A 563,775-nucleotide genomic window follows, 5' to 3' on the forward strand; every position below is an offset into this window, starting at 1 on the left:
CCTTTAGGAGGTGATTAAGTCGTAACGGTAGAGCCACATGAAAGGGATTAGTTCTCTTACAAAAAAGACCTCAAAGAGAACAACACCCTTTCCTCTTCTGCCCTATCAGGACATAGTCTATGAACCAGGAAGCAAATTTGTAAGTGTCTCATTCTTGGACTTCAGCCTCCAGAACAGTGAGAAATAAATTGTTGTTGGTTATAAGCTGCTCAGTCCAAGGCATTTTTGTTATAGCTGCTTGAACGGACTAAATAACCATGTAAATACTTTCATTACCTTGTTCACACTCTGTTGGGTGTGTACTTGCCTCCCATTACATTCTCAGAAAGCATTTCTGGAGCTTATTCATCTTTGTTCTTAGTATGTAGTAGATGCTCAGTAGACTGCTGAACCAATAAATGAATGCCTAGATTGAAATCAGGGTAGAGAGCTTGAGTGTATAAGTGACTTAATCAAACTCTTTTGATTACATTGTAGAGGGTGATTGTTGTTGTTTTTTTTTTTTAATAGTCCAGTAGTCATATTTTTGTCACCATATTATATACGGGATAAGAAATCAAGTTTATTCAAAATGATCGCTTAATTATGCACACTTGAAATATGTGGGGCTTAATTAATGGTGGTTGATAGTAAATCATCCAGGTAAAATATATTAACTTCCGAATACATGCTAATCCTATGCATAGGTGTATTATTAGTCAAAGTAATTTATTATTTTTCTTGATTTATTTTTCCCCAAAGTATTCAAGCATTCAAAATGGTATTTTACTTACTAAAAATGTCTCAGCCCATTAAAAAAAGACAGATTAATAAAAGAGTTAAAACCTGTCCAAAATATTTCTCATTCCCAAAGAGAGGTTGAAGTGGGAGCAAAGGGATTACTGGGTTAGGCAAAGCAATTAAAAAATCTGACTTAAAAAGCAAGGTTGTATGACCTTGAGCAATGTCCCTAGTTGTTTTGAAAAAACAAAAGTATGTGTTCTTGGAAAGTTCAATTGGTTTTCAGTCAGATTGTTAAAGTCCTTTAATTTGGGGAATGTTAATATGGGATTCATACCCTGTATATATCTATATAAACCTATATCTATCTATGTATCTCTATATGTATTCATACACACACTTGCTGTTGTTTCAGAAATTAACATTTATAATTTTTGATTTTTAAAAATGGCCTTTGGGACTTCCCTGGTAGACCAGTGATTAAGACTTCTGGTATCCACTGCAGGGGTCATGGGTTTTATCCCTGATTGGGGAAGTTCCACATGCCACATAACATGGCCAAAAAAAAAAGGCCTTTGGCATCTAAGCAATACTTTGAGATTTATATATTAAAGATAATGGATTTCCCTGGTGGCTCAGTGGTAAGGAATCCGCCTGCAATGTAGGAGATGCAGGAGACGTGGGCTCAATCCCTGGGTCAGGAAGATCCCTTGGAGGAGGGACTGGCAAACCACTCCAGTATTCTTGCCTGGAGAAGCCCATGGACAGAAGAGCTTGGTGGGCTACAGTCCATGGGGTCACAAAGAGTCGGACATGACTGAAGTGATCGAGCACACAAGCTAAGATGACAGAGCTTTTAAATATTTGGTGCCAACAGCAGAGAACATTTAGCATCCACTCATCTTCCCACTCCCAAAGACACCATTTCCCCCCATTTGGTTATAATTAATGAAACAAAGGAATTATTTATAGATTTTGTTAGCGAGTTTCTAATTATTAAGGGGCAGTTTTGTTTCCTGGAATGAGAAGGAGTTTTAAAGCTGTATTTATATCTGGACTCCGGTTATGACTCCCTATTGCGAGTTTCATCACATTTTCTTAGTTTTTCAAAATCTTGGTTTCCTTACCTGCAAGGGATTAAACCTAGCCATGTCAAACTAATTGTGGCAAAAATTTAATCTTTGAACTATTGCCAAGCCTCCACTGTCTGAACTCCCACACTTTCTACCCATGAAATTAGGTACTATTTGAATTTTTGATCCACCCTGTAGATTGGAAAGAGAGGAGAAAATCCAGACTACATATATGGAATGACCAAGAAAGACATAATTGAGTTGCCCTGGAACTAAGACAGTATTTTCTTCAATTAGGCAGAAAAGCAGCCCCAAATAGACGCTAAGTCTAGTCACTGAGACTTCAAATGACATGCTTGTACCCCTGAATTGTGAAATATGTGCTGAAAATGTCGTATCCTCACCCTCCAGAATTCAAAAGCAAGGAAACAAGGAGAAACACTAAGAATTTATTCCATGATTAGGTATCTGACAGTGAATTTTACTCACTGGAAATGGAACAACCCTATCCTTGAACCACACTTATTTTTTGACCTTGCTAAAAAAACTTCTTTGCAAGTTTTGGGAACAAATTATGTGTGAAAAGTGAAGATAGCAAGTGTGCAATGTTTTCAGTCCATAAATACAACAATATCTTGTATTGTTTGGGGGCTTTACAGAGTCCATGTTATACACATGAATTCGCTGAATCATGACAACATCTACATGAGGTAGGTATTATTGAGTTTACAGGTGAAGTACCTGAAACCTAGAGGTTAAGTAATATAGTAATATGTCCAAGGAAACATAGCCCATGACGAAACTGGGATTCAAACCCAGGCTCTCTGATATACATAATTTATATGTGCATAATTATACACATAATTTATACATGTATCATTCACCATAAAGAGATTAAGTTACTTTCAGTCAACTCACCAAAATAAGAGAAAAATTTCACCTACAAACTTATCTCTCCAAGTTTTTTCCCTCCATATAGCTTGGAAACTGACTTCTTGACCTATGAATCTTTTCATCTTTATGTAGATGCTGGTGATTGCTTTATTTTTGTAAAATTAATTTCAAATTATTATCCCCCTTTTTAACTTTTCCCCCATATTTTCAAATTGTGGCCAACAAAAAATTTATCAGTATATAAATCACAGGAAAAAAACCATTCAGTGGATTCTGTTGCTCTTGGAACTTCTAAGACAAGATGCTTATTTCATTCCTCCAAAGGTGAATAATTGAATAGGCTGACTTTAATCTAATGAACAATAATATGCAATTTGGTACAAGATAGGTTATTGAATTGTCAGAATTTTATATGAATTTGGAACAAAAAAGCAGATTATTACTGATAAGTATTTTAGATTCATATAATTTTCTTATTGACAAAACTTTAGTTCAAAGTTTACAAATCAGATTTATCATAGTTGAATCCTGACCATTTCAGATATAAGTTACCTGAAATTCAGGCACATACACATAAACATTTTAGTACATTCTTAACAATAATTAAAAGTTACTCTCTGATTAAATGACTATTAGTTTATGATTCACCTTGTATCTTTAATTTCAGAAAAGTCAAATGAGACATTTTCCTTATAAGTAAAACCTGGCTATTCATAAGGGGAATTTTTACTCATTTGATAATATAGTATGAAATGTTAAGACAGCACAACTTTGTGATTAAATGGAGTAAGTTTGATCACACAATGGAAAAAAAAAGAAATCAACACAAGGAAGAATGATGTATTTGAGAACATTTTTAATAAATAATGTGACAAAATTACTTTTCTGATTATTGGATTTTCAGTATGCAAAATTATGGCTAAAAATAAGAGGCTTCTTACATGAACATAATGAAAACATTAATCACATGGATTGTTCCCTTAGTACTGCACACCTTTTCTATGTAAATTTCAAATTATCTAAGTGAACACATTTAGTTTTTGGTGAACACCAGCTTTTATTTATTTATTTTTTTGTGGTTCAGTTTTGTTTGGCTTTTTTTTCTGTGGGAATGGCAGAGCTGGGGGGGTGGGTCAGGACTGATACCTATAAATGAATAAATGTACTTTTTTTCTTCAAATAGCACCAATTATAAAGGCAATGAAATTTATATAACAAAAAAAAGGGTCATAAAAATCTACAGTCAGAGGACATCATTTGGCAATTCAAAGCAAGTAATGCCTCCATTTGAGCTTATAAGGAAATCCTGTAAGTTTAACCAATGGCCATAACAAACTTAAACCTTTTTTTCTTTAAGTCCAGGAAAAGTAAGAACCGTTGCATTCATGGCCCACAATAAAGTATGCACGTTACTTCACCATCTGTCATCATTCAAATATTCCAAATACAAACATAGAGCATTAACAAAACAGGTTAAAAACGCTTCTCAACATTTTTTTTCAATAAGACAAAAAAGGTTAATAGTTACAATGGTTTACAAATAAAGTTTAGTGATTGTGCTTTTAAAACCAAAAAAAAAAAAAAAAGATTAAAAACAGTGCATTACAAAAACAAAAATCAAACTTCCTTAAGTGGCACTTCCAAAAGTTGAACTGACACTACCAGAAGAAATTCAGGCCAGTTAAGATGGGGATGTCCTTATACAATTGGTCATTAAAAACATCCATTTGTTGGTAATATGCATTTATAATTGTTTTTTGATTGAAAAATAGAACAAGGTTTTTGCTAGGCTGACTTATGACAATGACTAGACAACCAGAGATCCAACTGGCTTACCCCTACTTATCCAAAAGTACATTTCCGATAAGAATATACTTCAGCAATTGAAATGAAGACAAAATAAAGTACCACCAGGGGTTGCGAAGAGTATATATTTACAATGTTTCTACTCCCTTCAAATTGATTATGGTTGTCCTGCATTTGCTATGTGTTTTTTTAATTCTCCCTGCAGAGGGTGGTATGAAAGACTGATTTTAAAATCATGTTAAAATGAAGTTATGTTTTAGTTTGCATTAGCAGTTGGTTATAGAAAGATTATATCTTTAGAGCCCTTGACATGAAGTTGATTAGTCAACTCTGTATCTTTGATCAGTAAATTGGCTTGGTATATAAGCAGTGCAATGCCATATCTCAGGGGCAAAATGCAAAAGAACTGTTTTGTTCTCTCCTGTTGGCTGATGACTGAAGCAAGAAGTCAAGTACTTTCCTTGCCAGAAGCAAGGTGAAATGATTTGTTCCAACAGCGAGGGGAATAGGGAGCTTCTTCCTAGGGATAGGGATCAAATAACAATGATAAAACCCCAATAAAATTTAAAAAATGGTATTCCAATAAGAGGAATGAAAACGACAATTTGTACACTCTGATTGCACTGAACATTTTATCTGGCGTCTTATGTCATCTGACACAAGGCATCTTGAGTGATAACTTTCACATTAGATCTCATAATCCTCTCTGGTTGTCTTCAGCTTTCTGTTTCCTGTAAGAGATAAGTTCCTGTTAAATTTGAAAGTAAATCTTAGAGTGTTGTCCTAGTTCGAATTTATCTGATGCTTTTATTATTTCATCATTTCTTCATTCATTCCCTAGCATACACTGAAAATTGCTCATGGCGACATATTCATACATCAGCTTTAGCTGGTTTTGACAGCAAATCCAGTAGTTCTCTAACGAGTACTAAACTATGTTCCACCCAGTGTCTGGGGATTAGGACGTGTGGCACAGGAAGAGGAGCAAGAGCAGGCCAAGTTTTCTATCCCCAGCCTCAACTCAACATGATAGCTCAATTTTTATTGGTTTCAAGTAGCTGGTTGCCTGTATTGACTTTTTGTGCCCTCAAAGGGCCCTTCTAGAAACAAAACAAAAACCAAACCAAAAACCTGAAAAATAATTTTTCTAACAGCATGGGCAAAAGGGAAGTCCTTATTCTAAACCTCAAAATAAAAATACATTGGGCATAACAGCAAATTCAATTAGACATAATTAATTATAATTTTTCATCTTCTATTATAAAAGTTATAGTTTAACACTCTACTAACAATCTGCTTGAGATAATATCTATTTGTAGGAGGAGAAATTTGTCCTCAGCTTATCTTTTTATTGAATGGTGAAAACACAGTCTTAAACACAGGAGATGATTTTGTAATATAATGTGACTTACTGCCAACTCTACCTTACAATACTATCTATAGATTCCAACAAAGGATATGTTTGACTCAAGAAGTGTTCTCTATTTGGAAAGGTCAGTGTTAAGTATTAGGTTCCCATTTTCAAAAAATTGAAGATGAAAAGTAATTAAAATCATACTGATTAATCCCAGTTATCACTAGATGGCAGATAGTACAGGCAAAACACCCTCACTCACATTTTATAACTCTATCACTTTACTGGATTTTTATAATCTATTGTAATACTATGAATTACAATTATCTAGATCAATAAATAGTTCTTATTTCCTAACAACATGTTTGTTATACAAATTTCCTATCTGAATATGAACCCTAATATCTAAAAAGAAACCATTATTACCATTTAAAACTTTGGAACACATTTCAAGAAAAATCATTAAATTCTAAGACTTTCATCACTAACAGGGTTTGTGGTGAAATAGTAACATTTCTGTAGACTAATGAATGCTTTAAACTTTGAGGTTTATATAAAAACTAGTCTAACACTGGGAAACTTGAAAAAAATTACAGATACCTCTAATTCTTCATTATTATCTTCTCTTTCATATCCTCCGAGAACTTGCATCTCTGCAATATTTCTTCGACCTACATTTGCTTGTTCTCTTTGTCTGCTTCCTGATCCTCTTGATGACATAGAACTTGAAGAACTAGGATCTCTGGGATTATTTGATGTCGGAAAAGTAGGTCTACAGTAAGGCAGAATATCCTCTGTGTAATGAAATATAATAAGCGCATATGAAGCCCACTGTACATTTTGATTGTATAATGTATCACTATGTCTATAAATTGGAATGGAGAAACATTAGTGTTTCTAAGGAATAAATGAGGACATTTTATAACAATAATGAATAAGGCATTGAAAACAAAAATAACAACCCTGCTGTTTTCCTGGTAGTGGCTGGGATTTAGATCGATTCTACTCATAAGTTTTTATCTATCTCAAATTCACTTGAGATAAACATCCTTAAAAGAGGGAAACCAAACCTGGGGTCAGACATGACTTCCAATCTTATCCTTCACTATGTTATCTCCCATTATTTCAGGCTTTCGTTTCCACTTTTTCAAAAAAAAGTGATAATAGTGTCTACTAGGACACTAGGAGTTGCTAGTGTTGATGTGAAAACACATGAGATATTGTAGTATGTACCTATTTAAACTAAGAAGGAATTATTAGGCACTGATAGAAAAAAAAAATTCTGAGTCTTACTGAACCACCAAAACAGAGTCAAACCTGGATTCACTCCCTAGATACCAACCTCCATTTCAACATCATATTTACATTGTGGAATCCTGAATCTGAGAAGCCTGACACTGTTGCTAGCTTCAAAAATCAAGCCACTCCTGGTAACTGCTGTCTCATGAATTACTATCTCCATATGCTTTAAATTTGGTGATGCTTCTAATGTTGCATCTTTCAACTGCTCACTTCTCTCCAAAGCCTGTCCATTCTAACCTTTCGACACAAAACACATCAAAACAGAGCACAGAAAAACAAAACAAAACCCTTACACATGCCCTTTTGTTCTCCTCCCCACAAAGCTTCCTCTACCGTCCACATTGCCTGAATGATATCTGATTTCCCAGGGAGTCTACATTGAAATTCCTTACAGTGGAAGAAGGGAAGCTTGCTTTCAGGTCAACAACACTAGCTATAAATCATTGCTCCTTCGCCCTTGAACAAAAACACCCTACTCCTGTGAGGGCCAAGCAGTGGAGTTATGTAACCTGTATCATCCTCTTTGATGGTACTTCTCTCCTGTTGTATTCATCACACCTTTCATTCCTGATCCAGACTTCTGATTCCCTGGTGTTTCAGAGTCCATTGGATCACTATATCTGCACCTAGTTCTTGGAACTTGGCCCTCTGTGGTCTTCATCTTCTGTCTCTGTTTCACCCAAGTTTTTCTGCTGAGCTTAGTTTTTGACAAACTACATCATGATAAAATATCTCTTTGGCTAAAGACTTTCCCCTTAAGCCGGTTCAGTTCAGTTCAGTTCAATCGCTCAGTCGTGTCCGACTCTTTGCGACCCCATGAATCACAGCACGCCAGGCCTCCCTGTCCATCACCAACTCCCAGAGTTCACTCAAACTCACGTCCATCGAGTCGGTGATGCCATCCAGCCATCTCATTCTCGGTCGTCCCCGTCTCCTCCTACCCTCAATCCCTCCCAGCATCAGAGTCTTTTCCAGTGAGTCAACTCGTCGCATGAGGTGGCCAAAGTATTGCAGTTTCAGCTTTAGCATCAGTCCTTTCAATGAACACCCAGGACTGATCTCCTTTAGAATGGACTGGTTGGATCTCCTTGCAGTCCAAGGGACTCTCAAAAGTCTTCTCCAGCACCACAGTTCAAAGGCATCAATTCTTCGGTGATCAGCTTTCTTCACAGTCCAACTCTCACATCCATACATGATCACGGGAAAAACCATAGCCTTGACTAGACAGACCTATGTTGGCAAAGTAATGTCTCTGCTTTTTAATAATGCTCTCTAGGCTGGTCATAACTTTCCATCCAAGGAGTAAGCGTCTTTTAATTTCCTGGCTGCAATCAACATCTGCAGTGATTTTGGAGCCCCCAAAAATAAAGTCTGACACTGTTTCCAGTGTTCCCCATCTATTTCCCATGAAGTGATAGGACCAGATGCCATGATCTTCGTTTTCTGAATGTTGAGCTTCAAGCCGGTGCTCTGCATAAATCTATAAATCTATCTCTACTGATAGCTTAGCATAGCTTCTTGAAAAGTAATCTGGACTCGGTATTAGCCATTACAACTCCCATTCACTCTGCATCTCACTGAAATCTACTTATGCCCACATTACTACAAGGGAACTGAGAAAATTCCCTGTTGACTTTGATAACGCTAACCATGTTTTAATCCTTCTCTAGACTTCTCACTGCCCTTCATCTGAAAACCACAGCCAATGTAAACGTTACTAGTCTCAGCTCCTATATCTCCCCGCTTCCTGGCCTGTCTTTGGTGGGCTCTTCTTATGCAGTGCCTCTTACATGTTGATGCCTTTCTTGCCTGTTTTTGCTTTTAGTGCAGTGTGTTTGTGTATGTGTGTGTGTGTGTGCATAAAAACTTTTTTCCCCACATACTCTGGGCGATTTCATCCATTCTCTTAGACTGTACCTTTTCTAGAGCAAAGTAGAGTTGCCATGAGGGCAGATACTTGGCTTTGTGTATTGATACCATCTCACCTAGACATATAACAGGTTATTGATGCATGAGACAGGGTGCTCAGGGATGGTACACTGGGATTACCCTGAGGGAGGGGATGGGGAGGGAGGTGGGAGGGGGGTTCAGGATGGGGAACACAATGTACACCCGTGGCTGATTCATGTCAATGTATGGCCAAACCATTACAATATTGTAAAGTAAGTAGCCTCCAATTAAAAAAAATAAATTAAAACAAATATTCTGACTGAATAAATGGGTGGCTTTACTATTTCACCATGATGAGGTATTAATGTATACTTCCTGAACTCTGCCCAATTCCCTCCTTATGAGGGTCCCTCAAACTTCACAGATAGGACACTGACTTCACCATGTCCACTCCTCTGAGATTTCTTCCCCCTCTGTATTCCTTAATGTAGTTAATGGCATCACTAACCTTTAAGATACCTTAGACAGAAAGTTGAAATTATTTTAATATCTTCTCTTCCTTCCAACAACCTTCCTATAACCTCTTAAAGGAACCTTTTCCACACATTCAAATATATAACATGTAAGGATGATTTTAATCAAAAAGTTTCTTGAATATTCCCCCTCAGTCATCCCTGCTCCACAGCCTGCTTTATATCCTCCATGTCTCTTCTGAGGTTGCAAATATCTTCTAACAGGTCTCTGCTTCTTGAGTTATTTCCCTCTAAACTTGCTTCACTCAGCTACCTTCCTTTTATAGGAACTACAGGGTCTCCATGAGGTAAGCTGACATTTATCTCAAGAGCTTCACGTTTACCACTTTTACTTTCTAATAACACTGAATTTCTTATATTCTCCTCAATGTACCTCAACTTCTCATTCTGACTTTCTCTGCCAAAACAATCTATCCACTCTTCTTGCCCAGGCTAAAGTCCACCCTTCTGGAAAGTCAGCTTCTGGGTCATTTCCAGTAGGAAAGATCAAGAAGTCTTTCTTTACATTCCATCACCCACAAGACTGGGCTAATTTTCCCTTCTCTGGACTCTCAAGTATCATGACACCATAAACATTATATCAAATATGGGTATCTGTGAATAAAGAGTACCTGTCTCCTTCTCTGACGATAAGCTCCTTGAGGTCAAGGTTCATGTTTACACATAAATTTCAGGACTAGTACAATGCTTCATAACACTGTAGATGTTTGATATATGCAGAAATAAATTGAACTAACTGAGGTAAATGTCAGCAAAAAGATCAGACATTGAAATCTAAAAGACTACTCTCTTTAATTAAAAATAACCATTTGTTACAGATATAAATCAGGGAGCCTCTTTAATTATAAATAGCAAAAACTGAATTATGAAGGTTACAATTACTTCATGGGGTCGCGGAGAGTTGGACACGACTGACAGAAATGATAATTAAAAGACTTCATCTCTTTGTTTTAATTTTACACACACCAAAATCATTCTGAGTTGTTAAATTTTCCCCTAAAGAACTGAGCTTATTTTGGAGAAACGTTGCTTGTGAGCAGCACACTGGTCTGTACTTTCAGGTCTGATACAAATCTCATAAGTTACATTGTGACATTTGATTTATAAATCACTACTTGAAGTATAATTGTTGAAAGTTAAAAGTTCAGATCACCTTGGCTTTAATGATAAAAATAAGCCCAGTTTTTCAAACTTCAGATTACAGTGATGTAACCAAGTAACCTGTGCTCACAGAGTGGAGGCATCTGTGCAAAACACGTAACTTTCCAACCACTTCATTGCTGAGTCTATGCCAGAGTGAGGAGTTCAGGCTTCCATCACAGAATGAAGTGAAACTGTCCTCTATATTGAAAGAAAGTTGCTAATGACCAGATGCCCATAATGAACAGAACAACAGACTGATGTCCAATCTTATCAAACTGCAGCTTTGAAAACAGTTGTAGCTAAAGTGCACTTACAGCCTTCTAAGATTCATTTCCCCATCACTCTTTCTTGATTCCTTCATCAATTACCTTCTTTTCTTCTATCTCTTCTGCCTAAATAGGTTCTTCTCCTCAGTCTAATGTTCAAATTTCTTACCTAAAAACATATCTTACCTAAAAACAGATTCTGCCTTCCTGTCATATCTTATCTTGACCTCTCTCCTTTCCAACCTTCTGCAGAGAGCCCATACTTATCACCTCCATTCCACCATTTTCATTTACATTCTAGACCCTACTGTCGAGATTCTACAGTGACTATTTGATTTAAAAAAGTTAAATGGTGGTGGTGGTTTAGTCGACAAGCCTTGTTCAACTGTTTGCGATTCCATGGTCCCCAGCCCCCCAGGCTCCTCTGTCCATGGAATTCCCCAGTCAAGAACACTGGAGTAGTTTGCCATTTCCTTCTCCAGGGGATCTTCGGGATCCAGGGATCAAATTCACGTCTCCTACATTGGCAGGCAGTTTCTTTACCACTGAGCCACCTGGGAAGCCATCATTCTTTTAAATGCCACCCACAAAAAAACATTTTGTAAAATCTCTGTGTCCTTCACCCATTCTCCCACCCTACCCCCAATTCACATCCAACTTTCACTTCTGTGCCATTTTATATTTCTTCCCATCTTAAAATTTCCTTCTCCATTATTTCCAGGATACTATTCTTTCTAGTTTGAATGGTTTGATTACTTTATATCACTGGGTTGATTCCACCTCAGTTTCTGTATAGAATGTTCCTCTGGACTAACATATGTTTGTATGTATGAATGTATTTATTTTCACTGAAGTATAGTTGATTTACAATATTATATTAGTAGCATATAGTGATTCAAAGTTATTATAAAGTATTATAAAATAATGGCTATATACTCTGTGTTATTATAAAGTAATGGCAATATTTTCTGTGCTGTACAATATGTTTTTGTAGCTTATTTATTTTGTATGTAGTAGCCCACTCCAGTGTTCTTGCCTGGAGAATCCCAGGGACGGGGGAGCCTGGTGGGCTTCCGTCTATAGGGTCACACAGAGTCGGACACGACTGAAGCGACTTAGCAGTAGTCTGTACCTCTAATTCCCCATCCCTGTCTAGTCCCTTCCCCTTTTACTCTCCGCATTAGTACCCTTTAATCATCATGTATTATCCTTACAGTCATCTCTGTGGTGTGCTGGAGACAGCTTACATGTTCACACAAGGGTCTGGTATACCCATCTCCTCCCAACTCCACATACACTGATTTCATATTCTGTTCAGTTCTGTTCTGTTCAGTCGGTCAGTCGTGTCCGGCTCTTTGCGACCCCGTGGACTAGCCTACCAGGTTTCTCCATCCATGGGATTCTCCAGACAAGAATACTGGAGTGGTTACCATTTCCTTCTCCAGGGGATCTTCCCGACCCAGGGATCGAACCCAGGTCTCCCGCATTGGAGGCAGACGCGTTAACCTCTGAGGCACCAGGGAAGCCCCTATTAGTAGCTTGAAACTAGCCATTTTGGATGTAATTACACACAGAAGTAAGCAAATGGCTACAAATTAGGGCTTGTTCTGTTTCCTTCCCAGAGAATTGATTGTTAAACATTATCCACTACCTCACTGCTGATAATTTAGCTTTTGTAATTCAAGCAATTTTCACCTTTGTGTTGCTGAGGTGAACTACATCCATTCTCTACCTACCACCTTTCTCCTGATCTTTAAACTTAGTTCTCTAAATTCTTACTGAATTTTTTCATTTCTATGTTCTTATCAGAACCTTAATCCATTCATAACTGAAGTTATTTTCTATAAGACCTTTATCCTTTTCCTCATTGTTTTACATTGTTCAATAGAATTATGTTGTATAGTCATGGAGAGCCATCTAATTAACATTTGAATAACTTTTTTTTACTCCCTTAGTTCATTTTACTTTTTTACATTCAATTAGTCACCAAGTCCTATAGGATCTATCTCTGAAATGCCTATATAGGCTGTTTCTCTTTTTAATCTGCACTATTTTAATTCAGTGCTTTCATATTTTATACATAGATTATTTTGCAATGTTTTAATACCTTCAGCCACCCAATTCCAGACTCCTCTTTGACTATAGAGTTCTGTCAGTTATTTTTTTAAGCAAAAAAAAAAAAAATCATATTTTTTTTCATTCTTATTTTTGATTATATAATTTCTTGATTAAATTTTTTGCTGTCTCACCACTGTCCATATCATTAATCCCAAACTCTAAAATAGTATTCCTGGCCTCCCCAATCAGGTTCAACTACCTTTCTAGTTTTATTTCTGCCATTTTTCCCTGGCCCCAAGCATCTTATTTTCCAGCCAAACTGGAAATCAGAATTCACCAAACATTCATTTTCACATTTTTATGTTTTTTCTCTATTTATTTCCTTTGTCAGAAATCTCCTTTTCCCTTGTAACTTGTGTAAATCATGTTTTCCTTTAAATTTCAACTAAATTGGCACCTCTTCAAGGAAGACTTGCATAATATCATGTATTAGAACTGACTGAATTCAAATTACCTGGGTGCATACCTGTCTCCTCCAATAGAGAGCAAATTTCTGAATCTTACGCTTTGTACCTGATCCTAAAGAGCCTTAACTGTGTACCATGCAAACATGTTCAATCTGTATTTATTGGTTGCTTGACTGAATATGTACCTTGGATGAGATGAGTCTTTGCTGGTGGAAGGTCTCGTTTTGCTGCCTTGTTTCCTCGTCCTTTCCCATCATTTGGCTGTTCCTGTGCTTCTCTGGGATCACCTGGATTTGGTCGCATATCAGCAACTTGTCTTCCATCCAATACCTCTCTCCCCTTGTAATTGCCTCCTTTTCTATCTGATGATCTGTCTGTTCTTGCTTCTATAGAAGGGAGTTTTGGCACCATCATGGGTCGTACCTCCAGCTGGGCCTTGGATTGGGCAGTGGGTGACTTGACAGCAGGAGGTGGCACAGGGGGAGGTGGGAGATCTGAAAACAAATATTTAAAATACTGTGAAAGTTTGCCATTTCCAAATTTGTCAACATTAGTGTTATCATTAGTCACATTCAATTGTGAAATAAAAATCTTAAAAGAACTGAACAGTTAAAGACAACCAAAGAATAAGAAGACTAACAATTTTAATGTACTCTTATTTTTATTTATCTGGCAGTCTTTACCAACTGGTCCACCAGGGAAGCTTCATGACTGGAGTGGGCAGCCTATTCCTTCTCCAGGGAATCTTCCCAACCCAGGAATTGAACTAGAGTCTGCCTTCATTGCAGATGGATTCTTTACACAGTGAGCTACCAGGAAATCCCTTATCTGGCACAGGAATATTGAATCACAGAGGTGGGACTTAGAGATTAGCTAGTTTTGGGATGGCTAATATGGAAATATATGCTATAGCTTTTTCGCCCCCAACCATGGCAGATCTTCCTAATTGATTTCACTGTAATGTTGCTGATCCCAGATGGATATCCTTACTCTTCAGGCAACCACTTCATATTGATTGAGGTTGGCACTTGAGTTGAGACCGCTTTGCCATCCCTAATCTACCTGAATCCCTTCTCATTTTGTAGATAGGGAAGTTCAAACACACAGATCTTAAGTTATTTTCCAAACTTAAAGCTAACTATAATCAGAACCAGGACTAATGCCCTCAGATTCCTAATTTATGATTCAGTGTTCTTTATACTACCATTTCATTCTATTGCATCTTCACAATCTACCATGGTCTCTCCACTTTGTAATATGTACCGACAGATTTTAAACTAAATAATCACTAACATACATATAAGTTAATTTTTATCTATCTATAGTTATATATTAATATATTACAAACAATTGGATATTATATATAATTATACTTCTCACAGACATACTTAAAAATAAAAGTAGGCATATAATTTTATATCTAGAAAATTTATTTTCTTTAAGTGGCACTATTTTTTTTAAATGACTCCTAGGTACACTCCAGGGAAAATAAATATATAACCTGGTAATAGTTGATAAGTTAGTAGAAGAATATGAACAGATTTTAGTTTTACTTTGTTTTGGCTGTAGTATGGAGAATGAATTAAAAGGAAAGTCTTAAATCCAGGAGGCTAAAATGTTATTTTAATATCTCAGTAAACAATGATAGGAGATAGAATAGTACTGGTGACTTTCAGATGGACAGTAGATGTGCCTGAGAGAGTTTAAGGAATAAAAATCAATATTATTTAATGATCAATGGAAAATAGCAGGGGAAACGTGTATGTGTGTGCAGCTGCTCAGTCCTGTCTGACTCTTTGCTACCCCATGGACTACAGCCCGCCAGGCTCCTCTGTCCATGGAATTTTCCAGGGAAGAAGACTGGAGTGGGTTGTGATTTCCTCCTCCAGGGGATCTTCCCAACCCAGGGACTGAACCTTGGTCTCCTGCATTATAGGTAGATTCTTTACTACTAAGCCACCAGGGAAGCCCCACAAGACTATTCATTAGGTAACTCAAGATTTTTGCCATAGTTTATTATTTGGATGAGGAATACAGGGATAAGAAAGAGATGGTTTGCAAAGGAAGAGCATGAGTTCTGTTTCAGAAAAGTGAACAGGAAGAACTTTTGAAGTATCCAGGCAGATATATACAGGAGGTTGTTATATATAAAATCTGAATTTCATGGGAGGTCAAAACCAGAGATCTAGAGACTTGAGAACTACCAGCATAATTTTTCTCTCATCATGAAATGACTTGAGAAATGGTAATGTTTCCATATTCTATGTGATATTAACAGAACAAATCAACTAAAACATGAACAGGGTATGTATTAATAGAAAATGTTTAGTATTACAAAATTAAGCTTTTCCATAGAAAATATACATGGTAAAAATTCAAAAGTATATAAAAACTTGGAAATATAACCCTTCATATGTCCCCACCTTCATTTCAAATCCTCAATATTGATGCAGAGGTAATTAGTCTGAATGGATGTTTATAGATCATCCCAGAAATTATTTATGCATAGAAAGCAAGGCTGCCAAGTTGCATAATTTCAAGGAGCACCATTCACATTAGAAACTATGTAAAATGGCCATATCTGGGGTTTTGGAACATGCATGTCTGCCCACCAGAATGTGATAGTCTTCCTTTCCTAATAACATAAAACGATGGTATTTTTTTTTCACCTAAATGTGTAGTTGTATACATTTCCATACATAAACATATAGCTTTGCCTCTTCTGATGAAAAGTTTTCATACTGTTCTGTTTTATGAATATATCATTATTTATATAGTAAATCCCAACAGAGGCATATTTAAGTTGTTTCCAGATATTACTATTATTGGGAGTGGTCTAGGCAATGGCAAGCCACTCCAGTACTCTTGCCTAGAAAATCCCATGGATGGAGAAGCCTGGTAGGCTGCAGTCCGTGGGGTCACTAAGGGTTAGACACGACTGAGCGACTTTACTTTCACTTTTCACTTTCACACATTGGAGAAGGAAATGGCAACCCATTCCAGTGCTCTTGCCTGGAGAATCCCAGGGACGGGGGAGCCTGGTGGGCTTCTGTCTGTGTGGTCGCACAGAGTCGGACACGACTGGAGTGACTTAGCAGCAGCAGCAGTGACTATTCTTTACATACACTAGCATAAAAAATTCTTGAATATTAAAATCATGCCTTAAAAATTCATAATATAATAGCAAATAAAGGGGTTTAGCAAGCATCAGTTTTAATCTAGTGTTTCGCATTCTTGGTGGTTTTTTTTTTAAGAATTAATCATTTTCTTTTGTTCCTTCTGTGTATTCTTGCCACCTCTTAAACAGATAAGAGTTTTTGCAAGTCATTTTATTTTGACTTTATGTGCCTTATAACTAAGGCATTAGAATTCATTGTATTGGTCTCTGAAAGCATACATTTTGAGATATCATCTTACTTCCAGCTGTTTTACTTAAGACTCCATCATTAAAACTGGTCAGACTGTTGCATATTGTTGTTGCTAATTCTCTTAGTGCACCATTTTCTCTTTTTATGTAAAAAATAAATCTAGGAAAATCAAAAGCTTTTTGTCTTAAAACATAAACTGTCACTGTCACTGGTGATGATTTTCCTCCTTTAACAACATTTTTAAAATAGTTGTTGTTGTTCAGTCTCTCAGTTGTTTCCAACTTGGCAAACTCCATGGACTGCAGCACACCAGGCCTCCCTGTCCTTCACTACCTCCCAGAGTTTGCTCAAACTTGTGTCCATTGAGTCAGTGATGTCATCCAACCATCTCATCCTTTGTTGTACCCGTCTCCTGTCTTCAATCTTTCCCAGCATCAGGGTCATTTCCAATGAGTCAGCTCTTTGCATCAGGTGGCCAAAGTATTGGAGCTTCCCCTTCAGCATCAGTCGTTCCAAAGAATATTCAGGGTTGATTTCCTTTAGGATTGACTGCTTTGATCTCTTTGCAGCCCAAGGGACTCTCAGGAGTCTTCACCAACACCACAGTTTGAAAATATCAGTTCTTTGTCACTCAGCCTTCTTTATCATCAACTCTCGTATCCATACATGACTACATGACTACTGGAAAAACCACAGCTTTGACTATATGGACTTTTGTCGGCAAAGTAATGTCTATGCTTTTTAATACCCTGTCTAGTTTGGTCATAGCTTTCCTTCCAAAGAGCAAGCGTCTTTAAATTTTATGGTTGCAGTTGCAGTCTGCAGTGATTTTGGAGCCCAAGAAAAAAAAGTCTGTCACTGTTTCCATTGTTCCCGCATCTATTTGCTATGAAGTGATGGAATCAGATACCGTGATCTCCCTCATTGACTACTTATTTACTAAAAATAACCCATAAGAGAGAAAAGACAGATTCTACTGAGTGACTTAAAGTGAAGGGACCCAAGGCTGAGCTGTTCTAACTTCAGACTGAGCCTGTGACTGGGAATGCGAGGAGAAGAAAAGTCTATTCAGAATATACCTGGAAGCAAAGTGAGAGAGTGACTGCAGACTCATTTCTGCGCTATGTCCTTGCTACAAACAGACTGTATTGCAAACACAGCTTATCAGGAAGCTGATGACTGCCACTATCATCAAATCATACAATGTCTGGGCTGATTGGATATCAAAGCTGATGATTACCAGTATCATAAGATCATAAAGTCTTGGAAATCTATGCCTCTTGAGACAAAATCCATTACCAGATGCTCTATATAGATGCTATCTATAATACAGGTAGAAAAAGAAGAGAATCTGATGGTAATTTTAAGAGTTCAAACTTACTGTATATAATTGCCTCTGTATATAATTAACAGAGGGGAATGATGGTAGGTGTAATTACTAATATAAACAGATTACCAAATTTTTTTTAGGTATCGCAAAATAAACACTGAGTCAAATCAGGGATTATCATGGTATAAACAACTTTATATTTCATATAATAACAAACGGTACTTTCACGAACAAAGCTAGTGGAGGTGATGGAATTCCAATTGAGCTATTTCAAATCCTGAAAGATGATGCTGTGAAAGTGCTGCACTCAATATGCCAGCAAATTTGGAAAACTCAGCAGTGGCCACAGGACTGGAAGAGGTCAGTCTTCATTCAAATCCCAAAGAAAGGCAATGCCAAAGAATGCTCAAACTACCGCACAATTGCACTCATCTCACACACGAAGTGACTTAGCAGCAGCAGCAGCAGCACACATTAGTAGTCATGCTCAAAATTCTCCAGGCCAGGCTTCAGCAATATGTGAACCGTGAACTTCCAGATGTTCAAGCAGGTTTTAGAAAAGGCAGAGGAACCACAGATCAAATTGCCAACATCCGCTGGATCATGGAAACAGCAAGAGAGTTTCAGAAAAACATCTATTTCTGCTTCATTGACTACGCCAAAGCCTTTGAATGTGTGGATCACAATAAACTGTGGAACATTCTGAAAGAGATGGGAATCCCAGACCACCTGAGCTGCCTCTTAAGAAACCTGTATGCAGGTCAGGAAGCAAGAGTTAGAACTGGACATGGAACAACAGACTGGTTCCAAATAGGAAAAGGAGTACGTCAAGTTTGTATATTGTCACCCTGTTTATTTAACGTATATGCAGAGTACATCATGAGGAACGCTGGGCTGGAAGAAGCACAAGCTGGAATCAAGATTGCCGGGAGAAATATCAATAACCTCAGATATGCAGATGACACCACCCTATGGCAGAAACTGAAGAGGAACTCAAAGGCCTCTTGATGAAAGTGAAAGAGGAGAGTGAAAAGTTTGGCTTGAAGCTCAACATTCAGAAAACGAAGATCATGGCATCTGGTCCCATCACTTCATGGGAAGTAGATGGGGAAACAGTGGAATCAGTGTCAGACTTTATTTTTTGGGGCTCCAAAATCACTGCAGATGCTGATTGCAGCCAGAAAATTAAAAGACACTTACTCCTTGGAAGGAAAGTTATGACAAACCTAGTTAGCATATGAAAAAGTAGAGACATTACTTTGCCAAACAAGGTCTGTCTAGTCAAGGCTATGGTTTTTCCCGTGGTCATGTATGGATGTGAGAGTTGGACTGTGAAGAAAGCTGATCGCCAAAGAATTGATGCTTTTAAACTGTGGTGCTGGAGAATACTGTTGAGAGTCCCTTGTACTGCAAGGAGATCCAACCAGTCCATTCTAAAGGAGATCAATCCTGGGTGTTCATTGGAAGGACTGATGCTAAAGCTGAAACTCCAATACTTTGGCCACCTCATGCGACGAGTTGACTCACTGGAAAAGAGTCTGATGCTGGGAGGGATTGGGGGTGGGAGGAGACGGGGATGACAGAGAATGAGATGGCTGGATGGCATCACCGACTCGATGGGCATGAGTTTGAGTGAACTCCGGGAGTTGGTGATGGACAGGGAGGCCTGCTGTGCTGTGATTCATGTGGTCACAAAGAGTCGGACACGACTGAGCGACTGAACTGAACTGAACTGAATAGCTCAAACTGGGTTTAAAAAATGGGATCATGGAACTCATATATATATATAGTCTCTTTTTTTATACAATTGTATAAACACCATTCTTTATAAAAGACTCTCTAAATACCAATATAATGCATGTAAAGTAGTACAAAAAACCATAAACATGGAGACAATTCTGCCAGCATTCACTCACTACAGAGATCCAGCATTCTATTTACATAACTGTTAAACATCCCAAGACCTTGTGATTAATGATATATCGAGTCAAAACAACATCATTCCAAAGAGGATGAATTTATAATTTATGAAAATTAGAGCTGTAGAAATAATGTAGATTTGTTTTTCAAGTGAAGTATGTAAACGAATCTGGAGGGGTTGCAAAGGGGTGGAAAGAATCTATTAGAAGGTCCAGAAATGCACTTATGCTTGGCTTTAACTCAATAAAAGTCTGACTGATCAATATTCATATATTTGAATCCTGCCCTTTATCTGGGTGAAAGCAGCAAATATGAAATAAATAAAGAGTTAGATTCTGCTTGTCAGTATTCTACAGGGTGCAGTCCTCCACTTTACAATGAATATTCCCTGGGTGTCTATGAGACCCAACATTTACCTACAGCACAAGGTATGGCTAGAGTGTCATGAATTAGGGGCTGGTGGGCTGTTATGGGCTCAATTGTGTCCCCTCCAAAATTCATATGTTGAAGTGCTAACCCCCAGCACCTCAGAATATGACTTGTACTTGGAGACAGGATCTTTAAAGAAGCAGGTAAGTTACAGTGAGGTCCTTAAGAGTGGGCCCTGATTCCATCTGACTGCTGTCCTTAAAAGAAGAGGGCACATAACATACACAGAGGGAAGACCAAGTGAAGACATGGGGAGAAGGAGGTCATCTATAAGCCGAGGACAGAGGCTTCAGGAGCAACCAACCCTGCCAACCCCATGAGCCTCCAGGGCTGTTAGGAAACAAATCTCTGTTGTTTAAACCACCTATGGTTTTTCCAATAGTCATATATGGATGTGAGAGTTGGACCATAAAGATAGCTGAGCACCGAAGAATTGATGCTTTTGAACTGTGGTGTTGGAGAAGACTCTTGAGAGTCCCTGGGACTGCAAGGAGATCCAACCAGTCCATCCTAAAGGAGATCCGTCATGAGTGTTCATTGGAAGGACTGATGCTGAAGCTGAAGCTTCAATACTTGGCCACTTGATGTGAAGAACTGACTCATTGGAAAAGACCCTGATGGGATGCTGGGAAAGATTGAGGGCAGGAGGAGAAGGGGACGACAGTGAATGAGACGGTTGGATGGCATCACCGACTCAATGGACATGGGTTTGGGCGAACTCTGGGAGTTGGTGATGGACAGGGAGGCCTGGCATGCTGCAGTCTCAAAGAGTCAGACCCGACTGAGTGACTGAATTGAACTGAAGCCACCTAGATAAGGTGGCTTAACCAAGGATTATGACAAGGATCATCAAAAATTTCTCTTTATCAGTTCAGACACAGATCTATCAGTTTAGGTTCTTTTTTTTTTTTCCTTATAGAGGTCACAAAATTTCTGTAAAGGAAATTGATAATTTGAACAAAATTTACAAAGACGCTGCATGCTCAAGACTGATAACAGCATATATTGAAAACAGTTCACATAAGAAATCTATTGACAATAATGAAACGCACCCAGCATAATTGATTCAATCATCAAAATCCAAAAATGAAAAAAATCTCTCCATGCCTTACTGATATATTTCTCATTTTCACAACTGGCAGCTCCTTAAGTTCATTCTTCTCCCTCCCCTCTTCCTTCTTTAATAATTTTAAAAATTGCATTTGCCATAGAGATTCTTCATGAAATGGATTCTCAATTATTTTCAAAACCAAGAAAATGATTTCTACCAAGAGTATGTGTATTTTTTATTTGGCACATTATGAAGAAAATATTTCAGTTATTCAAGATGCATTTTGGAAACGTACAAAATAGCACATAGTTTTATTCGTTTCTTTACCAAATCAGAAAACATCCAGAATTAAATTCAAGACTTGTTAGTAAAATAAGCATAACTCAATGACAGATGGTTATCAAAATGCTAAAAGGAAGTTAAAGCTAGTGTTTAACCATTTTGTCTGTTTTTGTGACTTAGAGAAAATAATTACTGGCTTCTACATCGTGGTGTATGTTATGACTATTCTGTACAGTCATATGTAAAATGAACATTTAGAAATTTTAATAATATTTCATATTAATACGGCTTTTTGGCTTTAAAAATATTTTAACATATTTCTTTGGTATTTCTGAAATTAAAAATAACTCGGTTGCTTCATTCAATTTAATAGCTATTATTCAGGGATTAGTTAGAATTTATATTTAATTATTAAACACTGAAATAAATGCGACAGAACATGGGGTGATAAGTATAGATCACAATTTTCAAGCATATTATAATTTATAACTGCAATGCTATGCCCTCTAACTGACATGTTTACATTATTTAAAGCATTTTTAAAAGCATCACTCAATGCCAGAAGCCCCTCAAAACAAGTATAAATAAGAAGTAGAAACAGTAACACAAAGCTTTAGGACAGATTTTCTCCCAGGTGTATTCAACCTAGATGTACTCACATCAGGGTTTGATGTTTGACCAGTTTTTCTGTTAGGAGCAGTCTCTTCTAGATAATAAAAACTGATAGAACAGCTATAAAACTTGTAAAATGCCATTATAGGGGTCCCGTAAATGTAAAACTGCCAATAGAGTTTGGGGATTTATATCTAGTTTTCGTCCCTTCACAGAGGCAAATATGCTCAAAGCCATTATAATCACCCTTCAAAATCAGATAATATTCTGACAGCTCAGTTTCTCTGACCAAGGAGTCCCAGGCAGGATCCAGGAGGCCGAGGTGCGCTGTGTCATGCCAGTATTTAATGCAGTCTAATATCAGATAGATGCTAGTGAGAGAAAATACTCTGAATAAAGTACAGATAATAGCATGGACAGCCACTCATTGCAAAATTACTTGTGCTCATCATGCTGTGAGCTTTGTATTAAATTTTTTCTGTCAAGTGGCAGGAATCATGGGGAGAAGTGCCTCAGAAAACCCTCCTTGTAACCTTGGATAAGGATCTATAATATTAGGCTTTCATATGATAATGGCAAATGATGCCCTTTTTGAAAAACTGCTGACTGGTAATGAAAGTTCTAATCAGATTGTGGCTAGAGAGGACCAGGAGGTGGGAACGGTGCCTGTGACAACCTTCTTCCCCCCACCCCTTTAGTAAATTTAGAAAACTTGACAAGATGGGTGAGCCTGAGGGAATTTATCTTACATGAATTTCCAACAAAGCCCTTGAGGTTGTTTTATAAAACGAGAAGGTGGCGGTTTAATAAATGCCGGGCCACCTGAGGCACTTTCATTAAAGGCTTTCTCTAGACAACATCACAATGTTTGCACGATTGGCCTGTGCTCCCTCTAGAATACAAACCTCGCCTCTTCAGTGACAGTGGAGACTGTATGTGAAGGCATGAAGGAAGATGATTCCATGTGCCTTTTGGTGCACAAACTGTTAGTAACACCACTACAGTTAGACTTTATACTCAAATGAGTTTATTGTCTTCTATTTGAATGCAAAATTCTCCAAGAAAAAAAAAGTAAGGACATTGTGGAAGTTATCAGTGATGAAGACTAATCCAAAGCCATCACTCCAACTACAGTAATATCTAGTTGTTTAAACTATATAATAACCTTTTAAGAATATTAAAAGTATTAGCCTTTGTTTTAACTTCCTAACTAACCCACTTACTGGAAAACTGCAGGGACTTGAGATGCCTGACAAGATATGGAAGTTGATCATTCCTCTAAGTAATATGAGGCTTACTGTTAATGAATTTTTAATGTAATTTCTAATGTCAGTGGATGCATTTTCAAGTCAGAGAGGCTAGGGTAAAGAGGCGAGATTCAAAGATGTTTTCATCCATTTCAATGGCCTTACCATCTGTGTAGGCTTCTCTGCGCAGATGTCCTGGCTGGTGTTTCTGTTTCTTGGCTGGTCTGGTCTTCTGTACTACAGCAGCACTCATGTTGCTGTCTGTAGAAACAGGACTTGTGGGTCTAGGGCACTGGGATGCATGAAAATGGCGGCGGCCTGAGAAAAAAATTGGAGCCCAACTCAACAATAAAGTTTAATTTAACAGCAATAATCAAAATAAGACATTAAAACTAGAAATATCCCTATAAAAAAAAACCTTAAATTATTTTAGTAAACAATGCTGACTTGCTTCAGTCGTGTCTGACGCTGTGCAACCCTATAGACTACAGCCCGCCAAGCTCCTCTGTCCATGGAATTCAGGCAAGAATACTGGAGTGGGTTGCCATGCCCTCTTCCAAGGGATCTCCCTCAGTGGCTCAGCAGGTAAAGAATCTGTCTGCAGTGAAGGAGACACAGGAGATGTGGGTTCAATTCCTGCGTCAGGAAGATTTTTTCCTGAAAAATCCCATGGACAAAGGAGTCTGGCAGGCTATGGTCTATTGGTCGCAAAGAGTCGGACATGACTGAGTGACGAAACTTATCCTAGTAAACAGCAGGATTTTTGTTATGTTGCTTGAGCTATCCACTGGAAAAAATGCTCTAAAAGTATTTTCATATTCTTTTTTTTTTAAGCCTTGGTACTTTTATTCTGCTAAAGTTCTTGATACCTAGGCATTAAAGAAAAACACTGTAACTATTTTTGCAGCTACCATCACTAAAACGTTATTGTTAAACAAAACTATTAATTAAATTTTTACATAATATATCCAATGTCTGTTTCTTTCTCAAAGGAATAGCCAGAGCCCTTAATAAATTCATATTCTAAGAATAGACAGTACAAAACATGTCTCTTATTTTAATTAAATATGTTTCTGCTCTTTTCTGAAGAAAGACTCCTAAATTTGAGTACATTCTCAGTATTTTTTCTCATGGTGGCCTAAAATTTAGCTAGCTCACATACTTCAGTTCAGTTTCAGTTCACTTGCTCAGTTGTGTCCGACTCTTTGTGACCCCATGAATTACAGCACGCCAGGCCTCCCTGTTCATCACCAACCCCGGGAGTTCACTCAAACTCATCTCCATTGAGTAGGTGATGGCATCCAGCCATCTCATTCTCTGTTGTCCCCGTCTCTTCCTGCCCCCAATCCCCCCCCAGCATCAGAGTCTTTTCCAGTGAGTCAACTCTTCGCATGAGGTGGCCAAAGTATTATAGTTTCAGCTTTAGCTCACATACTTAGACCAGCCAAAATTACTCACACCCCTGTTCTCTTAAAAGGTATTTATTTGCTGCTTCTGGATATTTAAAGTGACCCCTCCAGAGACTTTTATGGTTTTTGGTGCTGGTATAAGTAGTTTTTCATTATTTTGATCTTGGAGGGACAATATTCACAGGTGATAAATGAACCTGATAGTCAGACACGGTACACTGCTGTGCTCTCAAATTCTCTGGCTTTCTTACAGAGACATAGTACAACAGCACAAAATATTGAATCCATAATGGCAATGTGCAGAGTACATCATGAGGAATGCTGGGCTGGAAGAAGCACAAGCTGGAATCAAGATTGCCGGGAGAAATATCAATAACCTCAGATATGCAGATGATACCACCGTTATGGCAGAAAGTGAAGAGGAACTCAAAAGCCTCTTGATGAAAGTGAAAGAGGAGAGTGAAAGGATGGCTTGAAGCTCAACATTCAGAAAACGAAGATCATGGCATCTGGTCCCATCACTTCATGGGAAATAGATGGGGAAACAGTGGAAACAGTGTCAGACTTTATATTTTTGGGCTCCAAAATCACTGCAGATGCTGATTGCAGCCATGAAATTAAAAGACACTTACTCTTTGGAAGGAAAGTTATGACCAACCTAGATAGCATATTAAAAAGCAGAGACATTACTTTGCCAACCAAGGTCCGTCTAGTCAAGGCTATGGTTTTTCCCGTGGTCATGTATGGATGTGAGAGTTGCACTGTGAAGAAAGCTGATCGCTGAAGAATTAATGCTTTTGAACTGTGGTGCTGGAGAAGACTCTTGAGAGTCCCTTGTACTGCAAGGAGATCCAACCAGTCCATTCTAAAGGAGATCAATCCTGGGTGTTCATTGGAAGGACTGATGCTGAAGCTGGAACTCCAATACTTTGGCCACCTCATGTGAAGAGTTGACTCACTGGAAAATACTCTGATGCTGGGAAAGATTGGGGGTGGGAGGAGAAGGGGACGACAGAGAATGAGATGGCTGGATGGCATCACCAACTTGACGGACATGAGTTTGAGTGAACTCCGGGAGTTGGTGATGGACAGGGAGGCCTGGCATGCTGTGATTCATGGGGTTTGCAAAGAGTCGGTCATGACTCAGCGACTGAACTGAACTGAACTGAATGGCAATGGAAATCTATTGGCCCTAGCCTTGATCTTTGTTATTTTGCTTTCTGGAAATTCCAGAGATTCAAACGCAGAACTTTTTGTTATACCACAAGAAAGTTCAAAGAGACCAAGACAACATGTGTTCTGGCTATAAACAGTAGTAGTCACAGAAAGAAAATCTACACATTTACAGGTAGTAACTGAAGCATTAAATAATAGATATTAATGTGGCCTAATGAGAAACAATGTGATTGGATTATTTATTCATATTAACTTCAAGCTATATGATAAGCAGCACCCTTTCAGGAAAAGAACATTTTAATAGGCAGAATCCAATGCATGTTTCGTTCATTATAATCACGAGCTAAATGAAAGTCAGAAGAGCTGCTAAATTACAATACAATGAAATATTAAACCAAACTCTCTTCAGCTATGATGGAGACTATTACAATTAGTTACATATCCATGAAAAGAGAGAATTAGGGCTGAGACTGAACCCGTTTCTCATTCTATAGTGTATGGCTATCTACTGCTCATAGACCCTGAGGCATGAGGTTGTTTACAGATGAATTTTCAAAATTATTTCCATGTCTCGCTGATTCAATGAACTGAAAAACACCCTTAATGCAATATGAAAGCAGCAGTTTGAGATGTTTAATTTCACGTACTTATTTTTTTACAGAAGATTAAAAAATAAGGAGAAATAAAAGCTATATATAAAGTCAGATGTTATTTATTAGGAGCCACAGATTGGTTTGCATATTATTTTATTATTTGCAGCAGCTCCTAGGGGAAAAAATGAAAATCGGTTTAATATCTTCAAGTGTAGGCCTGGCTAAAATAAGTATGCATTCTACATTAATAGTGTGAGAGATATTAGACATATTTTTTTTCCTACAACATATTCTTGATTAATAATATATAGGAAAAAAGCTTTATGAAGTGAGTTAAATCTTCCTTGAATATATTCTACAATAAGAAATAATGACCAATTCAACATCCAAAGAGAACATGGAAAATTCTCTTGGAACATGGAAAATAACCGCAACAATGTGATAGTTACTAAACTAAGAAAAAAATAAAACAGACAACAACTATTGATCTGCTGTTATAGTGTTTACTTTCTCAGAAATGTCTTTCTTACTGATCACAGTATTTTTATTCTATTTGTATATTCTTAGTTACCAGAAATATACATATATATTGAACATGTATATGAATATATATATTCCATTTTACAGAAATTAAAATCATGTGAAAAATATATACTTAAAATTCTTCTTTGTTCATACTATTTACTTTCTAAACTAAGATGGGAGTAGGAAATAAGTATAAGAAAATTAAAACATAAGAATGGATATATAGTAATTTAAAACAGGCTACTAGCAAAAAAAGGGGAAAACAAAAAATATATAAGCATTTACATTAACTTGCTCTCCAAATTACTAGATTAACAATGTTTAGTTTAAGCATAGAACATACTTATGCTTGAAAAAGTATATATATTCTGAATATCTTTATATTTTCTCAATTAAATTAGTATTCTAATTGAGAGTCCTGAAAAGAATGGGGGTTAAAGAGAAATAGCCCACTTTCCAACAGTTGTGTGTCCCCCCAGACATTTATCTATTTCTCCTAAACAATTTCTAATTAAATGGGATGAGTGAACTACCTCAATTAATTTTACTTTGGTGACTTTTTACAGCTTAAAAAAAAAAAAGACAAACACAAACACAATTTAACTGATCACAGGCATTCCAAAAGAAGTTGCACTTACATTTGCTAAGACTATCTTAAAAATGAAGACTTTGCAGGTAGCTTCACTCACATTACATATGATTTATTAAATAAAATAAAAGATTTTAAAAGTCTTGTCAAGAGAAAGGGACTAGGTATGATACATCATAATCTTGGACCTTGGTCTACCTGCTGTGTTGTGTTTAGTGGCTCAGTCCTGTTGGACTCTGTGCGACCCCACTGATTGTAGCCCACCAGGCTCCTCTGTCCCTGGGGAGTCTCCACGCAAGAATACTGGATTGGGTTGCCATGCCCTCCTGCAGGGGATCTTCCCCACCCAGGGATCGAACCCAGGTCTCCCTCATTGCAAGAGGATTCTTTCTTGTCTGAGTCACCTGGGAAGCTTGGCAGTCAAAAACCGAGCTATATGACAGTAGCATTTCATACAGGACACAAGAGTATGGAGATAATTAGCAACTGACAAATACACACAGAATTTTCTGTTTTTTTTTCTTCCAGCTTGGTGAGAAGTGTACGACTTACCAGCAGCATCCTGCATTTGGCGCCGCGCCACTTTCAGACCAGCATACTCCGCTGCCGCTGCGACCGCCTGGGCAAAATCGGCATCAGTGAAAAAAGAGCCATCAGAAGAACTAACGCTGGAGCGTCCGCTGGAAATGTTGTCCTCCTCTGAGGCGGAGCCCCAACCATTGATCATGGACCCAGTGACAGAGCTCTCCAGGTCCCCGACACTGGAGGCTGGGGTCTGCTCCAGCCCACGTAACAAAAGCCTCCTGGTCTGCATCTTGGCTACTTCCATGTCGGCTTCGTCTTCTTCCTCTTCTGGCGCATCCGTATCCATATCTGAGACAAGGGGTCCTGAAATGTAGCCGTAGGTGTGGGGTGGGGAAATCGGCCTTGGAGGTGGAGGAGGGCTCACCGGGTGCCGTCTGTAGGAAAATGAATAAACAGGTATGGCTTAGCTCATTGCTGCTGCTGCTGCTAAGTCGCTTCAGTCGTGTCTGACTCTGTGTGACCCCATAGACTGTAGCCCACCAGGCTCCCCCGTCCCTGGGATTCTCCAGGCAAGAACACTGGAGTGGGTTGACATTTCCTTCTCCAATGCATGAAAGTAAAAAGTGAAAGTGAAGTCGCTCAGTTGTGTCCGACTCTTGGCAACCCCATGGACTACAGCGAACCAGGCTCCTCCATCCATGGGATTTTCCAGGCAAGAGTACTGGATTAGGGTGCCATTGTCTTCTCCAGCTTAGCTCATTACTTAGGACACAAAAGTGTAAATTAACCAAGAAATTCACATGCTGGTAGTTCTAAGTCTTGTTGCTAAGTCTTGTCCCACTCTTGCGACCCTATGGACTGTAGCCCGCCAGGCTCCTCTGTCCATAGGATTTTCCAGGCAGGAATACTGGAGTGAGTTGCCATTAAATTCACAAGTATACCCTTTTGATTTTTGCTTCCATGGAGCTCATTTGTTCAGGAAAAACCAATGGGAAATCAGGGCATGCTTAAAGTTTTATTTTTGAGTTGTAAGAAATTTATCTCAATATCAAAGGTACCTTTAAGAAAGCTGGGCTACCTTTTGATCCAAGCTTAATAGAAATAGACTCATCCATGGATAAGTCTCCTTATGTTTTGTCTTTTGGGTTGTTGTTGTTCAGTCTCCAAGTCACATCTGACTCTTCGTCACTGCAGCACACCAGGCCTCTCTGTTCAGTTATGCTTAGTTACAAAGGGGTGAAAAAAGTGGTAAGCAACACCTATTTTGAAATTGACAGCTATGTACTTGTCCTAAAGCATATGGAATATTGGGGCTTCCCAGGTGGTGCATTTGGTAAAGAACCTGCTGGCTCAATGTAGGAGACACAAGAGACACCGGCTCAATCCCTGGGTCAGAAGATCCCCTGGAAGAGGAAATGGCAACCCACTCTAGTATTCTTGCCTAGAAAATCCCACGGAGAGAGGAACCTGGTAGGTTACAGTCCATGAGGTTGCAAAGAGTCAGACATGACTGAGCATGCACACATGCTTTATATGGAATATTACTGACAGCATATAATGACCAAAGACAGCAGACATTAGTTCTGAAACAGGCTGCTCCATAAACGTATAAACACGTTCCCTTCCCTTTCCTTCATGGTCACTCCTACCATTGCAAGCGAATGGACATATTCATTTTGACTATAGAGAGTAGAATTTTATAGGATTAAAATATTGAGCATATGATACAATTTCCTTTAGATTTTATTCTAGTAAAGAAATAGCCAAGAGTAATTTTTCTCCAAATTGCTCACTTATAAATATTATTAGCTATTTTCAAGTATATGACTTTTACCATTATTCCTCCTATCCATTTAGCAAAATGTTTACAGGTATTTTTCTTGGTGCTCTGGATTTAAGTTCACGGAGTTAACAGTAACTGGTTTCAGCCATCTCTCCACAGATCGAGAGAACCTCAGTTAAAATCAGTCTTTCTTCTCCCCTCCTGCACCATCCAACATAGTGAACAGAACATGACTAAGGAGGCAGAGAGCATTTAGACATTAGTGGAAAGCAAGGTTTGTGGAAAGAAGTTGTTCCCAAGTGGGAAGAATGCCAAGAGATGAACTCCTAATTGGGAAAGTGCCTGAAAAACAGGGAACACGTACAGTGATTCCTACCTGGAGGACTACCTAGTGATGTGCTGGACAGTTTCAGTGCTCTTGTTGCTGTTCAGTTGCTAAGGCATGTCTGACTCTTTGAGACCCTATTGACTATAGCATGCCAGGATCCTCTGTCTTCCACTATCTCCTGGAGTTTGCACAAATTCATGTCCACTGAGTTGGTGATGCTATCTAAGCAAGGTTACAAACAGCTGTCTAAATGAGGTTGCATGCTAAGTGGCTTCAGTCATGTACAACTCTTTGCAACGCTATAGACTGTAACCCTCCAGGCTCCTCTGTCTGTGGGATTCTCCAGGCAAGAATACTGGAGTGGGTTGCTACGCCCTCCTCTAAGCAAGGTTAAAAAGGTAATATAAGGGAAATCTCTTTTCAAAAGGTCATGACAACACTTCATCAAATTCTGAGCTCCTGAGAATTAAGAGGAGAGAGTCACATGTACCCCAGTGTTCACTGCTGCACTGTTTACAATAGCCAGGATGTGGAAGCAACCTAAATGTCCATTGACAGATGAATGGATAAAGAAGATACGGTAAATATATATAAGGCCATGATCCTCAGGCATAAAAGTGAATGAAGTTAGAATATTTGTAGCGAGGTGGATAGATCTAGAGTCTGTCATACAGAGTCAAGTAAGTCAGAAAGATAAAAATATTATATATTAATGCATATACACGAAATCTAGAAAAATGGTACAGCAGAATTATTTGCAGGGCAGGAATAGAGATGCATATGTAGAGAACGGACGTGGGGTAAGGGGAGAGTGGGATGAATTGGGAGAATAGCATAGGTACATTTATAGTACCAGGTGAAAATAGCTAGTGGGAAGCTGCTGTAGAGCACGGGGTGCTCTGTCATGACCAAGAGGGGTGTGTTGGGGGTGGATGAGGGAGGCTCAAGCAGGAGGGGATAAATGTATACATACGGCTGATTCACTTTATTGTACCGCAGAAACTAACAGAACATTGTAAAGTAATTATACTCCAATAAAATTAAAATGCTAGGAGGGATTGGGGGTGGGAGGAGACGGGGATGACAGAGAATGAGATGGCTGGATGGCATCACCGACTCGATGGACATGAGTTTGAGTGAACTCTGGGAGTCGGTGATGGACAAGGAGCCTGGCGTGCTGCGATTCATGGGGTCGCAAAGGGTCGGACATGACTGAGCGACTGAACTGAAATGAACTGGACTGAAAATTAAAACAAAACAACAACAACAAAAGAAAAACAAGCCTGCCACTCTAAGCACTAGTGCTGGAGGGTAGGTGAGATTAGGATTTAGTATTATCTGGTGACCCTACGGCTTGGGAGACTAGCAGAGATAGAGTATGAATGCCACTGACAGGTAGTCTACCTGCAGATGTGGCTAAATTGTTCAAGGACTACACACATCTATAGATGTTGTCCAGGATAGAGTCCTTCATCAACGGAAGCTGGTGCCAGCCCCCTTCCCTCACCATCCTTACGATACTCATAGAGCAAGATGAGACAGAACAGACACCAGGGCTGACCAAGAAGAAGACCGGATCCTCGTCCACTTTACTCTTTCTGCATACCCTCATCCTTGCCTTAGCACTTGAGAGAATTGAGTGGGAAGAGCAAGAAAGGCAGTGATTAAAAATGAAACACACTACTCACTCCATGTCACCATGGCTACAGACATATCCAGTCTACAAAAAAATCTGGAAGTGTATGATTATAGTTTTAAAATTAATAAGACCAAGTAATAAATTAAAAGAAAGCATACAAACAAACCCATATCGTTTCTGGTCAAGATCTAATTTGCAGACCTGCTACTGAAAGGAAAAGGGAAGTTCAATACAGCATAGTGGTTAGGGTGGCATGATAGTTGTTTATAGTGCTTTTTATTCCAATGAATTGAAACACTTCAATAAACATGCTTTATTAACACAAATAGAAAGCATTAAAAATGAAGGATTACTAAAAAATACTATAATTAACTAATTGGTTGAGCACCTACTTTGCAGCTAAGTATTATACAATGTTAGCTTATTTAATTCTCACAACAGCATTCCAGGGTATTTATTTTATTATTGTTTGAACAGATGAGGATATTGAAATTCAGAGGAATTAAAGACCTTGCCAACGTTCCCATAACTAGCACGTATAAAATTTAGAATTTAATCTCACATTCCATTTCCAAGGCGATGGCCTTTCCTCTAGGAACGGTGTTATTATACATATATATTCACATATACAGGCTTCCCAGGTGGCGTGAGTGTTACAGAACCCACCCACCTGCCAATGCAGGAGATGTAAGAGATGTGGGTCAAGAAAATCCCCTGGAGGAGGGCACTGCAACCCACTCCAGTATTCTTGCCTGGAGAGTCCCATGCAGAGGAGGGTTACAAAGAGTTGGACACGACTGATGTGATGTAGTACACATACACGCATGCACATATACACATATGGATGCACATATGTAACATATTGATATATACATATACACAGTTCTTTAGTAAAATGTGTTATTTTTTTTCATTTCTGGGTGGTTTCTAACGCATCTGTGTGTGGTACTAGAAGAAATATGAACAATGTACCAAAGCTGGAGTTATTTAAGAGATTAAAATGGATAATTGCTTCAATATGGAATATGTTATACACACAGGAGGAAAACCTTTGTTTAATTTGGATTGCAATAAAATACCATACTTAAAAAGTCAATTTACAGTCTTTGTCAGCAGGCACATCCAAAATACCACAAGAAACTTTTTTTTTTAATATATGTAAAACTTTTTAGCACAAAAGGAGCTATTTTGACCATCAATGAAGGGATGTAGGACAGCCAATTTCACAATGAAAAGATGTCAGCATTGTTGTATGTGGGTAAGTCACATTATGTGAAGCCAAAACATCTTCATGTTATAAATGAGGATTGGCTTTTAACTACCAACACCCTGGGCAAATGCTGGGGAAAGATAGAAAATTTTATTCAAACCATCTGTAAATAAGGCAAGCCCAGGGAACATGTGATAAACATGTACAGTTTGAAATATGTAATATATTCTATTTGAAAACAAAAAGCTATTTCAAGATGCTGTACTCAAGTGGGACTTGCCACAAATAAGCCTCAACTCCCCTCAATTTTTCCCCCGAGGGGTTTCAATGTCTTCTGAAATAATGTACAAGTATATGGCTGCAAATCACAATACTCTAGGCTCCTGCAAAAATGATGCCTTCATAAACATGTTCAAGAGAAGAGAATAATTCCATTAATTTATGAAAGCAGGTATCTAATAGTTTACCACAAACCATATGCCAGGCAAAAGATGAAAGGGAGAAAATACATACCTTCAATTTTTTGCTAAAACTGGTATAGCTTTAATATTTTGTATGATTAACCATTCCCCAGTTTTTAACAGACAAGATATTTAATTTTCCTTGATTTGTTTTCCTTCCAACTATATCATACTCAGTTCATCTATACTAAGATATCAGTGAATTTCCTATTCAGCACGTGAAATTTACTTTCAAATTTTTTTTTACTAAATATTAACAACAGTAATGCAATACTATCAGATACTTTTGAAAATATATGCAAATACTTTTAATTATATTATTTTCATAGTCTGAAAAGAGAGATGAAAAATTATTTTAGGTTAGTCATCTAGTTTATCTAGTTTTAGACAAAAATGGAATAGCTTAGAAGCTCATTAGAATGTCAAAATTGTAATATCCATAATAATGCTAGTATGAAATACTTATCTAATTAAATATGCAGTTATAATGGTTTTAGCTCAGTAATTTCTTATTCATGTACATTACACTATTTATATGTCCATAATCAATAAACATAAAAGTAAAATATGTATTCATTCTTTACACATTTACTCTGTATCAACTATTGTGAGACACTTCTGGGTTCAAGACCAAAGGAATCATAAGAAACAAGACCTTAGGTAATGGTTTACAGTTTTCACTTTAAGACATAGAAAGATTCAATTTTAAGGCACTCGCATTTAATAAACTAACTATGCCACTAGGTCATGGCAGACCGTATTTTACAAAGATGGTCATAACAGTATCTTCTATCCACAATGGTCTTCTGGGATGAGAATTAGCCATCCCTTCATCAAGAGTGGGAGTTTAGTTCTATGTCCTGAATCTGGGTGGATCCCACAACTGCTCTGACCATAGGATATGGCAGAAGTCAGACTGTGCCAGTGGACTCTACAAGCAGTGGAGCTGAATGCAGTTCTTAACTGGCCTGGCAACTTCTTTCCCCTGACTTATAAGTAGGCTGCTGCCATGAAAGAAGTGCCACTCCCCTGAGATCCCCATGTTATGAGAAGCCTGGGCTATGGTGGAGAGACCCTGGAGGATGAGACTGCATGTGGAGACAGAGGCCATGGAACCCTGAGATGGCAGACATATGAGTGAAGAATCTAATTTGGAAGTAGATCTCACAGCCGCAAAGACCAGAAGAGACCATTTGGGTTGGTGATGAATTGCCCAGTTGAATCCTTTCAGAATTCCTGATTTGTGGAATTGCAAGTAAAAGAAAATGGTTTTAGGTGATGACATTTTAGTGTTGTTCATAGGCAGCACTAGAAACAGGACTCAAGCACTGTGCCAGAAATTCAGTTAAATAAAATAGACATAATCCTTGACTAAAGGGACTTATAGTCTAGTGGAGGCAACAAGCAGTTAATTAAACATGTAATGATAATGCAGCTTTCTCCAAGCTCCAGGACAGAAGATATCCAGGGCACTGTGGGAACATGTAGAATTGGCTCCACCTTAGAGCTGGGGCATCAGGGAAAGATTGTAAGGAGAGTATCTTCCATTTAATCTTGGATGGAAAGGATACAGAAGTATTAGCTCCACAAAAGAGAGGGGATAATGGTGTCCCAGGAAGATGAGATGGCCAGTGGAAAGACCTCAGTATGGCTGAGAGTGCTGGTTGTTCCGGCACTTTACTCTTTGGAAATTTGGAGTAAAGGCGACAGCCACAGTGAGGAGGGGAGTGAAAATGGCTAAGCATGGGGAGGCGTGCAGGGGTCAGATCACAAAGAGCCTTGATTGCTCCATTAAGGAATTTTGCCTTTATTCTAAGGGACATGAGAAGTCACTGAGAGATTTTAAGCAGTGGAGCGATCTGATCCTTGTCGCATTTTAGGAAAATGCCTCAGCACAGTCTGCAACAAGATGATTAGGCTGAAGAAAGGGCAGGGCTGAAGGCAACAAGACCACTTATGGGCCATTACCGTAATACAGACAAGAGAAATGGCTGGAGGAAGTAGGAAAGCGCCTTTATGGCTGGAGATGCATGCACTGCTCTGTGTGATCATCAAGCAGTAAAAATCCGCAGGAACAGGTAATTGGCTATGAGGGTCTGATTCTTTGGAATGAAATTTATAGAGAAATAACTATCTGTCTTTAATGAATGCATCATTAGTGGAGTGACAAGAAACAGAAGTCATCTACTAAATGGGTAGGTTTCCAAATAGGCTAAGGGTTTGAGAAGAGGCTTGACTCAAAGACTTCACTAGAGATGGGAAGTACAGCATCGTGTATACTATCAAAAAACTAGACATGACTTATATGTCCAATATCAAGGAATTTTTAAAATAAATTACAGTACACATTTGTTTAAGGTGAATATCTGAATAGTCGCTAGCATGGAAAAATTCACTCTTCAGTGAAAACAGTACTTTATAAGATTATATTGGAAAATATATCATCACATCACAAATTCAAAGCAATGTGAGATTATACAGAGATGAAGGTCAGAAAAGATCTTTACTGAGGACTTAGCAGTGACAATTTCTGACTACAGAGATCATTGGTACTTTTGTATTTTCACTTCATCTGTATTTTCAAAAATTTCTAGGGTAAACATGTAGGATACACCTTCAGCATAGAAGAGCAGTAATAGTTTTGGTTGTTGTTGTTTAATGGGCTTTCATCTACTTCTTTTTCAAAAATATTTTCAGGCAAATTTAACATTTTATTATTTACCTTTATTTTTTGCCCTGCTGCACAGCATGTGGGATTTTAGTTCCCCAAGCAGGGATTGAACCCATGCCCACTGACTGCCTTGGAAGCATGCAGTCTTACCACTGGACCACCAGGGAAGTCCCATGGGCTTTCATCTACTTATTAGTGCCCAGGGTTATTCCAGCAGCAATCCTGGAAATAACGATTCTTAATACTTTCATAGACTGAAAGTCATATCTTTTAAAATAGACTGAATGTAGCCAAAGAGGATTTTTGGTACAGATACCCAATGCATTTCCCAAGTATACATGTTCATCTTGAATTCACTCGCCTAAAACAGTAGCGAGTAAGTCAACTTCACATTCTCCTCTAGTAAAAGATTCCGCTTATCAGATTTTTACTGAAGAAAGCTTTGTGGAACTTGATGACAGGAACAGGACATAAGCACTGCTCTCAAAGAGCTTTTGATTTAAACAGGGAAAGAGACACAAATCGCCAATGCTAATGCGACATGAAAACCTGATTATTGTGGTAGCAGAGTGGTGAACAGACCATTATGAAGAGTAAAGAACAAGATGAGTAGATTTTTGCCAGGCAACAAGAAGAAAGTTGCACAGGTGGTACATCTGAACAGAGCTTGGAACGATGAGAAGTGCTGGCCAAGCCATCAGAGAAACAGCATGTGCCAAGTCACCTGTGCTCAGTGAAGACACTACGGATTTTGGTGACAGTCATGGAAGCAAGAGCAGCCTGACCTCCACCGCTAGCTCCAGAACTGCCTTCTGTGGGCTGGTTTCTGGCACTGCTGACAGGATGTTGGTGAGTTTAAGGTAAATTCAGGGAATTTCAAACAGACTAATTAGAAAAGTGGATGTGGGGAAGTGTTGGGAGGGAAAAAGTAAGTAAGGGAAAAAGTAAGTAAAGGAAAAAGGACTGTAAAAGGGATTAAAACAGGGCTAAATAGTAAGACTTGACTCTGAATGGGGAGTAACATTACTAGACTGGTGGGTAAAGAAAAATAATGTGGAGAGTGGACAGAGAAGGTGAAATAATTGGTGATCAATGCAGGGATACAACCATATTTAAAGGGACCAGGACTGAGGGCCTGCCCTAGGAACTCTAGGAAAGAAAACATAGGAACAAAATCAAGAGATATTTTGGAGTTAGAAATGAAGGGACTTGGTGAATAATTTAATTGGGGGAATGGTAGTAAGATAATAGAAGAAATTAAAAGAAAGCTTTAGATTGATGATTCAGAGATTACTTTCTGAAGCCTGATGGAAGTAAATGGTATAAGTCAGCATTCAGAGGACTGAGGTGTGAATAAGATTTAGGAAAGTGAAGCCTGATGGAAGTAAATGGTATAAGTCAGCATTCAGAGGACTGAGATGTGAATAAGATTTAGGAAAGTAAAAGTGATCAAAGAACCTTATGGAGTAGGCGAGAAAAAGAGCAGGATAAAGGGGAGGCTAATATGGATGTGAGAGTTGGACTGTGAAGAAAGCTGATCACCGAAGAGTTGATGCTTTTGAACTGTGGTGTTGGAGAAGACTCTTGAGAGTCCCTTGGACTGCAAGGAGATCCAACCGGTCTATTGTAAACGAGATCAATCCTGGGTGTTCATTGGAAGGACTGATGCTAAAGCTGAAACTCCAATACTTTGGCCACCTCATGCGACGAGTTGACTCACTGGAAAAGACTCTGATGCTGGGAAGGATTGGGGGTGGGAGGAGACGGGGACGACAGAGAATGAGATGGCTGGATGGCATCACCGACTCTGTGGACATGAGTTTGAGTGAACTCCGGGAGTTGGTGATGGACAGGGAGGCCTGGCGTGCTGTGGTTCATGGGGTTGCAAAGAGTCGGACACGACTGTGTGACTGAATTGAACTGAACTGAAGGAAAGTTTAAAAAGTAGTAGAGTTAACAGTATGGAGAGAGGATTGAATCAAGAGGAAAAGGCTGAAAAGGCAAGATAGATAAGCTGATTTCTGATTGTGATCAAGAAAGGTGAAGCGGTTGACAAGGAAAACAAAAGAAGAGCTTGCCAGGAAGAAGATACTGGGTACCATTTGTAACACAGAGGAGGATGGTGAGGAAATAGGTAATTTGAAAGAATGAGAAAAGAATGTTGAGATATTTCAGAGCTAACAGCTTCTATTAGCATCTCATTTTCTCTGAATAAGAGTGGCAGCAGAGATGGTTGTGAACTTAATAGGGAAAAGAGATGTCTTATTTGTTCTCAATCTTCCTGAAGTTCCATGGGTTAATAACATTAAATTTAAATGTCTGGCAATCCGACTTCCCCCTTGTCACGCAGAAGAAAATTTAACTACTCCCTTCATTTTACAGAGTATATGAATTAAATTTGGTAATAACCTCCTACTGATAGAACAGTTCAAAGCACTGCAAATTCTGTTTTGATCTACAGAATGCAAGCAGCATAAACCAGAATTTGTTATTCATTCAAGAATATTGAGGGGAGATCTTCTGGGGCAAATAATATACTCAGCTTCAAATGATATTAGGGATACAGAAAATAATATATAATGTGTCAAGGACAATAAAATACTACAAACAAAATCATCAACAATGAGATAAGTGCTGACATGATGCAGTAATAGCTTTTATGTGGTAGAAAAGACAAGTGAAGGATTTGTGCCTAACAAACGTGCTGGTTGGCAATGCTGAATATGTAGGTTAAAAAGTCTAAGACACACACAAAGCTGATTTTTGATCATGATCAAGAAAGGTAAAGAGGCTGACCTTTTCAAAAGAACAAAAGAAGAGTCTGCCAGGAGGAAGATACTGGGTACCATTTGTAACACAGAGGAGGATGGTGAGGAAACAGGTAATTTGAAAAGTAATTTGAAACATACTATTAGAATCTTAGACAAAAGGACTGTAAGCTAACATCTCAACCAAAGTGAAGATACCTGAAGTCAACACAAAATGAGTATACCAAATTCATCCTGTAACATTACAGCATTTAAAGAACAAATCACTCTGCAGTCTTAATTTGAAAAGACAAGAGGAAAATCTCTCCTTCACAGACTAAAGACATGGCATGGCCACGCATAAAGAAAACTAAAATACAAAACCACCCATCTTCAATAAGATGCTCTAAGATTAGCAACCTATGTATTTACTACATGGTCTCCATGTGTTTATGAATGCAATTATCCTAAGTGGGTGAGAATTAAGGCACATTATTTTATGGCTGCAAGTTCACTGGGATCAATTAATCTAATGATCTGATCAACAGTATTACTTGATATGCTAATTACCAGGGAGGGCTTCCTCTGTGATGATACTGGAAAAAAAGCCCCACGTGACCTGAAAAGCACTGCGGGTAAGAGCATTCTGTAAATGCCACTTAGGAGTGGAAATGAGCCAATTTGTTAGTGAAGAAGCCGAATGACCCCCATACCTCCTGTCAGGCTGGTGCTGCCCATGGCCCACCTCCTCGGGACAATCCTGTAACATGGGCTGGAGTTCTTCCTGTGGAGAGGGCGTGAGAGTGGCGGTGGACTGGTGGCTGTAAGACACGGCAGCCGGAGAAGAGGCGGCTCCCCGCACAGGGGGAGTGGGCCCTCGTTCATCTTCCTCCTCTTCTAGTTCACCTTGTTGCAGATACATCCGTGCTGGGGGCACAGGGCATGGCATTTCTTGGTCATAGCTAGAACAAATCATAAGGACACTTAGACTCACTTCAGGTTACTCCAATGAACTATCTGTAGAGTTAGCGAAATATTAGTGTTGAAATGCTTTTGAAATCTGAATGTTCAGGCCACCTTCAGAAGGTACTGTTGGGACTCCCCTGGTGGTCCAGTGGTTAAGAACTCACCTGCCAATGGAGGGGACACGGGTTCAATCCCTGGTCTGGGAATAACCCACATGCTACTGGGCAATTGAGCTCGTGTGCTGGAGCTACTGAGCCTGTGTGCTGGAGCTACTGAAGCCCCTGCACCTAGAGTCTATGCTCTTCAACAAGAGCAGTCACCACAATGAGAAGCCCACGTACCACAACTAGATGGTGGGCCCTGCTCCCCACAACCAGAGAAAGCCCACACACAGCACCAGAGACCCAGCGCAGCCATGAATAAATAAATAAATAAGAATTTCCAAAAAAGAGGAGGTATTGTTTAAAAAAAAAATAGCTCACTGTCATAAAGATGTGTGCATTGCTATAGATAACAAAGTTTTCTCCATGGGATTACAATTCAGTTGGCTCATTATAGGCTCTGAGGAGTCATGCAATAAAGAACTCTAACAAAGTTTAATTTAGTAAACCCCTCATTTGTTTGATCTCTTCAATCTCTCCAACTCAACATGATCTCTAAAGGACTATTCAGGATGGTCTTGAAAATAATCCAAAGATAATATGCTAAACTCTGAGAAAAATTACTCTTGAAAAATCCTTCTGGAGGGAGATACATTGGAGATCAACTTATTAGCCCAGTACAATCCACTTTTCCTCTAAACTCATAATAGATCACTATTTCTTCAGTTGAGCACAAAATATAGTATAGTTGGCTTGCATTTAGGATGATGAATGAAAAACACAATAAATAAAATAATCAACAAACTATAAAACGTCCCCTCTCCTCCAAAGCTAGAGCTATGTGGAAGCTCTGAATCTGGTGAACATTTGTTCCTTTCTCTTTTATCTCAGGGTATACAATTACTGATTAGAATGGCAGTAACTTGATGCATTATATAAATTGTGTTCATGTTACCCTTCTTCTTATTTATTCTCTACCACCTACCTTCTTTACCAGAACTCAGAAAAGTTGATGCTCATATAACTTGATTTCTTTGTATCTTTATATCGTCTTTTAATGAACAAATCCCACTATCTGTGACACTTCCTCCCGTGTTTCCTATGTCTCTTGTACTCATTTTGACATTCCTCTCTTCTACCTTAAACTGTTCCCCAGCTCATTTCTATTCTACTTCTAAAAATCTCTAGAATCTATTCCTTTTTCTCCATCCTCACATTGCTTTTTATGATGATGAGCACCACTCTCCGGTTAATTCACCTGTCTTAGGGTAATAAGCGGCTCTTTAGTTGCCTACAGAATAAAATATGAGGACCCAAACAACACAGTCAAGTATCTGTATAATCTGGCCAAGAATACTGGAATTGGTTGCCATTTTCTGCTCCTGGGGATTGTCCTGACCCAGGGATAAATCCAGGTCTCCTGCACTAGTAGGCAGATTGTTTACTGACTGAGCCACCAGAGAAGCCCTTATGATGCTGAGTTCCCTGGTAAAAATGACCCCCAGGTGTATTCTTTAGGGCTGTCTGGGGTTCCCAAGGGCAAGAAGGCTATAATGTGCCTCAGTGGAGAAAATATGTGTAATTAGATAAGCTTTGCTCAGGAATGACTTACAGTGCTGTTGGTTGTGAATTCAATGTTAATGAATCAACAATATATATTAAATAAGGTGTCTTTAAACAAAAACATATATAAAAGAAGGTTATATATGGATCTCCATTTCCATCTCCAGGGATCTTTCTTACCCAGGGATTGAACCCAGGTCTCCTGCACTGCAGGCAGATTCTTTACCATCTGAGCCACCAGGGAAGCTCTATGTATGGATAGACTGACAAAAATGTAACCAGAACTTACAGGAACCTAACCTTGCATTTTTCTGAGGATCAATGGTTCTGCTGCTGCTGCTGCTGCTAAGTCACTTCAGTTGTGTCCGACTCTGTGCGACCCCACAGACGGCAGCCCACCAGGCTCCCCCGTCCCTGGGATTCTCCAGGCAAGAACACTGGAGTGGGTTGCCATCTCCTCTCCAATGCGTGAAAGTGAAAAGTGAAAGTGAAGTCGCTCAGTCGTGTCCGACTAGTAGCGACCCCATGGACTGTAGCCCACCAGGCTCCTCTGTCCATGGGATTTTCTAGGCAAGAGTATTGGAGTGGCTTGCCATTGCCTTCTCTGATCAATGGTTCAGTATTTGCTAATTCAGTGATTAGAAAATAAAAGTAAAGAAACTTTGTTTCCTGTCATACTTGGAACTCTAAAACTGTTTTTTCTTTTGTTTTTGTGGAGAATGAAAGAACAATGTCTTCATTTCAATAGCAGTCTTTAGAAAGACTATTTTCGGGCCGATTTTGCACATTCTGTGTTAATTCTCTATATCAAAGGAGTTCTCTTCCACTGATCACCCGAATGAAGCTGCTGGTTTTGTTTTGTTGGGTGGTACCACATCTAGTTCTCCAGACCCTGGAGTGAAGAAGAAGCATGCTAACTCTCTGATTGCTGTCATGTGGGTTCCTTATACCCGTTAAATCCATGAGAAACAATTCAGCAAAGTTTAAACTTCTACAGTTTTTAGCAGAATGTGATAATATCTGAGAGCAAACAGTTTTCAGGATGCTGAAGCTGTGGTATAAATCCATACACTTAATTTATGAAAATTTAGAGATGTATAACAGAAGTTTTGATATTTGAAAAATACAAAATCAAATACAGTGATATATAAGTGATCTCATATATATTCATGATCCTGTATGTTAATTATATGTACATAAAGTAAAATACTTATAAATATGTAAAGTGTGTGTGTGTTTGTGTATGTGCATGTGTTCATGACTCATGATTGTGAGTTCCAAAAGAAGCTTCCAAGATATGAATTCCTTTTGTTGTTGCAAAACTGAGGAGGGTATCTAAGTTGTGCTGACCCATCAATATTGTTTTATTCAGAGACAAATGTTCATGGACCTTAAGAGTCAGTCTCCCTGGATGATTTAGTTTCGTAATTACTTAATATTGGTTTAGGGAATCCTATTGCTCCACTTACATCTGTCCTAAAATCCCTCTTACCTTTCATCTACAGAGATGCTGTACTCTTCACTGTTGCTATGAGGAGGAGGATGTGCTGGGGGAGGGGGCAGTAGGTCTGCCCAGTTCATGCCACCTTGCTTTGGTACTTTGGGTGTCCGTGCCCCTTTCTTGTGCCCTTGACTCCCTTGAAAAGAAATAAAAGGCAACATTTATTTCTGAGTTTTGAACCTTTTCTATTATCCAGATTAATAATCCTCACATTATTGATAATCCACAGATTATGTTCTGTAAATATGATCTTATAATTCATATACAGAGGTAAACACACTTTTCTTCTTAAATTTTAAACAGAACTTTGTACAAAAGAAAATTCAGAATACTGACAGATTTAATTGTAAAATAAATAGTGAAAGAGCAATCAAACCATAAATGAATTTTTATAAGTCATATCATTAATAGTGATCTTCTTACAGCAATTAATTGCATTATGGATTATCATCTAAAACAAATGAGCTGTAGACATACTTTCTGAAGTGCCTTTCTATTATTTAATTGCTGGAACCTAAAATACAATATGATACAGATACGATCTATTACATTTCCACTGTTGCATTAAATTACCGAGTATATATAATTTGTACTTGTCCACTGAAACGTTTTAGCACAATGAAATTACTAGTTTTTGTCAGAAAGACAGGTGCAGATGAAAATAATTGCTGGAAGAACTAATATATCTAACAACAAAAGAAGCAGAAAAAATGATTTTTAAAAAGGAGCAGAAGTGTTTTCAGCCACTGTTTCTATAAAATTATGGCTTAGAGTGAAATAATGTTGCTTGAACATTCTTATGAGTTTAAAATAGCTCAATTATTCAAGCTGCCCAACATTCTGGTATTAGATTTGGTATATTCTTTAAACATAGGTAGCTGCACATTTTGGTATATTCATTTAAAATAATGTTAGGTCAAAAGATATTTGGAGATAAAATGGTCGTTCTCCTCCTCCTCCAATAGGATATATTCTACATTCTTATGTACATTACAGACAATGAGTCTATAATTATTTTTCTCATATGATCCCTTAAATTCAGTGAATTGCCTTTTTTTTTTTAAAAAAACCTTTCTGAAACAGCTCCAACTCACATGGTACATGAAACAGGTATGAATATATTCAATGAAACTTATTTTTTAAGTCACTTGGGAATTTTCAAATGACAGTGTTTGTGAAGCCAGATGTTCTTGCACTGGTCTGTTACTGCACCAAGTGTGGGCTGAGGGACAGGCTGTTATTTATAAATTATGATGGTCAGGCTTCTGCCTATTTGTCTGTTCTCTCTTCCTCCACTCACTTGTCTTGTCTTGGAATGGCTGTGCATGTACTGAGGAGCTGACTGGACCCACAGCCTTTGTCTTGATTTCCTGGCATTCATCGACTGTAACAACTCTACTTGTCCTGAAAGGCCTTACATCACAAATCTCTCCTGTACTTCATTTAATTGCCTCATTCTCTCCCCTAATTACCACCAGATTTCACATCATGGTACCTTTTTACTGCATATTCACAGAACACTAAATACCAAATAGCAGCAGAACATCAGGATCTATGTATCTAAACTGAGCGATGGAGAAAGGCAATTGAATAACAACCCAGAATCTTTTTCTTTTTTTTCATTAAGACGTTTTTCTCTTTAAGTGGCTAAGAATTCAAAGAAGAAATGGCATGGGATATCAAATATAAAAACATTTTATACAGTTGTCCCAAGAGTACATCTTTGAAAATTTTCTCTTAATTTAGAAATGTTTAATGCTTCTGCCTACTTAGGCAGAGATGAGAATCCAAATAGCAAACTCACCACTGGAATGTATTGAGTAGTAATCTGTCAGTCTAGCTCTTTTCCAGTGTCTTTTTTATAGTTTAGAGTTTACTTGCTTTAAAAAATATAAAAAGTCATTTGATAAGATTTGTTAAAAACAATCAAACAATACACAGTAAAACAAGAGTAGATCTAAAAAGGTATAGAGTTATTCCTAACCTCCTTGATTCAACTAGGAACAATTTCAATCAGTGACAAAACACAGGCTGCTGCTGCTAAGTCACTTCAGTTGTGTCCGACTCTGTGTGACCCCATAGACGGAAGCCCACCAGGCTCACCCGTCCCTGGGATTCTCCAGGCAAGAACACTGGAGTGGGCTGCCATTTCCTTCTCCAATGTGTGAAAGTGAAAAGTGAAAGTGAAGTCTCTCAGTCGTGTCCAACCCCTAGCGACCCCATGGACTGCAGTCCACCAGGCTCCTCCATCCATGGGATTTTCCAGGCAAGAGTACTGGAGTGGCTTGCCATTGAAAACACAGGCTAGAAAATGCCAAATCATCAGCATGCCTTCATCAAGGCAAGATGGTAAAACGCAAATACCATATTCATTACAGAAGAGGGGTAGAGACATTTCGCTAAAAGCACCTACTGGCAACTTTAATCCAGTTGCTAGGAAGTAATATATCTACCCTCTCCTGGAGAAACAAACTGGAGTCAAGATCAATTGGTTTTGTCCTCATTGTGGTGTGACTTGCCACATGTTCGTTCTAATAATGAACCGCCTTTAATTAGAAAAACAGGGCTTAAGTACCAGCAAGCTCCCATCTGCAGCCGCTATCAGGAAAACAGCTGGCAAACAGCTGCAACAGCATGAAAACCACAGGGAAGAGGCCTCCGTGGGGCTTCTGAGGCTCGTACACACTGACGTTGGGAGGTTGCTTTACGAGATTTTAGAGCAAGAACTAAGTAAGGGATAGAGAGATTATTAACTGAGGCAGGTTCCAATTGTACCTAAATCTCATGATACTATCTCTTGGGCTTTTGAGTCTCCTCAAGTGTACTGAAGTTTCATATGCTTTAACAGACTACCTTCATATGGTAACATAGTTAGCAGATTAACTGTATGTGTAATATTTTTAGTTATATTTTTGCTGGGATGGAAAAAGTGTTTCAACTGCCTTTAAAGATTCAGTCATGCTTCTGGCTTTAATAGAGTTCCTTAAAAAGGAAGAAAATAGGAGCCTCAATCTTCATTACCAAATGGAACATAAAATGGTTCAATGAGTGGACAGTAGTTCACATTCCAGAGACAAGAACTATGCCTGGAAGATTCAAATCATATAAAGCGATTAGACATGTCATACTTCAGATCATTAGCATTCAAGCTATAGAAATGTACCATCTCTTTAAAGGAGAGATTGGCTTTCTCCTCGGTTTCCCTTACTTACCTGATGTACTACTTCCCCGGTCTGAACTGTTGTAGGATCCTCCAGTATTCTGGTCATATGACTGGTTGTATGGGATAGTTGGAGCAATTGTGTCATTTGTGCGATAATCTGGACATTTCAGATGGAAAAAAAAAAGTTATACATTTATTTTGGTGCCTCAATCATTTACCAAGGATTAAGCTTTTAAATTATCATATTGGTCACTTGCTAAGTTGGACATGTATCTAGGATGAAAGGTCAAGCAAAAATAAAGGTCTTTAAACATGTCTACTTTAAGATATGTAAAATACAAACTTTGTGTCTTCTTTACATGAATCAGACTAAACATAAGTGTGAATGATTCCTACCAGGGACTATTTTTTCTCTTTAAAACACTTATAAATCAGCTAAGGCATAAGTCAGCTTTGCTTGACTTCTTATCTTTAAAAATATGGTAAAAAAAATAATTTTAATAGTAAGAAACTGGGAAAATGTCATGTCTGTGAATCATTAAAAAATAATAAAACATAAAACTGAAACTTGCCAGGAAGATTATGTCTAATTAAAAATACAGATAAGAAGACGAAGTTTCTCAGTCTTCCACAAATACTTCTGCTTGCTTAGGGAAAGGTGAAAATCCGAGTGAAAAACTCACCCCTGGAGTGTACTGAGTAATAATCTATCAATCTAGCTGCATTCCAGTATCTTTATTATAGTTTGACATACCAAGTCTGTTTATAAGCAATATAAACAATATATCACAGCTCTGAAATATTTGTACAGAGGACTGTCAGACCTTTCCAAAGTCCACAATAAAGCTGTATACTCTGCAGGAATAATATGACAATAGTTTGAATCCCCACTGTAAACTCTATGATTACAGAAACTCTCCTATTCATCTTTGCCATGAACTCATGTATTATGCTAAGTGAAAAAAGTCACACGGAGAAAGACAAATATTGCATGATATCACTTTTAGTTGGAATCTAAAAAATTCAACAAGCTAGTGAATATTACATGAAGAAGCAGAGTCACAGACACAGAGAAGAAACTAGTGGTTATCAGCGGGGAGAGGAAAGTGGGAGGGGCATACAGGGAAGGGACTAATAGCTATATCATATATAAAATAAGCTACAAGGATATACTGTTCAACACAAGGAATGTAGCCAGTATTTTATAACTATAAATGGAGTGTAACCTTTAAAAATTGTGAATGACTACACTGTACACCTGTAACTGTTGCAAGAGTGTACATCAACTATACTTCAAGAAAAAAATGGTTAGAAAATATCTATTGAATTGGGTTATTATACCAATCAAATGTTTCCTTAAACTGGGAATAAAGCAAAATGACTGACTTATTAAAGTAAAACATATAACACTATCTCTTGGTAATTTCTAACTGTAATACATTTAGCTTTGAAAAAAAAAAATTCCAACTCAAGCCTATAAAAAGGAAATCCGTGTTTCTAATTATCTGCAATTAAATGTTTCCTTTACCTGGACACTCATACAAAACTGTCCTGACTTATTCAAATTAGAGCATTCCCTTTATGTCTAGGGGTATAATTTTGTAAATCATGTTATTAAAGCAGTAACCTAAAGGAACTACAAAGAAATCAAATACCTACCCCTTCCAACTCACCCATTTTACAATAGAGAAACATTCCCCTCAGGCCATAAAATACCATTCTGCAGTTATAAGTTAACACTGAACTCAATTTAGGTTCTATCCTGACAGACTTCAATCAGGTCAAAGAAATTTAGGGTCTAAAATCATACATTGCAGCAGTCTTAGTAACCACAAGAGGTAGGAGAAATATAAAAAATTGAACCACTTCTCCAGTTCAGGCTTAATTATTTTTTTTCAGTTTGATATAAAAATGCCATTCATTTATATGACCATGTAGAAGCAATTATCTTCCATTCTTGAGTGGAAAGAATGGGAGAGTCTATTTATTTAAAAGGTGAGGTATTGTGACGGCTGTACATCTGCCTTATGAATAAAAGATTCTGTCCGGAGCAATCCCTCACCTACGATTAAATTTAAATTAATCTCAAAACCATTTGGAAATACTTATATATTATTATAAAATCAATTTTCCAAGGTTATTGTTGTGCTAATTAACTTTTCGACACTGGAAATTTTGAAACCAAAGAAATCAGAAAACCTCAGTGACAAAAGACAGATTTCACTCGCGAGTTCCAGACAAGCTTTGGCATGTAGTGCTGAAGGGCTAAGGAAGCCAGTACAGAAAATGGTGGGAATGAAGGCAAGTCTGTTCACCTTTGTTCAGTTTGTTTTGCTCCATGATGCTATACTGCATTGGTGCCACTTCCTGTTTCTGCTGTCCAGGTGGCTTCCAGTGCTTCTCGCCGGAGTCTCCACTGCCATTGTTCATATTGTTGCTGAGGTTTGACTGGATGAGCTGCGTGGTGGCATAAGGGGTGGGCTGCCCTGATGGATTGACAAAACGCCCATCCTTCAGATTTGGGCTATTGAAGGTTTTCATCTCATTGATTTTGTTACTAAGGTCCACATCACCATAAACAGTTGACTCAGGGAGCATCAGATTTGTTTGTTTGTTATCCAGTTGGTTGTTATAATTTGCTATACAATCAGCTATGTGCAATGGAGAGGAAAAGGAAAAAGTCATTCTGCATGGTTATTCGTTTTAAATTTCCTTGTAAGAAGCTTTGTGAGTCACAGTAAAATTGTTATATAAAGTATAAATGGGCTTAAGTACGATGAATAAAAAGGACCAAGTATTCTTATGTCCTTTCTAAAGGATAGAAACAAATGTTCTTTCAAAAAAAAAAATTGAGGGAGTAAAAGAGGACATATAATTTATATGGAGACTAAATAATTCCGAACTTCAGTTAGTGTTATGTATTTTATAAATAATGAACTCAATTTAAGTAGTTTTCCTTTAACAATCACATTAATGGGAAATGCACTAAGAGAATACATATACACAAATATCTTTATGTGCCAACTTTAAATTTTCTAATCTGGAGTTACTGAACTATTTGAAATTACTAGCTAGCTGTTGAAGCAATGGAACAAGGCTAATATGTTAAGAGTCCAGACCTTCTCCTGCCCTCAAAAAAACCTCTGCCCTCAGATCAAATAACTTGAGATTTCAATATTATACAAAATACCTCTATTCAAAAAAGTGAGGAACAGAGGCAAAGTGATTGTAAACAATACTCAGGATAATTTTATTAGTTTTTTCCTTGGTCATGTAAGATAATCATTATCAAGAAAAGCTATTATATAGTCATTTTGCATGGTTTCATAATGATATCTCAAGATATATAAAATGACAATACTGATGGCCAAATGAATCATAGTAGCCAGGGCAATTTAATCAAAAAACACCTTTAATAATCTACTATTTCAATTTCACTCTAATTTTTCCTTCATTTAAATATTTAAGAGTGAAATAAGTAATATATATATAGAAATACCTAAGGTCTCATTTGAAAACATTAAAATAGCAGAAAGAACTAAAATCATCATTTAAAGCTAAAATATTATTTAAATAAAAATTTACTTAAGTTATAATAGTAAAAATACCACTATTTTATTCATAGTGGCTGCAACATTAACAAGCTCACCATGAGGATGATTTTTCAACTAAATATCGTAAGAATTGATGAATTAACATGGTTACTACTCAAGATGTAAAAATGAATATAGTTTTAAGAAAAATTTGAAACTTCTCTACCCTACTGAATTCAATTACCTTGTTAACAACAAAGGATCAGGGATCAGAGGTATTTAATTAATCTGGCTTTTAGTAATTTTATTTCTAATTTTTAGGTATTAAGCTTTATGTAAGAGTTGTTAAAATATTTTAATGGCAATATAGTTTTGGCAATCTCATTTTTCTTTGCCATATTTCCATATGAGTGCTATCCAACAGAACTGAGAGGAACATGTTCTATTTTGCACTGTCTAATACAATAGCCACATGTGGCTACTGAGCACTCAAAATGTGGCTAGTGAATATGAGGAACTGTATTTTAAATGGTATTTTATTTAATTTAAATAGCCACCTGAAGCCAGAGGCTACCATGCTGGATAACTCAGCTCTTCATATTTATTTACAGAAATGTCACTTTCTTCTCTTATTGTCCTCAGCATAATCTTTCTTTTACTTATAATTATGTGAGCACTTCTCTGCCTAGATAACTAGAACACCGACCTCTGAAGAATAGGGACTTGGTCACATGGTTGCATCATTTTCATATCCAAATTCAATGGAGACTATGATTTGTTCTTTACGGTACATCATAACTTTTACTTAAATGCCATATTTTATTTTCCTTTTCTTAATTCCATGGGTTATTTCTACAGTCATATATTTTGATTCTTCATGACTTTTCCAATATTTCCTATATTGTGAATGCATGCTGAAAGGCTTTAAGAATTATTTATAATTTTGTTTATTCTTTTGAATATTGCATACTGTACATTCAAAGTTTACTGTTATGTTTTAGCATGAGATTTTAGCAAGTAATTCACCACACATATTTCTGAACCCCAAAAACACAAGTAGTATTAGCATCAGTTCAGTTCAGTTCAGTCGCTCAGTCGTGTCTGACTCTTTGCGACCCCATGAATCACAGCACTCAGCTGCAAAAGATATATATTTCTTGTATCCTACAAAAATTGACTATTATACTATAATGTTTTTGAATTTCAGTTAGCTTTCATTTCAAATTATTTTTTTGCCATCAGATAATTATTCTTATTGTTGTTGTTACTGCCATTAAAAATTTGGATCCCTCAGACTATATTGGTTGGTCTTTTGATTTGCTTTGCACTCAAAATCTTTAAAATAAATACTCTAAATAACTACAATCTACTAAAATTACAATTACACACATTTTAATGAGGATAACTACTTCTACATAATTTCATTGCTCCGTATTTGCTATTCATTCTAAAATTTATATCCTCCATTCTCCCTTCTCATACAGGGAAACATTTTTCGGTGCAGGGTGAGATGTGGAGATATAAGGATGGAGAACATAACTTGAATCAGGCTAATTTGCAAACAGTGGTTAATACTTCATGAACATATTGATTAAATTTCTGTTCCAATTTAGGGAGAAGAAAAGGGAAGTTATCTCCTCATGGCCTGTTCCTAACAATGCCAAGCTTGTGTATCAAGCTATCTCTGTGCCTCTAACCTGGGCGACTGTACGTGGTCAAGTTGCTGTCACTGTTCCCATTGCCTGCCGTGCAGCAATTGATGGAGCAGTCATTGTGATTGTTCCCAGTGTTAGGCCACGTGTCTGCCAGCCATGGCTGTGTGGCAGGTTCACTGATGTTGAGAAGTCCTGGCCTAAAGAAAAAAATACATGTATAAAAGCAAGTGTTATATAAGTAGCAAATAACATTGCCTATTCAGAATTCCAACCCATTCTCCATCTTATTATCCTCACAAATAATTTGGTCAATTATGCTGAAAGATATTATCATTCTTTTTATTTTATAGACAAGGTAACTAAAATGTAATGTTCTGAGACACACCTCAGTTTATATAGCCATTACACTGTAAACAGGCAGAGACTTAAAACACTGTAGTTTCTAATGCTTTACTCCTTCTTCAGTCACAGTGACTAAAAACCAAACATGGAATCTAAAAAGGTGGAGACCTGTATTTTTCAGTGTTTTAATAGCTTACAGAATACTTGAGTTAAGAGAGTTTCCATTTCTTAATTTTTGACCCATTAGAAAAACATGATTCTTCTCACAATTTCACTAAAAAATGGAACAAGCTCTTTACTTAGATAAAGGAGCCTTCACAGTAAACACATTTGCATACTTTTCTCCAAAACCATGTCTCAGAGAGAGTGTGTCTTGGGCTCTGTGACATTTTGTGGAGAGCCTCATCAGTGTTTCAGTCCACAGTTCTGTAAGCTTGTCAACAATTTCTGATGGTGACAGTGTAAAATGCCATAAGTCCCTATATAAACAAAAGAAAGCTAGTGAATTAAATCTGGTAAAACAGTGATGTCCACTGTAAGAAATATGAGTGTTAATCTTGTTTTTTTTTGGAACAACAGATGTTAATCTTCTTTCACTGTGCACTGGGAATGCAAGGCACATCAGCAGTTACTAATGGGAATCCTGGACCATCAATGCCAGAGACACAGACATAAGTTTAGCATTGGCAGTCCTGAGGTCCTTTTCCAACCTTGACTCCAGCTGATAATTCAGCAAAAGAGGTGATGATGCAGGATATACTGTCAGGTCCACAATAAACAGACCGGCACTGAAGATTCAGAAAAGATTTCCTTCACGGTTTCATTGTCTTTGTTAAAATGTAAAAACCATGCCTTTCATTTAGCTGGGAAGCTAGAATCTGACATTTAACTTGTGTGTGTGTGGAATGTGTGTGTGTGTGCACACGCTCAGTCGTGTCTGACTCTTTGAAACCCCGTGTCCTGGAGCCCAGGCTCCTCTGTCCATGGGATCTCCAGGCAAGAATACTGGAGTGACTTGCCATGGTCTCCTTCAGGGTATCTTCCCGACCAAGGGATGGAACCCTCATTGCTATGTCTTCTGCACAGGCAAGCAGATTCTTTACCACTAGTGCCATGTGGGAAGCCCATCAGAGTCACTGTCATGGTTTCTATTCCGACATACAGAGACAACCAAGGAAATTATGATGCAAATGATAATTACTTGAGGAATAATTCACTTCAAATGAAAATATGGATTTATAATTTATCTGTATACATATATATGTATTCATGTGTATACATGTATCTGTAATAAAAATGAATACTTACCTTTTGTTTATAATGTGTGAGGCACTGTCTGACTTCTTTATATATATTAACTCCCTCTAATAATCTACAGACTAGTTACTATTATTATCCAGATTGTACAGATTAGGAAATGGAATTGCCTGAGAGAGGTTAAGAAATGTGTTCATGGGTATAGAAAGTGAGTGAGTGGCAGAGTTGGAATTCAAATACTGGGAGGTTGTCTGTAGAATCCACACTGCAAACCAGGAAGCTATAAACACATATACTGAAGAGTCATTAAATTTCTAAAAACCCTCAAACAGTCCTAATAAAAGGAAGAGTAGGGAAATGTCTGAAGTCTTCAGAACAATGTTGTAAAAACTGGAAAAATTCACTGCTAAAACTGTTGATAAAAACATGCTTTGAAGAGCGATGTGGCTGACCTGTTAAAATTTAAAATATTTAAATGCAAGCTATATCACAGATATCTGGAGCCTTTGAAATTGATGTTGGTTACAGAAAGTCTGCCTCTAGTTGTCTTTAGCTTTTCTTATTTTCTCTTAAACCTAAACCAACTGTGTTATCACTTTTGAAGTTATTAAAAATAAATCTCCATATCTGACACTGTAGAAATATTACAGTATGTTTGAAGTACGGGTCAAGTGGAAATTTTCCACAGCCTGACTTACATGGTTCAAAAGGAATAGACGGTATTTTTATGCTACTATGATTTGCTCAGAAAAGCACTTTTAAAAGTGAACGTTTTGATATAATCAGAGGCTGAAAGAACTTTTCATACCTACGGGAGTTTTCCAACAGGAAGTGGGATTAACAATTCACATCCTGGCATTTGGTTCAGACTTGTATTTGGAATGCTAATTATTTAGTGAAGAAGGCTGAGTCATGATTACTGGCCCTAAATGAATCTTAAAATGACATATGTATATTTCAGAGACCTCTAAGGAAGTCAAAGTCATATGTAGTTATTTTTATAAGGGTGTTAGGGTCCTTAAAAACTAAATATCTCATAAGATATCTTTATGCATTAAAGATGATCTAGTGTATATGTGACAGATTTAGCTATCCCATAATAAGAAATGAAGCAGAAGCAAAACACAGTGCTGGTTACAGTGATTAATATGTGTTGAACATATTATATAATATGTTACCATATTATATATTTATAAATCCAATCATATTATACACATATATTCATATGATGTTAGTTATATTTTCATGCTAATACATCTGAACTTTTCCTATTTCTTCCTTATCTTCAAAAAGGTATTATTAAAGAAAGAAAGATACTAGGGCTTGCAAAAACCGTATTTAACTTCCATTTTATATTAAGGGGACAGTTCTGTGTCACAAAAGAAAAGAGGACAAATGAACTTAAATAATTACGTGGCAATTACTTTTAATTCCTCTGCTCCTCCTACTCCAGATATTCTACTCACTCACTCTAAACACACACACACACACACACACACACTCAAACAAACCCATTTGAACTCCTAAACCACAAAATAGACTAGAGGGTCCAGGAGCTGAGGAAAATAGTGAAGGGGCCTAGGAACAAGGGCTGCCTGGCTGTCTCCTCTTTCTTTTGACATCCTGAAGAGTTTTGAAGCCCATTAAGAAGCAAGGGATAGATCTGAAAGTGGTCAGTCCTTTAGAGAGAAGCAAGGCCTGAGTTCTGTTTCTTTCTCACCTTCCATGGCCAGGAAATGTACTATTGGCATTCTTGATCTGGTTAGCCTGACTTTCCTACTCTCTTCTTCAGGCTTTGCTTTTTCCTGGTTTGTGCTGTGGTTTGGATTTTAACTAGCTTCGCCACTGCCCCTCCATGACCCAGAATTAGAGATTGGGATATTTGAAATAAGGAAAACAAATAAACAGAAAGAGTCACTTACTATTTACATGATTCTCCCTGGATTACATTGCAAGTCCTTTGTCCTTTTCAAGTTGAGAAGAGGTTTCTTTGCTTAACCGTAATCCTCATTTTCACTTTTCTGTGAATAGCTAAATTCACACTTTTGAGAACCAAGAGAGCTCTCTGGTTCTCCTTCTTTCTTAATCTTCTCCTTTATCAGAGGAAAATGTCCAGGCCCCAAATTTTCTCTCAAGTCATCAAGGACTGAACTGAAATCTTCTGACATTTATTTATTTGGTAAGTCATCCCTCTCTTCTTTAGATACTTTTTGGTGATATTTTTAAAGATCAATAACTCATATATTGAATTTATGGATCTAATCTAATAAATTACATTCACTGCATTACAAAAATTCATGCATTAAATTATTCATTCATAAATCACATAGGCTCTAACCCTAGGATCTCACATTCTATTGTGGGAAACGATCATTAAAGCCAGGAGTTAGTAAACTATCTCTATAAAGGCTCAGAAGGTGCACATTTAGGCTTTTTGAGACATATACTTTTTGTTTCAACTACTCAGCTCTCTTATTGTAGTGGGAAAGCAGTCTTGGACAACATGTAAACAAGTGAGTCCAGCTGTATTTTAATAAATCTTTACTTACAAAAACAGGTGGCACACCAAATTCAGACCCAGAGCCATAATTTGCTGACCCCTGATATAAACAAAAGATAATTATCAGGTGCTTGGAGAAGGGAATGGCAACCCACTCCAGTATTCTTGCCTGGAAAAATCCATGGACAGAGAAAGCCTGGTGGGATACAGCCCATGGGGTCGCAAAGAGTTGGACACGACTGAGCGACTAACACACACACACACACATTAGGTGCTTAACTGTGGTATTTATACAGAACAAAGAGTTCATAGAGGACACAGCAGGCGAATCTCAGCAAACTGACAAGGGGAGGACGGACATATTCCAGGCTAATGTAATAAGGACATCAAGAGAATGCAATATTGGTGACTGTTAGATGAGTTGACAGAGTGACTTATAGCATGTGGCACAAAGAAGTATGAAGGGGCACTGCAAGTCCCTGGAGGTTGTAGGCTTCCCGTGCACTGCCCAGGTTGGACTTGCTGCTTTAAATATGGTGGGTTCTCTTGAAAAATGGGATCTTCAGAGGCTCAGAGCCATGATCAACATGTATTTCAAAATTGCATTCCGGCTCCAGTGGGCAAAGGGAATTAACAGGAAACAGTGCTAATGAAGGCAGATGAAGGCAAGACTGCTGGGAAAGTTTGTAACGGATCAGGTTCAGAAGACTGAAGCTGAAACAACACAGTGATGGTGAAAGGAGGAAAAGGTAGGATTAAGCAAATGCAGTAACAGGCAGGAGTGGGGATGATGACGCTGTGACTTAGTGTCACGAACCAGACGTGGCAGGAGGTCCACCGAGGGCTCACAGACCCTGAGAGGCCTGAGGGGATTCAGTGTTTAAGGACAGCATCAGAGAAGTGAGGACAGGGGTCCAACTCACTGTTCATTCTCTTCCTAGACGGCATCGTGGAACACGCATACAACACACACACACACACACACACACACACATTCCAAAATAGCTAGTGAGACCTCTTCCTCATGCCATTCCTGATCCTCTTACCCTGTTCTATTTTTCCAAAGCACTCACCAACTGCTTGTACTATAGAGCTGACTGTTAAAAAAATGTTTATTATTAATCTTCTATCTCCCCCACTAAATGTAAGGTTCCGAAGGACAGGAACTTGTATTGACTTTGCTCACTGAAGCAGCCTAGGCAACTAGAACAGTGCCTGTCACGTTGTAGGTATTCAATAAAGAGAGTTGATGAATAAATAAGTTCAAAATTGTGTATATAACTGCCATTTTAAGCCCTAACTCTAATATCTTTATTCAACTGTTGCCTCTATAACATTCTAGCATCTTTTGTCATTTGGTAAAAAGATTATTTCTATTTGGTATTTAAAATAAATCCATTTCCCTGCTATACTATTTTTACATTCAAAAGGTTAATTCTATATGATGATGCTTTCCAAATGGAACTTTGTAATTTTTCAGTCTGGCTGAAGAAACTATCATTTGGTAATGAGAGCTCCCCGGCCACCAGGTCCTTCTTGATGATTTGGTCTACCTAGGTTGTAAATTCCTTTAGGGCAGGAACCATACTTATATTTTATACGTGTGTATGTGTGTGAGACAGAACACATCTGTGCACATGCCCAAGCACAGAGGCTGGTGCAGAACACACAGAAGATGCTCAATAAGCATTTTCCTATGCTCTGATTAATGAGAAAGCTGATGTCTATAGCCATGAATATACACATGCAGAGAGGTGGTGGTACCATCAGGCATTCCAGATTTATCCATGAGAGAATGTTCTTATGCCAAAGGCTGTTTCATGAATGTCTGGGCTATGATTTAGATAGGATTTCCCTGGTTGCAAAAATATGCCCTGGTTTAATTCCTGAATCAAGTGGATTTATTCCTATGAAGACCTCCCTGGCTGTGGGGTCTTTCAGTGGCTGGCTTTGTTTCACAGGTATGAAAACAGGAAGCCAGCAGCAGTACCCAGAAAAGAAAAGATTAGTGCTTACTGTCAGATTTGTACAGCATTTTACTAAAGATGGTTAGCAGTTTTGTTTTTGTTTCTTCTTTCATCACATTTTGTCATACACTAAATTTAGTAATTTTATTGTCAGATGGTATGTTCCTCAGATTCAGGAATAATGTTTTATTTTTATCTTTCCCAGGAGCAAATACATTATCTAACTATACAAAGCAGGGCACTCAATAAGTTAACTGAATTTGAATTATGAAATGGTTTTGTAGAAAAAAAATGTTTTTCTTACATCCTAAGCTAGAAGTTGCTGTTTTTGAAAAGAAAGAATTATCTTAGAAAATTTTGATGTTTGGCTCATGTAACTTATACCTTCTTTCAACCCCTTTCAGGCGACTGTCACATCAATTTGTGATATCTCTGTGAATATATTAAAGTTCACTGAATAATAATTACCAAAAAATCATAAATGTAGGATTGAGGTTCATTTTAATTAGAGGGGAAAAAAAAATCTCCATGTTAAGAAGCTACGTAGATTCTCTTTTTATTTCAAAATATTTCCCCGTGAATGGAGACTGAACTATGTTGAATTTATAACAAGAGCAAACAAACAGATATAACCTACAACTTATGAGCCAGTGTTGTATTCAGCAGCTTTCCAAATGAACACTTTTTCTTTGATAGTATCTGTTAACTAGCTATATTTCTTAATCTTCATAAATGCCATCACTTAATTACTTTAACTCTTTTTAATGATTTGCTAAGTCAGCAAGTCTGTCTTTCCTGGTTAGAGTGCTCCCTCTGGTGTTCACTGCCCAAGATGCACCAGCTCCAATCCAATGAATTTGTGTGTTAACACGCTTGGTTCTAAAGCAGAGCAGAATGGAATAGTTCTTGGGGTAGTTTAAAAGATTTAAACACATTTCACCTTTAAGTTAAACCTTTTAAGCAGAGAAAGTGATGTCATCGAGGAAGACAAGAAGAAATATCTGGAAGTTCCCTTAGAATCTAAAAACCAGCAAGATAATTACCTCCCTCCACTGCTCACAGCTTCGCCTCCTCTCTGATAAGTTACTGGAATGTTACAAAAAAAAAGGAACAATTAATAGACATGTTTGCATTTACATATCAAAAGCTATGACATTCAAGAGCATCTTTCTAGAATGGAATGTTTTCTCCCTTTCTACTTAGAAACATTGCAAAAACTCATCACAGGAAATAGATATCTGATTCAACCAGTATTTTTTTAAAGATGGTATAGAATTAAATGTTATTCTTATTTTCTTAATGTGTTAACAAGTTTGAAAAATAAGGAGAAGCAAACTTCCATATACTCTTATTAAGTATAATGACTATTACACATTTGTACATTCACATTCTCAGATTTCTATCTTGAATTTATTATTAGATCATATAATTTCATGATTTTATATAAGTGGAATTTATATCTTAAATTTTGGAAAATAAAAACCTACCAGACCATTTCCCCAGAAACATGAGTACCAGTAAGACAGATATAAACGTGAAAATAAACCTTTCTCTCCACACACAAAGATGTATGCCAAGTTGTGACTATTAATTAATGCGACCTATTTTTTATTGTGGTTTGAGAAAATACCTCTCATTATATTTTCATCAGACATATATACATAGTGATATATATTTTAATTCCTCTGAAAGTGTTCTCAGTTTAATAAGTTATGGGTATAAAATTTAGCTGTGACAAAAAAAGATTTGCACATAGTTACACAAGGGGTTAAGAATATTAGCTTTTCTGTAAATACAGACACATTTTCTAAGAACAATTATGTTTCTAAAATCTGCCAAATTCTGCTACTTAGAAGAACTCCAAACTGGGAGTCTGTTAAGGAGAGATAACTGCATCCAGTGATTATAATAACTGGATTAAAACCGAGAAGGCAGGGCCGCAGGTACATTTTTACTAAAGGTGATGCGAAAGAAGAGGACCCTCTCTGAAAGAAACTAAATAGAATAGAATATTAGGACTTGGATTTAGGGGAAATGAAAAGTTTTATCTTTCAAATATGTTGTATATTTTGGTTACCTTTAAGAATGTTGATTCTATGGATAGAGAATTGCTTGGGAGAGAAAATTTTGTTGGAAATCCAGAAAGCTTACGTTAAGGGGAAAAAAATGCACTGCCAAGTCTAAAATAATCAACTGATCATTAGCATGTTAAATCATGCTGAGGGCAGAAACAGTGTGCCTATCTAAGGAAACACATGCAAACTAGGCTCAGATGCACTGTGGAATCATGAATAAACAACTGCGTTGAAGGGATGACAAGCAACACCAACCATTTCTACTTCAAGGGCATGCCTGGTATGAGTAAATGAAGCACTGTTTCCGTTTTAAGTCCTTTCCCCCCAGCTTACTGCAGAAAATGAAATAAAAACAGCAACACAATAGTACAACACATGCCGAACTAACAAAGGAAAGGAGGAGGGTAAGCGCAAATATATACCTGTTGGTGTGAAGGTAAAAGACGGGACTGAAAAATCAAAACAAAATATAAACCAGTTATTAAGCTGAAGAGAGAAAGGGAACATATCACATTAGTATAAATCAAGCAGACAGCTGAACATAAAACAAATGTAAATAACTAAGCCAGTAGTTCTGACACTCTGATATGTGAATAAAACCAAATCTGAGGGTAAAAAATAAGCTTGTCTCTGCAGGTAACATTTCGAAGCGTCTGACATTCTAGGATGGGAGGGGGGTGGCGACTGTGCTGGGTTAGCCTGTGGATGACCCCTGCTTTTAGTAATAGACTTAGCTCATGGCTTTAGTACAAACAGGAATCCTCTACTATTAATCATTTCCAAACATTGGATAATGGGTTCTTAAACAAGTATTATCAGTGTCTTGCCTAGCCTTATCTAGAAATCTGAAAGTAAATGCTTATTAAAGTGGACTAACTAATATAATAGGTGCACTTGGGCATTTATCACCTAGAGAAAGACAGGGATACAGACAGAGGGAAGAAGAGCGTGAATGACATAAAGACCGAAAGGTAGAAAGAAGACCGAAAGGAGAAGAAAGGAAAACCACGGAAAGAAAAGGAGGGAGGGGAGAAGACAGAAAGAAAGAAGGAAGGAAAGGGAAGGAAGGAAGAAAGCAAGCAAAGAAAGAGCTGCAACAAAGAAAGCCACAAAACTGAACTGTTACGCTAACAAGAAATGCCTGAGCCTTAATATAGAGTGTATTGCTACATTTTTATCATCATCGGAATTTGTGAATGGACAGAATATTTCGGGGGTTTTAACTTTAATTCTGCGATTATCGTTTATACCTAGAAGCTTTCTAGAAGTAGGCTGAGGATTTAAAAAAAAAATAGCACACCAAAAGCTAAACAATAGAACAATAATGCTCCTCTGAAAATCTTCACTCTCTGCAGTTATAAATCTTAATCTAATCAATAATGCCTGGAATTGAACTGCAGACCTCAAAAGTGGCATTCTTGCCTCCCCCACTTGTCCTATCTTCTCCCATTCCTGGCTGTTGGATAACACCAGAGTTATTTCCATGACATTTCATAGAGGGAAGAGGCTTTTTTTTCCCCAAGCTCTTCACATTAATTTAAAGTAAACACTGCCCTGGTAAAGAAAGCAAGAGAATCTACATTACTCCTTGAAGACTAAAATTTGCTTTTGAGAAATCCTTAATACACACAAACTAGAATACTGATTACTTATCATGGATCAAAAAGCTGACAAAAATGTATTTTCCACTTCATATTTGTCTAGAAGAAATTTACTTTAGGATTAGAGCACTGGGGTTGCAGACTTGAATGCCATAGCATCCTTTACAACTGTCACTTCTCACCAGACCATTTTATCTCTGAGCATATTAGGAAGGAAAAAAAAACAAAAGCCTCAATGCTGGGGATCCAGTTTATACACTGTCTTCTTTTGCTACATAGCAGTCTCTGTCTTAAGAATTCTATTGTGTTTTCTTTCAGTCAGGTCTTTTCAGAGAGTCAATATAATTTAGTTACAATCAAAAATTCAGCGCAATAACTCATGCTCATAAAAAATATAAAAGACATACATTTGAAAGTAAAGATACTCAAGCAAGAATGGAGTGCCTGAACATTAATTTGCAATCACAAGGACACGGGGAACAAATGGAAGGTCCTTGTCAGTACTCCTGGCCAACTGCTAACCTCAGTCTAAGGAATGGAAGAAGAGATGAAAAGAGGTCCATCTAAATGAAATTTTTACAGCTGGTTCACCAAAGGACAACTTAATTCTCAAACCTTCCAGTAATAAATCATTTTATCCAGTGATGTTGGTGCATTCTGTGGACAAAGAGTACGAGCAGAGGGAATACCTACAGATAAATGTAGGGGGCAAATGTTAAAAATGCTCACTATTACCCAAAGTCCTACTCTGGCTTGATGTTTCATAGGGCAGTAGGCTCTTTCACATTGATTTCTTTTAAATATTTCACTTCCTTTTTTTTTAGGATGACCATCATTGTTTCGGGCACAGTCAATTTAAGATTTCAGAATTCACTTTTTAAAATTGCATAGAACCAGAAATATGAAAAAGTGCCAAAAAGGCAAAGTGAGGAAAGCAGAATCAAATGCTCACCAATTACATTTGTGATTATGTTCTATGATTTCTGCTTAACAGGAGCTAGTTAAAAGGACAATATTAGTGTAACAGGTTTTGCAGAAAGAGCACACAGGCATTTCCCAGCATGCTTAAAGTGCATTAGTAAGAGAAAAGAAACATTTCAGAAGGGAAGAAGGTTTCATGTCACATATTGAGGTTTCAAGACTAGAGAGAGCATTCCATTGTTACAACTACACAGCTATCATACTCATGGCAATAAAAATTAGAAAATTCCTGGAAACTCAAAACATTCTACATCGAGATGTTAATTAGTCACTTTTCCTCATTCATACGGGATTTCAGAACACAACTCCCAACAGCCCGCCTATGCCCTGCTCCACAACACACAGACACCCACAGACCCCTTCTCTGCCTTATTTTTTGGGCAAAGGTTTTATATGGTAATGCGTAGCCCTGACCCTTTTCTTTGAATGTGTGATGAGCAACTAGTCTCTTCACAGTAACCTCTCAGCCCCCATTTTCCATTTCACAGGCAGGGATACTGACATTTTTGCTTTAATATTGATATAGGACACATATCTGAAAAAAAATATTTAAGGATGATAATGCTAAGGCAAATGTATGTACATAAGGAGACTGCTGTGGAGCCACGGGCCAGAGGCACGTTCATAGATTTCCACAGCGTGGGTGATGAATTTGTGTTGACTCTTTCTTGCCAAGACCCCTTGTGACTGAGAGCACAAATATTTTAGACTGTTGTCTCAGACTGTTTCACAGCTGAGAGGGATAGTCAATAGGACTTTTCATTGAGAAAAGGTCTAACTAGCAGGAACAAATTCTGACTTTGCCATATCAATGCTCAGAGAAATAGCATGGTCAAGCCACGTGGGAAATATTCACTTAGGAAATATGTAGACAATTTTTTTTTAAAGGAGGGTGATGGTGGGAGTGGGTATTTACTAGTCATCCTCTTTAAATCTGCTTTGCAGCAGAAATGCTATCTTAGACTTATAGACCCTATAACTAGGGTTGATTACCCTGTCATCCAAAAACCAAGACAATTTTGAGACCCAAAGGAGCACTGTCAATAATTTAGTTGGACTAAAGACATAAAGCGGGCCTGTGGGCTAAAAACTTACAATCACCCTGTTGACAGCCCAGAATTGATGAAGATATTTGAGGAGAGAAGGGGAAAAGGATTATCTGTCTGAGAGTGATAACAAACTCATCAGGAAATGAAAAATATCAACCACCAATCTGCAGACTTTGAGACTATGTGGCAAAAGTATCTGTGAATTCCTCAGCTTATTTGGCTCATCCATAAAACTGTAAATAGCTTTAGCCAGATAAACTTTCTCTTCTAAACTGCAGATACATTTTTAACAATCATCATTGCCCATCAACAGTATAGACATAGTCAGCTCTGCAACTTTAAACATAACAATAAAAAAGGAGTAAGTGTTCTCTCTCTGCAAACTGAAGCACATTATTCACTCAAGCATTCCAATTCACTAAGAAAAAATTATTTTATAAATAATCAGAAATACAATTATTTATAAACAATCTCTTTCACTTCACAAAGGGGAATGATGCTCCTTTTAAAGTTGTATGACAGTCCAAAGCTTGGATTTATAATTCTTGAGACATGGAGATTAAAAATTTTCCTTCAGGATATAAATCAATAAAGTAATTCCCTAAGGGAACAAGGGAATGGTATCACAACCAAATGTAGACCTACCCTGGTGAAATATATTTTAAAGAAATTGAGCCTGAAACAGATAAGTCCTATTGTAGTACTGATATCCAAGTGGAGTTTATACCTAGATATTGCAATAAAATAAAGCAGTTTTGTAAATTTTTATATGTTAAAATAATTAATATAGGATACATATATATAAAATCAAGAATAACTTAAGAGTCATATATTGAAATCAAGAGTTATGCAAACATGGTAAAATATGAAAAATTTAGGAAAGGTAATACCTTTTCTGATACCCGCATAAGTACTAGCCAGCCCGTTTCTCTTCTTTCGGTGTCGATACAGCCAGATGCTAAAAACCATAAGGATGATCCAACAGGCAGCCCCAATTCCTGCAATGAATGCTGGCTGCTTCACTACATCTGAGATCTGCTGAGCAAGGCTGACTTGGTCCTCAGGTGACACGGGGTTTCCATGAGAATCTGAAAAGGCCATCTTTGGGTTCATTCATGTTTAAAACTCAGTGAGACAATAAGCACATGCTTATATATGTAAAGTGGCCGTCGTTATTCTGTTAATTTTTGGACAATAATCTCTGTTTTTCGTTACAACATGCACCATTGTCAGTTAAAAGAGTTCATGAGATTTGGGGTAAGATTATATTCACCTTATTTATTTGAATTGAAAACAAATACAATAATTTTACAGAATATATTTTAAAACAAAGATAATAGCCCACAATGTCTATATTTTACTTCAGAAAACTGCAGTTCACCGATTTTCAGTGCAAACTGAGATAAAATACAAATTACATTTCTAAAAAGTGAAATACTTTAACCCAAGAATACAATTAAGGAGTACTGAATTGTTGTTGTTTAGTTGCTAAGTTGTATCTGACTCTTTTGTGGCCCCATGGACTGTGTGTGTGTGTGTGAGTGTGTGCGTGTGTGGTGTGCATCTCCTCTGCCCAACCTGTGAACAGTCTAACACTCTTAACTACCTCAGAAACACATTATTTGAAACTATGTTCAGAAGGGTCTACAAAAATTCAGGATCATTAAAAAACAATGAAAAACTGAGATTATGTTATCACTGAAAGACTATGAAAAAGCCTTTTTTTTTTTAAATGGAATTTTTATTTTTATGTTTCTGCCCACACCATGTGACTTGTGGGATCCTAGTCCCCCAGCCAGGGCTTAAACCTGGGCCCTCAGCAGTGACAGTGCAGAGTTCTAACCACCGAACCGCCATGGAACTCTTGAAGAAAACTTTCTTTTAAAATAATAACCATGGCCAGAGACAGCTATAAGAACATTAAACATGGACAAGATTATCAAGGGTTATGAATAGTCAAAAAGGCTCCTATTTTCTCTCAGCTATTTTGATTCAAGAATTTAAGATTGATGGAATTATGGCTATTAAAATGTACTTAGTTTACATTTATGTAACAGACTCATTGCTCAAGCCCACCATTTTACCACGTCACACAGAGCAGTCTGCAAAGTCTATAGAAGTCTGGAAGCTGTTCTATCATCAAGGAATAACCTACTTTGTGGGCACTAAGTGATTCCAATGCTGAGGATGCCCAGTGACAGAATTCTTAATATCTGTAAGAATTATTTACTATCTGTATCTGTTCTCTTAATGTTCTTCCTCTACAACATCTGGTCAAATGGGACGGCGTTTGCCTATTTCATTAGAATTGGTGCTTTCTTACAGTTGTTAAATCATTTGACTCTAAAATTGTTCTGCTAAAACCACCTGCTTTAAAGTAGAAATATTTTTTCCAGCGCAAAACTCATTTTTTTCCAGAAAAACAATTGGAATAACTCATTATTTATGAATAATATTTCTCAAATAGAAAATACACAGGTTTTTTTCTTATTAAAAGATATTGCTTTCTGATAAGACATTGGCAGGTAAAATAAAAAGCATTCCAAGGCTAAGGAAACAACCTTAGGAAAATAGCCTTTCTATATAGGGCTAAATTGCTACTCCTGTTGTATATGGGTGTGTTTTTTATTTACCTTTTTTTTAAACAAAATTCCAGATTTCATTCTATGGAGGGTCAAGGCTGAAACATTTATTTTCACAAGCAATTGCTGTCACCTGCCTTCAACTGTTTCTTGACTGAAAGTTTCATTTCATGTTCCAGACTCTTTTATCTATGGTTATCCTAAGAGCACTTCATCCTCTGAAAGTTCACCAAGCAGATCTATTCTTTTTATTTCTAATACACCCTTTGTATCTGCTAGGTTTATAGATTTCATGGCTATTTGTGCAAAGTTAAGTTGGGTGGCTTCAGATTTTATGAAGACAGCTAAGAGGGGTTCCACGCAGGCGACCAGATGGGCTTAAGAGAATAAAGTGCAGTGTGACTAATGAATTAGAATGGCCCTTCTATATCTGCGTCTGTGTCTCACCGCAGCTGAGGCTATATTAAGATATGGAAAACTGGAACACATTTATAACTTCAAGAAAACCAATTTGATCCTTAAATCCTATGATTTAAATCTTAAATAAATAAAGTTACACATGGTCCTTTTTTCCAATTCATTTTTGAAAATCCAGAACTAGAAGTCATATATAATTAAAAAAAACAGGCAAATGACAAGACAATATACAGGGTCATTGCCATGTAACTTTTAATTTTAGTTTTAGTAAGTTAATACTAACTTTTCACAAAACTAGGCAACTATTTGAGTAAAAAGACCTATGTTTAGACTGTTTTCTCCTGTACCTTAGGTAACATTGTAATAGATTAAGCAATTTTTAAAAGATTGTTTTCTATACTGCTTAAAAGTTTGGAATAAATGAACCAGAAACAAAACCATGAAGCTATTTTTTTTTGCTTAAAAGTTTTGCATATTATAATCTCTGTTGAAAAAAAAAAGTGTTAAAGGTAAAAGATATTCTCAGAATGAAATTCTGGCCCATGTCTGCAGCAGAGACAACAAGCTCTCCACTCAAGCTTGAATGGTTCTCGCATAGCATACAGCTGCCAGGGGGTAACTCCCTAGCCAGTGACTTGATTTTGCAGTGTTCCCATTCATCTGCTTAGAATCACAAAACTGAGCTCTGTGCAGCAGCAACACGCACAATTTCCAGACATGGTACTATCTAAACCTTGCCCCACGCTGTGTGTTTCATTTCTTATTTTCTGCTGGCCCAGGGTCAACCTTGGAAGCCACATCAGCCTGAGACTCTCCACGTCTACAATCACTGGACTTCAGGTGGACTCTGTGTCACTTTATAGAAATTCTGCAAATGTACCTGGTACAGCAGCTAGTATTATCTTGACAGCAAAACATCAACAACAGTTTCCAAATTGAATGTAAAGTTCCTTATGTATGGCAACAAAGTTTATTAAAAGTAGAATGTTTCTTAATTTTGTTCTGAGATAATTTCTAAGATGTCATCAATATTACCAACATGAAACAATACTATGCACTTATTTGTGATATACAAAGATTCAGGTATCTGATTCTTTTTCATAATTTAGCAACTGACATAAAATACTACTAATGCTTAACTTCTGATCTGGAAGGAAAAATTTGACTATATGCTTCTCAGGATCATGAAATTTAAATATCATCTCTTAACATCTCTCAACACCTTTTCTCTCCCCCTTCCATTTACAATTTTGTTGCTGTTTTTTTGTTGTTGTTTCTTTTAGATTTGACTGGTAACCATTTGATAATTTGAATTTTATGTGTATTTCTCTATAAAGAAGTATGGCAACCAAGTGTTCTGCCAGTTTTTTATTCCTCTAACCAGTTTTGAGGCACATTGTATTTTTAACTTTCTAAGTAACTAGTTGGAGAAGGCAATGGCAAGCAACTCCAGTACTCTTGCCTAGAAAATCCCATGGATGGAGGAGCCTGGTAGGCTGCAGTTCGTGGGGTCGCTAAGGGTCGGACAAGGGTCGGACACGACTGAGCAACTTCACTTTCACTTTTCACTTTCACGCATTGGAGAAGGAAATGGCAACCCACTCTAGTGTTCTTGCCTGGAGAATCCCAGGGACGGGGGAGCCTGGTGGGCTTCCGTCTATGGGGTCACACAGTCGGACACGACTGAAGTGACTTAGCAGCAGCAGCAGCAAATAACTAGTGCATACCATATTTCAATGCTCTTTAACATCTCAGTCTATCTTTTGTTATCACATGCGATATAATTTTAAATTGACAAAAATGGTAAATATAAATTTCATATTGCTCTAAACTTCTAATACTTAGTTTAAGTTTTGCACATATATATATATTTTTTTTATTTACCCAAACCACATCTTTCCTGTTCCCTGAGGTATCCTTTGTTGTTGTTTAGTTGCTAAATCCTGTCCTACTCTTATGCAACCCCATGGACTGTCAGGCTCCTCTGAGGAAGGGATTCTCCAGGCAAGAATACTGGAGCAGGTTGCCATTTCCTTCTCCAGGGGATCTTCCCTACCCAGGGAATGAACCTGGGTCTCCTGCATTGCAGACAGCTTCTTTACCATGGAGACAGCAGGAAAGTCGAGGAGGTCTCATTGGTGCTCAGTTAATAGTATTTGTTGAACAGATGAAAAAAAATTCAGTAGGATAGAAAAAGGATGGCACTGAACATTTACAGCCTTTTGCTCAAAATACCATTTAAAATGTTTGTTTGGATAAGCTTAAATTTAGTTCTGATATTATAGACAGATAAAATAAATCTAACAATATTATTTTTGTAATTCTTTGCCACATTCCATAGTCTGTGCAACTTGAATTGGTTGCCTCCACTACGTACATAAAAGAAAAGCAGGACGATGGGTACTTTGATAAGTCTTTCTAACCAGATCTGCACTGGCACTCACCTAACTGGATGAATTGTGGCTCACTCTTCACCCCCGACCCGGCCCCCGTGCTGGCTGCCACCTCTACACTATACCGGATCCCAGGAACCAGTGACGGAATAACCACAGAAAAGGTGGAACCATCTACTGTCTTGTTTATATGGTATCGCGTTTCATTGCCCAGACACCAAACCTGTAAGAAGAGCACAACAGTTACGTGAGTTAATATAAAGATCAATATAGTATTGTGGTTTTAGACCTAGACAGAGTTCAGATCGATCATGAACCTAATATAGGAAGTTTCAAAAGTCATTTCTCCCCTAGATCTAGTTCTGAAAAGATGCTTCCTGTCAAACCTGTGTATGTTAGAGGGAGGATAAGGGGAGGAGGGAGGTGGGAGGGGTGTACAGGAGGGGGAACTCATGTACACCCATGGAGGATTCATGTCAATGTATGGCAAAACCAACCAATATAATACTGTAAAATACTTAGCATCCAATAAAAATTAAAAAAAAAAGAAAAAAAAAACCTCTTTGAACTTTCTTATATACTCTTAAAGGATTATATCAAGTGATTCTACAAATGTTTCTACAGAGGATTATATCAGGCAATTCTACAAATGATTCTACAAAGACCCTGGTTCTTATCAACAGGATTTGCTTTAAAAAAAAACAACACCTAGGTATTATATGCCAGAAAAAGATAAAAGGAACTTGCAAAAACCTGTATACATCCAGATAAAGAACAGTAACTTACTTATCATCATTCAGTATTTGCATTTCTACTATGGACCAGGCATAATACCAGATATCACAAAACAAAAATGAGTGGGAAACTGTGTGTCTAATACTTTATTTCAACAGTTCTCTGGGATAAAATTACCTGGTGCTGTCACAGAGCCATCATTTTTTATGTCAAAACCAAGAAGCAGTTGATTTAAAAAGAGAGAGGGTTTCTGAATAATCTAAACTATCTTGGCATAAACATGGTTTTTAAAAATAAAACAAGGACACATTTAGCACATGGAACTCTGCTCAATAATATGTGGCAGCCTGGATGGGATGGGGGTTTGGAGGAGAATGGATACATGTGTATGTATGACTGAGTCCCTAGGCTGTTCACCTGAAACTATCACATCATTGTTAACTGGCTATACCCCCAATACAATATTAAAAGTTCATAATAAATAAAGAGATTGAGCCAGGACCTATTACAGAAGTCTTTCCCTGAAATATGTATTCCAGACCACCAAGACCTAAAAAATAAATAAAATAAACTGAACATAAAGAGTAAGGATCATCCTAAGATTTATTCCATCTATGGTATGTTGAACTATTATCAATGAAAGAAAAATAGCACTTTGATCTTATATTTATGGTAATACCAATTAATTTTTGATAAAATACACGATCCTAATAACAATACATATTTGATTTGAAAGAAAAACATTCTCCTAATAAGAAAATTATCATATCTCTCATTAACTTTGATGATATTTGTGGTAGGAAATTATTTTTAGGAAATTAAGACTTCCGAACTATGTTATAATCCTTAATTTAAATTTCTCTAAAGGATTATTGAATTATTAGAGTGACCTTTTGCAGTGTTTTAGATCTTGGATATGATGCATGACAGTATATGGACTCAATTTCTATAAGAAAATGATCCATGCAGTAGTAAAACATGCTCTGTATTCTTTATGAGGTCCTCCAGCAAGATGTAGGATTCTTTTCAAGTAGCCTATTGTTTAAACTGTAATAGGAAATGGGATTTAAAATGAATCTAAGAATATCCGTGTCCTCTTTCACATGGGCAAAAATCTTTTTTTCTTTGAAAGTTAATATTATTTTAATATAGTTTCAATGCATAATACCAACAAATGGTCAGACTCTATACCAGGGTCTGATCATTTGGAAATAAAGAGTCCTTTGTGATTTTTTTCCCCCAATTACATTACACAGCTGAACCAAAGCCACAAACTGATTTTGTACCAGTCAATCAGGTTGTGAAAGGCATTTTATTATTTTAAATTGACCATGAAGTTAAGTGAAATCCACCCTTTCTCATTTCTTTAGGAGAAAAATGAGTTTTGACTCTTAGGGGAAAATGCCTACATTAACACAATTTTGCTTGAGAGCTGAGACATCGCCTTATTTTATATGCTTAAAAATCTCTATAACAGTTTATTTTTCCAGACTGAACCATAGCATCCCAGTATTGAAATAATCTTGAAACTCATGAGAAAGTTCTTCAAAGTGTAGAGACTCTTACCTATTAATGACTCAATTACAGTAGATCTAATTTCAAATACCCTAAAATATATACAGTGCGTTTATAACAGTATTTTAAATACTTTTTAAAAATGTCACCCCTTTAACTTATACACAAATTCATAAAGAGGTTTTTAGTTTGTTTTTAAAAGTCATTTTAAAATAAAATGTTATACCTAAAATTGAGCTCAGTATATTTGGTCATTGTACAAATTATTTTGGTACTCAGAAGTATATTTATGGTCTTTATTTGGGCATTACCAAAAAGTGCATACCAAAATCACCTGGAAAGATCTACCAAAGTATATAAACAAGGGCCTTATTACAGGTGCTGAATCAGAATCTTTCAGACTGGGGGCCACGCACCTATATTTGGAAAATGATTCCATAAGTAATTTTGATGTTAGCATGCAATTACCTGTAGAAGGTAAATGTATATTTACTTTCTTAGCATCAATTTCATATCAATAGAAACAGGTAAGTTTTCACATTTATGAGACAATTCAGTAAATGTAATTTAACTGGTAACTAGAAAAATACTGAGGTATCATGGACATATAAGGCACTGTCTATAGAAATATACATTTTGCAGTTAAAAGTCTTCTAGTATGTAATGTCGGAGAAGGCAATGGCAAGCCACTCCAGTACTCTTGCCTAGAAAATCCCATGGATGGAGGAGCCTGGTAGGCTGCAGTCCGAAGGGTTGGACACAACTGAGCGACTTCACTTTCCCTTTTCACTTTCACACACTGGAGAAGGAAATGGCCACCCACTCCAGTGTTCTTGCCTGGAGAATCCCAGGGACGGGGGAGCCTGGTGGGCTTCCATCTATGGAGTCACACAGAGTCGGACATGACTGAAGTGACTTAGCATCAGCAGCAGCAGTATGTAATGTGTTTACATACATATTGAAAAAATACAAGTGAAATTTACTCTCTTGCTTGATTTCCCTAATTCAATCTATCATTTACTCATTTAACACAGCTCATTAAGACTGTGCTATAATGCTTATTCATTAATAGGGTAAATCTATGTCCCTAACTTAATTTTGTTCTACTCTGGCATGCTTGAATATATTTGCTTGAAATTAATCTAGATAAGCCTTTCTAAATTTAATGATTAGAGATGATTAACTTCACAGGTAAAAATAATTATTTAGAATCACTGAATTAAATTACTCTCAATATATCGTATGTTTAAAAATTTTCATTCAAACATATATAGAAATTTAAAATTGAAGTTCCTCTGAGACATAAAATTTTGTTTAGAGATGATAAAATATGAAAACAAATTTATTAAAAAATTTTCAGGCACACTAAAATAATTTTTCCAACTTAACTCCAATGTTACAAAATACCAAATGTGTTGGAAGAAAGAAAGAAACCATATCTGATACAATTCCCTGGAGCAAACTATTTCTGCAAATGAATTTAAGCTGGATTTGGGGCAGAAAAAAGAAATTTTGATTAGCCTTTACATGTGTTGTTTGTGTGTGCACCTATATATACTGTGAACAGGTAAATACTCTCTTAAAAAAATTTTTTTTTTCAAATGGCTTAAGAAAAATGTATTTCACAATTACTGACTCAACAGACAAGTATTTAAAAAATAATTTATGTTGCTGTGCTGACCAGCAGATGGCGCCAAATATCCATGAACAATATAACCAAGCTTGCTTTTTTACTATACGTGTATTTACCTTATACTCTTGGACCATTCCATTTTGAGTATCTTCAGGAGGTGGCTGCCAGCTAACGAGAATTGCAGTTCCATTTCCATCATTCTTTGATACAGTTACACTTTGAGGTGGGGCACTGGGTGCTATTAAATTGTTTTAAAGAGCAGGTTTATAAATAAGCATACTAGAAAACATTGAAAGCAAGCATTTAAACCATTAAACAAAACATATAAAGTTTATGTCTATATATATATATATATATATGTATATATATGTTTTAAAGATATATCTCATCCAAGTCTGATTAATCCCAAACTATTTAAATTTTTCCTCAATACTGCTAACCTATTGTCACTGTGAATTTTCTATAACCAAAGTGATATAGATTATCTCCACAGAACATTCCGGGAGAAGTCCTCTCTCTCCTACTGTAGTCCCACGTTCTCCCTAAAATGCTCAAAAGTATAAATGCTAACTATCTCTGACCTTAACTGTATTATAACTTACTGTAATCAAAGGAACAACTTAGGAACAATTCTTGTTATTTTTAAAGATTATACTTGTGACATGTAACTTGCAACCTTTATGCAAATACTAATTTTAATTTCCAGTTACATGGTGGCTAAACATACTGGTTTGTGTAGAGTTGAGGGGTTTCTAGGGACATGAGGCATAAAATGTTAATTCCAGAAGGTCCTGGGCAAACCAAGACATTACTCACTTTATTTACAAATCATCCCTCAAAATAACATTTGATAAATGAATGAAAAAATTAATGGAAAGACAAGCATATTGAGAATAATTACATCTTTAAATGTGAATTTTAGTTCTGAATAATTAGATATATCCAAGATATGTCATTAATAATACAATGTTCACATTTGCACATTTTTATATAGGCCACTATTAAAGCAAGTCAAGTATTACGGACTTTAGTTTTTAGTAGTTCTAATTAAATAACTTCTATTAACAAAATATAATGCTCACTACCAAGACAGTTAATAATGTCACTATTACCATTAGAAATTTTCAATTAAGTTAATAAAAGCCTAATGAAAGTATCGCAATGCATAGTCATCACACATTTCATTATACTTGCCTTCTTCTAGGGTTTTGGCAAATTTAATTTCACTGTCTGCTCCTTGAAATTCATTAAAAAAAGGACGAGCCTTAATTTCATAGTTGACTCCTTTTTTGAGATCAGGGATAACCACACTGTTTTTGGTTGGGGTCCTCACTTCAAAAACTAACCACTCGGATTCACCATGGTTGGCTCCAGATGGGCGGTAAAGAACTTTGTATCCTTGAATATACTGAGACTGTTGGTCCACCTATTACAATGACAAATAAAATGCAATCACTCAAGGCAATGGCAACCCACTCCAGTACTCTTGCCTGGAAAATCCCACGGACGGAGGAGCCTGGTTGGCTGCAGTCCATGGGGTCGCTAAGAGTCCATACGACTGAACGACTTCACTTTCACTTTTCACTTTCCTGCATTGGAGAAGGAAATGGCAACCCACTCCAGTGTTCTTGCCTGGAGAATCCCAGGGATGGCTGAGCCTGGTGGGCTGCCATCTATGGGGTCGCACAGAGTCGGACACGACTGATGCGACTTAGCAGCAGCAGCAGCAGCAGCATGCCTTCCGTTGACTTTTTAGAAAATCATGAAAATTAATGTGACAAGAGGCAAAAATATTCTATCTGGCTTCATCTCACAGTTTTCTAGTCTATATGAGGTAGAATATGAAAAACAAATCACTATTGTTTGCAATCTGTCCACTTTTCCAGCTTAATGTATAATATTAGCTATTAATTTCTATCTTTCATGCAGAAATGTGACGTGCCATGGCAGTTCTCTGGTAGACATCTAGAGATAAGTCAGAGTGTCAAGGGGATAAGGAAACAACATGTGTTTTCCATTCTCTAATTTTAAAAGACTATTTAATGCTATTTAGAAATAGTTCTCAGTTAAAATTTTTCACATGTTAATAATTCTCTAAATTATATATACTCTTTTGAAGAGTATTAGGAATATATAGCTTGTTTCCTTGAGACGGGTAAAGTTCATTGTGTGTGTGCTTAGTCACTCGGTCACGTCTGACTCTTTTCTACCCCATAGACCATAGCCTGCCAGGCTCTTCTGTCCATGGGATTCTCCAGGCAAGAACACTGGAGTGGGCTGCCATGCCCTCCTCCTGGGGATCTTCCCAACCCAGTTCATTACTGCATAATATAAAATACGTGCAAGATGACATTTTTCTCTGTTTAAAACCATTTCATAGCTACCACAACAAACAATGTTTACATTATAAAATTATCATTGGTGGGGAAGTAAGGAACAGATATATACAATTTAACTTATACATATGTGTATTTTTCATATAATGATCCCCAAAAGGTCATCTGCTTATTAAAACTGAGATCAAATATTACAACAGCAACAATGACTCACTGTCCAGTGCACTTCGATTGATGAGGAGGAAAGGATGGTGGGGTTGTGGAGATGCAGCACAACATTTCCCAGTTCTCGCTGGACCTGCTTGTGATCCACCCCCTGACTGGTTGGGGGAACATCTGCAACAATCCCAGAAGACTGTGTCAAAGCCTAGACAACGTTTCTGACTTGAATAAAAGCATGGGGAAACAATCCTTTCATTCACAGAAAATCTCAGAAAAGAAGAATCATTCCAACTGTGAAGAATAATTCCAATCTGTGCTACAGAATAAAATAGGAACAACTTAACCTTTTTACTAGATCAGGAGGACAGCACATACAGAGAGAGATAACAAGCAGAGGGCATATAGAAAGCAAAACAGAGCAGGTGGCACAAATGACAAGGGCAAACATCAGTGTCTGAGGGCTCCTCCTATCATGTAATGATTGTTTTCTTGCCTAGGATGAACAGCTTAGTGCAATCCCCTCCGAGTTTGCTACATAACCTTCTGTAGTGATCCTAGCTATGCAAGTAAAGAGAAATCCATGATTTGTGACGCAGTAGATGAGTAACGAAGACAAAGGAAACACCTAAGTGAAAAGCAAGCACAAAAAGAAATTAGACACCTCTTATCTTATAAGATAAACCTGGATATCTTTCCAAATAAGATAAAAGTTAGTGGTTATAAAAGGGTATGGAAACCACCAACAGGATAGGACAGGATAGAACAGAATAAATCTGATGAGAAAAGAATACTTAACATCTATTTAATTGATAGCTGCTTTAGTTTAATTATAGTATCCCTGTCAAAAAGGTTCAATAAAGAGCTTTAAATCTCAAAAATATCAACATTTTAGGAAAGGAGACCAAGAATATAGTAATAATTAAAACTGCTACTAGTGTTCATTTATGTTGGATTTTTTTCCCAACAAAGAAGTATTTTTGCTAAACTTACTAAAAAGTCTGTACTTGATAAAAGTTGCCTGTTTCTACAGAGATTTTCTAAATACAGATGCTTTGCTTTGTTCAGAGTAGTATGAACAAGAGTAGAAAATCAATACTTTTATATCCAGAATTGTCCTTCTAAAATACCATATTTTGGCACATATATTCCAGACTACTTTCCATCTCATAAGCAACAGAAACAAGAATTTTAGTTTTATGAATAATTAAATAAAGAACAGAGTTTGGATAGAAAACAAAAACATGGATATTAAAAGTGAGATCAGTTATCTGGGGAAATAATTTTAAAAAGAGTGGATATGTGCATTTGTTTAACTGATTCACTTGCTATACACTTTAAACTAACACAACACTGTAAATCAACTATACTTCAATAAAAATTTTTACAAATGAGGTTGGTAAGCATCTTTGATAGAGTTCAGGGAAGGCAGGCAAATGAAAGAGATGACAGATCAAGAGTGCTATTCAAGACTCTTGGATGTAAAACCTTGATTATCTATATATACTGAGCCTCTGACATAAATTTATAAATAAGCAACCCTTTATCATACATTAGGAATAGCTTTGGCTCATATTGGTCCTCAGGCCACAGACTATAGATAGAGAATACTTGATTTTAAGTTGTTCATCTCAGGCATATTTCCTTCCCCACTAGTCTCCATTGCTCGTAGAACTTAATTACCATCTACCTCTAGGGTAAGAATTCATGGACAGAATTGGCAACTTCCCAACTCAGAAACTTGACAGCCATATAACACTGGGAAGATTTTGTAACCTCACTATTTTTCAGTTACCTCATCTGTCAAATGGCAGTATCAATGGAAGTCACTTTGGAATGTTTTTGTGAGAACTGAATTTCTTAAGGCATATAAATTCCTTTTGTTGAAGGTAGGGATTGGGTCCATTTTTATGAACCTAGAATACCTAGCACAATGACATACATATAGAATGTGTTTAATTAACACTAGTTGAGTTAAAGTGAATTACTGTATGGAACAAATACACATATTACACATATTAGTTTCTAAATATGCTCTTTCATATGTAAGATTCAATCCTCAGGGAAATCGTCTGCCTTCTAGGAAGTATCTTCAAACATATCAGTAATCAGTTTTAAAGGTAACTACTATAATTTGCATGGCAATCTCTAATTTCTCTGGTTGAGGTAACCTTGCTAGTTAATCCTCTCATGAAAGTTTCTAGATTTTCTTGCCTACTGTAACCATCTTGGAAATAGAACATTATTTCAGAATGTTCTTATTCCTCACAAGAAAGATACATGGAAAGTAATGTTTAATAGTGTAATATTGAGACATTTATTAATTGGTCTCTGTATTTTTCTTGTTTTCCTTCTCCTCTTGAAAGAAGTGTATTATCATGTAAAAGGTCTTCCCAACATTCAGAATCAAACTTGGAGGAAATCTTAGATACCATTTTACCCCTGCCATTTCCCCAGTATTGGAGTTTCCTATACACAATCTTTGAGGATGGGATTATTCAGGTCCCATATCATTATTTACAATAATTGGTCTCATTACCTAGAGCACACGTATTCTGTACAGTCTGTGTCTGTGTGCATGTTCTTTAAAAGACAGGGTTCAAGAATGCTGTGTGGACAAAATGTGGATAAAGAACAGTATTAACAGTGGCAACAACCACTTTCATTTGTCTCCAATCCCCCCACCCCACCTGCTAGCTGCTCATATCATCTCTCTTGCATTATCAAATCTTATATTTGAAAGAGCACATTTTGATGACCCTGGGATAGGGTTACTGTGACATAGGTCTACCTAACTCCTTCCTGCACAGGACCCTATGTCCTGTATCTGTGCAACTTTAACTTATGACCCAGTTTACTCATAGGAATCTCCACTTGGGGAAGACTTTCTTGCAGACATGCTGCAGAAGCAGTTAAAGAAGCTATGCTGGGATTTCTTTGGTGGTCCAGTGGTTAACAATCTGTGCTCCCAATGTGGTGGCTGGGTTCGAACCCTGGTCAGGGACCTAGATTGCATATGGCCCATCTAAGAGTTTGAATGCCACAACTAAAGATCCCATGTGGCATGCTTAAGACCTGAGGCAGCCAAATCAATCCATCAGTCCATCAATACTAAAAAGAAAAATTATGAAAACAATAAGCTTGCCTGCTTCCTGTGAATCAATTTCCAGCAAGTCTTTCCTGAATTCCCTCCACCTCAGCTTTTACCATAACTGCTTACGCATTCTTCTTCTGTCAATTGGATTTTCCCAGGTTCTTCCCCAGGCTCCTGCTATGGTCTGACTCAGCTCAGTTTCACTGTGTCTCAAAAGCCATCTAAAACTAGACAGTGAAATTTGCCTCAATGTTAACTTCCATTCGCTGGTCTTATTTAGGTGCCTGGAGTTAGAATAAGCATATCATGCTCACACACAAGTCTCTTAAAATATTAAGGAAAAAAAATATCAAGCCTAGTCTAACTTTATTATTTTGGGGGATTTTTTTCTAGTGATAAGAACTTTAGCTTTCATTCCAGCCTCCCCAGCCATCCTCGTCTTCTTAAATATCTTAAAATTCTACCTGAAATTGTAGTGCTCAAAAAAGAACACATTATTCTATGATCTGACCAGTTCAGATTTTGCTCTGCATATAATTCTGCTAAGACTACATTTGTTTTTCCAACAACTACTCACTCAGTTGGCTCTGGGAGGTGTTCCGATTGACTTCAAACACTGAAGTCAGCCTCCCCACCACCCTGCCCAACACACCCAATGCACACACTCCTTTTTAGCCCAGTATCCTCAGCCTATCCTTCTACAGTTAAATACTAAAACCTAAGTTCAAATACCAGACTTTTAAATTTGCTCCATTAATTTTAATCTTGTTAGTGCTGGCCCATCATTCCAGTCTGTCGAGTTACTTAATTCTGGTTCTCTCACTCAGCATGAGAGCTGTGTTTCTCAAATTTTATGAACTTCCCTTATTTTTTAGTCCAGCGAAAGAAATACAAATCCAATGACAAATAACAAAGTCTTATGGTATAACATAGAAAAGAAATCTGAGTCCTGCATATTCATAAAATTGACTAATTTAATCCTTGTCCAATCCTGTGGAGTAGGGATTTTTAGCCCTATTATATAGTTAAGGGAATCAATGCTCAGGACTCACTAGCTTGCTAATAGATTGAGGAGCTGAGATAACAAATTCTTTGATTTCAAAACTGTATGCCTGTTTTACTGTTTCCAGTTTTCCAGCTGACATGGGTTCATTTCATTTAGGTTATTCTACTAGTCATCATGTATAAAGGTAAGTAGATTAAAATTTTTAAAGACAAGTTAACAGATAAAGCATTAACTACTCCTCATTTACAGTTGAGGATGTATTTTACAAAATCATTCCTATGTGTATATGACAGAATCACAGTTAATCAAGAACTTTCACTCAAGACTACTGGTTAGAGACCACTGTACTGGGGACCAAAGTTTCAGTTCACTTTCCAGCTGTCCTAGTTTCTACATTCTTTACAAATGCGTTTATAACATTGAAAACCTCAAACTGCCTTAAGGCAGGCTCCGAGACTATTAAAGCTACTGGTGAAGTGACTCATAATAGCAAATATATGCATTTGGGTGTGTTCATTTCACACAGCAAGAAACAGACGTGGGCATGTTCCATAGCTCGATCTGCTTTCTCTGGGAATTCTGAAACAAAAGGTCCTTCTCAAAGGGTTGTTCGTACACTCTCTAGAGAAGAAAAAATGCTCACCATGGCAGCTAGACTCTCTCTCAAAACTGGAAAACCTAATTTAAATCTTTCAGTACTTCTGTGTACAATTTGTTTCTATCACTGTAACTAAGTTTCAATTTTTGCTTTGAAAACACACAAAGATAGAGACAATATGAGTCCTCTGTATGTTCACAAAAGAATCTTATATTTCTAACTCCTACCATCTAGAGGTAACCTTTCTTTACTAATCTTATATGAATAAAGTATATTTTAACCATGATGACAATATGCTAAAATAAAAGGTACAGGTTGATTCAAATTCACCTTTTTTTCAATATATAAGTTTTACCACTGCTTAAACATTAAAATAACAGGAGAAACAAGAGGGTAAATAGGAGATAATAATCTGTTGAAAGCTAAAAATAATTCCTATTCATGAAAGACAATCAGTCAGTCAGTCAGTCAGTTCAGTCGCTGCAAATTTTTTCACTTGAACCACATTGTATATCCAGAATGCGGTTCAAGTGAAAAAATTTCCAATTTCAAATGTGTTTAGAAGCAGCTTCAACATGTTCATTTTTCCTTGTATCTGTTTCTTTAACCCAGCTTTGATGAACACATACAGGATTTCCATTTGAAAGTTTAATATATTATGGTTCACATAATTGACAATGAAAGATAGACCAAAGAATATACAGACCTAGATTATTCTTTTCCATGCTTTGGCAAGATTGGACAGAGGGGTTAAGAACAAGTATCTCTTACATTTGTGTGATTTCCAGAGAGTATTACTTGATTATGTTTGTAATGTTCAAGACTCATCCCAAAGGTCATGAATATTAATCTGATAAACAAAATTTACTTAATTTTAAATACAATTAAAGATTTTGTGATTTGTGATTAAGGTTAAATCACAAAAAGATTTGTGATTAAGATTTTACATCCACATGTCATATTTAAAAATCAAGAAACTGGATGTATTATAAAATTATTCTCATAATATTTTTGCTCATTGAATTTGTGACTTTATAAAATGAGAAACATTTCTTTGTTATTTGTCAAGTCATGGAGCGCTTAGTCAAGAAAATAAGAAAGTTTGCAGACACCATGATTTAAAAATTAACTGAGCAACTTAAACAGATATATTTTAAATATATAATCTTAGCATGTAGTACAAATGATTTTACTTGTATAATTGTAACATCTAAAGATAAGTAGGTGTCCCAAGGTTGAGTAAATCAATACTTACCTTGTGTTTTCACTGGGTCTGATATCTGGCTTGGATCACTAATTCCATATGCATTGGCTGCCCTCACAAGGAAAAGGTAAATTGCATTAGGTTTGAGTCCTTTAATGGCAAATGTTTCTGTTTTCACGTTCTCTGCTACGGTCTGCCAGCTGCTACCAGATGCATGGCTATGGATAGAAACATAAGTTAGAACATGCATATTTAATGGTAAATCAAAAAAGAGAACTAGCAAACACCATCTTCACTCTACCTGAAGGCTTCTATAATATAAGACGTTGGAGTTGCACCTGAATTCAAATTTGGTTGCCATGACAATGTTACTGTATTTCGGCTGACATCTGTAACTTCAGGTTTGGAGGGGGCACTAGGGATTAAATTTGGGTCAGTGGGTCTTGGAGGCTGAACTGGAACTCCAAATTCTAACAAAGAAGAAAAAAAAATGAAAGATGCTTACACAGAGAAGCACATAAATGTAGATAAAATATCCATCCCCTACTTAGACTTCAAGACATTCACTTCATCTTTTTACCATAAGTAAACAACTACATTTCAAGCTCCACTTTAAGGTAAAATACTATCAAATTTACCTTGGACTTCAATGTAAGCACTCCATGTTGCTTCACCACTGGGGGTTGATGCAATGCACGTGTATCGACCAGTATCACCCAGCTGAGAAGACAGACGGAAAATAAATATCTGGAACACTCTAGAGCTCACTGGGCTGGAAAAACAATTATAGTTTTGTATATGGCCCATGAATATGGACAGCTGCCTTAAAATGCACAAACCAGAAGCTTCCTCTTAATTTAACATGTATTTATTGAATGTGAATTAAAATACTGCATGAAGCCAAAAGACAAATTGTTATTCTAATTGTATGATAAAGATAGAGAATTTAAGTGCATTAACATCATCAACTTCTGTGTCAGGGACAGTACATGAGGTATATAACTTTATATTCAAAGGGTTAATCTTTAATACTAATTTATATTTCATATTTACTAAGTCACATAGTAAGGCTAATAAAGTATAATCAATGACTCTTGCTGTTTCATATTTTACCTGAGTTACAATCCACATGGATAAAGGAGATAAACAGATATTTAAAGAAAATGGATGGACAGAAAATGATTTCTTCTTAAAGCATTCCCTCTTTTTTCTCATTTTATTTTTCTAACCTGTAACTTCAGGCAGTTTAGCAAGTATAAAGTTAAACCCCAGCTAGAATGATGCTCTCTCCCCCTTCAAAAGACTGACTGTCAGAAAACAAACACAGGTCACATGTTCAACGGTAAAATCCTCAGTAGCATAAAGAACCCATATACCTCTGCTTAAGGCAGTAACTCTATCATCAAAAAATATTGGATAAAGCAAAAATGCTGTCATTTTGTTCTGGCAAATGTGATAACAAAGTCACAATCATTCTCGCAAAAAGTACAACATATTAACTTTCATGGCACATGAAATGAACTGCTATGTTGATCCAAAACTCCAAAGAAGCCGCTCACAATAGCAATAAAGCAATTGAAATTTATGTTTATTGCTGTCAAAGCTATTCTTTCATATGCCCCATGAGCTTGTCTTGTCTTGACCTAAAATGAAAAAGAAAAATTAAAACCAAACAATATAATCCTGAAAAGAACAGGTATGGGATGTGATGTCCTGGGAAGGTAAATCCCTAAATTGTTCTGACAAACCTGTGAGATTTCATCATCTCACATTCTGATTTGAAATGTACATCAAATATATACACTGCTTTATCATTTTTGTTTGCATGTAGAGTATTCTGTAATTGTGAAACGTTGAACCAAATATTCACAATAGAACTCTTGAAGTTTATAGCACATAATATAGTACTGGAAAATAACTTTGAAAAATGGAAAGAATGCATTATATCACTGCTTGGAAGATATTTTTTTTCTCCCACAAATTCTCATCCTTTTCTCCTCCATGTAAAATCTTACACTACTTGCCATGGGTTAAATTATGAGTCATATCACCAGAAATATACACAGAGAAGTGTCTGAAAAATAAAGCATCAAATTAAAAATATATTAATTCTGCTATTAACATTTCATTATTTCTAAAATTGAGGCTTCAACACTGGTTAGCTGGAGGCAAAAACAAAGTGGAACAAACTGGGAATCCCAGGGTGTCACAATTTACCTTAGCATATCGGATCTGCAGTACTCCGGTCTCTAGCTGTTTGATTCGAGAATCTTGAGTTGAAACAAGGACTCCATCCTTTCTCCACAGAATTGTGGGCACTGGACTGCCTGTGGCCACACAGCTGAGCACTAAAGTACCATCCACTGCTACAGTCTGATTCACAGGACCTTGTCGAATGACTGGGGGAGGTCGGTCTGCAATCACTGCCAGCAAAAACAACAGGAAATAGATTTCTGCAACTGGAAGCAATTTTCTAATCATCTGAGCAACAGCAGTTGCTCTAGGCTTTGAAACACACTAATTAAACAAGTAATTAAAGTAGGAGACATGCATTATTCAGAATGCATTTCTATGATGTACTGATTCAGAATATTAAAATGAGATACAATGTACTCCTTTCAAGTGACCAACCTCCACTGACTAGGCTCGCTGCATTGTCCAGGGACCTATTTAAGAGTTCAGAGACTACATAAGGGTTGTGGAAGGTGAAGATGTATGGTGGTGAGAAGTGGAGTACTGTGCTTTTTAAATTTTAAAATATGTAAAACACAAAATGACAACAAAAAACTATTTACCCTAAGGGAATGTATGAGACAGATTTTCATAAATGAACCAAAGCCAACTTGATAATTGTTCTGTGTCCAACAGATAGAATGATGGTATCACACCAGCATGTTTGATAATTTTGTATCTGAAAACATGCTTTGGACTTTGATAACTGACAAATAAATATGATTGAGCTCTTTTGATATTGGAATTTTTTCTATTAAAAGAGTACATGCTTAAACATATCTCAGTCCTAACAAATTCAGGGAAACTGGAAAACTGTCCAAAAATACTGTTGGTAGGTGGTAGCTCAGGTGATAAAGAATCTGCCTACAATGAGGGAGACCCAAGTTTGAGCCCTAGGTCAGGAAGATCCCCTAGAGGAGGAAATGACAATGCATTTCAATATCCTTACCTAGGAACTTTCATGGACAGAGGAACCTGGTGGGCTACAGTCCTTGGGGTCTCAAGACTAGGACAAGACTTAGCGACTTAACAACAACAAATCCAAAAATATAACTCAAGCTAATACCCTAACTCAGGAAATAATACACTTCCATATCAGAATTATAGGAATGGGAAGAGGCTTTCACTAATTTTATTATCTTAACAGTTTTAATGTCCTATGGAAGGAAACAATGGAAGGCAATTTTTATAAAATACAAATAAAATTATTTTTATTATATGAAAAAAATCTAAAAACTTTATCTGAGACAATAAAATCATAATTTTAGGGAAAAAACCACAACAACTGCAGTGGAACGAGAATAAATCCTGCACTAGAGAGATCTTCTATCCCTTGAATGTGGCAATTTAGGTGAAATTTCATAGATAGTTCTGTAAATGATTAAACAAACAAACGAAAGTTCATTTTTCATTATTAAACTTTAAAATTCTGAATATTAGTTTAAAAATTTTATGTCATGAGTATTCAAAAGACAACTCTAAGAAATTGCCTGTTTAAAGAAAACTGGTTGCCAGAGTAACTAAATTTTGGATGCAACATTTTCAAGCCTGGATGTGTCACGTTCAAAGTTTTATGCACCAAAGGTTCTGCACAAGCTGGAGTCACACTTCAATTTGTTCCTCATTTATCATGCAATAATTATTAGTGTTGGGCATTCAATCTAAGAAAAACAAGAAAGCAAGAGAGTGAAATCAGCAACTGTGCATTTTTACTTCGCCCTTCCAGTTCTCTTCCATCTTTGGTTGCTAGTATGAAATTTGTTAATACCGTAGGGGTATATTAGAAGGCTGAAGGTTGAAACTTGGCAGGAATGTTTCAGATACTCCATGGGTGAAAAATATAAGCCAGTAATTCCTTTGCTTAGAGTTGTTTAATCTTTTCTACATTATCTGTTAAGTTTGGCTAAAATCAAATTAAATGCCCCTCCTGGGTTTTTATAAGACTCTACCACCTGTGTTCCCTTGATTCTAAGAATGAATGAATATTTATTTCTAGATATTAATTAAATTAGTAACAGAGTGGTTCTTTATAACTGATTATAATTAAGCCCAGTAGTGCAGTGGTTTACTTTTGTTATATTTAGAAATAATTCAGTATCTGGGGATTTATTCAACTTTCTGTATCTTCACAGTTCTTTGATATTAGCCTCATATTGAGCATGATTTGCACTTCCTTATCCTATCCTAACCCAGAATAATAATATTGTTTCCCAGTTACTGATTTCTTCCTAATTTACCTTGGGTGGTTTACAAAAATAAGCAAGAAAAGAGAAGCAGGCTTGATTATCAGCCTATACCATCTGTCATGTGTCTTTAGGCAAGTTCTTTATATTATCTAAGTCTCTGGTTTTTATCTGTAACATGAGGATAATAATACTTGTTCTAACCAGCTCCGGGGATTGCTATGAAGATTTAAGTGGAATAATGAATATTCCATGTGCTTTGCTAATTACAAAAAGCTAGACATTTATATGAATTGTGAAATCACCACTTATCCTTTTCTATAAAATAGTAATATGCAAATCAGAGGCAAAAATGGTCATTAAAGCAATTTTACATTTTTAGGTAAGACAATGGAGTATGTTGGTGTCACAGATTAGAATAAAACACTGATAAAATATCTAAAGTTACACTAACTAAAGTGCATAGCACATTTACAAATCAACCCTAAAATTTAGGATTTATGAGAAAAACTTCAAATGAAGAGTCTAAGAGCACACACCTGGATTATTAGAATGAATTATCAGGTAGTAAAACAGGATGTGTAAGAAACAGAAATATGATTTAAAGAAAGTGAGTGCATGGACTTTGGAAATCAGAAGGATTCAGCACTATAAAATGAAAATGTTCCACATCTGTGCTCTCTAATATAGAAACCAAGGGCTTCAAGGGGCTACTGAGCACCTGAGTGTGGCTGGTGTGACTGAGGAGCTGGATGTGTAACTTTAAGCAATTTTCATTGTTATTTAAACAGCCTCATGTGGCAGGTGGCTACTGTACTGGCCAGTGCAAACTTCTGTTTCAAATCTCAGTTCTGCTAGCTGGTATCTGAAGGCTCTGGGTATATCTTTTTTTCAATTAATCTATCTTTATTGGAGTATAGTTGCTTGACAATATTGTGTTAGTTTCTACTGAACAGCAAAATGAATCAACCATACATATACATATTCCCCCTCTCTTCTGGACTTCTTTCCCATCCGGGTCACCACAGAGCATTAAGCAGAGTTCCCTGTGCTATACAGTAAGTTCTCATTAGTTACCTATTTTATACATAGAATCAATTCCAATCTCCCAATTGTTCCTATCCCCACTTCCCCCTTGGTATTTGAGTAAAACAAATATTGCATATTAATGCATATATGTAGAATCTACAAAAATGGTGTAGATGGTCTTACTTGCAAGGCAGAAATACAGACACAGACATAGAAATCTGGGGATATCTTTTTACCATTCTCTGCTTCAGTTTCCTTATCTATAAAGTGCAGTGTCAGGTTTGAAATGATTGATCTGTTTAAAGTTAATAGCATAGTGCCTGGCACAAAGGAGACATTAAATAACTATAACTGCATATTTTAATTATCAGCAGAGTGGTGATCGTGCTGGTTCCAGCAGTGTAACAGGTGATATATCCCTGTTAGAACAGAGTTTATATAAGTTCACCTAGTTTTCCACGTGTTCAGTGAAATATTTAAAGACCCTAAATACAAAGATACAACATCAGAGGTAATATTTTTGTCACCTCAAAAAATAATCATTAAGTCTATGTTAACACATATATATATAGTCATAAAATAACTTTAAGTGAGAATCAGTATAGAATAACATACATGCACTGACTAGTTTTAAGAATGCAAAATTATATTTATACACCAACAAACGGGGCATCCCAGGTGATGTTACTGGTAAAGAACCTGCCTGACAATGCAGGAGATGAGACATAAGAGACTCAGGTTCAATCCCCGAGTCAGGAAGATCCCCCGGAAGAGGAAATGGCAACCCACTCCAGTATTCTTGCCTGGAGAATCCCCAGGGACTTAGCAGCCTGATGGGCTGCAGTCCATAGGTTAGCAAACAGTCAGACATGACTGAGGTGACTTAGCATGCAGATCAACAAACGTAAGAGTCATATATCACAATTGTCATCAGTTTGCAAAACATACCTCAAATACCTGTAGGCTGTAAGTGATTATCTCATTTCAGCAATTTGGAAGCTGAAACACCGGAGGCTCAAGTGACTCATCAAAATTAAAAAGTTAGCAATTGGCAAACAGCTCGTAATTGGAAAATTAACCCTCTTTCCACTGTATATCAATAACTTTTGAGAGATTCATGCAAGCAATTTTAGATTTTATATATCATTCAGTCACCACTTTTTCTTACTTTTTAGTAATAAAGAGAAGAAGCATTTTCAATTAAATAAGTGACATGAATTTCTATGTTCCTGAGTCATATGTGACATGGTGTAGGCCTCAGGTGCAGAGAAATAACACTTCAAAGACAATTACTACTCTACCATATTCTCTGCCTCATGCTGTGTTCTGCCTTTGTCTTTGTTCTGTTTGCAAACAATAAAGAGAAAAAGATGAGAAACTAAAGTCAAATAGTATCCAGAAAATACTCTGCCTATTATCTCTCTTCTTGATTTGGTAATATGTAGATACTGATATTGTCCGCACACACAATAGGTACAGCTTACCTATAAAGAATGAGTCCATAGTTGTAAGATGTTTGTACAATATGTATGGATGGACTCCAAAACAAACAAAACTAAAAACTTAGTACCACCACAGCAAATACAAAACCACCTAAAATATCCCCAGAGATGGTAAGATGAAACAAGATATTTAGTTTTAGAAGTGAACTGGCTACTGGGGATGAATCCCAAATCCACAAATTTAGGGGTTTTGTTTTGCTTTTAGTTTAGCAGAAGTTCATATGCTTGAACTATTCTCACATATAACCAATCATGATAAAGCCATGTCAAAGGCACTGAGAAAGTCTTGCTTTTAATTATGAGAAATAGTAAGGGATATTTGAAAATACTTTATCATATTTTCCATTGACCATTTTTCATGTACATCCTTACATACAAGTTGCTTTATAAAGTTGCAATCATAAACATATTTGCAAATCTATGTTCTACTTTTTCTAAATATTGATTATATTAATCATTATCAAATTCATTATGTGTCTTCACAGCCATCATTGAATAGCTCTAATACATTTAAGAAATTGTAAAAATATTTTGAAAGTGAAAGCGGGTCAGTCACATCCAACTCTTTAAGACTCCATGGACTATATAGTCCATGGAATTCTCTATGTCAGAATACTGAAGTGGGTAGCCTTTCCCTTCTCCAGGGGATCTTCCCAACCCAGGGAGCCAACCCAGGTCTCCCGCATTGCAGGTGGATTCTTTGCCAGCTGAGCCACAAGGGAAGCCCCCAAAACATTTTAGGTCATCCTAATTTATTGGAGTCAGTAGATACATAATGTATATCATACACAGCGTTAAAAATGTGAACTTTTGAGTGAGCCGACTTGAAATGTGAAGTATGTCTTAATCAACAGCTAGCTGTTCATTCCTTCCTTCTTTGTTACACCCACTTATTCAAAAAAAATATCTAGTGAGTGTCTACCATGTACCAAACCTTGGTGGATACCGTGTATATATTTGATTTGATTGGACAGAAATACTCTCTTAGTTAGAAGACTCGGATTGTTAAAATGTTAATTCTCCTTAAATTGTTTAATAATTAAAGTGAAATCAAAATTAAAATTCTGATTTTTTTGTTTGCTTAGGATATTAGGGTGTATATGTATATCTCTGTGTGTGTGTGTATGTATTATGTGTATGGAAATTGACCAGGTTTTAAAAATTTATTTAAAAATGCAGAAGGCCTATAACAGCCAACCTAAAACAAGAAAAACAAGGTTGGAGACTTTACCAGTTTGTAAGGTTTACTATAAAGCTATAATAATTAAGATCACATATACTGGCATAAATAACTGGAATATAACAGAGAAAAGAGAAGTAGGTTAATACATTTATGGGGGCTTCCCTCATAGCTCAGTTGGTAAAGAATCTACCTGCAATGCAGGAGACTCCGATTCGTTTCCTGGGTTGGGAAGATCCACTGGAGAAGGGACAGGCTACCCACTCCAGTATTCTTGGGTTTCCCTTGTGGCTCAGCTGGTAAAGAATCTGCCTGCTATGTGGGACACCTGGGTTTGATCCCTGGGTTGGGAAGATCTCCTGGAAAAAGGAAAGTCTACCCACTGCAGTATTCTGGCCTGGAGAATCCCATGGACTATACAGTTCATGCGACTTTCACTTTCACTATGTTTATGTTCATTTGAATTATGATTAACATGCCACTGAAATTCACCGGGGAAAGGACTGCCTTTTCAGTAACTGATGCTGAAATATTTAGGATCCATATAAGGAAAGAAAAGGAATTTTGACCCTTATTTTATACCATACACAAAGATTAATTAAAGTTTGATTAACAATTTAAATCTCAAACATACAGACAATAAAGATTCCAGAAAAAAATAGGTGAATATCCTCATGATATTAAGGAAGACTAGGTAACTAAAAGGACAAAGCACAGGAGAAAAAAATAATACATTGGTTCTCATTAGAATTAATTCTTAAGCCCTAAAATCATCATTAAGCAAATGACTGGGAATAAATATTTATAATACATATATCGGACAAAGATATATCCAGACTACATTGGAAAATGAAAAAAAAAAAAAAGAGAGAGAGAAATGAGTAGAGTATATGCATCCACGAAAAGGCAAACCAGGATAATTGAGTGCATATGCCTACCCACAGTTTTCTACAGAAACATTTAGCTTTATTACTAAAAGTCCTGAATTGAAAATAATCCATCAATAGAAGAGTACATGAATAAACATAAATAAATTGTGAGCTAGAACTACTTCTACAATGGAACACTATACAGCAACAAAAAGAGTGCATGTATATTTCTTTAATGTATATATACGTATGTATATACAAGTACTCTCCAGTTTTTGAAAGTTCATTATAAGCCAGTTTGCTTTTATGAGGGCTTCCCTGATGGTTCAGTTGGCAGAGAATCTGCCTGCAATGCAGGAGACTCCGGTTCGATTCCTGGGTTGGGAATATCCACTGGAGAAGGCATAGGCTACCCACTCCAGTATTCTTGGGCTTCCCTGTGGCTCTGCTGGTAAAGAATCTGCCTGCAATGAGGGAGACCTGAGTTTGATCCCTGGGTTGGGAAGACCTCCTGGAGAAGGGAAAGGCTACCCACTTCAGTATTCTAGCCTGGAGAATTCCACGGACTGTAGAGTCCATGGGGTCGCAGAGTCAGACATGACTGAGTGACTTTAACATTTTTGCTTTTATGAAAGATCTACATTAATACAGGGCTTCCCAGGTGGCTCAGTGGTAAAGAATCCTCCTGCCAATGCAGGAAATGTGGGTTTGATCCCTGGGTCGAGAGGATCACCTGGAGAGGGAAATGGCAGCCCATTCCCAGTACTCTTGCCTGGGAAACCCCATGGACAGAGAAGCCTGGCAGGCTATAGTCCATGGAGTCACAATGAGTCTGACATGACTGAGCACACAGACATGCACATTAGTGTATTTTCTCACTAACTGAAACAAATCTGAAATGGATTTTCAGTTTTATGAAAAGAAACAATTATTTCCTCACTCTATGCCATTTCAACTTATATTTCTGTTTCATAGGAATGCTCTGTTTTCAAAGAGCAGAGGAAATCTGTTTGTATATACTTTATATATATTTATATGCTTACTTATATTTCCTTTTCTTCTTACTGCTTTCTATCTTATGGTTTGGAGATTTTCTCTATTGTTATTCAGTCTCGAAGTCATGTCCAAATCTTCAACCCCACTGACCACAGCACATCAGGCTTCCCTGTCCTTCACTATCTCCAGGAGTTTGCTCAGATTTCTCTATTATTGCATCTTTATATTTGGCATTAATTAATCATGCTTAGGAGAGTTGATAAACAGAACAAAAACTTGCTCATCTTGAGTTGTGAGAAGGATTTGTCAACAATTCATCTTACCTTCATGATTTGGAAGAAAGAAAAAGGATGATATTTTATACCAAGATTTTAAAATAACTTTATTTTTCAAAACATGGACACAGTCCTGTGTAAAACTATTCAGTGTAAACTTTCCTTGTATAATTGTCATGCTTTTATGAATCAAATTTGATGCAAGAAATTTATCATATAACCTAGTTAAAATAAAAATGATTTTACATTTAATCACTTTTATCTTTATCCTTTTAGCCTTATACCAAAATTACTGTAAGAAAGGATACAAAGTTGAAAATAAGTGTGCTTACTGGCATTCTCTTTAGACACTAAGCCAAACTTGGCCATTTTGAAATAAAATGCTCTACTTTACCATCGGTAACTTCCAAATATGCTTTTGTGATGATACTTCCGGCAACATTCAAAGTCTGGCAGATATAATAACCAACATCGGATCGCTGGACATTAGTAATAGTGAGGTCACCAGTCTGGGAGACTGAAAAACGGCTGGATGACTGTGGTGGCTGATATGAGAAAAGCAGATTCTAGAACACAGAATTTGGGAGGAAAGAATAATAGGTTAAATGCTAGTTTCCAACATGTTTTTATGTTTTACATATTTATAAACAGACACATAAATATTTATACATACACACACATATATATGCAAAAAAGCTAAATATTCTCCATCACATACCCACATAGAAAGAGGTACACACACACACACACACAAATGTACAAAGTTTAAGCGTCTAAACTTAAATGGGGTTATTTGAAAATTTAAATGAATTCTAAATATTGATATATGCCTTTATAATTTCAGTGTCAAACAAAACTATTTATAAAAGATACGAGATACTATTAGAGTTAAATATTTTACATATTTCAGCAAAATAGACTTAAAAGTTTTGTTTCACATAGATGTGACTATTAGAATTCTAAACATTAAATCTTTTAATATATAAACAACATTAAAATTTAAACACATTCCAACAAATTAAGGATATCATTTTGGTACCATCACAAGAATCCCTGCTACCTGTCCATTATAAATGTTCAGTAATCTCTATCAAATTGTCAAGTTTCTTATTTTTCTAGATAAATGGTGAGCATATCTATCATACATTTTTAAATTCAAATATGGAATTTAAGAATTCATAATGGAGTTTTCTTTTATCTTAAAAAGTTATCTTAAAAACAAACTCCAGACAATATGTGATGTTACTTGGTGGTACAAATTTCTCTCTATGAATCTAAATATCTTGCTCATTGGAAGGAGTGTATATTTCATGCAAAGTAACATCCAGTATCATTCTTTTTCATGAAATAAATAAAATCAAAATGTCTTCTAATCAAATAAATTTGCTACTTTTTAAAAATTTTAGTTGCCTTTTAACAAATATCACTTACAAAAGCTTAACTACTAGTGCATGGATATGTATTCAATAACAAAATATTAAGAAATTGTGAGTTATTAAATCAAACCAAATCAAAAATTATTTCAAATATGATATAGATAATAGATGACAATGAATGATCTATTTAAATAACTAAATGGATCATTTAAATATTACTCTACTAAGAAGATCTGCTAATGGATTTACTCTTATTGATACACAGATATTTGTAAATAACATACTTTCAATTCTTCCTGTTCTACTAAAATATTTTTTCTCATCTTTAATTTGCTGTCAGCAAATTTTGTCCTTTGAGGCCCAGTGAAATGTGTTAGAACCAACCAAGACATGGGAACTCAAATGATAGCCTCCATACAATAATCAAGTTGATATTTGTTACCAAAGTGAAAATAAAAGTGAACTTGATGGCACAGTGTACAAATTATTAGTGAGTGCAGTCAGTAAACTACCTCCATGTAATTGTTATGAACATAGTAGAAGTAAGATCACAAGACAACACACTCAAGGTTGATTTAAACAAAAAATAAAAGAGGTTAGGAACAATTAAAATTGAATAAGAATAATTTTTGCACATATCAGAAACATGTAAAGGGAGATGTGTCCATTTATTGAAGAACTCAAGTCACTAACAGACAAGAAAACATATTTTTAAAACTATTTTTAGAGTTTCCTATTATTTTTAAAGTGAAAGTGTTTCAAAATTCCCTCTTTAATAAGCTGAAGTCCAAAAGGAAACTTAATTTTTAAGAGCACAGATCTCTATATTCTAGCTTCACTGTACATAGAAAATTCTGGTTTAAATAAAGGTATAGAAAGTAGGACTTGACAGCAAAAGTGATCACATGTTACATTTTTCAAAGAATTAAAATATACTGAATTATACCCAACATAACATCCATGCTAAAGAGACTTTCACATAGTTTGATGACTCTTTAATTGATAGATATATGATAGATAAAACATAAAGAAGCAAAGAATACACTTCAGATTCCTAGTGCTTTCAGAGAAATTCCACTGAAATCATTATCTTTGCTTTAAATGTGTGCAAATTTATTTTAAAATATAATTACAAGTATCTGAATAAGAGAAGTTAAAACTAACTGAATTAACTTGAGAAAAAAAGTAGTTTTTTTTTTTTAATGTGGCTGAATTGAAAAATAAAGGAAATAAACTGGAAAATGGAAATAAATTGGGAATAAATGTTCATGATTAAACAATTACTATTCTATATATCACCTGGTATACCAAAATAAGGAAGTAAAAATCTGAGAATTAAAATTCTGTTTTACTGTTGAAATATTTAGGTCACTCAGAGATTTCTCAGTTCTCTTAAAGCAACAGCTATGTGACTAAATCATTTGCTGCTTTTTCTTATATATGTGGCATTTCACCTGTGCTGACTGAAATAGTAGAACAAGGTCATACCTGACTCCCCTCTCTCCTCCAGAAGATAGCTGGTTGGGGGTTTCCTGTTGCTTCACACTGGAAAGTGACCGTTCGTCCCAAGGCAACCACCTGGTCACGGGGTTTCACAACAAAATGTGGAGGTTCTGAAGGAGATGAAACAGATTACCCTGAATCAAAAGCATGCAGTCACTGTCCTAATTGAGACAATCTGCTGATATTCCAAGTGCTGCCATTAGTTTATATCACTTGTTATGTACTATCTAGATATACATAATGCATCAATTCTCACCCTTAATTCAACTGAAGCTAAAGTGTTAACTGCATATTTACTGAGTGGAATCTGGGTAGTTTTGTAAAGAAGCTTTTTTTTTTTTAATTACTCGATCTTCTAAGATAAACTTCAATGTTAAAAAGACTTCCTGAGTTACAATTTGACCCTTTATATTCAACATATACTCGAAATTTATATGAATAAATATTTCTTCTCATTTAGAGCTGCTTAAAGGTGTACGGACATTAATCTTAGACATTAGGACCTCCTGATGTAGGCAGGTCCTAAAATTACTTTAACTGAAAAGCTCCTGAAAGGCTACTATGGAAAGTATAACCATTTAAAATCTTCAGTCCAATTACTTGAATGGAAATGAATTTAAAGCACTAGTGGAGTCAAATGCCTCTTTCATTTACATAGGTAAGGGCATGTTCAAACAGAATATATATGGAAATGAGGGCAAATTGGAAACATCTGCTCATCTTGACATTATAAATACTGCCAGCTTTGTCCAAACTGTTTGATTTATACAGACTTAAATGGCCACTTCATCCAGCAGTAAATAGAGTGTCAGAAAACTCTGTCAGTTACATTGAGAGCAATGGCAGCTGAAAACATTAGGTGTGCTGATGGAGTCACTGGCTTAAAAAAAAAAAGCTTGTTTTGGGCTGTGCTTTATGTTTGGAAAAACTGTGCATTGAATCTAAGTCTTTCTACCTACTGTTTACACTTTTCAAATTCATTTCTTATCAGCTGTCTAAAATGCCTAATTATTCTCCTTTCTTGTTTCAGTTCAAATTGAAGTGAGTGTTTCAAGTCAGACATTTACAGTTTATACAGCATAATCCACTTTTTAAGACTGTTCCATTATTTCTAAACTTTTCCTTAAAAATATGCTTAGTTACTTATGTCAGTCACTTAGGATAAGCTCTTAAAGTGAATATGAACCAAACGTATACCCAGATTATGTTCACATACCAGTTTGCTCACAAGAATATGACTTCTTTGTTAATGAAGGTGAGGATTCGAAATGGTACTGTTTTCTCTTGCTAAATATTTTTTGGTCAAATGCATCTGGGACATCTATACAAGTATTTATAATGTCTAAAATATAGAGTTTATGAAATTTATAAAATATAAACTTTCTACATTTGTGTATATACATGTATGTAAAGTGAAATATAAAACCTCTTTTAAAAAGAAAATGGATATGTAAAACAGCTTGCATGCTCACCAAACTGAAGAAAGCAATTATATTTCCTACTTTTAGATGAGTATGCTTTCTCCTATACTCCCTTTTTATTTTTAATTGAGGTTTAGTAGAAATTACACCATTTGACTAGAAAATTATAGGAGACCTGAAAAATTAGGGTAAATGCCTTCAAATGTCCTATAACTTATAGGGAAGAAAATACAATGTTAGGAGAATAAGTTTAGCTCAATTTGGTAATACTGAAGTTCTAGCTTATAATTTTTTTAAACTCTGATTGTAATTGAGTGGTTTACTCATGACTTTGGTAAACACCATCATTATCCAGGTATAATAACAGGCGTGTGCATCACGGCCTGGGGATTTTCCTCCACACACATCCATACAGGAGCATTTGATTCCTTAGTTAAGGGTTAGAATAATTGACGTAGAAATTAGACTAGAAATTGAAAGGAGTAAGACTGGATAATAAGCTAAATCCAGAAAAGAGTTTGGTTTGTTTCAATGGAAGAAAACCAAATGATTAATTAAATGAATGGGAGAATAGGACTTTCCAATATATGCAGGGAATTTGAGTAGGAAAATATAAATGTTCAAATCACTTAGACAAGTAAAAACTTCGGGTGGTCTCTTTTCTAAATCTCAGCAGCATGTCTAATAACATGTGCCAGAATCCATGTTTCTTTTATAAAATGCCAGCTCGCCTGAAACCTCAAAGACGTGGGAACAAGGGATACAAACCCTTATGCTAACTGCATTTATCCTGCAGCAATCCTTCCACACAGGATATTTGCCTGGAAATGAATTTACTATATTTTATAGGCATATTCTCCAGCCAACATCAACAATGACACCAGCCAGAAGGCATGTCTCAGAAAAAATCCTTTTCTACATGTATGTTAGATATTAGATGTAGACATATCTCTAAGAAAAAATTTAAATGGATTAAATACGCCTCTATCAATCCTCTATCATCATTACCTATATTTAGATTGAGAAAGTTGGTCACCATGTGCATCTAATTGATGTTTATGATAAAATGCTGGGATATTTTTCAAAGGCTACAAAATTTAAATTCACTATAATTAAAAATAGATAAACATGTTACTAATATCACATATGTTCAGTGTTGGATATAAAATTGGAAAAGCAAAGAAAAAAAATCTACTGATAATTCAACCATACATATTGGACCGTATAGTTCTAAAATATTCTCCTACAATGTCACTTAAATGACTATTTAATGGTATAAATACTAAGTTACCTTAATTACTTAACTAATCAATTGTCTTTAAATTTAGATTCTTTCTAATTCCCACTGTTAAACACACTGGTGAAATTAACATCCTTCTCAATTTTATTCAAATTGATTTCAACTGAAACTCTCCTCACAAACACTGAGTATTAACAACCTTGCCAAACTTAGAACAGAATCTCCTAATTGGCACTTTTATATTAGTGAGATTAAATATTTATTTTCACATTACTTTGTCATTAATATCCTATTTACTGTGGATATTGTGTTCCTGTGTTTAGCTTTTTGATTTCTAGGGACTAATGATAGTCTAGTTTTATCCATTTCTCAAAAATGTTTTAAATATATATATATATATATATATCTCCATTATAGTTTTTTCTAATGTAGTAGGGGATGTTTGTTGTTCAGTCAATATATTTATATAATATAGATCACATAACACCTAATAAATTATATTATATAAATGTTTACTTCACTTTCATCCTTCACTTTTGCTTTCATTAAATTTGAATCCAACTATAGTTTTGCACATATGGAAAGCTATTTTCCCAAACAGTTCATTATTGCATTACCATTATTGAACAATCCATCTTCCTATCTGTGTTAGTATGAAATGATCTCTTTAGAATATTGGTATAGCTTTTTAACTTAAAACATAGATTTTTCTTAGGGTCAAAATTATTACATGGACCACCACACAGAAATATCCAAAAACGATGCTCAAGCATCCTAAAAGTGTGTGAGTAGACACTCTACCCAAAATATTGATAATGAAAGTATAAAAAAAATTTTATTTACATAATTTTAAACACATCATGTCGTCATTTCTTACATAAAATGAAATGAATCTGACACATAGAAATAAAAATGAGTGCAAACAGCCCTAAGTGCAAGGTTATTCACTTATAGGACTTTCAGTGACTATTATTGAACAACAGTTAGATAAACTCAGACAGATATGGATGAATTCATAAACATATTTTAGATCTCCCAAACATAAATTGTCCTCTGGGCACCTATTTTGTTCATTGCTTACCTCATGAGATATAAACTGAAATAGTACTTAATCAAGATAAAATCCTACTCCTTGGTTTATCACTCATGCAAAAAAGAGGAAAAAAATAAAAGGATGCAGATCACACATTATTTAATAAGATAAAATTAGCCCCCATTACCTTTCACTCTTTGTCACAGTTACCCATACTTCCTGCAGACTTTATTCTGTGCAGTCTGTCTTTGTGGCCAATGACAAGTGAAACATGGAGGCTGATTGGTTGAAGGACATGGAAGGGTATGGATGGAAAAGGGCAAGAGAAGTTCCAGTCATAATGACACGATGATTAGAAGATGGCCAATAAAATGTCAACTTACCAGACCCAACTAAAACAAAACAAAAAAGAAAACATGGAATAAATAAAAATAAAGAAACTGAAAATGAAACAGAAAAAGTAGTAAGATTTGACTTAACCAATGATCTTTTCTTTTAAATAAAAAGAACACATTAATATTTGGATACATGGCTCATACTATCCATGAATGAATTATACTTGTTAGCATTTCTATATCACCATAAATCATTTAAGAAAAATAGAGATGAATCTTAAAATATCTACTTTGATTAAATGGCAGAGCTACAATGAATGATAGCTATAAAATTATAAAACACTTTTCAATGACTTTACATTGTGCTACCAGATGACAGGATCAGATAACTATAAATGTAATGGGTTTAAAAGAAAAAAAACACTATAAATCTTTACTGCTAATGCCACATAGAGTAGAAATCAAACATCTTAATCAAAGATAAAGTGTTAAATCCTATAACTCCACCATCAAATTAATTTTTAAATGGTTCATGCTGCCAATGATTATTAAACCCATTCTTCTCATACTTGAATAAGCATTAGAATCACCCTTAGATCTGGTTAATATACAGGTTATGATTATATAGGTCAGGAGTATGACAAGGGATTTTGCAGAACCTAGGTGTTGCTGGTTCGTGACCATCGGCTGAGTAGTGTCATTAATAAAAAGTGTTACATTTGTATCCTTGCATATTTTTCAATGAGAAAACAGGAAAAAACATACACACATTATGAAAACAAAACTTCATCACATTACCTGTTTTCAGGGTTGAAACATTGGATATTTTAACATAGAAAGCTTGAGTAATACGTATTTAAAATATTGGAAAGCAATTGTTTTGCTCATTTAGAAACAAAGGTAATTACTGTCTAATGCAGAGCTTTTTCATAATAGCCCAGTAGATAGCCACAATACATTTTACTCAAATAAATAATGCCCATGTCTTTCAGGAAGTCACAATTAATTAGACTTGATTGCATTTCTGTGCCTTAGATAAATGAATTATTCTAAGCACTGCTACTGTGAAACGGTAATTTTAAAATAGAAGCATTCTCCTGTTCTCTCTATTGTTACCACATCTGCAAATTTGAAAGGTAATTCAGAAATACACTTTTAACTCACATGTTCTCTTTAGTATGAGTGAAATAGATTGTTTTTATTTTTCACTCTAAAGTAAAATCTCTAATTTTTCATTCATGCAGGCAAGAAAAGTTTAAAAAAATCTCATTTACTCAGGCATAATGTTTATCATAGCATCAAACATGCCATCCAGATTTAAAAACACATACAGAGAAGATGGGGCTTGTTTACAGTTCTCAAAAGCTTCAAGATGATGTCTTTTAAATGACAGAAAGAAATGTTCGGAAACTACAAGAAAGCAAACCTGATAACTACAGCAACATAGCTTTGAAAAAACAAAGTCATAAAATTATCTTTTGGGTAATCTCTGAAAATAAATTTGATTAGACTGCTACAGTTAAAATCAAGCCTTACTGAAAGTCAGGAGATCAGAAAATGATTCATCAATAGTTTCTAGTCATGTATTTTCAGTAATTTAAAATTCCTTAAACAGTTTCAAAAATATTTAACATGTTAGAAACCAAAAATTCACCGGGAATTAGTTCATTTAAAATTTTAAAAGGCACTTTTCCCTTGCTTGTACGCTTTACTAGCTGAACGGCAGCAGTTGAATCTTTTAATTAAAGTCCAGTGTGTTTAAGAATGTCCGGCTAGTGTACTTGCATATAACATCAATGGAAGTTGATAACTGTAAAATATTTCATAGTCTATTAAGGACCCTAAAACTTATCTAAGACAACATCTAACACAGAAGCTCCTAAAACATCAGAGGTTTTTGAGAGGACTCTATCTTGAATGATCTTTTAAGCTTTTAACAACCATGTCTATCAGGAAGTGAGTCTTCTTATCTAAATGAAAACCTGCCTGACACAATTTCATTTGTTCTAGTTTTAGCAAACAAATAAATGCCATTTAGATCCTCCACATAAAATCCTTTTACTCACTGAGAATAAATGACAGAAATGTCTTTAAATCTTTAAGTTTTTCACTGATTTCCCCTTTCTTCATATTTTTCTCAGGGTCAGGATGGAGGATTTTTTTCCCCTATACAGAAAACAGAGACCTTCAACACAACAGGCAGTGCTCATTATTGTTGAGTTAGATTAGTCCAGAAAAAATCAGAAAAAAATGAGTTATTTGGATCCTGTCCATTCATTATCCTCTAATGCCCCTGGTTTATGAGCAGCTTCTTTCCCACTCTCTACAGAACTCTTCTCAACTTCTTTTTTTTTTTCTCTGCTTTAAAGGCTGGGAGCATCTCTATCCCAACCCCTTTCCTCTTAAGAAAGAGGAAAAGTCTGTCTCTATCTCTAATAAAACAATAAAACAACAAAATGTTAGCTCTGGAAGTGACCTTAGAATTCATCAGTCTAAGAACCTAAATTGTTAAAAAGAACTTCTTCAAGGTTACAGATGACTAACCAAAGACAGTCTCCCAGGTTTCTTGACTAAATCCAAGTCGGTACAAATTTTCCTACTAGTTAATCAGTTTGGGGAGAATGATATGCAATAGGACAAATAATCTATTTCATTTTACATAAACTGTTTAACCTAAAATCCTTACTACCTCTGAATGAAAGGAATTTTAAAGTATTCCTCATGATATTAAAATTCCTTAAAGAATATTTATAGTTTGAAAAAGATATGGGAAATTAAAAGGTGAGAAGTAAAGAGACTTAAAGCCTTTTAAAAAGTTCACCTTTTGGGGGAAAAAAAGTAATCATTTCTTAAGGGTAAATCAACTTTAATCAATTCTTGTCTTGAAGTGACATTTTATGTCAATATACATTTAAAAAATAATACACTTTTGAAGATGAGGACAAATAATATTTTGACAAAAATACTTCTTAGGGTAAATGTGCCAAATAGGAAGTTAAAATAACTATACAAAGTAAATACGTATTTTTAAAAGGAAAAAAACCTTACTAATTTTTGTCTTTTAACATTTCAACATCATGCAGATTATAATCCATCTTCAGGAACAGACTGAAATTTCTTTACATTGTAGGGAGTTTGGAAAGGGGTGAAGGATTGGAGAATTTGCCCCAAAGCCGAGTTTGTATATGAAGCATAGTGTTTTCACCCAGATTTTATTTTCTTGAGGTTGGGTTCAGGAGGAAGGGGAGTTAAGCAAAATCTAAAATACACACACACATTTATATAATATATATATGTATAATATAATTATAAAATTCTGGTACCCTTTTGATTCAAAAGGAGAAATGGGATAGCACTCTAAAATATTTGGAGATATACAAATTATGTACTTGAGTAACAATTTTTAGAAAATGAACGGTTTAACATGGTGTTGAGAATTTAGCCTCTTTCTCTCCCCCATTCTCCCACGCTCTCCTCCCCCCCACACAAATACACATACATATGATTATAGAGTAAAAGAGTTTCTTCCTCTTTTGAATGAGTCACCAAAAAACTCCAGATTATTTAATTAGTTTGAAATCTTCTGTATTCTAAGGATGTACACTATTCGGACAATAATTTTTTGGTATAAATGAGAGAAGAAGCTAAGAGCGAATACACAAAAATGACGGAAGCAAAGAATGAAGCAAGGCAGGTGGGGAGGAAAGGAGAGAGAAAAGACTCATTTCTTTTATCTGCTTGTCATATTCAGGAGACATGAGTCAGAAAGATGATAAATGTTTGAAAAAATTACACAGAAGCTGGAAGAAGAGGCCTTTTTTTAGTCTGAGAAAACAAGTCAGCTGGACAGATACTTAAGATATCTTCAGATTATGTCTAATAAATACAGTGACCAGCCAATCTTGATAACTACTTAGGCCAGAAAAGAAGAAGATAATGGGCCTAAATAATAGCGTGGACACTTAGGAAAAGTAGAGAAAAGAAGCAGTTAACAGTAAAGGTCGCTGAACCATGAATTGGTTGCCAACTGTGATGTCTCTAGAGGTCTTTAAATATGGGATTTATTTCCATTTGGCCACATCAGCTTAGCTATATAACCCTGTCTGGTAAAGAAATAGAGCAGTTGACTCTTAAAGTGCTTTCTACGCTGTAATTTTAAGACTATAGAAATAAAGCAGGACAACAGATATATCCCTCCGCCTCCAATATTTTTCCTTCTGATTATTCCCATACAAATGGATACTCTACTAGAAAATGTCCTGGGAAATATTCTTTTCAGTTAACATTACTTAAAGTTGATGAAGTACTTTATATACATAGCTCATAATATAAATCCAGGTGATATCAGAAAATTGCAAGAAATTAAAATATTTGTAAGTTGAGCACAAAGGTAAAGTTACAATTTGGATATTTTCACATTGAAATCTCTATTTTTGAAGCATAATGGCAAAAATACTTGAATTTATACTTATGAATTAGATAAAGTATCCGGATTCTTCACTGTCAGCAATGGGTCATACAATTATTTTCATTATTAGTAGCTAAACAATAGTGAATCCATAAACTGATGTGATTTTACTCATTCTCACACATTGTGCTTTTTGAACAGCAAGGTTCAATGAACAAATAGTACAGACTAGAACTGTAAATACCACATTCCAGAAGAATATGAATGGAGCAAAGCAGTGAGTTATAAGATTTTTTTGAGAAGAAATACATTTCAATAAAATAGAAGAACACTGAAATATTTAAGCAATGAAGCTATCTGCAGTTGAACTGACAAAACCCAGTTACAGTTACACAAGAGAAATTATACGCATAGATACTCATGAATGATAATATCTCTAACAATTAAAAACTCTCAAGATATTTTAATATGAGATATGATTTCTTTTTAGGGAAAAGATTGAGTTTAACATAAAAGCCTGTCATTATGTCTTTCAAGTCTTCAGGCATACAAAATAGAGTGACTAAGAAGGACATTTTTAGAATATATTTAATTGGTACATAAAATACCATGAACTTTTCCCCTCCACTTAACTATCTCACTTTATTCTTTAGATCAGTGGTTCCAGAAGCAATTCTGATTGTCACAGCTGAAGCAGGGGTGCTTCGGGCATCTACAAGGCAGCGGTCAGAGATGCTGATAAATATCCTACAACACACAAGAAAGCTTCCCATAACAAAGTAGGATCCAACCCCTAATGCCAACAGTACCATGATTGAAAACTTTGTTATCTGCACAAAATATCTTGCACTATGCCTGATAAACAAAATATTTTGCACTATGCCAGAGAAAGTTAATAAACTTCTTTTCCTTCTGTTCCTAAAAATGTCCCCAATGTACCCCAAAATAGTTATCAAATGGTGCAACTTGTCATTTGCCTGCTAAAGTGTCTGAAACTTGAATGCAGGTATCCAGAAATCTATGATGATGTGTATGCCACCTGATGTAGGATCTCAGGATCATAATTTTGGTGGCATCAGTATCAGTTCAGTCGCTCAGTTCTGTCCAACTCTTTGCGACCCCCTGGACTGCAGCACATCAGGCCTCCCTGTCCATCACCAACTCCTGGAGTTTACCCAAGCTCATGTCCATTGAGCTGGTTATGCCATCCAGCCATTTTATCCTCTGTCATCCCCTTCTCCTCCTGCCTTCAATCTTTCCCAGCATCATTGTCTTCTCAAATGAGTCAGCTCTTCCCGACAGGTGGCCAAAGCATTGGAGTTTCAGCTTCAACGTCAGTCCTTCCAGTGAACACTCAGGACTGATCTCCTTTAGGATGGACTGGTTGAATCTTGCAGTTTTGCTGGTAATAGTCCCTAAATCAATTTAGAAAGCCAGAAACCTAGATCTTTCTTCTTCTTTGAGATGTACAATTCATTACCAAATTCCATAGCTTTTACTTCATAACTATTTCTCCATTCCATCCACCTCTTTCTAACTCTGTTACCACCATCCTGGGCAAGTTATGCAACAGCAATCACCTGAAATAATGCCTTGCTTTTTTTCCATTCCAACCTCACAAAGCAACCAGAATGCTAAAAACTAAACTAATCTGACTATAGCATATTTAGCTCAAAAGCTTTCAATAGGGTCTCAGTTCAGTTCAGTTCAGTTCAGTCGCTCAGTCGTGTCCGAGCAAAATCCCTAACATGGCTTTGCTAAGTAACTCTTTGGTGTTTTCTCATATTCCTTCCTTCTCCCACCTTTCTAACTTAGCCATGTAGGTCTTCTCATTCTTGAGTACCCTTTGCTCCTTATTACTTCTGGTTCTGTTTATGCTATACCCTGCTGCTGCTGCTAAGTCACTTCAGTCGTGTCCGACTCTGTGCGACCCCACAGACAGCAGCCCACCAGGCTCCACTGTCCCTGGGATTCTCCAGGCAAGAACACTGGAGTGGGTTGCCATTTCCTTCTTCAACGCGTGAAAGTGAAGTCCCTCAGTTGTGTCCGACTCTTTGTGACCCTATTGACTGCAGCCTACCAGGCTCCTCCGCCCACGGGATTTTCCAGGCAAGAGTACTGGAGTGGAGTGCCATTGCCTTCTCCCATGCTATACCCTGAGATCCTCCTATTTTAAATTGCTACTTATCTTAGCCCTCAGCTCAAAAAAAAAAAAAAAAAATCTTCAAGGTGCTACCTTAAATTTGATACTAAATCTTATCAGAATGTTACTGTGTTCTCACAGAGACCTTAACTTTTCTTCTAGAGCATTTAACTATAGTCTTAAACTATAAATTTGTGATTATTCTATAGATGTCTGTTTCTTAAAATAGCCTGTAAGTTCCATGAGGGCAAGTATTTAACTACTTTGTTTTCCATCATTTCTCTAGAACTTCTCGAGTTGAAGAACCTATTTACATTGCATTTAAATATCTGTTCAAAGAGTGAACAAATGACAATAATGTCCCCATTACCCAATTGAAAGCACTTTCTTCCACCCATACCTTTAAAAATCCATTTTGTAGATTCTGCTGATACTAAAGACATTTGTGTACATCTCTCTTTATCAATAAGCACCATAAAGGCAGGCTGACTATCTGTGCACTCACTGTGTCTAGTGTATTATTTTATACATAGAAGGTGTTCCAAAATTTGTTTAGTTGAAAATCTGGGACCCTTATCTTCAAATAGCGTAAGTCATGGAGGGTCAGCATTAAAGTACATGATGGCATAGTAATAAAACTACTCACTGACAGTTAAATAATTTTGGATCCGAGTCTCTGCAAAATTAATCAGATATATCCTGCATAAATCACATAACCTTTTATGTCTCAATTTAATGAAGATCCATCAATGTTAGGTAACTATGTGTCAGATCATACATTAGAAACCTTCCCAGCAACTCTGTACAAGAGTTCAATATGCCAATTTTGTAGAGGGGGAAATATGAAGGTTAAGTAATTTTCTTAAGATCACGTATCAGGTAAGACATAGAAGACTGGCGCTCAGGTCTGTCTAGCTCTTTTAATTCTTGCTGTTTTTGGAAGACTGCATGACTTGTTTGTTTAAATTTTTTTAAAAAATTGTTTTCATTTTCATTCATTTCTATGCATATTTTGATTTCTCTTTTGATTTCTTCTATGATTTATTCATTATTCAGCAGCGTGTTGTTCAGCCTCCATATGTTGGCATTTTTAATAGTTTTTCTCCCGTAATTGAGATCTAATCTTACTGCATTGTGGTCAGAAAAGATGCTTGGAATAATTTCAATTTTTTTGAATTTACCAAGGCTAGATTTATGTCCCAGGATGTGCTCTATCCTGGAAAAGGTTCTGTGTGTGCTTGAGAAAAAGGTGAAATTCATTGTTTTGGGGTGAAATGTCCTATAGAGATCTATTAGGTCTAACTGTTTATAATAGCCAGAACATGGAAGCAACCTAGATGTCCATCTGCAGACGAATGGATAAGAAAGCTGTGGTACATATACACAATGAAATATTACTCAGCCATTAAAAAGAATGCATTTGAATCAGTTCTAATGAGGTGGATGAAACTGGAGCCTATTATACAGAGTGAAGTAAGCCAGAAAGAAAAACACCAATACAGTATACTAACACATATATATGGAATTTAGAAAGATGCAAATGATAACCCTGTATACGAGACAGCAAAAGAGACACAGATGTATAGAATAGTCTTTGGGACTCTGTGGGAGACGGTGAGGGTGGGATGATTTGGGAGAATGGCATTGAAACATGTATGTTGTCATATGTGAAACGAATCACCAGTTCAGGGTCAATGCATGTTACAGGATGCTCGGGGCTGGTGTGCAGGGTCAATGCATGTTACAGGATGCTTGGGGCTGGTGTGCGGGGATGACCCAGAGGGAGGATAAAGGGAGGAGGGAGGTGGGAGGGGGGTTCAGGAAGGGGAACTCATGTACACCTGGGGAGGATTCATGTCAATGTATGGCAAAACCAACCAATATAATATTGCAAAATAATTAGCCTCCAATAAAAAAAAAAAAGAGGAAAAAAAATTGTTAAACCTTCAGTTCAGTTGCTCAGTCATGTCTGATTCTTTAAGACCCCATGGACTGCAGCATGCCAGGCTTCACTGTCCATCACCAAATCCCAGAGCTTGCCCAAACACATGTCAGTCAAGTTGGATGGTGATGGTTGGTGCCATCCAACCATCTCATCCTCTGTCATCCCCTTCTCCTCCTTATTAAACCTTATTCTAATGTAAATTTGGTTCTAAAATCTTTTAGCTCCATGACATAAACAAAATAACTTTCCATGAAAAATTATTTACAAGGCAGCCCACTGAATGAGAGAAAATATGTGCAAATTATATTTCTGATAAGGGGCTAATATCCAAGAAACACTCATAAACTCAATAGCAAAAAACCCAAATAATGTGATTTGAAAAATCAGAGATAGAAAAATCAGGGTAGAGAATCTGACTAGACATGTATCCAAGAAGACATAGAGATGGCCAAGAGGCACATGAAAAGATGCTCAACATCATTAACCCTGAGGGAAATGCAAATCAAAAGCACAGCAGGATATCACTTCACATATATGAGAATAGCTATTATTAAAAAGACAAGAGCGACTTCTCTGTGGCTAAGAGTATACACTCCCAATGCAGGGGGCCTGGGTTCAATCCTTCGTTAGGAAACTAGATTCTACATGCTGCAACTAAGAGTTCATGTGCCTCAACTAAAGATTCTGCATACTGCAACTAAGACTCCATGCAGCCATATAAATAAATAAATATTAAATAAACAAACAAACAAAAAGAAACAAAGAATGTTGGCAAGGATGTGGAGAAAACAGTTTACTTTGTGTATTATTAGTGAGAATGAAAATGAGTGAGGCCACTATGGAAAACAATATGGAGTGTCCTCAAAAAATTAAAAAGAAAACTTCCATATGATCCAGCAGTTCCACTCTTGGGTATTCATCCAAAGCAAACAAAAACACTAATTCATATATATATATATTTGTATATATATATACCCTATATTCATTGCAGAATTATTGACAATAATCAAGACTTAGAAAAAAATCTAAATGTCCATTACTGGATGAATGGATAAAGAAATATAAACTAATTAGCTAAATAAATATGTACGTACACAATGGAACACTATAAAGCCATAAGAAGAAGGGTATCCTGTAATTTGAGACAACATGGATGGACCTTGAAGGTATTATGTTAATTGAAATAAGTCAGACAGAGGAAGAAAAATACCATATGACCTCACTTATATGTGGAATTTAAAACAAAAAATAAAAAAAAGAAGTTTAAAGATACAGAGAACAGATTGATGATTGTCTAAGTTGAGGGGGAGGTGGAATGGATGAAAGAGGTCAAAAGTTATAAATTCCAAGTTATAGTAAATAAATAAATTTTATAATGGAAGATATAATGTACAACAGAGGGAATACATTTGCTAATACACTACTGTATTCTTGAATTGCTAAGAGAGTAAATCTTAGAAGTTCTCATCACAAGGAAAAAAAAATTCTAGCTATATATGGTGATGGATATTAATTAGACTTATTGTGCTGATCACTTTGCAATGTATATAAATATAGAATCATTATACTGTACACCTAAAACTAATATAATGTTATGTCAAACATACCTTAACAGAAAAGACATTATTTAAATGAATAGTCTGTATATTAATATATGAAATTAACATGCATACACAATTATTCTATGTCACATATGGGCATGTTTTACACACATAAAAAGGTTTTGGGGGAGGAAATGACTCATGCTATATTCTATTCTCTCATTAAAAAAGAACAGTGTCCAAACAGCCAATTCCATCTCTGCAAAATGATGTGATGTAACCTTTTAGGATAACTACTGTGAATGTCAAATGTGTGCAACCAGGTATCAAATGTGTATGTTCAGTTTGCTATACATTATAAAGATAATTCTGACCTCAGTTTTTTCGTAAGTAAAAAAGAGTCCTCATCCTTGTCTGCTATCCAATATCTCAACAATCCACTACAGAAATTATGTAACTTATCATTATTTCCAATAAGCCTAAATCAGGTCAAATTTACTTATTATCAATTATATTTATTCATTTAGTATTTATTCATTGGGGGGAATAAAAAGCATAAGTAAAAACACAAGAGCACACCTTAATCTGTTTACTAATGATCTAAAAAGAACACTGCTTGAAATGGCTCTTCTGTCATTCACAATGTCAACTTTTTAAAAGCACCTTTTAAAATGCCATATCTATCAGTTCTAATTGTGCAGTGCTCTAAATTTTCTCCTAATAACACTGACCACACAAAATAAATGTCCTACAGCTAAAGCTAACTTTAACAACCATTTAAATATTTCCCTACTCTCATAATTCTGTTATAAAGCAATTACTCAGCTACAGGAAACAGTGTCAGACTTTATTTTTTGGGGCTCCAAAATCACTGCAGATGCTGATTGCAGCCATGAAATTAAAAGACGCTTGCTCCTTGGAAGGAAAGTTATGACCAGCCTAGACAGTATATTAAAAGCAGAGACATTACTTTGCAGCAAAGGTCTGTCTAGTCAAGGCTATGGTTTTTCTAGTGGTCATGTATGGATGTGAGAGCTGGACTGTGAAGAAAGCTGAGCGCCAAAGAATTGATGCTTTTGAACTGTGGTGCTGGAGAAGACTCTTGAGAGTCCCTTGGACTGCAAGGAGATCCAACCAGTCCATCCTAAAGGAGATCAGTCCTGGGGGTTCATTGGAAGGACTGATGCTAAAGCTGAAACTCCAATACTCCGGCCACCTCATGCAAAGTGTTGACTCATTGGAAAAAACACTGATGCTGGGAGGGATTGGGGGCAGGAGGAGAAAAGGATGACAGAGGATGAGATGGCTGGATGGCATCACCGACTCGATGGACATAAGTTTGGGTAAACTCCGGGAGTTGCTGGACAGGGAGGCCTGGCGTGCTATGATTCATGGGGTCGCAAAGAGTCGGACACGACTGAGTGACTGAACTGAACTGAATTTTTAATTAATACAAAATCTTTTAAAAAATGAAATAAAAAGAAGCATATTACATTTTAAATTGTTGAAATAAGGCTCAGAGGGCACCAGCTGCTGTATAAAGTGTAACTATTCTAATGATGACCCTAATGTTTGGAATATAGAGAAATGATTTGTGGATCTGTAAGGATGAATACTGTTCAGCATCATTATTCATTCTGTGTATACCTATAAAATATTTAAAATGATAGTAAGCAAATAATAAAATTTGATACATACGGATGCATTGAAAAGCCACTTTTCAATTATCTTACATATTTAATTTATACAAGTTTATCACAAGAAAAGGGTGTCCTTAATGTCAAACAGTCTAAAATCATTCTCTTTATGATTATTCTCTCTTAAACAATGAGTTATCTCAATCATTTATGTCCTAGTAATTCTTAACAAAACAGAATAAATATATCAATGTAAATTAACTTAGGATCTTTTTTACATTATTCACAATATCACAACATAATTTCACGTCTTAAAATTATGTAAGATTGTTAGTAATGAACTTAATGTTTTTAAATGAGCTACCCATTAATGACTAGAGCAAAAGACTAATTTACTTTTTCAAATTTCATTCTCAGGCTGAGTAATGCAGATGCTGTAGATTCACACAACTCAGTTACATCTTTCCAGGTTGCTGTCATTATTTCATAATGTAGGTTTCTCAAGACGGTTACTAAGTTATCCATCTATATAATTGAGCAATGAGAAAAACTTATCCACTGTTATATAGATGAATAAATTCCAATAAAGCTCATAACACAATGAAAGATCCATGATGTGCTGTTTACTAGTGTGATGCTGTGTCATTATTTGTCACAGAATCATCTTATGTACCAATTATTTCTTGTATCTGACTGCTCTACTTATTTCTTCAAATACTTGCTTGGCAAAAAAAAAAAAAAAGTAAGAGACTGTTTCAAGTTCTCTATAGGAAGGTTATGTGGAGAATTGCTTTTTCTTTGGAAAAATTTTCAAGATTTATATCAATTTGTGTGAAATAACTGAAAGCAACCCAAAACTTTCATGAGTAAATGAAAGAAATCTAAGGGAATGTCACATCTTCAGCAGTCATTAGGGTTAAAATCTCTGAAAAGCTATAAGAACACAAGAAGCTCTTTACTTTATCATTTCTACCAAAGGGAAAAAAAAAAAGGAAAAGAATCATAGGCCGTAATGCTACTGAGTCTCAATCAAATAAAATACCATTAAAAAAAAAAAAAAAACCCAGCAGGAGTGGAGCTCAGCATCCTATTTATGCCACTGGATCAGAACAGTTAGGAGTGGAAGCCATTCTCACAAATCATTCTCTTGTTAAATTCTGCAGTGGGACTTCATTAAACCTCCTGGCTCTGAGCACTCTACTTTCAGCCTGTTCACAAAGAGCTCAGCTGGCAATACTGACTCTTTAAAAGTCTTCAATCACACATTGTCTTTGGGGGTTTTCTTTTTATAACCACAAATCATTTCTTTCTCATTAGCTCCTCAAATCTTCAGTTAAAAAATTTTAAAACATTATTTTTAACTACAAAACAACCAACAGCAACAACACAAAAAGCCACAACAAATCCCATAAGGGGGCCATTCAGAATAAGTGTCGAGTTCAACATTAAGAGTAGCAATACATATAATAGGAGATGGTATATATATATATATATATAAAACACACTGTGTGTGTGTGTGTGTGTGTGTGTGTGTGTGTGTGTGTGTGTGTATCCCATTCCTTGAAGCCCTGAAGTACTGTTTACTCTAGTACCACTGACTTTCCTGGGCCTTTGTGGCTTACTGCCACATGTCATGAAGAATCATTCCCCAAAGAACCAGCCTGCCATCTCTTGTCAGAGTGTGGCAAACGTGTCTCACACATATCGAGCTTCTTAAATTCATCAGGTAAAACTTTGAGGGCCTCATAATATGTGTTTCCTCAAAATGTTGAACTCACAGTTTTTGTTTTTTATTTTAATCTGAAATACTTTATTTACCATTTCAAGTAGTGAACTCACAGTCCTTAACAACAATCTTGGATTATAGTAAATCTGACTTGAACCTGCAAAAAGGCCCTCTGACACTATTAGTTTTGGCTCTGACTCAAATAACCACGTTATGGGTCAGAAACAATGCACTATTATACTGCCTGCTTTTCTGCAATCAGCAATTTAAGCAAACTGTTCCAACAAATGATTTAAATGAAGTCAACATCAAAGAAAGGGAATTCAGAACTGAAGGGTCCAGTTTTTTCTCTCTTTACTTCTTTTCTGTTTAGATAATATACCAGCTCTAAAACGTGATATGACTCTTACACTCTATCAGATCTCATATGCTGATAAAAAGCTAAACATGGTGAAGCCTGTTTATGGGAACCACAAATTTACAAAAAGGCCTTTTTTCCCCTAGAGTTTGTTTTGAATGCAAGTTTATAGAAGTTTATCCCTCACTACTGGCAATAAAATCCACAGTCAACTACATTGTTTTATTTCTACTTAAATTTTAATTTTACATCCAGAAATAATTATATAGTGGTCCATAAAAAAAAAAAAGGCCAGACATACAACATGCAACATTGTGTAAGATTCACATGTGGTTTGGTAATCTTCAAAGTTGCTATTTCACATCTTACAAAAGGTTCAATGTACAAATGTGCATTTGTTTTAAATGTGCACTTCTGATCCATTTTTGAGACTGTTAAAGTTTTAAATTATATAGTAGTTATTACTGGAGACCATCTATCAAATTATTTTTAAATCTAGTTAACTCAATTGTTCCAATATATGGATTATAACTATGGAAGAAGCAATGAATGAAGAATTCAGTATTATTTATTTTAGCAGGAAATTTAGCAGCATTGAACATATTAGGAGGGAAAATAATTATGTTTAAAGATCAAAGGGAGTCATGTTAATTATGGATCTGTAATAAAAAACTATTTGGGTCTCAAATGTACACCAAATACACACAATTAATAAAAACAAAAACCATTTTAAACTAAATGTAGAATTTTTTTGTGTACCTAACTTATTTTCTGTTTCCTGAAGCAACTAGAATAAGAATTGATATTTTTTTTAAACCACAATTACAGAAGACTTGATAGTCATTGCTTACTTAAAAATGTTTATTGTGTATCTATGCAAAGCAACGGAGGTGCACATGTGGCTCTGACTTTAATCTTTTCATACAGCCAGTGTCAGGCAGCTAAAGGGCAATAAAACTACATGTAGCCCTGATTCTGACACATATGAAGACGCATCACTGAAATGACCTCTTTCTCTTTCTGCTCTTTCTTCATATCATTTTTCCTGCTTCTCCTTTTATAGAGCATTTCAACGCTTCACAGTGTGCTAGCATTTCATAATTGCTCATTAATTTCCACAAAGTCCTATGAGGAAGATACTTTCACTCCCATTTAACAGATGAGAAACCTAAGAATCAGACATGTCACTTCCTATATATTCAGCTTTTGAATCCATATGTATGTCAGAAAAGAGTGTGTTATTAGTTCTACCCTACAGAATTTCCCTAATGCAGCATTAAAAATATCTCCCTAAAACGCAGTCCAACTGATTTTGACAGACCAGCCTCAGTGTGAAAGAACCACAGAAAATTATAATTGCAGAAAAGCAAAACACTGACTCAGAGAAGTTAACTGACTTGCCCAGGATCCCACAGCTGATATGTATCGGGGCAGTCCTTGATTGGCTCAGACAGAAAATGGTACATGAACATCAAGGATGCTCCTAAGACTGCAATAAGCAATGAGACTAAGAAGGCAAAGTAAACAAAGTGTGCCTGCAAGGAACTCACAGTCAACTGAGCAGATGTTGAAATGCAATAAGGGTGGCAACAGAATCCAATGCGTCCCCCCAATCCAAAGTATCCCTAGCCTGATACTGGGGTGAGGATTGTCTGCAGAGCTTTCTGGAGATGCCGACCTAAGCTGGGTCCAAGGACAGGAGTAATTACAGAAGAATTACAGAAGTAATTACAGATAGAAGATGCAGAAGATGGGTCAATGGGGGCAGGGCATTTTAGACCAAAACTTACCAAAAGAAAAGCCCAGACATAATAGACATGGTGATCTTTACATGAAAAAAAGATGCAAACAATATAACACTGCTACCCTGAAGGGAGGAGCCAGAGAGAATTATGTAGCTAATAGGCAGAGTAGTATTGAAGTATTTTGAATCCTATTGTTAGAGATGGGAAGCATGACTATGTTTTATGGATGGAACTAATATAACTCGATCTGTGTTTCAGGTCAACATATCTGTTGTGTGGAAGATGGATTCTATGAGACAAGATGGAGGCAAAGAAACTGGTTAGATGTTAACAGTTTCACCGGGCAAGAGATAATAAAGCAGTGATAAGAAGATAAGAAAGGTGTTGAGAGATATTTAAAAAGCAAAATAAATTTTAAGGTGACTGACATTTGAAAAATGGAAAAGTAAAGCATGACCTCACCAACACCTAAGCTGCCTACTACTGTGCATCTGCATGCTGCATTACCACCAACTGAAATGAAGAATGTGGAAGAATTCAGCTTCTTATGGCTTGTCTGCACCTGTGTTCACTGCATCACTACTATTTCCTCTGAATTAATACTCCCACACTGGGTTAGGAGAATCTTAAAAGCTTAGACAAACCTGATAGTTCCTTCTTGCTTTACTGAAAATCATGACTATTGTTAAATTCCCAATTCATTGGGGTGTTAAATAGGGGTCAGTCATAGACTATAGTGCCCAAGATATTTCAGCAAAGGTTTTCTGTTTTTGTTTTGAGGCACAGAGTTCACCAGCAGCAAAGAGAGGAGCTCTAGTAAACATTCCGTCAGTAGCAATTAAGTCAGCAAAAGACTGCACTGGTCTTTTTTCTTTTTTTCTGCCATTGTGTCTCTCTGGTCTCAGTCAATCTTAAGCTTCAAGGCTCAGCCTTCCACAAGCTGTCAGTGGATGATCAATTCTAACGAAAAAGCGCTCTGTTCCTTCATTGGGTGGAAGGCAGAATACTTACGGGAAACATAAGACAAAATAATAGTTCAGCAGGACAGAATAGAATGCACATCCTTGCATGATTCATGTGAACATTCCTATTGTATGCCAAGAATACATTTAAAGAGAGAGCAACATCATTCATGATACCATATTTTAGAACTAAAAAAATAATAATAAAACAGGTGATGAAATGGAGAGAATGGAGCAATTTCACATCAAGGGAAGAAAAATGGACAAGCACTTATAGGAAAAGAGCTGGAGTTTCACAGAAATCCCATTTGTCTGGTTACAGAGCATCACCTGGTTTAGAGACGTGTGGCATCTGCCTTTTCTTTTAACAGAGCTATTGCTGAAAGGGCAGAAAAAGCAACTGTTTCTTAAGCTTCAGAGACTAACTGGTCCCTGTGAGAGGCCTGTGGAGAGTGCAGTGGGGTGTGAACTAAACGTCCAGCTTCCTGTGTCTGACTGGCCCAGCACTCAGGGCTACAGGGAAATGAAGGACTATAAGTCTTTTAGTGCCTATTGTAAGAAAGACACACAAAATGGGATTAGATTTTCTTAATGGTTCAAGTCAGCAGAGATAACATGTGATTGCTTGGGAAATAGCTGGTATATGGAAGTTCCTTTTCATTTCGGTTTCCTGTGACAGACACAGCGATGGGAACACGATCGCTCTGGTGATAGAGAGTCACAAATTTACTTTGTCAATGAAATAGTGACAGTAATAAGAGCTGCTTTATCTGTGAAGTTGCAAAGGGAGTGGAAAGATTAATAATGCCATCGACTTCACCCTGTTTAAGCAATGAATATCACTGAACCAAAGAACTGTAAAAAATCTTAGGGTGGAGGACAAACTTGGAAATGGGAGATATTTGGAGTTAAAACTCTTGTGGTGTTATCGACTAGCTTTCTTTCAAGAGAGCATGCTTCAAAATGTGGAATTATTTAAAAAGCTATAGATATGATTGCCATCATAAATAAATCCAAATTTTAAATATTTTGCCATTACTAGAAATGAAAAGTTATTTTTCTTACCTTATTTTTCTATAAGTGTTTTGGGGGGACAACCACCATGATTTTCTAAAAGGCTACTTTCAACAAAGAAACTAAATGTACCCACTTTTTACATTAACTATGAATTTATTCAAAAATAAAAACAAGTAGGAAAATTTAGGTTGGCCATCATGTGATTTCAAGAAGAATCTCAAGCCCACCTGGCACACATCTAATAAAGGCCTAATAGGTTTAGGTTAAGATAGTAAAATTACATAAAACAAACTCACAACCATTCTTAAAACACCAACCAGAGGCATAAATTTCAGCAGTTTCAATGGCACACTGTTTAAAAACTTGGCTGGGTGCCTCTCTGCATCTATTCTGTTCCAGTTGGACTTTACATTTTATAGGTACGTCACAACCTATAAAATAGTTATAAATACCACATTATATATCTATTTCCTTAAGAGATGGGGCCGTTGTGCAATATGCAACGCTAGTTTAGAAGATAATTCATTTCTACCGTGACAGCAATCTTAACACTTATCAACATTAAAATGCAAATATAATAATGATCCAGTGACTGAACAACAACAATGTAATCAATCAAAACTGACACAATATTTCTTTAAAAAGATGCTTGAATTTGTTTGTGTATTTAGGTTTACAAAGAGAATTCTTGAGGAGGTGTGTTAATGTTATTACCAGATGGAGGGAAAATGGTGCATAAAAACACAAGGCATAAATATAACAATATTGATGATTTACATTTATAGATAATAATATTTTGATTATTTCAGAAAATGACAGAATATCAAGTTTAGTTTGACTGAATTTTCTGGTTAACTCAGAGTTAAATAGAAACACTTTTCTATTGCTATCATTCCAAACAGCATTACTTCATCATTTTTTATTGGTCATGTAATGGACATTAATAATTTTTCAATAGGTCAAATTACTACAGATCCTTTGAGTTGCTGAACATTTTTCCACGACAGTAACACCCCATTACACATGAAATGTAATCATTTTTGAAATCATTTCTATTCCCAAAGGGTCATAATTTTCATTAAATTATCTAGTTATTTTGCATAACCTCAACATTAAATCTAGCACATTAAGTTTAAAAGTCAAAGTTTTTTTAATAAAAATGTAAAGATTTATATTTGAGAAGAGTTTTAATAATGTGTTACATAATAAATTATCATGATTATATTACTTCAGATTTCTCATTTACAATTGCAAAGGAAGAACTATCTGTCTAGAATTATCTGAACATTACTATTTTTCTTATGAAATAGCTAATATTATTAAAATTAAACAATGAAGCTATCACTAACAATAACACTTGTATAGTACAATGCTCCTTATTTATAAAACACTTTGTAACACACAATATGTGAAGCTTTTTATATGTAAAATCTAATTTAATACTTGAAAAATGTTGTGAGGTTGGTATTACTGTCCACTTGTTATACATGGGGCAACTAAGACTCAAGAAATTTAAATAACTTTTTCTAGGTCACACATTAGGCAAATAACAGAAATAAGATTCAACAACATTCTATCTGACTCCAATGTCTATACTCTTCACTACACAATTCTTCTAGCTCTGGTAATTCCTGAACTCTAGAGTAATTTTTAAAGCCCTTTATTCTTTCTGTAAGTTCATCTGATAACTTCTCATTACAAGGACTGATGAGCTTGCTTGAAAACAAAAAATAAAAACACATTTCTGTGACCCAACGAAGATCTATTAAATCAGGTTCTCCAAGGGGCATGCCTAATAACCTGGATATTTAGTAAGCTTCAGATAAGCTCAGATATATATGATGAGATATTTCAGATTAGCTCAGATAACAAACTTCATCTAAGTTTAGGAAACACTGTCAAGCCCCAGGTTTTATTCTGCTCCTTTCAAACACAGACCACCAGGCAGTCATCATAGATAACAAGCTCTTCAAATATGATTTAGTGCAACCTGCTGTTGGCACTCAGAATCAAAGTTACCAGGAGATGTTGAATTTCCCCTGGACATCCCTGTGATACTTCTACCACTCTACTAGAACATTGGAGTTCAAATGCCTATTTCAAATTGTAACATGTATTATATAAAGTGTCTATTAGAGGCCTGCTACTACTGCTGCTCAGTCACTTCAGTTGTGTCTGACTCTGTGCGACCCCATAGACGGAAGCTCACCAGGCTCCCCCGTCCCTGGGATTCTCCAGGCAAGAACACTGGAGTGGGTTGCCATTTCCTTCTCCAATGTGTCAAAGTGAACAGTGAAAGTGAAGTCGCTCAGTCGTGTCTGACCCTTAGCGACCCCACGGACTGCAGCCTACCAGGCTCCTAGCACCATGCTAAAGCTGAAACTCCAATACTTTGGCCACCTCATGCAATGAGTTGACTCACTGGAAAAGACTCTGATGCTGGGAAGGATTGGGGGCGGGAGGAGAAGGGGACGACAGAGAATGAGATGGCTGGATGGCATCACCGACTCAATGGGCATGAGTTTGAGTGAACTCCGGGAGTTGGTGATGGACAGGGAGGCCTGGCTTGCTGTGATTCATGAGGTCGCGGAGAGTCGGACATGACTGAGCGATTGAACTGAACTGAACTGAACCATGCTAAGCACTGAAGAGTACATAATAGAAAAGTCAAAGAAATCACGAGTTGAGAATGGAATGTTTAAGGAAATACAGAGATAGAGTCTCTAAAAGAGCAGAATTGAGATTTTAAAGAAAAAATTAAAAAAGCAAGAATTCTCCAATCAGGGTTAATTTTTAAATGTTAGAACTAAGTGTAAGTACATCATAAGTGTATTGGGGGTGGAAAATCAAATGCTTATCCTTACTTAAGAAACTTTTTTTCCCCAAAACTTCTACCTGGAACACAGGGTTCTATTGCCCAACATCAATTCTCAAAATTAAATATTTGTTGCATTTGGAATGAGGAAAGGAAAAGGTTATTTTTAAGCTCATACTGACTCCAATAGTGCCTTTTAAAAGTGAACTACAAATAAAATACAGAAATCAAAAACAACTATGGTACTAAACTTCTTATAATTGTTTCCTGCTGTCAAATGAATTAATTTTTTGATTAGTTTCCTTTGCAGTAACTAGTGTTTTTCCTCATTTAATCTCAAGGAAAAAAAAAAAATATATATATATAGCTTTTCAAGTTACCCTTGAAAACTTTCTTTTGTTTCTATTCCTTAGTTATCTTTTGCTGTTGGCGATCATTTTGCTTTCTTTCACATTTGTGCATATTATTCTAGCTTGTATTTTAACAGTGATGGTAATGCACATATTTTAATACTTGAATAAAATAATAACTTCTCAACAATATACAGATATTTCATAAGTCTATAAAAAAACCCCAATGAAGTTGAAATAAGAACTTCTAAATTCCTTAAGTAGTTTTGGATTTGATCATTTATACCCCTGTTTTCACTGAAATCCAGGCTTAGGAACACAAATTCCACATGGAAAACTTAAGGCTGAATTAACTTTGGAATTGAGTATGATTGAAGGAAGAAACTCTATTTTGATTTCAATGTCTACTATAGACACAGAAGAACAGCTATTATTTACAAAAGCATCAAATTCCCAAGGTAAAGGACTTTATAAAGTGAAACATTTCTCTGACTAATGCAATAGACAGTCAAGCTCCCTGTCACCACTGCCTGGAGATAGACACACCTTTTCATGTCTTGTATTCATCCTGGGCTACTTTCACTCCCTCTGGAGGGCTTTTGAACTCGAACTTGACATCTCTTAAATTTATGCTTTTTCTAAATGCAAAGGGTTTTTTTTTTCTTACAGTGTTAGTCTTCTGTGGAGTTCAAATCTAACTTAGATTAAAGAGAAGTAGTCTAGGCCTTAGAAATTCAATGTTTGTTCTTGATCTTTTCTCTTTTTTTCTTTTGTTTTTATGAGGTTGAGCTGAAAACCCCAAAGTGGGACATAATGGCTTTAGAGACAGGAAGGAAATATTCTTTATTCTTTTTTTTCCTAGTGTAAAAAGCCCACAAGGCTCTTTTGTAGAAAGCCCAGAGTAGAAGCACTCCCTCAAAAGGCACCTTTTTCTTCATAATAGCCTTAGAGGAGACAGTGCTCAGAAATGATGACAGAGCAAGTGTTGCTAATGTCATACTCAGAAACAAGTGGTTTATGGCCAAAATCCCTTTTTACTCTATATACTTGTCAAAATATGGATTTTTTTCATCAACACAAAGTTCTTTAAAGGTCACTGTCTCTCAAATTCCACAATAAATAATGTCCCTAAAAAAAAAAGAAAGAAAGTTCTCAGATAAGACATAGTACGAAATAGTCAGCATGACATGATGGAAGAAGGAAAAAGATATTATGAGAATGAAAAAGAACATATGAAATTATGGACTCAAAGGAGGTGACAGAACCGTTTCTGCATATCAGTTACAGACATGATTTTGATGTTCAAAACCTTGTAGTTGTAGAATATGGCATCCATTTTGGTTCACATCACACCAAATAATAAGTCTTCATCAAAATTAGCAAAGTACAAATGTGATTCATTCACTCAACAAATATTTATTGTCTGTCTGTTAAGTCACAGGCACTGTGTGCACAGAAAAAAACTGCAAAATTCCCTACTCTGTGGGTGAATCTTACATTCTAGAAGGAAACAGTCTTTTCACCTTTTTGTTCTGAACAGACACTTGAAAGTGCATAACCTGAAGGAACAGTAGATTTATTTCCATTTAAAGATCAAATTTTTGTGGCAATACCTGTCATTTAAGTAAAGCTTTATGTTTGAAGACCCGGAGATTAAAGCACATTCTCTTCCTCTACCTGCCCAAGACAAAAAAGCTCTTGTACTTCTCCTGTAACAAACACTTATAGGGTTCCCATAAGCAAAACAATAATTTCCTTTAAATATGTTTGAAATAAAATATACACAGCACTATTTAAAGTTTATAATTTACACAAACTAATTTATCATATTATAAAATATCAATGTTGTATCTCATATTATAAGTCAATCTCAAAAAAAGTTCTCCAGATCTTACCTTGGACCGTAAGAGTAGCTGATGCTTCAGCTTTTCCAACCATGTTTTCTGCAACACAAGTATATGACCCCATGTCACTAGCTGTCACCTTCCGAATTTTCAAGGTATGATCATCTCTGATTTCATATCTAGTGACATAACAAAAGAAAGCACAGTTAAGTGAGCTTCTACGTGAAGAATTCCACTGTTACAATTGTGGCATATTTAGACATCAAATCACATGCAATGTTCTCTTCAGATAATTTAAAGCAAAAGGTAAATGATGTGGCAATCTTCTATGTAAGCATGCACATAGAAACGAGCATTTTTTATATTCATAGGGGCAAAAATGTTACACTACTTTTTAAAAATTAAGCTTATTTATTTTTAGTTGAAGGATGATTATTTTACAATATTGTATTGGTTTCTGCCAAACATCAACATGAATCAACCATAGGTATACCTATGTCTCCTCCCTCTTCAACCTCCCTCCCATTTCCCTCCTCATCCCACCCATCCAGGTTGTTACAGAGCCTCTGAGTTCCCTGAGTCATGAAGCAAACTCCCATTGGCTACCTATTTCACATATGGTAATGTGTACGTTTCCCTGTACTCTCTCCATATATCCCACCCTCTCCCTCCTTCCCACTTATGCGTCCATAAGTCTGTTCTCTACGTCTGTATCTCCATTGCTCCCCTGCAAATATATCATCACTATCATCTTTCTAGATTCCATACATATGTGTTAACATACTTTTTAACAGAATATTTTTGGGCAAAGTTGGCACTTATTCAGCACTTTCCTCAAGCTCCTGTACTCAGAGTAAAATTTAGGTGATCACTAAATACATTCTTATTATACATCTGACTTCAAGTATTCTGTAGGTTTTCTATTTTAAAATTCTTATAACAACTTATAAAGTATTACGCTCATCTCCATTTGGCACATGAGAAAACTGAGGCATAGGAAGGTAAGGTAAACTGGCTTTGTTCTGCAGCTATTTTAATGCAGAGTTGGTATTTATTTGTACCCAGACAGTCTCATGCTAGAGTTCTCTTGCCTTGTCTCATCCTTTTTCTTAAATCTTGGATGTCCCTTGAAATTTCACTTTAATCTTCTTTTTACTCTACATGAAATCCCTGAGTTAAACTATCCAGTAGGTTATATATTGATTGACTACACAAATATTTCTAGCTCCTATGTAAGCTCAAATTCATTGTACTGACTAGTAATTAGACATCATATTCCACAGATACCTACTATTTAATATGTTATATAAAACTTTCTTTTCTTACCCTAGCACATAAAACAACTCCCTCTCCTAACACAATCTACCTGTCTTCCTTCACCAGCTCCCTATATGTAACAAATCATTCAATTCATCAGTTTGGTCTTGATAATGGACCCCTATCCTATTTCCATCTTATCTCCCCATTCTGGCAATTCACAACTCTTATCTGGACAACAACAATGGTGACCCAGCCACTGGCCTCACCCCCATTGATGTGATAGCCCTAATGCTAAAAATTTTATTTTCTCTAAAAAGCAATCAGATTCATAGTAATGTCTCTCTTGGCTCATCAAGTACACACCATATGATTAAAAATCCTTTAATCCACACAAAGTCTTGTGAATTCAGCCTCTCTGTCTCCGGCCTGATTTCCCCAGGCTTCTTGCCCCAGGCCCCATGTGCTGCCATGCTAACTTTCCACCACACAAAACATTCTTAGATTTGTGTCTGTGTTATGATGTCTCTTTCCCTGAATATTCTTCTTCTCTTTCTATCAAGTTGATATATTTTTCAAGACATTGCTTCCTTGTCACTTCCCTTTGAGAACTCTCTCCTGATTTTCTGCTCCCACAGGTCTACCTTTATACAATAAAAAGGTTTGCTATGTTACTCTGAATCTATCCATACATGTCTCCTTTGGTGAGTTCACTGACAACAGAAGCTTTATCTAAACCATTGCTGTAACCGCAAACCTAATAGGGGCTCAAGGTATGTTTGGTGAATGAATGGCCACAGGAGAGATGACAGCCTCAAGATAGTGCCTGAAAGTTTCATTTTATTACTTCATTCCCTAAGGCTGGGAGTGTATCTCTGCTTCTAGGCAATTTAAGGATTTGACAGATACCAAGGAACTCTGACCTCTTCTACCATTCCCTGGTGATATTGTAGCTAAGGAAAAGGAAGTCTGCTTTTTAACTGGTTCACAGTTATACCTTTAATGCTGTACCTCCCTTGCCTACCTACTCCCATATAAGACACTGGTATTAACTGTAGTCTGGCTGGACAAAGAGAAAACTGTTTAAGGAACAGCACATCTTACAAGGGTTCCTAGGCATGTTGGGTCATGAATGTACAGTCTTATCTGAAACTCTCAGAGAAAGCACGGCAACCTTCTGATTCTAATTATCTCTGTTACTGTGTCTGGCCCAAGGAGATCAAAGAGTCCAGAGTAAACCATTCTAGTGGCTTACATGTGAACAGTGGTCAGATGAGAGCCATAGAAACTCCGGGTAGATGAACCCCATCATTAGATTCTCATTCATACCTGGACTTGGGCAGTTCCCCATCATCTTTCCTCCATCGTACGGTGGGCACAGGGTCACCTCGGGCCTCACATTTAAATTCCGCACTGTCATCCACAGTGACTGCCAAGTTACTAGGTCTCTTCACAAAGGACGGTCTCTCTAAAATTAGAAAAAGTCATCTCAAAAAAAAATACAGAAACTTAAAGCCATTTTGGAAGTTATGGAGGAGCTGATTTATAATTTATAAAGTATTCCACAGAGCTCCCCACTTCTCCTGGCTTGGTGTTGTGTCTCCTCCTATTTGTCTTTCTATGTCTTGGCTACTTTATCTAAGGCTGCTTTACTAATTTCATCTGTCTTTTTCCCATTCCCGAAATACTGGTTCACCTTCTTGAAGAGGCCACTTATTTTTCCCTTGTTGTTGTTTAGTCACTCAGTCATGTCTGACTCTCTGTGACCCCAAGGACACTAGCCCTTTGTCCATGGGATTCTCCAGGAAAGAATACTGGCGTGGGTTGCCATTTCCTACTCTAGAGGATCTTCCTCACCCAAGAATCAAACCCGCATCTCCTGCACTGGCAGGCAGATTGCTGCATAAATGTACTAAATAATAATAAGAGATTCACTTTACAGTTAAGCAAGTCAAAGAAAACTGTACTTACCTAACACAGTGAGCTCTGCTACTTCACTCTCACGCTCCCCAACCATGTTGGTACCAACACAAACATATTTGCCTGCATCACTTTTGCGGGTGTAAGTAATCATGAGCTTTCCTCCTCGTATCTTAAAAAAAAAGTTTCACATGAATATAATTAAAATTGCTTTAGTAATTTTTATATGACATGGGTCTTTGTAAGTGAAGTCAACTTTCTAAGCATGCAAAGAAAGCCTAATTAAATAAAAAAGCTGATGTGTAGTATTTGCCACATTTATAGGTAATAACTTTAAACAGAATTTATTCCAAAGGTACCATATAAAAGAGGCAAAATATTTCCTTACCTACAATTCTTGTAAAGTTATTACATTCTGTATAACTAGAAATTTGTGTTTCCAGACCGGCTGGGTTCTTTCATATTATTTAATTAAAGGAAAAGCAAAAAATTGCATGAGCAATTTGGTTAATAAGTGGAAAAAAGAAAAAGGAATTTTTTTTAATTCATGTATATTTATAATACTGTGTTAATTTCTGCTGTATAGCAAAATGATTCAGCTATAAATATATGTACATGCTTTTTTATATTCTTTTTCATTATGCTTTATCACAGGATATTATATAGTAGGACTGCACTGTTTGGGAAATTCTTAATACTATGTGGCTATAATTAATATGCAAATATGTATTAGCCATAAGTAATTTCAAGAACCATTTTCTAGTATTACAAGATGTGGAAACAAAACTATTTCTCATTACTTAACTTGCCAGAGTTGCTTTAAAGGAATATATCTTAATCTCCAAAACATTGCAGAAACTGACATGTCCAAAAAAACATAGATTTTATTTCTGCCCAACAATTTCTTAGGGACTTACGAGGCAGAGACTAAACAGATCCCAATAAATCATCTGGAAATTCATTTGGGTACACTCTTGAACACTTAATTACTTGAAGAAGAATTAATTACAAATATAAGCAGACGTGTAGTACAATAAGTAGGCTGAAGCTAACCATGAATTAAGATTGGGATGAGGAAATTGAACTATCTTCACTTAATTTAATATGCTTTTGGTGGGAAGTGGAGTTCAATTAACCATGAATATCTATAAAGCTCTGAACCTTGGAAAAGTTTTGTCAGGGAGAACTTCCAGAATGTTTATTTATGGAGGTTTTGACCTCAAAGTTATTCTGTACAGTCTACAGATTAAACAAAGGAGGAAACAAAAAAAGAAAGAAAGTAGGGAAGGAAGGGAGGAAGGAAGGAACCATTCAAATACAATTTTTTTTTCATCCTACACCAGGAGTTTACTACTTTATAAAGGCAGAGGTCACACTGTTTTGAAATGCCCAAATGGTTTCATTTCAATTCAGCTACCCCAAACTAGAGATTGTAACTAAATCTTTATGTATTAGGACAAATCAAATATTAACAAAGTGGTTTTAATTTGGGGGGCTTTAGAACTTGATTTTTTTTGAGTCCTTTTATTAAAGAAAGATCATGATTCTCCATGTATCATTTTAAGAACCTTCCTGTAACTTTTCTCTACATCATTCACAATTCTGTCCTTCATGCTTAGAAAAACATCTGCATAGAGTAGTCACCTGAAAGATTTTTTGATGAATGCAAACGGTTTTTGTAGATAAAATTAGTGTATTAGCTAATGAAGCATTTTTATAAAGGTGTCTAGCAGTTACAACATATGTTAATGATAGAATTATTCTTTTCATATATACTTACCTAAATTCTCAAACAGACTAAAAATAACAAATAAATGTCACATGAAAAAAATACTTCCAAAAGTTAACTTCTGTTAACACTTGTGAACATTTTTTTTGTCCCTCCCTCTCTCTCAGTATATAGATGAGTATATATGGATATAAAGATATTAAAAAATACATCACACTCACACTTTTACTAAAGCAAAATCATGTGATATATGTTTTTCTGTAAGCTGCATTTTCAATTCACTGATATACTACAATACACAGGAGTCCACCACATAGAGAATATTATCACACATCCGAAATGTCAATAGTGCTGAGGCTGACAAGCCTTGCTCTGAAGACCTGGCTCTGACCTAAAGATAAATGCTGAATTAAAATGACAAAAGGAGGGAGGGGTTAAAATTAAATAATATAAAAAATGCTTATTCTATCTGAAAAAAGCAGTGAGAAGACTCCCCAGATTAGTATAAATGCCCCCATATAACTTCCATCCCATCAACAAGACATTTTCATTATAAAACCCTACATTCCACCCTATACTCACTGGCAATAAGGGTTAAATAGCCCAAAATGAACATTACAACGTAAATGGAAAATCAAACAAACCTCACTAAACCTGGGAGAAACTTTTTTCCTTGAGATGATAGAGACAGAAATTGACAAAAGTGACGGAAGAAAACAAAAAAGGTACTGAAACAGAAACAGAAAAAATAATGGAAGAAAACAACAATCTTCAATTTCCATAAGTTCAAACTGATTTTGGCATTATGTCAATGGCTGAATTGAAACAGAGCAAACCAAAAGCCATAATTCTATTCTCTATGGTCACAAATGTGGACTGCATGGTGGCCTCTTCTTTTCAATAAACAAAAGAATAGAAAAAAAACCTAGTGCTGTAACCCCAATCAAATATAACATACCACTTTTAAACAGTAACCTACTGTTAACCATCACTATTTTGAGTCATATAAAAATATTGATTGTAAAAGGTAACTTTGTATATTCTAAATCTTAGTGCCCCTTTGTAAAACCAAAAATTGACATTTCCTCTCTCTTCAGAGAAAGAAAAATATGTCTTCTAACACATACAAAATACTATAAATGTGAAAATAGCACTATTTAAAACAAGCTAAGAAATATTTCGTGGCAGATTTCTTCCTGCAGCTGGATCTGACAGCCAAATTGTAAACCTATCAAAAATGAGTTTGTATAATGAACAGACACAATGTTAAACACTGCACTGCAGCAGGACTACTTCAATTAACATAATCCGGGTAGTGGAGATGCAGAACGTGTTAAGCTTTCAGACAATATGCTGGCATCTAGCCTGTGTCAAAAATCCAAGCAGAGGTCCCTCTTCCTCATTACCATCTACCTAACCAGCCCTCAGTAGTAACCACATTAGAAGCCCACATTTCCATAAGCTCTAGACAGCGCTTAAAGTGGGGGCCTCAGCTATCTACATACTTGATGAAAACAAAAACTTTCCAGTGGTGTTGCTCCTTTGGGGGAAGCAGCCAGAGGAGGAGAAAGGAGGAGATGGTAAAAAAAAATTTAAGTTTCAAATAACTTTACACTTCATATTTTCTTCAGAACCAGTCTCAGGTTTTAAAAAAAAAAATAGTGACATTAAGGTAAGGAATACCTCAACGTATTTGATATGTGGGATTCTTATATACTAGCATTTTCCCTTTAAGAAGCTATAAATGATTTTTTCCTTAGGGGAAAAAGCCTTCTCTCCTAGTACTTAAAGACTTCTCTGAAGTCACTAAAAATCCCTTATAGAATGCTTTCATCTCCTTTATTGTGTTGTTTACTAACAAGATTATATAGAAAAATCAGGAATAAGATGTAGCTTGTCAAACAAAAGTGGAGAGAACCATTTCATTTTTTTTTTTTTCTGGTGAGCACGAAAAAAACTACAATCAGAATTCTTATTTCCAGAATACAAGAAGGAACATTATCTCTGCACACAGAGAAGCAAGCTTTCTTTTAGAAAGTAAATTAAGGTTTTTGTCTGGTTATTCTATGGCATATACAGCTTACCCTGCAATCAGTGCTTAAAATCAGAAATAAAGATGAACTTAAAATGAACTTCTTGGTATGTCTTCATTTTCTACCCTAAAGCAAGTCAGATGATAAGCAGTATCTGTTACACAGGAATTTTTTTTCAGGCATCACCCCCACAATGTTATCCATACACCTCTAGGTTAACCTACTAAACCAACTGGGGCTAATTAACTAGTTCGGCTACACAAAATCTTTTCTGCTTTTAATTACATTAACCTAATGTGACTTGAATTCAGCAGACCAAAAACGAAACCACTAATTATATTAAGGGCTTCAAAGACAATTTCAAATTGCTAACCACCAAACTGTCATATAATTTATCTCATTTCCTTAAGTAGATGTTGAATTCAAAATCTGTGTTTCTTACTATAAATACTATTTTTAAAATAGATTCTAACAATGGATTAAAAGAACACTGATTTAGAATGCTAGAAGAGAAATATGTTTAAATAATACACATAAGACACAAATAGGTGTCATTATACCTATGGGAAACTGGGCAGTACTTAATTTTTACAATTTCTGAAAGATTAAAGGCTCAGAAATATTCATTTACAGTAGTAAAGACAACAGCAGGGTTAATATGAGTGGCAGTTTTAAAGCACCCAGGTTTAGAACTTATTTTTTTCTGAAAAACGATTCTTTATCATGTTTTCACACTGCTTGCAAAGTAAATGAGCTGATGTGAATTATAGTACAGGGTATCATCCTTAAACAATTCACTACTAAGTCTCTTTGGGCAGAATATCTCTTCGTAGCAATGCTGTCAGTTCTGCCCAGATCTTTGACCTGAGCAACAGATACCAAGCTGTTGTCAACTAAAGGAAGAGTACTTTGCATGGGTTGAAGACTTAATGACCACAAGACACAGGTACCCCAGATGCCAGTCACAGCCTCCAGACATTCACTGTGGTGAACTAAACCTCAAGGCAGTTTTGGATAATCCTTAAGGACTCCTTTCAACAGAGACATGTTAAGAAGAGTCAGAGTAACAGTTTTTATTTCTTTAACCTTTAGCATTAATTCAACAACAGTAACAACAAAAACCACCCCCCACCAAAGGTATCTTGTTTGATCAGGGAGCAGAGAGTGATAGGAAGTGAAAAAATACCCATCACTTTCCAGTCTGGTTGCAAGTGTATCAACCATTAATGTGAACAATTCCAATTGAAGGCAATCCATGCCGTCTAACATATACCATATCAACTTTCAAAAACAAAGGCTGCATTCTAAATGAAGGAAAAACACTGGTGATATACACTGCAATTATACTGTTCATATGATAGGCAATGAGTTTGATAAAAACATGTCCCACAGCAATCTAAAATGTTATATCCAAATAAAAGATAATTCATATAATTTGGATCTTATATACTATCAAAGAATATAGTCTTTCTTATTTGGCAATATTTCTTATCCACACTCTCAGGTAAGCGGTTCAATAAGAACATTTAATAAAAAGCCACGCTGAGAATTAAAAAATTTTATGTTTTTACTAATCATGGTTTAATATCAAAATAGGTAGTTTATATTTTTTAATATACATATTCATAGTTTTGCTGTTTTACTTTTTGGAACATAAATTTTAATGGCATTAGCAAGTAGATCAAAATTAAAATTTTTGAAAAACTTCAGTTGTCAAAAAACATTGATATAAAATAATTTATATCTACCACTCGAATCACCATCAATACTTAAGTATAGACAGAAATTTCAAGAACTTAATCTTTATTCTATTTATCTGTACTAACCTTGTCACAGAAAATAATGTTTTTAAAAGTGATTCTGATGTATCCATAACAACATGATTTCATATTAAAATCTCCAACATAAGTTTTCTTTTAGATGAATAAACAAAATAATAAACCACAGTTAGGCAAATCACCGTTCTTCTTCCTGGCTAACAAAGTTTATTTCCTCTCTACTTTTCATAAAGGCTATTGCCTCTCAATGTATTTTCCAAAAAAAATTCAACTCTTTCTATTCCTGCTTCATTCTGGTTCCCAGGGACCTTTAATAAAAGGAGAGAGAAGAGAGAGACAGGAAACGAAGGAGAAGAAGGAAGAATAAATGCATTGTCCCAAATACTTCCCACTCAAGCTTAGTGATGAGATGTAACCTGATTTCATGCTGGTTATCCAAAGGCTGTTATACATAGCTGCCATGTGCTCATGACCAGTTCATTACGGACTCCTCATACAAAATGAGAGACTGTACAACACAGGTGGGTTAAACTAAGAAAAATAAATTATATACTATTATTTACAATATTTTCTCAGTATAGATTATAAAAAACAATTAGTAAGATTTCCATCACACTGTGAAAATTTTTCATCTGAATGTTACTGATCCATTTGCTTGTCTATTCTTATGCCAATCACCCTTGGTCTCTATAGCCTACTTAACGGTAGGGATGACGTTCACGAGATTTTCGCACACAAAACGTCTTGTACCACAAAAGGATGCCTGGGTAAGTACATACACACTGTAAAGAAATTATGAAAATGACAAATTGAGAACAAATGACTATTCTACATTTTACCTGGTGACATTAAAAGGGAAAGTGTTACAAGGGGAAAAAAAAAAAGTAAGTTATTGTAGGTCTTTCAACTGTTCTCCAAGGCAGGGAATTGAGAGGAAAAACAGGCAATTAGGATCTCTCCATTGGCATTCCATATTTGCTTGGGCTACATGCATACAAGAGAACATGATCCAATTTCATTTGTTTGCTGGGCCACTTTACAATACCATTTAAAAACCAACATGATTTCTGCCAAGAGTTTAAACACACTCGATCATCAGAGAGAAGCAACAAGAGACTCATGCAGAAAAAAGCAATTATCCCAGTGGGGACACGTGGCTGTCTCCACAGCTTGGGGAGCTGCCAGCTGAGAACACAGGCCTGGGAGAATTGCTGCCTAGGACTATGGCAGCTGCGTTTCTCTGTGATTTTCATTTCTCAACTAAACTTCTCATTTCTTCCTCATGGCAGTTTATAAATTGGTAGCTGGCTGTTTGATGCCACAGAAGCACACCTAAGATAATTTCATTATAGACTATAACAGGAAGGGCTGTACTGCTAATTGCAGGCAAGTGGGAGCTACCCTGCAGAGAGACATAGTTAAGTTAGAGGATGATTTTCTATGTGAAAGTATAAATTATTACCTTTCTGTATATCTAGTTTATATCACCAGATGATCTTGCCATGAATCCTAATTTTAACAAGGAATAATAATTTTTAAAAAAAGGAAGTCCTGTCTTATTAAAAGACACCTATTTTGCTTGCTTAAGTGTGGTTCAAAGTCAATATGAAGACATGGGTTTGGCATTTTCTCCTGGACACCATTTTATTGAACCAGTCAACCAGGAAAGCCATCTCTAATTTATCGTATTCCAAAGCAGGGGCAGACAACTGCCGACTGCCAGTGAAATGGACAGCAGATGAAACTGAGGGCTTTTAGCTGATTCCCCAGGTGTCTGGTTCCCAAGTCATTAAGATCAGAACCCAAAAGTGAATCCTGTAAAAAGAAGGCAATATAAAAGAGTGGTTTGAGAAGAAACCAGCCTGTGCCAGCCATCCCGGCAAAGTAAGTTAAGTTGATTGATTTTTACCTCTGAAAATTCTATGTATTACACGGTAGTATTCTATATGCATATGAGAAATTAGTTCCCAGCCATTAAAGTTAATGTATTAGTTCCTTCACAGGTCTCATGAAACAATGTCCTGCTGTTTTAAAGGTAAAAACAAAGTCTTATGGGCAATTTTCACTTTCCTACGAAAACAGGATTGCTTTTTATCACCTATTCCAACCATCTGGCTATAATTCTGAATTTACATACAGTCACTGTTAGGATAGCCTGAAATAAAAATCTATGGAGGAATTATGACTATAGTCTAGAAATAAAGATGACAAATGCTCATCATATTTGAGGGGAGAATAGCTCATTTTTAAGCACTTGGCTCTTTTGAGCTATATGTCCACCAGCTGAAAATACTTTTCAAACAGTAAATCCTTTTTTTTTCTCACCACGGGTTCTTACGCAAAGCTCTTTTCTACAGTTTTGGTCCAGTGTGAGAATTTCTCTTACCACCAAATGCCTTGCTAAGATAATGCCTTTTCCAGAGACACTATTTTGTTACTTGTGAAATTTAAATTCACTTATATTATGAAGAAAACATATAACCATGGCAGACAAAGTCCAAACCAAGGCTGAGTATGAAATGAAAGGGATTCTTGGATTCAGAAATGCAGAATGACTTTATAGAAATGAAGTATGGAAATTAAGTAAGGAGACTTGTTTATGTAAATAAATTTGTAACCTAAAAATATAAATAAGCAATAAAAGCATTTAATACTTTTTAACATTTAATACTGTTTATTAAGATTCTATACAAGTAGGAAGATCCCTAAAATAAGCCATAAATTGAAATAAACACACATCCCTGTTCTGTGGTATTTTAATCTAAAAGAGCTAAGAGAACAAGAAGCGACTTGCATGTGACAAGCTTAATTGATTAATCAGAGTCAGGGCTCATCAGACAGGGTCAGAGATTCAATATCCATATGGTCAGTTGCTTCACTCTCTTTTATTGATCACAAGACTACGCCGGAACCTAGCTCACTTATTTGGCAAATGTGTGCCTCATTTCGTAAGAGACACATGATAAGATAAAGGATGATAGATAACCCCCTCTTCTCCACCACAACACATGGTAAAACAAATGAAAATGTATCTATATACTACCTAAGAGAAAGCAAGCAGGATAATTTCCACATGTGAGGGACAGAACAGAACCTTGGGGAGAAAGGTCTGAGCTAGGGCTTAAAGGAAATTTTTCGTGGCTTACATTAATCTTCACAATTACACATATGTACTTCTCACTATTTCTAGAGAACTAATGGTCATCTTGTGGATAAATAAATCGAAATAAATGTATCCTGTCCCTTATATTTCTATAGTAATCTGCAAAAACAAAAATGAAAATGTCTACCTGAAGAGTATTTCAAACACCATTTAGAATGATACATTTGCAACAGTCTTTTTCCAACTATAAACAATAAAGTTCCCCAGTGAAGACAAAAACATTCTCAATGGAATATACATGCAAAAAGTATTAATAGTGTTAAGGATGTCAGTGTTCTGGATTGTTCCCAACCTTAAGGCTATAAATTATGTTTGAACTTCGATTTGAAATTCAGAATTTCGTGAATCCTAGGTTTCTTCCATAAAAACCTACATAGGAGGTTTCAGCATTCAGAACTTTTCTGGTAAGGTTCTGATATTTGTGATATCCGTCAGTGGGAAAATGAAAGAGTAAGATTAAAACCAATAAGAAACAAAAATCAAACAAAAAATTCTATCTTATGCTTACTGTTTCTCTTCTATATAAAATAGATATTCTACAGTGACAAGGAGTTTTCTGTATCTCTAGAATCTTGCTCCACTCCCACTGAGAAAGCACACTATCAGATTTTTCAAGATCTGAGATGTAGGATACATAGAATTCTTTGATTTTGGTCATCATTTCTTCATTGAAAGGCTTGATATTTGAGAATTTGTTAGAAATACACTCTTTTCTGTTACTGTACAGAGAAAAACTCAAATCCTGATGTCCTCACACCAAAATAATACATACATTTAAAGATGCTAACATTTCAATAGGAGGTTTTAAACGACTTAACAACTGGAAAAACCTGAAAAAACTTATGTCCTAAGTGTAAACTGCTTTTGGAAGTCTTTTCCTCAAACACATGAAAAATACATCAGTGAATCTGCGGTAAATTTCATAAATGTACTACTGTATTTAAACAACAACCTGGAATATCATTACTGTCATGATTAACGAGAACCATGAGGCAGCAACATGTGCTGTGTACATGACATTGTTGCATGCATCATCATTCATTTGTATAACAGTCTCACAGGTGAGATATATTTTTCTATTAAAGGATGAGAAAACTAATGCTCAGAGCATATCAGAAACTTGCTCCAGATCATTGGGCAAGTGATTGGAATTCATTCTACATAAATCCAAAGTAAAGTTTACCGAGTGCACTTACTTTTGGACAGAAAACAAGAGCTTCTATTTTCTGTGCTTCTCATGCCACAGACTACAAATCAGCAATGTCTCATATAGATTGAGAGACTCAGTGGCTTGGGGAAGAAATAGGTGCTATTGGTGGACCTCCCTGAGAGCATTAGATTGATGGCCCTCCTTCCATTACACTCCATATTTAAGCCTGAGTGATCTGAATAGCCAAACTAATTGCCATTAATCCACCTAGCTGCCAGTGGAAAAGATGGACCTGTTTACATTTCACATATGCATTTGTTCTTTGTAGGAGAAATCTAGTTAGGTAAATATGTTACATTAGTTCCTCTATGGAGGGATGGCTCTCTTTTCCCATGTAAATATGTACTTATTACTATGACATATTTAAAATTTGAACAGGATATGTATAAGTTTTCCTAATAAAAATGAGAAAATCTGACATGATCTTTTATAAGCATGATGCATAACGCAATATGGTGATATGATGTTATCTAGGTGAGAGAAGAGTGACACCATGAATGCTAAAAGGCAAAGAAATAAGAAATAATGGATTCCTTAGCAAATTACACTTTATCCACTCAAGGAGACAGAGTTCCATTATTTTCAACTAGTATTATACAGATTGAGTTCAACTGCTTTTGAAATTTTCCTATACAAGATGATGCTCTTAAAGGTGACTTAAACATGAGCCTTTTTCTAGTGTGATCCGCCTTGAAAGCTTCATGATCACCTAGATTTGTAAGATTTAGGAAGAGAAAACCTGTGCCATCTGTTAGTAATTTTCTTAATGCACACTGGATTATTTTACAAGTGTATGATTTATCATATTATCAAATTCTTCAGGCTTAAGGAGATAAAACTTGAAGTGGTCAGATGTTACTAATAGAGTATTAGTACTTTTAAAGTAACTCACCTTTAAACAAAAGAAAGGCAGAATCAGCATTAAATTAGGCATCAGCCTCAGCATAAGACTTGGGATTATTTTTTGAGAAAGCATCTTTAAAAGTGACAATATGAACAAGATGGAGAAATAGATAAAACCAATTTTAGCCAATTACAGGTAATGAAAAGAAAATCCCGGTCCCTTTGCTCAGATTAAAAATAATTTTAAATATAAAGGTTAAAAATAATTTATGTGATTTCTGCAGTTTGAACCATGTTTTAAGGGGAGAATGTTGTATACTCAAATGCATTTTTCAATTTACTACTTTGTTTTTTAAAGATTACAATTCATTCTTCCTGTGGTAAACAGAAAATTATGTCTGGGTCATCATGAGCAAACACTGAAATTACAAGCATTTTGAAAAGTCAACTTTTTAAAAACAGCGAATTTACAAAAAAGTATTCTTATTTAAAATTTTTTCCAAATTATAGGCAAGATTTATAAGCAAGGTTTTAAGATAAATTTTAAAACTGTATTTCTAGAGAAACATTTCATCCATGATTAATAGAACACTGAAAATAAAAGAAACTGGTTGGAACACCATCCTTGAAACCACAAAAAGATTGTACCTTTAATCTGGCAAACTACTTTAACCTATAATTAAACAAAGTGCTCCCAGACAGTAGTAAAATGCCACTAGTCCTTGGCTATTTGGAAGACTGTAATGGCCTGATCAAATATATCAAAGTGATTGGAATGTGAGGAAACCCAGTTGCTTGAATGAGCATGCATTATGAGGAAGAAACAAAGGGACAACAACATTTGCAAATCAACTATTTCGGGGTATCATGCTAATCAGAAGTTGCTATTACGAGCTCCGTCTCTAACCACGTGTGTTTATTTTGCAGTTTCAATACTTATGGTAGTGTACTCCATTGATAATTTGAATTATGAGCTATAACGTTTTCTTAGTTAACCACTCAAATTTTTGAGATGTTTTCTGCTTTCTGGAATATCTTCTCTGATTGGAGGATCCTGGATGCTGAGTGGCTGTGTACATCCACATGAGGTTTTGGTCCAGTGAATTTTAGGACTTGGCTGAATTGCATATTGAAGGTGCCAGGCACTCCTGAAGCTAATATTTGGCTGAGACTAGCTTTTAGGAAAATATCCAAAACTATTTTGGAGAAAACATATCTGGAAAAAAAATTCAGAATGCCAGAAACATTTTGAGAGATTTGAAAGAATACTGACAGTCAACATAAACACAAAGCTGGGTTAAAAAATCAACGTTGTACAATACCAAAACTGTTCAAGAGTATTCCGATTTTTCACATGTTAGGACTTTTACTCATGTGAAAGATCATTATACTTTTTAGAAGAAACTTAAAAGTGCTATAGTATATTGTTTCCTGACATCACCAAAGATTATTTATTAAACTAGATAACATTCCATCTGGCACTCTTTAGCCTCTGCTACTACTATATCTCTGCATCCAAACGTACTTGCACCTTCTCTCTGACACTTGAGTCATTTTATATGGACTTACAAGGATTTTATTAGGAATTACAACTAGGTGTCCTAAGGGACCCAGACAAAAATGGGCATGTAGACTATAAATGACAGAGGTCCCAAGAGTATATGTCATACAGAAGGAGACACATTTTATGTACACTTAAAAAAACTGATCGAAAACAGGATATGCCAGTTTTATCAGTGTTGGTTTTTTGGGGGTTGTTTGTTTTATTTTGTCCTCTAAATAATACGAAAGGGCTCTTTTTCATTCTGAACTTACAAGTCTCTGGTCTCTCCCATCTCCAAGTTATTAATATCAAAGAGGAGAGAACTTTAACTGGAAATCAAGAGAGGACTATTGAAAAGAATACTACAATGAGGCTGTTATTGTGATTCTTCAAAATACTCTCACCACTCTGGTTTGAGTCTCACTATAAACTTACTAAATAGGGAAGTTATTATAGCTTAGTATTTGCACCAATTAAAGGATGTGACCAAGGTCTAATTAATGCAGTTTCAAAAAGGAGCTGTAGACTTCCCCAAAATGGCCATAAATTAAAGTTAACTTAGTCCAGTGTTCTTGCCTGGAGAATCCCAGGGACGGGGGAGCCTGGTGGGCTTCCGTCTATGGGGTCACACAGAGTCGGACACGACTGAAGTGACTTAGCAGCAGCAGCAGTATTTAAATTGCTGTAGTTTATTTATTTAATTGGAGGCTAATTACTTTACAATATTTTATTGGGTTTGCCATACACTGACATGAATCCACCCCGGGTGTACGTGTGTTCCCTATCTTGAACCTCCCTCACTATCCCATCCCTCTGGTTCATCCCAGTGCACCAGTCCCGAGCATCCTGTATCAGGCATCGAACCTGGACTAGTGATTCGTTTCACATATGATAATATACATGTTTCAATGCCATTCATCCAAATCATCCCACCCTCGCCCTCTCCCGCAGAGTCCAAAAGACTGTTCTATACACCTGTGTCTCTTTTGCTGTCTCGCATACAGGGTTATCATTATCATCTTTCTAAATTCCATATATATGCGTTAGTATACTGTATTGGTGTTTATTTTTATTGTTTTGGATGAAATCCTGAGGCAACAAGATAATCACTTAAGATTAATTTAGATATGTTCTCAAAAGCATACTTGATAAAGCAAAAATGCGTAGAGAATTATTCATCGAAGTGACACAAGGTCATGTTTGTACCCAATGGATAAATAATTGCAAATAATAAGGGAAAATATTGAAAATAATACTTTTATGATGGGAAATATTGAATTTAGGACACAAAACAAGTAGCAAAATTGTATGAAATGAGTCCAGTAAACCTCTATATCTGTAGATTTCTTTTGTTAGGAAACATCTTAAATGTAAGTGTTTCTTTGAGAAGGGGTGATCAGATGTAGTCTGTCATGGCAAAAATGAAACAGGCATCAAGATATCTGGCTATTACACTTGACTCATGATATAGATCCATCAATGACTCCGGGCAAATCAACTCCCTGGCTTCCTTTTCTTGCTTAAATATGAAGGGATTTGCCCATTTACAATTTCTCATCAGCTCCATCTCTAAGATTCTGTGCATATCTGTAAATCACATAGAAATATATTTACTCACATAATTAACTTGTGGAATATTTCTTCCTTATCCTACTAATAAGCCAAAGAAGAAAGACGTTTTAGAAAAAAGAAATGACGTGGATACTTCCTTTCCAGTTTATAAGAGAGTAAGAAAATAAATATATAAGTGCATATGGAAATAAAATCAAGTATGTTCAAATTAGCAATTTTTCAGTCCTGCATATGCTAGAAGACACTGTTCTAATTTATATTTCATTCATTTAAAGTCTGAAGAAATATGTACTGGGCTTCAACTATAAGACAGAGGAAACACAGGTGGCCCTTAGGTGTCTTATGTATACTAGATAAGTAATATGTAAGTAATGATTTGCAACAGACTAAAAGCAAAATGGTTATCTAAAGGAAAGGGGACTGATAATAGGAAGATAAATTCAGTGTAGAAGTGCAGGGTAGGGTTTTGCAGTAGGCTCCTCTTTAGAACTCAACTTTAAGTTCAAACTTTCAACGAGTGAGTTAGATAAAGAGGGTGTAGACCTCAAAACATCCCAGACAGAGGGAATAGGATAGGTTTGCCTATCTTATGTAAGTCTTTGGACTTTCATAATTTGCTAGCTCTTAGGATCTAAGCTGTTAAATGCACAAGTGAAGTGAGTTGCTCAGTCGTGTCCAACTCTTTGCCACCACATGGACTATAGCCCACCAGGCTCCTGCGTCAGTCCATGGGATTTTCCAGGCAAGAGTACTGGAGTGGGTTGCCATTTCCTTCTCCAGGGGGATCTTCCTGACCCAGGGATCGAACCCAGGTCTCTCACACTGTAGGCAGACACTTTTACCGTCTGAGCCACCAGGGAAGTCAATGCACATCTAACACACAAATAATGAAAATCTAGAGCAATAATCAAATAAATACCCATTGGGATTACATTTATAATTATATTGCATCTAAATTGATTTGTGTGCTGGAACTGAGAAAGCCTTCTGTTTATTAAAATCCTTTCAAAATAGTACTTGAGCTTCACAGGTAGTTCTAAGATGTTAGCTTTCGTTTTTCTAGTTTCAGCATCCAAACATGAGGAGTGTATGTGTAAATATTTAAATAGAATTACAAGTTTCTGGAAAGTCTCAAGATGTTTCTTAGGATGATAAACCAGCAGTTCTCAACCAGCGCACTTCATCTGAATCACAGCATTTCTCAGTTCCCTTGAGAAGTGTGCATAACTAGAACTGTTCTTGATGTACAAGAGAAAAGTATATTTATTACACTGAATGGATGCTTGAGGGCATTAGGACTTAATTCTCTTGTGGCGGCCCCATTGGTTATTGCATTTCACAATAAGGATGAACAAAGATTCAAATTAGTTTCTTAATACCAGTATTAGTCTGAAAAATTACTTACTCATAATATTCACCTGTAATAAGTACTCATGCTGATTCTGTAGAAATTTGTTTTCTCACAGTTGTAAATCAATATAAACAGAAAATTAGATGAGACAAATGCCGAATCTGTTTCGTATATACATATACACAAGGTCTTGTTTATTCGGAAAAGTTGAAATTGCTATGGCATAAACAGTTCCTGATTTTTTCCACCCAGTTTTTGATTGCTGAATATATCCAGAGGTTAGGCAGATATATTAACAACAATGAAAACCAGAATACTGATTACTAATCCATAAAGAGTGTGTCACCATTTAAAATGACCTATGCATTTTTTCACTGATTTCCCACAAGGACACTGTAAACTAATACAGGTATTATGAGACAATTCATGTCACAGATGGAAACAATGAAATTTAGAGATCAAATGTCTATAAAATCATGCATATGTTTTAAAACCTGAATTTATTACATGTCTTATATAAAACTCTACTGACTTTTACTAATATACTGGATTTCTGTGATTAAATTTGAAAATTAAGTAGGATAGGACATAAGTTTACTTTTTAACTCATTTCTTTGGTCCCATGATTCATATAATAGATTCATACTGATTAACTTATATTTGAATCGTGAATAAAAATTTATTCTTAAAAAAAGATGAAATATATAATGTGCATAACTATGTAGAGACAGGAAAAAAAAATTCTGGTTCAATACGCCAGTTTCCTTTGACCTTCACACAACAGAATGACCTATTTACTTTGCAGGAACACAAATTTAACTTCTCAGGGAAAAGGGGCTCTATGACATTAACTGCATAAAGCATGTTGATTTCCTGTCGGGGAACAGAGGGGAAAAGGAAGCAACAGACACTGAACAATGAAAGAAGTTGGAAGACCAGAGGAAAGCACTGATCGAAGGAAGGGAGGAGGAGCAGATGGCTCAGGAGGGAGACATGTGGGAATTGGGGGGAAAGGAAGCAACTGGCAAGGAGAGGGCTGAATGCCAAATTTATGAAGGATCTGGAGGACCCTGGGGATCTGGATGGGATGTGAGTCAGCTGCTTTTTACCAAAATATCACACCAACAAGGGAAATCAAAGAAGCCTACAAAGACACACAGGAAGCAGAGAAGGACCGGAAAAAGAACTGATGACATATTGCATTCTAACAATTGTACCTCTTAGCACGGGGAATGGGAGGTGTTACATCATCTTTTATGTATAACTGAATTTTTCTCCGAGCTTCATTAATGATTTTCAAACCTTTAACTTGCTTATCAAAGAAATGCTACAGATACAACTCTTCTATTTAAACCACATTTTACTGATACCCTGTATTGATGTGTTTTCTCATTCATATCTAAATCAACTACATTAAACCATCTATAGGGTGACCAACAGTCTCAGTTTTCTGATAACTAAAGGTTATTTTCCTGGGACTGGGATTTTTGGTGCTAACACTAGGACAGTTCCCTGCAAATCAGGATGGTTAGTCATCTTACCTAAGTTAAAAGGCCACTAAATGCCTTGCTCTTCATGTTAAAGCATACAGACACTGAAAATTTCCCCACATTTTTCAAAGAAGAATGAATAAAGTCTTAATACAGGGGTGTGATAAGTAGATGAAATTGACAATAAAATGGTTTCTGGACTATGGCTTTGATAAGAATAAGTAACATAATGAAAGCATTTCTTTGTAATTTATTTTTTTAACTAAGTAACAAAAAATCTTTAAGACATATAACATATTTGTAGCAGGCTGCTTTGAGGACAGGTAGGAAAAAAATTAAAATTCAAGACACAACTTATCTCAAAAAATAAGACAAGTCATTTAAAAATGTTATGTCACAAAGCCACAAACAAAGAAGACGGAAACAATATGTATTATTCATCTCTAAATTTTAACTTAAAAGTTAAGAGTTTCAAACATGAAAGTCTTCTAAACTCTTCTTTTAAATACTAAAATGACATAATTCTGGGTAAATGACAGTAAAAGGTTATTTGGAAGAAAATTATCTGGAATTTCAGAAATGAGTCCAGGATGATGTTTACCATCTACACTGTATTCTTACTATTTAGCTTTTACAACATTTTATTGTATATATATATAATTGCAAAGCTACTACATCAATATTTTTATTTAATTTCCCATTCATTTAATTTCTCATAACTGCTTAATTTTTCAGCAATAACTTTTGATGTGTGTACAGCTGATGAAATTATAATCTAGCTAATCCACAAATTGCACAATTGACTATATAGTCAGTTAAATAATTCTCTGACTCATTCCCTTTTCATATAAATCGTTTCTTTAAATGCCAAATGGTGAAGAGTCATTTACCATCCTCTTTAGAAAATCTCCTAATATCTAATAGGAAAGACCTCTACTGTTCAGAATAAATGGTTTTAGTTTATTTGAACCATTGATTAAACTATAACTGGTTTAGTTGAACTTACTTGATTGAACTTGGCCATTTATAGGTCATCTTTTGTGAATATATCAAACTTCAAATTTTATAAATCTTTGTTATATTACAGTTGTTATTACTGGGCATAATATGGACTAATACTCAAATGTATCTAGTTTAGTTTCAAAACCACTGTAACCTCCACTGTATGAACTAATCTCTCCAGATCCTTAGTGGAAAAATCTATAGAACCTTTAGAAAATGCTGTCAGTAAACAAAAGGCAGGTGTCTCCACAGCCAGTTTGGAGTTAACCGCTGCATTAGTGAAATTTTAGTATTATGTGACAAGTCTGCTGTGAGGATAAAATGGCCAATATATATATAAAGTGCTTAGAATGGGGCCTGCACATAGTAAGTGCGGCATTAAGTGTTTAATGTAAATATCCTCTTCATCATTATCATTATCACTAGCATTAGCCTCCTCCTCATCTCCATTAAGACACAATTGAAAAAATAAAAAAATAAAAGACACAATTGACAGGTGTAAGTATAACATAATGGAAAGAACATAGCTTATTCACTGAGTTTCAAAGGGGATTAAATGAGATAATATAACGTCTGTACATGGCAGTGCTCAACATACAACAGCTACTGTTATTACTATGGTAGAGTAGTAAATTGCTAGTGTCCTCACAATAACCAATAATCAGGGACTTCCCTACAGCTCAGATGGTAAAGAATCTGCCTGCAATGCAAGAGACCCGGGTTCGATCCCTGAGTCAGGAAGATCCCCTGGAGAAGGAAATGGCAACCCACTCTACTATTCTAGCCTGAAGAATTCCATGGACAGAGGAGCCTGGCGGGCTACACTCCATGGGATCGCAAAGAGTCAGACATGAATGAGCGACTAACACCCACACACACAGAAATATTATTGCATCACTGATACAATGGACATGAATTTGGGCAAGCTTCGGGAGATGGTGAAGGACAGAGGGGCTTGGTATGCTGCAGTCCACGGGCTCTCAAAGAGTTAGACATGACTGGATTACTGAACAACTATTGGGCTTTCCTGGTAGCTCAGCAGTAAAGAATTCACCTGCAATTCAGGCAATTCAGGTTGAATCTGTGGGTCAGGAAGATCCCCTGGAGGAGGAAATGGCAGCTCACACCAGTATTCTTGCCTGATAAATCCCAAAGACAGAAGAGCCTGGCAGGCTACAGTCCATGGGGTCGCAAAAGAATGGGACATGACTCAGCAACTAAACAACAACAACAGGTACTACTGAATACCTTAAATCATTTAACTTATGAATACATTTGTTTTTATGCTTATAAATGAATTATATAAATTTTATTAATATCTTCTCTGAGAGATGGGCTATTTCCTTCTGACATTATGCCTGCCATACCTATAGCTACCATCAAGAGAATGTTTATTTTGTAAAGAACCAATAAAAACATATGGGAAACATGCCGCAGACATTGAATAATGGTGTGATTCTCCCAAAACCAGCATGATTTTTAACATACTTATCTTTTTACTAAGGTAACAAAAAAGATCTTCACGACCAAGATAGTCACGATAATGTGATCACTGACCTAGAGCCAGACATCTTGGAATGTGAAGTCAAGTGGGCCTTAGAAACCATCACTACTAACAAAGCTAGTGGAGGTGATGGAATTCCAGTTGAGCTATTTCAAGTCTTGAAAGATGATGCTGTGAAAGTGCTGCACTCAATATGCCAGCAGATTTGGAAAACTCAGCAGTGGCCACAGGACTGGAAGAGGTCAGTCTTCATTCCAATCCCAAAGAAAGGCAATGCCAAAGAATGCTCAAACTACCGCACAATTGCACTCATCTCACACGCTAGTAAAGTCATGCTCAAAATTCTCCAAGCCAGGCTTCAGCAGTATGTAAACCGTGAACTCCCAGATGTTCAAGCAGGTTTTAGAAAAGGCAGAGGCACCAGAGATCAAATTGCCAACATCCGCTGGATCATGGAGAAAGCAAGAGAGTTTCAGAAAAACATCTATTTCTGCTTCATTGACTATGCCAAAGCCTTTGACTGTGTCGATCACAATAAACTGTGGAACATTCTGAAAGACATGGGAATCCCAGACCACCTGACCTGCCTCTTGAGAAACCTGTATGCAGGTCAGGAAGCAACAGTTAGAACTGGACATGGAACAACAGACTGATTCCAAATAGGAAAAGGTGTACGTAAAGGTTGTATATTGTCACCTTGCTTATTTAACTTATATGCAGAGTACATCATGAGGAACGCTGAGCTGGAAGAAGCACAAGCTGGAATCAAGATTGCTGGGAGAAATATCAATATCCTCAGATATGCAGATGACACTACCCTTATGGCAGAAAGTGAAGAGGAACTCAAAAGCCTCTTGATGAAAGTGAAAGAGGAGAGTGAAAAGGTTGGCTTGAAGCTCAACATTCAGAAAACAAAGATCATGGCATCTGGTCCCATCACTTCATGGGAAATAGATGGAAAAACAGTGGAAACAGTGTCAGACTTTATTTTTTTGGGCTCCAAAATCACTGCAGATGCTGATTGCAGCCATGAAATTAAAAGACGCTTGCTCCTTGGAAGGAAAGTTATGACCAACCTTGATAGTATATTAAAAAGCAGAGACATTACTTTGCCAACCAAGGTCCGTCTAGTCAAGGCAATGGTTTTTCCCGTGGTCATGTATGGATGTGAGAGTTGTACTGTGAAGAAAGCTGATCGCCGAAGAATCAATGCTTTTGAACTGTGGTGTTGGAGAAGACTCTTGAGAGTCCCTTATACTGCAAGGAGATCCAACCAGTCCATTCTAAAGGAGATCAATCCTGGATGTTCATTGGAAGGACTGATGCTGAAGCTGAAACTGCAATACTTTGGCCACCTCATGCAACGAGTTGACTCACTGGAAAAGACTCTGATGCTGGGAAAGGTTGGGGGCGGGAGGAGAAGGGGACGACGGAGAATGAGATGGCTGGATGGCATCACCGACTCTGTGGACATGAGTTTGAGTGTACTCCGGGAGTTGGTGATGGACAGGGAGGCCTGGCGTGCTGTGATTCATGGGGTCGCGGGGAGTCGGACACGACTGAGCGACTGAACTGAACTGAACTGAATAATTTTAAAATTACCCCAGGTCTACAGATTTAAAATAAATGGCACGTTTTTAAATAAGATTAATACCATTTCACAATATTTTGGCACTAGTAAGTTTCTATTCTCTTTTTACCAATGATGATTCACTCCGTTCAGAAGCTCAAAATCATGCTAACATTTTTTTCTTGGCCTTTTTGGGTCTAGTTGTCAGCAACATAATTCTGTAATTGAGAATCTTTACACACAGTTATGCCCTTTTGCAGCCTAGGAATTTATTTGTGGTATGTACTTTCAACTGTATTTATCTTTTTCTTTAATTCAAGGGCCATTTTAGTTTTTTTGCTTGAACACAGATTTTTTTCTTAATATATGGTATTGTTTTCCCCAATCTTATTAATAACATTCTCAGTTTTCCACTCATACAAAATAATCTTGAGGGGCTTCCGTGCTGGATCAGTGATTAAGAATCCTCCTGCTAATGCAGGAGACACGAGTTTGATTCCTGATCCAGGAGGATCCCACATGCTGAGGAGCAGCTAAGCCTGCATAGCACAGCTATTGAGCATGGATGCAGCAATTACTGAATCCACTCACTGCAACTGCTGAACTCTGTGCACCCGAGAGCCCACGCTTGGAAACAAGAGAAGCCACTGGAATGAGAGGTCTGCACACCACAACAAATAGTAGCCACCACTCACTGGCCCTAGAGAAAAGCCCACACAGCAATGAAAAACCAGCACAGCCAAAAATAAATAAATAATGTTTTAAAAATCTTGAATTTAAGTACAATATTTCCAAAACATAGTGAAATAAAAGCAATATATCATTTTTATAAACTATATCTAAATGTTCTACAGCAAAAAAAAAAAAAAAAAGCTTAGGTCCTCTAATTCATTTCTATGGGAAAAATTCATTTATTAATAATAATGGTTATATCTAAGTTTCAGATATATGGAGTAAATCTATTTAATCCAGCCTTCCCTTCTATTTCTCATTCTCCATATAAATACTCAAGTTTGGGTGGGGGAAGACAAGAAAGAAAGAACACTAGAGACAAAAACCATCTAATGTCTCTTTCAAATTGTTCTAAGAAATACATGCCAAAAAAGTTCTAAAGATTCTCCTCTCAGGTAGGAAAATAAGAAAATGCTTTTTATATATTCCTGGTTTATAATCATCATAGATCTAAAATCTGGCTTGGAATACTCGTCAGGGTAAAAAGAAATGACTTAGAACATCAAAAAATGCAGGTGCAGTTACAATTCAATTACATATTTTCCTTTTTTGTAGGGTGTGGCTTTGTTCCTACAGCTGGGAGCGTTGTACTTTAAATTTTCAACAAAGAAAGCCACCACATTAAAGAACTCTAGAAATTCCTATAACCAAAACTGTAGCAATAACCATGCAATCTTCATATGCCTTTCATAAAGATAATATGTGCTTTAATCTCCTGTTTGTCTGTATTCAACACATTTGGCAAAGTACTTTGACAATAGAAATGAAAACAATCATTCAAGAACAAAGCTGAGGAAAGAAGAACCACATAAAATATCTAATAACCAACATCTCTTAAGAATTTACTTTGCATTTTTGAAAAAAAAAAGAATTAACATCAGGCATTATGTTTCTGTTTTAAGTTTTTGTTTTAATTACTCAATTTTACTTTGCCTAAGGGAAGAAAATCCAACAGAAACAATTATGATCTAAATAAGAGCAGTAATTTTGTATACAAACTGCCGATTTTTCATGTATCATTTCCCTGCATGTATAAATGTGTTTTTTTACCTCCAGTGTTTTATCAGTTTAACAGTCATAATTTACACAAAACACACAGATGGTCTTAGAAACAGTAAAAGTTTCAAAATGTTACAACTTCCTGGCATATGGAACACTATCATGGATCATCATGTTGGCAGCATTTAAATGATTTTAAAATTATTTATACATTAACATCTTGGCATTGTTTCATAGTCATAGGTTATTTCAACTTTAAAGTGTTTGATTCCTGATAAGAGGTGGTTCTTATACTGATTTTAAGCTACTAATGTGTGGAGGCATTGGTGCCCTTTATTTACAGGATAGCATCTTCTAGACAGTAAACTGTAAATGAAAATTCTATAATAAAGCACTTTGGCATGAACCACAACATTTCTTTTAGTTTAATATACAAAAGAAAGTTCCAAGAATTTTTTAAAAAATAAAATTTACCGTAGCAGTTTTACACCTTTTTAGCCACAAAAAAATGCATAGATACATATATATGCATACACACAAAACAAAATCTTTAAGATTAATTAAGACTTTCAAAACATGAGGCTGCTGCTGCTGCTAAGTCACTTCAGTCGTGTCCGACTCTGTGTGACCCCATAGACGGCAGCCCACCAGGCTCCCCCGTCCCTGGGATTCTCCAGGCAAGAACACTGGAGTGGGTTGCCATTTCCTTCTCCAATGTGTGAAAGTGAAAAGTGAAAGTGAAGTCGCTCAGTCGTGTCCGACCCTTAGCGACCCCATGGACTGCAGCCCATCAGGCTCCTCCATCCATGGGATTTTCCAAGCAAGAGTACTGGAGCTCTACAACACCTTTATGTTTTAACTATTTTATTAGATACAATACAGAAAGAATTGTCTATACAATTCTAATGTGTCTGATTTCAATCTTTCCAATTTCTTTTGAACCAGTTCAGCGAGTTTTAATCCCACTATTAAATTGAAACTGCAATTGTCAACGTCATTAATGACCACCAAGTTGTCAATTCCAATGGTCAATTCTCAATCCTTACATTACCTGATCTACAGGCTGCAACTGACTCAGTCACTGCAACCTCCTTAAAGCACTATCTTCAGTTGGCCACCCTTCTGGTTTTCTTCTTTGCTTACTGACTGCTTCCTTTCAGTCTCCACTGCTCTTTCTGCCTCTTTTCCCTGAGAGCTAAACACTGGAACTCTTTTCCTTTCTATGTATAATCACTCCCTTGGTGATTTCAGTCTCCTGTTTTTTAAGTAATATGTACATGCTGATGACGCCCATATTCATTAAGATAGGCTAATGAGTCTCTGCTAAGATATTCACCGTGATTTACTACAACAAAAACTGATTTCTCCTTCTTTCTACATGACCAGGGGAAGACAGGAGTGTGGGGTGGAAAGTTCTGCCACACCTAACTCAGGCATCCAGGCTCTTTGGGTGTCCTGAAACATGTGTCTTCCTTGGCTCAGTTCAGTTCAGTTCAGTCGCTCAGTCGTGTCCGACTCTTTGCGACCCCATGAACCGCAGCACGCCAGGGCTCCCTGTCCATCACCAACTCTCAGAGTTCACCCAAACCCATGTCCTTGGTTGCCACATGGTAAAGAGAAAGAGTGCTGGAGGCTCACTCACTAGTATTTAACATCTTTAATTTTCACTCTTAGCTCATGAAGCTGAACCAGCCTAATGGGTTTGCCCCATAGCAAGGAAACTGGGACGCAGAACCTCTCTTCTGCCAAGAAGGAGGGGAGGACTGCCTGGTAATGAGTACTTGTTTTGTCTACCACAGCTCAGATTTTTCTCCAACCTCAACCTCAACTCTGATGTTCTGACTCATGTTTCCAACTGCCCATCTGACGTTTATACTTGGATATCTAATAAGAATTTCAAAATCACAATGTCTAAAACTGAGCTTCTGATACTTCCCATTTCAAATCTTCTCTTTCTATAATTAATGGCATCTCTGTCAATGGCATCTTGACCTTTTCAGTTGCTCAGACCAATGGACTACGATAATCCTTTTCTTTTTCTCACAAGCCACATCCAATCTTTTAGCAAATTCTGTTGGCAGTTGCTTCACAGCAGATCCAGAACATAACCTTTCCTCTTCAACTACCTCCTAAGAGAGATTACTGAAAAAAGCTCCCACTGTTCTCAGCCGTTACCATTCTTTACTGTGTACTCCAGAGAGTGGAGGACTCTTCTGAGAAATCTCTGATGCTTCACACCTTGTTCTGCTGCTGCTGCTGCTAAGTCACTTCAGTAGTATCCGACTCTGTGTGACCCCATAGACGGAAGCCCACCAGGCTCTCCTGTCCCTGGGATTCTCCAGGCAAGGACACTGGAGTGGGTTTGAGGGGAAGTGAAACTATTTACAAGGTCTACAAGGTCCTAGACAGTCTGGTTAGCTTTTTCTGTTTTTTCTTAATTTTTTATTGGAGTACAGTTGCTTCACAATGTTGTTAGTTTCGGCAGTACAGCACAGTGCACCAGTTACACATATACATATACACACAGTCACTCTTTTTAAGACTCTTTTCCCATATAGTCCACTGCAGAGCATAGAGTTCCCAGTGCTATACAGAGGGTCCATATTAGTTATCTATTTTGTATATAGTAGTGTGTATATGTCAACCCCAATCTCCCAGTTTCTCCCTCTCTGCCTTCTCTCACACATAACCATAAGTTTTGTTCTACATTTGTAACTCTTTGTTTTGTAAATAAGTTCATTTGTACCATTTTTTTAGATCCCACATATAAGTAACATTATATGATATTTGTCCATCTCTGTCTGACTTAATTTCACTCAGTATGACAATCTCTAGGTCCCTTACCTGCCTCCTGAGAACCTGTATGCAGGACAAGAAGAAATCGTTAGAACTGGACATGGAACAATGGACTAGCTCCAAATTGGGAAAGGCGTACATCAAGGATGTATATTGTCACCCAGCTTATTTAACTTCTATGCAGAGTACATCATACAAAATGCCAGGCTGATGAATCACAAGCTGGAATCAAGATTGCAGGGAGAAATATTAACAACCTCGGATATGAAGATGATACCACTTTAATGGCAGAAAGAGGTTCTTGATGGGAGGTGAAAAGAGAAGAGAGAAAAAGCGGTCTTAAAACTCAACATTTAAAAACTAAGATCATGGCATCCAGTCCTACCACTTCATGGCAAACAGATGGAGAAAATGTGGAAATAGTGTTAGATTTCATTTTTTGGGGCTCCAAAATCCATGTGGATGGTGACTGCAACTGAGAAATTAAAAGATAATTGTTCGTTGGAAGAACAGCTATGACAAAGCTAGACAGTGTATTAAAAAGCAGAGATATTATATAGTTAAAGGTAAGTAGTTAAATGGTTTTTCCAGTAGTCACATATAAGATATGAGAGTTGGACCATAAAGAAGGCCGAGTGCTGAAGAATTGACGCTTTCAAACTATAGTGCTGGAGAAGACTCTTGAGAATAACCCTTGGACAGCAAAGAGATCAAATCAGTCAGTCCTAAAGGAAATCGATCCTGAATATTCATTGGAAGGACTGATGCTGAAGCTGAAGCTTCAATACTTTGGCCACCTGATGCAAAGAGCTGACTCACTGAAAAAAAGCCCTGATGCTGGGAAACATTGAGGGCAAGAGGAAAAGTCGGGGACAGAAGATGACATGGTTGGATGGCAGCACTGACTCAGTTGACATGAGTATGAACAAACTTAGGGAGATAGTGATGGACAGAGAAGCCTGGCGTCCTGCAGTTCATGGGTCGAAAAGAGTCGGACACGACTGAACGACAACAGCAACCATTTTGCTATTTTGTTCTTTTTTATGACTAGTTGTCATCTTTGATGCCATCTCCTGCAGATTTCCCTTTGCTCGTTCTGCTCCATCCACAATGACTACTCCGCCTTTTGTTTTGAATGTTAGAGGTACATCTTGACTTAGCGTCTTTGAACTTACTATTGTGTCTGAGCACTCTCTCTTTATCCCTCCTTCAGTTTCTTTCACGTCTTCATGTGAAACATTTCTTGTCCTCTATTAATATTTAAAATTGAAATTCTACCCCAATCCTAATTAATCTGTCCACCATATCATTATTTTTATAGGACTTACTATAGTTTAATACACTACATGTTACGGTTTTAGCAGTATAATTAATCACAGAATATAGCTTCAGAAAGGCCTTGCCAGATTTCTGTTAATGCTGCATCTCCAATGCTGAGAAATTTACCATTAATTTGTATTAAACACAAACAGGAAACAGCTGAGGAGGAGATGGATAATAATGATGTTAATGAGTTTGAATTATTAGGGAGGGAAATGGAAATTACAGATAAGAGTCATCAAATGACTTAAAACATATTTTTAAAGGGAAAAATTATCTTAATTTTCCATAAGTCTAAAAGGACTATGTTATCAATAAAAAAAGAAGCATTTGACCCTAAAGTCTATTCCCCTGTGTTCTTGATTCTTTTTCCCCAAATCAGTGTTCTATATATGAGACATCAGAACTCACTTTGCTATGTGACTTTTCAGCATCTCATAAAAGTGGAGCTATGTCCTGCTCACACTAATTCCTAATATTAAAAAAATCATTTGAGAAGCTCATGCTAATTCAGATCAGTGCAGAAAAAAAAAATGTTTGCTTTACTTTCAGGTCTCTAAATCCCTGTCCACCACAACTCTCTCTCTGTTTTTTCCACTACTGAATTTTCATACTGATCTGCTAACTAGTTTTTCAGAAACAGTACAAGCATTTATTAGGATTACATGGTCCTATATGATTATTATAACTTTTTTCTTCAACATTAGCGAAAACATTTGCTTTACACACACATTCTCCTGGAATACTTTAAATCTTAGTCCATAAATTCACAAGGAGCTCAAACCAGTCAATCCAAAAGAAAATCAATCCTGAGTATTCATTAGAACAGCTGATGATGAAGCTGAAGTTCCAATGCTTCGGCCACCTGATGCAAAGAGCTAACTCATTAGAAAAGACTCTGATGCTGGGAAAGATTGAAGGCAGGAGGAGAAGTGGACAACAGAGGACAGAAGATGAGATGGTTGGATGGTATCACTGACTCAATGGACATGAGTTTGAACAAGCTCCCAGAGATGGTGAAGAAGAGGGAAGCCTTGCATGCTGCAGTACATGGGGTCGCAAAGAATTGGACATGACTGAGCGACTGAACAACAGCAGCAAAAAAAAAAACAAAAAAACACAGTAAAGGAGAATATTGTACAGTCATAGAATCAACAAGAGTTCAGTTACTTAGGTACTTTGGTCAAATCCCTGTAAGACAGAAAAAGCAAAGAAGTCTCATAGAATTGCTGCTAACAAGAAAAAAAAAATGCATCATTACTTATTACAGATAGCTTACTTCTCTACTCGTATCACAGCAGAAATTCAAAATCCAATAATCTGGTCACATTATTTTATTTTGCAATGAGGCCAATCCATCATTAACCATCATTCAGAATAAGATTTTACTTTTCAGAAATGACATCAAACTCTATAGAACACAAAAGCAATTTAAAAAGGAGAAAGCTAAAAATTCTGAAGTGACTTAAGAAGCTTTCTGGAAATTATACTGAATTTCTGAATTCTATTTATAATTTTTTGCTATAACATCTAGAAATGGGATATGCCCAGAGTTACTAAAATAATTATGTCATACATAAAACTGTTAACTCTCAGACACTGAAATCATAGTTTTTTTTTTACTGAGTAAGCAAACTAAACAACATGCATATTCCTTTTATTTTTATGTCAGTACAGGGAGAATGAAAACATTTCTTTTAAAAGAGAATTGAAAATGAGAGCTGTTGCAGTCCTGTGTTGAAAAGAATCCACGTTTTTCTCTTTTTCTTTGTTGGAGATCCATCCTGTTAGATTTATAAATGTTTCCCACTGCTGAATTAAATACTCACAGTTATTCTTTCATCTTTATCATCCAGTGGAGAGCCATCTTTCTTCCATGAAATGGTGGGCTCGGGATGGCCCCGTGGGGGCTGGCATTCCATCACTGCAGGCTCTCCCACGGCCACCATGACATCGGAAGGGTTTTGTCTGAAGTCATCCCGTAGTACTGTAGGAACAAGATTAAATCATTACACTCAATAGTGATATATACAGCCCTTATCTCTGAACTTCACAAAGGAGATATTTATTATAGTAAACGACTACTAACAGCTATCTCAATCCATCTTGGAAAATCTATATCTACTTACAGACGTATGCAGCTTAATAATGATATCTGGCCTCACACACACAATGGGGATAATTTGATAGTCTTCATAGGCCAGTGGGCAAGTGTTTTCTGCTGCCTAGTGCCCTGACAGCATCTGGCTTATCTCTTACTTGCATTTCTTCTCTGACTACTGCCCACATTTTCTCATCCACGTACTAATGAATATAATTGAACCCTCCTTTTACTTACATGACACATTGGAGTGATACTTTCTATTATTAAATGAATATATATACATGCAAGCAAAAATATGAAAGTAAAATATACTTCCAACATGGATTTGATTGAGGTATTTTAAAGATATTTCAAACTAGTGTATTAGAGTATCTAATCACCACAATTTAAATATGCCCATTTTAAAAACTTTACACATATTTATAAAATTACTAAATTCAAAATACTGTGTGTCTTTCCATTATCAGTGAATGAGGGGCAGTGTGAAAAGGCAATGATGACACCAGCATTGCTACCAACAATGTCACTTTGAATGTTCTGTACTTTTCAGTTTTTGTGGATTTGGTAGGGGGTACATATTAATAATAGAAGAAAACAACAAAAGCGGAAAGACTAAACATCTCTTAAAGGAAAATTGGAAACATCAAAGGAGCATTCCACCCAAAGATTGGCACAATAAAGGATAAAAATGGCAGAGACCTAGTAGATGCTGAAGGGGTCAAGAAGGGATAGAAAGAACACATGGAAGAAGTATATAAAAAAGATCTTAATGAACCGGATTACTATGGTGGTGTGGTTAGTCACCCAGAGCCAGACATTCTGGAGTGAGAAGTCAAGTGAGCCTTAAGAAGCATTGCTGTTAACAAAGCTAGTGAATGTGATCAAATACCATCAGAGCTATTCAAATCCCTAAAAGGATGATGCCATCAAGGTTTTGCATTCATTATGTCAGCAAATCTGGAAGAAATAGCAGTGGTCACAAGACTGGAAAAGGTCAATCCTCATCCCAGTTCCCAAGAAGGGTAGTACCAAAGAATGTGCTAACCATCGGACAATCACACTCATCTCCCATGCTAGTAAGGTCATGCTTAAAATCTTGCATGCTAGGCTTCAGCATTATGTGAACCAAGAACTTCCAGATGTCCAACCTGGGTGTAAAAAAGAAAGAGGAACTAGAGATCAAATTGCCAACATTCACTGGATTATAGAGAAAGCAAGGGAAATTCAGAAAAACATCTATCTCTGTTTCATTGACTATGCTAAAGCCTTTGACTGTGTGGATCATGACAAACTAGAGAGATGGGAATACCTGTCTCCTGAGAAACTTGTATGCAGGGCAAGAAGCATCAGTTGGAACCCTGTATGGAACAATTGATTGGTTAAAGATCAAGAAAGAAGTACAGGGCTGTCTGTTGTCATCCTGTTTGTTTAACCTATATGCTGAGCACATCATGAGAAATACTGGGCTGGATGAGTTACAAGTTAGAATCAAGATAGGCAGGAGAAACATCATTGACAACCTCAGATATGCGGATTATACCATTCTAATGTCAGAAAGCAAAGAGGAACTAAAGAGTCTAAATGAAAGGAACTAAAGATAAGGGTGAAGGAAGAGATTGAAAGGGCAGGCTTAAGGCTAAATATTAAAAAACTAAGATCATGGCATCCGGCCCCATTACTGCATGGCAAATAGAAGGGGAAAAGGTGGAGGTCATGATAGATTTCCTCTTCTTGGGCTCCAAAATCACTGTGGACGGTCACTGCAGAAGACAATTGCTTCTTGGCAGGAAAGCGATGACAAACCTAGACTGTGTTGAAAAGCAGAGACATTACTCTGCCAACAAAGGCCTGTATAGTCAAGGTTATGGTATTCCCAGTGGTCACGAATGGTTGTGAGAGTTAGACTGTAAAGAAGCCATAACGCCAAAGAATTGATGCTTTCCAGTTGTGGAGCTGGAGAAGACTCCTGAAAGTCCCTTTGACAGCAAGGAGATCAAACCAATCAATCTTAAGGAAGATCAACCCTGAACATTCACTGGAAGGACTGATGCTGAAGCTGAAGTTCCCGTACTGTGGTCATCTGATGTGAACAGATGACTCATTGGAAAAGTCCCTGTTGCTGGGAAAGATTGAGGGCAGAAAGAGAGAAGAAAGCATCAGAAGATGAGAAGGCTAGAAGGCATCTCTGATGCAATGAACATGAACTTGGACAAACTCCAGGAGATGATGAGGGACAGGGTGGCCTGGCATGCTGCAGTCCATGGGGTCACAAAGAGTCGGACATGACTGGGTGACTAAACAACAACAGCAACATATTATTTTATTTAATTCTCAAACCTGCTTAGAATGAGAGATATTATTAACATCATTTATATTACTAAATATAACTTTTAGAAGAGGAAACTGTTCATACTATAAGCTCAAATGGATATTAATATAATACTAACAAACTCTGAAACAGCATTATTCAGTTTGCAATTATTGGAATAAAATGTGGAAATTAAACATGTATTTGAAAAAGAGTCAATATAGTGTAACTGTCCTCATTATCTTGCTAACATCAAGAAATCATAATTTTTTTGGCATTAGTCTGAAATCATAGCTCTGCTGCTTACAGGGTAGGTAATCTCAAACACATTACTTAACACTTCTGTTTCCATATTTAAAAAGCAGGCATGCAGATGCCCTCTTCAATGATAAGTCCAAAAATGTTAGCTACCTTTCTCCCATTTTCCCCCAGTGTGTAATAAACCAATTACACAATTGGTGACCAATTTTAGTAGTTTAACCTGATACTCAAAATGTTCATTAGTATGTTAAGTGCATAGATTTGAAGTGATAAATATTATTTATCTTTAAAAATTGAATTAAATATCTGATACTACAATTCTGTACTGGAAAGAATGTCTTTCCATTTCAATGGCATTTTAAAGTATTTTCATAGATTAAGTACTACAATGAAAAAAAAAAACCTATGATTTCAAAAGTCACCCTTAAATTTTGGTTTCAAACCTCCAAAAAAGCTTAGAGGCTTACCAAATCCTAATACTTTACTCTTGCAGTTCTCTAATTTTCCTTCCTTGATGCCATCTAACTCTGTGCATACATCTAAGTAAGCTATAATATTCACTCAAACAAAGCCATTTTTTTCATCTATCTATTAAGAAAACCTGGGCACAATGGAACAATATTAACACTTGGAAAATACCACTTTAAGAAGGAGACCTATGTCTCCATCTTTGGAAAGAACAGTAAAAGGAAAAAGGAAATATCATCACACCACACTGTTTTAAGTCTAACTTCAGTAGACACAGTATTTATTAAGTGTAATAAAATATCTATTACATAGACACAAAGATAAACCATGTTGAACTGAAACTTGCAGCTACTGTTAGCACATTATAAATGAACAGAGTACAAAGATTAGTACCATTCATGAACTTATATCACTATTATGTTTTAAGATGTACCACAAATAAAATGTAAGGTTTATAAAAAAAGCAAATGAATTGACCTTAATAAATAGTATGTGCTTTTGCTGGATCACATTATTAAATCTATGATAACACTTCTGAAAACATTTAAAACTTTTGATACATGTAAAAGTAACATAATTTTCAAATAAAAATAAATAATTTGTACAACTTTTCTGCTTGGTGAGCTAAAAACCAATTTAGTAACACTATATCTTATTTACAAATTGAGATCATATCTCAAACCAATGAATAATAAAATGTCTTTCAAAAATATCAAAGGTCTACGTCAGATAAATCAAGGTTTTTTTTTTTCCATTTACTATGTTATTTGGATTTTTACAGTATATAATGAAAAGCTAACAAAATGTAATCCATTAAAGATCATTGCTTAGATAATGCTCATGTAATTATTTTTGCAGCTGTAAAACATAAAACTCCAGCATTGCCTATGGCTACAGCCAACACTGCATAAAGTTATGAAATTAAGTTTTTTTCTCTCTTCTATAAAAGCAACTTTTCTTCTTACTTGCCCTGAACATTTCCTTTTGGGGAAAAAAAAAGTACATGTCACATTATAAAATTATATGAACTTTTAGTTAAATTATCCAATTTTCTTAATTCATGTGTGTATTTAAGTGATTAAAATAAAACTTGAATTCAAATGATTGGCAATATCTTGGCAGAAAAATGAATCATATCCGTGAGTAAAATCAAAAATAGATATTTTTTAAAAATCTCCTTTTCTTCTCTAACTTCTCTATTGATTGAAGTGTATATTTTCAAATGTTTTTTAACTTGAATAGTACAAAATTCTAAAATATGGAACTAACTTTTGAAAATAAGATTTAATATCAATTTAAATATTAAAAGAGCAAATAGCATATATAATAGATTCAAGCAGATATCACTTAAAAAGTGTTAAATCCCAATTCCATCTAATATTATATTTCTTCCATATTTATCTAATTGTTTTATGTTTACAGGTTGGTACATGTAAACTCCTTTTCATTTTTCTTTATTCTGTTAAATTGGGATAAAACCAAACAAACATAAGCTTCACTGAATCTCTGACTCGGCATACTTTTTGGTCTAAAAGGAATGACCAGTTAAAGTTTATTCTTTAAAACAAAATAAAACAAAACATATAATCATTTTTCTTTTTGAAAAGAAACACATCACATATCAATAACCTAAGATATGCAGATGACACCACCCTTATGGCAGAAAGTGAAGAACTAAAGAGCCTCTTGATGAAAGTGAAAGAGGAGAGTGAAAATGTTGGCTTAAACCTCAACATTCAGAAAACTAAGATCATGGCATCCGGTCCCATCATTTAATTGCAGGTAGATGGGGAAACAGTTGAAACAGTGGATGACTCTTTTTCTGGGCTCCAAAATCACTGCAAATGGTGATTGCAGCCATGAAATTAAAAGACGCTTACTCCTTGGAAGGAAAGTTATGACCAACCTAGACAGCATATTAAAAAGCAGAGACGTTACTTTGCCAACAAAGGTCTGTCTAGTCAAGGCTATGGTTTTTCCAGTGGTCATGTATGGATGTGAGAGTTGGACTATAAAGAAAGCTAAGCACCGAAGAACTGATGTTTTTGAACTGTGGTTTTGGAGAAGACTCTTGAGAGTCCCTTGGACTGCAAGGTGATCCATCCAGTCCATTCTAAAGGAGATCAGTCCTGGGTGTTCATTGGAAGGACTGCTGTTCAAGCTGAAACTCCAGTACTTTGGCCACCTGATACAAAGAGCTGACTCATTGGGAAAGACCCTGATGCTGGGAAAGATTGAGGGCAGGAAAAGGGGACGACAGAGGATGAGATGGTTGGATGGCATCATCGACTCAATGGACATGGGTTTAGGTGGACTCCGGAAGTTGGTGATGGACAGGGAGGCCTGGCGTGCTGCGGTTCATGGGGTTCAAAGAATTAGACACGACTGAGTGACTGAACTGAACTGAACATCAATTGTAATGCAGTTCTCAGATTAACTGAATACGTTTTCAGAAAAGGATTCTAAAATTCAGTGGTGACTTGGCAACGTATTTGGCTAATACTGAAAAGACACGTGGCAAAGTGAAAAACAAACAGAAACTCTAAGTATTATGGAGATTTTAATATTTGAAACACGCACATTGTGGGAAATCTTAGAAGTGAATGAAGCATAAAATTACAGAAAGGGCGGTGGTCTCTGATAACATGTAATTCATATCGCAATTAGAAGCAACTGAGTCCCAACTTTGTCACTAGCGTGTGTTATTCGTCAGGAAGAGACCAAAAGAGAACATTTGCGTCTTGATTTTCAAGGCAGTTCTCTTTTTAAAATGTTCTACTTGTCACCATTTCACTGTAAAATGCAATTTCCCTGTCTAATCTATTTGCAGCAAATCCACTTCATTATTACAGAAGGTTTGATTTACCAGTAATCGTACATCAGTGCACTGCAGTCTCATGACTACCCGACTTTGTTGAGGCTCAAATGCTCCTAGAATTAATTTTGTTTCCTAATCATGTGGTGAACAGCTGTGAACTATAATACTCTGGGTTACATGAATCTCAGAATCTTGGTGTAGTTAGGGGACTAAGAGATGTGGAATCCAAACTTCTTCTTTTAGAAATTAATCATCTAAGTCTCCTCAGGAGGAGAGAAGCTCATCACATAAATAATAATAGTGATAATATTAGCAGTATAATAATAATGTTAGCAATGAGTGACATTTATTGGACACTTACTATATAAGGAACCATGCCCGGTATCCACTCATTTAAACCTCATACCAAAGCTATCAAAAAGTGACCTTACTAGTTTCATTTTAAGAATAAGGGACTTGTAAAGACAACAGCAGAGTCTATCAAGGACACTTTTTGATCATCTTGATTACATCTAGTCTTAATAGCATGTGCAGAATTCTAAATACATAGCTATAATGAATACTTCAGCCTCTTTCCTTTAGAACCGAAGCTGCATGAGAAATATCCTTCTTGACACTTAAACAAATGGCTACCTCTGAATATATACTGCATTTTTGTATTTTCTCAGACTTTTCCAGGTTTGGAAGAGGCCACTGCATACTTTCAGTGGCATACTGAGAATTAGAAATCATTCAGAAGACAAGTGTCACACTTTTACTACATATGTCATGCTTTTATTCTTCTATTTCAACAATGAAATGATTGGAAAAGCTGCACAATAATATGCATTTTAATTAAATATGGACATTTTAATTAGAAGTGAGTGTCTTGGGAAAAGCAGAGGAAGATAATATGCAGTCCTGGGAATTTGTCTTTCTATTTAAAAGACTACTTTGTCAGTGAAATGAAGCCTCACAGAAAATAGGAGTAAGCTGTTGACAGGGGAAAGAAAAAAAAAAAAGGAATGAAACCCTTAAAAATAGGGCATAGTTGAGAAGAAAGTAAATGAGGAAGTATATTCCCAAACAGGACAATTTCAAGGATGCTCAGAGACAGCCTGCCTGAGTTACAATGTTCCACTTCAATTGCTTTCAAAATCACTAATTGCTTATCATGTCTTTAACTGACAGAGATTGTATTACCTCTTTGATACTTTTAGGTATCTGTCTAAATGCTTAGTTAACACAAGTAAATGGTACTTAGTTTTAAAATAACTATCTTTCCCTTTTTAACACATTTGTACTGAGCACATACTTTGTGCTTGGCATCTGCGCTAAGCTTTTATGAAAACTGGCATAGGTTTTGTATTTTTCTTGCAGTGCAGTTTACATAAATGGTGAAGTAGGTCAAGAAACATTAATCCTAACCTTGTCACGAAATGGTAACACAATAAGATTTACTGCAGGTTACTTTGTACTCAGATATATCCTTTAGGATTCAGCTATGGAAGTGTATCAACAATGCTTTTATAACTATTTGCATTCTTATTTTTTAAGCTCACAACATTACCCAGAAGAGCAAAGTGTTATCTGGGGTACAAAAGTTTCCAAAACTCCTTAACATTTCTCAAAATAAAATCATAATTCCAAACTTATAAAAGCATTTTAAGAAAAGGATGAATGTACAGAAAGATATATTAATCAATTGAAAAAACTAAAATGATAACATATAAAATAATCTTTCATGAAGTATTATCTTTATAGCATCATATTCTAAAGCTAAGGCATTTGATTTTTAAAATCATGCATATACACATCAATTCTGTATAAAGTTATGATTTAGTCATGACTGTTTCCTAAAGGGTTCACATTTACTTTTTAAAATCTGAATATATATCCATGAATGCTCTTCAATAATTATATCATCTCCCACTTGTGATTTTTATAGCATGCAACTTTATTTTGAAACCTTAAATTATGCTTTGCTTAAGATCCTGGAAGAAAATATGCTGTTTAAAGCACTTACTTTCTCAACTACTGAATCTTTTAAAGATTCACAAACCTTTCACGCTCTACCATAAGAAAGCATTACTTAAAAAAGTATACATTCTGAAAAAGTAACATAGTAAGGATGGATGTCAAGTATCACTCAGTCTTAACTAGCAATGAATACAGAGACCTGCAAATAAAGAAGTTAGTACCAAAATGAAAGTAATTAATAGTAATGTATTATTTTTTGCTTTGTTCTTTAAAAAGAATTATTGGAGTATAGTTCCTTTACAATATTTTGTTAATTTCTACTCTACAGCAAAGTGAATCAGCTGTGTGTGTGTGTATATATATATATATATGTGTATATATATATATGTATATATATCCCCTCTTTTTTGGACTTCCTTCCCATTTAGGTCACCACAGAACACTGAGTAGGGTTCCCTGAGCTATACAGCAGGTTCTCATTAGTTATCTACTTTATACACAGTATTAATAGTGTATATATATCCAAACCAATGGTTTTTGTTTTAAACAACATGTAATGGAGCAACAGGCTTAAACACAGCTGTATGCCTCTATGCTCTGCTGGGTGACACCAATGGGGATAAGCCATCCTTGCTCTTTTCATGACTAGAATTCCAGGTTGGGTCCAAGCTTAAACTACATTCCCATTCTGCAGAAACATGGGCAGCAAAATGAAGACACTTCCTGGAAAAGTCCTCACGGCTTGTTGCAGTCATTGCTTTCTGGTTTTATTATTCTACTTCAGGATTCATGTGTGTTTCAAGATGCACCCTAGAGTTTATTACACTGGCACCAAGTCATCAAGACAGAGAGAAGGGAAGTTTGGCATACTCAACTTACATTACATACTCGACTTACATTAAACCCATGATGCATTCCAGGGAAATGTGTATGTACCTCAATAAGTATCAACATTTAAACAGTTAATATTCAACAGACTTGCTATCTGGGAGATCATTAAAAAATGAACTGCCAGAGTTAGGTTGCTAAAATCATATGTTCTCACTTAAAGATGTCAGTAGCTTACAAGATGTTTTAATTTTACACACTTTCAACTATAATCTAAATGGATTTATTAATGAAAAGTGCAGTGTTTGTAAAACATCATTTGTAGATAGCGCTTATTTAGGAGTCAAAAAAACAGAAGTCAGGAATTTCAGAGTAACCACATGTATCCCGCTACTAGCCCACAATTTGAATTCACAATGGCTCAGTTATTTCCATACAAAACAGAGAATTTTACACCCTATCTTGTTAAGGTTATTACAAAGACTAATTATTTAGTGTTTATACAGGACTTGCCATTTATATAGTGCATTACATCTGCAAAGAAGTATTACTATTACTCACTATGTAAGGAATTGCCAAATTTCTCAGCTGCCAGTACAAACGGAAAGGAGGACAAAGAATGCCATTGATGAGGGTTTCTAAGTGCCAGAGTAAAAGTCACATTCAGGGGTAGCCTGGCAGGGTTAGAAAAACACAGACAGAATGAGGCTATCTGAGGTGTGGGACCCTGATTGGGGCAAGAGAGACATGTGTTCTTTCTTTCATAAAATCCAACTTTCCGTTTAGCATCCTGCACTGAGATAGTCCTTGATCAAAGGAATATGCTTATCTATTTATTGTCTGGCTTTTTGTATTTAACTGTCAACTCCATGAGAACAAGAAGTTACCAATCTACGTATCCAGTGTCTAAAACAATGCCCAAGACGTAGCAAGCATTCAGAACATAAATGTTTACAATACACCTTCTGAAGCTAAGTATTCTGAAGTTAAGTATCTGAAAAAGCACTAACATTAGGAGGAGTCCTATGTTCATAGTGACCAAGGGATGGGGAGGAGACAGACAATACTCAACTAAACACACACATAGATACACAACTATAAATATGATACACGCCATGAAGGAAAAGAATAGTACTGCTGTGTGAGAAACTAATGAGGGATATAATTTAAATAACAGTTAAACTGAAAAAACATTTTAAAGCCGGAAAAATGAGTAGAACTTATCCTAAAGACGTGATTTGCAGGCAGGGGAAATAATCTAGGTTGAAGAAAGAATCTTTAAAAAACTCACACAGTGCCTAGTGGGACAGGTTGACAGTGGTGCGCTGCGACATTGGTAGGGGCAGGGGTACCAGATTTACTACCCACAGCATTCCTGATAAAGGTTCAGCTTTTATTTCCATTCCCGTGGAAAGCCACTTCAGCGGTTTTTAAGCAGAGCTGGAATTATCATACTTAAATATTCATTGTAGTGGCTCTGACAATGAAATGAAGAGAGAAATCAGAACTGAAGTGGAGAGACCAATTGTAATTAAGGGGAAAAATAAGGATGGTTTTATACAACTACAATGACACAGAATAAGTGCAAAAGGAAAAGGAGAGGTATGTGCTGGAAGTAAAAAACAACATAGCTTCTTGAGTGACTGAAGTTGAAAGAAAGATGCCAAAAATGATACCCAGCTTTCTGTTTTGAGGAACTGAACATGCCATTTTAAAGTATATATTGCACAAAACCATATACCATTTAAGGTATATATTATGTGTGCTTAGATGCTCAGTCATGTCTGACTCTTTGTGACCCCAGGGACTGTAGTCTGCCAAGCTCCTCTGTCCATGGAATTCTCTAGGTAAGGATACTGGAGTGGGTTTCCATTTCCTACCCGGGGCATATTCCCAACCCAGGGATTGAACCTGCATTTCTTGCATGGGCAGGTGGATTCTTTACCACTGTGCCACCTAGGAAAGCCTCACATATATATATACATGTGCATATATATATATTATATATATATACATGTACTATATATCTTAAAATATATATATAAAGCTAGATAATTTCAGAGATTAATAAGAAAATTTATTTATAGATTAAAAAATACTATGGTTTCAAATTCTGCCCCTCAGTATTTAAGGCTGGAGAAGGCAATGGCAACCCACTCCAGTACTCTTGCCTGGAAATCCCATGGATGCAGGAGCCTGGTAGGCTGCAGTCCATGGGGTCGCGAAGAGTCAGACATGACTGAGTGACTTCACTCTCACTTTTCACTTTCCTGCATTGGAGAAGGAAATGGCAACCCACTCCAATGTTCTTGCCTGGAGAATCCCAGGGACAGGGGAGCCTGGTGGGCTGCTGTCTATGGGGTCACACAGAATCGGACATGACTGAAGTGACCTAGGAGCAGCAGCAGCAGCAGCAGTATTTAAGGCAGGACTTATTTTTTACCTGTTTAAACCTTTATGCCACCATATTCCAAATCTCAACTGGTAACTCATATCTCTCCATCAATTAATCTATATTATAATTATTAATATGAAAAATTTTTATTTAGTTTGAGGCATATAATTTTAAACTGAAAATATGAGAAAAACTATTCCCCTTTGATTTTATACATGTATATACATATATGTGACCATATATGAGTGAGGTATATGACATATATTTGGTCACTAACTATTGTTTTGACCTCCATACTTTGCAGCAAATTAGTAAAAACTCACTTAGTCATTTTGTTCAGAAAATAAAACAACTCAAAACATTAGGGCATATCTCAGGACTGCCATCATGTAAGCTTAATTTACTATTTAACTATAAGATAATCAACAACATAATAAGTATTACTACATAATTAGAATAATCAGAATATTCCCATTTGTCAGAAGTTTACAAAATCTTTAAAGCAGGATAAAATACCCTGGAAAAATTCTGAATCGTGAAATTATTAAGGATAGGTGATTCACTCATTCAGTCATTCATTCAATAAAAATACTAGCACTGCACTGAGAGGTGGTGGCTAACAATATAAACAAGACATGGTTGATCTCTGCTTTCAAGGCACTTATTTTTCTCTTCTTTTTTGGTCACAGAGTGCCTTGTCCAATCAAAAGTTTACAAAAAAGTTTCATGTGAAAAACAGATAAGGGGATACTATTTCATTCCTCCCACTGGGGCTGTCCTGCCAAGAAATTCAGTTCTAGTGGTAAACTGACATATGAGAGGGTAAGTACATCTCCCCTGCTCCTATAGCTATACTGTCTGTAGCTAGTTAAGCGATAACCCCGGATTCATGTTTAGACCTGGATTCTGTGGGATACAAGAGCCCGCACATGCAGGAGACCCAGTTTCAGCCCCTGGGTTGGGAAGATCCCCTGGAAAAGGAAATGGCATCTCACGCCAGTGTTCTCTCCAGCCTGGGAAATCCCAGGGACAGAGGAGCCTGGCCAGCTACAGTCCATGAAGTGGCAATGGAGTCAGATAGAACTTAGTGACTAAACAATAACTATTAGCTTTCTAGGAGATGGATACTCAAATCTGAGTTTGTCTCCTCAGCAGTTTATAAAAGAACTCCACATTTGTGCCATTTCAAACACTGTCATTTAGAACTGGAATGTGGAGGAGTTTTCATTCCTTGCACTTAAGATAATGCCTAAAATAGGCGTATGAGCTTTTAAAGCCCTGAGTTTATAAACTTAAGTACAACCTCCCCCACTTCCACTGCTGCTGCTGCTGCTAAGTCGCTTCAGTCGTGTCCGACTCTGTGCGACGACATAGACGGCAGCCCACTAGGCTCCTCTGTCCCTGGGATTCTCCAGGCAAGAATACTGGAGTGGGTTGCCATTTCCTTCTCCAATGCATGAAAGTGAAAAGTGAAAGTGAAGTCACTCAGTCATGCCCGACTCTTAAGGACCCCATGGACTGCAGCCCACCAGGCTCCTCTGTCCATGGGATTTTCCAGGCAAGAGTGCTGGAGTGGGTTGCCATTGCCTCCTCCGCCCCCACTTCCACAGTTACCCTCAATGGCAAACAAGGACCCCAAACCAGTCACCAACAGGACTCAATGTCGTACAAATGAACGACTGGACATAGTAGGACTAGATCTTGAAACAATTATTTTCATAGCTTGTTTTCATAAAATCATTTTAAGTGCCTGAGAAAGACCAGAATGTTTTCTAACTGAAATATTTGCTGGGGGGTGGGGGGGGTGCGTGGGAAGGGAGGTTGTAAAAAAAAAAAAAATACAAGTGTTTCTTTACCCTCTCAAAATCAAGATGCCAGCAGCTAAACAGAAGAGCTAAAAGCAGTTTTTAGATTTTATGGGGAGTCTAATAGTAACAGTCTCAAGGGAGCAAAATCCTCACAGTTTAAAATGATCTCATTAAAACCTCTCCAGTAATCAGAAAGAGCCAGAGAAAACAGCTATTGAATTTAAAAACAAAAACAAAATGGGGGAAAAAAAAGCAACCAAACTATTCTCACTAAAGTATCTTAGTGCAGCATAATTAAATTGCCTATTATAACATCGTCCCCCCAACTCCAAATGAAGGGAATATTTAAGTGACAGGAAAAAACTAAGTCTAAATAGCACACACACAGACATATCAACTAAACAAAGAAGTCTTTAATTGGTGACAATCTGCCCTAAATCACTGTTACCATTTCCAAACATAATCAGTTTCAGATCTGTTAATTCCTCATATCTTCCCCTATCTCAGGCTGTCTGGGGCTTCAGAATAATAATGCCAAGTACCTAACAGAGCTTTCAATCTCCAAGGAATACAACAAACACGCAATTGTGTAGCTGTGTGAGCTGCCTTTTCCTAACAAACTACACAGCCCCTGGGAGAATTCACTCAGCCTTCAGCTCTTTGGCAAAGTTTAAGACCTCTTTTCACATGATAGTTAGAGTCATGCTAACAAGCCCTGCCTTAAGGTACCAGAGATTAAATTAGTAGAAAAGCAAATCATTTTATAATTCTTATTAACCATGGCTTTCAACGTTTTACAGAATAAAAAAAATGTATGCCTCCTCAAGAAGTATCAGATGCCAAAGAAACAACTATTGAACATGATAAAACAATGCAATAAAAATAAAAGTTGCTCTATAAAAAAATCTTCCAGTAGTCATATATGGATGTGAGAGTTGGACTATAAAGAAAGCTGAGCACCGAAGAATTGAGCTTTTGAACTGTGGTGTTGGAGAAGACTCTTGAGAGTCCCTTGGACTGCAAGGAGATCCAACCAGTCCATCCTAAAGGAAATCAGTCCTGAATATTCATTGGAAGGACTGATGATGAAGCTGAAACTCCAATACTTTGGCCACCTGATGCAAAGACCTGACTCATATGAAAAGACCCTGATGCTGTGAAAGACTGAAGGCAGGAAGAGAAGGGGACAACAGAGGCTGAGATTGTTAGATGGCATCACCAACTCAATGGACATGAGCTTGAGTGAACTCCGGGAGTTGGTGATGGACAGGGAGGCCTGGCGTGCTGCAGTCCATGAGTTTGCAAAGAGTTAGACAAGACTGAGCAACTGAACTGAACTGAAAAATTCTTGAATCGTGAATTACTGCTATTGTGTTTATGTTTCTCTTCACATCAGACAAAGGAAATGAAAACTGTTTACAATGGAGGTTCATTCCCTCTTATAGAGAGCACATTTCCACAGCTTTTCATCTGAACCTCAGTGTAAATCTTTGGTGAGTTTTTGTAAAACACCAGCAATCCACAGTGCAGGAGGCCAGTTTAAATCCTGGGGAGCTATAACCAGCCAGTGAGGCAATGATAAGAAACTCTGGCCAAAGTTGCATTTCAAGTCAGTTCACAGTCGTTAAAAGAAAGTTTTAGTTTCTCAGTTATATTCGACTCTTTGTGACTCCATGGAGTAGCCCACCAGGCTCCTCTGTCCATGGGATTCTCCAGGCAAAAATATGGCAGTGGGTTGCCATTGCCTTCTCCAGGGGAATCTTCCCAACCCAGGGATCCAACCCAGGTCTCCTGTGCTGCAGGCAGATTCTTTACCATTTGAGCTACCCTGGAAGTCTACAGCAGTTAAAAGCTGCTGTGTAATTCTTTATTTTAAAGTCCTAACTTGATGATTTCAATTGTATGAAGGCACATTTTATGTGTTTTTCTACTCCACCTAACAGGGCCCAATTTCTTGGTCCTCACAAATCCATTTACTGGGGTCCCTTCCAATAATTTGGAAGACCATGTATTCTTACAATATCTCAAAACTGATACTTGAAAGTTTAAGTAATGGTAAAATTTAAAATTTCTGGTACATTGTAAACAGTAAATTCAAAATAAAATTTCTGTGTCTCTTTTAAGTGCAACTAATGAGCCATACGGGGGCTTCCCTGGTGGCTCAGCAGTTAAGAATCCACCTCCAAAGCAGGAGATGTGGGAGACGTGATCCCTAAAGCAGGGCATGGCAACCCATTCCAGTATGCTTGTCTGGAAAATCCCATGGATAGAGGAGGCTGGTGGGCTATAGTCCTTAGAGTTGTAAAAGAGCTGGACACAACTCAGCTCCTTAGCACACAAGCACACATGACGAACCATAAAGACCACCCTGAATTAATACCCACCATGACCTATTTAAATAGATATATAAATAAGTTCTTTTTTAAGTTGAAAATTTGATATTAATATTATTCATTTTACTCTTTTAACTTGTATTTCCATTCCAATTCACACCCAACTTTCTCCTCATGCCATATGCTTGGGGATAAAGCTTGAAAGATTTGCTGTTGGCTATTGATCAGCCAATCACAGTTCTCTGCTTTGAAATTAGGAACCCTGGAACTGGTCTTGTGTTCACCACCCTGGAGGTTTTTACAGCTCTGTAGGTGCACCACAGACAGATTCAGGATGTTCAGATATGTATTGCGTTGGCTGAAAAGTTCACTCGGAATTTCCTGTTGTAGCATACTGGAAAAACCTGAACAAACTTATTGGCCAACCCAATATTTCCCTTATAGAAGTCAAAGAAGGGCAAATATGGAAACCAAGTCGGGAAGAAAGGGGAATCCACAAGCAAGGTTTCAGGTACCTCAGTTTCAGAAATGACATAAAAGGAGAATGAGAATCTGGAAAATGGAAAACAACCATGCCCATACACCTTTGAAATGCATACGTATTCTGATTTGAAGCCCAATTGCTCCAAGATGGCTAAGCCCACACACCCACAAGTCTAGCTGCCAGTGTTAGAGAACTCATTTCTATTACAATGGGAGCCACTACGGAAAGGCCCAGAATGAACAGAACCTCATGAATACACATGAGTTATCTTCCTTGGACAAAATTTGCTTAAATGTCATTAATTTAAGCTGATGCTAAAATGGTTTATATGCTTAATTGTAACATTTGAAGATAAAACAATCCAAATCAAATGTCATTATATTCATGAGTTGAATAAATTATCTATGATCTAATAGATTAAAGTACAATTTTAAACGATCAGTAGTCAAAATGGGAACCAAAGAAGCAAAAACCCAGTGTAATGGGTAAAGAGAGCTAAATGCTTTCTCTGGAGATTACAAGACTTCTACCTATAAAGGATAACAAACGGTTCTAGGGACCAGGGTAGCTGACCCATTCTTTAAAATAAGCTACAACTAACGTAAATATCTATAAAACTATTAGCAACTTCAAGAAGCTCAAATAATTACAAAGGAACCTCTCAGTTTCTCTGCAATGCTGGCAAGCTTTGGATTAGTTTTATTCTTTAACAGACCCCAGTTGGAACAGCAATATTTCTTGTAAATTAAATGCATATAAGGTTTTGTTTTTCTACAAGGAGCAGCTGTAACTTCTGCTTTTCTGATTATTTTAAAATCTTTTTATTTTCTATGTACTGAAAGTTGTTACTTTTTTTTTTAACCAAGTCGTTTACAACTAGTCAATAAAATCTCTGATGATCATAAAACTCTTGTTTCTATTTTAATTATGTTGATAAACCTGTTTTCTAAATATGTGCTAGGTTCCTTGAAACATAGGTAGTACAGGTTCTCTCTCAATCAGCACTTCATTAACTAAAAGTTACAATAAAAACTAAATAAAGAATGACAACTTTAGTTATCAAGTTTAATCACGTATCCTTTATCAATTACTAGAAGATATAAAAAAATGGACTATTAATAGTGTATAATCTTCTAAATTGAAATTAAAGATAATTCATTTTGACAAAAGAAGGCAAAATCAGTGACATTATAATTTTAAATATTCATAAAAGCTTGATGCCTAAAATCAATATTATAAATTTTTATAGGTAAAAATAAACATTTTTTCACATTGCAAAATTCAGGATTTTTAAAGTAAACTTGATGCTAAGTTAATTTGGTGTTTCTATAGCTAAGTATGTGTGTTCAAAGAGTTCAACTTCATTAAAAATCTACACAGCTGAAATTCATATTTATTTTCAAAATAAGAATATTTTCTTTATTAATAATAATGCAAGATTACATTTTTCTCATAAATTATAAAATAAGTTTTTCTATTTCTAAATATGCTTTCTTGACTCTTTTAACAGGTATCTTAGGCCAGTAAACAAAGGGTCCATTTTAAATCCATGGTTATTTTTAATTGACAATGACATGATTTAACATAGATGAAATTCTGAACTTGCAGACATCATAGAGGAATCATGAGGTCTTAATGAGCAAAAAGTTGACTCTCATAAAGGATATTTACTAGTTTTTTTTTTTTTTAAAAAAACATGGCAAAACATCAAATGCTCCTTTGACCTAAATACTAAAAGGCAAGCAAATAATAAAATTTGAAACACATTTTTGTTCCTACTCTCAATCATATTTCTACTTGCTATTTAATTTGCTTTTGTTTGTTAAACCATTTTCAAATTCACTCTTTAAAAAGTGACATTTACACGAACAAATAATAATCTGCGATATACATCAGCTAATGTTCAATGTCACTAAACAAATGATGTGGCAGCTTTTCTTATCACACATTTCTTTAATTAATTATTTTTTCTGTGTTCTCAAGGGAAGAACTACAGAGAAAAGTGTTTACTTGAATTATGCATACCAATTTCTTCTTTAACTTCTATTAAATAGAATATCATATCCAACATATCATATATGGAAAAATCAACTAGGTTTTAACTTTTCTGATTGAAAGTATAGAGATTTTAGAATGACTTTTTTAGAATTACTAACTTTATTGTCTTTACTAATCAAACTATTATCGTTAAACATTTAAATAATAAAAATAACACTATGCTGATTTGCTTAGAAATAAAAGAATCAAAGAAAGGCATTTCAAAGCATCATAACCAGTAAAGAAAAAAAATACAACCAGTAATTATATGATGTTTAGGATTTGAGGTAATCCTTACATGTTGAAAAAGGTAATTAAATGTAGAAGAAGAAGATGAAATAAGCACCATACAATATGATAAGTGACACAAGAAATGAATTTACTCCCAAACATGTAAATAATTGACAGCTCCTACAACCATTATTAATTGATCTAACACTTGAAAGAAATGTATTACCACATTTCTAACAAGGCTAAGAGCTGGCTGAAAGTCAGGATTGGCAACTAAAATAGCCTATCTGTATTGTCAGTTGTCAAAGTTGCTCAGTCGTGTCCGACTCTTTACAATCCCATGGACTATACAGTCCATGAAATTCTCTAGGCCAGTACTGGAGTGGGGATCTTCTCCAGGGGATCTTCCCAACCCAGGGATCGAACCCAGGTCTGCATTGCAAGCAGATTTTTAACCAGCTGAGCTACAAGGGAAGCCCCTATCTGTATTACATGGTCACATAAATTCAGTGTTGGTAGCAAAATAATAAATACAAGTAAAAACGTAAGAAGAACCAAATTAGTAAAGAAATTTCTTGTATGTTTTAGTTTTTGTACCCTAATGGCTAGAAAATTTATAGCAAGTATGTAAGACTTCTCATGCTTTGAAATTGTTTTCATATTTTAATCCGTGAACACTGCCTCCAATTTAAATAGTCTAAGATACGTGATAGTTTATTATCTTTATCATAAAAAGAAATGTATAACCTATCAATCCAGATCATCATCAAAACTGAAATATTTTTGAAGCAACAGTAAGTTTTAACTAACCATGGTTCCCATATATTCATCATGAAGTGTGATAGTACAAGCCTCCACACTTTACAAAATAATGCTACTCTCTCTTCATCTCCCAATTCCACCTAATTAATTGCCTTCCTTTTTTTATTTACTGACCTTTTATTCTATATCAGGGAATAAGCATATGAGTTCCTACTATTGAGAACCATTAAGAAACCATCACCATCTGTGATGCTGCCAATGTTGAAAGCACTTGTTGAAATTTACTCCAAGGGAACTCCTTAGCCAATTCTCCCTCCCACTTCCTTCAGCTCCTGATGCATTTCATACCTGCAACCCCATTTCCTACTTTTCACCTTACACTTCAAAGACTGGAAGTCTGCCCACAAGGGAATTTGAAGCCCACATAGACAGTGTGAATAGTCTAATCAAGTTTGTTAGGGTGGCAGTGTAAGAGATAATTATGCACTGAAAGACTTAATTTTAGAAGCTGCAAAAAAATAGAAGCTAACTATATATTGAATGTGAATTTTCTTTTTTTTCCCTTCAGAATTCTTTTTTTATTGAATATATTGACATATAACATGTAAATTTAAGTGTATAACACATTACTTTGATATATTTACTTTATTATGAATGCCATGAAAGCCATATTTCACATTACATAATTATAGTACAATATTGTATATATTCATTATACTGTGCGTTAGATCAAAATAGCTTATTTACTTAAACATCAATTTTATCCCCCACCTTCATCCCCAGGTAACCACTACTTTGCTCTGATTTTTACGAACTTGAATTTTCTAGAATTTATATATACATATCACACAGTACGTGTCTTCCTCTTTCTGGCTTATTTCATTAGCATAATATGCTCAAGATCTATCCATGTTGCTGGAAATGGATGTGGATTTTCAATAGATAGTTGTGCTTTATCTTAAAAGCAGAGGAAAATTTCTAATAGATTTTCAACTGACTTCAAAAGAGAAGGATTTAGTGAAATGTTTATCCACTCACGTATTCTTGCCTGGAGAATTCCATGGACAGAGGAGCCTGATGGGCTATAGTCCGAGATTGCAGAGTTCGACACTACTACTACTTTGAAGTTTTATGCTTTGGAGGCATGAGAGAAATAAAAGATAAGCAATCTGCTCTATGATCTTATTTTATGTTTATTATTTTGAATTATAGAATGTTTTAATCAAAAGGAACTTAGTGATCTTTTTAGTCCATGTCTGCTTCATTTTACAGATGGGAAACTGATTTGAGCAAGTTTAAGTAATTTGTTTTATGTTATTATAACCCAGCTTCTCTGGTGGCTTAGAGGGTAAAGCATCTCCCTGCAATGCAGGAGACCTGGGTTTGATCCCTCGGAGGGGAAGATCCCCTGGAGAAGGAAATGGCAACCCACTCCAGTATTCTTGCCTGGAAAACGCCATGGACGGAGAAGCCTGGTAGGCTACAATCCATGGGATCGCAAAGAGTAGGACATGACTGAGCGACTTCACTTTCATTATAACCCAAAAAGATTAAGGAAGCCCATCGATTTCCAATTAGACTACAATTTTCTACTGAAAACTAGAACAGAATCTAAAGAAAAAAAAAACTTTTCAAAAAAGTTTTTTTTTTTTAATTTGAGATGGGATTTTTAGTATTTCTGAAGTAGTTTTAACTGGGGCTTTAATTGAAGGTCCTTGGAAGCCGTAAGATTTGCTCAAAGTGTTTCACTTGGGAGGGGTTGCTTAATTCGTAGTTCTCTAGCAAGTTCAGCCCCAGACACTCAACACTTAGAAGGGAATTATATTGATGCTTTTGAACTGTGGTGTTGGAGAAGACTCTTGAGAGTCCTTTGGACTACAAGGAGATAAAACCAGTCCATTCTAGAGGAGATCAGTCCTGGGTGTGGAAGGACTGATGCTAAAGCTGAAACTCCAATACTTTGGCCACCTCATGCGAAGAGTTGACTCACTGGAAAAGACTCTGATGCTGGGAGGGATTGGGGGCGGGAGGAGACGGGGACAACAGAGAATGAGATGGCTGGATGGCATCACCGACTCGATGGTCATGAGTTTGAGTGAACTCCGGGAGTTGGTGATGGACAGGGAGGCCTGGCGTGCTGTGATTCATGGGGTCGCAAAGAGTCAGACATGACTGAGCGACTGAACTGAACTGAAATTAATATATTAAGCAATATATTATTAATATAACTAAACCCACAACTGTAACAACCATGTAAAATTTTGTTACTATATCTGAAAGTTTATGTTCAGTTCTGAAAACCTTTAAGCTTAGGAATTTCATTCTTAGGCTCATGAATTTAGGTTGAAGACAATATCATCATAATTTCTACCTGTCACAGAGATTCAAGGCCTGTACTGATACAATAAATGGTTGATTCTGTCATCATGACAGCTATAAAAAGTGACAGCTCTCTTAAGACTGCATACTTTGGTTTAATAGGAACATGGACAAAGAATAATTTGATGGTTTGAGTGACTTTTTAGTAAAAGAACATGTCAGGAAAGTATGGCTGTAATCTGATTTCAATCTTAACACCTCATCAATGAATCAATGTATATTTTGTATTTATTTCAAATAGATATTTTGGACCAGTCTTTTTATTGTTATTATATATATGCATATATATAAATATTTAAAATTAAGGTAGTCCATGATTAAAGACGAAAATTTCCCCATTCATTTTTAAAATAATTTCAGACCTTCCTCATGTTCTGTATATTTAGATATAATGGGATATTGTTGTTACCTACCAAAGTATTTCAGAGAAGGCAAATGAATCTTCCATTTGGACCTGGGTCCCATCTAGCAGTTTGATTATATTTGAAAGAGAGGACTAATCTTAAAATATTAGTTCATTTGTAAGTCAAGCTTTGTGTGTGTGTGTGCTCAGTCATGTCCAACTCTTTGAGATGCCATGAACCATAGCCCACTAGGCTCCTCTGTGCCTGGAATTTCTGAGGCAAGAATACTGGAGTGGGTTGCCATTTCCTCCTTCGGGGATCTTCCCAACTGGGGGATAAAAGTGATTATCTTGAAAATTCCTTTAAATTTAGAAACATTACATTTATTATGAAAAGAGGGAAGTAAGTCAGAAAGAGAAAAACAAATATCTAACCTATTTGCAGGGCAGGAATAGAGACAAAGATGTAGAGAAAAGACTTGTGGACACAGCAAGGGGGAAAGAGAGAGTGGGGCGAATTGGGAGAGTAGCACTGACATATACTATTGCATATAAAATAGATAGCTAGTGGGAATCTGCTGTAAAGCACAGGGAACTCAGGTGTGTGAACTGTGATGGGTGATGGGGTGGGATAAGGGGGTGGGAGGGAAGCTCCAGAGGGAGGGGACATGTATATGCTTAACGTTGTTGAACAGTAGACACTAACACAACATTGTAAGACAGTTATCCTCCAACTAAAAAACAATTTTTAAAAGCTCGATTTAAAAAGTACTTATAATTCCACATATACAACAATCTCAATAGTTTTACTGAGAAAGTTACCTTAACTAAAAAAAAAATATATATATATATATAAACATAAAAAAGCTATTTCTTAAAGATAATCTTTTACCTAAGGAAAAGAGCAGAAGAAAAGCTGTATTAAAGAGCCCTCATAAAGGGAAAGAGAAGATATTTTTAGGTCATTCTAGTAAGCATTAATAACTAATGGAGTATCACACTAATAAGGTGGGCTTTGGAAATACTGTATAGTGTAAGATAAACACATGAGCAAGCCAAAGATTTCCAGTCTCATTTTTATCATGTTCTTTAATAGAAGGCAAAGCTAGTTAAACAGATGGCACTCAGGATTTCTCAATGAATTCAGCATCTGTGTGTACATGTTGCATAAATGCCAATTAAAATGTGTCCGAGTAAATTTACATCCCTTGCTGATAGAAAGTAAGCCAATCTTGCTGGCTCAGGATCAAGGTTAAACTTAATCATCTGCTGAACTTGCAGCAAGTTGCTCTCAAATTGTACAGAAATTCCCAGTGAACTAACAAAAACAGAACTCCTATTGATTTGTATTTATTTACATTCATAACTCATTTCTAAAGCCTTGGGCTAGAGCTCAAAGAGGAAAAAAAAGTTACTATTTGTATGCCTTGGCCAAGTACACTCTTAACCATATTTCCAACAAATACCTCTTTGATTAAGATGCCTGCCTGAATAAATTTTCCTAACCTCCTTCTTGCAACTTCCTAGTTCAGATAATTTTGTTTAAAAATTATCCTTTCAACATGATCTTGAACAAAGGAAAAAGCATGCAGCAGTTGGAATATCACTTCTATAAGATAGAACAGAATCTGCTTTAGGGTGACAGGGAGCCATGAAATTATTTGCAACAGTTCCTCCTAGAGGAACATAAAAATGGCTTCACCTTACATCTTTTTAACTCAATATTTTCTGCAGAAGCTGCTCATCCCCAGTTCATATGTACCTCCCAAAAGCTTTGCTAGGCTACGATAAACTTGCTTTTTTTGAATTTCAAACTTTCAGTACCCACGTTACTCATTCAAAAGAGAAATTTGGGACTTGTTATTTAAAACATTCATCTCATTGCAAGGGGATATTACACAGACATTAAATATAATGTTTTTTAAAAGAACTAATAAAATGCTTAAGATAAAATGTTAGTTGAAAAAAGAAAGCATATAAAAATAGATATAACCGAGTTTCCAAAAGTACGCTCTATAAAATACTAGTTCAAAGTGCTCTCAATATGTATTTGCTTTACAAAAGTAAGATATTTATGTTTGGAAAATGTTATAGTCCACCTTTGGAAAATTACAATATCCTTTAACATATTAAAAGTATTGTGAAGTCCTTTAGTGAAGAAATCCATTTAACTTTGTTACCCTACTATTTTATTTAACCATGCCAATTTTACTTCATTAAGTCTTTTAAATTATTTGAGAAATAGAATATCAGTGCCCTATTTCTTTTTTTAAATTGAAATATAGTTGATTTTTCACAAAGGGTCAGACACTACTGAGTGACTAAGCACAGCACAGCACACAATTTACAATGCTGTGTTAATTTCTGCTGTATAGCAGAATGATTCAGTTATACATATACATACATTTGCCTGAGCGTGGAAGAACTGATGCTTTCAAATTGTGGTGCTGGAGAAGACGCTTGTGGTGTTGAGAAGCTCAACAAGGAGATCAAACCAGTCAATCCTGAAGGAAGTCACCCTGAATATTCATTGGAAGGACTGATGCTGAAGCTCCAAAATTTTGGCAACCTGATGTGAAGAGCCACCTCATTGGAAAAGACCCTGATTTTGGCAGGAAGAGAAGGCGGTGACAGAGTCTGAGATGGCTGGATGGCATCACTGACTCAATGGACATATGTTTGAGCAAACTCCGGGAGATAGTGAAGGACAGGGAAGCCTGGCATGCTACAGTTCATAGCATCGCAGAGTCAGACATTACTGAAGCAACTGAGCGTGCGCATGCCCACACAAACACACACACATCTTTTTTATATTATGTTCCATTATGATTTACTTCTGAGTACTGAATATAGTTCCCTGTGCTATACAGTAAGATCTTGTTGTTTATCCATTCTTTCCACAATAATTTGTATCTGCTAACCGTAAACCAGTGCTCTCTCTAAAATAAAATCCTTAGTAATATACTTTGGGAAAGGCTATGTTTCCAACTTTGGGGAAAAAAAAGTATATATGTGGAAAGCAGAGGCACAAAGAGAAGAAAAACTGTTAAGAATAGTCATTTTTGAGTCATGACACTGTAAATGATTGTTAAATCTTTGTCTTTGCACATTTCTAAATGATTTTCTACTATAATGAAGCTACCTTGGTTTTATAAAAGTGTCCATTGTACTAAACACCATGTTATTTCTTATACTGCAGAAGTGTACATGATATCATTTCTAATCCCTCACTACAAACTGTCATTTTGTATGTGGTAGACTGTGAATTAAGAACTGAATCTCATGTAGTCATCACAAAGGCTAACAAAGAGTTTTCACTATTTTACAGATGAAGAAACTGATATTTTGCTTAGTATATGGGCAAATAAAGATTCTATCCTAGGTCATTCTGATGTCAAATCCAATACTTTTAAACACTAAATTATTAATCTTTGAGGACAAGAATTAAGCTTCATATTAGATATTCCCAGAGTATACCAAAATAGTGCCTAAAATAATAATCAAATAAAACTAATACTTAACACTCACTGGCTATTAGATGCAAGGTATGTTTGTGTGTGTATATGTGTGTTAACTAATAACACTAACGTTTAATGAGTGTATTATGCAGTGCTAGGAACTGGGCTAAATGTTTGTTACAGGTTAATTTCATAAATTCCCACCAGAACCATATGAATTTAATATTATTATCACCAATTTATTGGTAAAATAAAACAAAACAAAACTAAGAGATACAGGAGGACAAAAACCAGGATACAAACCATGTCATTTAATTTTAAAATCAGTGCTCACTAGATCAGTGTGACACCACAGAAGGAATGATTTTTATCCCAATATGCACTTTCTAAATTGAGTTCTTCTTTTAGGGAAAGTTAAAGTTTAGAAGACAAACTCAGTCCAAATTTCTTACATCAGTATATAGATGCTTATTCATTCTACTTATGTTTGTTACTTAATATGATGAAATTAAACTATTATCCAAGAGAGATGAAAAAAATCCATATCATAAATATATCTACATTTTGATAAATATCTAAACATCTCTTTTAAAAAATACTTTTCAAAATTAAATGGTGAAAAAGTATTTTATAGAGCTAAATGGATCATGGAAAAAGCAAGAGAGTTCCAGAAAAACATCTATTTCTGCTTCATTGACTATGCCAAAGCCTTTGACTGTGTGGATCACAATAAACTCTGGAAAATTCTGAAAGAGATGGGAATACCAGACCACCTGACCTGCCTCTTGAGAAACCTGTATGCTGCTGCTGCTGCTGCTGCTAAGTCACTTCAGTCGTGTCCGACTCTGTGTGACCCCATAGATGGAAGCACACCAGGCTCCCCCATCCCTGGGATTCTCCAGGCAAGAACACTGGAGTTGTTGCCATTTCCTTCTCCAATGTGTGAAAGTGAAAAGTGAAAGTGAAGTCGCTCAGTCGTGTCCGACCCTTAGCGACCCCACGGACTGCAGCCTACCAGGCTCTTCCATCCATGGGATTTTCTAGGCAAGAGTTAGAAGCAGTTAGAACTGGACATGGAACAATAGACTGGTTCCAAATAGGAAAAGGAGTACATCAAGGCTATATATTGTTACCCTGCTTATTTAACTTATATGCAGAGTATATCATGAGGAACGCTGGGTTGGAAGAAGCACAAGCTGGAATCAAGATTGCTGGGAGAAATATCAATTACCTCAGATATGCAGATGACACCACCCTTATGGCAGAAAGTGAAGAGGAACTAAAATGCCTCTTGATGAAAGTGAAAGAGGAGAGTGAAAAGGTTGGCTTGAAGCTCAACATTCAGAAAACTAGGATCATGGCATTTGGTCCCATCACTTCATGGGAAATAGAAGCGGAAACAGTGGAAACAGTGTCAGACTTTATTTTTTGGGCTCCAAAATCACTGAGGATGCTGATTGCAGCCATGAAATTAAAAGATGCTTACTCCTTGGAAGGAAAGTTATGACCAACTTTGATAGTATATTAAAAAGCAGAGACATTACTTTGCCAACAAAGGTCCGTCTAGTCAAGGCTATGGTTTTTCCCGTGGTCATGTATGGATGTGAGAGTTGCACTGTGAAGAAAACTGATCGCCGAAGAATTGATGCTTTTGAACTGTGGTGCTGGAGAAGACTCTTGAGAGTCCCTTGGACTGCAAGGAGATCCAACCAGTCCATTCTAAAGGAGATCAGTCCTGGGTGTTCATTGGAAGGACTATTGCTAAAGCTGAAACTGCAATACTTTGGCCACCTCATGTGAAGAGTTGACTCACTGGAAAAGACTCTGATTCTGGGAGGGATTGGGGGGCAGGAGGAGAAGGGGACGACAGAGAATGAGATGGCTGGATGGCATCACCTACTCCACGGACATGAGTTTGAGTGAACTCTGGGAGTTGGTGATAGACAGGGATGCTTGGCGTGCTGTGATTCATGGGGTCGCAAAGAGTCGGACACAACTGAGCGACTGAACTGAATCTTCTTTGATTTTCTGACTTACAGATTTGGACAGGAAAGAAAAAAATTTCATGATGAGTGGATTTACACCACACTCTATGGTGTACAAGAGAGACCATATACCATATAGTCCCTCAAACAACCTTTCCCATTGGCTACATCTTCTTCCTCTACTCAACCTTAGTGAACTGCATCTAACACAACGGGTGTGCAAAAACGTTGGTTGTTATTTTTAACACAATAGAGTTTAGAACACACCATCCCAAAATAAGGCACACTATTTTAAGATGAAGGAATTTGAGAAATGGCAGATAGACTAAGGATCCTCTGATCTCCGCCGCCTTCCCTGAAGCAGAGCTTCATGTAAGAGATGCCCTCCTATACTTGGAGAAGAGGCGAATCCTTATCGCTGAAGATGGAGGACCATTGAGAGGAACCTGAACAAACAGGCCTCGCTTATTTCCATCCACTTTACTATTCTTAGCTCACACCCATTTATCCTAACACATTCTCCATGACTTTCTGCTGCTGCTGCTGTTAAGTCACTTCAGTCGTGTCCGACTCTGTGCGACCCCACAGATGGAAGCCCGCCAGGCTGCCCCGTCCCTGAGATTCTCCAGGCAAGAACAATGGAGTGGGTCCATGACTTTCTACTCTTCGTCAAACTAAGTATAAAAACCCTCCCAGGTTTGACTGCTTCTTTAGGTTTTCATTTCTTATAAAAAAGACTTCTGTGACATGTAAAGCTTAAATAATTGTGTGTGCTTTTCTCCTAATAATCGGTCTTTTGTCAGTCCAATTTACAGGGCACCAGGCAGAGAACATAGAAGGGTAGCAGGAAAGACAAATTTTCCTCCCTTACACACATTGACCCTAAATAGTCACTGGAAGAGGACTGACCCTGAAGCTGAAGCTCCGAAACTTTGGCCACCTGATGTGAAGATACTGGAAAAGACCCTGATGCTGGGAAAGACTGGGGGCAGGAGGAGAAGGGGGAGACAGAGCATGAGATGGTTAGATAGCATCACTGACTCAATGGACATGAGTTTGAGCAAACTCCAGGAGAATGGGAAGGGCAGGGAAGACTGGTGTGCTGCAGTCCATGGGATCACACAGTCAGACACGACTGAGCAACTGAACAACAGACACACATCTTATTAGTTTTATGACTGAATTGCTTTAATATCAAGCTCAATGTCCATCTTTTTATTTCCACTAGGTTTCAATACCTTGTTTATCTCAGAATAGCTGGAATCTGGTACTGTTACTAAGAAGGACCTAAATGCGTACTTTTGTGGATGAACAAAATAACCCCATTCAATCCCTAAAACAATCAACGAGGTGTGCTCACTTTTTGTGGGCTCATTTTCTAAGTTGAGAATTTTGCCCAGGAAATTGTAGCTATTGTGTGGCAGGTGGGGCGTAAACCTAGGTGAGTCAAATTCCACAGCCAATTCCTTTCCATTTATCTGTTCATTTTCTTTTAATTCAGCTTTGATATTACAAGCGATCATAAAAACTGCAGCAATCAAAAGCAATTATATAATTTAAATATTCCCACCATCTTTAGTGTTTTCATGAGTCACAATGATCTGTTAAACTAAGCTTACATTAAAAAAACTCCTTTATTTTATACTTTATGGTAACAAAAATTGCTAAAACAAACTTAAATAATAATGATAATAAACAATAAGCATTTACTATATAGCACAGGGAACTGTATTCCATATCTTGTTATATACTACAATGGAAAACCAGCGAAGTATAGATGTATATTGATACATACACCTATTAATAACTGAATCACTTAACTGTACATTGGAAGCTAACAATATTGTAAATCCATTATACTTCAATAAAAAAATGATACTCTCTCACTTGGATGTACCAGAAGAAGCATACTTTAACTTCTATAACCTGATGAATATTAGTTTTTATAAAACAAATAAGAAAAGGTATATGCAGTTCAAATTTTGCTCCGTGCTCAATAAAAGTTTAGAAACAACAACCACTAACACCAACAGTCTCCAAAGTGTCTCTATTTACCGCATATAGGGGAAAATATTCAGAAATGACCTTCTGTTCACCTCATAAAGTAACAATGACTTGAAAATGTACTCATTATTTACCATTTAACAAACTTCTACCAAACATATATTCAGTCACTGTCCACTGGTAATTGGAAAATACTCTTCAAAGCAAATCATGAAAGCTAAAGGTTACTTATAAATTTAATATATTGGAGTGGATGTTTTCCAAGTTTCCTACATTTAGTATTTAACATTTCTGTTTTTTATATATCATAGGCTTTGAAGAAATCCATTATATATACATATCCCTTTGTGTAGGATCCCAATTTGTAGCCATCATAAAACAAATCTGATTAAACGGTAAACCATCCAATAAAATTCTATTTTTTGGCCAACTTAACCTAAAAATGTTTTTCCACTAAATTACCCAGATGAACACAAATCTTGGACAATTATATCCCACTAGCTCATGTGAGTAATTATTAGGGTGGAAAATTGCAGCAAGGTACAGATGTTCATTTTCAGATGAACAAAGTAAGGGGAAAATATTCTTTTCAATACTGAATTCTATGTATGTAATACATTTTGCTCTAGTTACACTTTTCTATGAAAGACACCTCTTCATGGTTCTAAAACATAAGTAAAATAATTAAAATGAGACAAGTGAGACTATTAAATCATATACTAGAGTGCATGGAGAAGGAAATGGCAACCCACTCCAGTGTTCTTGCCTGGAGAATTCCAGGGATGGGGGAGCCTGGTGGGCTGCCATCTATGGGGTCGCACAGAGTCGGACATGACTGAAGGGACTTAGCAGCAGCAGAAAAGGAGTGCAAGTATTTTCTTTGAATTAGCACTTCAGTCAGCATCAGTAATGTAGTCAGAACTCTGTACAATGGGGGAGGCCAAGTTATAGGGAAAGTAGCAACGGTACCTTCCTTTAAATATCTGTGAAGACTGTCCTGAATCTTACTAAGAAAAAAATACAAGCTATTTTAGCTTTAATGCTTCGATAATTTTTCTAACAATCTCACCTTGTTTTCACTGGGGTGCTTTGTGCTACTGTAGTTTAGTCCTCTGGCTCCAGTTTTGTCCTGCTGTTTGCAAAAGAATTATAGTCTGGGAACCATTTTTGACCTTCTCCTGAAGAATGATTCTTTTCAGTGGCCTTAGCTATTGTTTTAGCTAGTTTCTGCTGAGGTCTGTGCACAGACCAATCCAACAATTCACTGGATGGTTGATAACTTAGCATCTCATTTCACAGGAAATGAGTGAGGAGCCAAGTAAGGGGCATGGCACTTTCCATTCAAGTGTACTCTACCCTTCTGAATTCAGGACACACTTATGGAATCAAAATGTCATCCCATGGTTATATGTATATCACACCATACTACATGATAGCATGCTATATCTCTTTTCTCAATTGTCTCTTTTCCCTATCCATCTAAAGTCCCAAGAACGTTTTCGTCCACAGCATACAGAGTAGAATCAAGGAGCAGCAGACACTTAATAATGACTCAGTTGAACGACTCAATGAATGAAACTCACATCCCAAAAGGTACTTCTTTGTATGAAGAAACCCTTTAACAGTGTTTCCACAAGGAATTAGCCCTTCGTGGCCTTTAATATGTTTCTATAAACAACAAGTAAACCTTTGGTTATTACTGGCAAAAAATATACTCACCTGCTGACACTTGTATTATCCTCTGCAGATTTATTTGTATTAAACTAGACTGTATAAATCTGGATAGAATAGTGTTTAAGAGCAAAGACCCTGGAGCCAGACTGCCTGGGTGAGAAACTTGGCTCAGCTGCTTATCTAGTATATGACTTTGGACAAGTTGCTTAACTGTTTTTGTGCTTGAATTTTTTCACATATAAAGAAGAATGAAACAGGGATTGATAATAGAAACTCTATCAGAGAATTGTGAGGATTAAATAAGTTACTACATGTGATATACTAAATAGTGCCCAATGCATTGAATAAGGAAACTACTAATAAATCTTAGCTAGCTATTAGGGTTAATATTAATGTAATTCATGTTAACATTATTTTAAGAGTGAGTACAGTCTCTAGGAAAATTGCTGTTATTAATCTCATTGGGAAATTGGTAAATTAAACTGGACTTTAAGAGGTTGACTGTATTTCAGTGGATAGCAAAATTTGCTTATTATGAAAAGCTGAGGACCAAATTTGTGGTGTATGATAACTTGATTGGAATAAAATATGTAGTCACCATTGGCTAGTAATAAAAACAGCATCAGTAGCATCTTTATATAAATAAGGTCTACTATGAAAGGATGACAAGTTCAAAAACAGCACCCAGTAATGTCAATTTGAAAAGGATTATAAAATGTGGGTCAAAGGACACACTGAAACAAAAGGAATGGAAGGCTCATGGAGACATACTTAGTCTGTGTCACAGTTTTCTCCAGTGTGTACACACAATCAATGACATCTGGTGCCCCATCATCTTTGTTATTGTTATTATTTGAATGAAGAGATATCACTTTCAGATCAATTCAGTTCAGTCACTTAGTTCTGTCCGACTCTGTAACCCCATGGACTGTAGCATGTCAGGCCTCCCTGTCCATCACCAACTCCCAGAGTTTACTCATATTCATGTCCACTGAGTCAGTGATGCCATCCAACCATCTCATCCTCTGTCGTTCCCTTTTCCTCCTACCTTCAATCTTTCCCAGCATCAGGGTCTTTTCCAATGAATCAGTTCTTCACATCAGGTGGCCAAACTACTGGAGGTTCAGCTTCAGCATCAGTCCTTCCAAAGAATATTCAGGACTGATTTCCTTTAGGATGGACTGGTTGGAACCCATGCAGTCCAAGGGACTCTCAAGAGTTTTCTCCAACACCACAGTTCAAAAGCATCAGTTCTTCGGCACTTAGCTTTCATTACAGTCCAACTCTCACATACATACATGACCACTGGAAAAACCATAGCCTTGACTAGACAGAACTTTGTTGGCAAAGTAATGTCTCTGCTTTTTAATACGCTGTCTAGGTTGGTCATAACTCCTTCCAAGGAGTAAGCGTCTTTTAATTTCATGCCTGTAGACACCATCTACAATGATTTTGGAGTGCCCAAAATAAAATCTGCAACTGTTTCCACTGTTTCCCCATCTATTTGCCATGAAGTGATGGGACCAGATGCCATGATCTTAGTTTTCTGAATGTTGAGCTTTAAAAAACTTTTTCACTCTCCGCTTTCACTTTCATCAAGAGGCTTTTTAGTTCCTCTTCACTTTCTGCCATAAGGGTGGTGTCATCTGCATATCTGAGGTTATTGATATTTCTCCCAGCAATCTTGATTCCAGCTTGTGCTTCAACCAGTGTAGCATTTCTCATTTCTGCATATAAGTTAAATAAGCAGGGTGACAATATACAGCCTTGACATACTCCTTTCCCAATTTGAAACCGCTCTGTTGTTCCATGTCCAGATCTAACTTTTGCTTTCTGACCTGCATACTGGTTTCTCAAGAGGCAGGTCAGGTGGTCTGGTATTCCCACCTCTTTCAGAATTTTCCAGTTTATTGTGATCCACACAGTCAAAGGCTTTGGCATAGTCAATAAAGCAGGAATAGATGTTTTTCTGGAATTCTCTTGCTTTTTCGATGATCCAGCGGATGTTGGTAATTTGATCTCTGGTTCCTCTGCCTCTTCTAAATCCAGTTTGAACATCTGGAAGTTCACGGTTCACATATTGCTGAGGCCTGGCTTGGAGAATTTTGAGCATTACTTTACTAGTGTGTGAGATGAGTGAAATTGTGAGGTAGTTTGAGCATTCTTTGTCATTGCCTTTCTTTGGGATTGGAACAAAAACTGACCTTTTCCAGTCCTATACCACTGCTGAGTTTTCCAAATTTTCTGGCATATTGAGTGCAGGTCTTTCACAGCATCATCTTTTAGGATTTAAAATGCTTAACTGGAATTCCATCGTCTCCACTAGCTTTGTTCATAGTGATGCTTCCTAAGGCCAACTTGACTTCAAGGATGTCCGGCTCTAGGTGAGTGATCACATCATCGTGATTATCTGGGTCATGAAGAATTTTTTGTACAGTTCTTCCGTGTATTCTTGCCACCTCTTCTTAATATCTTCTCCTTCAGTTAGGTCCTAACAATTTCTGTCCTTTATTGAGCTCTTATTTGCATGAAAAGTTCCCTTGGTATCTCCAATTTTCTTCAAGAGATCTCTAGTCTTTCCCATTCTATTGTTTTCCTCTATTTCTTTGCACTGATTACTGAGGATGGCTTACTTATCTCTTCTTGCAGTTCTTTGGAACTCTGCATTCAAATGGGTATATCTTTCCTTTTTCATTTGCTTTTCACTTTTCTTCTTTTCACAGCTATTTGTAAGACCTCCTCAGACAGCCATTTTGCTGTCTGCATTTCTTTTTCTTAGGGATGGTCTTGATCCCTGTCTCTTGTACAATGTCCTGAAACTCTGTCCGTAGTTCATCAGGTTGGATTGCATCATCATTCCAACCATTATGATGCATCAATACAATCCATTATGATACATCATTGCATCATGGTTGGATTGTATCATCCACTCAATGGACATGAGTTTGAGCAAACTCCGAGACATGGTAAAGGACAGGGAAGCCTGGCGTTCTGCAAAGAGAACGGGGTTGCAAAGAGCTAGACACAAATGAGCAGCTGAATAACAACAAATCCAAAAAAATAAATAAGTAACTGTGTAAAATAATCTGTACCTACTTTGTCCATTGTGTCATTTTTATCTTTCTACTTTAATAATTTTTCTGTTCCAAATGGATGTATGACTATATCTCTCCATTAACCAAAGCCATCTCTGCAAAATTTTCTCGAAAGCACTTTCATATTCCTTCCTCCACAGCCAAACATTCTTCAAGTTGAGACACACTAAGCTTTTCCGTCTTCATCCTACTGAAAACATTTTCCAATTTAGATTTTTAAAAATCTCTTAATTGCCACGATTAGAAAGCCTTTTTTCATGTTAGTCCCACTTGATTGTTCTGCAGAATCATTTTTGTGAACCACTGCGCCTTGCTGGCAGACTTCCCAGGTGATTCAGCGGTAGAGAATCTGCCTGCCAATGCAGGACACACAGAAGTAGTGAGTTCAATCCCTGGGTCAGGAAGATCCTCTGAAGGAGGAAATGGCAATCCACCTCAGTATTCTTGCCTGGGTAATCCCATGGACAGAAAAATCTGGTCAGCTACAGTCCACGGGGTCACAAAGAGCTGGACATGACTGAGTGACTGAGCACACATGCATGCCTGCATGCATGCTCCTTATTGGCAGCCTAATCTGTCTTCGGCCTACCATATTTATTTCTTCTGCTTTTCTTTCCTGTCTCCAGCTGTTTTCCTTCTTGATCTTTATGAATTTTTCTCCATATGTTGTCCTTTTAAAGGTTCTTTTTTCTCTCTTCCTTTTTTTTTATTTTGCTAAATACACTTCCTGACTCAATATTATTCAACCATATGATGTTCTCTACTTTTTTTTTTATGTGGGAAGCTTCAGTATTTACAACCCTAGCCCAGACTTTTTTACCCAAGTGCTAAACCAATGATTCCACTTTCATCACATATAACCACTTGGATCCCTCATCCATCACAGGACTGAGTTCTAAACACACATGGTCTTCACCAATACCACTTCTCTTAAAAAACAACTAATAATAACCACTCTTATTCCTTGAGTATTTCCTCTCTCAGTATATGAGAACACTGAGAAATCCTACAGTCAATGTGAAATGCTCGCTCACCCCAACTCCATATTCAGATTCAAATTTACCATATTTTCCCCCCAAATCAGCAGCTTCTCTCCAACCCCAAAATCCCACATTAAAGCAAATCCTAAGGAATTCCCTGGTGGTCTGGTGATTAGGACTCCACGCTTTCAATGCCAAGAGTGCAAGTTCAATCCCTGGTCAGGTAAACTAAGATCCTAAATTATTTTGATGTAGCCAAAAATAAGCTTAATAAATAAACCAGATTGTAGCCAGCTTGTTTGTCTAGATTAACTCTATGAGTTTAATTCAATCTTGATGAATTCAAAGCATATAACTCAGATGAATATATAAAATCTCTAGAAAGGTATAGCAATGGATGTAGTTTGAAATAATTTCCTATGTGATTCTAATATAAAATAATACTCGTCTCTCCTATTTTCTCTGTGCTCAGGGTTGAATTCACTCTTCTAATCCCTTTTCATGGTTCACACCCATGACTTCACACTAGTATCCTGAGATAGAAAAATTCAAATGTATGCAACCCACATCCAGAGATTCAGAAGCGATTGTTTTAGGATGCAATCTGTTCTTTCCAATACACAGGCAAAGTTGAGACCTCTTCTAAACAAAGAATATCTAAAGTTAGGGAGCAATATTCCAGGTCTACATAAAATAATCCATTGGTACAGGATATTAATAGAAATTATATTGATATGTATTTTAAATCTAATCTTTAAATTTTTAATAAAATTTCACATGATGTTTAAAAACACATTTCATAGCTCAGCATCAGTATATAATAGTATACAGTAAATACTTTTACAACACCTGTAGTGTCAGTTCAATTCAGTCGCGTCTGATTCTTTGTGACCCATGAACCGAAGCACGCCAGGCCTCCCTGTCCATCACCAACTCCTAGAGTCCACCCAAACCCACACTGAGTCAGTGATAGCATCCAACAGTCTCCGTCTCTGTCGTCCCCTTCTCCTCCTGCCCTCAATCTTTCCCAGCAACAGGGTCTTTTGAAATGAGTCAGCTCTTCAAAACAGGTGGCGAAAGTATTGGAGTTTCAGCTTCAGCATCAGTTCTTCCAATGAACACCCAGGCTGATCTCCTTTAGGATGGACTGGTTGGATCTCCTTGCAGTCCAAGGGACTCTCAAGAGTCTTCTCCAGCACTACAGTTCAGAAGCATCAATTCTTCGGTGCTCAGCTTTCTTTATAGTCCAACTCTCACATCCGTACATGACTACTGGAAAAACAATAGTCTTGACTAGACGGACCTTTGTTGACAAAGTAATGTCTGTGCTTTTTAATATGCTGTCTAAGTTGGTCATAACTTTCCTTCCAAGGACTAAGTGTCTTTTAATTTTACAGCTGCAATCACCATCTGGAGTGATTTTGGATCCTAACCTGTAGTTTAACTGCAAATATTTGTTACTAAACAGGCAGATTAAAAACTTAGAAGTCTAAAACTCTTCCTTGAAAATTCTGCAGCTTGCAATCTCTTGATGCACTCTACAAATGGGTCTCCTTTCACACAGCCTCCAATCTTATCAAGCAAAGTAATTATTCCATTGTGAAAGTGTTAGTGTTAGTCGCTCACTTGTGTCCGACTCTGTAAATCGTAGCCCACCAGGCTCCTCTGTCCATGGAATTCCCCAGCAAGAATACTGGAGTGGAATACATTACCTTCTCCAAGCGATCTTCCCAACCCAGCGATCAACCTGGGTTTCCTGCATTGCAGGTGGATTCCTTACCATCTGAGCCACTAGGGTATTCCACTGTAAATAACATCTAGTGTCCAACAGATGGTGTCCTTGTCACTCCCTTGCTTTAAAATCTCTATTGGACTTCCCTGGTGGTCCAGTGGTTAAGACTCCATGCTTCCAATGCAGGGGGTGAGAGTTCAATCCCTGGTCAAGGAATTAGGATCCCACAAGTCGCATGGTCAAAAAAAAGAAAAAAAAACTATTGATTCCAAGTTGCCTTGTTTAACTTCAAGTTGAAATTTTAACTAGGTGACCTATAAACACTTGCATCCCCATGTCCTAAGCCTCAATACTTGCTCCACTATCCAAACAGACCTCCTCTCTGTTCACATTTGCTCTGCTCAGTCTACAACGGTCATTCATTTCCTCCGTTGCTACCTAGTACACCTCCATTAAATTTGCAAAAGACAATTAAAACAGAGCTCTTTTCTCAAACATTCCAGGATTCCTCTAGATGGCATTAATTAAATGACTACCGGAGTATTTATTACATTGTTACAATTATTATCATACATATTTCTTTGTTCCCATTAAATACTGCCATCCTCAAATACTAAAATTGACTTTTTTATCTTTATATTTTCCCCAAATTTAGCACTGAGCTAAGGATACAATGGTGACTTAATATATGTCTGCGACATCATTCAGTTATTCAATAAATATTGATTGATTGCCTAGTATGTGTCAGACACTCATGTAGGCACTCTCAAAATAGTAAAAAATAATCCCTGAATAAACATGTATAAATAATAAATTTTAAAAGTGATTGTTTCTACCAATTTACATTTCTGCCAACAGTGCAAAAGGGTTCTATTTTCTCCACACCCTCTCCAGCATTTACTGTTTGTAGGTTTTTTTTGTTTTCTTTTTTTAGTTCTACATGTTTATTGCTACCAACTCATCTCCCTCACCCTCATGCACACATGCTCAGTCATGTAACCCCATGGCCTGCAGCCCACCAGGCTCCTCTGTCCATGGGCTTTTCCAGGCAAGAATACTGGAGTGGGTTGCCATTTCCTTCTCCATCTTTGTAGGTTTTTTTATGGTGGCCATTCTGATCAGTGTGGGGTGATCTCTCATTGCAGTATTTTATTATTGCATTTCTCTAATAATGAGTGATGTTGAGCATCTTTGCATGTGTTTATCGGCCATCTGGGCCACAGTCCATGGGGTTACAAAGAGTCAGACAAGAACTTAGTGACTAAGACACTCAGAGCATGTCTCCTTTAGAGAAATGTCTGTTTAGGTCTTTCGCCCAGTTTTTGATTGGGGTGTTTGTTTTTCCTCCAATTAAAAATAAATTTTTTTTAAAATGAGTGTTATTTGTTACAAGGAAAAACTGAAGAAAAACAGCCATTACTAAAACAAACAAAAGTAACTCAACATTTACTACACACCCAGGATTCCATCTACACACACAATTAATTCTGTTTTCTTTCTCTTAATGGTACTTCACTATTAATGGCAGCGCTAAACACATACCACACAATGATAAATTAGTTCCATAATAGTGTGTGCTTGCTAAGTCACTTCATTAATGTCCGACTCTGCAACCCCATGGACTGTAGCCCTCCAGGCTCCTCTGTACATGGAATTCGCCAGGCAAGAATACTGCAGTGGATTGCCGTGCCCTTCTCCAGGGGATCTTCCTGACCCAGGGATAGAACCTGCATCTCTTAAGTCTCCTGAATTGACAGGCGGGTTCTTTACCACTACCACCACCTGGGAAGCCCCACCATAATAGCAATTCCAAGAAATTTAAGATTCTAAAATGTTACCTTATTCCAAGATTCTTGTTGTTTTTCAGTTGCTAAATCATGTCTGACTCTTTTGCAACACCATTGACTGTAGACTGTCGGGCTCCTCTGTCCACAGATTTCCAAGGAAAGAATACTGGAGTGGGTTGCCATTTCCTTCTCCAGGGTATCTTGCTGACCCAGGGATCAAACCAATGTCTCCTGCATTGGCAGGTGGATTCTTTACCACTGAGACACCTAGGAAGCTATTCCAAGATTAAATAATGTCTATTTTACTCTTAGGTTCTACTGCCTTTGTGATATTCTAACTATGGGAAAAATTCAGACTTAATAATAGTAATAGAGGACATAAATTCATTACTTTACAGAGAAAAAAGCAGATTTATAGAAATAAAATGCCTCGCCTTAGGTCATGCAACCAGTTAATAACTGAAAAGTGAAAGTGAAGTCGCTCAGTCATGTCCGACTCTTTGCGACCCCATCGACACCAGGCTCCTCTGTCCATGGGATTTTCTAGACAAGAGTACTGGAGTGTAATAACTGAGACACCGATATAAATCACACCTCCAAAGACTGCACTCCTTAGACCACACTAAATTCTCTTTTGGTGAACCAGGATATCTGGGCCTAGATTAAGTCATGCTAAATTATACTTCACTGTACAAGGAACAGAGAGTTATTATGAATGAAACATTGTCCCTCATTGTTTAAATATAGTGCAATTTGAGAAATCTAAAACATTATTATGGCTCTATGAAAATGGCAGCCCACACCAGTACTCTTGCCTGGAAAATCTCATGGACAGAAAAGCCTGGAGGGCTACAGTCCATGGGGTTGCTGAGTCAGATAGGACTGAGCAACTTTCACTTGAACTTAGGCTTTTGAGCATCTAAAGCAAGAGTGATTGCTAGGGAATGGAGCCTAGTTAATCAGAAAATAAGACATTTTAAATAATAGTTTTATACTTTCTTAAATATGCTAACATATGTAAGCATTATCATTGTATAACAATTGTAACCGAAACACTTATAATTAGTCATACAAAAATAAGAGTGTGCAGTTTAGATAGCTGAGGTTGAGGGTGAATTCAGGGTCAAACTACACATTTACTATTCAATACCTAAATTTTCTCATCTGTGGAATGGGGATAATGATAGTGATTATTCATTGTTATAACTAAACGAGATTACTCATGTAAAGTCCAAATGTCACTGCTGTTACACTCTAAAATACTTAATAAAGGTGAGTCACTATTAGTTTTAGGATCAAACACATAAGGAGCCAGTGAAGACACAGGTACAAGTTATGACCACTGGCACTGAGTTCAGTCAGGCATCAATTCAAAATTCCAGTTCAGAATGTTGAGCTCTGTGGAAACATACATCATTTCTAAGGAAACATTAGTTGCTCAGTCGTGTCCAACTCTCTGTGACCGCATGGACTGCAGTCCACCAGGCTCCTCTGTCCATGGGGATTCTCCAGGCAAGAGTACTGGGGTGGGTTGTCATGCCCTTCTCCAGGGGATCTTCCCAACTAGGTATTGAATCCAGGCTCCCCATACTGCAGATGGATTCTCTGCTGACTGAACCACCAGGGAAGCCCAATAACTGGTAGCTCAGCTGGTAAAGAATCTGCCAGAAATGCAGGAGAACATGGTTCAATTCCTGGGTCGGGAAGATCCCTTGAAGAAGGGAGTGGCTACCCACTCCAGTATTCTTGCCTGGAAAATTCCATGGACAGGGGAGCCTGGAAGGCTACAGTCCAAGGAATTGCAAAGAGTCAGACATGACTGAGTGATTAACACTACTACTACTACTATAAAAACATCACAATTAGCCACCTTTATATTTCTCATTCTTTTAATCTATTAATTAACAAACTCTTCTAAGTTCTCTTCTTTAATTTCAGTATTTATTTCCTTTCAATCTGAGAACAGAACAACATGGAGACCTCAACCACTTTCAAAGTGGACATGCTCTCCTGGTGAGACTCCAAGCTCTCATTGACTTATCATCGTTCCCAATCAATTATTATTTGAGCTTTTACTATTTCACTCCCCTCAATACACAGAACTGTGCGTTGCTTACTTGACAACATCTTCTTAACTGTCTTCACCTTCTTTACTTCTCAGACAGACCTGTCTTGCATGCTCATCAATTAGACAAATCTTACAAAGTCTGCTTATGATGCAATTACTTATTTGAAGATAAATGTACATGGAACAACAGACTGGTTCCAAATAGGAAAAGGAGTACATCAAGGCTATATATTGTCACCCTGCTTATTTAACTTATATGCAGAGTACATCATGAGGAACGCTGGGCTGGAAGAAGCACAAGCTGGAATCAAGATTGCCGGGAGAAATATCAATAAGCTCAGATATGCAGATGACACTACCCTTATGGCAGAAAGTGAAAAGGAACTCAAAAGCCTCTTGATGAAAGTGAAAGAGGAGAGTGAAAAGGTTGGCTTGAAGCTCAACATTCAGAAAACGAAGATCATGGCATCTGGTCCCATCACTTCATGGGAAATAGATGGAAAAACAGTGGAAACAGTGTCAGACTTTGTTTTTTTGGGCTCCAAAATCACTGCAGATGCTGATTGCAGCCATGAAATTAAAAGACGCTTGCTCCTTGGAAGCAAAGTTATGACCAACCTTGATAGTATATTAAAAAGCAGAGACATTACTTTGCCAACCAAGGTCCGTCTAGTCAAGGCAATGGTTTTTCCCGTGGTCATGTATGGATGTGAGAGTTGGACTGTGAAGAAAGCTGATTGCCGAAGAGTTGATGCTTTTGAACTGTGGTGTTGGAGAAGACTCTTGAGAGTCCCTTATACTGCAAGGAGCTCCAACCAGTCCATTCTAAAGGAGATCAATCCTGGGTGTTCATTGGAAGGACTGATGTTAAAGCTGAAACTCCAATACTTTGGCCACCTCATGCGACGAGCTGACTCACTGGAAAAGACTCTGATGCTGGGAAAGGTTGGGGGCGGGAGAAGGGGACGACTGAGAATGAGATGGCTGGTTGGCATCACCAACTCTGTGGACATGAGTCTGAGTGAACTCCGGGAGCTGGTGATGGACAGGGAGGCCTGGCGTGCTGTGATTCATGGGGTCGCGGAGAGTCGTACACGACTGAGCGACCGAACTGAACTGAACTGAAGGAAATTCTTTCTCTGTAATGAGTACCTTCCCTTTAACAATATTGCTTGAAGTTAACCTGATTCCAACTATTCCAATAATCTCTTATACCCAGTGACTTCCACATCTGTCCACCTTACATTTTTCACTGTAGCAATGTACCATGACTATTCTCTGTGTACTTGCATCCATTTAGCTTCGTTGTGCAAATCCTAATAAGTATATAAACGCCCTCTTCAAATAATGGGTATATTATTTCCCTTTTTTCTTAGTTCATCAGAGTTCACAAAGAGGGCTGTTTGGTTTTCAACAGTAAATCAGAATCAGTACTTTTTTAAATTGCCAATGAACACTGCTAGTTCTCAACTATCAAACTCTTAATTCAACAAGAGCTAGTGGTAAAGAAACCGCCTCCCAACGCAGGAGACATACGAGATGCAGGTTTGATCCCTGGATGGGGAAGATCTCCTAGAGGAGGGCATGTCAACCTATACTACTATTCTTGGCTGGAAAATCCCTTGGACAGAGGAGGAGCCTGGTGAGCTGCAGTCCATAGGGTCATAAAGAGCTGGAAACGACTGAAGTGACTTAGCACGCATGCACATGAATTAAATGAATGTGAACTGTGTTTATTTTGAAAAACACAAAATCAGTAAAGAGAAATAAGTAAGAACTCAGGTCCTAAGGTCAGATTTCCACATTTGAAACTGGCTCTATGACTCATTGCTTTTCTCTGCTTTCCTTTTCCTTTTTTGAAAAGTAAAGTTAATAGGAGTTTCTGTCACATAAGTCTGATATGCAAGTAACTTAGAAAAGTGAAATTATTCTGGTTACATATTATGTAACGAGTTTAGTATGAGCAATGGTAGTGGCGGTAGAAAAAGGCATTATTGACATGGTGTTTTATAAAACAAGTTTCAGTGAATTTCAAGAATTGTTTCTCGGTGCTATTCTTAAAGCCATCATAAATTGAATACTTAGTATGTTTCAGGATGATGCTACATATTTAATATAAGCATTTGGTTTAATTTTCCTGGCATCTCCATGATGCAGGTATTATCATTTTACCATTTTACAAATGTGAGATCTGAGTTCTAAGAGAAGTTAAGCAACTCACCCAATGTTACACAGTTATTGAGTGAAAAAGGTGAAATCTGGACTTTGGTTTGTGTAACTCCAGAGCTGGAACTCCTAAACTAGTGACCCTCAAACTAACTCATCAGAATCACCAAAGCATCTATTAAACACAGATCGTTGACACTCACGCTCAGGGTGTTCAATCCAGTTACTTCACTAAAGGACCTGAGAATTTGATTTCTAACAAATTCCCAGGTGATACAGAAATCTGCTGGCTAAAAAACCAGACTTTGAGAATCACTAGCTTAAATTATTAAACATCCTGATTTAACTGTTTCCTTAAGCAACTTATTAAAAAACTAATTAGTAATCCTGTATGCACATGCTGATATTTCAAGCTTGCTCTAATATGGTAATTCATAATGTTATTATCTTTATATGATTTAGTACTTAAAATTAACTATAGTAATTGAAATGAATACAGCAAGTACTTCAATGATTCTTGGAGATGGATTATGCAAAGAGTAATATTTAAAATTGTTAAATTAAACCATTTATTTAATTGAAGTAAATCAGAAATTTTTTAACAATCCCACACTGATTTTTGGAAACAAGATGTTAATTGAAGAAAATGAGTTCATCCAAAGTACATAATAACCATAACTGCACTCACTTTGATGGGGTTTCCTTTGCCTGCTGCTTCACATTATTTTAAGTAAAAGTCTGATTTAATACAAACTATCACTTCTGTGTGATTTTCATGTATTAACATTTATGTACACTAATGTTGACCCACTGGAAAAGACTCTGATGCTGGGAGGGATTGGGGGCAGGAGGAGACAGGGACGACAGAGAATGAGATGGCTGGATGGCATCACCGACTCAATGGAGGTGAGTTTGAGTGAACTCCAGGAGTTAGTGATGGACAGGGAGGCCTGGCGTGCTGTGATTCAAGGGGTCGCAAAGAGTCGGACACGACTGAGCGACTGAACTGAACTGAACTGAATTTCAGAACAAGTTGAAAAGACAGAATTCAAAAGGTTACACGTAGGACCTAGAACATCCAGTGCTGCAAATAAAAAAATTAGATCTCTGATATTCAAATTCAACTCCCCACTTTGAGTTCAATTATATTGCTTACTTCTTCTGAACACAGCCCTATTATTGTTATAATTTGAAATAATTTCACATTATCTAATTGTTTACCATTTCTTGCTGTGTTATTGTTTTGTTAAAAAAAAAAAGACAAGTAATTAAAGTTTTAGTGTATTTGATTCTATGATTACAAAATGTGAGGGCTTCTTATTCAATTTGGCAAAACCAACACAGCTAAAACAAAACCCTAAATTTATAAGACATTAAAAACTAATTGAGGAATTAGAAAAACATAACTAAATTACTCTATAATTTCAGCATCTTGTAAATGTATTACAGAAAGAATTAGACAAGATTTCCCATTATGAAATTTTAATAATGCCACAACTAGCTATAATATTCAGAAGACCAGGTAAATGTTTCTACTACTTATGGGAAAAGAATTATGAATGGACTCATTTCACTAACCCAATATGGGCTGAGACAAATACTAAGATATGAAAAGATAAGTATTGTCATCCAAAATAATAAACCTAGTAATAAAACATTAAGTCTGAATAAAGTGCTGAAATTTGTTTCTAATAAGTGTTGACAGATCTTGGCAAATGTAGAGAACTAGACCACACATAACTAAAATTCAACAAGTCAACGCTGGTTTTGTATCCCAGGGGACTAGGATGAATCAGAGCAAGGTTACCACTTAATGGTGAAAATACAGAGAAAAATTAAACCTAAAAGATTGTTAATAGTATTCTCATTTCAAAAACATTAATTTAGGCTTCCTTCAACTTTTGGTTCAAATTGTCAAATGGAGTTGGGGTTCAAGTATGAACTAATCTTTTAATGAATGAGAATAACTACCTTTCCATAATCTCTCAGCACCTTGGAATAAAGTAGATTCACTGCGGGTAATGATTTGTGGCCAACATTTTGAGCATCACAAATCATATTTCACATGCAAATAAAAATCACCTCTAAAATATAAATGATACACATCATCGTATGGAACTGAAAATTCCCTATATTTTGTTTTTAATACATTCATCCACCTTTTATCTTTAGTCTCTTTCACATCCTTCATATTCTTTTGTCTTCAATAAAGTCTGGTTAACCTGAGAGAATACTGGGAAGCCTGTACTCCCTCAGTTTTTCAGTGCTAGGAAGGAGTGTGAATATTTCCTTTTCAAGCTCCCTTGACTTTTAGTTCAGTGTTCTCACACCCTCAAGAACATCCCCCACCAACCTTGTTCCTCCAACCATTCAAACACACAGCTAGCTATCACTATCACTTTCAGCTACCACCTCTGTTGAATCAGAATTCGGATACTTCAACCCCATGTATTCTTCCCCACACCTTCCCCAATTCTACCAATGTCTTGTTGTAGCTCATCATCTACAGATAGCTAACACAAAATTCTAGCTTTTTTTCTTTAACTTTTATAATGAAATTCCCTGGTGGCTCAGCAGTACAGAATCCACCCACCAACACAAGAGACACCAGTTCGATCCTTGGGTCGGGAAGACCCCTGGAGAAGGAAATGGCAATCCACTCCAGTATTCTTACTTGGAAAATCCCATGGATGGAGGAGCCTGGCGGGCTACAGTTCATGGGGTGGCAAAGAGTCAGACAGAACTTAGCAACTAAACAACAAACAACAACAACAACTAATCCACTTGCTGTCTTGTCCTCCAGGGTCAAGAAACCGTGGACCCTGATATAAACAGAAGGCTGTTTGAAATCTGAAAGATAAGTTCTCAAATCTCTCACAGCCTACTTTTCCAGTTGTCTTGCTCTTATTACACTTTGTGTCAAGAAATGAATACTTATCTAAATATCAGGTCTTGGATACCACTCCAGCGCCCTTTCTTTTCATATATTCCTCTTCTAGATTTATGATTTCTCCTATGCAGCTTAAAATTCATGTCCATGGCTTTAAATATTTGTATGAGCAAGGACAATCAGCTCAAAATTGCCAATGCTTCCGACTCTATTGGATTCATCAACAAGGACAGGATATTGTCTAACCAAACAAAGTGTCCTGAGGTAGTAAGCTCATGAAGTAGTCCATTCTCCAGTCAGCAGTGTCTGCAGAGATCTAGGTTTCTTCACTTTTCCATTTTCTAGTACTTACCTTATGTGTTTGCTTCTGTGTTATGGTTGACAGATGGCAACTAGAATTCTAGTTCTCATAAGGAGAAGCGATATGAAAAGGTAGCAGGAAAAGGGAAATGCCATCTCAGTCTTTTGAAGGAGTCTTATCAGGCTTCCCTTCCTATTTAATTGTCAAGGAAGGGGTCAATCATCATTTTTGAAACCAATTATTGCTAAGGAAGTGGGATAGTACAAAAAAGGATTTATCCTAGAGCTAGTAAGAGGACTGTCCTTCCTTAATTAATTCTTATGATAGAAGGATAAACATAACAGATCAAAACTGAAGCTCCATCACCAAAAATGAAGGAGGGGGTGAAGCTGCCTGATACATAACCAGCGGGGTCTGTTTCTCTGTTTTCTTGCCAATATCCATTTTCCTGTTGTCACTTTTTCTTCCTACAGTCTCTCATTATAGGCACACTGTTAAGTGAGGCACATAAAACAGAAGAATCTTTAAGTTGTCCGTGATCCTACCCTGTAGGTTATTATTAGAATACACACCAACTTGCTAAATTATCTAATAAAAAGAACGGCATGGCAAGCCAGAGAGCATCTTTGCTTCAATAAAACGAAACAAGAAAATCTCCACAATCACAGTTCAAACCCTGACTCTGAAATTTCTGCCTTGGGAAAGCCAGCAACTTTAAAAACCCATCTGCATGAGCAGATTTATCCTGAATCGAATAAAGTTTAAGCTTTAAGCTTCACTGACACAGGTTCCTACAACACTCCTGATTATGCATTCTTGTACTGTAAAAAGCCTAAAATTTTCATGAGCTTGAGACTCTTCAAAATCTGTGTCTGCCTGTGCTGATATGTCAGCCTTGTCAACCTGCATGCTATTGAGCATGTCACTTACCCCTTTATTCATCCATTATCTTATCCTCAAAATTGGCTTCAAAGTAGAAGGAGCCCTACCTTGCTTGCAAAACCGTGATGAGAATGAGAGATACATATCTAGAAGTGCTATGGAGCAATGTTCAGTGTAATTATTATCAGCATCAATATACAGAGTTCTCTTGTGGCTGCTTTTTTCCATCAAGAGGCTGCTGTTGCATCTGCTCCTGTAGTTTGTCTCCAGGATATTACAGGAGCTCAGCTTTAAATGAGCGAAGCCATCCCTGACTGCTGTCTAGAATACCCATTCAGCTGCAGGTGTTTTCCAGCTATCTACTGTGATGTTACATTGCTCCAGGCTGTGCTACAGGGGACCCTCCTAGGGTTTCATCTGCCTACCATGTGCTCGACTCCCCTTGGGCCCTGGGGAGCTGACTTTCATGTAGAATGGTTTCAACTTCTCAGGATTGCAAGAGTACTGGGACCTCATTGTGGGAAACTATGCCCTACCATCTGGCGTGAAGCGTGGTACTAAGAGATGCTGATAGAATTTGTCTCGTAATTGAATGTGGTGATGGTCGGTGTCATTTCCATAAACAAGACTAGACAGCACAATAGCTTTGGAGGCTTTAATTTTGGTCTGGAATGTGTTTCTTTGTTTTCATCATCCTGTCATTCTTGCAAATGTTATGAGTTTTAAAATATGATTTATTACTTTACCCACTAATGTGCCATCATTAGATAGAGAGCTGCTGAAGTAGCAGAATTCAGTAACAAGCAATTTCACAAGCAATTATGCAGTCATGGGTTGAGTGCATCCAAGTGCTGCAAGTGTTGAATGGACAATTGCAAGTAGAAATCTATCAAAAGGTGCAGGGATGAGCAGCCTGTGTATCAAAGAGAAAGGACTATTCCTTTCCTGGCCATCACTATAGCATCTATAAGAATAATCATGGAAAATGGGGACTATCATCTCCAAGACAAATTCTGTAATGGTTTCATTTCCTACCTCAATATTTTGTATCAATGAAAGCAAACTAAAACCAGCATTAATAGTCTCTAACATTTGTTAAGTTTATACCATTTACTATCACATTTAACCCTTATGATAATCTTAGGAAATAAGTAACAATATCAATGCTTATGCATGGAGAAAGAAAGGCTTATAGATGGAAGTTAACTTACAAATTACAGTTATTAACTCATGGAGGTGAAATACAAACATGAATCTATCAGACTCCAAAGACTTCATTTTAATTCACTGATTTTTTAGCCATGAATGCATAATCTCCCATAAAGTTTTTTTTTAATAAGATACTCATAACTATCAATTTGACTAGCTTGAGCTTGAAATCTGTTTTTTGCTTTTAAAAAATATTCTATAGTAATTCCAATGCATACTTTATTTGGAGTCCTCATATTATTTTAGCCTTACAAATAATAATCATCAAATGTCACCTAAAGTTTGACAATGAGACAGGAAAAACTTGCTAATAATGGGGTCTAAATGCAGGTATATGGGCCAATGTTTTTTGTTTTTGTTTTTCTTTTGAAATATAGCAGATTAAGCTTCAATAAAATAAATTTTCTTTAAAAGCAAAATACTGAAACATGTTTATTCAAGAAAATACTGAATTATTTAAAATTTTTTTTAATTTAAAGGAAACTATAGAATTATCTTTAACAATTCCTCATCTTAAAAAAGAAAATCATATGAATTATCATTGTGACTTTTTAAACATTAATATTTGGTCAAAGTTTCTACATGTAATTAAAGACATGCACACCACTCAATTTAGAATTAAGAAGCTTTAGAAGCGACAAAACTATAGCAAAATAAAAATACAGTAGGAGGTGTTATAGTGTACTGGTTAAGAATATAGATTATGAAACTCAGTTCTCTCGATGGGAATTCTGGCTCTAACCTCAGCTAGGTGTGTCACCCTGGGCAGATCATTTACCTCTCTATACTTCAATTTTCCTAATTAGTAAAATGGAAGTAATAATAATTACGCTTACGTCATTGGATTATATGAAATTACATAAAATTAAAATATGTAAAACAGATCTTCCCTAAACATGGTAAGTGCTATTTAGGTGTTTAGTATCATTGTGTTTGGGTGTTAGTCACTCAGTCATGTCCAACTCTTTGCAACCCCATGGACTATAACCCACCAGGTTCCTCTGTCCATGGAATTCTCCAGTCAAGAATACTGCAGTGGGTTGCCTTTCCATTCTCTAGGAGATCTTCCCAACCCAGGGACTGAACCCCGGTTTCCTGCATGGCAGGCAATTTCTTTAATGACTAAGCCACCAGGGAAGCTCCATTTAGTATCATTACTGTTATTTTAAATGGAAAAAATCCAATTTCTAATAAAGAGTATGAAACATGTGAGTTGGGAGGAGAGTCTTTATTTTACAAGAAGGAAATGAAAACCTGAATCATTTGCAAAAGCCAGTTACAAGACACAGTTAAAACTAGAACACAGAGTCCTGAACAGAGCAAAAGAGTAATTCTATGGCAATGACATCCTTATCAGTGACCAGATTCTCGGGATTTTATAAAGAAATAGCTTCATATGACTCACTGTAAATACTTTTCACAAATGAACTTATAAATAGTCTAGTATTGTAATCGGATTTAACAGAAATCAAATCATACTGAAAATTATGTCATGTTTTCAAGCTATTGACACATCATCTGTAGTTTCTTTACAAAAAAAAAAAAAATGGGTCTATAAAAGATGACTTTTTTCCCCAATCCTACCTGAGATAACACAGTACAAAGCTAAACTTTTTTCTTCAACAATGAAGTTGATAACTTACACAAGAAAAATAATGAAGCATGATATCAATAAAAGTCAGGGCATCAAGTCATACTCCAGGCATCCTTTTAATTATCCCCATTAGTAACTAAGAAGCTATTTCTCAATGGAAAGGATAAAGTCCTTCTTAACATAATCTCAAGGAACAAAATCATAGCCTCCCCTTCCCATAACAGAAAATGTGCAACATCCTGGTTTAAAAGACATATATTTTGATAGAAAACCCTTGAAAAGTCCATAGCCTTCATGAACAGCTTTGCATATACAGATAACATTAAGACAGGGCCCAGAAATCATCTTTATCGTGATCTCAAAGAACAAGATATTATGGGAAGATAGAAAAGAAAATACTGAAGTCACTTCCTTGAAGTAGCATAACCTTTCTGGTGAAGGCACTAGTGTAAACATGAAGATGATTTATAATTTCTCATAAAACTTATAAAAAGGAGTTAGCACACAGTATTATAATTTTGAACCAAAAGGAGGAAAAATCACTCTACAGCTGTTACAGTTGAGTTTATAAGAATACTTTACACAGAAATTTTTAGAGTCCATGTTTTTGCAAATAGGAGAGGATTTTAAACTCAGGCTCATATGGAAGTTACAACTCATCACCAAAGGGAACAGTAGCAGAAGCATGAAGGCATAACTCAAAAAAATGGAAATATATCTGAACACAGAGAAGATTTTGGCCCTTCACAAATGGAAGGAAAAACTTCTTGAGGAGTCACTTCTTTAAATGCATTGATGGAGTTCAAGTCCTTGAGAGCTGACTCTGACACAAAATACAATCTAAGTTTGAATCTCACTTCTACCACATTTTAGAAATGTGATTTTGTGCAAGTTACTCTATTTTTTTCTACTCTTTAATCACTGCAAAATGTAATAATAATAGTAGCTGCCTTGTGTGATAGGGATAAGGATTAAATGAAATAATTTAGGTAATCTATTTGAGACAAAGTATTCCATCTTGCATATACCCAGTATCTGTTGCCCATTAAAGTTATTTTTCTAATTATTAGAGTAAACCAAAATAATAAGGAACATCTTCCTACAGATGAAGAGAGGAGACATATCCCTTAACAACATCCCAGGCAAAGATATGACTACTGAGAGAATGAAACTCAATACGAGAATAGTATGAGTAAAGACACACAGTCTTCCTTTGGTATTCATGGAGGATTGATTCCAGGGCCCCCTCCCCCACACCGCCAAGGATACCAAAATATGCAGGTGATCAAGTCCCTTATATAAATAAAATGGCATATTTTGCATTTAATCTACACACATCCTTCCAGCTTCTCTGGTGGCTCAGAGGGTAAAGCATCTGACGGCAATGCAGGAGACCTGGGTTCGATCCCTGGGTGGGGAAGATCCCCTGGAGAAGGAAATGGCAACCCACTCCAGTATTTTTGCCTGGAAAACCCCATGGATGGAGAAGCCTGGTAGGCTACAGTCCATGGGGTCGCAGAGAATTGGAGACGACTGAGCGACTTCACTTTCATAACTTTCATTTCATCCTCCTGTAAACTTTAATCATCTCTATATTAACTACCGGAGAAGGCAATGGCAAGCCACTCCAGTACTATTGCCTAGAAAATCCCATGGATGGAGGAGCCTGGTTGGCTGTAGTCCGTGGGGTCGCTAAGGGTCGGACACGACTGAGCGACTTCACTTTCACTTTTCACTTTCACACATTGGAGAAGGAAATGGCAACCCACTCCAGTGTTCTTGCCTGGAGAATCCCAAGGACGGGGGAGCCTGGTGGGCTTCCGTCTATGGGGTCACACAGAGTCAGACACGACTGAAGTGACTAAGGAGCAGCAGCAGATTAACTGTAACATCTAACACAGTGTAAATGCTATGCAAATAGAATGTAAATAGTTGCCAGAGCATGGCAAATTCAAGTTTTGCTTTCTGGAACTTTCTGGAATTTTTTCTCATCCACATGAAGCACCAACCTTACTGTGTGCGCTTGCACATGCACTTGTTTTCCCTGCTTAGGTTTTCTGCGTAATAAACTAAGTGCTTAAATGCCTAAGTAACATATGCTCAGTGGTGTCTGACTCTTTGCAACCCTTTGGACTGTAGCCCACCAGGCTTCTCTGTCCATGGCATTTTCCAGGCAAGAATACTGGAGTGGGTTGCCATTCCTTACTCCAGGATATCTTTCCTGAACCAGGAATCGAACCCGCATCTCCTGTGTTTCCTGCATTGCAGGTATATTCTTCACCCTATGAGCCATCAGGAAAGCCTATCAAAGAAAGAACACAGTTATCCCAAGCCGATGTATCTAACAAATACATAAACTTCCTTATTTCAATGTTCCTCTCACATTCCAAATTGATTATATCCAAAACTGAACTTCTGATCTTCTCACCCGTCTCTGCTACTACTCCTACTCCCCCTACCTTGCACTAACTGTTATACCAAATCCTGCTCCTCTTCTAATCTACATTTAAGTCAAGAGAAAGGACGGAAGTAAGTAAGAATGGCAGTGGAGTTTTAGCAAAATCGACAGAATTGAGAGCTGGATCAAAACTAAAATTGATAGAACTTGATGATTTTGACCCAGCTCTCAATTCTGTCCATTTTGCTAAAACTCCACTGCCATTCTTACTTACTTCCATCCTTTTTCTTGACTAACAGAAGCTCATTCCTTATGTCTCCAACCACGTTTCCCCTCTGTAATTTCTCCTCCACTATAGGAGTGTACTCTAAACACATATTTGAAACCTGTCACTACCTGGGTTAAAATCCCAATGGCTTTTCATTTCCTTTAGAAGAAAGTCCAAAGTCTTTATCATAGTGTATAATCCATATATTGATCCTTTTCATTCCATTCCTAGTACTCTAATCTACAATAGGCTGAACTACTTTTCATTTCATGTGGTTTTTCTTTTGCTTAGCTACTTCCTACTTATCTCTGGCCACGTTTTTGAAAATTCCTCCTCCTGAAACTTTTCCTCACTCTCTAAAAGTCTGGCCCACATTATCCTTCTGTTCTGGCATCAGATTGTATACGCTTTCTAAGTTTACGCCTCATCATTATACCCACATGTTGAAATAAGTTGCCCAGAAGACCAAAAGTTCTCAGAAGCTGGGGACATTGTCATGGTTCATTGATACATCCCTAACTCTTAACCCACTGTCAGTTACACATCAATGCAAAAGAAATTGTGATGGTATTGAATTTTATGGTGTCTTTATCCCACAGTTGGAGGACAGCATGGTTCAGTTATTTCCAAATAATCTATTGCCTTCATTTTAAAACTCCGTATTGATATCAATCAATCAATTTATCTATCTAGCTACAGAATGAGAGGGGCATCCCTGATAGCTCAGTTGGTAAAGAATCCACCTGCTATGCAGGAGACACTGGTTTGATTCCTGGTTTGGGAAGATCCACTGAAGAAGAGAAAAAGCTACCACTGCCTACTGTAGTCGGGGTTCTAACATCCATTATGGCCATAATGGAGTATCACCACTCCCTACAGACCTAGTTAGCCATATTTCTGTCTGCTTCTGAGCCGTGGTTACCAAAATACAAAATTGAGTATGGTCCAAGAGGCTATTAATCAGGGATAACCAGATATCACTCTTCAGTCACTTCATAAAGTAGAGAGATTTTGGTGGTAGTAGTAAAAACAGTTAATTATGTAACTCTGGCTAGAATTAAATATTTGACTCTACACCAAAATGAAAGAAGTTTCTTAAGCAGTTTTTCCTAAAAAACCACCACTATGAAAAATTATAACCATATATCATTAAAATATATATGGAATGGATGAAAATACATGTAATTTTAAAAACCCTAAAAATCAGAAATTAAGGTGTGAATAAATGCCTCTTGAAATTACATAATATTTGGTATGAGATAACAAAACAAAATGTGATATTTGTTTGCATATATAATGACTGTTTTCCATGATATAAGGAAACAAAGAACAGCAATGTAGTATGCTATCAGTTATTGCACATTTGTGCTTTTCCTGTCCCTAAAAAAGCGTTAAATAACCCATATCAAACACAACCATTGATATATGTGTTATTTTCATATTGCACATATGGAATTTAGTTTAAAGAAGATAAATGCTATTTAGAAAACATTCTATAAAATCCGTCTCTTCATTCTTTCTGGAGTTGTTTCTCCACGGATCTCCAGTAGCATATTGGGCACCAACTGACCTGGGGAATTCACCTTTCAGTGTCCTATCTTTTTGCTTCTTCATGCTGTTCATGGGGTTCTCAAGGCAAGAATACTGAAGTGGTTTGCCATTCCCTTCTCCAGTGGACCACATTTTGTCAGAATTCTCCACCACGGCCCGTCCATCTTTGTTGGCCCTATGCAGCATGGCTCATAGTTTCATTGACATAGACAAGGCTATGGTCACTGTGATCAGTTTGCTTAGTTTTCTGTGACTGTGGTTTTCACTCTGTCTGCCCTCTGATGGAGAAGGATAAGAGGTTTATGGAAGCTTCCTGATGGGAGACACTGACTGAGCAGGAAACTGGGTCTTGTTCAGATGGGCGGGGCCATGCTCAGTAAACCTTTAATCCAACTTGGGCGGGGCTGTGTTCCCTCCCTGTTATTTGACCTCAGGTTAAACCTGAGGTTCAACTTCTTCAGCTGAAGAAGCCAAAGTTGAACAGTTCTATGAAGACCTACAAGACCTTTTAGAACTAACACACAAAAAAGATGTCCTTTTCATTATGAGGGACTGGAATGCAAAAGTAGGAAGTCAAGAAACACCTGGAGTAACAGGCAAATTTGGCCTTGAAGCACGGAATGAAGCAGGGCAAAGGCTGATAGAGTTTGGCCAAGAGAACGACTGGTCATAGCAAACACCCTCTTTAAACAACACAAGAGAAGACTCTACACATGGACATCACCAGATGGTCAACACCAAAATCAGATTGATTATATTCTTTGCAGCCAAAGATGGAGAAGCTCTATACAGTTAGCAAAAACAAGACCGGGAGCTGACTGTGGCTCAGATCATGAACTCCTTAGTGCCAAATTCAGACTTAAATTGAAGAAAGTAGGGGAAACCACGAGACCACTCAGGTATGACCTAAATCAAATCTCTTATGATTATACAGTGGAAGTGAGAACTAGATTTAAGGGACTAGATCTGATAGAGTGCCTGATGAACTCTGGACGGAGGTTTGTGACATTGTACAGGAGACAGGGACCAAGACCATCCCCATGGAAAAGAAATGCAAAAAAGCAAAATGGCTGTCAGAGGAGGCCTTACAAATAGCTGTGAAAAGAAGAGAAACAAAAAGCAAAAGAGAAAAGGAAAGATATAAGCATCTGAATGCAGAGTTCCAAAGAATAGCAAAGAGAGATAAGAAAGCCTTTCTCAGTGATCAATGCAAAGAAATAGAGGAAAACAACAGACTAGGAAAAACAAGAGATCTCTTCAAGAAAATTAGAGATGCCAAAGGAACATTTCATGCAAAGATGGGCTCGATAAAGGACAGAAATGGTATGAACCTAACAGAAGCAGAAGATGTTAAGAAGAGGTGGCAGGAATACACAGAAGAACTGTACAAAAAAGATCTTCACAACCAAGATAATCACGATAACGTGATCACTGACCTAGAGCCAGACATCTTGGAATGTGAAGTCAAGTGGGCCTTAGAAAGCATCACTACGAAAAAAGCTAGTGGAGGTGATGGAATTCCAGTGGAGCTATTTCAAATCTTGAAAGATGATGCTGTGAAAGTGCTGCACTCAATATGCCAGCAAATTTGGAAAACTCGGCAGTGGCCACAGGACTGGAAAAGGTCAGTCTTCATTTCAATCCCAAAGAAAGGCAATGCCAAAGAATGCTCAAACTACCGCACAATTGCACTCATCTCACATGCTAGTAAAGTCATGCTCAAAATTCTCCAAGCCAGGCTTCAGCAATATCTGAACCGTGAACTCCCAGATGTTCAAGCAGGTTTTAGAAAAGGCAGAGGCACCAGAGATCAAATGGCCAACATCCGCTGGATCATGGAGAAAGCAAGATGTTTTCCAAAAAACATCTATTTCTGCTTCATTGACTATGCTAAAGCCTTTGACTGTGTGAATCACAATAAACTGTGGAACATTCTGAAAGAGATGGGAATCCCAGACCACCTGACCTGCCTCTTGAGAAACCTGTATGCATATCAGGAAGCAACAGTTAGAACTGGACATGGAACAACAGACTGGTTCAAAATAGGAAAAGGAGTACGTCAAGGTTGTATATTGTCACCCTGCTTATTTAACTTATATGCAGAATACATCATGAGGAATGCTGGGCTGGAAGAAGCACAAGCTGGAATCAAGATTGCTGGGAGAAATATCAATAACCTCAGATATGCAGATGACACCACCCTTATGGCAGAAAGTGAAGAGGAACTCAAAAGCCTCTTGATGAAAGTGAAAGAGGAGAGTGAAAAGGTTGGCTTGAAGCTCATTCAGAAAACAAAGCTCATGGCAACTGGTCCCATCACTTCATGGGAAATAGATGGGGAAACAGTGGAAACAGTGTCAGACTTTATTTTTTTGGTCTGCAAAATCACTGCGGATGCTGATTGCAGCCATGAAATTAAAAGACGCTTACTCCTTGGAAGGAAAGTTATGACCAACCTAGATAGTATATTAAAAAGCAGAGACATTACTTTGCCAACAAAGGTCTGTCTAGTCAAGTTTATGGTCATGTATGGTCAGTGGTCCGTCTAGTCAGTGGTCATGTATGGATGTGAGAGTTGGACTGTGAAGGATGATCGCCACAGAATTGATGCTTTTGAAATGTGGTGTTGGAGAAGACTCTTGAGAGTCCCTTGGAATTCAAAGAGATCCAACCAGTCAATCCTGAAGGAAATCAGTCCTGAATATTCATGGAAGGAATGATGCTGAAGCTGAAACTCCAATATTTGGCCACCTGATGTGAAGAACTGACTCATTTGAAAAGACCCTGATTTTGGGCAAGATTGAAGGCAGGAGGAAAAGGGGACGACAGAGGATGAGATGGTTGGATGGCATCACCGACTCAATGGACATGAGTCTGAGTAAGCTCCGGGAGTTGGAGATGGACAGGGAAACCTGGGGTGCTGTGGTCCATGGGGTTACAAAGATTCGGACACAGCTGAGCAACTGAACTGAACTGATATAGTATGTCATCATTCCAGGATCTGTGACATCTAAATAAAGTTCTTTTTCTTTGTAAAAACATTAAAAAGTTATTTTTATGTTTTGGAAAAACATAAAAGTTATTTCTCAAATGGCTAATTAAAGGTACTGCACATGATATTTTCGGTAAAGTGTCAAGTAAACATGTTAGAACAGACACATCAAATACACAAAATTACTAGGTAGTATGTATAGATGCTATCAACCTTTTTGATTGACTCATATTTTATTTACTCTGCATTTAGTTACCAAAGCCGCAAGCTTAATAGCTCTGTTTATAAAAACAAAGCTAGGCAAGCCGAATGCTAAGAACAAATATATGAGAACTCATTTTTTAACTTGTGGATGCATGCACACACATCTTTTTATTATCAGCATGCTCCCAAATTAAAATTGTTACCACATGCTAAGTAAACTTTTTCAGATGTTCAACGAAGGAGATCAAAAGAGATTTCATCATATATTTTTAGATCTTTGACCAGTCAAACATATAGGAACACAGACATGTCAAAACATCAAGTAATCCAAAGGTCCAACAACTTGGAAATTGTCAGTTCAGTGAAACTCATGAAGAGTAGTTTGGTGTACTTTCATAGTTTCCTTACTGACTTCTTACAGGTGAAGTTTTTCATGGAAACTTATTTAGTATTATAGTTATTTGAAGGTAAGACTTGAGTAGGGACTAAAAGGAAGAAAAGAATATAGATAAGATGGGAAAAGAGGTTTAGCTTTACAGGCAGATAGAAAATCACAAAACAAAGCGTGCAGGTGGAAAGTAACATGTTGTATGGGGCCATGAGAAAACTAGCCTGGAGGATTTTCTATTGGAGGTATGAGACTGATAAAGTGATGACCTTTTTTAGAATTCTTCTCTTCGCCTGTCCCAAATTCTCTCTTAAACCACTTTTGTAGTTAGAGGAAGTCTAAGGGATGTGTAGGATCTATTCTCTAGCAGATAAAAAACACATCAATTTTATTATATGTTCCATTCTTTCCTTAAACATCCCATACAGTCACTGAGTTTTGACCTGTTTCTGTATCGAAACCTATTTCCTACTCTAGTTTCAGAAACTGAGCCATTTTACTCTACCAGTTTTGAATCTCTGTTTTTCTGATAGTTACTGGGTTCTGGTCTTCTTTTCTCTAATCTTCTGGATTTCCTCCACTCAGCACTGATGATCATATTACCATATCTTCGATTTAAGCTTCTCTTGGGCTAACCCTTTCCTTGCTGGGACCTCCACCTACCACTCCCAATAGCACATATTGTTTGCTATTTCTCACTATTTTGAAACACTCATTCAAAATTGCACTTATGTTCTGTGCAAGGATGCACCCTTGCCATATTTTTTTCCTTGTTAAGCTTATCTTTTTAGTAATAATTTTATTTACTTATTTTTTTTTGGCTGTGTTGGGTCTTCATTGCTGTGTGGACTTTTGTCTAGTTTTGGCATGGAGAGGGGGCTACTCCCTAGTTGCTTTGTGCAGGTTTCTCATTGTGTTGGCTTCTCTTGTTGCTGAGCCCAGGCCCTAGCTTGAGCGGGCTTCAGTAGTTTTGGCATGAGAGTTCAGGACCTGTGGTTCCAGGGCTCTAATGCACAGACTCAATAGTTGTGGCACATGAGCTTAGTAGGTCTGCAGCATGTGGGATCTTCCGGGATCGGGGATTGAACCAATCTTTACCAGACTCTTTACCACTGAGCTGCCAAGGAAGTCTGATAAACTGATCTTGATCCTGAGTCATAGTCATTTTAACATGTAAAGTAGTGGTGCCAATTCATCCTCATACTTTCCTAGAGTGCCCTATCAAATACAGTCTCCTGTTTGGTAGTTGGTTCTAAAGTTTGAAGTCTGGACAGATGTTTTGCGAACAGTATAAAAGTGCCATTGATGTTGCAAAAGGATTTTATGATGACATTCCTAACAGCTGACATTAACAGTTCTCATTATCCTCAGAGTTGATATTTCATTTATATTTTTTAATATATTTTTAAATTCTGCAGTATTTCTGAGACAAAAATAGTTTTAGGAAGCAATGCAGAAACAAATAACAGAAGCAAAAAGATAGCTAAGTCCTTTGATCAGTGGATATTATGATACTATTTGGACGTTTTTTTAAACTCTTAAAAGATATTTGCCTAAATATGAAAGAGAAAAAAGGTAATGAACACATTTAATGGGTGTGCTCAGGAAAGTAAGCTTAAAATGAGGCTGCAATCAAAAGGGATCCTCAAAAAGCCACCTGCCCTGAACCTCAGAATAGGATAACTTAACCTTATTTGTAATATATTAAAAAAAATCATTTTAGACTCATGTAATGATATAATAAAGGTTTTAAAAAGTGAATTTGACCTAGAAATTAAAAGTTGAGAAAATTCTAATTGAGGAAATATTACATAGTTCCTGAATAGAATGAATACTGGTTATCTTAATCCTCTAGGCTTCATCACAGACTGAATGCCTTCCCATTCCAGGTATGCAAACAGAGAGTACATTATTTTACTCAACCGAAAACAAACTTGAGTACTTACTACTGTGAAACATGGAATGGCTAAGAAATCCCCAATTCACATGAGGTTTGGGGCTCATTAATTATAGATCCAGAAGACACTATTAAAGGAAGTGAGGGACTTTTCCAATGTATTCATCCCAAAAGTTCATTGCTATAATTGGCATAGAAAAACTTCTGGATAGCATAAAGTAATGCTTAACATTTATCATTGCTGAAAATTTACTCAGGATATCGCCAATTATGAAACCGTTTTATAATTCTCTAAATATAATATTAAAATAGAGGATATTCTGTTCATCTTTTTAATCTTAAAACTACTATAATATCAGATACATTCAATGTTTCATTATATAAAATTTTGTATGAGAAACATTCAGGTGTAAAAAATCTAAAATTTCAGTGCTATTTCTTTATTATAATTTTCTTTAAAACTTATCCTGATTCTGCCACTAACAAAATGCATACAGACAAAATGACAGTGTTGTATTTAGTTACAACTGTTTGAATTGAAGAAAAATCCCTGTAACTATACTATATAAAATATAAACGCCAAAAATTTGGCCAATTGTAGATAATCAGGAAACAAATCTGGAAGGATTTTAAGTGTTGTAAACATAATACGGTATTACATTCCACAAGCTACCTGCTTAACAAATGACTATTTTAACTAATTAGTATTTCTCCAGACAAATATAAAAAATAGGAATGAAATAAATCTGAAAATGAAATTCCAGTAAGCAACTTACTAACAGACATTCTGGAAAGATTCAGTAGTACATTTACAACATAAGATATATACATACAGGAGAAGGAAATGCTTCCTGTATGTTTGTGATGAATATTTTAGGGTTTGAGATGACTGTAGTAATCAATGTATTCACTTTTTAGTGTGATGATATTGGACCACTTTTATAAGATATTTTCCCATGCTGATTTTTTTCCCTAAAGAGGCCTCATAAATGTCAAGTTTTTCCAAACAGAAGGCAATTTTTCTGGCCATTATTTCCGTTTCTTTGCAATTAAAATCACATGATTTAACAGGCCAAAAGTTAACACCAGGAAGAGATTTTCATAAGAGGCATAGCAGTTTTACAGGCAATGAGGGGTGTATCTGCTAGATTCCAAAGAATTTATTGTATAATTTCTCTACGTAATTTCCTACAAAAGTATATTTTCCGTATCTAACCAATTCTACCATCTCTTCCTGAAGACTTCATGTTTTATGGGAGAATATTCTTGCAGTGATACTTTCCTATTTGTGATACTAGATGAAAGAACATAAAAATAAAGAGCTTTTTAAGCTATAACCATCCAAGTTTAAAAATAAGTGCAAATTATACATTAAGATCTTTAGTACAGGAAGAAGCATGTTGTTGAGTACTTCCTAATCCTTGGAAGGCAACACAGAACCTAAATATCTATTTACTAGGTTATAGAAAGAATTCTCCCAATATATATAAATAAGATATGTCAAAAGAATTGGACAGGCTCATCAAATGATCTGGTACAAAACAAAACAAAAAACCAGTAGACCACAATTCAGAGATACATATTCTTTTTCTTTATTAAACTTACTTAATTTTAATTTATCAAATAAGTGATTTCAACACCACAGAAGACTTTAGGAAAAAGATGTTATAGAAGGAAATCATGAACTTCACCATCCTCATCGTCATCATTGGATTATACACTTAAAAGCATTCTACAAACTGTTTTCAAGTTTATTCATTTCTTCTTAAGGTACAATGTCTTTATAAATGGGCAGATCACATATGTTTTTATCTTGCAGATATGAAAGCTGAAGTATAGAATAGGTACATAATATTCTGAATAAAAACTACCTGAAATAAGATTGCTTTCATTTCATATTGTGGCTTCCTCATAGCTCAGTTAGTAAAGAATCCGCCTGCAATGCAGGAGACCTGGATTTGATTCTTGGGTCAGGAAGATCCCCTGGAGAAGGAAATGGCAACCCACTCCAGTATTCCTGCCTGGAAAATCCCATGGACAGAGGAGTCTGGCAGGCTATAGTCCATGGGGTCACAAGAGTTGGACACAGCTTATCAACTAAACCACCTCCACCATCAGTCCATATTAGAAGTATTTATATTGTACCTATATTGAAAAGTAGTAATCTCTGATCTTTGCATTACCCGGTTCTATTAGGAGAAATTATGCCCTTGTAACAGAGAAGGAAATGGCAACCCACTCCAGTGTTCTTGCCTGGAGAATCCCAGGGATGGGGGAGCCTGGTAGGCTGCCATCTGTGGGGTCGCACAGAGTCGGACACGACTGAAGCGACTTAGCAGCAGCAGCAAACAGAGTAGGTGCATGAGCAGGAGATGCATGTGACTTTAAATTCCCATCTTTCCACTTCGTATCTACATATCTCTTCAAAGCTAATCAAGGTACTTGACCCTAAACTTCTTCACCTGCATACTAGAAACAATACCTCTCTTTCCCTCCCCCATAGGGCTACTGGGAAAATTAAATGAGATATATATGACAAGGGCTCAGGGCAATGTCTAGAACTAACAATGTGCACACAAAAAACACTTGTTCCTTTCCTGCCAAATGTTATACTATTCTATCAGTTCAGTTCAGTCGCTCAGTTGTGTCCGACTCTTTGCGACCCCATGAACTGCAGCACGCCAGGCCTCCCTGTCCACCATAGGGTATTTACTGGTATACTATTCTATACCAGTTACCTAATGTTACACCTACAGAAAATTTTATACAGTTGGTATTCTTGAGGAAATTTTCATCATTAAGAAGTAAATTTTTCAAACAGAAAATAATATACTGAAATTATAAAAATGAGGCACCAATAAAGTCTATTACAGAATGTCAGACTCGAGAGAATATAAAGTGTTCTAGATTATTCACTTTCTACTAGCTATTTTCTGCTAATAATTCTAGTTCAAATAGCAAGTGATTTTTAAATCTTTTTCTACACATCATTATCTGAAGACCATGTGTCTAGTCTTCTTTTTGAGGTATTACCATGAAACACATTGAATTCACTTCTTCCTCATGTTTCCCCTCTAAGCTAGATAACAGTTGCTGTTGAAGCATGATGAGTGACAATATAGGAACCAGTCAGCCAGTGGACTCAACGATGACTCAAGAAACTGGCAACACAAACGGTTTATTTTGCAGAAAACTAAAAGACAATAATAAGAAAGAAGTCTATACAATCAAGGAAAGTCTCAATGCTGTATCTCGAGAGTGATGACCTCTTAAATGTGCATGTGTATTTCAAAAGATATAAAATTGTACAGTGACATTATGTGTTGCCAAGTGTACTCAGACGATTTTCCTTCTATGTAAGAACCATATGCACCCAAACCCCTACGCTGTAACGTTTGGTGTCTCTAAGAGCACACAAAATCATTCTCCTTCAAAACCCATGTTCTTCCGATTTCCTTGAAGTCAACCCCCACCCACAGCACTTTGAAATACTCTTTCAAAACTAATACATATTTCCATGTTTATTATGACAGTCAGATTTGGTAAATATGCTGAACTGTGACTTGGAGACTTTTTCTTATTTTCCAGACTTTCTACTATTGATTCTGTTCTAATCCTGAGAATTAATAAAAATGGTATATTAAAAATAGTTCTGATCTTCTACCTCAAACACAGAGTAGATTTATTAATAGATTTATTCTTATATTATAAAAGAGGCTAAGCTAGTCTTATTTCTGAAGCATTTTAGCTTAGGTTTCCTCTTTCTTCCACTGAAATATCTTCTGTGTATACAACATAATTAAGGAAAACCACAACAGTTGTTTTCTGCCAGTGGGAATGTTTCAAAAACTATTACTTCAGAGTGGTTTCCTTTCTTCCCCCCTCCTTTTTTGGCAAAGGAGTCTTTTATTAAACCCACTGTACCTCTCAATCATTCCTCCTGCCTTCCATTTTTTAACTCTGAAAAATAGTACTGAGGGGAAAAAAGTTCTGGGGAAGATTTTTTTTTTTCCATTGACAAATAGTCTGGAATCTAGCAATTGGATGAGAAATTGAGAATCTGTTCCTTGACTCAACTCATGTGAGCAAAAGCAAAAAGAGAAAACTCTCAGGATTTGGCAACAAAATTTTCCTCTGGACTTATTCCATTGGCTTGTGGCACAACTGCTGTACATCTATTAAGAGTTCCAATGCCTATTGGTTGGGTTCATCTGCTTCGGGCATTTCCCTTTTAAGCTCAGAACTTGTTGGGCTTATAAGAGCTCCTTGAAGGTTCAGTTTGAAAAACCTCTTTTGGTTACAAGAGCTCCTTCTGCTTGTTCCTTTATATAGCTTCCTGTTTGTGCCTGTTTATTAAATGCCCTTTTCCAAGTAACCATTGACTGTTGGAACTTTTACAGGACTCATAATGATTCATTTGATCTTCAAATGCTTGGAAAGAATCACTATTGGTCCTATCCTTATTCTACCACTTGAAAGTCTGTTAGCCCAATTAACACATTCCCAGTCATCCTGCACTGCTAGGGTTTTCTTAGGAAAGCATACCAAATCAAGAGAAAGTTAGAATTTATGTACATATTTGTCTTTCTTCATAGTCACTATGGTGAGAAATATATCTGCCAGATTTCTTGTGACTAATTTATTCTCCCTGCCCCCTCTGTGTCTTAATGACACAAACCACATGAGAAAGTCACTAAGAAACGTGGAATTGGAAATCTCCCCTTAAAATGTATATTTAAATTACTTATACATAAATAACTGTCAGTTTAAAACTATTAGGTATATAATTTTTATCAAGAATCTATTTTTGATAAATAAATGAATCTCTTCTAATTCTAAATCTGGCTGTAAGATCACTATTACTTGGCTCTTCTCATAATCACTATAGTAATCATAATCACTATCCAAATATGAACATACTTTAGGGTTTGAGAAAAAAATTAATTTTGATAACATTCATTACAGCACTTTTCTTTACAGCAAATAACTAGGTCTATTGGGGAAAAAATACAGCAAACTCTCAATCATACTATTTGATATTATGATATTTCATTCATATTATTTTTTATAAACAACAAACACTTATTTCTCACAATTTTAGGTGCTAGGAAGTCAAAGGTCATGGTGCTGGCAAATTTCTTATTTACTAAGGGCCTACTTCCTTGCTGATCACATATACTATTTTAAACCTAAAGTTTGTGCTTTCTGTATTTTGAAGTATACCCAAAAGATATAACACAGTTTCATCTATCAATTAGTACATAAATTAAATGATAAAGTATATAACATATATACATGTAGTATAATATAATCACATTTAATTTAGCCAGTAGTATACTTCAGCTACTGGAGAAGGAAATGGCAGCCCACTCCAGTGTTCTTGCCTGGAGAATCCCAGGGACGGCGGAGCCTGGTCGGCTGCCGTCTATGGGGTCGCACAGAGTCGGACACGACTGAAGCAACTTAGCAGCAGCAGCATACTTCAGCTACAATTTATAATCACCATATAGCTTAATAATATTTTACTTCTAAAAGATTTATAAAATAAATTTTTTAAATTTGTTATCTCTAGTTTTGAAGTTATTTATAGCTGACCATGTGCTTTATACTTGAATTATCAGCAAAAGTTACTGGAAGGAAGTGGTGTCTAAGTTGATAACTGACGGGTGAAAGGAGAGTTTCTGGAATGGGAGGTGGTTAAAATGTTTCAAGATGAGGATGAAGAATGTGCAAAATGAGAGGACAGAATATGATCTGTTTTAGTACAAAAGCAGTATTTGGAAAAGTAATTAGTGTTTGTGGATGTGGGAAGAATGTTTCAAGAGATAAAATAGTAGATATAAATAAGGGACAGATTAAGTGGGACTTATACGCCATATTCGGAGAAGGCAATGGCAAGCCACTCCAGTACTATTGCCTAGAAAATCCCATGGATGGAGGAGCCTGGTAGGCTGCAGTCCGTGGGGTCGCTGAGGGTCGGACATGACTGAGCGACTTCACTTTCACACATTGGAGAAGGAAATGGCAACCCACTCCTGTGTTCTTGCCTGGAGAATCCCAGGGACGGGGGAGCCTGGTGGCCTTCTGTCTATGGGGTCACAGAGTTGGACACGACTGAAGTGACTTAGCAGCAGCAGCACGATACGCCATATTAAGGTGTCTGTATTTGCAGAATTGAGAACCTCTTAAAGCTTTTGTTCCCTTTTGTCTTAAGCAGGAGAGCTATGTAACCCAATTTACATTACAGAACCAATTTCTGGAGAAGCTATACAGAAATCTATTCCAGTGACACTGTTATTCTTGTAAAGCAAAACAGTGTGAAAGCTCACAACATCAAGAATGAATTTAAACATTTTTATTATTATAAATTTCTATAATATTTAATTTTAATTAGAGATTTATATGTGCATGATTTCTAAGATGGCTAGATACCTAGTATATGTTATTTTTGCTGTTGCTTTTGTTCAGTCATTAAGCCATGTCCAGTTCTTTGTGACTCTATGGACTGCAGAACTCCAAGCTACCCTGACCTTCACTGTCTCCAGAGTTTGCTCAGAGTCACAGCAGTTGAGTTGTTGATGCTACCTAACTGTCTTATCCTGAGGCCCCCTTCTCCTTTTGCCTTCAATCATTCCCAGCATCAGGGCCTTTACCAATGAGCTGGCATTTCACATCCAGTGGCCAAAGTATAGGAGCTTCAGCTTCAGCATCAGTTCTTTCAATCAATATTGGAAGCTTTACTAAATGTAGTAGTTTTACTAAGTGAAAAAAATGAATTGCTAGTTAATATAGTAATTTATAGTTACTAAAAGTTTTTCACCTATTCACTTAATGATTTACATCTTCTTGAATAGGACAATGAAGTATTTTAAAAAGCAATGGAAGGTCTTTCTATATGGAGTAAGGTACAGTAAGAAAATTAATAGGATATTTCATTTATTTTCCAAGAGATTCTCACAGAGCAGTCTATAAGTAGAAATGTACAAAGAGTGGTAGGATCAAGAATTCTGGAATGTTAAAGAGAAAAAAAGAAATTATACTCAAAATGGATTAAAGATCTAAATGTAAGACCAGAAACTGTAAAACTCTTGGAGGAAAACATAGGCAGAACACTCGCTGACATAAATCACAGCAAGATCCTGTATGATCCACCTCCTAGAGTAATGGAAATAAAAACAAAAATAAACAAATGGACCTAATTAAACTTAAAAAAGCTTTGGCACAATGAAAGAAACTATAAGCAAGGTGAAAAGACAGCCTTTAGAATGGGAGGAAATAATAGCAAATGAAGCAACTGACAAACAATTAATCTTCAAAATATACAAGCACCATCCAACCACCTCATCCTCTGTTGTCCCCTTCTCCTCCGGACTTCAATCGTGACCAGCATCAGGGTATTTTCCAATGAGTCAGTTCTTTGCATCAGGTGGCCAAAGTATTGGAGTTTCAGCTTTAGCATCAGTCCTTCCAACGAATATTTGGGACTGATTTCCTTTAGGATGGACTGGCTGGATCTCCTTCCAGTCAAAGGGACTCTCAAGAGTCTAATCCAACACTACAGTTCAAAAGCATGAATTCTTTGACACTCAGCCTTCTTTATGGTCCAACTCACATCCATGCATGACTACTGGAAAAACCATAGGTTTAACTAGATGGACATTTTTTGGCAAAGAAATGTCTCTGCTTTTCAATATGCTGTCTAGGTTGGTCATAGCTTTTCTTCCAAGGTGCTGCTGCTGCTAAGTCACTTCAGTCGTGTCCGACTCTGTGTGACCCCATAGACGGCAGCTCATCAGGCTCCCCTGTCCCTGGGATTCTCCAGGCAAGAACATTGGAGTGGGTTGCCATTTCCTTCTCCAATGTGTGAAAGTGAAAAGAGAAAGTGAAGTCACTCAGTCATGTCTGACTCGTAGCAACCCCATGGACTGCAGCCTACCAGGCTCCTCCGTCCATGGGATTTTCTAGGCAAGAGTACTGGAGTGGCTTGCCATTAAGTACCTTTTAATTTCAGTGATCACCTGCAGTTATTTTGGAAACCAAAAAAATAAAGTCTGTCACTGTTTCCATTGTTTCCCCATCTATTTGCCATGAAGTGATGGGACTGGATACCATGATGTTAGTTTTCTGAATGTTGAGTTTTAAGCCAACTATTTCACTCTCCTATTTTACTTTAATCAAGAGACTCTTTAGTTCTTCTTTTCTTTCTGCCGTAAGGATGGTCTCATCTGTATATCTGAGGCTATTGATATTTCTCCTAGAAATCTTGATTCCAGCTTGTGCTTCTTCCAGCCCAGCGTTTCTCATTGATGTACTCTGCATATAAATTAAATAAGCAGGGTGACAACATACATCCTTGACATACTCCTTTCCTGATTTGGAACCAGTCTGTTGTTCCATGTCCAGTTATAACTGTTATTTCTTGACCTGCATAAAGATTTCTCAGGAGGCAGGTCAGGTGGTCTGGTATTTCCATCTCTTGAAGAATTTTCCGCAGTTTGTTGTGATCCACATAGTCAAAGGCTTTGGCATAGTCAATAAAGCAGAAGTAGATGTTTTTTCTGGAACTTTCTTGCTTTCTGATGATCCAACGGATGTTGGCAATCTGATCTCTGGTTCCTCTGACTTTTCTAAATCCAACTTGAATATCTGGAAGTAGTTGGTGCACCAACTGTTGAAGCCGGGATTGAAGAATTTTGAGCAATACTTTGCTAGCATGTGAGACGAGTGCAATTGTGCAGTAGTTTGAACATTCTTTGGCATTGCCTTTCTTTGGGATTGGAATGAAACCTGACCTTTTCTGGTCCTGTGGACAATGCTGAGTTTTCCCAATTTGCTGGTATACTGAGTACAGCACTTTCACAGCATCATATTTGAGGAATTGAAATAGCTCAACTGGAATTCCATCACCTCCATTAGCTTTGTTCATTGTGCCGCTTCCTAAGGCCCACTTGACTTCACATTCCAGGATGTCTGGCTCTAGGTGTGTGATCACACCATTGTGGTTATCTGGGTCATAAAGATATTTTTTGTATAGTTTTTCTGTGTATTCTTGCCACCTCTTTTAATATTCTGCTTCTGTTAGATCCACAGCATTTCTGTCCTTTATTGTGCCCATCTTTCCATGAAATGTTCCCTTGGTATCTCTAATTTTCTTCAAGAGATCTCTAGGCTTTCCCATTCTATTGTTTTCCTCTATTTCTTTGCATTGATCACTGAGGAAGGCTTTCTTATCTCTGCTTGCTATTCTTTGGTACTCTGCATTCAGTTGAGTATTTCTTTCCTTTTCTCCTTTGCCTTTCGCTTCTCTTCTTTTCTCAGCTATTTGTAAGTCCTCCTCAGACAACCATTTTGCCTTTTTGCATTTCTTTTAAGAAAAAGAAATGGGGATGGTCTAGATCACTGCCTCCTGTACAATGTCATGAACCTCCATCCATAGTTCTTCAGGCACTCTGTCTATCAGCTCTAATCCCTTGAATCTATTTGTTATTTCCACTGTATAATCTTAAGGGATTTGATTTAGGTCATACCTGAACTATGGTGTTGGAGAAGACTCTTGAGAGTCCCTTGGACTGCAAGGAGATCCAACCAGTCCATTCTAAAGGAGATCAGTCCTGGGTGTTCATTGGAAGGAATGATGCTAAAGCTGAAACTCCAGTACTGTGGTCACCTCATGCAAAGAGTCAACTCACTGGAAAAGACTCTGATGCTGGGAGGGACTGGGGGCAGGAGGAGAAGGGGACAACAGAGAATGAGATGGCTGGATGCCATCACCGACTCAATGGACGTGAGTTTGAGTAAACTCTGGGAGTTGGTGATGGACAGGGAGGCCTGGTGTGCTGTGATTCATAGGGTCGCAAAGAGTCGGACACAACTGAGCGACTGAACTGAACTGAATGGTCTAGTCGTTTTCCCTAGTTTCTTCAATTTAAGTCTGAATTTGGCAATAAGGAGTTCTAAGCCACAGTCAGCCTCTGGTCTTGTTTTTGCTGACTGTATAGAACTTCTCCATCTTTGGCTGCAAAGAATATAATCAATCTGATTTCGTTGTTGGCCATTTGGTGATGTCCACATGTAGTCTTCTCTTGTGTTGTTGGAAAGGGGTGTTTGCTATGACCAGTGTGTCCTCTTGGCAAAACTGTTAGCCTCTGAACTGCTTCATTTTTTACTACAAGTCCTAATTTGCCTGCTACTCCAGGTATCTCTTGACTTTCTACTTTTGTGTTCCAGTTCGCTATAATGGTGGAGAAGGAAATGGCAACCCACTCCAGTATTCTTGCCTGGAGAAACCCAGGGACAGAGGAGCCTGTAAGGCTGCTGTCTATGGGGTCATACAGGGTCATACATGACTGAAGCGACTTAGCAGCAGCAGCTGCTGCTATAATGGAAAGGACATCTTTTATGGGTGTTAGTTCTAGAAGGTCTTGTAGGTCTTAATAGAACTGTTCAACTTCAGCTTCTTCAGCATTACTGGTTGGGGCATAGACTTGGATTACGGTGATATTGAATGGTCTGCCCTGGGAACAAACAGAGATCATTCTGTCGTTTTTGAGATTTCATTCAAGTACTGCATTTTGGACTTTTTTGTTGACAATAATGGCTACTTCTAAGGGATTCTTGCCCAGTAGTAGATACAATGGTCATCTGAGTTAAATTTATCCATTCCAGTCCATTTTAGTTCACGAATTCCTAAAACATCGATGTTCACTCTTGCCATCTCCTGTTTGACCACTTCCGATTTGCCTTGATTCATGGACTGAAAATTCCAAGTTCCTATGCAATATTGTTCTTTACAGCATCAGACTTTATACTTCCATCACCAGTCACATCCAAAACTGGGTGTGGTTTTTGCTTTGGCTCCTTCTCTGTATTCTTTCTGGAGTTACTTCTCCACTAATCTCCAGAATAGCATTTAAACATGTATACTACCATATGTAAAAAAGATGACCAGTGCAAATTCAATGCATGAAGCAGGGCACCCAAAGATTGCCCTCTGGGGCAATACAGAGGGATGGGGTTGGGAGGGAGGTGGGAGTAGGGTTCAGGATGGTGAGACACATGTACACCCATGGCTGATTCATGCCAATGTATGGCAAAAAACACTACAATATTATAAAGTAATCAGCCTCCAATTAATATAAATTAATTTTTTTAAAGACATGAGGAAAAAAGAAACTATAAAATTGTATAAATATAAAAATTGGTTTTCTCTTAAGAAAACAACATTTTTAGGTTTAATCAATATCATAGAGAAATCAAGAGACATTTTTCCTATTTTGAACTTTTATTTTGGTTCTTTTATTAACCCAAGGTATTTCCCAAAGAAACTAAAAAGCTGTGTGTAGTAAGAGATAACATAGGAAACTGACTTTCAGGGCAAAAGGAATTTCCCTCCTATAGGCAAATGAACCTTTGTTATTCTTTTCCCTTTCATTGAAAAAAATGTTGCCATATTTCATTGAAACTAAAATGCCATCCACTGCAAAATTTGCTCAGATTTCAGAGTTGTTAAATGTGAATAAAAGACAGCATTACAAGTGATGAAAAACACTTAAGTGACAGAAGAAATGAAGTTACTATGGGATTTTCTTAAATTCTTGTCAGAATCAAAGCAACAATGAAAAGTTTGCTGTATACAAAGAAAACTTATGAGAACATATGGGACACCCTTTTAAGCTCTAATTTCAACATCTGTATGCATAATACAGTACACTCATGTGTATTTGCACATGTGTGTAAAGACTAAGTTCCAAAAGGAGAATAAATGAGAGAAAGAAAAAGGTGGAAAATAGGGCACTGAAGAGTTGGCATGCCATACTACAAAATGAAAATAAGCCGTGGCATTATTAGTATTAAACCACAACAAACATTTGCTAAAACTGTGTAAACACATTAACAAGATTTGTCACTACAGTCCTCTGTCCAGTAACTGAGAGAACCGCAAAGAATAATGATGCTTTCATGATGTAAGAACTAAAACTTGTCCATTTTCCTCTTGAGGATTTTATGAGAGTTTATTAAGAAATAGTAAATATTATAATAGGAAAAAGTAATTTTTTCTACAAAGCAATTTATTTCAAAGGCTATTACATGGTTTTCATCACCCCTTATCCCAAAGCTGAATTCTTCTTCCTGACTAATGATGGGGTTAAAACCATCCAAAATTAGTGCTGTAATGTATATTTTAAATGTTATGCCTAGCTAAAGCCAACATCACGGAAATAATGATGGGTTAAAAAATAAAGTACAAACATTTTAAAATTAAATTGTAACAATAACCAAAGCAGAGAAATATAAACGCCATAGCCTCAATGACTTTAAAATACATTGTTAAAAAAAAAAATCCCAATCTTAAAAACAGGTTTCATAATTCGGCACTCATGTTACAAGCAACTGTCCCAGGTTGGAGAGAGATGTAGGAAATTTTGGACCTAAAAATGTAAGACATATGGTCTTGATTGCCTTTCGCAGCTACGTTAAGAGTTCAGTGTAAAGAAAGCTTTCCAAACGCCAGCTTGCAAACTAGGTTTTTATGTGAAACTCTAATAAAACAGCAGCAGATGTTTCTATGCTATTAATTTGTTTGGGACATTTTTGGCTGGTTCATTCCAAATCAACTGTTATCCCTTGTCCAACAACTGCAGCATTCATTTCTTTTTTACATATAGAGAAAGAGAGAGAAAGGAAGTTTTTCCCTTGGAATAGATATTGCATCAATTTGCTGTATTCATGGGAAAGTTAATGCTAGCACTTCTGTGTTTTTCTTTTTCTATATGCCCTTAGAAACTGATAAAAGCTAGTTTTTACTTTTTAATTTTTTTTAACTATTGGGTGATACAGTAAGGGTTCACTCTAATAAGGAATTGCAGATTCATGGAACAAATCTTGACTTATTTACGTCTGAAATCTGCTTATACTACTGTACATGATTGATACATTTATTCTGGTCCTGATTTATACTACAAAAAGATCATCACCTTATACATGCGCACACCATCGGAGTCAATTCATTTCCATTCCCTCTCTCTCAACCTTGTAATCCATTCTTGCTGCCACAAAGATCTTAACAGATTGTCTTTTATTGGATGTAATATATCTTTTGTTGATTTTTATTAAGACAGTGAACATGCTTTACCTTCAGAAAGAAAACAAATGTGATTTTCAAAATTAAAACCTTTCTTTAACTTAGTCGTTTTCCCAGTTATGTGTTAATCAAATTTTCCTGGCCAAAGTGGGAGGAAACAATAGATACAGCTGATTCCTTCCAGTGGGGCCAAATGTGTTCACTCTAACCAGTTTTCCTTTGTAACTGGGCTACTGAGAATTCATTTTTAAGGATCATTCTCAGTCCATACAGATTATTAATATCTTTCAAGATTATACAGTAATACTTAATGGGATTTAGATAGAAGCCCTAAAGCCTATTACTCTATGAAATTACTCAGGCTGCTGGCTAAAGTGCCAAAATGATTTGGATTTCAGTTTTGTTTCTAAAACAAATGTAATAAAGTATCATTAACAAATTCAACTATAGTTGGTTCAAGTTCAAAAAGTCTGCACATTTCTAGTGTAATTAGAGACAAGAAAGTTTTAAAGCCCTAATGGAATTTTCTATAATTCTCTCCTTAATTGGAAAACGTTTGCTACTTGGAAGTATTTCCAGGATATACGAGCCAACTAACAAAACAAAGTACCTCATAAGACTTTTTCTATATGTGTCTGCTCTGATCTTTTGACACTGCAGCTGCCCTTCAGGGCCTGTGGGAAAAGCTGAATCCTACAATATCTCTCAACTGCCCTGAGGATAGAATCCATGCTCTTGTGTAATGAGCATCTTTCTGATCTGGCTCTTCTCCTGTTCAACTCTCCACTTCATCTGCTGCCACTCTGACCTCCCTTGTAAACTGTCCTCCAGGCTGACTGAACTAATTTCAGCTTCTAAACTAGTCACCACCTCTCTAGCCACTGTTGAGTCTGTTATTTCTTGGGCTTCCCAGCTGGTGCAGTGGTAAAGAATCTGCCTGCCAATGCAGGAGATGGGGGTTCGATCCCAAGTCAAGAAGATCCCCTGGAGAAAGAAATAGCAACCCACTCCAGTACTCTTGTTTGGGATATTCCGTGGACAGAGAAGCCTTGTGGACTCTAATCTATGGGGTCACAAAAGAGTTGGACACAACTTAGTGACTGAACAACATATTATTTCTTACATCCCAAGGTCTTAACAATCCTACTCTGTGTTGCATCAGTCTCAAATTAGATGTTTTTTTCACCTATAAATGTCTCTTAAATCCTTCTATCCCACAGCATCCACCTGCCCATCAGTCCCACTCCCAACATAACAAAGGAGGAATCTCATTCGTATTTGCTCACTCAAAACACAGTCTTTATCTTTGCAAGAGCAGAATATATTGCACTTGATAATCTCACCCAAGTTTTAACGTTATCATAAAATCTTCTTTTCTGAGCATAGTATCTGAATTTTAGAAGCCATCTGACTTAGAACTGAACACTCCTTAGGAGCACATCAGCATGGATTTTGTCATGTGCAGATCATGTAGCTACATTTCTTGATTCTGCTCATCCTATTAAATCAACACGGATTTTCCAAACTTAAACTTGTCCCAGACCAAGTTTCTGCTCTGAACCCTCTTCTAACCCTTCTACCAAACCATCTTTCTCCTACACTCATCACTGACTCAAAAACTCTCCCATTATCCCATCTCAGAGAAAAAGCCAAAATTGTTATAATGACCTGCAAGACTCTGTCTATATCATTTACTTGCCCTATTATTTCTCCCATTTCTTTAACATACTTCTACCTACTTGATCTGTCCCAACCATGTTGGCGTCCCAGTCATTCCTTAAATGCCTCGGATTTTGCAGTTACTCGTCCTTCTGTGTGGATAATGGACACTTAAAAGCTCGTTCCTTCACTTTCTTCAGACTCTTAGTCTAATGACAATTACCTGGGGAGGCCTATCCTGGTCCCCTTATTTAAAAAACTAAATGAATACCCTCACATTTGGCATTTTCTGCAAACACCATGAAAACAGGGAGTTGAAACAGAGTTTTTGTTTTGTTTTTTGTCACCCTAGCACCTATAACGGAGAAGGCAATGGCAAGCCACTCCAGTTCTCTTGCCTAGAAAATCCCATGGATGGAGGAGCCTGGTAGGCTGCAGTCCGTGGGGTTGCTAAGGGTCAGACACGACTGAGCGACTTCACTTTCCCTTTTCACTTTCACACATTGGAGAAGGAAATGGCAACCCACTCCAGTGTTCTCGCCTGGAGAATCCCAGGGACGGGGGAGCCTGGTGGGCTTCAGCCTATGGGGTCACACAGAGTCGGACACGACTGAAGTGACTTAGCAGCAGCAGCAGCAGCAGCACCTATAACAGTGCTTGCCATTAAGGCAATACTAAATTAATACTTAATTGAATAATATTTGACAAATATTGGGTTGGTCAAAAAGTTCACATAACATGGAAAAACCCAAACAAACTTTTGACCAACCTATTATAATAAAAGTAAAGTACATATCTGTATTTCTAAGCATACCTAACTATTCTAAAGTAAACTAAAATCGTGACCATGATCATTGCTTTTACTTGCACTTCTGTAGTTATTCACAAGGTAGAACTGAAAAACACAAAATGTTAACAGCTTACACCTAATGTACAAAAATATTTTTACATATTTTTGTAGCTTTATAAAAATTGATAGAAGAATTTCAATAAAATTTTTCTTTAGATCTCAGAAAAAATATAAACTATGACCTGCTCTAGGTTCCTTAACAAAACTAAAACACACAACTATTTTGTTAATCATTATATGATTTAATCTTTAGGAAAATAAAACCTTGGTCAAATTTAAACAATCAGGAATAAAATAGTTTTAATACCAATCATTATTCATGTAGAAGTTTTAAATATATACACACATACACACTAACACAGGCACACATCACACTTTGATAACAAAATAAAAACTGAATGTCTTCAAAGTCATAAAATTTGAAATTCGCATCATCTCTGAGCTGAAAGCTCATGTTTATAAAACATCTGTCAAGTTTAAAATCATTTCTTGATTTTTTTGGTTTTTATAAGGGATAAATACATAAATCCAGATGTGTCTTTATTCACCTGGACCAAAAATGTATATATATAGCCCTAGCTTAAAAGTTCGGAGAAGGCAATGGCAAGCCACTCCAGTACTCTTGCCTAGAAAATCCCATGGATGGAGGAGCCTCGTTGGCTGTAGTCCGTGGGGTCGCTAAGGGTCGGACACGACTGAGCAACTTCACTTTCACTTTTCACTTTCACACATTGGAGAAGGAAATGGCAACCCACTCCAGTGTTCTTGCCTAGAGAATCCCAGGGATGGGGGAGCCTGGTGGGCTTCCGTCTATGGGGTCGCACAGAGTCGGACACGACTGAAGTGACTTAGCAGCAGCAGCTTAAAAGTTACTTTATTTTTACACCAAAACATTAGTATACTGTAATCCCAGATAATGTCAAATCAATTAAATAAAATCCTAAGAAAAATTCTGTTTAACCAGAATATACATTTTTGTTAATCATATTAAAAAATAAACATGTATAATGTTATGTACACAAGTGCCTTCATTTCCAAGGTTACACAGTAGGTAGATCAGAGATTCTCAACCCAAGCAGTCTGACTTTGGAGCCCCTTCTTAATCAGGTCTCATTCTTAATTATGCCTCTTGATAGCACTGGCCTAAGGCTATTGACATACACTTCTGCTCTCACTTCTGTCGTAATAGCTACCATTAATAGTAGCTATCGTTTATTGAATGTCCAGTACAGGCAAAATTTACTTAAGTTCTATCTGTAAGCTCTAACTTACTAACTACTTAGGTGTTGTCCTGTTGATCTATTTCAGAGCAGATCTCCCTCCTTCTCTCCCTCCTCCCTTTCTTCCTTCCTTCCCTCTCTCCCTTCCACTTACATCCTTTCAGCCGTTCATTCATTCATTCATATTTAAGTAAATGTTCCATTCCTCCCAAATCGTGGACCCACCGGCTTATGAGGCTGTTCAGTTAAGTGTATGTCAATTTCTTATTGGTAAATTACAAGTGAATATGTCTGAGATGAATATTTAAAATGTGGTGCAAAGTCCTTTAGGCATAGTTATTCCCACTACTGACGGACCTTTTAATTCTTTATCAGTCTGTGGAAAATGTGGTTTTATGACATTTTTTGCCTTCAACTTTTGAGAACAGCAATAATTTCTAATACCTAAAGAATATAAGGAATCATGTCAAATTGCTAACAATATAGAAATTCAAGGTTGTTTCATCATTATGAAACTCTCTGCATCAATAGATAAGATAGTTAAAAATACAGATGATAAACTCAACTTATTCAGGAAAATCATTTCATACAATTCAAACTCACTCAAGGGAAAAAAAACACTCAGAAAATTTAAAAAGTACTATATATTGAAATTTTAGGGCAAATTTTATTCTTAATGGAGAAATATTATAACAGTTCTTGAATCAGGAATAAGACAGGGAAGCTTAATAGTCTCATTCCCATTGAACATTGTTCAAGAATTCCTAAAAAAAAAAGTTAGAAAATTTCAATCTCAATAGTTCCTATTTGTCATAGATAATTTCAGTGATCATGGTTCCAACCACCATGGTTCCTAACTAGAACCATGTACCTGGAATCTGGAAAATGAAGTAAAAATTAAGGAGTCCAGGATGGACCTTGCATATCTACAGAGGTGAGGCTGTCTGCTTTTGGAGTTATTTTATATCACATCCCAAAGTCTTAAATAATTCAGCATGGAAGGAACAGCCCCTCAGGTTTCAATCAAAACACCACTACTTAAAAGCTGTGAGAAGAACTTCCAAATAAAACCACTTCAAGAGCTACAGTTAGCACCCAGCAAAGGTAAGAATGAATGAGTCCATCCACATCACCACCACTGACAAAACTTTCCTATCCAGACTCCCTCAGCCTAATACAGGGAAGGTTCGAGTAAATAATGGAGACCCCAGGCTGCCCAGACTGCCAGATGATGTTTAAGTGGTGAACTCAACCTTAGAGTTTAGCAGGCCAGGGCTCTGTGGGGTTTAGGGCAGAGATGACCGATGTTCCTAATGTTCCACAGCCTGATGCTCCTGGGGTGGCATCATTCACTCACCGCACTGCTGTGAGGTCCCTGTAACCTCTGACTCCTTCCGTCTCCAAGGGGCTGATGCTGCCAATGTTGGCACCACCATGGCAGCCCTAGATGCCTGGGTTTAGATTTCCAGCAGGAACCTGCTGCTCTTAGCAGTGGAAGCGGTGACTGGTCCCCACATCTGAAAGTTGGGGCAGTCAGTGCCCCAGAGGCCCAGGGATAAGAGAAAGAGTCTAGGTGCTGCTGGGAACATGGTGGTTGGCGACTGAATGACCTAGAGCATTTCTGCACGTTTCTTAGCCATTTGGGTTTCAGCTGCCATGAAGGGCAGCTGTTAACTTTCTCGCCCACTTTTTATTGGACTGTTTGCTACCACAACTCTGCAATATTTAATATACATTTCAATGTATATTAAATGTAATATTTGGGCATCCCTGAGAGCTCAGATGGTAAATAAGCCTGCAATGCAGGAGACTCCGGTTAGATTCCTGGGTCAGGAAGATCCAGTGGAGAAGGGATAGGCTACCCACTCCAGTATTCTTGGGCTTCCCTTGTGACTCAGCTGGTAAAGAATCCGCTGCAATACAGGTGACCTGAGTTGGATCCTTGGGTTGAGAAGATCCCCTGGAGATGGGAAAGGCTACCTATTTCAATATTCTGGCCTGGAGAATTCCATGGACTTAGGGTCGCAAAGCATCAGACAGGACTGAGCGACTTTCACTTTCAAATATAATATTTAGCAATTAAATATTGTATTTAATATACTTGATGTATTTTTAATATTTACTTTTATTGTGAATGCTAATCCCTTTTCATATGCATTGTAAAGACCTCTTGATTCCTGTCATTTCTTTTCAGTCTCTTCATGGTGTCCATTTGGTAAACTGAAGATTCTAACTTTAATGACAAAGTTGGAGATATTTTTTCTTTATGATTAGTTCTCTTTATCTCCTGTTTATCTTTACTCAGAGTCATAAAACTTTATTCGTATACTGTTTTATAGTATCTCTTTTTACATTTATGACTTTTATCTATCTGAAACACGCCTTTGTAGAATGTGGAGTAAGTGCCTACTCCTTTTTATTTTTCCCCATATGAATAAATGTTTGTCTTGGCACTTGTTACTGAAAAGACTATATTTTCTTCCCAACCTGTAATATCTGCTCTGTCATAAATCAATTGCCATTTGCCTTTGGCTTCATTTCTGAGCTCTTAATTGTGCCTGTTGATTTGTTTGCTGATGTCTATACCATTCTTCACTACTCGAGCCTTATGATAAGATTTTACATCTGATAGGGTAAGACTTCTCATCTAATTCTTATTCTGAGACCTGTTCTGGTTATTTTTGGTTCTCGTTCTTACATAATTTTATATCAGCTTGTCAGCTCCCTCATATACACACACTCACATACTCTTCGGAGAAGGCAATGGCAAGCCACTCCAGTACTCTTGCCTAGAAAATCCCATGGACGGAGGACATGACTGAGCGACTTCACTTCCACTTTTCACTTTCACACACTGGAGAAGGAAATGGCAACCCACTCCAGTGTTCTTGCCTGGAGAATCCCAGGGATGGGGGAGCCTGGTGGGCTTCCGTCTATGGGGTCACACAGAGTCGGACACGACTGAAGTGACTCAGCAGCAGCAGCAGCACACACTCTTGCTGAGGTTTTAACGGAATTGAAAGAAAATAAACAAAAAAGAATCGTTATTTTCATTGAGGGAAAATTATTGTCAGCTAAGATCTACTATAGCTATTTATTGCCTGATAGGATTTTTGCAACTTTTTGAATCAGTACATTCTACCATGTACTGATACCACCCTTATGGCAGGAAGCAAAGAAGAACTAAAGAGCCTCTTGATGAAAGTGAAAGAGGAGAGTGAAAATGTTGACTTAGAACTCAACATTCAAAAACTAAGATCATGGTATCTGGTCCCATCACTTCATGGCAAACAGATGGGGAAACAATGGGAACAGTGAGAGACTTTACTTTGGGGGTTTGCTCCAAAAATCACTGCAGATGGTGACTGCAGCCATGAAATTAAAAGAAAGTTCCTCCTTGGAAGAAAAACTATGACCAACCTAGACAGCATATTAAAAAGCAAAGACATTACTTTGCCAACAAAGGTCCGTCTAGTCAAAGCTATGGTTTTTTCCAGTAGCCATGTATGGATGTGCTGCTGCTGCTGCCAAGTCACCTCAGTCGTGTCCGAGTCTGTGTGACCCCATAGACGGAAGCCCATCAGGCTCCCCCGTCCCTGGGATTCTCCAGGCAAGAACACTGGAGTGGGTTGCCATTTCCTTCTCCAATGTGTGAAAGTGAAAAGGGAAAGTGAAGTCGCTCAGTCATGTCTGACTCATAGCGACCCCATGGACTGCAGCCTACCAGGCTCCTCTGTCCATGGGATTTTCCAGGCAAGAGTACTGGAGTGGCTTGCCATTGCCTTCTCCGGTATGGATGTGAGAGCTGGACTATAAAGAAAGTTGAGTGCCAAAGAATTGATGCTTTTGAACTGTGGTGTTGGAGAAGACTTTTGACAGTCCCTTGACCTGCAACAAGATCCAACCAGTCCCTCCTAAAGGAAACCAGTCCTGAATATTCATTGGAAGGACTGATGCTGAAGCTGAAACTCCAATACTTTGGCCACCTGATGCGAAGGACTGACACATTGAAAAAGACCCTGATGCTGGGCAAGATTGAAAGCGGGAGGAGAAGGGGATTGAAAGGAGGGGGAAAAGAGGATGAGATGGTTGGATGGCATCACCGACTTAATAGACATGATTTTGAGCAAACTTCGGGTGTTGGTGATGGACAGGGAAGCCTGGTGTGCTGCAGGCCATGGGGTTGCAAAGAGTCAGACACGACTGAACAACTGAACTGAACTGAACATTCTATCATACCTGGTGGCTCAGATGGTAAAGAATCATGCCTGCAACGCAGGAAAACTGGGTTCAATCCCTGGTTGGGAAGATCCCCTGGAGGAGTAAACGGCTACCCACTCCAGTATTCTGGCCTGGAGAATTGTCCATGGAGTCTCAAAGCATTGGACACGACTGAGTGACTTTCACACACACACGTCATCTCTGTAAACAGTTCTTTATAATGCACCCAGGTTTCTGGGACAGAATTGAAAGAGTGTGATGTAATAAAAACAAATAGTGACCCAATTTGAAAGCTAAAGGATTTCATAATTAACCCACACTCAGCAGTTTACATATTTTCTGTCAGGTTGGGTTCACTTACATATATTATTTTAATGTATGCATTTTTCTACATGATTAGAGGCAAATTCTTTTATGATAGGGAACTATTTGCTCACTCAAATAAAACTCTTCAGTATTTATATTTTACACCTTTGTTTGATGCTTTCCAGTATTTTGAATCACTGAGAAGGTCACGAATAGAGAAGAATTAAGTATTTCATGCTTAACCATTCATGTTTATAATAATTCTATAACATAGATACCATCATCTCCATTTTATACCTGCAGAAATTGAATCTTGGAGAGGTTAGGTAACTTACCCAAGGACAATCAGCCAGTAAGTGGCAAGACCTGAATTGAAACCCAATTTTTTTCTTAAAGTAGACTGAATAAATGTTTGTTACATGTACAAAAAGTGGTAACAGAATTCAGATTTTGAAGAAACATGGATACATTGTAAGTGATTACAGATGTATGATATTAATTGAGATTTTATTTACTTAAATCATTCATTGCTGATAGGTAGAGTCTGCACCAGACCTATGATCTCCATTTTGGAATTGTTCCATTCAGCTGTGGCTTGATCTATGCATTGTTTCTCTTGCCAAGAACTGCAGCAGTCTGGGGAGCTTCTCATACTGGTCTGTAACTATATTAAAACTGCTACAAATAACTGCTGAACAGAGTGTCTCTTATATCATTCAAACCAGAAGTTCAGTGGCAATCTGCCACCACAACCTCTTTCTGATTTGGTAGCTATAAAATTTGCTCTGGGATTCCTTCTTTTGAGGGGAAAAAAAAAATCCCCTTTCAGTCTCTCTTACACACACACACACACACACACACACATACACATGATCTAAACTGCTATATGATCCTTCCTGACTTAAAATGTGATTCTAATTATAGTGAAATTTCATCTATCTGGCCAACAAATAACTTAAGTTTCCCTTTTGGGGTATATAAATTATAAAGCAAAATTTAATCTTTTTTATCTAAAAATATCAATTAATATATAGCAGACAGCTCAAATTATGGAGAGGTATAGACAACTGGTCATATCTGCATCTTACAGTGTTTCTCTTTTATCCTATGACATCCCATCTGTAAAGTCATTTTATCTGCTCAGATGCGCCTATTCTTAACTTCATTTTTTTCTCTAAATTGATAGTTTTTCACATGTAATAAGTTTTAGATACCAGACTATGAACTAGTTAATACTGTTTATAAATTAATTGTCAACAGATTCATAATAGCATGCCCTACCTTTTCCTCCCCAGCTCCCATAAGAGCACATAATGAGTATTTGGATTTGGCCCAGACAAATGAGGTTGCAGGATAATTTAATTGAACTGAATTAAATTCTACATAATTTAATTCCTTTCAACAAACTTTTACAGACATCTGTGACTAGCCCAGTACTCCAGGAACCTGGGTCCCTGTCCTTAGCACCAGAAGCAGGTCCCAAGACAAGGTTTTGAGCGCTGCTGCCTTTAGAAGAATAGGAAATTTAGACAAAGAAGGAAAGAAAGCCAATATAGGATGCATCGGTGAACAGAGGCCCACTGGAGTCCTCTAGGACATTATATGGAATACCCTTTAGAGAGAGTCAACCAGAGTCGAAAGTAGGATAAGTTATAAATTCGCATCAAATCCGCTCTGGGGAATAAACTAATGCCCGGCATTGGATGAGTGATAGTTCTGGACATATTGATTCCCCCCAATTTCAGGATACCTACATGCAGTCAAACACAGGGCCAGAGAATGAGTCACAGGTGTTTTCAGAAGAAAGTCCTGAACGTGTATGAAAGCAGTGAGGACAGACATTTGATTGGTAAACCAGTAGCATACACTACAACATTCTTAAACTGCAGACAGGGAAAAATCTAGAAAGTCTGTCTCTATAGTCCTACTCTGTTTGTACCACTTGCCCAGGATCAGCCAAATTCTCCAAGGACTTTCTGTACACAAAAACTGAACTGGGCACTGTGGAAAAGACTAAGCTATCAAAGACATAGTCCCTGTACGCCCAATGGGTTCATAAGGAGCTTTTATGATTCCATAATCTGGTCGAAGGGTTCTACATAAACTCTCTAAGCTCAAAGAAGTTACATTTGCATTGTACAGAAAGGCGACAGTCAGACTACATATTATGTATTGCACAACGGCGGTGGTTTAGTCACTAAGTAGTGTCCAAATCTTGTGACCCCACGGTCTACTGCCCACCAAGCTCCTCTGTCTATGGGATTTCCCAAACAAGAATACTGGAGTGGGTTGCCATTTCCTTCTCCAGGAAATCTTCTCGACCCAGGAATCGAATCCAGGTCTCCTTCATTGCAGGCAGTCTCCTGCATTGCAGACAGATTCTTTTACTGACTGAGCCACCAGGTAAGCCAATACATATCAGAATATGTCTTTCCCTGAAGAATGAAAATTTCCATAGGTTAAAAAAATTATATGTCTTCCTCATTCCATTATAATTTAACATCTACCTAAAATCAAAAGGAAGCCAATGGAAAAAAGGGGAAAAAAAAGGAGGGCTCAAGTGATTGTTTATATTTTTAAAAAATGTAAATATTTTCCAATGACTGACAATTTAATATTTACAAATTTAGTTGAACATGCTTTATTCACACACAATAGTGCATTTGTTAACAGTGACATATTTATCTGGCCTTTCCTCGTCCTAGGAAAAAATTATGTCAATTTTCCCTCAGACTGCCTTCCTATGCTGTCACACAAATTATTTCATGAAACATGAATCCAAATGTTCTGTTCTTTTTCAATTTCCTTTCACCACAAATTCCAGAGTTCTGAACTTCATGGCTTTTCAGTAACAATTCAGTCTTTTTATTCTAATAGCAAAAATGCAATACTGCTGTCTTTAATCAAGCTACTTTGACATTCTTCAATAGAGAAGATTCAGCCTTTTTTGTCAAAGGGAAACTTTTAAAAATAATTACAACAATTAAAAAAATTTTTTTTCCTGATGCATTGTCAGCTCTTGGGATCCTCATTATTATATTATTCCCATCAGTTTCTCCAATGTTTTTGCACCTTATTTTTTAATGCTAATCACTATAAATACAGAAATGTCATATTTTAAAGATTTCTCATTGGAAAAACAAATATACGTATAATATACAGAAAGTATCAAGAAATTTACAATGATTTACTATCCTATCTCTTGCTAACAAGATCTAAGAGGAAAATAAGTAATAGGGAAAAAATACTGGACACATATCCTTATTAAGTAAGTCAAAGCAAGCAGGCTTCTCTAGTCTAGTGATTTGTTAACAACAAACTGTAAACATCTCATATATATATGTGGCAGAAAGACTATCACTCCTTTAAATGGTCATCCAGGCAATAGAAATCTGCAAACAGACATAAGATCTGGGCCCCCCGATAATTCCAGACTCAGCTTACACTATTTCTCATAGTCCCCACATCCCCTGTGGTCTTCGAACATGAATAGCTTTCTCTTTATCTTCAGATTTTTAAACTACCAGCATTCTCTTTAAGAGTACCCCTTATTTTCCTCATAAATTTTGTCACAGTTTGCATGTGTGCGTGTGTGTTTGTATAATATTCACAGTATGTTTGGCTATGAATCTAGAAAGCATTTCTATTTCTTACATTACCAGGTATCCAACATCCCTTGCGGTTATTGATGACCCAGTTAATAGTAGACAATTAAATAAATAAGTAAATAACAATTAATTTTTATCTAGCACTTTGGGATAAATGGAGATCATTTATTATTCATTGATCTTAATGAGAGGTATGACTTGCTGAATTCCTTAAGGTTGTAGTACACTAGCTCTCCAAGAGCACAAACCAGAAATTTTTCATTTTTATTTCCTCATTTCTAGAAGAATGTTTGGTATATTGTAGGAACATAAAAAAAGTTTGTTAAGTAAATCAATGGGCATGTATGATAGTTTCCAAATTTTCAAATTAGTCAATGGCAAGGAGTATAATGGTCTGTGACTTGAGATAAATATTATCAATGCTCTTTATCTTCCATTCTCTAAAAGCAATTATATTTGATTTTGAGATCTTTTACCTGTTTGATTAAATAAAGTCAACATAAAAATCTAGTTAGGAAGGATTGCTTGTGATTATTTGTATTATTCAAAACAGATTGTAAAATTTTTCCTGTGTTTAAACAAATTATATTTGTAATGATAAAGGGCAAATGTTAGCTTAAGATACCATTTGAAACTGTACTTTATGATGGAAGTCAGGATGTAATAGAGGATAGGATATAATAGAAGTTATGAGGAAACAAACTTAGAATCAAATAAACCTAGATTCAAGTCCTGATTTAGCTATCTAAAAGAGTCATAATTTTGTGAAAATTATTTAAGGGCTTCCATGGTGGCTCAGTAGTAAAAAATCCACCTGCTAATGCAGGAGACACAGAAGATTCAGGTTTGATCCCTTGGTCAGGAAGATCCCCTGGAGGAGGAAATGCAACCCACTTCAGTATTCTTGCGTAGAGAATCCCATGGACAAGGAGCCTAGCGGACTACAGTCCATAAGGTCACAAAGAGTTGGACATGACTGAGCATGCACTCACAAATTATTTAGGCTCCCTAAAAAAAGAGTCCTTTTTATCATCCATTTAGTAAGAATAATAGTACCATTCATATTTTTGTAAGTATTGGAAGAGTCTAAATTAAGCAAGTAATGTAATAGTTACATGCACACAGTAACTTCTTAACAAAGGACAGCTGCAATAATGTTAAGTGCTTTCCTGGTGCCTCAGCAGTAAAGAATCCGCCTGCAATGCAGGAGACCTGGGTTCAAACCCTGGTTCGGGAAGACTCCTTGGAGAAGGGGATGGCAACCCACCCCAGTATTCTTGCCTGGAGAATCCCATGAAGAGAGGAGCCTGGTGGATTACAGCCCATAGGGTTGCAAAGACTCGGACGCTACTGAAGTGACTAAGCATGCACGCATGCACAATTATACTAATTATTATTATCAACTGTTCTTTTACTAGGAAACACATTTAAATTTCCTAATCTGCTATTTTATCCCCTTTATCTCTGCTCACCCCTCTACTGCCTAATACTTATTCTATCTCAGGTATTAGTTTCTATTCCTTCACAAAGTTACTCCTTTCACCTAAATTCTGTATCTAAGGTTTTCTCCCTCTCTCTTAAATTTTATTTTCTCTAAATAGCACCTTTTCTGCGTAAAACCCAAGTTAATATCAGTTAAGATTATCATTCTAAAAAGACAAGTTTCTTCCAATACATACAGAATGTGTTAGCTACAAATAATCTTTTAATAGAAGTAAACATTGTATAATTTTTAAAAAGCTGACTCATACAGTTTCCATTCACATTTAAAAAAGTATTTTTATAAGTAACAGACCTTTGGGGCTTTACACCAAGTTAGAGTTCCTATCAGAGGGATGTTACTTATTTTTATTTTATATTGTACTATATTTTATTTACAGTGTTGTGTTTGTTTCAGGTGTATAGCAAAGTGATACAGTCATATATATATATATATATATATATATATGAATTAACAAAAGCAGTTCCCGTCTTTTGATGGGGAGCTCGTGGTTTATAACACAAATGGCATTATTTTGAGAGAGGGATAACTTAGGTATGGCATTGGGGTTTTTTTCTTTTTGCTGCTTGAGGCAGCTGTAAAATAACTTAATGTAGCTTTTTACAACTGTGTATTCTATAGTATTTTTTTCATTTGGTGAAATTTTAACTGTTAATGTTTTTGTCATTGTGCTTTGTACCATTTATTAAATAAAAATTTTTTTAAAAAAAAGCATTTTTAAAACTTAAAAACTGCTAACCTAATGGTAAGGACAAGAATATACAAAGAAAGCCAAACCAATTTGATGTCAGCAGAAAATACACCCTGTAGCAAAACGGTCTCTGGCCAGATAATATTACTCATCAAATAAGCCCTGGTTTAGAACAGCTGAACTCAAAAAAAGAGTCTAGAAGTAACGCATGTAAAACTGAGTGGCTGATGACAAGTTAACCAAAATCTTCCTCATGAGATGAGTGAAAAATGTCCCAGTCCCAATAGAAGTCTATTCCAAGACAACCACATATGTATTTCTTCAAAGAGACAGCATTCATAAAGGCTTGGGCTATCATTTCTCTAGAAAACCAGGAGAGGCAAAAATGCATTTTCTGTTGTTGATTTTTTTTTTTCTGTCTTTTAAGTAATATCATCATAAAGAAAGGGACTGGGTACATGCACCCCTAGAAGGTGTCATTATTCACATAAAATATTTATCAGAGGCCCTACCTGACAAAATGCATTTATCTGCACATCAGTCCTACTTCAAATTCAAGACACTGTAGCTTTATGTAAATCTGATTTGGATATCAACTGTAAAAGTGAAATTCTCTCTGGGAAAATCATCTAATACAAAATGTGCTGATACTGTTCAATCTCGGTGCTTAATTAAATCTGTCATATCCCAAAGATTTTTATTCAATAAAAGGAATGATGACTGCTGCTAAGATTCTGAAAAATGTGAGGTACTCACAAAGATCACTTTGCTATAGTTTCTATTGGAAGAAAACATTCTCCATTCAAAAAATAATGCCTACTATCTAGGATATCTAAAGCTCTCTTGAGTCAGCATACCCACATCCCTGTTTGTAGTACAGTCACAGAGCTGTAACATTCTCTGTTTTCCCTGATAAGTCCTAAGTCAGCTGTAATTCATGAAGGAAGTTGTTTAAGCCAAATTAAAATTTCCAGAAAGTGTATTATCTGACATAAAGAACTCTGCTTCAGTAATAGATTCAGAAAAAACTAGTTAGCTTTTCAGCATTCTCCTTTAAACTCATGTAATCCTGCAAAGAACATACAACCCACATTACATTCTGTACACTAATCAGCATGTACTAGCACATTATTGCTTCAAAGAACTTTTTCCTATTGAATGATTACTGAAACATCTTTATCAAAAGTTGTTTTAGCTCTGAAATTTGCCTCATTTTGAAGCCATAATATGCCAGGATTTGGGGATGGTTCCTAAGAAAAGGCAATACTTTTTATGATATTTTCAGCATCTGTGGAAAAATTTAAGGTTGCAAGAGGTCAATCAGAGAGGCAGAAGCATATGCTAGGTAAGAGATGCATGTAAAAAGCATGTAAAAAACTGTAAATGGTGAAAGATGATTGTGTAAGGAGTATTTCCTTTAGCAACAACTCTATTATAGTCAAGAGCTGAAGGTGACGATGGAGGCCATTTAGGAACCGTATTTCTTGGACACAAATCCTCCACTGAATTATTTCAAGCATTATTGTGGAGGAAGAGGTAAAGGGAGAAAGATATACAGAGTGAGCTGTAGGTCTCCAACTCTTGCTTCAGTCAAAGCAGTTCAGTTGTAGTCCTCAGCTATGACATCTTCATACACATACAGCTAACTCATTCAGACATTATTTATTGACACCTTTACAATGGGTTTTTATACTGTGAGCACCTTCACCTGAAAAAACAATGGTGACATGATCTGGCAGCTGACATTATGAATTTGGTAGCTGCCATCTTTCTCTGAGCAGGATTGCATCTCTATTTAAATGTGTGATTGTGCATATACATACGTATATATATTTTTAGTTTTGCTTTTATTTTATGAAAATAAAGAGAAAACAGAAAATTAATATGATGACTCTAGTAGTAAGCACTGATCTCAAATATAATTATAAATGTAAACTAAGAATGTAAGAAGAATTCATTTTAATTTCAACTGAATACTCTAATGGCTATGTTTCAGTAGATAGGAAAAGAATAAAAGAACATGCATGAAATTAAGGGAAAATATGGTCAAATATTTACTTAAACAGTAAGATATAATTAGAAATTACATGCTTTAGCCTTCTTGAACTAGAATCACTTGTCTAATCTATTATTCAATTTTTCCTTTGAGAATATAAGGCTTGTCTATTGTGCCACCCTATGATATTTTATCTCTAAGATTTGAAAAACATTACAAATAACAAATCTATTTCAATCTCCTGAAGTAATTATTCAGATGCCCTCAAAATTAGAGACTAAGTTCACATAACTGGTAAGTATCAATGCTCTTCTTAATAGTTCACAAACTGTAGAATAATGTCTTTCTAGTGTGTATTAGGTTTCTCCAGAGAACAACAGAACTAGTCGGGTGTGTGTGTGTGTGTGTGGCAAGGGAGAAAGATTTTAAGAAACTGGCTCATGAAATTATGACAACTTGAAATCTACAGGGGAGGCCAACATGCTGAAGACTCAGGGAAGAGCCAGTGTTGCAAGTTTCAGTCCAAAGGCAGTCAGGGGGCAGAATTCTCATTCCTTAAGGGACCTGAGTCTTTTTCTCTTAAGGTCATTAACTGACTAAATGAGTTAGTCATTTCTCATTATGGTGGGTAATCTGATTTATTCTAAGTCTACTGATTTAAAACTTAATCTCATCCAGAAAATACCTTCACAGCAATGTCTGGATGGATGTCTGACAAAATATTTGTGTACCATGGCCTAGTCAAGTTGACACAGGAAATTAACCATCTAATGGTGCTGAAGGCTTAATTTAGGAAAAAATAAAACCAGATGCTATTAACATTTTGATATACTCCATTGAAAGGTTTAAATTAAAACACAAACTCTGTAGCTATGTTATTTTGCTTTGTAGTCATAGAATGTTAAATATGGAAAGCTGGAAGGTCAGTTCATTATCCAATAGCTAAAACCTCTGATTGCAATGTCAATTTTACTTATTCTTCTCAGCATAAAATTCATTTTCTGCAAGTTGTTTTTCACTGATGTTGCATTTTTCAGTTATACATTACACATATTTAGTCTTCCAGAATATAGTTTTATCTTGTCTAAATGGCCAAATTTTTAGCAAGCTCCAGAGAATTTCCAGCAGGGTAAAAAGTGGTCAGTGGAACAGACTGCACTGCTAAAATATATTAATTTATTACTGGAGTCTTCATTTGAAAATGTGTGTTTAATGACCTAGGAAAACATTGCATGAATCCAAGCATAAGAACAATGATTTTCTCGCAGACAAGTTTCATGCTACTATACTAACCCTAAAACAAATGTCTATCATTTACATGGAATAAAAAGATGGGTGTATAAATTTAATTACAAAGAAATTAAAATTTTATTTTGAATCTTAAAATACACCTCATGATTTTGATAACTTGGATATGTAAAATTCGTGGGATATAGTAACTTTAAAGGGCTCTTAGAATATTTCCAAACTATACTCTTTATTTTTCAGATAAGGAAACTGTTGCCCTTGACAAAGGTCAAACAGCTTGTTAGGCGTGAACCATGTCAGAACACTCTGTGCCTTGTATTCTTTCTGCTCTAATACATGGCTTCCTAGTGAGGAAAGTTCTTGATCCAAGATTACATTAAATCAAGTTTGTAGAAATATTACCTAGTAAAAATCATGCAATCTGGCAGTCAACCAACTATCTAAGTGTAGAAAAAGAACTTTTATATATTCTCACAATAAAATTTTTATGATGGAAACTGTACAATGTTTCTCAGTTAACCACTTAGTAGATCATGGAACAGCATTAGGGAAAGTTTGACAGCACAAAAGCATAGCGGTTAAAACCAGGTGAACTTTAAAAAAAAAAAAAAAATCACTCACTGGAAAAGACACTAATATCCTAGTGCTTTCAGTAGTGCAATGAAAACATGACATTCAGCTTACATCTATAACATGCTGAATAACAAATCTGTAATTATATAATATGCATTAAAATAACCTTTTAATTTCATGGCTGCAATCAGCATCTGCAGTGATTTTGGAGCCCAGGAAAATAAAGTATGACACTGTCTCCACTGTTTTTCCATCTATTTCCCATGAAGTGATGGGACCAGATGCCATGATCTTTGTTTTCTGAATGTTGAGCTTCAAGCCAACATTTTCACTCTCCTCTTTCATTTTCATCACGAGGCTTTTGAGTTCCTCTTCACTTTCTGCCATAAGGGTGGTGTCATCTGCATATCTGAGGTCATTGATATTTCTCCCAGCAATCTTGATTCCAGCTTGTGCTTCTTCCAGCCCATTGTTCCTCATGATGTACTCTGCATATAAGTTAAATAAGCAGGGTGACAATATACAGCCTTGGAAGGAAAGTTATGACCAACCTTGATAGGATATTAAAAAGCAGAGACATTACTTTGCCAACCAAGGTCCGTCTAGTCAAGGCTATGGTTTTTCCCGTGGTCATGTATGTATGTGAGAGTTGGACTGTGAAGAAAGCTGATCGCCGAAGAATTGGTGCTTTTGAACTGTGGTGCTGGAGAAGACTCTTGAGAGTCCCTTGGACTGCAAGGAGATCCAACCAGTCCATTCTAAAGGAGATAATCCTGGGTGTTCATTGGAAGGACTGATGCTAAAGCTGAAACTGCAACACTTTGGCCACCTCATGGGACGAGTTGACTCACTGGAAAAGACTCTGATGCTGGGAAAGATTGGGGGCAGGAGGAGAAGGGGACGACAGAGTGAGACGGCTGGATGGCATCGCCGACTCGATGGACATGATTTTGAGTGAACTCCGGGAGTTGGTGATGGACAGGGAGGCCTGGCGTGCTGTGATTCATGGGGTCACAGAGAGTCGGACACAACTGAGCAACTGAACTGAACTGACCTGAACTGAAAATAACCTAGAACAGTAACTGAAATAGAGGTGGGTCCTCAGTAAATACCTGATGGAGTGAAAACAGCTTTAAAGGATTACAGAGTTATGATAACACTGGCACTTTCTAGAAGCAAATGTAAATCTTCATGTATCTGGAAAATCAAACAGACTAAAGATAGACTCATTAAATTTCATTGAGTAGACAGGTCAGGATTAATTCTGTAAGTTTGGTTTTCCACCTTTTTGCTTCTGGTCCATTTTTCTTACTTAAAAATATCTGCATAATAGGTACTAAGAGCTAGACAATGTTTACATGCCCCTCCCTGCAACTTGAAAAGAGATCTGTGATAACAAGGATATGGCTGTGTCACCAAGAGCTAATGATTTTCGTCCCTACCATTTTCCTTGGGTGGCTTTTAGATTTGTTTTTGCTCTTACAAAAGACCATAAAGCTCCCTCTTGAGATAAGAAGAGGGTTGTAGATAAGAATTCTAACTTCCCCTTGGAGGGAGAGATTCTATTTAAAAGTTGACTGTGTGACTTGCTTCTATGTGTAAATAAGGGTGAGATAGTTACCTGAGTGAATATATTTTACAATGGAAATACAGGTTTATTAGTTATCATTATTGGAATATTTGAAGACTGTATTTGTCTTGAGTTTTAAAAACATTTCAGGGTTTTGTTATTTTTACATTTACATACTACTATATATAAAATAGATAACTAATAAGAACCTACTGTATAGGGCAGGAAACTCTATTCAATACTCCGTAATGACCTATATGAGAATACATTCTTAAAAAAGAGTGGATATATGTATATGTCTAACTGACTCACTTTGACGTACACAAAATCTAACAAGACATTGTAAGTCAACTATATTCCAATTAAAAAAATTTTAAACATTTTAAAAAAGGAGCTGGAAAGGATGAACAGACACAAAGTTATGGGTAAATTTTACAGTTTTCCCCCAACTTACATGGGCATGGTATAGCTGTATAAAATAAAGGTGGCACATATCAAAGTGTGGACTTATTTAATCATCAGCCAATCTTCATTAAAAGTCTGAAAAGCAAATCCATCCATTGTGGCTAGAGACAAAGACCCAGCCATGTATCCGTCCCATTTTTCTTTCTGTATCTCATTTGTCTCTTGGTCTTCGTTAAATGATTGAAAGCTCTGGTCCTACATTTCTCAGCATCACATTACATCAGAACAATGGCCCACTACCATTATCGGAAGATCCCTCCTAGTATTACCATCTCTACTAACGCTGTGGATTATATTAATATATTTTGTGTTGACCTGAACACAAGATGCATGTTGTGTGCTCCTCTGCCAGAAGAAACCCTGAAATCATAATTCATAATTTCACATTTAAAAAAGGAGACTCGGGGATGGAATCATTCTTTTCATTAATAGGGGGAGCAGAAGTAGAACTCATTTCTCATGAATATTCTGGTAGAAAACTTCCAGAATATAAATCTAGAAATAGATTTAGATAATGGCTGGGTTATTTACTGATGGAAACCACCCTACAACTCCTGCTCTGACAACCCTGGGTTATAATTTTAAAGTCACATTCATTGACATAGTGCTTCTCAAACACACAGGCAAATTTGATTATAAGCAATACTAATTACTTCTATCGTGTTGGTAATACATATATCAAAGCTGGCTAATCTTAAAAATAATATGAAAATATCTTCTATACATATTTAGATAACTGGAAAAAAATATTCCACAAATAGTTTGCAGGGTTTCTTTAAATTTTGAAAGTAAACTGCATGTAATAGAGACAATTATATAAATTTACATCTATTTGCTATTTCTCAGTGTCTCACAGGCTATTTGCTGAATATCTAATAAAATACAAAGCACAAATTTTTCAACTGCATATAATATACATACAGAAGAGACATCAGATTATCCTACCAATCAGAAAGCTATTAACAGGGAGTATTTTATTTTTTAATTAGCTTTATTGAGGTATAATTGACATGCCATAAACTGGATCTATTTAATGTTTACAATTTGAAGAGTCTGGACATAGGCAAACATCCATAACATCAGCACCACAATCAAGGTAGGAAACACATCCACCACCTTCAAATGTTTCCTTCAGTCCCTTTGTTGTTGGCAGTATTTTTTTGTGGTAAGAACACTTAACATGAGATCGACCCTCTTAACAGGGTTTTAAGTGTAAAATATGAAGTAGTAATTACAGGGACTAAGTTGTACAACAGATAGCTAGAACACACTCATCCTGCATAACTGAAACTTCATACCTATTGAACAACTCTCCATTTTCCCCTCCTTCCAGCGCCTGGCAGCCACCACTCCACTTTTCCAATGAGTTTGACTATTTTAGATTCTTTATGTAGATGGAAACATGCAATATTGTCCTTTTGTGTATGTGCTTAGTCACTCAGTCATGTCCAACTTTTTGTGACCCCATGGACTGTAACCCACCAAGCTCCTCTTATTTCACTTAGCATAATGTCCTTGAGAAACTCACCACTGAAAATCATTCATTAAATGTGCATATTGATATATGATAGGGAGTAATGGAGGCAGGTGATGATAAATAAAACTGCTCTGGCAAATATTAATAATTGTAAGGTTTAGTTGTGATGAATGGGAACTAATTTCACTATTATTCTACAGTTGAGGTCATTCTAAATTTGAAAAAAACAAAAACTCATTCTCTGAGTCTCATCCACCCTTCTATTCAGTTGAAATAGATTCATTTTTTTTTTTCCCAATTGGCTAGCTCATAGATAATTGAATGTTAGTGAATTCTATTCACTCACTAACCTTTCTCCACAGTCATTTTCCTCTCCACATTCAAAATATTTTCTTTGATTCATCCTTTGTTCTTTTGTGTAAACACAGATATTTATACAGGTGCATACTCTCTACCTTTAAAGTAGATCTCAGCCAAAATTACTGAGCAACAGAGACTTTGGTTTATCTTGCTCCTTCTTCTGCTTTATTCAGAGGAGGGCTAACTTCTTAACTATCAGACATCTGCTTTTGCTAACTAGCAGTGCTGAAGGATAACCATTCGTGGTTTCACTCAGTCAACTAATGTTTTCTTAGTATGAACTAAAGGCTAATAGTGTGCTCAGAGCCAGGTACACAAAGAAAACTGGACACAATCTATGTCTTTACCATATAAAGCTGGGTAGCACATCAATAACAGTCATGTGTTTGGTGGTTTTTCAGTTGCTATGTCATGTCCGACTCTGCGACCCCATGGACCACAGCACACCAGGCTTGCCTGTCCTTCACTATCTCCAGAAGTTTGCTTCAGGGAAGCCTGGAGTGTTGTGGGCCATGGAGTGCTGTGGTCCATAGGGTCGCAAAGAATGAGACATGACATAGCAACTGAAAAACAACAAAACACATGTCTGTTATTGATTTGCTACCCAGCTTTATATGGTAAAGATATAGATTGTGTCCAATTTTGTGTACCTGACTCTTAGCACAATATTAGCCTTTAGTTCATACTCAGAAAACATTAGTTGACTAAGTGATTCAAACCACGAATGGTTGTCCTTAAGCACTGCTAGTTAGCAAAAGGAGATGTCTGATCTATCCAACCATCACATTCCCTGTTTTAGTAGGCTGTAATATTTTCAGATGAGAGAAGATCTATACCAAAGAAATTCAGATGAACTGGCAGGGAAAACATTTTGGAGGAAGTATTTCCTGAGGACAGTAGTAAAAAATGAATACAAAGATGGAAGGAGGCACACTACATATAGAGGACAATCCGAGAAGAAACATAAAACAGACAAACAAGGTAGTATATGCAGAGAACTACAAACAGTTAACTTTTAAACAGCATGAGGTTAGAATATATGGGATGACTAGAGATGAGGCCACGGACCTGGCAGAAGCAAGACAAAAGAGGGGTTCATGTCACATGTTAAGTATGTTATAACCTACAGGTAGTTAGACACTATATCATTGATGTAATCAGATTTCCATTCTAGATAGATCACAGTGACTACTCTATGGAAGCTAGATTTCAAAGAGTTAATAGCAAAAATGCTGTTATAATAGACCAGATTAGAGATCCAAAGGGCTTAAAGTAGGACAGTGAAAAATAAGGATGAAGGAAAGGGTGAAAACTGTCCTAAAAGTCTGTTCATAAATTAAGCAGTGTTTAATATGCAATTATATGTGAAAAACAAAATAGGAGTGTAGTGAGGGAAAGCAAAGGATTCCTCGTGGCTTTTTAAATCAGTTGACCAGGTAAATGGTTATGTTAACAACTGCTAAAGAGAATACTGAAGGAAATAGATGTTTAATTATATTGATGATTTTAGTTTTGGATTTTCTTTTTTTTTTTTTTAGGATTGTTTTGTGTGATATGTGTGCTTAGTCACTCAGTCATATGCAATTCTTTGCGACCCCCATGGACTGTTAGCCCACCAGGCTCCTCTGTTCATGGGGATTCTCCAGGCAAGAATACTGGAGTGAGTCGCCATGTCCTCCTCCAGGGGATCTTCCCAACCCAGGGATCAAATCCAGGTCTTCTGCATTGCAGGCAGATTCTTTACCATATGAGCTAACAGGGAAGCCCATTTTGTGTGACAAGTAAAGTAAAAATACTTAGTGTTGGGACTAGCATACAGTGAATGTTTCATTCATGCTACCTATGATTTAGGTACTTATGCTAAATAAAGGAGGAGATGATCAACAGACACTTGCCAAAATTTTACAAACTGTGACATCACTTGGGGAGAATTTGAAGGAACTCTGAGACATATGTGATATTATGATTCTAAATAAGCTGAACAGAAAGAGCATGCAGAATAAAAACAAACATAGGAAGCTAAATAAAATAACAAATAACAGGCTACAGTCTGGCCTTTGGCAAACACCAGTTCTGGGTGAACGGAAAGAAGGAATAGCAAGCTTATATGAGAGGATGCAATTTCACAGAATCTAAGGGAATAATATTATGAAAGTGCAAAATAGAGTAGAGAGGTCCAGTAAGATGACCAAAACACGACTACTTCCTTATTACAAATAGAAGGACATTCGTGAGCCAATTAACAAGAATTACAATGGAGTGATGATGATTGAAACCAGATTACAGTAGTTTTCACTGAGAATGGAAGGTTAATAACTAGACTTAATGAGGGTACAGCAAGCTTTAAAAAAAGTCCTAATAAAAGAGGAGAGAGAGAGCAGAGTGGGGATGGAGAGAGAGACCAGACTGCTGTGGAGTTAGTGATTTTGGATGGGGAAGGCTTGGGTATGTTTACAGAAGGAATTTAACAGGAAATGAGAGTTTGAAGGGACAGAGGAAGGAATAACTTGATGGAGGGGGGCCAGAGGAAGTAGAAGATGAAATTGGTAGAAGAGGCAAATGAATGTACCAAAGGACACAAAGTGAGTTTTTCTATTTGGTTATTTGAAATACATCTCCAGTACGTCCACAAACATAACAAGGTGCTTACACTACTAATGATGAAACAAACAATTATTAACATGGAGACAAGCTAATTTCTTTAAGAAATACAAATCAAGTGTTAAAGGTAAACTATACTAAATGCATTCACAGTCTTCCTTATAATTCCTTGAATAATTAATTATGTCTGAACTGTCAAATGTAGCTGAGCTAAGGAATTGGCCTGGTGGTCAATTGAAATAGCTGAATTCTTTCAAGTCAACGTTGGACTTAATTTTTAAAAATCTGCCCTGAGAATATTTTAAAAAGTTATACTTCCAGAACATTATAACACTTTATAATGATCTGTTAGTACAAAGTAAGTTTTCTCTCTCCCATATTAATTATGGAAAGAAGTAGTTTGTCCTAAAATGTAAATGTTTTTGTATATAATGCCATGACAGTTAAGTCTAGAATAAAGCTTCTGTCCCCAGTAAAGCTTTAAAAACAATACATTCAACTTCTTTTACTAGTGGGATTTATCACATTCAGACAGACTATTGTAACAAGAGTAAAGCCAAAAGAAGAATCAATGCCTATTCTGTATTTATAAAACAGATGTTTTTATCATCCAGCATTTTCATTACTCACAGAACAGAAGCCTCCAGTGGAATCATCCCCTTAAGTCCCACATTTCAAGAAACTGAAATGTTTTTTTCCTCTGAGTAATGTCATCACGAATTATGTATTTAATAATATTTTCCAAATGTTGCTTTATTTGGCTTTTCTAGATGAAATAAATGGCCATCAATAGAAAAAAATAGAACTCCTCCTCCAAAATGTAACAAAATGGGTGGTGAGGACAAGAAAAGCACTGAGATGAGATTTACAACTTGGTAGTCAAGATACCTGAACATGACATTTTTAAAAGACAGTGATTCAGTGCCATGAGTTTATAAGCAACATTATTAATGCCTTCAAATGAAAAACATCTAAGAAACTGCTATGACACAGTGGCCTGTATTCTTCACATTACAATATTATCTGCTAAATTTCCTACAGGGAACAGTTAAGGTTGCACTACAAAACGGTAATCTCTAAGTAAAAATCCTACCAGGAAATGATGTACCCATAGTCACAAAGAAAGTATGTCTTAAGAAATTATATCAACTTATGAATTATAAATTCCCACATTTAACCAACTGGGAAATGTTCATTTCATTGTATTTCTAACTGCTATATTAATCTTCTACATCTCAATGTAGCAAGACAGCCAAATTAAACATTTTTAAAGCCATAGTCATATACTCAGGTTTTAAACTAAAAGTATTTCCATTATAGAAAAGCAATAGTCTAATTAATTAAAATCTTAGGGATGACATTTTCCTTATTGTGTCTTAATACCTTTCTTAAGCACTTGAAAGAATATTTTAAACTCCCTCACCTATTTTTGAATATTCATTGGAAGGACTGATTGCTGCTTCTGAAACTCCAATACCTTTGGCCACCTGATGTGAAGAACTGACTCATTTGAAAAGACCCTGATGCTGGGAAAGATTGAAGGTGGGAGGAGGAGATGAGATATGGTGAGATGGTTGGATGGCATCACTGACTCAATGGACATGAATTTTAGTAAGTTCAGGGAGTTGGTGATGGACAGGGAGGCCTGGCTTGCTGCAGTCCGTAGGGTCACAAAGAGTCAGACACGACTGAGCGACTGAACTGAACTGAACACCTATTTCTGAGGTGGAATGTAATCATTTTGATTGGGTTAGGCCAAATTTATTTTAGAGAACTTAGTGATGTGTAAATCTAATAGCCTCCAAAAATAAACAATGAGGCCCAAATCAACTGATCCATTTTACTTCCAAATTATCAATGGAATATGTTCTATGATACCTCATTTTAACTAGTACTTAGAACTGCCTAAATTTCTATTTCACTAGTAAACGAGAAGTTTGGTTCTCTTTCAGAGCTTTCCCCAAATCTCTTCATGAAATTTACAATTTAGTAATTCCTTTCTGCTCTGCTTAGTTGCTCAATCGTGTCTGACTCTTGGCGACCTCATGGACGGTAGCCCACCAGGCTCCTCTGTCCATGGACTTCTTCAGGCAAGAATACTGGAATGGGCTTCCATGTCCTCCTCCAGGTGATCTTCTCAACCCAGGGATCAAACCCAGGCCTCCCACATTGCAGGTGGATTCTTTACCATCTGAGCCACCAAGAATTCCTTCAGAAAGCATGAAAAATGCTCACTCATATTTAACAGTTTCAATTGAAAACTATATAACGGGTAATTATCGACAATGATCAATAATAACAACAAAACAACAAAAACTTGTAAAATAACCACTTGCTGATTAAGATTGGAAATTAAGTTGTATTAGGAGACAAATTGGCCTGCCTGATAATAAAGGGAAGCATCATACTCCTTCCAAATTTTCTTTCCTTCCTCCATAAAATTGAGTTGTAAACAAAATTCTCCTTTTGATAGAAGAATGAGACAGAAGCATTTTTTTTTTTATAATTTTCCCCTATCTATTGCTTTAGTGGCTTCCTGTACATTTTAGTGTGCTATGTTTTCATTTTTATTCAATTAAGATACTTTCGTAACTTGCTTTTTGATTTCTTCTTTAACACATTCAGTTCAGTTCAGTTCAGTCGCTCAGTTGTGTCTGACTCTTTGCGACCCCATGAATCACAGCACGCCAGGCCTCCCTGTCCATCGCCAACTCCCGGAGCTCACTCAATCTCATATCCATCGAGTCGGTGATGCCATCCAGCCATCTCATTCTCTGTCGTCCCCGTCTCCTCCCACCCCCAATCCCTCCTAGCATCAGACTCTTCCAGTGAGTCAACTCGTCACATAAGGTGGCCAAAGTATTGGAGTTTCAGCTTTAGCATCAGTCCTTCCAATGAACACCCAGGATATTATAAATACTCAGAAGCATTTTAAAACAACAATTTTAACTTGCCATGTTCAGATTTAATAATTTTTAAGATTACTTTTTATACCAAAATAAAGAAAGAGCCTGAACATCTATTGTGATCCACAGAGCAACAATGCAAAAAGAAGTCACTGTGGCATTCATACACATTTCTGTCAATTTATTAAAGAATATACCCATCACATCTCAGAATCTAAATCTAAACACACTACCATTATATTGGGGAAAAAAAGAGAAATGAAGCAACATTAAATAAATATTATAAAGGAATTCACAAATGAATTGATATAGACATTAGTAAATGAAATAGAACAATTCATAAATGTGGGTTTATCAATGTTCATCACATTTAAAAACATTTAATCTCAATAATTTGCCACATGTCTGTAATGTTGTTTATAATTCAACTCTTAATTTGAATACAGAAAATCAGAGAAAAAGTATTGGTAGCTTTATTGAAATAACAGGCAATTTTTATAAGTAAAAATTCCTAAATATTGGAGAAGCTGCTTAAGAAGTCTCTTCTATGACACTGCCAAACAAATATTTTTAAAATATATATGTTCTGATTAGTATAACAATGCTGAGAGAAGAAACAAAGCTGTTGCTTAATATGATCAAAAATGGATGGTATTAATCTATTAAATCAATACCTAATATCACAATTCAGTTCAGTTCAGTTCAGTTGCTCACTCGTGTCCGAATCTTTGTGACCCCATGAATCACAGCACAATTAGTGATACACTATTATTAAATTCATAAGAAAAAAATGCATTTATTTTCTTAAAAAATATTATTATATGTTTTTCTGAATGTGCTATATTTAGCACAATTTGACAGGAAAAAATATCTCAAGTACAGATTTGGGGAAATAAATGGCAAATCTATCATTGTTTTATGATATTACCATTTATGAAGAAACCTAAAAAAAAATGTGTATTTACAAGAATATGTAACAAAGTTTTCAAACTGAATAATGAAAAAAATTTTCTTTCCTATACATCACCTGTCAGGAATACAGAGAAAATAATTAATTTATTATAGCCACAAAAATATAAAATATACAAAAATAAAATTAACAAAAATTGCACAGTACCAGTATGAAGCAATATATACATGCACACATATACACGTGGGCACATTCATACAAACACAAGCATGTCATTAAAGAGCAACAAGAAACACCAGATAACTAGATGGAAAAACACATGCCTTGCTGCATAATGACATTATGCCTGACTGTAAAGAGAGTAAAGCTGTTCAACTTACTAACCAAATGATATTCAATTACATTCCCAATTTTGCACATATACCTTAACATTTTCAGTATTTGATTTTTTTCTTTAAAGACATATTAAAAATCCAAGTTAATTCAATAAAATTAATAGTATTGAACACACTATACATGTAAGGAAGCCTACTGTGATCATAAATTCAGCTCACAAACTAACATCTTTTGTATAATTCAAATTTTACAAATTTCAATTCAGATTTATAAGAATTTATAAATAAGCCAACTTTTCTATGCCCCTTTTCATTGATTGCATAAATGGCCACTGTGAAAGAAACTATCCAAAAACAAGCTGTCTATCATAAGTAAAGGTCATGTTGACACTGACCACAATCTATGTGTACTTAAAAATCAATACATGCTCAACAGTTTTACTTAGCTCTCCTTCTTTCAGACTGACATTTGATTCAACTACTTGCAAAAGCCAATCACTATTTTCAACTCTTCCACTTAGACACAAGTCAAAAGAAATGACCAAAAAGAGGAGAGGATTCTCAACCTTATTCCCCAACCCACATTCTTCAAACACAGATACTTCTAGCACTCCCTTGACTGAATCTAGATTTTAAAAGATAATGACTACAGACTAGTGCCATGCTTTCCAATTATTTCAAACCATGACCTTGTTTGATAAAGAAACGAGCAAAAAACAAAACAAAATATCCAGAGACCCTGAGAGATTTTCTTTGTGGGCATATCTTTTTCTGAAATCTACTCTTAGCTGAGGATCACAACCCGAGGTCTACTGATCTGAGTTGCTAAATTCTTCAGAAAATATTAAAGAGTTAAAAGTTAAGGTTCACTGTATTTCATTCTGACAGTTGTCCAATATTCAAGTCAGTTTGGTTGTGAGCCTTTTTGATCGATCACCTGAACTTGTGTGTGTATAAAATTGGTGGCCTTCCTTAGTTCATGAACTTTTGTTAGTCTGCACTGAATATTCTTTTTTCAGTAATACTTTTTCAGTAACGTTAATGAAATATCATGATAAATATTCATTAGGATAGAAAAAACAATATTTAATAAGCAATTATTTTCTGAAACTCTTTTAAAAATTATTAAAGCCCTTTCATTAGGAAAAAGTTCTTGCTCATTCTAGCAACAACATGATTTTATCACCTTTAATCATATCCACTTCAAATTAAATCTTCATAGACTGAAAATTCTAGTTTTGTCACTATGCAAGTATATGAAAACTGTTTCCTCCCTTGAACCACTTTAGTTTGCTCCCTTTGAACTAAACCCATTGCTTCGATCACACCCATCAACAACAAAAGTACAAAATGTCACCTACTCTGTTGCCTCTCAGGCCATCTGCAGCTAAAAAAGCTTTGAATGAATCACCCCCATGGATCATCTGTTTACATTTATTAAGATAACAGAGAACAAATGATAACAAAAAGTATATTAGCAAAATGATAAATATGCTACCAGAAGCCACACAAGATATCAATGAAATGTCAGGAAGGCAATATGGGACTATGTCTTACCTGTCAAAAGTTATTTCCAAAATAAATGGACCCTAGGCAGCATGGCCAATGCTTTCATTTTGGCTGTCTTAATGATCAAAGCAAATCACTGCATGATTGATTCAGCAGTTTCAATCACAATGAGCACCAAAATGAATGGATTAGATGTTCAGCTGCCGTGATCATCTAAAGGAAACAGATATGGCCTCAGAGTTCTTTTTAAAAAAAAAAGCTGCTATAATCTAGCTGAAAGTGACTAAAATTGTGCCTTCGTATGGAACAGTTCATGGATTATAAAGTCTATTGGTCATATTCATCCTCTATCAAATTATCTGACTCTGGATTTCATAATTGAATGTAATGATATAAAAATGATCACTAACATTTACTGAAGACTTAATGTATGTCATGAATTAGTTTAAATGCTTCACAGGTCTTAATTAATTCATACTCACAACAATCCCCTGAAATGGGTATAATTATTACCTACATTTTAAAGATGAAGAAATCAATACATGAGGTCACACTTGTACTAAGTGTTATAGTTAACTGTGCAAAACTGCATAGCTAGTAATTGAGTTACTCTACTTTCAAGCCTTAATCCCTCATAATATGATTAAAACACTTAAGTGAAGATTAAGCCACAAATTAATGTAGAAAGACAATTTCTGTTTATATTGATGTAACTATAAGAATATAAACCTTTTATTTCTAATAAAGTATGAAAAGTGAAAAAAGTATATATTATAGTTGATTTATAATGCCAATAAGGCAAGGTTATGTGTTAATACAATAACATACTAATAATACATAGTCAATTTCAGATAATCCAAGACAATGCGAGTAAGGGTCATAGATAAATCCAATTCATAGGTAACACTAAGCTATACTTAACTCCGGATGATCAGAGCATGCATAAACTATAGCCAAGGTGTAGGAGAAACCTGACATTCACTCATCTCCCCAGCAGGCCTTGAAATTAGACAGTTTCTTACTGCTGACCACTTCAAGCTTAAAGGAGGTTCAGTCAAGTGTTGGGGTTGTGTCCTATGGGAAACATAAAGGAACTCCTTCCTTTCTCAAGCAGAACAAAAGAAAGGTCTCTGCAGTATACTGGCCATAATTAATCAGCTAAGTATCATGGTCAGGATTACTGACACTTGCCTCAACACAATTATCTGATTTGACCATAAATGGAGTAGAAATAATGATGGGAAATAATGATGGGAGAACAAATATATACCTTTGGAATAGGGAAGGCCTTTCTAACAATGTTGTAAAAGCCGCTCATAAAAGAAAAAAAATCAATAAAGTCAGTTACTTAAACCCCAATTTTCTGTACTTCAAAACCACCATAGACAAAATCAAAAGATAAATGACAAACTGTGAAAATATTTGCAATTCCTATGACACATTATTTCCCTAATATATAAAGCACTCACACAAATCAATAAGGAAAAGACAGACAAGAGAAACATGAAAAAGTATGTGATCAAATTGTTCATGCACTGACACACACAGCACACGTTATATAAATGGTTCCTAAGCAGATGAAATACTATTCCACATCATTCAGAAGGGAAAAATAAATTAAAGCTATTCTGATGAATCAGATAGGCACTCAACAACAAAAAATTAAAAATTGATTTTATACTATTAGTGAAGTTTTCAGAGAATTGGGAACTAGTCTGCCTTACTGGTGGGACAATAACTTCTTCAAGTGGTAAGAAGAAAAATTTGGCAATATCTAACAAAGTTACAGATTCATATACCTTTTGACACAGAGACTTAATTCTAAGAATCTATCTTGCCAGTATTCACTGTAGCACCTGTTTGCTGCAATAAATAGATTGGAAACCATATAAATATATATTAGAAAGGAATGAGATGAAGTATTACACTATTCAGACAACTAAATACTACCCACATATAATGAAAAAGAGGAAGTTCCTTATGCATTGGTATCAATCTGTATAACGTGCTACCATGTGTATGAAAGCATGCCTTTAATTTTCATACACTTAAAATTATTTTCGGATAAATGATCTCTGAAAGGATTCCCCCTAAAACAAGTAATTTGGAGGTTTCCTTGGAGAAGAACTAGGAAATCAGGAAACTTTCACCATAGATTCTTCAGAAGATTTTTAACACTAAAATTGCAAATGTCTTAACTATCTAACAATTTATTTATAAATAGCAATCTTATTTTCAGATCTGATAATCAGTGCTTCATTCACTCCCTGATTAAGAACTGAGACTCACCTTCCATGAGGCCATATTCAAATTCATGATTTCTTTTCCAGTAATGCAGTACATCTCAGCAAAAGACTGTTACAGAGGAGTGAATCTTTTTTAAAAAACATACTTTACTCAGTACTCTTGTTTTACATGCTTGAACTCCCCAAAAGCTCTTTGGTGTCCCATTATTATATAAGTTATGCTTGTAGAGATAACAGCATTTGGCATCACCTAGGGCAAATAGGTCCTAGGTAAACATGTCTCAGAGAGAGTATCTTTCAGTAACAGCTAATTTCTCCAAAATTATTGAAATAATAGCTATAAACAACTTCCCTGTAGCTCGAATGGTAAAGAATCTGCCTGCAATGCAGGAGATCAGGGTTCAATTCCTGGGCTGGGAAGATTCCCTGGAGAAGGGAATGGCAATCCACTCCAGTATTCTTGCCTGGAGAAAAGCCTGGTGGGCTATAGTCCATGCAGTTGCAGAGAGTCGGACATGACTGAACAACTAACACACACACACACACACACACACACACACACACTGTGATTTAGAAACAAATGGTACAATATAAAAGAAAGACAATTTTCCTTGTTTTTCACAGATCTATAGCAAAACATAATTTTAGAAACTAAAGTTCAAAAAGAATCCCTTTGGAGGGAATAAAATATATATGCAACAGAGAAATCATCAGGTGACAGGTCAGTGTAATAAATTACACTTTTAACAGATTAAGTGAAATGACACAAAATTAGTTGAATGAAAGTTGAAATCCTGATTTCACATTTATGAAATAAATTCAGTCTCCTGTAGACAATTCAGTCTACCGATATAATCTTTAGTTTATCTATAAATTAGAGTATGTAGGACTTACCTATGTGTGTGACCAAAAGGAAAAAAAAAAGCACAAAAAAGACTGTAAGGAGCTCAGCTGAAGCCACATTATACTAGTATTAGCATTTTGAGAAATAAATTGCAATCCTTCAATTTAGATTCCATTATACTTCCTTAAACTGCTGTTTGTGTTCCCTTTCCATTTTAAAATTAACTCATCTTTTAAAATTCACTTTGCCCACACTCAGGTACTATGAATGAAATGCCAAATTGACACACTTTGCTAAGAAACTCAAAGCATATTTAGCTAGGGTCAAACTAAACTCAGACCTCAGACTTCTCAATCGTTTCCTCCTAAGAGAATGTGTTTGAGATTTTGAACTCAGTAAGGATTTCTGACCTTTAGCAGTCTACAAGTATTTAGGGGTACCCCCCTTTTCTGGATTATCCAACTGTTCAATATAGTCTCACAGAGTCTTTTGGCCTTTTAAAGTTGAAAAGACCTATTAGAAAAGAAGTTTGTGATTCACCATAATTTTACAGGAACAAATAAAAGGTCAAAAGACCCAAGCCCAGAGATGACAAGATAGCTAACTGGCAAATCAATACTTGTCTCTGTGTTGATCATGATGAAAGATTTATGTGCAAAGGGCAAGTCAGTTAGAGGGTTCAGGGAGACCTTGTGCTTGGGCAAAACTGCCCTCTCTGATCTTTTATCTCACCTGAAAATCCACTGTCTTGCATCACGGTGTTCAATATACACATCACAAAATACACATATAAAGTCAAGCTCTAACATTGAAAATATTTTAAATGTCATTTTCCCATATATTTTCATTTAAATCAAGAAAGCATGCATTCAATAAATAACAGAAGTGAGGATTGTCTCATGGTTTAATAATTAAAGAATCCAGCTCCCACTGGGGTATAAGAAACACCTTGAAATTCCTCCAGATCAGTCTGTGGAAAATGGAAGATGTAGGGTTAAGTGCATCACCAAAAAACATGTGTATTATCTTAATGGGTAATGCTATTTTAAAAGATGGCTCTATATTTTAAGTAATTTTGTTAAAAGAACACTATATGAAATATGTTATACTTGTAGAAGTTGAAGAAAAAAAATTGATCAAAATTTTACTTGTTTAGAATGCTGACACTCTCCCTAAGGACTTATTTCAAAATAGTTTCTTGGTAGATATGTATTCCTGCCCTTTCTAATAAGGGAGCCACTACTGTGAATTAATTATGAGTTATGATGAGCTATAAGTATAAAATTCACACAGACTTTGAAGATTTAGTATAAAAATGATGTTGAGCTCCTTGCTGCTGCTGCTGCTGCTAAGTTGTTTCAGTCGTGTCCAACTCTGCAACCGTATGGACAGCAGCCCACCAGGCTCCTCTGTCCATAGGATTCTCCAGTCAAGAATACTAGAGTGGGTTGCCATTTCCTTCTGCAGTTGAGCTCATTAATCACTTATATATTGATTAAACCTTAAAATGCGATTACTATTTCGGATATTGAGGTGAAATACTTTTGAAATTAAATAGATATTTAAATATCTTATTAGGACTAATTTCATTTTTTCTTTGCAATGTGGCTACTATAAAATTTAAAATTTCACTGGAGCTGACATTCGTACCCTACAATATATTTTTATTTTCTGTTAAAATCTGATTGTATAGGTTATTGTGTGTGTGCATGTATGCTCAGTCACGTCCGACCCTTTGCAACACCATGGACTGTAGCCCACTGGGCTCCTCTGTCCTGGAATCTTCCACACAAGAATGCTAGAACAGATTGCCATTTCCTACTCCAGGGGATCTTCTGGACCAGGGCAGTGAACCCATGTCCCTTGAGTTTCCTTCACTGGCAGGCAGATTCTTTACCACTGAGCCACAAGGGAAGCCCTTCTATATTCCTTTATGTATGTTTCAGTGTGAGTACTATATATGCAGACAAGTATGTATATACATATACATATATAGATTTCCCAAAGAAAAGAAAAATGTTTATTGGAAAGGGATTGACTAAATGATAATAAATACTTTCATAAAGTGAGTAGAATTTTTTCTTAAGCTACTCTGAAAACTATACCAACGAATGCAGTCTTGGAATGGCAGAGGTTCAAGAATAGTTCACTGGAACTAAGTATAATACCCAGCATGTCTGGGGAGACTCCAGAGGAGAAAGTGATAGCATGTCTACATGCTTTAATCCCCTGGTAGCACAGGCAATCTCTCAGGAGGACTGCAATAAGCTGCCTTTCCAGATAAGGTGATACTGGTGCTTATGAAGAAAAGCTTTAAAATCCATGCAGTAAATCACTAAAAAAAAAAAAAAAAAAACAATGTGTTCAGAATTCTTAAAGCAAGTAAATTATTATTCCTGAACTATAGGAGTGTGCTCCACTTTGCTGACTCATAAAGGTGGCCCTGGGAGACTCTGAAATATTGGAATTCTGCTTATTTTTATATAACATCAACTGGACATCTAAATTAGCTCCAAAGATTTCTCTTCCTCTGCCAGTGCCTCAGGATGAGGCTTCTTCTTGCCACTAAACACTAGGGAAATGGTAAGAAAGATATAAATGTAAAATCTAATTAGTAATCTCTTTTGTAATTACAAACATTTCAGAGTCCTTCTTTAGTTAACTCACCACGAAGTCAGAACAAGTGAGGTCTGGAGTGACAATTGCCTCTGTGAAGGCAAGACAAATATAAAACCCAGTTTTCTTTTGGTTCAGACTTGGAGGTCAATGTCAAATTTCACTAAAATGACCCTTCATCTTATAAATCATCAGTCACATTTTATTGCGTTGATGGCAGATTTAACAAATTATTATTAAAGACATGCAGATTTGATCCTCCCCACTCCCCCAGTAAATCAAACTCCAATCTAAAATGTTTCCCTGTGAACACTAGGCACCTCCCCAGTTAAAACAATTAACACCATTCTCATTTGTGATGATGACATCTTTTCACACACTCTCTAAGCTAGGGGGGAAAAGAATCTTCAGACCTATAGAAAATATTACTCTATACACAGAATGTTGGAAAACACAACCTTCGATTCATAGATTCCACAACTATGAGGTCATTTTAAGGATTCCAATCTTTGCTGTTTCTTTTTTCTTTCTTTCTTTAATTGGTCTATTTAGACAAGCTTACACTATGTTCATAGTGTAGTTAAATACCATGCATTGACTCCTGACATTATGCTGTTATTACCTTAAAATGGAAACATTCATTTAAAGTATATAAGTAGTATACTTTTAAAGAACCTTTCTGTGGTTTTCCAAAAGCATTCCAAAGAGGTTACTTTCATTGCTTTGAAACTGCTTTGAGTTATGGGAAGGCCATAGCCTCAGACCAGCAGCTGAGACAGCAAAGGAGATGAAAGTTTTCAGCTCAAGATCCAACGGGGAAACACAGCTGCTACAGCTGGCCTGCTTAGATCTCAACACTCAGTACAGTGATCGAGAAGGCGATAATGCTGTGTCTCGGCTTGAAAAGTGCATTAATAAAAACAACCCTTAAATAGAACAGGGAAATCGATTAATCAAATCTAGGCTCCAGGCTGAAGAGTGAAATGATTTTTTTAAAAAAGGCAAGTGAAGGGGAAATCCTCTTAGAATCTTGGAGATAACCACTGAAGAGACATTATCTTGACTAAAAGACATCCGACAGAGGATGGAATATAACTCCTGAAGAAACCAAGTTTACCTTGGACAGGTACATCCAAAAGAGTTTCAAATTACTATAATGGAAAAATAGAAATTTGGCAAATGTGTATCTTCCATAATAGGTGCCAGGAATGTCTCAGGCCACAGATTGTTTCTTTTTCATCGTGGTACTGCAGAACACATGTGTAAAGCTGGTAGATCTCAGAGATTAGCTGTGCTGACACGTCGAGTACCTGAAGTTGTACCTCAAAACAGTTGTCTAAGGAGGACCAACGTGCTTCCATAAGTCTGTCAGGAAAACTGGCAAAAGATCTGGACAGGGCATTTTTCCATCAGAAAAATGTAACACTCCTTCTCTCATATACCTTCCTCCTGAGGACTTCAAAGTTCTAAACAGCCATTATCTTATTAAACTTAACAATCCAGTCAGGCAGGTAAGAGAGTGGCTATTATTACACCTATTATTATACCTATTTTAAAGATAAGAGCTCTGGCTTGGTAAGAGCATGTAACTTCTCCAAGGCCACACACTAAGTTAAAGAGGAAATAAAACTAGACCAGCTCATTTCAGTCTAGAAATTTTTCACTATTTATTAAGTGATTTCTGCTTTCAGGTAAAAGAAAAGTTAGGATAATTAAAAACATTACATATATGTATGAGCCTGGTGGGTTATAGTCCCTGAAATTGCATAGAGTTGGACTCAACTTAGCAACTAAACAACAACAAATATATATATATATATATATATATATATATATATATATATATATATATTTAATATACAATTATATACATATTTAATATATAATTATATATGTATAAATAATCTCTTTGTGTAACAACAGTGTGTTTGGAAAAGAGTAATCTACTAGAAGATTATGAGAATTATCAGATAATTAAGTAGCCTGATAAAAAAAATTTCCTTTTATTTCCATAAAAACAACCTGTACATTCTGAATTCTAAACAACCTTGCTATATTTCTGCAAATGAAGTATAGCATCATGGATGATCCAGGAAACATTGTGTAATTTTATGTTTTCTCAGCAACCACAGAAATTGTCTTAGTTAAACCTAACCTAATAGCTGTTTTAAAGGTAATGGGGAGGTTTTTTTATTTTACTTTTTCATCCCATCTAAACAAGTAGATGTATTTACAGAGCTATATCACAACTGTGGTAGGAAATATTTTCATTTAATCTAACATTCATTCAACTAAATTTGTTCCAGATCCTGAAGACAAAGTAGTGAACAAAGAAGATGGAGTCCTCGCCCTCATGGCGACAAATGCTGAATGGAAAACTAAAGCAGCATGAAGGGGTGAGGGGGGCAGGGTAAGGGCGCAGGGCACCCTATTAAACCACAAATTAGGGAAATCCCTATTTTCGTGACCTTTGTGCAGCACCGATTTTAAAAGGTAAGGAAGCGAATGAGTGGACGTCTGGAGATAGAACTATCCAGGCAGAAGGCATCCTGCTCATCTGGAGAGAAGAGAGCCCCAGTGCGGAAAACAAGGTTAGAGGGACTCGGGGGAGGGCTGAGGTTCATAGTTCTGTGAAGACTTGACTTTGACCCAAAGTGAGACTGAAATTCTTCAGGGGTTCAGAGCAGAATATGAAGTGACTTGCATTCTAAAAGGCTCACTCGAGCTTTTGTGAGAAGAGAGAGGGATGTGAGGATTATGCAGGGATGGAAGCGGAGCCTGCCTGGGTGGTGACTCGAGTAAGCCAGGTAAAGAGAATGGTGGCTCAGTTTGCCACAAGAGTGGTGAGGAAAAGGCAGCATGAGAGCCTGGATACATGGTCAAGGTGGAGATGACAGGATCTGCTGATAAACTGGACGATGCATATGAAAGGAAGAGAAGAGTCAAGGATGCCTTAATAGCATTTAATTTGAGCAATGAGAAGATGGAGTTTGTGTTTACTGAGCTGGGAAGCCTGGGAGTGGAGCGGTCTTCAATATGTGTTTTGGAAACAGTGAGCTTGAGGTGTCTTCTAGATCTTGTAGTAGAGATGTTGAGTTGGCAGTTCGATGGAGTTCAGTGGAGCAATGCTTTACAAAGACAGATGTTCTTAACCAACTCCCTTCAGTTACTTGTAAGGAAGCATTAGCACTGTTCTCATAAACATGCTTATTAGAAGCTTTGGCAGGAATCTGGGTCTCCCGAATTCCAGTTTATCTCTTCACTTTATCATATTATAACAATATGTCTCACTTTCACCATTACAATGCAGTTGTGGATATTAAAAATTATACTCCATGCAGATACTCAGCACAGTTCCTGGCATACAGAGAGCATTCAACAATTGTTGGTTGTTATTTTTCATTTTTTTTAATTGGATGTTTGTCTATAAAATATGACTAATAATTCTCACAGATAAAGTATGAATTTATCTGGGAAGGGCAACTGAAAGCACTTAAAAATATGAAGATCAATTCCACAAAATTTACATTAGTATTACAAAGCATTATTGATTGAGCTTTACCAAGTAAGACATGATAAATACAAAAAATGAGTTAATATAAATATTAAAACAACAAAAAGCATAACTTTTTTAAAAAGTAGACTTCGCGGTTAAAAAAAGTCAAAATCTTAACAGCAAAGTCTACTTTTTTAAAAAGTTATGCTTTTTGTTGTTTTAATATTTATATTAACTCTGTTTTTATTTTTCATGTTTTACTTGTTAAGGCTCAATCAATAATTCTTTGTAATACTCTGTACATTTTGTAGAGCTGATCTTCATATTTTTAAGTGCGTTCAGGTTCCCTCCCCAGGTAAATTCATAACTTATCTGTGAGAATTATGAGTCACATTTTATTTTGATTAATTCACTTCCTTTAACCCAAAATAGGGTTTCCCTGATAGCTCAGTTGGTAAAGAATCCACCTGCAATGCAGGAGATACTGGTTCAATTCCAGGGTCGGGAAGATCCTCTGCAAAAGGGATAGGCTACCACTCCACTATTCTTGGGCTTCCCTTGTGGTTCAGCTGGTAAGGAATCCACTTGCAATGCGGGAGACCTGGGTTCAATCCCTGGGTTGGGAAGATACCCTGGAGAAGGGAAACGCTACCCCCTCCATATTCTGGCCTAGAGAATTCGATAGACTGTATACTCCAAGGCGTCACAAAGAGTCAGACACAACTAAGCAAATTTCACTTCACTTCACTTCAACCCAAAATAACTTATAGACTGCAAACAAGCATATTGATTTTCCTATTTAAAAAATACTGAAAATTTAGTGATTTCTTTCAATATAATATATAGTATAAATATTATAGGGAAACACTTATAGGGTGCTCATGCTAGTTATCATTAATGTTACAAATAATGACCTCTCCATATATTGTAAATGTAAGCAATGCATTAAATCAATGTGTAGCTTCCCAGAAATTTAAACCATGTTTTAATTTAGAATCAGTTCCTAGGAAATGAAACGTAACTTCTAGCATGCATTCATTTTTAATGGTTTCTATCAATCCCTAAAGCCATCTAAAGATCTCATTTAGTATTACTGAATACTAATAATTAAGCAAAGCAATTTAATATATGTTAGGCCGAAATGCAAAGATGATTGGTGAGGAGTACTTTAAACCTCTGAAATATATTAGACTCCAATTAAGTGAAAATCTTTATCGTTATAACAGATTTTTCTTTTCTGTATGATAATGTCAATTCTACTTCCTACACTGTTATAACAATTCATATTAAATAATAAGTGACAAAATTATCTAAAGGAAACTTCCAATTCAAACAATATTAAGAAATCACCCCCAAAATCAGGAAAAATTGTGGTCAGCTGCTGCTGCTCCTAAGTTGCTTCAGTCATGTCTGACTCTGTGAGACTCCACAGACAGCAGCCCACCAGGCTCCCCTGTTCCTGGGATTCTCCAGGCAAGAATAGTGGAGCGGGTTGCCATTTCCTTCTCCACTGCATGCATGCATGCAAAGTCGTTTCAGTCGTGTGACTCTGTGTGACCCTATGGACAGCAGGCAACCAGCAGTAAGATTTAATTTCTTCTTATAATTTTTCATTAAAAACACTTAATGCTTACCCACTTTTCAAGTCTTTGTTATCACTATTTGATGCCCTGTTATTTTAGCAATAAGAAGAAAGGTGTCTATAAGTGAGACAAACAAGATAGGTAGAAATCAATTTATAAAAGATGTTGGCTAATTACTTCATAGGAAATAGATGGGGAAACAGTGGCTGATTTTATTTTGGGGGGCTCCAAAATCACAGTACATGCTGATGCAGCCAGGAAATTAAAAGATGCTTACTCCTTGGAAGGAAAGCATATTAAAAAGCAGAGACATTACTTTGCCAACAAAGGTCCATCTAGTCAAGGCTATGGTTTTTCCCGTGGTCATGTATGGATGTGAGAGTTGGACTGTGAAGAAAGCTGATCGCCGAAGAATTGATGCTTTTGAACTGTGGTGCTGAAGAAGACTCTTGAGAGTCCCTTGGACTGCAAGGAGATCCAACCAGTCCATTCTAGAGGAGATAAATCCTGGGTGTTCATTGGAAGGACTGATGCTAAAGCTGAAACTCCAATACTTTGGCCACCTCATGCGACAAGTTGACTCACTGGAAAAGAGTCTGATGCTAGGAGGGATTGGGGGTGGGAGGAGACGGGGATGACAGAGAATGAGATGGCTGAATGGCATCACCGACTCGATGGACATAAGTTTGAGTGAACTCCGGGAGTTGGTGATGGACAGGGAGGCCTGGTGCGCTGTGGTTCATGGGGTCGCAAGGAGTCGGACACAACTGAGAGACTGAACTGAACCGATAATTGTTAATCTTATGTGTTAACTTGGCTAAGCAATAGTTCCTAACTGTGTGGCCAAAGAACCATCTGGATGTTGCTGTAAACGTATTCTTAAAATACAAGCAACTTTTAAATCAGTGGACGTTAAGGAAGGCAGAATACCTTTCATACTGTGGGTGGCCCTCAACCAGTCAGTTGAAGGCCTTAAGAGAAAAGGCCCAGGCCCCTTTTCCCTACCTCCCCTGCAACACATAAAGGAATTCTGCCTCCAGACTCAAGACTGCAACATCAATCCTTCCCCGGGTCTCCCATCTTTCAGATTTTTCAGACTTTCCAGTCCCTCAATCACGTTAGTCTATTCCTTAAAACATATCTTTCTTTCTTTCTAACAACTTCCTGTTGTTACATATCTTCCTATATATAGATTTCATTTTATTTCTGTTTCTCTGGAGAAGCCTAACAGAATCGCTTCAGAGTTAAGTATACTTTTATTTAAAAGTATATATGCCAAAATACGAAGAGTGGCTTTCTCTGTGTGGCAGGACTATGGATGAATTGCCTTTTCTTCTTTATCCATTTATGTAGTCTGTGATTCTTCTTGGAAGAGCATATATATTAGTTTTATTTTTATAATCAGAAGCAATGAACTCTATCAGTTTAAACTAAGAATCAAAAATTTACATTACAACTTCCAATAAATCTTTTATGGCTATTGTTAAAATTTTTCTAAAACTGTACACATGCTGGAAATTGTATACAATTTTAATATAGAGGCTTGTCTAATAAAAATGCAATGAAGATTATAGGTTTTTTTTCATGTTTTTCAACTAACTTCTATGGATTTTCAAAATATTAAACATATTAAAAGGCCTTTGCCAAATGGATAAGAAATTTCCTAGGGCACCACAATTTGCTTACACTTTTGATAGAATGGTATGACAAAAAGAAGGTTATAACTTGAAAGGATGGGAGCTGATCAACAAATTAACAGACAAAAATGGTTTATTGGGCATTAATCATCCAATCATTGTCCACTGAAACGGGTGCCAATATACAAAAATGTGGTTTTTCTGGCCCTGGAGAACATGAAGTACCTGTGATAAAGCTATTATCATTAAGATCAGTATGCCTAATACTACTAACCATTTGAGCCATACTCTGACCACTTATTCTTGTCTCAGGCACACCCAGAACCATCTCAAAGACAGCATGTCTTTGTATTTGGCCACAGAGGAAAACGTTGGTGTTCAGAGAACCTAAGTGTCCACGTTAGCATTCCGGTTTTTCTACCAAGTCTCCAGGAGCTTGATTAATCTACTCTGAGAAACAGATCTACCTTTTTTTTTTAATTGAAGAATACTTGATTTACAATGTTCTATGCATTTCAGGTATACAGGAAAGTGGTTCAGTTATATATATGACATATATATAATTTGTCAACTTATTTGCAAATATATAGGCTTCCCTGGTGGCTCAGATGGTAAAAGATCTGCCTGAAATGCAGGAGACCCAGGTTCGATCTCTGGGTCAGGAAGACTCCCTGAAGAAGGGAATGGCTACCCACTCCAGTATTCGTGCCTGGAGAATTCCATGGACAGAGGAGTCTAAACCTGGAGGGCTATAGAAAATGGGGCTGCAAAGAGTTGAACATGACTGAGCGACTAACATTTTCACACTTTCAGTATAAATTCTTTCAGATTCTCTTCCCTTATGAGGTATTATAAAATACTGAGTGTACTTCTCTGTGATATACAGGAGGTCCTTGTTGCTGATCTACTGCATATATGCATGTGTATGTTTAGTCGCTTAGTTGGGTCTGACTCTGCAACCCCGTGGACTGTAGCCCAACAATCTCCTCTGTCCATGGAATTGTCCAGGCAAGAATACTGGAGTGGCTTGCAGTTTCCCTCTTCAAGGGATCTTCCCAACCCAGGGATCGAACCTGCATCTCCTACGTCTCCTGCATTTGCAGGCAGATTCTTTACTACTGTGCCACTTGGGAAGCCCTTCTATTTCATATATTGAAGTGTGTATGTGTTAATCCCAATGTCCTAATTTATCCCTACCCCCCACTTTCCACTTTGGTAAACATAAGTTTGTTTCTGTTTCTGTGAAAGAGATCTACTCCTGGAGTACTAAAAAATGCGTTTCCGAACCAGCAAAATCTGGCAGATTTGTGCAAAATCTGGGCAACTGTACAATGAGCAAGATGAAAATATTTGTCTATGCCACCCTGTGAGAATTACCTGGCTGATAATTTGCCTTAAACAATTAAACTGCCAGACAGCGTAGGTTTTCTCATTAATATTTTCACCATAATTATTCAAATTATATGGGTCTCAAAAGTTAAAGTGTTTCAGATAACCTCATTAAACATATTATATATTATTATACATCTTTAAATTTCTCTGCTCAGGATTCATGCAGTATTAGTACTGCTACAGTAAGCATTACTTTAAGCTTAACTTTTAAAACTAGGTCACAGACAAGAGTACAATAAGGAACAAAGTCTCCTTAAAAATCATTAAATAACAATTTCTTTTTTAAATTTAAACATATATCCTAATAGGAACGAAGAATTACTGCAAAAGGAACTTGAATTATCACAGACTGCTCACTCTCTCAACATAAAATGATGAAAACGTATCAGAATCTTTTTTTCTCCTTTTTAAACTCTTAAGAGAAATGAAACTATGCAACTTCATCCAGATCGAAAATTACTTTTACATGTTGTTTTTATTATTCTAAGAGGGAAAAAATATTTAAAAGTTAAAGTATAGTTAGTTCCAAGGAAATAGTCAGAAAAGATACATTTCCCAAACTTCCTATTTTTTTAAGCTTCATGGTAACAAACTACACTCTAAAAGAAAGATCTATTTTTTAAGTAATCTGCATAATGGCTGTAATTCCTTTACAGTTTTAAACATTAGAAATGGGTTTTGAACAAGAAATCTAGATGGCTGTTTCCAGGACTTACTATAAAATTTTTATAGGAAACACAAAAACTTTAGCTAACTTGAGAATTATATTTACTCTAGTAGGTATCTTACTCTAGTCAAAAAAAAAAAAAGTATTAAAAAATTCAGGGGAAAAGGCCAAGAACAAGCACATAAACAAAGTGAATAAACATGTCAACAGAAGAATATAGAAGCTATCTCTAGTGGAATAACTTTCCTATGCTTATTACAAGGATGTCATCTTGGGAGATAAAATATAGTATCATAAATTTAAAGGTCATTGGATTTTTTCAAGGTAACCCAAACACTGTAAGGACACACAATTAATTCTGCCAACAGTTAGTGTATAACCAATAATTGCAAAAGCCCAAGCTATGTTTCATTAACTCTGTCTCTTCCTATGTGCTCTGACCTATAGGTATAGTCTAACTTAATAAAAATACACTAAATCATCTAATCTCCTTTGATATAGTTTATGTTTAGAGCATACTGAAAAAAAGTGCATTTTTATTTAAATGTTATATTTCACACAATTAAATGAATTACCTACATTTGATCAAAACATATTTTACATTCTGGATAGTCAGTGCAATCTATAAAAGATACCAGATATTTGAAAATTATCACCATTGTTTCCTCTAATCCTAAAGGGCCAGTCCTAAATTCAACCTTTTACCCTTTAAAAATTCCCATTCCAAATGATGTTTCTCTCTTTTTCAAACAATGTTTACAACATTAACTAAAGGCTAATGATATTTTTCAAAGTGACTTTTTAAAACAATTTTACTCATAGCTATATCTATTGAAAATACTTCCAATCAGAACTCAGGTGATAAATATTACCTACAACATTTATTCACAAAATATTCATCCTCCTAAAAGCTGTTTTTCAAGGGTTCAAATAGGTAGTATAATCATTAGATAATATACTTACAGAAACAAATAAATATGACAAGTACCACGAATGCGTACAGGCAAGCTTCATTTTTCAACTACTGAACATAGGTGCATACGATACAAGGAAATGCATTTTTGCAATTGTAGCAGATGAATCGACAGACTTGAAAAACTTGAAATTTTGAAAATTTAACTTTTGTATGCTTTAGGCAATTAGCTATAAAGGGTTAACTTAAGAGTTAAGCATCAACTGAGTCCTTATTCTGAGCCTCATAAGTGTACCCTATTCTTACAACAGCTTCCCTCAGAGCTCAGTATGTATAGACTCTGCCTGCAATGCAGGAGACCCGGCTTCGATTCCTGGGTCAGGGAGATCCCCTGGAGAAGGAAATGCAATGTACTCCAGTATTCTTGCCTGGAGAATTCCCATGGTCAGAGGAGCCTGGCTTGCTACAGTCCATGGACTCGCAAGACTCAGACACGACTTAGCAACCAAACCATCATTCTTACAATAGACCCACAGAAATGAGCTTTAGATATACCTATTTTTAGATATGAGAAAACAGACTTGAAGAGGTCAAGGCAGTGGTTCTTCCAGTGTTGTCTCTGGACCACCAGAAGCATCAGCATGATATGGGAACATTTCAGAAATTCAAACTCTCAGACCCAACTTCAGAACCGCTGAATCAGAAACTTTGGGGTTATGGCCAGCTATCTGGTTTTATCAAGTCCTTCATGTAATGCTGACACACTAATATTTAGAACAACTGAAGGATTGAAATATTTTGCCTGATGGTATACATCTAGGCTTTAGTGAAGCAGGAAGGGCCTCTTTCTTTTATTAATAAATCTCAAGTTTTAAGTCAGTACCTTCTATATGGCCTTCAGCTGTCAGCAACCCTTGTTTCAAACTCTTATTTTTTTTAAACCTGGATGACTCTTGATAAAGCAAGTATAATGAGCATAATGGAATCTTTGATGTTACAGAACCTTACGAGGCCCCAAGGTCAGAATTCTGACAAATGTTCAACTGTCATGTAAAACACAGGAAACATTCCTAATATACTGTCAAGATATGAAGTGGGAAATATTTGATGCCTCCAACTCCCAGCTGTCAATATGGCTAGACTATCTCTCCATCCCATCTTTCTCAGCCTACAAACAGGCCTTCTTCATTAAACAGGGGCAGTGGGCAGCATTTTAGGACCTGTGCTTTGATAAGGAGAGGATTATTGTAAGTTGGGCTATTTAAAGCAGAACAGGGACTGGTCAGTCTCTTAGAGAAGGGGTCCCAAATCCCTGGGTATATGGCCTGTTAGGAAACCAGGCCTTACCACGGAACGCAAGTGACAGGCTAGTGATTAAAGCTTCATCTGTATTTACAGCCACTCCGCATGGCTCATATTACCACCTGAGCTCCACCTCCTGACAGATCAGGAGGGGCATAATAAATGTAATGCACTTGACTCATCCCCAAACCATCCTCCCCGCCTCCCCACTCCCACCAGTCCGTGGAAATATTGTCTTCCAGAAACTGGTCCCTGCTGCCAAAAAGTTTGGAGACTACAGTCTTAGGGAACCCACTGGAGGAAATCATTAAAAAAATAGGCCCCACCTCTCAAAATAGCTCCTTCATTCACCTCTTCGGTCATTCCAGACTCTGTCTTCACCAGGACCAAAAGCAGACTTTGAGGTACTATGCCACTGCTGAGGTCGATGTCACAGACCAACCCTGATGATGGAACCAGTTAGTACTACAAGGGAGAGTCTCAACATCTGAAGAGCCTTAGAAAATGGGAACTTGGAACCAGCTTGGGAAAGTGTCCAGCACATTACTTAAAGGAACACATGTGTGTAAAGTAAAAGTGTTAGACCCTCAGTCATGTCAGACTCTTTGTGTCCCCCTAGGCCACCAGGCTCCTCTGTCCATGGAATCCTACAGGCAGGAATACTGGAGTGGGTTGCCATGCCCTCCTCCAGGTGAACTTCCCAACTTAGGGATCAAACCCAGGTCTCCTGCATTGCAGGTGGATTCTTTACCATCTGAGCCATCAGGGAAGCCCAAAAGAATACAGATGTATGGCCAATCTCAGAAGTCACATTTTCTACAACTTAAGTAAGGGAAGAAGGAGAAGGGGAAGACAGAGGATGAGATGGTTGGATGGTATCACCGACTCAATGGACATGGGTTTGGGTGGACTCTGGGAGTTGGTGATGGACAAGGAGGCCTGGTGTGCTGTGGTTCACGGGGTCGCAAAGAGTCAGACATGACTGAGCAACTGAACTGAACTGAATAAGTACAAAAACAGCGCCAAAGATTGGACATTACTAGTCCAGGACATATCTGGAAACTGCAAATAAGTATCCCAAACTTTTCCTTTTTCCTCAAATGTATACACTCTTTCATTCATTCAGCAACGATTTGTCCCATGCAGGATTCTAGGTAAACTGAACAGAGGCAGGGAGACCAGTGACAGACTCTTGAAGTAAAACAGGAAAAAGGAACTCATGCCAAGGTGTTCCTGGTAGAGATAGAGAAAAGTATTATAGATGAAATTGGGTGTGTTTGCAAGTAGTCTTCCTGATGAATTTAAATGTAAGGAAAGAGAATTTGAATTGTAGGTTTCGGAGGAAGTACAATTTTGGAGGTGATCAGACCTAGGACAGAAACATAGTAATGAGGAGGAAAAGATTACTGTAGATAAGATGGTCAGAGAATTGAAAGACCAAGGTGTTGAGTGGATCATCTGATGCTTAAATTACCAAGATAGTGACAGAGGTCGAAATTAAAAGAAAATCAACAAATAAGTGTTAAATTATAATAAAATTTTTACTGTATGAATAATTATTAATCCTCCCTATCTGTGGGTTTCCAATTCATAGATTTCAGCCAGTCATGGATCAAAAATATCCAGGAAAGAAATTCCTGAAAAATTCCAAAGAGAAAACTTTGAATTCACTACATACTGGAAACTATTTATATAGCATTTGCATCATATTTACAACTACTTATATAGCACTGACATGGTATTATGTGTTATAACTAATCTAGAGATGATTCAAAGTATATGGGAAGATGTATGTATGTCATATTCAAATTCTACACCATTTTATATAAGGGACTTAAGCATCTGCATCGTTTGGTTATGGGGGTTTTCCTAGAGCCAATCCCCCTGACAGTGAGAGACAACTGTATATATCAGCAGTGAGGAAGGGTATTAGGAGGTACAGTCTGTTTAAATGACCATCAAAGAAACCAAGGTTTATGGAAAAGGAAGGTAGAGAAATAATACTTGTTTCTCTTGAGGTATTCTGAGAGGAAAATAATGTAAAGAAACATAGCTTTTAGAACAAAATGATGTTTCTAGTTATTCTGGTCTAATTGTGGTTAAAGACTTTTTCCTTGATTCACAGGAAACCATAATGGATTTTCCCCATGAATCTTTACCAGGGAACTAAGGGAGATGAACAAAACAAAATAATAATAGTAATAAAAGCACAGAAATGAATAAGCCAAAAGAAGAAAGGCTCCTTTTTTAACAAAAGTAACTGGTTTAACCACAGACTGAATTGTCTGGAACCAGGACCAAGCAGTCAGACTCGATTCATTTTCCTTGTCCGGATCCCATGAGGCGAACCCGCCAAAGGGAGTGACTTCAGCTCAGTTCAAACAATGGTAAATGTTTAGCCCCTGCCAGGACCTTCCAGGTACAGGCCCTCAAGGTGTTCTCTTTGAGCATCTTCTGCTACTTGAAGCCTCCCTCACTCTGGCAAATGGTACCTCTTCCTAGAAGAGGCATGTTCCCATCTTTTCCTAAATTTCTCCTCCTCTAGCTATCAATTTGTTTAAATTTTAGCTTTGTGGTACAACAGACAAATAAAATGGTAAAATATTTAAGTGTACACTGTAGTGATTTATATATATATATATATGTATTGTGAAAGGGCTTCCCTGGAGGCTCAGCAGTAAAGAATCCGCCTGCAATGCAGGAGCCGCAGGAGATGCGGGTTTGATCCCTGGGTCAGGAAAATACCCAGAAGTGGGGCATGGCAACCCACTCCAGTATTCTTGTCTGGAGACTCTCCATGGACAGAGGAGCCTGGTAGGCTACAGTCCATGGTGTTGCAAAGAGTCAGGCACAACTCAAGTGAATGAGCATGATCACATTGTAAAAGGATTCACCTGCTGGTAAACACATCATCACATGATGTATTAATGCTTTATTTATTTAAGTGAGAAGATTTAAGTTCTACTCTCTTAGCAAATGTCAATTTAACAGCTTAACAGAGTTATCACTTACACATTACATTACATTCTCAGTCTTTTCATTGTGGGAAAAGGAAAGGTTGGTAAAAGGATACAAACTTCCCTCTTCAATTTTGAAGCACCCCTAGAAAGAAGTTTCCCGGGTATCCCAGATGGCTTCATCTTAACTTCCATGACCAATTAATTTCTTGCTACTTCCCCCTCATATGTGGATAATCCTCAATCTCACCAAGAACACTGCGGGTTTCTTCATTTTTTCACCAAATGACCTTACTCATTCTTTTACCTCAACTATCATACTGATGCTGATGGATTTCCTATAGATACCTTTGGCCCAAAGCCCTCCCAATTTCCTTCTCAGATTGCATGATGATAGTAAATGTACAAATCCAAACTCCTTATCTTCTCACTCGGAAACCTTATTCTTCACATCTCCTTTATCTTGGAACAAAAACATTACCTTCCTCAGTCTCCAAGGCTAGAAAATCTACATTTACCATCAACCCCTCATCCAATCAGTCAAACACCTTGAAAGAGTTGTTGGATATAATTACATAATTTCTACTAGGATTTTCCTCCCTTCTCTTTACCCTTCTACACAAGAGCCTTCCAATGGGTGCTCTCCCTCCCATATATCCTCCATTTTGTCACCAGACTTTCATTTTCTAAAACATGACTTTTAGTCTGACTACTTCCTGCAGCCGAAAAGCTTCAATGACTCCTATTATTAGAATAAAGTTCTAACTTCTTAGCAAGGTTACAAAATCCCGTTTTTATTTCATACCTCTATGAATCCCAGACCCCTGCCACATCCTGAATATAGCATATGTCTTTGCTTTTAAGTCTTGCAGTCCTTAAGACAAAAAATACCTTTCCCTTATTCATCCTTCAGGATATACTTCAAAAGCTACCTCTTCAAAGAAGCTTTCCTTGATCTTTTTTCTCCCCATTAGAAAGAACTGCAATTTCTTTTGGGTCCTGAACACTTTTTTTTAATAGCTCTTGGGAGCCCTGTACATCCTAATAGGAGGATATAGATTTTATTTCCCAACTAGACTATAAGTTTCTTAGACTTTCAGATACTGGAGATAAACTACTGAACAAGTGAAAGGGAGAACAGGGGAAATTTTTTCTGAAACTTTCACATTTTATACTTGGATTTAAAGTAATAGATCCCAAAGATGTGCTGTGCTATGCTTAGTCGCTCAGTCATGTCTAACTGTTTGCAAACCCATGGACTGTAGCCCGCCTGGTCCATGGGGATTCTCCAGGCAAGAATACTGAAGTGGGTTGCCTCCTGCAGGGGATCTTGCCAACCCAGGGATCGAACCCAGGTCTCCCACATTGCAGGCAGGTTCTTTATCAGCTGAGATACCAGGGAAGTCCAGATCCAAAGATATCCATGCCTTAATCCTTAGAATATGTGAATGTGTTAATCTGAATGGCAAAGGGACTTTGGAAATGTAATGAATTCTTTGGTGGTGGTGGTGGTTTAGTTGCTAAGTCACGTCTGACTCTTTGTGACCCCATGGACTATAGCCTGCCAGGCTTCTCTGTACATGGGATTCTCCAGGCCAGAATACTGGAATGGGTTGCCAGTCCTTCTCCAGGGGCTCTTTCCAACCTTGGGATTAAATCCAGGTCTCCTGCATTGCATGTAGTCGCCTGCATTGCAGGCAGATTCTTTACTGACTGAGCCACCAGGGAAGACCCAACGTAGGATATGCATGCCATAATGTAGAGAGAGTATACTGGATTATGCATGTGGGCCCAATCTAATCACAGAAGCCTTGAAAGCAAAATACTTCCTCTGATCAATATCAGAGAGATACAGCAGAGATCAGAGAGGCTGTAAACATGAGGGACTTCACCAGCCCTTGTTGAATGGGGCCAGCAGTAAAGCAAGGGGAAGAATTGCTGGGAAAGGTTGGGGGCGGGAGGAGAAGGGGACGACGGAGAATGAGATGGCTGGATGGCATCACCGACTCTGTGGACATGAGTTTGAGTGTGCTCCGGGAGTTGGTGATGGACAGGGAGGCCTGGCGTGCTGTGATTCATGGGGTCGCGGAGAGTCGGACACGACTGAGCGACTGAACTGAACTGAACTGAACTGAATCACTGGAAAAGACTCTGATGCTGGGAAAGGTTGGGGGCGGGAGGAGAAGGGGACGACGGAGAATGAGATGGCTGGATGGCATCACCGATTCTGTGGACATGGGTTTTGAGTGTACTCCGGGAGTTGGTGATGGACAGGGAGGCCTGGCGTGCTGTGATTCATGGGGTTGCGGAGAGTCAGACACGACTGAGCAACTGAACTGAAATGAACTGAACTGATAGGGCTCTAGGAGCAAAGACAGCCTGATTGACAGGAAGCAGAGAAACACAAAATCAAGGACTTCATTTCCACAACCAGAGTCACAAGGAACTGAGTTTAGCTAACAACTTGAATAAGTCTAGAAGTGAGAATTTCTTTACAACCTTTTGTAGGGATCATCTATATGATTAGTCTCTGTGTACACGGAAAACGACTCAATTTAAATAAGCAAAAATATTTTTAAATGGCTTATAAATATGGTCTCTTCTTCTTTTTTATCTGAACATACTTGAAAGATACAATATAAACCTCTCAGCAATCACCAGAGGATAGCGTTGAGTAAGAGGATATGCTGGGCTTCCCAGGTGGCTCAGAGGTAAAGAACCTGCCTGCCAATGCAGGAGATGTGGGTTCGATCCCTGGGTCAGGAAGATCCCCTGGAGTGGGAAATGGCAACTCACTCCAGTATTCTTGCCTAGAAAATCAAATGGACAGAGGAGCCTGGTGGGCTACAGTTCACAGGGTCGCAAAGAGACATGACTGAGCATGCACACAAGAGGATATGTATATCAGAATTTGCAGGTGTACTATCCTCTTGGCGAATCTAATACACACTTTCCCAAATTCCCTTCTGAACCCCTGGTCCAGCTAGTTAAGAAACACTGGTTTGGAAATGTTAAGGACCAATCCTGCTCTCTAAAGATATTGCTGTCGTTGCTGTTCAGTCACCCAGTCACATCCAACTCTTTGCCACCCCATGGATGGCAGCATGCCGGGCCTCCCTGTTCCTCCCCGTTTCCTGGAGTTTGCTTGAGTTCACGTTCACTGCAACAATGATGTCATCCAGCCATCTCATTCTCTGATGCTCTCCTCTCCTTTTAGCTTCATTGAGTTATGCAAGCCCCTTCACCACGACAAGGCAGTAATCCATGAAGGGGCTGAAGACAGTAGTTTAAAGGAATGTAAACTAATCTTAATCTTCTGGAAACTGATCATAATCTAACCCTAAAAGATCCAATTTTCAAAATAACTAAACTTGCCTCGGAGAAGGCAATGGCAAGCCACTCCAGTACTCTTGCCTAGAAAATTCCATGGATGAAGGAGCCTGGTGGGCTGCAGTCCGTGGGGTCGCTAAGGGTCGGACACGACTGAGCGACTTCACTTTCACTTTTCACTTTCACACATTGGAGAAGGAAATGGCAACCCACTCCAGTGTTCTTGCCTGGAGAATCCCAGGGACGGGGGAGCCTGGTGGGCTTCCCTCTGTGGGGTCACACAGAGCCGGACACGACTGAAGTGACTTAGCAGCAGCAGCAACCTTGCCTATATCAGCTGATATCAATAAAAGTACTGAAGGTATGGAAAGTACTGAATGTTTATTCTGAACCAGGAAAGGTTCTATATGGCAAATCTCAATTCTTTCAAAGAATCTCTAGGATAGCCTCTATAATTATTACTCAGATGAGGAAACTGAGAGGGGAAAGTGAACTGACTTGTCCCATATCTCACACTCAGTAAATGACTGTTAGTTACTCAGTCACTTCTGACGACTCCTTGCGACCCCATAGACTGTATGCCGTCAGGCTCCTCTGTTCATGGAATTCTCCAGACAAGAATACTGGAGTGGGTAGCCATTCTCTTCTCCAGGGGATCTTCCTGACCCAGGGGTCCAATTCGCGTCTCCTGCATTGCAGGTATTGCAGGCAGATCCTTTTCTGTCTGAGCCACCAGAGAAGCCCTAGTAAATGGTACAGGTCTTGATTAATATAGAGAACTTGTGTTTTCAATGTCTGATCTGTTTGGTACTGTAACAGTATCTACCATCCATTAAAATGCTCTCATACTTTATAAAGACCATACTTGCATTTTTACTACAAACCTTTAGATTTTTAAGACTAAGTGAAAGAAGGAGCAGTCAGTCAGGAAATATGCAAACTGTATGTGAGGCGAGAGTGTGAATACAGAACCCGAGCCAGTGGTAAACCAGCAGGGGAGGCCATTGTAGAGGGACTGCCAACCTCAGTCTGGTGTCATTCACCAGTGGGCAACTTTAGAAGTGAGGGACATATGAAGATCTGGGGGAGCAGTTTCCCAACCACTGAGCCAATAGTTCCTCCCAGTTACTGCAGGACTAAGGCCAAAAATGACACTTGTTTTATAGTTTCTTCATTTCAGAATATTCTTTGAATCTGAAATTTCATATGCTTGGTTTCAATCCACCATGTTCTTTCAGTTAAATTCCAGCTGCTTTCAGTTAGTAGCCTAGGGAAATATGCCAAAATATACCCAAAGGCAGTCACCGTTGCACTGCATGCTATTTCGAGTCCAACGACTGGGAGCTGAAAAGGATGAGGGATGGGAGGGTCTTTCCACCGTCAAGATCATTTTGCCAAATGCTAGACAGACAGATGTCTCATCTGGGATAGTATGGAAGAATCCATGGCACACTGATCCTGCTAAGAATAACATAACTTTTTATGTTCTGTGATTAAAATTTATTGCATGACAACCTGTTGTCTCTACAGTGCAAAGAGATCACTGCCAACAGAACTGTGTAAGGTATTCCACAGAGTTTGCTCCCTGCATTCTATGCTACCTATATAGTTCACAAATTGCCATCTTATTAGCAATATAATTAGATTTACTCCTTCCTCATCAGGAGGAATATGTTAACTTATTACCTTTCAAACGACACTGATCCATCTTAATTATCCCTCTCCTCCCAAAACAAAACAAACAAGCAGCTTCATGGCTAGTAAAGGAATGTCATTTACCTTTTCCTGAACCTTTTACTTTGCCTGAGACAATCAGTTACTAGCTATTAGCTAAGAAAAATAATCTTGGTCTCCACAATATATATTAAAGTGAAAACAAATTAATTACCTATTGTAAGCAATGTAATTTGAGGTAATTCAGATATAAATCAATAAAGCATATCCCTTGGGAGGCCTATGCATGAAGAACCCATACTTTATAATTTCAATAAATTTTTAAACAAGATTATACACATGGAAATAAATTTTTCAGGGACAAAGTAGGGTAATACAAAATATATTATTTTTTGCATAGCAATGCATAACGTTTGAAAGTTATCAATCTGCTAACTACATTACACTGAAGCAAAATTAACTTCATTTCAAAATTAGTTTAAGTAAATAGATGCATTTTAAATTGCATATAACCATTTTAGGATCTAACGATATTAGCAAAAGGATCTTTACTTCTCATCTTTTCTTTAAAACATACATAGAAAATCTCTTCATGTTTTGCAGATTTTTAAAAGATATTTTCTTTCCAATTTAACCCTTTCTTTAAATAAGAAAAAAAAAGCGAAAAAAATTCAAGAAAGGACAAAAAATACAAGAGCCATTTTAAAAAACTTCACTACCACATGGTGTTTAACTAGAAGATCTATATGATGATAAATGGTAGGAAAAATAAGACTGGATTTTGTTTTCTGTTTCATCTCATAAATTTGGGCACTACCTGTTAGAAATGAATGACACTGTCTTTACTAAAACAAAAACCTGATGAATTTTTTGCAGTACCATTCATTTATTTTAGAATGTAACATATTACCTGAGTGATACTATGCCACTGTTTTGCCCACCTGTTTAGATCAGGGTGTGTATCTGCACATTATATTTATGAATTTGAGCAAGATTATTCAAGTACAGTTGCCTTTGTGCAGGACTTAAAGGAAAAATAAGTAATTTGAACAAAATGTACCAACTATATAAAATAATAACAAACACAATCAAAATCACCATAAATGTCATAGCAACACTTCAGTGAAAATGCTATTTTGATTTTTATCACAATTGGCAAATATACCTAAAATACCAAAATGACAAAATTTTTCCTGCCACCATATTCTTTACTCATTTATGTTTACATAAATCTGATGTTCCCCTCTCAAGCTAACAATGAAATACAGAAATTTAATTGCTCAATTAACTGGGTTTTTTTTTTACCATATATATGAATGTTGTTTTGTATAATACAGAGCTATGGTTTCATCTGCATTTCTGAGACAAGTATTTGAACACTTTCAATGCAGACATGAAATTAAAAGACGCTTACTCCTTGGAAGGAAAGTTATGACCAAACTAGACAGCATATTAAAAAGCAGAGACATTACTTTGCCAACCACGGTCCGTCTAGTCAAGACTATGGTTTTTCCAGTGGTCATGTATGGATGTGAGAGTTGGACTGTGAAGAAAGCTGAGCGCCGAAGAATTGATGCTTTTGAACTGTGGTGTTGGAGAAGACTCTTGAGAGTCCCTTGGACTGCAAGGAGATCCAACCAGTCCATTCTAAAGGAGATCAGTCCTGGGTGTTCATTGGAAGGACTGATGCTAGAGCTGAAGCTCCAATACTTTGGCCACCTCATGCGAAGAGTTGACTCACTGGAAAAGACTCTGATGCTGGGAGGGATTGGGGGCAGGAGGAGAAGGGGACAACAGAGAATGAGATGGCTGGATGGCATCACCGACTCGATGGACATGAGTTTGAGTGAACTCCGGGAGTTGGTGATGGACAGGAGGCCTGGCATGCTGTGATTCATGGGGATGCAAAGAGTCGGACACAACTGAGCGACTGAACTGAACTGAATTGAACTGAATGTCATGAAGAGTTATCTTATGCTTATACCTCTTCATTAGTACCTAGAATAATGCTTGACACACAGCTGACATTCTAAAAATACGGACTGAATTTATCCATGTGTTCCAAGGTTATGTAACTGTTGTTTTTGAAACAATGGAAAGAACAATTACAAATTTTGGTTGAATTTTATAACAGTTTTCAAGACAGTGGTCAGACAGATCATGCTATTACAATCTCCATGGCTACAACCAAGTAATACCAGTTATTACCCAGAATACTCCTGATTTTCCAGGAAGACCTTGATTTTTCTCAATGCTTCCACATAGAATTGTATTTGCTACCTCTTAAAAACACTCTCATACCCCTGAATAAAGGCATCACTGAAAAATTCTACTTCTATCTGATATTCCTCCTGATTAAGGGTCTCTGTATCTGGCAACTCCCAATCACATGCCAGCTTCATATACAGGCCCATGTTTTCTGTGCTTATTAGTCATCTAGGTCAATATTTCAAATTTAACAGAAAACCTCAAATGTTTCCCCATTCCATCAAGTAGAGTGATTTCCTAAATTCCACAACTCATACCAGACATGGTATATAAAAAAAGCTGCCACCAAAAGATTACCATTCAATATGCTTCATAAATAAAATTACCTTTGAGTTAATTGTACCACAAATTTATAGCCATCCCACCAGATGACAAGATGAATTAAACGTATCCATGCAAACATATAATTTTAGGCTTGCGTTTCCTAGGTTCAACAAAATACACATTTATTGTATTTATTGTATACACATTATTGTAAATCTGAAGGTCATAGAATTAAAATTCTGCAATAGATTATCTTAAGAGTAAGGTTCCTAGGAAATGGTCCTAAAGGTGAAGGAAAGAAACATGACATTAATTCTAATTTTTAAAAGAAAATTTAGCAAGATACACCAAATTCCATTTACTTGTGGTTTGATGGGGAAAAATGTGTTAATTCAGAAGAATAAGACTTCTTGGTTGACCAGCCAACATTTCAAAATAAAATATATTTAGCTTTACATTCAAATGTCAAACATGATTCTCAAGTAGAAGTTATAGATCTTTTAATATCTATATCTGTATATGTCATAGATGGCTTCAACTAAGTCAAACTTTAACAAAAGAATTTCTTGGAAATTCTTCTATTCACCAAACAGGTACAGAATATTACACATTTTGAAAAATAAACACATTCACCTCTATTTTCCTTGCATTATTTTTACATGAACTTTAATTGTACGCTCATTAAAACTATCATTCTTCTTGTAATTAAATAAGGAAACCAGAAAAGAAATGGAATAAAGGACAGAAAAGTATTGCAAAAATGTTGTGAATGAATACAAACATTTGCCAACTGAAAGCACTAGAAAAAAGCTGGAAAAAATATTGTCTATCAATGACATGTTTGCGTGTTTGAAAACATAAAAATGTATAGAAGGCAACATTTTCCATGGGTGTTCCTTGAGTCCCCTGTGCCCTAAGAGAAATGTTTTACCTGAAAATAACTCAAGAAAACGGGGACTGCTAAATCCTATCATAAAAAAAGGTTGTTTTGTCTGCTTACTATATTTATATATTGTAGATCTCTGCTTTACAACCCCACCACACCAGTTCCATATATGTATATATATATATATATATATATATATATATATATATATCTTAAAGAAACTGATATTATACAGACATAGAACCATAAATATATTTTGTACTAATGCACTGCTCAAACTTACGTAGTGACCCAGGTGACCAAAACACATTTCAAAATCTGGGAACTCTTCATAGTGTTTCTAAATATTCATCCACACAATTTCTGTTTTGCACTGGTGAATACAGACATATCTTAAATGGTTTTAAAATTGTAATGTGCAATGTCAGTTCATATAGGGCTTTGTCTAAATTGCAGTTATCTCTTGGGACTAGTGGGATGATGGACAAGAAAAAAGAAATACAGTCCATAAGGCCTTACCATGAAAGATCTCTACTGGTATCAAACTGTGATACAACACATTGCATCAATTTACACTAGAGAGTTTCAGACTGTAATAGATCCTTTGGTGCTTCAGTTACCACCAACCAAGAATGTGATTAGCAAAAGAAGACAAAATTGCCCACCAGGTTTGCAGTTCTTACTGCGAATTTGTCTAGCCTTAAATTTTGACAAATTGGGATATTATTCCCATTGAAGTTTCTGTTTATCCTGGAGAAGAATTCAGTACATCATTAAGAAAATTCCTTTTGCTCTTAACTTGAATATTTCAAAAGAGTGTTTCTTTACCACAAAACCAAGCAATCAGTCCCATTCCTGTGCCTTCTTTTCTTTCCTTCAGATTATTGTTCCATGAAGCTACCTTGTCAGGAAACTGGAAAACTGCCATCTTCATTTATATTACCTTAGATGTATTTGTAGGCTTATGATTATATCTCTTTTCATTCCCACAGGATAGGCACAAATGCTAGCTGTCTGAGGATACAGGAAATTGAAATTTTGTCACCTGCAGAGGACTAAAAGTGCTTGATTTTTTTCCCCTTCAATGTTAAGAAAGGATCTCTTGTGCATGAAAGAAAATTACCTTCGCTTCAGTAAGACACATCTGGAAATATTCTTAACTATAGTCTTGCAGAATGACTAAGAAAGCTGATACCAATGTTTTTGTGATTTATTACAAGAATGCAGTAGAGTCTTTCAGGGATGTTTTCTTTTACTCAGCTATTTGCTTGGGAATCACGATGCAACTGATAGCCAGAAACAGAAATTTTTCTTCACTGAAGTACACTTTTTTTTTCCAGATATCTATACACTACATCAAAATGGAATTGAAACCAAATAGCCCAGTGGGCTCTTCAGATTTCCAGAAATGCCTTCTAGCCAGTTTTAAACGCCAGATCGGCTACAAATTTTCTTTAAGTGGCCCACAATAGAACTCTTATCGTGGTATGCATCAAATCTTCAACAGAAAATTTTCTGCCATCCTCTAATATCTCATGCTGTGCAAGCAGAAAATGCGACTACAGCAGAGTAACCCAATTTGCCTTAGAATTGAGACTAATAGCAGAACCTCTCCATCTCTTCTTGTCTTAAAGGCTTGTTAGACTCCCAATGGGGAGGAAAGTTTCCCTGCTGATAGAGTTGCAGCATATCAAAAATGAATCATGAGTACAAAGAAAGATTATTGTGTTCAATGAGACATTTCTTACTCCCTGGCTCAGGCGACAGCGTTTCTGGCTAATTACCCAATTACTACTGATATAAGGTATGAGCAGAGAATTAAGGACAGGAGGAAAGGGAACAAATGGAGCCACAAAGACTTGCTAAGACAATATTTTTGTTTCAGTAATATACCATTAGAATTAGAACACAGAAGAAAATAGTTATAATACATATTGCAACATACTCAGTAATGAGATTATTTCCAAATTTCACAGAGGATGTAACTACAAAACTTGGGAAGTTTTAGAGACCAAAAAATGTCAAGGTCTGAGTTAGAACTGAAAAAACAAGTACCCCAAAAGTTGGCAATGTTATCCAATGAAAGACTTAAATAGAAATTGGACTGAATTTAATGAGTAGTTTTAAATTATATTGTCTTTTTTATTTAATAGTATTTTTCTTAGATACACAGAACAATTACCACCCTCCCCAACAAAATGGTCTACTATTAGAAATCTTACACTTTAATCCATAGTATAACCATGATCCAAAGGTAGCAACAAAACTATAATTGATTCTGATTATTAAAATCCTCATACTAAAATTTCAGGATAAATTAAACACACGAAAATTGAACCTTATATAACACTGAAACAGGAAGGGAATTATGCGCTCAAGCACAAGATAAAAAGAGGAAAAAAACACACTTGGTACATCACAGCTGTCTTCTATTACATATAATTATCCATTCTCAGCCTGAGCTAGGGAACAAAAGCTTAGAAAGAACAATGAATATGTAGATGGGAAAAGGTAATACTTCTCTTCAACTATGTAGCCTTTTATTTACTCATTTTTTTAAAGAAGTGTAGGTAAAACAAGAATAACCTGCTTCTGTATTATAAATTTTGCTTTATTTTGCATGCTTCTTGAAAGTAATGTTTAAAATACTGATCAAGAATGAGTTCTTGCTATCAAACAGTAAGTTTTAAATTATTTTTTCTAGATTAAAAAAATGAAAATTTAAAATAAACATGTTGTTAATTTGATATTTTAAAGAAAATCAACCGCAAATGAACATCATAGTTTTTACTTCTTTAAGAAACACTTCTGTTTGAACAAATGAATAAATGAACCTGAAATATATCCACTTCAAATGACAGAATCTTTTTTACAAAGTTAAAATCTCAATATTTTTAGAGTTAAGGATTTTGAACTCATCTGCCTTTGTCATTGTTCAGCTTAACCCAGTTAACCCAACTTAACCAGCTTAACCCAATAATTGAACTTTTATGTAATGTTTCTGGGGTTGAATCTCTCCATTTAACCCAACATTTTTTCAGTGTGATAAAAGTTCCAAAATTTTGTATTTAGCTTTCCATCCACAATTAATAAGTTTTATGAAGAAGGTTTGTATTTCACGTCTGCAACACTTAGACAAAATAATGAGAAGTAACTTTAATAGATAGGTCATCAACATTTGGTCATCCTTTCAAAGACTGAGAGGTTTTCAATAGCTATTTAAAATAAGATGGTAACTGGGCTTCCCTGGTGGCTCAGATGGTAAAGTATCTGCCTGCAATCTGGGAGACCTGGGTTCGATCCCTGGACCAGGAAGATCCCCTGGAGAAGGTAATGGCAACCCACTCCAGTATTCTTGCCTGGAAAATCCCATGGATGGAGGAGCTTGATGGGCTACAGTCCATGGGGTCGCAAAGAGTCGGACATGACTGAGTGACTTTGATAGATGGTAACTGAAAACAAAAAGAACTGTGTATAAAATATGGATCATTAATTTAAAGCAAAGAATAACTTTATTTTTTTGAAGATATTTTGTCATTCACTATATTCACAGCTTAGTTTTTACTTTTCATCCAAACCAACTTTGGTTACAATTTTTGCTTGGGTTGGGGTTTGCTCACGTGATCTGTCACTGGGGGCCTGGTCAACTCCATCTACCTGCCTTCAAGTGACAGAGTACTTTGAGGAAAATTAGTTGGCAGTTGAGTCCAGCAGTTGTTGATGTTAAAGTCTGTTCTCAAGATCCCAGACTCTCATTTTTAGCCTATTCATGTTTACCATGGTTCTCCCATGTGATCAAATGATGATCCTTGCAGGTGCAAACATCTCATTCTCAAGCAACAAGAGCTTCAGGACAGAAGCAGTTAGGAATAAAAGGCTTTCAAACCTTGCACTGGCTAACAGGGAAGAAATGATTTGCAAACAATGTCCTCCGGAAGCCAGAAATGGGTAAGAATGAAGCGGATTTCCCTGGTACTGTCTTAGAGGGGAAAAAATGTTTTCCAGGGGCTGCTGCTGCTGCTGCTAAGTCACTTCAGTCGTGTCCAACTCTGTGTGACCCCGTAGATGGAAGCCCACCAGGCTCCCTCGTCCCTGGGATTCTCCAAGCAAGAACACTGGAGTGGGTTGCCATTTCCTTCTCCAGGGGCACAAGGGCAGATTTCCTTTGGTAAACTTCTTTAGTTATGGCTGAGCCCTTCATCAGGGACAAGGGGTAAAAGAACTGCCCAAATTGCCCAAACTAATTAGGACACATCCTCTCAGTCTGGATACATGGCTTCCCAGATACCACCAAGATACTCATAAGAAAATCCACTGGGTCTGGGAAAGGGAGAAGAGTCACCAGCAAATCTCTACCAATCTTGGGAACTAAACCTCCACTTACTAGCTATATGACATCGGAGAAGTTTCCTTTCCTCTCTAAATCTCAGTTTTCACACCCATAAATAGGAATAAAAACAATAACACATGCCTCAAAAGATTATTTTAAAGGTTACAGGACACACTGTCTGTAAAGCATGAAGTGTAATTCATGAAATACAAAAAGTACTCAATAACCATTGTTTGCTGTTACCTGTTTTGGTGCTATTACAAATATAAAACAGTGCATTACCTATATTAGGAAAAGCTGCATTTCTTTGTTTTCTTCTAAGAGTAACCTTAAAGGAAAAAAAAAATCATACAAAGATATTGCGGCCCACGTGAGTGTGTTTGGAGAAGAGAAGGACTCCCACAGAGAACTCAGTGGCATCTAAGTCTGGTTTACTTTTGTGACATTAGATATGATCCTAAACACATGAAAGTTAATAATTAAGGTTTGTGTTTTTAATGAGTCAGTTTTATTTTTATTATGTAATGTAATATACACTGAACTTTAGGTTTGCATCTATTCTTATAACTTATTAAATCCCATTCAAGAAAAAAAAGTTTCCCATCTTCTTAGCTTTGATTTCATACATCACCAGATTTCACTAAAGTATGATTGTTTTCACTCACAGTGTTACTATTTCAACAAAGCTACATAATTTTATGTGTATTTTCTATATATTTAAAAATTATATATTTTCTTTTTTTTTTTTTTTTAACTTTCTACTTCTGCACTATTTTCCTCTTCCACATTAGTGAATCTTGGACTTCCCTGGTGGCTCAGTGAAAAAGTATCCGCCTGCCAATGCAGGAGACGCTGGTTTGATCCCTGGGTCAGGAACATCCCCTGAAGAAGGAAATGGCAACCCACTCAAGTATTCTTGCCTGGGAAATCCCATGGACAGAAGAGCCTGCTGGGCTACAGTCCATGGGGTTGCAAAAGAGTCAGACACGACTGAATAACATTAGTGAATCTTAGTTTTCCTTTTTTTTTTTTTAACAATGTGCAAAAAGAAAGCAAATTAATTTGGGGGAAATGCTTCTTCCACAGAGCTAAGCATTTAGAAAAACATATTATTTGTGTTACATGGTTTTACAGCAAAAAGGAACTTATAAAACTAAGGTTCTGGTTTTTAAAAAAGCAACTGCTTAAAAATTCAAGTCTGAAACAGCTCTAGTTAAGAGTTTCTACATCCAACTACCTGAGAATGGAATGAATCCATCTGTCACCAAAATACCCTACTCCTGATGCTCAGTTGTATTAAAAAAAAGGGGGAGGGATAAAAATGAAAGAAACCTACCCCCCAAAAGAAAGAAAACTTTTTACTTAAACTCATGACCTATCAATTATGGATACAAGAGCTTTTCTCTGTCATTTGCTATGTTATCAATAATATGAGACTTAAGACTTGAGTCTAGCTCTCCCCAGATCAGATTTTATTGGAACTATTTGATAAGATGTGAGCATAAGCTGCCTTACATTTCATTGTTTTCTGAGACTTGTGACTACATATACTCCAGCCTAGGAGATTTTTGGACTTTTATCAAATACTCTTGTCTATGATTCCTTGTCTCGATCAACCCCGTCATCCTCCTCACGGCTTTCCTCACTAAACCTGACTAATGTTACAGTAAGTAGACCCACTCCAGGGGGGAACACAGACAACCTTCCCAGAACCACCTGTGGGCTTTGATAAGGAATTGACTCCAAACTACATTGAGTTTGGGGGAAGGCACAATGTCTGGTTTGATAAATCTTGTCTGGACTTTCCAACCCTGCTCTTGTTTCAACTTCCCCTGCTGCAATCTGAATCTATTTTGGAATCCTAGAAGATTGCAAGAAGACAAAAGAAATTTCTTTTCTTGTTGTAAGGTTTATGACCTTCTGTTTGATGTTTGACAGTTGAGAAGGGTCATTTTCTAACAATCAGGGACTGTCTTTTGAGACCCCAACGCTATATTAAACATTGAAGGATGCATTTTGCTTAGTTAGAAACCCAACATGAAATACAACATTTGGGGTTGGGAGTAGAATAGTGTCCGGGCCTTTAAAAGCAGGCTAGTTTCCAGGTTGTAATATATTATCAGTGAGCTCTGTAGACAAATCAAGACATTTGGCCTTCCAAAAGTCATTTAATTCAATAGCCCAAGTCTTAAAGGTTTCAAAAATTCCCAAGATGTCGATAATTCCACAAATACGGAAGTTTTCCACTTCAAAAACTCTTAAAGATTTATTAAAATCTGAAGTCGTGAGGGCTATTTTTGAGAGTATGTGTCATTAGAAAATATACAAATTTTAATTTAGGACTCATTTTAAAATTAGGAAACATTAACACTGAAAATGTTAATTTCCCAACTGAGGAGAAAGAGATCCTGTTTAACTGAAGAGCAGGGAAAAAAAGATTGACCCAATAACATTCTTTTTACCTATGGGATAAATATTAAGAATACTAACATCCTACTAATATTATATTTGCTTAGAATTCTTTCCCCTCCTCCAAACAATATAAGAGGAAATACTGCAAACTCTTCTTTCTATAAAAAGGGCTATGTTTCAGTTGCTAAGTCAGTCAGTCCCTCTTTCTTTTGTCCCCTCCCTCATTTTTCACTCTGCAAAGGAACGCAGGTAGTTCTGTCATCGGAAAGCGGATTTATTGTGCCACTGAACTTAGATCTCCCTCTGGAGATATCCAATGTTGCCCTATCTCTTCTTTCCAAAGGAAAATAGATGAGCTGGCTGAACTGTTAGATCTTACTTCTGGATTCTCCACAGATTTCTGGCCATGAATTGAAACCCTAGCTGAAACAACATCAAAGATGTGAATTCCAATTTTTTCCCAGAGTGATAGTCTATGCAAGTGTTTTATTAGTTGTCATATGCTTGGGATGAAGGAGATTTCTTTTTACACGTGAGTAAATTAAAAAAGGGACAACAATTAGGAAAACATTTCTTTTAAAAAAAAAGGTATTTCTAATATCTGAGTTCTGTAAGGGATCCAATATAAAATTAAACTAAAGGAATATTTCTTGAAAAATTTAAACATATTATCAGGTATATTCCTGATAAAGGATTAAGGGATCTTAAATAAATCCTCTCCAGGGAAAAGAGAAAAGTTGAAGGGTTAATAAATACCCTTTTTGTGTGTTCAACTGTTTCCAGGTGATTTCTATGGGTAATACCTTGTGCTAGATAATTTATATTTCAATGATCTTATTGAATATATACATTAACACTGAGACTAATATATATATTTTTATTTCAGTTTTGCTGATCATGAAACTAAACCTTTGGCAATCTACTGACTTAGCTAACAGTTCTACAGCTTGCATTCAAACCCAATATGTTTGTCTCTGTAACTCATATTCCCTATTCCCCTTGGAAACACAGAGAGGGAATATTCTCTAAGATCTATGACTTCCATTACTAACTTTACCATACTAGCAGTAGGGGTAACCTCAGTTTCCAAAGGAATGTCCTAAAGTAAGCACGAGTTAAAATATAAAATCAGATTAGGTATTAAAATATATTCAATCACAGTATCAACTTGCAGCACTTTTTAAGACAAATTACTTATATCTCCTATAAATATACAGAGAGTAATAATCTAGCACACAGTAGACATTAAATAAATGTTATTGGGTCACTGCTTATTAAAATGCATTTCTTTCTTCTTAGTAGTTCCTTATATATAATGATAAAACTCTGTGATGTGAAAGATGGTTAGGTGGTTAAATTATTACCTCTAAAATTTATAAGCCTTTGATACTTCTGGTAAGTCAGCTTAAAACTAACTTTAAAATATTATATCATAAAACTATTTCATAATTTGTATTAAAATATATATGTAATACACATGCATCAAGAAAATTAGCATTTGACTTTTAATACTTACATTATACACATATGTGGTATAATATATAGTTATAGTAACCAATACTTTAAGGCAAACAGTAAGAAGCAATGAAATCTTTGAAATAGCTATATAATATACTCAAGTATTTGATATTTGGTTTTACTTCACTACAACCAAAATATATGATAAAGCTCAGAAAACATTCAATTAGAAAACTGAAATGCAATTTCATATAAGAAATTGAAGTAATTATTTTTACTATTATGGGCTTCCCTGGTAGCTCAGCTGGTAAAGAATCCACCTGCAATGCAGGAGATACCAGTTCAATTCCGGGGTCCAGTAGATCCCCTGGAGAAGGGATAGGCTACCCACTCCAGTATTCTTGGGTTTCCTTAGTGGCTCAGTTGGTAAAGAATATGCCTACAATGTGGGAGACCTGGGTTTGATCCCTGGGTTGGGAAGAAACCCTGGAAAAGGGAAAGGCTACCCTTTATTTTATTAGATAGCATCAATCATATTAAATAATTCTGTCATTTGCGAGATAAAAATCATAGCTGAAATTCAAAAATTACACTGTTGTGTCAAATTATTGTTACTTTAACTATATTGTCTGTTGTTTTTAAAATAGTTACCTCAAACTAAATACTTCTATTCTACTGAAATTTACTTTAATTCAAAGAAACCCATCTGTTTTACTTCAGAATGAACAAATTATTCACTCTAATAACAGATTAGAGCTTCACCATATATTAAACCATAGGACTTTAAAATGAATAAGGTGTACAGAACTGCACTGAAGTGCTAAAACAAAGTATCATATACTTTCAGAAAAATAATGGGAAAATTAGGAAATGACAGAACTTGGAAATAAGAAGTTACACTTCATACTTTTAAAAACAGAGTAAATTGACTTTAAGATGCAGAAAAACAATCTTGGCAGAAATCTGAATTATTGCGAAGTGATTCATTTAAATAATAAGTGAATTAGTAATGATTAGGAAAAGAAAAGGAAAATCACAAGGAATCAGTGTGGGTTCGCTGAAAATAAGTCATGCTACCCTTGAGGCTTTCAGACCTGCTTGATCAGGAAAACGTGGTAGAAATCAAATGATATGATATTCTTAGTGAAAAACACTGGGATAGAAAATTAGTAAGGTTAACAGCAAAGGAAATTAAACACAATTAAAATAAAGAAATAAATCATAAGGACATGGGGATTGTGAAGTCATATAACCGACATGTATAATGGTAAACTGAAAAAAAAATAAATTAATAGCTAAAGTGACTCTAATAAACTAGAGAAGAAGAAAATCAAAATGCATGCATTCAGAAAAGCTTATGGAAATATTTGCAAAATGCCTACCAGTCCAAAGACTCTAAGAAAGGGGTATGTTACCAATTGAAAAATTATCAGAATGCAGGCCAAGTATTCTGGCAGTCTCCAAACATCAGAACATTCAGACAATTTGGTTTTAGGAAGACAAAACGTTACAGAGAGAATCATGAAAATGTGTCCCACATGGAGATTAAAAGAGGAATCAAAGTGAAAAAAAAATATCAAGCATTTATTTGTTAAATGTCAGGAATTAACAATTGAGAGGAGAAAGACTCTATTAATAAATGCTCCACACATATAACATTTGCAATTTAAACTCTTTTCTCTTAAGTGAAAGATTTTGCTGCACAAAATCAATCATTATATACCCAAAGAACAATGTTCCGTTCTGTTCCGTTCCGTTCCGTTCAGTCGCTCAGTCGTGTCCGACTCTTTGCGACCCTGTGGACTGTAGCCTACCAGGCTTCTCCGTCCATGGGACTCTCCAGGCAAGAATACTGGAGTGGGTTACCATTTACTAAACACAGACCAGAGCATAGTCAGTGAATGCTTTCCAAGAATTCACTATTAACATATAAAACTTATTCACTTAATAAGTACAATGAAATGACGAGATCACTAAGTGCCAAAAGTGAAAAAGAAAAGTTAATCAAAACTGAGCAATCAATAAAAGATAATAACAAATTCCTGAAATGAGAGATATTATGTCCTGAGAATACGAAACTCACTTGTTTCATTTTTTGAAAAGTACCATCTAATAAGTTAGACAGTGAAATATGCTCATCTCTAATAATAGATGTTTTTCTCATTGAAAGTCAGTTCAGACAGTGTCACTACACATAAAAATAGTTCAAGAAGTCAAATTCCTTGAAGAAATAAAAGCTAGAGTTTATCAGTTCAGTTGCTCAGTCATATCCGAATCTTTGCGATGCCATGAACCGCAGCACATCAGGCCTCCCTGTCCATCACCAACTCCCGGAGTCCACCCAAACCCATTCCCATTGAATTGGTGATGGCATCCAGCCATCTCATCCTCCGTCGTCCCCTTCTCCTCCTGCCCTCAATCCTTCCCAACATCAGGGTCTTTTCAAATGAGTCAGCTCTTCGCATCAGGAGGCCAAAGTATTGTAGTTACAGGTTCAATATCAGTCCTTCCAATGAACACCCAGGACTGATCTCCTTTAGGATGGACTGGTTGGATCTCCTTGCAGTCCAAGGGACTCTCAAGAGTCTTCTCCAGCACCACAGTTCAAAAGCATCAATTCTTCAGCACTCAGCTGTCTTTATAGTCCAACTCTCACCTCCATACATGACCACAGGAAAAACCATAGCCATGACCAGACAGACCTTTGCTGACAAAGTAATGTCTCTGATTTTTAATATGCTATCTAGGTTGTTCATAACTTTCCTTCCAAGGAGTAAGCGTCTTCTAATTTCATGGCAGCAATCACCATCTGCAGTGATTCTGGGGCCCAGAAAATTAAAGTCATCCACTGTTTCCCCATCTATTTGCCATTAAGTGATGGCACCAGATGCCATGATCTTAGTTTTCTGAATGTTGAGCTTTAAGCCAACTTTTTCACTCTCCTCTTTCACTTTCATCAAGAGGCTAAAGTCTTTAGTCCCTATTCACTTTCTGCCATAAGGGTGATGTCATCTGCATAACTGAAGTTATTGATAGTTCTCCCGGCAATCTTGATTCCAGCTTGTGAATCCTCCCGCCCAGCGTTCCTCATGATGTACTCTGCATATAAGTTAAATAAGCAGGGTGACAATATACAGCCTTGACATACTCCTTTTCCTATTTGGAACCAGTCTGTTGTTCCATGTCCAGTTCTAACTGTTGCTTCCTAACCTGCATATAGGTTTCTCAAGAGGCAGGTCAGGTGGTCTGGTGTTCCCATCTGCTGCAGAATTTTCCACAGTTTATTGTGATGCACACAGTCAAAGGCTTTGACATAGTCAATAAAACAGAAATAGGTGTTTTTCTGAAACTCTCTTGCTTTTCTGATCATCCATCCAATGTTAGCAATTTGATCTCTGGTTCCTCTGCCTTTTCTAAAAGCAGCTTGAACATCTGGAATTTTCATGATTCACACACTGTTGAAGCCTGGCTTGGAAGATTTTGAGCATTACTTTGCTAGCATGTGAGATGAGTGCAATTGTGCAGTAGTTTGAGCATTCTTTCCCACTGCCTTTTTTTGGGATTGAAATGAAAACTGACCTTTTCCAGTCCTGTGGGCACTGCTGAATTTTCCAGATTTGCTGACATATTGAGTGCAGCACTTTCAAAGCATCATCTTTCAGGATTTGAAATAGCTCAACTGGAATTCCATCATCTCCACTAACTTTGTTCATAGTGATGCTTCCTAAGGCCCACTTGACTTCACATTCCAGGATGTCTGGCTCTAGGTGAGTGTGAGTGATCACACCATCATGATTATCTGGATTGTGAAGCTCTTTTTTGTACAGTTCTTCTGTGTATTCTTGCTACCTCTTCTTAATATCTTCTGCTTTTATTAGGTCCATACCATTTCTGTCCTTTATTGAGCCTATCTTTGCATGAAATGTTCCTTTGGTATCTCTAATTTTCTTGAAGAGATCTCTTGTCTTTCCTATTCTGTTGTTTTCCTCTGTTTCATGAATTTAACTCAGATGACCATTGATTGCTGAGGAAGGCTTTCTTGTCTCTCCTTGCTATTCTTTGGAACTCTGCATTCAGATGCTGATATCTTTCATTTTCTCCTTTGCTTTTCGCTTCTCTTCTTTTCCCAGCTATTTGTAAGGCCTCCTCAGACAGCCATTCTGCTTTTTTGCATTTCTTTTCCATGGGGATGGTCATAAATCCTGTTTCCTGTATGATATCACAAACCTCCATCCAGAGTTCATCAGGCACTCTATCTATCAGATCTAGTCCCTTAAATCTAGTTCTCACTTCCACTGTATCATCATAGGGATTTGCTTTAGGTCATACCTGAATGATCTAGTGGTTTTCCCCACTTTCTTCAATTTAAGTCTGAATTTGGTAATAAGAAGTTCATGATCTGAGCCACAGTCAGCTCCCAGTCTTGTTTTTGCTGACCGTATAGAGCTTCTCCATCTTTGGCTGCAAAGAATATAATGAATCTGATTTTGGTGTTGACCATCTGGTGATGTCCATGTGTAGTCTTCTCATGTGTTGTTGGAAGAGGGTGTTTGCTATGACCAGTGCGTTCTCTTGGCAAAACTCTATTAGCCTTTGTCCTGCTTCATTCTGTACTCCAAATTTGCCTTTTACTCCAGGTGTTTCTTAACTTCCTACTTTTGCATTCCGGTCCCCTATATTGCAAAGGACATCTTTTTGAAGTGTTAGTTCTAGAAGGTCTATATAGTATGAAAAGGCAAAAAGATAGGACACTGAAAGATGAACTCCCCAGATCAGTAGGTACTCAATATGCTATTGGAGATCAGTGAAGAAATAACTCCAGAAAGAATGAAGGGATGGAGCCCAAGATAAACAACACCCAGTTGTGGATAGGACTGGTGATAGATGCCAGGTTTGATTCTGTAAAGAGCATTATTGTATAGGAACCTGGAATGTTAGGTCCATGAATCAAGGCAAATTGGAAGTGGTCAAACAGGAGATGGTAAGAGTGAACATCAACATTCTAGGAATCAGCAAATTAAGATTGACTGGAATGGGTGAATTTAACTCAGATGACCATTATATCTACTACTGTGGGCTGGAATCCCTTCAAAGAAATGGAGTAGCCATTATAGTCAACAAAATATTCTAAAATTCAGTACTTTGATGCAATCTCAAAAACGACAGAATGATCTCTGTTCGTCTCCAAGGCAAACCATTGAATATCATGGTAATCCAAGTCTATGTCCCAATTAGTAACCATGAAGAAGCTGAAGTTGAACGGTTTTATGAAGACCAACAAGACCTTCTAGAACTACACCAAAAAAAATATATCTATAACTATATCTTGGGCTTCCCTGGTGGCTCAGAGGTTAAAGCGTCTGCCGCCAATGCGGGAGACCCGGGTTCGATCCCTGGGTCGGGAAGATCCCCTGGAGAAGGAAATGGTAACCCACTCCAGTATTCTTGCCTGGAGAATCCCATGGATGGAGAAGCCTGGTAGGCTACAGTCCACGGGGTCGCAAAGAGTCGGACACGACTGAGCGACGGAACCGAACCGAACCGAACCGATAACTATATCTTATTCTTATGAGGACTCATTTACCTGATTATACTATACGGTTTGCTGTGCATATTCAGATTGCTATACAGTTTATTGAAAAGTAAAGGTAGTGAAAGTAAAAGAGTAGTAAAAGTGTTAGACACTCAGTCATGTTTGACTCTTGCCAGCCCATGGACACAAGGAGCCTGTCAGGCTACTCTGGCTGTGGAATTCTCCAGGCAGCGACACTGGAGTGGGTAGCCATTCCCTTCTCCAGGGGATTGTCCCTGACCAAGAACTGAACCTGGGTCTCCTATACTGCAGGCAGATTCTTTACCATCTGAGCCACCAGGAAGCTCAAGTACAGGTACGTGCGTGTCAAGAGTCATCAGAGTGGTAGTAAGGAAACTAGCATTTGACTTGCAAGCACTTGTGTTACACACATAATGTATTCCAACTTATATAATCAATGGTTGTCAGAATAATAAGCTCATATGATCCAATGTGGGGAAAATCAAAACCATATATTATAAAGTATGTGAAAATTTCACATTTAAGTAGAATAGAATGTCAAGATACTCTGAAATAAGCTGATCTCTAATACCAGTGTCTGATTTCTTCCTTTCAAGATCAATATAGGAAAGATGGTAAAGAATGTACTAGAGTGTAATTTTAAAGTACATGTACTGTGAAAGCTCTGCTAGATGACAATCTAAAATACTTTTGGTGAAACTAAACAGGGTAGACTCTAAACTGAAGAAGTATCTTTAAAAATGCACCACCTTTTTTTTGTTTTCTATTTAAACTAATGAGAGAATTTACTTATAGGACATATACCATTTTAATCCACTTGGTGTGACTGCATCACTTTATAAACTCCGCTTAGGTTACATAGTGTCGATGCCAAACCTTGTGTCTCCAATTAGCTTCCTGAGGACAAGAAATTTCATCCATTTGATTCACTGCTAGACCCCAGGTCTTACAACAACGTCTAGCACATGTGTGTGTGTATGCGCTAAGTTGTTTCAGTTGTGTACGAGTCTGTGCGAGCCTATGGGCTGTAGCCCACCAGGTTCCTCTGTCCATGGGATTCTCCAGGCAAGAATACTGGAGTGGGTTGCCATGCCCTCCTCCAGCGGATCTTCCTGACACAGGGGTCGAACATTGCCACCTAGGAAGCCCAATGTGTAGTATAACTGTATTCTATACATTTTAAGGTAAAATAAATAGAAGAGAGCCAAGAATTTCTTAAGGAAAATGTTAAGGACTCTAAGAACACATCTATTGAGAAAAAGAAATATCAATGTAAAACTGAAATTTCCATGTGAAAAAAAATGATAAGTCAACAGAATAACAGCATCAAGTCAGTAAAAACTGCACCATGCAGTAGAAAAATTCATTGTTAAGAAATACTAAAAAGCATGAAAACATCATGACAATAAATGTAAGTAAAAAAAACACAGCAGATTTTTAGGCTAAATTTTTAAAAGAAAAATGCATATTCAAATGTTTCCGTAAGGGGTTAGGAAAAATAATTCTGGTATATAACAAATAGTTACCTTTAAAAACAATTTAACGTCAAATGAGCACTCTTGCACACTTCTAATTAGATTCTTAATTTCAATATCCCCCAGACCAGTCCTGAATGATATTGGTAAACAGAATTTATTTTGAATACAAAGTAAAGCTACCTGCCTTTCACTCATAGAATGAAATATTACGCAACCTTTAAAAGTTCACTGAGAAATGTCTAATTTATGCCATGTTACCAAAAAAAAGATGGAAACCAGGTATATAAGTTTATCTGAATGCTTTTTGAATCTTTTAATGGATTGAAAAATTTGCATCATTTCAAAACTAAAAAACGCATTTCAGTGAGTATCTCCTATACCATATAGGTTTCTGACTTCAGACAGACTCATGAATCTCATACCTGTTGAATTACACATTTCCTGTGTCTATCCTGACACCACCCTACTACCTTTCACTAAAAAAAAAAATTGATTAAGGGCCACTGGTCACAATGAAAACTGTTTTATTACTTTAGGAATGTTCTCGTTTGAAACACCAAGAAGCAAATGATGTTTAATGTTGAGCAATCTAGGCCTACTCACAATCCAAACAATTTACTCCCAATTCCATCTTCCAATTCAGGATTCTACCAAAGCCTCAGTAAAACTCTAACATCTAACAACCATTAACCTTGGAAAATAATAATAAGCTGTGAAATGTATAATTTTGGACTATCATATAGGTGACATCTTCATTTTAAAATATTTTGAAAATAAGCAGTGAAAATAAAATGGACAAACTGCTTTCTTAATGATAAAAGAGTAACAGTATTAGACTTAAGCTAAATAGAATATATGGAGCCAATTTTAATGATCACTCATTCATCTATTTTTTTATCAGTTCACATATTTACCTATTTTCAAAAGCCTTAAAGAATGCAGTAAAAAATTCATGTAGTGTTCTGTAGAGCAAATGCTGATTAATACCTTTTACTACCTGGCAAAAGATACCTACTTTCTTACATAATATGTAGATAGAAAGATAGACATTACAATTACATAACAAAAATTTTAAAGCTTGAAGTTGGCCATTTTTTCGTGGAAGTTATCCTTTTAAATATGGGGGAAAATGAGTCAGTGTATTAGCATTATAAAATTGCTGCTCTTATTTAAAACTGTTCATTGTCTTGCCCTACGGTTATTTATTCTTCCCTTAATTCACTGAGCTTTACTATCCTTTTGCCAAAAACATTTTAAACTAAACTAAATAGCATGTGCAACAAATTTCCTCTGTTATGTTAACTTGGCCTTAATAAAAATTATTAAAGACTACAACTAAAGAATTACAGGATAGAAGACTTAGGGAAAAAATTCTCATTTTCCCCAACAAAATATCCCTAACATTTTAAACGGCATTTACTTGATCTATAGTGGCACATGTGTGGAGAACAGTTTGTATATGTCTACACATATATCATGCCTACAAGCTGGCTAGCTAAAATGGCATCATCTATTTATATAAAATTCACATATCTTTCCACCCATGGTCTGACCTAGATAGGAGGCTAGGCAAATATAAGCAAAACTCAAGTAGCATTTTTTTTCATCTTATAAAAATTCATGAACTTCATTACCACATGCTTTCATTCATTAAAAAAAAAAAAACTAAATACCATCTGTTCATGATAGTCTAATTAGGGATTAGAATCACAGACGCTTTGCTGGCTCACATGTTCAAGCACATGCCCCCTTGACCATTTCAGCAAAGAAAATAAAAAAGAACAATAAAAACATAGTCAGAGGCATCCCTTTGGATTCATCTTTGGCTACTAGAGTTAACTAACCCCACAGAATTTAGCTGTCTAGCACTCCCTTTGGAAATTGACTCTTTTTTTTTTTTCCCCTTGATGTGCATGCCTGCCCCAGCACAAGCCTTAGGATAAACTTGGCATCACATGAATCAGGTTTTAATAAGTTCAAACAACATTTTACAGAAGACTGGTATTTACAGTCTGCAACATATATTAGGGGCAAATTTTTCTAGACTTGGTACCCACAACAGAAAATTCAAGTGATAATACTAAATTGTTCTGAAAGAAAATTAACAAATTATAGTTATTACTCAGGAGTGATATATATATGACCCTGTATAATATGAATAATAAAACTTATAATACTTATTCAAACCTCATGATAATTTTAGGGTCCATGCATTATAGAAGCTGAATTGATAAAATGAGTTCATAAAGTCAAGATGCCATATTTATTTTCAGTTAGGACTATACTTCTTCCTTATCCTAACTTCTAGTAAAATGACTGCACTAGAAGCATTTTAAACTATAAAGATCATGCAGTCTAATTTGATGTAAATCCTGCTAGTCCTAACAGCTAGTATCAGAAGATTGATTCCGATATAGCTATTTAAGGTGTTAACAATTAAATACCTTCTGCAAAAAAAAAAAAAAAAGAGCAGTGCAATTTTATTGTCTTTCACAACCAGAAAAAAATGTGCACTTTGTATATTAAAAGAGTTTTCACTTTAGAAAATGTGGGTGGGGGTATCATCACATATAGCAAATGATACCTTTGTGTCCTCTCCATCTAGCATAAAGTAAAAGAAAATAAACACTGAAAAAATAATAATTGAAAGAAAGGAGTGAATCAGTTAAGCCACCCATATTGTTACAAACATAAATTTTTTAACACAGAAAATAAAGTACAATATCAACAAAAAGGCAAATTAAATGGCACCATCACAAGGCCACTACTCTTTCAACCATCACAGTACCTTGAGACTCAAATTTCTATCTATTTTCTATTTCTAGTCCCATCCCAAAGATCCATAACAGGAGTGACCAGTCTGCTAAAGAGTAGCTATTTATGTCTTGGTTTCATAAGACAGACCCATGTCCAGCTGGAAAAAAAAAGTCCATGCATGTTTAGCCCAAACCAGCTATATAACTAGGTCTCTTCAAGTAAAATTAGGTCAACACAGATTCTTCACATCCAGATCCAAAGAGGGGAAAAAAAAAAAAAAAGCCCCCATTTAAATACAGCTTATAAAGTCTGGAATTATAAGCTATTCTTTCAGTGGTCAGACTTGGCTGGTTATTGACTAGTGTATTCGCTTTGGATTCTAGAGGCCATTTCTGATGAATATTGGCTGCTGCAACAATTTCATATTGTCAACAGATGCTGGGGTGCTGCTTATTCAGCTATGGAGTGGTTGCCAGAGGAGGCTCATTGCTTCAGGCTGAAGCAAATTAATCCCAGCGGAGATGAGTTTTATTTGTTTCTCTAATAGTGGGAAGAAATATTGATGAGAGAATTCTGAGCTGCGCTTAGGACAAGAGGCTGCTGGAGGTTTCACCAGTTCATTTCAGCATCTCCAACTTAGAGGGCATGTGTGGTAGGAAGCCCCCTCTCAGGTTGTGTTACCCGGAGGGCATCTAGCTCATAGACCCCTCTTTCCACAACAAACATACAGCTCTTTGTTCTCCCTCTATTTACAGTGGAAAGTATTAGCCTCGTGTATGAATGTATTTATATCTGGCCATAAAATTTTTTGAAGAAATAATTAAAATGCCACTAAAAATTGTAAACAGCAAGAACTAAAAGCATTTTTATTTCATGGTTGAATTTTGTATATTATTTTCAGACACTCGGCATCCTGCATAAGTTCTCTACTTTCTTGAATTCAACCATGATGAGCTAATTTTCTAACTGAAGACACTGTTTTTCATAATTTTCTCTTACTTCCTGTTGAGAATTCTTCCTCCTCAGGAATAAAAACTGGCAGATTTTACTAACAACTGCATCAGAGTCATGTTCTAGAACAGCAAAAGCTCACAGTTAAGGGGATAGGCAAAGATGGAAAGAGAAATACTTTCCAGTCTTTTAAATAGAAATTCCTTTTAAATTAGCTTATGGGCATCCAATAAGGGTACAGTTATTCAATTTTTTAATAAGAGTTACCAATTTAATATACTTTTAATGGGCACGGTATTAATAGATCAAATGGAAATAAGCACACAAACAGAGGTTATGGATTTTAACTTTTAATTACTGTTAGATGAATAGTAAATAAGTAACACATGAACATTCAGGGGTAAATTTAATGGTGTTAGGTTTGATGTTTATGTGCATTTCAGCCTTGCTTTTCCATCTCTTTAAAAACTAATGGTAAGTGAAGAAGTGAATTTTAGACATTTCTTCTCCTTGATGTTAAGAGTCACCATCCTCCAAATATTATAGTTTTAATTTAGGGAAACTTTTAAATTTAAAGTGTTACAGAAATGACTACATTTGGAAAAAGTGTGTGCTATAATAATGGCCAATGGAATCTAGCATGAGTTTTACATTTTACGCTCAATTTCCAGATTTATAAAGGTAAAAAGCGTGCAGAAATTGATATGTGAAAAAGACCCCTGAAGAATTAAAATTGCAAATAACTTTTGACTAAAACAATGAAAGCTGAATCTGCTATACAAGCAAAGCCCATGTAAAGATCCTACATGTTCAAAACACCCTTGTGTCCTGACTCTCCTTCTGCGTCTGCTCTCATCTTCAAGAGTTCACCCTTCCTTACTTCAAAATACAAGCTGTTTCGAGTTGACATTTTGAGCATAAGGCCATCATGGTGAAATATCTTCCAAATGCTTCTTCTTCACCATACCTTTCTCTCACCTCAGGGAATGTGGACTATCTTCTTTCCGTGTTTCCCAGCATCTACTCCTCAACTGTCTATGAATGTCCTCAGGTTTGATCCCTCTATTTTTTCTTCCACTCCCTCAGTATACCTGGTCTATCACTTCACCTTTCCATTCATTCATATATTTTTGTCATAAGCATGACAAAAATATCTCTCAGTCTCTCTCCTCTATGACGGAACCCCTCTGTTTTCCTCACCTTCCTCTCCTGTTCCTACAGCAAAAACACTGAAATAAGCAATTGTGCTTGGTTCCAATAATTTTTTCCTTGGATATTTGTGCTCAAGCTTTAAATGTTTTACTTTCTGTTGCTTAAAAACAAAATACCAAAGTGGCATGAGGGGATTTAGTATATGGAGAAAATTTAATAATATTTTACCAAGACTTCTAGGCATTCTCTTATAGCAAAAACCACTGACATGATAACAACTGTTTACCTTCAAGCGTAAGATATTTTAATGATTATAATTTTCTGTCCCACTGCATTGATTATTCATTACTATACAGTAAATTTAAGGACACTATATGCTTTCTTGGGGTTCACTCAAGAGTCCAGCCACCATTTAAAACTTTCTCTTTCCCATCTAAAGGCTAAAGTTTCTTAGATGGATAGCTAAAGATCTTGGAAAAACTTCAGAGTATAACCTTTTTATTTTATGAATGAAGTACTTGAAACCCCAAGAGTAAACTATTTGACCCAACATTCAACAGCAAACCTAGAATGGTGAGATTACCCTACATGTTTAAAGTCATAGAAACTAACTGACCTGAGTAGCTGAGGAGTGCAGGGGGAAGTAGGGAGAAGAATGAAGATAAAAAAGAAGATGAGAGTTAGATCATAAAAAACATCCCTTTATACAAAGGCACATGGTAACTACTCATTACATAATTGATTAATGAATACTTAGATGCCAAGCGAAGGAACACAAGTTGTATTATACATCTGATGGGGAAACCCTGAAGGATTCTGCTATAGGAAATGGTGATAACAGGCCTGTACTTTAGAAATCAGTTATTAAAAACAAGGTTGTAGAAGATGAATTCCTGTAAGATGGAAGTAAAAGCAAGAAAGACAGTTGAAAAAATGTAGTAATTCAGATAAGAAATGATAAAAGTCCTGGATTAAAATATTGCCAGGAGGAAAAAAAGGAAGATTATATTCATGTGTGTGTGTGTGTGTGTGTGTTTCTTCTGTAGGTTCCCCTCATGGAATGAAAACTACTTCTTTGTATGAAGGCTGCATCTACCACTTTCAACACTCTAACCTGATCTATTAGATGTGTAAGTTAATCTTCATAAAAATCAAATAACGTTATGAAAACTTATAAGCATTCTCAAAAATGCTTCTCATAAAACAAAGTTATTTGGAGTACATGTGTTTCTTTCAATTCTGGTTTCCTCGGTGTATATGCCCAGGAGTGCAGTTCTATTTTCAGTTTTTTGAGGAATCTTCACACTGTTCTCCATAGTGGCTGTACTAGTTTGCATTCCCACCAACAGTGTAAGAGGGTTCCCTTTTCTCCACATCCTCTCCAGCATTTATTGCATGTAGACTTTTGGATAGCAGCCATTTTGACTGGTGTGAAATGGTATCTCATTGTGGTTTTGATTTGCATTTCTCTGATTATGAAGGATGTTGAGCATTTTTTCATGGAAGCAACCTAGATGTCCATCTGCAGATGAATGGATAAGAAAGCTTTGGTACATATACACAATGGAGTATTATTCAGCCATCAGAAAGAATACATTTGAATCAGTTCTAATGAGGTGGATGAAATTGGAGCCTATTATACAGAGTGAAGTAAGCGAGAAAGAAAAACACCAATATAGTATACTAGCACATATATATGGAATTTAGAAATATGGTAACCTTAACCCTGTATACGAGACAGCAAGAGAGACACAGGTGTATAGAACAGTCTTTGGGACTCTGTGGGAGAAGGTGAGGGCGGGATGACTTGGGAGAATGGCATTGAAGCATGTATATTATCATACGTGAAACGAATCACCAGTCCAGGTTCGACGCATGATACAGGATGCTCGGGGCTGGTGCACGGGGATGACCCGGAGGGAGGATATGGGGAGGAGGGAGGTTGGAGGGGGTTCAAGAAGGGGAACACATGTACACCCGGGGCAGATTCATGTCAATGTATGGCAAAACCAACCAATATAATATTGTAAAGTAGTTAGCCTCCAATAAAAAATTTAAAAAATTTTTAAAAAAAAGAAAAGGAAATGGGAATATTGCAGAAAAATAAAAATAAAGTTCTGCAAATCCCATTTGCCAAGGTGAGGATTTTCCATCTATGCAAACCAAAGTAATGAAATAATGATACTGATAAAGCAATAATAATAACAACAATAGCACTTGACACATTAGCAATATACATATGCCAGGCAATATTCTAAGTGTTTTACTCATTTGATCCCTATAGCAATTTTATAATATAGGGAATATGACTACTCGGTGTTATAGATTAATAAATTGAGAAATGAAGAGGTTTACTCACATGCTCAATATTAAACATCTACAAAGAGATGGAGACTGAATTTGAAATTTGTCAGTATAAGTATAGGTCCTACACTGACTCTATATTTTTCATAAAATAATGATCATATAACCCTGCGCATTTTGAAGATTAACAAAATAAAGTAAAATGACATGTTCACGGCCATACTACTGACACCGAAAGTGTATATGTGTATATGTGTTTTCACACTTTAAGTAACTCAAAATTCATTTAATGAATACTATTACCTGGATATAAACAAGTTCATATATTTGATACACATAATTTTTCTCTTGATTTTGCTTTAAAAAACACTTTCAAATAGTTGTGTATGCATGCATGCTAAGTCAGTTCACTCGCTTCAGACTCTTTGTGACACTATGGACTGTAGGATCCTCTGTCCATGGGATTTTTCAGGCAAGACTACTAGGGTGGATTGCCATGCTCTCCTTCAGGGGATCTTGCTGACCCAGGGATCGAACCCACATTTCCCATGTCTCCTGCATTGGCAGGCAGGTCTTTACCACTATCACCTCCTGGGAAGTCCAGATAGTTACATCACATATTTAATCAGTAATGTTTTTCTGGGCTTCTTTTCTGGCTCAAATGGTAAAGAATCTGCCTGCAATTCAAGAGACCCAGGTTCAATCCCTGAGTCAGGAAGATCCCCTGGAGAAAGGAATGGCTACCCACTCCAGTATTCTTGCCTAGAGTATCCCATGGACAGAGTAGCCTGGTGGGCAACAGTCCATAGGATCACAAAGAGTCGAACAAGACTGAGCGACTAACATTTTCACTTTCAATGTTTTTTCCACAATGAGACGTTAACCTGGCTAATCAGAATTGTAGAAATTTAGAATATATATCTTTTAGAGGGGAAAGAAAGAAATAATTAAAAATAAGTTGAAGATAAAAACAATACACAATAAGGCTCTTTAATCCAAGTTCATATGTTACTGACAAATTCAATTCATTTCATTCATAAAGATTTTTGCCTTTATACATATAAATAATGTAACCAGAGTAAAGAAAACCATTGCCTTTCAAAAAAAGTCATTCATTGAATAAAATTATGATTGCTTTATATACCCCCATATATACCAATCTCAAAAAGACAATCTGGAATATTTTTAAAAATACACAAAATAAAACATACTATATGATTCTATTTATATAAAGGTAAAAACTATTAAAACTGATTTAATATATGATGTTAGGAGTCAAGATAGTAGCACTGTACAGGAGAAAGGCAAGGGAAAGTTTGAGACAAACAGCTTCTATTTATTGATCTGCACAGGGGTTACAGAGATATACTTAATTTTTTGTAATTTATCTAGCTGTTTACTAAAGATTTATGGAAGCTTCTATATGGACAATTCATTTACAGTTGCATTTTATAAAACATTCATTATTAATTAATTGGTAAGCATTTTTATCATTGTAATAGAACAATATGTAATTCCTAGTACTGAAGAAGAAATTACTATGCTGCAATAAAATTAATTAAAATCAGAGCTCATGCAGTAAGGGAAAGAAGGAGAGAGACATGACGAAATTACAGCAGGTTAACTTAAGAATATATTGAAATTTTGGAATTAAAAAGCCTCCGTTCAAAAATTTGCCCCATCACTTCTTAGTTTGGGACCTCTCTGTTAAAATGGGCTTTTGAGAGACTCAATGAAATTCATTACTGGACTTCCATCAACATTAATTCTCTTGTCCTTATACTGTCCTATAAAGTTGTGTGCAAACACATCAAAAAGTAATTAGCTCTAAGGCTAGAAGGCTGGAGAACAGTTGTAAAACTTAATACTTCCCAGGAATGACAACTGAACAAACACTTGAAGCAGGAGCTGAACTTGACCAAGACGATTTCAAGAAAGGCAACATTCAGAAAAACATAAGTACTCAAAGATGTTAAGCTATTCAAGTCCAGTGATACTTAATACTTCTTTGTGTGTGGAAGACAGAACTAGAGATGACAGAAGAAGCTGGACAGGTATGTTTAAACCAAGTGGTGATGGGACTTGCATGCTAACACAGGAGTGTTCTGCTTGGTTTACGTTTATCCTATAATTACGACGTAAATATAAATATTAGGCTAACACAGTTCCTTGAGATCTGAATAAGATCAGTACAAACCTCCTTTCCAAATGCTTGGTGGTTCAAATACCTCCTCAAGTTTTATGCCGAATCACTGAAAACTGCTTCTGTAATTGGGATTTCTGTTTCACACTACATTACCAAATGTGAAACCGAAACTCTTTCCAGGTTTGCACATAAGCCCACAATCAAAAAATCCTCTCCAGAAAGTATTTGTGACTTTAGTCCTCTTGCCAAAAGTGAGAAGATCATGAGGAGATAGAGTTGCAAATATGCATACAACTTCAAGTTCAAGGTTAGACACTGTATTTCTTAAAATGTTGCCTCACAACAAGGGAACTTGGGGCCAGAGGAATTCTTTCCTGTTTATCCTTTTTAGAATGCAGTTTTGATCAGTTAAATGTTTTGTTTTTAACAAAATAGACTATCAAAAAGCTACTTCTCTAGATAATATATATTTGATTAATCACAATGTCCCTTTCTCTGAGATTAAATTATTTTTAAAAAATTAATGCTAACAATGTATTACCAGTAAGTCGCTGATTTACAAAATTGAAATTCTTATAGGTGTATCAAGTTTTAAAATCTAGTCTGATCATGGCTGAAAAATGTAAACTACTATATGTACTACAACAAAGCAGCAATTGCCAGCCTTTTGTGGTGATAGGTTGGAAGTATCTAATGATAATATTCATAAAAGAAGTCTTATTTCCACTATTCCTTTTCTTGCCCCAAAATATCACACCATTTTTAGAATGTAAGTCCAGTTCATATTAAGTAACCATGTCGATCCTAAAGTGAGCACTGTCAGCAAACAAACAGGCTCTTAGAAGTCCTTTCTCCATCTTCAAACAGGAAGTCTTTACATTTCAGAAAGCCCTCTGGGTTACTTCCTTGTCTTGACTTCAGAGAGCTATATAAACTTAGATCAATTTTGCAGTGACATAATCTGATGAGAAATGAGCCTGACTCCATTTCAGGTCATAGTGAGCCAATCTCCCAAAAATGCTAAAAAGTGTACAAGTTTTATAAAAATTTCCCTTACCAGTGCCATAAAATTGCTAGTTATTACATTAAGACTGATATAAGACCCATGAGTCATTTGAAAAAATAACTGTTCACCCATTGGTTTGATGTTTCTTACGTGTTACAGTAGATATATCAGAATATAAATAATGGGTCCTTAAAAAGCACAATAGTATTGCCACTTTTATGACAAGGTAATGCATTCTGAACAAAGGTAACCCCTCTTAAAGGCAATGTTGGAGCCTGTAGCTTTAGATAACAGAGAAGATTTCTAAAACAAACAAACAAAAAAATCTGACTTTGGGTAGATGCTGCAATTTCAAGAGCTAAACTATTAGGAAGCCTTTAGAAGTGATCATAAATGAATTGAATACAAAAATGTATTAATACTGCTTAAAACAGTGTTTTTTATTTCCTTGTTCTATATTTACATTAAGCATTTTTTTTCAAAATATGCCAGTTTGTGTTTATTTCCAAAATTTCAAAAAGAATTAAAGATGAGCCAGGACAGCACATTTTTTCACATATGCTGGAGCAGCAGATTAGAGGAATGCTAGAGGCTCTCGCATTCTTTCTTTCCAAATTAAATTACATTTCCAAGTTTACTCTACAGAGGACCCTAAAATTAAATGACATCCACCAACCTGACTTCTTTAGAGAGCTATAACCAGGAAGAAAGTGCACATGTGCATGAGGGTACATACAAGCGAACATGATTCTAATTAGGGTGGACACAGTCTTCCAGTGATTGATGCACACATGATGCTTCTTCCTAGTCAGGCAGAAATGTTAGAAGTCAGCAATTTGGCGGGAACAGAGACAACCATGTATATTGCCAGTTGGGCAGCTTGACAATATGGGGTTTTGATTCCTGCTTGGGAACTGTGTGTTCCGAACAGCACACGTCTCATTTGGACTGAAGGAACACAGAAAATAACTCCAAAGAAAAAGAGGAATCGGGGAAAGTCAGTCACTAAAAAGAGATATATTTAGAATCGTACAAAGTTTAAAGATGAACAATTACAACACAGGATCTAAAAGAAACCAGATTGGAAGATATAAGATTTTTAATAAAACTACAACTTTCAAACCTAGTGAGACTAGAACATTGCTCTTGTTCTTGCTCTTCCTTCTTTCTGACTGGCTCCCCCAGTAATGTCAAATTTTACTTATATGTCACCTTATCAGTGAGCTCTCCCAAAAACATCCAAAACTAAACCTTCCGTATCTCCACTGCACTCACACCGTTTCATTTCTCTACTTTTCTCCATAGAGTTATCACCATCCAATATAACTTATTTTACTAAGATAACTAATATTTTACTTATTTTCTTAATGTTCATCTCTTCCATCTAGATTATAAGATCTGGAAGGACAGCAGTGTTTTGTTTTATTCATGACAGTATCTCCAGGACTCAGAAAAATTTCTAAACAGACTAGGTGTTTCATAACCATTTGTAAATAAACAAGGAATTCCCAATAGTGAAATTAGTACACTAAAGAACAACAGCTGAATGTTTTGTTGCCTATTAAGACATATTATGAACTTATTTTTTCAGTCTGATTTTTAATTATCAGGATATTTTACATGCTAATTTCATTTATATTAAACTTTTTCTCCTGTGCAATCTAAATAATTTGTTCAATTTATTAAGTTTTGTCCATTCTTTTTTCTATGTTCCAGCCTGAGAAACAAAATGTTATAAAACATGAATATTAGAAGAAATAAAGGTGGGAACAGATGAGATAACTAAAAAGACTGAGTCAAAAATATGTGATTACAGTTGCAGTTTCAGTAATGGCAGAGTAGCTCAAATTAAACTAAAACACCCACTGACAACTATTATATACTCTGGACAAAATGTAAGGAACATTTCTTTGAAAGCACTGGAGAATGACTAAAAACAGGCATAAAATGGAAAGGATAAACCTTGAGAGAAGGAAACTACACTGGGAATTAATGTGGGGAAATACACATTAATACAGCTTTTCCACTGAAGGCACTCCCCAGGCCATGCAGAAACAATGAGTTAGAATTCAACCATAGAACTCAAGCATAAAGCCACAGTTTACTGGACTGAGATGCAAGAGAATGGAGCTCAGAACTGCCAGAGTGGCTAGAAATTGAAGGAGGAAAAAAAAAATCCAGAAATGAGAGAATTCACATATGAAGGAGCTACACAACTGCCTATAATTTCCTCTCAAATCCTTAAATGACTCATGAATTGTAGACATACAGTAAAGATGCCAAAGATCCCAATGGGAAGCACTGGCTAGAAGGCCAAAAAGCTGAGGCTAACACGGGGAAGATGAAGCTGAAGTCACACCAAGTTACAAGGGCCTCATCTTATGAATTGGGAGAAGGAACTGCAACCCACTCCAGTATTCTTGCCTGGAGAATCCCAGGGACAGAGGCGCCTGGTGAGCTGCCGTCTATGGGGTCACACAGAGTCAGACACGACTGAAGCGACCTAGCATGCATGCATGCACTGGAGAAGGACTCCAATATTCTTGCCTGGAGAATCCCAGGGACAGAGGTGCCTGGTGGGCTGCCGTCTATGGGATTGCACAGAGTCGGACAAGACTGAACCAACTTAGCAGCAGCAGCAGCAGTGGCATAAGTCATGCTGGATTAAAGACAAAACCAAACCAAAAAAGCATTACTAAAAAAAAGTAAAACAAAGCCATCATAAAGTTTGTGGTGTCAGAATATAATTTAATTGCCTGCTGTAAGAAAAATTAACATACTTCAGGAAAAGATAACAGGATGCAGACTCACTCCAATGCCTAAATTGAAGTGACAGATTTCTAGACATATAACTAATATACAGAAATATGTTAATGAAATAAAAAGAAGCCTATAGAAACAGACCTCAGTGTATCGCCAGCATTGGACTTAGCAGGCAAGGGCTTTAAAGCAGCTAATGAAAACAAGCACGGTGACTGAATGGAAAACACAGTCATAATAATCAAACAGAAATATTTAGCAGGCAAGTAGAAAGTTTAAAAGAGGATCAAAATAAAATTCTACAACTGAAAAGAAATAAAAATCTGTAAGGGAATTCACCATGTGAGCTTAACAGCAGATTGGAAATGGCAGAAGGCAGAACTAGGATGATCTCAAAAACTGTTCCCTAGAAATTACCCAACTGAAGATAAATGATTGAAGTCAAATGAGTAGAAACTTATGGACAGAGGATTAATAAAGAATGACCTGATATATTCATGAAAATAAAAATGGCAAAAAGAGAAGAGAGTGAAAATGACTAGAAAAGCATTCCATGAAATAATGGCAAAATTTTCCTGAAGTAGAAAAAAAAAAAGCATAAAGCTCCAAGAAACTTTATGAACATCAGAATAATAAATAAATTAAAATGCCTAAACATATCATAGTCAAACTTCTGAAAAGCTAAAAAAAATTAAAGAGAAAGCCTTGAAAGAAACCAAAGGAAAAGATGGACCTAAATTATATCTACTTTCTCCTCAGGATCAGTAAAAACAAGGAGACAATGAAATAATTAAACTGCTGAAAGGTAAAGGCAAAAACAACAACTTGAAAAAAAAATCACAGATTTCTATATCTGGTGAATATATCCTTCAAAATTGAAGGTGAAATAAGGCTGTATTCAGATAAAGGCTGAGAGCATTTATTGCCAAAAAAAAAAAAAACTGCACCACAAAAATGTTAAATGAACTTCTTTGGGCCAAAGAGAAGTAACACCAGATGGAAACCTTAAACTACAAAGAAAAAGGATAAATTAAAGGCAATTTTTTCTCTCTTAATTTCTTATAAGAACTATTTTAAAGCAAAAGTATGTAATATATTATGCAGTTTATAACATATCAATATAAATTATGAGACAACATTACAAAAAACGAAGTGGAGGTAAACCGAATGATGCTGGTGCAAAGTTTTTACGTTCTACTTAAAAAAATACAATAGCAACACCAAGTAGATTATTATCATTTAAGTATGCATATTAAGATATGGCAACCTGCTCCAATATTCTTGCCTGGAAAATTTTCACCATCAGAGGAGTCTAGCAGGCTATAGTCCATGGGTCATGGAGTTGGATATGATTGAGTGACTGGGCGTTCACACATGCATATATTTATAACTAGCATAGTAATTTAAAAATTAACAGTATAGCTTACATGTACATATTTAAAGATCTAAAAGAGGAATGAAAATGGAATACTAGTATATATTTGTTATGCATGTTTGAATATACATATGATGACAAAGTAACAGATCCAAACCCAACTGTACAAATGATTACATTAAAACTAAGCTTCCCTGGCGGCTCAGATGGTAAACAATCTGCCTGCAATGCAACCCAAGTTCGAACTGGGTCAGGAAGATCTCCTGGAGAAGGGAATGGTTATTCACTCCAGTAGTCATGTATGGTTTTTCCAGTGGTCATGTATGAATGTGAGAGTTGGACTATAAAGAAGGCTGAGTGCTGAACAATTGATGCTTTTGAACTGTGGTGTTGGAGAAGACTCTTGAGAATCCCTTGGACTGCAAGGAGATCCAACCAGTCCATCCTAAAGGAAATCAGTCCTGAATATTCATTGGAAGGACAGATGTTGAACCTGAAACTCTAATACTTTGGCCACCAAATGCAAGGAACTGAGTCATTTGAAAAGATCCTGATGCTGGGAAAAACTGAAGGCAGGAGGCAAAGGGGACGACAGAGGAAAAGATGACTGGATGGCATCACTGACTCAATGGACATGAATTTGAGTAAGCTCCAGGAGTTAGTGATGGACAGGGAAGCCTGGTGTGCTGCAGTCCACGGGGTAGCAGAGAGTCAGACAGGACTAAGCAACTGAACTGAACTGAACTCACTCCAGTATTCTTGCCTGGAGAATTCCATGGATAGAGAAGCCTGGCAGGCTACAGTCCACATGATAGTAGAGTAGGACACGACTCAGCGACTAACACTTTCACTTTTCATCCTATTTTATAGGCATAGACAATATTATTATATGATTATATTGATAATATTAGACTAAAATTTAAAAAATCAAGACTACCCAGCTTTGAGAGATACACAACAAATAGGAATTTACACATAAGTTAAAAGTACGTGGATGGAAAAAAAGTATAACATTCAAACATTAAGTATAATAAAGCTATATCATTACATTAATACCAAACATTGTAAAAGTCAAGACCAAGATATTAAAGGATAGAGACATTTCACAATGATACATATGTTAATAACAATCTTAATTAGTAGCCTAATAAGACAGATTGAAAATACATTAAAAACTAACAGAACTAAATATATTTACAATTATAAATCTTTACAACTAGATTTACAACTGTAATTATATTTGAAAAATTTATCATCCTCTCTTACTGAGAAAAACTTTATACTGTTAAGAAGTCCGTTCTTCATAAAATGGTCTATAGATTCAGTACAACCCTAATACAAATTTAAGCAGGTTTTTTCTTTTGTAGGTATTAACAAAGTTATTCTAAAATTTTTGAAACATTAAAGAATCTAAAACAGATATAATAATTTTAAAAAGAAAAATATGGAGGAATAAATCATAATTTTAAGATGTTAATGATATAATAATCAAGAAAGCTTGTATATTTGTTATTTGGCATAGCAAAGATAAACAAGTCAACAGAACAGAAGAGAAAGTCTAGAAACAGGCCCAAACATATAATACAAATTGATTTCAACAAAAGTGCCAAGGCAATTAAATTGAGTAAGGAAGGTCTCCTGAATAAATCATGCTGGAATGACTAGATAAACATATGCAAAATAAAACCTTTTTCCCCTTCTTCACACTACACACAAAAATCAATTTGATATATATCATTGACTTAAATGTATATATCCACATATATATACACACATATTAAATATATGAGAAAGGATTTACATCTAGAATATATTTTCAAATATTCCAAGAATCAATAACAGAAACATAAACAGGCTCCCTTAAATGGGCAGAAGACTTAGACAAAACAAAAGAAGATAAATATATGGCTGATAAGCATATGAAGAAAAGTTCAACATCATAAGGCATTAGAGAAAGACAAACCACAGAAAGAGATCTTGTATCCTCCAGAATAAATCCTTCACTAAAGATCATGAAGATGTAGAGCAGTTAGACCAGTTATACCACTGAAGAGAGTATAAAGTGGCAAAATCATGTTGGTAAATTGATTATCTTTTTAAAATTAAACATACTCTTAACATACAACCCAGCAATTCCACTTCAAACTACTCATCCTCCCCACCCACAGAAAGAAAACATGTCCATAAAAGTACTTCTACAATAACATTTCTAGCAGTGCATTCATAATAGCCCCAAACTGTAAATAATCTAAATGTCCACTAATAAGAGAATGAATGGACACATTGAGATATATTCATACAGTATGGCAGAGGATGAGATGGTCGGATGGCATCACCGACTCGATGGACATGAGTTTGAGCAAGCTCCAGGAGTTGGTGATGGACAGGGAAGCCTGGCATGCAGCAGTTCATGGGTCGCAAAGAGTTAGACATGACTGACCAACTGAATTGAACTGATAATTACACTCAGTAATTTTTTAAAAAAAGAATGAACTATTGATTTCTGTTAACTAGTGGATGGATTTCACAGACGTGTCAAGTGAAAGAAGTCATATCAAAAGAGCACATGCTAAATCATTCCATTTACATGAAGTTAAAACATAGGCAAAACTAATCTATTGGAATAAATATCTAAACAGCAACTGACTATGGTAATAGAGATAGCCTGGAAAGGGAATGAGTAAACTCTTGGAATGACAGAAACGTTTTACATCTTGATTAGATTGTTGTCATGTGGGCATATACATTCATCAATACTCAGATTGGACACTTAGATACATGCAATTCACTGCATGTAAAATTTCCTTCAATAAAAAGATGTGACTACCTACTCCCTAGTTTGATATTTATTTTAAAATTAACTTTTAACATATAGGATTTACTAAATGCTATCACACAACTAATACAAAATACCAGCTAATATAGAGTATCAAGCAAATATTGTGAGACCTACAGTTCCAAAATTAGAAAAGACATTATGATCAGCATTGGAAGTATTCCTATTCTACTTGGAGCTTCTCTGATGACTCAGCAGAAAAGAATCTGCTTGCAATGCAGGAGACCCAGTTTCGATCCCTGGGTCAGGAAGATACCTGGAGGAGGTAATGGCAACTCTCTCCAGTTGCCTGGAAAATTCCATGGACAGAGGAACCTAGCAGGCTACAGTCCATAGGGTTGCAAAGAGTTGGACATGACAGAACACACATTTCAGTTGTATGACTCATTAGAAAAAATAATCCCATGACAAGAGCTATTAGCATTGCTTTTTTCTGAAATATAAAAAGTTGTATTTAATGCATACAAATTGATGGCTCGGGAAAGAATTGTACAGCCATGAAACCAACACCACAATCTATGCCATAACAATATCCATCACTTCTCAACTACCACTACTTTTTAAATAGCTACAAGTATATTTAACTATCAGAGTGCTTCTTCTTCAATTGTGTTACAATGATATTTATATGAAGTTGTCATGACTCTTTTGAGCACTTTTTACAATTGTTTCTAGAGTCATTTCTAATGATAAGCTTTTTAATTAGGATATTTGGGAACGTCATGATACTTAAATTTAGGTTTAAAAAACAAAAATTAGAGAACAGAAAACTCTTAACAATTACCAGTAATTATAGTTTTTAGCTTTACATATAATAGCAAATTTTAAACTTAGTAAAATTTCTAATTTTCCCTAAGACTTAAAATATTAATAATGTTGAATTACTCAGAGGTAGCAGAAGATCCTTACTCTATAAGTAGAAATTTCACTGTAAAAGTAAGGTTAGATTCAATTTAGATTTAATACAGATCCCTGTACTGTGAAGCTAACAATATTTCTGAGACACAAACACGATGAGAAGAAAGGCTTACTTTCCTTTAAAATAAATAAACACTACATGTGCACCAAAGTTCACAGTACACCATTAGAGTCACCTGTATGCTTAAAGTATGGTGTCCTCTGGGGAGAGGGTGAGGGTACTAAGAATAAAAATAGTAACATACCAGAAAATATACTGGGGACTTCACAATAATAGAAGGCAACTATGGAAAGAGCTATTAATATTACCTTAAAAATAAGAGTACACAAAGTATTGTTATTTGAAATAACTTTATTCTGTTTTTTTTTTTTTTTTGCTATTTAGATGTGGTTGAGATAGATAATGGTGACAGGCCATAACTTAAGGCCTATGTAAAGGGAAATCTGAGAATATAAAGCAGTAAAATATCAGCTAGTCTGATAGATATTCAAATAAAGGAAAAGGGTTGAGGTGCTTCACTGAAATTAAGTGCTTTGTTGCACTGAAAGCAAACTCAAAGATTTGGTCATCTTAGGATAAATCTCTCATGGGGAAAAGAAATGGTCAGAGCTTCTCGTTAAAAATCAATATGGCTGAATCCTTCAAACAACATGAAAAGATATAAACAGAATATGAGAGCATGCATTATCTTTTTATTATAGTATGCATCTGACAAGCTGTAAAATGTCTGCTGCAATAAATATTGGGGAATAAAAAGAATGAATGAAATTAAGAAAAATTTGTTTTCAATGGAGACAGGCTAAAAAAATCAGTTCATTTCTGACTCTTATGGAGGTTGACACCTCTAAATAGGTGTGACACAAATCATGCCTTGATGGAAAAAATTTTAAGTTTGGTTATTTAGATAGATAATGAGACACTGGTTGAGATAACTAATGGCAAGAGTGTGGACTCTGGGAAATATATCTGGTTTGAAAAGACACTGGCCACATAACCAACTTGGGAAGCTGAATAATCTCTCTACAGCCTCCAACTAAGATGGGGATCATAATAAAGTCTGCATAGTATTACATGGAACAATTGGAAAAAATATATAAACTGTTTAGCACAGTGAGTGGTAACAGTAATTGCTCAAGAAATGTTTATCACTATTATTATTAATAGTTATTATTACTATAATAATTATTATTAGCACCAGCAGCATCATTTCTATTATTTTGAGTGCCAAAATAAAAAACTAAAAAGTCTCACTTTAAGTCAATCAAATTAAATGAGTGTAATATTCTCACTGGATAGATTACTGGAGAAAGCACTTAGTTAATATTTTGGAAGAGCTTGGTTCTCTTTATTTTTACGTGTAACTGGACCATTTAGCCGAAACCATTCCTAATTTATACATCTCTGAGTTTCCTCATATCTCTTATATGGTATCATTATCGAGTCCTAGGAATTCTTCTTCCCACTTCACTCTCAGGGGTGGAGTTTCCCACAGTCCTCTACTCCATCAAGTCAACTGCTATTACCCTAAGTTTTTCTTCACAACCTTTATCTCCTAGATATCATGAAAAGAAAATCTCACTCCAGCACCAGGAAGAATCCCTGAAATATCTAGCTTCTCCCTATCCCATTTTGCCCATTACCACTGGGGCAAGCATAGCTCCTTAGGAGACAGGTTCTTGATGACTCAAGTTAAAATTCTGAATACATTTGTCATAGAATCACTGGCAGGTCTCACATATAGGCTGTTTATTAATATTAATTTCATGCCTCAAGTATATATGGTTTGTCAATTGATTTAATCACTAAGTCGTGTCTGACTCTTGTGACCCCATGGACTGTAGCCTGCCTGGTTCCTCTGCACATGGAATTCTCCAGGTAAGAATAATGAAGTGGGTTGCCATTTCCTTCTCCTCAAGTATATATATTATTCATAAATTATAAATAATTTTCTTGGACAGATTTAAGAATTAAGTATCACAAATTTTAATTTGAATAATAATCATTACAAAGTTAAAACAACAGATTACACTTCAAGGGAAAAAAATCTCTCCTATATAAGTGAAAAAGTACCTAATTTTTCCCTCTTTCATGGAAGTAAATTCTTTTTGAGATTACAAAAACTGACTTCTCTAAAACATTTTAAGACAGCTTTTTCTCTAGGATCTTGTATGACAAACTTCTCTCATTTGAAAAAGACAAGCTTACAGATCATGAATTAATATGTGAAAGACCATAAAAGGGCTTCAGCTCTTTTCCTCACTGCTCACTAATTCTAAACTGACATAACTAGTTTTCTTTAGCTCTCTTGTTCATAAAAGGAGAGAAGAGATCTTCTATGAAACTTCCAGTCATATTTCCAGAATACCAAGAAATAAGATTTTACCAGAAATTTTTCATCTTTTCAGAACTTGACTGAATCTAGTTTTTTGCCTTTAAAAAACAGTTTGTTTACCTATAAATCTAAAGGTCAAAGTAAAATAATATAGAATTATAGCTATTAAAAAAAAAAAACAAAATAAGAACTTACATTAACATTCCCCTCAGCCAACACAATCCCCCTACCAGTGCAGGAGACCCAGGAGGTGCAGGTTGAATCCCTGGGTCAGGAAGATCCCCTGGAATAGGAAATGGCAAACTGCTCCAGTATTCTTACCTGGAAAATTCCATGGACAGAGGAGTCTGGAGGCCTACAGTCCATGGGGTCCCAAAAAGTCAGACAAGACTGAGCAACTAAGCATATACACACATACACACATTACTTAACACATCATTCAATCTCAAAGATACCTGATAACCAAAAAAGAGCAAAGATATGAAAAATAAGTAAAAATGGCCATTAATCTACTACTATTATTACCATAATAGGGCTTCCATGGTGCTCAGATAGTAAAGAATCTGCCTGCAATGCAGGAGACCTGGATTCCTTCCCTATGTTGGGAAGATACTCTGGAGAAAGGAATGGGCTACCCACTCCAGCATTCTGGACTGGAGAATCCATGGACAGAGGAGCCTGAAGGGCTACAGTCCATGGGTCACAAAGAGTCAGACACAACTGAGCGACTAGGCACAGTTACTGTTCCATGAATACTCTGACTTATATTTTTTAATTTAAAGAAATGAAAAAAAAACAATGATTTACATTTCAAAAATAAACAATACTGAAGAAATAATGAATACTATTCAAAGCTTACTTAATATTCCTCACTCTTCTGATAGAATATAAGCTATTTAGATATCAAAGGATAAACGGAGTTGTATTTTGTGACCAAAATGTTGTGATTATATTTTCAACTGCTCCTTGATATTCAGTATTTCGGAACAACTGTTAAAACTGAATATGGGTTTCCTAACACATTAATAAAAAGAAGGATAATAACACAGGCAATAAGGAAAAAAGAAGAATCTAATATGAAATTTTTGTCCAAAAAATAACTGACAACTACAAAAAGATAACCAATTGGGTTAAAGAAAAAGAATAATCCAACAGAAGCAAAATAGCACTGAAATTTGCCAAAATTTCCCAAAATAAGTAGACTTGCTGTTCTGCCTATTGTGGCGGCCATATGTGTCTTTCAGCCATAATCCCCAAAGACAAGAATGGAGTCTTTCAAAGCCTCTGATTACATCCCTGTTTTAGGACCACCTCAGGCAGCCTAAAGGTTCTGTTAATCAATTAGCTGAGGTCCATGCTAAGCCCAGAAAGAGAACACTGTAAGGAGAGAGGCTGGAGCACATAGAACAAAGCTATCTATAGCCATGGACAAGCTTTTCTTGTGCATATGCACACAAGCCATTGTTCCATTCCTGAAGAATCACATTAATCAATGCTCACAGGCTGCACCTCTGAAACAGAGAGCTGGCTGTTCATCAGTGATTTATTACAGAGCCAAGCATGCATTTGACATGAAACAAGTAGGTAGTTTGGGAGCTGCCATTGGACGGGGGAAGGAAGGAATGGTTTAGAGTGTTGAAGGGTGCTAATGCTGACACAAATCAGTTCCTTTCAGTAGTCAGAAAAATATGGCTGCTGACAATTATGGTTACAAACATCCACACTTTCCTTGAAGGCTAAGGGCATTATTTTGATCAGCACAATGAGGGAAATGCTGAGATTTTAAATTTAAAAAAGAAATGGAAGGGAAAAGAGGAGAGAGAAAGATAGAAAGGAAGAGAAAAAGGAAGAAAGAAAGAAAAAGGAAATCAATCCAAATGGGCAAGGGTTGTAACCAGTGAGAAGGGGTGTCCTTCTTTTTCGGAATGGTTTAAACTTTTAAAATGTATCTGTATTTACAGGATGTATTTTTAAGTGCTTTCATTGGAAAGCACACCATACCTATCCATTTTCCTATAGTGTGAGAAAAACTATTTAGAAGGTCCAGTATAAAATAAAGTAGAAGATTAAAAGTGTGTCACATTGCATAATTGAAAAGTCTCTTGTTTAACTGACCAGAAACATGAGTACATCAGTTAAAAACACAACATTATCATTGGGGGAAAAGGCACTTGTGCTTTGGCAGTGTTTAGCACTATTATCATAAAAGTTGATAAAGTAAAGTTCATTTGAGCAGGAAATAGTGGTTGTGTTGTGGTACTTGCTTTAATTCTCAACATAATTTCTTTTGAACCCAAAGCCATTTTTAGAAATAACAATCACATACTTTAAAACAAAAATCTGGATACAATATTTGATATGCTTCAGATGACCTATTTTGCAGTGGAAGATAACTTTTCTGCATTGGGACTCTTCTAGAAAATAAGGACCATACTTTCGTCATATACTTAGAAGTGATTCTGAAAATTTCAAAACTGGGAAGAACGAATGTTTAATTAATCCTGTTAGATAAAAGTAATTATCCATCACCATTCACATATCTTCAACTGCTCAAGACATCAAAACCTTCAGAGACTTAAGACTATAAGAAACAGCTGCTTTTGTCCAATTACGTTCTGGGCTGTCAAGACTCATAATACTCAAACACCACCTTCACCCTATTAAAACTAGGGAAATGTTCAAATAGGTATGCTGATTTGTAGCAAGAATTTTAACTTGATTTAAGATAAAGAAATGTACCCAAAGAGGATTATATTCTCCTTTCTTTGCTTTAGTTTCCTCAGCTGGAAAATGAAATAATAGCACTAAATGACAGGGTTGTTTTCGTTAAGTGCTCAACGAATATTTCCAACGAATTATTGTTTAAATTAGAAAATGTTGATCCATATAATAATTTTATCAGGGTTTTAAAAATGCTCTTCTTATTTTTATTCATCTTATATTCACAAAGGATAAAAAAGGTGGGAAACAAAGAAAAGGAATTCCTAGGTCTTAAATTAATACCACCACTAATACCAACCACTAATACCATCTGCCTACATAAAAATCATTCTTAGTTGATAACTGGATAGAGTCAGAAGAGCAAAGGTAAGAAAAGGCAACAATGTCGTATCACTTGCTCCTATCACTTAAGCATGGGAATAAGCATGGCTGTGCATACACTCACACACACACACACACACACACATACACACACATTAGGTTCTGCTATCTATCTACAGATATGTCTCTGTAAGGAAACAAGCCAGTCGAGTTGTGAATGTGACCCTTCTCATTTGAACCTCAAAGATCTAGACTAGATTCCAAAGCTTGGCTGGACAACAGAATCACCTGGATCTTTAAAAAAATTCCAAAGTCAGGCCACACTTTAGCTCAACTAATTCACAGTCATGGGTGAGGAGAGTGAAATGGGGTGTGGAACACAAATAACAGTTTATGGAAGCCCTCCAAGTGATTCCACTGTCCACATGAATGCGAGAACCATTTATATTTCAGAAGTAATTTCCAGGCAGGTGACATGTTTAGAGGACTTCCCAGGTGACTCAGTGGTAAAGATTCCACCTGCCAATGAAGGAGATGCAGGGGACAAGTGTTCAATCCCAGGCTTGGGAAGATCCCCTGGAGGCGGAAATGGCAATGAACTCCAGTACTCTTGCCTGGAAAATCCCATGGACACAGGAGACAGATGGGATGCAGTCCATAGGGTCTCAAAGAGTTGGACATGTCCGAGCATGTGCATACAAAGCACCCCCTAGATTGATCAAGATGGGAAATTAGGAGGAATTACTTCAGTGGAACTGACCTCCTCCGATGAACACACTAAAAATACATCTACATGTGAAACAATTCTCACCGACAACTAACTGGAAACTGGCTGAAAGACCCCTCCTGTACAATCAAGGTTTTAAGAGAGATCCACATATAATTGGGTAGAAAGGGAAGAAAAGTGATCAGGTCAGGACCTGTGACTCTGGGAGAAGACGGAAAGGAAAAGGGAGCATACAGTTGGAGACCCACCCTGGTGAGTGAGTGGTGAGAGTCACAAACTAGATGCTCCAGTCCAAGGGACCTACACAGGAGAGACAAGTTCTCTTGGCTGCTTGGAGGGCCACTGGGACTAACAGAGGCCAGTGGGAAGCTTCAACTCTACTCATGAGGAGCACACAAGTGCTGGTTTGCCCACATGATAGGCATAGAGGTTTCCTGTGACCATCTTGGTATGCAGCCCAGACAAAGCAAAACAAACACTCCAGGCCAACATACTCTGTGTCACAGGGCTGGCAGCACTGGATCTTGAGCTGCCACAACTGGGGAGAAAACTTGAGCATGGGACACAGAAGTGACTCAGTCCCAGGGCAATGCCTGGATAAGGCAGCAATGGCCATCACTGGCACTTCTTCAAGCATCAGAAGCAGCCCAAAACTCTGATGATGGTAGCTCCATCGCAGTTCATGCCCTGATACAAGCTGAGAGTTCACGAGGGCCCAAAGTGCCCTCCATCCAGGACAGGGTCAGTGGGAGTAGTCAGCTGTAGGGGACAAAAAAAGACTTGGGTCCAAGGCTGCATCTGAGCAGAGGAAATAAAAACAATGGCATCTATACAGGTAGCATGTTAGAGATAGTTTGGACCTCTGTCTGTAGCCAACACAATCTAAGTACCAGCATGGGTTCCCTCCTCCGCCCCTTCCTTCAGCCCCACCCAGCTCTGGGGCAACAGTCCAATGCAGGGACAGGGGAAAGCAAACGCTTAAAAGGAACAGAGCCAACTCAGGCCTAACTCTCAGGGTTCAGCTGCAGCCAACTTGGGATCACACCTTGCCCCAACAGACTGTGACAGCCACTGAGTAAAGGAGAAGTGATGTGAAGTTTCTCAGTCGTGTCTGACTCTTTGCAACCCCATGGACTACAGCCCACCAGGCTCCTCCATCCATGGGATTCTCCAGGAAATAATACTGGAATGGGCTGCCATTTCCTTCTCCAGGGGATCTTTCCGAACCAGGGATTGAAACCGGGTCCCTCATATTGCAGGGAAACGCTTTAACCTCTGAGCCACCAGGGAAGCCCGAAAGGAGAAGTCCCATCTAACATTTGCTCAAGTTTTAGGCCCTCTTATTCAGCCCTGTCACTTACCAAGTTAACAGCACATCCTGAGGAAAGATGTGAACTGTGTCCCACCAAAGGCAATGTGAGCATGCAGTCTGTATAGGGATAGTCCTACATAAGAATGCTCCTTTCAAAAACCATATGATTATCTCAATAGATGCAGAGAAAGCCTTTGACAAAATTCAACATCCATTTATGATTTAAAAAAACCCTCCAGAAAGCAGGAATAAAGAGAACATATCTCAAAATAATAAAAGCTATATATGACAAACCCACAGCAAACATTATCCTCAATGGTGAAAAATTGAAAGCACTTCCCCTAAAGTCAGGAACAAGACAAGGGTGCCCACTCCTATTCAATATACTTTTGGCAACAGCAATAAGAACAGAAAAAGAAATAAAAGGAATCCAAATTGGAAAAGAAGAAGTAAAACTCTCACTGCAGGTGACATGATCCTCTACATAGAAAACCCTAAAGACTCCACCAGAAAATCACTAGAGCTAATCAATGAATATAGTAAAGTTTCAGGATATAAAATCAACACACAGAAATCCCTTGCATTCCTATACACTAATAATGAGAAAATAGAGAAATTAAGGAAACAATTCCATTCACCATTGCAATGAAAAGAATAAAATACTTAGGAATATATCTACCTAAAGAAACAGAAGACCTATAGATAGAAAACTATAAACCACTGGTGAAAGAAATCAAAGAGGACACAAATAAATGGAGAAATATACCATGTTCATGGATCAAAAGAAACAATATAGTGAAAATGAGTATACTACCGAAAGAAATCTACAGATTCAATACAATCTCTATCAAGTTACCAACAGTATTTTTCATAGAGCAAGAGCAAATAATTTCACAATTTGTATGGAAACAGAAAAAACCACAAATAGCCAAAGCAATCTTGAGAAAGAAGAATGGAACTGGAGGAATCAACCTGCCAAACTTCAGGCTCTACTACAAAGCCACAGTCATCAAGACAGTATGGTACTGGCAGAAAGATAGAAATATAGATCAATGGAACAAAATAGAAAGCCCAGAGATAAATCCACGCACTCATGGACACTTTATCTTTGACAAAGGAGGTAAGAATATACAATGGAGAAAAGGTAATCTCTTTAACAAGTAGTGTTGGGAAAACTGGTCAACTGCTTGTAAAAGAATGAAACTAGAACACTTTCTAACACCATACACAAAAATAAACTCAAAATGAATTAAAGATCTAAATGTAAGACCAGAAACTATAAAACTCCTAGAAGAGAACATAGGCAAAACATTCTCCGACATAAATCTCAGCAGGATCCTCCATGACCCACCTCCCAGAATATTGGAAATAAAAGCAAAAATAAACAAATGGGACCTAATTAAAATTAAAAGCTTCTGCAAAACAAAGGAAACTATCAGCAAGGTGAATGGACAGCCATCAGAATGGGAGAAAATAATAGCAAACGAAGGAACTAACAAAGAATTAAACTCTAAAATATACAAGCAACTCCTGCAGCTCATTTCCAGAAAAATAAATGACCCAATCAAAAAATGGGCCAAAGAACTAAACAGACATTTCTCCAAAGAAGATATTCAGATGGCTAACAAACACATGAAAAGACACTCAACATCATTCATTATCAGAGAAATGCAAATCAAAACCACAAATATGTACCTTTTCACACCAGTCAAAATGGCTGCTATCCAAAAGTCTACAAGCAATAAATGCTGGAGAGAGTGTGGAGAAAAGGGAACCCTCTTACACTGTTCGTGGGAATGCAAATTAGTACAGCCACTACGGAGAACAGTGTGGAGATTCCTTAAAAAACTGGAAATAGAACTGCCATGTGACCCAGCAATTCCATTGCTGGGCAAACACACCAAGGAAACCAGAATTGAAAGAGACACATGTACTCCAATGTTTATCGCAGCACTGTTTATAATAGCCAGGACGTGGAAGCAACCTAGATGTCCATCAGCAGACGAATGGATAAGAAAGCTATGGTACATTTACACAATGGAGTACTACTCAGCCATTAAAAAGAATACATTTGAATCAGTTCTAATGAGGTGGATGAAACTGGAGCCTATTATACAGAGTGAAGTAAGCCAGAAAGAAAAACACCAATACAGTATACTAACACATATATATGGAATTTAGAAAGATAGCAATGATAACCCTGTATACGAGACAGCAAAAGAGACACAGATGTATAGAACAATCTTTTGGACTCTGTGGGAGAGGGCGAGGATGGGATGATTTGGGAGAATGGCATTGAGACATGTATATTATCATATGTGAAATGAATCGCCAGTCCAGGTTCTATGCATGATACAGGATGCTCGTGGCTGGTGTACTGGGATGAACCAGAGGGATGGGATGGGCAGGGGGGTGGGAGGGGGGTTCAAGATGGGGAACACATGTACACCTGGGGTGGATTCATGTAAATGTATGGCAAATCCAATACAATATTGTAAAGTAATTAGCCTCCAATTAAAATAAATAAATTTATATTTTAAAAAATAAATTAAAAAAGACTGTAATAGGTAATTATTTCGCCTAAATTCACAGAGGCAGAGAAAGTTAAGCAAAATGAAAATGTAAAAAAACTGGTATCAAAGGAGAGCATAGGAGAAAACGTCTGAAAGAAAACGAAACCAATAAAACAGGAATAAGCAATTTAACAGACAAAGACTTCAAAATATTGATAATGAGAATATAAACTGAATTAGGGGAAATAATAGATGAACACTGAGAATTTTAACAAGGAACTAGAAAATATTTTTAGAACTCAGAAATAAAGAATAACTGAAATAAAAAATAAACTAGAAGGAATGAACATAAGTGATCAGGAAGATAGAAAAATAAAAATCACCCAACCAGGAAACAAAAAGAGAAACAAACTTTAAAAAATGAGACAATTTAAGAGATCTTTAAAGGAACCAGAGATCAAATTGCCAAAATCCACTGGATCATAGAAAAACAAGAGAATTCCCGAAAAACATCTACTTCTCCTCTATTGACTACACCAAAGCCTTTGACTGTGTGGATCACAACAAACTATAGAAAATTCTTAAGAGATGGGAATACCAAACCACTTTACCTGCCTCCTGAGAAATCTGTGCAGGTCAAGAAGCAACATTTAGAACTGGACATGAAACAATGGACTAGTTCCAAATTGGGAAAGGAGTTCCAAATTGGCAAGGCTGTATATTGTCACCCGACTTATTTGACTTATATGCAAAGTACATCACGCATTATGCCAGGCTTGATGAACCACAAGCTGGAATCAAGATTTCAGGTAAAAATATCAATAACCTCAGGTGTGCAGATGATACCACTTATAGAAGAAAGAGAAGAGGAATTGAAGAGTCTCTTGATGAAAGTGAAAGAGAAGGAAGCTGGCTTAAAACTCAACATTCCGAAAATTAAGACTATGGCATCTGGTCCCATCACTACATGGCAAATAGATGGAGAAACAATGGAAACAGTGAAAAAATTTATTTTCTTGGGCTCCAAAATCACTGGAGATGGTGACTGCAGCCATGAAATTAAAAGATGCACCCTGGAAGAAAAGATATGACCAACCTAGACAGCATATTAAAAAGCAGTGACATAACTTTGTCAACAAAGGTCCGTCTGGTCAAAGCTATGGTTTTTCCAGTAGTCATGTGTGGATGTGAGAGCTGTACCATAAAGAAAGCTGAGCACTGAAGAATTGTTGCTTTTGAACTGTGGTGTTGGAGAAGACTCTTGAGAGTCCCTTGGACTACAAGGAGACCAAACCAGTCAATCCTAAAGGAAATCAATCCTGAATATTCATGGGAAGGACTGAGGCAGAAGCTGAAGCTCCAATACTTTGGCCACCTGATGCAAAGAACTGACTCCTTAGAAAAGACCCTGATGCTATGGAGATTGAAGGCAGAAGGAGAAGGGGACGACAGAGAATCAGATAGTTGGATGGCATCACCAGCTCAATGGACATGAGTTTGAGCATGCTCTGGGAGTTGGTGAAGAACAGGGAAGCCTAGTGTGCTGCAGTCCATGGGGTCGCAAAGAGTCGGACACGACTGAGAGACTGAATTTAACTGAACTGAAGCATTCCAAAATTCTCTAGAAAAAGAAAATGAGAAGGGAGTTGAAAATGCATTAGCTTAAAATCCCAGAATCTGAAGAAGGAAAGAGATATCTAGGTACAAGAAGCACTGAGGGCCACAACAAAGATGAACCCAAACAGACTCACACCAAAAAATATCATAATGAAAATGACAAAAGTAAAAGAGATAATTCTAAAAGGAGGAAGAGAAAAGCAAAGAGTTGTATACAAGGGAATCCTCAAAAGTTTATCAGTTAATTTTTCTGCAAAAACTTTGCAGGACTGTAGAGTGTAACATGATATATATAAAGTGCTGAAATAGAACACATACAAACCTGGTATATTCTTCTCAGCAAGATTATATTTATTATCAAAGGAGAGATAAAGAACATTCAGACAAAAAAAAACTGCAAGGGTTTGTCAATACTAATCCTACCGTAAATGTTAAAGGGTCTTCATCATCTCTGAGTGTAGAGAAGTAAGAATCTATAGGAAAGAATTCGCTGGTAGTTCAGTGTTTTAAGTACTGGCACTTTCACCACTGTGAGGACAAGTTCAAATTCTGGCCAATTAAATAAGGTCCCACAAGCCATACAGTGTGGTCAAGAAAGAAAGAAAAAAAAAGAAAAGAATCTATGGGAAAGGGTTAATCCTACTAGGAGAGGTAAACATATAAGGAAGAGTTAAAGGGATAAACATTAAGATGCAAAGCATAATATTGAATACACAATATGTGGGGGAGGGGAGTAAAAAGTGTAGATTTTTTGGAATGTGTTTGAACCTAAATAACTTCAAATTTAAAACAGGTAGATGTAGTTATTTATCAATATATATGAACCCAATGGTAACCACAAACAAAAAACCTATAATAGATCCACAGAAACTCAAGAAACAAAAAACATACTATTAAAAATCATCAAATCACAAAGGTGGAAACAAAAAGAATAGCTAATAAACAGAAGAATTTTGAAATAACCAGAAAACAAGTAATAAAATGATAATAAGTGAATACATATGAATAGACTTAATTATTCATGGACTTAATGCTCCAATCAAAAGACACAGGGCAGCTGACTGAATAAAAATCAAGACCTATCTATATGCTGCTTACAAGAGACACACTTCAGATCTAAAGACTCATGGACTGAAAGTGAGAGGACTGAAAAAAGACATTTCATGCAAATAGAAATGACAAGATGGAGGTAAAAGTACTCACATGAGACAAAATAGACCTAAAAACAAAAGCTATAAAAAAAGACAAAGGGCACTATATAATGATAAAGGGATTGATACAAGACAAGGATATTATACTTGCTAAAATAGATGCACTCAATTCAGGAGCACCTACATATAAAGCAAATAACCACAAATAAAAAATGAAAAAATTGATATCAATACAATAATAGAAGGAGACTTTAGCACCCCACTTAATTCAACAGATAGAGCATTCCAGACAGAAAATCAATGAAGTAACAGTGCTTATATGCCACAATAGGCCTACTGAATTTGATAGATAGTATAGAACATTCCATCCAAAACAGCAGAATACACATTCAAGTGCATACAGAAACTTCCCTAGGAAAGATCACATGCTAGGCTACAAATCAAGTCTCAACAAATTTAAGATAAGAGAAATTATATTCTTTTTCCAACCACAATGATAAGAAACTAGAAATCAATTACAGAAAGAAAAATGGGAAAAGAACTAACGCGTGAAGACTAAAAAGCATGCTATGAAAAAATTTAAACAATGAAGAAATAAAAGAAGAAACTAGAAAACACCTTAAGACAAATGAAAATGGAAACATAACTTTCAAAAATCTATGCGATGCAGCAAATGCAGTTCTAAGAGGAAGTTCAGTTCAGTTCAGTTGCTCAGTCGTGTCCAATTCTTTGCGACCCCATGAATCACAGCACGCCAGGTCTCCCTGTCCATCACCAACTCCCGGAGTTCACTCAAACTCATGTCCATCGAGTTGGTGATGCCATCCAGCCATCTCATTCTCTGTCGACCCCATCTCCTCCCACCCCCAATCCCTCCCAGCATCAGAGTGTTTTCTAGTGAGTCAACTCGTCGCATGAGGTGGCCAAAGTATTGCAGTTTCAGTTTTAGCATCAGTCATTCCAATGAACACCCAGGATTAATCTCCTCCAGAATGGACTGGTTGGATCTCCTTGCAATCCAAGGGACTCTCAGAGTCTTCTACAGCACCAGTTCAAAAGCATCCATTCTTCGGCGATGAGCTATCTTCACAGTCCAACTCTCACATCCATACATGACCACGGGAAAAACCATTGCCTTGACTAGACGGACCTTGGTTGGCAAAGTAATGTCTCTGCTTTTTAATATACTATCAAGGTTGGTCATAACTTTCCTTCCAAGGAGTAAGCGTCTTTTAATTTCATGGCTGCAATCAGCATCTGCAGTGATTTTGGAGCCCAAAAAAATAAAGTCTAACACTGTTTCCACTGTTTTTCCATCTATTTCCCATGAAGTGATGGGACCAGATGCCATGATCTTTGTTTTCTGAATGTTGAGCTTGCAAATTATACGACCAATAAAGGCCTAATCTCCAAAATTTATAAATAGCTCATACTTCCCTGGTGGCTCAGAGGTTAAAGCGTCCACTTGCAATGCAGGAGACCTGGGTTCGATCCCTGGGTCGGGAAGATCCCCTGGAGAAGGAAATGGCAACCCACTCCAGTATTCTTGCCTGGAGAATCCCATGGACAGAGGAGCCTGGTGGGCTACAGTCCATGGGGTTACAAAGAGTCGGACACGACTGAGCGACTTCACTTCAGTTCATAAATATGTATAAATACATATATGTATACATACAAATATCCCATCTCCATCCGAAAAGTAATTTTTCTATTTTGTTGTCATATCTCTTTTCAGTTGTTTGTAAACTGAGGAAATAAAACCAAAGGATGAAGCAGGCACACTCTAGATATTGGCAGAGAAAGAGAACAGGAAGCCCAAAGGCACCAATAGTGTCAGTTCAGTCAGTTAAGTCGCTCAGTTGTGTTTGACTCTCTGCAACCCTATGGACTGCAGCACGCCAGGCCTCCCTGTCCATCACCAACTCCCAAAGTTTCCTCAAACTCATGTCCATTGAGTCGGTGATGCCATCCAACAATCTCATCTCTGTCATCCCCTTCTCCTCCCGCCTTCAATCTCTCCCAACATCGAAGTGTTTTCAAATAATTCAGTTCTTCACATCAGGTGGCCAAAGTACTGGAGTTTCAGCTTCAACATCAGTCCTTCCAATGGATATTTAGGACTGATTTCCTTTAGGATGGACTGGTTGGATCTCCTTGGAGTCCAAGGGACTCTCAAGAGACCTCCAACACCACAGTTCAAAAGCATAAATTCTTCGGTGCTCAGCTTTCTTTATAGTTCAACTCTCACATCCATACAAGACTACTGGAAAAACCATAGCCTTGACTAGATAGACAATTGTTGTAACATGCCCAAAACATCCAGTATGAGCCAAGGTATTTGTTCTCACTTACAATTTGATTTATTCTGTGTCTGTGCCGGTACTAGTACCCTAGTGTTCACCAAACTGTGGAGTCATTAACTGACTCAATTTTAAAATAGTAAGTGCCGTTTTGATCTTTATTAATCACAGAATAAACATCCTACTTCCTTTTCTTAAAAGTTAAAGCAATTAGAGGGTGAGAGACAACTCAAATATTTTCTGAGGATGGAAATCCCAACTGTAAATGCCATGCTTTGTGACTTTATATACCTGGCTGCCATTAAAACTGTGGGTACTTTTCATTGCAAACTATAATTATCTTATTAAATAACTTACAAAAGTGATTGCTATTCAATGATAATGTTTAAACACTGCAAACAGTTCTTTCTTTGCAATTTAATAGTCAACAGAAGGATGCATGGTTATGCCACACTACAGGTAGCTAACTTTAATTCTAGTTTATATACTTCTGTTTCCGTATTAGATAATATTTAGCAATTGGAAAAATGGGATGTTTAGTCTCTGAACATAAGTTTTTAAATACATGTAATTATGACATGGCTATAAAGCTACAACAACCAAAGACATGCTTTAAAAATAAACATTTCATATTCAAAAACTGATATCAAACACACTTTCATTTAGATGTAAAAGATATGCAAATGCTAGGGATTGGGGGCAGGAGGAGAAGGGGACGACAGAGAATGAGATGGCTAGATGGCATCACCGATTCGATGGACATGAGTTTGAGTGAACTCCAGGAGTTGGTGATGGACAGGGAGCCCTGGCGTGCTGTGATTCATGAAGTCACAAACAGTCGGACATGACTGAGCGACTGAGCTGAACTGAACCACATGTTTGCAGATTTTTCCTTACCATTTCTCAACTTTTTTTTTTTTTTGCCTATTTGTTATAGTGGTTGCTTCCTTTAAAATAATATCATCTAGAAAAGCACACATCCTATAGAACGATGGCATCCTCTAAGAATTTGTCAGCATGATAGGTTACCAGTTGAAATGTAGACAATGAGATAAATGCAGATAATTATGAACTGTATTATGAAGCAAAACTGAAAGAAGACAAGAAAACAGAAAGTTCAGTTACACATAATTGCACTTCTTGAAGATAGAATCAATACTGACATATTAACAAGTAGTTGTTAAATTAATATTTAATTTGGTTCAACCAACCACATTTGTAAATAAATTTAAGATTATTTGATATTTTTATTATTCTTCAATGTTGACATTGAACTAAATTGACATTAAACTAAAAATTAAACTAAAAAATAATTGCTAAATATTTAATTATCAAAAAATATATTTATAGATTCACAGGTCTTAAATTATTGTATTGAACATTCAGAATATTTTGGTAGACCTAAGAACATAAACTAAAATTCTTAATCTGCAGATCTGATAAAAGAACATGCATGTTGCTATTAATGAAAATACTGATTGCCAATTAACTAAAATATTTATATTAATAAATGCACTGGTGTTTTAAAATAAAACCCTATTACACATTCTTAAATTGGTCCAGGATTTAGCTCCATAAAAATAGTTTCGGGAATGATAGTTTCTATTTCTTTTATCTTTGCCTACATGTGTAGAAGAATGCTTAAGCATGGACATTTACACTTATGATTGTGGAGTATTGAAATGTTTCTAAATTGATTTTTTATATTATCTTTAAAAACAAACAAAAAAATACTATTTGGGTTATGGAATATGTTAACCAGTTTCCAATATAAAATAAGATGTTATTTCTTTCTCCCAAATAGATTTCATGTTCTAGAATGGAAATAACAAAAAATTGGAAACAAATACTTCTCTACTACTAATTTGACAGAAGTTACATAAAAGAAAAAATAAAATAGAAAATGAAATGTAACACCTTTATTCCTCTCATCTGTCTCTTTCTCATTACCCATCCATGGAGATATTAACAGCCTCACTACAGAGAGAGAAATTGCTTGTTCTTTTATTGTGAGAATGTTTTTCAGATAAGTGGCAATTTGCATCCTCATGAGCAATATATGGCAATGTCTCATCTGGTCCCATGCAGTATGTAATTTTGCACACAATGTCACGCTGACCTGAAGTAACTAGGATATATTGCTTGCATAAGAAATATAATGGGTAGGGAAAATTTCCACATTCATGTCTTCCAGCCCACGATTTCATTATGCCATGATAATCAAGAATACAGCAGATGCCACACCTGCAAATATTAGGAAGTTAATTAACCAATGAAATATCATTAGGGATTTTCATTCATCCAACAAAAATAATAATGTAAAGTTCACTCAAATTAGAGACAGCAAAAGTTTTATACAACTTTTCAACATTTACAAGGAAAATAGATCTAATAGTTGATGGGAGTGTGCCTTGAAGAAATTTTACTTTAAAATATAGTAAATATAAGAGAGAAGCAATGTAAAACATTAAAACTTGCTACTAATTATAGTAATTTCTGGTATCCAGTAGGGATTATTTTAAATAATGCCATTTATTTTAAAATGCTCTTTTAAATTGTCAGAAAGCTTTTAAAATTATATTTTACTAAAATCAAGAGGGAAATTTGACTACAATGGAAGTAATGTATCTCTCTAACAAGAATGATTTAAATCTGTGAAAAGTGAGGCCTGACAGGCATAAATTGGCTCCTGTCTTTTGATATTTAGAAGATGCATTAGCTCTCTTTTCTTGACAGAATACAGTATTCCATAGGTAGATTAGACCTCATCAAATGTCTACACTAATAACTTTTGTGATTGCCCATCTTTCCATTACGGTGGCCACTTTTTCCATTGTTTTCTTTCTGTCATTTATTGCTAGGGGGAGGGAAAGATCAGTTTGATGCAATTTGAGTGCCCTTTACAGTTCTTTTCAGAAAACTATAGTTTCTGTTTCTTAAACTGGGCTCTAGGTCCATCGCACATTCGAGAATCTCTGATAAACAACAACCCAGAAAGCAATGGAACTTAGGCAACCACTCAGTGTCACTAATCCATGACCACTTTGTATTTTGGCATCTTTGATGATTTTCAAAGCTATTGGCAGGGTAGAATATTTTCTGTGCTTCATGAAATAAATATCTATAGTTTTATTTTAAAAAATTAAATAATAAAATGAAATAAAATGTATGATAACATTTTAATACACAGTGAAGAAGAGGTATATTTATTTTATTTTGTTTGGTAATTAATTTATTTTTATTGGAGGCAAATTATTTTACAATATTATATTGGTTGGTTTTGCCATACATTGACATGAATTTGCCCCGGGTTTACATAAGTTCCACCTCCTGAACCCCCCTCCCACTTCCCTCCTCCCTTTATCCTCCCTCTGGGTCATCCCCGCATGCCAGCCACGAGCATCCTATAACATGCATCAACCCTGAACTAGTGATTCGTTTCACATATGACAACATACGTGTTTCAATGCCATTCTCCCAAATCATCCCACCCTCACCCTCTCCCACAGAGTCCCAAAGACTGTTCTATACATCTGTGTCTCTTTTGCTGTCTCGTATACAGGGTTATCATTTGCATCTTTCTAAATTCCATATATATGTGTTAGTATACTGTATTGGTGTTTTTCTTTCTGGCTTACTTCACTCTGTATAATAGGCTCCAGTTTCATCCACCTCATTAGAACTGATTCAAATGTATTCTTTTTGATGGCTGAATAATACTCCATTGTGTATATGTACCAAAGCTTTCTTACCCATTTGTCTGCAGATGCACATCTAGGTTGCTTCCATGTCCTGGCTATTATAAACAGTGCTGCAATGAACATTGGAGTACATGTGTCTCTTTCAATTCTGGTTTCCTCGGTGTGTATGCCCAGGAGTGCGATTGCTGGATCATATGGCAGTTCTATTTCCAGTTTTTTGAGGAATCTCCACACTGTTCTCCATAGTGGCTGTACTAGTTTGCATTCCCACCAACAGTGTAAGAGGGTTCCTTTCTCTCCACATCCTCTCCAGCATTTATTGCATGTAGACTTTTGGATAGCAGCCATTCTGACTGGTATGAAATGGTATTTCATTGAGTATACTACCCAGAGTAATTTATACATTCAATGCAATCCCTATCAAGCTACCAACGATATTTTTCACAGAACTAGAACAAATAATCTCACAATTTGTATGGAAATACAAAAAACCTCAAATAGCCAAAGCAATCTTGAGGAAGAAAAATGGAACTGGGGGAATTAACCTGCCGGACTTCAGGCTCTACTACAGAGGTATATTTAAACATGTAAATCATGGTTGAAATCAAAGAATCATTTTAAGCTCTACTTTAGATCAAAGAATTCTCTTATCCATACTACTACCTCCATAGAGACTAAATCCCTTTCTGGTTTGCAAAGATGAAGTGATAGAGATTTCTAAAATCTAAAGTGATTTTCCTTGCCTTATCTTCTGCTAGCTTCAATACACAATACCTTTTACGTAACTAAATTTTCATTTCGTGTTTTCTTAAGGTAAATAATAGAAAATTTCTATAGAATAGTAAAATATTAAAATATATTTATTGGTACAGAGATGTTTTGTAGTATTGGCCTAAAAGTCCAAGCTATAGAGTTTTATTTTTTCTATAGTTTTAATTTTCTCTTACTTGTAAGTCACAAGAAGATAAAGTAGAGAATGATTCTGAAAAATTGTTTATTTATATAGATAGGATTAATTATATAGATATTCAGTAATGGTAGCCATAATTTATACAGGGCAAACAGAAACATAATTCTCTTCAAATACATACAAACAAATAAGTGAAAATTTAAAATATAATTAAAGTTTGCTACTCTGTATTAACATAATCTTCAATGACGAATATTCTTTTGGATCCTCTTTTATAACTTCAAATGCCACACACATCATATACCATAAATATTATGGCTTTTCAGTTTGACCAGCAGAAAGTCTTAGCTGCTAAACAATTAAATGCTTTCTCCATATTTAGTCAAATGTACTCTCAGATGCTTTGCCCCACAACACCTGCCTTCCAGCTTAACTTCAAAGGAATATGTCGTATTCCTTCAAAGGAATAAGCATCTGAAAGGAGGAGACAAAGTCTGACACCACACTTGTCTCAGTCTTCCTTGTTTTAAAAATACCTAGTAAGCAGATTTAGATTACTTCTTAAAAGAACACTGAAGCAATTATTTTTTTAAAAAAAAGGAAAAAGCTTTAGGTAGAAGTATGTTTTGCAAGTAGACTTTTAAATGCTTGATTCTATTAGAGACAAAGAACAGAGTAGAAAAGAATAGGACACACTGCCTTGATTCATACCCAGGCACTGCCAATTACTGATTCTGTGTAATTTGCAAGTGTACTCATCATCCTGAGAGTAGGTTCCTCATCTATACATGGGAGCATTGATTTTATTTACTTCAGAGGATTATTGTTAAGAAGCGACAGTGGTTCCACATGAAGCATTTATAACAGGGCTTGACACAGGGTAGTAAATAAATGTTAGGTAATATGAGTACCTTTTTAGATGGCTAAAAATTTTATTTGTGTGCGGGTATGTATGTGTGTGCTTTTTTGTGTACATGTGTGGGTAGATATTTCCTACCCAAGCAATCCTGGCGAAGAAAGGTAACTTGCTAACATTCACACAGTCAGAAAGCATGAGGGGCAGGATGCGGGTCTGAGTATGTCTGACTGACTTCAAAGCCACTGCTTTAACCTGTGATAGATCTGTGATAGATCACCTTCTGCAGCTAATGGCGTGCGTGACTGTCAAGAACAAGTCTGATGGTAGAACTGTTTCACTGTAGAGATCAGGATAATTTTAATCAAAGTACAGGAATTTTATAAATGTGGAGGAGGAAGGATTGTTTTATGTTTCTCTGTGTTGTGTCATAAAGATATGATTTAGGTGTCACTAAGAAGAAGCTTCTTACTCCTGAATCCTGAGGTCTTCCTTGCTGTATTAAGTTTTCTCTGACAATCATGATGAACAGACCAGCTGTCCAACATCTCTCATAAAACAGTTTCTAATTCACATGGAATCATTTGCTCCAAACTCCTGTCTTCTTTAGAAAAGCATGCCACAGCTGCATTTCAACCAGCCTCAAGTAGTGCCTCATCTGTGAGCCATCTCAATGGACAACTAACATTTGAAGTGCACACAAAATGGTACCAATAGTGCCTTCCTGTTAATTAAAACCACCCTGACAGCCACTGACTTGGCCTTTATGATGCAGCTTCTCTCTGTGTTTGCCGAGTTGAGTCAACATATCTGCACCTGTAGGCTAGCTCATGATGAATCAAATGTGAAAACTGAAGGGATCCCTAAAAAATAGGAGCACTGGATTCCTTTTTTCTAAGACAAGCATTTCTCCTAGACCAAATATATATGGGTCCATTCAGTCCAATACTTTGAACATCACTATTATTGATAACAAAGAAATGTTAGATATCCTGATATCTTAAAGCTGCTGTTCTCAAATAATTTACTGTCAGGAGCCTTTCATACTCTTAAAAATGACTGAAGACCCCAAAATGCTTTCATTTTATAGAATTTTATACATTGATACAATTACATTAAAAACTGAAATGGAGAAACATTTAAAATATTTATGAATTAACTTTAAAAACAATACTATTTTACATCAGTAAAAAAAAAAAATTTTTCTTGAAAAATAACTATTTTCCCAGGCAAATAAAGTCAGTGAAAAGAAGACAATTGTCTCTCATTTTTACAGGTATTTTTAATGTCTAATTAATGAGTAGATAGCTGGATTTTTTTTTTCTACTTCTGCCTTTAGTCTGTTGCAATGTATTATTTTGTTGAAATATATGAAGAAAATCCAGCCTTACAAAGACATGTAGTTGCGAAAGGGAGCAATTAATAGCTTTCTCAGATAATTATGAATATACTTCTTTCTACTACAACATTCAACATGTGGTAGTTCTTTAAATGTTAGCAGCAGTGGCAAATCTGAAACCACTTCAATGAACTTTCTGCAATCTGTTACATTAAAATCCACTGTTTAATCCTAAACTTTGAATGGATCTTTCAGCCATACATGATTTTGACTTATAGATTCCCTGAAAGGATCTCTGGACTGCATTTTGAGAATCATGCCTACAAAAAACTCTGAAAAGAATAGGAATGCCTTCTTACACTGTTGGTGGGGTTGTAAAATGGTGGAAAACAGCATGGAGGTTCCTCAAAAAATTGAAAATTGAACTGAACTGAACTGAACTGATGATCCAGAAATTTCAACTCTGGGTATTTATCTGAAAAAAGCACACATTGTAAAATATATATGCACTACAGTGTTCAATGAAGCACTATTTAGAGTAGTTAAGATACAGAGGCAAATGAACATAACCCACCAATTGATTTTGACTACCAATAGATAAATAAATAGAGAAGATGGTATACACACACACACACACACACACAATGTACTATTACTCAGTCATTAAAAAATGAAATATTGCCATATGTAACAAAATGGCTGGATCTAAAGGGTATAATGTTAAGTGAAACAAGTCAGACAGAAAAAGCCAAACACTGTATGATCTCACTTATATGTGGAATCTAAAACAAAACAAACAAAACAAAATGAAAACAGATTCACAGATACAAATTACAAACTACTGGCTGCCAAAAGGAAGTGGGGTAGCTAGTGTGCAAATCAAGTGTAGGGGATTAAGAGACACAAACTTCCAATTATGTAACAAGTCACAAGGACGCAATACACAACATGAAGAATACACACAATAACACTGTAATAACTTTGTATGGGGACAGGTGGTATTTCGGATTTAACATGAAGATCATTTCATAATGCATGTTCATGTCAAATCATCACATAGTATACCTGAAACTAATATAACACAACATAATCTGTCAAATATACTTCAATTTTTAAATAGTATGAATAAATAAATCTAGCATAGTGACAAAGCATGATGCACTAATTATACAAAGAACCTTAAAAAAGGTTTCAAGACTTCAGCTAACTTAAACTAGCATTATATGTTTAGCACTATAAACCAGCAAACAGGCCCATCTTGGAGATGTAGCCTTGCAAACTTGGCCAGGTAGAATAGAGTCAGTTGGATTCTAGTCCATTTGCTCCCTTGGCCAAACTGACCCTTTGCAGTGAACAAACTATGCAACTTTACAAGGTAGTCCAGGTTATACTGATACACTAGGAATAGCAATTCACACATAGTAAAAAGGGGGAAAAAAAGAAGAAAAAATTTGCTCTTCTAAGTTATAACTATTTGAAATAATTCATGGTATTCTTCAACTTTTATTCTTTCACTCCTGGGGCATATTCACGACAAGTCTGACAGTTATAAGTTCTGGTCAGTAGAAAATAAGATCAGGTTCAGGTTCCTGCAGAGTGTTTTTATTTCATGACACGTGTATTACCAGCACCAGGAAAGTGCTTACATAGAAAACATTATAGAAGAAGAAAATCTAATTTTAAATCTTATGATTAAGAACTTTCTTTTTAAAAAGTGAGCAATCCCCTTCAGTTAAAAGGTGTAAAAATACAAATTTCTAAACATTTGACTCTGTCTCATAAGAAGCTGCACACCACCCAAAGAAAGCGACATTTCATGACAGTGTAATAAGAGATTTTAAAATAAAAAACTCTCTAAACATTGAAATAGTTTAATTTTTTTTCTTTAAAATGTGATGAGACCACTAATTTTTGCTGGTTTGTATCAACTTAAGAGTATATCAGTAAAGAAGGATATTTATAAAGTAATATTCAGCAAAAATTTGTTTCTCTCATTGCTCTTTAATTATTACACCATGATGTATCCCTTACCAAATTCATAATGCTCTCTTAATCACTTATTTGTATTCAGTTATAATGTAATTCTGATTTTTAACAACATAAACTACCATCAAGAAAACTAGCTATTTCCTACCCTATCTGGTGTCCAAAAGGTACAATCCCCAAACCAAGGAAATTGCTAAATATCGGTGTCTTTCAGAGACTTGTGTTATGTGGTAAATATGCAATTTTGCAAAAGACAGGGTTTATAAATGATGACTCATATGTACTGGAGATTACCACTAAGTCTGAGTAGCCATTTAAAATGAATATATTAAAAGCTGGTTATAAGCAGAAAAATTACTGTATTTGGTACTAATTACAGTTCTTTTTCCTTTACCACTTTCTGAGTTCATTAGAATCACATATTATGTGAATCTCTACCCTGTGGAAATTCATCCCTTATGCAAGTGGTCCCCAACATTTTTGGCACCAAGGATCGGTTCTGTGGAAGACAACCACTCACCTCCTGCTGTGCGGCCCATTTCTTCATAGGCCACATACTGGTTCCAGTCCATGGCCCGGGGTTTGGGGACCCCAGCCTTATGCTATCAGGTAATCAACCTTAGCTTTCCACTATACCAGTCTGCTATAGGCCTTGAAAGTACATACTTGCAGCAGAAGTAAAGACAATTTTTATTCCACAGATAAAAATACATTCATGAGCTGCATGGAACATTTGAGTAAACTATACTCTAGAACTTGCTAAACTTTTTCTAATAGACATTTTTTGGCCAGTCTTTCAAAATAGATGCAATAACAACATAAACTGCATTCCATACCCTAATCTGAAAAAAATCAATTTTGGGAGTTTTACTGAAAAATGAGCATTAAAAACAATAATCCAAAAATGTGAACACAAAGCTTAAAACAATTTAAATATTTCTTTTAATTACAAATAATGTTTAAATTATAGGTATATAGGTAAGAAAAAAAGAAAATCTGATTATGATCCATGCTTCTTCTAAAAATGGTAACTTGACGCGACGCGAGAGACGCCGGCACCGGCGCAACGAACCACGCAAAGAGGTGCGGCCCTGAGGAGCAACCCCACGCCTGAGGCCAGGGCCGGCGGTCGAGAGGAGCTACCCCACGTCCAACAGGCGGTGGCTGCGCGGGCGCAGGAGGGCCGAGAGGAGCTACTCCGCGTTCAAGGTCAGGAGGGGCAGCCTTGAGGAGATACCCCTCGTCCAAAGTAAGGTACAGCGGCTGCACTTGGCCGGAGCGGCTGTGAAGAGATTTTCCACGACCAAGGTAAGAGAAACCCAAATAAGACGGTAGGTATTGCTAGGGGGCATCAGAGGGCAGACAAACTGAAATCATAATCACAGGAAACTAGCCGATCTGATCACATGGACCACAGCCGAATGTGGTCAACTGGAGAAGGGAATGGCAAACCACTTCAGTATACTTGCCTTGAGAACCCCATGAACAGTAACAAAGGGCAAAATGATAGGATACTGAATGAGGAATTCCCCAGGTCGGTAGATGCCCAGTATGCTAATGGAGATCAGTGGAGAAATAACTCTAGAAGGAATAAAGGGATGGAGCAAAAGCAAAACCAATACCCAGTTGTGGATGTGACCAGTGATAGAAGCAAGGTCCGGTGCTGTAAAGAGCAATATTGCATAGGAACCTGGAATGTTAGGTCCATGAATCAAGGCAAATTGGAAGTGGTCAAACAGGAGATGGCAAGAGTGAACGTCGACATTCTAGGAATCAGTGAATTAAAATGGACTGGAATGGGTGAATTTAACTCGGATGACCATTATATTTACTACTGTGGGCAGGAATCCCTTAGAAGAAATGGAGTAGCCATCATGGTAACAAAAGAGTCCGAAATGCAGTACTTGGATGCAATCTTAAAAACGACAGAATGATTTCTGTTCGTTTCCAAGGCAAACCATTCAATATTACAGTAATCAAGGCCTATGCCCCAACCAGTAATGCTGAAGAAGCCAAAGTTAATCGGTTCTATGAAGACCTGCAAGACCTTTTAGAACTAACACCCAAAAAGATGTCCTTTTCATTATAGGGGACTGGAATGCAAAAGTAGGAAGTCAAGAAACACCTGGAGTAACTGGCAAATTTGGCCTTGGAGCACGGAATGAAGCAGGGCAAAGGCTAATAGAGTTTTGTCAAGAGAATGCACTGGTCATAGCAAACACCCTCTTCCAACAACACAAGAGAAGACTCTACACATGGACATCACCAGATGGTCAACACCGAAATCAGATTGATTATATTCTTTGCAGCCAAAGATGGAGAAGCTGTATACAGTTAGCGAAAACAAGACCAGGAGCTGACTGTGGCTCAGATCGTGAACTCCTTATTGCGAAATTCAGACTTAAATTGAAGAAAGTAGGGAAAACCACTAGACCATTCAGATATGACCTCAATCAAATCCCTTATGATTATACAGTGGAAGTGAGAAATAGATTTAAGGGACTAGATCTGATTGATAGAGTGCCTGATGAACTCTGGACGGAGGTTCGTGATATTGTACAGGAGACAGGGACCAAGACCATCCCCATGGAAAAGAAATGCAAAAGAGCAAACTGGCTGTCTGAGGAGGCCTTACAAATAGCTGTGAAAAGAAGAGAGGCGAAAAGCAAAGGAGAAAAGGAAAGATATAAGCATCTGAATGCAGAGTTCCAAAGAATAGCAAGGAGAGATAAGAAAGACTTCCTCAGTGATCAATGCAAAGAAATAGAGAAAAACAACAGAATAGGAAAAACAAGAGACCTCTTCAAGAAAATTAGAGATTCCAAGGCAACATTTCATGCAAAGATGGGCTCGATAAAGGACAGAAATGGTATGGACCTAACAGAAGCAGAAGATATTAAGAAGAGGTAGCAGGAATACACAGAAGAACTGTACAAAAAAGATCTTCACGACCAAGATAGTCACGATAACGTGATCACTGACCTAGAGCCAGACATCTTGGAATGTGAAGTCAAGTGGGCCTTAGAAAGCATCACTACGAACAAAGCTAGTGGTGGTGATGGAATTCCAGTTGACCTATTTCAAGTCTTGAAAGATGATGCTGTGAAAGTGCTGCACTCAATATGCCAGCAGATTTGGGAAACTCAGCAGTGGCCACAGGACTGGAAAAGGTCAGTCTTCATTTCAATCCCAAAGAAAGGCAATGCCAAAGAATGCTCAAACTACTGCATAATTGCACTCATCTCACACGCTAGTAAAGTCATGCTCAAAATTCTCCAAGCCAGGCTTCAGCAGTATGTAAACCGTGAATTCCCAGATGTTCAAGCAGGTTTTAGAAAAGGCAGAGGCACCAGAGATCAAATTGCCAACATCCGCTGGATCATGGAGAAAGCGAGAGTTTCAGAAAAACATCTATTTCTGCTTCATTGACTATGCCAAAGCCTTTGACTGTGTGGATCACAATAAACTGTGGAACATTCTGAAAGAGATGGGAATCCCAGACCACCTGACCTGCCTCTTGAGAAACCTGTATGCAGGTCAGGAAGCAACAGTTAGAACTGGACATGGAACAACAGACTGGTTCCAGATAGGAAAAGGGGTACGTCAAGGTTGTATATCGTTACCTTGCTTATTTAACTTATATGCAGAGTACATCATGAGGAACGCTGGGCTGGAAGAAGCACAAGCTGGAATCAAGATTGCTGGGAGAAATATCAATAACCTCAGATATGCAGATGACACCACCCTTACGGCAGAAAGTGAAGAGGAACTCAAAAGCCTCTTGATGAAAGTGAAAGAGGAGAGTGAAAAGGTTGGCTTGAAGCTCAACATTCAGAAAACAAAGATCATGGCATCTGGTCCCATCACTTCATGGGAAAGAGATGGAAAAACAGTGGAAACAGTGTTAGACTTTATTTTTTTTGGCTCCAAAATCACTGCAGATGCTGATTGCAGCCATGAAATTAAAAGACGCTTGCTCCTTGGAAGGAAAGTTATGACCAACCTTGATAGTATATTAAAAAGCAGAGACATTACTCTGCCAACCAAGGTCCGTCTAGTCAAGGCAATGGTTTTTCCCGTGGTCATGTTTGGATGTGAGAGTTGGACTATGAAGAAGGCTGATCACCGAAGAATTGATGCTTTTGAACTGTGGTGTGGGAGAAGACTCTTGAGAGTCCCTTGGACTGCAAGGAGCTCCAAACAGTCCATTCTAAAGGAGATCAATCCTGGATGTTCATTGGAGGGACTGATGCTAATGCTGAAACTGCAATACTTTGGCCACCTCATGCGACAAGTTGACTCACTGGAAAAGACTCTGATGCTGGGAACGGTTGGGGGTGGGAGGAGAAGGGGACGACGGAGAATGAGATGGCTGGATGGTATCACCGACTCTGTGGACATGATTTTGAGTGTACTCCGGGAGTTGGTGATGGACAGGGAGGCCTGGCGTGCTGTGATTCATGGGGTCACGGAGAGTCGGACATGACTGAGCGACTGAACTGAACTGACTGATGAAGTGTTGCATTTCAGTACAGGAAAATGGTGAATAGCCTGAATCTCCTTACATCCAGTTCACTATAGCCCAGTGAAAGTCAAACTCCAGTTGCTACCAGGTATATTCAAAATATAAAATACATTCTTCTTTATTTATTATTTTGTTTTTTTGCTTGAGCCCCCCTCCCACCGTCCCTCCCCATCCCCATCCCTCTGGTTCATCGCAGTACATTTCACATCAACATTGGAACTGTTCAGACAATCAGAATGAAAATAGCCATATATATATATTAATCACTTTCATGTCCACAGAAAGAATTAAGTTATACATTTCATGATCTGTTTACTTGGTTCAGAAAGGAAAATACAGCCAGTGTGAGTCCTACACAGTTTAAAAGCATAAGAGTCTTGCCTAAGAGTTGCAAACACAAAGGTTATTCCTCTAGGGGATAAAAGATAACTCTATTGAACCCACTGAAGCGTCTTAAGCATAACACATCTTTCCTCTAATTACATGTTCAACAAGAAAACTTACAATGTCATTTCTTGGGAGCAAAGGATTTATGTATAGCTGTGAATATTTTGATCTCCTAATAAATTAAATCGTCAAACTGAAAATCAATAAACTGCTATTCTCATTTTCATTTTCTTTTGAAAGAAGGTATTCACTTGATATTTATACTGAAGACAGATAAAGGAAAAAAGAGCAATTCTGGAGAAAAACAAAAACAAAAACCTAGGAATGAAAGGAGTCTTTTTTCCTAATTTTGTTAAATAATATTTAATTTTAATACCATATATTATGCAATTAAAATGATCTATGAGTTAATTTTAATAACAATCAATATTTGTTGCTGATTAACCATTAGGTATCCAACATTGATTCTAATACTTGAAACTATAAAAACCACTGATGCCACAATAAAGGAATAGAATCATTTGACCCTGAAACTTTCCAAATTTGAATTAACGTAAAGTCATAAGTTGGTAAAGAATCCACCTGCAATGCAGGAGACCCCACTTCAATTCCTGGGTCGGGAAGCTCTGCTGGAGAAGGGATAGGCTACCCATTCCAGTATTCTTGGGCTTCCCTTGTGGCTCAGCTCATAAAGAATCCACCTGCAATGCAGGAGACCTGGGTTTGATCCCTGGGTTGGGATGATCCCCTGGAAAAAGGAAAGGCTACCTACTCCAGTATTCTGGCTTGGAGAATTCTATGGACTGTATAGTCCGTGGGGTCACAAAGAGTTGGACACGACTGAGAGACCTTCTCTTCACTTCAGACACCAACAGTGGAATTTTGTAAAGACACTAAGAAAAGAAAATATGGATATCAAAATACTATTAAGTCTTAGTATACACTACCTGATAACAAAGAATTTCCTTATTTTGAAAAAGAGAACAAAGGAGGAATGGCAAATCTGCACTTCAAAATGAATGATCCTCAATGTATAAGGCAATCAAAGGCATGTGTATATTTATCAAGAATCTTGCATGGTCCTACTGAGTATAAAGTTTTTCTTAAACTGAAAGTTCAAGACACGTTATATATTTCAAACTTGTCACATTTGTTTTTTATATACTTAACATGTGTAACATTCTGAAAGAGATGGGAATACCAGAGCACCTGACCTGCCTCTTGAGAAACCTGTATGCAGGTCAGGAAGCAACAGTTAGAACTGGACATGGAACAACAGACTGGTTCCAAATAGGAAAAGGAGTACATCAAGGCTGTACATTGTCCCTTGCTTATTTAACTTATATGCAGAGTCCATCATGAGGAACGCTGGGCTGGAAGAAGCACAAGCTGGAATCAAGATTGCTGGGAGAAATATCAATAACCTCAGATATGCAGATGACACCACCCTTATGGCAGAAAGTGAAGAGGAACTCAAAGGCCTCTTGATGAAAGTGAAAGAGGAGAGTGAAAAGGTTGGCTTGAAGCTCAACATTAGGAAAACAAAGATCATGGCATCTGGTCGCATCACTTCATGGGAAAGAGATGGAAAAACAGTGGAAACAGTGTTAGACTTTATTTTTGGGGGCTCCAAAATCACTGCAGATGCTGACTGCAGCCATGAAATTAAAAGACGCTTACTCCTTGGAAGGAAAGTTATGACCAACCTAGACAGCATATTAAAAAGCAGAGACATTACTTTGCCAACAAAGGTCCGTCTAGTCAAGGCTATGGTTTTTCCCGTGGTCATGTATGGATGTGAGAGTTGGACTGTGAAGAAGGCTGATCGCCGAAGAGTTGATGCTTTTGAACTGTGGTGCTAGAGAAGACTCTTGAGAGTCCCTTGGACTGCAAGGAGATCCAACCAGTCCATTCTAAAGGAGATCAATCCTGGGTGTTCATTGGAAGGACTGATGCTAAAGCTGAAACTCCAATACTTTGGCCACCTCATGCAACGAGTTGACTCACTGGAAAAGACTCTGATGCTGGGAAGGATTGGGGGTGGGAGGAGAAGGGACGACAACGAATGAGATGGCTGGATGGCATCACCGACTCAATGGACATGAGTTTGAGTGAACTCTGGGAGTTGGTGATAGACAGGGAGGCCTGGCGTGCTGTGATTCATGGGGTCGCAAAGAGTCAGACATGACTGAGCGACTGAACTGAACAGAGCATGTGTAAATGTCATGACATGTTTCTGTATATGTGTGTGTCCTCAGTAAAAGATGACTTCAAATCATACCGAGGTTCCACCTAAGAACTGGCAATTTTGAAGAATTTCTGCATATGAGACGCAAGAATGTTTCACTCTTTCCAATCCTACTAACATTGGGTTGGCCAAAAAGTTTGTTCAGGTTACATAAAAACCCAAAGGAACTTTCTGGCCAACCCAATACCAAAACTCATTCAACTTCTAGAAAGAATAAATAAAAATATGAAATGTCATTAAGTAATTCATTAGAAAGTTGGTTAGTCAAATATTAGGGAAGTCTTGAATAAAACTACAGGGTGGATAAAGAGAGTTAGGACAGAGAGAAAATGGGAAGTGGGAGGAAATGCCCAAGGTTTCCATAAATGCCCCTCCCAAGTTAAGAGAGCAAATGCTTTTACAATGCTTTGCTCATATGCTACGACAAATATTCTAGGTATTTCTGTGGGTAATTTCCCCATTACATTGCTACTGCTGCTACTGCTGCTAAGTCACTTCAGTCGTGTCCGACTCTGTGTGACCCCCATAGACGGAAGGCTCCCCCGTCCCTGGGATTCTCCAGGCAAGAACACTGGAGTGGGTTGCCATTTCCTTCTCCAATGTGTGAAAGTGAAAAGTGAAAGTGAAGTCGCCCAGTCGTGTCCAACCCTTAGCGACCCCACGGACTGCAGCCTACCAGGCTCCTCCATCCATGGGATTTTCTAGGCAAGAGTACTGGAGTGGCTTGCTATTGCCTTCTCCGCCCCATTACATTAGAGGTCATATTTTTGAAAAGTATTAACTAATTGAAATATGCTGAAAGCAAAGTTAAAAGTATTTTATAGAACAGAAGTTCTCTATGTGTGGTCTCTGAACCTGTTTCATCCGCAACACCTGGGAACTCAGGAAAACACATTCTCAGGCCCAATCCCAAATCTGCTAATTCAGAAGATATGGGGGTTGGGACCCAGGAATCCAGGTTTTAACAAGTCATCCAGGTAATTCTCATAAACACAAAGATTGAGAACTGCTGATCTAGACTTTGGTATGGCAAAACCACTATAATATTGTAATTAGTCTCCGATTAATAAAGTAGAAATTTTTTTATTAAAAAAAAAACAGAGCTTGAAGGTAATAACACCTTGAGGAGAAAGATCGAAAAGATCTTTCATTTTGTCACAGCACCAAATAATATGAACTGTTCTAACAATGTGTAAGTAAAAGGAGAAATTTACTATTAGAAAACATGGAACTACAGACATGAAAGGACTTAAAGAAATTAGTAGATAATTAGATACATACTTTGAGAAGCTCTGAAATACAATCTACAGTAAATTATTGATTTCACATCTGTAGTTTTGAAGTCTACTTTTGTGGAGCACAGTTAGATAATTTTTTTCAAAACTGATGTGGAAGAACAGAAGCCAGGAAATATACTAAACTAAAATTGAGCGGTTAAGTAAAAGAGCATTCACTTGATACTCGAGAATTTACTGCATGTGCTGGATCCCCTATCATATTTAATTCAGTTACTTTGTGAAAACCTTTACCTAATTTATGGATGTGGACTGTATTAGTAATACTGACTATTCTTTTTTTTAATACTGACTATTCTAAACTTGGACAGGGAGATGGAAATATTTCCATTATGTTATTGGAAACCACTGATCCTGACCTTACTAAAATGAGTAAGAGTGTCATGCACTAGTAACCTGACCTTTAACCTGAACTTTCCTTTGGAGAATTTTGAGATGGACTAAATCAATTGATATGGCCATTGCAATTGAAGGCCCTGTCAAAATTTTAACAGTATTTGAAGGGGGTAATTGGAATTTGAAGTGGCCTGTAAGTAACATGGAACTACAGTTTTCAATATACCAGTAATTCAACACATTTAATTTCTTCTTTATACTGTATAACATGAAGTAAACAAACAAACAAAAAACTTAAACAGAATTTTCAAGCAGATGCTGAGAGGTTCTGCTATTTTCATTCAAATATATTTCTGATGAGTCTTTCATTAATATAAGAAATTAAAAATAATTTAGATGAGAGATAAATGATTTTTAATTTAGCAAATATATCTTGAAGGTTGAACTATTATTTCCCTCATAATTTCATAATTTGGGTGACCATGGAACACAAGGAAGAGAGTTCTTTTACCTAGTTCAAAGGAAAAATATTTTATAGAAGACCATAGATAAATAACTAACTTTATTTTACATTTAAAAAACAATCAAATTGAAGCTTATGTTCTTTCAATATCAAAAACTAAAATATATATGGACTATATACTGATTTATTCCTGGCCCACAAGGTGCTTTTGATACTGGACAGAAAAACAGAATGCTCTTTAATCAATGTATGTTTTAAATTATACTAATAGGCAGCATATCAGCTGTGAGGTGAGACTACATTGAAAAAGACTGCTTCAGCTTACAGAAAATACCAGCTGTCTCCACTCTGTGAAGATGGATTACCACCTGTCCTGTTATCTTCCATACACAATACGAGGCACGTTGGCCATTTTAACCAGGATAACTGTACCCATATGTTCTCTAATTCTGGTCTGCATGCTGCCTACCATTAAATATTCGTAATGGATCACTGTAAACAAGAGATTAGCATGGAAGACAAGGTGTTTAAGCAGAGTCTAAGCCTCTGTTTTATTAAATCTCTTTCCTTTATCCCAAAACCTTGCATAAGCTATATTTGTGATAATATCATCAATTTTAGCTAACTAGTAAAGCATCCATGTGAAAACAAAAAAACAGAGAGGGTCTTTTTTTTTTCTTTTTAATTTCAAGGCATAGTAAGTTCAGGCTACATGTCACAACAAATTAAAACTCAGATCAACATTTAAAAAATACATTAATGTTTAAAATGATCATGTACATAATTTGCTAGAAATAACAAATTTTGCTAGAAATTTTTTTCCCCTTTGCTCATCATTTATAAAATATTACCTAATTGAATGTACCTGAAAGAAAACAGTATATTAAAAGAAGTTAAGATATTTAAATATTATAACTGGGGAAAAAATTATTTGCAAAATAATATGCATATTTACAATTATATTAATTCCTTTCCTAAATCTTGAATCAACAAATGGAGATGGATAAATGAATGTGTATCTCCTATGGAATAAACACAGTAAAAAAAAAAAAAAGGTTTCATTATATGCACTTGGTCAGCCTAATTTGTAACCAAAAGTATGTACAATGCTGAATGATGAGATATTGAGTTATGTTCTGATGAGTACACAGCTAATTTGACTCTACTGAAATCAAACACAAAGTTGTAGCCCTACAATGTTAACAGTATGCTATAGCCAACTGAACACTGGACAGAACTACAGATTCCCATCAGCCATTTTGCCTAGAGTTCAATATTTAAGGTCCCTGGTCAATATGATTTAGTCCAAAAGATTAATAAGCTAAAACAATGAAAAAAAAAATCTAAAAATACAGAGGAAAAATATACGTTTAGAATCCCATTGCTTCATCTTAGAGTAACTAGAAAGATAAAATGATCTCAAAACATAATCTCCTTGTTGTAAATAGTCATAAATTCCAGAACTCTTGGAGGTGAATAATAGACTGATACTTGCAAACTGTATTTTGTCTTACATTGTTGAGTTCTAATTTACATGTAAGTCAAACATTTTATTTCTCTCAAACTAGTGCAAGGTTAGAATTCCTGATTAAACTTTGAAATAAAAAGAACAGGGAGAAGCAAGTGATTAAAGGAACACATTACAAAAGATTTCTTGATTTACAAAACTTTTCTTAAAGCAGAAAGCCATTGTAATGGTTAAAGACAGAGCCCTTTTTTGTGTGCAATTGGGAAGTACTTCTAGAGAGGGTCATATTTCCCTAGGCTAAAGACCAAGAAGACTTAACTGCTCCAGGCCTAGAGCTTTGTAGTCAGAACAATTCATTCATTGAGAGCATTAAGATTCAGTAATCAAAGTATGAGGACAAGGTGTGATTTTCATCTTATCTAAGGATAATTGACTACCAATTCAAAAGAAACAAATGGCAGTAAAAAAATGGAAACTCTCAAATGGATAACATTTTTAAATGTGGGATTCTTTATTTCTTCAATTTTAAATTTCATTTTTTATAAAATCAAGGACTATATAATAAGCCCAAAACACTGTTTAACAATTTCCAGTACCAAGCATATATTTTAAAAACCTGTTCAAAAATCAGAAAGCATAAAACTATTTGCATCAAAAACTTAAATAGATATGAAGTAGAGAAATTTACCAAATATTTATCATCAAAATTCCATAACCAAAAAACTAATACAAATTTAAAGGTAACAGAGCCAACTTCTAAAAATATTACTTCACTCAGTTCACATAATGAGTTTTATTGAAAAGTTTACTGTTAGAATGTTCCTAAGAGCCACATGTAGAAGCTATGTATTAATATACACACTTACCCTAAACTCAGTTCACATTCTATTTTTACTCCAGAGGACTTCACCACCTATACTCATTTCCCTGACACTCCTCCAAACAGAAGAATCTATAATATAAATCAACATCTTTATTGGATGGAACTGCTAGTTTTTGAACACTAGTCTTAAATGTAAGATAGAATGGTTTAAACCTTGCATTTAATGATACCAATTTACATCTGACTAAAATTGAAGAGTTGACTCACTGGAAAAGACTCTGATGCTAGGAGGGATTGGGAGCGGGAGGAGACGGGGACGACAGAGAATGAGATTGCTGGATGGCATCACCAACTCAATGGACATGAGTTTGAGTGAACTCCGGGAGTTGGTGATGGACAGGGAGGCCTGGCGTTCTGTGATTCATGGGGTCCCAAAGAGTCGGTCACGACTGAGCGACTGAACTGAACTGAAAATTGTTAAAAATGGAGTAAATTCATTTTTAAGATAACATAGCTAAATAAAGGTAATTTTTATCAAAGGTATTTTACTGCTTCTGCACAGCAAAGGAAATCATAAACAAGACAAAAAAAAAAAAAAAAACCCTTAGAATGGAAGAAAATATTTGCAAACAAAGCAACTGACAAGGGATTAATCTCCAAAATATACAAACAGCTCACACGGCTCAATAAGAAAAAACAACTCAAAAAATGGACAGAAGACTTAAACAGATATTTCTCCAAAAAAGACATACAGATGGCCAACAAACACATGAAAAGATCAACATCACTAATTATTGCTGTTGCTATTTAACCACTAAGTCTTGTTTGACTTTTTGCGACCCCATGGACTGTTGCCCGCCAGACTCTTCTGCCCATGGTATTTCCCAGGCAAGAATAATGCAGTGGGTTGCCATTTCCTTCTCCAGAGGATCTTCCCAACCCAGGAATCGAACCCGCATCTTCTGCATTGGCAGGTGGATTCTTTACTACTGAGCCACCAGGGGCTCAGTAGTTCTCCCTAGCACCCACTATGGAGAACAGGATGGAGAGTCTTTAAAAAAATAAAAATAGAGCTACCATAAGCTAAGCTAAGTCACTTCAGTCGTGTCCGACTCTGTGTGACCCAATAGATGGAAGCCCACCAGGCTCCCCCGTCCCTGGGATTCTCCAGGCAAGAACACTGGAGTGGGTTGCCATTTCCTTCTCCAATGTGTGAAAGTGAAAAGTGAAAGTGAAGTTGCTCAGTCGTGTCCGACCCCTAGCGACCCCATGGACTGCAGCCTACCAGGCTCCTCCATCCATGGGATTCTCCAGCCAATAGTACTGGAGTGGCTTGCCATTGCCATATGATCCATCAATCCAACTCCTGGGCATATACCCAGAGAAAACCGTAATTCAAAAATATACATGCACCCCAAATATATAATCTTCCCTGGTGGCTCAGAGGGTAAAGGGAAGACCTGTAGTGAGGGAGACCTGGATTTGATCCCTGGGTAGGGAAGATCCGCTGGAGAAGGAAATGGCAACCCACTCTAGTAGTCTTGCCTGGAAAATCCCCTGGACCGAGAAGCCTAGTAGGCTACAGTCCACGTGGTCGCAAAGAGACGAACACAACTTAGCAACTTCACTTTCACTTTCATCCCAAATATTCACTGCAACACTACTTACAACAAGGACATAGAAGCAACCTAAACATCCATCATCAGAGAAATGGATAAGGAAGAGGTGGAGTACATACACAATGGAACATTAGCCATAAAAAGGAACAAAATTGAATCATTACTATTGTAGAGACATGGATTGACCTACAGACTGTCATACACAGTGAAGACAAAAAGAGGAAAAAAAATTAACACATATATGTAGAACCTAGAAAAATGCTATCAGTTCAGTTCAGTTCAGTCGCTCAGTCGTGTCCGACTCTTTGCAACCCCATGAGTCACAGCACGCCAGGCCTCCCTGTCCATCACCAACTCCCGGAGTTCACTCAAACTCATGTCCATCGAGTCAGTGATGCCATCCAGCCATCTCATTCTCTGTCGTCCCCGTCTCCTGACCCCAACCCCTCCCAGCATCAGTCTTTTCCAGTGAGTCAACTCGTCGCATGAGGTGGCCAAAATATTGGAGTTTCAGCTTTAGCATCAGTCCTTCCAATGGTATAGATGTACCTATTTGCAAAGCAGAAACAGTGACAGAGATGTACATAACAGATGTAAGCATACCAAGAGGAAAAGGGGGAAGAATAGCATGGGAGATTGGGATTGACTTATATACACCATTATGCAGAAAATAGATAACTAAAGAGAACAGACTACACAGCACAGGGAACTCTTACTCAGTGCTTTGTGGTGACATAAATGGGAAAGAAATCCAAGGAAGAGGGGCTGATTTACTTTGCTGTACAGTAGAAACTAACATAACATTGTAAAGCAACAATAATTCAAAAAAAAAAAAAGCCTTATGCATCATCTTTTCTGATGCTTTTAAACTGCAATGTAGGAGAAGACTCTTGAGAGTCTCGGGGACTGCAAGCAGAACCAACTATGCCCTCCCAAAGGAAATCAGTCCTGGGTGTTCATTGGAAGGACTGATGTTGAAGCTGAAACTCCAATACTTTGGCCACCTGATGTGAAGAGCTGACTCATTTGAAAAGACCCTGATGTTGGGAAAGATTGAAGGCAGGAGAAGGGGACGACAGAGAATGAGATGGTTGGATAGCATCACTGACTCAATGGACATGAGATTGAGTAAACTCCGGGAGTTGGTGCTAGACAGGGAGGCCTGGCATGCTGCAGTCCTTGGGGTTGCAACTGAACTGAACTGAACTGAATCATCTGTTCTACAGGAAAGTGCTTTCTCTTAAAGGATTAGCACTTGCAAATGCACATATCCCCTGTTTTTCATTACCTTTATTGGATGTTTATTAAAACAAAAAGTCAAAAACAGTGGCAAACTGAGAGGACAGAAGGGATATAGAAAATACAAGTCTCACCATCTCACATGGCACGATTAAAAAAAAAAAATGACCATCATCTCTCTGACAAGGTCAAAATGAGCCTTTACACTTTGGGCTCCTGGAAACATAATGCTAAAAAATATACAATTAACAGTGGTTTAAATTTAGATTTGCTCACAGTTATCAACATATCAAATTTTTAAAAAACACCATTATATTTTTTAAAAAATTTAAAAATTCTAAAAATATTCAAAATTTAGGGAGATAAAAGTTAGCCCTAAGTGTCTGCTTTGATTTTAAACTACTTCTCATCAAGGCACAAATATTCTTATATTCAATTTCTATTTAAAATTAACTTTTTAATAATCCAAGCATATTTTCAAATGAAATCACACTGAGAAATGTAGATAAGATTAACATTTTTTTTTACCTGGTATAACATATTTCCAGTATTTCCACATACTGGCTGCTTACTTTTCCTTCCCATATCTTTATGTATTTCATTTTATGAAACTTAAAATATATATTTTTATAGGATAACACTTATTGAGACATGAAGCTTAATTACCAAAGTAAAATTTAGCTTATATCCAAAATATGTTACTAAATTTGCATATTTGAAAACTATATAATTTGGCGGAAAATCAAATAGAAATACATTCAGATTATTCTTTTTCCAAAGTGAAAATTCTGTTATTTATCTAATATATATAAGATAAATGTATTATATAAATATATCTCATACAAAATACGTTAAATAATAATGAGCAAAACCTAATGAAAAATTGGAGGCGTATCATAAGCAATTTTAACTATGACTTTGAGTATAGTATTATAATAACTGGATTTACAATTTATAATCTGGTTAAATACTGTTTTCTTGGAATTATTAATCACTTTAAATAGTCTAGAGAGACAGTACCAGATAAGTTCAGGTTTTTTTGTTTTTGTTTTAAGAAAAAACAAAAAAATCCTAGATGATACACTTAAAGAGTTTAGGACCATCTTCTTTGAACTAGTCAGGACAGGAAAACTTCCACTGTTTATTATATAAGCATTCACAGTGAAGAGGAACTAACGAGCCTCTTGGTGAGCGTCAAAGAGGACAGTAAAAAAGCTGGTTTAAAACCCAACATTCAAAAAACTAAGCTCATGGCATCCAGTTCCATCACTTCTGGGCAAATAGATGGGGAAACGTGGAAACAGTGATAGATTTTATTTTATTGGGCTCCAAAATCACTGCAGACAATGATTATAGCCACAAAATTAAAAGATGCTTGCTCCTAGGAAGGAAAGTCATGACAAACCTAGACAGCATATTAAAAAGCAGAGACATCAATTTGCTGACAAAAGTCCATAAAGTCAAACGTATGATTATTTCCAGTAGTCATGTATGGATGTGAGGATTGGACCATGAAGACTGAGAGCTGAATAACTGATGCTTTTGAAGTGCTGTGCTGGATAAGACTCTTAAGAGTCCCTTGGACAACAAGGAAATCAAACCAGTCAATCCTAAAGGAAATTAACCCTGAAAATTCACTGGAAGGTCTGATGCTGAAATTCCAATAATTTGGCTACCTGATGTGAAGAGCTGATCTTTGGAAAAGACCTTGATGCGGGGAAAGACTAACAGCAGGGGAAGAAGGGGGCAACAGAGGTTGAGATGGTGGGTGGCATTACCGACACAATGCACATGAGTTTTGGAAACTGTGAGACAGTGAAGGACAGAAAAGACTTGCCTGTTGCAGTTCATGGGGTCACAAAGATTAGGGCAGGAATTTGCAACAGAACAACAAAAAGTAAAAGAATGACTTAAGCGTTAGAAAACCAGATAAGAAGACTAAAATAAAAAAATTTTGTCATGAGTTCTCAGGCTGTATCATTAAATACTCACATTCCCATTTAATAGTGACAAATCTTATGGCAAAAAGTGAAGAGCAACTAAAAAGCCTCTTGATGAAAGTGAAAGAGGAGAGTGAAAAAGTTGGCTTGAAGCTCAACATTAACAAAACTAAGATCATGGCATCTGGTCCCATCACTTCATGGGAAATAGATGGGGAAACAGTGGAAACAGTGTCAGACTTTATTTTTGGGGACTCCAAAATCACTGCAGATGCTGATTGCAGTCATGAAATTAAAAGACGCTTACTCCTTGGAAGGAAGGTTATGACCAACCTAGAAAGCATATTAAAAAGCAGGGACATTACTTTGCCAACCAAGGTCCGTCTATTCAAGGTTATGGTTTTTCCAGTGGTCATGTATGGATGTGAGAGTTGGACTGTGAAGAAGGCTGATCGCCGAAGAATGGATGCTTTTGAACTGTGGTGCTGGAGAAGACTCTTGCGAGTCTCTTGGACTGCAAGGAGATCCAACCAGTCCATTCTAAAGATCAGTTCTGGGTGTTCATTGGAAGGACTGATGCTAAAGCTGAAGCTCCAATACTTTGGCCACCTCATGCGAAGAGTTGACTCCCTGGAAAAGACTCTGCTGCGGGGAGGGATTGGGGGCAGGAGGAGAAGGGGACAACAGAGAATGAGATGGCTAGATGGCATCACCAACTCGATGGACATGAGTTTGAGTGAACTCCGGGAGTTGGTGATGGACAGGGAGGCCTGGCGTGCTGTGATTCATGGGGTCGCAAAGAGTCAGACACGACTGACCGACTGAACTGAACTGATTATCAGTATAGGCAGCACACTCTCTTATACATGGCTATTCACTTACTTTAAAAATAATCTGAAATGTTCTGTATTAATATCACCTCAGAAAAACATAAATATTTCTTAAAAACTAGATTAAGCTAAATTACACAAATTTAGGCTATTCACTTTTTCTTTGATACCATATTAAACATAAATGTAACTTGTTGAGGGTGGTAAATTAATATTTTTAATCTAGAAACATAAATCACTTTGTAAAATCTCAATTTCTGTCATTACTCTTCATATAAAATACAGAAAAAAATTGCTATATTTAAGGAATGACTGTCAAAACTCCACTCTCAAGAAGTTCTTAGTCATCTTGAAGATTCAGACAGGGCTTGGCATAAACTCAGATCATGTCCCAGTAAGATAATTTCTCTGGGGCCACATCATTCACTCAGCTTTGAAGGATTTATCTTAGACAGATTCAGCTGACCTATTAATTCTTATTCAAAAAATGTAAACACAAAAGCAAGCAAAAAGGAAATAACTGGAGGTTTTTCAACCCCAGCTCTCAGCTCCCATTCAGAAAATATCTTCCTTCTTTTATCTTTTCCTATGTAAGCTATTATTAATATTGTCTAAGAATATCAACTACTAGAAGAGCCTAAAGTGTCATATGATTAATTTCTATACTTCTTTAAGTACATAGTACAGTTCTATACCATCCATAACCTTTCAGTACACATTCAGTTCAGTTCAGTCGCTCAGTCGTGTCAGACTCTTTGCGACCCCATGAATCACAGCACGCCAGGCCTCCCTGTCCATCACCAACTCCCGGAGTTCACTCAAACTCATGTCCATCGAGTCGGTGATGCCATCCAGCCATCTCATTCTCTGTCGTCCCCGTCTCCTCCCACCTCCAATCCCTCCTAGCATCAGACTCTTTTCCAGTGAGTCAGCTCATCACATGAGGTGACCAAAGTATTGGAACTTCAGCTTTAGCATCAGCCCTTCCAATGAACACCCAGGACTGGTCTCCTTTAGGATGGACTGGTTGGATCTCCTTGAAGTACAAGGGACTCTCAAGAGTCTTCTCCAGCACCACAGTTCAAAAGCATCAACTCTTCAGCGATCAGTTTTCTTCACAGTCCAACTCTCACATCCATACATGACCACGGGAAAAACCATAGCCTGATGCTGAATATTTGATAATAAATAATAAAGCATAATACTGTGAGCAGCAAAACCAGCTGGTAGTAGATGTTTTAATCAACTATTAAAGAACATTTATAAGTAAACAATTTATGGAAAAATTACAACACAATTCTAATTTATTCTTCTTCTCCTATGATATAAGATTAGACTGTGTTCATGACATTTACATCTATAAATGGAAAAGAAATCTGTAAATGGAAATTACATCTATACAAAGAAAAAAAACATTTTGCAGAGAGAGAAATATGTAAATATTTTGGAATGCTATGGTCCATCAAAGAGTCAGAGTACTAAGTGTGATGTGAGAAATAGGAGAAAACTAACCATGATGGAAGAGCAGCATGAGAAAGTTAATAACTAGAAAAAATTCTCACATGGAAAATATAATAACTTTTTTTCAATGGAGAAAAAAGTTAACTATACATTTTAAAGAACTATTTGACACTTTTTCAATCATAAATGAATCATCCTTTCTTATCTGGCAATTTTTAGATTTTGTTTCATGTTGATTTGCAGCAATCTTTCCTAACTCAGTGTTCACTTACTCTTCAGAATATTAAAAAAAAAAAAAATCACCAGGTAGTCTGTGGTAGAGCAGCCAAAAGAAATAAATTACCAGTTCAATTAGATTCTGGCTTTTTTTCTCAAACTTTCCCAGTTCAGACTATTACACTATTCAGCTGAAACTTCTCAGCTGCCTTCCCAGATGCCAGAAGGTCTGTCCTATTTGTGAAGCTGAGTGCAATTCATACATCCATTCTTCATATTTTTAAGAAGCCTCTTACAAAAAAGAATGTTCACAGATATTGGTAGCCTACCAATATAAAACACTCTGATATGAAAAAACAAGGCATCTGGCAATTATCCTAATCTGAGTGTTTACTTAATTCTCCACCACAGGTTTTTGCCAACAATTTATTGCTCCTTTCTTGTGGTTCTTACTGGAGCAAAGGAACATCATCACATTGACATGATTTTTCATATGCTTACAAATACTTTACCATTCTAGTTAAAAGTTCAGGGATATAATAACAATGTCATCTCTAAAACTGTTATATGAAAGTGAAATATGACTTCTGCCCTAAACATATATGTCATTTGATATATCAATTTGTGTTTGATTTTCTCAGTGGCTATAATAGCTGACTGTCAGGAGATCATGGTTCCGGAACTTCATACAGTCTCCAGTGAACCCTCAGAAATGGAGCTTCTATGGATCCTCTGAACAGGGGAACTCACACATTTATTGGATCAGACAGTGCAAAGTGGGGTTGAAATATTAGGATTTTTTTTACATCACGAAACTAAGCCAATGATGACTGACTCATGTTTTAAGATGAAAACTGTGTTGACTTTGACAACATAAAACAATATGATTAAGAGAAATTAAGTAAAATCTAAATATACAATGGCTCTAACAGAAAGCTGAACATGTCACAAGAGCTAACTCATCAAAACAAGAGAAAGGGAAATTGTATGTATTCACAATGTAAGCCAACTGAAGCTTTATTGCTTTCTAGGTATTTACCTAGTGAACGTCTTATCAATTTGTAGGCTTTAAAAGATTACCTATGCCTTGTCAGAAGATCCCAAATATTGATGTCATAGACATACTGACCACGTTATTTTAGGAGTCAAATTAATTAATGGTCTTTACCCAAAGGCACTCTGTCCTTATATCAGAGAATAAACTGAAAAAGGCAAGTTGATAGAGGGTAAATTTTGGGGTCAATTAAAGGACAATAAAGGCAAAAATAAGAGGGGTGAAATGACTACTGATATACCTCTCTTTTTAGCCAATCTCAAATTTTATTGGAGAAGTCTATTTTTTTTATTTTTGAGTATATTAATTCCATGATACTTTGATTTGTCAGTAATGCATAGATATCGAAGCTAAGGCTTAATCTTAAACGTAAAAGCATATAGGTCTTGAACCAATTGACTGTGGCAGGATAAAAATGTAAGAGTTTCATATGTAAAGAGGAATTACATGTAACAATGCTAACATTTTACTGATTCTTGTCTATTACTGAATGTAGATTAAGGAAACAAAGAAAAATTATAATTTGAAAATTGTGTATATAAGAAATTACAACTTATTGGCAGTCATCTTAGCAGTTATTTTCCAAAGGAAATCATATGTATACATATATATCAAGATTTGTCATTATTTTTTTGAGAAGGTAATTGTCTCATGTGCAAAATAAACTTGTCTTAAGTTTCACATTAATGATTAAGAATTCTCCATGACTAGGGAGTTTCATTAAGTGTTAGAAGCAAAATAACATAAAGACTATGAACATGAGCAAAGTTATTTAAACTCCCTAGGCCTCAGTTTCATCATCTGGAAAGTGAGGATAATAATTATGCCTACTTCAATGAGTTTTGGTGACGATTAAATAAATCAATAAAGAATCTGATATATAGTAAGGTCGCAGAAGCATTGGCTATCATTACAAATAACATGGCCTTTCAACTCAACTTCTCCCTCAACTTTAAAAAATTTAGATTGTATTCTATAACAAGGTTTTACTAAGGACCAATTTATCCCACTAAGTCAAATATAAAATAGAAATAAAAGAATATTTTAGCTTAAATGTTAAAATACAATATTCCTCTTTTCTCAGTTGTTTAGAATTTCAGTAAAGATGTTCCATATAGACAAACAAACTATCCATAGCAAAGCTTCCAAACAGCCAGGAATGTACTTGCACAGTTTGATTCGCCCCTTATGTGAGATAAATGAACAGTCTTTGTAAACACCAAATGTGATACAAGTCATTTTGAAAGAAGAGATTATCTGTAGGACAATATATATCCCAAATGCAGTGTCTCCGAAATAATAGTTTCTATTTTTAAAAAATGAGTCTACCTTTTAAAAAGTCAGGATTTTAAGATGGTACAAGGATAAAAAGAAAAAAGTTATAAATAGCAGGATACAAATGGGTATGTTTACACAAAAAATTTATAACAGTTCACTGGCACAAAAACACACTTTGAACAGGGAACAAAATCTGGCATAAACAATTAAATCTGTCTAACAACTATAATGTAAAGAAAAGGCACAACACATATAAAAGAACAGGAAAGAGCTTTAACCATGTAGTGAATTAAATACATAAAAAGCAGACTAAGTTTCCATGAGATTAAAGACATGTAAGGTTAGTCATTAAAATAAATGCTGTAAGAATACAATCCAAAAAACTAAGGCTAAACTTATTCTTCAAAAATTAAGACCCCAAAATAATCTCTTACAGTTTCCCCACCCCATCATCAAGCAGAAATGTCTGGGAAGATCACAGAGGAAAGTACTTTCTGGAAGCAGGCTTCACCACTGCCGCATATATGATAAAGGCCTACACACACTCTCCAATCTGCCCTAGACATATCAACAGAATCAAAAACTGGAAAACATTGTCAAAAATGCACAAATTCTTATGAAAAGAATAATTTTAAAGAAAAAATCACAGAAAAACATAAAAAGAGATCATAGAAATGGTCTTCAGAGCTAATTAAATTTAAATCCCTCTCCCTCTCTTCTGGCTTTCCCTCTCCTCTCTGTTTATAGAATCACTTGCATTGCTTTCTCTCAGGTATTAAGACTGTATAGTTTTGATAAAGCATTAGAAGTATCAGATGTTCTAAAAATATCATTGATTACTTAATAAAGATAACCACCTCTCATCTGCATAATGCCTATCTCTGACCATTTCAAATTACTTTCCAATAGTTACCAATTACATAATTATCATGTTAGACAGTAAAGAGCATTGCCTATTTGCAGATAAGAAAATTAAATCAGAAAGGTTAAAAGGCATTATCAGGTCCTTAAGGGCTTTTCAGGTGGCACAGTGATAAAGAATTTGCCTGCCAACCAAGGAGAAGCAAGAGACAAGGGTTTGGTTCCTAGCTTAGGAAGGTCTCCTGGAGAAGCAAATGGAAACCCGCTTCAGTATTCTTGCCTGAAAAATTCCATGGACAGAGGAGCCTGGTGGGTAATAGTCCATGGGGTCCCAAAGAGTAGGACATGACTGAGCACATCAGGTCCTTAGAGAAGTCCCAGAAAATCAATGGCAAACATTAATCTAACAGAACAGTCATAGACAACAAATATTTTGGAACTTTTTCTGTGCCAGGCTCTATTCTAGCAGTTAGCCCAAAGTGATAAGGTCCTTGTCCTTATGTAATGGATATTGCTGGAAGGAAAATCAATGGTAAACAATTATATATCATTATTCAAATGACCCCAGCCCTCTTTTGTTATTTGTTTTCATTGTTGTAAGTCATTTACTACTAAAATTGAAAAGAGCCTATTAAGATCCCCCTTCCCAAGGAGATGTACACAGAACTGTAAGTTATCAATGGATTCCAAAAACTTGAGCTGAATTGGAGAACAAGGTTTTAGAGATGTGTGTAACCCTACTCTAAAGCAGTCCCCTCTTCAGTATAAAATCTAAAGCCTATTAGGGGAGAAAAGATACTGGGATTTCCAAGAAGAGAAACAGACTGATGATACTCCTTGTTCCAGAAGAAGTTAATCTTCTCTCAAGCCACCTCTCCCACTCATCAACTCAAGCTAAGAAATAGATCCCTCAGGGAAGTCCTTTGCCCTGTCATCTACATGAGTATCAGCAGCTCAAGAGCTTTCATTGTGAACTGATTACCCATGTTCCTCAACATAACCACAAATATGTTAACTAACTGATGAAAAATAGTCCCTTTCAAGAGGACTTGACCTGTGGAATTAGTGACCTATATTTTCAAAGCAGAAAATATTTATAACCATTACATGTTCTATAAGTAATATTATAGAAATATGATCTGAACTCAGGAGACCAATGGAATAACTTCTAAGTTTAATCAATTCTGATACTGAGTAAAAAACAACAAACTTATATGTAAATATATATGTATGTGCTTATATATATATATATATATGCCTTATTATATATACACATATATATATAATTACTTTCTACATTTTAAGAAATGGTGGCTTTTGGATAATAAAACAGTGAGTGACTATAAAGATATGTATACTCATATACTCAAGTTTTCCAATATATACTTGACATCCGAAAATGTGACATAATTACATCTAAACTTGAATCTGTAAAATAATTTCAAATTAAATATTAATCAAAGGTACAATTATATCAAATCAATTTCATGCATTGCCATCTTACAGGATGAAGGCAAACTAAAGTATAAATTATTTATAAGAAAAAAAATCCATAATAACATTGAGCTAATCATCACAGTAATTGTTGCATTTCAGGGCAAGGGTGGATGAAGGAGATTTCCTTTATTCATATTTGTTTTTGTTCATATATTTTCAATCCAAAATTTCATGAATAAATCATACGCTTCAACCTATTTTAAAAAACTGAAGAAAATTTTTGAATGTGGTGTTCTTTAAAACATTAAAAAACAAAGTAGACCTTTAACCGATTCCATAACAACGTATAAAAAGATTTCTTTGATTTATGTATGTTTGTGTATATGTGTTTGCATGCATCCTTTCTGGCTTCAATAAAATCCCTTTAAAATTGGAACCACTTCACTCAAATTAACATTCTTTCCTCCCTTCCCTTTGAATGTAAAACTAACTGTTATAGCATAGAAAAAAACGGTTTTCATCAGTACAAGTGAGTTAGTCAAAAGAAATAGTTACCAATGTCTCAGATTTCAAGTCTAACTTTAGGCAAACACGGAGTGTTCTAAAATATTTTAAATATTAAAAATATAAGGGACTTTCTCGGTGGTCCAGTGATAAGACTCCACCTTCCAGTGCAGGTGGTGTGGGTTTGATCCCTGGTCAGGGAACGAGGAATTCACATGAGGTGGGGCATGGACAAAAACAAAAAAATTATTTAAAAACCTTAATATGCCTATTTATACTTTATGATAATATTAATGTTTTAAAAATCCACAATTTTATAGTCAATGATATTGGTTTTATTAATTTTTAAACTTAAAATTTGTCAGACAAAATCTGAATTCTATATTTTGGGGAAGAATTCTATGCGATTATGCTTTTTAATTGATGTTCAAGCAATGTTGATTATTAAAACAAACTTTGGGATAAAATTTTATACTATATATTAACTATAAATGTTAATGTGAAGTTATCTAACAGTTTTGAGGGAAAATTATGCTTATTTCTGTTGATGTATATCCATGCATATTTATTTTGGATACCCATATATACTACCTACTATTAGTATAAACTCTAAAAACAACTTCACTCTATTTATGACATATTAAATCTATAGTCCAAGATACTGATCAGAATACCATGCTAAATAAACTAATGCTATAGTTGAAGCTTTTTCCAGAAAAATTAGCTGAGATATGCAATCATAGACTTGACCTATCACTACAGTAGAAAAAAATTTGTTCCTAAATACCAGACAACCTGACCTACCTCTTGAGAAATTTGTGTGCAGGTCAGGATGCAACAGTTAGAACTGGACACAGAACCACAGACTGATTCCAAATACGAGAAGGAGTACGTCAATGCTGTATATTGTCACCCTGCTTATTTAACTTATATGCAGAGTACATCATGAGAAATGGGGGGCTAGATGAAGCACAAGCTGGAATCAAGCCTGCTGGGGAAAATATCAATAACCTCAGATATGCAGATGACACCACCCTATCACAGAAAGTGAAGAACAAAAGAGCCTCTTGATGAAAGTGAAAGAGGAGAGTGAAAACGTTGACTTAAAGCTCAACATTCAGAAAACTAAGATCATGGCATCTGGTCCCATCACTTCACGGCAAATAGATGAGGAAACAGTGGAAACAGTGAGAGGCTTTATTTTCGGGGGCTCCAAAATCACTGCAGATGCTGATTGCAGCCATGAAATTAAAAGACGCTTACTCCTTGGAAGGAAAGTTATGACCAACCTAGACAGCATGTTAAAAAGCAGAGACATTAGTGTGTCAACAAAGGTCCATCTCATCAAGGCTATCATTTTTCCAGTAGTCATGTATGGATGTGAGAGTTGCACTATAAAGAAAGCTGAGCACTGAAGAATTGATGCTTTTGAACTGTGGTGTTGGAGAAGACTCTTGAGAGTCCCTTGGACTGCAAGGAGATCCAACCAGTCCATCCTAAAGGAGATCCATCCTGAGTGTTCCTTGGAAGGACTGATGTTGAAGCTGAATCTCCAATACTTTGGCCACCTGATGCGAAGAGCTGACTGAGCTGGGAAAGATTGTTGGACATGACTGAGCGACTGAACTGAACTAAACTAAAATAGGAAGAAAAAGATTCTCAAAGCAGACCAGGCACAAAAAAACATATGGATAATTTATGTAATCTCTCATTTCTACTGGGGAAACAAAATGCCAAATTGTACATAGGAACCTTCAAATACAAGAAAGAAAACATTTTTTCCCATGGTTTTTAGTTGGAGGAAATCATTGTATAGTTTTTTTACTGAAAGAAATTCAGAAAAAATACACTTTGTGACCAGTGACAGGCACTACAAGTTACAAACAGTGCTTAAAATTAAGTGGGAAATACAGACAAGTAAACATTTAATTACAATCTGGGACCTACACACTGTGATCAAGGAATACAAGAGACGGAGGGGAGAAGCAGGGTATACAGAAAAGAAGGTTCTGAGGAAGTCATGACTCTGCAAGGCTCTGAAGCAATAAATAGCTTTTGGCAGATCAAAGGGATGCGGGTAGGAGAGCATAAACTCTAGGCTACCATACCAGGATCACACAAATCCTTGCAAGTCATTTTAAAGAGTTTAGATTTTAGGAGCTATTGAGAATCTCTGAGTGAGCAATCAAGAGAGACAGATCGGATTTTTACTTGTAAAGAGATATTACCATTATCGAGGTGAGAAATGATGGTGAAACTAATTAGAAAACTAGTAAAGGGGTTGGAGATAACTAGTAAAGGGGTTGGCAAAACTCTAAAGGTATTCAGGAAGAAACATCAGCAAGACTAGATGATCAACCGATGTGATGGAAACAAAAAAATGCAGGAACTGATCTCAGGTTTCTGATCTGGCCAGTTAGATAGATGGCAGGGGGGTGTCACTGTCATTGTTAGGAAATCATAAGAGGAAAGGCAGGGAGAGAAATATGAAGAGTCTCTTTCTGGATACTTGAACAGGCGGTGCGACCAGGACCTCCAAACGGAGCTGAGTGTAGGGGCTGCCTAGAGAGAACAGAACAGGAATGAAACTGAACAACTCTGACAACTGAATCCAAGAAGGAAGGGTAGGCCACAGAGCAAAATCCTCCTGGAATATGAACATTTCAGGAAAAATCAGATAAATAAGAAGAAAATCCACAGCATTTGCATGGTAGACCTTGCTAGCTGCCTATTAAATATCCAATCTCTGTTCTTTCCTTCAACAAAAAAAAAACATTTTCTTTGGAGAAGAAATGAGCCCACTGAAAACACATCTCTCCATGCAACTTTGAAACTAAGGGTGGCCACTGAACATCATTTGGGCCAATGAGATATAATCAAATTCTAGTTGGGTGAGACTACCAGGAAATTTATTATTTTTCTAAAAAAAAAAAAAAAAATAGGCTAATGATGTTTTACATTCCTTCTTCAAGGATAGCACAGAGCGGTGACACCTAGAGGTGCAGCAAGTTCCTTTACAACCGCAAGAAAAAGTTACATACTAAGGAAGGCAGACAGAAAATAATCAAAGGAAGCTGGATTCTTGGTGGTCCCTTGGAGTCATCATACTTTTATACTTTCTCTCTGCAGCTGTCCTCCAGAATAAAATTAAACCTATTTGACTAAATTGTCTGATTCTGGTTACATGCAGTAGGATACAATCCTGAACTAGCTGGGTGCCATGAAATTCTGGGAAAGAGACTATTTCACAAAGAAGGTCAACTGTGTCAAATGGCTGCAAGAGGTAAATTATATCCATAATAGAAGGCAAAGTTTATAAAGCTGAGGTCAAGGCTATTAAGAGTAACAGGATATTAGTGAGAGAGAAGGGTAGGGAAGGCCACACACTGTGCTCTGAATCTCTTTGCAAAGTTTGGGTAGAACATCATATTTAAATTGCTTGTTTGGAATATTGAGTGGATCCTTGTTACAGCCTTAGACATGCTGATACAGGAGAAGAAAACATCTCTAGACACAAAATGGAAGCAATAGTTTATCACATTCTTATTTCGATGATCTTAAAACAAGGGAACCATGAAGATGACCACTCACCTGAATCTGAGATACACACTTCTGAAACTGTATATCCTCCCACAAAGTACCAAATATTTGTGGTACAAACATTGATCTAAAATGTTTACCATGAAAAGATTTTTTTCTGAAAACATATTTTGACAGTTCGTTGAAACGTAGGAATCACAAAAATTTAGATCTCCTACTTGTGTTTCACATCATTAATATTTTAAAAACTTGGAGAGGTCTTACAGAAAAAGATGTGTTTATAGATGTATTTTCCAAATTATTTTATAATAGCTCATAGAAATAATTCACTGGAACATATTTTGAGAAAGGCCACAATAAAATATTTAAATGTTAACCATGCCAATAACAATAGCTTTCAGTTCAGTTCAGTTCAGTTCAGTCACTCAGTCGTGTCCGACTCTTTGCGATAGCTTTACAAACCCTCAAATATACATTGTCATAAAAGACATACTGTACGCTGTTGATATATGAAGACTACTTGTCATTTAACAAATATTTCTGTGGGTTTCAAATATACTTGTGTATACGATGACTACCTCAGGGAACAAAAAGCTTTTTTTAAATGTACCCATATATGCTATTAGGTTTTCAGAATCCCCTTTTCTGAAATCAAGAGATACATTCTTTGGGACCATAGGAATGGAAGAAGTAAGCCCAATAATGTGCCTGGCACATTAAACAGCACTTGCATTGAAATCTACCATTCATACAGTACTTGCTATTCACCAGACAGTTCTAAGCACATTATGCATATTAATTTAATCCTCTCCAAAGCTCTGTAAAGTAAGTAGAATAATATACCCAATTTACAGGTGAGAGAATTAGACTATACAAAGGCTAAATAACTTCACCAAGGCCAAACAGCTATGCTAAGTACTCACTTATTGAATGTGTAGGGAACAAAATTTATTCTAACTGGACAAATTTAATCACATCTAACTATGAAGAGTTTCCATAATGCATTCTATGGATAAGAGACATGGGGCTAATAGCTAAGAGAACCCCTTCTTCTTAGAACAGGTCTTAAGAAATGTACTGTTATTCACCTGGAGCTGATGATCAAAATTTTAAATGAGATTGAAGAATCATAACCAACACAGTCCAGAAAGAACATATTTCATGGGAAACAATACAGAGACCTAAGTGAACATAACTTTTTAAAAAGAATTGACTTTATTGCTTACGAATTTCCTGAAGCCTAACCACAGAATTCTGAGATCATTCAAGTTTTAGGCTTTGATGATTTTAGACAAAAGATGAGAGAAACAAGAAAGGTAACTATCAGCAGGATCTCAATCTACTGGTCACAGAACATTTCCTCCTCTCCTGTAGAATTTTGGTTCACTACTGCTTTCTTTCTTGAGGTGGACCCAAAAGAAAATATATTACAGTCATATTTTCCAAGAATTTCCTTAAACACAATTCAATAAGGTGGCAATCTTACACTTCTATGTGAGGGCTGAGGGAAATAATTTGGATGAGGATGACAGGTGCTGAATTATACGATCAAAATGCTCTATATGTTCTACATCAAACACAGGCTCCTAATCCATTTTCTAGGGTCAGACTGACATAAGAATCTAATAAAATGGTAATTTAATGTGACTCTACAGAAGTACAGTATTATCTGGTGAAGAGATACAGGGTGATGGAGAAGACTGAGCAAAATATAAACCCTTTGTGGGGGTGCTTTTTCTCACTTTCTTTTAACTTTCTAGCTTTCATTCTAAGATTTACTCCATCATTCACTAGAGAAGATTAAAAATGTCCCCATTCAGGCATACTTTTCTCTTGACAAGTATAAAAGGTCATAAGCGCTATTAAAACTTCACTGTAAACCTTAGGTTAAAAACAACATAACTGACAAATGTTACTAAAGCTATAATTTCCACTTTGGATATTAAGAGACTGATTAGAAACTGTTTTATTATACTCAAACATCAGGTGCACTTTACTAAAAATTCAGGTCAGTTCAGTTGCTCAGTTGTGTCCAACTCTTTGCGACCCCAAGGACTGCAGCATGCCAGGCCTCCCTGTCCATCACCAGCTCCTGGAGTTTACTCAAACTCATGTCCGTTGAGTCAGTGATGCCATCCAAACATCTTATCCTCAGTTGTCCCCTTCTCGTCCTGCCTTCAATCTTTCCCAGCATCACGGTCTTTTCAAATGAGTCAGTCATATCAGGTGGCCAAAGTATTGGAGTTTCAGCTTCAACATCAGTCCGTTCAATGAATATTCAGGACTGATCTCATTTAGGATTGAATGATCTGATCTTGCAGTCCAAGGGACTCTCAAGAGTCTTCTCGAACACCACAGTTAAAAAGCATCAATTCTTCAGTGCTCAGCTTTCTTTATAGTCCAACTCTCACTGAAAATGACTACTGGAAAAACCATAGCTTTGACTAGAAGGAAAAATTAGGCCCCACTTAATAAATGATCTTCAAACATAAGTGTTGCTATAATTTAAAAATGGTTGCAAGATGAAAAGAAAGTTATGCTGAAGAACTTAAGTAAATTAAAGAAATAACATTGTGTTAACATATGCTAATGCATATAAAGGATACTGATGATCAGGGAGAGATAATCTTTGGTTCTGAATCTCTTTTAATACAACAAATGATCTTCAGGTAATTTCAACTAAAAGTCAGAAGGAGAGATTAAATGATTGCCAAATGATCCTTCCAGCACAATTCCATTCTTATTAATAAAACCTAGTGCGGTTTATTTTACTGTTTTCAGTCTAGAAAAGTGAAGTAAGGAATCTAGAATTTCTTTTTTTTTTTCATTTATTTATTTTAATTGGAGGCTAATTACTTTATATTATTGTATTGGTTTTGCCATACATTGACATGAATCTGCCCTGGGTGTACATATGTTCCTCATCTTGAACCTACCTCCCACCTCCCTCCCCATCCCATCTCTCCGGTTCATCCCAGTATACCAGCCCCGAGCATCCTGTATCATGCATCGAACTTGGACTGGAGATTCATTTCACATATGGTAATACACATTTTTCAATGCCATTCTCCCAAATCATCCCATCCTCGCCCTCTCCCACAGAGTCCAAAAGACTGTTCTATACATCTGTGTCTCTTTTGCTGTCTCGTAAGACGCTTACTCCTTGGAAGGAAAATTATGATCAACCTTGATAATATATTAAAAAGCAGAAACATTACTTTGCCAACAAAGGTCCGTCTAGTCAAGGCTATGGTTTTTCCCGTGGTCATGTATGGATGTGAGAGTTGGACTGTGAAGAAAGCTGATCGCCGAAGAATTGATGCTTTTGAACTGTGGTGTTGGAGAAGACTCTTGAGAGTCCCTTGGACTGCAAGGAGATCCAACCAGTCCATTCTAAAGGAGATCAATCCTGGGTGTTCATTGGAAGGACTGATGCTAAAGCTCAAACTGCAATACTTTGGCCACCTCATGCGACGAGTTGACTCACTGGAAAAGACTCTGATGCTGGGAAGGGTTGGGGGCGGGAGGAGAAGGGGATGACCGAGAATGAGATGGCTGGATGGCATCACCGACTCTGTGGACATGAGTTTGAGTGAACTCCGGGAGTTGGTGATGGACAGGGAGGCCTGGCGTGCTGTGATTCATGGGGTCGCGGAGAGTCGGACACGACTGAGCGACTGAACTGAACTGAACTGATACAGGGTTATCATTACCATCTTTCTAAATTCCATATATATGCATTACAATACTGTATTGGTGCTTTTCTTTCTGGCTTACTTCACTCTGTATAATAGGCTCCAGTTTCATCCACCTCATTAGAACTGATTCAAATGTATTCTTTTTAATTGCTGATTCAAATGTATTCTTTTTAATTGCTGAGTAATATTCCATTGTGTATATGTACCAAAGCTTTCTTATCCATTCGTCTGCAGATAGACATCTAGGTTGCTTCCATGTCCTGGCTATTATAAACAGTGCTGCAATGAACATTGGAGTACATGTGTCTCTCTCAATTCTGGTTTCCTCGGTGTGTATGCCCAGGAGTGCGATTGCTGGGTTGTATGGCAGTTCTATTTCCAGTTTTTTAAGGAATCTCCACACTGTTCTCCATAGTAGTTGTACTAGTTTGCATTCCCACCAACAGTGTAAGAGGGTTCCCTTTTCTCCACACCCTCACCAGCATTTATCGCTTGTGGACTTTTGGATCGCAGCCATTCTGACTGGTATGAAATGGTACCTCATTGTGGTTTTGATTTGCATTTCTCTGATTATGAGGGATGCTGAGCATCTTTTCATGTGTTTGTTAGCCATCTGTATGTCTTCTTTGGAGAAATGTCTGTTTAGTTCTTTGGCCCATTTTTTGATTGGGTCATTTATTTTTCTAGAATTGAGCTGCAGGAGTTGCTTGTATATTTTTGAGATTAATCCTTTATCAGTTGCTTCATTTGCTATTATTTTCTCCCATTCTGAAGGCTGTCTTTTCACCTTGCTTATAGTTTTCTTTGCTGTGCAGAAGCTTTTAATTTTAATTAGGTCCCATTTATTTATTTTTGCTTTTATTTCCAGTATTCTGGGAGGGGGGTCATGGAGAATTCTGCTGTGATTTATCTCGGAGAGTGTTTTGCCTATGTTCTCCTCTAGGAGTTTTATAGTTTCTGGTCTTATGTTTAGATCTTTAATCCATTTTGAGTTTATTTTTGTGTATGGTGTTAGGGAGTATTCTAGTTTCATTCTTTTACAAGTGGTTGACCAGTTTTCCCAGCACCACTTGTTAAAGAGATTGTCTTTTCTCCATTGTATATTCTTGCCTCCCTTGTCAAAGATAAGGTGTCCTTAGGTGCATGGATTTATCTCTGGGATTTCTATTTTGTTCCATTGATCTATATTTCTGTCTTTATGCCAGTACCATACTGTCTTGATGACTGTGGCTTTGTAGTAGAGCCTGAACTCCGGCAGGTTGATTCCCCCAGTTCCATTCTTCTTTCTCAAGATTGCTTTGGCTATTCGAGGTATTTTTGTATTTGCATACAAATTGTGAAATTATTTCTTCCAGCTCTGTGAAAAAGACCATTGGTAGCTTGATACGGATTGCATTGAACTTATAAATTACTTTGGGTAATATATTCATTTTCACAATATTTATTCTTCCAATCCATGAACACAGTATATTTCTCCATCTATTAGTGTCCTCTCTGATTTCTTTCACCAGTGTTTTATAGTTTTCTATATATAGGTCTTTTGTTTCTTTAGGTAGATATATTCCTAAGTGTTTTATATTTTTCGTTGCAATGTTGAATGTAATTGTTTCCTTAATTTCTCTATTTTCTCATTATTAGTGTATAGGAATGCAAGGTATTTCTGTGTGTTGATTTTATATCCTGCAACTTTACTATATTCATTGATTAGCTCTAGTAATTTTCTGGTAGAGTCTTTAGAGTTTTCTGTGTAGAGGATCATGTCATCTGCAAACAATGAGAGTTTTACTTCTTTTCCAATTTAGATTCCTTTTATGTCTTTCTCTGCTCTGATTGCTATGGCCAAAACTTCCAAAACTATAGGAGCACCGCAATATGTAAGACAAATGCTAACAAGTATGAAAGGGGAATTTAACAATAACACAATAATAGTGGGAGACTTTAATACCCCACCCACACCTATGGATAGATCAACTAAACAGAAAATTAACAAGGAAACTAAACATTAAATGATACAATAGAGCACTTAGACCTAATAGATATCTATAGGACATTTCACCCCAAAACAATGAATTTCACCTTCTTCTCAAGTGCACATAGAACCTTCTCCAGGATAGATCACATCCTGAGCAATATCTAGCCTGGGTAAATTCAAAAAAATTAAATCATTCCAAGCATCTTTTCTGACCACAATGCAGTAAGACCACATCTCAATTACAGGAGAAAAACTATTAAAAATTCCAACATATGGAGGCTGAACAACACACTGCTGAATAATGAACAAATAATAGAAGAAATCAAAAAAGAAATCAAAATACGCATAGAAATGAATGAAAATGAAAACACAACAACCCAAAACACTGTGGGACACTGGAAAAGCAGTGCTTAAGGGAAGGTAAAGTAGGAAGTCAAGAAACACCTGGAGTAACAGGCAAATTTGGCCTTGGAGCATGGAATGAAGCAGGGCAAAGGATAATAGAGTTTTGCCAAGAGAACGCACTGGTCATAGCAAACACCTTCTTCCAACAACATAAGAGAAGACTCTACACATGGATATCACCAGATGGTCAACACCGAAATCAGATTGATTATATTCTTGCAGCCAAAGATGGAGAAGCTCTATACAGTTAGCAAAACAAGACCAGGAGCTGACTGTGGCTCAGATCTGCTGCTGCTGCTGCTAAGTCACTTCAGTCGTGTTCGACTCTGTGTGACCCCATAGACGGAAGCCCACCAGGCTCCCCCGTCCCTGGGATTCTCCAGGCAAGAACACTGGAGTGGGTTGCCATTTCCTTCTCCAATGTGTGAAAGTGAAAAGTGAAAGTGAAGTCGCTCAGTCGTGTCTGACCCTTAGCGAGCCCATGGACTGCAGCCTACCAGGCTCTTCCATCCATGGGATTTTCTAGGCAATAGTACTGGAGTGGCTTGCCATTGCCTTCTCCGGTGGCTCAGATCATGAACTCCTTATTGCCAGATTCAGACTTAAATTGAAGAAAGTAGGGAAAACAACTAGACCATTCAGATATGACCTAAATCAAATCCCTTATGATTATACACTGGAAGTGAGAAATAGATTTAAGGGTCTAGATCTGATAGACAGAGTGCCTGATGAACTCTGTACGGAGGTTCATGACATTGTAAGAGGACAGGGACCAAGACCATCCCCATGGAAAAGAAATGCAAAAAAGCAAAATGGCTGTCTGAGGAGGCCTTACAAATAGCTGTGAAAAGAAGAGAAGCAAAAAGCAAAGGAGAAAAGGAAAGATATAAGAATCTGATGCAGAGTTCCAAAGAAGAGAAAGGAGAGATAAGAAAGCCTTCCTCAGCGATCCATGCAAAGAAATAGAGGAAAACAACAGAATAGGAAAAACAAGAGACCTCTTCAAGAAAATTAGAGATTCCAAGGGAACATTTCATGCAAAGATGGGTTCAATAAAGGACAGAAATGGTATGGACCTAACAGAAGCAGAAGATATTAAGAAGAGGTGGCAAGAATACACAGAAGAACTGTACAAAAAAGATCTTCACAACCAAGATAATCACGATAACGTGATCACTGACCTAGAGCCAGACATCTTGGAATGTGAAGTCAAGTGGGCCTTAGAAAGCATCACTACAAACAAAGCTAGTGGTGGTGATGGAATTCCAGTTGAGCTATTTCAAATCTTGAAAGATGATGCTGTGAAAGTGCTGCACTCAATATGCCAGCAGATTTGGAAAACTCAGCAGTGGCCACAGGACTGGAAAAGGTCAGTCTTCATTCCAATCCCAAAAAAAGGCAATGCCAAAGAATGCTCAAACTACCGCACAATTGCACTCATCTCACACGCTAGTAAAAAATCATGCTCAAAATTCTCCAAGCTAGGCTTCAGCAATATGTGAACCGTGAACTCCCATATGTTCAAGCAGGTTTTAGAAAAGGCAGAGGCACCAGGGATCAAACTGCCAACATCCGCTGGATCATGAAGAAAGCAAGAGAGTTCCAGAAAAACATCTATTTCTGCTTCATTGACTATGCCAAAGCCTTTGATTGTTTGGATCACAATAAACTGTGGAACATTCTGAAAGAGATGGGAATCCCAGACCACCTGACCTGCCTCTTGAGAAACCTGTATGCAGGTCAGGAAGCAACAGTCAGAGCTGGACATGGAACAACAGACTGGTTCCAAATAGGAAAAGGAGTACGTCAAGGTTGTATATTGTCACCCTGCTTATTTAAATTATATGCAGAGTACATCATGAGGAGCACTGGGCTGGAAGAAGCACAAGCTGGAATCAAGATTGCTGGGAGAAATATCAATAATCTCAGATATGCAGATGACACCACCCTTATGGCAGAAAGTGAAGAAGAACTAAAAGCCTCTTGATGAAAGTGAAAGAGGAGAGTGAAAAAGTTGGCTTGAAGCTCGACATTCAGAAAACAAAGATCATGGCATCTGGTCCCATCACTTCATGGGAAATAGATGGGGAAACAGTGGAAACAGTGTCAGACTTTATCTTTTTGGACTCCAAAATCACTGCAGATGCTGATTGCAGCCATGAAATTAAAAGACGCTTACTCCTTGGAAGGAAAGTTATGACCAACCTAGATAGTATATTAAAAAGCAGAGACATTACTTTGCCAACATAGGTCCGTCTAGTCACGGCTGTGGTTTTTCCCGTGGTCATGTATGGATATGAGAGTTGGACTGTGAAGAAAGCTGATCATCGAAGAATTGATGCTTTTGAACTGTGGTGCTGGAGAAGACTCCTGAGACTCCCTTGGACTGCAAGGAGATCCAACCAGTCCATTCTAAAGGAGATCAGTCCTGGGTGTTCATTGGAAGGACTGATGCTAAAGCTGAAACTCCAAAACTTTGGCCACCTCATGCGACGAGTTGACTCACTAGAAAAGACTCTGATGCTGGGAAGGTTTGGGGGTGGGAGGAGAAGGGGACGACCGAGAATGAGATGGCTGGATGGCATCACCGACTCAATGGACATGAGTTTGAGTGAACTCCGGGAGTTGGTGATGGACAGGGAGACCTGGCGTGCTGTGATTCATGGGGTCGCAAAGAGTCGGACACGACTGAGTGACTGAACTGAACTAAACTGTACTGAGGAGAAGGGTCATAGCAATACAGGCAGACCACAAGAAACAAGAAAAAATCCAACTAAATAACTTAACTCTACACCTAAGGTACTAGAAAAGGAAGAAATTAAGAAACCCAGAGTTAGTAGAAGGAAAGAACTCTTAAAAATTAGGGCAGAAATAAAGGCTAAAGAAACAAAAGAGACCATAGCAAAAATCAACAATGCCAAAAGCTGGTTCTTTGAGAGAGTAAATAAAATTGACAAACCACTAGCCAGACTCATCAAGAAACAAAGGGAGAAAAACCAAATCAATAAAATTAGAAATGAAAAGGGAGAGATCACAACAGACAACACAGAAATACAAAGGATCATAAGAGACTACTATCAGCAATTATATGCCAATAAAATGCACAACTTGGAAGAAAAGGAATCTAGAATTTCACTTGTTGATCAGCCTTCCATGAATTCACTTAGAAACATCTAGGATACATTTCACATATTACCTTTCTTGATAAAAATGGTATGGATATTAATAAAAGTTTGTGTATCTTCTTCTTTGCTTAATATTCCACTATCTATAAATATTCATATGGAGGAAACCGTTTTTTCCTTATTCATCCAGGCAAATGGATTTGTCTGCTCTTCCAAGCTTACCCCTACCCTACCAGTACACACCCCATGCCCCTCTCCAGCACACAGTCTCTCTCTCTGTCCCTGTTTCTGTGTCTCTCTCCTGCTCCCCTCTCCCTGAGTCCCTTTCTCTGTTACTCTGTCTGTGGAATTCCAGAAGCAAGAATACAGGAGAGGGTAGTCATTTCTTCTCCAGGGGATCTTTCCAACCCAGGGATCAAACCTGGGTCTCCTGCACTGCAGGCAGTCTCTTTACCTTCTGAGCCACCAGAGAAGCCCAAAAGTAACCACACTGGGCTCAAGTTCCCAAAAGGTGTTTGGAGATCTAGGGGATGAGCAGGGATCTATGAACTCCAGTTCAGCACAATGTATACCAGTGCTTCTCAAACTGGAATTTGCATAGAGTTGCCTTAAAATATTGTTTAAGTATACTGTCCGATTCAGGTGGTCTGGAGCAGGGCCCTGCTTTCAGCATCTCTAACTTGCTACCAGGTGATGCCAATGCTGCTGGTCCATGGATTATATTTTGAGCAGGAACCTACAGCTGCTGCTTGTAGCAGACGCAATCCTTCCCACATCCTTCCTGAGTTTGCCTCCCCTAAATGGCTGGAGGCATTACCTAATTACCATCCATATGGCTTTCTTCTCTTTCTTATCCATTCCCAGTTATTGCAGCACCCAGATTTCTAGGGGAAATCTTATAACTTTTTCTTAAAAATCTCATCAACCACAGACCAAAGCCTAAGATTGTAACAAGTAATGTAAAATATTAATATGCTGTAATTTTCCTTTGATTTCTCATGAAATTTGCTTCATTAAATATAAATCTATTGGACTCTGAAAAAGCTTTACATATACAGATTACTGGCATAGTACAGGAATGCAATTAATTCTACTTTATAGAATACTTATTTTCTGTATGTCCCCTCTATCCAGAAAGAAAAAGTAAATATGATTAGGTCCAGTTTTGCATATGTAAAGTTTCTTGAGAAACCCCTCAGGTACGATCAGTACTAATTGTTTCCTTACCAATCAGGAAGTTTAAAGCTCTTTGTTTTTTATCAGCCAGCTATATTTATATTTATCTACAATATAAACACAGGTTGACTTACTCAGAGTGGGTAACTTTGCTGAGAGCCTATTCTAGATTTTGTTGTTGTTCAGTCTCTAAGTCATCTTCGACTCTTTGTAACCCATGGGCTGCAACACACCAGGCTTCCCTGTCCTTCACCATCTCCCAGAGCTTGCTAAAACTCATGTCCATTGAGTCAGTGAAGCCATCCAACCATCTCATCCTCTGTCATCCCCTTCTCCTCCTGCCTTCAATATCAGAATCTAAAAAACTCCTTTGACTTTTGGCACTAGGGGAAGTCAAATAAATTTCCTGAGTCATACCATCACCCAAAAGAGCAATTAACTACTGCAAAACCTTGAAAGAAAAACTCCCAGGGAAACAATACGAGACTGCATTCTAAGAGCCATGGCTTCAAATCAGTGTTTAAGATGATATGAACCACTTGTTTTTACAAAGAAGTGGAAATGAGATTGTTTCTTGAAGTGGCATTCTGATGTTTTATGATCTTAAACACTTCAAGTTACATGTTAGATCACATCATCGAAACAATGGGCCAGGAATGTCAATGAATACTTGAATCACAGATGGCTCCAGAGGAGGTAAATCTTGAGCTGATTATAACAGAATGACCAGTGAAACAGGAAGAGAAGCACATTCCACAATGAAGGTACAGAGCAAAGTGTCATTTCTTGAAAATGTGAAGGGCTGCAGCATACTGAACTACTGTTAGCCAATCACAGCTAACAAAACCTAATCCAAACTTTCAATCTCATCTTCATGGTCACAGACTTGACCTTGACTTCACCGTCAGCAACAGTTGCATCTCTTGTAAAATCTCAATTTCTACTCTCTCACCCTACAAAGTTAAACCAAATCTTCAATCTACAAATCTAATCTTCACTTTTCATCTCCATTACTACATCCATTTCTAACTGGCATCTTCCCCTGTCTGTAATACTGCAATAGCTTCCTAACTGATCTCCCCCAATCATTCTGCAATCCATTCTTTACTCATGTAGCAAGCAAGTATCACATGAGTGAAGTTTTAAAATATAAATCAGATCATATCACCTCCACCATTGCTTAAAAACCTTCGGTGGCACTTATTACCGTACAATTGCACTCATTTCATATGATAGCAAGATTATGCTCAAAATCCTTCAAGCTAGGCTTCAGCAGTATGTGAACCAAGAACTTCCAGACGTACAAACTCAATTTAGAAAAGGCAGAGGAACCAGAGATCAAATTGCCAACATCTGCTGGATCATAGAAAAAGCAAGGGAATCAAAAAAAAAAAAATCTACTTCTGCTTCACTGACTATGCTAAAGCCTTTGACTATGTGGATCACAGTGGAACAGTGGAATATTCTTAATGAGATGGAAATACTAGACCACATGGTCTGTCTCCTGAGAAACCTGTATGCAGGACAAGAGCAACAGTTAGAACTGGACATGGAACAATGGACTGGTTCCAAATTGGGAAAGGAGTACGTCAAGGCTGTACATTGTCACCCTGCTTATTTAACTTATATGCAGAGTACATCATAAGAAACGCTCAGCTGGATGAAGCACAAGCTGGAATCAAGATTGCCGGGAGAAATATCAATAACCTCAGATATGCAAATGATACCACTTAAGTGGCAGGAAGTGAAGAGGAACTAAAGAGTCTCTTGATAAAAGTGAAAGAAGAGACTGAAAAAACTGGCTTAAAAACTCAACATTCAAAAAACTATGGCATCTGGTCCCACCACTTCATGGGAAATAGATGGGGGAAAGTGGAAACAGTGTCAGATTTCATTTTCTTGGGCTCCAAAATCAATGTGGATGGTAACTGCAGCCATGAAATGCAAGGACACTTGCTTCTTGGAAGAAAAGGTATGACAAACTTTGACAGTGTATTAAAAAGCAGAGACGTCACTTGCCGACAAAGGTCCATATATCCAAAGCTATGATTTTTCCAGTAGTCATGTAGGGATGTGAGATTTGGTCCTTAAAGAAGGCTGAGCACCAAAGAATTGACGCTTTCAAACTGTGGTATTGGAGAAGACTCTTGTGAGTCTCTTGCACTGCACCGAGATCTAACTAGGTAATCCTAAGGGAATTAGGGCTTCCCTGGTGGCTCAGAGGTTAAAGCTTCTGCCTCCAATGCGGGAGACCTGGGTTCGATCCCTGGTTTGGGAAGATCCCCTGGAGAAGGAAACGGTAACCCACTCCAGTATTCTTGCCTGGAGAATCCCATGGACGGAGAAGCCTGGTAGGCTACAGTCCACGGGGTCGCATAGAGTCGGACACGACTGAGCGAGGGAACGGAAACGGAACGGAAGGGAATTAAGTCCTGAATATTCATTGGAAGGCCTGATGCTAAAGCTGAAGATCCAATACTTTAGCCACTTGATACGAAGAGCAGATTCACTGGAAAAGACCATGATGCTGGGAAAGATTGAGGGCAAGAGGAGAAGGGGTGAGAGAGGATGAGATGGTTGGATGGCATCACTGACTCAAAGGACATGAGTTTCAGTAAACTCAAGGAGACGGTGAAGGACAGGGAAGCTTGGCATGCTGCAATGCATGGGTTTGCCAAGAGTGGGACACAACCTAGCAACTGAACAACAACAACATTGCACTGAACATATACTACAACAACATTAACCCAGTTATAAGACCCTGCATGACCTGGCCCCATATCTCCAGCTGTTTTCCATAGTCATAGGCCATATTAGCCATCTTTCATTTTCTCAGATATACCCAAGTTTATCTTTTCTCATGGCCATTAAGATGCTTTTCTTTTACTTTGCATCTTGCTAACATCCACTTGTATTTCTGCTCTTGGTTTAACATTAATCCTTCCTGGCACATGTCACAATTTTAAGGAAAAAGTTATTTGTAGGGTTAGTTTCTTATTTTCTGTCATCATATCCCACTCTTTCCACTATATTGTCATTTCTATGAAGGCAGAAACCATTTTCCTTTTTGTTTACCATTGAATAGCAAAAACTAAGCAGAATGCCTGGATAGAGTTATTGGGGAAAATATCAATTTTTCGAACAAACTGTATTTTGTTATTCTTCATATTTTTATTTAATGTCTGACTTTTAATGTCCATATTATGTAACATCTATGCCCCCAAAACATTCAATAGGGCTTTATTCTAACATGACAAAAAAAAATTTTTTTAATTGATAATTAATGAAAGTTTTAAGTTAATTTATGTTGTATCAATTAAAATTAACTACACTAAGAATGTTTAGGTAGGTTTTATTGAATAAACTTGTCAATGAAGCAAATACTTTAAAGTAAATACAAATAATTTACACGTTAGTGTGTGTATGTGGGAAAGATGTCTAACATTTAAATCATAAGTAAATTAGGAGGATGACAAGGAGCAGTGATATGATGAAAAGATTTTAAGAGATAACCAGATCTACCTGGTTATTTTATTATTTTTTAAAGACAGTATTGTTGTCTTTATGAGGAGACACTGCCAAGAATTTCCCATAAATAAGTAAATACTGAATTGATTTCCTGAAACTCTCAAGAGATTTTATATTTAAGCATCAAATAGTGTTGAAATAATCATCTTAGTACTTTTTAGCACATATAAACACCAGCTACTTTTTGAGAAAATAAAAGGAATGGTTCATGAGACTGGTGATGGAATATGTAACCTTTAACCCCAAGATTACTGGATTGAAACTGGTCCAGGATGGTGTATATAGTAATATTCAGCAGATGGAAGCTGTTTTGCAGCATCCAATCTAGAGAGCTAAACTCTTCCATTTAGTTTTTATGACACAGTGATGTGTTCCAACATAGCTAATGCTTTCTTTTTTTCTTTTTCGCCAGAAAGTTATGATCAACCTAGACAGTATATTAAAAAGCGAGACATTACTTTGCCAACAAAGGTCCGTCTAGTCAAGGCTATGGTTTTTCCCGTGGTCATGTATGGATGTGAGAGTTGGACTGTGAAGAAAGCTGATCGCTGAAGAATTGATGCTTTTGAACTGTGGTGCTGGAGAAGACTCTTGAGAGTCCCTTGGACTGCAAGGAGATCCAACCAGTCCATCCCAAAGGAAATCAGTTCTGGGTGTTCATTGGAAGGACTGATGCTAAAGCTGAAACTCCAATACTTTGGCCACCTCATGCAACAAGTTGACTCACTGGAAAAGACTCTGATGCTGGGAAGAACTGGCGGCAGGAAGAGCAAGGGACAACAGAGAATGAGATGCCTGGATGGCATCACCGACTTGATGGACATGAGTTTGCATGAACTCCGGGATTTGGTGATGGACAGGGAGGCCTGGCGTGCTGTGATTCATGGGGTTGCAAAGAGTCAGACACGACTGAGCGACTGAACTGAACTGAAGTGAAGAAATGATTGAATATTAATTGAATAGTAAACAGGTTTCCCTAGAGAACGCATAGTGATGTTAGGATATCCACAAGGATATCCACCAACTTTCAGCAGTAGTTTTCTCTGGGCAAACGATATTACAAGAACATGTATTTTAAAAAAGCAAGTATGTTCTCTAAAGAACATATATTAGTTCCGTTATTTAGAAATAAAACATAATTTTTGTAATTAGCCCCCAATTAAAATAAATAAAATTTTTTTTAAATTTAAATTAAAAAAACATAATTTTTAAGTTATTTAAAAATGATATTTATAAACTTACTAATCATATTCTCTAACCTGAGACTGGGAGTAAAGGAAAGTAAATGTATAATATGTCCACACTAAGAATTTTCTACAAATTAGATAAAGATTAAATATAACAGATTTGTGAGCCAAAGGAAAGAACAATAAAAGTTTGCCTAAGAACTCAAGTGAACATGCACCTGCTGCTGCTGCTGCTGCTGCTAAGTCTCTTCAGTCGTGTCCAACTCTGTGCGACCCCATAGACGGCAGCCCACCAGGCTCCCCCGTCCATGGGATTTTCCAGGCAAGAGTACTGGAATGGGGTGCCATGGCCTTCTCCAGAACACACACCTACAGCCTATTTGTTTAACTAACGAATAGAACATCACCTGTTGGTTATTTATGAATAACTAGTACATTCTCTGACATCTACCTCCTCTAACACCCACATTCAAATGGCCAATGGACTTTGTCCTTTTCAACTAAAATACCCATTGAAACTCAAACCTTCTCTTTATGTTCACTGTCACTGTCATCTCTCACATGGGTTATGGAATACAGGTTTCTGCTTACACTTCATACTAAATATTCTTTGGAAAGATAAACCAAAAACAAGAAAAGAAGAAAAGAAATTTTTATCTAATTTCAAAGAAAATGAAGACTGTCTCCTCTTAATGAAAAGATGCTGTGCTTACTTATCTCAACAAACACAAAATCCACACTATATTTCCTTGAAGACATAATGTTTCCATCCTCAATTCCTTACACAACTTAAACCTGATATTTGGATGCAACGTTTGGTCTGATGGGCTTACTACTTACACCATTGAGATTACATGATTTTTCTCCCTGGTTTTCTGATTTTTATTTCTCTTTTTACTTAAGATGATAAAGTAGCTACAAATCTCCAAATGGGACTTTCATGGAGGTCCAATGGCTAAGATTCTGTGCTCTCGATACAAGGGCCCAAGTTCAATCCCTAGGCTGGAAACTAGATCCCACATACCGCAGTGAAGATCCTGCATGTCCCAAGACCTGGTGCCACAGAATAAATAAGTATATATATAATAAAATAAAACCTCCAAATAATTGCTATTAAAGACAGCTATGGACAGAATGTTTGTATATCCCCTCTTCCCTCTGCTCTGCTCAAATGTGTATATTGAAATCTTAATCCCAAATATGATGGTATTTGGAGGTAATTTGGGTGGAATGATGGAGAAGGCAATGGCACCCCACTCCAGTACTCTTGCCTGGAGAATCCCATGGATGGGGGAGCCTGGTAGGCTGCAGTCCATGGGGTCGCTAAGAGTCGGACACGACTGAGTGCCTTCACTTTCACTTTTCACTTTCATGCATTGGAGAAAGAAATGGCAACCCACTCCAGTGTTCTTCCCTGGAGAATCCCAGGGACGGGGAGCCTGGTGGGCTGCCGTCTATGGGGTTGCACAGAGTCGGACATGACTGAAGCGACTTAGCAGCAGCAGCAGCAGAGTGGAATGAATTCATAGACATGGAGCCCCCGAGATGGTACTGGAGGCCTTATAAAGGGATAGAAACCAGAACCTTCTCTTCATCAGGAAAAGAAGTCTCACCAGAACCCCACCATGCTGGCACCCTGGCCTTCAACTTCCAAAATTCTAGAACTGTGAGAAATAAATGTTTGTTCAGTAAGTACACGGTACTCAGTATTCTTAAAGCAGCCTGAACTAACTAAGAATGGCAATAACGAACAATTATATTCTATTGGTGGTAAAACTCAAATTATTAGTAAATATAATCATATCACAGAACTTAGCAATATTGCTTCCCGACTTACTGAAAAAAATATGCAAATTCAAAAAGAATAATTTAATGTTCTAACTGTAAAAGTTACAAAATGAATTATTTCATTAGCCCCTACCTACAACAAAAAATGATTTAAGTCAATACTATTTGCATGTCTAGCATTCAGTTCAGTTCAGTTCAGTTGCTCAGTCGTGTCCGACTCTGCGACCCCATGAGTCACAGCACGTGAGGTCTCCCTATCCATCACCAACTCCCAGAGTTCACTCAAACTCATGTCCATCGAGTTGGTGATGCCATCCAGCCATCTCATTCTCTGTCGACTCCTTCTCCTCCTGCCCCGTATTAACAATGTTAATTAAAGGTAAGGGTAAATCTCTCCTGCCAGGAATTCAACTCAAGATGGAATTTAATATACTTCATATGCTCTGTACTTGCTGCTGCTGCTGCTAAGTCACTTCAGTCGTGTCCGACTCTGTGTGACCCCATAGACGGAAGCCCACCAGTACTTAACCAGAAATTAATTCAGGAAAATTTAATTACTGAAACATTTTATTTAAATTTTATTATATTAGCACAAAAATCTTTAAATTCAAAATGGAGTCAGTCCATTTTTGATATAAAAACATTTTGATCCCCTCTATATAAATGATCCTAGTGTCTGACCACAATACAGGGAAAGAGAAAAAAGTATTGAAACAACATACTGACAATTAGATTTACAATTTATTATTATGTGCCATTCACATTGTGCTACACACTTTATATGCATAATTTCATTTAAACATATGTGAATTTTGCAAGAAAAGTCAGTGTGTTTTAGAATGTAAGTGTGCAAGAAGGTGGAAAGATATTTTAAAATCACTAAACTAAATGAGTCTTTAACATTTTTCCTTTGAATACTGAAAAGAAAAATCATATATATATATATATATATATATATATATATAAGTTTTACAATCTGATCAAAGAATGGAACTGCAAAGTTGCTTAAAAAGATACAGATTAAGTAGAGGAAACAAGAAATATTTTCAAAGATGCAATATAGAACTAGCTCAACTTCAAAGATAAGTCTTTCAGAGAACAAAACATGCGTGTGTACACATATATATTCAATGAATAACTAGAGTCTGACCATAACAGGGGTTAGCTTGACTGGATGCATAATCAGTCAGCAATTAATCAATCAGTATTTTAAATTTGATGGCATATTCTGATTTTATCTGCTTATCTGAACCATTTCACTTAAAGGGGTAATCCTTCCATCTTCCATGCTCAGATTTTAGAAACATATTTTAACGGTAAAATATATTCTACCGTTTAATGCCTGGCTCTTAGCATACATGGTCGGTACACTTTCTCATTTTATCCAAATGAGGAAAATCATATAAATCAAATCCTAAATCACTTTAAGAAGCATTGCTTAATAACAATATCAATGAAAGACCACAATATATTGACAGTAGTGGGAAAATATTACTTTAAAATATAAACATTCTACCTCAAGGTATTACTATTAAAAAGCACCCTAGTTCATAAAATCTGGAAAGACTTACTCTCTGATTAATTGTACAAAATTATTTTTTTCTGGAAAGACAGTTCTGTGTTTTGCTGCTAAGACAGCCAGCAGATGACTGCCTAGCCTGAAGGGATTTCTCTTCCTCAGGAGAAAACAGTTTACATAGGAAACGAATAGCCATATGCTGACTATGCACTGCTTAGCAGATGACATAGAGAGACATGTTCTGCAATCGAAAGCATGAGGGTCAAGGTTCAAATTAACTTTACCTAAAATTCAATGCAATTACCCAAGATTGAATTACTTATTAATATAAATTGTGTCAAAAAACTGTGCTATCAATTTACGCCAGGCATAAGATGAACTAAATTTAATAACTTGGTAATGCTGGGCATTAAAGAACATACCCATAAAATTTTCTAAACATTCAGTAGATTATCAAATAAAGCTAGTTCAAAACAAACAAGAAATACTACTTGCAAGACTGTTTTAAAAAGTTCAGTTCAAAACTGAATTAGATAGTGAGTTTTTATAAGTCTTAGAAAGAGAAATATATTTTAAATTTACAAATTAAAGTCCTCATCAAGATATATCATTCTTGGCTTGTAAAGAAAAATAATAATTTAAAAATGTATCTGTAATTAAAAATTATTTTTCCTTTACAGAGATAAGCTTCCAAAGATGGATGGAAACTTTAGGTGTAAGGACTACCATATATTTCTTAGCATTCCAATTCTTAGAATTTATAATAGTGGGAGATAAATTTAATTGTATCAAAATTTATTTTTCAAGAACAAGAATACAACTTTTACCACATAACAAAGATCACCACCTAAAGATTGGTCATTGCTTTTCACTGGATCCAGCTTTGTTATAGGTGCATGTTCAGCAGCTCAGTTGTTCCAACTCTTTGGGACTCTATGGACTGTAGCCCACCAGGATCCTCTGTCCATGGGATTTCTCAGGCAAGAATACAGGAGTGGGTTGCCATTTCCTCCTCCAAGGGATCTATCTTCCCAACCCAGGGATCCAACCCACATCTCCTGTGTCTCTTGTACTGGCAGGTGGATTCTTTATCACTGTGCCACCTGGGAAACCAAACTAGAATATAATTGGATTTAAATTAAAACAAAAATAACTAATCCTAAAGATAACCAATAAATAAAATCCTCTAGGTGCATTATTTAAATTTAAATAAATATTAAAAACATGAAAGACAAGAATATTATTATTTCTATACAAAAATAAAAGTTTGAAATGACATTCCATACCATTTTTCCCCATTGTTTGAGAGACTGACAGTTGTTAGGAACCAAGTAATCCAGTTGTTACAGCTGTAAAACTTGGTTTAAAGGCAAATAAAACACAGATAAATGTTTTTAAAGACATTACCAACAACTGTGCTGTGAAATCAGTGTTGCCTCAAGACACTTTTGTTAATGCTATTACTTTGGGCTATAGCATCACTAAGAAATTAGATGCAATCTTTGTCTTCCTGTGTCTGAGCCTTTGGGAGAAAGAATAGCTCTTATTGAACTTCCAGTGCCTAAACTAAGAAAATATAAAAAAATAATAATACTCTCCAGGAAATAATAAAACCAAGCTATAATAGTGCTTTATAGCTTTAACCTACAGCAAATATGACCTATGTTCCATGTCTAACCTCCTGTCTGGTATTTATGTAACATACAAAAGGCTAGTTTTGATTTTACAATGCAAACATATGTTAAAATGGTGAATGAGCAGAAACCATTGGCTAAACAGATAACTGAAATATACGTGAATTAAATTACTACATATCTATTTGTAGTGTACTGAACCATGATTTAAACAAAAAAAAATTTAACTGCAGAGAAGTTAACGTTTCCCATATAACTTACATGTCCAAACAACTCAATTTATCTAAACAAAAACATCCTTTTAATTTTTGCAATTTAACTAGTATAAAAATTATTAGAAGCAAACACTACTTAACCTTTTCAAATAATTATTATCACTAATATGGATCCTTATTATTATACGATCCTCATTAATACCAAACTATATTTGGTAAATGTATAATATCTATATACTTTCCCCTTCCCAACTATATGAATTGTTAATGAATGAGATCTTATTTTCGAGAGTAGTTTCATTAAATTTTATTCAGTAAATTATAATTATTTTTTTCCTCTGAAGCTTGAAAACATTTTGGAATGTGTCAGGAATATCCCACTAAGATTTGTAAACTATGCATTAAGGGACTGTGTGTATTAGAATATTTCACTGGAAAAAGTTATATAATGATCTGTCTGGTTTCAATTTCATGATTGTATATTTGCTGACTGAGACTGCAAGAACTTTTCCCATAATGGACTCTCAAGGTTATGGAATGTCTAAGTTAGGAAAAGAACTTAACTGGAAGCTAACAGCACCTTTTAAAATAACTGCACAAAAGCCAGATTAAAACAGACAGGTCTCTAAATCCCAATGCATTAAGGATATCTTAATCATCTGAGGTAAAACTAGAGGTGTTTTGAAAAGGAAGATATAGAGAGTAAGCATTTAGACACTCAATTCAAGTCTATCAACTTTAAAAAAACTTCTGACAATGACAAGAATGCAAGGAGAATAGATAATAACACAGAAACATGAGATGATCTTTGATATTTCTGTTGCTACATATTTCTTATAAAGAATTATAATTCCAGAGAATTTACAATCACTGATTTCCCTCCTGGTCTTTAGTTGCTTAGGTACAACGTACAAGAGTTGGCCTAGGTTATCTAGGCCGACATCATCTTTCTTGATTTAAATTTGCTCTCAAATATTAACTTACACTTACCTTCACAGAAAATAATTATTCTTAAATACAATGGTGTCAAGAGTTAGAAAAGTGTTAATGTAAGTTTAAAAGATGTCTTTGGCAAAACATATATCTTCTGATAAATAAGTTGAACCTTTAAATTATTTTGCTTGTGCTACATTTAAAGTCGAGTTTAAAAAATAAACATACAAAGAAAAAGAAAACTTTCTGTTGTGATTCCAGCTTTTCTACATATCACTGATTTAGCTCTAAGACCTATCCTGAAAATCAAGGCAATAAGAGAAGGTACAGTAAGTTAATTATCAGTTAACTTCAAATAGAGAAATGTAAACTTGGGTTTCAAGTAAATGTTTTAAAAATGTGAATGTCTAGTTTTGACATAGTTTTAAATGATTAAGGGATTTTTTTATTCTATCTAATTAAGTTTTATGCTCACATAAGATATCTTTGGCTTTCTGTCTCAAGTATTCAGTATTACATGGCTCTGTGAGTGTGAATCAAATCATCTAAGTTTTTTGGAACTGATTCCACATTAATAATATGATTGAGTTGGAATAATCTGTAAATCCCTTTCTATGTTTACAATTTCATAATCATCTGTGATTCTATATAGTCATGTTCTAGTTGAATGTTGTAAGTAACATTAAAGATGATGAAAACTGATTACATAACTAGAATTTTGAACATGAAAGAAAGTGAAAGTGAAAGTCACTCAGTCGTGTCTAACTTTTTGTGACCCATGGACTATACAGTCCATGGAATTCTCCAGGACAGAATACTGGAATGAGTAGTCTTTGCCTTCTCCAGGGGATGTTCTCAACCCAGGGATCGAACCCAGTTTCCCGCTTGCTGACGGATTCTTTACCAGCTGAGCCACAATGGAAGCCCATTATATTAAAATATCAATCACCTTAGAAAACATTATATATAAAAATAGACATAGTTACATAACAGTTTCATATATACTTATAGATAGTCAAATTTAAAGTGAATTAGATCTAAATTTCATTTGTCTCTCTAATCCCTATACAATTCTCAGTTCAGTTCAGTTCAGTTGTTTAGTCGAGTCCGACTCTTTGCGACCCCATGAATCGCAGCACGCCAGGCCTCCCTGTCCATCACCAACTCCTGGAGTTCACTCAAACTCATGTCCATCGAGTCAGTGATGCCATCCAGCCATCTCATCCTCTGTCGTCCCCTTCTCCTCCTGCCCCCAATCCCTCCCAGCATCAGAGTCTTTTCCAGTGAGTCAACTCTTCTCAATTTCTGTCATATATACATATACTAAGCAGGATTCTTTCAAGGGAATGAAATTTTCTGACTCTTGAATGCTTATTGAAAATAAGAAAAGCCTGATTCTAATTCAAATAAAATATACAGCTAGACTCTAGATATAACAACTGAATCATTGGTTAACCATATACTTCTTGAGGTAATTTCAAATGAGTGGCTGTTTTTATCTGTATAAATATACTGAACCATCAACCACCCAAGGATTCCCCTCACATAATCTTCCTCTCAGGGGGCACTACAGTCCAGCAAAGATGATAAAGTCTGAGGCATATATATACATTTCTCTAGATTTAGCTTTACCCAAAGTATAATATAGTTCTGACAACTGGAAACAGTTTAAAACCATAACTTCCACTACCAGTCGAAAGGATTTCTCCTAATGAAGACAAACGAAAAATATCTTATAGTATTCTTCTTACATTCTCATACTCTGTATATTTAAAAGGAACAAAGGAGGGGAATAAATCAGTTTCAGTGAGCATCTTCAACAGAAAACAGCTCCAAAAGGTAAAACGCAACACAAGAACGTTTGCTCAATACTATAAAAAACCTAAAGGAGAAAATAATTTGAAAAAGAATAGACATATATATAATTGAATCACTTTGCTGTACACCGGAAACTAATACAAAACTGTAAGTCAACTCATAGTCCACTACAAAATAAAAATGTTCTTAAATTTAAAAAAAATTAAGTAAAACAGTTCACAACTATGTATGAATCCCAGTTTAGCTTGAATAACCAGCTAGGATGAGAAATCCAGAAAATTCAAATAAATAGTGGATGATATACACATATAAAGCTACAGATCTTCCTCAGGTAAAGCCTGTGATACACGTTGACTTTTTTCTTATCATGACCAAGGTAAATGATCCCACGCTGCCATCCCTCCACCAACTCACAGACCACACGCTCCCCAACACTAAAAGCCCATTTTACTTACTGGCTACCTCCAGCGATGCATTGTGACTCACAGCCTCTCCGAGGTAATTCCTTGCTACACAGACGTAGACCCCTTCATCAGGCCTACTTTTTCGTCCATGCACTATACGTAAGAAAAATAAAGATCCACTTGGCAGCAACATTCGGTGTGAGCGAGGGTCATCTTTGTCTGTCTCCACTCTCTCCCCACCTTTGTACCATTCGATGGTGGGTGTGGGGCGACCTTCAGCTTTGCAGTTCAAAGTTGCAGGTTCTCCTTTTGAGACAATTAGATCTGAAGGGTGTTCAACAATGCGAGGTGGAAAATCTTCCTGACGAAGACGGGAGCCTGCAGGAGAATTGACAAAATAGCTTCATATCATCAACTTGAAAACAATTAAAAGTCTTATTTCAAAAGCCCAGGCGTTAGCACTACCATCTAATAAACACTGCATAGTATTGACCTACTCTTCCTAACCTCCTTCCTAACTAATCCCTCTGGTGTCTACTTTAACCATACTTTCTAATTCCTGAATCCTTTTGACCCTCCACTTAGAAAGTGCTCTTGCTAAATCTCTGTCTGTACAAATCCTGTCTACTCTCCAAATCCCCTGTCCACAAATCTTTTCAGAATCCATCACCTTGTCTGTTTGTACCATGTACGTGCCTGTTTTTGCAGAGGAATGTGTTAGAGAATTGTTGACTGTTACAAATAATGGCATGGTTTCCTGGAATCTCCTCCTCAATGAAACATCAATCAACACTTTAGTAAAACATACGCTATATATTAATGAACATTTATGTTGAAATATGCAGGATGGAACTTTATATAGACTTTTATATCTTTCTAAATAATAAATATATGTACATAAATATATTAATACATATATATATATATACACACATAAGGATTGCTTAGCCATGTCCGACTCTCTGCAACCCCATGGACAGTAGCCTGCCAGGCTCCTCTGTCCATGCAATTTTTCAAGCAAGAATACTGGAGAGGGTTGCCATTTCCTACTCCAGGGGATCTTCCCAACCCAGGGATTTAACTTGGGTCTCCTGTAATGCAGACATATTCTTTACCATTAGTATCACCTGGGAAGCCCCATACACACACACAGACACACACACACATATATATATATATATATACAACACACACACATATGTTATATATACATATTTATATATACACACACATATACTTTCTCAGAGTTTTTACTCAATAAATTAAGTTCATTAGTCTCCAATCATTATTTTATTACTTTAGTAGATTTCAAAGATGAAATGTTACATAACTGAGTTTAAATAATTAAATATTAAATTGAAAAGGATATTAAGTGAGGAGCTACATTCTAGACCGTATGTATTGCTTAATAAGTGAAGTCCAGAGAGTGTCATTTAAATATTTTGTTTGTGCCTTATTTTTTCCAGTGAGATTGTAATCACTAAAATGGGGATCAACTTTCATATTTTTAATGTTCCTACCTTATTGTTGCCATGGATAGATGTAATATGTAAAAATCTTAAAGGTTTCTCAACTTCAGCAACCAAACTTTACCTTGTTCTCATCTAGAGTTCCAATCTCAATGAACAAAGAAAAGTAGAAAGCAGTCTTGCTTGACACCTCTTTCTGTTCCTTAATCCTACCTCAAATTTCTCAAATCAATCCACTCATTGCAATCTGTACAGCCACTTACCATCCCAGATCAAACTGCTGTAGATTCCCACCAGGATTTAGGAAAGCTCTTAAACAGCTTCACTTCAATGCAGCCACATGAAGGCTTTGAAGTGCAAATACAATCTGGGTCCTCCCCTATTTCGGTGACTCTTAAACTCATTGCTCTTAAAGTCTTTAACAAGACCTACCAGAGTCTGTGTTCATTTCCCTATCTAGCTCTCAGGACCCTTCCTATTCTGCTGCTTTCTCTGCTTTCTTCACCTGAGTTTTCTGTTTGTTTCATATATATATATATATATATACACACATATATATATTAAACTTCCTCCTTCCAAGGCCTATGCCTGCTTTAGGGTCTGGTCTCAAAAAGATCTTATTCTAGTGTATACCCATTCCTCTTTCAAATCTCTACCTTCTCTGATCTTTACCACAAAATTTAAATGCTTCTTTTTAGCAAGGGTATGAAACGACCTATGGTAAAATAATGAGAATTATATTTAAAATGTTTTCACTAGAAGTCTTGAATACTGTCTTTCCCATTACTCTGAAGTTCTGTGGGTCTAATTTTGCTCACGGTTTCTTCTCTTACACTGGCAGATGGCTGAACACACTACACATATTCAATAAATGTTGTTGTTGAGTAAACAAAAAGGGCTAACAGCAAAACCTTATTTGAGTGGAATGATCTGAAGCTTATTTATCATGCTCTGTATGAAAATACTTTAAATATTTCATTTTTATTTTTTATTATTTATTTTTAATATTTTTAATTTTATATTTTATTTATTGGGCTGTGCCAGGTCTTAGTTTCGGCATGTGGTCTTTGATCTTCACTGGGGCATGTGGAATCTTTAGTTGCATCTTGTGAACTCTTAGTTGCAGCATGCAGGATTTTGTTCACTGACCATGGATTGAATCCAGTCCCCCTGGATTGGGAGTGCAGAGTTTTAGCCACTGGTTCACCAGTGAAGTCCCAAAAGATTTTATTTTTAAATTGTAACCATATATACACACTGTTTAACCTCTACTAGACTATAAATTCTGCATGGAGTTTATTTATAGTTCTAATTTGTAATTACTACAGTTACTATTTCCAAATGAAATGATGAATGATGAAACTAAAAGATCTATTATTTGCTTACGTTCACCATGAAACAAAAAATATACAATCTTAAATATTGAGTAATAGTTTTGTAATCTGAAATATTGAGAAATAGCTTTTGTTCAGTGCATGGTATACAACATATCATAAATCTTTTAAATGAAACCAGGCTCTAGAAGCGGAGGAAATAAGCCAGCAACATGGGGAAAAATTACTTGCAAACTCGTCGTCTTTCACAAAAGCTATACTGATGGCAAATTAAATTTAAATTGAATTTAAGATTACTCAAATGCAAGTACTAGAAAGCTCCAGAAAATACAGCATTATACTATATTACTGGCCTTTATTTTGGTTCTAATTATGAAAGCTGGATGCTAATGAGGTACAACTGCAGAGGCCATATACATTTAATTTAAGCAGATTTTATTTATATTGTGAAAGTGTATTTTAGATAGGAAACTGACATGTATAGGTTGCATAAGAATACAAAAATGGGCACTTTAAGACTGACTAAGAGAGGCAAGCCAACATAAGAGACTTGAGATGAGTCTTAAAAAAGTGAGTCAGGAAGAAAAGAAAAAAGAGGATTCCATTCAGAGGCACAGATACAGAAGAATACAGTGCACTTGTGTGATCTCAGTTTAGGTGGACACCAGAGATTATGATGCCCATGACTGATGAAGTAGTAATGTGATGGGCTCTGTACATCAAGCCAAAGTTCTGGAACCTAACTGAAGGCAAATGGTTCAGTTCAGTCAGCTCAGTCGCTCAGCTGTGTCCGCGTCAGTTACAACCCCATGGACTGCAGCACGCCAGGCCTCCTTGTCCATCACCAGCTGCTGGAGCTTACTCAAACACATGTCCATTGAGTCGATGATGCCACCCAATTGTCTCATCCTCTGTCCGCTTCTAGTGCCTTCAATATTCCCCAGCACCAGGATCTTTTCCAGTCCATCAGTTCTTCCCATTAAGTGGCCAAAGTATTGGAGCTTCAGCTTCAGCATCAGTCCTTCCAATGAATATTCAAGATTGATTTCCTTTAGGATTAACTGGTTTGATCTCCTTGCAGTCCAAGGGACTCTCAAGAGTCTTCTCCAGCACCACAATTCAAAAGCATCAATTCTTTGGTGCTCAGCTTTCTTTATAGTTCAACTCTCACATTCATACATGACTACTGGAAAAACCATAGCTTTGACTAGACGGACCTTTGTTGGCAAAGTAATGTCTCTGCTTTTTAATATGCTGTCTAGGTTGGTCATAGCTTTTCTTCCAAGGAGTAAGCGTCTTTTAATTTCATGGCAGCAGTCACCATCTGCAGTGATTTTGGAACCTAAAAAATAAAGTCTCTCACTGTTTCCTCATCTATTTGCATGAAGTGATGGGACCAGATGCCATGATCTTAGTTTTCTGAATGTTGAGCCAGCTTTTTCACTCTCCTCTTTCACTTTGATCAGAAGCTCTTGTATTCCTCTTCGCTTTCTGCCATAAGGGTGGTGTCATCTGCATATCTGAGGTTATTGATATTTTTCCCGGCAATCCTGATTCCCGCTTGTGCTTTATCCAGCCCGGCATTTCGCATCATGTACTCTGCACATAAGTTAAATAAGCCAGGTGCCAATATACAGCCTTTCCCAATTTTGAAGCAGTCCATTGTGCCATGTCCAGTTCTAAATGTTGCTTCTTGACCTGCATACAGATTTCTCAGAAGGCAGGTAATGTGGCAACAAGAACATTCAAATAATGTAAATAAGGGACTGCAAGCTCAAGTTTGGTATTAAAAAGGTCACTATTGGTACTATGAAACTAGAATACAGCAGCTAGCTAGGAAGAGATTAGTTAGGATACTTTCGCACTCTTTCAATAATAAATTCTGAAAGCTTGTACTTGGATCTTGAGTGACAGAAAGGAAGATAGAATCTAGAGATAGTTACAATATCAACAGGATCTATTCACTGGCAATTTGGGAAGAGACGGAAATGAAAAATGCACAAGATGGAGGCGAATCAGCGGGCAGAGAAAGTTTAAGATTCTGGTCTGAGCAATGGGTGAAGGGCAGCCCCAGGGAAGGTCCAGAATAAAAGAGTGAATATGGTCAGAGGAAGGAGGACATAAACGATTTATTCAGCATATGAGTTATGGAGAGTTCGGGACACTTCCAGAATATACAAATGAAGACAACTAGTTGCCAATGAAATATCCAGACCTCAAGGAAAAAAAAAATCTCAGCTGGATCTGTAGATGAGAATCAAGCTGGAGATTGAAACCCTGGGAAAGAATAAAACGGTCTAGGGGAGTGTATAGAGGAAGTAACGGCCAATTACAGAAACTGGAGATCACCCAGGCTCCATGAAAATACAGTGGAGCTCAGGACTCTCTCCGTCTCTAACCTATGGCCCCATACACCTGGACCACGGCCAGCATGCCTTTGGAAGTGGAGAACTCGGGCCCAAGTTTTCACCATGATGTTTGTACAGCAGCATTCAGTAAAAGAGTTTCAGCAATAAAAATGCTCTCTGTTCTATTAAAGGCTAAACTTTCAAAATGCTCTGTAGAATCCTCTTTTCTCAGCTTGTTTGCTCAAAAAAGAGAACTGTGGTTCTCAGAGTCTTTTAATCTTACTAATGCACATTATGTGTGCTAGAAGAAGATTATAATATGTGGCATTTCTCAAACTTATTTGGCCATTTAACTGTTTTTATTTTTCTTTTTACAAGACATCCCACTGAACTTTGTTTCTGAGGAATACACTTCAAAAGAAAACACACTCTGTTTAGCATATAAGCATCCAAAGAGGATGAACAGCAAAAAAAAAAAGTTATTTGACAGAAGAGTCAAAACCTTTGGAAATCATAACAAAAAACACAGAAATGCAACATTTCTCATAACATAGAATCTTGAAGAAAGGAACCTTCTAATTCCAGTGACATTTATAACATGTGATTAGTTAACAATTATAAATGGCAATCATTATCTCTATAAAAAACATAATAAATTATTCTTTATTATCATGTCTAAGCAGGAAGAAAACAAACGGAAAGAAAACAAATATGAACTGTCCATCATCTCCTTTATCACAACAGCATCTTTATGAGGTGTGGTATCGTTATCTGGTATCCATATGGGGGGACTGAGGCTCTCTGCTGTCACTCAGCTGGAAGGTGGCAGTGGGATCCAATTCTAAAATCAGATTAAAAATCCTTGCTCTTTCCCACTATTACATAAACATTGCTAGGATTAATTAGTTAAAATCTAAAGAGACACAGGCTTTGTCCATTCTTGCTTCCAATGCTACAAGTTGTTAATTTTAATTTTTTACTTGAAAATTTTTTAATTTTTAAAAGGTAGATAATAAAAACAGCAAGACTCAGTCAAACCTGATGACATCTAATGTTCTTTTCCCACGCAATCAGAATATCTAACTGTAAATCATATGATTCCATAGTCACTTAACTCTGTAAAGACTTTCACGATGAGTGAATGAGAATATAAATCATTCCTTGTACTGTGTAATCTTCTCCAATATGAGCTTGCAGTTCTGAGTAGGCATCCTATATTATCAGTTTTTAATATTTGAGAAACCTCAATTTCTACATACTGTTTGCACAATTAGAGGTAAATATCACTGATTCCTGTTATTTTCCACCAACATGCTTTGAGAGAAAAGCCACCCAACTTCTATGAATCACCGTGCCTCACTTTCTCAAAGGAGGACCTTGAGAGAGTTACACCAAGAATAAATAGGGAAGAGCACAGATAAATCTCAGAAGAGAGTTAGTGAAAGACCCATAGTTACTGCAATCTTTTTCCTTAAACATTGTGTCCATCTCCACACTGTCAAAGCAGCTCTCTTTATATAATATTCTTGACACACGATTCATAAAAAGCCTTCTTTCTTCAATCATAAATTCAGAGTTCCTATAAACCATCCAACAACCACCACTCTAGTTATGCTAATTTGAGCATTTTTTATCTAATAAAAGGTTTAAAATACACTAGGCAAAACCAAATTCAAATTTTGCGAAAGAAACTAAAAAAGTTACAAAGAAGAGAGGGTAAAATAAGAAAGGGGTTGATGGAGTGAGGCTTTAACAAGGAACTAGGATGATAATGTCAGCTGCCCTTGGCAAGAATCCTGGTAGAACCTTGGGAATATAACACAATTGACTCCAGGCGAGGGCAGCATCAAGGAAAAGGCAGGGCAGGATTCCTTCAACAACTGCCCGGTTGGAAGATAAAATATAAACATGAGTGACTGAAATATCCAAATATTTACATAACCACAGCTGGAAAGAGATACACACGTAAGTGCTAAGTATTTCAAGGAAATATATCAAAGTCACATGAGATTTATTATGAGGGAATTAAACTCCTAGTTGGATATAAAGTGTTCCCCCCTTTTAAGACACACATTTGCAGAAACAAAAGTAAGTAACCATTTAAGAGACTGACTTTCTAATATTCTCTTGAGGTATGCAAAACATACAAATATATAATTTTACTTTTTCAAATGTATGATTTTATTCTTTTCTAGTATAAGCAGTAATACATGTCTCAGAGTTTTGTCTGTTTTCAAGTCTGTTAGTAGATTGAGAGAAGCAGAATTTATTTTATTAACAAATTCTTGTTTTGATCCAAATTTCTTTTTCCTATTCCCTGCTAGGTAAAATAAGAAAACCTAAAATGACCAGAATATTAAAACAGCTTGCAGCACATGAATGCTTGTACTATTGCTAAAAGCACAGAGAAACAAGTTCAATGAGTACATGACAGATGTACAATGAATATTAATAGAAGATTCGGTGACATTTGCCAAAGGGTGGGGGTAGAATATATACTCTCTTGACAACATGCCCATATTTGTAAAAGAGTACCTATATTCTTAAAAGGGCTTTGCCTCATAACCTTTTTTATTTAAGCTCCATTTACATCTTAAGAAGCAAAAGGTCTCCAATTATTAACATAAATTCTGTCATGGGCACCAATCCTGTAATTTTCCTGTCAGAATTTCATCCTACAAGGAGATATTTGTTAAAAAGAAGAAGACAGCACCTATTAATTACTCACTGTGTAGAGAGCAGACATAAAATTCTCTCTATTGAGTTATCCAGGTTTCCCAAATACTGATGCTTACTCCAACTAGAAAAACAGAGCTCATTCTACAGAAAAATCAGGTAATTTCACCTGAAATTATACAGAGTAAAGGAATACAGGATGCATTAAAATAATTATATGATTAATGGATCACACCACTTTCCTTAGGTACTCTGCTCCATCCTAATTCCCCTTGATTATAATTCTACATAGCAAATGCGGGAAGAAGGATCTTCTCTAGTCAAAACTTAGAATAATCTCAATATTTAACTGAATGCCATTGCTACTGTCTGTTACCATCTAAAATGATCACCAAAATAGACCAAAATGAAAATCCAGGAGTGAATCCCTGGTGTTTTTGCAATATTTCTACAGAATCTAATATCATATGGCGGTGTCCCCAGGGAGGTGAGAAAGACTGACAGCAGCATAAGTTAAATTTTAGAAACAATATTGCTTGCCCATCCCCCTATTTTTAATAATATGATCGTACAGAAGCTACTATGGCATTAACTGCAAGAACTGCCTCAGCTGAGTCAAATCAGCCAGGATTTCGCTATGAGCTGTGACAAAGGGGTTGGAGGGTCGAGCTGTTTGGTTGAGTTCATGCTTGCTATCTGCCCTTTCATAAAACTTTCAATTAACATGCAACTAAGGGAATTTTATTTTCAATAAAATTCCAAACAAAAATATTTGTGTGTTAAAAGTCTAAATTCTCACCCTCTTAGACATCAGTCTAACTGTATATTGTGCCTATATTTCATTAAGAATTGTGTGGTGCTGGAGAAGACTCTTGAGAGTCCCTTGGACTGCAAGGAGACCAAATCAGTCAATCCTGAAGGACATCAACCCTGAATATTCATTGGAGGGACTGAGGCTGAAGCTGAAGCTCCAATAGTTTGCCCACCTGATGCCAAGAGCCAACTCACTGAAAAAGACTGATGCTGAGAAAGACTGAAGACAGGAGGAGAAGGGGACGACCGAGGATGAAATGGTTGGATGGCATCACCCACTCTATGGACATGAGTTTGAGCAAGCTCCTGGAGATGGTGATGATCAGTGAAGCCTGGTATGCTGCACACAACTGAGTGAATGAACTGAACTGATAAAATTCTTGGCAAGATCTGGCACAATTCCAGTAAAAAAAATGTTCAAAAGAGAATGAAAGCAAAATAAAGAAATAAAAGAAAACTAGACCACTTAGCACAGCCAACTACATTGCTTTACTAATAACTATCAGATGTTGCCTCTAAGGTCATCTACAAGGAAGCATCTCTGTTCCATGGGGAAAATATTCCATATAGATATACTGATTAAATATATTATTTTCAAGACTTTAAAAGACACAGCAAGGCTTTTAAAATAATATGGAGCAGGGTTCAGAGGGCCAAAATGGTGGAACAGAAAGGCCCTAAGATCATCTCATCTCACAGGCACACCAAAATTACAACTATTTACAGGGCAAGTAAAAATCACTGCAGATGGTGACTGCAGCCATGAAATTAAAAGACGCTTGCTCCTTGGAAGAAAAGTTATGACCAACCTAGATAGCATATTAAAAAGCAGAGACACTACTTTGCCAACAAAGGTCCGTCTAGTCAAAGCTATGGTTTTTCCAGTAGTCATGTATGGATGGGAGAGTTGGACGTAAAGAAAGCTGAGTGCCAAAGAATTAATGCTTTTGAACTGTTGTGTTGGAGAAGACTCTTGAGAGTCCCTTGGACTGCAAGGAGATCCAACCAGTCCATCCTAAAGGAAATCAATCCTGAATATTCATTGGAAGGACTGATGGTGAAGCTGAAACTCCAATACTTTGGCCACCTGATGTGAAGAACTGACTTATTTGAAAAGATCCTGATGCTGGGAAAGATTGAAGGCAGGAGGAGAAGGGGATGGCAGAGGATGAGATGATTGTAAGGCATCACCAACTCAGTGGACATAAGTCTGAGTAGACTCCAGGAGCTGGCGATGGACAGGAAGGCCTGGCAAGCTGCAGTCCATGGGGCCACAATGAGTTGGACATGACTGACTGACTGAACAGAACTGACAGAGCAAGTGTCTATGAGAATGCCCTGAAGACTAGCAGAGAAGATCTTCCATAACTAAGGCTATAAAGCAAGAACAAAAATCAGACAGAAAAAATGGGCAGAGACACAGTACAGTGAAGACCCGCACCTCCAGGTATGTGACCCAGAAACAGGAGGATAATCACAATTGCTGAGAGTTTCCCCTAAACCCCGCCCTGGGCTCTCTAACTCAGGGGCCCTGCTCCAGGAATATGAGCTCCCAGAATATCTGGTTTTGAAGGCCAAAGGCCCTTATATTTGGTTACAGAAAACAGACTTCTCTGGTAAAGGGCATGCAAAAAAATCACACACTCTGAGTCCCAGCCCAGAGGAAGAAATTTGAAAGGAATCTGGGTTAGACCCACTTGCTGATCTCAGAGAGCCTCCCAGAGAGGGTATATGCAACTGGAACTCCCCTGAGGACACAGATACTGTCGGCAGACATTTTGGGGAGCCTGCTATACAATGGGACTTCCCTAGTGGCTCAGATGGTCATGCGTCTGCCTACAATATGGGAGACCCAGGTTATACAATGAAGACACTGGTGTAGGCAAGCATCTTTTTTGTACTCCTCCTTCTTAGTGTTCTTAGAGCTAAGGGTAGACCTATTAGCGCTAAGGGCTTACCCTGTCACCAGAGAGTCACACCAGTCATTGCTCAAGGCAGGGTTAGCAGTCAAGTACACCACAGTCCCACCCAGCCTACCAGCACACCCACAGCGGTCAGCCCTGCCACAACAAAAGGGCCCATGTAGCCCACATAGGGGGCACCCCAGGAGCATACAATTCTGTGAACAGAGAGGAGCATGCTGCTGGGACCCATAGGATGTAAGGACACTTCTCCAAGACTGGGAAACATAACCAACCTACCTAAATACATAAATATAAACAGAGAATGAAGCAAAATAAGGAGACAGAGGAATATGTGTCAAATGAAAGAATAAGACAGAAGCTCAAAAGAAGACCTAAGCAAAGTGGAGATAAGTAATCTACCTGATAATGAGCTCAAGCTAATGATCAGAAAGATGTTCAATAAACTGAGTGAATAGTTGTATTGGCTTTCTTTTCCTTTTCATTACCATTATATAAAAACTCTATGCATAGCCATAAAAATAGATAAAGTTGGTAACTGTGTAGAATAACATTTAAAGTCAACTCTCTAGATATATACTAAGATTATCAACCTTCACAAATAATCCTGTATTTATTAATGCTTATCCTAATGGACCAAGATATTTAGGTCTGAAAATAAAATAGCTTATTTCAGCTTTTAGGACCATTTTTCACAGATAAAGGGTTTTGGTCAATATTTTGAACTGTGAAACAGTATATGGATGGTCCTGTGAATACTTTTATTGCTAAGGAAATTTAGTTCATTCTAAAGGAGATCAATCCTGGGTGTTCTTTGGAAGGACTGATGCTAAAGCTGAAACTCCAATACTTTGGCTACCTCACGTGACGAGTTGACTCACTGGAAAAGACTCTGATGCTGGGAGGGATTGGGGGTGGGAGGAGAAGGGGACAACAGAAAATGAGATGGCTGGATGGCATCACTGACTCAATGGACATGAGTTTGAGTGAACTCCGGGAGTTGGTGGACAGGGAGGCCTGGCATGCTGTGATTCATGGGGTCGCAAAGAGTTGGACACGACTGAGCGACTGAACTGAACTGAACTGAATGAATTTTCAACATGTTAAAACAAATTACATGGCATTTCAATCAATGTTAATCTACACTTCATTTTCTGTATGTAATATAGAAACAGTTAATGGCTATAAATTGGAGCCAATTATAACTTCAGTACACAGAACATGAGCAGTCTTCTTTACTGAAATGCCAACTCAAAAACACTCTTAAAATAAACCTGGCTTACTAATCTTTCTCTGACCCGAATTCAAATTTCTGAAGGGGAAACCTTTTTTCTGAAAATAATCTTATTTTTGTGTTTAAAAATATGTATTTTAAATTATAAGTGTAAAAACAAATACAGATAAAATATAATTTCTTAACTGTACAGAAGTTTTTTTAAAAAATTATTATGTAAAATAATATTCATCAATTCTTTCACTAAAGAGTTACATTAGATTTTCATAGAATCTGTATAGATATAACTTACTAAATCAATAGACTTAAATCAATTAAAGTATTAAAATAAAACTTTCAACTATACTTTTTAAATTAATCAGTCATGCTTGAGCCATATTTAGAGAACTCTTGAATATAGGTAGGTTTTAAATGTCTGCAAGGTAGAGTATGGGATTGCAATTCTAAAAATAATGGTCTAAAGAGTCTAAAGACAATTACTCTTCTAAAAAACAAAATACTTAAAACAACCTTTTAAAAGATTACTGAGAAATCTCTATAGGAATGCAGTCAACTTCACTCATTTAAAACCCAGTCAATACTCCTGACATGAACAAGAATTTCTAAAGAAACTCCTTTGCACATTAGCAAACTTTCATCTTTACCTCTCTATAACTTCCACTTCGCCCTCTCATTATATCTCAAATTTAGTTCTTACAGATTCTTAAGGGCTCCCTAATAAAAAATGTTGAGAGGCAGATTCTAATCCCTTGATATATGAGATATAAGGATTTAAAAGCTATTCCATAGGTTAACTTAAAAATCTACTCAGTAATCTTTATTTTCTAAAGGGATAAGTAAATAATTCATCAGTCTACAACAAAACTACTTGCAGTTAATCTAACAGAAAAACCCACTATTACATAAATTACTACCATATGTAAACTGTGATGCAAAATGATAAAATTCCAAAAAATTCTTCTAAGAACAATATTCTTCTTCTTTTGCACTCTGATTTGAGATCTGTATATCTCTCTTTTTTCCAGGTATGTTTGGAATTTCTTTTTAATATAGAACAGTGGTCTGGCGTCACTTTTTTTCCAAAGGGTTTTTTTTAGTTTTTATCTGTGGTAATACGAGCTGTATATGAATTTATCATTTTGTATGTTAATGCAACTTCAAAAAGGAAATATAATACTTTTAATAATTATGTTGATGGTGGTTTAATTAATTTTTAAAGAAGTCACAAAATCAGTTTTGATTAGAAAGCATGTATAATATTGAAATACTTGTGTTTAGTTATATTTAAAAAACAACTGAAATTTCCATATCTCCAGTGCCTACAATAAGCAGGCACTCAACAGAATTTGTTGAAAAAATAAACAGGTAATGGGGGAAAAATGATGGGTGACCCCACATATATTTATAAAGTTTAGAACATGAAATACATGCACATCCCTGCTTGGAGGGAGTTAAGTGCATCCCCTGAGTTCAAGAGACAGTAAGGGGAATCCTTAATCCTGCGTCTTGTAGGCAAACATCCACAGAGAAGCCGCCCTGAAGTAATGGCATCCCAAAAGAGGTTTGAAGATACAAGACTTTTGGCCCATCCACAGTAGGGAACATTCTTCAAAATTGATTCTAAGGCCATTGAAACCTGTATCATGTGTACCAGTATCATGTGTACCACGAATACAAAGATTACCACAAGTGTAAGCTGCACAATTCTAGCACAAGAGATTGAATGAAAGAGAGACAGAGGGAGAAAGAAACCAAAAAAAAAATTTAAAAGGAATTTTAATGTGAATTTCTGATTGAATCTGGAAAATGGATAGGTCTTGTTTCCTTCTAAGTTTCTCTAGTTTTTAAGTTTTCAATGATGCTCTTGCCTGGAGAATCCCATGGACAGAGGAGTCGTGTCCAGCTCTTTGCGACCCCATGGACTGTAGCCTACAAGGCTCCTCTGTCCATGGAATTTTCCAGGCAAGAGTACTGGAGTGGGTTGCCATTTCTTTCTCCAGAGGATCTTCCCGACCCAAGGATCGAACCCAGGTCTCCCGCATTGTGGGCAGATGCTTTACCATCTGAGCCACCAGGGAAGCCCTAGTCTATAGGGTAGCAAAGAGTTAGACACAACTGAAGTGACTTAGCATGAATTCTGGTGTTATTTTCACAATAAAATATATTATTTTAAAACTGCGAAAGCCAATAACATTTTCTGAAAATATGGAGAAAACAAAATTCAACTCCTGCTAACTCTTTCAGTTCAATTCAGTTCACTCGCTCAGTTGTGTCCGACTCTTTGTGACCCCATGAACTGCAGCACGCCAGGCCTCCCTATCCATCACAAACTCCCGAGTCCAGCCAAACTCATGTCCATTGCTAACTCTTTAGCGTTCATTTATTCACACAAAATATATGTACTAAATACTCACACTATACAGGTCTTTGCTAGATGCAGATAATACAAGACTGCAAACAAACAAGAGTACAACCTTTCTCTCTATCTTTTTTAGTTATTAAAGATGCAAGGTATGACCTAAATCAAATCCCTTAAGACTATACAGTGGAAGTGAGAAAGAGATTTAAGGGACTAGATCTGACAGACAGAGTGCCTGATGAACTATGGATGGAGGTTCATGACACTGTACAGGAGAGAAGGACAAAGACCATCCCTGAGAAAACGAATGCAAAAAAGCAAAATGGCTATCTGAGGAAGCCTTACAAACAGCTGTGAAAAGAAGGGAAGCGAAAAACAAAGGAGAAAAGGAAAGATATACCCATTTGAATCAAAAGATCCAAAGATTAGCAAGGAAAGATAAGAAAGCCTCAGTGATCAATGCAAAGCAATAGAGAAAAACAATAGAATGGGAAAGATTAGAGATCTCTTCAAGAAAATTACAGATACCAAGGGAACATTTCATGCAAAGATGGGCTCGATAAAGGATAGAAATGGTATGGACCTAACAGCAGATATTAAGAAGAGGTGGCAAGAATACACAGAAGACCTGTACAAAAAAGATCTTCATGACCCAGACAATCATGATGGTGTGATCACTCACCAACAGCCAGGCATCCGGGAATGTGAAGTCAAGTGGGCCTTAGGAAGCATCATTATAAACAAAGCTAGTGGACGTGATGGAATTCCAGTTGAGCTATTTTAAATCCTAAAAGATGATGCTGTGAAAGAGATGCACTCAATATGTCAGCAAATTTGGAAAACTCAGCCGTGGCCACAAAAATGGAAAACATCAGTTTTCATTCCAACCCCAAGGAAAGACAATGTCAAAGAATGCACAAACTATTGCACAACTGCACTCATCTCACATGCTAAATGCTTAAAATTCTCCAAGCCAGACTTCAGCAATACGTGAACCATAACTTCCAGATGTTCAACCTGGTTTTAGAAAAGGCAGAGGAACCAGAGATCAAATTGACAACATCCGCTGGATCATCGAAAAAGAAAGTTCCAGGAAAACATATATTTCTGCTTTACTAACTATGCCAAAGCTTTTGACTGTGTGGATCATAATAAACTGTGGAAAATTCTGAAACAGATGGAAATACCAGACCACCTGACCTGCCTCTTGAGAAATCGGTACGCAGATTAGGAAGCAACAGTTAGAACTGGACATGGAACAACAGACTGGTTCCAAATAGGAAAAGGAGTATATCCAGGCTATATATTGTCACCCTGCTTATTTAACTTATATGCAGAGTACATCATGAGAAACGCTGGGCTGGAGGAATCACAAGCTGGAATTAAGACTGCTGGGAGAAATATCAATAACCTCAGATATGCAAATGACAACAGCCTTATGGCAGAAAGTGAAGAGGAACTAAAAAGCCTCTTGATGAAAGTGAAAGAGGAGAGTGAAAAAGTTGGCTTAAAGCTCAACATTCAGAAAACTAATATCATGGCATCTGGTCCCATCACAGCATGGCAAATAAATGGGGAAACAGTGGCTGACTTTTATTTTTCTGGGCTCCAAAATCACCACAGATGGTGACTGTAGCCATGAAATTAAAAGACGCTTGCTCCTTGGAAGGAAAGTTGTTACCAACCTAGATAGCATATTGAAAAGCAGAGACATTACTTTGTCAACAAAGGTCCATCTAGTCGGCAAGCCACTCCAGTACTCTTGCCGGGCAAATCCCATGGATGGAGGAGCCTGGTAGGCTGCAGTCCCTGGGGTCGCTAAGGGTCGGACACGACTGAGCGACTTCACTTTCACTTTTCACTTTCACACATTGGAGAAGGAAATGGCAACCCACTCCAGTGTTCTTGCCTGGAGAATCCCAGGGACGGGGGAGCCTAGTGGGCTTCCGTCTATGGGGTCACACAGAGTCGGACACGACTGAAGTGACTGAGCAGCAGCAGCAGCAGTCAAGGCTATGGTTTTTCCAGTGGTCATATATGGATGTGAGAGTTAGACTATGAAGAAAGCTGAGCGCCAAAGAATTGATGCTTTTGAACTGTGGTGTTGGAGAAGACTCTTGAGAATCCCTTGGACTGCAAGGAGATCCAACCAGTCCATCCCAAAGGAAATCAGTTCTGGGTGTTCATTGGAAGGACTGATGCTAAAGCTGAAACTCCAATACTTTGGCCACCTGATGCGAAGAGCTGACTCATTTGAAAAGAACGTTATGCTGGGAAAGGTTGAGGGCAGGAGGAGAAAGGGACGACAGAGGATGAGATGGTTGGATGCCATCACTGACTCAATGGACATGAGTTTGGGTGGACTCTGGGAGTTGGTGATGGACAGGGAGGCCTGGCGTGCTGCAGTTCATGGGGTTGCAAAGAGTCAGACGCGACTGAACTGAACTGAAACATGCAAAGCTCATGTGAATGATATACAAGTAACACTGTGTGCACTTAATGTAATGGTTGGCCAAAAAGTTGATTCCAGGTTTTCCTTCAGTTCAGTTCAGTCGCTCAGTCGTGTCCGACTCTCCGCGAAAACATGAATGAACTTTTGGCCAACCCCATTTATGCATTTATATACTTTTTAGCCAACATTAACCTTTTTTTTTTTTTTGAGGACACACATAAGCAATCAGTGAACAAATGAAAAAGAGCTTTATTCCACATAGTTAGAATTAGCCTAATGCATGCAAGATATAATGAGCAGAAGCAAATGTCTTCAACCAAAAATAAACCTTGCTGAAAAGGTTGAAAGTCTGTGAGATTTAAATGAACAGAGGCCACAAACCCTGAAGCAGAGAGCTGCTTGGTCATGCCCTGTGTGATCACTAGGAGTTTAAAGACTGAATATGGATTTAAATCTATTGAGAGGTATCAATTGCCTCTTCTGTTTAGGAGGCAAATAGACCTAATTATTTTACTTATCTTCAATATCATTATGAGGTAATTCCTAGTTTATGCCACTCAGAGAAAGTGGTTGTTCTTTCTTTCACAGTTGACTATTTGTGAGCAATTCTGAGATCTTCTGTTAATAATTAATTATGAGTAAATTATATTATCAAAATATATTTACATTTTCCCTGCTCAGCTTGTTGATAACTAGTAGAATATCTCAATATCATAGGTATTTTTCTAGTTTTCTGCTACTAGTGAAACAAGAACTGAGATAGGAATGAAGTGTATTGTTTTTCTTTGATTTTTTTCTTTTTTTTAATCTTAGAACTGTATTTATTTAGAACAGTATTATATAATGTGGTCTTTTGAAAAGTAAAAGTAATTGTCTTTTGAAATATAAGCATTTTCTTTACTACCTTTATGCATAAAATTGCATTTAATGGATCAGGGGTAAATAAAGGCTTACCAAAATAAAGCCTTCCAAACTATCAGGTACAGGCATTCCAAACAGCAGTAGTTAACAACTAAGTCAGTAAGTAAATTAAAAAAAAAAAAGTGTTTTTAACATTTAAGATAAAATGAAAACAATGAGCCTCAATATTAGACCATCTTTATTTGCTTAAGAGGTTTCTCTAATTTCTAAATATTCTTTCTTGATTTTATTTACCTGCTTTAGAAAAATCTGGAATGAGGTTAAAGGTGTGGATAAGTGATCCCTTGTAGCACAGTGGTAAAGAATCTGCCTGCCAACGTGGAGACACATGAAACATGGGTTCTATTAATGGGTCACGAAGAACCCTTGGAGAAGGAAATGGCAAGACACTCCAGTATTCTTGCCTGGAAAACCCCATGGACATAAGAGTCTGGAGTGCTACAGTCCATAGCGTGGCAAAGAGTCGGACATGACTGAGCACGCACGCACAAATGATCCCTGATCTATTTAGTCATGCCCTTTGGGTGTGACGACGTCTAAGTGGTACTTTACACAGCATGATTTTAATGAAATCTGAAGTCTGAGATTCAGTGAACTAGAAATTAAGCCTATGAGGATATAAATCTCTCATATGATTAAGCATTCTGAAATTATACCATTTCAAAAATATGCAGAGTTCCAACAAATAGCAAGAAGAGAGAAAAAAAAAGCTTTCCTCAGCAATCAATGCAAAGAAATGGAGGAAAACAATAGACGAGGAAAGGCAGAGATCTCTTCAAGAAAATTAGAGATACCAAGGGAACATTAAATGCAAAGACGGGCACAATAAAGGACAGAAATGGTACAGACCTAACAGAAGCAGAAGATATTAAGACGTGGAAAGAATACATAGAAGATCTGCACAAAAAACATCTTCATGAACCAGATAATCATGATGCTGTGATCACTCACCTGGAGTCAGACATCCTAGAATGAGAAGCCAAGAGGGCCTTAGGAAGCATCACTACAAACAAAGCTAGTGGAGCTGATGGAATTCCAGTTGAGTTATTTCAAATCCTAAAAGATGATGCTGTGAAAGTGCTGCACTCAATATTCCAGCAGATTTGGAAAACTCAGCAGTGGCCACAGGACTGGAAAAGGTCAGTCTTCATTCCAATCCCAAAGAAAGGCAATGCCAAAGAATGCTCAAACTACCACACAATTGCACTCATCTCACACGCTAGTAAAGTCATGCTCAAAATTCTCCAAGCCAGGCTTCAGCAATATGTGAACCGTGAACTCCCAGATGTTCAAGCAGGTTTTAGAAAAGGCAGAGGCACCAGAGATCAAATTGCCAACATCCACTGGATCATGTAGAAAGCAAGAGAGTTCCAGAAAAACATCTATTTCTGCTTCATTGACTATGCCAAAGCCTTTGACTGTGTCGATCACAATAAACTGTGGAACATTCTGAAAGAGATAGGAATACCAGACCACCTGACCTGCCTCTTGAGAAACCTGTATGCAGGTTAGGAAGCAACAGTCAGAACTGTACATGGAACAACAAACTGGTTCCAAATAGGAAAAGGTGTACGTCAAGGTTGTATATTGTCACCTTGCTTATTTAACTTATATGCAGAGTACATCATGAGGAACGCTGGGCTGGAAGAAGCACAAGCTGGAATCAAGATTGCTGGGAGAAATATCAATAACCTCAGATATGCAGATGACACTACCCTTATGGCAGAAAGTGAAGAGGAACTCAAAAGCCTCTTGATGAAAGTGAAAGAGGAGAGTGAAAAGGTTGGCTTGAAGCTCAACATTCAGAAAACGAAGATCATGGCATCTGGTCCCATCACTTCATGGGAAATAGATGGAAAAACAGTGGAAACAGTGTCAGACTTTATTTTGGGGGGCTCCAAAATCACTGCAGATGCTGATTGCAGCCATGAAATTAAAAGACGCTTACTCCTTGGAAGGAAAGTTATGACCAACCTTGATAGCATATTAAAAAGCAGGGACATTACTTTGCCAACAAGGGTCCGTGTAGTCAAGGCTATGGTTTTTCCCATGGTCATGTATGGATGTGAGAGTTGGACTGTGAAGAAAGCTGATCGCTGAAGAATTGATGCTTTTGAACTGTGGTGCTGGAGAAGACTCTTGAGAGTCCCTTGGACTGCAAGGAGCTCCAACCAGTCCATTCTAAAGGAGATCAATCCTGGGTGTTCATTGGAAGGACTGATGCTAAAGCTGAAACTGCAATACTTTGGCCACCTCATGCGAAGAGTTGACTCACTAGAAAAGACTCTGATGCTGGGAAAGGTTGGGGGCGGGAGGAGAAGGGGACGACAGAGAATGAGATGGCTGGATGGCATCACCGACTCTGTGGACATGAGTTTGAGTGAACTCCGGGAGTTGGTGATGGACAGGGAGGCCTGGCGTGCTGTGATTCATGGGGTCGCGGAGAGTCGGACAAGACTGAGCGACTGAACTGAACTGAACTGAACTGAATGCAAATCAAAACAAGTAATAAAAATTGCATTCTATGGCCTAAATGGAAAGAAAATCCAAAACAGAGGGGATATATGTATATGTACACGTGATTCACTTCACAGAAGAAACTGATACATCATTATAAAGAAATATATTACAATAAAAATTATAAAAACAGAAAGACAGTCTAGATGACTAAATAATTTGTGGGTGGCACTAATAAATAATGTTCAGGTCCAAAAAAAAATGTATAGTAGTAAATGTGGAAAGTATAGCGTAAACTAAATAATATAATATTTATCTATAATTTCATATGCTTACAGAAAAAAAAACTATTATTTTAAGTATCCTTCCTTCCAATATTATTCTGTTCATTTTTACATGACATGTTCTAAAATTAATTTTTTGCTTACAGTAAACATTTCTCTCATTCACTAGGAGATCATGAAAAATATATTTTTAAATGTTTATATCTTACTGATGTGTTACAATTAACATAACTGAACTTCCTTGAAGGAAGTTTATTTCAAATGTTTAGAGTTATCAAAATCTAAAATTTAGCCCCATAGTGTATATACTTTCATTCATATATTAAATTGATTTCTTAGTATCTCATCTAAGTTATGGACTTTGGGGATCAATGTGTTTTTAAAAGTTTAAGAGTTGATGCCTATCTTCAAAAATGATCTTTTGAAGGTATCTTTTAAAAATTCCAAAAAATTTGACACTTTCCTAAAAAATGCTAAATTCTAACTTTTTCTTCTGTAATCGATTGTTCTCTGCTTCTTTGATTGCAATATTGTCTTTCTAAAATGCGTTTTTAAAAATCTATTTAATCCTTTAATATGCAGAGTTGAAAATTGAATATGAATATGCTATTAAATATCTGATTTTTCTTTAATGCTACATTTCTAGTTATATCACCTTTAAAAATCTGTTTATTTTGCAATTTGTTTCACACTGATCAGAACCTTCCTCCAAAATACTCATACTTGGTCAAACCATTATTTTCATATTGGATTATACCATTTAAGGGATAAACTTACATTTAGACAATTATTAATTCTTAAAACAAGTTGAAATTCTAGTCTCAGGAAATCTTCAAGTTCTAATTCTTATGAACCCATTAGCCAAACAACTCAATGCTTTAAACATATATTTGGATCTGTCTCCTAGAATAATGGAAATAAAAACAATAATAAACAAATGGGACCTAGTTGAACTTAAACAGTTTTACAAGGCAATGAGAACCGTAAGCAAAATGAAAAGAAAACCTACAGACTGGGAGAAAATATTTGCAAATGATGCTATTGGCAAGGCATTAATTTCCAAAATACACAAGTTCATACAGCTTAACATAAACAAACAAAAAAAATCCATCAAAAAATGGGTAGAAGAACTAAACAGACATTCCTCCAAAGAAGACAGTCAGATGGCCAACAGGCACTCAAAAAGATGCTCAATAATATTACTAATTACTTGTGCTTCCCAGGTGGCGCTAGTTGTAAAGAATCTCCCTGCCAATGCTTAAGACCTAAGAGACAAGGGTTCAGTCCCTGAGTCTAGAAGATCCCCTGAAGGAGGTCATGGCAACCCGCTCCAGTGTTCTTGCCTGGAGAATCCCATAGACAAAGGAGCCTGGCTGGCTATGGTCCATAGTTACGCAAAGAGTCGGACATGACTGAAGTAACTTAGTACATATTACTAATTATTAGAGAAATGCAAATCAAAAGTACACTAAGATATTACCTCACACCACTTAGAATAGCCATTTATATAAATTATAAATGCTCAGGAGGGTGTGGAGAAAAAGAACCCTGCTATGCTGTTTGTGGGAATGTAAATTGGTGCAGTCACTATGAAGAACAAAATGGAGTTTTCTTGAAAAACTAAAAATAGTTGTCAAATGTTCTCACAACCCCAGTTCCTAGGCATTTATCTGGAGGAAACTATAGTTCAAAAAGATACATGCATGCCAATATTCATAGCAGTTGTATTTGGAAGAAAGTGAAAGTGAAGTCGTTCAGTCATGTCCAATGCTTTGCGACCCCATGGACTGTAGCCTACCAGGCTTCTCTGTCCATGGGATTTTCCAGGCAAGAGTACCGGAGTGGGTTGCCACTTCCTTCTCCAGGGGAATCTTCCTGACCCAGGGATCGATCCCAGGTCTCCCACATTGCAGGCAGACACTTTACCGTCTGAGCCACCAGCAGTAATATTTACAATAGCCAAAATATGGAAACAACTTTCAGCAGATGAATGGATAAAGAAGATGTGGTAGACACGCACATACACACAGCACAAAGGAATATTACTCATCCACAAAAAGAATGAAAAAACGCTATCTGCAGCAATATGAACAGACACAGAGATGACCAAATTTAGTGAAGTCAGACAAAGACAAATATCACATGATATTACTTACATGTGGAATCTAAAAAAGCAATACAAATGAATTTATTTACAAAACAAACAGATCCATAGACACAGAAAACAAACTTATAATTACCAAAGGAGAAAGGGGCAGGGGAGAGATAAATTAGGAATTTAGAATTAATATATACACACTGCTGCTGCTGCCGCTAAGTCGCTTCAGTCGTGTCTGACTCTGCGACCCCACAGAGGGCAGCCCACCAGGCTCCCTCGTCCCTGGGATTCTCCAGGCAAGAACACTGGAGTGGGTTGCCATTTCCTTCTCCAATGCATGAAAGTGAAAAGTGAAAGTGAAGTCGCTCAGTCTTGTCCTACTCTTAGCGACCCAATGGATAGCAGCCTACCAGGCTCCTCCATCCATGGGATTTTCCAGGCAAGAGTACTGGAGTGGGGTGCCATTGCCTACCATATATAAAAATAGGCAAACAACAATGACCTACTGTACAGCACAGGGAACTTTAATCAACATATTTTAATAACCTATAATGGAAAAGTTCCCCCTATGGCTCAGCAGGTAAAGAATCTGCCTGCAATGCAGGAGATGCAGGAGACATGGGTTCAATCCTAGGGTCAGGAAGAGCACTTGGACGAGGGAATGGCAACCCACTCCTGTATCCTTGCCTGAAAAACCCCATGGACAGAGCAACCTGGTGGGTGACAGTCCAAAAGGACTGCAACGAATTGGACACGACTGAGAACATGTGCCACATAATGGAAAAGAGTCTGAAAAAGAGTCTGAAAAAGAATATGCATATATACGTGTATCTATAAATGGAATCACTTTACTGTACACCTGAAACTAACACTGTAAATTAACAAAGTGTGTCTGTTCAGTCACTCAGTTGTGTCTCTTTGTGACCCCATGGACTGTATAGCCCACCAGGCTTCTCTGTCCATAGAATTTTCCAGGCGAGAATACTGGAGTGTGTTGCCATTTCCTACTCCAGGGCATCTTCCAAACCCAGGGATGGAACTCACATCTCTTGTATCTTCTGCATTAGCAGGTCCCACTACACCTGGGAAGCACCTATACTAAAATTCAAAAACAAGGCTTTTACAATTATCTTATTAGTCTTGAATGTCAGAACAGAACAATAGCTAAAATGTACTTATGTTCCATTTTCATAATTCTTAGAGTCCTCAAATGGTTCTGAGGTAGGCCCTATTATTATTCATTATTTATAGATGAGGAAACTGAGGTACAGAAATTAAGTAACCAGTCCAAGATTTTACAGGTACTAAGTGATGGAACGGATTCAGAGCAATGCAGTCAGCTTCAGAATTCAGGCACTTAAGTACTAATCCAAGCTGTAAAATAGTACAGTTATTTAAGGATTTATCTTGTGCAAGAAAAAATATCGTAAATCCAAAGTTTCTTTTTTTTTAACTCTCAAATTAATGTAAGGCAAACTGGAAAAAAATACTTTGGTTCTACAAGGTAGTTGGGAGAAAAGAAAGTAGTGACTTCATAACAGAATACTTGGGCTTTTCTCCTAGGTTTATAAATTTCTACCTCTGCATCCTCAGTTACTGGGTCAGTTTCTTCATCCATAAAATGAGGTTAATATAGCATGTTAAAGCTGGAATAAGAACAGATAAATTTGTCAACCCTCACATTTTCCAAACAAAAGAAAACTAATCAATGGATCAAAAATAATTGATTAAACGACAACAAATAAGCCCCTGTAGCCAGCACCAGGACCTGTTTCTCCTGAAGATTTTAGAAACAAGTTTAGAAATAAAATCTGTTGTAAAAGATTCTAAAGAAGAGGTGCTCTTAACTCATTCAGGATGTGCTTCAAAGTGTCTATGAATTTTGAACATGGATGCAAATTTCTCTAGGCATGCACAGAGATATAAAAACGACATAGTCTTAGGAGAGATTTGAATCTTCACAAGAGATATAAGGATAATTATCTTTACTTTTTGGATGAATAAAGAAAAGCTCGCAGGAGTAAACAATTTGCAGAGTATCTCCCAAAGAATTCATGGAGAGCTGAGAATCAAACTTACAGCCACAGACTCCAGGATCCTCAGGGCTTACAATGCATTGCCATGCAACACTGTTTCCCTGCCTCCTCATTTTAAACTTCTTTTCACACCTACTCTTCATTTTCTGCTAGACTCAGCACAGGCTGAGCGAAGTAACACCTGTTATTGTTATTCCCTTGCTCAAGCAGGAAATTCAAGTTATTTTGTGTGGAGAAATACTTTAGCAGACATTAATAGTAAGGAAAAAAAAAAACACTAGCTGGCCTTAAGTAGTGAGGACTTAGTAACTTCCAGGCATTTACTGGGTATTGTGAACAGGTGATCTCCCCTTATCTTATATATATACACACCTGGTAATGTTGTGAACTAACACTGTATTTCAAAATCTTACAAGAAGGAGTTCAGGACTGAGAAAGATTGGAGTTTCTAAGTTGGGGAGGGTTTATTTATGCTGGGAAAGTTCAGAATCCAAAAAGGATCAGGTGAGGATTCCCTGCCCAAAGTGTATGTGTGTTTGTATTTGTTCAGTCGCTTCAGTCTTGTCCATTTGTTTGCAACCCCATGCACTGTAGCCCATCAGGCTCCTCTGTCCATGGAACTTCTCAGGCAAGAATACTGGAGTGGGTTGCCATTTCCTACTTCAGGGGATCTTCCGGACCCAGGGATTGAAGACCTGTCTCTTGCATTGCAGGCGGATTCTTTACCACTTGAGCCATCAGGGAATGTACGGAAGCACCCAAAACAAAATACATACATATTTTTACATACAGTAAAAGCCAAAGAGGAAATAAAAAACAAAACTGAAGTGAAGTAGGATGACTGCTTTCACAAAGAAGAGGTTTGGCTGGCTGGGCATGGAAGGCTGGATATGATTTGGGTTAACCAAAAGTGCTCTGCACCTGAAATTATTTGGAGTTTTGTGTTTATTTTTATATATTTGCATTTTTCTAACAGAGATAAATAACTATCCACCAAAAAAAAAAAAATAAAGACCATCAGATACTTGAAGAGGGACACTAAGGCAAAAATAAATAAACAACAAAAAAGTGAGTGTATCCATTTTCTAGGGTTGCCAGTACAAAGTATCACAAACTGGGTGGCTTAAGCAACAGAAATTTTTTGTCTCGGTGTTTTGGAGGCTGGAAATCTGAGATTAAGGTTCAGAGGGTTAGTTCCTTCTGAAGGCCGTGAGGCAGAATTTCTTCCAAGCCTTCATCCTAACTTCTAGTGGTTTCCTGGCAGTTCCTTGGCTTTCATTGTCACTTCACCACCAAATTCTGCTTTCATTCTCAAATGATATTTTCCCTGTCTCTGTTTCTATACCAAAATTTACTCTTTTTTTAAACGACAGTCATATTGCATTAAGGCCCACTCTACTGACTTCATCTTAACTTACTCATCTGCAAAGGCACCAACGCTAAATAAAGTCACATTCACATAGTTAACTAAGGGTTAATGAAAGTGAAAGTTGCTCAGTCTTGTCCAACTCTTTGGGACCCCATGGACTGTAGCCCACCAGGCTCCTCTGTCCATGGAATTCTCCAGGCCAGAATACTGGAGTGGTAGCCATTCCCTTCTCCAGGGGATCTTCCCAACCCAGGGATCAAACCCAGGTCTCCCACATTGCAGGCAGCTTCTTTACTCTCTGAGTCACCAGGGAAGCCCAAGAATATTGGAGTGGGTAGCGATGGCAACCCACTCCAGTGTTCTTGCCTGGAGAATCCCAGGGACGGGGGAGCCTGGTGGGCTGCCGTCTGTGGGGTCACACAGAGTCGGACACGACTGAAGTGACTTAGCAGCAGCAGCAGCCTATCTCTTCTCCAGCAAATCTTCCTGACCCAGGAATTAAACCAGGGTCTTCTGCATTGCAGGAGGATTCTTTACCAGTTGAGCTACAAGGGAAGCCCCTGCTAAAGATTAAGACTTCAACTACATTTTTTATGAGACACAATTCAATCTATAACAACCCCAGGGAAAAGCAAAAATGAGTGAAAAGGATGCTTCAGATAAAATATACAGGGCCAGGAACAGAGAATAATGTCTCAGAAAGTAGCCCAGTATCATTTGTGTGAAGGATTTGGACTAAGACTAGTAGAACATAGGAGGTGAAATGCTAACTTGGGCCAAAAAAAGATTTAAAATTGTTCAAAAATGGCTTCTGGATTCTAGCCGATTACCAACAAAGAAGTTCTTGAAAGATTTTAAGTAAAATAACATGATGAAAATGTTGTTTAGGTGCATTAAACTCACAGGACTAGACAAGATGAAGAGCAGTGGGAAGAGCCCGAGGACCTGGAAAGATAATCACCCTTCATAACACAGGTGTGAGTCAACAAAGGTAATGAACACGAAAAAGAAATGAAAAATTCAAAAGCTGTGTGAAGTAAGAATTCAGACAACTCACTCCAACAGCTCTGAGGTTTGTGGTCTGAGAGACAAACAGAAAGGCAGTCTGGGGTTGTTTGCATCTTAAATTTGTGTTTGCCTATGAGAAAGCAACCAACACTGTAAATTTCAGTTTTTCATACATTAAATATGACATGACTCTAAGATTTTTTTAAAAGCCAACTTGAAGCTCAACAGATGATATTTTAAAAGAATATAGAAGTTTTCCTCCCATACAATTCCTATGGAGATTTTTTACTCCAAAAATTATATGTTTCAAATTATAATCTATAATCATACAATATAGTTTCCTAAAATAACTTCCCTCGATAATTTAGAAAGTATATTCATCATGTTCAGGAAAATGCTATCAAACTAGCATAGTTACATTTAAGATCTAATGCTAAATTTCACACCAGTTTAATGCAGAAACCATTTTGATGATACACACAAGCTGATATAATGTAACATATTAGGACAAAACCTCAAGGCTGTTTAAAACACTGAGCTTCATTTTTCGCAGATGATATTTAAACCTGTTTTATAAAGTGATAAAATATTGAGACCACTCCTACATCTTTGAGCATAGTAAGAAATGTTCTCTGGGAGAATTTTTTAGTGGGAAAATCCCACGCTCATCAAGTCTTCAGATGATTACCATTCCAAGAACAAGCCAAAAGCATTGAAGTAATTTATCTTCTTTGAGTGTGTTTATTCTTTTCAGTGAAAGAACAAAAAAAAATAAAGCATGCAATTTTTGTTATTTAATTAGAAGTATTCTTTAATATGAAAGTTACTATTCTAAAGAAAATTTCTGTTCCCACTTAAGCAAAGTGATATTTAGCAAGGCAAACTATACAAAAATAATTCCCCATACCACAAAAACTATTGTTGCTATTGTTTAGTCTCTAAGTTGTCAGTTTTGCCATCCCATGGACTGTAGCCCACCAGGCTCCTCTGTCCATGGGATTTCCCAGGCAAGAATACCGGACTGGGTTGCCCTTTCCTTCTCCAAGGGATCTTCCTGACCCAGGGATCAACCTGTGTCTCCTGCACTGTAGGTGAACTTTTTGCTGCTCAGCCACAGGGGCCAAATTTCATTATTCTTACATTCTAACCCAGTGCTCTCCAAGAGAATCTTCTGCAACAATGATTAAATCTTTCTAAATGTGCTCTCTCTGATACAAGATCCATCAGCTGTGTGAGGCTTTTGAGCACTTGAAACTCAGCTTGTATTTCATTTAATTAATTTCATTTACAAAGTCACATGCAACTGGTGGCTACTGTGTCAGAAAACATAGTTCTAATCTACTGATAAGTAAAAATAAGTGCAGAGGGGACAATCAAATCTATACCTGTAGCTCTTAAACACTGGTATATACCATAATGAAAATCACAGTTTATATCAATGAATCTTAACTGCTTGGGAACATCAGAGTAAACTAGAGAGGTAGGATCTTGTCAATTTTAGGACGGCAGGAGTCCCCACTACTGATCTACTGGACTGAGTCTTTCAAAACTCTATTTTTAACAAGTACCAGAGGTAACTCTGGATGAGATGGCTGGGTGGCATCACCGACTCGATGGACATGAATTTGAGTGAACTCCGGGAGTTAGTGATGGACAGGGAGGGCTGGCATGCTGTGATTCATGGGGTCGCAAAGAGTCGGACACGACTGAGCGACTGAACTGAACTGAACTGAAGAGGTAACTTTGAAGCACATTAAAGTCTGAGAAAACCTGATATATTTCTTCTTCTATTACAAAGTTGAGTCACTATTTTTCTAACAGGAAATATGAATTCATACTAACTACTGAGCTCTAATATTAAAACATATTGTTTTAATTTAAATAACATTGGCACCTCTTAACCAACACTTTTAACGAGTTCCATCTCTTTAGAAACAACTGGAGAATAAATTATTTCACATTCTAAAATACCACGAAGTATTAACTAATTTCCCTGGACAAATGCTACACTTCATCAGACCTGTCTCTCTGTAAATCCTATAGTAAATGAATTATCTGTCTTGATTATTAACATAAATCTTGTTTTATTCCAGAGCTTTAAACCCATGCCCTAGTACTGGTTGCATAATGCTTGCAATGTCATTCTCTGATTCTCAAAGTGGAATGAAAACTCCTACCATCCAGGATTGGTATGTGGCCAAATAGAAAGTGCCCAGCAGAGAGTTATGCACATTGTTAATAAATGCTATGTATCCAGTTTCCTTTGTCTTCCCAATTAGTGTTTTCTCTTTAATTCCCTTTTAATCCATTCATCTGTCAATATTGTTGAAACTTGCCCCAAACCACTTAAGCTCTATGTCCAGTTTTAAAGCTAGTCGGAGCCTAAGAGCACGCTTCCCTTGGGGAGGGGAAATGGAAGGACATGGGATTCCTGATTAAGCTATGATCTGCTATGACCTGGTCACTCTTAACCACCTCTCCCCTCCACTCCGCCTTTAAAACTGGGCTATTTTCTAACACTCTAACCTAAGTCTTTGTTGTTGTATAGTCACTAAGTCACATTTGACTCTTTTGTGACCCTGTGGACTGTAGCCCATCAGGCTAGCCCGTAAATGTAACCTCTCAGGCAAGAATCCTAGAGTGAGTTGCCATTTGCTTCTCCAGGGGATCTTCTCTACCTGGGGATCAAACCCAAGTCTCTTGCATTGCAGGTGGATTCTTTACCACTGTGTCACCAGAGAAGCCCTAAACCAAGTCTAGTCCCTGAAACCAAAACCTTGTTTCCCTCCTCAAGACTTAATTTTTAAGCTTGGTGTTACATACAACCCTCACTCATCCATTCCTTCCAGCAAAGAAAAGAAGTAGGCAATGAAGAATTCCCTTCATTTAGACAGGACTTGGGAGTAAGAGCCCCTCCATCTGGACATAAAGCATTTGACTTATCCTGTTTAGAAGCAGAAAAGCAATGATAACCCTCCATCTTTTATCTTCTAGTTGTGCCATATAGCTATAGGCATATGAATACGGTACACATATTTAAGATATTCTCATTTTAAAAGGTTAATCCCTTGCATCAAAATCAAAAATTCCTAAAACAAAGAAATCCCAGTTCAGTTCAGTTCAGTTCAGGCGCTCAGTCGTGTCCGACTCTTTGCAACCCCATGAATCACAGCACGCCAGGCCTCCCTGTCCATCACCAACTCCCACAGTTCACTCAAACTCATGTCCATCGAGTCGGTGATGCCATCCAGCCTTCTCATTCTCTGTCGTCTCCGTCTCCTCCCGCCCCCAAACAGTCCCAGCATCAGAGTCTTTTCCAGTGAGTCAACTTGTCGCATGAGGTGGCCAAAATATTGGAGTTTCAGCTTTAGCATCAGTCCTTCCAATGAACACCCAGGATTGATATCCTTTAGAATGGACTAGTTGGATCTCCTTGCAGTCCAAGGGACTCTCAAGAGTCTTCTCCAACACCACAGTTCAAAAGCATCAATTCTTCAGCGATCAGCTTTCTTCACAGTCCAACTCTCACATCCATACATGACCACAGGAAAAACCATTGCCTTGACTAGACGGACCTTAGTTGGCAAAGTAATGTCTCTGCTTTTTAATATGCTATCTAGGTTGGTCATAACTTTCCTTCCAAGGAGCAAGCGTCTTCTAATTTCATGGCTGCAATCAGCATCTGCAGTGATTTTGGAGCCCAAAAAAATAAAGTCTGACACTGTTTCCCCATCTTTCCCATGAACCAGATGCCATGATCTTTGTTTTCTGAATGTTGAGCTTCAAGCCAACCTTTCACTCTCCTCTTTCACTTTCATCAAGAGGCTTTTTAGTTCCTCTTCACTTTCTGCCATAAGGGTGGTGTCATCTGCATATCTGAGGTTATTGATATTTCTCCTGGCAATCTTGATTCCAGCTTCTGCTTCTTCCAGCCCAGCGTTCCTCATGATGTACTCTGTATATAAGTTAAATAAGCAGGGTGACAATATACAACCTTGACGTACTCCTTTTCCTATTTGGAACCAGTCTGCTGTTCCATGTCCAGTTCTAACTGTTGCTTCCTCTTTCTCAAGAGGCAGGTCAGGTGGTCTGGTATTCCCATCTCTTTCAGAATTTTCCACAAAATCCCAAATCTAATAAAAGTATTCTGACATTAGGTAAAATTTCTCCAACTTCTAAGAAATAAACCCATCAGTTCAGTTCAGTTCAGTCGCTCAGTCGTGTCCGACTCTTTGCAACCCCATGACTCACAGCACACCAGGCTTCCCTGTCCTTCACCATCTCCCTGGGCTTGCTCAAACTCGTGTCTATTGAATTGGTGATGCCATCCAACCATCTCATCCTCTGTCGTCCCCTTCTCCTGTCTTCAATTTTTCCCAGCATCAGGGTCTTTTCAAATAAGTCAGCTCCTCACATCAGGTGGCCAAAGTATCAGCTTCAACTTTAGCATGAGCCTTCCAATGAATATTCAGGATTGATTTCCTTTAGAATAGACTGCTTTGATCCCCTTGCAGTCCAAGGGATATTCAAGAGTCTTCTCCAACACCACAGTTTAAAAGCATCAGTTCTTTGGTGCTCAGAATTCTTTCTGGTCCAACATTGACATCCATACATGACTATTAGAAAAACCATAGCTTTGACTATACAGACCTTTGTTCCAAAGTAATGTCTCTGCTTTTTAATATGCTGCCTCAGTTCAGTTCAGTTGCTCAGTCATGTCCAAATCTTTGCAACCCCATGAACTGCAGCACGCCAGGCTTCCCTGTTATCACCTACTCCCAGAGCTTGCTCAAATTCATGTTCATCAAGTCGGTGATGCCATCCAGCCATCTCATCCTCTGTCATCCCCTTGTCCTCTGCCTTCAATCTTTCCTAGTATCAGGGTCTTTTCCAATGAATTGGTACTTTGCATCAGGCTGTCTAGGTTTGTCATAGTTTTTCTTCCAAGGAGTAAGCGTCTTTTAATTTCATGGCTGCAGTCACCATCTGCAGTGATTTTGGAGCCCAAGAAAATAAAGTCTCTCACTGTTTCCATTGTTTCCCCATCTATTTGCCATGAAACGATGGGACCGAATGCCATACCTTTATTTTTTGAATGTTGAGTTTTAAGCCACCTTTTTCACTTTCCTCTTCATCAAGAGGCTCGCTATTTCTTCTTCGCTTTCTGCCATAAGCATGGTATCATCTGCGTATCTGAGGTTACTGATATTTCTCCCAGCAATCCTGATTCCAGTTGTTCTTCATCCAGCCCATATTTCATATGATGTACTCTGCATATAAGTTAAATAAGCAAGGTGACAATATATCGCCTTGTCATACTGCTTTCCCAAGTTTGAACCAGTCCATTGTTCCATGGGCTTCCCTCGTAACTCAGTTGGTAATAGTCTACCTGCAATGCAGGAGACCCAGGTTCGATTCTTGGGTCGGGAAGAACCCCTGCAGAAGGAAATGGCAACCCACTCCAGTATTCTTGCCCGGAGAATCCCATGGACAGAGGAACCTGGCAGGCTACAGTCTATGGGGTTGCAAGAATTGAACACGACTGAGCGACTAAGCACAGACACACACATTGTTCCATGTCCCGTTCTAACTGTTGCTTCCTGACCTGCATGCAGATTTCTCAGGAGGAAGGTAAGGTGATCTGGTATTCCCATCTCTTTAAGAATTTTCCACAGTTTGTTGTGATCCACACAAAGGCTTTAGCATAGTCAATAAAGCAGAAGTGAATGTTTTCTGGAATTATCTTGCTTTTGCTATGATCCAAAGGATGTTGGCAATTTGATCTCCGGTTCTTCTGCCTTTCCTAAATCCAGTTTGAACTTCTCAATTCACGTACTGTTGAAGCTTAGCTTGGAGAATTTTGAGCATTACTTTGCTAGCCCGTGAAATGAGTGCAAACGGTATGGTAGTTTGAACATTCTTTGACATTGCCATTCTTTGGGATTGGAATGAAAACTGACCTTTTCCTGTCCTGTGGCCATTGCTGAGTTTTCCAAATTTGGTGGCATGTTGAGTGCAGCACTTTAACAGCATCATCTATTAGGATTTGAAATCAACTGCACGTGTTTATAAAATAAAATGTTTAAAAAGAAAGAAACTCTGAGTGGAGGGAAATAAATATTTCATAATAATACAGTTGGTTTTTAAAATCTTATTACAAAACTATCTCAAGCTCTTCTGAAAGTTTGACTTATCTAATTTAAGAGAGCATGTGATTTATTTGAGGACAGGCCATTTTCATATGTTAACTTCATAAGGACCTTGAAGAATAATAGCAAGATACTCTCCAAAGTCATTAAATGAAAAATACGATACTCTATGGTAACTTCAGAAATACAATTTTAAATAAAATATGGACTTTTAAAATGACAAGATAAACTCTCTGACTTCTTAAAAATACTTACGATAAAGGGAAAAAACTGAAAATCACGTTTGGACAAACTTTTAATTTCCTTCTTAGGAGTTGTTTCTAGGTCAACTCAATAACAATGAGGTATGAGTATTTACATTGTGAGATACACTGCATCTTTTTTTTTTCTGATGACAAGTATCACTCACATGATATACCAGTAAATTTTAGATTATATTTCATTACTGTTATGGGCAAATAAAAATAAATCTTATAATAATCATAATTAGATGCCAGCCTATTCTTTTATCATTTCCTTTTGGTTATGACTTTATTGAAGTATAGTTGATTTACAATGTTGTGTTAATTTTAGATGTACAGCAAAGTGATATCTTATGGAGTATACTTGACATCTGTATTTTAAAATATTACATAATGACAAAAGGGAGGCTCAGAATAGCTAAGTACCTTGTCTGATGTCTAATTTTTGGTAAATTACTTGAGCCTATCTGACACCTCTCTAATAAGCTGAAATCAGCTGAATTTTGGGAGAAGGAAATGGCAACCCACTCCAGTATTCTTGCCTGGAGAATCCCAGGAACAGAGGTGCCTGATGGGCTGCCGTCTATGGGGTCGCACAGAGTCGGACATGACTGAAGCGACTTAGCAGCAGCAGCAGCAGCAGCAGTTGAATTTTAATAAAGCCAAGAAGCACATGAGTGAATCTCAAAATCTTACCTGCGTCAAGCGTTACACTATGAACTAAATAACTAATGTTATGCACACAAATGTACTTTTTAAAAGATAAGAAAGTAGTTGCTGTAATTGATGACATGCAAATTTTCTTTAAAACACTACTCAATTCCCTGTAGCTTTCTCTCCCAACTGAAACACTACTAAAATTATAAAATATAAGTATCTAAAATAGCAGAATAGCTGTCTTTTAGTGTAAATTTTTAGCCAAAATTGAGATTTAGTTCACAATATGATCATTAAAACAACATTCATATCTTCATAAATATATACCAACTAATTTGCTTTGTTTGAAAAGTGAAAGGTGAAAGTGAAGTTGCTCAGTTGTGTCCAACTCTGCAACCGTACGGATTGTAGCCTATCAGGCTTCTCCGTCCATGAGATCTTCCAGGCAAGAGTACTGGAATGGGTTGCCATTTCCACCTCTAGGGGAATCTTCCCAACCCAGGGATCAAACCCGGGTCTCCCACATTGGAGGCAGGCCCTTTACCCTCTGAGCCACCAGCAGTAATATATATTGAGCCTCCCTTTTATTATCAAGCAGTAATATATATTGCTTTGTTTGGTTGTGGTGGTTTAGTCCTAAGTCGTGTCCGACTCTTGCGACCCCATGGACTGTAGCCCACCAGGTTCCTCTGTCCATGGGATTTTCCAGGCAAGAATACTGGAGTGGATTGCCATTTCCTTCTCCAGGGGATCTTCCCGACCCAGGAATCAAACCCAGGAATCGAACCCAGGTCTCCTGCATTGCAGGCAGATTCTTTACCTACTGAGCTATGAGGGAATTGTTTAGAATAATTCAATTATAACACACTTCAAATTCTTATCTGTTATAAAATTGAAAAATCATAAATAAGTCATGGTGATAATTCAGCAGTTGAGGTTTTGATTACAGGAACTGTGTATTTGTCTCCCTTTGTTTCTCCTTCATTGTCTAATACACTACTAGAAACTCATGACTACTTAATCACATTTGTTGATTTACTGATTAATTTATAAAACTAAAGTGACAAGTCATCCAAAGAATAATATAAAGTTATAAATATCATCATTAAAGAAGATCAGATATTAAAATCAGGTTCCAACATTTATAGAAAATGGAGAATGCCATAAAGCATACAGCACAAGTCTACAAATAGAATACCAAACTTGAATATCCTTCTGAAAGTAACTCTTTTAAATCACATATTGGTCATACTGCTAATCACTTGGCATAGAATGTTAGAAAACATGATAGCTGAGTGTACTCTACTGTGCTTAGTTACTCAGTCATGTCTGATTCTTTGGAACCCCATGGACTGTAGCCTGCCAGGCTCCTCTGTCCATGGAATATTCCAGGTAAGAATACTGGAGTGGGTTGCCATGCCCTCCCCTCCAGGGGATCTTCCCAACCCAGTGGTCGAACCTGGGTCTCCTGTATTGCAGATGGATTCTTAACTTTACCAACTGAGCCACCAGGGGTTGACCATATTTTATCTTGTTTCTAGATCAAGGTACTTGAAAATGCCTATAATCTATCAATTGACTCTTCCTAGATGTTCCCACGGAGGAGGAAATGGCAAGCCACTCCAGTACTCTTGCCTAGAAAACCGCATGGACAGAGGAGCCTGGTTGGCTGCCGTCCAAGGAGTCGCTAGGGGTCTGACACGACTGAGCGACTTCACTTTCACTTTTCACTTTCACACATTGGAGAAGGAAATGGCAAGCCACTCCAGTGTTCTTGCCTGAAGAATCCCAGGGACGGGGGAGCCTGGTCGGCTGTTGTCTATGGGGTTGCACAGAGTCGGACACGACTGAAGCGACTTAGCAGCAGCAGCAGCAGCAGACGTTCCCAGTCAGTGCACTTGGGAAGCACGTTATCATTTCAGTGTGCATACTCAATGGTGTATGTGTTACACTGGACAGCAGCCTAGTGTCATGTGTCTGGCAGCTTCACATGTGGAGACCTGAAACCCTCATATTTTCTAGTTTGTCTTTCAAAAAACGCAATGCAAAACATATGAAAATGATTATTTTATATAAAAGTCACATAGAGAAACTCCATTTTCCATTGCACAAAAAATTAAAAATAAACAAGTGAAGTACTTGGTGTTTGCAGACAGACTTAAATTGTTATTATTAAACACAGCTAAAAATTCATTGAGTTATGAGTGAGACATGACTCAGACAAAAATAAGAAAAGAGCCTAAATATGCTTTTCATTGGAAATTTTAAAAATTTTACATGCAATCTCTTTGGATACATAGGGGAAAAAGAATAATCTAAAAATTATATATATTTATATGAACCTTCATACTTCAGAGCACTTTTTTTTTCTCAAATGGAAGGTACCAAGATCAGCCAAAGACTACATAAAGATAATGGTAAAAAGAAGTAATAAAACTATATCCTAACTATCCCAATAGGACATTTTTCTCTTTTCATACTCAGAATATGATAGCTAATGCTTAAATGAACAAAGTTATGGCATCAGTGATTCTGTGGAACTGGTGATCATATCTGCTTCACAGATTAAATCATTCAGGAGAAACTGTTAAACCCAGTGTCACACACACAGTATATACTCAGATAATGCTGGTTCCCTTCTGCTTTCCTTCTTTGGCACCAGATTATCAGAACAAAGTGTTTTCTGGTTAATAATAATATCACACTGTATGGTGATGTCAGTAGTTCTTTCATCATTAGGATCTGATCTTCAAACTTCAAACTATATCCATCTCTCTAATCTATAAGGTATATGACAGTGAGAATCCTTCATGCCTTTAAAGAACTAAAAGTGTAACTATTGATTAAATATCATTCCCCCAAATTTGAAAACAATAGATTAAGAAGTCCAGATGATCTGTCCAGGGAATTTAATATTCAATCATCTACAACATAAAATAACCATCATACTATAATTATCTTGAAGAGATCTCTAGTCTTTCCTATTCTCTTGTTTTCCTCTATTTCTTTGCACTGATCTCTTAGGAAGGCTTTCTTATCTCTCCTTGCTATTCCCTGAACTCTGCATTCAGATGGTTATATCTTTCTTTTTCTCCTTTATCTTTCACTTCTCTTCTTTACTCAGCTTTTTGTAACCCCTCCTCAGACAACCATTTTGCCTTTTTGCATTTCTTTTTCTTCAGGATGGCTTTGATCACTGCCTCCTGTACAATGTTCAGTTCAGTTCAATTCAGTTGCTCAGTCGTGTCCGACTGTTTGCGACCCCATGAATTACAGCACACCAGGCCTCCCTGTCCATCACCAACTCCCGGAGTTCGCACAAACTCATGTCTATCGAGTCGGTGATGCCATTCAGCCATCTCATTCCCTGTCATCCCCTTCTACTCCTGCCCCCAATCCCTCCCAGCATCAGAGTCTTTTCCAGTGAGTCAACTCTTCGCATGAGGTGGCCAAAGTATTGGAGTTTCAACTTTAGCATCAGTCCTTCCAATGAACACCCAGGACTGATCTCTTTTAGAATGGACTGGTTGGATCTCCTTGCAGGACAAGGGACTCTCAAGTGTCTTCTCCAGCACCACAGTTCAAAAGCATCAATTCTTCGGTGATCAGCTTTCTTCTAAGTCCAACTCTCACATCCATACATGACCATTGGAAAAACCATAGCCTTGACAAGATGGACCTTTGTTGGCAAAGTAATGTCTCTGCTTTTTAATATGCTATCGAGGTTACAAACCTCAATCAATAGTTCTTCAGGCACTCTGTCTATCAGATCTCCTTGGAAGAAAAGATATGACACACCTAGACAGCGTATTAAAAAACAGAGACATTACTTTACCAACAAAGGTCCATATAGTTAATGCTATGGCTTTCCAGTACTCATGTATGGATATGAGAGTTGGAACATAAAGACAGCTTAGCGCTGAAGAATTGATGCTTTTGAAACATGGTGTTGGAGAAGACTCTTGAGAGTTACTTGGACTGCAAGGAGATCAAACCAGTCAATCCTAAAGGAAATCAATCCTGAATATTCATTGGAAGGACTGATGTTGAAGCTGAAATTCCAATACTTTGGCCACCTGATGCGAAGCACTGACTCATTAGAAAAGACCCTGATGCTGGGAAAGATTAAAGGTAGGAGAAGGGGATGACAGAGGACGAGATGGTTGGAAGGCATCACCAACTCAATGGACATGAGTTTGAGCAAGCTCTGGGAGTTGGTGATGGACAGGGAGGTCTGGCGTGCTGCAGTCCATGGGGTCTCAATGAGTCAGACATGACTGAGCAACTGAAGAACAACAACAAATATAACTGTCAAATAATTATTAAAATAAAAAAAAATCTTCACAGAAATGAGAAGCAAGTTGTCTTCCAGAAATGTAATTCACCTCACCCAGTCCACAATCAATGGATGCTTTTACCATCTCAAGTTTACCCAGGGGAAACTAAGAATGATAGGGCCAAGTGACTCACCCATATTATTTAATCAGCTAGTAACTGAAGGAGAATTTGAATCTCATCCATTTGATAGCAAAGCTCTTCTCACCACACATGACACCTCTGGGTGTTTACTGTTGGTACAGATTTGCAGAAAGTATGTCACTATATTCTCAGGATCAGCAACAACAGAAATAAAAGGAAAAAGCAGTTCTCTGATTTATCCTTTGGAAAGTTTGATAAACCAATTCAGCCTAAAGATTCTGATTTGGCAATTTTGAAGTCTGGCTCAGGCACTGAAGTTTGAGAATCACCAGCTCATAACATTAAAAAATGACAGAGAATTCGTGATGCACAGAGAAAGCAGTCCCAATGTGAGCAAATGGGTCAGCCCTAACAGCCTGAAATGGGAAGTTAAAGCAGTCAGGCCACCAGCAGCAATTCCAACACCCCTCTGACCTAACATAAAATAAACTAAAAAACCTATAGATCTAACAGACCAAGAGAACAGGTTCGATGACAATAAAATGGGATAAACAGGTAGAAATATAATACTTTGTACTAACATTTTGACTTCTTTAAATATCCAAAAGGCTAATAAACCCATTCTTTTCATAAATATTCACAGCAAGAGCTGTGGTGTGGCCACTGGCCAGTCAGCCCGCACACAGCTAAGCATAGTCGACAGTGTAATATTCGGAATTCCTTTTACTTCTTGTATTAACAAAGCCTAAGTTTAAATATTTTCCAAGTAGTGTCAAAAGCATATCTTGAAAGGCCTACTAAACAAACAAGACAGTTCCTACAACACCAACACTTTGAAAACCAGGTCACACTATAGAGTGTAATCATATCATTTCTTTCATGAACTTAACGAATCAACATATTTACTTTGAAATAGCATAAAAACTTTCATTTGAGGCTTCAACAATGTAATAACTATAGTAATGAAACTGTAACTTCAGAAATAAACAACATACATGGTTCTGATTAGGGCTATATTACCTGGAATTATAAGATCACTAACATATAAAGGAATTAGACACTGAATGGCATACTTAATTTCACTCAAGATTCAATATCTTTCACTGATTATTAAAATCACTCACTGCCTTCAACTGTTAAAGAACAAATAGAAATTTTCTTCAGCTGCTTATTAATTCTCCCTGGTGGTGATTTTTTGGGGGGAGAGTGGAGAAGTCTGTGGCCAGTATGCTTTTCCTTCACTCTTCAACTAACAGGTTCCATTCCTAGATCACAGTGGTGAGCACAGATCCCAGACTGGTGACACCAATTACTGGTCTAAAAATGTACCCATGACTAATGCTGGGACAACTGGAATCCTTCCCTGGGATTTTCCTACCTAGAGTTGGCAGGGGAAAGCGATTAGACTGTGAGCTGCCAAACATCATGTTTGCTCTTGCAATGGACAAGATTCATCTGTAAAGTAGAAAAATGAAACATCCACACAAGAGGAAGCAGAGGAGAGAAAACCAGAACACACTGGTACCATTTGGTTACTTGTTCCTTTTGCTACTTAAGTCTGATTCCACCAATGCATTTTCAATGGCTTGAGGATATAGGTCTATGACTTTTCCTTTTGTTACCAAATGGGTTTCTTTGGCATGAAACCAAATCATCCTAAATGCACGACATTCCCTACTTTAAATCAAGCTTTTCCTCCTCTGGTCTGTGTCAGTATGGAGACCCTGCTATGAATTCTACTATCACTTCTCCACTTCTCCAATGCCTTCAGATGTTTCTTTGCCTCTTCTTCCATGAAGCTTTGCCAAACCAGTACAATCCATATCCTCTTTATTATATATATATATATATATATATATAAATAGTATGGTATATCATCTTCTTATCTATAACAACATTCAAAGCATCTTTTACTATTTAACCAATTTCATGTATATGTCTTTTTCTCTAACTAAATTATTAATGGCTTAAGGTGAAAACCACATATTAAATTTACTAGTCACCTCACGTTTTCATACGCTTTCAAGTTGTACCAATATTAGTATAACTGATGCCATGTTGGGCCCTTATGGTTCCTTCTCTCCTTCTGCTGACTCTACTCAGGACTGTACTATGCAGTGAATCACTTCTTTGTTGTCAAGAGAATGTATGTTAATACATATGTATGTGTTAGTCACTCAGTCGTGGCCAACTCTTTATAGATAATGTTTAATAATCATTAGGACCAGGTAGTCTCTATGTTCTTTTAGTCCCTAAACAATGATGAAAACTTTCCCTGATTTATTTCAAGTGCCCACACAGCTAGTTACCCATTCATAAATCTTAACTTAGGAAGTGAAAGTAGAAGTGTTAGTTGCTTCAGTTGTACCCAACTCTTTGCGACTCCATGACCTGCAGTACGCCAGGCTCCTCTGTCCATGGAATTCTTCAGGCAAGAATGCTGGAGTGAGTTGCCATTTCCTTCTCCAGGGGAATCCTCTAGACCCAGGGATCGAAGCTGGGTCTCTCCCGTTGCAGGCAGATTCTTTATCATCTGAGATACTAGGGAAACTAACTTAGGAAAGCACACCCTATTCCAAGCCACCTACCCCTATACCCGAGTTTAACAATAAAAATGATCCAGGGCCTCCTTGGTGCAGAGGGCAGCTGTGAGTGTTTCTGAATTGCTATCTGCCCGATCCAGGTTCCCCACTGTGAGTAGTTAGCCTATAAAAAACTGACTCATTGATTATACACAGCTGCTTGCTTTGATTTCAGACTCAAGATGCCTTCTCAGCTCAGTGGGCAATTCTTGTTCCCTCCATCCTCCAACTCAAGTACACATATAAAGTAATGGTAAACACAAGCGAATGAGCTCGGGCATACGTCTCATATTTTTCCTGTGGGAACTGAGGAGGTAGTACTAGTTTAAAAACTTGATTCATTCAAATAAAAGATGTTACAGAAATACCAAAGATTTATCATTTAGAGTGTTTTCTGAATCCCTATGAAGCATTTATTCTAAATAATAACATCTGAGGTGGACAGAAAGTACACTTAAATTTAGTTTCTTAAAAAATTTTATTTTCAAAAAGTGTCTAGTGTTTATATTTTTCTCATACAATATATAATCAGCTTTGTATTAAGTCTAAAAGAAACTTGTAAGGCTGAATAAATGTTATCTAAATGAAGCCATAAGTTTTCACCAAATCAAAAGCATTTTTCTTAAAACAATATTCTCTTGCTGTTTAATTTCTAAGAAGCATGGACTCATTTAGAGATTTTCTTAAAATATAAGTTATATATACATTATTTCCTTTCAAACATGATAGGCATCCTATGTCATTTTCATATCATGGGCCAGTGTATCAATTTCTGTTAATGCATCATCAAAATTCATAGTGCTAAACTCTTGAAATTACATTACAAGACCTTAAATCAATGTGTTTGGATAATGAAAAACAAGAAACAAAGAAAAAGAAAGACGAAAAATCGAAAGAAAGAAAGGGAAATTCCAATGTGATTCATAACTTTAGACTTACGAAATTAAAAATTTTTTTTTCTTTCCTGATGGAATGTGTTTCTACTGAAAGCTGAACCAAAAGTCATGGTAGCGGCTGTGGATTCTTTAGACAGATGGTGTCAACAGACCAGTCGATTAGTCAGCTTGGCAATGGAAGAAGGATAGATAGTTTTACAAAATGCCACCAAACTCAATTTATGAAAAATAGAAAGAGCCTTGAATCTGTACTCTGATACTTGATCCTGGTTACTGCACGGTTTGTAAAATAGGCTACTCTTGTCACCAGCAGTTTAGAGTTTCCTCGTTAGATTTTCATAGAAATGGGTCTCAGAAAACAAAGCCAAATCCCAGAAGGGACAGCTGGGTTTAACAGGTGAAGAGATCACATCTAATGGTTTTCTTCCCAAAGCCCCATTACTGTTGATTTTCTTTCTTATTTCTTACCAAATATAAACTAACAATGTCTATTTCTATTTTTTAAGATACATCATTTGAGAATTTATTTCTGACCTAAGAGAAAACAAATACTGTGCCCAAAATACAAAGTCCCTATTTACACACACAAATGTAATAATTTAATTTTTTTGCAGCTCAAGGTAAATTCTATATTAGATTATATTTTGTCAAGTTTAAATTGGTGTTCAATAATTCTGTCCCAAGAGCCTAAGACCATCTCTACTAATGCCACCAAATTAAATCACAGCCAGAAAGTTCAATTTGATTAGTCATTTTCCTGGTGAGTCGGGGGCCCTTCCTATATAAATTAGAATTTTCATTATCATGGGAAGGAAACCAGTATATGGGGCCCTGAAGAGAAAAGAGCTGATCTGAGAATCAAGAAAGCTGCTTCTGCTTCTAAAAAGTGAGTTGTCGAAGACACGTCTCTTAGACTCAGTTCCCCTTTACTAAAGACATTGCAGTAAATTATACTTAAATCTCTTCCAGACTAGATCAGATAGTAAAAGACCCTTAAATGAACATTTTTGGTTTCCTCTGAATGTGTCACATTTGAAAGCTTATCTCCCATTTTCATGACTTTGCCTACATACCAAGGAAATTTGATCAGGTTAATTAAAAACTTTTGTAACAATATTATTTGTGGTTTCATAAAGATAAAACCAGCATGTCTGGAAATTCCCTGGGAGTCCAGTGGTTAGAAACTCTGGCCTTCTATGGCTGGGGGCACAGGTTCAATCGCTGGTGGGGAACTAAGATCCCACAAACCTTGTGGTGTGGCCAAAAAAAATCCAAAAATGACAATAACAACCAAAAACACCAGCATGCCTTTTGTCTGCTTTAGGGATACTGCTGAAGCACAGCAGATAAAGAGAACAAAGTTTGGACTTTGGAATCCCAACTCTACCCTTTAACTAGTTGTGTAAACTTGGACCACCAGTTTCTTAACATCTCTTACTCTTAGTTTCCTGACTTTAAAAAAATGAAAAAAAGTAACTATTGGGAGGACTCAATGAAATATGGTATGAAAAACACTTAGCACAGTCTGACAGGAAAATAGGGCAGCAATAAATGTTTCTTTTAAAAGTAAAACTTTTAGATCACCTATTTCTAGCCAGAAAATGGAGCTCAAGGAAAAACAGAATTGTTGAATATGCGATTATATGAAACTGAAATTAATTTGTCAACCTCTTCCATAGCCCAGGGTGTTCAGTAACAGACATAAAAGGGAACGGAAAGTCCCAGCACTTAAGTGGTGAACCTAATTATGTTTCTATATTCACGTGCCATTTCAGACCATTACTCCCTAACATTCAACTTTGATCCGCAAAACTCTACCTGCTTGAGGGCACATAAAGACCTTTACTCACTAAATATTTAAAATAAATTATATAAAAGCATACAGGTCTGCCTACATTTATTCTTCTGTTTTGCTGTTTTTGTGTTTTTTTAATTCAAAGTTTAATCAGAACTGGTTCTTCATACTAGGGGATGACATGAAATAAGTCCTAAATAGAAGACCAGACTCACTGTAATAAACACATTAGTTCTGTCCCAGACCTAGAGGGGTGGGATGGGCGGAGGGAGTATGAGGGAGGCCACAGAGGGAGGGGATAAATGTATACACAGAGCTGATTCACGCTGTTGTACAGCAGAAATTGTACACAATTTAACAATTTACAAATTAACACAATATTGTAAAGCAATTATACTCCAATAATAAAATTTTTTTAAAAATTAAAAGAGGCTAGTTTACTAATAAAAGTAAAGTCCAGGATCTGAAACAAACAAAAAAAGAATTGCTCCAGTAAGATGCAGGATCTGAAAATCAAGAGCTAAAGGTATTCCAACAAGGACATACTGTACAGCCTAAGGAACTCTACTCAATGTTATGCAGGGCCTGATTAGAAAGGGAGTTGGGGGAGAAAGGATACATGTATACACACGGGTGAGTCCCTTCGCGCTTCACCTGAAAATATCACAACACTGTTGATAACTATATTCCAATATGGCTTCCTTGGAGGCTCAGACATAAAGAATTCCAACACCAAATACAAAGTTTAAACAAAGGAAAAAAAAAAAGAGAAATAAAGAGCTAAAAGTACTGAGAAATAACCGCTGTAGTTAAATAATTCTCCATCCTAAACTAGGGCTTCTCTGCTTGCTCAGATGGTAAAGAATCAGCCCGCAATGAGGGAGACCTGGGTTTGATCCCCCGGTTGGGAAGATCCCCTGGAGGAGGGCATGACAACCCACTCCAGTATCCTTGCCTGGAGAATCCCCAAGGACAAAGGAGCCTAGTGGGCTGCAGTCCATGGTGTTGCAAAGAGTCGGACACGAGGGAACAACTAAACACACCATATCCTAAACTATGCAATTTGATCTGTGTTGCCCTGAACCTCAAAAAGGAGATATAAGCACTCACCTGAAGATAGAAGAAAAGGAGGGGACAGAACCCCTCAATCACACAGTCTCATTAGAATTAGCACCCACAGCTGTCTGAAGCCTGACCTAAGGCTGCTTCCACTCTGCTTGAGAGACCCTGTGCCTAGATGATCAGGAAACCTAAAGACATAATCCTGACTGCCAGATCCCTCAGGATTCCAGTCCTCTTTCTACTTGGATTTTCATGCTTCATACTTTACCTTGACACAGCTCACGGCACATGACAGGATGATCTCTACCTTCATGTTTCCCCGAAATTCCTCACCAACTGTGACCAAACTTAGGGTCACTCTTTCCTCTTCATATCAGCATTTGCCCAATTTTAGTTCTACCCAAATCCTATACTGATTCTCTATTTTCATCAACTAACTGATTCTATGCATTTTACTTGACATACAGCTGTAAGTTTCAGACTCCTTCCTTCACTTAATGTGACCAAGAAAGAATCCATTCACACAATGGAAGAGAAATAAAAATGAGCCAGAAATTAAAGGGAACAGGGTAATCCTTTGCCAAATAGAACAAGAACACATAAATTTTCTCTAAAATCTTCTTTAAGACCACGATATATGGTTATCTTGTACATTTTGTGAATTACAGCAAATCTAAGAAATAGCCCTATTACAGTTTAACAGTGAAAATCTGAATTTTGCTAACACCAAATTCCCTTTTTCCATTAAATTTCTTCAAGCAATTTCAAAACAGGATTCAACTAGAATTTCCTCCAAAGTAACTAAGGCTATTTAAGCAGAATGTTCTCAATTGTCTATAGGACACATTCCACAGCACTTAGCCCTGTCAGTTAAAAGGTTCCCCAATCTGAACTCAATCTACATTTGTAAACCCCAATTCCCACAATTCCCTTCCTATCTTAAAAAGTCAAATTGCTCACTGACATGCAAACATGCTTTGTTCTTTATTCACGTACTTCCCTCTTCCTAAAATCCCCCTTTTCCTTCCCATTGCCCTCCTCTTCACTCTTCATCAAGATATACCACTAAAGTGCCTACTCCAGCATGAAATGATTTCTTCCTACAGTTTTGAATCATTTCTTTGTCCTCTAGAATAATGAATTGCATGTATTATTTAACTATATTTTTTCCACTCAAACTAGACTGTAAGCTCCTTGAAAAAAAGAACAGAAATTCTTATTTTTTCTTATTGAATAAGAGAATCTAGCAGAGGATCTCAACTCAAGCAGCCCATTAGTGGTTTAAAGAAAATTCTAAGATACACTGGAAAGAAATAAATGAAAGCATAAGAGAAACTAATCATGAGAAAATGAAAATCTTCCTGATATATTTAGAAATAATTATCACAAAATTGGCATCACACATCTGGAAGTTTAAGTCCTAATCAGTAACACATATATGCAAAACTGCTCAAACTAATAATTATGTTCACTTAGAGCCTTACTGAAAGTGTAGTCAGTCCCTCTAGGCTAAGAATGTATTTAAGTCATATAATTTGTTAACATTTTACAGTAAGTTGTTTTAATAGATATAAATGAATAAAAATAATTATAATAGGGTCATCTAAACTAGGAGGAAATGCCACTTAAACATTACAAAAATACTGCACATAATTTGCACACATACAAATCCCACATCTATCTGTGTTTAGGCAAACTGCAGTTATTTTTATTGTCATATTCTGTATAGGAGTCTCAATCTAGTTCTACAGATTCAAAAATTATCAATTATACTGACTAGATCTGATATTTTGATTTTAGATACTCATATCTATTTATAAAACAACTATTTATTTAAAGATACAAAACCAATAAAAATATATGCTTCCATCTAGTGGCCAATTCAGTCAACCAAAGTAGGGGCAAAGGAATGGATAAGTGAAATCCTTATGAAACTCCCAATCTCATTTCAACCAAATAACCCTAGACCTGTCTCTTCTGGATCAAAGGTTCTAGACAAAGTACCTTCAGTTTTCACTTCTTCCAAATATGCTACCTTATATTTGTCTGAAATGCTCAGAAATAATAATGACAGTAATAATCAGTAATGCCACCAGCCACTTCAGGGGTCTTTATTGAAACCAACTACCACCCAAAACATTACATATATTATATCATGGCTAAAATCAATTTTATAAAATAGATAATATTTATTTTCATTTTGAAGGTAATGAAACTGAAACTCAAAGATGAGAAGTACCTTCCTAATGTTCTACACTAGTAAACTGCAAAGGGATTTTCACCCAGGTCTAGTTTTGTTGACTCCTAGGACTATGTATTCTGCAGGATTCAAAGTAGGTCAAAGAGAAGGAAAGAGCCAATGACCCCCAAGTAGATTGGTTCTCCCTATCAATAATTAAAGTCTGACTGTACTTTAGCAGAAAGAGTTAACTTTAAAGTTCTGCAGATTGTAGTCTCAGCCACTTCCCTTCCAGCGAGGTCACATTCAGCTCAAATCTATTCTTCAACTATTTACAGGCCTCTTTATCAACATTAGTACCCTTCAAGTTTTGACATCTCTCTTCAGGCCAGAAGTATTTATTTAATCAACAAGTACAGCTTGAAGAACATCAGGCTCTTATTCATGGTTAAGTAATTAAAAACGGAAAACACATCACCAAGTGCCTAATATATGCAAGCGTTAATTGGTTCAATTGGTGAATGTTTCCCCAGACTGCATTTGTTTCTTAAGGATGGGTGCTGTGTTCCTATCCACGCCTCATGGCTTTCAGGGTTTGCTAATTAGTGCTTTCCTAATCCCATTCAGAAAACTGGAGCAAGTTTTTGCCATTCCCCTTCCATAAATGGGTGGTCACTGAGATTAGGTCAAGCCAGCTCAGCCTACAATAGCATCCTTAATCAGCCCATGCGAAATGAAAATGAGGAAAAAATCCTGGCTTTTATCTCACCCTGTCTTTGGAGCTAATTAAAATGCACAGGCTCTTTCTCCCGGTTCAACCCTGCTGTTCTACACACTAATAAGCCAACAAAAGGTGCTGAAAGCAATGGGCTGAATAATTGTTGAAATTTACAGTTCCTTAAAGGCAACTGTTAAAAAGATTTCTCTCTCCTCAGCAATGTAGATCACATTATGATAAAGTATCACTAAGTAAGATCTCCTCTTACATTTATCCTAAGCATCACAGAGATTTGGGGAGGATTAGGATCCTGTAAATTGATGACTGTTTTGTTGATGCCCTTTTATTTATGTGACTTTCAACTCAATTTACTAACCAGAGTTAAAACAACACATGTTCTTTGACTGAAATCTTCTCCCCCACCTCCCCACCCACTACCCTGGGCCTTTGCTGTTTTAAAAAGTGCTATGAGAGCTCTCTAGAATAATAAACAAAAAGGTGGGAGGGGAAAGTGGGATAAGACAGGATATAGGCAAAAAGAAAGAAAATGCACACATACACACACACACACACACACCCCCAAAAGATCTACTTAGGCTCATACCCTTCCCAACCATTTTACCCACCAAAAATAAATCCTTAAATTAATAATCAACCTTAATAAAACTAGCTTCTAAAATACAGTAAGCTTTTGATCTCACTGTTCCCCTGCCTCGGGGTATTCCTTTATATTTATTAAAATGCACCTTGAGCATGTTACAAGTAAAACAATAATTTCCTACACTTTAATACATGCACAAGCATATAATTTAAGGAAGCATTTGCCAAGGAGAAGCACATGGTCCAAACACATATACCAAATTAAGTTCACGTTATAATTATGTTTAAAAATCAATACATTAAGTAAGAATTCAACATGTTCAAAGGGGCATATTAGCCCAAAACTGTAATTATATGAAAGCGACCTGCCTCCCTAAGACTAAGCAGGATGTGAGACGTCTGGACATAGGGTGAGGATTTAATCACCACCTCCTGCCCCGCCACACACACACACCCAAAAAATATGGGCACAAAGAACTTACATATTTTCATCTATGCTTGGCATAATGTCAAAATGCCATGCAATGTGAAAACTTCAGGAGGCACTAACTACCTTTTTGAAGCCACGCAAAAAACTCTAAAAGGATCCAAAAATTAATAAAGCATTCTTTTCCAATAAAGGAACATATTTATATTGAAAACTTGAATATCTTAAATACCTTCTCCACAGCTCTTGCATGTATAGTAAATTCTGTTTCTCTGAAGCCTGATATTTATTTAAAACAAACAAAACATGCAACAGTGACCACTCTTCTTCATAGCATCTGGAACTGGCTAAAAGATGTGCAGTAAAAACTTTCCTCCTTCAACAGAACTTAGTTTCTTAGATTTTTTGCCCACTGCTGCCTAGTTATTTGTAATTCTATAAATTACCTCAAAACACTTCAATCCATGGGAATGTGTAAAGATTACACCCCTGGTAGATATAGCTTTAAAATGATCCATCAAGAGAGATAATATTAAATAAAAAGAAATAATTGAGAATAATTAGTGAGTTTAAAATATATATTACTTTAAAACTCTAAACCACTACTAACATCCAGGCTATCATTACCTTCTAAATCATCAAAGTAAGACAATAATGACACTTATATAAAACATAGTATATGCGTTAAGTGTATTAACTTATTTAATCCTTTCATCGACCATATGAAATAGATATTGCTTTATCCACTAAAGAAATGAGAAAGCTCATGAGCACAAAAAGTTTAAGGAATTCAGATTTCCCAAGCTCACATAGCTTGTAATTAGGCACTGAGTTTCTGCACTTAATCATTATGCCATCCTATATAATTAAATAAATTATAGAACATTGCAGTTCATTTTATTGTACTCTACATAATGGAAGTGGTTTCACATTTAGAAAGAGAGACTACATTAAGCGCCTCACACAAATTATCTCATTTAAATCTCTCAACAATCACGAGGTAGGTCTTATTACCAGCTCCTTCTTAAGTGACAACATCTTTAAACAAGAAAGACATATCCCACCTCTACTATACAAAACTCACTAAGCAATGGCATTGCAATAAAAACATGCACATCTAGATTAAATACTGAGCTTTCCTCTTTCAATTGTGGTGAAAACACATAACATAAAATTAATGCTCTTAACCATTTCTAAGGGTACACTGAAATAGTGCTAAGTATATTCACACTTTCGGAAACAGATCTCCAGAACTTTTGCATCTGGCAAAACTGAGACTCTATACTCAAAGAACAACCCCTTTCCCTCTGCTCCCTAAGGCTGTCAATACAGAGCATTTTTGTATCATTATAAACACCTATAATCAAACACACTTCCACACATTAAAATGATAATAACTAAATTAAAAATTGAGTTTTTTCTTTAAAAAGTCATACCTTAAAATTATGGAAACATAAAAGATGCTGACTTGAAAAGCTTTACATGAAAGTTAAGCATTTCTATTACAAATTCCAAGTGTGATATGCAATAGCTGTCTTTTTGTGGTTTTTACACTTTTAGACAAGAAAAACAATGAGGGCACTTTAAAAGGTTTCAATATGCTAATCACAGTTATCAGAATTAAATAACTGATAAATGGAAATTTGAAATGAAAAGGTAGAAACTAAAGAACAAATTTACAGACCCCTTTCTTTCCACATTATCCCCCATACATACATGCATAAACCAATTTCCTAAAGGGAAAAAAGAAATGATTTTGAATTAAATTACCACTTATACTATCTTTCCCCATTAGCTGCTCAAATACAAACACAAAGAACCCTGGCCGACATTTATAGAATCCATTTCTCAATCCCGTAGGTCAGGACATCTGATACTAATGCTAATCAAAAAAGCATTTTAATTCAAATTGCCACAAGATTCAAATTCTCAAACTTAATAAAAAGGTAAAATAGTCTATCAGAACTCATAATGTAGTCACTTTTTCTGTGAGCCAGTCATACTTGGTAACAGTAATATAGGAAAATTACAAAAGTTAAGCAAAAATACACAAATCTTGAACATAAAGGAACATACATATGAGGAAAAAGGGGGAAAGACGTGTGACCAATCTCAACTACAAATATAAATATTTGGATATTTAAGTAATTGAGAAGTGGATACTATCTTGGGTTAAATTGGAGGCAGTTCAGGTAGGGATATGGGTACAGTGACACAAGGAATTCTATTGAAAGCAGAAAGGAAAGCTTTAAAGGAGAAAACGTGAAGGGCAATTGGCTGGAAGCAGTTGTAATCTGGGTGGCAAACCTCAATAAGGGGAAATAGAGAAACAAACACACAGTTAGCCTGCTATTTGTGCATGCTATCAATCTATAACTGAGAAAAATGTTAATAAAGAGAAATACAGAAATAAATTATCAAAGCTTTGTGCCACTGTGTTAATATTTCACTTTACTCTTCCAATAAACTTATGAATAGACTGGGATAATGATGTCAGTGATGATTTTACAGAGAGGGGAACTGAGGCTGGGAGATATCAGGAATGTGAGTTGAGTCTCTGACTCTAGAGCCTGGGCTACTTCCATTATTCAGGGCTGATACATAAGGTTAGGAAAATCAGACGTGAGTGCTAACTTCACCTTCCCCAAATCACAGCTGAGACGCTTCAGAAGGTAGATAAGGAAAAGGAAGACCAGAGGAAGAGAGCAATTCAAGAAGCGGTTTCAATACACATCAAGTTCACAATGAATGATGTGAGAAGTATACTGACAAAAGATCATTAATTAATTATATGAGGAAGATATTACCTGTAAATGAAATAAAAAAGGTATAAAACTCTTCTGGTGCCTTCCAGAACATCATTTGGTTTTGTTAATTGAGTTGTAATTGACATATAGTGTAGGTTTAAGGTGTATAACGTGTTGATTTGATTGACTCATGTATCGCAATTATGATTACTATTGCAGCATTAGCTAACACCTTCATCATGTCACATAACATTCTTTCCTGAGGTGAGGACAATTAAGATCTGGTCTCCTAGCAACTTTGAAGTCTATGCTATAGTATTGTTGACTATAGTAACTATGCTGTACACTGATCTCCAGAAGTATTGGTCTACTAATTGCAAGGCTGTTTCCTTAAACACTATCTCCCTGATTCCTCATGCTCAGCCCCTGATAATGACCATTCTAGTCTCTGTGTCTAAAGTTGGGCTCTTTTAGACATTTACTTACTTATATATATATTTAATTTTATTTATTTTTGGCTGTGCTGGGGCTCTGTTGCTGCACAGGACTTTTTCTAGTCGTGGAGAGTGGTGGCTACTCTCTAGCTGTGGTCCATGGGGTACTCATTGCTTTGGCTTCTCTTGTTTCAGAGCACATGCTCTAGGGCACTCGGGCTTCAGGAGTTGCACTTCCCGTGTCCTAGAGCATGAGCACAGGCTCAATAGTTGTGGCACACGGACTTAGCTGCTCTGTGGCATGAGGGATCTTCCCAGATCAGGGATCGAACCCATGTCTCCTGCATTGGCAGGAAGATTCTTTACTACTGAGCCACCACAGAAGCCCAGTTGGGCTTTTCTCGATTCCACACATATGTGAATCATATATGTATTTTTCTTCCTCTGTCCAGGACTATCCTGTATCTTCTTACTTGCCTTCAGCTCTCAGATATCCTGGTAGAGTGGACACAATGAAGGCATCTCTCTTTATTCCCTGCTCCACAAGTAGTCTTCCCATTAGACTGTGTTCTTAGTTGAGTGAAGATGAGGAAAAGTGGGCCAATCATACCAGCTGTATAGCAGATTAGACTATGCAGGTAATTATACCACTTTGGTTTTTCCAGTGGCCACGTATGTATGTGAGAGTTGGACTGTGAAGAAAGCTGATCACCGAAGAATTGATGCTTTTGAACTGTGGTGTTGAAGAAGACTCTTGAGAATCCCTTGGACTGCAAGGAGATCCAACCAGTCCATCCTAAAGGAGATCAATCCTGGGTGTTCATTGGAAGGACTGATGCTAAAGCTGAAACTCCAATACTTTGGCCACCTCATGCGAAGAGTTGACTCACTGGAAAAGACTCTGATGCTGGGAGGGATTGGGGGCGGGAGGAGAAGGGGACGACAGAGAATGAGATGGCTGGATGGAATCACCGACTCTGTGGACATGAGTTTGAGTGAACTCTGGGAGTTGGTGATGGACAGGGAGGCCTGGCGTGCTGTGATTCATGGGGTCGCAGAGAGTCGGACATGACTGAGCGACTGAACTGAACTGAACTGATACCACTTTGAAGTTCAAAAAAACTGAAAGGAAGTGGTAGTATTGGATAGAAGGCAATGTTTTAAAGGTGTAAACACTGGATGGGGAAGAAAAATAATTTTGCATGAAACCAGGGGGTTCATAAATTACCTCAAATTGACATTCTGAGACGTATCATCCTCTGCTGTGAGGCGCTATCCTGTGTATGATAGGGTGTTAAGCATCATTCTTGGCCTTGACTCACTAGATGCCAGTATGCGCCCAGTGGTAACAATCAAAATTGCCAAATATCCAGGCAACTATTTTTGATATAGTTAAGGTTTTTTGTTTGTTTTGCTTTGTTTCTTATTATTATGATAAATCAGTATTTACATGGAGTAATCAAAAGAAGATCTGCAGACAGCAACAAAGGTGGGATTTCAAAGGAAGCCTGGGAAATTTGCACTGCCAAGCATTTGTGGCAATTCTACCTATCCAAATACCAGCTCAACAGAGTTAAGATTCAAGTGATATAAATGGTGAAAACCCCAACAAGGAAAAGAAGAAGATTCAGCAGAAAGTCCAAGTCTGAACCGTGAGTGGGTAACATGGAGTTAGTCATCAAGTAAGACATCAGCAGAAAAGTTGTTGAAAGAAAAGAATAAAGCTTATGACATGCCATCTTCTCCAAAGCCAGGAGCCTGAAGGGGGTAATCAGAGACAGAGTTCACATTCAGGTCCAAGAAAATGAGAACCCAGATCATGCTGTGACTTTCAGTCAAAGGGAAAGGATGGCTGTCTTAGCAAGAGGACTCTAGAAAGAGCATTTCAATTCACCAACTACCATCTGGTGTTCTGTTACATGTGTTACTCAGTCGTGTCTGATTCTTTGCAACCCCATGGACTGCAGCATGCCAGGCTCCATTGTCTATGGGATTCTCCAGGCAAGAATACTGGAGTGGGTTGCCATTCCCTTCTCCAGGGGATCTTCCCAACCCAGGGATGGAACCTGGGTCTCCTGCATTGCAGGCAGATTCCTTACCATCTGAGCCACCAAGGAAGCCCTGGTGTTCTGGAGCAGTCCTTAATTACCACAGTGGAAAGAAAGAGTTAATGTATATTTAAATGTGCTTGAGTTGCAAGCAATTACTATCAGCATAGGTTATACTTCCATGGTAGCATTCAGCGAGAAAATAAAGAATAAAACCTAGTCCTTCTGAGTTATGGATGCTAACCAGTCAACCATGCTGGCCAAATCCTGCCTATCAAATCTCTTTGTAATATACACTATTCACCCAGCCAGAAGTCTTCAATGACAGCTATTCATGTGTCCTGAGCTGATCAAACACAGGCAACAGTGATGATTCAGCACGACTTGCCTTTACTGAATGAACAGAAACTGTTCCCCAACCATCCGTCTGGTGCACAAACTCTACTGTTCTTTTAGGCTTTTAATGGGCCGTCCTCCAAATGGCACATCAGAGAAAACATTTCATCTGAAGAACAGGTATAGAATGCAACTACTTGTTCAGCCACAACCCTGGCCTTTTGGGTTATGTGCAGTCTTAGTTCTGAATAACCAAGGATAAGGGGGGTATGGAAGCTTTTCCCTCAATTCTAAACACCCTTTAGTCTCCTTTGAGTCAAAGCCGCTAATTATGCCAGGCAGGCTGTATGATGAGTAGTGGTTTTGTGATCCCAACTATTGTTTGGAAGGGCTGAGATCACCAATGCATTTTCTCAGTTATAGAGAATTTGAAGGGAAAAGTCTGAGTACTTATTATCTCTTTCTTTTCTTAAACAGTGCCTATTTACAAACTTTTCACTGGTGAGTAAAAACATTTACTGGCAATAAAACACAGCAGTGTTTCAGAATGTTAACCTCTTCCCCCAAAACCTGACAAAGTACTCTGAGTGTTTGGGAGGAAAAAGCTGCTTTCTTTTCTGTTCCTTGCTGCAAACACAGAATGAGGAGGGGGAAAGAAAAAAGGAAGAAAATCAGAAATAGTTAACATACATAGAGATGGATAGATAGATTTCCTAGATAGACATTTTTGTGGAGCTATCTAGACCACAAAAAAATAAAAAGCAACTGTACCCTACCTTTATAAAACCTCAATAAAATAAATAAAACAATGGCAGATTAGGGAGAGTGAACTCTTACTCTGCAAATTATATTGGCAATAAAATATAGGTCAAATAAATGAAAAAAATATAACAACCTGGTAATAAATCCTGTGACCTCTGTGGTAGACTAGCAAGTCTCCCATTGTCTGGATGTTTGTTTTCTGAGAAGTAGGTGGGACCTTTTGAAAACTTCCTTGAGGCAAGAGTCATGCTAATAAAGATGCTATATAATTTTAAGATATACATAACTGTATCCAAAGATATTAATAAATAATTGGTGAGCAAGATAAGAATGAATTCACACTTGTTTCACATACATTCCACATGTACTCTTATTTTACTTTTTTGATTAATTTTTTAATTGAAGGATAATTGCTTTACAGAATTTTGTTTTCTGTCAAACCGCAACATGAATCAGTCATAGGTATACATATATCCCCTCCCTCCTGAAACTTTCTCCCATGTCCCTCCCCACCCCACCCCACCCCTCTAGGTTGATACTGAGCCCCTGTTTGAGTTTCCTGAGATATACATCAAATTCCCATTGGCTATTATTTTACATATGGTAATGTAAGTTTCCCTGTCACTCTCTCCATACATCACACCCTCTCCTCCCCTCTCCCCATGTCCATGTCTGTTCTCTATGTTTGTTTCTCCATTGCTGCCCTACGAATTGGAGAAGGAAATGGCAACCCACTCCAGTGTTCTTGCCTGGAGAATCCCAGGGACGGGGGAGCCTGGTGGGCTTCTGTCTATGGGGTCACACAGAGTCGGACACGACTGAAGTGACTTAGCAGCAGCCCTACAAATAAATTCTTCAGTACATCTTTCTAGATTCCATATATATACATTCAGTTCAGTTCAGTAACTCAGTCTTGTCCGACTCTTTGCAAGCCCAGGGACTGCAGCACGCCAGACTTCCCTGTCTATTGCCAACTCCCGGAGTTTACTCAAACTCATGTCCCTTGAGTCGGTGATGCCATCCAACCATCTCATCCTCTGTCGTCCCCTTCTCCTGCCTTCAATCTTTCCCAGAATCAGGGTCTTTTCAAATAAGTCAGCTCTTGCCATCAGGTGGCCAAAGTATTGGAGTTTCAGCTTCAGCATCAGTCCTTCCAATGAATATTCAGGACTGATTTCCTTTAGGATGGACTGGGTAGATCTCCTTGCAGACCAAGGGATTTTACAGAGTCTTCTCAAACACCACAGTTCAAAATCATCAATGGTTCAGCGCTCAGCTTTGTTTATAGTCCAACTCTCACATCCATACATGACCATGGGAAAAACCATAGCTTTGACTAGAGGGACCTTTGTTGGCAAAGTAATGTCTCTGCTTTTCAATATGCTGTCTAGGTTGGTCATAACTTTTCTTCCAAGGAGCAAGGGTCTTTTAATTTCATGGCTGCAGTCACCATCTGCAGTGATTCTGGAGCCCCCAAAAATAAAGTCAGTCACTGCTTCCCCATCTATTTCCCATGAAGTGATGGGACCAGATGCCCATCAATATTTATCTTTCTCTTTCTCATTTACTTCACTCTGTATAATAGACTCTAGGTTCATCCACCTCATTAGAACTGACTCAAATGCATTCCTTTTTAAGGCTGAATAATATTCCATTGTTTATACATAACACAACTTCTTTATTCATTTGTCAAAGGACATTTAGGTTGCTTCCATGTTCTAGGTATTGTAAATAGTGCTACAATGAACAATGGGATACATGTGTCATTTTCAATTTTGGTTTCCTCAGGGTATATGCCTGGGATTGGGATTGCTTGGTCTTATGGTGGCTTTATTCCTAGTTTTTTAAGGAATCTCCATACTGTCTTCCATAGTGGCTGTATCAACTGACATCCCCACCAACAGTGCAAGAGGTACTTGGGACCTTTTATTTTTTAATTATCATTTTTTCTTACCATGCAGTGTGGCATGTGGAAACTTCGCTGACCAGGGATCAATCGTATGCCCACTGCAATAGAGTCTTAACCACTGGACTGCCAGGGAAAACCTGCATATACTTTTAATAACATCTGGCCAGTAACGACATGTTCCAATGTTTTCTTCAGCATCAAGGATACGGAAATAAATCTGGGGAAGAGTTATGAAGATGTGAAGAACTAACTGTACAAATGTTATGTCCTCTTGACAGTGAAATTTTAAGTCTTGCTGCCAATGTATTTTTCTCATACATTTGTGATTTGTTTCCAAGTTGTCTTTTTGTCAGAGTTTTCATGTCAATTAAAAAGAGCTAAGAACTAAAAGGAAGCTTTTTATGAAAGACAATGTGTTCACCTCACAAGACTGGCAGACTCTTCTATCTGGTCCACTTTAGGGTGACATTCATTTCCATTAGCTACAATTGAAAGCAAAAGAACTGTGAAGACAGGAAAAGAATGATGCCTGCTCTGACTTTTCCACAACGTAATTTTCCACTCTTGCATTTTTGTGGTCTAACATGTTCCCCCTGGACACATCAGATTACTAGCTTCATTCCTCGAAACCTTTTATCTCCACCTGCTGGAAACATGAAACATAACTGTGTTCAAGAGAACCACAGACATATTTCAGAAAGAAAAAAAATTTTACACAAATTAAGATTGTAAATGACCTACTTTAAACTATATCCCTTGGTACATTATAACTATCATTGAATTGATTCACCTAAATCTGTTTTGTGATCGTCACAAGGTTTATTCTTCTTTACTTATCTTTTAAAGTTTTAAAGCTGGTCATTCTATGTCATCAAAATTTTCAAGCAATTACTTTGCAAAGAAAATTATGGAAATACATAAAAGGTGAATAACAGCTGAGTTATGGTCCTTAGGAAAGATAATGGTAGGGAAAGATCATTTAACATATATCTTGAGTTTTGAGGACTATAATGCCTGCATGCATGCTAAGGGGCTTCAGTCATGTCGAACTCTCTGTGACCCTATGGACTGTAGCCCACCAGGCTTCTCTGTCCATGGAACTCTTCAGGCAAGATACTGGATTGAGTTGCCATGCCATCCTCCAGAGGATCTTTCCAACCCAAGGATCAAATGCTTGTCACCTGCATCTCCTGCATTGCAGGCAGATTCTTTTCCATTGAGCCACCAGAGAAGTCCTTTAGCTGCCTTAAGAGGAATTGAAACAGAAAAGAGCAGCCCGGGTTCACCCTCTGTTGTATAAATTAATTGTCACTGTTGATTATTCACTAATTTACTAAAAGCAAATCTATCGAAATAAACATTGCTCTTTCAGATTGCTTACACATAATTGGATGTAATAAATAATTTAGTAGATGCCTAAAGACTATTATAAAAAGGCAGAATAAAAGCTAATGTGTAATGGGTATAACAACAAAGTATTTGCCTTTTGGTTAAACATTTTTATACCTCAATGGTGTTTAATGATAGCCATAGTCACTGCAGGGAAGAAAAAGAAAGAAAGGGGAAATTGCCTGCTAACACTGAATTTTTTCTTTTTAAAACTAACATTACTTTAAAAAAAAAAAGTTCCCTTATAATGTACTTAATATGCCAGAATTTTTTCTTAATACACTAGTTTTTTCTTCGTTTAATACTCTTTCAATCATTGTTGATTGGCAGTGTGTCATTTCACTCATTTGTATGCATAAGAATCTATGAAGAAACCATTTTTCCACTAATATTTCAAAATTGTATATATTGTGTATTTCCTCCAGCTTTTAAACAAGAGAAAAGAGAAAAGTAGAAGAACTCACAGAAAGTTTACCACCCCACACACAAATGAATCTGAGTCAGTTTTCTGATAAATAATTCAGTATTCTTTTTAAGTTAGCTAAAAGAAAAGATGAAAATGAATCCACTGCAGTATCACTAACTTGTAACCGATAACAAAGCAATGGGATTGCATTCACTTTCAATATAACTTACGAATGGTTATTACTTACTAGAGCTGTATTTGGCACAGGAGAAATAATAAACATCTCCCATCCCCTTCCAAATTTACATTTAGCTCACCCTAGAATGAGGAAAGTATTCACATTCTTTTTCAAACCTCACTGTCAGTTCTTTTCCATAGTTAGGCTTTATTGAAAGTCAAATTGTTTACATAAAACTAAAGAAAGTATATTTCAGGTCATTCACAGTAACTGGCACTTCACAGAGTTCCATAGATATTTGTTGAATGGATGAAAGAACAAAGCAAAAGAAATTAACCCTAGATTTAGTTGTTTATAAATTAATCTGATCAAGTAAGCTTGATAAAATAAAATGGTAAATATAAACTATTGCACACACAGTTAAAATAAATACACTTTGTGATAGAAAGCAGTTTGCACTGGTTCCATTTAGGTGTCTAATAAACACTGTGGAAATATTATTACTATATTCCACCGAGTTATTATTGTAAGTAATAACTTACATTAAAAATCTAATTATGCATTATATTATGCAAAGTAGTAGTAACTGTTTAAGATGCCTAATCACGCACACACAATGGCCTCCACTCTTTCTAAAGTCCCTGACACAGAAGTTCTGAGACAGGGCAGAGGAATGGCAATCGCCAATGAACAAGAGATATTCATATGTTTCTGCTGGAAAAAGAAAGAGTGGGAATGTGTTAGGAATTAAATACAGATTTGTAGCTTAGAATCTGCTGTGAGGAGGCTCTGAAAAATGTAGAAGAGGCAGCCTGTCTGAAGAAACAGCCTTTGGAAATCAAGATTCATCCAGCAGCTACTATGGAAGATGGGTGTGAAAAGAAGCTAAAGATACGGGAATTAAATTAAGGGTCTGCGTAAGGGCAGCTCTCTCACTTGTCACCCTCTTCTTTCCAAGTGCAGAAACATCAGGCAGCTGGTATTTACCTCCAGCAAAAATAGCTGACCCTTTCCCAGTGAAACTGAACAACCTGCCAGGTGAAACCGTGCATAATCCTCACTCTCTAATTTGAGTGATCCTATAGTCTGACAGCTGGCTTCTTGCTGATCCCCCTCAAGCAAAGTCTCACTTCTGTTTACCTCACACAGAACTCCTAGGGAGATTTCCAAGTGAGAATCAGTTGCAACTCAAAGATTTTATTAATTACACAGTCCTTCTTTCTATTGGAAGAATGACTAGACATGCAAGAAAAGCTGCAGAATGAGAAGCAAGAGCCAAAATTAAGAAACTAAAATATGACACCAGAGAAAATCAAGGGAACAGTCGTGTCCAATTCTTTGCGACTCCGTGGACTATATAGTCCATGGAATTCTCCAGGCCAGAATACTGGAGTGGGTAGCCTATCCCTTCTCCAGTGGATCTTCCCGACCAAGGAATCAAACCAGGGTCTCCTGCATTGCAGGTGGATTCTTTACCAACTGAGCTGAGGGAAGCCCAAGGTAACTCAAGAATCACATAAGAAACTAGGTTGGGAGAAGAAGAAAAATAAATTATTATTGCCAAATAATGTCAGAAATGTTCAGGAAGATATTGCATCTACAAAACAAGAAAAGAATGCTATGAAAAAGGAATAATCAGAAAAAAATAAAACATTCTTGTGTAGATTAAAATTATGATTAAAATTATAGCTAAAATTAAAATGAAAACAGCTCAGTAGGCTTACAGAGAAGACTGTCCAGATTGGAACAAGATTATGGATTGCTCTGGGACAGTGCTTCCACTAATGGGTACAAGATAGAATATGTTAATTTAACAAAGAACATGGTGAGCATGCTTTTTCCCAATGGCCCGGCAGTCATTCAAGTATCCACTCCTTGCCAGCATGTCTCAGGTGAAGGCAATTTCATGTGAACCGTGTACATGGCAGAATTGAGAGGAGAAAGAACACAGTGCTTTCTGGCCTCTGTGAGCAGCTTATGTCTCCCGGATTTCTGCTCATATGACATAATACATCTGCTTACTTCTCAAAGCAGTGTGAATCAATCAGTTTACGATGATTTATCGGGAAAAGCTCTGCAACTCCAGGGCCGCTTTTCAATAGAAGACACAGACCCTTGGAATTGTGTCCTGTGTCAAGTCTGCCTAAAGTATCAAAATAAAGATGGCAGGCACAAGAGACTCATGTGGTCTCAATCAAGGTCTATAAATATAATGTGATCACAAATTGATCTCAGACCAGAAGACACCTAAGAAGTTCAAGCATCTCTTGTACATCCAGTGTTTGACAGAGCAACACAAAGCCCTATACAAGCAAAGCTCTGAAACAAATCAGATCCTTCCATCTTTCCAAAACAAAAGCAGCAGCACGGACCAAAGATCACACCAAGACTGGCTTGTAGCACATGTATTCAGTGTATTCAGCACATGTATTCAGTCTGCCATAGAGCAGCAGAAAAGCTAAATGATATTTTATCTAAGTGTTTCATTACATTGTGCTGGGACTTTCTCAATTTTCCTTTGCTGCTGCTGCTGCTGCTGCTGCTGAGTCACTTCAGTCGTGTCCGACTCTGTGTGACCCCATAGACGGAAGCCCACCAGGCTCCCCCTTCCCTGGGATTCTCCAGGCAAGAACACTGGAGTGGGTTGCCATTTCCTTCTCCAATGTGTGAAAGGGAAAAGTGAAAGTAAAGTTGCTCAGTCATGTCCGACCCCTAGCGACCCCACGGACTGCAGCCTACCAGGCTCCTCCATCCATGGGATTTTCTAGGCAAGAGTACTGGAGTGGCTTGCCATTGCCTTCTCTGTTTCCTTTGCTAATCTCTACCATTATAGAACCTAACTAAATTTAAAATCACCGACGTCATCAGGAAATTTTTTCTGACTACAGAAGGACTGAATTCAAAGAAAATAAAGTTAATTAACTTATGCCCTTGAATTGGGCATGTTCCGTAACAACATGTGTGTGTGCAAAGATTAATTTTAAGAAGTATGTGCACAGAATATACACACCTCATTTATAAGAAAAATCAATGTTGCCAAGCATACTTTAATCCTGAGTAAACCATCCTTTAAGACTTTTTTCCCTTCACAGGTATAAGTTCTTTGAATTTGCATCATTTAGGCAGGAATGTAAAGGCATAAAGCCTTCATGTACTGGTTTAAGTTCAGGAAAGTGCATAATATATTTATATATGTAGCTGTATACATATGTGCTTAGTTACTCAGTTGTGTCTGACTCTTTGCAACCCCATGGACTGTAGCCCACCAGGATCCTCTGTCCATGGGAATTCTCCAGGCAAGAATACTGGAGTGGGTTGCCATGTCCTCCTCCAGGGGATCTTCCCAGCCCAGAGATCGAACCCAGGTCTCTTACATTGCAGGTGGATTATGCCACCAGGGCAGCCCATACATGTAGCTGAACCCAATCAAATCAGTTCTGAGACTTATTAGGGCATGCCACTGTTGACACAAGGCTAAGTGCAAAGCCTTGACCTTGCATTTCCGCCTTGACCTCAGGGACCATACCTACTCATCTCACCCCAACCTTTACATCGTGAATGATCTCAGATCAGGCTGCTCTATTTTTTTAAAGGGTCAGTTAGCCCAAATGAAAGCTATTTACTTTGCCCATTATTGTTGAATTCTTGGAGGTTTTTTTTTTTTTCCAGGGCCTCCAAACAAATCTATTCAACTTCTGTAAAAACAAAATGTTCCCAAAATTCTTTAAAGTTTACATCTAAAATCTGTTAAGTCAAAATGTTTTTCCCCACAAAATTCTGTCATATTTTGAAAGACATTCAAACCAAAGCAACAACTATAAATAAAAATAGTGCTGAATATTAAAGGGGAAGAGAGAAACCAATTTATTAGATATAAGGATTTTTATTGTCTCAAATATTATAGTTTCCAGCACTTACCTTAAGTTTCACATGAGTAAACTCAAAATTTAAAAAAAAAAAAATCTGGTCATTTAAGCAAAACGGGTCCACTTAAGCATCAGATTTCATTTCTCATCCGCCTTTAAGATCAATGCAGATACTAAACATAGTTTTTCAAGGAAGACTTACTCTTCTAATCCCATTGCTGGATCACAAGAAGCAACCTTTTGCCTTCACACTCCATTCCTCGACTGAAATCCAGTCTCCAAGATTTGAATATTACTAGGAAAAGACTATATCAAATTACCCAAAGTACTTACTCAGAGAAATGGAGAGAAATGGAAGCATTTGGGGGAGCTGGATCTATTAAAAAGTCAGTGGAGAGAAAAGGGCAATTTTCTCCTCTTGGAGAGTGCAAGTATATTTATTGTGGTAAGTTTCCTTCTTTATGTAAAAGATACAAAATCCGTTGATGCCATTTGTTAGGATAGTCTATCTTAACAAAGGACAGAAATTCAAGGTCTAAAGTTTCTGAATCTCAGCAACGTTAAAGAGGACTTTACAAGGAATTTTCAATTTGAAATACTGAGTAAATGGGTTCACGCAGCACAGATTTTTATTGTAGACCAACCTAATTTTCACATTTTCCTCTCTATAACAAGCTAGTCGTTTGTTCTCTGCACTCATAATGAAAAGAAAACAAGACTTCCTTTGTTTGTGTACATTAACTCCATGCTATAAAAGTCATTCAGTCAAGCTTCACTATACTTTCACCTTTAAACCTTAACCTGACTTGTAACAATATTTGTAGCCTCTAAAATTACACTGGTTGAACCCAGACGGAGTTAATCACCCTTCACTGTCTCAGTGAAAAGTATAATGACCTACCATTTAATGTGAAACCATTAAAATCCTAGAAAGGGCAAGAATTCACATCGTGTGTTTATAAATACCGCACAGACATGAATCCATACATTCAAGCTACCAAGACACTTTTCATATGACACTTGTTTAAAGAACCAGATGGAAAATAATGACTGCTACACACTCAAAGCCAGAAGTGTCTATTCTTCTGCTTTATACAGTGCACCTTATACTTTTAGCACTGACATAAATTAATTCTAACATTTCATCTGGAACTAAACAAAGAAAATCCAAATCAAAGTTGGGTAATTCACAATATTTTTTCCTTTCCCAAACTACTGCTGCTTCCACACAGGGCAAATCCATCAGCAAGGACCTTCATGTCTACCTGCAAGGCCTGTTTCAAATCCTACCTTCAGGACCATTCTAGTACACAAGTCCAGAAGCCCGTGCTCTCTTCTCACTCAGGGCCTCTGCTCCAGGGGCTGGTCATTCATAGCACAGCATGAACACTGCACCTGAAACTGCACCGCAGAGGCCTAGACCACTGTTCTCCGTCTCCCTGGTACCACTTCAAGTCGAGCCGCCTTCATCCCCATCTGCAGCATCCTCTAAAAAATTCTCCCCATTTCCATGCTTGCCTCTATCATCTATCCTTCCAGAGTTTACTGAGTCATCTTTTCATTTTTTTAAAGCAGATCACGGTACTTACGAGAATGAAAACTGCATACCTACAGGGACATATATGAATAGTTAATAAGGGACAACAACAGGCTGGGCCTTAGAACCTGAGCATAAGCAATATGAGTGGAAGGTGCGGAAAAAAAAGGGTGCAGGGAGACTGCCTCAGTCCAGCTCCAGATGACAGCTTCCACATCTGAGGACAACTCTGAAGGGAGCAGACCATCTAATTTTTCAGGAGAAGCTAGAACTCTTGATTTTCACACGACACTGTAATATTTAAATGTTGCCTAAAATTTTAAACAATGCAAAATAAGCCAAAAATCCTGCCAACTGGCATAGGACATTGTTGAGTGATAACATTTTATAATCTCATCTCCCCCTTTGTTATCATACTTGGACAAAACGCCCCTTCTTTTCCTCAAATTTACTTAGCTTTTGATTACCTCAGATCCTTAGCACTTACTTTTGCCCGTGGTTTTTGCATTCATTCTTACCCTTTAGACCTCAGATCAAAAATCTCCACTTCAAACCTTTCCCTGACTACTTTATTAATATTAGAAGTCCTCCCCACAAATCAGCATCATATCACCCAATTTATTTTTTCTTATACTGTATCTCCTCACAGAAGTTGATTTGAATGTTACATTGGTAAATGTAGTCTGTAAGCAACAGGTTTCCTGATACAGTAATAAAACCCACTTTCAATAAAAATCAATATAGAATGTGCTAAACTGAGCCAGTTCAGACACACACACAACTTTCAAGCTTCATTACTTTATAAAAGCACATTACCAGGCTGACTGGTTATTGTTTGTTCACTAAATATCTACAATAGTTTTTTGGAAGAAGAGTGAAAAAATACTGTGTGTTGTATACACATCATATATATATAATGTGTATACATACACAAGTTTATGAATGTGCTTATATGTGTATGGTTTCTACTAACATAGTTAATATGCAAGAAAATATTAATCTGCCTCAGTGTGGTTCTGCCAGATGGACCCTGAGGAGTCGAGTCTCCTCATGTTGATATAAGGCAGTGGTTCTCAACTTGAGGTAAATTTTTCCCCTCAGAGGTTTGGCAGTGTGAGGAGACATTTCTGCCTCTCACAATTAGCGGGATGATATCGACATCTAGTGATGCAGGCCAAGTAGGCTGCTAAACATCCTACAAGACACAGGACAGTCTCCAAAAGAAAGAATCAACTGGGCCAACACATCATTAGTGCTAAGCGGAAGAAACCCTTAAGTTTGTCTCGCTCCAATTTTGCCAAAAGAAATAAGAACCAACCTATATTTTTTTGATTTGGGGATGTAGGGAATAATTTTAAATTAGTTCCTCAATACCATTGCAAATTTTTTTTTAACATTGTTTAACTGACCATCAGCATGTAAGTTGGGGCTTCCCTGATGTCTCAGAGGGAAAGAATCTGCGTGCATTGCAGGAGCTGCAGGAGACTCAGGTTCAATCCCTGGGTCGGGGAGATCCCTTGGAGGAGGGCAGGGCAACCCACTTCAGTATTCTTGCCTGGGAAATCTCATGGACAGAGGAGCCTGGCAGGTTACAGTCCACGAGGGTCGCAAGGAGTCACACACGACGGAAGTAACTTAGCACCCATGCAAAAAATTTTTGTTGTTGTTTTGATTTTGGTTTACACCCAGCATAGTATCTGGTCCCTTCTAAGCCTTCAATAAAGAATAAATGAATCTAGTACCAGTGTTTTGTTATTTTATGCTTCACACAGCCATGTGACTAAATGTTGGCTGAGTACATGAAGCATTCAGGTTGAACTGAAAAATCCTGTTGAGTTCCAGGACATATACAGATGAAGAAAAAAAATTCTCTTTGGCCTCAAATTATTCAGAATCTGACACTGGCAACAAATAACATATCGCAATAAAATTTATACATTCCTACAATAAGGCATACTAGAATAGCACAGTAGCACAGAGAAAGGTCAATTCATCTAGACTTGAAAAATTGGGAGATGGAAATGGAAGGGATAGAAGTCCAAAGTATCCCTCTAGACTTGATGCCTGGCCTGCCTCATATGTATTGAGTACTAATTTAGACAGAAGGATACGAAGAAGAAACAGCACTTTGAAAGATGAGACTTAAGTTGGAAAGACCAACTAGTTTAGCCTTGCTAAAGTAAGTAGGTGACTTTTGCAAGTAAGAATTGAAACACATTCAGTTCAGTTCAGTTCAGTTCAGTCGCTCAGTCGTGTCCGACTCTCCGCGACCCCATGAATCACAGCACGCCAGGCCTCCCTGTCCATCACCAACTCCCGAAGTTCACTCAAACTCATGTCCACAGAGTCGGTGATGCCATCCAGCCATCTCATTCTCCTTCGTCCCCTTCTCCTCCCGCCCCCAACCCTTCCCAGCATCAGAGTCTTTTCCAGTGAGTCAACTCGTCGCGTGAGGTGGCCAAAGTATTGCAGTTTCAGCTTTAGCATCAGTCCCTCCAATGAACATCCAGGATTGATCTCCTCTAGAATGGACTGGTTGGATCTCCTTGCAGTATAAGGGACTCTCAAGAGTCTTCTCCAACACCACAGTTCAAAAGCATCGATTCTTCGGCGGTCAGCCTTCTTCACAGTCCAACTCTCACATCCATACATGACCACGGGAAAAACCATTGCCTTGACTAGACGGACCTTGGTTGGCAAAGTAATGTCTCTGCTTTTTAATATACTATCAAGGTTGGTCATAACTTTCCTTCCAAGGAGCAAGCGTCTTTTTGAACATAAATGAATTTCTGTCTTAGTAGACACACACACACATCTATTGGGCCAGACCTCTCTATTTCCTCCCTACTAAGGGATTCTGTGAGCCTATAATTTCTTCATTCAATTACCACACGAACGGCCTGCCCTTAAACATCTTTCTTCATAAGGTTTTTGCCACACTTGTTGCCAGAAAGTCTTTCTGAATATATAACAGTATCATGAACCAACACTGGAACCTCAAAATTAGAATAGCTTGTAACTCCAGGAATCCCCCAGTGGCCTAGTGGTTAGGATTTCAGATCTTCACTGCCGTGGGCCCACAGATCAATTCCTGTTTGGAGAACTGAGATCCTGCAAGCAGGGTAAACCAGCCAGTTTAAAAAAAAAAAAGGAAAGAAAAACTTGTAATTCCAAAGAACAAAATTTATCTAAGATCACACATCAGCATTCGTGCAGTCTGGTGTCCTTTGGCCTAGGGCTTTGTCTGAAACATTTTTATGTTTCCAGTGTTTATCCCAGATTATGTTACATAGTGCTTACTCAGCAAATATTTGTGGCTTCAAGTGATAACTTGAATCCACTCCAGACTCCATGTTTTTCCTAAATCAATAGTGCATATCAAAATTGAAATGTAATTGTTGTTGTTTAGTCGCTAAATCATATCCGATTCCTTTGTGACCCCATGGGCTGTAGCCCGCCAGGCAACTCTGTCCATGGGATTTCCCAGGCAAGTACAAGGAAATCTTCTCCAAGGGATCTTCCTGACCCAGAGATAAAACCCTGGTCTCCTGGATGGATTTTTTACCACTGAGCTCTCTGGGAAGCATACCGAAACTGCAATGTATTTATCAAAGAATGAACCTGTTCAAAATTGAGCTTTGGAAATGATCATTTCATTTTTCCTTTAACAATATGTCCCTCCAATTGTATATAGAGGTGCAGATTATTGTAATCTAAATAATAACAAAGTAGGCAGGAGGAACTCTATTTTATATTCTTTTTTCTGATTCTCTCCTAACCTTCTAGCCTCTCACAGAAGAATCTTCTCTCACCACATTCACCAAGGTTTCTTCCAAAGCTGTATCTCTAAGTTAAAGATTCCCTTCAAATCTAGATGAAGTTTTTTGTTTTGTTTTTTTTGGCATTTTAGGCACTGTAAAATGCTCCAGTGGACAACTCACTGGCATCATAAGCTCAGTCTACCAAGGTACAAATCATAGTTTGTTCCTCTGAAGAAACAGTTCTTGCTTATTACTGAAATCCTAGCCCAGGAAGTCTTCTAAGAGTCACATGAAATACCTTCATCTTGCATATATTCTATCAACTCAATTTATTCATTCCACTATCCAAAAACTCTACACCTTTCCCATTTGCTTCATTTCCATCAATACTGTATTTATGCATCATCTCTCCCTTTTATTTTAATAGCCTTCCAAGTCTTTCAGGGCTTCCCTGGTGGCTTTGGTAAAGAATCTGCCTGCAATGCAGGAGACCTGGGTTCAATCCCTCGGTTGGGAAGATACCCTGGAGAAGGGATGGCTCTCCAGTATTCTGGCCTGGAAAATTCCATGGACTCAAAAGAGTTCACAGGGTCTCAAAGAGTCGGACATGACTGAGTGACTTTCACTTTCACGTCTTCTCATGGCCTATAGTATTCTGCCTGTTCAATCCACTGGCTATGACTGGTCGGGAGATCTTTTTATTCCACCCAAGAAAGCAGGTCTTTACCTAACTAAAAACCTTTCTTCTGCCACATAATGAAATTCAGTCTACTTAGCATGGAATAAGAGAATCTTCATATTCTGACCACAAGTTTGTCCTTACCAGCACTTGATCTTTAATTCAGTTCAGTTCAGTTCAGTCGCTCAGTCGTGTCCGACTCTCCGCGACCCCATGAATCACAGCACGCCAGGCCTCCTTGTCCATTACCAACTCCTGGAGTTCACCCAAACTCATGTCCATCGAGTCAGTGATGCCATTCAGCCATCTCATTCTCGGTCGTCCCCTTCTCCTCCCGCCCCCAACCTTTCCCAGCATCAGAGTCTTTTCCAGTGAGTCAACACGTTGCATGAGGTGGCCAAAGTATTGCAGTTTCAGCTTTAGCATCAGTCCTTCCAATGAACACCCAGGATTGATCTCCCTTAGAATGGACTGGTTGGATTTCCTTGCGGTACAAGGGACTCTCAAGAGTCTTCTTTAATTAATTCCAAACTAATTCCAGTTTCCCCAGCATTCAACACAATTTATCTTGTTTTTGCTAACACATATGTGTTTCTTCTGCTTAGTGGGAGGTGCAAACAAGCAGAAAAAAGGATATCCTTCAATACTTACTTCAATTATTCTGTACTCCTGATCTAGCTGGAAGTATATTTTCCTTTCTTGCGTTTCTAGTACAATATATGTATTTTTTCATCACATTCTAGTTTATCATATAGCTCCCTCAATTATCAGACAATGTGAACTTCATGTGTAGGGACCATAACTAAATCCATCTTCAGATTACCAGTGCTTAGAAGTCTCTCACCTTCTCCAGGAATTATTATTTTAAATGGCAAGTACTCAAGAATAAGAGAAAATTGCACTGCATCTTTTATGTTCACCTATTTGTGAAGAGGAACTAAAAGCCTCTTGATGAAAGTGAAAGAGGAGAGTGAAAAGGTTGGCTTGAAGCTCAACATTCAGAAAACAAAGATCATGGCATCTGGTCCCATCACTTCATGGGAAATAGATGGAAAAACAGTGGAAACAGTGTCAGACTTTACTTTTTTGGGCTCCAAAATCACGGCAGATGCTGACTGCAGCCATGAAATTAAAAGACGCTTACTCCTTGGAAGGAAAGTTATGACCAACCTTGATAGTATATTAAAAAGCAGAGACATTACTTTGCCAACCAAGGTCCGTCTAGTCAAGGCTATGGTTTTTCCTGTGGTCATGTATGGATGTGAGAGTTGGACTGTGAAGAAAGCTGATCGCTGAAGAATTGATGCTTTTGAACTGTGGTGTTGGAGAAGACTCTTGAGAGTCCCTTGTATTGCAAGGAGATCCAACCAGTCCATTCTAAAGGAGATCAATCCTGGGTGTTCATTGGAAGGACTGATGCTAAAGCTGAAACTGCAATACTATGGCCACCTCATGCGACGAGTTGACTCCCTGGAAAAGACTCTGATGCTGGGAAAGGTTGGGGGCGGGAGGAGAAGGGGACGACAGAGAATGAGATGGCTAGATGGCATCACCAACTCTGTGCACATGAGTTTGAGTGAACTCCGGGAGTTGGTGATGGATAGGGAGACCTGGCGTGCTGTGATTCATAGGGTCGCAAAGAGTCAGACACGACTGAGCGACTAAACTGAACTGAACTGAACTATGAATGAGTTTAGGTAATACATCAGTTTTTAAATTTTCTTTTTTTAATAACTTGAGGTTCTTGAATTCTCTAGATGTTTCTCTACAACCTCAAATACAGAGCTCATCACTATAGATTCTTAAAAGAAACAAACATTTAAATCTCTCTTCTTAGCCCTATTGAAGGTAAACACAAATATTGTGAGTTCTCTACTATTCCATTTATGGAAAAATAATTAACATAAAGGACAGCTAAAATATCACATAGAATAGCCTTATTTATCTTTCATTTATGGGAGGATTTATTATTTTTTCATTAGATACACTTTTTTTTTAAGAATGCTTAAATGTCAGTTCAGTCTTTGTCCATTAGACAAATGTTTACTGATTACCTACTATGTGCTAAGTATGTAGCAACTATTTATTGCTGTTGTTGTTGGCTTAGTCACTAAGTCATGTCCAACTCTTTTATGACCCCATGGACTGCAGCTCCTCTGTCCATGGGATTCTCCAGGCAAGGATAATGAAGGGGGTTGCCATTTCCTTCTCCAGGGGATCTTCCCAACCCAGGGATCAAACCCTCATCTCCTGCACTGGCAGGTGGATTCTTTACCACTGAGCCACCAGGGAAGCCCAGAGCAACTACTGAGCTAAGTCGCTTCAGTCATGTCTGACTCTTTGTGATACTGTGATATTGTAGCCCACCAGACTCCTCTGTCCATGGGATTCTCCAGGCAAGAATACTGGAGTGGGTTGCCATTTCCTTCTCCAATAGCAACTACTTGGGGTCCTTAATTCTGTAATACAGTCATGGATCATCCCTCACAGAGATGTGAGACTATCGTAAAAAAGCAGAATTTAAATATCTATGGAAACTAATTAATACTGATGCTAATACAGTGCTTTAAATAAGAGAGTACAATGCCTTTAAGAGGGTCTGTGAGTAATGAAGGAAAAGCAGCTTCCTGAGAAAGTGACTGTGAGCACATGTCAAGTAAGCAGCCGTGACAAGCATATTGGGAATACTGGACCGGGATGAAATACAGCAATATAAAGGGGAATGCGCCATGCTGCAACCAAGAACAACACGACAAAATAGACAGATGGCTCCTTTGGCCATGAACCCTCCCCACAACTCTCTCTACAACTCTCCCATTCTCTTCAAAGTTCTTCTGATGTTAGTACTATTAACTTATACTCAATTAGCATTAAATACCACTATTCTAATATTTTGCTGCTTTCCCAGAAAATACATTCATATGGAGAGATATAATGAGCTAATATTTATAAGATTTATGTGTGCTAAGGTTTGGAGGTAAAAGTTCTATACATAAATTTGATCTATTATGAGCCTGAGATGATGTCTTTATTGAATAAGTACCATAATTTACAACTTGTCTCATCAACAGACACGCTATTTTATCTTATTAAGCATGCACACACACACACGCACACACACACACACACACACTAGGTCTCAAAACTTAGCAATGGTTCATTTATATATTACCTATTTTGGACTTTGAACTTCTATTACTTATCAAATATTTCTTATGAGGAAATTTCCTCTTTCCATTTAATCTCAAAATTCTTCAAGATAGTATGAGATGAGGACTCTCAGGCTTAGAAAACTTAAGTAATATAACCAAGTTTACATGGCTCACTAGTATAGTATCTCTATTTTCTTATTTTTTGTATTGAAGCTCTGGCATCTGGGGCCTTGCTGACTGGGAAAGATGACTGCTAGTCATTTTCTAGAGATAGCAAACCCTCACGAAAGAGCATACTCTTCAAATATAAAGCAACCAACCCAGAGTCCACATGCTGAACCACCTATTCCAGCCGGCCCTTCTGCTCTAATCACCCATGGTCATGTCCCTAACTAGAGACCTTCCCTGTGGCTGACAACCTGATGAAGTCATTGAAACTATTCAATCCTAAATCTTCTCAGCTTTCATACTATGCCTTCCTTGTTCTTTCCCATGAAAACCACAATAAAGCCTTTTGCCCAAGTTCTCTCCTTCTTTCTTCAGCCTCTCAACCAACCCTGGTGCTTCTCCAGGTAGCAAAGTCCCTGCATGGAAGCCTGTGCCTCCCATTTCTTGGATTTCCAAGTACAAACCTCACGACAGTCATTTCTGTGTCTGCATGTCTTGCCATACCTGATTAAAACAAATCCTGGGTATTTTCTAAAACAGCCAGTGATAGTGCCAAGATGAGGGCACAGCTAGCCAGACACACAGAATGTGATGTCATTATTTATTAACTGAATGAGTTACTCAAGAGGCTGAAATCTTACCCACCTAATTATTCTAAAAATGACACAATTTCCCAAATTTATGTCAATGACTCATCTGAAAATCAGGTCTTTGTACCACAGCATTAATGCTTCTAATTTGGTTTTTTGTTTCTTGAAGGAATGACTTAAGCAGTCCAGAAGGGGGCTGGAGCGAAGCACATTTTTAACATGGGAAGTCTGTTACTGGTGCCCTTCTACTGCTCCCCCAGCCTGGCCCCGCCATGACTCGGGATCCAAAATGGCCTCACCCCTCTCCAGCCCTGACACTTCCAGTGTCTGTCACCATCCTCCAAGGGAACCTTCCATTCCCCAAGTGCTGAAGAGCAAAAGAGGACCTTTAATCTGATTAAAATAATTCACAGTAAATTGCAAATCTCTTAATCCTCTTAGAGGCATTAACATTTTTTTTTAAATTGGGGAGGGAAAAGGAACTTGATACAACCTCTGATTGTTAGCATTTTTGTACAGAGTAAACAATAATATATTTTGCTTTATTCTGACAGAAATGGCTATCACATTGGCATGGCAATCTGCCCAGAAATCTGTCTCCAACCTGTCAAATTAACCCTGAGTTTTCTCTTAAGAATATCTATCCTTCTTCTACTTGTATTTGTTTGTTGTCCTTTTAAATTCCTGGTAAGAGGTCTTAAGGTTTGGAGGGATATCTCTGTAGGGATAATTTTTATGTTTTGGGTTTGTAAATCAGGGTCTATACCAAACAACAATCATAAACCCATTCCCTTTTAAAAAAAATCTTGATAAAGAGGATCAATCAGCAAAATAATAATAAAAACAACACTATTCATACTTAAATAGACTTTAGAACATGTCAAACACTGTTTTAAACACTTACTTACTTAACCTTCACAGCAACCCTATTATTCCCATTTCACTGATTAAGAAAACAGAAAAGTGAGATGAGCTATTCTTGTGACTTGACTGGGGAGCAATGAGACCAGATTTCAAACCTCTGTACCATTTTAACTCTGAAGCTTACAATCACTACACTCCACTGAGAGATACACCAATGAAAAACTCAAGGATGAATAATCTAGCTCACCATGCTGTTCTGAGGTTAAAAACTACAGAATTTAAATCCTGGAAGTGACCGAAATATCAGTTGCAATTCCAGCACTTTACAGGTGAAGAAACTGATTCACTCAGGGCATGGTGAAAAGCTACTTCGTGACAGATTCAAAGTCAGCGACAATCAAGTCTAAACCCAAGACATGTTTGCTTCCCTCACTTAAATACAGTTAGTCTCTAGAAAAATCACAGCAAAACCTACAAACTCCACATAAAGGCAAAATACAAAATTCTGTCCAATCCATTTAGTAGGATCCAGTCGGAGAAGGCAATGGCAAGCCACTCCATACTCTTGCCTAGAAAATCCCATGGACGGAGGAGCCTGGTAGGCTGCAGTCCATGGGTTTGCTACAAGTCAGACACGACTGAGCGACTTCACTTTCACTTTTCACTTTCACACATTGGAGAAGGAAATGGCAACCCACTCCAGTGTTCTTGCCTGGAGAATCCCAGGGAAGGGGGAGCCTGGTGGGCTGCCGTCTATGGGGTCACACAGAGTCGGACACGACTGAAGTGACTTAGCAGCAGCAGCAGCAGTAAATAGAAACTACTGAGAGCTCCCATTCATAAATTACTTACTAATTTGGCAATTTAGGTTTTTCCTCTTTCCAATTACTCACATCTCTGGTTCTAAAAGAATGAAATTTTATCTAAAAACAAGAGGGAGTATTAATTTCTTTTATAACCCCTGTCAAAGCAAATAAATTCTTGTACTGAATCAATTAATTCACTGAATGTGTTAGTTGTAACATTTAAATAGATATAGACCCTCATAGTTTGAAAGAAGACCTAGAAAAGTAAATGAAATACATGATGATGGTTAAGGTCACGGTTTTGCAGAGTTCTAGGGAAACACATGGGCTTCCCTTGTGGCTCAGCTGGTAAAGAATCTGCCTGCAATGCAGGACACCTGGGTTCGATCCCTGGGTTGGGAAGATCCCCTGGAGAAGGGAAAGGCTACCTACTCCAGTATTCTGGCCTAGAGAATTCCATGGACAGTCCATGGGGTCACAAAGAGTCGGACACGACTGTGTGACTTTCATCATCATTCATCATCAGGGAAACACATAATGCATGCATGCATGCTAACTAGCTTCAGTCCTGTTTGACTCTTTGTGACCCCATGGACTGTAGCCTGCCAGACTCCTCTGTCCCATGGAATTCTCCAGGGAAGAATACTGGATTGGGTTGCCAGTCCCTTCTCCAGGGGATCTTCCCAGCCCAAGAACTGAACCCTGGTCTCCTGCATTGCAGGCAGGTTCTTTATCACTAAACTGTGGTGGAAGACCCCAGGGAAACACAAAACGAGTACATCAAATCTACACTGGATGGTTGGAAGGGGTGGCAAAGGGTTGCTTCTGGAGAAACAGACACCTAATTTATTCAGTAGGCCAAACAGCAGTTGGGATCGGGGAAAAGGGAAGTAAAGGAGGAAAAGAAACAGAACTAGACAGAACAGTCCCAACCTGAGAAACAGCATTAGAAGAGTCAGAGGAATAAGAAGCTGAAGTTTGGTTCATAGGCAAGGAACCCTAATTAGGCAGGTGTGCTCTTGCCTAGAAAATCCCATGGATGGAGGAGCCTGGTAGGCTGCAGTCCGTGGGGTCGCTAAGGGTCAGACATGACTGAGCGACTTCACCTTCACTTTTCACTTTCACATATTGGAGAAGGAAATGGCAACCCACTCTAGTGTTCTTGCCTGGAGAATCCCAGGGATGGGGGAGCCTGGTGAGCTTCTGTCTATGGGGTCACACAGAGTCGGACACGACTGAAGTGACTTAGCAGCAGCAGCAATCAATATAATCAAATCAATAAGGCCAATACATCCAAAGACAAGGTATTCTCTCACAAGAAAATAAACTGCACATAACATTTCTGTGATTCACAGAAAAGGAAGAGTGCTTATATGGAAAGAATGGGGACAAGAAACGGACAATAAGAAATCAACAAGACTGAGGAAGGATAAGGGGAGGAGGGAGGTGGGAGGGGGGTTCGGGAGGGGGAACTCATGTACATCCGGGGCGGATTCATGTCAATGTATGGCAAAACCAACCAATATAATATTGTAAAATAATTAGCCTCCAATAAAAATAAAAATTTAAAAAAAAAGAAAAGTGAAAAAAATTAAAAGAAATCAACAAGACTTAGGCAAATTAGCCAATAGGTTTTCACTACATTTTCTTACAGGCTGCAGTTCTTAACTAAAGAAAAAATTTCCAAATACACATTTAAGTGAAGAATCCATTATTATTAGCAAGCTATTTTCTCAGAGCATCAAATGATGCTCATCTTTAAACATCCCTCGTGTGGACAATGAAATGTTGGTGACAGTTTCCAGCTTCAGATGAATCAGCTCTCATTGCTCAGGGCACATTACTGCTTCTGACCTCTTCCCCTGCCCGTGGCTTGACCTTCTTCCACTCCAGCATTATTCCCTGCCTCGTGCCTGTGAGAATCTCATATTATTCTCAAGCCATGGCTCTAGAATTTAGCATAAGGAGGGCTGCCCCTGATAGATGTCTAACATGAGTAATGCTCTTAATGACCCCCAATGGGACTCTGCCATATTTTCCCAGCAGGATGAGTCGTTGGAAGACAAAAAAGAAATTCTGCCCACTTTACAGTGAAACATAATGAAAACAAGAAATTTCTCCAGAGTGGAATGTTTTACTTAGATTTGGTAAGAAATGACCAGTTTGGGTTTTGGTGTTTGTTTGTTTGTTTTTAAGTTAACAAAAGTTTCTCCATATGTACTTCACTTTGCAGTATAGCTTGAACACCTGAGTAAATGATCTCATTTCTATGGTACCTAAAGAAATCCTCCAAATGTTATTTTAGAAATACATATGAATTATGCACAAAGTTTCCTCACAGAAATGCTAGATATGCTCTTAAAAGCTGTGCATTAATCAATAGCTTGTAAGTTAAATAACATTTTCACTGAAAAATTATTTCTGACATGCTTTTTCATTTCTCAATAATTTTCAATTGGCAATGATTACTGACCCTTTACATTAAGTGTCTCTCCTGGTAATATTTCTGTCAAACAGCTAATGATCTATAAAACAAATATGGGAAACTAGGTTTTAGACATGATCCTACAACAAATATATGCAGAAGGTAAAGGTTTCTTTGCAATTCAGCCTTAGCCCCAATTTTACTTCTATTTCTTCAGATTTCCTTAATGGTCATTCTCAACCTGTAATTCATATGCAACACAGTGGTGTGTCTCTTAATAGCAGTCAGTAAACTTTTAGATGGTCTCTGTTGATAATTTCCCCTCTTATTCAAGAATATATTTATTTATTCAAGTTCATCAGAGGCTCTTAGCTCATCAAAGGACTTGTGGTTTTGTTTTCTTTCTTTGTTAGCTTTAGGACAAAAGAATAAACATAAACAGTCAAACTGATCACTTTGCCTGGCTTAACAAATACTGTTTGTAAAATGTAAATAACTCCCAATAAAGGCAGAAGCTTTTGGTTAAATAAATAAGCCATTATCTAACTATTTAGCTAGTAACAATACAGTAAGGATGACCAAACACCAGAAAAGTAAAAGTTTCTAAAATGCTGAAGATAACAGAGAATGACGGGATACTGATTTTTTAGAGTAGGAGCAAACAGCAACAAATAAGTCAGTTCTCTATGAGATGGATGATGTAAAATTATAAATACAAAATGATGATCTGTTGGCCACAGTTGCTGTGATGACATATTGTTGTTGTTATTATTATTATTATTTGGACTTAAGTGTCCCCATTTGTCAGCTGGGAGATTTTACTTTAAAACATAGAGCTTTGCCTCTTCTTGAAAACTCTGAGAGTGTGTGTACATTAAGTCCACACATCTCCATGGCACCATCCAGTCAGCCATCCCTTAGACCTGATACAGGGCCTTGCTCTCATTGGCCCTGTACTAGCATTTGTTTTCAACCATTATTAAATATTATCAGAAAAGAAAAACAGTATCTCACAAATTGAATGTTTTCTTATCTTCCTTGCCAACAATCATTACTTCAGACCAGGAAGGGCAGTTTGAAGACGGTTCAGTGGTAAATGAAGGTGGGAAGATAAGTATCTAGCTTATTAAAATATTTTAAATCTCCTGATCCAGAAATGCATTATATTGCTAACTACTGACAGAACTTTTAAATGAAATCTTTATCTGAACACCAAGAAGAAGTTAAAAGTTATCTACATTTTTACTAAAAAATAAAACAGGATGCTCAACATCCATGTTACACTTTAGGACACTGACAAAATATATATTAAAAACAATAATAACAAAATAACATAACCAAGTGAAATGACTCTTTATGAAAAAAACAAAATTGGGAGAAAATGGATATCTTGTGTATGGAGAACAGAAAATTTAAAAAGAGCTTAACTGTCTACAAAATGGAAACAGTTTCATGTAGAAACTGGACTGAATTTACCACGGGTAGTTTGGAGGGTAAAACAGAGTCCAGTAGAATAGGAAATAGAGTTGAATTTTACCTTAATTAATGAGGAAATTTACACAAAAATTATAAATGGAATCTTCTATGATATGAGGTGATAATTCCTGTCATAGAAAGTAATGAGGGTAGGATAAAGAATAGTTGTTAGGATATTGCAGAGAGAGTAGAAGCATAGCAATAAAGCTGTTCTAAGGTACTGTTCAAATGATTCTCTGATAGGTTAAATATATATATATATATCATTATATTTAAATGTATTTATCTGTATACTGCTATGCATACATACCCTCAGAGAATATACCAAAAAGTAACTATCCTAGTTTCTAAGAATTATGGTTATCAAATTTATTTTTATCACCTCTTCTCCACTTGGCAGAAACTCTTTATGGTCCAAACACAGGCTGACAAGGAACTCATGTATTAAATTACCTATTGGTCAGTCAACCATTTAGCATATTTTCCTTAAGTGCAAGGAATGAGATTTTTTAAAATAATTTGTTACCTGGTAGGATTGATTAAATGAAAGAAAGAATGAATGCTATTATTAATGTCCTCTAAAATATTATAGGGTCATAAATGAAATTCCAAAACAACTTAACTGTAGAATCCATCTCTTCAAACAGTTATATCATTTTTTCAGATCACCACTCCTGGATGCACCTTTCTAATACTTCACTTTGCTCAACAAGACATTCTATACTTTCTTTCAACACTCTTTGGCAAGCTACTTATTTCAGAGAGAGTCTGCTAACTAAGTAAATTCTCTCATCAGTTCCCAAATGTAATTCTCCCTTCTCCCATCATATGAAAACATCTTTCACTCATAAACTGCCAACAATTCACTCCAGTGATTCAACATTCATTTTCCTGTCTATATGTACACAACCTGAATGTTGTGTTAAAAGCTCCTATACATTATCAGGTATGTCTGAAACATGCTTTAAAGTCTCTAACAGCAGCAAAGAAGAGAGTTGGTTAACAATAATTTTTAATTATTATCAAGATTGATAATCTTGATTTATCTAATCAAGAAAATCAAGATTGAAAGTCATGCTCCATTAATAATTAACATAGCATTATCAAATGCAAATAAATTGTAGGCTGCAAAGCAATAAATACATTCATTATAAAGTAGATTTTGACAGAGTAAAAACTTTAAGGTTGTGACCCCAGGTCTCATATAACAGAGAGCTTTAGATATGATATCATTTTGATGTTTGGTAAAGGGTAGGAAACTGGGGAAAATGTTCATTTTCATATAAACCTATGTATTCCAGTATTGTTGCCTGGAGACCCCCATGGACATAGGCCTGGCTGCAAAAAGTTGGACAGGACTTAGCAACTGAACACTAACAACAAAAGTCATAAACCTATGGACAAAGAGATGAGAACAGAAACGTACCATTCCACCTACACGTTTGGAAATAACTTTGGAAGACTATTGAGTTCAGCAGTGAAAGCAACATTTCAGAAATTACAATCTTTAATCTCAGAAAAACAATGTTTAATGAGACACATCTACTTAAAAGAGTAAGAAGAGCAAAAGAGTAACTTTTTTTTAAAAAAGACAACTGCATTACTTCTGAGTGTTGATTACAGTACAGGGATCATATTTACAAACACTACATTGTTTGGTTTCTGAAAAACTTGTCATCGGGCGATATAACTTTAAAGGGATAGTAACACCCAAAAAGAAAAAAATGTCCTTTTCATTATAGGGGACAGGAATGCAAAAGTAGGATGTCAAGAAACACCTGGAGTAACACGCAAATTTGGCCTTGCAGTACAGAATGAAGCAGGGCAAAGGCTAACAGAGTTTTGCCAAGAGAACGCACTGGTCATAGCAAACACTCTTCTAACAATACAAGAGAAGACTCTACACATGGACATAACCAGATGGCCAACACCGAAATCAGACTGATTACATTCTTACCAGCCAAAGATGGATAAGCTCTATAGAGTCAGCAAAAACAAGACCGGGAGCTGACTGTGGCTCAGATCATGAACTCTTTATTGCCGAATTCAGACTTAATTGAACAAACTGGGGAAAACCACTTAACCATTCAGGTATGACCTAAATCAGATCCCTTAAGATTATACAGTGGAAGTGAGAAATAGATTTAAAGGACTAGATCCAATAGACAGAGTTCCTGATGAACTATGGATGGAGTTTGGTGAATTGTACGGGAGACAGGGATCAAGACCATCCCCAAGAAAAAGAAATGCAAAAAAGTAAAATGGCTGCCTGAGGGGGCCTTACAAATAGCTGTGAAAACAAGAGAAGCAAAAAGCAAAGGAGAAAAGAAAAGCTATAAGCATCTGAATGCAGCGTTCCCAAGAATAGCAAGGAGAGATAAGAAAACTTTCCTCAGTGATCAATGCAAAGAAACAAAGGAAAACAACAGATTAGGAAAGACTAGAGATCTCTTCAAGAAAATTAGAGATACCAAGGGAACATTTCATGCAAAGATGGGCTCGATAAAGGACAGAAATGGTATGGACCTAACAGAAGCAGAAGATATTAAGAAGAGGTGGCAAGAATACACAGAAGAACTGTACAAAAAAGACATTCATGCCCCAGATAATCACGATGGTGTGATCACTCACCTAGAGCCAGACATCCTGGAATGTGAAGTCAAGATGGTCTTAGAAAGCATCACTATGAACAAAGCTAGTGGAGGTGATGGAATTCCAGTTGAGCTATTTCAAATCCTGAAAGATGATGCTGTGAAAGTGCTGCACTCAATATGTCAGCAGATTTGGAAAACTCAGCAGTGGCCACAGGACTGGAAAAGATCAATTTTCATTCCAATCCCATAGAAAGGTAATGCCAAAGAATGCTCAAACTGCCACACAATTGCACTCATCTCACATGCTAGTAATGATCAAAATTCTTCAAGCCAGGCTTCAACAATACGTAAACTATGAACTTCCAGATGTTCAAGCTGGTTTTAGAAAAGGCACAGGAACCAGAGATCAAATTGCCAACATCCACTGGATCATCGAAAAAGCAAGAGAGTTCCAGAAAAACATCTATCCCTGCTTTATTGACTATGCCAAAGCCTTTGACTGTATGGATCACAATAAACTGTGGAAAATTCTAAAAGAGATGGGAATACCAGACATCCTGACCTGCCTCTTGAGAAACCTGTATGCAGGTCAAGAAGCAACAGTTAGAACTAGACATGGAACAACAGACTGGTTCCAGACAGAAAAAGGAGTATCTCAAGGCTGTATACCGTCACCCAGATTATTTAACTTATATGCAGAGTACATCATGAGAAACGGGGAACTGGATGAAGTACAAGCTGGAATCAAGATTGCTGGGAGAAACATCAATAACCTCAGATATGCAGATGATACCACCCTTATGGCAGAAAGGGAAGAAGAACTAAGGAGCCTCTTGATGAAAGTGAAAGAGGAAAGTGAAAAAGTTGGCTTAAAGCTCAACATTCAGAAAACTAAGATCATGGCATCCAGTCCCATCACTTCATAGCAAATAGATGGGGAAATAGTAGAAACAGTGGCTGACTTTATTTTGGGCAGCTCCAAAATCACTGCAGAGCGTGACTGCAGCCATGAAATTAAAAGACACTTACTCCTTGAAAAGAAAGTTATGACCAACCTAGACAGCATATTAAAAAGCACAGACATTACTTTGTCAACAAAGGTCCATCTAGTCAAGGCTATGATTTTTCCAGTAGTCATGTATGGATGTGAGAGTCGGACTATAAAGAAAGCTGAGTGCAGAAGAACTGATGCTTTTGAATTGTGGTGTTGGAGAAGATTCTTGAGACTGCAAGGAGATCCAACCAGTCCATCCTAAAGGAGATCAGTCCTGGGTGTTCATTGGAAGGACTGATGTTCAAGCTGAAGCTCCAATACTTTGGCCATCTGATGTGAAGAGCTGACTCATTTGATAAGACCCTGATGCTGGGAAAGATTGAGGGCAGGAGGAAAAGAGGACGACAGAGGATGAGATGGTTGCATGGCATTACCGACTCAAGGGACATGAGTTTGGGTGGACTCTGGGAGTTGGTGATGGACAGGGAGGCCTGGCATGCTGCGGTTCATGGGGTTGCAGAGCAGGACACGACTGAGCGACTGAACTGAATTGAATCACATATTCTAACCAAGATGTTGCCTAATATATTTTATATATCATATTACTAATTATACTATTTTCACACTCAAAAAAACACTCTTTTGCGACCCTGTGAATTTGAGCCCACCAGTCTCCTCTGTCCAGGGGATTTCCCAGGCAAGAATACTGAAGTGGGTTGCCATTTCCTTCTCCAGGGGATCTTCCGGATCCAAGATCGAACCAAGACTCCTGCATTGTGAGCAACTCTTTACTGCTGAGCCACCAGGGAAACCCTGCTTGGTTTTTACTATTAATATCTCAAACTTACGCCACAAACTGAACACACTGAATTCCATCAGATCATGTTATGGGGGTGCACTTATATTTCTGTGATCTAATCGTGTATATTATCAGGGTTGCACTCTTTTTTGTTACTTACCGTGTGACAAGCAGAAGAAGGGAACAGTCAATGAAATATACCAGAAAAATCCATCATCTAAAAGGGAACTAAAACAGCCTGGCAGCACAATCAAGTTCCCTCACAAAAACAGCATCTTGGACTTGTTATATATACACATTTTATACTGTTTCATCTACAATCATTTTCCCATAAGGGAACAGTGTAGTGTGTATAATGGTGAAGACCCCAAATTCCAGGATCAGACTGGTTTTAAATTCTGACTCCACCACACTAGATGACCGACCAGTCAAGGAAGTAAACTTTTCTGAGCCTCATTTTTCCATACTGATAAGCAGGGATAACATCCATGCCTTCATTCTTAATGTGGAATCAAATAAGATGTGTAAGCAATGTGCCAGTCTGTAACTTTATATGTTTAGACTATAATAATTATTATTAGATATATTGATTCCTAGCCTTGAGATTCAGTATACGTATTTGGATCCATACCTCATCATTTAATTATTTTTTCATTATCCGGCTATATATACACGTGTATATATCTAGATATATAATATATTTAATAACCGTGTGTGGTTATTTAAGGGCTTTGTTCAATTTATCAAATACAAAATAGTGAATGGGTAATTTTGAATATGGGGTCCTAAGAAAGAATGAGTTCCTGGGATGGAATGATGCTTAGCAAGAGAAAAAGACCAAATAATGCAGTGCTCCTCTTGGGACATACTTAATCTAAATAAAAGTTGACTTCGTGATGCATCTATTAATTCCAAAGTATTAGCTGATGAAAAGCAACAATCTTGTCAGTGAAATGCCCCTCTTCTCTGTGTAGTATTCAAGCTTCTGCCCATCTCCCATTTTCTTTCTACATCTTTAGGTTTTGGCAATATACTAAGTTCATTAATTTAAGCAAATTCCAATTCCAAACTTAACACCAGATTGCTAAGGAAATGTTCACTTCTTTTCAAATATGAGGGAGAAAAACAGATGAGTCTATCTCTCACAGGCTGTACAAGCCAGTTTACTTTAGTCAGACAACTTGCTAATTGAATGGTCTGGAAATACTGAAATTACTTCCCAATCCAGGCAACTGAAGTAGTTTAAAGTTACTCAGAGGTGTGCAGTTAACACTTACAAATGCATTTTAACACTTTGATATATGAACAAACACCATTTCAGTGAAGTTTCCGAGTCGTAGAAGACTGCCTTTTAAGTCAAGCCTGAGTAAACAAAAGCAGCTTTAGATCAGTAAGACTAAAAAGTGTACATTTTATATTTCCTTTATATAGGAAAGGAATTGAAGGCAGACACTTTTAACCAAACTAAAACCTAGTATATCGTTAGTGGAAGAAAGCAATCACATGCTAAAACAGAAAACAGAGCATGAATGTTATTGAAGTTTGGAGATTAAATTTTGAGAAAGTACCTCATTAGCACCATCTGATACCAAATAATCTTGAAACAGACAAGTGTAGCCTGATTCACTCACTCATTGGCCCCATTTTCTTTTCAAATTCTACCGGGGATTGCTAATGACAGAAAAGGGCCTCGGTCACATAGGTGGAGAAAAAATAAAACTCAGCCTCTGTCTCCTCTTCTGTTAACAACCAGGAATGAGCTTACCAAGTTGACATTTTTTTCCATAATGGTGCATAAGTTATAACTATACATAACACGCGACAAAGAACCTGATGGTTATAGATGCATATCTCTTATTATTTTCATTGAAATTTTCAGCTAAATCAAGAGAGAGATAACATATGCCTTAAATGATTTTTAAACTACTAAAAGGTCATATGTAATGATTTTATTACTTCTAAAATAATTTTCCTCATATTAAATGAAGAATCTATAGGGAATTCTTTGTCAGTCCCATGGTTAAGACTCTGTGTTTTCACTGCTGAGGGCCTGGGTTCAATCCCCAGTCGGGGAATTAAGTTTCCACAAGCTGTATGGCATAGTCAAAAATTAAAATAAAAAAGAAGAATCTACAGTGTTTCAGGGATACAAACTCAGTCTCATATTGTTTAGCAGAACCTCTTGTCTGACAGAAAGTTAGCCATGAGCCACTAGAGGCATCCCAGTCAGCTGCCATATCCAATAGCTATGAACCAACACGGCCCCAAACATACCATCAGTACTCTAAAATGGTCAGGGGACCGGAAAAAACCCCCCACTGGCTGACTGGAAGGATTTGTGCCCCATTCTGGCACTCACGCATGCCTCACACTAGCTATCATGTCCTTAGATAACCTTTGTTTCATTGGCTCCTTAAATGTTCATAAATATTCTATGAACACATATATCTAATTATAATAGGCTGAATTATAGGAAGAATATGCACATCACAGCCTCTGGTTATAAAACCTGCAGTTGTCAATTAAGACTGTCAATCAATGACCAGCTGGATTAAAAACTCTACACCTCAGCGGTCTGGGCCGCTGCCTTCCTAGGCCGTGGCCCACCTCTGTCTTGAGGTGTTTTCTCCGTTCTCTCTTAATCTTCAATAAACTCTCTTGCAGCAGGTGAGAACTCAAGATTCTTCTTTGCCAAGAACCAAGCCCCATGGAAGACGGGTCTCCTGACTCTCTTCCACTAACACCTCTTGCAAATAGCTGAGAGAAAGTTCTAGACTCCACGCTCCTTTCATGGCTGACTGTGGATAAGCAGTCCCTGGTTTTCAGGGCATGTACAGATGAGCTGAACACGGGCACAGGTGACCCATACCTCGAACTTGACACTTTCTGAAATCCAATCAAGGGCATTTTGAGAAAGTGTAACCATGAGCTACTACTTTCTGGAATTGCTTTAAAAATATGTTTTCTAATACAGAAGACTAACATGATAAAAAAAAATAGGTCCCAGAAATATACTGTATTATTACTACTTCCTATATGCTGCATATAAATCACCCACTGGATACAAAAAATATATATTCCCACTTAAGGCAGAACCACACTGCTCTGCTGACATTTGCCTGTATCCGTTGGTGGTGCTTTTTAATGGTTCATTTACCTGTCAAACTAGGTGACAGGCATTAGGCCTATAGACTATTCAGCATCAAACTCACAATCCAAGAACCTTGTCTACCACTGTTTACCTTCTATACATTCTCCTCCTTTAATAAAATAAGTTAATTAAAGAAAATAAACAGATATTCTTTTCTGGCTCTAAGCCATGGACAGCTGTGAACACCAAAGAGGTAAGGTACTTCTCTCGCTGAATGAAATCAGAAAGATATGCACAGTCATGCTGTTCAAAATATTGTTTTTTATGTGTGGAACAACATTGCTGTAAGACGTTTGGAAGCCAAGTAAAATCACAGAAGTAAGGGAATTCGGAGCGGTCTGTTTTGGTTTAAGCAAAAGGAGACTGAGCTCCCCCATGAAGCAAGCAACATGACACCTTCTAGCATTAGAAATAGCCTTTTGGATGGCTAAAGAGAGAAAGAGAGAAGCAATGGAGTGAGGATCAAAGCTATCTCCCTGTACACTACAGATAATCTTTTTTCTTCTTCTACAACAGCAAGATTGAAGGAAAGGGCTGAAGGTAGAGGGAGAAGGGGGAAAGGAAACCATCCTAATCCAGAATTGTAAAGGAAGGAGGTGGCCTTTGATCTCCACAGGATGGCAACTTTATTGGCTATGCATAAGCAGTTTCCAACCAGCTGATCAACCAGGTATTAACACACAACACCCTTCCATGATCAGTAACCATGAAGTGAGTCATCTGTGAACAGCAGTCAAGCAGAAGGCTCATCTGCTACTAAATGACCACCAGCCCATGCCCAACCCAGAGAGGAAAAAGCAACCCCAGGGGAAATGATTGCTTCTCCACAGGCTCTTCCCTGATAAGCACCAATTATTTGCCTTGGGACTCAGAACAAAATCTTTCCTCAAGTGTGCATGAATTAGGATGGCATTCATTTTTCAAAATACAACTTGGAATTGTGTGTTTCCACATCACCAGAAGTCATTGTTCTGACTTCTGTTCAGTCTCTATTTTTAAGCATGCCAGAAAATGCAGACATGATAAAGGCTGGATGTGAGTTGACCAAAGGTAAAGAATCACTGTCTTAGCTGGTGATCTAAAAATTTGAAGATCGTTTACTTAATGGCAGGATAAGAAAAGCCTCCCTTCCAAATTCTCAAGTGTTCAAACCACAGTCTTGTTTAGGTGGATCTGGTGGACGTGCTTTAAAATTAAACAATGATTGAGCTATAATCTTTCTTCTTTTAAATCCTTCATTTGTCTCTTTCAACTAGGAAAGTGCACAGTGGTTAAGGGTTTTGGAATCAACTTGGTTCAAATCCCCTCTCATCTGTATCTCCTAACATCCCTATGATGTTATAACTATAAAACACAGATAAAGTAATATTTTACTAATAATAGCACCTACGTCATAGGGTTCTTACAAGCATTAAATAAGATAATGGTGAATGCTCAAAAAATGATAGTCATATCTTCATAGCAACAGTAGTAGTCATCATCATAAAGTTTCTTAGGGTACCCCAGAATTTGAACATGATCTCGTTTTTTTATTATTATTATTATTTCTTTCACTTTACTGGTCTCCTCTAAGCAAAAACATTGTGATACAGAAGGTAACTACTTAGCTTTTCACTCCACTAAATAAACTGAAGCAATCAACATTTTAAAGTCTTATTAAATTAGCAGCTTTAAAAAAATTATACAAATTCATTAAAGATTTAGACTACTCCTTTGTTTCCAAATGATTCCTCTTCCAAACTACTGTTTTAAAAAAATTTCTAGCTCTTTATATAGTTGTTAAACATACAGCATATGCCTTGACATCAATTTTTCAAGAGTCCACTTTTCAGATTTGCTTTCTGTGCTATGTGTGGTCAGAGGGGTGCACTCAGATTTGGCTGCTCTATCTACTGCCACTCCTCCTCCTCCTATAGCTTAAAACTTAATTATAGATTAATTTTGGGTCTGGTTCTTCTACTGTATTTCTCTAGACTTCGGCTTCTACTGTCTTTTTTTCCTTTCTTATTACCAAATTTCTTAATTTCAAATTACCTAAGGCCTAATTTTTCAGTAAAATTTTTATTTCCTTATATTTTTTCCATAAGAAATCAAGCATTCAAGACAGTTGTATTTTTGTTTTCAAGAATTAAACATTTTTCAAAAGCCAGAAATTAACATGAGGATTACTCTAGCATCTCTTATAAACACAGAAAATGATACATACTCAACTATTTGCAATCTTCATTGGCAAGCTATTATTCTAAGTTTCCCAGCCAATTTTATACCTCTTGCCCAGTATTTTAAATTATGCCTACTCCATGTAAAATAAATAAATAACTATGATTACAGCTGTGAAGTTTAGCATTTCGTATCACTAATTCACACAAGAATATTTCACTTGTCACAGTGAAGACTAAAGGGAAATTTCAGATAAACTTACTGTTCTGAGACATTTTAATTGCAATTATCTAAAGAGGGCCCATTATCGAGAAATAGTATGTTTTAAAAGATGTCACAGTATTCAGGAAAGTATATTTAAAAGCTAACAAGTTTATTTTAAAATAAGAAATTACCGGAATTGCCAAAAAATCTTCCAGTTAGAGAGAGACCATAGATCCAGATAAATGGATTACGGAATGAAACTTTCCTAAAAAATAATAAAAAGACTCTCCCCCACCCCCAAAAAAGCAGAAAGAGCACTAGTGAATTTCCACTTCATTTGAAGTTCCCATCTCATCATAAGTCTGAACTGAAATTCAATCACTTTTTTCACTTAAAAGCAGGTCTTAGCAAATGGAGTTGAGGAGAGGAAGTCCATAAAGAAGGAAACAATGTTTAGAATCAGGTCCTGAGAGATCACACAGGTTGTTGTTTTTTTTTTTCCCAGTGCTATTCCATCTGCTCCCCTCACCAAAAGTCTAGCTCTCCATAGAAAAGAAATGAGGTATAAAAACATTAAAGAAACTCACTATAAAAAGTATTTCTAAAGAAATACTTATTTTTTCAAAATCTTAGTTTCCTAGAATAAAAAGTTATATATTGTAGCATTAGTGTAATAAAAGGCTACAAAAAGCAAACATATAATATTTGATGTTAAGTATGACATCAACACATCAACATGAAGTGTATATAATCTGTTTGAAGAAAACTATAGGACTTTGGTAAGTTGGCAGTCAGATTAAAAAAAAGAAAAAAAGAACTGACAACGAATAGATGCTTTTACAGGTTAAATCTTGTTGAAGGTACCTTAGCCCCTCGGTACACTTTGATTTATTTAAACTCACCACATTTCTCTTAAATACACTCCATTAACAAGTGATAGACTGTGATCTTAGGCTTGAGGCAAGATATGAAACACAATCTTTCAAGAACTTCATTCATTCCCTGTCCAGGTGTCTTGAGCACGCCCAACTCGACTTATCTGAGTTCTGTGAAGGCTTACTCAAATCAATAAGATGGCTTTAGAATAGCACACTCCCATGAAATCTCCTCAGCAGGCCAATAATTTGGCCTCCCCAAGTTCAAATGCACAGCAGGAGTTAAAGTCAGCAGAAGAGCAAGGAACAGCTTCAGGTTAAATATGAGAGAGCATCTCACAAGGACACACCTCTGACCCTGCCAACAAAGTAGACGGCCACACCTATTGGAAATTTAAGACTTATGAAAATCATCAGTGACTTCAGCAGAAAATTAACTTAGAAAAACAAAGCCAGAAATCATTTCAGGTCTAAATGATTTATATCTATGTAAACTGCAAATCTCAGATACTAGGTGCTCATCAAATTACAAAATCTGAGAGGGCAGTAGACACACTCCAAGATATTTCTCCAAGTGAAGACAGAGAATTTGCACACTGACGTGACCAGCTTTCAGTGATACCCTATTAGTGTGACCCTATCTTTAATCTACAGCCATGATAAAATGTCCCAACATATACAAACTCAGCTCAAACAGTGACTAATGACCATTAATCCTCCTATCTTCAGTAATCTGGCTCTCCAGTCATTTATCACACTGACACTTCACTTTACACACGTGAATAAACTTTAACTGAGAAGGTGAATCAACAAAAACCTCAAAGGTATCTGAAGCTGTAAATTAAACTAGGGGGAGACGCGGCAAAGACAGACAAATAGAGAGATCAGATCTGAATGTTTCTGATTTGCATCCTCGCCGAGTCCTGGGGGTGGGGAACTTTCCAATCATTCAGACCTGCAAACTAAGAAGAAAAAAAAAAAAAAAAAAACTACAGTAGAGAAAGGGGAAACTGAAGTAAGAAGAGGTGGCCCCAGAGAGTTGGTTTCATCTAGTCATCTTCCATCGTGACATATATGAAAACTTCAGTTTTCTTCAAAGAAAATGTTATTTCTCATTTAGTTTCATTGCAAAGGTTCCTTTTAGTCAGAAAGCATATCTCGTGGGCTGAAACTATTTTAAGGGTTTATTCGCTATCATTTGGCTGATGTATGTTTTTCTTTTACTTATTTCCTTAAGCAAAATCCTTCTTCAAAATATAGACTATGGCCATAGACCACAAAAATCTCAAAGCAACCTCTCAAAACTGTTTCATAATCATGGAAACTGAGTGACTCTAACCTACAGGCCTTGATGCAACTTGAAGCTCAGTACAGGACTATAAAAAATTCCCTGAGGTGCAGTGTGTGTGTGTGTGTGTGTGTGTGTGTGTGTGTGTGTGTGTGGTGCAGTGTGAGTGTGTGTGTGGTGTGTTTTAAGGCCTGAAATCGGATCCTTGATTGAAACCAGAATCTACCAAAAAGAAAGAAAGAAAAGTTGAGTCGTGGCTCTGTTCCCCCATACTAAAAGTTTCTTAGGGAGTGTCAGAAAACTATTGGTAAGTGTAGATGCAGTGTACACTCTAAGGTCAGACGTACCCCACTGCAGCATCCTTCCAACGGTGCATATGAAAAGTTTCCATACTATTTAATGAATCCCCCAAATCCTAAACCCAGCCTTCCCTTGCCAATGAATATTCCCAGGCAACTAAGTGTTCCCTTTCTGATACTTGCAACCGCCTGTTTCCCTTCCAAACTCAGCCAGCCAGAGTGGCTAGTTTATATCCTACCGTAAGAAGGAGTTATTTCCTGAAGTTTCTTCAGCATCGAATTTAATTACAGACTTCGGTTACATAAAACAACTACTAATAACCCGTTTGCTCGGAAGAGGAGGGGCGAATAGCACGACCAGGTTCAGGAATCCTGGCGGGTTCCTGAGCTACCGCTCCCTGGGCGCACAGCTCCCTTCCTCAGGGACGCGGCCGAGCCATCGGACTGACTCTGGCTCATCCTCAGGGCCCAAGCTCACCGCCACCCGCTGCCTCTTCCACCCCGCGCTCAGACGTGCGTTCGCCCGGAGAGATCTGGGCGTGCCTCGAACTTGGCAAAAGGCCTAGGTCTGCGAAGAGGCTTGGAGGGTCTTGGGGGATGGGGGAATGAGGACAGCACAAAGTATCATCTAAGAACCCTTTCGTCTAAAACTCCTGCCAGGGGTCGGGCCCCTCCGGCCTTGGAAGGAGGCAGAGGTCGCCAAAATTCAGCTCGGGGCTGATTTGGGAAAGTGGAGAGGAGGCGTGCAAGGGGGGAATGAAGGGTGAAGAAAGACGACGCGGGGTTACCTGAACAGAGACATATTAATCCAAAGAGGTAAAAGTGAGCAGGCTCCGCGATCATTGTCCTCGGGTGGATCCTGCATACAGTCTCATGCCAAGAGGAGGGGGTAAAAATGAGGTCCCCAAATTTATGAAGCCACACACCACACACACTACACACAAAGGCTTAATATAAGCAACGTGGGTCAATCCGCCAGGAGTTTTCAGGGCAATTACTGGTCCACCTTTCCGGACGCTTGTCAATATCTCAGAGCCCTCTGCAGACTAAGAATTCCAAGGTTTGCCTTCTCTGGCGCCAGAGTTTCCGAGGCGGCTCGGCCACTTCCAAGGACCATCCAAAGCGAACAACAAAGAGCCGAAGCAGAAGAGCAGTTGTGCGGTTTCCTTCCTCCGCGATCTCTCCAAGCCTCCCGGCGTGCGCCCCCACACTGTGCGCCCGAGCGCCGCGGCGAGGGCCGGCGCGGCGGCAAAGTTGGGGTGTGAGAACGGATTAGGGCGAGCCGAAAAGTGCTTCTCCGTTTACGGGCGAGCCCAGTCAACAGCTGGCCGCCCGCGCCGGCGGCAAAGGCAGCGGCAGCACTTCTGGAGAGCAGGCACAGGGTGCCGGGGGTGTGCCTGGGTGACTCGGTGCGCTGGGGGCGAGCAAGGGGGCGGTGCGGCGACAGTGGTTCCCTGGGCGGGCCCTTGCTCCCATCACTTGGGGGATGCGGGGGGCACGGAGGACGGCAGCCGGTCCGCGGGCACACTCGCGCCTCCCGGGCGCTCCCAGCCCAGAGCTGCGCTCACCATCCCTCAGATCCCGCGCCGCTGGGGCGTGCGCGCAAAGCACCCCGAACTCTCCGCGGCTGGGACGCCGGAGCCCAAAGTTCCAGGCGGCGGCTGCCCGCAGCCCAGCTCGTGGCAGCTGCAGGGAGGCAGCTCCCGGACCTCCCCGGGGTAGCGGAGAGGGGCGAGGAGCGTGCCGCTGCGGGTGGGAGTGCCGGCCGCCGCGGCTCACCCGAGCTCCGCCGGGATCAGCGGCGTCTGAAGTTTCTGCTCTCACGCTGCCCCTTCTCTGGCTCGGTCGTTTGTGGGTTTCCCCCACCTTCCCCGCGGCTCCCAGTTTCCTCCCTCTCTTTCCCGGCCCGAGAACACTTAAAGGGGCCGCGCGGTCCTTTCCATGCGTCAGGTTACACTCTCCAGACGCCGCCCTGGCAAGTTCTGCTTGTTAATATTTCCATACACGAGCCAGGGTGCCCGACTGCGCCCTCAGGTGAGAAATCAAATTGCTCAGGATCACAAATCCGAGCGAATGGGAACTTGCCTTGTTTCTCTTGCCACCCCTGGCTCCCCTGCACCTTTCTCCAAATGGAACCTCCCAGCCAAAGACTTCAAAAATCCTCCGGTCCAGCTTAACCTCTTCCCTACCGCTTCCAGGAGTTGAAATGAACTCTCAGATAACTGTCTTCACCCTTCCCTAGTCCCATTAAAACAGGAAAAAAAAAAAAAAAAATCAAATATGGGCAAACGAACCTTTGGGATAGGAAGCAGGGAAATAACTACGTAAAATGTATCAGCAGATGGGCACTGTATTACGAAAATCAGTTTATTTTACACTGTGGTTGTTGAGGCTCTTGTAGAAAGACTACCCAACTCCTCGAGGGGCGCAGGGGTGGGTCCTGGGGACCTTTTTTTTTTGTAACCAAATACCTCTCCTTCAACTTCATTGACTCTCAGTATCAGAATGCTAACCATGGGGAGGTAACTAAGGAAGAAGAAATAATGCAAAAAACATCCTTGACTACTCTGGAGTTTGTTCTTATAGGAGAAGCCATTCGGTGTTTCAAAACCAAAGGTGTGGGCTTTAACATCCCATGCACCTCGCCCTAAAATACCAACCAACCAGTTATTATCTGTTACCAGGCCAGATCTCCGTTTTCCCTTCTGAAACAGAAACTCTTGAGATATTCACAAGTCCAAAGCAAAACAAACCTATCACATTTGATGGGTGTTATTGTATTTATTTTTCTTCCTTTCTGTTAAAAAACACACTATACAAAACCACCCAAGACATGGTGTGAAGTGAAGTGAAAGTCACTCAGTCGTGTCCGACTCTTTGTGACCCCATGGACTGAATTCTCTAGGCCAGAATACTGCAGAGGGCAGCTGCTCTCTTCTCCAGGGGATCCTCCTCCCAACCCAGGAATCGAACCCAGGTAGCCCCATCGCAGGTGGATTCTTTATCAGCTGAGCCACAAAGGAAGTTGCTGCATGCTAAGTTGCTTCAGTGGTGTCCAACTCTTTGCGACCCTATGGACTGTAGCCTTGAGGCTTCTCTGTCCATGGGATTTTCCAGGCAAGAATACTGGAGGGGTTTGCCATGTCCTCCAAAGACATGGTGAGTGCCCAATAAATGGTAGATACTGGTATCAATACTTTGGCCATCTGATGCAAAGAGACAACTCATTGGAAAAGACCCTGATGCTGGGAAAGATTGAAGGCAAAAGAGAAGAAGGCGGCAGAGGATTAGATGGTTGGATGGCATCATTGACTCAATGAACATGAGTTTGAGCAAACTCTGGCAGATAGTGAAGGACAGGGGTGCCTGGCATAGTCCATGCAGTCACAAAGAGTCCGACAGGGTTTAGCAACTGAACAACAACAACAGCATTGGTATTTAGAGCTGTTATGTGCATGTGTGTGCTAAGTCGCTTCAGTCACGTCCAACTCTTTGTGACCCTATGGACCATAGCCTGCCAGGCTCTTCTGTCTATTCTCCTCTGTCTATTCTCCAGGCAAGAATACTGGAATGGGTTGCCATGCCCTTCTCCAGGGGATTTTTCCGACTCGGGATGGAACCCATGTCTCTTATGTCTCCTGCATTGGCAGGCGGGTTCTTTACCACTGTTATACTTCTCAATAAATTATTATGTGCCAAGTTATTTATAAGAAGTTCAAGATGCTTATTTGTCATCTATCAGGAAATACCAGAACCTGCTTTCAGTGGTTGACTCTGGAAAAGAGAATGCACGATAGGTGGAGAGATGGGAATGGATTTATGCTTTTCTAAATACTGCTGTACATTTTTTAAAGTGAGCACATGCATTACCTAACAAAAGATACAGTTTTAAAAGTGAATCATACGTTCATTTTAGTTGCTGATGGTACAACCAATGACCTTGGAGCAGGATTTTGTACAAAGAAACTCTGGTTCACAGCACCTATCTCTGAAAGTGAAAGATAGTTTAATCCTGAGAAAGCTGACTGAAAATTCAGTAAACAGGCTGGAGATAAGAATTCAAAGACTCCAGCCAAAACCTTTCCAGCAATAAAAAAAAACAAGAATGTGCAGTAAATGCTGAAAAACATACATTGATTCAGGCTTTGTGAAAGGATATTTAGTGAGAAACATAGAATATGTCTTTTCTTTCTCCCCTTGGGCTAAAACCTGCTTTTAAGATAAGCTTACCTAGTAATAGAAAATAAATAACCTAAAGCATGGTCCTTGAGAAAGAGAGAGGGAGAGAAATTCTTCAAATCCTCATAGTATCTGAGTGCATTTTTAAATAAAGATTTGAGCCTCCACTTAGTAAAGGATGTATGCTTTTAAATGTAAAGTAGAATATGTGTAAGAATCCCTGTTGTACTGTTTTACCAAGGTGAGTCTCCTGGTCTCCAGAAATTTGCTAAGGTATTTCAAATTCTCCTGTACCATTTATCTCATTGTCATTGAAAGGAAACCATATTAATACTCCCATTTATCCTTTTATTTCTCAACTTCAGTTAGCAACAACATCCTCCCACCCACCATCAGGCTCCTCTTTGCTACTCCTAGAGGCTATACTACCTGGAGGAGTCAGCAGAAAGAATCCTCTGGGAACTAACTTTTGGCCAGCTGCATGGCACACCCCCCCCCCCCCCCCCCCGCAACACCATGAGTGTCCTCATCACCAGCTGATCCTCTTTGCTTTCCCTGCCTCATCCAAAGTGTACTTTTCTGTCAAGTATATCAGTAAAGGTGGTACCTGAAGACAAGAATTTGTATTCAGAAGGTATAAAGACTCTGTAACATTTGCTATTATTTTCTCCCATTCTGAAGGCTGTCTTTTCACCTTGCTTATAGTTTCCTTTGCTGTGCAGAAGCTTTTGATTTTAATTAGGTCCCATTTGTTTATTTTTGCTTTTATTTCCAATATTCTAGGAGGTGGGTCTTGGAGGATTCTGCTGTGATTTATGTCAGAGAGTGTTTTGCCTACGTTCTCCTCTAGGAGTTTTATAGTTTCTGGTCTTACATTTAGCTCTCTAATCTATTTTGAGTTTATTTTAGTGTATGGTGTTAGGAAGTGTTCTAGTTTCATTCTTTTACAAGTGGTTGACCAGTTTTCCCAGCACCACTTGTTAAAGAGACTGTCTTTTCTCCATTTTATATTCTTGCCTCCTTTGTCAAAGATAAGGTATCCATAGGTGCATGGATTTATCTCTGGGCTTTCTATTTTGTTCCATTGATCTATATTTCTGTCTGCGGCTTTGTAGTAGAGCCTGAAGTCCGGCAGGTAAATTCCCCCAGTTCCATTTTTCTTCCTCAAGATTGCTTTGGCTATTCGAGGTTTTTTGTATTTCCATACAAATTGTGAGATTATTTGTTCTAGTTCTGTGAAAAATATCGTTGGTAGCTTGATAGGGATTGCATTGAATGTATAAATTACTTTGGGTAGTATACTCATTTTTACAATATTTATTCTTCCAATCCATGAGCATGGTATATTTCTCCATCTATTAGTGTCCTCTTTGATTACTTTCACTAGTGTTTTATAGTTTTCTATGTACAAGTCTTTTGTTTCCTTAGGTAGATATATTCCTAAGTATTTCATTCTTTTCGTTGCAACAGTGAATGGAATAGTTTCCTTAATTTCTCTTTCTATTTTCTCATTATTAGTGTATAGGAATGCAAGTGATTTCTGTGTGTTGAAAGGATTAATCTCCAAAATATACAATCAGCTCCTGCAGCTCAATTCCAGAAAAATAAACGACCAAATCAAAAAATGGGCCAAAGAACTAAACAGACATTTCTCCAAAGAAGACATACAGATGGCTAACAAACACATGAAAAAATGCTCAACATCCCTCATAATCAGAGAAATGCAAATCAAAACCACAATGAGATACCATTTCACACCAGTCAGAATGACTGCTATCCAAAAGTCTACACGCAATAAATGCTGGAGAGGTTGTGGAGAGAAGGGAACCCTCTTACACTGTTGGTGGGAATGCAAACTAGTACAGCCACTATGGAGAACAGTGTGGAGATTCCTTAAAAAACTGGAAATAGAACTGCCATATGATCCAGCAATCGCACTCCTGGGCATACACACCTAGGAAACCAGAATTGAAAGAGACACATGTACTCCAATATTCATCGCAGCACTATTTATAATGGCCAGGACATGGAAGCAACCTAGATGTCCATCTGCAGATGAATGGATAAGAAAGCTGTGGTATATATACACAATGGAATATTACTCAGCCATTAAAAAGAATGCATTTGAACCAGTTCTAATGAGGTGGATGAAACTAGAGCCTATTATACAGAGTGAAGTAAGCCAGAAAGAAAAACACCAATACAATATACTAACGCATATATATGGAATTTAGAAAGATGCAAATGATAATCCTGTATACGAGACAGCAAAAGAGACACAGATGTATAGAACAGTCTTTGGGACTCTGTGGGAGAGGGTGAGGGTGGGATGATTTGGGAGAATGGCATTGAAACATGTATATTATCATATGTGAAACGAATTGCCAGTTCAGGGTCGATGCATGTTACAGGATGCTCGGGACTGGTATGCAGGGATGACCCAGAGGGAGGATAAGGGGAGGAGGGAGGTGGGAGGGGGGTTTGGGAGGGGGAACTCATGTACATCTGGGGCGGATTCATGTCAATGTATGGCAAAACCAACCAATATAATATTGTAAAATAATTAGCCTCCAATAAAAATAATAATAATAAAAGACTGTAACAAGTCAAACTAATTGTACCTGAGAACTTTCATAACTTCCTTTCACTCCCTCACTTACCCATAGAAACAAAATAGTGAATATCATCTACATGCAGGAAACAATAAAGGGCTCTGTAGAGGCAAGATTCAAAAGAAACCTATTCCTCATGCTCTCAAAGCTCTTATACAGGGAGCGACACAGACTCCAGAGTGGAACCTATAGGAAGAATAAAAACTAGTGTCTCTGGGATTAAATGACAGCTCGGTACATTCCTGGAGGTGGGTGAATCATAGCAACTTGTCACCTTCCCAATTCCACTCCTGCACATTAAGTTACTAGGAGAATGCATGAAATAATCATTGTGTCTGTATGACTATGTGTGCAAATGCGTGTGTACCCATGGACATGGTGCCAACAAATGGCAGGTCTTCAGGCAGCTCTGATACATAGAATAGAACTCTGACTCATTCCAGGCTGATTGGTTGGAGACAAAGATCAAGGTAAGAAGAACATGTCGTAATTTGCACTCAGAAGCTCTATTCTGATCACCATGCTCTAAAGGAGTGGTGGATTCTCAAGTTCCATTTAGAGAATTCTGATCATTTGAAGCTTATGAAATTCAAGCTCTCTAAAATAAGAATTGCGAGGAAAGCCTGAAAGTAATACATTCTGGTAGTCTTTTTAAATGAAGGCTTCCCTGGCAGCTCAGCTGGTAAAGAATCCAACTGCAATGCAGGAGACCCTGGTTCGATTCCTGGGTCAGGAAGATGCCCTGGAGAAGGAATAGGCTACCCACTCTAGTATTCTTGCCTGGAGAATCACCATGGACAGAGGAGCCTGGTGGGCTCCAGTCCATGGAGTCAGACATGACTGAGTGACACAGTACAGCACAGTTCTGTAAATAGCTTCCTTGACATTGAACATTCTAGAGCAGTAAAGAAATATTGAGTCAGCCTGATCTGATTTTATCTTTCACAGGGGTAGTTAAAGGAACTCAGGAAATAACAAAACTCCCAGGATCTTTGTAGAGATTCAGATATCAGTTACTCAAGTCAGGAGGAGCCCAGTTGAGTTCTTAAGGGAAATACAAACCACAACATTTCTCTCTCTTCCACCCTACAAGGAAGCCAGAAACAAGATGAAGCCTGAGATGCAAGGTGAAATTCCAGGAGGTCTGATGAGAAGCAGCCTGATACTCACCAAGGCCAGGCTGCACAACCTCTCAGAGTACCACAGCTACATCAGCAACTTTTATACAAAACTGCCAAATAATCTGTGCTGTTTCTAGTATATAAACTGATGAACTACACTGAATATTTGAATAATTTAATATCTGAATATTTGGATTCAGTCTAAGTTTGGATACAGAAGAGAAGTCCCATTTAAGAAAGTAACCTAAAATACCCTAATAAAGGAGAATAGACACATATCTGTTGGATCATCTACCATATTCTGAAACGCCCTGTCTCTGTAGTAAACATTGCTCAGTATAGGCCATGCTGCTCTTGTAGTAATGTCTCTAATCCCCCACTCCTAAAAATTAAAAGCTTCAGTTTTCCCCACTAAACAACTTATGATGGTTTTCTACAGAAAACCTTATTTTTTTAAGTGCACAATACTTACTGATTCTAAGTGCCATATGTGATATCAGCAAGTCACATGTAATAAATCACATATGGTTGGGTATAGATTTTACATGCAATAGGAGTTCAAGGAAAAAATAAATAATTTAGGATTAGAATAATGAAAGAGAAGGAAAAGAAGAAAGGGAGGCAGGGGAAAGAAAGAAAAGAGAAAGAAAAGAGAAAGAAAAGAGAAAGAAAGGGAAAGAAAAGAAAAGAGGATGCAAGGTACAATTTTTAAATATGTGTAATTTTATTCTTGTTCATGAAAGAGCATAAAATTACTAGAATGTTTTCTTTTAAATGTGCGTAGGGCACCTTTTAATGGCATTATTTTTGTTTGTTTTCTTCTCCGCTATTTATAATGGGTAATTACAGGCCCCAAACCAGGAACCTTAGGGATAAGAGATTCCCTGGGTTATCTGTCTTCACTTATTTAGAGATTTAGTAGGGGGAAATAGTTCAAGTGCTCTTTTCTCAGTTGTATCTAACTCTTTGCAACCCTATAGACTATAGGCCACCAGGCTCCTCTGACCATGGGATTTTCCAGGCAATAATACTGGAGTGGGTAGCCATTCCCTTCTCCAGAGGATCTTCCCAGCCCAGTGATAGAACCCAGGTCTCCTGCAGGCAGATTCTTTATCGCCTGAGCCACCAGGGAAGGCTCCAAACCAGGAAACACAGGCAGAAGAGATTTCATGGTTTACCTGTCTTCACTTAGTGAAAGACTTAAGGCACTGTCAGGGTTTTCAATCTAGGAAAATGTGGAATAGAACTCCTTAGGCTTCACCTAATCACGTGCTCCAGTGTCACTAAGGGTCTCTAAGTCTCATTTAAAAACATAAACTATGATATACTGGAGTTCACTGTGGAATTACTGTGACTATGCTTGCCTTTTTGCATCTTAGCGTCTTGGGGACATTGTAGATAGTCTACAACTAGATGTTCTATTGGACTTCCCTGGTGTCTCAGTGGTAAAAAAAATCTGCTCTGCTAATGCAGGGGATGTAAGAGATGTGAGTTTGATCCCTCGGTCAGCAAGATCCCCTAGAGCAGGAAACGGACACCCATTCCAGTATGCTTGCCTGGAAAATCCCATGGACAGAGAAGCCAGGCGGGCTACAATCCATGAGGTCACAAAAGAGTCAAACATGACTTAGCATCTAAACAAGATGCTCTATTGCTAAGTCCTTCTGGAAACTGGGACCTTAACTGTTAGCAAAATGGGTCTCATTCACTAGGGTTTAATTCTTTAATGGTAACAGACAGTAAGTTTTTTTCAGATAAAGGAGAGGACACTGGGAAGTAGCATTGACTGAGGGCAACATTTGGGGCACTTTACAAATGTTATCTGATCTAATGCTCACCATGATCATGTAAAGTGGTATTATCATCCTAATTTAGAGACAGGGATGAAAGCATAAATCATTAATTCAAAGTTCTGAGGCCCAGAAGCCATGGACCTTATATTTGAACCCAATTTGTTTTGAACCAAAATGCAAGGGGGAAAAAAAGGCACTTTGGTTCAAACCAAGCTGGTTCAAATACAAACTTCTGCTCAAAACTCTCCAGTGGTTTACAGTCTTGTCTAAAGGGACAGACTACTCTTTTCAGAAACCTACAAGGCTTCACAAGAGCTGCTCTCCCAATGTCCTGACAGCATCTCCTTCCCCATGCACTTGCCCCTGTTCACTTTGCTTCACCACAACAGTGTCCAAACTATTTCTAGAATGTTATCAGGCAACCACCAGCATGAGAGATTTTGCACTTGCTCTGGCTGGAACACTTAGCTCCACACATCAGCAAACCTACTGTCTTTCCTCTCTCAGGTTTTCATAAAATCACACCTTCTCAGAGAGGCTTTTTCTGACCACCAATTTTGAAAGTACATTTTTATGTGATACCTTTTCATGCTTTGTTTTTCTGTTTTGTTTTGTTTCCTCCAGAGCACTTATCCCCAATCTAAGACACTACATTTGTCTTTATTTATTTTTATTGACTGACTCACTCCCCTTGGAATGTTCTATGAGGTCAGAGATTTTTATTCCCAGCATCCCAAACACTCTCTGGTAACTTGTCAGCACTCAGATGTTTGTTGAACGACTAAATGAATGAATGAGTCTTATTTTATTGCTTGTTAATATACTTTTTGGGGGGCTTCCCTGGTGGCTCAGAGGTTAAAGCGTCTGCCTCCAATGCGGGAGACCCGGGTTCGATCCCTGGGTCAGGAAGATCCCCTGGAGAAGGAAATGGTAACCCACTCCAGTATTCTTGCCTGGAGAATCCCATGGACAGAGAAGCCTGGTAGGTTACAGTCCACGGGGTCGCAAAGAGTCGGACACGACTGAGTGACTGAATGGAACGGAATATACTTTTTGGAAAAATGCTTCCTTAATAAACCTATTTCTGTAGTTCTAAAGTATATTTTCTCATATATATAGATATGGTTAAATATATATATGGTTCAATTACTTATCCACTTCAACTAACAGAGAGCTAAAAGGAACGTGACACACTGAGTTGATGTTTCTCAGTGGACTTTAACAACTTAAAAGTCAAGCTTCTGACTAAGTAGGCACATGCTGATTTGGGTCAGGTTATTTGGAAACAAAGAGATTGGAATCTGAGTTTAAAGTATATAACATTCAAACTGGAAGTGACCTTCATGATTAAATTTTCATAAATGAGAAATCTAAAGTTCAAAGAAACTGACTTTCCCCAAATTACACCTTTAGTTAGTGCTTTACTCAAAACTAGAACCCAGCCCTCTAAACCACTGGAGACTCCTGTCCTCCAGAACAGGTTAATCAAAAATTCTTGGTCAAGATTCTCTTGATTTAGATTACTGTCTATCACTGCTGCTGCTAAGTCGCTTCAGTCGTGTCCGACTCTGTGCTACCCCACAGACGACAGCCCACCAGGCTCCGCCGTCCCTGGGATTCTCCAGGCAAGAACACTGGAGTGGGTTGCCATTTCCTTCTCCTAGATATGGTATAATACAATTCATATTATATTACTAATATATTATATATAGAGTTTTATATATTTCTGTCTTATCTTTAGGAATATAAGAACCATAACTTTTTTAAATCCCCATTTCCTAATAGAATAAAACTAACAACAGCCAACATTTACATAACATTATGTGCTAGAGGTACTGTTCTAAGAATTTTATGTATTCTAATTCATTATAATTCTCAGAAGTGTATTAGTAGATCAATTACTACTATAATATTATCCTATTTTATACATGAGAAGATGTTGAACATTTAACTAACATAAGACTAAACACAGATTTGAACTTCAGCTCCCTAGATCTTATCCCCATCCTAGATTTTGAAATACTAGTAAAAATTGCTGTTTAATGTTTTTTCTATGGATTTGGTTCCAGCTTGAGGAAGCCATTGATGTGTAAATTTTGTTCTGTTCATTTAAAGATCTACTTTCATTCTGGAATAAAAAACTGAGTGACATACACATCTGTACTACTTTTGCCTCTATATGGAATTTAGGTGTTTAAATTTTATTTCTAAAGTGTTCAAAGCGTTTTTATGTTTCTCTTTAAGGAGAAGGCATGGGAAAATACATACTGCAAGTTTGTTAACTCATTCAGAATACATTGAAAGACATAAAGATGGATACGTATTCATATCTTACCATAAAAGTTGCTGTCTTTTGGTTTTTGACTTCCAGATATATCTGGAACCAAGTGTATATTATTTGAATCATGAATTAAAATTCTCTTAAATTGGCATCATAGTTAACAGCTGTGCAGCTGAATGTCACACTCTGTAGGCTTACAATTTGAACACAAACTGACTATTTTGTAAGTAATTTACATTATGTTTAATTCTGCAGATGTGTTGTACAAAACTGTTCAATGTTTTTGGTTTTTCCCTGCTTCTTAAAAAAACCATTCAAGAAATATTTAGAGGATTGAGGTACATATGTTAGGATTTATGTCTCATTTTGTACATTCATTATGTTTAGTCCCACCTGCTGCTTTGTTTGTTCTGAATAGTATTTTACCTAGATTCTAACAGTTATTTTAATCAGTGCATTAAAAATGCATTATGTTGACTTGAAATACATTTTGAAATTCTATCATAGTTCCCTATTTACAGGTAATTTTCTGAGATAGTAAATAAAAAGTAGGCCTAAATGTTTAATACTATAATAACTTTTGAAAGAAAGTATCCAAGTTAATCATAAATAATAATGCTATTAAATTGTAGTATTATAGGGGCTTCCCTAATAACAGTTGGTAAAGAATCTGCCTGCAATGCAGGAGGCCCCGGTTTGATTCCTGGGTCAGGAAGATCCGCTGGAGTAGGGATAGGCTGCCCAGTCCAGGATTCTTGGGCTTCCCCTGTGGCTCAGCTGGTAAAGAATCCTCCTGCAACATGGGAGACCTGGGATCAACCCTTGGGTTGGGAAGATCCCCTGGAAAAGGGAAAGGCTACCCACTTCAGTATTCTGACCTGGAGAATTTCGTGGACTGTGAAGTCCATGGGGTCACAAAGAATCAGACACCACTTTCACTTTCACTTTTATACCATACTGAAAGTTTTATGTTATTTGTTCTACAGCCTATATAGTATGTTTCTCTTATGGAAAAATGACTTCTCATTTGAAAAGTTCAATTGAGGATTTAATATTTAATAGAACTGGCTTGTGAGAACTAGGATTCTAAATATGAGGTGCTCATTCTTACAAATAAATACTAAAGCCATATCCTACAATTGTTTCTGAGAAACAAACTGCTGTTGAAAATTAACATGAAATGTAAACCTACTGTCTTAACAACAAGGATAATTATATATTTTCCTAAGAGTTTAATCACCTCCTTTCTAACATCCTGGCCACATTCCAAAAGAAATCATCCAATTCCATTATTCTAACTGAAAGCCTTTGTTGATTTGATCTAATCTCACCTTCTCGATTTCCTATCACGATATACTACTTTAAAGCTGCTTTATTACACCTAGAAGGTAGAATTTCACTGGCACAGTACATATCTTGTTGCATTTATGTATCATATGAGTATCTTTGAAATAAGACAGATGTTTGCTGAAGCCAGTAAAACAACCTTACAAAAACATCATTCAAAAATTATTCTATTCATTCAAGGATTTCTAAACTTTATTTTTTTCTTATGGTATTTCAACTACAAAGTTTTAAAAAGTTGTTTTACTAATTTAGCATGCCAGTATTTTCCACAAATATTATTTAAGTGCATACTAAAAGTAATATAGCTTATATCCCTATATTCAGATGCTAATTGGTTCTAATGAGATTTTATTTTTCTTCAAAATATCAGAGGAATATATTTTTAGAACATTTGGAAAATACAAGAAATAAAATTTGCAATAACTCTCAAATACAATCACATGTGCAATCAACATTTTATTATAGCTCTTTCTTTTTTTTTTTCATTTGTTTGCTCTTCATGTATAGACTTTTATTCTTACAATATGGAACAATACTCTAAAACTGCTATGTTATCTACATTTTCACTCAATTTATTATGTCATAAAAATTGTTCTGTCATTATTCAACACCCTCATTAAAAAAGTGAAGTAAAATTCCATCATATAATTTTATTAAAATATATATAACTAGTCTTTGATGGTTAGATAGTTGCTGTTTTCAATAGCCATTAAGGTGCATAAAATCTACTTAAAAAAATCATATTAGGATGTTGTCTCACTAGTTAAATTGTTAATTAGTTTCATTTTAATCACTGATATTTTATTGAGGCAACATTCACAGCAAAAAGTAAATGTTTTTCTTGTAGCAAGGACAATAAATCAAGACATAAGGCTTTTCTAAGCAATTATCTTTTGAAAAAATATAAATTTAAGCCCAATTCACTATTTTACTTATTTGTCTCTCCTGATGGCAGTGCACATTATTAAACATTTGGTTATAATAATTATTGACAGTGACCATAGTGTGATCATACTTTAATGTCTAAATAGGAATCAGCCTAGAGGTGTAATGTGTATCCTACTTTATCCAAATCATATTATTTCAGTCAACATCACCTATTTCTTGATTTTCCTCTAAATTCCACATGTGACTTATTGTGCAATAGGAGCCTGAAAATTTAATTATCCTAGCTTTCCGGCCAAAAATATGAACTATAAAGTTAAAATAATTAAAGAAAAGACATTATGTCTCATATTGGATGCCTTCTGAAAATGTAATGTCATCATTTCTTGAGGGCAGTAATCTTACCACTTAAAAATCAGATCTTTATCTGGCAAATCCGTTTTAAAAAACTATGTTTTTTTTTGGGGGGGGGTCAATTCTATTTAACTCATACAGAAATATACATACTACTTGGCAAAGCTTAACAAATCAGATTATTCATTATACTAGATTTTTTTCTGATCTTTTCTCTTTAATATTTCACAACACTAAGAGTACTTGAAAAGGTGATAATGAATGTAGAGGTGTTTATTTAGACATGTTTATATGTTCTGGAACATCATTAAATGTGTTTTCCAGGTGGAAACTATGTGACTAAGGGAGCAGAACACAATCTGAAGAGCTTACCTTTTAGCCCAGATTTCCCCTGGGTACTTCATACTCATCCTTTAAGTCTCTGATGAAAGTCTCTTCCCTAAAAGCCTTCCCAAACTTGTATTTCCCATCTTCCCCAGTAGTTCAGAGGTGTCTCTGTAAAATGCTTAAAGAAACTTCGACTGTTTCTCCATAGCACCAATCAAACATAATTGCTGTGAAATATATATAAATATATATATTTATATACATATCGTTTAAGCTTGCTATATTCTTATAAACTCCACTTATAAACTCCCTAGTGGTAGTAAAGACTTCTGACTTGTTCACCAATGGTATTTATAGCTCATATCAAAGTACATACCTGGAACATGACTTTGTGCTTCACTTCGATACAGTTTTCTTAAGTTTTAGGAAATGCTCAGCTAGACTAAGAGAGGAATACAAAGAAAGTCTAAATGCAAATATCTGGTATTCATGCTTCTCTCACTTAATCTCTCCAATTCTGAAAGGAAAATAGGCTGTTCCTAGGAGAGTTTCTCTGTGTCAGAGTTCTCACTTGGGACCATTTTTGTCCTCTTTCCCTGACTCAGAGGATACTCGGCAATGGCTAGGGACTTCTGTGGTTGTCACAGCTGTGTGGAAGAGGAGAAAAGAACTACTGTCATCTAGTGTCTAGATGCAAAGACTGCTGCTAAACATCTTAATGTTACGCAGGACGGTTCCCCACCCAAATCCAAGAATAATCTGGCCCCAAATATTAATGGTATCAAGATTGAGAAACACTCTTCCAGTCGAATTCCTATAGAGGGAAATTTTTTTTCTTGAAAGGATTAAATAAATGATTGGAAATGTATCTTATTAATGAGGTACAGTTAGGTTTTAAAGTTACTAGGCAAGCTCTGCTGTAACCTTACTGTATAGGAAAATATTGTAAAATTTTATGTAAACATAGCCCAAAGCATTAGTAAATGTTTATATATCTTTAACAAGAAAATTTAATTACATTCTTCTGATAAATTGAAATTTAGATCCTACATAAACAGGCATTTTTTTTCAATAATATGTTACTTGTTCTATGTAAACTTGGAATTAATAGAGTAAGAAAGATGATTGGAAGTAACGGCAAAGTGTAAAGCTTTGAATGGGTGTGTACTTAATGAAATATGGCTTCCCTGATGGCTCAGAGGTTAAAGCGTCTGCCTCCAATGCAGGAGACCCGGGTTTGATCCCTGGGTTGGGAAGATCCCCTGGAGAAGGAAATGGCAACCCACACCAGTATTCTTTGCCTGGAGAAATCCCATGGTCGGAGGAGCCTGGTAGGCTCCAGTCCACGGGGTCGGAAAGAGTCGGACACGACTGAGCGACTTCACTTTCACGAAATATGGCTTCAGTTCAGTATACTACACAAAATAGGGTTTCCCTCATGCTCAGTTGGTAAAGTATCCACCTGCAATGCAGGAGACCCGGTTCAATTCCTGGGTGGGCAAGATCCACTGGAGAAGGGATAGGCTACCCACTCCAGTATTCTTGGGCTTCCCTTGTGGCTCCGTTGCTAAAGAATCCACCTGTAATGTGGGAGACCTGGGTTGAATCCCTGGGTTGGGAAGATCCCCTGGAGAAGGGAAAGGCTATCCACTCCAGTATTTTGGCCTGGAGAATTTCATATAGTCCATGGGGTCGCAAAGAGTCCGACATGACTGTGTGACTTTCACTAATGAAACATGAGTTATAGAGAAATGATTAGAAAACTTCCAAGGTGATAGCTCCTAAGTGCTACAAAGTTTGTAATAGGCATTCATGGGCTTATTGTGTGGACATGAGCATATGGGAAAAGTTATCTGTTAATATGCTGCAGAGTGTGTATACTTTCATTTATGTCTTTAGGAAAAAATAGATATGTAATATATTTATACTACTCATCTTCCAGTGAACTACAAGATAAAGGAATGTCTGAGGCAAATTCAAATTTAAGGGTATTTAAATTTGGTGGCTCAGCAGTGAAGAATCCATCTACAATGGAGGAGATGTAAGAGATGTGGGTTCGATCCCTGGGTCGGAAGGATTCCCTGGAGGAGGAAATGGCTACCCATTCCAGTATTCTTGCCTGGGAAATCCCAGGAACCGAGGAGCCTGGTGGGCTACTGTCCATGAGGTCTCAAGAGTCTGACATAACTTAGAGACTAAACTACCACCACCACAGTGTTTATTTAAACTTTGCTGTTTGGAGCAGGAGCAGTGAGTTTGGTGCATACTTAAAATAATGACTAATCAGGCACTGTATTTCTTACTAAAATGCAGGGAGATTTCTGCCACTGACTGACAGGGTGACCATGGTCATGTCTACTAATATGTCTAAGACCTTTTTCCTTTTGTATTAAGTAAAGCAAATAATTGTTTTTACCTTATAGGAGGGTTGCAAGTATTGAAACATAATATAATAAAACATAATTTAAATGGACTGTGAAGAAAGCTGATCGCCGAAGAATTGATGCTTTTGAACTGTGGTGTTGGAGAAGACTCTTGAGAGTCCCTTGTACCGCAAGGAGATCCAACCAGTCCATTCTAAGGGAGATCGATCCTGGGTGTTCATTGAAAGGACTGATGCTAAAGCTGAAACTGCAATACTTTGGCCACCTCATGCGACAAGTTGACTCACTGGAAAAGACTCTGATGCTGGGAAAGGTTGGGGGCGGGAGGAGAAGGGGATGACCGAGAATGAGATGGCTGGATGGTATCACCGACTCTGTGGACATGAGTTTGAGTGAACTCCGGGAGTTGGTGATGGACAGGGAGGCCTGGCGTGGACAGGACTGAGCGACTGAACTGAACTGAACTGAACTGAACTGAATTTAAAAAGTGCTTAGCACAGTGCTTGGAATAGAGAAAGCGAATATTTAATATCAATTGAAAATTATTGTTGTGATTTCCTTGTGCAAAAAAAGAGCACTATTCCGGGAGCCTCAAGATTAAGTTTACAGTTAGTAGGAGAAAACTGAAAACTTTAAAATTAATAAAGCAAATCATATAAGGACTGTGGTTTAAAAGATTGCTTGTAAAGCCATAAGTACAGTTTAAAAGACATCTACATATAATAAAGTTTTAGCATAACTAATTTCAAATTAATGTTGTACTTAGAAACCATATTCTTAACTAATAGCACATCAGTGGTGACCTATTTTTGAACAGCCTTAGTGAGTATATGCTATTTATAAAATTAAAGTTGCCATGGTGTATCTGAAATGTGATGGTCCAATGGTGCTCAGATACTATTACTGTAATATTCTTAAAGTATATCTGCTTTTCAATGCTATGAGAATACATAAATATGACTTCACAATCAACCAAGGAAACTTAGAATTTGAAAGATGTATACCTGTCCATTTTATTTCTCTGACAAAATGGTAAAATATATTTAGAATAATATTTCATAATGAGTTCAGAAACATACAGCCAGGCTTATAAAGGGTATACAGTCAAGAGAATGAAAAGAAGGTATTCAATGTCTATATTTAGGTATTGTGAAGAAAGATTTTAATGCTTATCTATTTGTGGGTAGGTGAGACTTAAGGGTGGGAAACAATAGCTTCTAGAATCAAAGAATCAGTCAGTTAAGGCTGGGAGGTCTGGAGAGATGTTTCATGACATTATAATAGTGATATGTATCAAATAAATTAACTTTCTTGTACATAGCAAGGAGTGACAAAAACCTTCAGAACTAATTTAACCTTGAGAGAAAATATCACTTGTTTTTAATTTAGATTTTTGTCAGTGTTCTTATAGTGCATATATATAATCTTCACACACTCTTTAGTTAAATTTCATTAGTCCCTCATAAAAGTATTTTGAAAAAATAACTAATATAAGAATATAATAAACTGAGTTTAAAACATGAAGCTTAGGATAAGTACTGGGTAACTATTTATTTCAGAAACATAATTGAGATGAGAGGGATTTTTTTAACTCAAAGATAATTCTGTTGCCATTTGGCCCCTATGACATGGATAAAATGATTTTTTGATAGAAACCTCATTACAAATATTGGGAATTTGTAGTTTTTGAAGTTCCACTGAAAGACTGGATAACTTTTCCCACTAAGGTATTTCTTATTTCATGCATGTTCCCTTGGATTAAATTTGGATTGTTACGACTGAGCAACTGAACTGAACTGAACTGAACTGAACTGAAATTATCCAAAACATAATTTAAAATTCAAAACCCATACACTCACATCCACATCCACATTTTGGTGAAATGGAAGTTCACAGTAGGTCTCTTTATATTTAACTTAGTGTCTTTGTACAAGAGGAAAAAATATCTTTATGAAATGTTTTAATTGGCTGAGGATGTTTAGTATACAAAGCTCTGTTGCCCTCTGCTGGCTGGAAATTGATAAATAAAGACTTTCCATTTGCTCTTTATCTATGTGGGGGCCTTAGAAGACTATGAAAAATGTACAGTGCAAAATAATAAAACAATATATGAAAGTGATAGGAATTAAAACGATACATTTATAAAACATCCTTAGGTTTCCTAGATTTTCTAAAGTTTGCTGATTTTTAATTATTTTTCATATTAGCTGAATAATCTGATTATTTTATATAACCCTACTGCTGCTGCTGCTGCTAAGTCACTTCAGTCGTGTCCGACTCTGTGTGACCCCATAGATGGAAGCCCACCAGGCTCCCCCGTCCCTGGGATTCTCCAAGCAAGAACACTGGAGTGGGTTGCCATTTCCTTCTCCAATGTGTGAAAGTGAAAACTGAAAGTGAAGTCGCTCAGTCGCTAAGCACTCATTAATTTAAAAAAAAATTCTGCTTCATGATTTTAAAGTGATAATTGCAAGACTCATTATCTGGGTAGGAATTTTGGGTATTCATCTACAGGATACGTGTAATTTTCTCATTGTTGGCACATTTGTGGAATATTTTTATAGTGAAACTATGATTTACTAGTGCTTTTATTTTTTATAAAGAAAAAATTTTTAGCTAGTTTAAACACTATTTTCAACATAATTTTAGTAAAAGTATGTAAGACAACTAGAAATTAATCTGAGTTCTTCTTTACTAATTAAACAAGGGACTCATCTTGGACATTTCATTCTTTTTTAAAGGATTATTTATATGTTGTTCATATCTCACTAAAGAAAAACTAACATTGGTGTATAGTGACACATAAATTCTTTATTAAAAGTAAATGACAAGGCCCTAAGGAACATAAAATGCATAGACTTATGAGTTTACCTGGTTTCATTTTAGCACTGTATGCTGCTTTAATGCTTAATTACATTTAGTTAAAAATCATTTCTAGAGCATAACCTACCATCCATGGCAGAAGACGTAGATTTTATTATTAAGGGGCCTTGCTGATTTTTCTAAAATAATACTTAAGTAAAAAGTTTAAAACAAAGTTGTCACTGGATCTCTTTTGCTTTTTTCAAAAATTTGGCTGGTATTTTCAATCTGGGATTTATTTTATATTTTCAATAGTTTCTCTCAGCTACAATATAAGTAGAAGTAATCTGGTTTTCATTTCTATGAGTGTATTTCTTTGGAACATTTATAAAACTTGGGTCATGGTTCTTTGAAATAGGCTTTATTCCATGAGCTCTGCCTTCCTATTTTATCCACAGAACCAGTGTCTATTATGAATCAAGAGGATAATTTTCCCCATGGCTTCCCTGCCAAAACAACTGTCAATCCTTTTAAAATTTTCTGGAGCAAATGATGTTTAATAACTTTAACCACCTCTGTTCCAGAATATATGCATATCTCAAAATTTCCAAAAAAACAACCAAACACAAAACATTTTCAGCCCAGTTTGTAAATCACCAGAGTCTTTGGTTCTCTACAAACTGAGAGGAAAAAAGTTTCATCCTTGAAAATAATATAACAATAAGATGGAAAACGAGTTTCATACTTTCCAAATTATGAGTTTGTTTTTTTTTTAAAAGAAGACACGCTACAGTTTTTCACATTTGGGTCACATAAAAACACTAGAAATATATACGAGTTTGGCCAGGTGGCTCAGATGGTAAAGAGGCAGGAGACCAGGGTTCGAACCCTGGGTTGGGAAGATCCCCTGGAGGAGGAAACAGCAACCCACTCCAGTATTCTTGCCTGGAGAATCCTATGGCCAACTGTGTATCCAAAACTTTGCGACCCAATAGGCTGTATGTAGCCTACCAGGCTACCCTGTCCATGGGATTCTCCAGGTAAAAATATTGGAGTGGGTTACCATTTCCTTTTCCAGGGGAACTTTCTGACCCAGGGATCAAAACACATCTCCTGCATCAGCAAGTGGAACCTTTACCACTGAGCCACCTGGGAAATATATGTATATGTATGCGTATTTCCATGCATATACATTCTACACATTAAGTTTCCATCTTAAAATCCAAGAACATAGGAAAATGAGATATAGAGAGATAGAAGACTCATCCAAATTCACACAGAATAGCCTGTAGATCAAAAACCAGGTAGGTCTGCCTGACTCCATGCCCATGGTCTTTTACGACACCTCACAGCCTTTAAAGGGGAAACAAAGCTGGCAATCTATTTATATCAGGGTCTTATAATGATCATGCCTTTTGGTCTAATGATTCCAGCTCTGGGAAGCTAAAGAAACATTCCATATATAGTTAAAGATGTCCACGACAGCATTAATTAAAATAATTTGGAACTAAGGGGGGGGGGAAGAGGGAAGGGCTACAATTTTTAATAGAAAATAATGGATAAGAAAGTTAACTATGTATACAGTCACTGAAAATAATAGTTTTGAGTTACTTCAAAAGTTATGAGTTGCCTAGGATAAAACTGACAAACAAAGGTTTGCATATTATGTACTTATATTGGAAAAAAAGGTTTTTAGGTACTGACAGAAGTATCATATTGTTGGGTGAAGAAAGTTAGTTGCTGCTGCTGCTGCTGCTGCTAAGTCACTTCAGTTGTGTCCGACTCTGTGTGACCCCATAGATGGAAGCCCACCAGGCTATGGAACAATAATTTTATGTGTATTCTATGACAATGCATTTTGAAAAAAAATATGTTCTAGTGTATGTGGAAAAAATTCTGTAACATATCACCCTTTGAAAGTACATAACTTTCAAAGTATACATCATACTATATAAACTTTATAACATGTATTACTTTTAGGATTATAAAAATAATCAAGATGTAATATTTTCAGTATGATTATAGCTATGTTGAAATATACCAAAATGGCAATAGTTGCTATTTTAGGGTAAGGAGTATATATGTATTGCTCTTTTAAAATGTCTTCAATATGATTATAATTTTATTAAAATAAGCATTATAAAAATAATTAATTTCCAACTTTTAAGTCATGCTTTTTCTTCCTATCTTGTGGGTTTTGTGAGAAATACTGTTTTATTTTGCTGTTCTTAAAGTAGTTAGCGAGTTCTCATGATGAATAATGACTTCATGTAGGTGCATTACTCTTATAGAACTTAGTTAATTTCTATGGAACGTTATTGATAAAATTGAAAATCAACTTGACTGACTTATTGCTGATGTCTGTTAAAGAATAAACAGAAAAACATTACTGTAGTATTGCATTAGTTCAAAATTCATCAATTCTCAAAAATAGCAACTTGAAATTTAGCTTTTGCTAAATAACTTGAATAGCACAAACAACACCACCACAACCACTGATGCATTTGACTAAGGGATCTCATAGTTTCCAAGCTCTCAAATAACTCAAGTTCTTCAAAGATACCTGCTGCTGCTGCTAAGTCACTTCAGTCGTGTCCAACTCTGTGTGACCCCACAGATGGAAGCCCACCAGGCTCCCCCGTCCCTGGGATTCTCCAGGCAAGAACATTGGAGTGGGTTGCCATTTCCTTCTCCACCTATTTACTTATAAATTAATATGTACTTTTTTCAAAAATATTTCATGTATTTTAAAGAACATTCTCTTTAAAATGGATGAGGCAGTATCTTCTTTTCCTAGTAATATCAGAATAATATTCATAAATTGTGACTATTAATAATCTTGACTTGGGTTAACAAGTCGATCTAAACTAATGGAAATTTCATACAAGAACTAGAAAATGGTATTATCAAATTTGGTTTCTTCATGTTACTGAGATAACTTCTAAACGTTTAGGAAAAGTAAAAAATATGAGTCTCTTTCCTTTCTTTCTCTTTTTTATTATAAGCACATAGATAAATAAGCTTTTGTAGAAGCACTTCATTTTGGGTTTTATTTGGGTGTTGCCCTCAATAAAAAATGGTGCATGTGAATTTATTCTATTTTCCCTTTCTACTTGATGCCTACTCTTTTTGGTTCTATGCCAGAAAGAACTAAACATAAACTTGCTTTAATTTCAACATTAAGTCAGACAGATTTGAATGTGTATTGCGTTTCATGTATACATATTTTTTAAATCTCATACACAAAGAAATACTTTGCTTTTGAAAGGACTCCCTATGCATTTGAATAAAGCAAGTATATTTTCTTTAGTTCTCAACTTCTTCAGTAGATGGTCTTGTGCAAATTAAGGAAAAAACCCTTAAAAACATAAAAACATTTATGACTAAAATATTAATCAGATAATGATGTCAGTCTGTTATTGAAGAATACAAGTATAATAGAATTATCAGTTTCCTTTATTCTCCCCTTCTTAAAAAGAATGACATTGACTGGGAATTCTATAATGGCCTAAAGGAAAGAAGGCCTCTGGTGTGCCTCAAATTTGGTATTTTAAGTTGAAGTCAGCTGTTAAGAATTACCGCATTATCCAGGGCAGAATCTCTGCTATGGCTCACATTACAGTACGTTGGATATGAAAAGTTGAACACAAGAGGGGTGAAAACTTTTTAGTGATTAAAAAGGCCTGTGGGATTGAATTTTTAAATTCCAGAGCATCACATCAAGAGAAAAGTTGCAGATTCTCAGATTCGTGCAGCAAATTGTATCTGTAAATCGATGAAGTGTTTCTGAAGGAACATATCAAGATGGCTCTAAAGAGTATCTAAAGTATCTTTCAATTCTCATGGGAATGAAAATTAAATCTGATGGGAGAAACCAAATACATAACAAAGCTAAGAAACTGAATGTATCTAGATTTCAGTCAGGCCAGAAAGTAGGATGACTTATTTCACTTATTTTCTCTTTTAATATTTCTTGCAAAAATATTTACTAATGCTTTCAGGATTAATTTTAAAATCTTTATTGTGTCTCGAATACTTTAGGCATTCTGTAGGAAACAGTGTTTCTCTGTATGAATATTGAATCATTCAGTTAGTTCAGGTCAGTCGCTGAGTCGTGTCCGACTCTCTGCGACCCCATGAATCACAGCACACCAGGCCTCCCTGTCCATCACCAACTCCCAGAGTTCACTCAAACCCACCTCCATCAGGTTGGTGATGCCATCCAGCCATCTCATTCTCTGTCGTCCCCGTCTCCTCCCACCCCCAATTCTTCCTAGCATCAGACTCTTTTCCAGTGAGTCAACTTGACACATGAGGTGGCCAAAGTATTGCAGTTTCAGCTTTAGCATCAGTCCTTCCAATGAACACTCAGGATTGATCTCCTTTAGAATGGACTGGTTGGATCTCCTTGCAGTCCAAGGGACCCTCAAGAGTCTTCTCCAGCACCAGAGTTCAAAAGCATCCATTCTTCGGCGATCAGCTCTCTTCACAGTCCAACATCCATACATGACCACGGGAAAAACCATAGCCTTGACTAGACGGACCTTTGTTGGCAAAGTAATATCTCTGCTTTTTAATATGCTATCTAGGTTGGTCAAAACTTTCCTTCCAAGGAGTAAGCATCTTTTAATTTCATGGCTGCAATCAGCATCTGCAGTGATTTTGGAGCCCAAAAAATTAAAGTCTGACACTGTTTCCACTGTTTCCCCATCTATTTCCCATGAAGTGATGGGACCAGGTGCTATGATCTTTGTTTTCTGAATGTTGAGCTTCAAGCCAACTTTTTCACTCTCCTCTTTAACTTTTTTTTTTTGTAATTAATTTATTTTTTATTGGAGGCTAATTATTTTGCAATATTATATTGGTTGGTTTTGCCATACATTGACATGAATTCGCCCCGGGTTTACATAAGTTCCCCCTCCTGAACCCCCCTCCTACCTCCTTCCTCCCTTTATCCTCCCTCTGGGTCATCCCCGCATGCCAGCCCCGAGCATCCTATAACATGCATTGACCCTGAACTAGTGATTCATTTCACATATGACAACATACGTGTTTCAGTGACATTCTCCCAAATCATCCCACCCTCACCCTCTCCCACAGAGTCCCAAAGACTGATCTATACATCTGTGTCTCTTTTGCTGTCTCGTATACAGGGTTATCATTTGCATCTTTCTAAATTCCATATATATGCGTTAGTATGCTGTATTGGTGTTTTTCTTTCTGGCTTAATTCACTCTGTATAATAGGCTCCAGTTTCATCCACCTCATTAGAACTGATTCAAACGTATTCTTTTTAATGGCTGAATAATACTCCATTGTGTATATGTACCAAAGCTTTCTTATCCATTCGTCTGCAGATGGACATCTAGGTTGCTTCCATGTCCTGGCTATTATAAACAGTGCTGCAATGAACATTGGAGTACATGTGTCTCTTTCAATTCTGGTTTCCTCGGTGTGTATGCCCAGGAGTGCGATTGCAGGGTCATATGGCAGTTCTATTTCCAGTTTTTTGAGGAATCTCCACACTGTTCTCCATAGTGGCTGTACTAGTTTGCATTCCCACCAACAGTGTAAGAGGGTTCCTTTCTCTCCACATCCTCTCCAGCATTTATTGCATGTAGACTTTTGGATAGCAGCCATTCTGACAGGTGTGAAATGGTATCTCATTGTGGTTTTGATTTGCATCTCTCTGATTATGAGGGATGTTGAGCATTTTTTCATGTGTTTGTTGGCCATCTGTATGTTTTCTTTGGAGAAATGTCTGTTTAGTTCTTTGGCCCATTTTTTGATTGGGTCATTTATTTTTCTGGAATTGAGCTGCAGGAGCTGCTTGTATATTTTGGAGATTAATCCTTTATCAGTTGCTTCATTTGCTATTATTTTCTCCCATTCTGAAGGCTGTCTTTTCACCTTGCTTATAGTTTCCTTTGCTGTGCAGAAGCTTTTGATTTTAATTCGGTCCCATTTGTTTATTTTTGCTTTTATTTCCAATATTCTGGGAGGTGGGTCATGGAGGATCCTGCTGTGATTTATGTCGGTCCTCTTTAACTTTCATCAAGAGGCTTTTGAGTTCCTCTTCACTTTCTGCCATAAGGGTGGTGTCATCTGCATATCTGAGGTTATTGATATTTCTCCCAGCAATCTTGATTCCAGCTTGTGCTTCTTCCAGCCCAGCGTTCCTCATGATGTACTCTGCATATGAATTAAATAAGCAGGGTGACAATATACAACCTTGACGTACTCCTTTTCCTATTTGGAACCAGTTGGTTGTTCCATGTCCAGTTCTAACTGTTGTTTCCTGACCTGCATACAGGTTTCTCAAGAGGCAGGTCTGGTGGTCTGGTATTCCCATCTCTTTCAGAATTTTCCACAGTTTATTGTGATCCACATAGTCAAAGGCTTTGGCATAGTCAATGAAGCAGAAATAGATGTTTTTCTGGAACTCTCTTGCTTTCTCCATGATCCAGCGGATGTTGGCAATTTGATCTCTGGTGCCTCTGCCTTTTCTAAAACCTGCTTGAACATCTGGAAGTTCACAGTTCACATACTGCTGAAGCCTGGCTTGGAGAATTTTGAGCATGAATTTTACTCAGATTTCAATAATTTCTCTGTCATTTTGTACTGATTCTTCTCTGAACCATTTTTCCTCAAAAATGCAGCTTCCATCTAATTAAACATGATCAGTTACTGGATAACTGAGGATATGTAGGTGTTATTGATTTAAACATGTAACCCCAACATCAATATTATAAAGGAATCCCATTGTTTACTCAAATAAAATAGTCTTCTTTTGTTTCAGAAAGAATAAACTTTGATAAAATTTGTCACAGAAACTGTGTATACTGCAGAGGGATTTTATATTTACCAAGCAAATTGTTTAAAATCTATGCTGCTAGATATACGTTGTTTTTAATGCATGTAAATGTGTAAACACATGTGTATATATGCATTTAACTCTAAGAAAAATAAATGTCTAGAGTAAAACACATCTTAATTTTTTTGGAAACGATATCATAAAAGTTTGTGAAGTTACTGAAAGTCAACCACAAATACATATTTTCACATTTTGTGTTAGAATTTAACTCTGAGGAATTTGTGAATGAGAACTAAACATTCTAACAATTATGTTCTTTGAGATATTTAACTGTCTCTTCATTGTTTTAATTCTTATCACATAAAGATAGATAATTCTTTTAAATAGAGTTCTTTGGGAAAATAAGATATGTTTGAGATATGGTCTAGAGCTAATCAATGAATACAGTAAAGTTTCAGGATATAAAATCAACACACAGAAATCCCTTGCATTCCTATACACTAATAATGAGAAAATAGAAAGAGAAATTAAGGAAACAATTCCATTCACCGTTTCAATGAAAAGAATAAAATACTTAGGAATATATCTACCTAAAGAAACAAAAGACCTATATATTAGAAAACTATAAAACATTGGTGAAAGAAATCAGAGAGGACACTAATAGATGGAGAAACATACCATGTTCATGGATTGGAAAAATAAATATTGTGAAAATGAATATATTACCTAAAGTAATTTATAAGTTCAATGCAATCTCTATCAAGCTACCAACAGTGTTTTTCACAGAGCTAGAACAAATAATTTCACAATTTGTATGGAAATACAAAAAGCCTCGCATAGCCAAAGCAATCTTGAGAAAGAAGAATGGAACTGGGGGAATCAACCTGCCGGAGTTCAGGCTCTACTACAAAGCCACAGTCATCAGGACAGTGTGGTACTGACATAAAGACAGAAATATAGATCAATGGAAGAAAATAGAAAGCCCAGAGATAAATCCACGCACCTATGGACACCTTATCTTTGACAAGGGAGGCAAGAATATTCAATGGAGAAAAGACAATCTCTTTAACAAGTGGTGCTGGGAAAACTGGTCAACCACCTGTAAAAGAATGAGACTAGAACACTCTTTAACACCATATACAAAAATAAACTCAAAATGGATTAAAGATCTAAACATAAGACCAGAAACTATAAAACTCCTAGAGGAGAACATAGGCAAAACACTCTCTGACATAAGTCACAGCAGGATCCTCCATGACCAACCTCCAGAATACTGGAAATAAAAGAAAAAATAAACAAATGGGACCTAATTAAAAGCTTCTGCACAGCAAAAGAAACTATAAGCAAGGTGAAAAGACAGCCTTCAGAATGGGAGAAAATAATAGTAACTGACAAAGGATTAATCTCAAAAATATACAAGCAACTCCTGCAGCTCAAATCCAGAAAAATAAATGACCCAATCAAAAAATGGGATAACGAACTAAACAGACATTTCTCCAAAAAAGACATACAAATGGCTAACAAACACATGAAAATGTGCTCAACATCACTCATAATTAGAGAAATGCAAATTAAAACCACAATGAGGTATCATTTCATGCCAGTCAGAATGGCTGCTATCCAAAAGTCTACATGCAATAAATGCTGGAGAGGGTGTGGAGAAAAGGGAACCCTCTTACACTGTTGGTGGGAATACAAACTAGTACAGCCACTATGGAGAACAGTGTGGAGATTCCTTAAAAAACTGGAAATAGAACTGCCATACGACCCAGCAATCCCATTCCTGGGCATACACACCGAGAAAACCAGAATTGAAAGAGACACATGTACTCCAATGTGCATCGCAGCACTGTTTATAATAGCCAGGACATGGAAGCAACCTAGATGTCCATCTGCCGACGAATGGATAAGAAAGCTGTGGTACATTTACACAATGGAGTACTACTCAGCGATTAAAAGAATACATTTGAATTAGTTCTAATGAGGTGGAGGAAACTGGAGCCTATTATACAAAGGGAAGTAAGCCAGAAACTAAAACACCAATACAGTATATTAACACATATATATGGAATATAGCAAGAGGATAATGATAACCCTGTATAGGAGACAACAGCAGAGACTTGGATGTGTGGAGCAGTCTTTTGGACTCTGTGGGAGAGGGCGAGGGTGGGATAATTTGGGAAAATGGATTGAAACATGTATATTATCATATGTGAAACGAATCTGACGTGGTTGGGGGCTCCCCACCTCAACACTCTGTGGATTTAAGAGGCTGTTTTTTCCGGAAGTGTATAAATTAGCCTGGGATAGAACCTGCATGCTGAATTTACTAATTAAGAAATGAGAAACCAGAACTATAAAGGGACATAGAAATACAAGAAATTATTCTTAAGTAATTTTTTAAAACTTTGAACAGAGTTAAAAAAAAAAGTTTGTGAAGTTACTGAAAGTCAACCACAAATACATATTTTCACATTTTATGTTAGAATTTAACTCTGAGGAATTTGTGAATGAGAACTAAACATTTTAACAATTATGTTCTTTGAGATATTTAACTGTCTCTTCATTGTTTTAATTCTTATCACATAAAGATAGATAATTCTTTTAAATAGAGTTCTTTGGGAAAATAAGAGTAGTTATAATTTCAATCATCTCCCCATTGTCCCTTCGTTATGATCCAGAAAAGACTTTTCTTTTTTTTTTAAAAAAAGCTATATCAGCTGAGATTTAAGCTCCACTGAACTAAGAAAGTACTGTATAATAATGTTCAGCAATTTTACAGCAATTTGTAATAAAATTTTAAATGGTAAGAAAAGTATGCCATAGACTCTAAGTCAAAGCATGGAGCATCTAAAACTAAGTTTAGTAGAAACTCATCTCTTGCACACGGTGATTTACGCAACATAGTTGAAACAAGAACCCATTTGACATATGCTCCAGGAAGACTCACATATACTAAATTACTCAGGCAGCCTTTAAACACACATGTGGTGGTCTCTTACACCGGATATCCTTGTGATGGTGGTGCCCTACCCACAGCTACTGCACAGTTGTGAGCTTTTCTTTTCAATCAGTTCAGTTCAGTTGCTCAGTCGTGTCTGACTCTGCGACCCAGCGGACTGCAGCACGCCAGGCCTCCCTGTCCATCACCAACTCCCGGAGTTTACCCAAACTCATGTCCATTGAGTCAGTGATGCCATCCAACCATCTCATCCTCTGTCATCCCCTTCTCCTCCTGCCTTCAATCTTTCCCAACACCAGGGATTTTTCAAAAGAGTCAGTTCTTTGCAACAGGTGGCCAAATATTGGAGTTTCAGCTTTAGCATCAGTCCTTCCAATGGATATTCAGGACTGATTTCCTTTAGGATGGACTGGTTGGATCTCCTTGCTGTCCAAGGGGCTCTCAAGAGCCTTCTCCAACACCATAATTCAAAAGCATCAATTCTTCGGTGCTCAGCTTTGTTTATAGTCCAACTCTCACATCCATACATGACTACTGGAAAAACCATAACCTTGACTAGATAGACCTTTGTTGTCAAAGTAATGTCTCTACTTTTTAATATGCTGTTGAAGTCTTTTCAATAACTTTCTCTAAATTTGAATCTTGCAGAAAGTTAACCCTCTGATCCTTATACTCTCATCTTTATGTACCACAATTAGCACAAATAAGGAAGAGGAGCTGTAGACATCAAGAAGACACACCCTTGCTTTATAGAAATAAATTTCTTAGATAACTTTTCAATGTATTTCTCTGGTGGAAGGGAAAGTGAGGTGAACTTTTTACTTGTGATCTTATACTGATCACAAGTAAAAAGTAAATTGCTGATCTTATACTTTTCTTTCCTTGATCTCATTTCCCTACTGGAAACTGAATACCTAAGTGGATTTTAAGATTCAGTAAAATGTTATCTATAAAATATTAAACTAGAAGCAAAGCTCACTTTCATGAAAAGCCTCTGCAAAGCCACAGTAATTGAAGCAGCGTGGTCCTGAAACAAAAACAGACACGTAGAGCAATGGAACAGCATAGAGAAGAGAGCATAGTGAGCCTGGAAATACACCCACACACTATGGGCAATTAATCTGTGACAAGGGAGGCAAGGATATACAGTGGAAAAAGACAATCTCTTCAATAAGTGGTGCTGGAAAAATTGGATGGCTACATGTAAAAGAAATTAAATTAAAAGATTTTCTTAACTCCACATAGAACTCTGCTCAATGTTATGTGGCAGCTTGGATGGGAAGGGGGCTTGGGGGAGAATGGATTCATGTATATGTATGGCTGAGTACCTTCGTTGTTCACCTGAAACTATCACAACATTGTTAACTGGCTATATCCCAATATAAAATAAAGTTTTTTAAAAAGAGATTTTCTCACAGCATATATAAAAATAAATTCAATATGGATTAAAGAGTTAAATGTAAGACCTGAGACCATAAAACTCCTATGAGAGAACATAGGCAGGACACTCTTTGACATAAATTGTAGCAATGTTTTTTTGAATTGATCTCCTAAGACAAAGAAACAAAAGCAAAAATAAACAAAAAATTAAATGTAAAACTTGTGCACCCCAAAGGAAATCATCAACAAATGAAAAGACAATCAATGAAATGGGAGAAAATATTTGCAAGTGATATGACTGATAAGTTAATATCCAAAATATATAAACAACTCATAAAATTCAATATAAAAAATAACCCTATTAAAAATTGGCAGAAGACCTGAATAGACTTTTTCCCAAAGAGGAAATGCAGATGGCCAACAGGCACATGAAAAGATGCTCAACTTTGCTAATTATCAAAGAAATGTGAATCAAGATCACAGTGAAATATCACCTCATACCTGTCAGAATGTCTATTTTCAAAAAGTCCTTAGATAACAAATGCCGAGGGTGTTGAGAAAAGGGAACTCTTGTATACTGTTGGTAGGAATGTAAATTGGTAAAATCACTATGGAAGATACTATGGAGTTTTCTTAATCTGAAAATAGAACTACCAGATGATCCAGCAATTCCAATACTAGGTATATATCTGAAGAAAACAAAAACACTAGTTTGAAAAGATACACACATTCCCATGTTCCTAAGAGCATTACTTATAACATCCAAGATATAGAACCAATCTAAGCATCCATCAACACATATATGGATAAAGAAGATATAGACACTCATCTACAAACATAATATATATAATGAGATGTTACTTAAATCATCAAAAGGAATGAAATTCTACCACTTGCAACAATGTGGATGGACCCAAAGGGTATTATGCTTATGCTTATTTATGTTATCACTTAAATGTGGAATCTGAAAAATAAAACAAATGAGTCAATGGATATTGAGTGATTATCAGTGAGAAGAAGGAAATGTGGAGGACAAGATAGGATGTGGAATTAAGAGGTACAAACTACTATGCATAAAATAAATAAGCAACAAGGATATACTGTACAGCACAGAGAAAGACAGTCATTATTTTGTAATAAGTTTAAGCAGAGAATAATCTATAAAAAACATTGAATCACTATGTTGTACAACAAAAACATTGTAAATAAATGGTATTTTAATAAAAATAAATAAAAGCCTCTCCCTGAAAAAGAGTATCATCATGCCTGGTATTAAAAATGAAATTCTAGTGACCTATCCGATGTTACATGTGGTCATGGGCCAAATTCTACAATTCCTACTCTCAGATCCAGACTGCAGCACTCCCCGTGGCCAGGTATAATAAAAAGGCTCATAAGCATACCCACAGACCAAGAACCAAAGTAGCGGCACTCTCTAAGCCTTGAATATAGACAGTGGCCTCCACACAGAGGTTGCTGATTTCCCTTCAGCAGAAGAAAAGCACTCCTTTGTTAGCAGATATGTCCATCGAATGTAGAAAGACAGCCAAATAAGCAGGAAGTTTGCTGTGTGGGAAGTTTCTATAGTGGGGAAGAAAGATGATTGAAGACTCTGGTTTAGTCAATGGCCCGGAACTGATATACAAAAAGAGTTTTGATCCAATGTCCTGTATATTTTAGTAAAAATTACTAAAACAATTTTAAAGAATTGGCTTTAATACCTATTTCAAAAGACAGAGACAGTTGTTCTACTTAGAGTAACAATGGAGGTATTTTCTTCTTTTCTTTTTATTTCTCTTTTTAGAACCCACGTCTCTTGTTTTCTGGTGAATGTATCTTCCCCCCCAAAAAACCCATTTATTTTTCCTGTAAAATTCACCCCTGGAGCTGACGTGTTACAAAATTTTAGAATTTAATTGTCAACTGGTGTCATCTGTGGGTCAAGAGAGTAGGGAGTATTGTACTAAATTCTAGGGAGGAGAAGCTGGGAAGTAGAAAGCAGTGATGGTTTTGGATAAAAATGGAAATTGGTTTAAAATTCTAGCCATCTACTTAAACACTATGTGACTACAAGCAGCTTTCTTAACTCTCAGTTTCCTCATCTGTAGACCGAGAATAATAATAGATTCCTTTCAGAATTGTGGTGAGGATGAAATGAGATTCTTGATACCTAGAAAATGTCTGGTATATAGTAGATGCTCAATAATTAACCATCATTATTATTACATGGTTGATTTTATGACCTATGGAGAGTTTAAGTAGACTGATATGAATAAACATTGGAGTCAACCACAGAAATATAAAAATTTCTTTCCGATCTAGGCTTTCAAAAGATGTCCGGTCTGAGTACTCCAGGAAATCCTAATGGTGGCAACCAAAATACAAGAAGGGACCACGGTTCTCCTCAAGCTTTCTCTGTAATCTTCAGCAAATCTTGTTTCATGTTGTCTCTAATAATGGAGAATGTACCTCCCACCAAAGGTTTGCAGATAGGATGATTTAATAGGTCACAATGTGCTTTGTAACCTTTAATATTAAAAAAGTTAAACCATCACAGACTTTTCCGTTATTCATACTATTTCATAAACTTAATATCACAACATACTAAATCAACATTGATGTGTCAGTTATTGACACCATTTCAATAAATGCAAGGCAAACTTTAAGAGCTAACAACAAAAAAACAAAAACTAAAACATTAAACCAACATTAAAACAAAAAAGAATAACTTACTAGAAAAGATGAAATTGCATATTGTGAAACAGTTAATACTAAAGGTCTAATAATTTATCTCCAAACCAAAAGCACAACTCTAATTTTATTTTTGTGTTTCCAATAGAACACATCAATCTTTGACCATTACTCATATCACATAGTTTTCCACTTACTCTTTTCTCTCGACGTAATATATATTTAATCTTTTTTAGCTATTGTTATTCTTGTTGCTCTACAGCCCCTGATATGGACTTGGGACACCATAAATTATACTTTAGTTTTCATTTTGTCATTTCAGTGGTTAACTCCTAGCTCCTGATCTCATGAGTCAGAGTCAGAGTCATGTCTTTCTCAACATAAAGCATCCAATTATGTGACGCTGCTGCTGCTGCAGCTGCTGCTAAGACGCTTCAGTCATGTCCGACTCTGTGTGACCCCATAGACGGCAGCCTACCAGGCTCCCCCGTCCCTGGGATTCTCCAGGCAAGAACACTGGAGTGGGTTGCCATTTCCTTCTCCGATTATGTGATACTTCCCTTTAAACTTTGATCTCCCTCTAAACAGCTTACAAGAAACATTCCAGACACTTTATCCCAAAAGGCTCTTCTGAGTCCAGCTCACTCCTTAACCCTTTCCATCTTTTGCTTCCTCGTGTGCCTTGGCAGAAATATCAGGCCCCAGAATCTTCTCAGACACCACCTCCATCTCATAAATAGGACATGTCTTTTATCATACATTTCCCCTCTGTTTCCCATTGGACAGTGAACACCAGCTTAGATGCCACTGCTTCCATCACCATCCTCACCCCTCTGGAAGAATGGATCTGTTTGGGGAAGTCAGGATTCTGTAGTCCTAGATCCATTTAAGCATTCATCTACCTAGCACTAGTCACGTTTTCCTATTTCTTTATCTCTGTCTTTGGTGGTTACTTGTGTGTCAGTTTCTCTCATTTACAAAGCAAAGTCTTGAATCACCCACATATTGTCTTATTCATCTTTGTGTCCCCACAACTTGGCGATTTCTCTTTTACCTTCTCAATTGACTCTTTGAGGCATTCATATTTGTGAGCCATTGGTTTATATCTTAAAGTTAAAATCAAAACTCCTAAAAGTAATTATTAACCCTAGTTAGTAGAAACATTATTATGTTTCATACAACCCATAGGATGCTAATGGATATAGTTTTGACTGACTTTTCTCTTATTTCTGAAACCACAATAATCAATGAATGAAGATAAAAGTAAAAGCTGGAATCAAGGTGGAATAAAAACAGGCGGAAACAACCATTTCCATGAGAATGCCAACCAGAATGCTTTGTTTTCTGACAGCTTTTATGCCCTTCTTCTACCAGATGCCCGTGTTAAAATACAGCTTGGCTAAATGCTGCAAGGACAGATCTGCTTTTTCCAAAAGGAAGGGTTCATATGGTTACCCCACACAGGCAGCCTTTAACATTTTACTATCTGTGAGCAGGAGGCTACAGTGCTGTCAATCACTCTGTGGTCTCTGAGCAGATGTCACACTTGCCTGCACCTTCTAACGGGGATTAGGAATGTGAAGCAACATCATGGCCCGAGTTCTGGCCACATATTCATGGTCACTGTGGTGGTGGAAGTGAAGAAAGTGTTGCTTTCAGTTCTTTATTCATATCTGTGACAGAAGGAGTAAGGCACCCTGGCAAGATGGGGCTGTAGCACAGACATTTCCCTTTTCTTTGGCTCTGTATTGTCACATTCTAGGAAGGAGATATTCATAGCACTGAGATCTTAGAGACACTTTGGAGTCATCACTATATTATTTCTCAGAATCATGAAGAAAGAATGATAGCTACCACTTACTAAGTACTTTTATTATCCAAGAGCCAGACACACACAGACACAGAGGTCCCAGCTATGTAAGTAAACACACACGCACACACACATACATACACACACACACACACACTCATCCATTTATTCAACAATATTTTGAGTAGCTAAAATATTCCAGGGTAATATGCTATACACACATATCAATTTGATGTTTATAACATTCTAGTATATCTTTATTTTTTTACAGTTGAAAATTGAGATAGGAAACCAAGATGCAGAAAGATAAATACTTTCCAAACAGTTAATTAGGAGCAGAGACTGCTTTTAAACTCATATATGTCATGAAAATTCTCACTTCTTTATACTTTCTGGTGTCACAAGAAGAAAACAATAATTTAATCCTAAAATTTCTAAAAGAGTAAGTCAAATATACTAGTAAGGCAAGGGCACTGATGTCACGAAATTAACAATGGATTATGTCAGATTTCTAAACAGTAATCCCACAGAGAGTTCCATGAACATATTTCTTTTTATTGTTGAATTTCTTGATCAAAACTTCGATACGTGAAAAGTGATAAATTTGTTATTGAATCTTTAGACAAATATGCAGTAAGATAATAACTTATCTCTGCTATGTGATATAAATGATAGGTGCTTCCCCAAATGAACAAATCAGCCCATATTTTAGATATGCTAAGAGAGTGTTACTGAAATAAACTTTATAATAAAACCTGAATTCACAATAATTGCTTCCTGAAGTTCATTTTACCATTTTAATGTTAGATTTTTCTCCATACTGCTTTTTTCCCCTCATCTTTTTGATGGCAAAATTCAGACAATAAAGTTATATTTTATCATACCTTTAATTTTTGCTTCATAATATAAAAACTGCCAAGTGTAATTTTTATACGTTCTTTTTGTTTCTGTCTTTTCCTGAGACCATCACACAAAGCGATCTAAAATATTATGCTAATGCAATACCTTCCATAAATATATAGCACAATTGTCTAATGCTTAAGACTGTCAATAAGATTCACTAGATACAACACAAATGCTACCAAGAGACTTATAATTGGAGACTTGTGCATATTCCTCTTAATGGAGTACAAAAAATAAATTTCATAAAATAACAGAGGGATGTTAATAAATCAATTATATTAACACAAAATTCCATTTCCCCAATAGTTTGACGCTTTGTGCTTTTTGAATTTGCTTTTCTCAGGCACAGAAGTCATCTTAGCAACTATTTTCAATTAAAAAATTCTCTTTGGAAAATGATCCATCTGTTTATTGAAACAATCCTTGGCAAAGCCAAGGAGGTCACTTTAGGTCAAAACCCATATCTAAGTTGGTTTAAGCTTAAGGTAACCTTAAGAGTGTGTTAAATTGGACTACTAGATATATAAAATGACATCACATACAGTTTTTTAAAAACTCCTAGGTTCTACATTCCTTGTGGAGAACTGGCTTTAAGGTTAAGGTCTGGGGAGAAAAAAACCTATTGGAATGCAAAAGTGCATTTAACACTTGTTTATATTTCCACAACATTATTCCAGATTTAAGCTGTCAAACTAAGTTGATAACAAATGTTAAGCATAGAAATGTATACAGCAACCAGTCTACCGCCAAATCAGGCACACAAAGAAGTCTTGTCAGAGGCTTACAAATTCCAAAGTTAAATGCAAGGTAATATTTTCAGGGCAAGGTTTGCTTTTTATCTCTTAATGGAATGATTTCTTTAAATGGTTGCACTTGCACAGCAGAGCGGCATGGATACATTTTGCAGTGGGATTCTGTACAGGGATTCGTCATCAAAACTAGCTCTTACAAATGTGATTATTGCCTGTATGAACTGAAAATTACCTTGAGAAATAGTACTTGGGATATATATTTTAAAATTGAGTAACTTTCTACTGCTTGATGTGAGAAAAGTAATTTGCATCTTTGTTCTTTTTTGGTTAAACAAATGAATTCAAATTACCAATATATGTGAAACTCAATTCCCATTCATTAGGATCATATTTCTCTCATTTATTTTAATAGTCAATGAAAACATTATAGGTATTAAAGAATACATTACATGACCAATATTCCAGACAAATATGTATGTCTGGTTTCTCCACACAAAGCAATTATAGTTTGGTTTCAGATAAAATTCATCAGTCAATAATGCAAAAAAAACAAAAACAAAAAAACCAACAACATGGTAATAAATAGGAGTGTCACAAAAGCACACTTAACTATTTGATGGAAGGGACCTTATATTATTTTCCTCTGGTGTCCAATACCTATTGTGGTAGTTAGCATAGGATTTGGAGGAAAGGGGAAAATCAAGATTACAATGAAAGATACCTAAGTTTTTAAGGCCAGAAAAGTTATTTACTGCCTGATTGAGGAAATAATTAAATCTGTTTCCTTATATGCAAATTGAGGATGGCAACACTTAACACATCATATGCAAAACAAATTACATGTATATATTTCACCCCTTCTGAAATACACAAAATTGTTATTTTCCACTACCTACACCTCTTCTAGCATGTTGCCTTAGACGCTCAGTAAGTAATAGTTCTTTGAATGAGAAGTTCTATGGAAAAAATGAGTTTGAATTTTCAAAAATGAAGGGCGATGCCAGAATGAAAAACAAGCAAGAAAAAAACAGGAGTTTAAAAAATTTTAGAACTATATAAAACAACCCAGGAAAGGTACATATAAAAATAAATTTTGGATTTTTCCTAATTTTTACTATTATAATGATGAAAAAAGTGAACGATATTAACTTTTAGCATGAACAGGAGTTTATAACCGCATGTTTAAGTTTTTACTCAAAAATAACAATGAAAGTGAAAATGGGGAGTGCTTAGTGATCTGTTGCCATTAAGTTCAAAGCCATCAAAATCATTAACTCAATGTTTCGCAAAATTTTCAGGTTAAAATTCCTCCCTTGTAGAAAATTAAACAATTATAGATAAAGATGTAAACAGAGCTGATATACATATAGATGTGAAAAGCAATAAAAATAACAACACTAAAATACTGTATTTTGAAAACTGCTCTCTTGCTTCCTAATCTTCAACTCTTTAGTTATTTTTCAAGAAACAATCTATTTGTGAGGGGCTGGAATGAGGGTGGAAGGAGACGGGGACGACAGAGAATGAGATGGCTGGGTGGCATCACTGACTCGATGGACATGAGTTTGGGTGAACTCCGGGAGTTGGTGATGGACAGGGAGGCCTGGCGTGCTGCGATTCATGGGGTCGCAAAGAGTCGGACACGACTGAGTGACTGAACTGACTGACTGACTGAGAATGTAGTCTTGGAGGAGGAAATGGCAACTCACTCCAGTATGCTTGCCAGGAGAATCCCATGGACAGAGGAGCCTGGGGGGCTACAGTCCATCGGGTCTCAAAGAGTCAGGCACAACTGCAGAGACTTAGCACGCTCGCACGCAGAATGTACTCTACAAATATATCAACAAAATAACAATTTTTATATGAGTGAGTATTTGATCCTCATAAACTAGTCTTTGTGATAAAGTCAACATTTGTCAAACTTCTCCAATTTTGCCAAATAATACTTTATCAATATGGAAAGAAAAAAAAAAGCGGTTTTGTGTCTGGGGGTTCTTAACACAAAAGGCCCCTGAACTTTTATGAGGAAAATATATCTTTATTTTCAGTAACCACTAACTAAATGTTAGCATTTTCTTCAATTATAAATGTACATAATTGTGGTGGACCATCTCTAAGATACCCCCTCTCCTGGTATTTATGGCTATGTAATGGCATCCCACTCCAGTACTGTTGCCTGGAAAATCCCATGGACAGGGGACCCTGGTGGGCTGCAGTCCATGGGGTCGCTACTAGTCGGACACTACTGAGCGCCTTCACTTTCACTTTTCACTTTCACATATTGTAGAAGGAAATGGCAACCCACTCCAGTGTTCCTGCCTGGAGAATCCCAGGGATGGCGGAGCCTGGTCAGCTGCCGTCTATGGGGTCGCACAGAGTCGGACACGACTGAAGCGACTTAGCAGCAGCAGCAGCAGCAGCAATGGCATCCCACTCCAGTACTCTTGCCTGGAAAATCCCATGGACAGGGGAGCCTGGTAGGCTGCAGTCCATGGGGTCGCTATGACTGAGCAACTTCACTTTCACTTTTCACTTTCATGCATTGGAGAAGGAAATGGCAACCCACTCCAGTGTTCTTGCCTGGAGAATCCCGGGGACGGGAGAGCCTCGTGGGCTGCCGTCTCTGGGGTCACACAGAGTCGGACACGACTGAAGCGACTCAGCAGCAGCAGCAGCAAACCTTCTCATTAGTAGACTCTGGATCTAGTGATTTCTTTCTGACAGATGAAAGACAGTAAAAGTAACGGGATGTGACTTTTGAGATTATGCTTCAAAAAGACTGCATCTTGCGTGTCCTTTCTTGCCCCCTCACTTGATTACTCTGAGGGAAGCCAGCTGCCCTGTTGTGAGCTGCTCTCTTAACGTGGTACTGATGTCTCCAGCCAACAGTCAGTGAGGGCCTGAGGCTCGTTATAGCCTCCTAAAGGAGCTTGCCAAAGAACCTTCCCAGTCAGATCCGGAGGTGATTTCAGCCCCAGTCAACACATTCGAAAGCCTTATGAAAGACCCTGAAGCAGAGCTACTCAGCTAAGCTGTAGGTGTCTGACTCAAAGAAACCATAATAAATGTCTGCTGTTCAAGCTTGGAGGCCATTTGTTATGCAGCAATAAATAACTATTACAGATTTTGGTACCTGGAATTAGGTACTTAAAAACCTGGAGAGAAGGAAGAATATTGAGGAGAACAAGTAAATTGCCTTGAACAGGATTTTAGTAGAAATAACAACTTTGAGAACGCTCCTGATGAGGGCTCAAGAGGACCTGGGAAACGTGCCATTGGAAACTGAAGGAAAGGGAATCTTTGTTACCTAGAGCACAACATAGGGACACTTAAATGTGCCCCCAAACAGGGTGATCTTGGTAAGGAGATTTCTAAGCAAAGTCTTGACAAAGGAACTACTTTTTTTGTGTGTCTTATAATAAAAAAAATATGAAAGGAAAAAGATAAATTGAAGGAAAAACTATTTTTAAAAAAACCAGGACTTAAAAAATATCTCAGCCTCTCAAGATGCCAGTTGGAATAAACATTAAGAAATGACTTCTGAGAAAAGATCAGATCCAGAAAACTGACAGGAAAATGTCCTTGTAACTCTCCCGAGATACAGCTGTTTTCCCTTGCACACTCCTGGTATTGCTTGACATTAATGTCAGGCAGGTGTCCTCAAGTTTCCAGTCTGTTCATTCTTCCAATTAAAACCCCTCACTTTGATTACCGGGTCTTTAAATTCTACTGTTACCATGCCATTTTAAAGCAGTTATCTACTGATTTTTGTTTACTCCTCTTTCTGCTTTGAAAACTTTTATATGTTTTTAAAAGTCTTAATATGATGTTGCAGTTGTTTAGCTGTTCAGTCATGTCTGACTTTGCAACAAAATGGACTGTAGCATACCAGGCTTCCCTGTCCCTCACCATCTCTTGAAGTTTGCCCAAGTTCATGTCCATTGCATTGGTGATTCCATCCAGTCATCCCATCCTCTGAAGCTCTCTTCTCCTTCTGCCCCCAATCTTTCCCAGCATCAGGGACTTTTCCAGTAAGTCAGCTGTTCACATCAGATGACCAAAATACTGGAGCTTCAGCTTCAGCATCAGTGCTTCTGAAGAATATTCAGGGTTGATTTCCTTTAAGATTGACTGGTTTGATCTCTTTGTTGTCCAAGGGACTTTTAGGAGTCTTCTCCAGCACCACAGTTTGAAGGCGTTAGTTCTTTGGTGTTCTGCCTTCTTTACAGTCCAGCTTTCACAACCATACATGACCACTGGGAAGACCATAGCCTTGACTATATAGACTTTTGTCAGCAGAGTAATGTCTCTGCTTTTCAACACTGTCCAGGTTTGTCATTGCTTTCCTGTCAAGAAGCAATCATCTTCTGATTGCATAGCTGCAGTCACTATCTGCAGTGATTTTAGAGACCAAGAAGAGGAAATTTGTCACTACTTTCAACTTTTCCCCTTTAATTTGTCCTGAACTAACCTGACCTGCCTCTTGAGAAACCTGTATGCAGGTCAGGAAGCAACAGCCAGAACTGTACATGGAACAGACTGGTTCCAAATAGGAAAAGGAGTACGTCAAGGCTGTATATTGTCACCCTGCTTATTTAACTCATATGCAGGGTACATCATGAGGAACGCTGGGCTGGAAGAAGCAGAAGCTGGAATCAAGATTGCTGGGAGTAATATCAATAACCTCAGATATGCAGATGACATTACCTTATGGCAGAAAGTGAAGAGGAACTAAGAAGCCTCTTGATGAAAGTGAAAGAGGAGAGTGAAAAGGTTGGCTCAACATTCAGAAAACAAAGATCATGGCATCTGGTTCTATCACTTCATGGGAAATAGATGGGGAAACAGTGGAAACAGTGTCAGACTTTATTTTTTTGGGCTCCAAAATCACTGCGGATGCTGATTGCAGCCATGAAATTAAAAGACGCTTACTCCTTGGAAGGAAAGTTTTGACCAACCTAGATAGCATATTAAAAAGCAGAGACATTACTTTGCCAACCAAGGTCCGTCTAGTCAAGGCAATGGTTTTTCCCGTGGTCATGTATGGATGTGAGAGTTGGACTGTGAAGAAAGCTGATCGCCGAAGAATCGATGCTTTTGAACTGTGGTGCTGGAGAAGACTCTTGAGAGTCCCTTGGACTGCAAGGAGATCCAATCAGTCCACTCTAAAGGAGATCAATCTTGGGTGTTCATTGGAAGGACTGATGCTAAAGCTGAAACTGCAATACTTTGGCCACCTCATGCGACGAGTTGACTCACTGGAAAAGACTCTGATGCTGGGAAAGGTTGGTGGTGGGAGGAGACGGGGACGACAGAGAATGAGATGGCTGGATGGCATCACCAACTCTGTGGACATGAGTTTGAGTGAACTCCGGGAGTTGGTGATGGACAGGGAGGCCTGGCGTGCTGTGGTTCATGGGGTCGCAGAGAGTCGGACACGACTGAGCGACTGAACTGAACTGAACTGAATGGGACCGGATGCCATGATCTTAGTTTTTTTGTTGTTGTTGCTAGTTTTAAGCTGGCTCTTTCACTCTCTTCCTTCACCCTCACTCATCAAGAGGGTCTTTAGTTCCTCTTCCCATTCTGCCATTAGAGTGGTATCATCCTCATATCTGAGATTGCTGATTTTTCTCCCACCTCTCTTGATTCCAGCTTGTAACTCATCCAGCCTAGCATTTCTCATGATGTGCTCAGCATGTAGATTAAACTAATGGGGTGACAGCAGACAGCCCTGTCATACTCTCTTCTCATTCTTGAACCAATCAGTTGTTTCGTACAGGGTTCTAACTGTTACTTCTTGACCCACATACTAGTTTCTCAGGAGCCAGGTAAGATGGTCTGGTGTTTCCCTCTCTTTAATTGATTTCCACAATTTTTTGTGATCCACACAGTCAAAGGCTTTAGCATAGTTGATTAAACAGAGGTAGATATTTTTCTGGAATTCCCTTGCTTTCTCTATGATCCAGCAGATATTGGCAATTTGATCTCTGGTTCCTCTGCCTTTTCTAAACCCAGATTGGACATCTGGAAGTTTTCGGTTTGGAAATGCTGAAGCCTAGCATGTAAGATTTTAAGCATGACCTTACTAACATCCGAGATGAGTGCAGTACCGATGGTTTGAACATTCTTTAGTACTACCTTTCTTGGAAATTGGGATGAGGATTGTCCTTTAATATGATACTTAGTTTTAAATAATTCATTAACTTTAATTGAAGTATAGTTGATTTTCTATATTAGTTTCAAGTGTACAATGTAGTGATTCAATATTTCATACACTATACTACATTTAGAGTTGGGCTTTCCTGGTGGCTCAGATGGTAAAGAATCTGCCTGCAAAGAAGAAGACCCAGTTTCCATCCCTGGGTCAGGAAGATCCCTGGAGAAGGGAATGACTACCCACTCCAGTGTTTTTGCCTGGGAAATTCTGTGGACAGAGGAGCCTTGTGGGCTACAGTCCATGGGGTTGCAAAGAGTCAGACACAACTGAGCAACTACCATTAGCCAACACAGTTAAAGTTACTATGAAATAATGGCTATATTACCCTGTGCTTTACACTATATCTTTGCTTATTTTATATATAGTCTTTTATATCTCATCAATCCATACTCCTATCTCCCCTGTTTTCTCTCTCCCCACTATTATTTTCTAGTCTGTTCTCTAGACCTGTGAGTCCATTTTTTTGTTATATTCACTCATTTGTTTTATTTTTCAGATTCCACGCATAAATGATAGCATAAAGTATTTGTCTTTCTCTCTCTGACTTATTTCACTCCACATAAACCTCTAGGTCCGTCCATGTTGGTGCAAATGACAGAATATCATTCTTTTCATGGTTGAATAACATTCCATTTAAATTTTTTTAAAAATAATTTTTACTATTTCTCTCAACTCATATCCTTTTTCCCCTTTCTATTTAATGTTCATTCACTATCATTATTTTCTTGCATATTCCTTTGTACAGATCTTGAAATCCTTGTCTTTTCTCTTTCACTTTATTTCTCTGATAAGAATCAACCTCCAGTTAAACTTTCCTCTCAGGCCACTGGGCTTCCCACCTGCAACGCCGGAGTCACAGGAGACAAGGGTTCAATCCCTGGGTGAGGAAGAGTCCCTGGAGGAGGGCATGGCAAACCACTCCAGTATTCCTGCCTGGAGGATCCCATGGACAGAGGAGTCTGGTGGGGGCTATAGCCCACAGGGTTGCAAAGAGTTGGATATTACTGAAGTGACTTAGCATGCACTCATGCACTCAGCCCACTACCCACTAATCAGATTTCCTGCATCAAGGAGATAACTGACTGAAAGCCCCAGCTCTTGTCATTTATACATGTGTCACTTAATTTGCAACAAGGACATGGTTTCTACAAGCTGCTTTCAGCCAATGCTGAATACAGTGACAACACTGATGCAGAACTTCTCTGATTGATGAGTTTTATCCTGGCCAAAATATTTTACAATTGTACTGTAGCCTGAGAAACGTCTTACCCCACCTTCCTTCTTATCCTCACTCCTTCACAGGGACAGAGCTGCACTGTGATCTGAAGACTCCCACCACATTGTCTGATACCCTCCTCTTTTTCTATAATAGGTATTTCCCCTAACTATTCTCTGGGATATCCAATTCTATCTAAACACTTGAGTCTTATGGAACATCAGACTAACACACCTGGTATCCATGCAGCTGAACATGGCTGAAAAACAGTGCACAATATTGCTGACCGCAATTTTAAATTTTGCTGACCCCTATTTTAAATCATGACCATTAGTTTCACGTGACTTTCTCATTTAATATGCATTTATGACATATTCATTCATTATTTCTTATGTCCTGAGAACTGAGATATTCAGTATGAAAGTAAGGAGATACAGCTGTAACACAGAAGAGACAAAGCAAAAACTGTGGATCTGTGGAGGCATCCTCACTTTGCCCACTGAAAAGGCTGGGAAACAATGATTAATCAGTGAGAATCCCTTGACCCAAGCTGTTGTGAAATACACTTTTCCGTTAAAAGAAGTCAGGGCTTTTTGGACAAATGGCTGATACTAGGTCTAGGGCAGGAATGTGCAAGATGAATCTGGAGCATCTTAGCATGCCAGATAGCAAGGATGTTATCAAAGATTGCCAGGGTAATGACGATAGGTTTTGGCAACCAATTTAGAAAGACTCTATTGGCCAAAGATGAGACAAATTAATCTTGGATAAGGACAAGACTTACAGTGGATTGATACTCATCAGATATTTTATCTTTAATGTTTAAATTCATTAATTCATGTTTATATTTAAAATCTAATTGTTATCTTCTGGGGATGACTGTGAATCAATTCATTTTCTTAAAAACTAGTTAGAGAAAAGGAAAGGATCTAGCATTTGTCCTGCTTTTCCATATGAACAATGCTACTGGCTAGCCAAATTATAGATGATGGTGGCTCTCCTTTTAAAATTATTCCAGCCAGTTAAGAATAGAGAATTAGAATATTACCATTTTTTTGCATCTCCTAAGGGAATTAATAAAGGGTGAAAACCAAATATAATGTACCTTTGTTTGCAAGACTTTAGGTTTAACAAATAAATATAATCTGAGTTTGCTCAATCTACTGGATCTAACTGTCAATTTACAGAATATACAGAGCTCAGGGAAACATGCTGAGCTACAAAATAGAAAAGCTGACAGGTCTTGTGTTCCTCAACAAATAACCTGTAACCAAAAAAATGGATGGAGGAGAAACCTGTAGATTAGTTGAGCCTCATGTGAAGAGTTGACTCACTGGAAAAGACTCTGATGCTGGGAGGGACTGGGGCAGGAGGAGAAGGGGACGACAGAGAATGAGATGGCTGGATGGCATCATCAACTCGATGGACATGAGTTTGCGTGAACTCTGGGAGTTGGTGATGGATAGGGAGACCTGGCGTGCTGTGATTCATGGGGTCACAAAGAGTCAGACACGACTGAGCAACTTTACTGAACTGAACTGAAAGGACATATTGTGTTTTTAAAAAAGAATTGCCAAGATAAACTGTCTAAAGATGCTTCAGTTCAGTTCAGTCGCTCAGTCGTGTCTGACTCTCTGCGACCCCATGAATCACAGCACGCCAGGCCTCCCTGTCCATCACCAACTCCCGGAGTTCACTCAAACTCATATCCATCGAGTTGGTGATGCCATCCAGCCATCTCATTCTCTGTCGTCCCCATCTCCTCCTGCCCCCAATCCTTCCCAGCATCAGACTCTTTTCTAGTGAGTCAGCTCGTCGCATGAGGTGGCCAAAGTATTGGAGTTTTCAGCTTTAGCATCAGTCCTTCCAATGAACACTCAGGATTGATCTCCTTTAGAATGGACTGGTTGGATCTCCTTGCAGTCCAAGGGACTCTCAAGAGTCTTCTCCAGCACCACAGTTCAAAAGCATCAATTCTTCGGCGCTCAGCTTTCTTCACAGTCCAACTCTCACATCCATACTTGCATGATAATATAGTTTAAAAAGAGCATGGAACTGATTATTATAAAAGCCAAAATAATGGATATTTGGGGCTTGGAATGAGGCATTTGTGACTTGAATGGGGCACAGTCGAAGGGGCTTCTAAGATGCTTGTCAACTATTTTTTGATGTAGGTTAGATGGGTATTCTTGAAATTATTCACTAAGGTTTGCATCTATCTGTTTGGTTTACTATGTTTACATTTTATTTTACAACAAAAGGCTAAAAGTGCTATTCTGATACTTTTAATCAAATTATTTTAAAAAGAAGGTACAGACTCACTTTGTGATGAGAACACTATCATTGTTCCGTGATATTAAAAATACAAATGTGACTATAATTGCCAAAACATTCCTGTTTAACATAAAAAAATATTTTTCAGAATAAACTGCTATACCAAGTCTGATTTTATCAGTGAAAAATGCAAGCAGGAGGTTCCCACTTACCATCTTTTTTCTCTTTGTTCTTCTTTTTACCATAATAATGAGCTCTTAGAAGACACTTGAAACTCACAGATCACATTTGAAGAAATATCATTCAAGAAGATGTAAGGCAGAGAAAATATTTTAGAGGAAGCCCTAGCATGCCTAGAAAACCTGTAATCATTCTCAGCAGATAACTGATTATCTGACTGGAATATGTTTAAAGGAGAAGCTTTGCTCCAAAGTTGGATAAGTAAAGATGGAATTCAAGCATGACAAAGAACAGTAAGTGGTAGGGGTCAGTAACAAGTATAAAGCCTTTATGATTTCTTTAATATTGCCAGGAATGATATAAAAGGTTTCCAGAGCTGACTAGATATTATTGAAAAATAATTGTGTCTCCCTTGCTGTGAATTACAAGCCTTTTATATGTGGAAAAAATTTTGGTGGCCACACAAGGCAGGAAAATAAAATTAATTTTAGTTCCAAACACTCTGTGACACAACAGAGTTTTTCCAATTACAAAGATCTATCTCATGACCGTGAGGAGTTAGCAAAGCATACAATACTTATGTAAGAAAATGTTGATTATTCTGTTATGAATAGTTCCCTTAATGAATGTTAAATAAACTCTTTATAGAAATGATATTAAGGCAAATAATACTCAGTCACAGAAGTAATATAAGGTTATTTTTTGTTCGGTAAGTTTCCCATAGGGAAATTTTAAATCTTACAACTTAATGATGCTTTTTAAGTGGTGTTCGTTAAGAAATTAAGTTCATAATTGTTACATGGAGTAGTGAGATTGTTCTGAATTGGATGACAGAAGGGGCTTCCTTGGTGGCTTAGATGATAAAGAATCTGCCTGCAATGAGGGAGACCTGGGTTTGATCCCTGGATTGGGAAGATCCCCTGGAGGAGGGTATGGAAACCCATTCCAGCATTCTTGCCTAGAGAGTCCTCATGGATAGAGGAGCCTGGCAGGCTACAACCCAAGGGATTGTAAAGATTTGGACACAACTGAGTGACTAAGCACTGCACAGCGTGGACAACTGCAGACACAGGGTAAAAATTCTGATTCCATCAATTACAAAGCTATGTAATTCATTCGACTTGTCTGGATCTCAGATCACTTTCCACAAAATGAGAGCTGAGCGACATATAGCTAAGGTTCTTTCAAGCATGAGTGTTCTCAAGCTAATCAACACACTTAATTTCAGTTTGTTCTGGGGGAAAACTAAATTCCTTAAAGACTACATACAAAGAGTTATAATTCCTGTATTGGTTATCTATTGCTGTGTAACAAATTACCCTAAAAACTTAGCTGCTTTCTAAAAACAAGCATTTATTATCTTACACAGTTTCTGAGGGTCAGGAACCTGGCAGTGGTTTAGCTGACTGGTACTGATTAAGGTCTCTCATGTGGTTGCCGTCAAGACGGTAGCTGAGGCTGCTGTCATCTGAAGGCTTAGCTGTGCTGGACGATACACTTCCAAGTTCACTTGCATGACTGTCATGCATCTGTGCTAAGTCGCTTCAGTTGTGCCCAATTCTTTGCACTCTATGGACTGTAGCCCGCCAGGCTCCTCTGTCAATGGGATTCTCCAGGCAAGAACACTGGAGTGGGTTGCCCTGCCCTCCTCTAGGGGATCTTCTGGACCCAGGGATCAAGCCAGCGTCTCTTATGTCTCCTGCATTGGCAAGTGGGTTCTTTATCCCTAGCGCCACCTGGGAAGCCCCTCAATTCTTCACTACCTGTTGACCTCCCTCTTTGGCTCCTTACTTTGAGTTCTCTCTCTAGAACCGCTCACATCATGGACCCAGCTTCCCCCAGAGTGAGGGATTCAAGAACAGAGAGAATGTGTATGTGTGAGAAAGTACCCAAGTCTGACAGCATAGTCTTTTATAAGCAAATATGTGAAGTGACATATCAACACTTCTGTCATATTGGCCACATCGACCATCAAAGCTACGATGTGAATACTGCAATGTGTTGATCTTTGGAGGTAATTCTGGAAACTACCTACCAAAGTGCCTACACTCATATAATTAAGGCCCAAGTGCTCTCTCCCAACCCTTCCTGTGCGCAGTTAGACAAACCTCTCACATACTGAGTCATGTGGGCACTGCTACGGACATTGCTGAAACAGGATTCTTATCTGTATTCCTAATCAACATAGGAAAATGTCTTTATTTTTGTATTTTTATTATTTATTTTAATTAATTTTATTGATGTATAGTTGAATTACAATGTGATATTAGTTTTGGCCCTACAGCAAAGTGAATCAGTTATGTGTGGATACTGTATCCAGGGAATATATACAGGAGGCTTCCCAGGAGGAGTTAATGGTAAAGAACCTGCCTGTCAATGCAGGAGACATAAGAGATGTGAGACATTCAGGTTCAATCCTTGGGTCGGAAGAGGACATGGCAACCCACTCCAGTATTCTTGTCTGGAGAATTCCATGGAGAGAGGAGCCTGGTGGGCTACAGTATGTAGGATCTCAAAGAGTCAGACATGACTGAAGTGACTTATTATGCACACACACATATATGTGTATATATATATATGAATATAGATACATGTACATATATCCACTTTTTTTTGGATTATTTTCCTTTATAGATCATTACAGAGTATTGAGTAGAGTTCCCTGTACTATATGCTGCTGCTGCTAAGTCACTTCATTCGTGTCTGACTCTGTGCGACCCCATAGACGGCAGCCCACCAGGCTCCGCTGTCCCTGGGATTCTCCAGGCAAGAACACTTGAGTGGGTCCCTGAACTATATAGGAGGTCCTTATTAGTTATCTATTTTACATTTAGTAGCGTGTATATGTCAACCCAAATCTCCCAATTTATTCCTCCCCTTGTTTTCTCCCTTGGTAATTATAAGTTTGTTTTCTGCATCTGTGACTCTATTTCTCTTTTGTAAATAAGTTCATTTATACCATTAAAAAAAAAAACTCTACATATAAGTGATATCAGGTGATATTTGTCTGACCACTCTTTATTTTTAAAAGTATTTTATCTTCTTTTTCAGCAAATAGATTTACTTGTAACTTTATAAAATGTCAATATCTTCAGTTTCTCTCATATAGGCTGTTATTTTACTATACCTTCGCTTTTTATAAGTTTCCCTCGGAAAGTCTATTTCTTGTACAGTTTGAGTTCATCAGTGGTTCTACATCTATTCCTTCATAGTTCAGTCAGTTCAGTTTGGTCTCTCAGTTGTGTCTGACTCTTTGCAACCCCATGGACTGCAGCACGCCAGGCCTCCCTGTCCATCACCAACTCCCAGAGTTCACTCAAACTCATGTCCATCGAGTTGGTGATGCCATCCAACCATCTCATCCTCTGCTGTCCTCTTTTCCTCCCACCTTCAATTTTTCCTAGCATCAGGGTCTTTTCAAATGAGTCAGTTCTTCGCATCAGGTGGCCAAAGTATTGGAGTTTCAGCTTCAGCATCAGTCCTTCCAATGAATATTCAGGACTGATTTCCTTTAGAATGGACCGGTTGGATCTCCTTACAGTCCAAGGGACTCTCAAAAGTCTTCTCCAACATCCCAGTTCAAAAGTATCAATTTGGTGCTCAGCTTTGTTTATAGTCCAACTCTCACATCAGTACATGACTACTGGAAAAACCATAGCTTTGACTAGACAGACCTTTGTTGGCAAAGTAATATGCTGTCTAGGTTTCTTCCAAGGAATCTTCATAATTACGAATCATCAATTAACTTTTCTCTATCTAACATTCTCCATTTGCTCTCTTCTCTTGGTTTAAGTTATTTCCATGACTTTCTGTCTGCCTTGAGGGGGGCGGTGTGTGTGCCGCATGCATGTGCATGCTCAGTCATGTCCCACTCTTTGCAACCCCACGGGCTGTAGCCCAGCGGCACCTCTGTCCATGCAATTTTCTAGGCAAGAATACTTGAGTAGATTGCCATTTTCTACTCCAGGGGATCTTCCTGACCCAGGGATCAAACCCAGATCTCTTGCATCTGCTGAATTGGCAGGCAGATTCTTTACCACTAGTACCACCTAGGAAAACTCTGTCTACCTTGGAGCTTTCTAATTCACTTCTGAACTTCCCATGGGATTAGTCTACACTTTTCTCTCATTGCCTAACAATTTTCTCTCTCAATTCTGCAATCTAACTTTCTCATTGTTTTGAAATGGCCAGTGTCCCTATTTGCCTGATCTAATGACTATTCAAATCTACCCCAATTATTAAAGGGCCAGCTTCATTTTTTTTCTTAAAATTTCCTTCTTCCTATTATGTTATATTCTTTCCTCTAAAACTTTAATATACCTAGGATTTTGCTTTTGGATATCTTTATTTCTCCATTTTTCATCTTATAGATATCACCTCAATATATAAATAAAACAAATGTTTATTTTGGACCCTTTTCCGATATTAAAATTCTGTTAATTTACTAAAGAATATCTCTAAGTGAATTTACAACTAATATCCCAAATTCAACCAGAATTGAAATATATCCAGAACTTTATTTAGCAGATGCAGAGAATGTCTGTTATATTGATTAATATTTTCATTACCCAACTTATACAAACTTGCAGTCTTAAAGTATTTACCTATCATCTCTATCAATCTATCATTTTCCTCCTGTAGCCTGCAATTTCCACTGTGTAGCATTTAACATTTGATGTACTTGAATTACTGCCATCCCTTTTTTTCTCTTATTTCTTTGTTTAAACTCAGCCCTCTGTTTCTCTCCTGCCCTTTGGGAACTTTCCCTCAAGGTCTTCAACTTCTTTCTTTTCATTCTTTTTCATAGTGTTTGCTATCTACAACCTCTGTATCTTCAACCTGGTGTGGATTCATGTCAATGTATGGCAAAACCAACCAATGTAATATTATAAAGTAATTAGCCTCCAATAAAAAAAAAAAAGAATAAAAACTTGACAGTGAAAACCTTCAATATCTGGCTTATGCCACCACCTAAACTTCATCTCAAGCTACTTTTTGCTTTTCCCTCTGCTAAGAAAGGAAATAAGTAGCTACTCAATAAACTCTGATTCTAGAATCTACTTGGATTCAATCCAGGTTCTACAACTTAGCTGTGACTTTGAGCAAGTTTTCTGAACCACTCTGTGCCTTTCTCAATAAGCAAATAATCCAGTAACAATAGGTACTTAATGAATTAATTAGTATATTAACAGTTGCTGAGAAATAATAAGAGCTATGTTCGTTATTACTATTTGAACATATGCCTGCAATCTTATATTTTATTTTCTATTTTATTCTTCTTCTCCATCGCTTTTTTAATCTTTTACTGAATTCACTAAGTTTATTTTATCCCCCAACTTTTTCTTCAAATTGTTTGGAAGTTATTCAAGCTGTTTCTATCTGTTTATTGGTTATCCTTATTATTATTCACTTAGTACTTTTAAAAGATGCATATTTGATTTAACAAAGTTCTAGGTTATTAACCTTCTAAAAAGAGAAGGATCTTTTAACTGTTTAAGTTTAATCACCACCCAGTTTTCATATTACTGCTATGAAATGTGTTAGTACAAGTCTCATTTTACCAACACCAAAAATTTGTTGTTGTTGTTATTATTATTTGAATTTTTTTGGAATACCAATATTTGTCCACTTAAGTTCTTAATACAAATTCCTCCTTGGAGTCTAGGCCTTCAATTTTCTTTTAAGTAAAATTATATTTTTTCTTTTTTTTTTGCAGTTCTTTCTGTAGATGACTAGGTGATAAACTAAGTGTTCCCTGAAATTAGTTTTTATTTTACTCTTACACTTAAATAAAAAATTTTCTAGGTAGGGACATTTAGATTTATGCAATATTTTCAGTCAGCATGTTGACGATATTATTTCACTGTTTTCTGATATGCATTGTTGCTAATGAGGTGTACATTGAAAGGATTTAATTTTCAGTCCTTCATTGATAACCTGCGCTTTGGAAGAGGGGAATATTTTATTAAAAAAATTTTCTCTAAGGCTCAGTGAGTATTTTTATCTGAGGAGTCATGTACATCTTTAAATTCAGAAATTTCTCAGCCACTTTTAAAAATTGTCTTTCAGACATATTTTCTTTTATCATAGCCATATATTTCATACTCCATTCAATTTTCAATGTCTTCTGATTTTTTAAATGTGTTTTTTGACTCCATAATAATTTCAAGTTACCTCTTCAGTTATCTCTAATCTATTTAACATAGTCATAATGTTTTAATTTTAATTACCATACTTGTAATGTCTAAATATTTGATTTGGTTATTTAAAAGTCAAGTTAGTCATATTTCACTTTATTTTACTTATTATTTTGGTTTTATTCTTTACTTTTAAGATTCTGTATAGTTTCTATATGTTTTTCTGGTAATTTCTCTTCTTTAAATTTCTGTAATAATTTTAGATAAAGTTACAGTCACCAGATTGTTCCATTAACTCTAGTACTAGACATGCTCTGGCTTTTTATGACTTCAGACTCTCTCTCATGGTATTTCCTTTAATTGTGTGATTTGTACTTTTTCTACGGTGAATTCCTTTCAATGGGTGCTCTATATGTTCATAATTATGGAAGTTTCCCACTCAGTTTTTAAAATATATGTGTTTCAATGATGTTATGATAATTTCTCAACTTGTTATTCCTATTGTATGTAAAGTAAATTTGTGGCTTCTGTATTATACACACACTTCTACAAATATTTCCCTGGCTCAGATGGTAAAGCATCTGCCTACAATGCAGGAGACCAGGGTTCGATTCCTGGGTCGGGAAGATCCCCTGGAGAAGGAAATGGCAACCCACTCTAGTACTCTTGCCTGGAAAATTCCATGGATAGAGGAGCCTGGTAGGCTGCAGTCCATGAGATCACAGAGTCAGACACAAATGAGCAATGTCACTGGTTCTACACATACACACATACATCCTCTGAGTATTTACTTCATTTCTGTATTCTCAGCAGCACAGATTCTAATGCATAGTAAGTATATTTTTGGTAAATATATGATTCATGAAAGGATCCATTGATGTTCCATGATTCCTTAAGAAAACAATATGTTGTAACAATGTCTGTACTACTTTCTTTTCTAAAAAATATTCCATGTTTCAAGATCTCATATCTTACTTGAACTGTTCAATCCATCCATCATGAGAACCTAGAATCTCATTTTTAACTATTCTTTCCAGTTTCTTTTTAAAGTTTTGTTAACTTTAAATATATAAGCTTTTCAAATAAATTAAATATTCTTATTAATATAAATTTATCCAGTATTTTTTTGGACACAGTTCTATCGATTAAATGTCTGTGTTCCTTGAAAATTCATAGATTGAAATCCTAAACTCCAGTGTTGAACAATATTAGATAGTGGGTTCTTTGGCAGGTGTTAATAATTAGGTCAAAAGAGCAGAGGTCTCATAAATGGGATTGACAGCTTTATAAAAGACATCTGAAACACTCCTTAGCCCCTTAGAGACTAAAACTGCTGGTGTCTTGCTTTTGGACTTCCCAGACTTTCTGAACTGTAAAAAATACATTTCTATTGTTTATAAACCACCAAAGAATAGCAAGGAGAGATATGAAAGTCTTCTTCAGCAATCAACACAAAGAAATAGAGGAAAGTAACAGAATGGGAAAGACTAGAGATCTTTTCAAGAAAATTAGAGATACCAAGGGAACATTTCATGCAAAGATGGGCTTGATAAAGGACAGAAATGGTATGGACCCAACAGAAGCAGAAGATATTAAGAAGAGGTGGCAAGAAAACACAGAAGAACTGTACAAAAATGATCTTCATGACCAAGATAATCACGATGGTGTGATCACTAACCTAGAGCCAGACATCTTGGAATGTGAAGTCAAGTGGACCTTAGAAAGCATCACTACGAACAAAGCTAGTGGAGGTGATGGAATTCCAGTTGACCTATTTCAAATCCTGAAAGATGATGCTGTGAAAGTGCTGCACTCAATATGCCAGCAAATTTGGAAAACTCAGCAGTGGCCACAGGACTGGAAAAGGACAGTTTTTCTTTCAATCCCAAAGAAAGGCAATGCCAAAGAATGCTCAAACTACCACACAATTGCACTCATCTCACATGCTAGTAAAGTCATGCTCAAAATTCTCCAAGCCAGGCTTCAGCAATACATGAACCATGAACTTCCATATGTTCAAGCTGGTTTTAGAAAAGGCAGAGGAAGCAGAGATCAAATTGCTAACATCTGCTGAATCATGGAAAAAGCAAGATAGTTCCAGAAAAATATCTATTTCTACTTTAGTGACTATGCCAAAGCCTTTGACTGTGTGGATCACAAGAAACTGTGGAAGATTCTAAAAGAGATGGGAATACCAGACCACCTGACCTGCCTCTTGAGAAACCTGTATGTAGGTCAGGAAGCAACAGTTAGAACTGGACATAGAACAACAGACTAGTTCCAAATAGGAAAGGAGTATGTCAAGGCTGTATATTGTCACCCTGCTTATTTAACTTATATGCAGAGTACATCATGAGGATTGCCTGGCTGGAAGAAGCACAAGCTGGAATCAAGATTGCCGGGAGAAATATCAATAACCTCAGATATGCAGATGACACCACCCTTATGGCAGAAAGTGAAGAGGATCTAAAAAGCCTCTTGATGAAAATGAAAGAGGAGAGTGAAAAATTTGGCTTAAAGCTCAACATTCAGAAAACGAAGATCATGGCATCTGGTCCCATCACTTCATGGGAAATAGATGGGGAAACAGTGGAAACAGTGTCAGACTTTATTTTTTGGTCTCCAAAATCACTGCAGATGCTGATTGCAGCCATGAAATTAAAAGACGCTTACTCCTTGGAAGGAAAGTTATGATCAACCAAGATAGCATATTAAAAAGCAGAGACATTACTTTGCCAACAAAGATCCATCTAGTCAAGGCTACGGTTTTTCCAGTGGTCATGTATGGATGTGAGAGTTGGACTGTGAAGAAAGCTAAGTGCCAAAGAATTGACGCTTTTAAACTGTGGTGTTGGAGAAGACTCTTGAGAGTCCCTTGGACTGTAAGTAGATCCAACCAGTCATTCTAAAGGAAATCAGTCCTAAGTGTTCATTGGAAGGACTGATGCTAAAGCTGAAACTCCAATACTTTGATCACCTCATGCAAAGAGTTGACTCACTGGAAAAGGTTCTGATGCTGGGAGGGATTGGGGGCAGGAGGAGAAGTGGACAACAGAGAATGAGATGGCTGGATGGTATCACCGACTCGATGGACATGAGTTTGAGTGAACTCCGGGAGTTGGTGATGGACAGGGAGGCCTGGCCTGCTGTGATTCATGGGGTTGCAAAGAGTCGGACACAACTGAGCGACTGAACTGAACTGAACTGAACTGATAAACCATCAGGTCTATAATATTCTGTTATAGCAACTGAATGAACTTCAACACTTAGGTTTTAATTATTCCCTGCTCTTTGCACTTTACTAGAACTTTTAGAATATACTTAGTCATAAAGCTTTATTCTGACACTGTGTCAGGCTTGTCTTAACTCTCATACAGAGGTTCAACTTGTTGAATCAGGGGAGAATTCAATCAGCACACATGTTCATTTGACACTCATAGTATAAAAAATAATAGTCAATTGTCCTCAACATTTAAAAATAAATACATTGGAAATAGAAATGTGCATTATTTTGTGGGTGTGTGTGGAAAAAAATAATCAGATAAACTGAGTGTCACTGGTCTTTCTTCCCTTGATCACTGGTTAAAACTGAGATTTGCAGCTGCAATGTATAGGTGGTTTATGTTTTATCAGTTTTGCCACAGTGTCTTTTTGTTTTAGACTTTGTCATTTTCACTCACGTTTCTGCCTGGCTTCTGTAATTAAATTGGTTCATTTAAAATAAAGAATTAATGAACATTAAGTTATAAATTGGAAGGACTGATGCTAAAGCTGAAACTCCAATACTTTGGCCACCTCATGCGACGAGTTGACTCACTGGAAAAGACTCTGATGCTGGGAAGGATTGGGGGCGGGAGGAGACGGGGACAACGGAGAATGAGATGGCTGGATGGCATCACCGACTCGATGGACATGAGTTTGAGTGAACTCCGGGAGTTGGTGATGGACAGGAGGCCTGGCGTGCTGTGATTCATGGGGTCACAAAGAGTCGGACTCGACTGAGCAACTGAACTGAAGTTATAAATATTCCCACTCCAGTATTCCTGTCTGGGAAATCCCACGGACAGAGGAGCCTGGTGGGCTATAGCCCATGTGATTGCAAGAGTTGGACACGACTTAGCAACTAAACCACCAAGTTATAAATATAATGATCTTTAAACTGAATTACATTGCTAACCTTTGTTTCTATTTTTTTTTTCTTGTGAAATCTTGCTGTTATTATAGAAACAAAATTTTACACATACCTTCAAGTTAGCTATAATGCAAGATTCGCCTAAATCTGTCTTGGATATTACTAATATCTGTTAACTTAGTAAGTATCTACATATTACAGCTCCAAGCTATGCCTTTTTCCTTTTTCTATGCTGTGCCACCAGCTTATGGGATTTTATTTCCCCAGCCAAGGAGTGAACCCAGGCCCTTGGCTGTGAAAGAGTGGATCCTAACCACTGGAATGCCAGGGAATTCTCATAATGTATTCTTAAGGAGAGATGGAAATTTTTATTATAGCTTAGTAATGATCAGCTGATTAGATTACTGCAAGACTATTAAAAACTGACAAAATAATAAGCCTGAAATAATGGTATTGAGGCATGGGCAGCAAGATAACATTTAGATTCTAAACAAGTAGTCGGAGTACTACTTGTTTTATTTGTTTTAAGGAAAAAGAGTCAAATTAATTTTAAGATAAATTTAAGCTTACTAATGTTTCTAGTACCTGGCATTTGATTTAAGTATGTTACAGAAATTAATATATAAAATATTTATTTGAAGTAATTAATATAGAACATATATTCTATACACATGATGTTAGAAAACAATATATATTATTTTTCATAATAAGTCTCTAACTCCTTAACTGCATGAGATTAATGTTTATAAAGGCTGGATCATAGAAGTATTGCTGAGATTCAGATCTGTGGGAGAGCTCTAAATGGATATGTGGGCCATCAAGGATAATAATATGAAATCTTAAAACCCCAGTCTTACGGCCTCTTATAGTTACATATCCCAATTATCTGAAGATGGTTTCCTTAGAACAGTGCCACAGGGAGCCCTTCATCTCCCATGCAAACTTTGACAGAGGATGGGATTATAGACACCACTGAAAGAATATAATCAATATTCAGGCAGAACATAGATTAAAAAAATACACAGTCTCAGTTCATGCTACCATTCTCTGGAGAGCTGCTATAAAAAGGAGAACAAAGAGTGTAGTTCTAAGCATTCAAAAACATAGCTTGCTTTGTGTAGTCTATCCCTGTCTGAGCACATTTGTGCTTTTAATGCTTTGCAGAAGTAGATCATCCACACATGACAGGAAGACAGTGAATATGACAATATGTTTGCACCCTGGTTAAATCATGATTATCCTCAACAAGGTCTGCTGCAAGTGCCATTTTCTCAGTCCTTCTTTTCTATAGTGGGACATTCTTAGAAATATAGAAGCAAGACCATAAAGATAATGCTAATATTTTCTTCCCTGAAGTGGATGCAAAAGAACTGTGTAAAATAGTAATTCATAGATACTCATCCTTATTTACCAATTACTCCTCAAATACACTCCTATTGCTTTTTAGTTGATTGTGCTCCTATTTAAATGAGGTCTTTATCAGGTGTGGAAATTACCAAAAAGTCCTACACTTTTCTTTTTCCTTTCCTCAAGCCTTGAACACCTTCCAAATCAAACAACTTGGATTTAAGTGAGCTCTTTCTCTGATGCTTCTTGGACATTTTGCTAAGTTCATGTGTAATATGGGTGCTTTCCAGGTGGCACAGTGGTAGAGAATCTGTATACCAATGCAAGAGGCGCACAAGATGCAGATTCAATCCCTGGGTCAGGCAGACTCCCTGGAGTAGGAAATTTAACCCACTCAAGTATTCTTGCCTAAAAAATTCCATGGACAGGGGAGCCCAGTGGGCTAATGTCCATGGGGTTGCAAAGAGTCAGACACAACTGAGCACACATCAGCTATTTTTATACTATTTCAAAATATTTTGGTTTTCAGCACTGATATTGATAAAGAAAAATTAAACATAATGAGAGAAGGTGGTTCTATGTACATAAATCCTTTTTGAATGAAGAGGGTTTAGAAAAATAAGTATGGTTTATTAAGTTCAAAACATATACTGTTTTATTTTAAGCTGACATTGAAAAAAGCATGCTTTGCTGTTAATTCATTTCCTACTAAATACTGCAAAAGTTTACTACTCTAATTAAAAATCATCAGTTATTTTCTACTCGTTCCTAATAGAAAAAGACTTAAGTTTTAGTCTTTTAATAGTAATAGTTTAAAAGACCTAACTTTCTATTGTGTTTAGTAACTGTTAAGAGTAAAAATGCATGCCACATGATAGAACAAATTTAGTTGTGAATTTTATCCTTCAAACACAAAGTAGAGGATTTAAACATAAATTAACTATTTAAAGAAATGTCCAAAACACTTAAAATGTTCTATGATAATGAAGGAAAGAAGTTATTCTAGATTGACATGATTCCTCATCATGGGTTTTTGGGAAAGTTTAAATAAGCTTGTAAAGTTTACATTTGGTAACATCTCCATAGTGAAAATCAACATCATTCCATGTTAATTAAATATTTGCATAGCAAAAGCTTACAATATTAGAGGGGTGAACTGAAAAAATGTCAAAAATTCACTATTACCTGATAACATTCAGAGTATTATATCAGCCTGTAGTTTCCAGTATCAGTATGAATTTGAAAGACAATAAATATCAATTACCTCAGATATGCAGATGACACCACCCTTATGGCAGAAAGTGAAGAGGAACTAAACAGCCTCTTGATGAAAGAGAGGAGAGTGAAAAAGTTGGCTTAAAACTCAACATTGAGAAAACTAAGATCATGGCATCTGGTCCTATCACATGGGAAATAGATGGGGAAACAGTGGAAACAGTGTCAGACTTTATTTTTTGGTCTCCAAAATCACTGCAAATGGTGACTGCAGCCATGAAATTAAAAGACGCTTACTACTTGGAAGAAAAGTTATGCCCAACCTAGACAGCATATTAAAAAGCAGAGACATTACTTTGCCAACAAACATCCATCTAGTCAAGGCTATGGTTTTTCCAGTGGTCATGTGTGGATGTGAGAGTTGGAGTAAAGAAAGCTGAGCGCCAAACAATTGATGCTTTTGAACTATAGTGTTGGAGAAGACTCTTTAGAGTCCCTTGAACTACAAGGAGATCCAACCAGTCCATCCTAAAGGAAATCAATCAGTCTTGAATATTCATTGGAAGGACTGATGCTGAAGCTGAAACTCCAATAGTTCGACCAGCTGATGCGAAGTACTGACTCATTGGAAAAGACCCTGATGCTGGGAGGGATTGAGGGCAGGAGGAGAAGGGGATGACAGAGAATGAAATGGTTGGATGGCATCACCGATTCAATGGACAAGAGTTTGAGTAAACTCCGGGAGTTGGTGATGGACAGGGAGTCTTGGCGTGTTGCAGTTCATGGGGTCACAAAGAGTCAGACACAACTGAGTCAGTTCAGTCAGACTGAACTGAACTGAACTGAAACATTTTTAACTTTATAAATATAGATCTTTCATTATTTTTTCAAATCAATTTTATCATTGAAAGGGAAAATGTTTATATGTAAAGTAGTAATAAAATATATGCTTTTCTACTTATGCTAATGCAAATAAAATTACTCAAAGAGGAACAGCCTAGCCAGTATTCTGATGTCACAGCTAAAAATGATGTTTAGAGCAGATTGATAAACATGGATCTTGTTACAGTTAACAGAAGTTCTATGGCAGCCATGAGGAGCAGAAAAATGATGTTATCAGTTAGGAGTGGAGGGGATATAGGCTCTATGTCTAAAAGACATTTCAGGTAACTTTCTGAGAGACAATTTCAGAGTCCAGAAAGAGTTCAGGAGTAATTCTAAAGCTATGTAGAAATATACTTTTAAGAATTAGTAGCTTTAACTCCTGGAGAAGGAAATGGCAACCCACTCCAGTGTTCTTGCCTGGAGAATACCAGGGACGGGGGAGCCTGGTGGGCTTCCGTCTATGGGGTCACACAGAGTCGGACACAATTGAAGTGACTTAGCAGCAGCAGCAGCTTTAACTCCACTGTGTTTCACCACACCCTACAGTATTTGGAATAAGACAAAAGCTCTTGTTTCATTAACTAACTTATGGCATAATAACATAAATTCATAATAATAGAAATGGAAAGGGAGATTTGAACAATCAATGTTATTGGAAATGTTTGCTTGGAGATTTATATTTAAGGAAAGACAGCATAATATAAAGGTTAAAAACAAGGACCTACCATATAGCACAGGGAACTCTGCTCATTGCTGTGTGGCAGCCTGGATGGGAGGGAGATTTGGGGGAGAATGGATACATGTATATGTATGGCTAAGTTTCTTCGCTGTCCACCTGAAACTATCACAACATTGTTAATCAACTACACTCCAATATAAAATAAAAAGTAAAGAAAAAAAAATATAAAGGTTAGGATTTTTGGCTAGGGGCCTAAACTGCCACTCTCTCTACCTATGTGGACTGGGTAAGTAATATTACATCTTTATGCCTTAGCTTCTCATCTATAAAAATTGGATATAATAACACCCACCTAATTGGCTTATTAACAGGAATAGATTATTTTATACATATAAAGTACTTGAAATTTTACACAGACTGTATAAAGTGTTTAGGTAAGTGAAACAAGTAAATCTGGAATCATGCATATAGAGATACATAATTTATATGTAAACTTGTACAACTTATTTTTACTATTTGTTATTTATTCCCATTATTTTATATATAATTTAACAAGCTACCATACACACAAACTGCTTTTTACTAAATCTTTCCATGTGAAGGTCAAACTCAGTAGTGCATTAGTTGCCTTTATTAATTAAATCAGAATGGCAAAAGTCAAGTTTATAAAGAAAATACTAGTATAAATTGGTAAATTCCACATAAAAAGTTATTACATTCCTGGGCCATCTGGAGTACAGTGTTATACTCAGTTCCATATCTTTTAATAAATTTAGCCAGTGGGTTTATTAAAAGAGTGGAAGAAGAACAATACATATAGCCCCTCATGGAATGGCTTGCTAACACTAGATGTTGGCCTACATAGAAAAGTGAGAGCCAATGGCCCTCATTTCTGGGAATAATGAATTTATATATATGAAAGAGCAGTAAAGTAAGTATGGGTTTTCTAAATCGAACAGGCTGCAATTAAGAGATAGTGATTCCCTTTTCCAGCAGACCTTTAAGCAGAGATTGGACTTTTAGTAGATGATATTGTAGAGGGAAATTAAAGTTGTATATAGAGTGCTGGAAGAGATGATTTTTAATGATTTTCCTAAGCCAGGATTCTAAGAACTATATGAAAATGGGAAAAATCAAAAGAAAAGTAAAAGGCAGAGGATTATCATAAAATGCATAGGTTTAAACAGTCACAAGGAAGGGACTAAAATTAAGTAAAAATAAGCTTTCTGACTTTAGGTCACAGCTTATATTATACTTTTGATATACTAACATATTTGATCCAAACATATGAATTTTCAATGCATAGAACTAATTCTCATGTTAATTAATTTCTAAGTTCAAACTGTTAATTGAATGTTAATGGTATTAAGAAAAATTGAAGGGGCACTGAACCACAGTAAGAACTATTCTTGGATATAAAATAGGAATTTTTCTTTTAATTTTTAAAAAATATACGTAGGTGATGTTCTCTAGTGATTTCAACATGTTATTACCTTTAAAAGAGGCAAAATATACAATGGGCATTTTTGTTCAATCTCTATATTTTGGGGACTTCAGTAGCTGAGTTTCAAACCCTTATGTTGGATGGTTAAGGACAAAAACTCCAATCTTGCATTTGAACATTAACATTCCAACCAATAGAGGGCAATGTGATGTCTCAGCATACATTACTGACCCTAGAGTTCCAGGGTCTAATAGTCTCTGTAGCCAGTGTTTAAACAATATATTAAGAAACAAGGAGCACTCCAAATAGACATGAAAACACCACGGTAAGATATCATCCTGAAGAGAAATAATAGTGTACACTTGTAAAACTATCATTAAATAGTTTACAAAACATTCCCCATGCATGATCACATTTGATACTAGGAGCATTTGATCCTGTACCAGAGACCATAGACAATACTGAATCCTTATCTTCTAGAAGGGAAATTAAGAATCAGTGAAGTTAGATTCAAGATCAGCTATTCTGTACACAACCAAAACAGACCTAAAATCTAGGTGTAATGGTCTAGTCACACTCTTTCATCTATTTTATCTCATGGTCTTCCTTCTTACCCAACTCTATTCTACTGAATTTCTACATTTATCAAATTGCAGACTTGCTGAGTTATTCTATTATTCTAAGAAATAGAATTATTATTATCCTAAGAAGTAAGAAATATTCTATTATTTCTATTATTAATAATAATATTCTTATTATTATTTCTAGTTATTATTCTAAGAAATAATCTTAGAATTCATGGGTTTAAACATACATATATACCCTAAAAATATCGTGTGAACTCATATGATAATGTAAGTTGAAGACAAATGCTTAGAAGAGAAAATAATATTTGACCTGGAGATAATTGATAAAGAACTCTTGTCAAACATCACAGTACTGAAGCACATAATTGCCGGGAGCCAGCGAGGGAAATCCTACCCGTGGCAAAGGTCAACTGGGGAAGAGGCCTGAAGGGCAAAGGCTAATCAGGACTCGAGGAACCCCGTGGACTTACCTGAGCATCTACCCCAAAGAAAACCGGAGTCTGGCTGCTTTACTATATTACGCCTCTTACCAAGTCCTCTAATACTTACGGGGCTTCCCCCCAATCACCTTTCTCTGAAAACATTAATTCAGAGCTGTAGTTAAAAAGTTCTCCTCGGCTTAATAGGAGTGTTCCAATCCAAGCCCCTCTGATAGCTTTCTAACTTGCATGACAAGTTTGTCCGGGCTCTTACAACTATGAGTGTGACTGTTTATAGCCTCCCAGCCATGCAAGGACAGAAAGCCTAATATTCTAAAATACAGGAATCTGTTGAAGAAGTTAAAATCATTAGAATAGTACTAAAAAAGATTTCATTGTTGAATCAATGCTTGCTGCAAAGTTTCCTCTAACTATTGTATCCTTGGAAATATATTAATCACATATAGAGAATATAAATAGTGGCCTTTGATTTAACCACATCAGATCTTAAGTTAATAAATTCCTTTCCTGTGCCTTATAGGAATGTAACTTTGTCATGTGTCTAGCACCTGACTTTAGGAAAATCATCTTAAAAGAATATAAGACTTTTTCTAGCTAACTAACCTTTGTTAGGAGAGAGGGCCATAAACTGTTAACAGGCCACCTGGCCAGAAGATGATGTAAACCACCCAAAACTTTTGTATATCATGAGACCTACAAAAATGAGCCCTGATCCTGATAAGGGTCAAGACTGCTGACCCCGCGTGATTTTGGCGTGACTCTATACCTCCCTTTCTCTGTTTCTTATGTGCACAACTTAGGGTATAAAAGCAGCACTGGAAAATAAAGTTTGGGGCCTTGCTCACTGAAGCTTGGTCTCCCCGTGTCGTTCTTTCTCTTTTTCCATCCTTTTCTCTATTCTCCTTTTTCTGGTTGAGATTCTTGGAGCGCTGGGCCCTCTGAGTTTACTTATCTGCCTGGGCTTCTAAGACCCACTTGAGGGGGTGCCCTGGTGGGGTGCCTCCAGTGATTCGAGAGGGTGCCTGCGGCCTACGTAAACAGAGCAAGCCCCGTGCTGGGGTTTTATTGGTTTCCAGCGTAAACCAAGGAATCATCAGCCCCTGTCTCTCTCTTTCTCTCTCTCTCTCTGACGCCGACGCCGTTCATCCCGAGGATACCCTGGGCCATATCGAGGCTGGTCCCCGATACATAATAAAGTATTTATTGAAAATATGTGGATCTTATCCATACTGCTTAACAAAACACATTTTCTTTAAAAGGCATGTAACATATATGTTTTGACATCCAGTTGGCCAATAGGCACATGAAAAGATGTTCATCATCCCTAATTATTATAGAAATGCAAATAAAAGCTATAATGAAGTACAACCTCATACTCATCAGAATGATTATAACTAAAAAGAATGCAAATAATAATTGCTAGGGAGGGAGAGTGTAGAGAAAAGAGAACCTTCTTACAGTTTTGATGGAAATGCAAATTGGTGCAGCCATTACAGACAAAAGTCCAGAGATTCCTGAAAACACTAAAAATTGAGTTGCCATATGACCTAACAATCCTACTCCTGGGTATATATCCAGAAAAAACTATAATTCGAAAAGATGCATGCACCCCTATGTTCATAGCAGTGATATTTATAATAGCCACGATGTGAAAACAACCTAAATGCCCATCAACAGATGAATGGATAAAGATGGTGTACATATATACAATGGAATACTACTCAGCCATAAAAAACAATGAAATAATGCCATTTATAGTGACATGGATGGATCTAGAGATTATTATGCCAAGCAAAGTAAGTCAGAACAAAGGGAAAGTGTTAGTCACTCAGTCATGTCTGATTCTTTGTGACCCATGGACTGTAACCTGCCAGGCTCTCCAGTTAATGGGATTTCCCAGGCAAGAATACTGGACTGGGTACCCATTCCCTTCTCCAGGCGGTCTTCCTGACCCAAGGGATCAAACCTGGGTCACCTGCATCGCAGGCAGATTCTTTACTGTCAGAGCAACCAAGGGAGCAAAGTAAGTCAGAAAGAGAATGACAAATACTATATGACATCATTTATATGTGGACTCTAAACTATGATACAAATGATCATATCTACCAAACAGAAATAGACTGGCAGCCATAGAGAACAGATGTGATTGCCCAGCGGGGTGGGGGAGAAGAACAGTGGGAGGATGGGAGTTTGGGATTAGCAGACACAAATAGTTATATGTAGGATGGATAAGAAACAAGGTCCTACTGTATAGCACAGGGAACTATATTCAATAACCTGTGACAAACCATAATGAAAAGAAGTATGAAAAAGAACAGATATATAACAGATTCACTTTGCTGTTGAGCAGAATATAACACATTGTAAATCAACTATACATCAACAAAATTTAAAAATAAATGCTTTACTGATGATAATATCCAAGTATAAAATTTAGAACTTAAAATATATAAAAATATCTGAATATAAACCACAAACATACAAAATTATTGAATTTTATATAAGAATCACTCATTTCAACAAGACTATTTCTAAGGGAATGATACTTGCAAAGTTTAATCTACTTCATAAAGATATTTCAAAATTTTTAATGCATATATTTAAAATAGCTACAAGACAAAAGAATGGGCTGATAGACTACTGTACTGTCAGTTTAGAAAGTGATTAAGCAAGCACTGTTTTTGCTCTGTCCACAATAGGGCAGATGGAGAACAATGCTTATCAATAATTCCCTTTGGGAGCCACATATTTTTAATGAAATGTGTTCAATATCCACTGAATTGTTTTGTGATCTAAGATTAAACATCACCAATAAAATTAAACCTAAGTTTAGATCAAGTAAATAATGGCAGACAAAAATAAAATCCACTCTCTAAATTAATCTTAGTGTAGTTTTCCAGACATTCATACAGTAAAGGTGAGAGTCCATTTTAAAGGCACAAGAGTTCTTAATCCTGCTTAAAAGGTGGCCACAACTGTAAGTTAAAGTACATTTCTTTAATTCAAAATGACAAAAGGAAAAGAATGAATATATATATATATGTAAAACTGATTTACTTTGTTATATAGCAGAAACTAACATGATATCATAAAGCAACTATGCTCCAATAAAAAAGTCACAGATTTTATTTTTTTGGGGCCCCCAAATCACTGCAGATGGTGACAGAAGCCATGAAATTAAAAGATGCTTGGAAGAAAAGCCGTGACAAACCTAGACAGTGCATTAAAAAGCAGAGACATTACTTTGCCAACAAATGTCCATCTACTCAAAGTTATGGTTTTTCTAGTAGTCATGTATGGATGTGAGAGTTGGACCATAAAAAGGTTGAGCACTGAAGAATTGATGCCTTTGAAATGTGATACTGGAGAAGACTTTTGAGAGTCCCTTGGACTGCAAGGAGATCAGACCAGTCAAAGAAAGTCAACACTGAATAGTCATTGGAAGAACAGATGCTGAAGCTGAATATTCCAGCTCCAATACTTTGGCCACCTGATGCAAAGAGCCAACACATTAGAAAAGACCCTGATGCTGGGAAAGATTGAGGGCAGGAGGAAAAGGAAATGACAGATGACAAGATGGTTGGATGGCATCACCAGCTCAATAGACATGAGTTTGAGCCAATTCCAGGAGACAGTGGGAAGCCTCACATGTTGCAGCTCATGGGATGTGACTTAGTGACTGAACAATACTCCAATAAAAATTAGTTAAAAAATGAGAAAGTTTCACTTTCAAGATAAATACACTATGTCAAAAATTACTTGATTAAAGCCTCAGATCATGATGATTTTTAAATGACGTATTTCTCTGTTTTAAAAATTTACATATATTAATATTATAGAAATAATGGAACGTGAACATATACTAGCTGATGATGTCAGTGATGAGGCTTCCCAGTTGGCTCAGTGGTAAAAGAATCTGCCTGCCAATGCAGGAGACACAGGAGACATGGGTTTGATCCCTGGGTCAGGAAGATCCCCTGGAGGAGGAAATTGCAACCCACTCTAATATTCTTGCCTGGAAAATCCCATGGACAGTGGGCTACAGTCCATAGGGTCACAAAGAGTTGGACATGTCTGAGTGACTGAACACACCCACACAATGTCAGTGATAGGCTCATAAAAGTGTTACAGACTTGGACTTAACTGTATGTTTAAAATGGAAAATAAATTAAGAGTTGATATATTTCATACATTTATTAAAACCATCATGTACGTAACTGCTCTTTAAAAAATTAGTTTTAAGAAGCTTTTCATTTCTTAATACTAACTGTTAGTGAAGTTACTTTACCATTATATGGAGTGACTTCACTTTCACTTTCAAGCATTGGAGAAGGAAATGGCAACCACTTCAGTGTTCTTGCCTGGAGAATCCCAGGGATGGGGGAGCCTGGTGGGTTGCCATCTATGGGGTCGCACAGAGTCGGACATGACTGAAGTGACTTAGCTGCAGTGAGAAATTGAGAGCTATCTCAAATTTTCCAGAAAAATGTATGCTTCTAGTCCTTTGCATGATAAAGCATTTTGTTGAATGTTTATAATTTGTATGAATCAGGTATCTGAAGTTTAAGTAAACTAACATACACTATGGCATCCGGTCCCATCACTTCATGGCAAATAGATGGGGAAACAATGGAAACAGTGACAGAATTTATTTTTTTTGGGCTCCAGAATCACTGCAGATGGTGACTGCAGCCATGAAATTAAAAGATGCTCACTCGTTGGAAGAAAAGTTTTGACCAACCTAGACAACATATTAAAAAGCAGAGACATTGCTTTGCCAGCAAAGGTAAGTCTAGTCAAGGCTATCGTTTTTCCAGTAGTCATGCATGGATGGGAGTTGGACTATAAAGAAAGTTGAGCACCAAAGAATTGATGCTTTTGAATTGTGGTATTGGAGAAGATTCTTGAGAGTCCCTTGGACTGCAAGGAGATCCAACCAGTCCATCCTAAAGGAAATCAGTCTGAACATTCATTGGAAGGACTGATGCTGAAGCTGAAACTCCAATACTTTGGCCATCTGATGTGAAAAACTGTTTCATTTGAAAAGACCCCGATGCTGGGAAAGACTGAAGGTGGGAGGAGAAGGGGATGACAGAGGATGAGATGGTTGGATGGCATCACTGACTCAATAGACATGAGTTTGCGTAAACTCTGGAGTTGGTGATGGACAGGGAGGCCTGGCGTGCTGCAGTCCATGGGGTTGCAAAGAGTCAGACACGACTGAGTGACTGAACTGAACTGAACTTACCATACACTATATAAATCCCCAAAGGCGGAATTACATTATATTTTGTCTATTAAAAATATTAGAATATTTCTAAACTTCTAATATGGTTTCTCAAAATTAAAAACTCTGCCTCAAATGAAATAGGTTTAAACTAAAGTTTAAAGACTAAGCATAAATATGTATAAAAATGGAAAAGAGGTATGAAAAACATTTGCATAAAGTATTATTGCTATTAATGCCATTTAAAATATGTTTGATCCTTCAATGAAATGAATAAGTAGTATGTAAACATTAGAAAAGGTCATGGCTATGCTAATGCATACAGCCTTCATGTTTCCAAGGTGGTGTATTAAAAAGCTTTAGGAGAAACATTCTCTGCCCTAAACAAGTAGAAAATCTTCTCAGTTGGTTAGAGCAATTAAGGATTTATATTTATTTAAACATTCAACTTCTTCTTAACCTTTTCTGTAGTATTGACCATGAACTGGCAGTTTACTTTGGGATGTATTTTAGTACACTACTTCCAAAGGCTTTCTGACATGGTGAACCAAATCAGGGGCCATAGTTTACTGCGGGTATTAATACATTTTATCTTATGTGAATACATTTGAAAAACAGGACAAGTGAAGATTCTGTAACAGAGAATCAACTTAGAGAGTCTCAGAAATCTTTCACCAAAAACCTCATATCCCTTTATAATGAGATAGACACACATTACTCTGTAATCTGTTAAAATACATATTCTTCTTGATAGGGATCTTTTTTCCTTTCCTTACTTTGTGTTCTTGTGAAAAATGAAGTCAATACAGATATTTTTGGAAACTTCTCAGTCCTCCCCCTCCATGCTAAGATGTTGCCCTTGTATTAGTATATTGGGTCAGTCATTTGGTGGGCATCGTGTCTTTTAAAACAATTCCCACACTCAGACGGCTGTCAGTGATGGTGCCAGTGAACCGTTATGCAAAGCCCCCCAAACACTTTGTAAACGCGAATCTTTGAGCACAATGGTAAAGTTCAGTGCTGGAAAGAGATAGTGTACTGAATACACAATACCCAGCTTTGTTTGACGGGGGCTTCTGTGAAGGAGTAGGCTACTTAATCTCCCCATTTGCCCTGGGGATTCTAACTGTTTTAATGTGTCCTTTTTGAGAGTCTGTGAACTGTAGAATATATGCTGGTAACAACTTTCTTTGGGGCTTTCCTTGGAAAAGCCCAAAGCTGCCAACACAAGAAAGCTGACACAGTGGTGCTAGCAAACACAAAGGAGACCTTTAGCTGTTTGTGCAAACTGCCTGGCTAAAGTTTCATGTCATGCCTTGATGAAGGATCTAATTCTTTGGCTCATTTCATAGGAATCTAGCTTTTGTGACAGTGTGGAAAGGATAGCTTCTTCATGGACTTGGAAAAGAATGGAGAAATTTGATGTAACATCAAGAAAATTTGTGATACTTGAAGGATTAGATTATATAAGACTATTAATAACAATATTGGCTATTATATTAACAATTAACTATGTTGAACACTTACTCAACTGAAGACTATTTTTAGGGTCTATTATATCACTCACTTGAATGAGACATAGTGAAATGCCATTTTTTTCAATATTCTATCTATTCAAATAAAACATGAAGTAGAAAGCTAACTTCAGTGATTCCTTTTAAAATTCAAAGATAGTCATTTTGCAATACATAAATGTATTAAATTAACAGGTTGTATACCTTAACTTATACAATGTTATGCATCACTTATATCTCAAAAGAGCTGGGAAAGGAATTCAAACTGCTTTAAGTAATTAATTGTATTTAAAGTATAGCTCTATTTTTTGGAGAATTATCTCATTCAAGAATATATCTAGGATGCTAAAAAGAAATGTCACAGTTAGAAGTGCTAATTGCTCTAACTATTCAAACAGTATTCCTATTTGAATGTTGACTAATTTATAGGAGTCAATCCCTCAATTCATTAGAATTTTGCCATCCAGAAAAGTCATAAATTGTTGATGAGAGCTTTTTCTACATATGCATTTATAATAATCATTAAAGTTATAAAAATCATATGTAAACATGAATGCAAAGTAGAAACCTTACTTATGAGTGAAGAAATGATGATGTATTTTTATAATCATAGCACTGAATGAATTCTGCAATATTGGATGCATATCAGTTCACTATGATAATCACCAAGCCAATGAGTTCTTAAAATGAAGAGGATATGTATCTAACAGAGTTTATGATTAATGAAGTGAGATAGACAAATTGCATTAGAAACGTTCATAGTTAAATAAGAGGATCCTGAGTCCCACTGTGTGATTTTGAAATCACAAGTCCCAGTTAATACAGGGTAGGTAAAATTTTCAGTTATCTTCTTACCTGGCCCAACCATTGCTTCCCTCAGATATCTCCTCAACACCTTCTCACCTCCGTCCCTCTTTGCCCATTGCGTACTAAGCTGTGTGGTTTGGAGAGAGGTATGTTGAACTTATTTTGGCTCTCTGGGAATGAAATCTCCCTTATCTCTATAGTGCATTGTTCTGCAGTCAAACAGTTGATATCTAATGAGGCTTTCAGGAATACTATATATGCAAATGGTGGAACTGCCTCCAGCTTTGAGTGATTTAAAAAAGCGTCTACTGAAGTACTGTGACTGGAAAAGAGCTGGAAATGGACATCAAAGAAAATATAAAAAATAAAAAGGCTTAACACAATTTGACTTTTAGAAAACAGAAAGTCACAGCTAGTGATGTTTTCAAATGTGGTGATTTTGAAAGTTTTACATGTAACTTAATATTGCACTATATCTACATGTCTCTTTGTACCTTTTTGAATTATTTTTTCTGGAAGTGGTCTTGATCAATGCCTCCTGTACAATGTCACAAATCTCCTTCCATAGTTCTTCAGCCACTCTATCAGATCTAATCCCTTGAATCTATTTGTCACTTTAACTGTATAATCATAAGGAGTTTGATTTAGGTTATACCTGAATGGTCTAGTGGTTTTCCCTACTTTCTTCAATTTAAGTCTGAATTTGGCAATAAGGAATTCATGATCTGAGCCACCGTTACCTCCCAGTCTTGTTTTTGCTGACTGTATAGAGCTTCTCCATCTTTGGCTGCAAAGAATATAATTAATCTGATCTCGGTATTGACCATCTGGTGATGTCCATGTGTAGAGTCTTCTCTTGTGCTGTTGGAAGACAGTATTTGCTATGACAAGTGTATTCTCTTGACAAAACTCTGTTAGCCTTTGACCTGCTTCATTTTGTACTCCAAGGCCAAATTTGCCTGTTACTTCAGGTGTTTCTTGACTTCCTACTTTTGCATTCCAGTCCCCTATAATGAAAAGGACATCTTTTGGGGGTCTTAGTTCTAGAAGGTCTTGTACGTCCCCAAGGAAAAGGTCCCCAAGAAAAAGACCATCCCCAAGAAAAATAAATGCAAAAAGGCAAAATGCTTGTCTGAGGAGGCCTTACAAATAGCTGAGAAAAGAAGAGAAGCAAAAGGCAAAGAAGAAAAGGAAACATAAACCCATTTGAATGCAGAGTTCCAAAGAATAGCACAGAGAGATAAGAAAGACTTCCTCAGTGATCAATGCAAAGAAATGGAGGAAAACAATAGAATGGGGAAGACTAGAGATCTCTTCAAGAAAATTAGAGATACCATGGGAACATTTCATGCAAGTTCAGTTCAGTTCAGTTCAGTCACTCAGTCATGTCCGACTCTCTGAGACCCCATGAATCACAGCACGTCAGGCCTCCCTGTCCATCACCAACTCCTGGAGTTTACTCAAACTCATGTCCATCGAGTCGGCGATGCCATCCAGCCATCTCATTCTCTGTTGTCCCTTTATCCTCCAGCCCCCAATCCCAACCAGCAACAGTCTTTTCCAGTGAGTCAACTCGTCGCATGAGGTGGCCAAAGTATTGGAGCTTCAGCTTTAGCATCAGTCCTTCCAATGAACACCCAGGACTGATCTCCTTTAGAATGGACTGGTTGGATCTCCTTGCAATCCAAGGGACTCTCAAGAGTCTTAAATGGGCACAATAAAGGACAGAATGGTTTGGACCTAACAGAAGAAGAAGATAAAAAGAAGAGGTGGAGAGAATATACAGGAGAACTAAGCAAAAAAGATCTTCATGACCCTGATAACCACGATGGTGTGATCACTCACCTAGAGCCAGGCATCCTGGAATGTGAAGTCAAGAGGGTCTTAGGAAGCATCACTACGAACAAAGCTAGTGGAGGTGATGGAATACCAGTTGAGCTATTTCAGTCCGAAAAGATGATGCTGTGAAAGTGCTGTACTCAGTATGCCAGCAAATTTGGAAAACTCAGCAGTGGCCACAGGAATGGAAAGGCCAGTTTTCATTCCAATCCCAAAGAAAGGCAATGCCAAAGAATGTTCAAGCTACTGCACAATTGCACTCATCTCACACACTAGCTAAGTAATGCTCAAAATTCTCCAAGCCAGGCTTCAACAGTACGTGAACTGTGAAATTCCCAGATGTTCAAGCTGGATTTAGAAAAGGCAGAGGAACCAGACATCAGATTGCCAACATCCATTGGATCATCAAAAAAGCAAGAGAGTTCCAGAAAAATATTAACTTCTTCTTTATTGACTATGCCAAAGTCTTTGACTGTGTGGATCATAAAAACTGTGGAAAATTCTTCAAGAGATGGGAAAACCAGACCACCTGACCTGCCCCCTGAGAAATCTGTTTGCAGGTCAAGAAGTAACATTTAGTACTGGACATGGAAAACAACTGGTTCCAAATCGGGAAAGGAGTATGTCAAGGCTGTCTATGTCACCCTTAACTTATTTAACTTATATGCACAGTACATCATGCAAAATGCCAGCCTGAACAAAACACAAGCTAGAATCAAGATTGCCGGGAGAAATAGCAATAACCTCAGATATGCAGATGACACCACCCATATGGCAGAAAGTGAAGAGAACTGAAGAGCTTCTTGATGAAAGTGAAAGAGGAGAGTGAAAAAGTTGGCTTAAAACTCAACGTTCAGAAAGCTAAGATCATGGCATCCAGTCCCATCACTTCATGGCGAATAGATGGTGAAACAATGGAAACACTGAAAGACTTTGTTTATTGGGGCTCCAAAATCACTGCAGATGATAACTGCAGCCATGAAATTAAAAGATGCTTGCTTCTTGGAATAAAAGTTATGACCAACCTAAACAGCATACTAAAAAGCCAGAGACATTGCTTTGCGAACAAAGGTCTGTATAGTCAATGCTATGGTTTTTCTTGTGGTCATGTATGGATGTGAGAGCTGGACCATAAACAGCAAGCTGAGCACCAAAGAATCAATGTTTTTGAACTGTGGTGTTGGAGAAGACTCTTGAGAGTCCCTTGGACTGCAAGGAGATCCAACCAGTCCATCCTAAAGGAAATCAGTCCTGAATGTTCATTGACTGATTCTGAAGCTGAAACTCTAATACTTTGGCCACCTGATGCGAAGAACTGACTCATTAGAAAAGACCCCGATGCTGGGAAAGATTGAGGGCAGGAGAAGAAGGGGATGATAGAGGATGAGATGATTGGATGGCATCACTGACTCGATAGACATGAGTTTGAGTAAGCTCTGAGAGTTAGTGATGGACAGGGAAGCCTGGTGTGCTGAAGTCCATAGGGTTGCAGACAGATGGACACGACTGAGTGACTGAGCTGAACTGAACTGATATGTACATTTTTCAATTGATTAGCAATGGAATCTGTATCTATCTACAGCTTACCATTTTTATTCTACTTGGAGTTGCAAATAAACTGACTAAACAGGTTTTTATGTCTGAAAGGATGACGATTTGAGGCCAAATAAAAATATTTATCTACCATTTTTAGCATTATGTTCAAAATAGCCTACTTCATCCATCCTGACCATATCTCCCCTGCCAGGTAAGTATCCAGTTTCATCTTAACTGATTTTTTTTTTTTTTGCATTAGTAAATCTTAGAAACTATAGCCCAATCCAAGGTAGTCTAAATAGTTTATTTTATTCAACATGAGCCATACTTTGACAAAGCAAAATACTTTAAAGGGAAAGGAGAGTTCAACTGGGAAAACATCATTAAATTCACAGATAGTAAGTACTTGATACTATAGCAAAGGAAAGTTCTCTCAGTCTATCTAGACCAACAGATATCTTTATAGACAGTTCACTAAATGAAGACTTTCATGAAAGAAATTTCAGTTTTGGTCCTGAGCTAAACTCTGGTAATCTGTTTTATTCTTACAGAAGAGGGTTTTGCTGCCACACTTTCCCCTCAAACATTACACTAGAAAATTCCTATGATTTTCATCTTGAAAGCCTGAGCTTTAAAACACTATTCATTTGTGTGCATTGGTTAATTCCAGAAGCCAAGTCTGAGAATGTTAACATTTCTGAATTATTATGAGGTGGCCTAATTTATTGTCTGAAGGCATAGCTGTTGCATTTGAATTCTGTAATAATGAGCAAATAATTTATTTTTCTTAGTTTCAGTTTCCTCATCTGTAAAATTAGGATAATAAAACTTATCAGTTCAGTTCAGTCACACAGTTGTGTCCGACTCTTTGCAACCCTATGGACTGCAGCACGCTAGGCCTCCCTGTCCATCACCAACTCCCAGAGTTTACTCAAACTCATATCCATTGAGTCGGTGATGCCATCCAAACACCTCATCCTCTGTCATCCCCTTCTCCCACCTTCAATCTTTCCCAGCATCAGGGTCTTTTCAAATGAGTCAGTTCTTGCATCAGGAGGCCAAAATATTGGAGTTTCAGCTTCAGCATCAGTCCTTCCAATGAATATACAGGACTGATTTCCTTCAGGATGAACTGGTTGGGTCTCCTTGCAGTCCAAGGGACTCTCAAGAGTCTTCTCCAACACCACAGTTCAAAATCATCAATGCTTCAGTGCTCAGCTTTCTTTATAGTCTAATTCACATCCATACATGACTACTGGAAAAACCATAGCCTTGACTAGATGGAACTTTGTTGGCAAAGTAATGTCTTTGCTTTTTAGTATGCTGTCTAGGTTGGTCCTAGCTTTTATACCAAGGAGTAAATGTCTTTTAATTTCATGGCTGCAACCACCATCCGCAGTGATTTTGAAGCCCCCCAAAATAAAGTCTGTCACTGTTTACACTGTTTTCCCATCTATTTGCCATGAAGTGATGGGACCAGATGCCATGATTTTAGTTTTCTGAACGCTGTTTTAAGCCAACTTTTTCACTCTCCTCTTTCACTTTCATCAAGAAGTTCTTTAGTTCTTCTTCACTTTCTGCTATAAGGATGGTGTCATCTACATATCTGAGTTTATTGATATTTCTCCTGGCAATCTTGATTCCAGCTTGTACTTCCTCCACCCCAGCATTTCTCATGATGTACTCTGATAAAACTTATCCGTTCCTCCGTTCCATCGCTCAGTCGTGTCCGACTCTTTGCGACCCCGTGGACTGTAGCCTACCAGGCTTCTCCGTCCATGGGATTCTCCAGGCAAGAATACTGGAGTGGGTTACCGTTTCCTTCGCCAGGGGATCTTCCCGACCCAGGGATCCAACCCGGGTCTTCCACATTGGAGGCAGACGCTTTAACCTCTGAGGCACCAGGGAAGCCCGATAAAACTTATCAGTTTATTGCAAATGTTAACATTAGCTAATATTTAATGAGTGATATGTGCCAGAAAATTTTAACTGCTTTTTATATGTTCTTACAACAAACATATGAAATAGCTTCTATTATTTTAGTTGCACTATATTAAGTAATTTGCCCAGTCACACAGTAATTAAGTTGTGAAGCTGAGGTTTGATTTCAACAATTTGGATTTTAGAATCCATACTCTTAACCATTAAGTCAGATTCTGCATAAGAAAACATGTGTCAAGTTCTCAGGATTGTGTCCAGTATATAGCAGAACTCAATAAAAATCTTCCTTGGTAGCTCAGCTGTCAAAGAATCTGCCTATGATGCGGGAGACCTGGGTTCAGTCCCTCAGTTGGGAAGATCCCCTGGAGAAGGGAATGGCTACCAACTCAAGTATTCTGGCCTGGAGAATTCCATGGACTGTATAGACCATGGGGTGGCAAAAAGTTGGACATGACTGAGAGACATTCAATTTCAATAAAAGTCAGTGACTGAGATCCTGACTGGAAAGAACTAAAGAACATGCAATCCTGCTGAGGTAAGAGAGGACATGTGTATACTTACTACTGTCTCATATGAGAAGCAGTCAACATTGAACACTCTAAAAACTGTAAATTAATTTAAATTTAATCTAAAATTATACTTTTAATGTAACAAATGTTTATATATTGCAAATGATGGCAATTGGCAACATTTAAAATCTCTACTTAGAAATATTATTTGAAGTTGTACTTTTTTTTTTTTTTTTTGCATGGACACAGAAGATATGGCTTCAGAGATATGCCCTTCAGGAGTTTTTCAATACTATAGGGATGAAATAAAAATTCACATTTCCAGGCAAGAAAGAAAAATTTAAGCATAAAATATTTCTCTGCCTGTTTGGGCCGCCTCCCTCCCCTCCAGTGTGCATCGTGAATCTGCATTAAGCATTAACCAGACCTCCCCAATGGCAGAAATACCTGCTCAACCATAAAGATCATTTTTTCTTCTGGCGCCAGCCCTGTAACTCCCTAGAAGATAACATTCCTTTCTTAATTCTGCAAGGGGTCATGATGACCCATCATTTGCCTTGTATGTGCAGACATATTGTAAGACCTTACATATAATGCCAATATATCATTTCCCTTAAAGATAGGAATTGGTGCAGAACAGACTGGTTAGAGGAACTAAGCCTCATCTAATGGCATTTCTTAGTTTAAACACTTATGACCTTATTAATATTCCTAGCTATGTTAATTGTACTTTGCCTATTTTATAAGATTGTTGTTTCTTGTATTACCAACTGTGTGACTGAACCGCCGATAAAATGAATGATGATTAGGAGACCTGAAATAGGTGACCAAACTATATAGAACTATAAGATCAGTGATTGTAATAGTGTAACTCTAGACATGGGAAGAAGCAACACGAGGAAAACATTGCATGGGCCCTAACAGGATGTTACAGCTGTCTAAGAGACTGCTTCCTGGGTTATAATCCTCAGTTTGGCTTAAATAAAATTTCTAATTCTTCTTAGATTGACTATGGATTAACTCTTTTTGTCCACAGTAGTATTAACAAAAGCCTAAACACTTGCAATTTAGTAAAATCTTCCAAACTCAACGTCTTATTTGTTGTTCAGTTGCTAAGTCATATCCGACTCTTTGAGACACCATGGACTGCAGTGCTCCAGGCTTCCCAGTTCTTCACTATCTCCCTGAATTTTCTCAGACTCACATCCATTGGGCCAGGGATGCCATCTAACCATCTCATCCTCTGTTGTCCCTTTCTCCTCAAGCTTTCAATCCTTCCCAGCATTAGGGCCTTTTCCAATGAATCGGCTCATTGCATCAGGTGGACAAAGTATTGGGGCTTCAGCATCAGTCCTTCTAATTAGTATTCAGGGTTGATTTACTTTAGGATCTCCTTACAGTCCAAGGGACATCTTATTCTTTATTTAAACAAAATGAGTACTTAAATCATTGAGATAGCATCATTCAAGTGCTTAGAGCTAAATTCGATTTATTTTTCTAATTTCAGTGATTTTAAACACTTCTATTTAAGGTATTTACCCTGATAGGATCTTTCCAAGGTATGTTTGTAAGGTCCAGAGGATTTTGGCTACTCTTAACATGACCTAGTCCAGTAATAGCACACTGAGAGGACTATCAATGAAATCCTCACCTGACCTGGTGGAAATGAGAATTCCTAGCACCGTGGGACTAAGTAGTTATGACATGCCTCCCCAACCTTGGTCAAAATGAAGACCAAAGGGGAAGGGATTGTGAAAGAAAAATGTTCCAAACAATACAGTTCTACAAGAATTGAGTCATTAACCACTACAATTGCTGACCTACAATATACTTTGAAAGGAATTCAGGGTGAATTCCTAAGAGGAGGTACTTTATGCTCTGGGAAAACTGGCAGAACAGGCCTTCAAGCAGTGTAAACATTTTCAGGAAAAATGTTTTATGGACCTAGATTCTTGCATGTCCCATACTTAGAAAAGCACTAAAACTATTAACTAAGATATTGGGACCCTGTGACTAGCCACAACTTTCTAGTGAGATCATGCTTGATTGCACAACCCCCTCACCAAAATCACTTATATACTGACATCACCCCTTATCTCTTCAGAACAGTTGCCAGATCTCTCTGAGAGACTGACTTCTGGGTTATAATCCTCAATTTAACTGGAATAAAATTTCCACTTCTTCTTAGATTGACTATTGATGAACTCTTTTTGTCCACAGCAATATTAACAAAGGCATAAACACTAGTAATTTAGTAAAATCTTCCAAATTCAACATCTTATTAGTGTTTATTTATACAAAGTGAGCACTTAAATCATTGCTATAACATCATTCAAGTTTAGAGCTAAATTCTACTTCTTTATTTTTCTAAATTCAGTGATTCTAAACACTTCTGTTTAAGGTATTTACCCTGATATGGTCTTTGCAAAGTATCTTAATCCACAAGAATTTAGAAGCACTATTACACATGATTGGGACATGTTGAGTCATGCAGATTTAAACTACGTTTTTGGACATAGTTACATTTTAGCCTCATGTGGCTTCATGAAGGAGATCTGATCTAAGATTCAGTTTAAAGATCTGAAGGACAAGGTTTGGCACTGTGGAAACAAAAAACATTTTCAGATAGGATTTCACAAATTAGATCAAAGTAAGAGGATAAGGAAGAGACTTCCCTGGTTATTGAGATTGAAATAAGACAGTGATGAATTTTGAGGGCTCTGAGAGACACAAGAGGCTTTGTGTGTGTGCTTGTGTGTGCGTGCTCAGTCACATCCAACTCTTTAAGACCTGGTGGACTGTAGCCTGCCTGGTTCCTCTGACCGTGGGGATTCTCTAGGTAAGAATACTGGTGTGGGTTGCCATGCCCTCCTCCAGGGGATCATCCCAACCCAGGATCAAACCTGAGTTGCCAGGGTCTCCTGCATTGGCAGGCATACTCTTTACTGCTAAGCCAACTGAGAAGCTCAGAGAGATAAGAGGTAGCATTAAAACACTGAATAAAACCTTTTTCTGGATTCAAAGAATTCTACTTTTGTAACTACGATTTAGGAAAATACAATATATTTTATCATATAGAGGAAGCCAAGTGAAACCATGCTTAATCAAATGGCAAAAGCATATACATATGAAGATAAAAATTAATATCTTTTTTTAAAATTAATATCTTATGTAGTATCAGTTCAGTTGAATTGCTCAGTCATATCCAGCTCTTTGTGGACTGCAGCATGCCAGGCCTCCCTGTCCATCACCAACTCCTGGAGTATGGTCAAATTCATGTCCATCCAGTCAGTAATGCCATCCAACCTTTTTATCCTCTGTCATCCCTTTTTTCTCCTGCCTTCAATCTTTCCCAGGATTACGTTTTTTTCCAGTGAGTCAGTTATTTGCATCAGGTGGCCAAAGTATTGGAGTTTCAGCTTTAGCATCAGTCCTTCCAATGAATATTCAGGACTGATATCCTTTAGAATGGACTGGTTGGATCTCCTTGCAGTCCAAGGGACTCTCAAGAGTCTTCTCCAAGACAACAGTTCAAATGCATCAATTCTTTGGTGCTCAGGACTCATGTAGTATAATTTCAGAAAATAACTTCATTATTTTAAGTTTCTGCAAATGGATTAATTGTGAATTTAGTCTATCATCTCTATAAACAAGGGCATGTCTATAGTTTTAACAAAATTGATGAAAAAACTTTTATAACATTTATACTCATTAGCTAATGTATTCATTAAAAAAAACATCTGGTCAGAGCATATGATTGACCAGCTATCTTGGTAGATCCTAGAAGTCCAAAGATCAAGAGAAAGCCTTTGTAGCCCTTTCAGTTCAGATCAGTTCAGTCGCTCAGTAGTGTCCGACTCTTTGCGACCCCATGAATCACAGCACGCCAGGCCTCCCTGTCCATCACCAACTCCCGGAGTTCACTCAAACTCATGTCCACAGAGTCAGTGATGCCATCCAGCCATCTCATTCTCTGTCGTCCCCTTCTCCTCCCACCCCCAATCCTTCCCAGCATCAGACTCTTTTCCAGTGAGTCAACTCGTCGCATGAGGTGGCCAAAGAATTGGAGTTTCAGCTTTAGCATCAGTCCTTCCAATGAACACCCAGGATTGATCTCCTTTAGGATGGACTGGTTGGATCTCCTAGCAGTAAAAGGGACTCTCAAGATTAGCCTCTCTCAATTAGGTAATGAACAAATGAATTGCTCTTGTGTAATCTATTTTGTGCAGTTTTATCCAGGTCCAAAGGACTATGATTTTACCCTCAAAGAAATTGTTCAAAACCTTCTAGTAACAAAGAATCAAATGTTGCATACTCATATATGCAACCAGATTGGGTGGTGATCACAAGGCATTTCTACAGGATGAAATTTTCATTCAACTCAAATTCCCTTTTGTGTTTTCTTTCAGTGCATGCCTCTAAGAAAATTAAACTCCTCTAGGAAGCTCCTCAAATTGCCTAAAAAAGTTAATTTGCCCTCTGGATCCTAATCAGTTCAGTCTCTCAGTCGTGTCTGACTCTTTGCGACCCCATGGACAGCAGCACACCAGGCTTCCCTGTCCATCATCAACTCCTGGAGCCTAATAGTGAAATTTAAAGGCTCTATTTGCTGAATTTCTCAAATACTCTGTGAAGTGATGCGGCTATTGAGATTCCTGAATAGGGCTCTTGTCATTTCTCAATCCAACA

General features: G+C 37.1%; 1 protein-coding gene across 1 annotated transcript; it reads right to left on the reverse strand.

The window, feature by feature from the left end:
• Nucleotides 1–4,251: 4,251 nt before the first annotated feature.
• Nucleotides 4,252–482,787, reverse strand: ROBO1 (roundabout guidance receptor 1). Its single transcript, XM_055410221.2, has 29 exons — nt 482,349–482,787; nt 391,209–391,535; nt 152,634–152,791; nt 124,221–124,341; nt 123,579–123,717; nt 121,044–121,171; nt 98,550–98,558; nt 94,458–94,582; nt 91,988–92,159; nt 83,545–83,750; nt 81,966–82,047; nt 81,629–81,797; nt 81,379–81,545; nt 75,481–75,602; nt 74,125–74,356; nt 73,047–73,168; nt 69,099–69,270; nt 64,546–64,743; nt 58,993–59,035; nt 51,926–52,080; nt 49,011–49,346; nt 46,745–46,852; nt 43,524–43,668; nt 40,115–40,363; nt 28,590–28,996; nt 23,911–24,063; nt 13,692–14,000; nt 6,448–6,641; nt 4,252–5,224 (listed from the first exon to the last, which is right to left on the reverse strand). Exons 1-29 carry the CDS (start codon nt 482,401–482,403, stop codon nt 5,210–5,212), a joined length of 4,818 nt encoding a protein of 1,605 aa, XP_055266196.2. The 5' UTR covers nt 482,404–482,787; the 3' UTR covers nt 4,252–5,209.
• Nucleotides 482,788–563,775: the final 80,988 nt, after the last annotated feature.

The sequence above is a fragment of the Moschus berezovskii genome, chromosome 1 (assembly GCF_049115385.1).
Source record: "Moschus berezovskii isolate FMDL1 chromosome 1, NW_MosBer_1.0, whole genome shotgun sequence".
Lineage (NCBI taxonomy): Eukaryota > Metazoa > Chordata > Mammalia > Artiodactyla > Moschidae > Moschus > Moschus berezovskii.

Coding starts and splice junctions, on each gene's coding strand:
- ROBO1 (XM_055410221.2), bottom strand. CDS start 482,403: ATGATCGCGGAGCCTGCTCACTTTTACCTCTTTGGATTAATATGTCTC. Junction 152,792..391,208: donor TGCATCGCTGGAGGTAGCCA/GTAAGTAAAATG, acceptor TTGTTCCTACAG/TACTACGGGATGACTTCAGA. Junction 59,036..64,545: donor TTATGCGGGTATCAGAAAAG/GTATTACCTTTC, acceptor GTAACATTCCAG/TAACTTATCAGAGAGGAGGC.